At 39.6% G+C, this 494,575-nt stretch overlaps 1 protein-coding gene and 1 long non-coding RNA gene across 8 annotated transcripts; both read left to right on the top strand.

Moving 5' to 3' along the window:
• The first annotated feature begins 20,932 nt into the window (after positions 1-20,932).
• Positions 20,933-419,108, top strand: kdm4c (lysine demethylase 4C). 7 transcript variants are annotated; one of them, XM_062971935.1, is made up of 24 exons: positions 20,946-21,179; positions 42,882-42,934; positions 45,986-46,147; positions 51,084-51,259; positions 55,479-55,593; positions 59,315-59,508; positions 80,890-80,939; positions 95,755-95,858; positions 106,694-106,831; positions 188,094-188,287; positions 195,794-196,032; positions 197,892-198,196; positions 203,297-203,408; positions 218,694-218,875; positions 220,900-221,113; positions 222,215-222,291; positions 257,629-257,684; positions 262,637-262,745; positions 303,479-303,664; positions 304,728-304,898; positions 319,227-319,346; positions 328,545-328,637; positions 414,368-414,446; positions 418,716-419,108. In XM_062971935.1, exons 3-24 carry the CDS (start codon positions 46,004-46,006, stop codon positions 418,847-418,849), a joined length of 3,192 nt encoding a protein of 1,063 aa, XP_062828005.1. In that variant the 5' UTR covers positions 20,946-21,179; positions 42,882-42,934; positions 45,986-46,003; the 3' UTR covers positions 418,850-419,108. The 7 variants fall into 7 exon arrangements, with proteins under 7 accessions (XP_016846536.2, XP_062828009.1, XP_062828005.1 ...); XM_062971934.1 differs by having other exon boundaries at positions 45,983-46,147; XM_062971936.1 differs by having other exon boundaries at positions 20,948-21,179; positions 45,983-46,147; positions 188,094-188,284.
• On the top strand, positions 203,416-214,661 carry LOC134296601 (uncharacterized). Its single transcript, XR_010003396.1, has 2 exons — positions 203,416-209,790; positions 210,078-214,661. It is a non-coding gene; the product is annotated as an uncharacterized LOC134296601 (long non-coding RNA).
• Positions 419,109-494,575: the final 75,467 nt, after the last annotated feature.

The raw sequence follows: 494,575 nt of genomic DNA, 5'->3' as shown, positions 1-494,575 counted from the left end.
GTCTGTAGCTTTAAACAACTCCTCCTCCGTACATGAGGCAGGGCATTGTGGGCAAGCATACATATGCGGAGTTGTTTGTTCAGCTCCACAGTCACACAAGGTGGAGGATTCCTCCAGGTAGTGCCACCTTGCCAAGTTGTCTTTGGATCTGCCCACTCCACTTCTGAGTCTGTTCAGGGACTTCCAAGTTGCCCATTCTTGGTTTGCCCCTGGAGGAAGACCCTCTTGGGGGGCCATCCAGTTAGAATTGCCAGGTTTAGCTGCCCAGTGGGACACCCTTGCTGCTGCTGGAGGAACATCAAGAGGAGTGGTGGTTCTCATGAAGCCCTTCCTTGATTTGAGTCTGGTGGGAGGAGGCTGATAGCCATGCAGTGGGTGGCTTTCACAATGTTCGACCTTCTTTCTCTCACCATTAGCAGCAACTTCCATCATACGTCAGGAGGGGCAATGCCAGCTAACTTGTGGAGTTTATCAACAGGTGTAGGTTTAAGGCATCCTGTGATGATTCTGCATGTTTCATTCAGTGCTATGTCCACCTGCTTTGCATGGGCAGACTTGTGCCAAACAGGACAGGCATACTCTGCAGTTGAGAAAGACAAGGCCAGGGCTGAGGTTCTTATTACTTGTGGGTCTGCTCCCCATGCGCTGCCAGTCAGTTTCCGCAGGATGTTATTGCGTGCAGCTACTTTGTGCTTGGTGTTCATGCAGTGTTTCCTATATGTTAGTGTTCGGTCTAAGGTGACACCAAGGTATTTAGGATGGAAACAGTGTTCGAGCTCTTGGCCTTCCCAAGTAACTTTCAGTTTCCTGTTGGCTTCGCAGTTACGTTGGCTTCGCAGGAAAGCGCACACTTGTGTCTTGGCAGGGTTAGGCTTCAGGTGGTTCTCTTTGTAGTAGCTGGAGAGATCTTTCAAGGCATTGGTGAGTTGCTTTTCAACTGTTTCAAAATCTTTTGCTTGTGTTGTAAGGCCAAGGTCATCAGCATATATAAAGCTCTTTGTGAGTGGTGGTTGTGGCTGATCGTTTGTGAAGATATTAAATAAGGTTGGTGCAAGAACGCTGCCTTGGGGTAAACCATTCTTTTGCCTCCTCCATCTGCTTTTCTGGCCCTGAAACTCCACATAGAAGCTGCGGTTTTCTAAGAGGGTCTGGACAGTTTTTGTAAAGTCAAAGTCCCGAGTGATATGGTAGACTTTATGCAGCATTTTTCTATGTTGCACCGTGTCATAGGCTGCCGTAAGGTCCACAAAGACTGTTCCCGTAATGCAGCCTTTCTCATAGCCTTCCTCGATATGTTCAGTCAGATGAAGAATTTGACCTGTACAGTTTTTCCCTGATCTGAAACCTGCTTGTTGTGCAATAAGCTTGGGTTTGATAACAGGTCCTAGTCGATTTAATAGCATCCTCTCATAGACTTTATATAGCCTACTGTTGGGAATTGTGGGAGTTGAAGTCCTAAACACCTGGAGGGCCGAAATTTGCCCATGCCTGGTGTAGATTCACCATTAACCCCAATGCTTGTCTCGTATCGCCTATATCACCCATCACTCCAGTGTGTTTATTTTCTTCCCTCTGAAACCATATATGTGTCTGTGCCGTTCACTTATGGCAACCCCATTAATTTTAGAGGTTTTTTTAAAACCTCTAGCATTAATGGGTTCACCATAAGTTGAAGAGGTGTTTTTGCCAGTTCCTTCCCCTGAAATCCAGCTTGTGGCACCTGGCATTCTTTGGCAAGATTCCCATCCAAATACTAACCAGTGCTGACCCGGCTTAGATTCCAAGATCAGGCTGGACATGATGTGTTTATGGTATTTAGGCCAAATAAAACTAGGCCTGTTTGCTCTGATATATCATCACTTCTTTTTAAATAGGCAGCTACTGTATTTAAATACAGTGCTACTGTATTTCAAAGAATTGGAAAAAGCCATGGTTGCAATAAGTAATTGCTTATTGTAAATCTTGTCCTTATTCCTTCCTACTGTGAGGGATTAATCCTTCCATATGCCTGTCCTCACCAAGCCGCGTCAGTCAGTCAGGGCGTATCTGTATAATGCTAAGCGCTGCTCCATACGTGCCAGGAAGGCATTCACTTTGGTCTTACAGCAACTGTGCCAAAACCTCCTTTGCTTTGAAATACCATAACCACATCTAATTACAGCAGTGGGGGAAATTAGAAATGTCATAGCATTAGTCCACAGAGAATGTGTGAAACACTAGAGAAATTATACTTCTTTAGGTTTTAAAAATACATTCATTTATCTAAAACATTGGCTGCCCCTTTTAAAACAGAATAAACAAAAATGATTCTATTGTAAATGAGCAGAGAGCATCTTTCCCCTTTTCACAAAAAGACCCTTGACTGAGCTATGGGTCACATCAAAATCTATGAATTTGGTCCAAAAACCTGGCCTAGACTTACAGGTGAAGTCAATTTATACATGAGTGTATACGGTAGCTGTGACTAAGAGGATAGTGAGGTTTTCTTTGGGTTTCTGTGAGTTTTCCGGACTGTATGGCCATGTTCCAGAAGCATTCTCTCCTGATGTTTCACCTGCATCTACGGCAGGCATCCACAGAGGTTGTGAGGCATTGGAAATTAGTCAAGGGGGATTTATATATCTGTAAAAGGTCCAAGGTGGGAGAAAGAACTCTTGTCTGCCTGAGTGTGAATGTTTCAATTGGCCAGCTTGATTAGCATTGAATAGCCTGGCAGCTTCAAGGCCTGGCTGTTTCCTGCCTGGGGAAATCCTTTGTTGGGAGGTGTTAACTAATTGGACTACACAGGGAAGCCATTGAAATCCACAAGCATGTGGACAATTTCAACAAAAACCATGAAAATGAACAAAATCTGGCTACCAGTATTAAAAAACTCTAAAATCAGGACAGTAAATAAAGAACAGCATTCAGAAGACAGGGGAATTCCAGACAAGAAACAATCAGGGCCAGTTAACACCTCCCAACAAAAGATTGCCTCAGGCACGAAGCAGCCATCACTGCTTCTTCTGGTTTCTCCTTGGACAGACTCCGCTTACCTCTCACCACTGACCTCAGAGAAGGGAGTGGTTCCTTTTTCATAATAGTTACGGTGCAGCAATTACATTGACCCATGGATTCGTCAATCCAATTTTTTCAATTGGTTTTTGATTAATGTTTCTAGACTGACACATGCAGAAATAAAATTCATTTTTCAATATATCAATCTAATGACCATACTAGAAACATGAGAGTTGGATGGAATTCTTTTTTTATCCAGATGAATGTTCTGTACCAATTTTTCCCTTTCTGGCAGTTTGGAATCTAATTTTTCATCATCCCTGACCATAGTCATGATAAGAGTTGTATCCCAATATCTGAGAGGCACCATGTTAAGGAAAGCTGCTTTATATCATTTTGTAATGTTCTCAGCACAGATACAGAAATAGTATGTCAAGAGCCAGTACATTAAGCTCCTTTTCTCTCCAATGTACTGTTCTCTTGACCTATAAATAGAAATAATGCTATCTAGAAAATTAAAACAAGCTATTTAATATCCATAGGAACAAGGTATTATAATAGACTGACTTTGAAGAAATCAACTCCGTTTTTTTAGACCTGATATTTTATAAAGTATATATTCAGATTTGTATTCTTATGTAACAGACAAGTTATTACTCAAAATACTGTTTTGTGTGTGTGCGTCTCCAAGCTGTTTCCAAAGTATGCTGACCCTATCACAAGGTTTCTTCGCAAGATCTTGTATAGAAGTGGGTTTGTCTTTTGCCTCCTTCTGAATCTGAGAGGGTGACTTGCTCAAGCCACCCACTGGATTCAATGTCTGAGCAAGGATGAAAAACCCTGGCCTTCAAAATTATAATCCGACACTCAAACCATTACAACACAATGATGCCTCCACTTGAACACAGACATTTTAAAACTGACAAGTCTGGTTTCTTACAAATTGCTCCTTAAATTCCCCAAGGGTGACATCTAACATTGAGACAAAAGACTTCTCACTTTACAAGGTCTCCAATATTATCTTCTTCAATGCATGCATCCCTGACCCTTTGGACTACATAGATGGAAGGAACAGGGAACTGTTCTGGTAGTGGAGGTCTATTTTAATGATAGCTGGATACAATTCAACACTAAACTCAGAGCACTTTTCCTTCTAGGAGGTCAATATGTTATCACCTCTCCTCAGGCTCAAAGTTTTAAAACAGGATTTATATTCTTGTTTTTAGCAGCCTGTTATTATAGTACCAAGGGATAGCAACTGTTGGTAAAGGTAAAGGTAAAGGTTTTCCCTGACATTAAGTCTAGTCACGACTAGTTTCTGCTCATCTCCATTATGAAGCTGAAGAGCCAGCATTGTCCAAAGACACCTCCAAAGTCATGACTGCATGGAGCGCAGTTACCTTTCTGCCAGAGTGGTACGTATTGATCTACTCACATTTGCACGTTTTCAAACTGCTAGGTTGGCAGAAGCTGGGGCTAACAGCGGGAGATTACCCCACTTCCCAGATTCGAACCGCTGACCTTTTGGTCAGCTAGTTCAGCAGCTCAGCGGTTTAATCCGCTGCGCCACCAGGAGCAACTGTTAAAGTCTATTTAAACTGTTAAAGTCTATGCTCAAAGGTATCTATAACACATTGTGAAAGCAACACTTTAAACAGCAAACAAAAGATAGTAGAAGTGAATTGGGGACACTACTTAGCAACAGATGATATGTCCAATATGTTGTCAAAGGCTTTCATGGTCGGAATCACTGGGCTGCTGTGATTTTCTGGACTGTATGGCCATGCTCCAGAAGCATTACGAGCCACAATACAACCTGAAGCCGAAATGAAGAAGGTTCGCCAAAGTTGAAGGAAAATCCGCCAAGGAGTCTTTATTGAGCAATTCAGCTGAAGAGGACTCTAGTAGCGATCATTCGGTCTACTAGGGTACCATACAATCAAAATAAAGCCATACTTATACAAAATTTCAGTCTGACAACCCTTTGAATTTCCCGCCCTGCTTCCCCGCCCATCTGATCGTTGATAGACTAGAAGGTTGAACGAGGCGGGCTTTCGTTTCCCGCCTTGCTCCGTTGGCCCAATAGGAAGCTGCCTTTTGTCTCTACTTGGGCCAATCAGGAAAGAGAAGGCGGGAGTTATCGAAACAATGAGGTGACGGGACAGGAACTAGCGGATTAAGTCCTGCTAGACCGATTTCTAAAGGGTGCTTAATTTATTAATGGCAGCAATCAAGGGTGTCCGGGTTTCTGTCACGTATACAGATTTTAGATATGCTTTGGGGTGTCAGAGATGGAAGCAAAGATGGGTGGTGATGAGCCATATTGACAGGCTCTGCAGGGCGCCTTCCTGAGGTGTCCTGGTTTTTCCTTTGGGTGAGATATGACAATGTTTGCCTTGGGGCGAATCACCTTTAGGTCAGCAAACTCCGAATTCGGCAACTCAAGCCCTATATTGTCCATGCAATTTGAATTTGATTGGATTTAGCGGTGGCAGATTATCCTTTTGTTTTTGGGAAAGGAAGCCTGGGTCATAGGAAATGGGATAAGTTCTGGGGTTCAGGTTGAGTTCAAAATATTTCCTATTTGATTTCATGATTTGACAATTATATGAAATAAAATGAAAAATAAAATAAAGTTGGAATATAAACCATGCTGGGAAAAATACATATTTTCCGGGGATCCCAAAGAGTACAAATACATATAGGCAGATAGATAGATTTCATGGAAATAAGGGAGAATCCATAAAAGTGAGTTACATTGCATAAAGGGGAATCATGAATGATATAAACAATTGAAAATATTTGATAAGAACGAAGTTCATAACATCTGGAGAACCCAGCATGGAAATTCATAAAAGTGGAGTTTTAGCAGCATGATTTTACAATTCATGAAGTTGTTATCTCTTGCCTCAGAGTGCAGGGATAATCCCCAGTAAACTCCAGTAAAAAGTCTCAATCACCTTCTACTATAAATTATGAAATATAGAACATAAAGTCTTGATTTTTGAACTATCTTTTACAAAGTCCTGGGGGGGGGGGGGGTCACCTCGATCACACACGCTTGTGGATTTCAATGGCTTCTCAGTGTAGTCTGACACGGGGATTGTTAGCATGGTCCAGCATTTCTGTGTTCTCAAATAATGTGCTGTGTCCAGGTTGGTTCATCAAGTGCTCTGCTCTGGCTGACTTCTCTGGTTGAGTTAGTCTGCAGTGCCTTTCATGTTCCCTGAGTAGTGTTTGAGCAATGCTGTGTTTGGTGGTCCCTATGTAGACTTGTCCGAAACCATGATAATGAACAAAATTTGGCTACCAGTATAAAAAACCCTCTAAAATCAGGACAGTAAATAAAGAACACTGCTCTGAAAACAGGGGAATTCCAGACATGAATCAATCAGGGCCAGCTAACACCTCCCAACAAAGGATTCCTCCAGGCAGTAAGCAGTCAGACCTTGAAACTGAAAAGCTATACAATGCCTAAAAAGGTGGCCAATTGAAACATTTACACCAGCCTCAAACAATCAAGAGTTCTTTCTCTCACCCTGAACGTTCTACAGACCCCACTTGCTTAGTTTCCAGCATAGCTCACAACCTCTGAGGATGCCTGCCATAGATGCAGGAGAAACGTCAGTAGAAAAGGCTTCTGGAACATGGACCTACAGTCCAGAAAACTCACAGCAACCCAGATGACATGTTTTATACAACATTTATTAGCATGTGGAATGGAAGAACTGTACGACTAGCTTTCTAGAAGGTCTGCCTCATTGATTGATCAGTGTAACAAGAGTACTATTCTGATTTTCTCCACTTCTAAGAGATCTGACAATAGGCATATGAACATGAAAGAGGCAGATCATTGGCCTTACGCGTCTTTGGAGGAAGCTTTGCATACAACTGATGCAAGAATGGGCCAAACCCCATAGTGTAGAACATTTTAGAATCACAATCTTTTCCTTTGTGTTCTTTTTTGAATTTGAAGTTATCTGATTTTCCAGAAATAAGCTTATTTTAAATTGCATAAGACTATGTTAATTAGAATTCCAGTATTTTAATTCTAGATTTGAACAAAGGTCTCTAAGTGCTGCTTAGGTTTTACCCAGCCTGGTATTATTTGTGGTTATTATGAAAGAGAAAACTTTTTTTTTTAAAAGGAAAACTTCAAACCAAGCAAACTAGTTAAGCATTTTTCTGGGCAAAGATGAAGAGTACAAATGAAGTATTTGAAATTTGATTGTGTGGGCAAACAAACATTTCTAATTTATAGTGACACTTTCCAATATCCAGAGACAATAAGAAGGAAACTATATGTTCCATTTGTTGTTTTTTTTTTAAATCAGTGATTAGGCTACAGGGATCAGCACACAATGATGTCATTGTATTGAGTGTAAGCAGCAACAACTAGAGGACACATGGATACAAAGCACAAAAGGCAAGTAGACATCATATGCTTTATGGAGTGTTGTGGCTTGGCCCGACTGGAGTGTTAGCGCTATTTTTATTTCATCCTAAATGGCATCTCCAATTAAGTGCTACTTCCCATTTCAATATAGGAAAGCTAGGACTTCAGAAATTAACAACCTATAGCAGGCATGGGCAAACCTTGGCCATGTCTGCCCTATAGTGTCATTTGCCATGTCTAGTCATACATTGTAGTGAAAACTATCCCCAGGAAGCTTAGTCCTTACCTGCTTACACTGCTGAAATTTTCATGTGGGCAAGGAGATATGACACAGAAATGTACCTGAGAAGTGCAGTTTAAAAAGAGAGAGAAAGATGGAAAGACAGGAAACAGATGACTCAGGAGAGAGGTCGAAATCCATACCTGAAGAGCATAGCTATATGTTTACATGTACAATCATTTGTAGTACTTGTAATTCATCTTTTAGGTCAATGTCAATGACGTTGACATCTCCAGCCCATCCTCTGTTCGGGTATCAGCCAGCATGCCAATACCTGAAACCAAGAAACAGCTTCCTAAGATCTACAGAGATACTCGCAGGAACACCTCAGCAAGCGAGAGTCCAAAAGTGGCAGGCTAAAACCCGGAACCTCAATCCATGGCTGATACCAGACGAGAGACTCCCTCCTGGGCACACAGAAGACTGGGCGACTTGGAAGGTGCTGAACAGACTGTGCTCTAGCACCACGAAATGCAGAGCCAGTCTTAGGAAATGGGGCTATGAAGTGGATTCCACGATATGCAAGTATAGAGAAGAGGAAACCACAGACCACTTACTACAATGCAACCTAAGCCCTGCCACAGGCACAATGAAGGACCTTCTCACAGTGACACCAGAGGCACTCCAAGTGGCCAGCTTCTGGTCAAAGGAAATCTAGTATAATGCCAAGTTTTTAACATTGTGTTTTTAAATATAATAATAATAATAATAATAATAATAATAATAATAATAATAATAATAATAATAATAATAATTTTATTTATTTGACCAGTCATATGACCATTTCAAAATACAGCACAAATAAAAACAAGGCAAAAAGGAGGAGAGGCTGGCAGCTGATCTTCTATTTACAGTCAAAATCTTATTTTCCTGATTCTTCTTTCAGGAAATGTGCTCTTTTCTTGATAGCTTTCAGAATAAAAAGGTTTACTCTGATTATGGTGGATCTTTCTTGTTCTTGCAAGAGGAATGTCAAAAGATCATTTCTGTTGGGAGACCTAAAATTGGATAGTAATGGATGTAAATATTTGTGTCGAAGTTCAGTATATGCTGGACAGTAAAATAAAAAAATGTTCAATATCTTCCACAATTTGTTCTCCCCAAATGCAGAATCTCTCACTTCTTGGGATGTTACAGTAACGGCCAGTTTGCATCATAATACCAAGTTGTTCAAACCTAGCCCTAGTATATATTCTTCTTAAGGGTAACAGAACTGGAGTAGACAGTGTTCTAAATGAATAATCATTTTGTGGGAAGCTAAAAACTTTGTGGCAGAAGACCTACTTATACTTGCTCTTCTCACCCGAAGGGACTCAGGGCGGCTTACAAAACTGGCAGAATTCAATGCCAATACACATCAATACAAAAGAATAAAACATAAGCAATTAAATACAGATTTAAAATAATACAAAATACTTGAGCCAGTCATCCACAAAACATTGTACATAAACCTTAGTCCAGACCAAGTCAAAGTCAATGAAACTTATTCTTTGAATGCTTGCTCGCATAGCCAGGTCTTCACTTTCTTTCTAAAACTCAAAAGGGAGAGCCACTACCTATGATGTTTAGAGCCACTACCTATGATGACTTGTGGAGACGCTGGACTTGATCTTGTTTTTAAATACATTATAACTGTATCCTCAATTCGCTTCTGACACAATAAATAAAATAAAATATTTTAGGTCAGAACCTTTCCAATATAAATTACACATTAATTACCTTCATATATTAATTAGCTCAAATATATGAGGAATATTGCATTTCCAAATAATTTCCTGTATAGTCTACTCTCGATCCATACTGTCCAGGCTGCAATGATCTTCCTTTTACCAATATATTTCTGATCCACTCTATCCACCGAATATATTCACAGTCCCTCCAAATCCTGTCTCTAGTTCTCTAGACAGATGAAACTCTGAAAGTCTGTGGAACAATAACGGAAAGAAATTAGAATATGAAGAGCTCAAATTAGGTCAGGAGTGTTCTGTTGGGGGCTTGTGGCTAAATTGTAACCCCTTCATGGCTGCACTGCCAACATTTGGCAACACCGGAACAGCCAAAAGATAGACAAAAACAAAACAACAAAACAAACAAAAAAGTTTTGAGGCAACAGTGGAAGTCAAATTACAATCCTTGCAGCGTTAAACTGACTGAATTATCTTGGTGAGGTTACATTCAAGCGAGTCTATTTTGCAGGAGATGAAATTATACTGTGAGTTTGACATAAGAAACATAAATATCTTTCACACTAAAAACAATGTGTGTCTGTGTCTATTTATTAATTTTTATGTAAGCACAGGCCTGTAGATCTACTGACATGTATTTAAAGCTTACTGTGTAATATCAAGTTCCAGTGAGACAGTATAACACTGCAACATGGTAATGGACTTACGTCATATAATGAAATCATCTCTGGTTAGTCTAACAGACGTACAAGTTGATAGTGTATTTGCCTTTTCAGGTCCAGAAAAGAAGTGGGAGGTATTGTTTGTCTTTGTACATACAAGTAGGGTTAGAAGTTGGCTTTCTTTATACAAGTATATTACTTTATTGGATTGTACCCTCCATGACCTCAGCTTGCCTGCTTACAGTAACAGGATTTCTGCTTTATTGGTTATTTGTTACAGGTACCTTTGTCATTTACAGTCTCCCAAGAACACACAAAAAGTTAAAACCTATATTGGTGAATACTGCAAAAAGAAAGTTTAAGAAAATTAGGAGTGATAATATTGCCATGGAGGATGCAGTTTTCTAAACTCTCCCCTCTCTCATCATATTTCCACCTGGTGCAAAGGTACACACTGTGGAATGATAAGGGGCTATTATACTCTGTCCTCAGTGTTATCAATGTAAATAGTACTCATCTTTTAATACTAAATATGACTAGGAATATGCATGGCTGGTAAAAAAAAATCAGCCTTTTCAACACCTCCTATCAGTTTTGTTATCTGTACCAGGCGGCTACGCAATAAGCACAAGGACTACTGTTGCCCAACTCTGACTCATTGGGTAATTAAATGCCGCTTCTGGCCAAATTTAATGATTTCCAGCTTTGTGCTAGCAGAAGGCCAGGATATCCCATTTGAAAATGTTCAGAGCGTCAGATAATTTTTTTCCACAGATGTCTGATTGCTGTTAAAAAGTTTTTGATCATGACATGTCGAGAGATTTTAAAAAATCAATTTCAGGGCTCAGTGGGTACTTAGAACATTGAAATGTTATGGAATCCTCTCTAATATGGGAGGCAATGGGATATCTTAATGTCACAACTGCCTAGGTGGTTGGCACAAGAGCAGTCCACTCTACAAAATGTTTTTACAAGCCTTACCGAACAAACAATTAACAAAACAATACAAGGTGAAACATTATAAATGATTCCATTGTTTATGTTCTCATTTCAGTTGTTCACTTTTGCTATCTGTATCTCTAATCTCAAAACTGCCCTTAGCTCTGACTTCATGTGTAAGTCACAAGCTTTATACTTAAGTCCTTTTTAAGAGAGAAGAGATGATAAGTCTTAGCAGGTGCCCTCTAAGTCTGATAGTGTGCGATAGCTTGCTTGAAAAGAGATTTAAGCTTGGATTTCCTACATTCAAAATGGCATCCACTAGTGCACATCAGAGTTTTACTTTTAAAGCTTCAGAGATAAAGAACTGAATCTATGGGGGCATATTTAAGCTGAACGTATCTTTTAGACAGACAGTTGTAAAAAAAAAGGTAAATATTCTTTCCTTTCAAAATACTATAGTCTTTTCTGGAAGTTAAAGTGAAATTTCAATGTGTCCACATCAAGATAAGGTACAACAGTAAAGGAAAGAAAAATATAAATAGCTCCAAAACACAGGTGGGATGAAGGATCTAAAACAATGTTCCCCAACCTTCTTTTGACCAGGGGCTACTTTGACCAGGTACCACTTCAACCATGGACCACTCTCCAAAATTTGTACCAAAAGGGTTACGAATTAGTTTTTGGTTAACTTTAGATTTGGTTTGGTTATCTAGAGTGCTGATTCAGAAAACTGAATTGGATAGACCACATCAGCTCTAGTTTCTGATACAGAACATATTCCATCCAGTAGTGCCATCTGCTTGCCCACAGAAAACCATATTTAACAATCTAGAGCTGATGTAGTCTATTTAATTAAATTTTCTAAATCAGCACCCCAAATAATCCCAAGAACAAGCCTAAAAATGAAGACATCTGCTTCCAGGCCCCATATGAAACGGCTCCGCTCAGGGGGAGGGAGGAAGAGGAGAAGCAGCAGTCAGGAGGCTTGTTGTTGCGCCTTTCATGGGTACTCAGCCTCTCCCTCCTAACATCCCCATTGCCTTGGCAATATAAGAGGTTTTTGTGAGATCAGTCACTCTCATTGTAACAGTGTAGTCGGGTGAGGCCCCAGACCATATTTTAGTTTTTGGGGACCACTGATGGTCCACAGACCACAGGTTGGGAACCACTGATCTAAAAGTACAGTCAAGTGTTTTAAAGGAAATTGTGCTCATATATAAAAAGGAGTAAGTCACGTTGTGATGTGCACTACATGGAACTATTTGGTAGAATGAATTGTGGCCATTGCTTCAACAGTTTGTCAATGTATTTTGCAGCTCCTGGCACCATGGCTGAGAGACCAACCAGACTATGCCTTTTGCAGTCACTTGCTCTGCATGTTCTGCTGTGTAAAAGAGGTACAACTATGACTCAGCAGAAAGAATAAGCATTTGAAGCATGGGCAACAAGCACAAAAGAAGAGGAAACTGCTGAAAAAAGCACTGAAGGGGGTTGAAAGCTGCTAAAAGAGGCACCCAACAGGTTTTGGCTCATCGTGCAAGCTAAGCCAAAAAAAGTTTCTTCCTCCTTGTCAGCACTGAATGGCCAAGAACCTTTGTGGACCAGGCTTTATGCAGGAACAGGAGAATGTATGTTTGTGTGTGTTCATATGCATGTGAATTATTTGTTAACCCCTGTAGTGCTGATACAGTTTTAAGAAAATTATTTATTTATTTATTTAGATTTCTATGCCACCTTTCTCCAGAGTGGATTCAAGCCGGCTCACAACATATTTAAAAATGTACATACAAATATTAACTCTTAATTAAAAGCCATGTGTAATCTTCAATAATGCTTAAAACTGTCCATGGTTTAAACATTAAAGATAAGAGTCAAAAATTCCCATTTTTCATTTAAAAACTGCTTCAAAGACGAAACATCTCCTTTCAATTGCAGTGCCCAGAATTGGACACAATGTGATTCCAGGTGTGGCCTGACCAAAGCACAATAGAAGGGGCAGCATGATTTCTCTGGATCTTGACACCGGACTATTTATGCAGGCCAAAATCCCATGAGCATTTTTTGCTGCCGCATGACATTGTTGGCTCATGTTTAACTTGTTGTCTAGTAAGACTCCAAGATCTTTTTCACACATACTGCCATTGAGCCGGGCATTCCCCATTCTGTATCTTGTTTTGTCTTGCTTTGTTTCCCTATGCCTTCCTCCTCCAGGAATCTTTCTGAAAGGAGCATATCATGTCTAATGTGTTATTGAAGGTTTTCATGGCTGGAATCACTGGGTCACTATGAGTTTTCCAGGCTGTATGGCTATGTTCCAGAAGCATTCTCTCCTGACGTTTCACCCACATCTATGGCAGTCATCCTCACAACCTCTGAGAATTTAAAAAAAAATAATTAAAACAACGCAAACCCGTGTCATTTTAATAAAACCTTAAAGTTTGCCTTCCATGTGTCTCCTTGTCCTGTGACCAACATAAGCACTATATCCCAAAAATAAATAGCACACACTGCAAGGCTTTCTACTACCAAGATGATTTTGCAAGGCAATATTCACATGTACCATTCGATTCAAATGAGAAACAAGTGCTGCCACCTAGTGGGTACTAAAACACACACATTTAGTGAAGTGAAAATATACACAGTGAGTAATCCTGACTAATCCTAAAAGCGGTTCAGTACATTTACAATGAATAAACAGAATTATATCAATTACTTCAAAACTATTTTTCCCTTGAGCAAAGGCATGTCTACTGGACAGTTAAAGAATATATTTTGCAGCACACTATAAAAAAGCAGAGAATGCATGATTATTTCAAGAAAAGTTTATTTGATTAAATAGTTAATGTTTATTTTTCAAATGTTTTATTGCCTTAATAGACTTCTTCAAACTTCAGCATGAATAAAGTCGCAATCTGGGGATCACAACCAGACATTATTTGGATGTTTCACCCCAGCCAGAGGTCCACCTTGCTTGCAACACACACCACAAAAGCAGGCTTGGTATAAACAGTTTATTGGAAAAAGAGTATCAAAGTAAAATAAAGCATAAATGTATAAAAGCAAAAATGAATCATGAGTCCAAAAGCCAGCCCTTTAATCTCTAAACAGTAGGGCTCAAAACATGAACAAGATTCCCAGAGCAAAGTCCAAACATAAGATCCAAAACAAGAACAGAGAGGTCTATTATAATCTGGGGAAGCAGTGAAAACTAGAGGACACTGGAAGCTTCACCAGGAACACGTCAAGAAAGCGGCATTGCTTGATTTGAGAGTCTGTCCCAAACACCTTTTCTATTTACCCATTCTTACAGGACATGAACACATTTCTATGGCCTTGCGCACCCTGTCTTCTAGCCAAAATTCTAAGTGAATGCCTCGGAGGCTGGTTTCTCATAAGCAATCTAGCATTCTGGTCTAATTGCTCTTCCTCATTATCACTAACTAAAAGTGAACCAACTGGCGATTGCTGATTTTCCACATCTCTTTCTGAAAGCCATTAATCTCTCACACTCACTCCTCCATCTAGCATGTCAGGGTCAGGTTGATCTGTAAGCTGAACATCACTCACTCCCTTCTCTGTTATGTCAGCCTGGCTCCCAGCCCGTGGGACGCTCGAAGTCTCATTCTCAGACGGTAAAACCCCAAATCTATCTTCATCATCTGGCTGAGTCACAACGTGGGAATTAATCTGTATCATCAAAGTGTGTGTGGGAAAGAGGGAGAGAGTTGTTAACCTGTAGAAAAAACATTGAGAATCTCATGGGACCAATAATGTTGAAGAAGCCTGGTCAGTGTCACATGCAAACTAAGGGTGTACAGGCAATCCACGAATTACAAATATCTGTCAGGACCCAGGCTGCAGAGCACCAATAACCTTACACAGAGGCCAGAATCTATCTAATATCTTTATTAAAGAAATATATAAAGTCAATAAAAACAAGTGAAGAATATAGTTCAGAAGCAGACCTTTCAGATAAGGTCAAATATAGTCCAGAAATGTATTGTCCAATATAAGATATTAGAGTTCAAAGTTTTAATCCACTTGACCGAAACACACACTTTGCCAAGCAATAGTGTGGGGAAATAACAGAGTCTTTATAGTCCAATGAAGCTTGACAACAAGGCTGGAATTAAACTTGATTCTTGACTTGATCCAAGACTTAAAACGAGGCAAACATGAAGCATGAAACAAAGTCCGTGGCAAAACCGTGAGACAAGGCAAGACTTGAAACTTGATCCGGGAAGCAAGGAACTGGGATTATGAAGTCCACACACGATCTCTCTTCTCAAGCTGATCAATTGACTCCGCAAAGTTTCCCTTGCGACAAACACCTATATTGGGTCTCGTTTTCCCGCCAACAGAACTCTTTCCCTAGAGAACGAGAAGCGAAACCCAATTCTGTCCAGATGCATGACTCCTTAGAATTTCCCAAGGGAAGCAGACCTAATCAGCCATTTGTTTGGCAGCGATTCTCAAGCTTCTGCGATTAGCCTCTCTGACTCCCCTATCTTTGGTATAATTGTCCCTCCGGGAAAACGGGGGGGAGTTCTGCCCAAGGCCTGTTTGGCTGAATTCTTGAGGGCAAACGTCAACATCCTGCAGGTGGAGAGGCTCCGGCTCTGGCTGAACCGGCGAAAATCCCATGTTTTCCTCTTCGTCTGCCACAATAGTACTAGGAACAGGACTACAAGGCCCATGAGTCATCACAATATCCGACTTACAAACAACTCACAGTTAAGAATGAGGGTGAGACAACAGGATGTGAAAAAAATTTACCCCTTGGAAGGGAAATTCATTCTTGAAATTTGCAATGCTGAAAACATATGGAAACTATCTAGGAATTTATTTAATAAAGTTGGCCTTCCATATTTTTAGGTTTGACTTTTGTGGATTTGATTATCAGCAGATCTGATTAAAACGTTCTCTCTAGGAAAGTGATGCTATGGCCAACTTTTGCTAGATGTTGATGCTGCAGGACTTAAGAGATTCCTTGACAGAAACAGAAACACACCTTTAGGAAACTCTGTCCTCTACTGCGATTCTATTATCACCTTCCGGTAGAACTTGACCATAGAATGGCACTGACGACCTATAGATTCCTAGAGTAGTGTTCTTGAATATGCGTCACCCCAGGTCAGGATGAACATCTTCAGAAGGTCAAAGGATATGACCAAATGTTTCTTGGATCAAGAGTAAGGTTTATTTTAGGCCTACAGAAAAAGAAAAAAGGGAAAAAAAGACCACATCCATGTTGGTACTAACCTATCTTGTATAGGAGGGACAAATGGTGTATCTTAGAATAACGTTTTACAGTTCACCTTATCCCTACCAGCTAGCATCATCACCACATGAACCTCCAATGTTGATTGGGAGGGCAGGGCTTTTGCTTAATCACACCATATTCTGTTTTCTAAGCATGGGCATATGTGCACTTCAATCAAAAAGCAGCTATCAATCATGCATTGGCCAATATTTGGGCCATCCAATTATGAAGCAAGGAGAAGGAAGGCAGAAGTCTGAGCATTCCGTGTATAACTCAGCAATTCCTGCACAATGGTGTTTTTAAAAAACAACGAAAGTTTGATGTCTGTCTCACACATAAACAAAAGTTTTTTTATTTGCCATTCTCACTTTTGCAGAGGTCCTGTGCACTTAATTCCAACGAACGTGTAAATACATTTTTTGTAATACACTACACATACAATGGATTCCTCCCTTCTGCTGAAATTTTCAAATCTGTTTTAGAGGAAACAGTTTTACTAGGGTTGGTGTCACCCATTGCGGTGGAGAGATGAAGTCCCCGGGAGCCCTGAGATCTGGGAAATCAGCTTTCCTTGCTACCCTAGGGAGCAAGCCAGTTGCCTGTATCCTTCTTTCCTCCAGACAGGCCCACTATGAATTAGCCAGGTGCCATAAGAGGAGGAGGAAAGGCAAGACCCTTTCCTGGATGGAAGTCCCCTGCCCGTTATTTGGGTCACTGCTTCTTAAAGTGTGGGTCCCGACTCCATAGCTCAAGGTTAGCTCAAGGTTGGGGTCACAAAAACTTTGGCAACAGTAAAAGGTTTCTGAATGCCACTGCTGTTTTATACATTTACATGAATCTGTTGTGCAGTGTTTAAAGTGGACTCCGCAGAAGATACTTCGGCTGTACTTTCTAAAAAGGGAAATCAGCCTGTTTTGCAAGCGCTGGTCTATTATCAGTAAATGTTTAATTTTATACCCATTTTATATATCTTTAAATACCTGGGTCACATAAAAACTACTTAGATGGAAACGAATCATGAGGGGAAAGGTTTAAGAAGCTCGGCATCAGAAGCTTCTGTAGACTAAGGATGTAGAATGAATGCACTTCGACACCACTCTAACAGATATGGCTCACTCCTATGGGATCACGGCAGCTAACATTTGGTGAGGCACCAGCACTCTTTGCCACGGAAAGCTAAAGAGAAGGCTAAAGACCTTGTAAAACCACAACTCCCATGATTAAAATGGCATCAATCTACATTCATTCTATAGTGCAGGTACACCTTAAGTCTATTTATTCAGGAGGTGGATGATATTCCAGCCTAACAGCTATTTTGAAATTCTGCCATCAAAAGCAGAGTCAGTTTCTTTTTTATGTTGCTGAGCTCACAAATAAAATGTAGCATTGAAATAAACCCCAATTACATTATTTCTTAGGAACAATAAAGGAAATAGACCAGGCATGATCAAATATATCTGATACCCAGGATGGCATTACTATTTGGCAGATTAAGGCTGGGTTTCCTTTTCTATTAGCCTGTGAAGCATTTTGGTGAGGCTGCTATTAAGAAAGAACTGAGGAGATGGGCAAAGGGTTTGAACTATTATGAAACAATTAACTATTTTGAGTATTTTCCTAGAACATATTTTTATTAAACACAAACACACACAAACACATTAAAAACAAAATAGATATAAAAGTTAATACTACAAAATAACAAACTAGAAAATGAAAGATAAAAAGGTAAAGTCCAGTCCAGTTGTGTCTGACTCTGGGGGTTGGTGCTCATCTCCATTTCTAAGCCAAAGAGCCAGCGTTGTCTGTAGACATCTCCTAGGTCATGTGGCCTATTGATCTACTCACATTTGCATGTTTTCAAACTGCTAGGTTGGCAGAAAGAAAAATAAAATTAAAATAAAATGACGTCAACAGGGTTTGGCTTTCAATACCTCAGTTGTTTGCCTCCTAAAGTAACTTCCCCTTGTACAAATATACAAGGATGGGTCAAAATGTTTTGCCTCCTGTGTCATAAAAATGTTAGGGTTTATCGTCAGTCAGTTGTTTGGGAACCCACTTAGCACACACTTTGTGATATCCCAAGTCAGCAATGATTCCTCAGGCAGAGCCATATGAGATGTTCAATGCATCAGCAACATTCTGAACTGTAATGCGTCTGTCTCCTTGAATCCATTCATCAGCACGTTCTTGATTTGCATCTGTGACTGATGTTATCGGTCAGCCGCTTCTCGGTTTATCTGCAATTTCCGTTTTTCCATTTTCAAACTTTTTCACCCAACGCCGCACATTGCTGATATCCATTACAGCATCCACATAAACATTCTTCAAGCGATTATGGATTTCCTTAGGTGCACAAGTTTCTTTTGCCAGAAATTCAATTACGACTCTTTCTTTTAGCTTCAGATTCATGGTTCTAATCAGTCAATCCAAAAAAGACTATATCAGTAGAGTAATGTTACCTCTATCATATCATGCATAGATAGTCCAGTAGCTGTGAAAGAAATAAAAGTTAAGAGTGATGGAGGCATTACTTTTTGACCCACCCAGATGTACATAGATGTACACATAAACGTGTATACACATTTTCTTTATTTTGACAAATAACCTACATATGTTATCAAATTTTCCTTATTTCAACAAATAACCCATATACACACACAAACAATGTTATTTGGATAAATAACCTATAAACACATGTATGTTTACATATTTTACTTCTTTTGACATATAAGTTAACTGTCAAAGTAAATAAAGTATGAAACTTTAATGTGTTGTCAAAGGCTTTCATGGCTGCAATCACTGGGTTGCAGCGAGTTTTCTGGGCTGTATGGCCATGTTCCAGAAGCATTATCTCCTGACTTTTTGCCCACATCTATGGCAGGGATCCTCAGAGGTTGTGACGTGTTGGGAACTAGGCAAATGGGGTTTATGTATCTGTAGCTGTAGACCAGCAGCTGGCCACTTGAAGTGCCTCTGGTGTTGCTGTAAAAAAGTCCTCCATAGTGCATGTGGCAGGGCTCAGACTGCATTGTAATAGGTGGTCTGTGGTTTGCTCTTCTCCACACTCGCATGTCATGGGCCCATTTCTTAAGGATGGCTCTGCATCTCGTGGTTCAGCGCCTTCCAAGTCGTCCAGTCTTCTGTGTGCCCAGGGGGGAGTTTGTCATCTGGTCTCAGCCACTGGTTGAGGTTCCTGGTTTTAGCCTGCCACTTTTGGACTCTTGCTTGCTGCGAGTATCTCTGTATATCTTAGAAAGCTATTTCTTGATTTAAGGCGTTGGCGTGCTGGCTTATGGGCTGGATGGACTGGAGATGTCAATGCCTTGGTCCTTTCATTGCTGGCTGCTACTTCCTGGTGGATGTCAGGTGGTACAATGCCAGCTAAACAGTATAATTTCTCCAGTGGTGTGGGGCATAGACATCCTGTGATGATGCGGCATGTCTCATTAAGAGCCATATCCACTGTTTTAACGAGGTAAGAAACCATGAAAATGAACAAAATCTGGCTACTAATATTTTAAAATTCCAAAATCAGGACAATAAATTAAGAACACCACTCAGAATACAGTGTTCCCTCACTACTTTACGGTTCACTTTTCGCAGATTCACTGTTTCGCGGTTTTTAAATAAACTCTAAAAGACTATTATAAATCATAAAAAATACAATTTACAGCCTAAGGAAGGGAGGAAGGAGAAGCCAAAGGGAAAGAAAAGGAGACCAAGCGGCAACGGGAGGAGAAGGAGGCGATTTATCAACACACGATTGGTTGATAAAGACTTAAAATAGTGTATAACTACTAAAATAATGTATAAATATTAAAATAAATATAGTCCCTACTTTGCGAATTTTCACTTATTGCGGGTGGTCCTGGAACCTAACCCCAGTGATAAGTGAGGGAACACAGTACATACAGTGGAATGCCAGACAGAAAACAATCAGGGCCAGCTAACAACTTGTAACAGCTAACACCTCCCAAGGCAGGAAGCAGTCAGGCTTTGAAACTGCAAGGCTATTCAATGCTAATCAAGCTGACCAAATGCAACATTCATAATCGCTTCAGGCAGAACTTTTGTTAATAATTACCATATTATTTCAAAGTCCTGACTTTTGTAGTTATTCTGACTGCAGTCTCTCTCACCTACCTCTCTTAAGAGTTACTACTAGAGGCTCCTGTGTGAACGTCAACTACCTCGCCCAGGAGGAAAAGGAAGGAAAAGCACCAAGTATTTCCTTCCTGGCAGGACACCACTTCCCGCCTCACCACCCACACCGCGCGCCGACTGAGGAGGCGGCGCATGCGCACGACAAACCGCAACGAAGGACAGGACACCTCAATCGCATCCTTTCCTTCCCCACCAAGAAATAAAACTGGCCCTACAGAAACATCCTCTCTTTCTCTCGCTCTCTGTACATTCCGCACTCTTAACTCACTGTGTAACGTCTAACGTGATTGGGCGGAAAATGTAAGGGGCGGATCGGAAGAGGGAAGCGACTCTTTTGATTGGCGCGCGGGACATTCTTTCCCCGCCCCCCCTCACGCTCCAGCCAGGGTCGTTCAGAAACCGCACGCACGTGGAGAACCCGTATGACATCACGGCCGTCGTGACGACAGCACAACTAAACCACGCCCCCTCCTCGTCTCTCTTTTGGTACGTTGTGCAGGGGGCGTGCCTTCTCTTGTCACGTGACCCCCGCCGAAGCTCGGTAAGCGTCACGTGATTTAAAAACAAGAAATCTCTCCTTTTCTCTCCCTTTCTCAGTGGTGGGAGGAGCCAGAAAAGCGTCCCTTGCGAGAGGAAAGCGCGTCGCCTCAGGCTGGCCGCGCATGCGCAGCTGGCCTTAGCTGTCATCCGCGTACGGAACAACAAGTCCTACTTGGTCGGCGAAGGGGACGCGACGGCAGGAGGGCCTTTTAAGCTCCGGCGGCTCCCTCTCGAGGCACAGGCCGGGCAGGTGAGGGCGGAGGAGCGGTGGCGGAAGAAGGGGAGGAGCGGCAGGAGGCTGAGGGGAAAACAGCCTTGGTGAGGCAGGAGTCACAGGTGGGAGGAGACGCTGAGGAGAGGAGGGCGGCCGGTGGCCCTGAAGATGGATGGATGGAGGACAGGAAGGGGAGCGGGGCAGGTGTGGGTATGTGTTTATATCAGGCATGGGCAAACTTGGGCCTTCCAGGTGTTTTGGACTCCAATTTCCACCATTCCTAACCGCCTCAGGCCCTTTCCTTTTCTCTCTCAGTCATAGAATCATAGAATTATAGAGTTGGAAGAGAACCCATGGGCCATCCAGTCCAACCCACTGCCAAGAAGCAGGAAAATCACCCCTGACAGATGGCCATCCGGCTTCTGCTTAAAAACCTCCAAAGAAGGAGCATCCACCACACTCCATGGCAGAGAGTTCCACTGCTGAACAGCTCTCACAGTGAGGAAGTTTTTCCTAATGTTCAGGTGGAATCTTCTTTACTGTAGTTTGAAGCCGCTGTTCTGTATCCTAGTCTCCAGGATGGCAGAAACAAGCCTGTTCCTTCCTCCCTATGACTTCCCCTCACATATTTATACATGGCTATAAATATGTGGCGCAGCGGGTTAAACCGCTGAGCAGCTGAACTTGTTGACTGAAAGGTTGGTGGTTCGAATCCGGTGAACGGTGTGAGTTCCCGCTATTAGCCCCAGCTTCTGCCAACCTAGCAGTTCAAAAACATGCAAATGTGAGTAGATCAAAAGGTACCACTTCTGCGGGAAGGTAAAGGCACTCCGTGTAGTCATGCTGACCACACGACCTAGGAGGTGTCTATGGACAATGTCGGCTCTTTGGCTTAGAAATGGAAATGAGCACCAACCCCCAGAGTCGGACACGACTTGACTTAATGTTAGAGGAAAACCTTTACCTTTTATCATGTCTCCTCCCAGTCTCCTCTTTTGCAAGCTAAACATGCCCAGCTCTTTAAGCCGCTCCTCATAGGGCTTGTTCTCCAGACCCTTGATCATTTTAGTCGTCCTCCTCTGGACACATTCCAGCTTGTCAACATCTCCCTTCAGTTGCAGTGCCCAGAATTGGACACAGTGTGATTCCAGGTTTGGTCTGACCAAGGCAGACAGAATAGAGGGGTAGCATGACTTCCCTGAATCTAGACACTATACTTCTATTTATGCAGGACAAAATCCCATTGGCTTTTTTTTGCTGCAGCATTGCATTGTTGGCTCACGTTTAACTTGCTGTCCATTAGGATTTCAAGATCTTTTTCACACTTAAGCGGATTGGGGTGTCTTTCTGAGCTCTGATGAAAGCGAAGTTTAAAATGTCCTAGTGGAAATACAGTTTGATGGTTTTGTCAGTATGGTGTAATGAGTGGAGAAAGGCCTTTTGACTTGGTAGGAGCAGTAGTCCCCAGGCTACCTGTTTAAGGCTGTCTGTTTAAGAATAGATTGTCAGTCAGTCAGTCAGTCAGTCAGTCGCCTTTATTTCGGTCAAGAAACCTTCAGCTGAAGAAGAATAGATTGTGAGGAAGGAAAGATGGGCAAAAACTGGGGGCCAAACAAAGTGCAAAGAAATATTGTCTTCCTAGCCATTCAGTTGCAGATCTTAAGCTCAGGAGCCCAGCAGGTTTTCAAGCAATCTCAACTCCACTAAAACGTAAAAGAATAACAAGGAAGATGCTTGCCATTATTTGTTTATTTGTTCATGGTAAACTCTAGAGAGTCAGTGGTTCTCTAAAGTGCAGTGGTTTGAGCGTTGGACTATGACTCTGAAGAACAGGTATAGGTTGGCCTTAGGAACACTATAAATCAGAAACAACTTGACAGCATACACCACAACAAAGTAACAATGGCATGATTGTACTGTAACAATGTTTGTTATGGGGGTTATATTAGATTCAAAGCCATTATGCCTGTGCACAGTTAGGCCCAACATCCCTAGACTGAGGCCCCTTCTACACAGCTGAATAAAATCCCACATTTTCTGCTTTGAACTGGAATATATGGCAGTTCAAAGCAGATATTGTGGGATTTTCTGCCTTGATATTTGGGGATATAGGGCTGTGTGGAATGGTACGGTGAGATGAGTTGAATTGAACACAGCTTCACTTGGCCCATTATCCACAAAGCTGGTTAGTGAGAATGCTTTGTTCCATAAGCCAGTTTGTGAGGGCCATAGACTCGTTGAAGCCCAGCTCCACCATGACAACCGCTTTCTTAGGGCTCTTCCATATAACCCAGAATATCTGCTTTGAACTGGGTTATCCGAGTCCACACAGCCATATATTCCAGTTCAAAGAGAAAATGTGGGATTTTATTCAGCTGTGTGGAAGGAACCCAGTGGTTCTCAACCTGTGGGTCCCCAGGTGTTTGGCCCACAACTCCCAGAAAACCCAGCCAGTTTACCAGCTGTTAGGATTTTTGGGAGTTGAACGCCAAAACATCTGGGGACCCACAGGTTGAGAACCACTGCCCTAATTGATCAGAGAGCAACAAAGGGCAGCCTAAATCTGTAAACCTGAAGGACTTGAGGTCCTTTATAACCTCCCCTATTGTTTGTTTGAGAGTCCCTGCTGTCAAAGAGGAGAAATCACTCCAAACTTAGGCCTTTAAGGCATAGCTATTGATTAAGTGTGCACCGCAATGATCTTTCCTGAAGCTTTGTGGTTGTTCTGCACTTTCAAGTTGACTCCAAATTATGGTGACTCTATCATGGGATTTTCTTGGCAATATTTATTCAGAGAAGGTTTATCATAGCCTTCCTCTGAAGCTGAGAAAGTATGAATTACTCATATGTTTTCATGGCTGAGTGGAGATTCAAATTCTAGTCTGCTGGAATCCTGGTTGAACTCTCAAAGCACAACACCACATTGGTTTTTACTTAGCTTTAGTTTCTGGAAGCGTAGCAGTATTCAGTCATGTGGCTTTTAAGATCTGGATGTGAATTTTGTGTTGACATTGCTAGGAGTTTCTTATATTAGACTTGTATGTTTTTGATCTACTTCTCAACAAAATCTGTGGTGTGCAAGTTTGCTGCTTCTTTCCTGGGCACCACAGTTGAAGGGAGATGTTGACAAGCTGGAAAGCGTCCAAAGGAGGACAACTAAAATGATCAAGGGTTTGGAGAACAAACCCTATGAGGAGTAGCTTAAAGAGCTGGGTATGTTTAGCCTGCAGAAGAGAAGGCTGAGAGGAGACATGATAGCCATATACAAATATGTGAGGGAAAGTCATAGGGAGGAGGGAGCAAGCTTGTTTTCTGCTGCCCTGGAGACTAGGATGCAGAACAATGGCTTCAAACTACAGGAAAGGAGATTCCACCTGAACATCAGGAAGAACTTCCTGACTGTGAGGGCTGTTTGGCAGTGGAACTCTCTGCCCCAGACTGTGGTAGAGGCTCCTTCTTTGGAGGCTTTTAAGCAGAGGCTGGATGGCCATCTGTCGGGGGTGCTTTGAATGAGATTTTCCTGCTTCTTGCAGGGGGTTGGACTGGATGGCCTGTGAGGTCTCTTCCAACTCTACAATTCTATGATTCTATGATTCTTGTTGTTTGAACTCATAGTGCACTGAAAGAGCACAGCATTCTTTTCTGTGTAGCAATGCCAAAGACTGATAATTGGTAACAGATTTTTGTAAAATATGTAAATGAAAAGAAATCTTCATCATGCAGACTGTTTCTGGACCTCATTGAGGCCAAGAGCAATTAGAGAGGAAAAAACAAGAGTTCATGACAAGCAACAGTAAGTTTTTTAGAAAGATTGGTCTGCATTTAAGTCTTTCACCAGCCTGTTTAATTGAGAAAATAGTTTATTTCCCTTCCTGTTAAATGCAGCACACGCAATTCGATTTTGAGATCTAGCAAAATATTATAACAACTTTCAAAAAAGTTAAATAAATGAGAAATAGAAGAGTTTGGAAACTGGCTATACATTTCAAAGAATGGCCATTAGCTCTGTGGGATCACAGAGTTGAACATTGACTTTCATTTCAGCAGGGAAGTGATTTGGTATAGATTTTACTCTGAATTTGAAATGAGTCATGGTGCTGGGACATGTTCTAGGGACAGGATTCAGAACCATGGATAGCTCCTTTAAATTTCAGGTTGGCAGATACACTATTCCACTGGCCTGGAAGCTAGCAGCTGGTACTACATCCCAAGGCTCTTCTACTACCTTAACTATTGTGAGGAGATGTGATGATTAGGGAATTGTGATGATTAGGAAAGGAAACGGAAGGGCCTCTGCATGGAGAAGATCGTGAAAAGCTAACGGGATAGCTTTTGGATTTCCAAGAGATGATTAATTGCTGACTTTTTGGATTCTACACATTATTTCCTTATCCCTGCTATAACGTTTGTGTGTTTTTGCAATAAACTGTTTGCCTTTACTCTGGACTCGTGTGATGCTATGGTCATAGGTGGCTTCAGGCATGGAGTGCAACACAGCAGCTAAAAAAGCCAATGGGTTTTGGGTTGCATCAAAAGGAGTATAATGTCTAGATCGAGGGAAGTCATGGTGCCTCTCTATTCTGCTTTGGTTAGACCTCATCTGGAATACTGTGTCCAATTCTAGGCACCACAGTTCAGAAGTGATATTGACAAGCTGTAAGGTGTCCAGAGGAGGGCAAGTAAAACGATCAATGGTCTGGAGACCATGCCCTATAAAGATCGTCTTAAAGAACTGGGGGCTCTTCCACACAGCCCTATATCCCAGAATATCAAGGCAGAAAATCCCACAATATCTGCTTTGAACTGGGTTATCTGAGTCCACACTCAGATAATGTGAGATTTTTGCCTTGATATTCTGGGATATAAGGGCCCTGGGTATGTTTAGTCTGCAGAAGAGAAGACTGAGAGGAGACATAATAGCCATGTATAAATATGTGAAAGGGTGACATAAGGAAGAGGAGCAGGTTTGTTTTCTTCTGCCCTTGAAAGTAGGACTTGGAGCAATGAGTTCAAATTACAGGAAATGAGATTCCACCTGAACATTAGAAAGAATAAACTGTTCAACAGTGGAACTCTCTGCCTCGGAATGTGGTGGAAGCTCTTTCCTTGGAAGCTTTTAAACAGAGGCTGGATGGCCATTTGTCAAGGTTACTTTGATTGTGCTTTTCAAGCATGGCAGAGGGTTGGACTAGATGGCCTCTTCCAACTTTATGATTCTATGATTAAACCTAGAGTTCTTAAACTAGGCATGAGTAGAATCAATGGTTTTAAAGAGGCAGAGGTTCTAAGCTGCTAAATGACTTATAGGTTGATAGAAGATTACTACCGTTCTCAACCAAGTTAAACAAGCAAATGTGTTCTTGAGGTCCCAAATCATGATAGTCACCAGTTTTGAATCTTAAGAAGGAGGTCTTAGTCTTTCCACAAAAAAGAGCAGATTAAAAGGGCTGCTGATCAGAGGTGGGTCCAAGATCATCTTCACGTTAAGAACCTGAGTGGCCAATGAGCACAGAATGTTTTTCATGTAAAATATTTATTTCACTCTTTGTAGTTAGGAAAGGGCCTAAATTCCCTAAGGCACCAGAACCTGTCTGATATTGAAAGCTAAGCAGGCTTTGTCCTGGTTAATACTTGGATAGGAGACTGCCAATGAATATCAGGGGCTGTGGGCTTTTTAAAAAAAAATAATTTTATTAAGTATTTTTGCATACAGTTTTAAAATAGTGGGGTTCAAAAATGGGAGAGGGAGAGGGGCTGTGGGCTTTATGTGAGAAGAAGGAACTGGTGAAACCACCTCTGTATATTCTTTGCCTAAGGAAACTATGAATTTGATGTGGTTGCCATAGGTCAACAGGCAGCTTAAAGACACATGCAAACACGCATACTTAAAATCAGTAAATCTAAAAATAGTTTAAACAGATGAAAATCATACCAAAACATGTAATAGCTTAAAATAGGTTTGAAATGTTGAAAAAAGTTTAAACTTGTGTGCATTCTGGAATAAATTGGTACCAATTGGGCCTCCAAGGGGAGTACATACCACATTGTGCTGCCATCACCAAGAAGATCCACTCTCATTATCTTCCACACCACATTGCTCCTGCTGATGGGACACAGAGAAGCCCATTTTAGCTGACTTTAATCCTTAAGCAAGTATTTACAGGTGTATTAATGAACAGACTTGGGGTTCTGAGTTCTGTTGATGAATCAAGGCCTATTAACCAATATAACAGCAGCAGCTATCATAAGGTGAGCAGATTCTTCAGATGTTGGAATAGAGAAGCAAAATTGTTGCTCCCCTCAACCCAAAATGAGCCAGGCAAAAAAAGTAACAAAAGTAATTCTATTGATCATCAGTCCTATAAATCCTGAATCTTTGGGCTCCCCAGCCCAGACAATGGCATTTAGGAAGTTCCTGAATCATGTTGATGGTTTTTTTTTTTGGTCAGGTGCAATTAGGTAGAGAACTTTACTACCTTCTGAATGTAGCCATTGATGCAAAAAAGGGGGGAGGCGCTTTCTTCTTTTCCTCTTCTTCAAAATATGTTGGGGAGCTCTGGGGCATCCTGGTTAGTAATGACATTCAAATAGTTTGTAATTTCATATATTATATTATAGAATTTTCCATTTGCCTCCAGAAACAAAGTAAGTTCAATTTCTCCACTTGCAAAAAGAAAACTTGCAAAATCCGTAAGGCAGCACCTTCAAATGAAATCTGAACAAATATGTAAGATAATCTTTAAGATCAATTTATCAAGGAAAATTAAAAAGCAGTGGGAGGAAAGAATGAAGAGGAGAAGTTCACACAGCTAAAATGGAACAGAGAAGAAGGTCTAGCCTCAAATAGATTAAACTCTGCTAAGTGTCGTATAGGTTTCAGGTCCAGTTTTTAGTACCATTTAAGAATTGATTCAGAGGGTTTATTATAGTTAGGAGTAGGAATTAACTTCAGGCCATAATATCTAATTTCTCTATTTATAAAAATATGCAACCCAGTAATTAATCAGATTTATGGTATCTCCAAGTCTAGGCAAACACACACATTCCTGGGGTATAAATAAGTTTGAGGCTTTTTAAAAAATAACATTTATTTTAGCATGAGATTTTGTGGATAACAATCTACTTCCTCAGATTCATGAAGTATAATAATCTATGTTATACATAGTGTATATATTTGTGGTTGTGGGATTAGAGTGGTAACATTCAAAAGGGCACTTGGTAGATAACCAACTGACAGTAAGTAAGCCAGGTAATTAATGGAAGCAATGCACAAGTTTTCTAAGCAGGCAAATACACTTGAAATGTTGAGCATTTAATTTCATTTTCAGGAAAGTGCTTTTGTTTTCATGCCAGATGGTGCTGATTCATTTCATAGTTTGTTTTAAAAAATGTCTGTATACAAGACTAATGTGAAAAACAGCCTATTTAGATACATAAGGTGCTAAGAAATTCTTCTCCCATTTCAAACCTTGGGTGGCAGACTGGAATCTGTGAAAGTATCTTGATTCAGCATTTTCCCACTTAAGTCTTTCCTTGACATTTATTTGAGATCAGTGACAAAAAGGTGTTAGGAGACTGAGATGTTCTGGTACTGGTTTTTGTGTTGCCATTTCTAACGTCATAAAGATTGTTCTGTTTGCAGAGGGGCATAACAGACAAAGGAAGGCATGTAGCACATTAAGAAATGAGCAAATGAGCAACCCCTTCATATAGTTGGTAGCGCTATTGTGCCCTCTCATGGTGCTACTTGAGTTGATGGCAGGAATAGAGTTGACATATGAATCTGTCTAGCCCACGTCTTATTATCCACATTATATGGCCTATGAAGTTGTGTAAAGTTGGGGGCTATCTGTAAACAAGCATAGACCTGCTACCCTGAGCCCATGAAATGGAAATATTAGTCTCTAGTGGTTGGATTTCATAGTTTGAGCAGTGTCAGCTAGATGTTTTTTTCACTTAATTGGATTGATACTGCAACTTGAGACATGTCTGCTGTAAATCCACGAGTTGTCTGTCTCTGTCAGAACAGATGTGGATGTGTTGAAGATGCTGACTGTAGTTTTTCTGGTCTGTTCTGGGCAGAAGCTAGAAGCATATAAGGACATGTAATGGTCAGCATATTTTTGATAAGGTTTATATGCCTATTATACAGGTTCTATTTGATGGTAGAACATAAGTTATTTAGTTTTATTGGTATTTGTCAAAATTTCTGCTCATGAATCCACATGATAAACAGGCTATTACTCCAGCTCAGGTAGAGGTAGGTCTTTGGGGAAGGAAATGAAAGTGTTCTAGATTAGCCATGACTATGCTTGTGAAATGGTGGTTCTATTGAAATGCTCAGTAACAATGACACTCACCTGAAGGTTCATCTTATTCTGAAGATTGAATTCATTATGGGTTAGTACAAAGTGATAGATTTTTGTTAGCTGAATAAACTAGATAATATGAGAAATATGTTGATGTAAATTGACTTAGCACTCAGTGTCTAGAAAGGAAGTGGTTTCCCCAGAAATTAGTGCTCCATTAGTAGCTTGAAATATTATTGGCATTTGACTGGCATCCTGCTCTACACTGTGCTGTCATAACAATAGATGGGTAACAGTGGTGGAAGGATGAAAAAGGTCTCAGATGCAATGTCCGTGAAGTAAGCAAATCATGGAGATACTGAGCTGAGTTGATAGTCTTCTCACCACCACTTCATGATTTTAGAAAAAGCACAACCTCTAGATGGCACTTGAGTATCAATGTGGTTAGAAAATAGTTTCCAAATTTCATCATTTTTGCGGGGTGTCTGTTGACAGATTTGTAAGAAATGGTTCTGAAGAATTGTTTCTCAGATTAACCTGTTCATAACCAACTGATTCATGCCCCATCGTCTCCAATTTTCTGTCTACCTGCCTGCCTTTCTTGGATTGTACTCTGTATAGATGAAATTACCATATTATTTACTCAGGTCTAATGCACCATCAAATCTAATGCACACATCAATTTTCAAAACCCCAAAACCAAAAAAAAGGGGAAATGCTGCCAAATGTAATGTGCAGTGCCAAAAAGTGTACTCTTTGTAATTTTGCCAAAAAGGTGCAGATTATAATGCCTGCATACTTAGAATTCTTTCTTTAAAAACAATGATGTTAGAATACCATAGCTTTCAGCAATGGAAAAGAAAACCTTGGGGTGCATTCATATTTCAGAATGAATCCACTTTAACTGCCTGAGCCCAATGCTATGGGATCATGGGGGCTGTAGTTTGGTATCATAGAGGCTGTCAAAGAATTCTGATGCCTCACCAACCTACAGACCCCAGCATTGCATAGCACTGAGGCATTAGATATTGTGTGCCTCAAATAGGAGCTCCAGGTGCTTCTAAAGTTGTTTCCTCTTTTGCTTTGGCTCAGCAATAAACCATATCAAGCAAATCTAATGTGCATCCTAATTTTGGGGAGGTAATTTAGCCAAAAAAAAAAGGTGAACATTAGATTTAAATATAAACAGTAAATGATTGTTTAGATTGTTTTATTGATGAAGATCCTAGATTGGTCACAGCAGTGGAAGCATTATATGTAGAAATTCAAATCTCCATTCTGACTATCAGGAAGGTTTCAGATAGGGTTTTCTTTCTGTAGCACTGAGTAGGGAGTTGCTGTGTGTTAGTGTAATGTCCACTGCCATGCTTTAGAGACTGCTATAGTGCTTGTATCCTGGTGCACAGCTTGGAAGAACTAGCTTGGTGTAGTGGTTTGAATGTTGGACTGTAACGCTGGAGACCAGGGCTCAAATCCCTGTTCACCCATGGAAATCTCTGGATAACCTTAGGCATTCTCCACATCAGTGGAAGGTAAAGGCAAACCCCTTTAGAACAAATCTTGCTTGGAAAGTCCCATGATAGGTTCACGTTCAGGTCACCATAAGTCAGAAATAATTTGAAGGCACCCAACAATCAATATTTGAAGGAGCCATAACTGTTTAGCCGGTCTTTGATTTCTAGCTGGAAAGGAAAAAAGCTCCAAGTCAGTTAGAATTTTATTGGGCATGGATTTGGTAGGTCAGAAAGTTAGATCCCAAGAAAACAGAAAGAGATTAGATAGGATAGATTAGCAATATTGTTGTGTTCTTCTTGTGGACCTTAAGAGAAGCCAAATGCTCAGCATTGATGGCTTTTCTTGTCATGGAGAATTATTGTGCAGTGCACACAGCCTTGTACTGGATTGGTTCAGTATATGTCTACATCTGCTCTGGCAATACCATTGTGGAAACCAATAGTTCTGCCCACAACATCAGAGTTTCTTTACTTCTCATGTAATACTGCCTTCTTTTTCCAGCAAAACTCTTCTGCATTCCAATAGAGCATTTTTTGTACAAACAGGTGAGTAAAAAGCTGAAATAAAAGTGACAATGTGCAAAAACAAGTGTCAGAACACCTCAGTCCTCAAGGATATTCCTATCATCACTCTCAAAGTTACTGTTGCAGAATAAAGAAGTATCAAGAGAAGAATTGAATAAGAGATTGCAGTACTGGGATACATTCACTAATTGTAGTCTATTACCAAATGTTTGAACTGGCAAAACATTTTCTTAGCTTGCTCTATACAGTAGAGTCTCACTTATCCATCACTCGCTTATCCAATGTTCTGGATTATCCAACGCATTTTTGTAGTCGATGTTTTCAATATATCGTGATATTTTGGTGCCAAATTCATACATCCAGTAATTACTATATAACATTACTGCGTGTTGAACTACTTTTTCTGTCAAATTTGTTGTATAACATGATGTTTTGGTGCTGAATTTGTAAAATCATAACCTAATTTGATGTTTAATAGGCTTTTCCTTAATGCCTCCGTATTATCCAACATATTCGCTTATCCAACGTTCTGCCAGCCCGTTTATGTTGGATAAGCGAGACTCTACTGTATTAGTAATAGTTTGGTTTTCATATAAGACTTTCACCATTCTACTCAAAAAAAGGGAATGGTCCTGTTTTAAAGGTACTTGCATTGATCCATGGAAAAGTTGACCCGGATTTTTGGGTCGATCTTTTGACTAAAATTTCTAGACGTATAATTGAGTATATAGGATATGTGTTTCAGTTCAGATAAAGAACTAAAATTTAAAAGACTGATCACAAAGGTGGTGGGTGGAAACACTATGTAAATGATCACCCCTCTTAATAGTTTGCTCTTCTACCTTTAAGAATTGGTCCAGTACAACTTCTGACTGGCTTGGATTGGCCACTCCTTATAATGTGAGGTGCAGCTTAAAAGGTAAATTTAGACAAATGTATGGAGATGGGATATTGATTATGTGCAGGGCAGTAGCTAGAGAAAAAAAACTTCAGGGGGGTGGGGTGGAAACTTTTTTTTAGTGAATCATAAAGAGTAGTCCCATAACACAAAATAATTTAAATAGCATGGTTCATTCTATATTTTTATATAGATTTATATAGATTCAATTTTCTATTTTAGATATGAAGTTTCAAGTCTTAAAATAACTGAAAAAGACTGTTAATTGGTATTTTATAGTTATAAAAGAATACCACAACGTCTGTTGGAAACACCTGAAAACTGTGTCAGTACAATGTGTTGTCAAAGGCTTTCATGGCCAGCATCACTGGATTGCTGTGAGTTTTCTGGCCTGTATGACCATGTTCCAGAAACCTTCTCTCCTGACATTTCGCCCACATCTATGGCAGGCATCCTCAGAGATTGTAAGGTCTGTTGGAAACTAGGCAAGTGAGGTTTATATCTGTGGAATGTCCAGGGTGGGAGAAAGAACTCTTGTCTGTTTGAAGCTAGTGTGAATGTTGCAATGAATCACCTTGATTAGCATTGAATAGCCTTGCAGATTCAAAGCCTGGCTGCTTCCAGCCTGGGGGAATCCTTTGTTGGGAGGTGTTAGCTGGCCCAGAGGTTTCTTGTTTGGAATTCACCTGTTTTCTGAGTGTTGTTCTTGATTTACTCTCCTGATTTTAGAGTTTTTTAAATACTGGTAGCCAAATTTTGTTCATTTTCATGGTTCCCCCTTTCTATTGAAATTGTCCTCATGCTTGTGGATTTCAATGACTTGTTTGTGTAGTCTGACATGGTGGTTTTTAGAGTTGCCTAGCATTTCTGTGTTCTCAAATAATATGCTGTGTCCAGATTAGTTCATCATGTGTTCTGCTATGGCCAACTTCTCTGGTTGAATTAGTCTACAATGCCTTTCATGTTCTTTGATTCGTGTTTGGGCGCTGCCTTCAGTGGTCCCTATGTAGACTTGTCCACATTTGCATGGTATATGGTAGACTCCTGCATAGGTGAGAGGATCCTTCTTGTCCTTTGTAGAACATAGCATTTGTTGGATTTTCTAAGTGGACCTAGTCTGTAGATAGTTTGTAGGTTGTGTTTCTTCATCATCATCCCTATGTGGTCAGTAGTTCCCTTGATGTATGGTAAGAACACTTTTCCTCTGGGTGGATCTTTGCCTTTACTCTCATGGCTTGTTCTTGGTATTGTAGCTCTTCTGATGTCTGTAGTAGAATATCAATTGGCCTGTAGAGTCCAGTTTAGATGGTTCAGTTTCCCCTGGATGAGATGGGGTTCGCAGATTCTTTTTGCACAGTGTACCAGGATGTAGCTTGATTATAGTGTAAATTTTATATATGATTGAAACATGACCTACCTTGCAGGGCTGGTGTGCGAACAGCCATTTTGTGTTTCTTAGAAAGTAGCACGGGGGGGGGGGAAGCTAATTTACATAGGGGCAACCTGATTGGTCATATGTAAATGAGCAGGTGCCAGAATTTGAAAGGGGAGATAGCCAAAAATGGCAGTTGGAAAAAGAACCTGAACATTCTAAAGTCAGTTAGGACAGGGAAAGCTAACTGCTAGGTTATGAAAGTTAGTTGTCAGTGAATATAGGTCAGGGAGTAAGTTAGCAAAAGGTATTTGAAGTAATAGTTAGTATAATAATTTGAAAATAGTTGAGAGTCTGCTCCTGCATAGTAAACAAGTGAATCTTTCTGTGTGTAAAGATTTGTATGAAGGAAAGCTGTAACAAAACAATGTTATTCAACCAGGAAAGCAATATACAAATGTAGCCAACACGCTTTTGTTGCAAGACCTCAATAAATAAACTCAGTTACTGTTTCGTTCTGTATGAAGACTGTTTCTAAAACACTGAATAAGATTTAAAGAGTCCAAGAAGATCCCTGCAATCTTTGATTAGGAATAGGTGTGAGTTCCAGGTTTAAATTGGTGACAGAGGTGGGATATAAAGGAAAAGATCCCCCCCCCCCCGCCCCCGTCTGAAGGAACCTCTGTGAAGAGGGCTTCACACAGGGCTTCTTCTTCTTCTTCTTCTTCTTTTTTTTTAACTTGGGTGATGGTTGCAGTTTTTATGTAGGACAGTTTTTAGGTCCATGTGTGTAGGTTTCCTGTAGACTGTGTGGCCCAATTGTTGATTTGGTTTGCGAATGACTAGAACATTTAGAAATGGCTGTTTTCCATCATTTTCTTTTTCCATGGTGAATTGGATGTTTGGGTGGGTGCTGTTGAGGTGGTCCAGGAACTTATTTAGTTATTCTTTTTCATGGCTCCAAAGGGTGAAGGTGTCATCCACTTATTTGAACCATATAGTGGGCTTTTTTTGTTGCTGTTTCCAGGGCTTGTTTTTCAAATTGTTCCATGTAGAAATTTGCTATGACCAGGCTGAGCGGGCTCCCCGTAGCTATTCCATCTTTCTGTTCATAAAATTTATTGTCCCATTGGAAGTAGCTTGTGGTGAGGCAATGGTGAAACAGGGCTGTAATGTCTTGCCAAATCATATGTGGGAGATCTAGTGGCACTCATGATGGGTCTGTGCGGGGTGGAATCCATATGGATTTTGGGAGTCCATAAAGCCTAGGTGGGAGTGCTTCCGATTTGCACAGTTGTTGGTGTATGTCGAGGTTAATTAAGGAATTTTGGATCAGAGTATTAATTTTCTGGGGAGGTGGTAAATTGCTGATTTGACATTGGCAATAATGTTAGTAGAAAACATCATTGCCATGTTGAATCAGTGATTTACTGCCTCCTCGGGGAAGAAGTGGAGGAAATAAGAGGGGAAACAGTGAGGATCCTGAGAAAGGCAAAACTTCCTCCCAGCAACATAACAAGGAAAGAAAGACAAACCATCGAAGACCTCAACTCAGAACCCAAAAACATCATTCTCCCAGCAGATAAGGGGAATGCCACAGTAATCATGGAAACAGAACAATACAAGGAAAAGATCAGACAGCTCCTGGATCCCACAATATACAAAAAACTAAAACAAAACCCAATCAACAAAATCACCAGAAAAACTAACACACAAGAGCCTTCAAATCCCCCTCATGCCTTAGGCTTTGCCTGCCAGTTATGGGTGGGCCAACTTGGTTGCTTCCACTATATCAGCTATTGCTGTAAGTAATGACAGTGTGAATAAATAGTCAAAATTTGCTTGAGATAATGCTTGCAGTTCTGGAAGGACTCGTTTAATTTTTGCTTCTCATAGACTTATCATGGGGATTTGGTTACCTAGTTAAAATTCATGAGCAAACCAGGTTTTTTAACCTGTAAAATTTGGGGAGGGGTTGAACCCCTAACCCCCCCCCCCCGACTACAGCCCTGGTTATGTGTGACAACAGTTGTGTGTCCCAATTCTCACAAGGACTCAAGGAACCTTGAGGGAATTAGTTAATTTCTTGATTTTCAATTTTTTTTGTCACTGGGGCCATTATAATACAAACCAAACTAATGGTGTTGATCAGGTGATTGGTGGGAATAAAGTTTTCAAGTGTAATTTCTTTATGATTACCAAATCTAGTCCATGGAAGTCTATGTGATTTCTCCCACTCCTGGAATCCTTGCTTATTTGCTCTTTGCAGCTGAAAAAAATCCCATCTTGCTCAGTGAAGAAATGTGGAATTTCTGAAAACTTGACTACAGCTGTCAAGAGTCAGGTGCCAATTTGAGAGCAAAACAGAGTTTATTCAAGAGATAGCCCAAAAAATAGACACAAACACAAAAGATGGCTTTAAACACTTAACTTTCAGTGTTTTAAAGCAGTCTAAACAAAAATATATCAAAAAGTATGCTTTAGCAAACAAACTGGATTATCCAAGTAAATAATCCAGATTAAACAGAAGGTGCTTCAATTCAGCTCTAAACAAACTAAGTTGGCTTGGAAAAGCAGCCAAAACAAAACAAAGACTTGGAAACTCCCAAAAAACTCCCAAGAGTCACAAGCTAGCAGTTTTAACACAAAGCTCTAAACAGAAACCAAAACCAGGCAAAGGGGCTTGTAAACAAACTTGGAGCCGGTGCAAAAGGGAAGGTACCGCTCCAAGCCCTTACTGCGGCAAGCAACAGGCTTTGGGGATTTAAAGGGACAGTGCAAGAAGATGTCGTCAAACCTGTCCAGAGTCGAAATAGCAGGAACAGCAGCAAACCGCTTCGAGAGTGCAAGTAATGCCAGGAGCTCAAGGGACAAAGCGAAGAGATGTCATCAGGTTGATCCAGGGTCAGGACAGGAGACAGCAGCAGGGTCAGGAGGAAAGCCAGAAGTCAAGAGCCGTGGATAGACCAATCAGAGAGCAAAGGCAGAAACAGGGTCGAATTCCAGTCCAAGGTCCAGAGGTTGTAGTCATCAATTCAAGGTCCACGAAATGGCACAAAGAGCCAAAACAACGGAGGCAACAGCAGCTAAAAATAGTAATAACAGTGCAGTCCTGGAAAACCCACACAGTTCCAGCCCTCCGTTGCAGAGCAACCCAGATAAACTTACATCTGAAGCAAAGTCCCAGTCCAGTCTTCTTTAACACGTACAGGAGTCCCAGTGGCGCCCAGCAACACCTTGCCACACACAAAGTGAAGTGACCAAACATTCCCAATTTATCCCAATTCTCCCTGGGTGTCCAAACACCAACACCCAAAGAGCAGGTGTCCCAAATCCTTAATATGAATCAGAACTCCACACAGTTCTGCCTAAACAGCGTGCCTAATTCTTCATCAGAATCCCAATCATCCTGCCGACGCCCAACACCATGCACACCTGAGGATCCATCCACCCTCCTCCAAGCAGACCAAGTGGGATCTGCTTCTGAAGATACCCAAGGTTCAGCAGTATCCATGGGCCCCAATTCCCCAGGCATCTCCGGTGCCCATGCTCAGTCAGTGCCCACTTCCTCAGCCACCACCTGTTACCCAGCATCCATTTCTTCCACAGACTCCCCATCTGAATCTTCCATAGAAGACTCCCCATTGAGGTCCCTAATTTTCTTTCTGTGCAAATCCTCCAACGAGCCCTCCTCGTGAGGGTTTTTCCTTCCTCTCCTGATCCCACCACTATCATCCACAGTCCGCGAAGGCGCAGTCACAACAACAGCTGTGTTCAAATTTACTTGGTTTCAATAAAAGTGTTTCCTGACTCTATTTTAAAATGATGTGTCAAAGAAACTTTAATTTTTAATAATACATGAATGTTTTTTCACCTTTTCATTAAAATTAAAGTTAATTTGCCACATTAAAGAAGAAGTTAAATTGTAAAGTAAGATAAAGAAGTCAAAAAATTAAGTTTTTGGACTTGATTAGTGATTTAGGTCTTACATACACAAATGAGAGCTTGTTTAATTTGTATATTCTTCTGCATTCAGATATATGTCTAGCAGTACATGTAAAAGTGTTGTGTACATGTAGTTTCAGTTCAGTGTGTCATAATAAAGTATATGCAATAATATGAAATCTGGGATTTCATATGAATGCTTTTTATGCTTCTGTGGCCTCAGTCCAACACCTACTTCAGCATAAAACAGCTCCAGGCAGAATAGAATACTGCATATATCAATGACTAGGTGCCATTCTGCAATGCACAGTACATGGTACCCAACTGCAGTGCAGAGTAAAGAATTTACAACTGCAACATTTAATGTATTGTTCACCTTCCAAAAACAAGTCACTGATGAATATGCTGTCAGCACAACTCTGTTTTCTTCAGAATATATCCACTGTGCAATGGTGGCTTTTTAGTTCTGCATGTTTTGTGATTTATGCATTCATTATGGTCTATGTATAGTAAGTAATACTCACATGGCTTTTATTAGAAGAGTAGTTTGTATTCTGGTTGGATTTCTGAAAAGTTTCTCAAGGCCGGTGTTAGCACAGCAGGCTAAATCTCTGTGCTGCAGAAAAATCCTGCCAATCGCAAGGTCAGTAATTCGAAGCCCAGGTTGGGGTGAGCATTCACCATTAGCCCCAGCTCACCTGCCCACCTAGCATGTCGAAAGCAGAAATGCGAGCAGATAAATAGGTACCATTTTTAGTGGGGAGGTAATAAAGATGCCCTTAAGGACATTGATCGGAGGAAAGCTCTTCGGCATGGAAGATGGAGCGACAGCACCTCCTGTGGCCAGAGTTGAGCACAGCTGTATGTGTTTTCTGCAAGCCACTCTGTCCCCTTTGGGGTAAGAAGGGTGGGGTATAAATACTGTAAATAAACAAATAAATAAATAATGACCACCTTCATGCATTGCTAAAAAAGAGAAAAATGGTTCTGCCAAGAAAATATCTATAAATTCTTCACTTGGGTTTTGTGTATATATTTAATAGATACACTTATATGGAGAATTTAGAATAATTATTATAGTTTACATAGAAATATAATATCTCTCTCCATAATGGGGAGAGTGGGAATAGGTGACCTCTCCCCCGGCTGAGTTTGCTATTTAGGTGGCATCTATTGATGACTAGCTTGAAGGCTCCTTCTCTTCCTGCTTATTATTCTGCATTTTTAAAGTTTACTTGGTCTCTAGACAGCTCTCCAAATAGGCAATACTTTGACCATCACAACTTGGCTACCACAAAACATAAGAAAAACTGTTGGTGTAAATAAATACCCTCTGGAACACTAATTGCACTGTATCAAGAACAGAAGTAACTTAGCTCCTAAATTAGCAGAAAATACATGCAACAGAAGAGTGCTTTCTCCATGGAAAATTAAAATGTTAATTGTATTATATGTTCAGGTGGCTGTACAAGTGTTTACAAATCTTTGGAACATATACTGTTATCTCATTTCTTTGTGCTTTGAAGATGACTTTTAAGATATGATACTTCATAGTTGGACAGGTTTCACTTTTGCAAAGGTTTTGTGCTTAGTAAAGATTTTTTTGTGCTCAGTAAAGATGATCCTCTTCATGCTTTTTGTTTAGAAGAAAGTCACAGCTGGCATAATATAATTTGGACACATGAGGTTTGTTTTACTGGCCGAGTCTGGAGGCCTTTTTTTGAGAGAAGAGAGAATAATAAAGTAACATTATATTTTTATTGGCTTGATGAAGACTAGGATTCAAGTAAATACAGTATTTGTCAAAATTGTTTTGCTTTGTAAACCTAGATGATTATTACTGTATTTTTCTAGCCAGGCATTTATTTACATTAGAGTCATATTGTTCACACTTTTATTTTTTTATGATTTTTTCAGATTGTTAACTTTGTTTTAAGCAGCTTAAATTGAGGTATTTTAGTAAGATCGATGGTTTTAGTGGCTCACTGCGTCCTTATGCTAAGAAGAGAAGGAAACACATAGCGCTGGTGAGAGTGCTTTTGCCAGTGACGTGTTTCCCTCCCCAGTTCTCCTCTGAATTGGGAAGGCGGCCTTCTTCAGGCTTAGAGGAGGAGGAGACACTCTGCTGGTGAGCGCTCTCCAGAGAGCGCGTGGTAATGGCATGTCTCTGCCTCGGCCCTCCTCTCAGCCTGGGGACATGGTAGGCCACTGCATCTGCATGCAGAGAAGAGGACCAAGGCAGACAGGGGGAAGAGGGGCAGGCCTGAGATTGCCCATGCCTGGTACAGCTACCCTGTTTCCCCGAAAATAAGACAGGGTCTTATATTAATTTTTGCTCCCAAAGATGCACTAGGTCTTATTTTCAGGGGATGTCTTATTTTTCCACGAAGAAGAGCTCACATTTATTGTTGAACAACAAAATGAACATTTATTATATACTGTAAAGTAGTTGTCATCACAAACCAGCATAACCAGACAAACTATGAATCCTATCAAGAATTTCTTGTTACTACCATTATTTACATGTACAACAATCTATGGTACCTCTTGCAATTTAGGTTTCACAAGGTTTCCACGCTGATTTCTCTCTATTCTAGTTTCAATGTAGTTATGAATGATGAATAATATAATATACTATAATAATAATATGATAATATAATAATAATATAATGATATACAATATATTAATGAGATAATATAATATAGGATATAGTAATAACAGAATATGATAATAATATGGTATTAATAGGATAATATAATAATGGGATATAACAACAGAATAGCATAATAATATAATAATAATAGGATAATATAATAGAATAATAGAATGGAATAGAATGATATAAAATATATTAATAGGATAATATAAAATGGAATATAATAATAATAACAGAATATGCTAATAATAATAAAATAATAATATGATAATATAATAGAATAATAGTATAGAATATAATGATATAAAATATATTAATAGGGTAATATAAAATGGAATTTAATAATAACAGAATAATAATATAATAATATGAAAATATAATAGAATAATAATAGAATAATAATATAATGATATAATAATAATAATAATAGAAAAATATAATGATTTAAAATATATTAATAGGATAATATAATAATGGGATATAATAATAGTAACAGAATATGATGATAATAATATGGTAATAGAATAATAGTATAAAATAATCAGTTTCATGGCATAGGATAGGAATAAGGATGAGAGGAGAATCCCAATGCGTCCTGTACCTTTAAGGAGCGAAGCCTTGGGGAGGAGTGGAAAGCCCTCTTCCTTCCCTCCCACCCTCCCTTGCCCGGGCTCCAGGAGCCAATCAGAAGCCTTGGGGGCGAAGGCAGCATGGCCAGGAGGGAGACGGAAGGAAGGAAGAAACAGCGCAGCAGCAGCCACGGAAGGTTTTTCAAGCCGCGGCTGGGGGACAGGCAAGGCAAGGCCAGCCAGGGAGGGAGGGAGGCACAGAAAACAAGCACTTTCCCTCCCTCCCTCCCTCCCTCCCTCCCTCCGGTGTGTGTATGAGTGCTGCTTCTGCCCTGCAGCCATGCTTCCCAATGGAACTCTGCTGCAGCCTTAGTTGCTAGGTCTTACTTTCAGGGGAGGCCTTATATTTGGCAATCCCCCCAAACCCCTGCTAGGTCTTATTCTTTGGGGAGGTCTTATTTTCGGGGAAACACGGTACTAAAGATTTTTCAAAAAATATATAATCCAAAATCAACTATTTGTTCTCAGAGTCAGGCCTCTAGTGTTCATTTATAGCAACATGTTGCTTCAGTTTGGCACAATTAATCACTCAAGTGTCATGTTATACAACAAATTTGACAGAAAAAGTAGTTCAATGCACAGTAATGCTATGCAGTAATTACTGTATTTACAAATTTAGCACCAAAAAATCACAATGTATTGAAAACATTGACTACATTGACTACTAAAAGGCTGACTGCGTTGGATAATCCAGAACATTGGATAAGCGAACGTTGAATAAGTGAGACTCTACTGTAATATGAAATAATTACTGTGTTATAATAATACAGAACAATATAATCTCTAAAACCAGGACAGTAAATAAAGAGTAACACTCTGAAAGCAGGGAAATTGGGAATTCCAGAAAGGAAACAATCAGGGCCAGCTAATACATCCCAACAAAGGATTCTCCCAGGTAGGAAGCAAACAGGCTTTGAAGCTGCAAGGCCATTAAATGCTAATCAAGGTGGCTAATTGCAGCATTCATACCTGCCACACTGAGACTATTAATTGCTATTCAAATTGGCCAACCAAGGATTCCGCAAGGTAGAAAGCAGCCAGGCTTGCAAGCAGCAAGGCTATTAAGTGCTATACTGTTTTATTATACCACAGTAATTTTATATATTATATTTATAATCTTATATTATTTGCTTTGAACTGGATTATATGAGGCTCCTTCTACACAACTGTATAAAATCCACATTGAACTGGATTATATGGCAGTGTGTATTCAAGATAGTCCAATTCAAAACAGATACTGTGGATTATCTGCCTTGGCATTCTGGTTATATAGCTGTGTGGAAGGGCCTTGAATCTACACTGCCATATAATCCAGTTCAAATCAGATAATCTGTATTTTATAGGCAGTGTGGAAGAGGCCAAAGTAAATCCTCTGCCATTGTTGCTGCTGGGGTTGCTAGGACACGAAGTGAGCGAGGCCTAAAGGGGGTGGGGCCTACCCTTCTGATTGGCAGCTAGGGGGAGAATGGCTCTTCCTCGTCCTCGTCCTCTGTAATTTGGACTTTTTCTAGGTTTTTTTAAATTGAAAGACATAGATAGGATGACTGTGTCTTTTGTAGCCAAATTTGGTGTGATCTGGTTCAGTGCCTTTTTTGTTTACTCTATGGGATAAACACACATTACATTTTTATATATATAGATTGTCTTTTGAACCACATTTTTGCATTCCTCTAATTTTTCTTAACTATTTTCTCTCTCTAAAGTTACATTTTTCATCCTGCTAATATTTGTCTGTTTATTGAGACCTTTTGAAGTAAAATTGTTTCTGTGTAGGTTTAAAGAATTGTACCTTTTAAAATGGTTAAATATGTATTAATATAATAATATAAATGCATTTTTTCTTTCTCTCTCCCTTCTTTCCCCTTCTCCATCCTCTCCTGGTTACATAGGTTGAAAGAAATCTGTTTTTGGGTTGATGTAGAAGACAGATATCAAGACACAGGTAAAAACAGTGCCTTCATTTTCCCTCAATCTTTCCATATTTCACATGCTTACACATGCTTAAGAATGCTAAGCATTTAATCTCCAAACATTAAGTGTATATAGAATAGAACCACCTTTACTGTTTGATAGCTGTGGTCTGCTAAATCTATGCACATAATAAAAGGGAAAATACGTATGTGTATATGTGGCAAAGGTGTCCACTCATACAGCCAGCCTCTGGCCTCCACAAACAGTCTATAGTTCCCAGTGCTGAGGAATCACTAAGTTGCTCGCTCCCAAGACACCGTGTTACAGCGAGCACATCCCAGTGTTCCTTTCTCTCTCCATTTGCATGACCCCACCCACTGCCTCTCCCTTTCCTATGGCACACAGCAAACAGAAGAATTGATCAGCAACTGAACATACTGGAGAGAGAGGTTTGGGGAGAATTCACCATGATGTATAGGAGTTATAGGGACTGGGATGTACAGTGTTCCCTCACAACTTTGTGGTTCGCTTTTCACGGATTCACTGTTTCACGGTTTTTTAATAAACTCTAAAACAGTGGTTCCCAAAAGTATTTGGCCTATCGCCCCCTTTGCAGAAAAAATATTACTCAATGCCCGCTGGAAAGGGGTGTGTGGCTTAGAGGGGTGGGCGTGGTTCCTGTTCAAGAGGGCAGGGCTGAGCCTCTCCCCAGTCCAAGATGCAGGGCTGGGAGGGGGAGGCCAGGACTGGGATGGGTGGAGTTATGAGCTCTGAGACAGGGCTGAGCTTCTATCGCTGTCCTGAGGTGCCTGCCAGGACACAGGGGGCGGGGCTAGAGGAGGGGGTGGGGCTAGAGGTGGGAGCGGGGCCTCTTCCCAAGTGCCTGACAGGGCTGGACCTCTATACCCCGCCCCTGTGTTCTAACAAGCGCCTCAGGGGAGGTATACAGAGGCTCTTGGGAAGAGGCCCTGCCCCTGCCCCAAGCCCTGCCCTTTAGTCCTAAAAGGCCTCTCAGGAGAGGTACAGAGGCTCAGCCTTGTTTCGCTCTCTTTGGAAGAGGCCCCGCCACTGCCCCTAGCCCTGCCCTTTAGTCCTAAAAGGCCTCTCAGGAGAGGTACAGAGGCTCAGCCTTGTCTCGCACTCTTGGAAGGAGGCCCCGCCCCCTTCCCTAGCTCTGCCCTCTGTGTCCCAACAAGCACCTCAGGAGAGGTATAGAATTCTCAGCCTTGTCTCGGGCTCTTGGGAAGAAGCCACGCCCACTCCTCTAGCTCCGCCCCCTTTGTGTCCTAACAGGCGCCTCAGGTGCTCAGCCCTGTCTCTGGCACATGGGAAGAGGCCCTGCCCCTCTGGCCCCGCCCACATCACCGCCCCCCTGGATCGCTCCAGTGCCCACTAGGGGGCGGTAGCGCCCACTTTGGGAATCACTGCTCTAAAAGAATATTGTAAATCATAAAAAAATTCAATTTACAGCCTAAGGAAGAGAGGAAGGAGAAGCCAAAGGGAGAGAAAAGGAGCCCAAGAGGCAACAGGAGGAGAAGGAGGTGATTTATCAACACACGACTGGTTGATAAAGACTTAAAATAGTGTATAGCTACTAAAATAATGTATAAATATTAAAATAAATATAGTGTCCCTACTTCACGGATTTTCACTTATTGCGGGTGGTCTTGGAACGTAATCCCCGCGATAAGTGAGGGAACATTGTATAGTTTCCTTGCCATCTAAGAGCACTCTGAACCCCACCAATGATGGATCTGGAACTCACTTGCCACACAGACTCAACATTGCCAACTTTGCATACTGACAGGATTTGGGAGTGATTGACCTTGAAGTCCAGGAGTTATAGTTCACCTGAATTCAGAGAACATTGAACCCATCTGATGACAGATCTGAACCAAACTTGGCACACAGACCCAACATGGCCAACTGGGAATACTGGTGGACTTGGAAGGGGACTGACCTTTCACTCTGGGAGTTATAAATTCACCTGTATTCCATGAGCCCTCTGAACCCCACCAATGACGGATCTGGACCAAATTTGGCACACAGACCCAACACTGCCAACGTGGGGTGATTATCCTTGGCATCAGAGAGTTATAGTTCACCCATATTCAGAGAACACTGAACTCAGCTAGTGATGGATCTGGGCCAAACCTGGCACACAGACCCTACATGGCCAACTGTGCATACAGGCAGGGTTTGGGGGTGATTGCCCTGGGAATCTGGGAGTTGTAGTTCACTCTTACCAAACTGGACCAAACTAAATATTACCTAACATTCCAAAACAAACAATGCCTTCTTCTAATGACCTGGGCACCGCCGGGTCCCCAAGCTAGTTCTAAATAAAATATTGGTATCTTGCATCTTATTTTATAAAGCATTTGCTGAGCTTATATCAGTAATTATTTATGTTGCATTTACTGTCCCCTTCCCAAATTTATAAGGAACATTAACAATCCTGAAACTCCAATGGAAATATCTTTTTATTTTGATAGAACTTTGAGAATTGATTTTTCAGACTATCATCTACCTTTAACTGTTGATTTAATTGGTTTCAATTTTATGATGATTTAAATGCTTTCTAACTGTTGTAAGCTGCCTTGGTTCCCAAACTGGGAAAAGGTGCGATATAAATGTAATTGTATGAGTTATGCACAAGTATTGTCATTTCACTCATGAGTTGGCCATAAATGTCAGAAATAAATACATATATGTGAGGTTTTATTTGGATAATAAAGATTAAAGTGAATGAATTTTCATCTCTTGTCAGACTTGTTTTCTCATATTAATAGTTCGAAATGCTGGAGTCCAATGCTTAAGACGTAAAGCATGAAAGAAGTGGTGACTTCTGAAAATGTTCATACTTTTTAAGTTGTACCTACATAATTATATACTCTTCAGTTTTGTTTGTCTTTCCTGCAGCCTTGCATTATACACCTGGAATCAATATAAGAGCAAAAAACTATAGACAGAACAAGGTCTTCAGTCAGCATAGACTGCATTGATATAATTTTATAAGCCATTTTAGAGTATTTTTTTGCTGAAACGTAATTGTGATTAATATATATTTGCTCATTAGCAGGTATAACATTGAACAGCCATGGCTGCTCAACCGTCAGAACCTCCACCAAATCCAAGCTGTAAAATTATGACTTTTCAGCCTACAATGGATGAGTTCCGAGAATTTAACAAGTATTTGGCTTATATGGAATCAAAAGGAGCTCATCGTGCCGGATTGGCAAAGGTAATTCTTTGATATGCTATAGGTGATAGAAAATGAGTTTAAATAATATGCTCCTTCTAAAGCCTTCTGTCAATCAAGGCTTTGTTAAGCGCAGATTCACTTATGCACAATGGCTTTTGTTATAATACTGTCTAGTTATTATTTTGAAGACATCTTGTTCATACTTTATGCCAAATTGAACAGTAAAATATAGAAAAATCTGGTGGAACTTTTTTTTTTTTGAAATGTTGGATAACGCTGTATCATGAGGATAAAATTGTCATCCAGATATCACTATTACAACCAACACCTAGAGGTTTTTAAACAGGGACGGGATGGCCATCTGGCCATCTTTGATTCTGTACTACAAATTATGGTGATTAAAAACACTAAAATATCCACATGTGGTGGAACTGTAAGGTAATTAAAAAATATTGGTGGACAATACATAGGGAATGTAAAAAGATTCTTAAAGTGGAATTTGACTGTAAACCAGACTATTATCTATTAGGATTATATAACTTTAAAAAAGATAGTGAAACAAATTTGGAAATTGAAAAAGAAAACAATGAGAAAATATTCACCTACGCCATCACTGCAGCTAGAATAGTACTAGCAAGAAATTGGAAAGGCGGGAAAGAACTCACTAAAGAGATGTGGCTGGAGAAGTTAATGGACATTAAAAATATGGACAGATTGACTTTCTTGACAAAAAAAGCCACTGGAAGACCTATGAGAGAAACGAACTGGTTACCTTTAGATGAATACCTGCAAGAAGAGACAACCCGTTGAAATAATCAAGACTAAGAATGGAAGCTAGAAGATCGGAAGTCTATTCCCCCCCCTTCCCCCCCCTAGGGTTTTCTTTCCCGAAAATTTTACCTCTCCTACCTCCATCAATCCCCTCCCCCTTCCCTCCCCAATCCCCCTCTCTCCCTCACAGTTTTCCCTTAGACTATCTCCTCCAATTGTAACATTGCAAAAACCCAATAAAAATATTTTTTTTAAAAAACACTAAAATATAAGATAAAATACAAAATTATAATTAAAACAACAAAGTAAATCAGTTATTATTATTATTATTATTAGTATTAGTATTTATACTCTGCTTTATCTTTCCCTAAAGAGAGAGAAGAAGTAAACAACATTCAATCACTTATGCATTGCACTTAAAACCTACTTCAACAAATCTATATATATAAAAGGGTAATGAAATTTCGGCCTAGGACAAAACAACAAAACTACACATCCCAGAAACACTAAACTTGGCAGTACAACCCCTCATCCATGTCTCTACGTTCATACAACAAAGTCTCACTTATCCAACATAAACAGGCCGGCCGAACGTTGGATAAGTGAATATGTTGGATAATAAGAAGGGATTCAGGAAAAGCCGATAAAACATCAAATTAGGTAACGATTATACAAATTAAGAACCAAACATCATGTTATACAACAAATTAGACAGAAAAAGTAGTTCCATGCGCAGTAATGCTATGTAGTAATTACTGTATTAACAAATTTACCACCAAAATATCACAATGAATTTAAAACACTGACTACAAAAACATTGACTACTAAAAGGCAGACTGCATTGGATAATCCAGAACATTGGATAAGCGAATGTTGGATAAGAGAGATTCTACTGTAATATGAAATAATTACTATGGTAGAATAATACAGAACAATATAATCTCTAAAACCAGGACAGTAAATAAAGAGCAACACTCTGAAAGCAGGAAAATTGGGAATTCCACAAAGGAAACAATCCTTTGGGAGGCTAACACCTCCCAAGAAAGGATTCTTCCAGAAAGGAAGCTCACAAGGGAGAGAAGCAGTGTGTGTTACCAAAGTCATTATTATTACTATCATTATTATTATTATTATTATTATTATTATTGTGTTGCTGTGAACCATGAAAATGAATACAATCTGGCTCCAAGTATTCAAAAACACTAAAATCAGAATATATAAAAATTACTGTGGTATAATAAAACAGAACAATACAATCTCTAAAATCAGAACACTAAATAAAGAACAACACTCTGAAAACAGGGGAATTCCACACAGGAAACAATGAGGGCCAGCTAACACCTACCAACAAAGTATTACCATCACCAAAGTCTGGCAAATCCTCTGTTTTCTGAGGGCCACAGACACTAGAAGCACATAAAATATCGCAAAGAACGTCACTCTGAAAACAAGGGAATTCCAGACAGGAAACAATCCGGGCCAGCTAACACCTCCCAACAAAAAATTGACTCAGGGAGGAAGCAGCCAGGCTTTAAAGCTGCAAGGCCATTACATGCTAATCATTTTGCCTAATTGCATCATTCATACTTCCCTCCAACAAACAAAACAAAAACCAATCAGAAATATTGTATATTCACAAGCTTTAGGAGATAATATCCCCTAATGGCGCAGCATGTTAAAGCGCTGAGCTGCTGAACTTCTGGACTGAAAGGTTGCAGGTTTGAATTGGGGGAGAGGAGAGAGCCCCCACTGTTAGCCCCAGCTTCTGCCAACCCTAAAGTTCAAAAACATGCAAATGAGAGTAGATGAATAGGTACTGCTCCAGCGGGAAGGTAACGGCGCTCCATGCAGTCATGCCACATGACCTTGGAGGAATCTACAGACAACGCCAGCTCTTCGGCTTAGAAATGGAGACGAGCCCCAACCCCCAGAGTCAGACACGACTGGACTTAATGTCAGGGGAAAACCTTTACCCTTTACCTTAACTACCACCAATTCCTCAATAATTTATTTCCCATACCACCATACTTCACCACAGCAACGCGTGGCCGGGCACAGCTAGTAGCTTTTAAGACAATAACATTTGTGTGTTGTTGAAGGATTTCATGGCCAGAATCACAGGGTTGTTGTTGTGTTCCACAAGTATTCTCTCCTGACATTTTGCCCACATCTATGGCAGGCATCCTCATGAAATATGGAACAATATTTCACATATCTTGTTCATATAGCCAAGATAATGTAAGACTTTGCAGAGCGTAGCCAATGTGTTTTTTAAAAAACTTTGTGAATTGTACTCCATCTTCTGGAAAGCAATTAAATAATGTGATCCTACATAGCAGGGGATTGGACTGTATGGCCTTTATGGTCTTTTCCAACTCTGTGATTCTTCAATAGAAAAGATAGCCTCTTGTATAATTGGTTACATGTGTATCTGCTTTGGTTTTATTTTTTAACTAAATGTCTAAACATTACATTTAGCTTGATGGTTGGATACCTTTGTTGTGTTTGTGGGTGTGTGTATGTGTTGAGTACATAGAGAGATTTAGTGCCTTTGGGATATTGCTTTACACACTGGAGCCTTATGGGTGTTGTATGCACATATTTCCTGACAGGTTGCAGTAACATCTAGCTAATTCAATCTCAGTTAAAGCTAGAGTAACCGCCCAACAGAACTTGTGAAATAAGTTCCCATAGGCCATATTGCTTCATATATGTCACCAAATAACTGTAACCTCTAATTATATAACTTCTCATGGTAGTAGTAAGAAATAGACTACAGAAGCAAGATTGAGTTGGGGCTAGGAAATTGGAGATTTGCAAGCTTCTAGGAGAAGAGTAGGGAAGAAAGAAACAAAGAGACTTTAGGAAGTGGGAAGGAGTGAAAAATGTTGAGTCTGGCTGTTGCAAAACAAAAAGAAAGTGCAGGCTAGTCATCATTTGTGATTGTGGTGGCTAAAGGGAAGGGTGGGGCAGTCATTATGCATGGTCACTCATTCCAGACTAAGCCTTTGTGTGCCTCGCCTAAGTTCCTGTTGTCTTCTATTGAAGCACATATTAATGAAATAAATAGATGAAACTGACTTTTGGCCTATCATGTTCCCTTGGATGAAATTATCAAGACAAAGATGATAATAATAAGAAGGAAGTGGAGGTAGAAGAGGAAAGAGCAGGGGAGGAAAACAAAAGAAGAGGACAGACAATGGAAAATAAAATCTGGTTGTAAGCAGATTTTATAAGGAAAGACCTCTCCTAGGTGACTGCACACCCTTCAAAATAAAATTAAAGATAAATCAATCACACCATCAAAAAGAGGGAAGGAGAGCTTCAGGCTGCTAGTGCCCTGAAAAATAATTCCCTGAAGATGAATTAGAGCTGCCAATATTACCTTCTCCTGGTATCTTGTTGCCTCCCAAAGTAGTATTTAGTTCCTTCTCATGTTTGCATATCTCTTGTGAAAACTTTGTGATCTACCCTATATATATATAAAGTCTAGAAATTTTGGTCAAAAAATCAGCTAAAAAACTGAGTCAACTTATCACTTCAATGCAAGTACTGTATCTTAACTCTAATTAAAAAAGAAACTCTGCCCTTCTTCTGAATGAAATAATGCAAAGGTAGAGCATAGTCCATCCTGGGAGAATCCCCTCTACTCTCTTCGCTGTGGCCTTTTTGAATGTCTGTGCAGGAAAATGGCAGTTGTGGCCAGAGGTGGTCAGCACTCCCCCCCCCCCCACGGAATGACTCTCAGGAAATATAAGGGTCATAACAAAAATCATAAGTTTGGCTCCAAAACCCACCCTCGACTTATACATGAGGGCCACTTTTACATGTGTATATGGTAAGTAATTTAAACTCAGATGATTTTAATCTCCGAGGTGGTTATAGGGGAAGATAATTTCGGGCTGGAACATTAAAGGCTTTATAGGCTAAAGCCAGCACTTTGAATACTCCAATTAAAAATAGTAACACTATCCATAGACACTTCTTCCTCAGAAGGAATACATAAAAGTTGAATTTGCACCCTTTAAAATTATTTAACTTTTCTTTAACTTCAAGCTACACAATTCTTCTCCTGACTAAAATAAAACAATCTGCATGTATCAATTTTCAAATTCTGAAAGTATAATTTTTCATTCCTTCTTTATAGAAATTCTTTATATACATTCTTTTGTTGATCCTTATTTCTCTTTCTCTAAACTTCTAGGTGATTCCTCCTAAAGAATGGAAGCCAAGAAAAAGTTATAATGACATTGATAATCTGATAATTCCGGCTCCAATTCAACAGATGGTCACTGGTCAGTCAGGTCTCTTTACTCAATATAACATTCAGAAAAAGCCAATGACTGTGAAGGAGTTTCGACAACTTGCCAATAGTGACAAGTAGGTAGATTTTGCTATTTTTGCTTATGCTGTCCTTTTTTCATTTATCCCCTAGCTTTCTTTCAGTATTTATTTATTTATATTTATTTTTATCCTGTCATTTTCCCGATATAGGGAATCAAGGTGCACAGGCTCATATAGAGAGGTACTGTCCTTCAATAACCTGGACCCAAGCCATACTGGGCTCTATAGGTTAAAACCAGCTATTTGAATTGTGTCTGGAAATGAGTTGGTAGCCAGAAGAACCGTTGCAACAGGGAAGTTGTGTGCTCCCTATAGTCAGGTCCCATTAATAACCTCGCTGCCGGTCTTTGGACCAACTGTAGTTTCTCAGTACTTTTCAAGGGAAGCCACCGTAGAGTGCATTACAGTAATTCTAATTGTGATGTAATCAAGGTATGTGGAAGGCCGGGCTGTGGCACAGGCTGGAAAGCAAGCCAGCTGCAACAAATCACTCTGACCAAGAGGTCATGAGTTCGAGGCCAGCCCGCGCCTGCGTCTTGTCTCTGTCTCTGTTCTGTGTTATGGCATTGAATGTTTGCCTTTATGTGTGCAATGTGATCTGCCCTGAGTACCCTTTGGGGTGAGAAGGGCGGAATATAAATGCTGTAAATAAATAAATAAATGTACAACTATGGTCAGATCCATTTTCTCCAGGAACAGGCACAGTTGGTGCACTAGCTTTAACCATGAAAAAGCACCCCTGGTCACTTCTAAAACTTGGGCCTGAACCTCCAGGTTCAGGACTAAAAGCTCTCAGAAACTGTGAACCTGCTTTTTCAGGGGGAGTGTTACACAAACACAGTCTGAATCTCTATTTTCAGATTGGTTTTTTGACTGATTAAAAGCACCTCTGTCTTGTCTGGATTAAGCTTCAATTTCTTTGCCCTCATCCAATCTATTACAACTGCTAGGCACCGCATGGGAACAGTTTCCTTGGAATTAGGTGGAAAGGAGTAGTAGAACTGGGTGTCATCGGCTTATTAATGACATCTGATCCCCAAATTTCAAATTACCATTTCCAGCAGTTTCATGTAGATGTTCAATAGCATGGGGGGGGGGGCATGCAGGACTGAACCCTGATTCTGTAGGCCAACGGTCAAGCCATAGCACTGTTTTCTGAGATCATTCTAACAGAAAAGAAATGGAGCAACTGAAGAACAATGCCTTCAGGCCCCATCCCAGAGTGGCAACTGAGAAGGATATAGAACCAGCAGGGACACACTCCCCCTGTCCGGTTCTCTGCCTAGGTCAACCACCAAGGCAATCAAAGCTGTCTGTCCTATAACCAGACTGAAATAGATCTAGATCAGGCCTGCACAACTTGCAGGTGTTTGGGCCTCCAACTCCCAGAAGCCCTAGTCCTAGTTCCAGTACTCAAAAATTCTGGGAGCGGAAGTCCAAAACACCTGGAGAACTGTAAGTTGTGCAGACCTGATCTAGACCATCAGCCTCCACCCTATGAGTTAAGAAACCACCACACCAGTATTGGAGACTAGTCTATAGTTGTTGAGTACATGATAAGTTGTTGAGTCCAGGGAAGGTTCATTTAGAAGAAATCTTACCACAGCCTCCTTGAGGCATATTGGGATTCTGCCTTGAAGCAAAGAGGCAGCAATCACTTCCCTTAACCACTATGCCAGTCCCCCTTTGGCCTATTTAATGAGCCAAGAGGAGCAAGGGTCTAGAACTCAGGTAATGGCTCTCATCTCTCCAAGAATCATGTTTGTACACATTGAAAAGTACCCACAACACTGGACAAGCAGGTACCAAGATTATATCCACTAGAACTGTATTAATTCTGGTGTCTTAGAGCGAATCCAAGCAGCCTTATCTGTAAAATGGTGAACATGTTTTTGCAGCATACTGTTCCATGGATTACCTTTTGTTTTGGGCTAGGTTGAACTAGATCTCCAACCACACAAAACAGCTCTGCTGTTCGGTTCTGTGCCAATGCAATGGCATTATTGCCTTTATTGGAACTCAAGGCAGCTGGTAGCATATTTAAATACAATATAGACCAAAAACTCTGATTCAAAACTTTGATAAAATGATAAATATAACATTCATTTTAAAAGCAATTAAACTGTTTATAAATTTAAAACATTAAACATTACAAAACATTAAAATTAAATAACAATATCATTAAAAGCCAATCCCATTCAATTTCTAAAACATGGTGGCACAAAAACGTCTTTAGATATTTATAGAAGCAAAAACAAAGAGGGCACTTTCCTGGCCTCCCAAGGAAGAGAATTCCAAAGACTGGGAGCAGTCATTGAGAAAGAAACAAGCCTGAGAATGTGGTGAGACAGAAAATAAAAACTCTTCAGAAGTCCTTAACAGCTGTTATGGATTCATAAAGAGAACTATAGTAAATTAAATAGCCTGGACCCAAGCAATAAAAACATTTTTAGATTTTTAAAAAACGAAATACACGTGGCTGCTCTCTTAGACTACAACAACGTCACTTTTTCTTCAGAGTCCTTAAGTTCTATGTCATGGTGCAGTTTGCTTTCTTACTAAAGTATAAAGTAGAGAATATGCAAATTAGAGAGCTTCTTGCCCATCCAAGCATCAGAGCAATGACTGATGAAAAAGAGGTTAAGGTGGTTGTTCTAACCTATACATTCCTCCAATAAAACCGTGTAACACATGGCTACTAAGAGCTAATAAATACATTCCTTAAGTCTTTTGTACTATCATTTATTTCATCATACATATTGCAGATGATTTAAAATTCTAAGCCATCTATCATATCTAGATGTTGTTGAAGGCTTTCATGGCCGGAATCACAGTGTCGTTGTGTGTTTTTCGGGCTGTATGGCCATGTTCTGGAACATTTTATTTATTTATTTACAGTATTTCTATTCTGCCCTTCTCACCCCGAAAGGGACTCAGGGCGGATCACATTACATATATAAGGCAAACATTCAATGCCTTAACATAGAACAGAGACAGAGACAAACGCAGGCTCCGAGCTGGCCTCGAACTCATGACCTCTTGGTCAGAGTGATTTGTTGCAGCTGGCAGCTGTCTGCTCACCAGCCTGCACCACAGCCCGGCCCTAGACATGGCCATAGAGCCCGAAAAACACACAACAACCCTATCATATATAGATACTAGCTTTTCCTGGCCACACGTTGCTGTGGCTTATGGGAATCCTTTGTTGGCCAGATGGAATAGCAGTGAATAGCCTTGCAGTCTCAAAGCCTGGCCGTTTTCTGGAGTAGCTGGAGCTTTTTGTTGTATGAACGTAGAGGCATGGATGAGGGGTTGTGCTGTCAAGTTTGCTGTTTCTGGGATGTGTAGTTTTGTTGTTTTGTCCTAGGTCGAAATTTCATTACTCTTTTATATATATAGATTGTAAAGCTCTTGAATCCAGGATGGTCAAAGGATTGTTTCATAGAATCATAGAATCATAGAATAGTAGAGTTGGAAGAGACCTCATGGGCCATCCAGTCCAACCCCCTGCCAAGAAGCAGGAAATCGCATTCAAAGTACCCCCAAACTTTCCTCCCACACTTCTCTCCTCCTAGACCTTATTTGTTAGAAAGACCTTTCTTCAAGTTTTATCCATAGCTATGATTGGTTAGGATGTGAGAAGGCCTTCTTGGTGCATGTGTCTAAAGTCTGGAATGTCCTGTTCTGTTACTCTCCTGCTACACAACTATTTCATTTCCAGAACAGATTTCTCTTGCTAAGCAGATTGTTTTTATGTAGAAGACCCACATGTTAGAATACAAAAAATGTATTGGTTCGGCATGTTAGCTTGCATCTTATGGGATGTTTTTCCAGAAGTGTATATTAGTTGACATTTATACAAGATACACAAACTGTTTAAATAAATGTGTTAAAGCGCTGAGCTGCTGAACTTGTGGACCAAAAGGTCCCAGGTTCAAATCCCAGGAGCGGAATGAGCGCCCGCTGTTAGCCCCAGCTAACCTAGCAGTTCGAAAACATGCAAATATGAGTAAATCAATAGGTACCGCTCCGGCAGGAAGGTAACGGCGCTCCATGCAGTCATGCTGGCCACATGACCTTGGAGGTGTCTATGGACAACGCCAGCTCTTCGGCTTAGAAATGGAGATGAGCACCAGCCCCCAGAGTCAAACACGACTGACTTAACGTCAGGGGAAACCTTTACCTTTACCTATAATTAATATAGAAATCCTTAACCTTTTGTAATTACTATTACTTTTCCTTTATCACCTTACAGATATTGTACTCCAAGACATTTGGACTATGAAGACCTAGAGCGAAAATACTGGAAGAATTTAACTTTTGTAGCACCAATCTATGGAGCAGATATTAATGGAAGCATATACAATGAAGTATGTGCTATATTTGGATATATTTCTAATTGTCTAATGTTACAACATTTTTCATTTTGAAGAAGAATCCTATTTCCAGTGTTGTCCAGTTTGTTTATTTTTGAGTCCATGTGCATTTTATTTGATGCATTATTATTCGCCCTACCTGTCTGCATTTTTAATACAGGTGTGCTGATAATTTTGAAGGCATTTAAAAAAGAAAACTTGGTTTGGCAACAAATCCAATAATAAAAGTAAGATTAGCAATGGAAAAAGACGTAACGGAGGGAAATGTGAGAAACATATAAAAGCAGAGAGAGAGAGAAAGTGATTCTGTGAATGCAATCTGTGCACCTGTTTAGAAGTATACTAAATTATGTAGCATATTATGCATCCTTTTCTATGTTGTAAAACTGCAACTCCCAACAGCCCTATCCAGCATGGCTAATGGTAAGGAATGCTGGGAGCTGTAGTTCAACAAACCAGACTCCCACACCAGTGTACCTTGCAAAGAAACATAGATGTAAAAATGATAAAATAGTTTTTTTAAGGGAGATAAGCTCAATCCGAATAGAACTGCTTGTACTATTGAATTTTTCTTCAGCCACTAGATGGTACCCTTGCACAAAGATATATTTATGTGCATGTTGTGAGCTATTCGTGAAATATGTTCTAAATTTAGAATCTAGATCTCATATTTATTCACATTAGGGATTTTATGTGTTCAAAAAGGGTAGGGAAAATATGCTCAATCTAGAAATGAGGCTATGGAAGGGGAGAAAGTACATAGCATATTTCCTCATATTCAAGAGATGAAATATTTTTTGCATTAGTGATAGTCAAAGCTGTGTAGACAACCTAATGGAGGCAAAATAGTTTCCACAATATGTAAACAGTAATTATTCTTTTCTAATACAAAATTCCAGCTAAGATATAGGCAGTAATTTAAGTATAATATAATTATGAATAACCTGAATTTGTTGAGTGAACGTGTAAAATCTTCTAGCTGAAGAGCTCTGTGAATGCAGTGCCTACGGTCCAAAGAGCTACTGGGACATAATCAGTGAAATGAGAGATTTTTTTCTTTCAATGGTAGGCTATGGCACCGAATAGAGAGTGTGCTCTCTCTCTCACACAAACACATATGTATGTTTCATTTCCCTTTATTTCAAAAATAATTCTTCATGGATAGCTGATGTTATGGAATCCAATATAGTTCTTTAATTCTATATTCTAACAATTAAATGTACAGTAGAGTCTCACTTATCCAACACTCGCTTATCCAACGCATTTTTGTAGTCAATGTTTTCAATACATTGTGATATTTTGATGCTAAATTCGTAAATACAGTAATTACTACATAGCATTACTGTGTACTGAACTACTTTTTCTGTCAAATTTGTTGTACAACATGATGTTTTGGTGTTTAATTTGTAAAATCATAATCTAATTTGATGTTTAATAGGCTTTTCCTTAATCTCTCCTTATTATCCAACATATTCGTTTATCCAACGTTCTGCTGGCCCGTTTACGTTGGATAAGCGAGACTCTACTGTACTTATAAAAATATGACAAAACTAGTTTGCTGTATCTAACCAAGTGTCCATTTTGCCTGGTACTTCACTTCAAGCATCCATCTTACAAACAAGGACCTAATATATCATCTCTTTAATGAGTTCTGTAAGAGTTGATCTATTCCTTGATTAGAGTGGAGTCACTGTTGAATTGTAGTGAAATCTTTGGAATTAAAATAGTCTCCTCTGGTTTATTTACATGTTTCAAACAGTTTTACCCTAGTCTTTAGCCTAAAAAGTTCCTAGAGTAGTTTATAGAGAATAATTAAAAACAAGTCAATCTCTGTTCATTGTTTTACAGCCTAAGGCCTGAATCCTTTGGTTACTCTTAACTAAATCAATGAATTAATGGAACTTATACAAGGATTGATTTACTGGTGACTGAATTCGCTTATTTTTTTCAACATAACAAAAAGGTATTAGGGATGCAGTGGAAAGAAAATGTAAAGCAAACGTAAGCATCAAATGTTAGAGTTCTTAAAAGGGCTACCTAAGATACAAACAGTACAGGCAGAGAGAAAATGCATTACTCTTCCAGGACATCCAGTGAAATGCCCATTGGTTATGCTGCTATACTGACATGGAAAGATGTTACACAAAGAGGCATCCTAATGTCCCCATGTAGTGTAGTTCAGGGCTTTGTAAACTTTTTTCACTGGCAATCCTTTTCTCCTCAAGAAATGTTTACGTGACCCCAGGTATATAAAATTTTGTATTAAAAATCAACATTAATGACAATAAATCAACATTTGCAAGGCTTGCTAAACAGGCTGATTTTCCTTCTTGTGGAGTACAGCTGAAGCATTTTCTGAAGGGTCCACTGTAAGTACTGCACATTGTTACTAACAGATTCATTTAAATGTGTGGTGTTCAGAAACCAATTTTTATGACCCTAACATTGAGTTAAGGAAACCCCATTTGGGGTCGGAACCCACAGTTTTAGAAGCAGTGATGTAATTGACCCCAATGTGCTAGAACAGCAAGGACATTCTTAGCCATTGATTGAGCACAAGGCTCTGAGGTGCCTTTGAACATGTTCTAGCTGCACTTGATCATCTGGCAAAGAAGGAGCAGCCTTACACTGGGGGCAGAGGTTGTTTCTTCTATACTGGGTGTGAAAGAACAGCGGGGATGCAGCTGGGCAGAGGTGATCAGTACCTAGGAAAATGGAGCCATGCCTGGAAGGACAAAAAGCATACATATATTGGTAAAACTTCAATTCTTTGTTTTACCAGATAATTTTTGTTTACAATAAAAATAGCATTTTATAACTTATTAGCAGTTGTGAAGCAGCAAGTAAAGGTTCAGTAATTTTTAATTTCAGCAGACATATTCCATGTATGATAATATTCTCAGGATGCAAGAATTTCTCCAGGCTTTCTTCTAAACAAATATAATACAATTTTTAATTTAAGTAATCTATTCTTATGTTATAACCGACTACTTACCTATGTTTTATCTGCTGGAGTGGCTGTTCTTTCCATTCTGATTGAATTAAGTATATTTTTCTCAGAGAGAAGCAATGTAAAAACCCCGCATACAAAATTATGCTGTATCTCCCTTTTCCCAAACCCAACTTTTAGTTGTAACAACCTTTCATGGCCATTTAATGACCAATGAAGGGCAGGGGACATCAGAGAAGTTTTCTACTGTGTCCCTATAGCCACGCACAGAACAGCGAATGCTCTGTCAAGACTTCCACAGTGGCCCCAGAAGTCTTGGTATCTGGATATAGTCAGATGTTTCTCTGCTACCTCCTGCTCTCAGCTCTTCATTAAATGTCGGCCAGGGGGGTGGGGGTGGGGTGTTACAGCTAGGAAGTGTTGGTTGATATGCAGGTCAATAGAGAATTCTGATATCCACAATATAACTTTATGGTGTAAGTTGGACGTATTCTGTCATAAATCACTAACAACCAGTAATTTGTTTTGGGAATGATTTTTAAAACCATTATCTGAATACATGTCTTGTCTCCAAGACAGCTGGCCATGCTCAAATAAATGATAATGGAACAATTTAGATGCATACAACTTTTTTTGAATAGGAGGAAAATAAACTGAATTGCTCTTTCATTCAAAAGCTGATGGTACAAATTTGTTTTCATTTGATCAATCATTTATTGATCGTTCATAAAATTGATTGGCTGTGTTTTCACATTTTTCTTTCAGAATGTTAAGGAATGGAATATTGCTCATCTCAATACAATATTGGATATTGTAGAGGAAGACTGTGGAATCTCAATTGAGGGAGTAAACACCCCATATCTGTATTTTGGCATGTGGAAAACAACATTTGCATGGCACACTGAAGATATGGATCTCTACAGTATTAATTATCTTCATTTTGGAGAACCCAAATCCTGGCAAGTTTAAACTCCTTATGAAAATGAATTTTATGAAATTGTTTTTTTTCCCTTTCTGAAATTTAAAGGAGATAAGTAGGTATATGGTTAAACCTTTCACCATATCTGAAGACAGAAAGAATCATATAGAAATGTAAAACAACCATTTCCTAATATTTCTGGAAAGGCATAACATTAATGTTCATATAATCTGTTTAAAGGGAAAAGCTTAGAAGATTAAGTATAATGCTTAATAATGTTCAGATAGCTGTGGTAGAACTCCAGTTCATGCAAAATGACCCCAGTCACAATTCTTGACATCTTGAGGTAGGACTTGGAAAGATCCCTTTTTGAAATCTTGGAGAGACTCTGTTAAGCATTGTAGTACACAATATGGAACTTCTGATTTGGTAAAAAAATTTTTTTTTAGAAAGACTGAAAAAAATAAAATGAAGGGCAGAATAATAAAGGAAAATACGTTTAGTAGGAAAGAGCTTCTAGTAAGTAACCTAAAATGGGTAGATTATTATTGGAGGGGTGTAGCATCCATCTGTTACATAACTTAGGGTTTGAGCTGACATCTCTTGTCTAGAAAAATGCAATTGGAGTTTTGGGCAAGGGGATAGAAAAACAGCTACATCGCCTTTTACCTTTTCTGAGGTTCTCCCTCTCCCCATGAAACCAGGACAATACTATCCAGAGCCAAGAGCAAATGAATTCCATTTTGTGGTTAGGGATGCACAACAATATTTTATTCCCTCTAACACCAAACTTGAGTTATTGAATGTGTATCACCTGGAAGCAAAATGAAACAAAATCCACAAAAATTATACTTAAAATGGATCAACTAAAATGCTACTGGATTCTTCATCAGGCAAAGGATGTTAAAAACATACACAAGAAAGGAAAGAAGATATGATGGTGTTGGAGTCAGATGTTGTCGCTGCTGTAGTTCAGCGTTTTCTTCCTAAAAAAGGGGCATATGGCTAAACTTTAATATCCTTTGTCTCAATCCCCACATGACCAAATAAACGAGTGGCCTTTGCCTGCATTATGATCTCTCCAGACCAAGTGAGCTACAACAGAAGCTACATCTGGAACAAAATGTAGACCTGTAACTTCTGTCATAATTCCCCTCTTTTTCTTTCTCCTGTATGTTTTTTTAACCTCTTTTGCCTGATAAAGAAGCTGGTGGAGCTTCAAAGACTTGCATACTGTGTTTTGTGCTTTTTGGTAGGCCAATAAAGGTATTTATCTTTTCTGTATTTGTATTATTTTGCTCTGTGACCAACACTGCTGGCCCTGAGTATATTTCCAGTTGGAAGTAAAAACAGAGTAATAATTTTTATGTTCTCAGGATATTCTGGACATGCGAATTTGCCAAGAGACTTTTTAAATTTCTCTAGTCACAGCCTAATATGGCCTTGCTTGTGAGGGAGAAGATTTAAAAAATAAAGGTGAATGAATGGCAGGAAAAATAATTAAAAGAATCTTCTTTTTATACATGAATGTCTTAGAAGGATAGAAAGAAAAAACTTCTGTGTGAGCTAAAATCCTCAACAGAGGTGAGGATTATCACTGAATGTTTAGCTGAAGGTATACCTATACATGTATGAAACAAACCTTGAACAGAGGGGATGGGGGTAGAATTATGGTTTGCCAAAGAGGAATATAGGAGACTGCTTTGAAAAAGGCAAGTTGGATTTTGAGAGAACTAAGTATATCAAGGTTTAAATGGCATTGAATGGGCTATGTGACGAGGAGAATGGAGAAATTTATATACAATATTTGGAGAAAGAGGAGAAAATAGAGCAGTTCTTTTATTTAGATAGTTCATTGTGCTTTGTGATAGTTGGTGATTATGAAGGTTATACTGGACACATACTCCTTTGATGCTATTCGGTCTTTGGATGATATAATGAGATAATTACTTCCGATTGTGCTTCAGTATGGTTTTCAGTCCCATCTAGATGGAGCCAGCATAGGCAAAGATAACAAAACTGGCTGGCTAGTCAGTTATTAAGAGATCCTAAAACCTCACATAAATGTTGAATGCAGGAATAAAGTAGAATTTGGAATGGAGAACACTAGAACAAATACTGTTGACCAGTATCAATTTCAAGGCTAATTACTTTTATTTAAATGGGCAAGAAAGCTATTATTTTCTGACAGTAATGATGTACAGCACTCTAGCTTCACATCGTTGGCATAACATATGCCTGGATTTTCATTTTAAATTATATGCATTGCTTTGAAATAATGGATTTTATAAGCTGACGTGTATTGTAATGTCAGTCAGGAAAAACAGTCTTTTCATATAATGCAGCTGGGTATTAGGTGGTTCATATTTAAACAGTACATTTAACAAAGGATGTTAAAATGTGATGAAATAAATATAATTATCAGTATCTTATTAATAAACACATGTTTTGTTATGTTACAGTAAATGACATTAATTTTCAAACATAAAGGACCCTTTTAAGTGTTAAACTGGGAACATGGAGAACAATTTCCCATGGATGCATTTTGTAAACCTACTGTAACATTTATAGGGCACCAGAAATACTCATTCATCTATCTCATCCAACCCTCTGTATATTATTTTCAAGAGCTTGGTGGGCTGCCATGAAGAGGAAGGTTAGGGAAATCCATTGCCTTCAGCCCACTTGCATGAACAGAAATCTGTCCTCAGTGCAGCATTAGGGATCCGATAGCCAGTGGTTTTCCATGAAGAAATTGTGGATTTGCTTGATCTTATTTTTCTTAAATAGTGTCTGTAGAGATATGTTTACATAGTTTAAAATTTTTGTGAAATAGTTATGTAATTTGATTACTTTCTGTTATTTTCTTTGGAATATTAATTTTACAAAAATACTTCATAATACAGGCAGTCCTCGAGTTACAAACACCTCACTTACAAATGACTCATAGTTAAGAACGGGGGTAAGACAACAGGAAGTGAGAGAAATCTAACCCTTGGAAAGGAAATTCACTCCTGGAAGAGTATCATGGGGAAAAGGTGTCTCCATGAAGCTTTCTCAGCAATCCTTGTTTCTACAAGCCAAATGTTTCAAAGTCCAATTATCACAGCAACAAAAAGTGAGATGAAATCTTCTGAACAGGGCAGAGACAGCAACATAAACACCACAGAAGTGTTAAACCTTCCCTATGCGATCCAGAGCTAGACAATATATACTTTTGGCTGGAGTTTTACTTTAAAAATATACCTGTTCCAATTTACAAATTCAACTTAAAAACACACTTTCAGAACCTATCTCGTTCGTAACTTGTTTACAACTGCCAGTACATGGTAGATTTTCTGATATATGGCTTTTTTTTTTTTTTTGCTGATTTACATCCTTGAAGAATTGTAAGATTTATACCACATTACATTAATTATTTTTACAGCTTGTGTATGTTTTTCTCTATTGACCAGAACAATGGGCCACTTACCTGTATATACTCAAGTATAAGCCAACCCAAATATAAGCAAAGGCACCTAATTTTACCACAAAAAACTGAGAAAACATTGACTCCAGTATAAGCCGAGGGTGGTAAATTTCAGAAATAAAAATAGATACCAATAAAATTACATTAATTGAGGCATCAGTAGGTTAAATGTTTTTGAATATTTACATAAAGCTCACATTTAAGATAAGACTGTCCAACTCTGATCAAATCATTATTCTCATCTTCTTCAATGTAAATGTGCTTATGTATCCTTTTAATAATAATAGAGCAAAATAATACATATAATAATAAATGGAGTAAAATAATAAATGCAATAATAATAATAACAAGATCAGAGTGAAATAATAAATGCAATAATAATAATAATAATAATAATAATAATAATAATAATAGAGTAAAATAAATGTAATAGTAGCAACAATAATAGAAATGTGCCATATATTCTCGAGTATAAGCTGACCCAAATATAAGCCAACCAGGACCCTCACCCGAGTATAAGCCGAGGGGGGCTTTTTCAGTCTTAAAAAAGGGGCTGAAAAACTAGGCTTATACTTGAGTATATACAGTACTTGCTAAACTGATTTCTTGACATTTATGAAAATTAAGTAGGGAAGGAAGTCTGAAACAATATCTAAAATAAGGGTGTACACGCAGTCCCTGAGTGACAAACATCTGACTTCCATCTGACTCCTTGGTACAAATGGAGTCTGAAAACAGAAAGTGAGAGGAAATTTACTCCTAAGAAGGGGAATGTACTTCTGAAACACTTATTATGGGAAAAAGGTGTCTCCGTCATCGTCGTCTCACTCGTTCAGTCGTTTTCGACTCTTCGTGACCTCATGGATCAGTCCACACCAGAGCTCCCTGTCAGTGTCTCCACTGAAGCTTTATCACCAATTCTTGTTTTTCATGACAACTCAAAAATTTCAGAATCCAACTGTCACAGAGGGACAGAAAGTGAGGCGAAATCTTCAGAACAGGGACATAAACAGCAAAACAAATGTTACAGGGGTGGATACCCTTCCCTGTGCTATCCAAAGAAAAAAGATAGCTGGAGTTACACTTATAACATGTACCTGTTCCAAGTTTCATACAAATTCAACTTAAGAACAAACCTACAGAAACTGCGGTCTGAATTATTTTTATGGAACTTTAAGAGCCATTGATGTCTCTTCGTAAGATGTCAGAAAGTTATTCTCTTAATATTCCATATTAAAATTGAATCTCATGAAAACAAAAGTGATGGCAAGTGCTGCTTGCATAAAGTAGAGGCAGGCTTCTGGCATGGGAATGAAACCTTTTGAGCTGCCCTCCAGGGCATATCATTCAAGATTTGGAAGAGCAAACCTTTTGTCATTTGACAGCTAGTGTACTCAGGAATTAACTTGTGAAGTTCCACAAAGGTTAATCATTTTGACAGACACAGTTAAGAATTGCAGGAAATGCCAATATTTTCCTTACAAGCAAACAACAGATAATGTAAATAGATATTATATAATTGTTAATTACTATTCAATGGGATTATTGGCTGACCCATATACTTAACAGCTCATCTTTAGTTAGAACACTTTTTATTTGGATAAAGGATGTAGATTTATCTTGCCCTCCTTTTGAATAGGATAATGACATGTAGGTGAAGAAAATTGTCTATTATGACAGACACTTTTTTTTCATGGGGAGGAAGAACCACTGCAATAAATGTGTTGAATTTAGTGTCTGTTTTGATTGTGATTGGGGTTGTATGAGAAAGAAAACTTTCTCCACCATGTATAGCATAAAATGTAGTGTGCTGCTTTATGAGCAAACATCTACTTTGTTTTTAAAGGTCTCAGCTTTAAACATTTTATGTATATGTTAACTTTCTTCCAGTATGAGACCCACGGTGTCTTACAAAAGATTTAAACAAAATAAGCTAAAACTCTAACATATAAAAAAGTAAAAATACAATTAAACAAGTTGTCATATTAGAATGTTACATTTTAAAAAGTGTAATATCATTTAAAACATAACAAAAAAGTCAATAGGTATACTAGTGTTTGTACATCTATTTAAGGTTAATATATGGATTTAAAGCACAACTTTGTGCATGTAAACTGAAAAGTAAATCACATGTTTCCCCTGTTTTCTTACTGTTTTTGTATTCTGACAAAACCGAGTCCCACAACGGCTATCCCGTGACACACACCCACTTCTGATGGCTGCTCATGGGAATCCATCTTGCCAGTGTGCAAAATGCCATGGGATGCCCCAAAGACTGGCCTTACTGGGATAAGATGGGCCCTCACTTCAAGACGCTGTCCCCTGATTTCTTCCGCTCCCCCCCCCTTCCCTTCCACCTGTGGGATAATGTTCTTACTCAGTTTAGTGGAGCTTCTTCTTAGGTAAGTGCCACCTAGTTGTAGATGCATGAGAGTCTGGCATGGATTCTTGCCTTTTTATGTAGTTAAGTAAAGGTAAAGGTTTCCCCTGATGTTAAGTCCAGTCATGTCTGGCTCTGGGGGTTGGTGCTCATCTCTAATTCTAAGCTGAAGAGCTGCCGTTGTCCTTAGACACCTCCAAGGTCATGTGGCCGGCATGACTGCATGGAGCGCCATTATGTAGTTATCCTTTTTTATATTTTGAAAATTATTGGAAGCATAATTCACACTATTTAAAAAAATATATAGGTATCCAGGAAAAGCTAGTTACATGTACACAGATATATATGTATGTCAGGGCTAAAACACACCCAGAGGCTACATGCAATTCAGAGCCACTCCTACTTTAAAAAAATGAAAGTTCTACCACCTCTACATTGTTCTGCTTTAACCATGTTTTTATAAGCTCTTTACAGATGTTCGCATTCTTTTAAAAATACTAATGTATAATAAATTACAAATAATTGCCAACTTATAGAAGACAGAGCACCCCTCCAAAAGCATACCAACATGTTTACACATACAGTGACATGGAAAATTATAAAACTTTACAATAAATGTGGTTAGGAGAGGGCATAGTAATTGCATTAGTATATCATTAAGTTTAAAATGAGAAAACTGGTGAAAAAGAACTTGAAGTGGAGAAAAAAATTGGAGCTACAGTAAAAATAGTGTTCTCTATAATTAAATCCCTATGTACTACAGCTAGAGAAAATGTTTATAAATTTCTTCATAAAAAGTATTCTATTTATCCAAAATTATCCAGAATAACTTATCCACTATCACATAATTCAATTCAGATATGAATTATCTTTGATTTGGTTACTTCCCATTGATTTCATGACCAACTTCAATTAATATTAATAGAAATATCCTAGATGCATTTATTCAACAGGATAATTTTAATACTTAGGAGTTTTGAAAGTACTTCTCTCTCAAGTCAGTATATTTTTTAAAACCCACAGCAAAACCTACTGTTATCATCGTTTTTTCAGTGGGTTTTGCAGACTACTGTCTTATTAATGAACTAAGCCATACTTGTGTAACTGACCATGAGGAAATAAAGTGTATCTCTGAAGTCATCCACTGCAAGCTTTTATCACAGTAAAGTATTCTACTGTGTCAACATTTTTATTGATGTACTTAGCACTCAGCAGGTATTTAACATTTGAAACTAAAAGCAGTTCAAATAATATCAAGAGAAAAAAGACTGACATTTTCACTAGTGATATTTTGGTACTCATTAAACTTTGCCTACACACTGACACTTGTCATCTAGCCTGTCAGTGGCTATAAGTACTGTACTGTTAAATTCTAAGAAAAAGAAAGGTAGCTTAATAATTCAGTGATGCATTTCAAACCCAAGCTGAAATGAGCAACTAGTGAACATTTGTATGCATGAGTGTTTGTGATGAATGATTGGCTATAAAAACATTTTATTTAAAACATTTTCCTTAGGTACTCAAGAAAGTTTCAATTGTTAAAAATAATAAAAATAAGTTAGTGCAACATTAAAACCAAGAACAAGAACAAGGGTTTTTGAAAAGCTAAGTAGGCCCTAACATACGATACAACAACAAACTCAGCCAAGAGTACAAAGTCCAACAAATTCCTCACTTGCCTTGCAGATAATTTTATGGTCCAGAAGGTAGAAGAGGCAACAAGGGGATCAGCAACTCTTGATCTAATCTTAACAAATGTGGAAGACCTGATCAATACAGTTGAAGTGGTTGGATCCTTAGGGGCAAGTGACCATGTGCTCCTGCAGTTTGCAATACAAAGGAATGCTGAAACTAAGACAAGTCAAACACGCATTCTGGACTTTAAGAGAGCTGACTTCCAAAAAATGAAGGAATTACTGAGCGGCATTCCATGGACGCCGATATTAAAAAACAAGGGAGTTAAGGATGGATGGGAGTTTTTCAAAAGTGAAATACTCAAGGCGCAAATGCAAACAGTGCCAACAAAGAAGAAAAATAAGACAAGTGCAAAGAAGCCAGAATGGATGTCCAAAGAACTTCTAACTGAGCTAAAGCTCAAAAGTGACATGCACAAGAAGTGGAAAAGGGGAGAAATCACCAAAGAAGAATTCAAACGTATAGCCAACTCCTGTAGGGAAAAGGTTCGCAAGGCTAAAGCGCAAAATGAGCTCAGGCTTGCCAGGGACATAAAAAACAACAAAAAAGGTTTTTTTGCTTATGTTGGTAGAAAAAGGAAGAAAAAGGAGGCGATAGGGCCACTGCAAGGAGTAGATGGGGTGATGGTGACAGGGGATAGGGAAAAGGCAGAACTGCTTAATGCCTTCTTTGCCTCGGTCTTCTCACAAAAAGAAAGCCATCTTCAACCTCAGCAACATGGAATGGACGAAGGATTGGGGGAAATCCAACCCCAAATAGGGAAACAAGTTGTCCAGGAACACCTGGCCACTCTAAACGAATTCAAGTCCCCAGGGCCAGATCAGCTACATCCAAGAGTATTGAAGGAACTAGCGGAAGTTATTTCAGAACCACTGGCAATCATCTTCGAGAGTTCTTGGAGAACAGGAGAAGTCCCAGCAGATTGGAGGAGGGCGAATGTGGTCCCTATCTTCAAGAAGGGAAAAAAGAACGACCCAAACAATTACCGTCCGGTCAGCCTCACATCAATACCAGGCAAGATTCTGGAAAAGATCATTAAGGAAGTGGTCTGCAAACACTTAGAAACAAATGCGGTCATTGCTAATAGTCAACACGGATTTACCAAAAACAAGTCATGCCAGACTAATCTGATCTCTTTTTTCGATAGAGTTACGAGTTGGGTCGATACAGGGAATGCCGTGGATGTAGCATATCTAGATTTCAGTAAGGCCTTCGACAAAGTCCCCCACGACCTTCTGGCAAACAAACTAGTAAAATGTGGGCTAGACAAAACTACGGTTAGGTGGATCTGTAATTGGCTAAGCGAACGAACCCAAAGGGTGCTCACCAATGCGTCGTCTTCATCATGGAAAGAAGTGACAAGTGGAGTGCCGCAGGGCTCCGTCCTGGGCCCGGTTCTGTTCAACATCTTTATTAACGACTTAGACGAAGGGTTAGAAGGCACGATCATCAAGTTTGCAGATGACACCAAACTCGGAGGGATAGCTAACACTCCAGAAGACAGGAGCAGAATTCAAAACGATCTTGACAGACTAGAGAGATGGGCCGAAACTAACAAAATGAAGTTCAACAGGGACAAATGCAAGATACTTCACTTCGGCAGAAAAAATGGAAATCAAAGATACAGAATGGGGGACGCCTGGCTTGACAGCAGTGTGTGCGAAAAAGATCTTGGAGTCCTCGTGGACAACAAGTTAAACATGAGCCTACAATGTGATGCGGCAGCTAAAAAAGCCAACGGGATTTTGGCCTGCATCAATAGGGGAATAACGTCTAGATCCAGGGAAGTCATGCTCCCCCTCTATTCTGCCTTGGTCAGACCACACCTGGAATACTGTGTCCAGTTTTGGGCACCGCAGATGAAGGGAGATGCTGACAAGCTGGAAAGCGTCCAGAGGAGGGCAACTAAAATGATTAAGGGTCTAGAGAACAAGCCCTATGAGGAGAGGCTTAAAGAGCTGGGCATGTTTAGCCTGCAGAAGAGAAGGCTGAGAGGAGACATGATAGCCATGTACAAATATGTGAGGGAAAGTCATAGGGAGGAGGGAGCAAGCTTATTTTCTGCTGCCCTGCAGACTAGGACACGGAACAATGGCTTCAAACTACAGGAAAGGAGATTCCACCTGAACATCAGGAAGAACTTCCTCACTGTGAGGGCTGTTCGGCAGTGGAACTCTCTCCCCCGGGCCGTGGTGGAGACTCCTTCTTTGGAGGCTTTTAAGCAGAGGCTGGATGGCCATCTGTCGGGGGTGCTTTGAATGCGATTTCCTGCTTCTTAGCGGGGGGTTGGACTAGATGGCCCTTGAGGTCTCTTCCAACTCTACTATTCTATGATTCTATGATTCTATAGGCATTTCCAAGTTTGCCTAGTTCTCTGAAATAGATTATTTCAGTCTGTTCCTTCATTCCATTAATGAGATTCATCCTAGTAGATTTCAGTGATGCATGTTATGACATGTTTGCTGTGTGTGTTAAAAGTTCAATTTCATTTCATCTTGTTATTTCCCATACTCTGTGCATTAGTGTAGAGACATCTAAGATCACAGGCCATTCCCTCTAGCTTCTCCCTTAAGTCCCCCTTCCCACTATTGGGTTCTTATACTATTCACTTATTCACTTAGACTATCCTGCTTTCAAGAATTCTGTTTCCCCTTATCACACCAATAACTCAGTTTAAAGCCCTCCTGATAAGATTTGTGAGATTCTTAGCAAAAAATTATGTCAACTACTGTGAGCAACCCATCACTTGCCAGAAGTACAACTCCATGAAACTGCAGACTATGGTCCAAGAAGCCAAATTATGCCCAGCAGCACCATCTGTGGAATCAGTTCATGTCCGTGATTATTCTTTTCCTTCCTGGGACTTATCCTTCAACTGGAAGGATAAATGAATTGGCAATAGGTGCTTCAGACTCCTACCCAGAGCCTCATAATCCCTTAAGATATCCTGAAGACTATGACTTACAGTGTCATTGGTTCCCCCCGTGGGCCAAGAAGAATAATGAACTTAGTGAAATAGCCAGAATGGTATCTTTGTGTAAAAATAGTTTTTATATTTATTCCATACTTTAATCAGGGATGATCTAATAAAATGGTTATCAAAATTTTTCTCCACTTTTGGTTTTTCGTACCCCATATGAGTATTTTCACATCACTTTTCAAAACCCAAAGATGTGATACATTTAGAGCTAGATCCCAAATCATATCCTAGTGATCTGTTGAAATTTGGTGATTATAATGAAGCAATTAACATATTTTGAAGCCTCTCCTGTTGACATCTGTGGTGCTTGTAAGTGTTTCACTTACTGGATTATACCTATCAAATAATATGTGAATGGTAATATTACATGCCTATTACTACAGAGATTTTACTTTAAAATAATATTTTGGCAACATGTGCTCATATTGTTTGAAAAGGAAGATACTACTAACTTTAGAAAATCTATTTTAACTTATTTACGTTTTAACCAGCTTTGACTGGTATAACTGCTATTCCTTTCCCTTGAAGACTGACCTGCCCATACTCATTCCTGCCTTGGTGCACAAGCTGGTCTACACAGATCCCAGGCCAACTAAGGTTCAAGGGACAGGTGTGTCTTGTTCTGGATAGGGCATTCACTACAATAGGCTTACTGTTCATTGAGGATGGTCAGTAGCTAAGAAAGAACTGCATATAAATGTGTTGTAGTTGCTGGTAATACTGAAAGACTTCAGAGTGAATCACAAATGAGTGATTTGGTGGTGTCGGACATGACGGTTGTCTGAGATCAAAAACTTCACTCAGATTGGCTATTGTGATGACTCATGGGCCATGTAGTCCTGTTCCATGTACTATTGTGGCAGATGAAGAGGAAAACTTGGGTTTCCCACCGTTTCTGCCAGATTTGGAGCCCTTGCACCTGCAAGATGTTTGCCCACAAGAAGTCAGCCAAACAAGCCTTGAGCAGAAATCTCCCCCATTTTCTCGCCGGGATTATTATAATCAAGATAGGGGCGCTCGAGAGGCGACTCGCCGGAGCGCCAGGATAGCTGCCAGACAATTAGCTGATTAAGTCTGTTTCCCTTGGGAAACTTTAAGGAGTCATGCATCTGGACACAGTATAGGTTTCGTTTCTTGTTCCCCAGAGAAAGTGTTCCTTGGCGGGAAAACAAGATCCTATATAGGTGTTTGCCAGCAAAGAAATCCTTGTGGAGTCAATTCGTCGGCTTGAGGAGTGAGATCGTGTGTAGACTTCGTACTCCAGTTCCCAGATCCCGGATCAAGTTTCCAGCCCAGCCTTGTACCATGGACTTCTATGGACTCAGTTTTTGATTCATGTTTGCCTTGTTTCAAGTTTGATCTTGCCAAGTTTCAAGTCTTGCCTTGCCTTGCGTTTTAAACCACGGACCTTGCTTCTCTGATTCAAGCCTTGTTTTCCAGTTTCCTTCGGATTTACCTTAAGCCTCAAAGACTATGGACAGTTCCCCACACTATTGCTTGCCAAATAGTGTGTGTTTCGGTGAAGTGGATTATAACTTTGGACTTTAATATCATATATTGGACATTGTTTTCCTGGACTATATTTGACCTTTCCTGAAAGGTCTACTTCTGAACTATATTCTACACTTGTTTTTATTGACTTTATATATTTCCCTAATAAAGATATTAGATAGATTCTGGTCTCTGCGCATGGTTATTGGTGTTCTGCAGCCTGGGTCCTGACAGCTATGCAGATTTGGGAATAGCACATTCCCACAGTTATAATTCCTGTAGCTGTCTATTTATTGGGATCTCACTTAGTTGGACCAGCTTGTGAATGATCTCTGTCTTGGGAAAGATTCAATCTCATTGTTGCCTTATGAGAACACCCAATTACAGATGAGTTCACTTCTACCTAAGCAGTGTGGTGATCAGCTCTTTCTCTTTAGGGGATTTTTTCTCATGGTCTGATCAGGACCAGAGCTTTATGGTTTTGTACCAACAAAAGTGTTGCTAAAGATTCAGGAGAAGGCCACCTGTAGGATTCTTGTTGCTCTTTGTTGACTATTACAAACATTATTATTATTATGGTAATTATTATTATTTAGATCCCACTTTTTCTGTCTACAAAGCAGCTTACAGTAAATACATGTCAATACTATGTAATATCCAAAAACATACAAACATTAAAATAGAATTAAACATCAATGATATTAATTAAAAATTAACAGTTGAAATCCTTAAAATTGATTAAAAGTGTATTTAAAGCAAAAGCCACAGCACCTCTTGACTTGGTCCTAAAAAACTTCTTTAAAAGCCTGAATGAAAAGGTTTTAGCCTTTCGCTAGAAAAATAGCAGGGAGGGGGCAGGGAGGGGCAACAAACATTGTTCATCATACTTTTTCATCTGTTCCTGGAGGAATGCATTCGGTTACCTCAGATTTTGTTTTGGCAGGTTCAGTCTCATGGCAGGGTGGAACATCCCAACATTGATTGTCTTCAATTTATGGTCTGGAGAATCACAGCATCCTGAATTATTATATCTTCATGATTCTTCTAGCATTTAGAAAACCTTCTATACATTGGTGCTGTGACTATAAACAGTTTCATTTTTCAATACAGTAGAGTCTCACTAATACAAGCCTCGCTTATCCAAGCCTCTGGATTATCCAAGCCATTTTTGTAGTCAATGCTTTCAATATATCATGTTATTTTAGTGCTAAATTCATAAAAACAGTAATTACAACATAACATTACTGCATATTAAACTACTTTTTTCTGTCAAATTTGTTGTATAACATGATGTTTTGGTGCTTAATTTGTAAAATCATAACCTAATTTGATGTTTAATAGGCTTTTCCTTAATTCCTCCTTATTATCCAAGATATTCGCTTATCCAAGCTTCTGCCGGCCGTTTAGCTTGGATAAGTGAGACTCTACTGTACTTCCAAATGATGAAAGGACTTTCAGTTCTACCTCTTAAAGATCTGCCTCTATGTGATGATTAAAAATTTTATCAAAGGCATCTTGCAGCTCTGTCCACTAGTTAAGATAACATTGCTGTCATGTTTCTTCTCTTTGGTTTTTTTTTTTTTGTGGGTAAACAGTTTATTAATGAAACGTTACATAACAAAACAGCAAATTATCGCAAATATAGTCAGATAACAATCATTTTGAAATGTACATGCATATCTACATTAGTCAACCAGCCTGCCAATTCTAACACAGTACATATTATTATCTGTTACTCAAAACATATAGAACTGCTCTTTCCACATGTCATCCACCACTCTCAATCCAGGTTTCTATTCATTTTTATTTTTTTTTTAGAAATTAAATATAAGAGTTTACCCTAATATTCAAACAAAACAAAAAACATACAACGTATTACACACAACAAACCCTGCACGCACCCAAAACCCCTATCCCACAGAAAATAAAACCCCTTCTCCACACCCGTGCACCCTTCACCATGACTTCCAACCCTGAAGCACTATGAAGCCTTTAAGCCAATTTATATATCCTTGTTAATAGTAACCCTAAATTCCTAATGGAACTCCTCTATGTTACTGACTCCTTATTCAGATATGCTATGGCCAGCTTCCATGTTTCTAAAAAGTCCTCATTACTTTTGTTCTTTCTATTGTTGGTAAGTTTGGCCATTAGCATATATTCCCGCATTCTTTCTCTCCAATCCTTTTTAGTTAAACCTTTTTCCCCTTTCCAGTCTTTGGCTATGGTCAATCTTGCTGCCGCAAAGCTATATTGGTATATTTCTTGGTCCTTTTGGTTATTGTTTTCTCTATGTAGACCTAATAGACACAATCCTGGGCTTTTTTTAATCTTATTATGTAGCATTTTATTAGTCTCTTTAATTACCTTGTCCCAAAATGCCTGTATGGTCATACACGTCCACCACATGTGGATGAATGTCCCTTTCTGTTTCCTACACCTCCAGCAAATACCTTGTTGTGATTTATCTATTTTTGCCAATGTTGCTGGGGTGATATAGCATCTATAAAACATTTTATATTGATTCTCCCTAATTGATCCAGATATTGTGAATTTGAATTCTTTGTTCCATAGGTACTCCCAGTTATCCAATTCTATTGGCCTACCTAGGTCCTTGGCCCAGGATATCATTACTGTCTTGACTGTATTATCCTCCATATTATAACTTAATATGTATTTGTATAATCTGGATATTAACCCTTTATTTCCCTTTTCCCATATTCTTTCCAGTTCTGATTTTTTAGTTGCGAAACCAACCCTCATATCTTTTTTATATCTTTCATGCAATTGGTGATATCGAAACCAATCATTAATCTCCAATTCTTCCCGCCCTTTTAATTTCCATTCTTCATTTTCTCTAATAAGGTATTCTTTATATGTTCTTGTTTCTACACTTAAGGCTGGTCTTATAACTGCTTCTAATGGCCTCAACCAAAGGGGTGTTTTCGGTTCCATACCTTTTCTATATTTTTTCCAAATGTCTAATAGTCCCCCTCTAATTATATGTTTATTAAAGTCTTTATTTAATTTGTCTCCATCGTACCATACATATGCATGCCAGCCGAATCTTAATTCATATCCTTCCAAATTTAATAGGGTCTTATTTTCTAATTTTATCCATTCCTTCATCCAGGACAGAGCTGCAGCCTCGTAATAGGTCCTTAGATCGGGTAAGCTTAGCCCCCCTCTTCCTTTATCATCAATTAAATTCCGGTATGCTATCCTCGCTCTTTTTCCAGCCCAAATAAAATCTGTAATCTTTCTTTTCAATTTCTCAAAAAAGTTTATTCCTTTGATAATGGGTATATTTTGAAACAGGAATAGCATTTTGGGGAGTACCATCATCTTTATTACTGCAATTCTGCCCATCCATGTTAGTGGGATTGTTTGCCATCTAGTAAGATCTTTTTTAATGTCTTCCCATACTTTGACGTAATTATCCTGGAATAAATTGATATTTTTGTTTGTGACCCATATACCTAAATATTTTACTTTTGGGATCACCTCGCAGTCTGCTGCGGCCTCCAGTTTCTTACAGCTTTTAGCATCTATATTTTTTACTAAAAACTTAGATTTTTCCTTGTTTATAATAAATCCTGATATGTCACCATGTCTTTGAATAATGTCCAATACTTTTTTAATACTTTGTAGTGGGTTAGTTAGAATACAGACTATATCGTCTGCATAAGCCCTAATTTTTAGTTCTTGGTCACTAATCTTTAAACCCGTAATTTCCTTCTCTTCTCTTATTCTGACATTTAAGATTTCCAGACCCATAATAAATAATAGTGGGGACAGCGGGCAACCTTGTCTGGTCCCTTTTTGTATGTCGATGTAATCTGATAGTTGACCATTGATGTTTAACCTTGCTCTTTGATTAGTGTATATAGCCCCTACTGCCCTTTTGAATTGGTGGCCAACTTCAAATTTTTCTAACACTTTTTCCAAATAATCCCATCTAACATGGTCAAAGGCTTTTTCTGCATCAATAAAGAACAATGCCAAATCTCTATTTGGGTCTTTTTCTGCTACTTCCAGGGTGTTCAATATCAGTCTGATGTTTTGATTTACTTGTCTTCCTGGGAGAAACCCCACCTGGTCTTTATGAATGATCTGTGCTAGAGCTTGCTTAATTCTATTTGCCAATATAGTGGCAAATATTTTGTAATCGCAGTTCAGCAATGATATTGGTCTATAATTTTTAATTAAGTCTAAATCTTTATCCTGTTTAGGGACTAAAACAATTATGGATTCCTTCCAAGATTCTGGAAGTTCCCCCTTTTTCAAGACCACATTCATCACTGACACCAACTGTGGTACTAGCTCTTCCTTAAACGTTTTATAGTATAGGGTCGAAAGTCCATCTGCCCCAGGGGACTTATTTACTTTAGCCATATTTATTGTCCTGATTACTTCCTCTGGTGTAATTTGTTTGTCTAAGTCAGCTTTCATTGCTTCTGAAATTTGTTCTAAGTTTGTCTCCTCCACATACTGGGAGATTGTCTTAATCTCCCCCTGAGTTTTTTTGTATAAGTTGGCATAATATTCTTCGAATAGTTTTTGTATCTGTTGTGAATCGGTGACAGTTTCTCCTTTATTTTTTATCCTCATTATCAATGTTTTTTTCTTTGCATCTTTTATTTGCCAAGCTAATAATTTCCCTGGTTTGTTTGCATTTTCAAAAAAGTTGTATCTATTATACATAACTTTCCTTTCTATTTCACTAGCAATTAGCTGTTCGTATTGTTGGTGCAATTTTTTTAGTTCACCTTGTAGTCTTGTCTTTGTACCTTTTTCTTTTTCTATTTCTAATTCCTTTGTCCTGATTTTTGATAACAACTCCAGTTGGGCCTTATTTTTTCCTTTGTACCAGATTGAGTTTTGTTGTATCAATAACCCTCTAATTACTGCTTTACCAGCGTCCCAGACTATTCCCTCCTTCATTTCTTCTTTAGCATTGTCCTTAAAGTAATTATTAATCCCCATTCTAATTTTTTCCCTATGTGACTTAATTTTCAAAATATAATCATTCATTCTCCAGGCTCTGTTTCTTTTATATCCCACTCTTAATTTCATTAATATCGGATTATGGTCGGCTAATACTCTTGGTAATAATTCAATCTTCTCTGTTTTACCCACTAGTTCCTTAGTGCCAAATATCAGATCAATTCTTGAGGATGTGCCATGTCTATGTGAATAGTATGAATACTCTTTCCTTGTTGGATTGTGGACTCTCCAGATATCATAAAGTTCCCAATACTGAATTTCCCTTAGGAAGGATCCTGGGAGTCGGCCTTCCTTCCTGTCCTTTTTAACTTTACTATCTCTGTCCTCTTTGGGCACCATGACTCCATTAAAATCCCCCATCCATAACATTTCCTTTTCCCCATATTCTGCTAATATACGTGTCAATTTTTTATAGAACAGTTTTTGTTTGTTGTTTGGTGCGTAGACTCCAACTAATAGTACCGGGGCTTTTTGTATATATACTTTAATTATTAATATTCTGCCATCCTCATCACAGAATATTTTCTCTGGTGCCAGATCTTTTTTTATATAAAAGAGTACTCCATTGGTCTTTTTACTGTTACATGCTGTGAATAAATGGCCCAGCCTTTCTCTTTTTAACAGGTGACTATCCTTGTATATCAGATGTGTCTCAACCAAACACACTATGTCTGATTTGATTTTCTGCAAGAAATGAACCACTTTCTTACGTTTATAGCCATTATTCAAACCGTTAATGTTACAAGACATGATTTTTAAATTTTGTACAGACATTTGAATCTACTCAATCCCATCCCCCCACCTATTCCCCATCCCAGTCAGCAAAAGAAACATATTGTATTTCCCAATAATCAGTTCATTACTCTTAATGTCCCTTTATTTGTTAGTCTGTTCCCCCACTTTTTACATCTTCTTCCACTTCTTCAACTTCATCTTCCTCTTCTTTTTCTTCATCTGTCTGGGTGCCCTCCTTCTCATTTTCCTCCTGCTCCTTCTGCTTTCGCTCTTTCCTTTCCTGTGGCACCCCTTTACCCCTTCTGTGCCCCTGGCTCTCATCGCCTGCAAGCTGTTGTTCTCCCCCCGGAAAGTCCTGGGCATATTTCCTTAGGAACTGTTCAACCTTCCCTGCATCTGTAATATAGTGTCTCTTTGACTTATGGTAGAAGGAGACACCCTTTGGGAAGAGCCAACGAAAGGGGGTGCCTTTGTTCTTCAGTTTAACCACCAGTGCATTGAATTCTTTCCTTTTTCTAAGAAGCCTTCCCGGGATCTCCTTCATCATTAATATTTTCTTTCCCTCAATCACAATTGGGGTTTCATATTGTTTTTTCAGCACTATCTCCTTAAATGTTTTGGCAACAAATTGTACTATACAGTCCCTAGGTACTTTTTTTTGTCTTGCGAAGGCTGAGTTGATTCTGAAACAAGACGAAATTGAAGCATGAATAATGTCCAGATCTTGCTCTTTCAGCAGCCCTGCCAACATATTAGCAATGAAAGAGATGAGACTTTCTCTTTCCAGGCCCTCCTTAAGACCTCGTATCCTCAAAGAGCACTCACAGGCTTTCAATTCTTGCATCGCTATGGCATCTAAGACCTGTTCATGGTGGTCTTCATAGGTTTGACTCTGCTCTTCCAGTCTTTCCACTCTTTTTTTAACAGATTTTTGGTCTTTGTCCAGTTTTGCAAGTTTATTGTCCATTTGGTCTTGCCTATTAGCAATTTTTTGTAAGTCCTGCTGCACTGCTCCTATTGCTTGTGTCAGATTTTCAAACATTGATCTAATCTCCAGGAGGGTTTGGTCAGGTGCTGCTGCTGCTGCTGCTGTGGAGACTTGTTTTTTTATTTTTTCAGATGCTGCAGGGACTGTGGCATAAGATGATATCAGGCCTTTCATCCCCGGCCCCGTCACTTTGGGGGAGCGTTTATCCATTTTTTTCCCCACTCCTTTTTGTATCTAGATCTTGACTTTTTTTTTCCTTTTCCTCTCCTTCTCTCTCCTCCTTCTTGCTCAAGGCCGTTCAAGGCCGTTCAGTTCTGTAGACAAAACAACTATTCCGGAGAGTGCTGCTTATAGGAATCTGCCAAGATGGGTGGTGGTGGGGATAGGTATAGTTAAACCTCAAACATAAGAGGAAAACAGTGTCTTTTAATCCAATTATTATTCTTCTGAATCTTAGTTCAATTAAAGTCCTTGCAACTATACATCTTCTGGATTGGAGACATCTGGATCAAGCCTCCTATCAGGCATGGTCAGTAGCATGCATATTCATAGTCTTTTGTTACGACCTGCCTCTTTCAGCACAGTATTACAGTGCAGCTTTTAAACTTTGGAATACAATACTTTTAGGCTCTTGTCTCTCAAGGAGTTAGCTTAGCAAATTATCTTATCTCCAGCAGGAAAAGTCCAAGCTTTTAATTGTCAAAGGAACTTATTTATAGCTTCAGTGCTCAGTGCTAAATCAAATAAACGTAAATCATGTGCTTACTTAAGAGAAGAAGAGTTGGAGCCTTATGCGGAGAGATCGTGGAGACGGGAGGATTTCTCTGTGCCTTCGAGCTTTCCATTCGAGATGCTCTTTGCCGGCAGACACTCTCCTCTCTTTGTCTCGCCCAAAGATGAGGAATTTGAGGGGTGAAGATAACCTTTCCCCTCACCGTCTATCTCCGATGCACGGAGCTGAGGCTCCATGCGGCTTTCTCTCCTCAGCTCCAACCGGAAGTCCCTCTTCTCTTTGGTTTTGTTGTAACCATTGGTGGAACTGTTGGAATTCATGGATTACTTAGAACAGTGTATTCTTGATATCCATGACATTAGCTTGAAGGGCCAATGAATTATCTACCATTTGCCCAGATCAATTTTACTTTGCTTTTACAAGAACAAGGTAGTTTTTAGACTGGATATTTTTCACTACTGAGAGTAGTCTTGGTTTTCCCCTTGAAACAAGACATTATTTTCTGTATATTTTTCCTGAACTTTATAGAAATTGGTCTGTCTTGATGTGCAATGGGCTCAAGCCTTTCACATAAAAAGACAAAATCATTTTGATTATTAACACTATCTTTTTTTCCTGCTATGAGTCTCTGTATCTTCATAGAGACTGGGGAATTAGCAGTATAGACCATCAAGTTAGTCTATTTGTTGGCTAACCAGACAGACCTGACAGCTATCAGATCTTATTCTGCAAGGGCTGTTGCAGTTTCTGCAACATTGTCCAGAGGTGTTTCTGTATGGGACCTCTACTATTTGGGCTCAGGCCTCCATGTTCATATGACATTATCAACTCAATATGAAATACCTTGGGACTACGTCTTTTGATACAAGGTAGCGTTATCCATCTCCGCTTGTTCTACTAACAGCTGGTAAGCTTTCTATTCATTCAGCTTTATGATACCATAGAAATTGTTTGCCTTAACTGTGGTTCTTCAAGCAGTCATCTATGATCTATGATAATTTTTCCCACATCCCTGGACTTTATTAATTTTAAAGCCCTAAACAAGGTATATGTAATTTTTGAAGGCAGCATCCTGTGAACAGCACCTTCTTGTGAAAACAGGAATGAGTTGCCAATTTGTAATAAATTTAAAGCAAATGGGTGTTATGATTCACCATATTTTGGTAATGAATTGCACTTCTTGGAGACCTCTAGAAATACAATTCTCCACTTCTAATACATTTTTCGGTGACAGGCAATGAAACAACATAAATGAAATACTATCTTTGTATTGAAGGGTATATAGCTTAGGGTAAAAGCATGCTTTGTAAGCAAAAGGTTGAAATTGCAGCAATGCCAGGTAAAGCTGGAAAAAATCTTTCCTGATATCTCTAAAAAAACCTGTTGGTCAAGTTGACAAGACTGTACTAGCTGGACCAGTTTTCTAATTTTGTATAAAGCATCTTTATGAATTCCTGAAAGTTTGCACTTCATTTATCTCCTAATTCTTCCATCAATATAGTTTTGATATGGTGGATCAGAAAAAAGGCATGGCCTTTTCAGATATGGTATTGCCATTATTGTAAAAACCTTTTCCCAAAGACAGGTTGCTGGACGCTTTTAAATTTTTGTTTCACCATCTTTCTAAAGTGTTAAATTAGACAACCTTTGGGGGAGGCTTTATTTTTTTATCCATTCCTGTGTTGAGAGACCTTTATTCAACTTTTTGTTTTTAGTGGTTTTAATTTTTTTTGTTTCTAGTTAATTGAGTTTTTTTTGTTTTACTTTTAAAAAGCTTACTGTAAATTCAACTTTACATTTTAATTTGAGAAGCAAAGTAGCATTAAAATCCATTAAAATATTTTGTTTCTCTTATTAGCATCGTATCTGTGAAAATTCCCTTCTTGTATGTTAACAGTAGCCAATAAAAGCGTTTCATATATTTTCTTTTATGTCAATTTCAGGTATGCTATCCCTCCAGAACATGGAAAACGACTTGAGCGACTAGCTCAAGGTAAGGTTGTTTCCACAAAATACTTTCATATATCAAAGATATGCAGTTGAAACATATTTTAGTTTTAGAGATGTTAGTCCACAGTGGAGGCTAGAAATGGAAATGGAGATAGTTTCGGATGATACAAATCAGACACTGTTATTGTTATCATGTCACTGCTACTGTAACTTTAAAGGGCCAGTAAATGGAATAAGTTTTAATTTTTATATTGGAAAGTGCTTATTGCACTTTTAAAGGTTGTTTATTATTTGATGTTATGGCCTATGGCTGGTACAATAAAAAATTCAAGTATTCAAGTATAGTTTTAGTGGTGGGTGGGGAATGTAGAATGTCATATCTAAGCAATATACAGTAGTTATTTTGAAACATTATTGATATCCTTATTTTTGTTATATATCTTCATATTCTACCTAAATAAAGAATTAATAAGGTTAGAAACATGAAAAAGTAGCGGAAAGAGGAAAATGTCATCTTGGTCAAAAGCAAATGCCATGCATGCAGGCTTTGAATTGTACATGGGACCAGTTTATCTCCCCCCCCCCCCCAATCTGCTTCAGAGTGTCTAACCTAAATTCATGAGTACAGCAAGAATCCCTTACTGTTGCTCTCTTCTCATGGAAACTGACAGTTTAAAATACAGCCTAAGCTACACAAGGATGGCGATGCATATTCAGGAATCCTGCAATATATGAGTTTATGTTTGTTAGGAGAGAATTCATGTTTTTAAAAGAAATGCTCTCCCAATTTTAGGTATTCTTTGTTGTGTGGAGTGTCTATATGCAGAGAAGGTACTTTTGTGTTGTGACTGTCACTCCACGGGAAGAGAAAGACAATGGTAGGGGCTAGGGGCTAGCTTTCTTCCTGTGCTTATGCCATTATTTTAAACTTTTTTATTTGAATGGCTTCTCTCAGCCCTGTGGACCAGATATTAAGGAAAAAGTAAGGGAAATGCTATTTTGCCATCCCGGGAGGGAGAAATTGTCAGTTGATAAAGGATAAGAAGAGTGGGGGATCTTAATCATTTCCTTGTCAGACATTTCCTCAGAAACTACCTCCCTTCACTGCTTTTGTTCCCGCCACCTTGATTACCTCGCAAGCATAGATCAATTGTGCTTACGTTTTTATGGTAATTCATAATGAGAAAAAAAATCACAGTTGTGTGCACACATATACATAGGAATGAACTCATTCACACACAGACACCAATCAAATCTGATTCAAAGAGTCATGAGTGGAAAAATGGAAAGGAAAGGAAAAGAATTTGTAAGGTAGAACATAATTTAAATATACGAAAGTTTAGCAAAAAAACATGGCAATGCCTTTACTGTTTGAATCTCATTATTTCAGTCTTGTACTCATAAACAACGAGAATTAAATTGTAAAAACTGTAAAAGTGGACTTGCAGCTCCATTATGAATTTTTGCACTTTTGGTTCAGAGAGCCCATTTTCACATATGTATAGTGAGTGGTTCTCAACCTGTGGGTCCCCAGATGTTTGGGCCTTTAACTCCAAGAAATCCCAACAGTTGGAAAGCTGGGTTGTTGTATGTCTTTCGGGCTGTGTGGCCATGTTCCAGAAGTATTATCTCCTGACGTTTCGCCCACATCTATGACAGGCATCCTCAGAGGTTGTGAGGTATGGATAAACTAAGTAAGGAAAGGAAAGAATATATATCTGTGTATATCTTGATGAACACAGTATATTATTTGAGAACACAGAGAACACACAAAGGATGCCCCCAGGCAAGAGACAAAAACCTTTCCAATGCTAATTAGGGTGATTAACTGAAACATTAATGCTGGCTTCCCAGTGACAAAGGACTCTTGCCACACCCTGGACTCTACGCAGATATATATTCTTTCCTTTCCTTACTTAGTTTATCCATACCTCACAACCTCTGAGGATGCCTGCCATAGATGTGGGCGAAACGTCAGGAGAGAATACTTCTGGAACATGGCCACACAGCCCGAAAGACATACAACAACCCTGTGATCCCGGCCATGAAAGCCTTCAACAACAAGTTGGAAAACTGGCTGAGATTTCTGGGAGTTGTAGGCCAAAACATCTGGGGATCCACAGGTCGAGAACCATTAGTAAAATGGATTCAGCCCCCCTCCCAAATCAGCATACTAAGCCATGTTTAGACATCCTGTAAAATGTATAAATTACATTCAAAACTAAGCACTTGAATTCCTGTGCTCAGTCCCCACCCAAGCCTGTATTATTTTTCCTAGTGTGCTGTAATGATTTGAGTGTTGGACTAGGATTCTGGAAACCAGAGTTTGAATCCCTGATTAAAACCCACTGGGGACCATGAGCAAGTCATACTCTCTCAGTCTCAGAGGAAGACAAAGGTAAAAGCCAACTGAACAGACATTGTGAAGAAAAACCATGCTAGGTTCTCCATAAGTTGGAAACAACTTGAAGCTACACAACAACAAAAGTGTGATTATTAAAACGGAGGAGTAATTCTAGAAATAATAGTATAATCTGTAATACTGATGATCATCTTTAATGAGTGGTTTGTAGCTCTGATTTGGAATATTAGAATCCAAGAGTGGTTATTCACTAAATTTTGGGGTGAGGGTGGAGACAATCTGTTTTATTACTGGGAGAATGTGTATGTAATTTCAATGCTCTAGTCACTGTCCATAAAAATTACAATGGAAAATTTTAAAACAAGCTGTTTTAAAATGATGGAAATGTCACGACAGCCTCACAGCTACAATTTGCATAATCAGCAAAGGTTAATAAACTTGCAGAGTGAATAGATTTCAGGCTTAATTACATATTTATATTAAAAGTGTTGCATAGAGTTGCAGCATCTAAAAAAAGCTGTGAGATGTAGGAAGGCTGGTCCTGCTTACCAGATGCCTCCTGAATTAATTGAATTTTCCTAAATAATTAAAATGCTAAAATAATGCAGTAAATGTGGTGAAGCATTGCAGGTTATCTAGGTCAAGTCAGTACTTGATACATAAAATTAAAAGAAGGCTAGGATTTTTTCCATTATCTTGTCTGCCCATCATAATTATCACATTGCCTTTTATGCATGAATGCTTTCATCTTTGGAATCCATTGAAAACTTGATTGACTATGGCACCTACAAATATTTTATCTGAATGATATTAGACTTGCACCTAATAAAAGCAGCAGTTTGATTTTGCCCTTCAGGTACTTTCTCATTTATGTGATTCTTTCAATTTTATGTAGATACAAATGTAATAAAAATCTCAAGTGAGCTGTTATTGCAGTTTTGAAACTAGTAATGCGCCTTTCTAATATCACTGAATTCTTCGGTAGTGAAATGCTTGGTTGGAAAATATAAAGAAAAATGAAAGTTACAGAAAGAGATTTAGGTGGTCTATTCTGTATTCACTAGGGTAGCTTAAAAACAGACATCTCATTAAGATGTTCAGTTATGTTTGGCAAAGTTGCAATGGAAACAAATTTATTTCACAGGTATTCTGTGAGATTAATGAATAATGGTTGAGAAATCCCACTTCAATTTGTAGATATGTCAGTCTGTTCCATTCAAAGATTATTTTGTTTAAATTAAAATGTGTGTATTTAGTTACCTTTATATTTTAATATTACCTCTGTAGTTGCTATATTTTGGGGTAGAAGATTAAAATACTTATCTCATGAGTATTGTAACTCTGGGTATATAGCTTCTTGAGGAATAAGATGAGTACAAACTGCTGTTTTACACAGATATATACACAGAGCATATAAAATTTACCAAGGTGGCAATCTGATATAGCTTTAAGCCCAATGAAATGAGCAAGTTTAAATCTGCATTAGAATGTGCTTTATGGTTATTTATTACATTTTTTCAACACAGGGTTTTAGTGGAACTTCTGTTTCACTATTATAAAGTGCAGCAATGTATTTGCTTCCTAGCTTCGACTGCCTGCGGAGTGACAGAACAATTTTTCAGTACCTTCAGGCTGTAATCTCCATGCATGGGCCTGTGTGTTCAGTTGCTGCCCATTGCTTCCTGTTATGTGGATTGAAGTTTTCAGACTGTTATAATGGCTCTAGATGTTGAACTGACTCATCCAAGAAATGAAATTTCTTATTGTGCCATCTATTTCTTCTTTAAATCTGTACTGATTTACTCTAAAGAGGCTTTGGTTTGTTCCTACTGCTAATTTATTTCCGTCTCTTTTATTGCCTGTTTTGTAGGGTACGTTTTATATGCTTTAAACGAACCTTTAATAAGGTATATAGCAGAAGGCACTGAGGCTTTATAAATCATGATGGTGATTTTTATTACGATGTAATGATCATACTGGTGGAAATGAAATATATGTTTTGCGGCCTAAGGTTATTTATCTAAATTGTGCACCAACAGTTCCTTCAGAAGTGGGGCAACATAAAACCCTACATTAGAGGAAGCCGTTTTTGGTATTTTAAAGAGCTTCTTTTGATTTTTTATTCAAAACATTAAAGAAGTGTGTGGAAAATCAATTAGCTCTGAATTTTAATAAAATTTGACACACTAATTAGCTCTCATAGGCTCCAGAGGATTTGATTGTTCTTCATTGTTCTTCCATCATTGATGTGGTGACAACTTTTCTGTTATCTCAATTTACAAATTTCTTAGGAATATTCATTGCTGAGGTTGTAGACTCAGTTACAAAGGAGGATTACCCTGTTCTAATATGCTTCAAGAATAGTTCGGTGCTATTCAGATCCTTGCAAATGTAAGAACTTAAAATGTGTACAAATAAAAGGATATTTAGCATTTATGTAGCCACTACACTATTTCACATGCTCGTCTTTTAATAGCAGGAGTGGACTTGTGGCCCTTCTGTTTCTCTTCTTTTTGATTTTGTTTTTTTTCTTTTCTTTTGTTGTTGCTGGGTCCCCTCCCTCCACACACTATTTTTGACAGCATTTGGAATATTCTCGGACAGAAAATTTGACCATGAAAGTTTTCATCTTCTGCCCTAAGAGTGCACTTGGACACAAGAAAATAACCCCCAAATCCCTTTGAGCAAGATCTTAATAGGTTATAAAAACAGGACTTGGGATGATCAAAATCCATATCACTTTCCTGCTTTTCCGCTCAGGATGCAGAAATTAAACTCCTCCTCTCATCAAATTTCAGGATCCTTTAAAAGAAGGTGAAAGTGTTTGCAACAAGATGTTTCCCCGCCTTAGTCTATATGTTCATCTTGCTACTCAATGCATTGCATTCAGCTTTCAACTGTGAGGAGACTCAGGAGGGAGGTGAATATCCATTTCATCTAGCCATTCAGTTGACTACACAGTTATAAGGCTGTGTATTATCCTTAGTCAACATGAATAAGGATAGACATATTGCACATTGTTTGCAAAACATACATTTCCACTTAAACAATGTTGAACAACATGAAAAGAGCACTTCTGTAGAGAACTGGGCTATTAACATCCCACATTTCGTTACATCTCCTTGTTCTTTGCTTTCAAATAGTTGGTGCTCTGAAATGGAGATAATCTTTTCCCTAAACACCTTTAAAACTTGTTAAAGACATTATACTTACGTGGGAGGAAATTGTTTAACATTAAGTCTGAGAACTAGTCTTGCATTTCATTATGTATATAAGTGTGTTTACATAATATATTTACATACTATACATAATATTTTGATGTGTAATAGTTTGTATTGGCTTTGTCACAATGAAGTGAGTGAAGCTGTGGTTTGAATTTGCTAAATGTGGAATACATAAAGTGAGATGATAACCTTTGTATAATGGTCAAATTTGATGAGACATTGAGTCTATAGTTGAATCTCTCATTTTTTAAAGTTAAAATAGACAGTTACGATTATGGGGCGCAATCCAAGTGTTACTCCTTTGTTCTTTTCTGTTTTAAGTTGTCATCACAAATTTCTTTTTGTTCTACAGAGGAAACATCAGGTGTTTTTATTGTATCTTGATTGTTCTCCCTGTGGAGTAAACAGAAACTTTAGAGGAGGTTGATAAGACTGAGAAACAACACCTAGCCGAAGTAACACTCCCCTGATTGGATTTTGCTGTTGGATCCACACTACTGTAACCTACAAACTATAAATATTAGAATAGAATTAAATGCTACCGTTAGTCAAACAATTAAGTTTAAATCTGAATAAAATAAACAAATAAAACACTGTTAAAAACAATTCAAATACCATGCAGAAATATTTTTAATATTATTCCCATCATTCTACCACTGTAGCTTTTTTACTTTCAGAATACAATTAGCCAGGAAACTAGTTGAGATAGTTTTAGATCAATAATCCTTGATATATTATCTAGCTTGGCATTGAAAAATGCAAAATTCTACATTTAGACCACAAAAACCAAATGCTCAGACAGAGGATGGGGAATACATGGCTCAGCAATAAAACATAAGCTTAAAAGCCTCATTCTTTGGAGGGTTTTAAGCAGAGGCTGGATGGCCATCTGTCGGGGGTGCTTTGAATGTCATGTTCCTGCTTCTTGGCAGGGGGTTGGACTGGATGGCCCATGAGGTATCTTCCAACTCTATGATTCTATGATTCTATATGAAAAGCATTATTGTTTCTTATAAACTGAATATGAGTTAGCAGGGTGATGCTACGACAAAGAAAGTGAATGCTATTGTAGCCTGCATTACTAGAAGCATAGTTTCCAAATTGATACTACATTCTGAGCTAGTCAGGTCTCATCCCCTTATTTTAGGGGGGATATAGACCAGTTGAAGCAAGTTCAAAGAAGGGCAACAGATATGATAAGAGATATGGAGAGCAAATCATATGATAAACATTTGAAGAAGGTTGGCATGTTCAGCTTGATGAAGGAAGACTGAGGGGTGATATGATTGCACTCCTTAAATATCTCAAGGGCTCTCATAGAGAGGAGGGTACATGTCTCGTGTCCCATAGAATAAGAACAAACTTACTTATTTAAATTTATAGAAAGGTAGATTTCAGCTGAAAGTTAGAAGGAACAACTTAAGAGCAGTTCAAAAATGGAACTAATTGTTTAGAAAAGTGGTGAGATTTCTTTCTCTGAGTGTTATGAAAAAGAGACTGGGCAGCTTCCTGTTGGGGATGATCTGGCTGGGGATCCTACATAGAGCAGGGGTTGGACATAATAATAATAATAATAATAATAATAATAATAATAATAATAATAATAATAATAATAATAATAAATTTCTGACCTGCACCTCTCTCCCTGAAGGGATCACTCATAGGGCTCCTTCCAACTCTATTCTATGATGTTATGGAATGGGCTTATGTGATAGGCTGACTGCAGAAGCCTTATTCTGGGGTGGGGATAGGAGTGGAGACTGGGCCATGTTATCCCTTGGGCCATTTTATCCCTTTCCTCGTCTGGTTGAACGAGACTGAGGGAGCTAACCTCACCCAGCTTTGTCCACCAGGGTATACCGTGCAGCACCAACCAAGATCTGGAGGGAGGGGAGGAGGGGTTGCAGTGGTCTATAAGGAGTCCATCCCCCTGACCAGGTGCCCCATCCCGCAGTCTACCTTGTTTGAGTGTGCTCATATGAGGGTAGGGGGCCGGGACAGTTTAGGGATTCTGCTAGTGTACCGACCACCCCGCTGCACTACAGTCTCCCTGCCTGAGCTAGCCGGGGTAGTCTCGGGCCTGGCTTTGGAGTCCCAACGGCTCATTGTGCTGGGGGACTTAATAATAATAATAATAATAAAACTTTATTTATATACCGCCCTATCTCCCGGATGGGACTCAGGGCGGTTTCCAATCATAAAAACAACACAAACATTACATAGCAACATAATAACACATTATTAAGCAAAGTAAAATAATACAATTATAGCAATAAATAACACTTACATGACCTGATCAAGGGGACGGGAACCATAAACCCAATATATTAAAATGTATCATTTTAGGCTAGAGAAATCTTGTGCAATATATTTAGGCCCAGAAATCGGCGGTATCGGACTTCAGTGTCCATGCCGAGACCGCTACTTCCAGTCCGCACTTCATGGCCACCATGGCAACCATGGGGCTGTCCCAACTAGTATCTGACCCTACCCACAGACCAGGGCACACATTTGACTTGGTTTTCTGCCAGGGATGGGAGGAAGGTGATGGTGTGGAGGAGCTTACCATTGCTCCGTTTGTGTGATGATTCATGGGCCATGTAGTCCCATTCCTAGTGCTGTTGTGACTGATGAAGAGGAAAACTTGGGTTTTCCACCATTTCAGCCAGAAAAGGATCTATCCCAGCCAGAAATTGAGCCTTTGCACCTGCAGGAGGCTTGTCTTCCAGAAATCTGCCAAACAAGCCCTGAGTCGAGTTCTCCCCCTTTTTCGCGCCGTAATTATTATCTCCAGCAAAAAGGAGTGCAGCAGGCTAATCGCAGGAGCTTGAGAATTGCAGCAAAGCATTCAGATGATTAAGCCTGCTCCATGAGAAATTTTAGGGAGTCATACATCTGGACACAGAGATTGACTTTCGTTTCTGATTCCCCAGAGAAGTGTTCTCTGGTGGGAAAACGAGGTCTATTTAGGTTCCTTGCTCCCGAAGGAATCTTGCGGAGTCAATTCGTCAGCTACCGGAGCAGCGTGTGTGGACAGCTACTCCTGCTCTCAAGCCTTTGTTCCTGTTCCAAGCCTTCGTTCTCAGCCTTGTTTTCTCCCCGGATCTTGCCTTGTTTTCCCGGACCTCGCCAAGTAATTGCCACGGATCTTGTTCTTGCTCCTCGTTTCCTTGTTGCCTTGAATCAAGCTTTGTGTTTCAAGAATCAAGTTATTTCCCAGCCTTGCTCAAGTTCATGGACTAAAGGACCTTGTCATCTCCCCTCACTTGCTTGGCAAGTGAGTGTTTCGGTTATTGGATTACATCTTTGGACGTTAATATTTCATATTGGACATTGCTTCTTTGGACTAATCTTGACCTTTCCTGAAAGGTCTACTTCTGGACTATTTCCTATACTTGTTTTTATTAACTTTATATATTTCCTTAATAAAGATATTAGATAGATTCTGGCCTCTGTGTATGGTTATTGGTGCTCTGCAGCCTGGGTCGTGACAGTTTGTCATGGACCGACCATTACCTGATCAGGTTTAGACTTACTGCGCCCCCCCCAACCTCCGCAGGGTGGAGGACCGATTAAAATGGTCCACCCCAGGAGGCTTATGGATCCGGATAGATTCCTGACGGCTCTTGGGGAGTTTCCTGCCACCTCGGCTGGTGACCCTGTTGATGCTCTGGTTGCCCTCTGAAACAAAGAGGCGGCTAGGGCAATAGACACGATCGCTCCAGAATGTCCCCTCTCGAGTACCCGAGCTAAACCATCTCCTTGGTGGTATCAATACCTTGGTATCAATACCACTTGGGTAGAGGAGCCTCCAGATGGCGTAGTGGACTAAGTGACTTGAAGGTTGGGTTGCTGACCTGAAAGCTGCCAGATTCGAATCCCACCCGGGGAGAGTGCGGATGAGCTCCCTCTATCAACTCCAGCTCCATGCGGGGACATGAGAGAAGCCTCCTACAAGGATGGTAAAACATCAAAAACATCCGGGCGTCCCCTGGGCAACATCCTTGCAGACGGCCAATTCTCTCACTCCAGAAGCGACTCAAGTTTCTCCTGACACGAAAAAAAATCTCCTTGGTTCACTGAGGAGCTGGCAGCGATGAAGCGAAAGAAGAGGGGACTAGAGTGCGTGTGGTGTTCAAAGCCAAACGAACCAAACCGAACATGGCTATGTTCCTATCTTAGGGCATATGGCGTGGCAATAGATGCTGCAAAGAATGTTTTCTTTGCAGCTAATATTGTGTCCGCAAAGAACTGTCTGGCGGAGCTGTTCCGAGTTGTCAGAGGTTTGTTATATCCCGTCCCCCAAGATGGGATCCCTGACAACTCGGCAGCCCGCTGTGAAGCATTTGCTTGGTTCTTTGCGGACGCTTTGATCCGTTCTGGCTTTGACACCGTATTAACGGCAGGTTCTGAGGATGTAGCACAAGCACCTGCTTGCCCTATTTTAATGGATTTGTTTCAATTGGTTCAGCCTGAGGACGTGGACAAGGTGCTTGGAGAGGTGAGGGCTACCACATGCATCCTAGACCCCTGCCCATCCTGGCTGGTGAGAGAAGCCAAAGGGGGATTGGCCGAGTGGGTGAAGGCGGTGGTGAATGCCTCCCTTCGGGAAGGCATAATTCCAGCGAGCCTGAAATTGGCTGTAATCAAACTGCTGTTGAAAGAGCCATCACTGGACCCCACTCAATTGGATAACTATCGGCCTATTTCCAATCTCTCTGCCATTTTTCACCTTACAGTTGGTCTGATATCCTGTCATCATGCAGTAGGCATGGCCTAGAATGAATGCAGTGATACAGTCTATTTTAAAGTCTTTATAGTTCCCCCTTCTTACCACAAAGCTTGAAAAATGAATTAGAGTATAAAGTTATCTGAAATGTAGCTGTATTGTTAGAATCGCAATGTGAAAGACTTATCCCCATAACATTATTTGTATTTCTAGCATAAAAGTTATACATTTATAGAGTGGTTAATGGGCAGTTTTCCCCCTTGGCTCTTGTACATTTTGTGAGTGTGTCCTCAACCCATCATTGTTCATTAGGCCACATCTAATAACGAAGCCAGTTATGCAAAGCTATGTTCTCGTTTTCATGTGCAAAACATTGGCAAGTATAGTATTTCTAAGAAAAAAAATGTAATGGTGTTACAAATGTTATCTGTTTCAAATAGTCACAGAAGATTGGCTTTCAAAGCATCTATCTTTCATTGTGCATTGTGTTTTCCCCTGTGCTGAGATGATAGAGGGCATAATTTTCCAGGGTCATTGTAAATATACATTCTGAACTGATATGCTGGGCTTAATATACTGTGCATTACCTTACTCCAGTGGTTTTCCAATTTAAATTAACTTATGACCAGTCACCACATTTGTTCAGGCCCTGATTACAAATCCATAAAGAAGGAGATTTAAATAGACTCTTCTTTCTTCATTGATTTTAATTTAAAATTTAATTTATTTAATGCAGCCAAAACCTACAGATTTTTAAAAAGTGTGATGTTTTCATTTGATATATGTGGTTAATAGATAGGCTTTCTCCTATTATTGTATTTGAAAATACCAATCTTGATAGTGTCTTCTCTAAAACAAATAGTGCTGACTAGGCAAACAAAGAATGATTTGGCATACTTTTCCTCACTTTTGGTGTATGAATCTTTTACAACTAATGATTTGGTTGTCTAAAGTGCTGGTATGATAAATCCTGCATCCATTTACACATTTAGAATGGTTGTCCCTCAGCTGAAATGACAGTTAGTGGTAGATGATGAGCATAGCATTGCAACTGAATGCCTTGATACAGATATGCCACTCGGTTTATGCTTGGGCCATGTACACTGTAAGTGTCAGGATTGGTGAGCAAGGTCTTTTGGAGCTGTCTTGTCTCATCCCTTAGTTGTCTTCGAGCTCCAAGTTGAGGATTCTGCCTCAGGTATGATGCAGAATCAATGTTGTTTCCAAATCCAATATGGGGAGAGTATCCTGAGAAGAACAACATTCATCACGTGACACTATCCTTGAAGGGAGTCTCTCGTGGTGCAGTGGGTTACACTGCTGAGTTGCTGAACTTTCTGACTGAAAGGTCGGTGGTTTGAATCCGGGGAGCAGGGTAAGCTCCCACTGTTAGCCCCAGCTTCTGCCAACCAAGCAGTTTGAAAACATGCCAGTGTGAGTAGATCTATAGGTACCGCGCTGGCGGGAAGGTAACGGTGCTCTATGCAGTCATGCCGGCCACATGACCTTGGAGGTCATGCTGTTTCTTCGGCTTAGAAATGGAGATGACCACTAACCTCCAGAGTCGGACACGACTAGACTTAATGTCAGGGGAAAACCTTTACCTTTACCATCCTTGAAACTTTTGTTCAGATTCCTTATACAGCATAAAAAATTGGAATCTGTAGCTCTACTACGTCACCAATTGTCTAGACTCCTCAAAAAGCGTCTTTGGAAGCTGCTTTGGAACGCTAGATGATAAGGCTCCTACACATGACCTTGCTGCTTCCATTTTTTTTCCAGCTAGGCTATAGGGCTTGTGCAGTCAGCAAGCTTACCTTGCTATTCAGAGACTTGGTTAAATTATGTAAATGATTGACAAAAATACATGTTTATGCAACATAGAGCTACCACTGAAAATAGCCTTCGCATGTTCTCTCCTATTCCACTGTGGTATCAGTATACATTTCCTTGCATGTTGTTCTCCTGCATCATTGGTGGTTGGGAGAATGGGGCAGGGAAATGCATAAACTGTTGACATCATGACTCTGATTAAATGGTGTAAGTTACTATAGGGAAAAATCCTGACGTGGATTTTGTTTTTATTAGCAAACTCATGTGTCATGGAAAACAGCATTCTAACTGCTAGAATGTTTGTCTGATTGGGTCTTCCAGGGATAAGCCTCTCAATCCAATCTATACCAAGAACTATTTACTGTTATTGACCAGGGGAGGACTTTGGTTCCAGTTGAGTCTAGATAAATTTTCTTTCATAGGCAATCAGTATAGTATTCAGAACCTAAGGTGTTGTTTTTTTGTGAAGCATCTGAGAACACTGAGCCTTAAAATGCAGGATCAATACCACTTCACAAAATCAGGGGTAAGAATGCAAATCACCAGGATCTTTTCTGTAGTCCCTAGAGTTCCCTGTTGAAATGTTGGGAAAATGTGAATTTCCACACCAAGATGCCTGCACAAGCAATGATTTTGCATGAAAACAAAGCTCAGCCTCTACCTACATATTTTTTGTTTGGAAATAGAATAGAATAGCTTTACTGTCATTGTGCTATTGCACAACAAAATTAAATACTTTCCCCAGCACACATCACAAAAGAAACACCCATCTCTCCACACTCCAACCCCCACTGCACAGCTCCCAATGCCACATCAGTGCGAAACCATGGAGTTCAACATAGCCACAGCTCTAGGATAAAAGCCATTTCTCGGTTTTTTTGTCCTGTACAGTCTACCAGATCGCAATAATAATAATAATAATAAAAGAATATTCTGGGTGAGTTGGATCCCCAAGAATGCTCTGGACTTTCTTAAGGCTGTGGGACCTATAAAATAAAGAAAAAGCAATTGTTAAAGTTTTTCTTTTCTTTTTAAAAAACAAATAAACTGTACTTTCAAACCTACTTCTATTTTCCTTTTTGGTTCTGATGACACCCCTAGTGGATTTTAAGGTGTGTAAAAATGTGCCTTTTATCAGAGGCTTCAACGACAGTATGTATAAATGGGGTTTCTTCTTGTTTAACCGCTTTGGCCTTGCTAGCAGATGATTTGTCTCATAGAGAGCAATACTGATCTCCTCCTTGAAATGACCAACTGATGTTCCAGACATAATCCTTTGTGTGTGAAGTATTCCTGATGCTGCATGCATTATAACTCAGCAAGCAAGGTGAACAAAATGTCCTCTTTCTCAGTTAAAGCATTTGTTTTTACCATTATAAGCACATATTAACCATCAAATAGGTAGGGATTTGATATGAGAGATGGTGTAAGAGTTAGGCAACACTCCAGGAATGTGGAGACTTTTAAGGATTCTTTAGATGCAAAATTTCCCCATACCTTTCAGTACTATTTGAGGTTTATTCATGTGTTTCTGGCTTTAAAAATGGTGGTGTTCCCTTTCTATGCTCAAAAGGTGGCATACAATTAGCTCACCTTGATATAGAATCTACTGTATTTACTATTAGAAGAGATGCCAGTAAGTAATTGCATATCTGATATAGTGGTTCCTCTTCAAAGTTCTCTGATTTGAGTTTTGATAGAATGAATGTAAACATTTAAATCTTCAAGAAAAGACATCCAAATTTCATACAGAAACATAAAACCAACAGTGTAATTATTGCACTTAAAATCACCTGGAAAACTTGGTGACGTATCTATTTTGTAGACACTGCTGTTGTTAAATGCACCCAATGAAATACAGTAGAGTTTCACTTATCCAACATAAACGGGCCGGCAGAACGTTGGATAAGCGAATATGTTGGATAATAAGGAGAGATTAAGAAAAAGCCTATTAAACATCAAAATAGGTTATGATTTTACAAATTAAGCACCAAAACATCATGTTATACAACAAATTTGACAGAAAAAGTAGTTCAATACGCAGTAATATTATGTTGTAATTACTGTATTCACAAAATTAGCACCAAAATATCACGAGATATTAAAAACATTGACTACAAAAATGCGTTGGATAATCCAGAATGTTGGATAAGCGAGTGTTGGATAAGTGAGACTCTACTGTATATGCACAATTTTCAAAATATATGTTTAATTTTTTTACTAAATTTATCAGCATAGAACAATGTGGCATGAAACTTTTAAAAGTCTATATGCACCAATTACCGTTGGGTTTTTAATGTATATACATTTATGTTTTGCTTTGCTGTACAAAACTTCTGTTCTGTGTATTTTAATACGTATTTTATAGAAATACATTTTAATACATATCTTTTATAGAAATACATTTTAAGATGTGTATTTGTGGAATTTTTACAACATTTCTGTGTTTTAATTATTCTGTAACCCTCCTCGAGCCACAAGGAAAGGTGGGTAAGAAATAAAATTCTTATTCTTATTCTTATTAATATTAATAATTATGCTACACTTTAAAACCAGAAATTTCATTTTGTCAAGGATTGGACTTAAAATCAAACACCATTTTCATGGTGTATTTGGGCAGCTGGTTTATATCTCTACACTGTGAATATATCAAATAACTAAAACATTCTTGTTATGACTGATACGCTTTTGTTTGTGTTTTTCTTATTAGGATTTTTTCCAAGTAGCAATCAAGGTTGTGATGCTTTTCTACGCCATAAGATGACATTAATTTCTCCCTCAATCTTGAAAAAATATGGAATTCCTTTTGATAAAGTGAGTGATTCATTTAAATTTGGGGTCTTTGTCCAGTATATCAACTTTTTAATAAAAGTATAGTGTATAGATATTGAGGTATTACTTATCTGGAGATAGATTCCAGCTCAGGTGTTGACATTCTGTATTCTGCAAGTTAGGTACTCATTTTAAGGGTGGGGAAGTTCTAGTATATTGATGTGTGTCTTCATTGAATTCTTTAAAAATAGGAGGTAGAAGTGCTAAAAAATAGAGATGACCCCCTGTCAAGCAGTTTAAAATAGGCATGTCTGAAGAGGTCGTATGAAACTTCCTTTTATACAGCTTCTTGAAATTTTAACCCCACAGAAGTCTCCAAACAAATCAAATCTACAGATTAATGTTTATTTAACCATTTAAGAAGAGTCATTCTCATACATGTATATAACATCAATCAGCTTTATAGCTTACTTTTCCTATCAACAACTAAGGGAAGTGACAAACTTGGAGAGACGCAGAAATCGTCGTCATACCCAAGGAGGACCAAGACAGTACAGACGTAAGAAACTATCGCCCCATCTCCCTACTGAATACGGACTATAAAATATTTGCGTGTATATTGGCCAACAGATTCAAAGATTTCCTAAATAATTAGATCAACCCAGAACAAACAGGCTTTTTACCGGGTAGGAAAATGAAAGACAATGTCAGATGCATCTTGGACATAATAGAATTTTATGAATGGAATCATCAAAAAGAACTTGCACTACTTTCTATCGATGCGGAAAAAGCCTTCGATAATCTGAACTGGTCTTTTTTTAAATTATTATTTAAGGAGATAGATATTGGAAACCAATTCTTCAACGCAATTGACACGATTTACGACAAACAAAGAGCCAAGATTATGATTAATGGGCAGTATACGAAAAATATTAAGATTGGAAAAGGAGTGAGACAGGGTTTCCCATTAGCACCCTTGATCTTTATTTTCGCCTTAGAGATTCTACTGAAAAATTTAAAATATGACCGAGGATTGAAGGGCACTAAAATTTCGAAAGACAAATTCAAATACAGGGCATTCGCCGATGACATCATTTGTATTATTGAGGACCCGAGAACACAACTACCCAGATGGATAACTAAAATCGAAGAATATGGAGCAATAGCAGGTTTCCATCTTAATAGAAAGAAGACGAAGATCTTAACCAAAAATATATCCAAACCAAATCAGGAAGTATTGCAAAACATGACAGGAATCTCTACAACAAAAAAAATTAAATATTTAGGAATATGGCTAACAGCTAAGAATGCGCAACTGTTAGAAAACAACTATAAAGTAAAATGGAAGGAAATAAAACAAGATTTACAAAAATGGCAAAATGTAAACATCTCGTTCCTAGGAAGAATCGCAACAATTAAAATGAATATTTTGCCCAAAATGCTCTATTTGTTCCAAAATTTACCCATAATCAGATCGGAGAAAACAATCGCGGAATGGAATAAAGACCTTTCAAAATTCATATGGAAAGGGAAAAAACCTAGGATTAAGTATGTAACACTGACGGAGAAAAAAGAAAGAGGCGGCTTCGGCTTCCCAAACTTAAAACTCTACTTTGAGGCTTGCGCCTTGACGTGGATCAAAGACTGGTGTAATTTAAAGAAAGAAGACATACTAAATTTAGAGAGTTTTGACTTGAGAAGGGGTTGGCATGCGTACATTTGGTACGATAAAAAACGTATAGAAAAGAACTTCGGAAACCATTTTGTTCGATCATCACTGATTAAAGTCTGGAAAAAGTATAAAAAATTTATATACGACAAAACCCCATTATGGATCTCATTGTTAGAAGAAAACAATAGAAAACTACTGGGTTGGTCAGCCTGGCCAACATATAAAGAAATCTTAATTAAGACAAATAATGGATTTCAAATCAGACCCCAAGAAGAAGTAAAAAGGAAATATAGGAATCTATTGTGGCTACAATACGCCCAAATTAAGGAAAAATTTGCGTTAGATAACAAAGTGGGCTTTTGCTCCAATGGAGAATTCTGGGATAAGACACTCCAATCAGACAAGAAAGAAATAACAAAAATCTATAACAAGTTACTAGAATGGACAAATGCTACAGAAGAAGTCAAAAGTTGTATGGTGAAATGGGCCCAAAACATAGGTCGTTCGATAGGTATGACCGAATGGGAAACAGTATGGAGAAAAAAAATGAAATATACGTACGCGTGGGACTTAAAAGAAAATTGGTTAAAATCCTTCCACAGGTGGTATATTACACCTAAAAAGTTGGGAGAAATGTATAAGGGAACCCAAAATACCTGTTGGAAGTGTAAAAATCACATCGGAACGTATTATCATGTATGGTGGACATATAACGAGACAGCTAAATTTTGGAAAATGATACATCTAGAAACTCAGAAAATATTAGGGAAAAAAATTCCGATGAAATCAGAATACTATTTACTAAATTTGACAGACTCAGAAACAAAATTTAATGAAAATGAGGATAAATTATTCACATATATCAATACAGCCGCAAGAATTGTCTACGCAAGACATTGGAAATCGCAAGTAATACCGGGGAAAGAAGAATGGCTCGAAAGAATTGAAGACATCAGAGACATGGATGAATTAACGTTTCTATTAAAGACACATAGAGGACATTTAATCAAAAAAACAGACTGGGAACATTACAAAAAGTATAAGGCTGAACAGGAAGAAACATGTTTTGCCAATATAGTATCAAAAAGGACAAATCAGTTCAACCAGGACTTAAAAACTAATAATTAAATAAATATAAATATGATTAAAATGTACCCCCAGAAGGGAAGAAGGGAAGTACATTATAGGGGGGGGGGGAACAGGCTCCTCGGTTTTGTCTGTTCTTTCGTTTTTTCTTCTTATTTTTTCTTATTTTTCTTTATTCTTGATTGCTTGTCTTTCCCCTTTTTGTTTGTAAGATTTTAAACTGTTCTTGGTTATGTGTTATGAAAACTCAATAAAAACTATAAAAAAAAATTAAAAAGCAAAAAAAAAAAAACAACTAAGGGAAGTGTACAAGGTTATTTTACATGAAGATTGGATGATTAAATGTAATCATCCAAAAGGAGATTTCATAATCCAAGATTTTTAGAGCAAGAACTTTATTTGGTCAATCAAAACATCAATAAATAGTGAGCTTTCCAAAAGTCATTTATTATTGTAAATGCAGGTTTATTGGTTCCCATCTACATTGACGGCCAAACAATAAATCCCATAGAAGTGCGTGTGTGCAAACCCCCCCCCCCTTAAATGTATATCAGTACTCTGTGTCTTGTGTAATCCATACCTCAAACTGGTTCCATTTTCTTCAATACGGCTTTGAAATTGCATTAAATGATCAGTAAAGATGGAGCCTTAATCAGGGTTCCATGAGTTCTTCAAGAAACCATTAAGGGTTCAGGAAATGTTTATAGTTTTTAAAAAATCAGGTATAAATATGATAATTGTATATGTTATATATGGGTTCTTTGAGACCTGATAATTATTGCTCTACAGATGTTCAGTGAAGGAATCAAAAGTGAGGAAGGGGAAATTAGCTGGTGCCAAAGATAAGAATTTTACATTTGGTTAAAGCCTTAAACTGGAAAATGGGAGAAGCAAGCAGAAAAAATGGACTTTGGGTTGCATTTAGGACTGCTGGTATAAAGAAACATACTTCAATTTTTGAAATATACAGTCCCATCTTTTATTTTTGAATTGGTCAATAGTAACTTGTAACGTGCTGTACTAGAAATGGTCATTACTGGATAGCCCTCTTGAAATCAATTACTAACTCTTTTTAATTCAGCATTTGCCCAGGCCTTGGAGAAATCACTGACAGATCATCCTAGGCTTCATTTTTTAGCTCTACAGAAATGGTTTTATTGTGTATATAAGAAATATATCCTTATCCCTCTAACCCTGCACCTGTGAACACAACCCTCATGACCTCCAAAACCCCTCAATGTGGATCACATAACTAACCAGCAACTACCCATATGTCTTCTTTTACTAAATCCCCTTTGTGGCAATCATGAAATCTACCTTTGCCTTCTTTTCCAGATACCTAAGTTCCAGCCTCCATTTGTTTGCAAATTCTTCATTATTTTCTCCTTTGCTACTATGTCAGCTTGGTCATTTGAATGTAATCAAATAATTTATCTCTCTAATCTTTAATAGTTAACTCTTTTTCCCCCTTCCATGTTTTAGCTATTATTAGTCTTGCTGCAACAAAGCAATATCGACAATTTTTTTCATCTCTTGCCCTAATGCACCTTCTAAATAGTTCTAATAAACACATTTCTGGGTTTTTCTTGATCTTTTTGGTAATCATATTGTTTGTTTCTTTCACCACCATTTTCAGAATTCTTGAACGATGATACAGATCCACCATATGTGGAAAAAAGATCATTCCACCTTCTTACACCTCCAGCAAGCCCCTCGTCCTATTTTCTCTAAAAGCACTGACATATCATCCTGGGCTTTATTTTTTAATCTCTACAGAGGTTATTGATCCCCATATTATTTTGTGTTTATGCCATGTTTATGTCTTATGGATCAGTTGGATATGATTCATGCTCTGATTTTCAAGCTGTGTTTTGTCTTCCTTGCTTAAATACATTTTTCACTATGATATCTGGGAATTATTTAGCAAGAAAAACCCCTGAGATCTAGTGAGTGATCTCTTTCTTCTTTGTAATGATATTTTATGGCATGACGTTCTTTTATTCAAATTATATGTACAGCACACCTAGCACACCTTTTCTTCACATTCCTCTGCATATATAAAATGAAACCAAACAATTTAGATTTTTTCAAAGCCAGGTCACAGCAGTATATCTTTTAGTAGTGGAGAAACAGTAAGGCTGTCAAATTGTTTAGGCAAAAAGACTCCTGAGTAATCTTTTAACACTTATTTTTGCAGAAGCTGAATGATATTCAGCATGTAAGCTTTATCATTTTAGTATGACTTTCTTGATTCACTGATTTTAAAGTATTTCTTTCTTGCCCTTCATAGTAGAAGACTAGAGACTCCCCAGTTTCTCATTTAAAAAATTGCAAATAGTTAAATACCGTTTTATGTCACCTTGTGCCACCAGAGAGCAGTCTATACCCAACTGTAATTCTGATTAATAGGCTTCTGTGCGAGTGTGAATAGAGAGAATCGGGCTCTGATCTCTTGTGGCTAGGAGTGATAGAACTGGAAACGTGCTGAACACTGATAAGCCAGCCTCCGCCTACCAGGTGACAGCTGAACTGTCGGATATTGCAGTAGCACACCTGCTAAACTGCCATCAGTAGGGGTGAATGACAAGATAAATTTAGGAATTGTTGGCACAGAAAGTGTTCATACTTATATGCACTCACACCACACACTTAGAAAAACTCCAATCACAATCTCAGCATGCACACCTGTGTGTTGTGCATACTTACGTATTTATGTGCTTGTGTTTAGGCACAGTATGCAATTGCTACCAATTCATCTTGGAACTTTAAGGTAAAATAATGTTAATACAAAATGAATATACTATGACTGTATATAATCCCTGTATATTGTGCTGACTAAATTATGCCAAAAATTCTGAGAGTTATAACATTCTTTTTATCAGATCACACGTAAACCGCTCAAGCCCCCCTACCTGCATAAGAAACTTGCTGACACCTCTTTCTCTAACACCCACCGCATCTCCACTTTCATTCTTTCATATACTAACCTGTTTGCTGGTTGATTGAGAATAGGGTTGACTACCAAGATGGAACAAATTGAAGGCAGCTGTGTTTCAATCTATGCTTCAGATTTAAAGAGATGCTATATCTCAGTGGGAAAACAAAGCAAAAACAGACCTTTGCCTATTGTATTGGAGGATCCATGTCAATAAGTCAATACTGCTGGGCACAAAATAGAGACAGACATATCCAAAATAAAGATTACTGTGTTTTCTTGCTGTTCTTTATTTCCAAACTGTGGACACCAGGGACATGATTGGGGATGGACTTTTTACAATTCCTTCCCCATAGCACTCTCTCTTTTACTGGCCTTGGGGATTTGGTCATGTGGATTACGTGTTTGGGCTAGTGGATTTAAGCAGGTACAGTAGATGTCAGCTAAGTGTAGTTTCTTGTTGCTTGAGTTACTATCAAAAATAGGCCTAATACTATACCCAACACTATAGCATACCATAAACTCTAGATCGACTTGATATGTATTAATCTTGAAATACAGTAAGTAAAAGCAAATAAAGACAACTTAACTTAATGAAAACCGGTTTTACTGTACAGTCATACCTTGACTTCCAGGACCAAGCTCTTAACTCAAAATACTCAAGGCAATTTCCCCATTGAAATGCTATCAATCTGTTCCAGCCCCCACCCTAATTTTTGTTATGTGTTTTTAAATAAGAAAATGTACTTTATAAATAACAAATAATGTATAAATGCACATTGCCATGGAACAATTAAAAAGAAAGATCAACGTTAAAATGGTAGAAGCACAAAGTTGTGGCAAGGAAGCACAAAGCGAAGAGGCAGAAGCATCATTTTCTTCATACTGTACTCATTCCAGCGTCCATCCCTCTCTTGTGCTCTCTCCTCTCTCTTTATGAAGCCAAACATACCAGGAATAAAAGCCACACAAAGGCAACTAACCCAAAGTTCCTCAAAGCGGACAAGAGCAAAGCAGACAGCAGTCTCCCAAAGAGGACAAGAGCGCGAGGCACTGAGGCACAAGGCATGGAAGCTGCTCCCTTGAAGCCATGCACTACTGCTCCCTCTGGTGCTAGCTCTTAACTCACAACACTGCTCTTATAACAAAGCAAAACCAGGGCTGAGCAAGAGTTTTTAATTTAAAATGCTCTTAAGTTGGGACACTCTTAAGTAGAAGTTCCACTGTATTATAAAAACAGCTTTGTGTATACAGTATTATATCTTCAATTGTTTTGCTGGTTGCTTGAGGGTTCTAGCTGCTTGAGTTCCAGTTAATTGAGTCTATTGTACTTCATTTGTAGTCTATTCAACACGTAGTTTGATCTGATTTTCTCTGCTAAAAGTTACGTTGTCGGTGACATTGCAGAGTTTTTGCTTTTTCTAGGCCAAATTCATAGAAGTTGAATAAAATGAAGTTCTGACCTGTTTTAATGTATCTCTTTATATCCACAATTCTTTCCTCCTCTCTTCTGTACTATTTAAAGTAAGTGAAAATAAAAGTTGATGGACCAAGAATGTTTAGTGTAAGGGATGAAGCCACTGGTGACAAATCACGGCCAGAAATTCAAGTTTCAAGCCATGGCATACACTAGTTACCAAGTTTTGTTGTTTTGGAGTGAGGGCCTTCCTTTCCATTTCCAGCCTTACTGTTTAGCAAAAGGAAATGATTAATCTAGTTTCCCTGCTGTCATTTATTCACAGTGAAATTGTGCTTGAAAAAGTAAGACGCACTATACTCTACTTGGAAATTATTTTGTTTCAAGAAGAATGCTGTTAAATGCCTGAACCATATATTTTGTACAATTTCACACCATAACACAGAACACTAGCTGATCCCTCTTAACTAATACACATAGAACTATAACATTAATGTTAAGACCATAATTTATCACTTCATAATAAATCCTCAAAAACACCAGACCCTTATAGGGCTAAATTTATAAAGGTCAAACCTAATCATTTTTTTTCATGTCAGGAGTGACTTGAGAAACTGAAAGTCGCTTCTGGTGTGAGAGAGTTGGCCATCTGCAAGAACGTTGCTCAAGGGGCACCCGGATGTTTTACCATCCTGTGGTAATCATTTATCTAGTACGCTGCCCTGAGTCCCTTCGGGTGAGAAGGGCGGGATAGAAATATTGGAAATAAATAAATAAATAAATTGAGTTTTATTTACATTCCAAAACTGTTCTTAAAAAACACACCAAAATATAAGTGATCATTGCAAAAATGGCAAATGTTTAAATATTTCAGAAAGCATAAATAAAACTTTTTCTGAAATCTGAAATAATGAATTTCAGAGTTAGTAATCATGAAAGATGCACAAAGTGCAGTCTTATTCATTAGAACACAGCCCTATTGTGAGAATCTACCGCTGAATGGAGTTCCGTTTCTGAACAGTGCTCCCAAGCAGATTTCTAGTCCAGATCACAAGTGGTTAGCATGATATTGTTTTATTATTTGGTAAGTACTCAGCCTTAGCACACAGCAAAATAAAACTTGGAAATGTATCTTTTAAAAAGTAGTTTAATAACTAACCCGCAAATGTAATTATTTAACTGCAAATATTACAAAACCATTTTGTGATTGTTACATTGCTACTTTTTGTTTTTGTTTTTAGATTGGCTTTTAAACATCCATCTTAAAAAAATAAGAAAAAAGCTGAAAAGTTGAAATACCCCTCCCAAATGATCCAAAACATTTAAATTCCCCAAGTAATGTTAGCAGTTACTTTTGGAAAATGGCATTTATAACCTTTTGGAAAAACATCTTTTGGAGATTGTAACTTTAGAAAAGCATGACTTTTCAGAGAAGAATAAAAACCCTTTAGAGTAGAATCGTCTCTTGTGGTATACAACCAAATATAATTATTCAAGGCAGTGGTTTCAGTTGTTAGACTGAATAGCCTGTTATCTCTGTTCAGTTAAGAAAACAAAGATTTTGCCAGTGCATAAAAACAGAGTTTTACAAGTGTTTTTCAGTGCCCAATATATATATACTCTCCCATAAAACAACTTGTTTTATATCATGCACTCAATGAGACAAAAATGAAGCAGACTTTGATAAAAAAATAACTTATTTGGTTTACTCACAACCTTCATGTGTTCAGCAAATGAATCTATTGCACTTTATCTATTTAAAATTTGTAACTCATAATGTGCAACTTGCTTATCCGCTATTGCAACCTCATTGTTTTTAATTCGATGTTTTAATACCGCGTTGTGTTTTTTCGGCTGCTGTGTATATATTATTATTGGTTTTTATTATTGTTCTTTGATGTTTCATATTTTATTTTATCATTGCTTTGTATCTGATTTTGCTGTAAGCCGCCCCGAGTCCCCTTCGGGGGAGATGGAGGCGGGATATAAATAAACAACTACTACTTCTTCTTCTTCTTCTTCTTCTTCTTATTATTATTATTATTATTATTATTATTATTATTATTATTATTTTATTATACACATGAAGCACATATCCTGTGCTATCTAGCCAGGATATCTAGAGCAAAACAGCAAGTGTGTGATCTGAAGTGTGAAATAGTCTGTAGTCTGTTAGAGTGATCATGTGATCTGCAGCCCCTTTTATAATTTCTCAGGAACCATTGAGTAATGGAAACTGCATACCAGAACATACAGATGAACAGTAAGCAACAGGATCATAGATAAACATTACTAGAGAAGGCTTGAAGAAGGTTGTCATTTCCAACAGTTACTACTTAAAAAAAACACCAAATGCAATGATTTACAAGTGACATTGTTATTAGTAATGTGCTCTGCATATTCATCACAGGAATAATTGTCATTATGCTTTTTATATGTTAACAATAAGCAAGCAAATTTGTGCGGAAAACCCTGATTATTATCTAAGTTCTGTACAGAGCAAATTCTTTTTAAAAAAAAATTGTTTCTAGTTTTCAAAGAAATACATTAAAAGTGGGAGAACAATTGGATTGGATAGGAAAGTAGGAAACTAAAGACCTAAGAAGGGAGGAGATGGTGTGGGTAAAAGAAGAGAAGGGAGGAGAAAAAAAAAGGGGGGGGGGGAACAAATAATAATAAAAAAATAGTTGACTTCCATCCTTGTCTATGTCATCCTATTTCCCATTGATTGGTTGTTACATTTGTGTACCAGCTTCCCTGTACTCCTGTAATTAGTCTGTTTCTATAGGTGTATTAATGGTCTATATCTATATTATTGTATTTTTCTTTTCTTTTCTAATAAAGTCTAGGAAGGGTTGCCAGTCTGTACTTTTTTTCCCGGTAATCCTTGTTGTTTTGTTATTAGATATGTTAGTCTGTCCATATTCTTTATTTCCATTAATTTTATTAGCTATTGGTCTACGTCCTGTGTTTCCTCTTGTCTCCAATTTCTCGCATAAATGATCCTCACTGCTGTCGTTATATAGTTGAATAAAAGTTCATCATTTTCGTTTAATTTCATTTCCGTTATTCCTAGGAGAATATGCTCTGGTCTTATCTGGCACTTGATGTTTAAGATTTTTTGAATTAATTCGTAGATCTCTTTCCAGAACTTCTTCGCCTTATCACATGTCCACCACATGTGGAAGAAGGATCCTTCTTCTTGCCTACATTTCCAACAGGTGGTTTGCATAGTCCTATTTATATATCCTAATTTCTTTGGGGTTATGTACCACCGGTGGAACATTTTGATCCAATTCTCCTTCAAGTCATATGAGTACATTTGTTTCATTTTCTGTACAGAGCCAATTCTGAGCACGTTGTCGGACTCTTATCCGGTTGTCCCTTTTCCCTTCTTTAAGAATAGTTGCCTTATTTTTGAACATAGGTTTGTTAAAAAGAAACTCTGAGGCTTACATTTTCTGCCACTACTTTCTGCAAGTTCCCATTTGTATCCATTCATTCTCTTATCAGGTAAGTGGGAGAAGAGTTTGCTACAACAGATATTAGTTCTTCAAGGCAGGGGGAAACAGCTGTTTTCTTTCCTGTGAAGTGAGAAGCATTCAGAAAGAAATGTCTAAAAATGATTACAGATCAATGAGATTTTTAGCCTTTTTTGGCCATACTGGAAATCTCAGCACATGGGTGAAAGGGACCATTGTGAAAAAGCATGGATGTGTCATCAGAGGTAAAATGTTGACACTTAATAATGTTGTTTTGGTTTTTAGATCACACAGGAAGCAGGAGAGTTTATGATCACTTTCCCATATGGATACCATGCAGGGTTTAATCATGGTTTCAACTGTGCAGAGTCAACAAATTTCGCAACAATCAGGTGGATTGATTATGGGAAAGTAGCCAAATTGGTGAGTCAAAATACATTTCTTTTTTTAAAAAAAGCTACCAGTTGAAATTTGTTTAAAAAGGAACTTGTGAATTTATATAAGTTTGGAAGACTTTTCAAATAGAAAATTGTTATAATTTTTAACATAATGAGCTACTGTGGACGCAGAGCTTCAAGAACAGTAGACCTTCTCATTGACAGTTCAAACGGTATTGTGTGCTTTGGTATACGAATATTACGGTCCTACACGGGTCTGCATAGGAATGCATTTATTATAGAGTGCTGCAGTTTGTGTCAGAACTTCTCAAAAGTAATGAGATAAAAGATTACTCTGTTTTGTTAATATGAGAATCCTGTTGTCTGCATATAGTTTGCATGGTGCCCTTCACTTGTCAGAAGTTGAATGCTGGGAATATTATACAACAATTAACTAGAGCCATAGTTTTGTATTGAGGAATTAAAATCTATATATAAAAACATTGTGAATTACTTCTGAAATCCTTAATTCATCTGGAATAATGAAGACATGATGAATTGAAACAATATTCTGCAATATTAGGAATATGGTGTTGAGTGCCAGGATAATTGTTACTAATTGGAAACAACAGACCCTTCCATTTATTGAAGAATAGCATGCAATATATGGTTAAAACACCTCTTCAATATACCTGTTATAAAATAATTTGTAAAAGGAGTAAAATAATAATGATCAGGAGGAAGACTGGCTAGATGACTGGGATATATTCCTCACATAACAAGATGTAATATAACCATATGTAGATGTAGTACAGAAGTTGCTTTTTTAATACATTAATAAACATTTTTATTTTGCATGTGTAGTTTTTATTTTTAGTCATTTTTCTTGTATTATTTTATGCTTATGCATATTGATGCCCATTTATTATAAATATTCCTGTTAAATTAAATTTAAAAATAAATCAGGATATTGGTTAAATGCTTTCTAATCTTTATAGTGTCATGGAGTCAACATGTCTGCCAAAAACACACTGTGCAAATTGTAGAGGATTTTGGAAAATGTTTGCAGGTTCAAATCTGTTTCATGCAAGGTGCTGTTGAGGCCTTTGGGGCCTCTCTGTTGTTCTGTATATACTACGGCTTCTTAAATTGTGGGTCCCAACCCCAAATGGGGTCCCTTAGCTCAGTGGTGAGGTCATAAAATTTTTGGCAACAGTAAAAGTATCCGGAATTCCACCCATTTACACAAATCTGTTAGCAATAACATGCAGTGTTTACAATGGACTCTGCAGAAAATGCCTCAACTGTACACAAAAAGGAAAATCAACCTGTTTATCAAGTCTGGCAAATGCTGATTTATTATCAGTAAATGTTTTATTTTGTACTTATTTTATATACCTGGGGTCAAGTAAAAATTCCTTGGATAGAAAGAGGTCACAAGTGGGAAGAGTTTCAGAAGCCCTGGTAGATACTATAGTACTTTTATAAGCTATGTAAATTGGATTAAACTCTCCAGTGATGCACACATACTAAAGCACTCCCAGTGTGCTACAGTGTGAAAGTATATTAATTGTATGGAATCTTTCTTTTTAAGGCTGCTTGTTCAGTATTATTAATCTTGTTAATGAACTAGAGTTCCCCAGAGTGTATTGACATGTTGAGGTAAATGTGACTTTTACTATTAACTTACTTGCCTATGCATCACAAATCAATTTCTGTTTTTGAGCTTTATTTTTCTTAAACTGAAACCAATAAACAGAGAGATCACATTTTAAGATTCTGAAGAAAGGCAGATGGAACATTTCCTCAGACTTCTGTGGGTTTTATTATTTACCTAATGGTGCTGATATTCATCTTAGTTGGCTCGAGATGCGTCTTTCTGTGGGCAACATGATTGGCGATTGTACTTGAGTACGTTTTGTTAATGTTAATAAAACAGATGATCCAGTGGCAATTATTTTCTATGTGTTTTGCTAGGGCCTTCTTTAATTTGTGCTGAGCCTGCAATATTAGTGCTGAACTAGGAGGTATATGCAGACATTAGAACTGCTGAATATAAATGTTTACATACTGATCATTTCCCTCTGTTCTTAGAAAATAAACTTTTCTCAAAAGCGATTCTGTTAAAAACATTTTAATTTCATCATGTCCTTGGGTATTTCTCGGTAGCCAAGGTTTTTCTGTTGCATAGCTAGGAAAATAGAGATTCTGTGTGATTTGATTCATGACCTGCTCAGGACTTTCAACTGTCATTTATTTGCTTGATGCATGTCAGTAACCAGTTTTTAGTAGCAGCCATTCTGAATTTTTAAGGACTGGAATACCAGCAAAGTTGGCTCCAACTACTGAATTATTTCCACATAAACTGGGAGCTGAAAATGAGTTCTTCTCTCCAAGAGTAGTTTCAGTTGAATTCTTTATTTGGGTACTGTTCACCTCAAAGAAATGCCATCCGGGGGGCGGGGGGCGGGGCGGGAGGGCCATTGTTCTCCCTTTATCAATATAATCAAGAATATCTAATATGGGTATATTAATAAAGAACTATATGAGATATTCTAGTGGTTCTTCACCTATCTTTAACCTGAGACCCCCTTTTCAATATCTTTTTGTGGCTGTGGATCCCTAATAATATAAAGTTATATAAAGTGAATTCAAAGCACTCCCGACAGATGGCCATTAAACAGAGGCTGGATGGCCGTCTGTCGGGGGTGCTTTGAATGCGATTTCCTGCTTCTTGGCAGGGGGTTGGACTGGATGGCCCATGAGGTCTCTTCCAACTCTACTATTTTATGATTCTATGATTCTATATATTAAATTGCTAATAATACTTTCAGGGTGTTTTACATACATATAAAAAGGCAAAAATTCAATACCATAATGTAAAATCACACAACATCAGAAATTCAAAATGGACAGTAATAAACTAATTACCAGAAAAGAATTAAGGTTAAAGTCATACAAAATACAGCTACTTAAATAAAACATAAAAGTATTTTAAAAGTAGTATTTAAAATTACTACTTATTAATTTTATAAAATTAACTATATTATACTATTAAGGTATCGAAGAACATTTTTAAACAAAAGAATTATATACTATATTATGCTATACTATAACAAGCTATTTCTATATGGGACAAATTATACATGTGCTATAAATAGCTACACTGTAATACTTTGTAAATTAGCATATAATTTATCAAACTTATATTCAGTGTTTTGTATCCAGTTGATGTAACTCTTCCTTAAGGAAATGATTACCAAGCATTCGAGGTCAGTGTGCACAAACTATGTCTCACATATTAAAGAATTCAGCCTTGTGTGTCCTAACAAATGTGAAGTTGTATGGTCAGGTTGAAGTTTACTTGACAGTAAATGATACAACAAATCCTTCAGAGCTGAATCCAGAAGTGCCTCCAAACTGTGAATCTGTGTTTTCAAGGGGAGTGTGACCCCATCTGACAGAGGATGAATCCCTTTTCCCATGTCTATCTTTTGACTGACCAGGAGCACTTTTGTCTTGTCTGGATTAAACGTCAGTTTGTTTGCCCTCATTCAGTGCATCACAGCTGCTGAAGCCTGTAGCCAGGATTTTGATTCGGGGGGGGGGGGGGGGGGGGGCTGAGTCTGAGTGAGAGAGGATCTACCCTAGAAAACCTTTTGTGTAATTATCCCAATACCCCCATGCATATGGGATATATTGAGCATGGTGATCAGATCATGATATGAATAAACATAACAGTTTAAATAATACCAGTAAGGCCTTCTCGCAGACCTTTCCCAGTGGTTTCATATAGATATCAATTAGCATGGAGGACAGGTCTGAACCCTTAGGGATTCCACAGGTGAATGGTCTGTAGAGTCCCTTTTCTAGAGCAGATCAAGACCTCTAGAGTTTTAGTTAAATTCTTAAAAAGAAGGAATAAAGAGTTGTTTTTGTATGCCACCTTACATTCACCATGGTGCAGAAATGATAATTGTGTGATCCTGTGATATACGAAGAGCATATCTGTTTATTCCAGGTCCAAACATGCATACTCTGTACTTGTAACTACTGATGGACTCCTGATTGACAGCCTAATGCATATATTTCATTAGCAAAGCAGAACAATTATCTAGGCTATCCTGCAAAAGAGCAAATAAGCAGATTTGTTGAAAGAGCGTGATCATGAAATTGCAGGGAAGTATGATAAACCCACTCCTGTGATTGCAAAGGCTTAGAAGACATGGATATGCACATAGCTTTTCCATCTGTACACTGATAAGCACATTGTGGTGTGCATGCTGAGGACATGCTAGGAGGGAGAGGAAGAAATATGCTGATTTCTGCCTATTCAGAGATGGATTGTGTCCCTTGCACATTTGTAGTGTTCAAGGCACTTCACATATATTATTTAGAGACAGCTTTCACAAATAGGCAGCACTAGAAATTTACATTTGAAAGCCGTTATATCAAGCCACATGCAACAATCAATGAAGAAACACTTTAAAATCTATACTGTTTCCTAGCCTTGTCAGAATTTTTTAAAAACTGTGACACTCACATATTTATGGCAAATATTGTTAGGACAGCGTAAAGGAGAAAGCAATTCTCATCGGCTCTTTTTACCATGAAGTTACTAAAATGTACAATTAAAAAAGACATATCTGTTACAGCACATGGGTTCCTCTGCAATTTTAGAATCATAGAATCAAAGTTGGAAGAGACCACATGGGCCATCTAGTCCAACCTCTTTCCATGCAGGAAAAGCACAATCAAAGCACCCCTGACAGATGGCCATTCAACCTCTGTTTAAAAGCCTCCAAGGAAGGAGTTTCCACCACACTCTGAGGCAAAGAGTTCCACTGTTGAACAGTTCTGAAGGTCAGGAAGTTTTTCCTAATGTTCATGTGGAATCTCCTTTCCTGTGATTTGAACCCATTGATCTGAGTCCTTGTCTCCAGAGCAGCAGAAAATCAGCTTGCTCCCTCTTCTTTGTGACAGATATTTAAATGTGGCGATCACGTCTCCTCTCAACCTTCTCTTCTGAAGGCTAAACATCCCCAGCTGTTACAGCCGCTCCTCATAGGACATGGTCTCCAGACCTTTGATCATTTTAGTTGTCCTCCTCTGGACATATTCCAGCTTGTCAATATCCCTCTTCAATTGTGGTGCCCATCTTGTCATATGTAAAGGAACCAGAAGTCACTTGCTATAAGTAAAAATGTAATCTTCTACCTTTTAGAAAATTAGCTAATAATGATTTTAATGGAACTTTGTACACTGTGACGTTCTGTAGCTTATATGCTTATATGCTTTCTGCCAACGGAACCAGAGGGAAACAATTTCTCCTCTCATAAAACTTCCACAAAATGTATGCTGGGAGTTGGATATCTCCTGGAACAGATCTTGATGGAGACAGAGAAAGGAAACAGGGTCTGTGGCAGAAGAAAGGAAGGGAAAATCCTAGCGCATGAACTGATGACTGCTCACACATTGTTGGATTTGGCTCAGTGTTTATGTGTCCCAAAATAAAATGTATTTCTGTAAACCATTTGTTGCTGTAAAAGCTGCATCTTCAGTGTTGGCTTTTGCCACTAACACTGTTTCTTGTGTACCAGCATTTCAGATATATTCATTTCAGATACTCAAGTATAAACCATAGTATTACAAATACCATAAATATCCATCTCTTCTTCGATAACACAAGTTAGATGTGGCTGTCCTCGAGACAACGATATTCTTTTTGAAAGTCAAATAAATCAGCATAGTAAATAATTTTTCTTCCCTTTAGAGATAGTGCAAGGTGCTTGAGGCTGCAACAGTACAAACACAAAATATCTTCACAAATGTCTCCAAACAGTCAAGCTGAAAATCTAAGCCAAAGTTTCATTTAACAGCCTGTCAGTTTTTTGATGTGAAGCTAATGAATGCAGTGGCAAACAAATCCATCAAACCTAACATCAAAACAACTGCACTTCATCCCACCAAAGGGGAAAAATGAAATACAACCTGCAGGCCAGCATTTTGATCTAACCTACCCACACAACAAAGGTCTCTTAACAGCTAGTGCAGCAGAATATGCATGAGTAATTACGGACTTAAATCTTAGGAAAGGAGCTAATAATTTGGAGCTTCTACAGCTTTAGAAGAAAAGATTGCCAAATATCTTCCTTTAGGTGCTAGTTAAGCAGGAGATCATCATAAGAGAAAGGGCATGGAAATCTTTCAAGGTGTTCTCAAAAGGCACTATGTTCTTCAGTGGTGTTCTCTACCTTCCCCATTGAGATATGTTAAAATAAACAAAAAGCCAGGCTGTGAAATGCTTCAAATTTGTAAAGAACTAGAAAATGAGAATGTAATCATGCACATGCTTATTTGTATTTTTGGCCCAGTACAAGTGCTAGGCTTGGAGCACAGATAAACTGAACTTTTGTGCTAAAAATCTCAATCTCTCTCTCTCTCTCTCTCTCTCTCTCTCTCTCTCTCTCTCTCTCTCTCTCTCTCTCTCACACACACACACACACACACACACACACACACAGGTTTAAAAATGGAGATGGATGTGACATGTGTAATTCCTTTCTCTTCATTCTACTAAAGGAGAATCATTCACCATTTATGTCCTTGCCCAACCAACAAATATCATGGTCAAGGGTGCTGAGGCTCATGGCTTTGCTTAAGCATCAAGACCTTAGAACATCCGCTACAAAACAACAGTATGCTGATTATCTATAAGCTACTAAGTTGTGATGTGACAAGTATTGCTCTGTGATGTTTGGAGTATTAGCTCATATAAGGTGGCTTCAGGTATAGCAAGCCTATTACCATACTACTCTCTGAAAATCTATTTCACTGCAGATAGATTTCAAGAGCATTAGATATGCATGGGAAGGAATTTCATTCACATAGTTTTGCTTTACGCTACAGCAGTTTCCATAATCTATGTCATAGGGTAGCAAAGGGCAGCTTGTCGGCCTAATCTCGCTCCCTGCACATCCTTTTTGCAGTGCCCACAGACCCCACCTTTCCATGTCCCTTCCCCTTACTGTTGGAGGCCTTCCAGGAGTGGCAGGTTTGCATTGGGGTCGTAGCCCCTCCAAGACTACATTACCTAAATCAAAATTAGATACGCTCATCTAGTCATTCCTAGTTTCTAGGGTCCTAGGATGTGTGCATGCCTTTTTGTTTGTTTCAGTTTTGGCTATTACCAGACTTGGAGAGGGTAAATACAATATGGTCCTTAAGTCTTCCAGGATTGCCCACTCAAGTCTGAATGTATTGTTTATCTGTCACACAATTGAATTTGGGAAGTGTAGAAGTAATTTCAGAGATTTTTTTTACCATTTGCCTGATGCAACCTTTTAAAAAAGTTCAGACATAGCACCACCCAGTAACATACACCCCATAGATTGCATACAACACTGTGTTGGTGAAAAATTGATGGTATGATAAGATTATCTCCCTCTCTACTCCATAATCCCACACATCTACACCACTTGAAAGGCAGTTATAAAAGGTTTCTTTGCTCTCTAAAATAGATATTTTGGAGCAGGGGACTAAATCCTCCAGAGAGCCAACATGGTGCAGTGTGAGTGTTAGACTATGACTGGCGACCATGATTTGAATCTCTCAGCCATGGAAACCTATGAAAGTGTCTCAGCCTCTGAGGAAGGCAAACTATCCCCTCTGAACAAATATTGCCAAGAAAACCTTGTGGTTGATTCCCCTTTAGATTCCAAAAGTTGTGAAGGCACACAATAGCAAAGTTAGGTTTTTAGCAGTTAATAATGAATAATGAATTTTGAAAAAAACTTCAGAACAGAATTTCAAACTGGAACAAATGGTGACCTGGGGTGCTGGTGAAATCCTTTATGGATACTAGGTAGAGTAGAGAAAACAGGAACTTAAGGATACAGCATAAAAAGTGAAGTGGAAAGTGTCTTCTCTGTTAAGAATTAGACCTGGTTTGTGTCTCAAGTGCAGCTAGTTGGACTAGAAGGCCTTTGTGGTCTCTCTTAACTCTCTGATTCTACATATTATTCTTGTGCAGAATACTAACAGTATACTCTGATCTTTAGACTTTGAGGTGTTTTCTATTTCTGCCACCAGATCTACTTCATTAGTGCCTTAGAAACGTTTTTCAGATACTATTGTTTAGTTTTAATTCAGCCGATATCAATCACTGTGCAGAATTTCATTTCTTTCAAACTCATAGTTTATAAGATTGTTTTTGAATGTTGTGTTTGACTCTGAATTCTAATCCTATGTAGCACATGTATATTTGTAAGTATGATGATTGTGGTAGTCCAATTTAATACCATGTTTTCTCAAACATTTTATACTGTACTGGCATAAAGAAAAGTTTAAATTCTATTCCCTCAAGACAAAATTATTTATCTCTAGTGGAATTTTCATAGTGACAATCCATCCTGCAGGATCTTATTTGTCACTTACCACAAGAGACTTCACTCATCTGTTTAATGAAAATTAAACACCATGCATGATCGTAATATTCATTATGAGTGGGACTGCTCAGGCAGGACGGAAACAGGCAACTGAAGGCTGTTGAGTATTTCACCAACAATAACTTTGCATAAATGTGCTCCTAGTGATAAGAATATTTTGAAAGCAGGTCAGATTTCTTAATGTTTTTGTCTGTATTTTAAATTAAGTGTGATGTGGCAAATGGGATATAACATTAGTATAATGTAGAATGAAAGTTTGCTCCCTGTGTTGTGTATTGTGTGTGTCTGTGAAGTTAGAGCTACAAATCATTGTTCAAAGAAAGAGCAGTTATATATACAGTCGAGTCTCACTTATCCAACATAAACGGGCCGGCAGAACGTTGGATAAGCGAAAATGTTGGATAATAAGGAGAGATTAAGGAAAAGCCTATTAAACATCAAATTACAGAATTTGCTGTCATTATGTAAATAAAAGTGATTTGGTCATGTTCACATTACTCTCCTGGAGGGTAGCATTTTCCTATTCCTCTTTGGGGCCTATGGAACTGCAAGCCGTCAGATATGGAGAGATGTGGTATAATAAAGCAGCATTAACTTAGTCCCACCCATGGGAGAGGAAAAAAAGCAACAAATAAGAAATGAATAAATAATAATAATAATAATAATAATAATAATAATAATATACACCTCCCTTGCCTAATTTCCAATAGACCTCACAACCTCTGAGGATGCCTGCCATAGATGTGGGTGAAACATCAGGAGAGAATGCTTTTGGAACATGGCCAGACAGCCTGGAAAACTCACAGCAACCCAGATCTCTTCTCTTCCTGTTTGTAGCTAAGTGGTCTGATTGGATGTCCGAGCATTTAGCTGACATCCTTTCATCCCCCACGCCACCAGAAAGCCAAGTCTTCCCTCGCAGCAAGGCTTTGGAAAAGCCTGTCGCGAGGAAGAGCTGCTTCTTGCTATGGCAATGCGGGCTTCCAAGGAAAAGGAGACCCTTCCCCTTCCCCCTCCACTTTGGCCCCGGAGGAGAGCAGGAGACTCCGAACTGGGGCGCTTTCTGGGGGATTCAAGCCTCACTCACTGTCAAGCGCCAAAAAAGCAGTAGCAGAAACAACCATGCTCCCTCCGCCACTCTGTTTCCCCCTCTCAGACCCAGCGTCCTCATTCCACGTGATACATTTTCAGCCCGATTGCTATTGTGAATCGCCTGCAGGGAGGGAAAGCAGGCAGATTTTGGGTAAGCCAGTGGCTGCTCAACAAAAGCAAAGCACTGAGTGGAAGGAGGTGGGAGGAGGAGGAGAAGGAGAGGAGAGGAGGCAGGAGGTGAAAGGACTGGCGCGGGGAGAGGCCCACTGTGCGTTGCAGCCTAGAGAAAGGCAGCAATAGCTTTGGATCCGGGAGGCAGACTGCCTCGGATAATACGGATGGTTGGATAAGCGGAGGTCGGATAAGCGGGACTCTATTGTACCACATATAGTCTTATAAAACAATATATAAAGGAAGAAATAGTAATGGTGTACCTACATGTGAAACTTCTGTCAAAAGAGCTTAAAATTGTGAGTGTTTTTTTAATGGTGCTAACAGCAGAATAGACAGATGGATTCCTTAACATATTTCCCCTGATCCCTCACATTCATTCAACTCTTAATGCCAACAGAAAGGGAGGCAGTAGTAAGTTTTTAAAACAAGAACTAAGCCAGTACACTATATTCAGCAATTTCTTTTATCCAGATTGCTGAATGGAAGAAATCTAAATGGTTGTTTCTTATCTCTGTCAATATATCCCATAATAGTTGGATTTTTGCAAAGAAACATACAGTACTATAACCATATGTTTCAGCAAGCAGCCAAGTCTGCACAATTCTCAAATGGAGGCTTTCAGTGCTTAGGCTCTTATATATGATATTTTGAGACTATAGCTCAAGTATGATTACTATTTCTCAATCTTGTCTTATTTAAAAAGAAAAACGGCATATTTTCATATTTTTGTGGCTTTAGTCTTTTTATTCTTTTGGTAGTCATACGGAAAATTCTTATAGTTAGGTAGTCATACTGAAATTGCAAAACACACATACACTATTTTTCTGGCTTGCTAACCTGTTCAGGAACCATTACCAGTTCCCTGTGAGAAAAACAAAAAGGGCTGTACAGATTCCAGAATATAGTTTGGTAACCTTCTGTCTAATTTTGTTTTTATTGTTAAGCAAGAAATATGTTGCAGAAATATAAGCACTGATAATCTTTTTAAAGGATCCATGTGATAATGACAGCTGCTTTTTGGTTCAGTTTGCTGTTTTAGTTAATTTCCAAGCAGGAAAAAATGTCTGAGTCTGGAGATTGGCTGGATGTTTATATTTTGCAACTCTTTTCTTGGAATCTAGAATGAGAAGCTGATTCTTAGAATAAGGAATGTATGTGATTTAAAAAGACAGTGCTACCAATTTCTGCTATACTTAGATACTTCACATTCAGTGGAAGAGCAGTGAAATATTGAACTTCCTCCATCAATTATCTTTTATATATTGATTTTAGCTGTTATAAAAATAGTATTTCAACTTAAATTGTGCTTGGTCTGCATGGAATCTTACTTGTATTGAATTTCTTAGTGCTGCAGACTTTACTTTCATGATTATGAATAGAAGGAACATTGCAAATAAATCCATTCATCTAGTAAAGTTTTGTAATTGATCACATGTAGTTTTCCATGTTGCCTGACCTGATAGGAGCTTGTGATTTAGAATAAAGCTAATTGAAAGGAGAAAATTGTACCAAGCATGCTTAAGCAGATCTTTATATCACCGTCATAGATTGAGGGTATCATACTTATTTATGTATGTACTTATTCATTCATTCATTTGTGGGATTCAGGCAATGTACAACCTTTTAAAAACATTATACAACCAAAAACCTAATGATACAAAAGTTAACATACAATAAAAACGAGTTAAAACAGTTTTAAAAACACATTTAAATTACAATGCCCTCCTTAAAAGCTCTAATGTATTAAAAATTAAATGTCTTCTTTGATAAAGGTATTTTCCTGCCAGGAAGGGAGTTCCATAGCTTGGGAGCACCACCAAAAGGCTCTCTTCTATGACTTCACCTTCTGTGCCTGTGATGGTGGTAGAACTGAGAGAAAGTACTTTCTCACAGACTCATATCACAGAGATACCACTTGGCTGTATTTCATGGGAGGAGACCCTTAGAAGCAATTGTGTCCATTACCCTGGCCATTTCCCTGCAGAGGCACTGAGACACTCCCTGAGAGCCAGCAGAAATCCATCTGGATCTATAACCTTCCTGCGACATATCATTAATAGGCTCTAGGCCTGCAGAGATTCAACCCAAGTGAATCTTAACTCCACCAGATATATGTAACTTTGAAACTATCAAAAATTCATCAATACTCAAATTGTCATTTGAACCCACTCTGTCTCACTATTGGGGTTATATATAGATGATTGTTTTATGGATTACATCACACTTCTCATATTGATTGTCATAACTTTGGGCAGATAAGACATAGAGGCTGGATTTAGTTTGGGAGGAGATGTGACTTGTGTGATTGGGAAAGCATACAGTGACTGAGTGGATCCTTGCACCTCTCATTCCAGCATTATTCAGCAAATAGTTTGAGTGAATGTGTTTCCATTGGCCAGCAAGTGAGTTGACCGAAGAATAGGTTGCCATTAGCTGGCAGCCAAATTGACTGTTGCCTGAATCCGGATCCAACCTGTGAGCCAATGCTGTTCAGTTGTAACCAAGAAAGTTGTGTTATTTTCCAGTTTGATTAGATGCGTTCGCTGCTAATTCTTGCCAAACATTAAGCCCCACGCTTGCTGCTGGGTCTGCAAATATAAAAACAGATAAATAGATAGGATGTCTACCTTTGTTACCTTGTTATTTATGAAACATAGTTAACACAATCAGAAATCTTTTGTCAAAAAAATCTGCATATCATAAGCTTTCCTGAAGAGCAAAAGCAAGATAGACTTCACTTGAAAAGTGTATATCAATAAATATAGAAAGTCAAGGTTGCTAAATCTTGGGGGATTAAATTAGAGCTCTCCTGCATATTATTTAGCATTCTTTGATCAATACTGAAAATCATTAGTATGTTAGATTTAAGCCTCATTTTCAAAGTACTCACATGCATTACTTTGTCCAGTATGAACGATGAGTTCTCAGTGACTTCCCAGTTTTGGCCAACCTTGGCAAAATGTTGCACGATGAAAGCTCATTTTTAAAAGCTAAACAATGGGCCCAGAGCAGCACCAATAATGAATTTTTTAAAGTTGAAAGCTGTGGTACTGCTCAGTAATTGCTTTGAATAAGATGGGTCTCGGTAATGGAGTAGGAGTACAATTTTGCATTCATGTAAAATATGATCGAGATAAAACTAGATGTTTACCACAGATATTTTGCAATTGGATTTTCTGTACAGAGCAGAATTGATATTCTTTGATACTCAGACAGTATCACTAAGATTCATTAAGAGTAATATAAAATTATACTTCTCTCTGTATTTCTCTGGAAATCATTATATATTAAGTCCACTAGAATTCAAAGAAATAAAGGTAATGAGATCTCTTTAAATAAATCTTGGCATATTTTAAAATGGAATTCATATTGTTTATCCTGTTATGAAGGTATTGGCTTTTTATTTTTAATTAGCATCTGATCATATTGTTTTACCTTTCAGATTTATTTCAAAAATGCAGGCACCAAAATCACATTATTTAAATATGTTATTACATATTAAAGCAAAGAAAAACCACTGACTTGCTTTTGGGAAGGAAATAAGATGAAAGTGATACAGTAAAATTCTGTGAAAAGCTTAATATAATCCTTGTCTTAGTAATGGACACAGATACCAAAGATGCAAAGGTTAACACCTACAGTGTTGTATTTATTTACACTGTTTGTATACCACTTTATACCCAAAATGGTTCTTCAAAGTTCTTCACAGTAATAAAACATAATTTATAGGCAAATGATGTTGTCCCCACAATATCAGATATGGAAATACAAGTTACTTTCAATAGTGTCAAGCAGCAATTGCATTGTAGTAGCTACTCTGTGTGCCCACTTCACTGGATTATGAAACATCCACAAGTACAATCCTGAAAACTGGCTGGTCATGCCCCAGATTTCAGAGCTACTGCTTCAGTATGGGCAGATCCACGCTGACAACTCATATAGTTTTGATAGTTGTTTGTTCTGAGTCAAGTAATTGATTTTGAGTGCAAGAATTGAATAGTACTCACTGCACATTTTCATAAGAGTCCAGTTCTAGGTGATTTCTTTATTTTGGCAGTTTAGCTTAGAGTCAGACCATGATTTTGCTGCTATTACCAAATAATTAGGAGTAAAACATATTTGGTATTGACTGTATACCACCTAGAGATGTGCCCTGTAGCTACTGTATGAGCTTAATAATTAAGAACACTTAAAGCAAAGCCTGAGGTGATCATCTCAAGAAAGGTTTATAGGATGGGTATTCATTATTGGGGAGGGTCAAAACAAGTGCTTTGGTTTCTGCCTATAAATTTATTTCAAATGTTATAGCACCAGGAAGATGTGGAGTATCTCAGTTGACATCCTGATCACCATATTCTGAATTAACTTGAACTTTCCAAATGCTCTCCAAAGGCAGTCCGTTGTCGTTGTTTATTTGTTCAGTTGCTTTCAACTCTTCGTGACCCCATGGACCAGCCCACACCAGAGCTCCCTGTTGGCCGTCGCCACCTCCAGCTCATTTAAGTTCAAGCCAGTCACTTCAAGGATACCATCCATCCATCTTGCCCTTGGTTGGCCCCTCTTCCCTTTTCCTTCAATTTTCCCCTGGATGGTTATCTTCCCCAAACTTTCCTGTCTTCTAATTATGTGGTCAAAGGACTTCATTTTTGCTTCTAATATCCTTCCCTCCAGTGAGCAGTCAGGCATTATTTCCTTGAGTATGGACTGGTTGGATATTCTTGCGGTCCATGGAACTCTCAAAATTTTCCTCGAACACCACAGTTCAAAAGGCAGTCCAGTGTATAATATATTGAACCAATCTATCCTAAACATTACAAAAGCACTGTCTACATGCATAAGAAACATTTTGAAAAGCAAACACAATTGATGTGCTCTCTAATATTGTTAAACAGTATTCTATGTGACTAAAGGATTAATAAACAGGGATAAAAAAACACATGTTCCATACTTTCCAGAACAGGCTAATCCCTACCTCGGTTGTCACCTAACTACCTATAGACAGAATAATATTACTTTATTATTATCATCCCACTCGCCTCCCCCCCCCCCCCCAGGATTGAGATCCAAAGCAGCTCTAGAATGTATGAATGTGCTATATTTAGTTTGCAAACGATTAACAAGGGATAGAGAAGTTACTTAAAGAAGTTACATAATATCTAATCATGGAAACTCTAAAACTAAATCAACTCATAATGGTAGTAAAAGTCAAATATATGCAGTTAGAAATTTTCTAATAACCTTATCCTGATTTTCAAAACCATATTTAAATATATTGCAGACTTCTTAGTAATTTTGGTATTTTATTCTTCCATACATTTTGAAAATGATAATTTGAAGGGATGCTAAAACTGAGTACTTCAGTTTTCCTCTAGTCCGTTGGCTAAATGAACAATAAAACAGATGTGTTTCAGTGTTTTAGTATTCTCATACTACAGAAGCTGTAATTAGATGCCAAGGCAAGTGAGACTTCATCACACATAACCTTGCTGGTTTAAAAACTATGCAATACTTTAAAATGGTTAAGTTCTGTGTGCAAAGAGTACTTTGTGTGATGTTGGGGACTGTTCAATGTTGAGCAAAAGGTGAACATACACATTTTGGTTGTGCCAACTAATTGGGTTTCTCTGCCCTGGATTCTTTTAATTAGTAATTTAGCTTGTGAATTCTCTATTCAAGAGGGGGAAAAATCAATGAGAAACCAAGTATGAGAAATACCTTCCATCTAGCAGGATTCAGAAAAATCCATCAGGATTAACTAAACAAATATGCTGATACAACTATTCCATCTTAAACTCAACTGGTAGCAAAGCAGCTACTGATATACCTTGATGGCTACGATACAGAATTTTGATTCTAAGCTATTCCTATCACATGTCTTGAAAATGACTGTACCATAGAATCATAGAATATAAGAATCTTAGAGTTGGAAAGGACAAAGGGCAGTCTTGTCCAACCCTTTGCCATACAGGAATTCACAACTAAAGCACTCCTTCAGGATCTCCATCCAACTCCCGTTTAAAGATTTCCAAACAATGAGGAGTCCACCAACCCCTGAGGCCATTTATTCCACTGTCAAACAGCTCTTACAGTTCATGATAACTTCCTCCAAATTTCATGACGACGGCGAACAGCATTTGGGACGCTATGGAGCAAAAGTGTCATGAGGAAGACGAGTTCTAGATTCATTATCTGGAAACTGATCACCAGCAAGGAGAAGGCCCAGTGGATCCCAATAACTTGATACTTTCTGAACCAGGGTTTCTAGAAGCACTTAATTTCTTGGTTTACCTGTTGGTCTGCAGTGTTTTACGGATTCACACTTGGAAAATTACACATGTATTTAGAAGTAATAGCTATTCAAGTTTCACCCTCCTCTTAGGATCAGAAAATTTTGTTTAACAAAATCATGTTTTGTTGCAGAACTCACATTTTGCAACATTGCAGGCTAAAGTACCTACTATGTTCTATTTTATACACATATAAAATCAGATAAGAGCTACAACAAAAATTGTCCCCCAGATTTATTGTATTTTGCCATTGGGGTTTATTTTTGTCTCACACAAAGTAATGCATTTGGACAAAAATGGCTCATGGTGTTTTGTGATTGATATGATACAGAAAAGCGGGGCTGAATTTTCAAATCAGAAACAACACTTCTGTCTGTTCAAGGGTGGTAGTCGAGTACACATGCACATGATCCTGGATGACTAAATAGAAATATTGGTGCTGTGAGATGGAAGGATCCAGTGCAGAAGTATACAGTTCACTGCAGCCGGAGACATCATTTGAAAAAAAAAAACCCATTCAAGGCCAAAGGAGGACATAAACAAAGGGACTCTGAGTTGTCTCTCACATAAATAATTGTTAACCACATAATTTTTGAAACATATAGGCATCCACTTAACCAGAATTATGGAAGCCTATCAAAGTGTGGAAACCACTTTACATCACTAAACTGCGGCATTTGTCGCTGTACTCCCTGCAATGGCATATTATGGGTAAGATGAAAGTCTGGAGAAGTGTTGCATCCAAGGATGCTATCACTTCATATCAACAAAGAGTCTAAAGAGATTTGGGTCATTTACAGAATCCTTTGAGGTTTAGCAATAAAAAAGTAAGAATGATGCACAGAGCTGCTGAAAAACTGCCTTCCTGGATATATGATCTGTGTTCCAGACATATGAACCATATGGTGTGAAAACCAAATAAGCCATAAATCGCTACCACCACCACCACTATGTCTGCAGTATTGCCACGGATTAAAAAACAATGCAGACAGGGCATCATGTGTGTGAAGTTTGCTTATTAGGATTGCTGTGACATGCTCTGCATATCTGCAGAGCATCTATTTCTTTTGGAGTATTTAATCTACAGCAAAAGTCCAGCACACTTGGGCTATGGAAATATTAATTAATGTAGACAAGAATTGCAGTAACCTTTGACAAGGAAAACTGTTGCATTGCATGGGATATTATCTTAGTAATCAATTCATCTGGTCTTCATTTTCTTAGTAGTTTTGGCATGGGCCTGAAGTTTTGATAGTGGTTTGTGTGTCACCATATGAACTAGCCCAGTGTCCAAATTACCCAGCAAATATTGACTGTATTAGTAGGGAAAAAACAAATTATAACAGGTACTTGAAAGTCAAAAGTAGGAGTGCTATAATATCATAGGACATCAAACCTGTGTTTGCAGTGTGATTTTCCCATTTGAACAGAACTATTTACAGAGATATCATGTTTTGCAGTGCAGTCCTATATATATATATATATATATATATATATATATATATACTCAAAAGTAAATTTGACTATATTCAGAGAGACTTTGCTCCTGCTAAGCTTCATACATATTTTCAGATAAACTAATGAATGTGATGAAAATGACTACAAAATGTTGGACAGCACTGACACTAAACAATACAAATTCCATTTTAAACTATTTGCCAAGCAGTGTTTGCCTATTTTGATCAGATGTTCTGTAATAGAATAATATGTGAGGACAGCATCGAAGTGAGCCAGATTACAAATATTGGATGTGATTTATTCATAGGACTTAGTACAATGAACACAACATAATCACTGGACTTATTTATTATGGTATTGGCATCAGTGTCATGAGAGTACTGCTGAATCAGACTTAGCCCTATTTAGTTCAGCATCTTGTTTTCCATGGTCCCCAATCTGTTGGCTATCAGGAACCCATAAGTGAGAGAAAGCACAATGCCCACCCACCTTCATTTTGCTTTCCTCCAGCAGCTGGTATTCTGTGCCATGGGGCCAGTGTGGTTTTATTTATATGATTTTGTGCCATAATTAAAAAAAATTCTGCTTCTTCATAGTTTGGAGTTATCTTATGTGCACCAAATGGTAACAATGCCACTGAAATCCATTTCAATTCTAGATTACACCACATATAAAGTGTGAGAAAGTCAAAAGTGGTGAATACTTCTGCAAGACACTATAATCCTACATTAGGTAAAAGGTAAAGATTTCCCCTGACGTTAAGTCCAGTTATGTCTGACTCTGGGGGTTGGTGCTAGTCTCCATTTCTAAGCCGAAGAGCAGGCATGACTGCATGGAGCGCCGTTACCTTCCCGCCGGAGTGGTACCTATTGATCTACTCATATTGGCATGTTTTCAAACTGCTAGGTTGGCAGGAGTTGGAGCTAACAGCGGCAGCTCACGCTGCTCCCGGGGTTTGAACCTGGGACCTTTCCGTCTCCAGCTCAGTGCTTTAATGCATTTCACCACGGGGCCTCCTATCCTACTTTACAATAGTGGATAAAATGTTGGCATTCTTGTTTCTTAGTGTTCAACCACCATCATAACAATGAGAGCAAATAGGTAGCGACATAAAAGGCAATGAATTGTGCAAAGAATTTTGGAACAGGTTGTTGAAATATTAGCAAGACCAAAGCATTTGATTCGGCACTCGCACAATGGCAGAATTGAGGTTTCTACAACTAGAAAAAAACTTACTTCAGTTGGGCAGGTTTTGCGGCTCAATGGGCCTCTAGCCAACCCAAAGTGCTTTTACACATCTAATGGGTATTTGCAGATTCCCAATTACTATTACACAGCCCAACAAAAAAGTTCTTGTTTTTATGGTTTTAGACCTGTTTCTGGGGTTATTTAGGGCACTTATTCAGAAAATCACATTGGGTAGACTGCATCAGCTCTAGTTTCTTAGCTATGGTTATCATAGTTTTCTATGGGCTAGCAGATGGCAAATGATAGATGCCAGATGTTCTATATATCAAAAACTAGAGTTGTTAGGGGAAATTAGCAGGTCAGATATACCCAGAAATAGGGCTAACCTTTGAGGCACCAAAATGTGTGTTGGCCAAAATGTGTGTTTTATTTAAATTCTTTAACCAAAATGGTCACTATTTCTTTTCTTGTGTGTCTGTATGTGTTCTCTTTTTAATTGCAGTCTATTACTTGGCTACAATTAAAAATAAATTTTTGAGATGGGGATGTGTGAGAGATTCCAACTACAAGAAGACCTCCATTGAGGCAGTCAGTAGCTTCCAAATCAATCGTATACTGACACGGAATCCGAGGTTCTGCACTCTAGCCACAAAAATGTCTACATCTTTGAAGTATGGTGAAAATTTAGAGCAGATTCCCTACAACACTGACATGGAAGCTGCTAGCCATCCCTGACAGAAAGCTGGAACTGGTGGCTGAGAAAAACAGAAACTGGGCTGTGAGGCCGTGACAATGCTTCAAATAGGCTAGAGAGTCTAGTAATAAAAGCTTTCAGGAGGGCCTTTGTCAAAGGAGAGCTTCAAAAAGTATTCCTTGGAACAGAATAACTCAAAGCCAGAGGCAACTGGAATTAATGGTAATAGAAGAAAACTGTTAGGGAACATCTGTTCCTGATTTTAAATGATTACCTGGCAGAACATTATAAAAAATCTTTTCTGAGGGAAAAGCTATCAAAAGCCTTTTAGCTGGGGAAAACTTTCTTAACTATTAAAGTGGTGACCAAGGGTGCATCTACACTGTAGAATTAATTCAGTTTAACTTCACTATAACTCTCATGACTCCATGCTATGGAATCCTGAGATTTGTAGTTTGATGAGGCACCAGCACTCTTCGGCAGAAAAGGCTAGAGAGTTCAACTCTCATAATTACATAGCATTGAGCCATGGCCCTTAAAATGATGTCGAACTGTATTACTGGTAATTCTGCAATGTAGATGCTCCCCTAGATTATTTAATGTCAACATATTTGAGCAATCTGACCACATGACTTGGAAAATGACATTTTCACCTTATGGTAATCAATTACTCAACAAACATTTTAGTTTTTGTTAATTTTTTCTAGCAGTGGAGTCCAGGGTATTTAGTTCATAGATTACAGTGGAGATATTGTGGTGGCAGTTTTTCAAGGTTTAATGTGCTATCAAGTTGACCTTGATGTATGACCACCCTATGAAGATGACCTGTGAGTAATTTGACCAGCCAGCTCAAGTATGGGAAACCATGACCATGAATTTCTTTATTGAGTCAGCTAGCCGGTTCTCTAAGTTAAGACTTTTCACGGGCTCTGTCCCTCATCAAAACAAATGCTTCCCTTCAAAGTATAGTGTGTTGATGAACCCATTTTCAAAGTAATATATTACAGTTGTATAAATAATTAGAAATGATTTAATGAGTTATCAAGTTTTACTAACCATTTTGAGCCAGAAACAAATAAAAAATTCTGCAAATGGAGAATATCTCATTAGGTCTTATGTCCCAGGGTCACCACTTTGCAAGTGACTGAGGTTGGGGTTGTTTGTGCTCTGGGAGAGGCATCTGGCATAAATAATTTGGGACTCTATGTCCTTCCCTTTCAAGTGATAAGAGTTTCATTCATGGGCGGCTTGTGGTTGCAGCGATACAGCAATTTCAAATCAGTTCCACCTTTTTTTAAACACCCTATATCTTGCCTTATATTGTGGGAAAGGTAGGACATAAATTAAACACTAGGATTCACTTGTCACACAAAATTGTGAGCCATGGAACTATTTAAGAGAAAGGTTTATGAGACTTACTTAAAGGTAGAAGTCACAACAGAACAATTTGGATGTACTGTGCAATTAAATAAGCATGGAGAATTTCTAAAAATGATTATGATTGAGATATTAAAGTGTTCTGCAATGAGAAAGGTTGTGTAGCAAATAGAATGTTCTCCTGACTTGTCATTTTCCCCTAAGTCTACAAGTTAAATCATTTGATATTTCCTTCTTCTCAGTAACACTAGCAGCAGACATCGGGTAACACTAGCAGAAAAATGTAGCTTTAAATGAAAGATTCCTGCTGTAATAGCTCAATACTTCTTTGTTGTTTGAAAAAAGCTTCTATGGGGAAATTATATTTTGGTTTAAAATTAAGTTTGATCTGTATATTTTCTAACATTGCACGTTGCCTCTTTTTAAATTTGTTGTGTAGTGCTGTGTAGTATGGTGTTGTATTGTATTGTATGATAACCCCTTCTAAAACACAAGTGACATTTCCTATCTGTTAAAATTGCATTAGAGCAGCAGATATTTGAATGTTCTTATAATGGCATATTCTAATGGAAGTATTCAAAACAAGTCTATTAGTATCTGTTCTATTTCCATACTCAATTTTACACATTCATCAGCAGAGGGCAATATAACTTCATCCATTTGTAGGCAATGACTTAATTTGTTTTTTTGTTTTTTTACTATTGGACACAACTTTAAGCTATAGGGGTATTGTGTAAAAATAAGCACAGCGTATTGTGTACAAACTGAGGATGAAAAGGCAGTAAGCATTCAGGTGAATATAATTACTGCTTCTTAATAGCACAGTGAAAGTTTATGAAGTAGTTCTTTTTGGAAGACGAGTTTTACATCGAGTGAGAAACTGGTGACTAGTCCAAATTTTATTGTTATAAAGAAGTTTTTCACAGTTTATTTTTGCCTGAAGTACTAGTTAAAGCAAACTCCAGCATGTATTCCACATTATTGGCTTATAGTTGTTCAGAATTGTCACTTTCCTTAGGGCATGTGCTGTAATGGTTTTCCGGCACAATAGTATTTGGATTTTATATCATTCTTTGTAATTTATTAAGGGTCACAACTGTGTATCCTTCTTTAGACTGAGTTGGGTGACTAGCATTCCATAAAAATAACTGACATTTCAGTAGAAAGGATGCATGGAGTACAGTTTAGAAAATAGTTCAGTGCATTGATCTTTTACTGCCAATTTAGAGGTAAGGTAGATTTGAGGATGATCCATATTTATGTTGATTTGCTTACCGCCTGCCATGTATAGTTGGATTTCAGTGTGTTATACAGATGAAATCAATTCAAAACAGGGAGAGAAATTTAAATTACAGTAGAAAAAAAGAATAGGAAAAGGTTAATTTTAGGAAATAAAAACTGATGGGTCATTTCCAATGATTTGACGACTAGTACCCAGTCTTCTGAGTTCCCGGTGGCGCAGCGTGTTAAACCACTGAGCTGTTGAATTTCCTGACTGAAAGGTCAGCGGTTTGAATCTGGGGAGTGGGGGGAGCCCCCGCTGTTATCCCCAACTTCTGCCAACCTAGCAGTTCAAAAACATGCAAATGTGAGTAGATCAATAGGTACAGCTCCGGTGGAAAGGTAATGGCACTCCATGCAGTCATGCTGGCCACATGACCTTGGAGGCATCTACGGACAACATGGCTTTTTGGAAATAGAGATGAGCACCAACCCCCAGAGTTGGACACGGGAAAACCTTTACCTTACCCATTCGTCTGCTCAACTTTTGTTGATGTTAAATGTAATTTACTCATTTTTTCATTTCTTCATGTTTTGGAGCATTTTTGTGTTAGGATGGGAGATCTTCTTGTATAGGTTTTGCAGTTGTAGTAGTTTTACAAGTTTGCAATAGTTTAACACATTTGTAGTTTTTATTAAGTGGGCCATTTTAAACTCCAGGGCATTTAGAAGATGTTCAGGTGCATATCCTTACTTAGTATGACACTGCTGCTTACCTAGTGAACATCATGTGGGACTAGTCAAGAAAGTAGAAGCTTTACTAGTGAGATAGGAGAGAGTGGAGGGGAAAAGGAAGGAGTAGTGTCAGTTAAGGTGGCTGGTTAGGATGGACAGGGAGGAGTCATGAGAGATTTGGGGGGAAAACAGGATCTGCAGCATTAATTCTACTGAAATACATAGCCTGGGGCTGTTCTAAAGATATATTAACTCTCCACATTAGCTGGGATTAGGGGCACAGGATCCATGTGAAAGTTAAAAACTGCAAATAAAGGAATTGCTATGTTTTACCTGGGGGGACATTTGTCTAGGATTTTGTAGGTCTTCCAGCATAAATTTAAGGTCAACTTCCAGTGGCAGCTGACCATGGAACCACAGTGGAGAGAGATTCTTAGAGAGTTGCTCTTTCTTGAAATCTCTACATCTTCTAACATGCCTGGGGGAAGCTGACCACAGAATCACACTGGAACCTAGAGATTTCTAGAGAGAACCGTTTAAATCAAACCTGTGAATAATCAAATTCCCCCCCCCCCCCCAAAATAAAAATAAATAAAAACTACAAATGTGGAGGGACAACTGTAGCAGTTCGGTATTCTTGTTTCATTTATTTGTTGCTTTGCTTTAAAATGTAGTGGTGTGATTTGGCTTTTACTATATTCTCACCTTCAGTGTCATAAAGGGAAGGACTCGGTACGCTCATCCCGTGTATAATAGGAAGGAACTAATAAATGGAACATTACTTAGCATATGAAATTGGAATCAGCATACTCTGTACATCTGCTTTACATCAGACATAGGTCTAATGTGTGCAGTTTCCATTTCCAAATGCTGGGGAAATCTCTACCTCCTATGTTTCTTCCAACCATTTTACTGTCAAAAAGAGATGTTCTAGTGCAGGGGTCCTCAAACTTTTTAAACAGAGCGCCAGTTCACAGTCCTTCAAACTGTTGGGGGACAGTGGACTATAGTTTGAAAAAAAAAATGGACAAATTCCTATGCACACTCCACATATTTGTAGTAAAAAGAAATATATGAAAGAAGGTTTAGGTAAAGGTAAAGGTTTCCCCCTGACATTAAGTCTAGTTGTGTCCGACTCTGGGGGTTGGGGCTCATCTCCATTTCTAAGCCGAAGAGCTGGCGTTGTCCATAGACGCCTCCAAGGTCATTTGGCTGGCATGACTGCATGGAGCGCCGTTACCTTCCCGTCGGAGCGGTACCTATTGATCTATTCTCACATTTATATGCTTTTGAACTGCTAGGTTGGCAGAAACTGGGGCTAACAGCGGGAGCTCACCCCACTCCCCGGATTCGAACTGCCGACATTTCAGTCAACAAGTCTAGCAGCTCAGCAGTTTAACCAGCTTTGTCGGCGGGCGGGGGGGGGGGAGCTATATGAAAGAACAATACAATATTTAAAATGAAGAATAATTTTAACAAACATGAAGAATATTTCAATGGGAAATGTGGGCCTGGTTTTGACTGATGAGATAATCAGGTTAATTAGGATTGTTGTTGTTTGTGTGCTTTCAAGTTGTTTCAGACTTACAGCAGCCCTAAGTATGATGTTTAGGGTGGGGGCCAGGTAAATGACCTTGGAGGGCCACATCTGGCCTGCAGGTCTTAGTTTGGAAACCCCTGTTCTAGTGTATTTGAAGTTCCTTATAAGGGGAAGAAAGACAGATAGAAATTCAGCAGACACGTGTTTATTCTGTCTGTATTTTAACACCAGGGCATCTGAAATGGAAGTGGCAGATGTGGCTTCATTTTTTAACTATGGTCTACAGTGGTGCTTTCTAGATTATGGACTATGTTTGGAAAGTGGTAGGATAGTTTATAAGATAGACCATTTAATTCGTGCAACGCGGAGTCAGTATCAGCATACAATTGAATTAGTCATCCCCACAGTCTGCTGCCTACTACCATTTGAGGGCTGGTGGGATTCTTCCATTTTCAGGCTTCTCACGATGCCCTGAGGCTAGAAAATTTGAAGAACTCAGGCTTGAGAAGTGACCAGTGATGATTCAGTTGCTTATATTTCATGCTGTTATAAATAATTCATTAACATTCACTACTTTCAACACGTTTTCCTCTCCTGTAAGCCTCTTTATATTTTTGAAAGAGAGATTTGTATCTCCTTCACATGGTGGTTACATTCCAGGGTCACTGTATACTAGCTAAATTAAGCTGAAAGTATTATAGACTCTTATGTGGCATTTCTTCCCCAAATTGTACATGCTTTGTATTAATGAAAAGAAGATGCAAGAATCTGATTGAGGATTGGCATGGAGGAACAGCGGAAGTGATTAATGTTTTTCTTTCTGACCATTTCCCATTCAGAGTCTGATCCACACTCCTCTTTGCATGGTTCATGGTAGCAGTTGACAAAAATTGAGTACTGTGTTTTCTTTTTCTCTTCCACTCTGGATGGATTTTGAGCGGAAAGACAGGAAGAGTAGAATAGAAAAGAATGTGCCAAATGGATGACAGTGCAGTCATGAAATGGAACTGCCACAGTGATGAATTCATATGATAACCCTCAAGAAGATCAGGACTAAAGAGGACTATTGTTTACTTCTTCATGGATGGAGAAGGGGAGACTTTTTCCTAAGCAGGATTTTTTTTTCTGTTTCCATCCTTCTGTCATGTGGTAATACTCATAGTTCTTGTACATATGCATATAGACATTCTTTGAGCAATTGATTATTTTAAAGGATTTTCAAGAAAGATAACAGATATAGTCTTCAGTTCTTTGGATACATTGGGAATCACAGGCTCAAACTGTGTGCTCTGACATTCAGTCTCAGTATTCTTTACCCTGTACACTACCAAAGATGCTGGTGAGAGATTTGGAATTGTTGGAATGGCAAATCAGGACTTGCTGGCAGGTTACAGGCCAGCATCCTCTTTCATTTTAGGAATCTGGAGAATCAAACTATCATTTTGAAACACCCAGCTGCAGGCCCGTAGCCAGGATTTTGATTCGGGGGGTGCTGGGATTTTGCTTCCGGGGGGGGGGGGGATCTACCCTAGCAAACCCCCATGCATACCCCCATGCATATGGGATATATTGAGCATGGTGATCAGATCATGATATGAATAAACATAACAGTTTAAATAATAAATGTAAGGCCTTCTCGTGGACCACTCTGAGAATTTTGGGGGGCTGAAGCCCCCCCCTAACCCCCCCCCCCCGCCCAGCCGCTTTGAGTTTCCCCTGGGAGATATAAATCAGGGTATAAAATAAATAAATATATCTCCAAGGTTGGCTGTATGCCTTTATTCTGGGCAACACATCTGTAATAGAGACCTGAAAGAAAAGAATTCTTCTTGCACTTTGGGATTGTTTCTCTCCTTTACTTCCTTTCCTAGTATTGTTTTTAATTTTGGATCTCTTTCTAGAGAGATAAAGTAGGATGATGATGGTGATGATGATGATGATACCATCTTTCTCTGCTCTGCTCTAACTTGCAGAGAGGAAAAGTAGTTTACTATATTGTACAAGCTTGATTTCCACAAATTTTTGTGGTCATTTATAATTAAAATTGATTGGTGGGGAGGAAAGTTGTTTTTAGTGTGCAGAAAAAATTGCAAATGGCTTCTTTCTCTTCATTGTGTTCATCCTACGTTTTGACTGCTTATTTCCTCAGTCTGCTGCTTTGAAACCATTTTCATTTGGTCATCATGTTCCCAATCATGTTGTTCCTACTCAGTGGAAATAGCATAATTTGATGTAAAATTGCCATTCAGGCCTCTTCTACACTGCCACATAAAATCTAGATTATCTGCTTTGCAATGTATTATATGGCAGTGTAGACTCATAATGCAGTTCAAAGCAGATAATGTGGATTATCTGCTTTGATAATTTGGATTATATGGCAGTGTAGAAGGGGCCTTGGATAATCAGATATGTCTAAGAGATAAGCTTTTTTGTGTCTGTGCCTTTAAGTCACTTGTTGACTTATAGTGACCCCATGAATCTCATAGGGTTTTCTTAGGTAAGGAATATTTAGGCCCCATCTACATTGCCATATAAAATCCAGATTATCTGCTTTGCACTGGATTATATGGCAGTGTAGACTCATATAATCCAGTTCAAAGCAGATTGTCTGATTTAATAATGTGGATTATATGGCAGTATAGAAGGGGTCTCAGATGTGATTGTGCTGGTTCCTTCTGAAATACAGCCTACAGCATCTGCTATTAATTGGCAATCCCTCATCCAACTGTTAAACTTTGCTGACCCTTCTTAGCTTCCAATATCAGGCAGATTCTGATGACTTTCGATAATTAAGCATTCAACGACAAGCATAAAATTGTTTTGAATGAATTACTAACTTGCTTAGGATCTTGGCATGTGCTGTGGGACAACAGAGTTTTTATTTGGTAAATGGCAGATTCACCTATTAATTGTCTGCCTTATTTCTTATTTTTGCATTGAATTTCCTTCCATGAGAGAGAGAGAGAGAGAGAGAGAGAGAGAGAGAGAGAGAGTGTCCCGATTAATGGACTTTGTGTAGGGATTTTATTTGGGTGATCAGTAATTGTCTCTCATGGAAAGGAGACAAGAAATCATTGTATGAGAGACATGTTGATGGATCTTATAGTTTGCTTTTTTTTTTTTTTGCTGAAGACAAGATAGGAAGCCCCTTTTAACTTTCTTTTTCTCTATTTTTATTTATCTCCCTTCTAGCAATTTCTCTGCTCTTTCCCCTTTCCTTTTTGTCTTATGTACTGTTGTCGTTTTATATTATACTAGCTTGGGGACCCAGCGGTGCCCGGGTTATTAGTAGAGGGCATTGAGTTGTTTTGGATATTATGAATGGGCCCATTGCTGCAGATATGTGGCCAATGGGGTTTGCAGTGGGAGGCAATTTGGATGAAGGTAGTGTAAATCCCATAATCCTTGGTTCATCCTCCCCCAAACTGCTGCAGGGTGTAAAGTGTCATTTGGGATATGTGTGCCAAGTTTGGTTCAATTCTGTCATTTGTGGCAGGTGCAGTGGTCTCAGGAAGTGAGTGAAGGTACTGTAAATCGTATCATCCATGGTCCGGTGTCCCTTAAATTGCAGCAGGAGATAAAGTGGGTGATGAGGGTTATGTGTGCCAAGTTTGGTCTTGATCAGTCATTGGAGTGGGTTGCAGTGTTCTGAGGAAGTATGTGAAGGTACTGTAAATCCCATCTTCCCTAGTTCGTTGTTCCCTCACACTGCAGGAGGATGTAAAGTGGGCTAGATTGGATGAAGGAACTGCAAATCCCATCATCCTTGGTCCATCCCTCCACAAACCGCACCAAGATGTAAAGTGGGTCACATCGCACCCGTGTTTCATGTTTGGTATAGTTTCATCATTCATGCGTGTCACAGTGGTCTGTGGAAGGTGAATTGAGTGAAGGTATTGCAAATCCCATCATCCTTGGTCCAGTGTTTGACAAACTGCACCAGGACGTGAAGTGGGCCACATTGCACCTGTGTGTCATGTTTGGTACAGTTTCGTCATTCATTGGTATCACAGTGGTCTGTGGGAGGTGAATCAGGTGAAAGTAGTGCAAATCCCATAATCCTTTGTCCATCCTCTACCAAAATGCTGCAGCGGGTAAAGTATATTATTTGGGATATGTGTGCCAAGTTTGATTCAGTTCTGTAATTCGTGGCAATTGCAGTGGTCTGAAGAAGTGAGTGAAGGTACTGTAAGTTCCATCATTCTTGGTCTGTCCTCCCCCAAACTGCCGCAAGACGTAAAGGGGTCATGGGAGTTCTGCCTGCCAAGTTTTGTCCAGTTACGTCACTGGTGGGCATCGCAGTGGTATGTGGAAGGGAAAGCAATTGAAAGTACTGCATATCCCATCATCCGTGGCCCATCATCCCAAAAATGGCACCAGGACATAAAATGGGTCATAGGGATTATGTGTGCCAAGTTTGGGCCAGGTCCATCATTCCTGGCGGTCACAGTTGTCTGTGAAAGTGGGAGCCAATCAGAACGCTGCCACATACTCCGCTGCATACAAACATTCACTTTTATTATATACTAGCTTGGGGACCCGGCGGTGCCCGGGTTATTTGAGAACTGAATTGTTTGCCTTTGTTCCAAGTTTAGTCTCGATCCAGTGTCAGTTGGCTTTAGTTGGTACGGGTGAACTACAACTCCCATATGCAAGTCCATGGTCGATCCCCCTCCAAACAGCTTCAGGATGTAAAGCAGGTCATGGGGACTCGATGTGTCAAGTTTGGTCTTGATCAGACATTGGTGAGGGTCGCAGTGGTCTGGGGAAGTGAGTGAAGGTACTGTCAATCCCATCATCCATGGTCTGTTGCTCCCTCAAATGATAGGAGGATGTAAAGTGGGCCACATTGCACCTATATGTCAAGTTTGGTACAGTTTCATCATTCATGGGCATCACAGTGGTCTGTGGGAGTTGAATTGGATGAAGGTACTGGAAATCCCATCATCCTTGGTGCATTCTCCTGCAAACCACACCAGGACATAAATTGTGTGACATTGCACCTGTTGCCAAGTAAGGTACAGTTTCGTCTTTCATGGGTATCACAGTGGTCCGTGGGAGGTGAATCGGATAAGGGTACTGCAAATCCCATCATCCAAGGTCCATCCTGCACCAAACCAGATCAGGACGTAAAGGGGGCCACATTGCACCTTTGTATCAAGTTTGGTACAGTTTTGTCATTCATGGGAATCACAGTGGCCTGTGGGAGATGAATTGGATGAAGGTACTGCAAATCCCATCGTCCTTGGTCCATCCTCCCCCAAACTGCTGCAACATATAAAGTGTGTCATTTGGGATATATATACCAGATTTGGTTCAGTTCTGTCATATGTAGCAGTTGCTGTGGTCTCAAGAAGCGAGTGAAGGTACTGCATGTCCCATCTGTGTGCCAAGTTTGGTCCAGTTCCGTCACTGGTGGGCATCGCAGTGGTCTGTGGGAATTGTAGCGATTGAAAGTACTACATATCCCATCACCCATGGTCCATCATCCTGCAAACGGCACCAGGACATAAAGCGCATCATGGGGTAGGCTCTCTGGAATTGTGGGAGTTGGAGTCCAAAACACCTGGAGGGCCCAAGTTGGCTTCCATACAATCCTAGAGTTAGAAGGGGTGCCCATCTAGTTGAACCTCCTTCTGCCATAGAGGAAGACACCATCCAAGCCCTCCCGACAGATGGCCATCCAGTCACAAATACGATTGGGAGATAGATAGAGTCCTAGATTTGAAAGGGGTCTCTGAAGGTCATCCAGTCCAGCCCCATCTGCCATTCAAGCCCTCCCGACAGAAGGTCATTCCAACCATACATACCATTGAGACATTTATTTATTTATGTATTTATTTAATTCTGATTTTTCTCCCCCGCCTTTCTGCAATGGACCCAAAGTGGCTTGCAAGGTCATTAAGCCACGTGCTAACATCCACCATATAAATAAAACATAAAAGTAATGTCAAGCAATAGTAGTATAAATAAGACATAGCAGGGTTCAGTGGGGGCAGGTGAACTACAACTCCCATATGCAAGTCCATCATCCATGGTCCATCCCACTCCAAACAGGGCCCGGATGTATAGTAGGCCACGGGGACTGTATGTGTCAAGCCTGTTAGAGTGAGTAGGCCAAAGCCTGCTCTGTGGTAGTTTTTTGCCTCAGTAAAAACTGGGGGGGGGGGGGGGGGGGGGGGGGGAGTAAACGATCCTTAAAAGGAAAGAATAAAAAGATAGTCATTATTTTCTCTTTAGTCTGCTGTGAATAGTATTTACGTACTGCTGCCTTACCTTGTTGAAAGAGAGTGCTGTATCCAAAAGACACAGGCAAAAGCTGCTCTGTTTGGAACCATGTGGAACAGGGAAGATGGCTGCCTCTTTTGCAGCCTAGCACAATGGAGCCAGGCTGCAAGGCCTGAAACGTGTTAGCAAAATGATCAAAGGAGGCTTGGATTGGGGCTTTGGGGGCTAGAAGTGTTCATAAGCATATCGTTAAAAAGATAATAACAATGTTCTCTGCTGCCTTTTGAGGAAAGTTGAAAGCTGAGGCAAGATGGCGTCCTCCTTTTCGGCCTAGCAGCGAGGGGCCAGCCTGGAAGGCCTTAAACATGTCAGCAGAGGGGCCAAAGGGGGCCATCCGTTGTCAGTGGGTTCATGGGGTTATGTGTGTCAAGTTTGGTCCAGGTCCGGCCTTTCTGGTGGTGGCAGTGGTGTTTTGGATTACCAAAGTGTAGGCCGAGGCTGTTAACTGTCCCAAAGCTAGCATCGTTCTGAGGAGAGAAGTAGGCCGAACGAAGCCAGTTGGTAGTAGTTTTTCCCTCAGCGATCCCAGTGGCCTGTGAAAGTGGCGGCCAATCAGAGCTGGCCCATATTCCGGCCGGCCAATTAGAAAGCTGATCCATATTCTGCCAGGCCAATCAAAACGCGAGCACATATTCCGCCAGGCCAATCAAAACGCTGATACATACTCCGATACAAACATTCACTTTTATTATATATATAGATATAGATAATATAGATATTTTGAAATCTTAAATAAAATTGAGAAAAAAGAAAAAGGAAAGGACTAAATTGCTCATGCATTTTAAATTCTCTTTAGTTCAGAAGAATGCTACATTTGGAGGGGGAGTACAAGCCATAGACTTCAATTGAACCAACTAGTTATTTAAAAGTTGCTTTGCAATATTTTAATTGGAAGGCTTTCATTGGGCTTGTAGTTTGAAAGTTTGTTTGTTCTGTTGTAACTGCCGGGTTTCAGTGAAAGAAAAGAAAGATATATTTTCACTTATTTTGCCTTTCAGATTTGTGGGGGAAAGATTTTCACTTATTTTCACTTATTTTGCCTTTCAGATTTGTGGGGGAAAGATTTGCCTTACCTACTGTTCTTACCTACAGTATTCAAGTTTAGGCCAAATTATACATTTCACAAAGGGCTTGTTCAATCTCTTCAGAGTGAAAACTGATTGAATTGGCTTTTATCCAGGGATTATACCAAATCATGGTTGGCAATGAATTCTTAACATCTGTGTTTATTTGAAAATCTAATATTCACATTCAGGTCCTATTCCTAGCTTACCATGTTCACTTTATCCCATGCTCAGAACAAAGCCAATAAAGTGAGTTTAAATATTTCAGTATTTACATTTCTTCATTCATTTCCTGCAAATTGTTAAATGTCGGTTTTGTTCCCAGCAAGTTCTTGAGTCTTTTTTGAAAATAGCTTTTCTTTCTTGCTTCATTTAATTCGTAAAACATCTTGTGCAAGACATTCTGATTTAGCAAATCATGTTCAAGTTATAGTAACTGTTTTAACCTAGTTGCAAACATTAGCGATTGATCTGTCCCAGTTGTACATAAAATAGAATTTGAGATATAGTTTAAAACATTGCTTCTTAAACTGGGAGCCTCGGTCCCAAATGGGGTCCCTTTAGTTCAGTGTTGGGGTCCTGAAAAATTTGACAACATTAAAAGACTTCTGAACATCAACTAGTGGCTGTTTTAGATATTTGCATGAATCTGTTTTACAATGTTTACAGTGGACTCTGCAGAAGATGCTTTACCCATACTTCATAATACAGGAAAATCAGCTTTTAAGCAAGCCTTGTAAAAGCTGATTTGTTATCAAGACATGTTTTATGTTTATACTTATTTTATATACCTATAAACCTGGGGCCACGTAAAAATATCGCAGGTCAAAAGGTGTCAGAAGTGGAAAAGTTTAAGAAGTCCTGGTTTAAACGACCAAAGGAATGTAAACCTGAGTATAGAAATTTCTGGCCATCTGCCTCTTACGTCACACACCAAATGTATCATTTTCAGGCATGTTTAGAGCAGTCTTGAGGAACTTTTCACTCATGAGGTTTCTTCATCAAGCCCATCAGGTTCTTCCATAGGCCTTGGCCACAGTCCACAGTCAACAAAATCTCTAATCAGCAGCCAATCAATGTCTCTAATCAGCAGCCGATCAATGATAAGAGCTTTATCTAGTTGAACATTGAGAGATGAAGGTGCAATCTCTTCAAATGTAGCTAATCTGTACAGATAACATGAGGTAGCAAGAGCAGGAATGATTTGTGTGGATTGAGTGTATGTACATGTATGTGTTTCAATGTGTATATCAATGGTGTGAGAAAAGGAAGGGATGCCACATACACTGGCTATGCCTACTGCTGACATGTAGCCATTGAGAATTTTCTGGGTCACAGGCTCTTGCACCACTTCTCTCTCTCTCTCTCTCTCTCTCTCTCTCCCTCCCCCCCCCCCCCCTATAAATTAAGACAAGTGTGTGGTGTAAGAAGATTAAGAGTACAAGTCAATGAATGCTTTTGCACACAGTAGGCATTACTTCTGAGTTCAGGAATGTATTTATAAGTAATCCTCAATTCACTTGTTAAATTAGCAGCATTCCTTGTAATCTCTACTTTTTTAGGTATGGTAATTCCTTACTGTATTTCCTCAGCATGTAGTAGCTTTCTTTTTTGTTATTTTTTATACATTTAAAGGGGCATTTTTGTCTGATTGTAATACTGTCTTACAAATGAAAAGTGCTGAACCTATTCTCTTCTTCTCTAGCTGAATAGATTTTCAGATAATATTCAGGCCCTGATATGTCACAATGCTAAGGGTCAAAATAAACATTAATGGGAGGGCACATTCTCTGGAATTAATGTATTTTCACTTCAGCAACAGAAATTATGTGCTTCAGGAATTGCGAAATCAGCCTTTGTTTACCAACCAATGACTAGTTATAAAATACAGTAAATGCAAAATGCATGGATGTGAGAAAGAATGTATTATGATAAACAGATGTCTTTCACAACTTTAATGACTTTAACCTCTTCTGAACACATCTAATTATATTGCCTATTTTGATCCACAGCAAGAGACACAAAACAGATTATAAAATAGAATGTAAACCATAAATATAGGGAAATAAATGACACATCATATTTTTGCTCTAACAAAGAGTCAGTATCTATGTCAAGTCAACCCTTCATTTGAGGAATTGTTCTTGTATGCAACTGAGTACTGGATTTGAGATGGTCTGAAAATTAAATAAAATGGGAAAAGTATAGTTTAATTTTGATATACAAGAAAGGTAACTTTTCTTCTTCTTTCTCTTAACTTGATGTAGCATAATCCCCATGGGCATATTATCTTATAGCTCAGTATAAAATGGGTCAGAATATGTATATTCCAGGACAAATATTTTTTTAAAATAATAACAACAATAATTTTTATTTCTTATCCTTACCTTTCTTCAAGGTCAGCTACAGCATAGTTTAAATACATATATAAACATAAGACTATTAAAAGACAGTAATAAGATTCAAACACATTAAACCCATTCCTACCAGTAAAATGCCATTAAAGATTCCTAGTTTTATGGGTAACTGACAGAATAGATTGGTCTTTATAATTATCTTTTAAACTCTGACAGCTGATTTATCTGTCAAATATCTTTTGACGGGTCATTTCAGTTTTAGGGCAACCACTGAAAAATTCCTCCGAGTGACGGTTGTCAGTCGAGTTCCAACTGGTTGAACTAAGCCTTCCACAGAGAACCTGAGTGTTTGGGGAGGTTTGTACAGGAGGTAACCTGAACTGAAATCATGTAGGGCTTTAAAGGTCCAGCCAACACTTTGTCTGGAAATTAATTGGCAACCATTGGATTTTACTATAGGCGTTATATGCTCACGCTTAGATTTACCCATAACCAATCCCCCTGCCATATTTTGTACTAATTTGAATATCTGAACTTGGTAGCATTGCAGAAATCCAACCTTGAGGTTACCAGTGTATGCACCATCTTTTGGTCTTCAAATTCTAGGGAGGGATGCAACTTGCCTATCACTCAAAACTGATAAGTACTTCTGATCATCACAGCTAGTTGGGATAACATTTGCAGAGATTTATTTAGGAGCACTCAAGCTGTAAGTATTTCAGGGGGAGTGTATTTCCATCCAGAACTGGCTGACACACATCCAACCCCAGGTTAGGAACCTTTATAGTGGCTCTGTCTTGTCCGAATTCAGTTTCAATTTGTTTTTCTTCATCCAACCTATTAACAATGTTTAAAAAGTATTAGAAAGCTTCATCCACCTTGTATAGTCAAAATAAGCTAGACACACAAAGATAATTCCTCTGAAACTGCTAGAAATAGTCCCTCCTACTTTTGCAGGTGAATTCTGAGGGGAAAAAAGAAATAGGATTTTGAGTACAGCCTTACTGAGGGATTTAATGTTGGTTTCTAAAGGAAAAATAAAAAAGCAAAGACATCTAGATCAAAATAATCTAGAACCATGACCAAATAGTGGATTACTTCTTCTTTACTGGTTTATATTTAATACAAAATCTTAAAGCACACAGTATGTATTTAAATGTGTTGTTGAAGGCTCACAATGCATTTTTAAAAAGGAAACTTAGGTGAAGATGACAGCTAAACAGCTGAATGCAGAAATGGCATTGAGGAATAGTTATGCTTTCCTTTCTGAATACATTTCCATAACAACATTGCACTACATTCAATAGCACTAGAGGATTATAGTGCACTTCTTTCATCTCCATCTTTCCAGAACCTGACGAATAAGGTTATAGCAACATTGTGCTGCTCTGCAAGGCTGATATGACCCATGTCCAGTCAGTCACAGTACAATTGGATGGGTTTTATTTACATTAATAGAGAATTGGTTTAAAGAAAACGTTTTAAGAACTCACACTTATTCCTGTACTGTAAGGAATAAGTGATTTATCCTTTACATCATAGATAAAGTGTGAGTTCTCTAAACAAGTCTTCTTACCAGATTTCAGTGTGCAACTATACTTCTGAGTGCTTGCACAGCAAGTACAGAAAGATGTCTGGACCTATAGAGTCATTTTCTCTCTCTGCCATGAATTTCCTTTACTAGGTAAAAGGTAAAGGTTTTCCCCTAACATTAAGTCCAGTCGTGTCCGACTCTAAGGGTTGGTGCTCATCTCCATTTCTAAGTCAAAAAGCTGGCGTTATCCATAGACAACTCCAAGGTCATGTGGCCAACATGACTGCATGGAGCGCCGTTACATTCCTGCCGCAGCGGTACTTATTCATGTACTCACATTTGCATGTTTTCAAACTGTTAGATTGGCAGAAGCTGGGGCTAACAGCAGATGCTCACTCCGCTCACCAGATTCAAACCTGCAACCTTTTAGTCTGCAAGTTAAGCAGCTCAGCGCTTTAACACATTGCATCGCCAGGGGCTCCTTCCTTTACTACATCACATAAAAAAAGATGACAGGTAGCATGATAATAAATGTTATCCAGAATTGGTTTATGATTCATGTAATAATAGTTAAAGATTTTATTAAAACTTTCTACCTCATGAAGATGTCAATATTCAATATAGTATTTCAAACTAAAGTTTATATAGAAGTGATAAGAATAAGTTGCACCACTGTGCCGTCCGCCGGACAATAAAAAACTATAAAACTGAAACGTGCTGTCCTTTATCCGGGCGAACTGCAAATCCCTATAAGCTGTCCTATAGATATTGAACGACTGAGTCTGGATAACTTCAAAAAAGGATGTTTATTCATACAAGGTTGTAAACCTGGCACAGATCTTAAAGTTGCAGAAAATGAAACAAATTTCTATAGGTTTTAGGTACAGAATTATCCCTGGTTCCAGAAAGCAAAGGTGATTATAAAACCACTATACCCTAATCACGCTGCCTATATTAGAAGGAGAAACTCTTTCCTTCCCTATCTTTACAGCAAAGATTAGTTCTAGAAGCGACAGAATAACCCTGCTCCTCTAACTAGATTTCCTATTCCAGATCAATATAATTCAATACTTATCTAATTTGGATAGGCTTAGATTGGCCTGGTTTTGAGGATGATTTGTCCCAGTTAGCCTTGCACAGCTCCAGCACGTTGGAAGACTATAGCCAGAATGAAGCTCCAAAATGGAGACTAGACCCTGGTAAAAAGGGCGGTCCTAAGATGTTGCATTCTTTGACCAATCACTGCAAAGAAAACTGCAGCCAGCTCTTGCAGATTCCAAGCCACTTTTCCTAGGCTTTTGCAGCCAGAGGCTCAAACAAAATGTAAAGGAGGGAAAACAAACAAACGACCAATAGGTAAGGCAAACCATTGTCCTGGGGGACGGAACACTCCCCGCTAAATTCCCAGGATGTGGGAATTTACCAATCAAAAACATACAAACACCTTTGTATACACAACAATACAAACACTAGAACTTTAAACATCTCCAATAAGCAACACGAGGTCACTAATTGGTCTGTCCAAAATGGACACTTTGCCTCTGTTGCAAGTCTTTAATTGAACTTTCCTGACCTTACCGTCCGGGCAAGGAAAGGTCTTTAATACAATGCCCATGGGCCATGCATGGCGGGGCAAGTCTTTGTCCTTTAACAACACAACGTTGTTAACCTCAATGTTGTCCTGTGGGCTTTGCCAGATTCTTCTAGCTTGAAGCTGGCTTAAGTACTCAGCTTTCCACCTTTTCCAAAAGTGGTTGGCCAAGGACTGCACCTGTTTCCACAGGGCACGGTGAGTTCCGTCCGGAACTGGCAACATGATGTCCTTCCATCCTGGCACCTTTTGTGTCAAAATAAGTGCAGGAGTCAGTGGTTGTAAGTTCTCAGGGTCACTGGTAAGGGGAACCAGCGGCCGGTTGTTGATAATTGCGGTAACTTCCGCCATAAGTGTCACCAAAACATCATGCGTCAATGACCTATGACTCAAAAGCATGGCATTAAGGATTTTGCGACTAATACCAATCATCCTCTCCCAAACACCACCCATGTGGGAGGCGTGAGGAACATTGAAAGTCCACATAATTTGTTCAGTATTCGTAAAGTTCTGAACCTTTGGGTCTCTCCCAAACCTAGACACACAATTGAGTTCTTTGGTCGCACCTACAAAATTGGTGCCACAGTCCGACCGAATTGACTTAATTGGCCCTCTGAGGGCTATGAACCTTTTTAATGCGTTTAAAAATGATGAAGTGTCCATCCCTTCTATGACTTCTATATGGACAGCTCGTATTACTAAACAAGTAAACAAAACTGCCCACCTCTTGTTATTTACAACACCACCCCTGGTTTTCCTAGTGACAACCTCCCAAGGACCAAACACATCGATTCCCACATGGGAAAAGGGTGGGTCTGTCAAAGTCCTATCCTGAGGTAGTTCTGCCATCAACTGACTTTGACAGTTTCGCCTAAGGCGCCTGCATTTAACACATTTGAAAATACAACTGTTGACCAACCTTTTGGCATTAACTACCCACAGACCTTCATTTCTAAGGGCTGCCTCAGTTAGAGTTCTACCCTGATGATGGATCCTTTCATGGTGATGCCGAACGAGCAGCAATGCAGTGTGACTATTAGGGGGTATGATGATGGGGTTTTTTATGCACGCCTTGAGTTTAGCTTTGGCTAACCTTCCTCCAACTCTCAAAATACCCTCCTTGTCTAGAAATGGGTTTAACTCATTTAGAAGACTTTGATTAGGGATGTTGAGCCCTTGCTCTAGCCTAGCTATTTCCTGCTTGAAAGCAGATCTCTGTACTGACTTGAATATGACGCTCTTAGCCTTTATCATATCCTGGACCTGTAAAGGCTCACTATCTTTGCAAGCTAAACGATGTATAAGCCTAGCAACTGCTCTAAGAAGACTGTGCCACTCCGAAAAACATTCAAAACGGTGTGGTTCCAGGCAAGATCTTTGGCCCATCTTGATTTCTGTGGTTGATTTGCAGGCTTTCACCTCTGCACTTCGTGAGACTTGAGCATTCATAATGTCCGAAAACCTTTGCTCATCTTTCGAGAGCGCTGTGGCTTCGTCTCTCTCAGAGACTTTGAAAATGGAGGAATACTCTGGAGTTATTGCTTGGCAGTAGACTGAGATGTGACTTAGGCAACTGCGCACAAGTGTAGGACGTCCACCTTTAAGCACCTGTGCTTGATTGGAGTCCAACGACGATGGTGGGTGCATCTTGTTTATGCACACTGGGCCTGTAACTGTCCAGCCTACTGGTAGCAGCTGAGCAATGGGCGCCCCTGGAGGTCCCTTAACTTGGTCGTTCACATAGAACAAGTTCGGACAGTCCGCACCAAGCAGAAGGGCAATGTCCACATCTGGACGGAAAGCAGGTATGGCATTCTTTAATCGTCGCAAATGTGGATGAGCCTCCACAACTTCCCTAGTTACAATTTGTTTTTTGTTCCGAGGGATGGAGGAACACTCAATCAGGTCTGGCAACTTGAACTGCCTCTTCTGGTCGCAAGAGGAAACAACAAAGCCAGATGCTATGCGACCCTGCAACTTCTTTTTTCCTGCACACGTAGTCATAGTGTAGTCAACCATCTTGGTTTTAAGGTCAAACATGCGGAAGAACTCTGGAGTAGCCAGGGAGGCGTCGCTCTGTGAATCCAGGGCCACATAGAGTCTCTTTCTAAGCCAAGGGCTCTTGGCTGGATATACATCCGCTAGGCAGATAGGATGACAAACTCTGTACTGGTGCGAGTCAGAACACAGCTCTGTACAGGCGACTGCTGAAACCTCCACCTGCATCTCTGGTACGACTGGCTTGTCGGTGTCTTCGACTGCTGACTTTTCTTTTGGTGAAACGTTCCCTTTGGGGTGGGAGATGACACTGGAGTTGTGCATTGCGGTGCAATGCTTGAGGCTGTTGCATTTCTCACACTTGACGTTTTCTTTGCAGTTGGACGCAAAGTGTGGAGTTGCTCCACAGCATCTAAAGCAGATTCCCTGCTTTTGAACTAGCTGTTGCCTTTCTTTGTATGACTTTCTACTAAACTCCCTGCAGTTGGCCAAGCTGTGAGGCTTTTGGTGGATAGGGCAAAGCAACTCTTTTACCTCCGACCTGGGTTCATCAGTCTTGTGTTGAGTTTCGACTGCCTTTACGCTGACAGGTCTATTGGCCTCTCTAGGTGGTTTCTTGTCCACTTCAGGCGCCTTCCCTGTATGGATCCCTTGATATAAGGTGGGCAGGCCCGTCTGTGGATCATTCCTTTCCCTGGCCGCTCTGGTGATGAACTGGACCAGATGGGAAAACGGTGGGTACGCCTGAGAATGGGCCTCCTTGTAGTTAAAAACCTGTTTCCCCCAGTCTTCCTGCAGGGCAAAGGGAAGTTTGTCCAGAATCTGCCGCTGGGACAGATGCTGATCGAGGCACTGCAGTCCAGGCAACTCTGGATTCTCCTTGGCCGACTCTAACTCTGCAAGAAGATCACTGAGGTCCCACAAGAGCTTGCAGTCCTTGAGCTTTAAGGTTGGGAACCTTTGCAGCTTGTCCATTAGAGATGCTTCAATCTCCGTGCTAGCTCCATACCGCTGATGTAATCTGTCCCAGGCCTTTTCCAAGGCTTTGTCGGGATCAGCTACATGGGCTGAATATATTCTCTTAACTTGAGAAGATGATGCTGGACCCAACCAGGCGCCTAGCAGGGTCAGCTCTTCTTCAGGCAACAACTTTAAGTCTCTAATTGCCCTCTTGAAGGTAACCTTCCAGAGAAGGAACTCTTCAGGCTTGTCTGAAAACTTTTCGACTCCCTTGTCCTTGAGGTCTCTTTTGGGACTTCTAAGGATCGAGACGAGTTGGGATTCTGGTGTTGACAGTGTCTTATGTGGCGTTGGCTGCTGCAGGGAGAAATCCCGTGCTCCTGGTGTCGACCTTTGACCCTTTGGAGGGAAGGCATCGTCTGTAGACGGACAGATGGTTCCTTTTGGACTTGCTTGTAGGGCCCAATTGGTGATAGGCTTTGATGGTTTGGCTGACTGCTCGGGAATCTTAGTAGGAGGCACAGGCAAACTGAGCAAAGAGGAGCTCCCCGCTATGACGCTTTGAACTTCCGGCAGCCCGAAGGCAACTTTAGGGCCCTGTTCTGACCGAAGAGAGAAGTCTTCATGTTCCTCGTCAGAAAGCTGGCTGTTTAAACTATTAAGGTGCACAAGCACCTTGGAGGAAGGGTCCTGCATTGGCAACTGACTTACATTTTCTTCTGTGAGTTGCCCACTTAGGACCTTGGCCAAAGTCTCAGCTTTTACCTTTTTGGCAGTAGCATCCATCCTTATTCTAAGCATTTCTATTTCACATTGCCTTTGGGCCTGTTCTATTTGGAGTCGCTGTTCCTCCTCTTTAAGGTGGAAAGTGTGGTCAGCTGCTTTTGCATCAGCTTCCGCCTCCGCAACCTTGCTCTGTAGCTCCAGACGTGCAGCCTCCTTAATGTGCAAGGCAGCTAGGGAAGAGATGGCACTCCCAGCAGCAGAAGAATTGCTAGAGTGGCTGTGTTTAGACGATGCACGCTCCCTTAGTTTAGATACCTGGCTAGACCGGTTGGACTTAAGACTAAGTGCCACAGCAGGTGATTTTAAAAGATTGGTCTCATGGCTGCATAAGGAAGCTAGGATTGCCCTCACCCTATTTTCTTTCTCATTAGTGTCAGCTAAAACACTCACTATTTCTAACTCTGAATCCTTGGCGTTAATGCGCTCGAGGACCTGGACTATCTTAGACACTAAACCCCTCCAAAGACCGAAGGTCTCTTCGAGGTCTGTCTGTAATATGGATGGCACCCTTGTAATACCCAAGCTCTCAATTCTGTCCATTAATGTTACAATTCGCTCCCATGCCGAACCTAACCTCACATGGAGGAGCTCCTTTTCATCTATTAGATGGGCTAGCATCTTGGCTGAAGGGTGCTTTATCCTTTGGGGCCTTTCATTCCTACTTTCAGCCTCAGAAGGAGGTATACCATCTGCATCATCTTGAAATTGCATAGACATTATGTATTCTTAATAGCAAGTAAATTTACAACAAAGGCAAATGCAATATACCTGCAAGTAAATTTACAATAAAAGCAAATTCAATATATAATACAATTCACAGCACTTAACCATAGCAATATATATCACTAAGTAACTATACTTTACAAAGATTGTGACCTTTGGCGCCAAACTTTGGTAGGCAAGCTGCAAAATGCCAACTGACAGCAACTTGCCACTTGATACCTCCCTTGCCCGAGTGACGTAAACTGCCAAAATGGCGACTTCGCCAAATTTTCAAGCACCTTGTGCTCTGCGGCTCGAGGCCTGCCGCCGAAGGAGCACCGAGGCTGGCTTTGGAAAGGAGGAGAGAAGAGACGCCTCCTCCCCGCTGTGAAGGGAGGTCACCACCGCAGGTCAATGAGGCAGGTCACCACCGCAGGACGATGAGGCAGGTCACCACCGCAGGACGATGAGGCAGGTCACCACCGCAGGACGATGAGGCAGGTCACCACCGCAGGACGATGAGGCAGGTCACCACCGCAGGACAATGAGGCAGGTCACCACCGCCAGGCGACAGTCCCGGCCGAGCGCTTCTGGACTCACCACCTCCGTGTAAGCCCAGGACCTACTGCTGGAGCTCCGCGGCTCGATGCCTGCCACCGAAGGAGCTCGGGGTAGATTGCTGGGTTTTGCACAGCCGTGCAATTGCAGAAACAGCCGCAGGGCTACGCGCACACACACAAGCTGAAGAGCAGGATACTGCAGAGGCTGAAGAAATGGAGCCCCACTCTCTCACTTGCCTTTCGGCCTGGCAGCAAGCTTTCACTGCAACAGACCACAAAATCAAAGTCTCTATGGCCGTGCAAGCTAGCTGAAGCGGAAAAACCGCTGATCGTCCTCAAAACTGTGCCGTCCGCCGGACAATAAAAAACTATAAAACTGAAATGTGCTGTCCTTTATCCGGGCGAACTGCAAATCCCTATAAGCTGTCCTATAGATATTGAACGACTGAGTCTGGATAACTTCAAAAAAGGATGTTTATTCATACAAGGTTGTAAACCTGGCACAGATCTTAAAGTTGCAGAAAATGAAACAAATTTCTATAGGTTTTAGGTACAGAATTATCCCTGGTTCCAGAAAGCAAAGGTGATTATAAAACCACTATACCCTAATCACGCTGCCTATATTAGAAGGAGAAACTCTTTCCTTCCCTATCTTTACAGCAAAGATTAGTTCTAGAAGCGACAGAATAACCCTGCTCCTCTAACTAGATTTCCTATTCCAGATCAATATAATTCAATACTTATCTAATTTGGATAGGCTTAGATTGGCCTGGTTTTGAGGATGATTTGTCCCAGTTAGCCTTGCACAGCTCCAGCACGTTGGAAGACTATAGCCAGAATGAAGCTCCAAAATGGAGACTAGACCCTGGTAAAAAGGGCGGTCCTAAGATGTTGCATTCTTTGACCAATCACTGCAAAGAAAACTGCAGCCAGCTCTTGCAGATTCCAAGCCACTTTTCCTAGGCTTTTGCAGCCAGAGGCTCAAACAAAATGTAAAGGAGGGAAAACAAACAAACGACCAATAGGTAAGGCAAACCATCGTCCTGGGGGACGGAACAACCACATACATCAGAGATCTTAGTTATAATAATGGTGAGGAATTTGTGACAACTGATAAAGAATCAATTTTCAATTCAAATTCTCTTCTTTGCCTGAATGTATTAGAGCATGTTAAGGAAATATTATTTGATATGTGTTCTCTAAGGCTATAGTCAGATATCATCCATTTCCCCCTTCTTTTCCTGTTTTAATGGATGTAATCTCAACTCTGCTGGGTTCCTTGACATATTTGAATCAAATCATTGCCCTCACTGAGGTAGCAAATAGTTGGAAGAAAATGGGCTGTCTTTTACACTATTATGATAATGTATAGAGACAGAAGTGAGAACTCCATCTTGCAAATTTTAGAGTTGTTATAGAAATAAAAATGTGAAGAAACCTTGTTGCACCTAAGGTCAGTTTGCTCTGGGGTAGTTTCCTATACAATATTTTTTAAAAAGAAAAGGCAATGAAAAGATAAACAGCTTCAGTTATCGCAGGTGAAAAGTGATGGCAGAATGAATATACACTGCAAAGTAAGTGTTAGTACTGAAAGGTATTTAAAGGGCAAACAAAATAAGTAGTCTTTCTGTTCTGACTTTGCCTGTATGTTCCTTCTATTCACTGGTTGATTTATGGTGACCCCATGAATTTCATAGACTTTTCTTAGACAGGGAGTATGCAGAGGTAGTTTTGCCTGGCATTTGTTCATGGTTTTCTGTTCAATATTAACCAGGGCTCATCTGGTTAGCTTTCAAGATCAGACAGGAACTGATGACAGTCTTTCAGATACTGGGCTTCATGCCCTTTAGGTCTGTGACAAGATGATCTCCTTGAATTGAGCTTAGAATTGAAATGGAAACCAATGTAATTGACACAGAACCAATAATATGTGATTTCTAAAATTGCTTCTGCATACTTCTCACATAGACTCATTTTTGAATCTGTTAAAGCAGTCTGATCCTGTAGTAATTTGGACATGAACCACTGAAGCCAGATCTGATCCTTCAGGCTGACATCTTCTATTTGGAACAGGTGGTAATCCTAAACCTCCTTACTGACTTACAAATCTTATGTTTCTCTGGATTAAGTCTCTACTTACCAACTTTTGGAAAACAGCGAATAAACTCCACAGCTTCCTTAACATTTATAGCAAAATAGCAATAGAGCTAGCAACAGAGCTAACAAGGAGATCCAGTCCCCAATCTATAATTGACTTCCTTTACCAATTTCACATAGATGTTAGAATGATAGAGGTGATATCATGACTTGCGAAGTCCCACAGACAAATGACCAGAAGCTTGAATAGGTGTTTCTCGCACCATTCTTCTGCAATTATTCACCCAAACTCTACCAGAACTGCCACAAAATGGTGCCTGCAAGTTCAAAACCTGTACAACACTTCAAAGAACATCACTGAGTCTAGCACAACCAACAGAAATACACTTGCTAGAATTAGTTGTTTCTGTCTCAAACTCATGCCTGACGCCAGACTAGACTAGATAGGAATTCAGTTTGATGCAAACAAGACTTGAGTTGTTTTGTTGACAGCATTCTCTTTAACAAATTACTTAGAAAATGAGAAATAAAAATAGACCCATCATATCTAGGGTGATGGATCCAGCAAATGCTGTTTGAACAGAAATAATCTAATTAGATTTGGAACACATTCAGAATATCCACCAATCGGCCAAACTTTCTCTGGTAGCTATCAACCAGGAGGAACATGGACCTAACAAACATGTGGTTGGCATCACTTCTCAACCATCATCAGGTTGAAACATTGTCCATCCAATTGAACAACCACATATTTCAATTATTTCAGCCCCACAAAAATCTATTTCTCATTAAAAACACCCATAGATTTGTATTATTGGGGATCTCATTGATCATTAAGCTATTTAATGATTTAGGTGAAGATATTAGGCATTAGGAATTGTGCGAGAGAGATCCAGTCCCTATCAAAAACATTTTTACTTGTATGCGGAGTAAGGGATGGGGGCATCTTTTTAGCAGTTCTCCATTTAGTGCATGGGCTCTCATTCTGCAGAGTTTCCTGGAGAGTGTTTTGATTCAGGATGCATAGGAAGCTGCTAAAGGGACCCTGAACACTTCAGTTGGCTGGAGAAGCACCCATGCATGCTGGTTTTGCTACAACTTCATAAGCAATTTACTTAATTTTTAGAAGACAGATTGGTGCTGCAGTTTTATGTAGATTCTATTTAATAGTTCTTTCTAGCATTGACACATTTTTATGTAATATTTTAAACTCATGGCCTTCCTAAAGATGTTATCTTTTGATGAAGTAAAACCATATCTTAAATAACCCATATGAAATTATTAATGCACAAACATATACAGTAGGAATGCACATTCATAAAGCAGACCTCCTATTACCTTTATAAAAGAGTAAATAATGGAAACAGTGCTTGAGGGTATGTCATACGGGAGAAATCATAATTTCTGTAGTATATATCATTCTAACAGTTGTAAGTATTCCTCCCTTAGGTAGCTTTATGACTCACAAACAGTTGGTTATTCTTTTTTACACCTTGGTATTTTTTTGAGGCAAAGGTTGCATCAGTAGTTATCATTATTATGGGAACGTTGCTAATTTAACTGTAATAACTGTGCACAGTTAAAAGTGAAAAATAGTTTATGTGTGAATGTGTATTCACATGCATAGGTGAAGAAATCAAAGTATTTCAGATATGTTTGTTTTGGAATCTGGAAGGATAAAGTTAACCAGGTGTTAGTGAACGTTCTGTGTAACAATGCTACAATTTTTCAAATCTATGCATAAACTAATGAGCACTGTGCTGAAGCTACCAGTCACTAATCCTAGATTACATTCTTATGCAGCCAAACATTATATCACTTGTGTTTATATCACATCTTATTGATGTCACAGAGCAGCAGCAGCAACTGCTGCTTTTCCTCCTTCTCCTTTTTGTTGTCATCATCATTCTCCTGTTTCAAGACCCATGGAGGGAATTTAAGTGGGGAAATGGATGGGGGAATATTTAAGTCTGTTGAATTCTTAATGTGATGGTTCTGATCTGGATCAGGGCCACAAACATGTTTATTTTAGAGTAAAAAGGACTCAGTTTTGTACTGTGCATTTAAGTTAGGATGTAGCTTGACCCTTTGGAAAACTGCTGTCTCAAATAGTTCCACAAAAAACAAACAAACTGCAGTGCTCACACAATGTATATAGTGGCCAGCAATATTTTGTGTATACAAAACAACAAGTAACCTGTTACCACTTTGGTTCAGATAATCACAATATCTTGCTTTGTTAGTTATTGCAATGGAGCTACCATCTGATTCAAGAATACTGCTAACAAGAGAGAATTCGGAGGATTACAGCCTACATTACCCAGCTATAGTGCATGCCACATTTTTATCTCTGCTCTGTAACAGCCATTCTGGCTACTGTACTGTTTGATGCATATAAGAGTAGTGGAACCAAAATCTTCACCTTTCAAATGTTAATATTTCTGTTCATGTCACTCATTGTGACATTTCCATTTCTTTCTTTGTATTTATAAACATCTATACATACTTGCTTTAGAGGAGAACTTGAAAATGTGCAGTGAACCTGATGGGGTTACATAGAACCATAAAAATAGTTTCATTTTATTCCAGCACTGTCTAGTGTGTCATCAAAAATGTGACCCCTCATCTATATATATAAAATGATAAAGTTGTTTGCGCAGTGACTATAACAACAAAACTAAACATCCCAGAAATACGAAACTTGGCAACACAATACAAAAGGCTTGCCTCCAGGTTACAACAACACAACCACACCACAAAACCACAATCCAGACCCACAAAACTCACAACAACGCATCATGCGATAACAACACAACTAAACGCCCCAGAAATACAAAACTTGGCAACACAATGCAAAAGCCTTGCCTCCCAGTTGTAACAACACAACCACACCACAAAACCACAATCTGGACCCACAAAACTCACAACAATGCATTGTGACTATAACAACACAACTAAACGCCCCAGAAATACGAAACTTGGCACACAACTAAACACCCCAGAAATACAAAACTTGACAACACAACACAAAAGCCTTTTCTCCCGGTTGTAACAACACAACTACACCACAAAACTCACAACAATGCATTGTGACTATAACACAACAAAACACCCCAGAAATACAAAATTTGACAACACAACGCAAAAGCCTTGCCTCCCAGTTGTAAGAACACAACCACAACACAAAACCACAATCCGGACCCACAAAACTCACAACAACGCATCATGACTATAACAACACAACTAAACGCCCCAGAAATACGAAACTTGGCAACACAACACAAAAGCATTCCCTCCTGATTGTAACAACACAACCACACCACAAAACCACAATCCGGACCCACAAAACTCACAACAATGCATCGTGACTATAACAACACAACTAAACGCCCCAGAAATACAAAACTTGGCACACAACTAAACGACCCAGAAATACAAAACTTCGCAACACAACACAAAAGCCTTGCCTCTCAGTTGTAACAACACAACCACACCACAAAACCACAATCCAGACCCACAAAACTCACAACAACGCATTGTGACTATAACAAATACAACATTTGACAACACAACTCATCCACCTCCCCAATCCCTACATTCACACTTGGCCTCCAAAAAAACAATTACAATAATAACAACGACAACAACAACAACAATAAGAATCAACACCATCACAGGCAAGAAAGAGCCAGGCACTGAGGCTGAGAGGCCAGTCAGTGCTACACTGGGCCTCCAAAAAACAATACAGTAGCATCTAACTTATCCAACCTTCATAATCACTACAACAACAATAATAATAAACACCTACACAGGCAAAACAAAAAAAGGACTATTGTACCACAATAAAAATATAAACCGCACTCAGCAGAATCAGACATTACAATTAACAACAAACCAAAAACAACAGGGATCTCAAGCAATTATCAATCAACACAAAAATTGAAGAAGGTAACAGACTTCAAATACTACTACTAATGTGAGTATAAAGAAGGGTGGAGGTCACAGCATCAATACAACCTAATGTAGACTGACCAACACCACCAGACTAAGCCACAGCAACGCGTGGCCGGGCACAGCTAGTATATATATAATGGTGTTGACTTCACCAATACCTGTTACAAATTTTGTCTGGTGGAACATGCAAGTGTACCTCCTGGATTTGCTTATGAGTTTGGCAGAGAGATGAGTTTTTCTGCCCATTTCTTCTGGTGCTTGAGATATTGTGCAGGATTTGTTTTCAAGGGAAACAGGGTTGAATAACTTTTTCCTAATGGAGGTGGTGGTGGTCCTACAAGGAATCATATATAGGTAAGTGACCAACACATGGCAAGAACTGTTAGTCTCTAACTCAGTGCTGAGTGTGCCCATGTGACTAATGCATGCATTGGTAGGTCTAGTGAGTCTAATAGAGATTATAGTATTTCTATAGGCCATGAGTTGGTAGGTGGGGGATGACTGACCGGTAGGAAGGTTGATGGTGGATGCTTGTCCTGTGCCATAACAAATCATGTGAGCTGGGGCCAAGGAAAGATGTGGCTTGATTAATCCATAATTGGACTATGGCATGTTATTTTACCTTTTCCCCTCTCCTCCTTTGGGCACTATGTGTGAGTCTTACTTGGTGGTCATAAACCAGAAAAGTGTAATTTGTTAACAGGTAGCAGAGTGAGATTTTCTCTCATTCTGCTTCTAACATTCCATTAACCATCTTTCAGAAACAATTTCCAGTGCAATTTAAGGGACCTGTTGTTAGGATGTTAAAAATACTGCTACACGCATGCACCTTGCAACAGACATTTCTCCATAACAAAGAATTCTGCCTCCCAGTGTTTTCATATGGACAAATTGTTTTGTTCTTTTTCTTTTCCCGCAAGAGTGGAAATGTAGGTCAGATTCAACAGGTTATGTTGTATTTTCTTTGATTCCAAGGCAGATGATTCAATGTGTCTGCAGCATTTTGTTTATTGAGATGAAGAGATGACCTTCAGCTACTTTGTATTTCTTTCTAATGCTGCCTTTTCCTGTTATATTTTATAATTAAATGTAACTTTGAAAATAGAGGGGACAAAATTCTGTCAATTTAATATATTTTCTTAAATTAACTGTTACCATTTTGTAAAAGTAGAGAAATTATATATGAATATTTTTAACAGCTTCAATATAGTACTTGGAATTCTACTATTGTATCAAAATTAATATTATGACTACAGTAAGTTAAGCGAAAGGTTTGTAAAACAGCATGAGAATAAACATCTCTATGGCCATAAAGCCCGAAAAACTCACAGCAACCCAAACATCTATATATTGATCAAAGCTTCTAAATATGGGAAAGTCTAATATAAATATATATTTACTTGCTACATAAATTGGGGGAAGCTTCCTTGTGGACTTTTGTATGGAAATGCTGCATAATTGTATGGCCATGAGAAATATGGGAAGACTTCGTATTCCAAACATGACCTGGAGCAAATCACCTGCAGATCATGAAACCCGAGGGTTTTCACATGGGAAGATTGTTTAGAATGTATTGATAATTACCAGCACCTTCTTTTGCAAGCTAAGTAGAATGTAAATATGAGTTTACATAATGTTTCTTGTGTTTAGTTTTAGTCAAAAGATGGAGAATTCTGTGGTAGCTGAAGCTTTCGATTTCCCCCCAGAATAGTCTCACATAGACAACACTGAAGTGTAATCTTGACAAGACGTAGTCAGAGCAACGATGTTAGCAAGGGATATAAATCCTAGCTCGTTTCATTTATAGCTTTTGACAGGAAAAAAGTGTTCTTTCTGCTGGATGCAATTACAAATATTTTTATGCCTTTTTGTCATTTTAAGATTAAGAGACTGTTGTCCAGGAGTGTTGCCATTATTAACCAAGAATTTTGAAATTACGTATTACAAGAACTTCATATTGCTTTTTCTTAATGGTAGTAATGAGAATGTAACAATGCTAGTTTTTAAAAGAATGCAACCATTGGGAACTTTATTACTTTTGTTACAGTAATGGGTAATGTTCTTAGTTCTTAAATGTTGGTAATGCGAGTCATCTCAGTGTCTTTTGGGAAATTTCGGTATATTTTTATAGAAATATTTGGTACTTCTTATCAATGAAATTGTAGTAGAGCTAGTGCAGTATGAGCTTATGGTAGCAGTGAAAAGAATATTCAGATAAGTGAGGAAAGAAAGGAGCTTTACAACTGTCTAGAAGCCTATACAAGAAAGCCCCTTTCAAGTCTTCCAGTCTTTGAGTAATCTCCTAGTGTCGCATGGTAATCGGGCTCAGAAAAAAGTGGAAAATATCAATACATTCCACAGTATCCTGATCCTTGACTGCTGTCTACCTCACTGTCAGAACCCTTCAACTCAAATACAGTAGAGTCTCACTTATCCAACATAAACGGGCCAGCAAAACGTTGGATAAGCGAATATGTTGGATAATGAGAGATTAAGGAGAAGCCTATTAAACATCAAATTAGGTTATGATTTTACAAATTAAGCACCCAAACATCATGTTATACAACAAATTTGACAGAAAAAGTAGTTCAATACCCAGATATATTATGTTGTAATTACTGTATTTACGAATTTAGCACCAAAATATCACAATGTATTGAAAACATTGACTACAAAATGTGTTGGATAATCCAGAATGTTGGATAAGTGAGTGTTGGATAAGTGAGAATCTACTGTACTAACAGAGCATTAATCCACATTCTTAGGTCAAGTCGATAGTTCAACAAAGGTGCAAACATTAGAAGGATAACACAAATAGAGAAGCCAAATGTCCATTCCAGGATTGTAAGCCAATTACTAGAGTGTCCAGTTTACAAGGTTGAATCAGAATCCATAAGCCAAGGTTCATTGGTCAGTTCAGAATTCAGGAATACAAGATAGCAGGAGTCCGAGGTCATAGCTTCTAGAACGGACATTGCAGGCAGTAACAAGGTGCCACCCCTGAGCATCTTCAATCCTAAAGGAAGCCAACATATACTTGAAAGAGCCCCTAAAGGCTCACTCTTGTGTTGTGCATGTAGTGGTGGGTTAGTAACCATTACTGGAGTTGGAGCCCCTACTTGCACTCTTTCAGATAATAGGAACAGCGAGCCTAACATATTTCAAAAGAAGGATATGACCTCAGCAGATAAGCAGGAAGCAAAAAAGAGCTGAGTAAAAGAAGATAAAGATAACTGCTGTTATTACCTGGCTCCCATCTCCCAAAAATTATTTTATATAAGCATTAGATATCTTTCCGTCTCAAACACATTTAATGAAAACATAAATAGTTATTAACATTAGCATTAATAAATTACTAAACAAAATAATGTTTTTTTTTGACAAAAGATGCCTAACTATATATTACTTTATAAAGCTTCACTGCGGCCTATTAAAAACAGCTGTTTTAAAACCTGACTGTATTTTAGAATATTTTTGCTGGAACAAATTCCTCCAGTTCAGGAATGGCTGCAATTCCCATTTGTCCTAACCATTATATTCAGTGGCAAGGAATGATGGGAGGTGCCCACTTCTGTTTGGCAAAATTATATTATTATGGAAATGAAAGAAAGCAAGGCATTCCTCTAGTGTCTGTGAACTGTACTTTTAAAGACTGATCATCTATCTTTTTTCACCAGTCCCTTAACAGCATAAGAGAATTATAATGTGAAGTCAATACAATGTCTTACTGCTTCATGAACTTCATTTGAGAGCTATACACTTTTGGGGCTCTAGTTTTCTTCTAGCATTGACAAACTCATTATACTGGTAGATGGTAATGATAGCACAACACAAATAATAGGAAGCTTTCTGTAAAAGCCAGTGTTTGTACTTCACTTCATCACAGATGTCTGTAGCATATGCATTTAGAAATTAATTTTCCTATACATGTATAATTCTTTGTGTGTTCTTTTCCTGTCCTTTAGTCTGATTATTTACATTGATTATTTACATTAGATCTGATTATTTACATTGTCTGCAATTTTGAATGAGAAACAAATAATGTGCATAGAGTGCCACAATATTTCTCATAGGTGGGTATTTGATAAAGGGGGCTCCCCTCCCCTTTCCAAAGCTCCTGATGTGTCGTTCTGACGCTTCAGAGCTTTCTCCACGAGATCTGAAGATGTAGCCAGTCTCTTGTTTTTAATACTGTATCCTGCTTGTTGATTTTAATGATTGTTTTTTATTGATGTTGATGTTTTTTACTGGGATAATTGTTTTATTGCTTTGTTACTGTTATTTGTTTGTTTTATCAGGCCAGGCCCCATGTAAGCTGCCCCGAGTCCCTTCGGGGAGATGAGGCGGGGTATAAAAATAAAGTTATTATTATTATTATTATTATTATTATTATTATTATTATTATTTTATTGTATGACACAGCAAACAAGATAGCTATGCTGGATTTCGTATCACAAAATCACAAGTCGAACACTTCCCAAGTGTCTAGGACTGTGTGATGTATTTTCGGATGATGCGTGCAGATCCCAGTAGGGTGGCCTTTTGCAGTTGGCAGATCGTAATTTTGTCAATGTCTATTGTTTCCAAATGCCGGCTGAGATCTTTTGGCACGGCACCCAGTGTGCCAATCACCACCGGGACCACCTGCACTGGTTTCTGCCAGAGTCTTTGAAGTTCAATCTTGAGGTCCTGATAGCGGCTGAGTTATTATTATTATTATTATTATTATTATTATTAGCCAGGCCCCCTCTGGTAAGTTTTGGGGGGAAAACAGGGGGATGGGGACTGGCTAGATGCCCTCCCGGGTCAACCTCTGGTGTACGACGGGCAAATCAGCCCATCCGATGAAGTCGTAAGAGAATACTCTAGATAGGAATATTACTGGGTGAGAGAAGCAGTGTGTTGAAATTATGATTTTGTAAATGAATTTCTTTAAATACTTTTTGTTTTTAAGAAGTAGTAGAAAAAAGTATAAAGCATGTTGCTGTTAAAACAAAATATTGGACAAAACATACATAAAACAGATCTTTGGATTTTTAAAAAATCTTTTGTGTTTGTTTCTTCTTTTGGTTTATGCACAATATGAAACCATAATTTGCAAACATGGAATACATTGGCTTGAAATAGCTATTTAGCGGTGGAGTGCTTGAGTTTTGTTGAATAAAATACTAAATTTTAATTCATTTATATATTAATATACATTATCTTAAATGAATACATATGGTCCTATCAATTTCATTTGTTTTGTTTTATTGTACAATTACAGATTTTTTAACCTATCCAATATGTTTACCACTTCTAAGATCCACTTATGTCTGTGGAAAAATTCAACGTATGCTTAAATATCGTATTAAATCAATGCAATTTAGTAATGCTTAACTTTGGCAGAATTGTACATATTATGAAGTGCAATGCACATATAAGACATAATCATACAGTACATTCAAATTCAGTGCATCTGCTTCAAAAACTAACAAAAGCTAACACTGATATTTTAATCTGGAAAAGAAACAAACATTCTGAACCAAAGATTGCTGTAAACAGCCAGCAGCTGGTCATATCAACCTGAATCCAATTGCTAGTCCCAGCTAAAATAAACTCTTTGAATCAGCAGCTGAATAGTATGTCGACACTGATACAAATTCCATTGATTTAATAGGCTTACCTTAGTTGAGATGACAAATTTGCTTCTGGACGATATCTGATACAGGTGCAAATCATTTAGTCAACCTTCACTTAAAAAAAGGTTCATGTTCATCAATAAATTAATATTTTACATGTGAGATTCTAGACAAGTCTTATGCTGAGTTTGAAAAAAGTTTTTGTTTAATAAGTATCCATCCATTTTTCTTACCATTTGAAAATTTAAGAAACAAACAATTGATGGGTACTCATCGTGACTTTGTGTCTCCATACCATTTTATGCGCCTACTAGACATGACATAATAGTCCCACCAATCCTAGAAAATAAAATAATTCTGTGCCTCCAGTACAGTGGAAAAAAGCCCCTAGAACTATCATTGAATAGTTATTAGCGTTAATTTACATGGAGATTGGATGGACTACAGCTAGATCTCTACCAAGACATATGTTTTATGGTTATTCTTTGAAAATCAGACCATTGCAATTGCAATTGGTCATCTGAAAAATACTGGAGAAAATCGTTTGTAGGTCAGATTTTTAGCTTGAACGGTTTTTCATGTCTTTTATTAAGAAAAAGAGCTTTTAAACCTTATAATATGTATCCATGGTTAAGCAGAACAGTAGCTTGTACAAGCACTTTTAGCACTTTTTTTTGCTAAAAGATGTGTTTTTAAAATAAAGAATAGTTGATGTAATTGTCTTCCTGATTTTAGATATAGATTTCCTATCACCACTTATTTTTTGTGAATTATTCAAATGGTTATATAACACATTGAGCATCCTTTATCTGAAATCCTTGGGACTAAAACTATTTTGGATCTTGGAACACTTGTGTTCACATATACCGTGTTTCCCCGAAAATAAGACCTCCCCAAAGAATAAGACCTAGCAGGGTTTTGGGGGGATTGCCAAATATAAGGCCTCCCCTGAAAGTAAGACCTAGCAACTAAGGCTGCAGAGTTCCATTGGGAAGCATGGCTGCAGGGCAGAAGCAGCACTCATACATACACCGGAGGGAGGGAGGGAAAGTGCTTGCTTTCTGTGCCTCCCTCCCTCCCTGCCTTGCCTTGCCTGTCCCCCAGCCGAGGCTTGAAGAACCTTCCGTGGCTGCTGCCGTTTCTTCCTTCCTTCCGTCTCCCTCCTGGCCATGCTGCCTTGCTTCCCAGAGGCTTCTGATTGGCTCCTGGAGCCCGGGCAAGGGAGGGTGGGAGGGAAGGAAGGAAGAGGGCTTTCCACTCCTCCCCAAGGCTTCGCTCCTTAAAGGTACAGGACGCATTGGGATTCTCCTCTCATCTTCCTATCCTATGCCATGAAACTGATTATTTTATACTATTATTCTATTACCATATTATTATCATCATATTCTGTTACTATTATTATATCCCATTATTATATTATCCTATTAATATATTTTAAATCATTATATTATATTTTTCTATTATTATTATTATATCATTATATTATTATTCTATTATTATTCTATTATATTTTCATATTATTATATTATTATTCTGTTATTATTAAATTCCATTTTATATTACCCTATTAATATATTTTATATCATTATATTCTATACTATTATACTATTATATTATCATATTATTATTTTATTATTATTAGCATATTCTGTTATTATTATTATATTCCATTTTATATTATCCTATTAATATATTTTATATCATTCTATTCCATTCTATTATTCTATTATATTATCCTATTATTATTATATTATTATGCTATTCTATTATTATATCCCATTATTATATTATCCTATTAATACCATATTATTATCATTTTCTGTTATTATTATATCCTATATTATATTATCTCATTAATATATTGTATATCATTATATTATTATTATATTATCATATTATTATTATAGTATATTATATTATTCATCATTCATGACTACATTGAAACTAGAATAGAGAGAAATCAGCGTGGAAACCTTGTGAAACCTAAATTGCAAGAGGTACCATAGATTGTTGCACATGTAAATAATGGTAGTAACAAGAAATTCTTGATAGGATTCATAGTTTGTCTGTTATGCTGGTTTGTGATGACAACTACTTTACAGTATATAATAAATGTTCATTTTGTTGTTCAACAATAAATGTGAGCTCTTCTTCATGGAAAAATAAGACATCCCCTGAAAATAAGACCTAGTGCATCTTTGGGAGCAAAAATTAATATAAGACCCTGTCTTATTTTCGGGGAAACAGGGTATGTACATGAGATATTTTGGAGATGGAATCCAAGTCTAAACATGACATTTATGTTTCATATGCATCTTATGTACATAGCTGGAAGATAAGTTTATACAATATATTTAATAATTTTCTGCATGAAACAGAGTTTGTGTACAGATAATAAAGGTGCTACTATCGTAGGGCTCACCTACACTAACCATGTAATACAGCTCCAAGCCAACTTGAAACTATGGCAGCCACAAAATGTGCGCCACAACTTTGCACTGCAGCATGGATTAAAGCAGCACATTAAAGTCTGAATTAAGCCCTTTAATGTGCTGCTGCAGCAGATCCCAATATATCCCAGATCCCAGGGGAAAATTTACTCCACAGGATTCAGAGAGCATTGTAGGGACCCACCCTTGCTGAAGTGCTTTGTAGGATTTGGACGGGGACTGCTGAAAAAGGGTCCAAGAGCACGGCTGGCTAGGAGGGAGCGAATTGACCTCCTGGGCCAAGTAATTGATTGCCTCGGCTTCTGACTGTCAACTTTCTTTTTTAAAAAAAACTTCCTGTGCCTCTGGAGTCCTGATGCACAGCTCTTTGAAAATGGAAACAAACAAAGAAAAAAATCACAGAGCAATTTGAATCTGGTACCATGCTTAATGTAACCACAAAACAGTCCCAGACTTGTCAATTGAATCATCCATAAAGTGAAAGCTGTTGCTCACAAACTGCTTCCAAGCTGCATTATAGTGTAGTATAGAATAGTTGAAAGAGACCACATGGGCCATCTAGTCCAACTTCCTGCCATACAGGAAAATCACAATCAAATACCTCTGACAGATGGCCATCCAGCCTCTGTTTAAAAGCTTTCAAGGAAAGCGCTTCCACCACCCTCCAAGGCAGAGAGTTCCACTGTTAAACAACAGCTCTTACAGTCAGAAAGTTCTTCCCAATTTTAGTTGGAATCTCCTTTCCTGTAATTTAAAACCATTGCTCCAAGGCTTAGTTTCCAGGGCAGCAGAAAACAAACCTGTCCCCTCCTCTTTAAGACATCCTTTCACATATTTTTACATGGCTGTCATGTCTCCTTTCAACCCTCTCTTCTGCAGGTTAAACATATCCAGCTCTTTAAGATGCTCCTCATAAGGCATGGTCTCCAGACCTTTGATCATTTTAGTCTCCCTCCTCTGGACATTTTCCAGCTTGTCAATATCTCTTTTAAACTGTGGTTCCCAGAATTGAACACAGTATTTTCTTGTGCAGGTCTCCTTTAATTCTTATCTCAATTAATTCTTTCCCACCCTCAGCATGAGGGCGAAGAAGCGCTTTGCTCCCATCCAGTAAAGGGAGAGGCAAGAAAATAGTCCCAGCCGGGACTTGTTGTGAGCGGGGCCAGCCAGATGTAAACTCTCCGCCCAGGTCATAAGCAGAGGCTAAATTTTCCACCTGTTTATCTGATGGGTCCCCTTGTAAGCAACATGTGGGTTGCAGTTGGAGACTGTGGTGTTTCACCATTGTTTGAAGATGACGTGGTCTTGAAGGGCCACTGCCTTGTTTTTGTTGCATAACAAATTCAAGTGTAAGTTCAAATTCAAGTTCAAGGTCATGTACAAGTTCAAGTTTATGTTGAAGCCCTGAAATTTGGTTAGCAGATCACACAGAGATTGATTGGTAACATATAATAAAAGTTTCCCATAGTTAATCCACAATGCTGTGTTGTCTTTTAATTTCACTGGTGGGAGAGCAAAAGTTCTTTAGATATCCATTCTGGTTGTTTTACACTACTATTTTTTCTCCTTGCTTGCACTGTTTGCTTGCACTTTTAAGAAACTCCCATCCATCACTAACTCTCTTCTCTATTAGTATACTTGTCCATGGAATCATGCTCAGTATTTCCTTAATTTTCCTGGTTAGCTCTCTTAAAGTCTAGAATGAATATTTGACTTCTCTTCGTTTCACCCTTCCTTTGTATCACAAACTCCAGGAGCACATGGTCATGCCCACCTATGGTTCCCACTAATTCTACTCCATTGACCAGATCCTCACTGTTGGTTAGGATCTGTGATGTCTCATGGGTCATGTAGTCCCCTTCCAAGTACTATTGTGGCAGACGAAGAGGAAAACTTTGGTTCCCCACCGTTTCAGCCAGAATTGGAGCCCTTGCACCTGCAGGATGTTTGCCCTCCAGAAGTCAGCCAAACAAGCCTTGGGCAGAATTCTCCCCCGTTCTCTCGTAAGGATAATTATAATCGAGATATAGAGGCGCTAGGGAGGCGAAGCGCCGAAGCGCCAGAATCGCTGCCAGACAATTAGCTGATTAAGCCTGTTTCCCTTGGGAAATCTTAAGGAGTCATGCATCTGGACACTGTATGGGTTTCACTTCTTGTTCCCCAGGGAAAGTGTTCCTTGGCGGGAAAACAAGATCCTATATAGGTGTTTACCCGCAAGGAAATCCTTGCGGAGTCAATTCGTCAGCTTCGGGAGTGAGATCGTGTGTGGACTACGCTACTCCTGTTCCTTGTTTCCAGGACCTTGTTCTTGTTCCAACCCTGCCTTGTTCCCCGGACCTTGCCACGGACTTCGCCACGGACCCTGTTCTTGTTTCTTGCTTCTTGTTGCCTCGAATCAAGCCTTGTTTGCCAAGAATCTAGTTTGCTCTCCAGCCTTGTTGTCAAGCTCCATTGGACTAAAGGACCCTGTCATTCACCACACTTTGCTCGGCAAAGTGTGTGTTTCGGTTATTGGATTACAACTTTGGACTCTAATATCTCATATTGGACATTGATTTCCTGGACTATATTTGACCTTTCCTGAAAGGTCTACTTCTGAACTATATTCTTCACTTGTTTTTATTGACTTTATATATTCCTTTAATAAAGATATTAGATAGATTCTGGTCTCTGTGCATGGTTATTGGTGCTCTGCAGCCTGGGTCCTGACAGGATCAGATCCAGAATAGCTGATCCCCTTGTTGCCTCTTCTACCTTGTGGACAATAAAATTGTCTGCAAGGTGAGTGAGGAATTTGCTGGACTTTGTATTCTTGGCAAAGTTTATTTTCCATCAAATATCAGAGTAGTTGAAATCCCCCATTACTACTATATTTCTTCTTTCTGCATGTTTGGTCATCTGATCAAGGAAGGCTTCATCCAGTTTTTCAGTCTGACTTGGAGGCCTGTATTAGACTCCCATAACTACATCTTTCCCCCTTAATTCTTAGCCAGATGCTCTAAACGTGGTTTCCAGGATCGAAGTCTTGCATTTCTTCACAGGTGTAAATATTTTTGACATATAATGCTACTCCAGCCCCTCTCCTGTTTGTTCTATTTCTCTGAAATAGGTTATACCCTTCAATTGCTACATTCCAATTATACGACTGGTCAGTTATGCCTATTATATTGTAACTGTTTTGTGAGGCTGAGAGTTCTAGCTCATCTTGTTTATTTCCCATGCTCTGGACATTCGTATAAAGACATCTAAGGCCAAGGGACATTCCCTTTAGCTGTTTATTTAAGATTATTGTCCTCTCGCTGTTTGGTAGTGTTGTGTTTGTCCAAACCTCTCTAGCAGGCATGTAGCTGGGGGGGGGGGAGGTTGAGGGGCTTCAGCCCCCCCCCCCCCAAATTCTCAGAGTGGTCCGTGGCCTTACATTTATTATTTAAACTGTTAAGTTTATTCATATCATGATCACTATGCTCAATATATCCCATATGCATGGGGGTATTGCGATAATTATCCGAAAGGTTTGCTAGGGTAGACCCTCTCCTGGTCAGACTCAGCCCCCCTCCCCCAAACCAAAATCCCAGCCCCTCCAGAAACAAAATCCTGGCTATGGGTCTGCTCTCTAGCCTTTTGTCTGTTCACTCCGGGCTTTGTTAAACTACTGTTCCCAAGGATAATATCATCCTCCTCCACACAACCTAGTTTAAAGTCTGCCTGATCAGGATTGCCAGTCTGAGCAAAAACATTCCTTCTTACTTCTGTGAAGTGCAACCCATCCCGTACCATTAGGCCATCAGACACACATGGACAATTTTGCATTTTGGAATATTTCAGATTTAAAAGTCCAGATAAGGGATGCTCAATTTGTACTATATCTTATCGTTCTGCTTTGTACTTGCTAGGACAAAAGACAAGAGATTTTCCCATAAGCCTTTACATATGGGTTTATTAAGAATGTTGTTTGACCACAGAATATGATAGCAGGATTCTACAGGGATGAACAATTCTTCATTTCTCCAGTTCACAAGGTGCAAGTGAATTCAAAGTAGTAGCGCTAACTTATGGTGTTCATTTAGAACTTTGAAGGGATCTGACATAACAACATGTATTGTATTATTCAGTCTTTCCTATTGGATCCAAGAAATAGTAATAATCATAGGTGTGAAGATTAAGGCTTGTCATTTTGTATTTCACAAGAATAATCTGTTAATATTATTGCACAGACAGATTGCTATTCCCTTTTTGTCTTCATTCTAAGCACTAACCAATCCTGACTAGGCTTAGCTTCCAAGAGAAGAAGGCATCTGGTGCCTTCAGGGTATTTAGGCATCCTCAGCAAAGAGAAACATGTAAATAATTTTTGAAAGCCAACACATTCCCTGCTTCATTGTAAGCTCCCTAAAATATTCTTGCAATGAAGCAAATGTCTGGGGTAAAACGTAAAAGTCAGATTTTATTACCACTCTACCATTGCTGAATTTTAGGACGATGTATGTTTATTTGAGTTTAATTGACTTATGCCGTAATTACAAACATAATTCCTGTACAAGGTAAAGCACTGGTGCTTATATTTTGTTCTTCTCAGAAGAGTACCGTGATTGCTTAGTTCTGTTAAAATGCAATATTGTTTTATATGGGTAGGAGATTTTAAATGTTTTTCATAAGAGACTACAAAGGCAGCATGATCCTGAGAGCATTATTATTTAACGTGGAAATGAATATGTTCCTTAACATGTTGGGGAGAAACATTGATGGCCTGCTACCCATTTTAGGGAAGCTATGATTTTTGTCCCCCTACAATGAACCTAGAAGGACATTTCATCATGAATAACATCTTTTTACCCAGGAATTGATGGATGAAATCATGTTTAACATTCCTTGGAGGGTCACCAGTGTTTCCTTGAAATGACAAGAAATGTTTAAAAGGACAGAGGGACAAGAGATGTTTCTGCTGCTCTGTTACAAATGTTAAGACTCCTACCTCTGGAATTTCTGATCTTTTTTCTCATCCCATTCCTTGAAATGATAGAGAAGGCATCTCTACCTTTTTAGAAAAACAATGGGTGCAAAGGTGAGGAGGCACCTTTGGAATGGCCCTAATTACAATGTATACTATATAAAACTGCCTTTTAAAACTATAGTTAGTGCAAAAACAGTTATACTGTTCTTTTGGACAAATCTTTAGTTTTTCTAGTGGCCGCGAGATAGCATTAAAAAAACCCCCAAACTTTAACATTGTGGCCTATGCTGAAAATAATTCTATTGAAGACGGAGATGCAGGAACCCCTTTCCTAATAAGGTTTAACAATATCTATACCATGTTTTAATGAATAGTTCATTCAATCTGTATTGCTTTCTGGAAATTAAACATAATCCTTTTAAATATATTTCATGGAAAAGAACAGTATTTTTTATCTATAATTTTTTTTTGTTAAGGATAGTTGTTGAATTGTCTACATTTAGAGAGAACCCTGCAATAATAATACGGTGGTGTAGCATCTGCACAATAAAATAACATGCTGATTACATTGGAAAAGTGAGTGTTAAAGTTTTATTCCTACTGTTTTGACATACTAAAAACTCTTATAATTCCTTTGTGGAATGTTAAAATTTAATAATCTAATTTAGTCATGTCATGTGTGTTGCATAAATTAAAACACATCTCTATTATCTATTCAAAGCACAAACTTCTAAGTACTGTATTTTAAAGTATCTGAGCACTAATGCACTGACATAAGAAGTAAAGTAACATTTACACATTCTTCAGATTTCTACTACAAAAGGAATACTATGTTTAGTTGATTGTGCATCATGCTTTTAGATTGATTTGGCACCAACAGCTTTTGTTGTTATCTTCTTAACAACGAGAGGTCTTATCACAAATAATTGATGAGAAGTGAGGAATAAAAATGGAGTTCAAAAGAATGCTCCCAGACTAAGAATGGACTTCAGAAGGATTATCCAATTCCTCTGTTATGAAATTCTCAATTTGGAGGGTCATCCCCTACGAAGCATTGCTTGCTATATTTTAAATTTCTTTCATGCTCACTATTCTTCTGTAAGTAAATTAGTATTCCTCCCTTTTGGCATATTGATAGCAAATGCATCAATGAAATAAATACCTTATTTTGTTTTAAAACAACAGAATGTCTTCAAACCAACATGTTCTGAATACATATTCAGCTACAAGCCATTTTTTATTTTTGTTGCAGGGTAGCATGCTGCCAGACCTTTAGTAGCAGTAAGTCTAAGATTCTGCAGGTTTCACACCACCCTTTTCTGATAAAATAGACCCTGTACAAGAATAAGCAGATTAGGGAAAAGATTGACACAGTTACTTAAATTAATTACCTTAATTCCTGTATCTTTATGCCTGCAAGCAGAAAGCACTATTCCCTTAACATTAGGTATACAGCAGGGCTACCAGTTTAGATAAGGCAGACTACTGTTCTGTCCAATATTTTACTGTATATTCTAGCAATCTAGCTGGTTGCAAATCTGGTTTTAGAAATAACCATTTTCTGTCCCTAATCTGATGCTAGCATTGGCCCTTAGATATTTCACCACTGATCTTTGGCCTTTCACCTTGACACAATACTCAGAGCATGTCCCCCTCCAGATAGTTATAATAATACTAATAATAACAATAACAACAATAATTTATATATTGGGTTATATGAGGTTTTCTGGCTGTATGGCCATGTTCTAGTAGCATTCCCTCTTCTGTGCGCAAAGCACTATTAAAATATATATAACAAATACAAGTTAAGTGCATCTTAAAATTTACAAATAAAATAAGGTTAAAATTCACAATTTAAAATTGACTGGCTTATTTGAATGTGTGACCAACCATACACAAACATTGATCAGGGCTTACCCCCATTAATACAGAGCTTTGTGGAAATAGTTAACTGGAGTTTTAAAAAATTCAACTTCTTGCACATTAGTTGGCTTCTTTGATTCAGGCATACACGCCTCTCTGAAGTTCCTCTTAGTAATCTGGTTTGTCAGTCCAAATGATTAAAACTGAAATATTTAGACATTCTAAAATCTCTTAATTTCTAAGCTTTCACTCACTACAATTTCATATTTATTATGTTTATTTATCTCTAGTTAAATTCGTTCAGCCTTGTAGTCACTGTGCAGGTGGTATTACTAACCATCATCATTAAAATTAAAGAAATATACAGTAGAGTCTCACTTATCCAACATAAACGGGCCGGCAGAATGTTGGATAAGCGAATATGTTGGATAATAAGGAAGCATTAAGGAAAAGCCTATTAAACGTCAAATTAGGTTATGATTTTACAAATTAAGCACCATAACATCATGTTATACAACAAATTTGACAGAAAAAGTAGTTCAATACGCAGTAATGCTATGTAGTAATTACTGTATTTATGGATTTAGCACCAAAATTTCACGATGTATTGAAAACATTGACTACAAAATGCATTGGATAATCCAGAACGTTGGATAAGCGAGTGTTGGATAAGTGAGACTCTACTGTACTAAAGGTAGTCTGGGAATGAATTTTCAAGAGAGTTCCCTCCCCAATCTGTTGTTACTTACTATACTGAGTCTCTCATAGCTAGAAGAGAATAGGAATCTTTGCTCTAAGAAGTGTGACATCGGCCTTTTGCCTCAACGTTATGGTCTTTTAGTGGCCTGGGTGGAAGAGATAGTGGTGAAATGGTGAGCCAATTTGGAGGAAGGAGACCCTTGTTGCTTCATTGCTATATTGTCCAGACTACTGAGGATTTTTTTGCTGTCTTTCTGACCCTATGGCACAGAGTACACATATTTTGGTCCTTCCATAGTGGTCAATGTACTTGGTGTGTGGAGGAGCGCACATTGTACCAACATGTCTTTGCTCACCATGTTCTACAAGCTACAGATGTTGCTCCTGACTAGCTTCTTCATTTCCTGGAAAAACAGAAGTGGGGTGGGAGTGGGATGGGGAAAGACTCCATGCTATCTTTCATCCCATCTGATTTTGGAAACTAAGCAGGGTCATCCCTGGTTAGTACTTGCATGGGAGACCACCAACAAACACTACGCGTGTAGCCTATATTTCAGAAGAAAGGATTGGCAAAACCACCTCTAAGTATTCCTTGTGTAAAACAACCTTTTAATTCCTGGGGTCATTGTGAAGTGATAAATAACTTGGAGGCACACACACACACATATACACAGGTAGTATTTGTATATATACACAGGTTGTGTTTCCGGAAGTATAATGGTTGTAGAACAGAAACTGTCTTCTACCGCAATGTTAAAAGAAACACAATTTCCCCTGATAAATATAGATTTTGTATAAGAGAAAGACTGACAAACACAGGTATGCTTGTTAAAAGTGTGAGAATAGGTCTAAGGGAGCCAATTCTTAAGGGAACCAATCTCTGTGTGTATATATTTGCCTTCAGGTTGCCAGGTGTCTTATGGTGAACCCATGAATTTCATAGGGCTTTCTTAGACAATGAATACTCAGAGGTAGTTTTGCCAGTTCCTTTCTCTGAAATATACCCTATAGTACCTGGTATTTGTTGGTGGTCTGCAATCAAAGTATAAACTAGGGCTGATCCTGCTTCGTTTCCAAGATCAAATAGGATCCTAAACCTTTAAATTATTTAGGCCTAATCTCATAGAACTTTACAGCATGGAAAAATCTGGGGAAAAGTGATAGAATTATGTTAGTATCCAGAAATATTAATGATTAAATTTCTGCCACTGCTGTCATAGCTATGGTAACACATTGGGGGAAATTGGGATTGGTGTATATGGTAAGAAGGGAGGGATACAGTATTACTTTTCAAGGAAAAGGCTATTTTAAAAATTTGAAACCAGAAATTGAGAACCAAGGCTGAGGAGTGGGTAAAGCTTCCATTTTAACATGCTTAGTCTATGTCAAATCTATTTCATGCAGAATTACAGCAGATAATTCTGTTTCATATTGAATTTTGCTCTGTACTTCCAAACTAACTTTCCCACTCTAATCTAATCTGTCAAATGGCCCAGACTAGGGCTTGTGGTGTTTTAATGGATGCTTACCGACATTTCTTATTCTGAAGCTGGAATATATTTAAGCATTTTCCCCTCTTGACACTGAATAGATCACAATAGGCAACCACTTTCCAAGACATACATAAAATGGCTGTCAAATCATGATTTGCTTTTTACACATTTATATTAATAGCCATTCTTTCTTTCATTCTTTTTACAGTATAGTGTGTACAGATGTCTATTCTGGCATCAGAAATCCAATTGGACAGAGGGAGATAGAATTGTCTTAGAATGGTCTTTACTGCCTGCCAAAGTACTGAACTGTTATCAGCTGTTTTATTTATGGTTGATTTCCGGATAGCTGCAAATAAATTTTAAAATACTTCCTTAGAAATATCTGAGCATGAGAGATGAATGCATTGTTGAAATGGTATATATTTTAGGATTGGATTTTTAAAAAGAAATTCTTTTGACATTATGTGTGATTATTGGATATTTAAAGACTAAGAACAGTACACAATATTTTGTTCAATCTTATCAGTTATCTTTTCCTTAGATATAAGTCAATCTGAAAGCCAACACTGTGATGGAGAGATAATTTTATGGTTAACATTGAAATTTGCTTATTATCCTGAATTCAGTGTAACCAGAAATTGATGCCATTTCTTCAACTGTCTGTGATAGAAGGATAAAGTATGTGATATTATATAGATTTTTTTTTGCCCCAAATAAGGAAGTAGTAAAAACTCTTTATTTGTAAATGTCCAAGTCTTTGAGGCAAGTAAAATGATGTAGTATTTCTCACGTTAGAAAAATATTTTAGAAACCAAGGAAGAAAATGCCTGGTTTTCTCATTTTTATATATTGTATGGTACAGTGCTGGATATCATGTTAAAATAGTGTTGCATAGTTAAAAATATAAGTATTTGTAAGGATAAATAAATGAATATAAAATAAAATAAATACAAAGGACATACCAGTTGTTTTTAATTACAGATTTGTCAAATAGTTTTATACCACTCAATCAGGGATAACTAGCCTTCAATACCAAGAAAATAGGAAGTGTCCAATTTAGGGGTGATAGTCCCCCCCCCCCTTAACAGGCCTGTTAAACTTTTCCAGTACAAAAAATGTATTGGTAAATAGTACCTGGTATCCTTTACAGCTTTGGGGGCACACTGTGGCATTTCGGTATTATTCTCTCTTCCCTTGCTAGTTCTAAGCTAGAACAAAGCTTATTTTAGAAATAGTATGTGACAGTCATTTCTCATTTGTTAAAAACAAAAGACTGTTGCCAAATTGTATTCATCTATGCTTCTTGGAGTGCTGTTCACTAATTTTGTCTAGCGATTGGAGTGGAGGAATCTGTGGGCGCTGACCCACAGACTCCCACCACTTTAACCTGTTGGCACCCTAACAAATTTTTTTACAACCCATGACACACACACACACACACATAACCACAAATGTATGTACAGTTTTGAATAAGTTCTAAAGAAAGCCCATTTTTGCAACACACAGCCTGGTGATCAATGCAAATTAAAAGGATTAAGGAAGAAAAGCAAGAAATAAAGGAGGAATAATATTTCTCTAATATTAGAGAAATGCTCATAAGCTAAGGCTAGGCAGTTCTGCTTAAGACTTTACTGAATAGTTAATCATAGAATCATAGAATCATAGAGTTAGAAGAGACCTCATGGGCCATCCAGTCCAACCCCCTGCCAAGAAGCAGAAAATTGCATTCAAAGCACCCCCAACAGATGGCCATCCAGCCTCTGTTTAAAAGCCTCCAAAGAAGGAGCCTCCACCACACTCTGGGGGAGAGAGTTCTGCTGCCGAACAGCTCTCACAGTCAGGAAGTTCTTCCTGATGTTCAGGTGAAATCTCCTTTCCTGTAGGTTGAAGCCATTGTTCTGCGTCCTAGTCTGCAGGGCAGCAGAAACAAGCTTGCTCACTCCTCCCTATGACTTCCCCTCACATATTTATACATGGCTATCATGTCTCCTTTCAGCCTTCTCTTCTGCAGGCTAAACATGCCCAGCTCTTTAAGCTGCTCCTCATAGGGCTTGTTTTCCTCTGGACGCTTTCCAGCTTGTCAACATCTCCCTTTAACTGAGGTGCCTAGAATTGGACACAGTATTCCAGGTGTGGTCTGACCAAGGCAGAATAGAGGGGTAGCATGGCTTCCCTGGATCTAGACACTATACTCCACTATACGCCAATATCCCGTTGGCTTTTTTAGCCGCCGCATCACATTCTTGGCTGATGTTTAACTTGTCCACGAGGACTCCAAGGTCTTTTTCACACCTACTGCTGTCGAGCCAGGCATCCCCCATTCTGTATCTTTGCATTCCATTTTTTCTGTCAAAGTGAAGTATTTTGCACTTGTCCCTGTTGAACTTCAATTTGTTAGTTTCGGCCCATCTCTCTAGTCCATTAAGATCGTTTTGAATTCTGCTCCTGTCTTCTGGAGTAATGGCTATCCCTCCCTATTTGGTGTCCTCTGCAAACTTGATGATCGTGCCTTCTAACCCTTCGTTTAAGTCGTTAATAAAGATGTTGAACAGAACCAGGCCCAGGACGGAACCCTGCGGCACTCCATTTGTCACTTCTTTCCAAGATGAAGACGGCGCATTGATGAGCATCCTTTGGGTTCGTTCGCTTAGCCAATTACAGATCCACCTAACTGTAGTTTTGTCTAGCCCACATTTTACTAGTTTATTTGCCAGAAGGTCATGGGGGACTTTGTCAAAGGCCTTACTGAAATCTAGGAACGCTACATGCACGGCGTTCCCTGTATCAACCCAGCTTGTAACTCTATCGAAAAAAGAGATCAGATTAGTCTGGCATGGCTTGTTTTGGTAAATCTGTGTTGACTATTAGCGATGACTGCATTTGTTTCTAAGTGTTCGCAGACCGCTTCCTTAATGATCTTTTCTAGAATCTTGCCTGGTATCGATGTGAGGCTGACTGGACAGTAATTGCTTCTTGAAGATAGGGACCACATTCGCCCTCCCCCAAGTTTGGGGATGAGCTTTTTTTGCCTGTTCTATGACATGTCAAAGGGTATTTTATTAATGAAGTTACAAAATTACAAATGAGGTTTTGTTTCCAAGAAATGGTCCAATGTTGGATCATGTTAGAAGGATCATGTTGGTTCTCGCAGAAGCAGAGGCAGCAGGAGGACATTTTTGCTCCCTGGCTTCAGGTAGGATTTGGCTAAGATTTGGCTAAGATTTTAAACTGAGTGTGGGCTTGGCTCCTGTGGTCAAAGTCTAACTGTTGTGTGACTGTTGTGTTGAAAGAGAGCCAGGTACTTAAGTTGATTGACAGCAGGCATTGTCCCCTGTTAATTGAGTTTCTGGGAAAGCTTTATTTGCCAGTGTGAGTTTCTGCCAGAGCCTGATCCCAGAAGGGCAGTTGGTTCTCGCAGAAGCAGAGGCACCTTTACTAACTATCCTTTGCAGTACATACAGGAAACAAAGCAACATAAACAAATACACAAAGAGGTGGTTTGTTGCAGTTTGCACATAAAGTGCGTGCATATTACTTAACTGTACAAAGATCCCACTTGGCCACCACGCTCACCAAGAGATGCAACAAAAGCAAAACATTCCCATCACATGCACCAGCTGTGGCATGTTCCGCTTTTTCACACAAAAACTAGACAACTACATCTGCTCCAAATGCAAACAGATGACTCTGATGGAGCAGAGGATCCAACAGCTCGAGCACCGTATTAAGACCCTTAAGGACATTCAGGCACTCGAGCTCTTCTTGGACACTGCACAACACGCTGCTGTAGATCAGCAGCCTGCATCACACCAACACCACCAAGACCATGATCAGGAACCTTATGGGGAGATCAACTCAAAGGTAGACAACCCTCAGGCTTGGAAGGAGGTCACCCATAGAAGGAGACGCAGGACCAGGCAGCCTCCGCAGAACTCCTCTGCTCAGCTGCATTTACACAACAGATTTGAAATTCTTACATCATTAACATACAATCAGGAAACACATCTTGTGGAGGAGCACAGTTTCTTAGATACCACTCAGTGGACCACCCTGGATCAATGCGCAGGGGATAGCCCTGACGGGGACAGTGCATCACCACAGTCACACTTATGTAATCATGCAAATGCTCCATCCCCAATCATAGACCAGGAGCAACAGGAACATCCTTGGGAGAGTAATGGGCTCTCGGAGGTATCTCAATGGATTGTCATTGATGAATGCACTGGGGATGTTGAGGAGGAGGACAACACTTTACACCTACATGATTCACTTCAACAGGAACACTCTTCAGGGGACATACACACTGACTTGCACAAAAGGGACCCTGTCAATCCTCAAAGGAAACAGGTCTTGGTAGTAGGTGACTCCCTCCTTAGAGGAACGGAAGCCACCATTTCCAGACCGGATGGGATGGCTCGAGAAACATGCTGCCTCCCGGGGGCAAAAATACACCATATCACTCAGAGGCTCAGCAGGCTCCTAAAGCCCCATCACCCTCCCCACCTTATGTTGATTCATGTAGGTACCAATGACACCGCTAGGCATACTTTTCAAAAGATCACAAATGATTTTCGAGCTCTGGGAACAAAGCTAAAACTGTATAATGTACATGTGATCTTTTCATCCCTCCTCCCTGTTGTAGGACACGGCTCTACAAGGGCCGGAAAAATAGTACAGGTCAATAACTGGCTCAGAAAATGGTGTCAAGAGGAGCATTTTGGCTTCCTTGACCATGGTCTACTCTTCCAAGAGAATGGACTACTGGCAAGCGATGGGGTGCATCTCACACAAGTAGGAAAACATCTTTTTGCACACAGACTCACAAACCTCATCAGGCGCACTTTAAACTAGATCCACTGGGGGAGGGGAACAACAGCCTGGCGAACACTATATTACCCACGACCACAGGGAACCGCCGAAAGGCTAAACGGAGGGCTGCACAAACACAGCAAGGACCAAGTACAGAGAGCACAATAATCCCAAATAAACAGTTCGAGGGGAGGTCACAGGGGCTTACATGTCTTTACACTAATGCTCAGAGCATGGGAAATAAGCAAGACGAACTCCAACTCCTAGCACAGCACCACACATACGATGTCATAGGCATCTCTGAAACCTGGTGGGATGACTCCCATCACTGGAATTTAACCATTGAGGGCTATAACCTCTTTCACAGAAATAGAACAAAGGGGAGAGGAGGGGGAGTAGCTTTATATGTCAAAAACAGTTACGTTGCAGAAGAAATGCAAGACTGTAATCCGGGAAACCAGCTTGAAAGCATCTGGATAAGAATCAAGGGAACCGGGACTCAAAAAGATCTTGTCGTGGGTGTCTACTACAGACCTCCGAGTCAGGATGAAGGACTTGATGAAGCCTTCTGTCAACAGCTGACCAAACAGGCACAAAGAAGAGATATAGTAGTCATGGGCGATTTCAATTACCCCGATATCTGCTGGAAAACAAACTCAGCCAAGAGTACAAAGTCCAACAAATTCCTCACTTGCCTTGCAGATAATTTTATGGTCCAGAAGGTAGAAGAGGCAACAAGGGGATCAGCAACTCTTGATCTAATCTTAACAAATGTGGAAGACCTGATCAATACAGTTGAAGTGGTTGGATCCTTAGGGGCAAGTGACCATGTGCTCCTGCAGTTTGCAATACAAAGGAATGCTGAAACTAAGACAAGTCAAACACGCATTCTGGACTTTAAGAGAGCTGACTTCCAAAAAATGAAGGAATTACTGAGCGGCATTCCATGGACGCCGATATTAAAAAACAAGGGAGTTAAGGATGGATGGGAGTTTTTCAAAAGTGAAATACTCAAGGCGCAAATGCAAACAGTGCCAACAAAGAAGAAAAATAAGACAAGTGCAAAGAAGCCAGAATGGATGTCCAAAGAACTTCTAACTGAGCTAAAGCTCAAAAGTGACATGCACAAGAAGTGGAAAAGGGGAGAAATCACCAAAGAAGAATTCAAACGTATAGCCAACACCTGTAGGGAAAAGGTTCGCAAGGCTAAAGCGCAAAATGAGCTCAGGCTTGCCAGGGACATAAAAAACAACAAAAAAGGCTTTTTTGCTTACGTTGGTAGAAAAAGGAAGAAAAAGGAGGCGATAGGGCCATTGCAAGGAGAAGATGGGGTGATGGCGACAGGGGACAGGGAAAAGGCAGAACTACTTAATGCCTTCTTTGCCTCGGTCTTCTCAGAAAAAGAAAGCCATCTTCAACCTCAGCAACACGGAATGGACGAAGGATTGGGGGAAATCCAACCCCAAATAGGGAAACAAGTTGTCCAGGAACACTTGGCCTCTCTAAACGAATTCAAGTCCCCAGGGCCAGATCAGCTACACCCAAGAGTACTGAAGGAACTAGCGGAAGTTATTTCAGAACCACTGGCAATTATCTTCGAGAGTTCTTGGAGAACGGGAGAAGTCCCAGCAGATTGGAGGAGGGCGAATGTGGTCCCTATCTTCAAGAAGGGAAAAAAGAACGACCCAAACAATTACCGTCCGGTCAGCCTCACATTAATACCAGGCAAAATTCTGGAAAAGATCATTAAGGAAGTGGTCTGCGAACACTTAGAAACAAATGCGGTCATTGCTAATAGTCAACACGGATTTACCAAAAACAAGTCATGCCAGACTAATCTGATCTCTTTTTTCGATAGAGTTACGAGTTGGGTCGATACAGGGAATGCTGTGGATGTAGCCTACCTGGATTTCAGTAAGGCCTTCGACAAAGTCCCCCACGACCTTCTGGCAAACAAACTAGTAAAATGTGGGCTAGACAAAACTACGGTTAGGTGGATCTGTAATTGGCTAAGCGAACGAACCCAAAGGGTGCTCACCAATGCGTCGTCTTCATCATGGAAAGAAGTGACAAGTGGAGTGCCGCAGGGCTCCGTCCTGGGCCCGGTTCTGTTCAACATCTTTATTAACGACTTAGACGAAGGGTTAGAAGGCACGATCATCAAGTTTGCAGACGACACAAAACTGGGAGGGATAGCTAACACTCCAGAAGACAGGAGCAGAATTCAAAACGATCTTGACAGACTAGAGAGATGGGCCAAAACTAACAAAATGAAGTTCAACAGGGACAAATGCAAGATACTTCACTTCGGCAGAAAAAATGGAAATCAAAGATACAGAATGGGGGACGCCTGGCTTGACAGCAGTGTGTGCGAAAAAGACCTTGGAGTCCTCGTGGACAACAAGTTAAACATGAGCCAACAATGTGATGCGGCTGCTAAAAAAGCCAATGGGATTCTGGCCTGCATCAATAGGGGAATAGCGTCTAGATCCAGGGAAGTTATGCTCCCCCTCTATTCTGCCTTGGTCAGACCACACCTGGAATACTGCGTCCAATTTTGGGCACCACAGTTGAAGGGAGATGTTGACAAGCTGGAAAGCGTCCAGAGGAGGGCGACTAAAATGATTAAGAGTCTGGAGCGGCTTAAAGAGCTGGGCATGTTTAGCCTGCAGAAGAGAAGGCTGAGAGGAGACATGATAGCCATGTACAAATATGTGAAGGGAAGTCATAGGGAAGAGGGAGCAAGCTTGTTTTCTGCTGCCCTGCAGACTAGGACACGGAACAATGGCTTCAAACTACAGGAAAGGAGATTCCACCTGAACATCAGGAAGAACTTCCTCACTGTGAGAGCTGTTCGACAGTGGAACTCTCTCCCCGGGGCTGTGGTGGAGGCTCCTTCCTTGGAGGCTTTTAAGCAGAGGCTGGATGGCCATCTGTCGGGGGTGCTTTGAATGCGATTTCCTGCTTCTTAGCAGGGGGTTGGACTAGATGGCCCATGTGGTCTCTTCCAACTCTACTATTCTATGATTCTATGATTCTATGAGTTTGTTGTTGTAGAGAGGATTGTTTGTGATAGGCATTTGATTTTGTGAATGTTCTTTTTTATTATGTGACTTTTGCATTCAGGACTCTATATTCCAAACAACAGAAAGCCTTGCAGTAAATGATGCCTTTTTACCTAAAGGTATTTGTGTCTAGTTAATTTTAATGAAGTCTGTAGCTTGTTTTGTGTTTGAGTAACATTGCTCATGGAATTTCAAGTGGCAAAGGTTTGAACTAATAAGATTGCATCCATCAGGCAATAGTTATGATGCAAGACTTTTTAAAAATGTTGAGGCTTGTTTGCTGAAAATATAATTAATAAGGAAAATTCTGAAATAATGGTAGTTATATCCCTCTGATTGGAGAGTGGAAGCAATTCTCCATAGCAAAACAGAATTATATTTCATGTTTGATAAAGATATACTATCTTCCTTTTAAACTGGTGCACAGGTGTGCCTTCCAGACATTTCCAACCTATGGTGAAAACACAGTTTTCTTGGCAATATTTTTTCGGGGTGCAGTTGCTTTTGCTTTCCTCTGAGGCTGAGAGACTGTGATTTGCCCTAGGACACCCAGTCGGTTTCCATGGCCAAGTAGGTATTCAAAACTTGGTTTCCATGGCTGAGCAAATATTCAAATATTGGTGTAGTCTAATGAGCAAAGCACTAAACTAGGATGAGTATATTTTAAGTTACTTTCAATTTACAAAGAGTCTCTCTTATTACCTAGCATCACTTACTTGCCCTAAAATATCATCATCAACAAAGGGATTCTGTTGAATGTTTACAGTAGTAATAGTAGCAGATATGATGGCATATGCTACAAGCTCTTAATATCCTATAGATGTTGGCAATATGGAAGAATTTTCATAAAGTGGTGTTAGAAATATATTGTTGATCTATATAGGCAGTCCCCAAGTTACAAACATCCAACTTACAAATGACTCATAGTTAAGAATGGGGGTGAGACAACAGGAGGTGAGAGTAACCTACTCCTAGGAAGAGAAATTCACTTCTGAAAGAGTCATCATGGGGAAAAGGTAACTCCACTGAAGCTTTGTCACCAATCCTTGTTTCCACAACAAGTCAAATTTTTCAAAATCCAATTATCACAGGGACAGAAAGTGAGGTGAAATGGATACAAGAGTAATCCATAATGCAATGTTTCGTTGCAGGTCTGATGTTCTCTGCATATGCGGGTATGTGTCTGTCAGCCTGTGTGTTATATTCTTTGAATGTAAATTTTTATGTAGATAAAATGGTGCCACCTAAAGGAGTGCAGATGACTTATCTTGTATCTGTTATCTCTTCCTCCATTCTTGTCTCCTTCATTTTCTTCTTCTAAATTGGGCGGGAAAGGTGTGTCTCTCCAGATATTTTTGGACTGCATCTCCTGTCAGTCTCAGCCAATTTAGACAACACTGAATGATGAGCTATCTGAATTGATCAAAGTTTGGAGGACCACACATTTTCCATCTCTGCTGTAAGAATGGGGAACAAAGGGAATGGAGAAGACATGTTGATAGAAAACAGATAAGGGCAGTCACCAAATTGTAGAATTACTGCATTTTCTGATTCACCTTGAGAAAACCTTTAAATATTCAATGGTAGGAGAATGGAATGGAATATCCTGAAAGAAGGAACTGCCAATTTGAATAGGAACACTCTATACTACAGCATTTTATTGCAGGTCTGATGTGTGTTGTGCATGTCTACATGTGTCTGTCACCCTGTGTATTATATCCTTTGTGTCTAGATGACATACTGATAAGGATCTGTACATTCAGTGCTCTGATTTTCTTCTGTGTTATTCATAGAAATAGCCAGCAGGATAAGTTATTTCCATTCTTAGACATCAGCAGCTCTGGACTGAGGTTGGAATGGGAAAGAGCAGAGAAAACAAGGGAAACAATACTGCTGTTATGGGTATGTGAAACTTTCTTCACATGCCAGAGGGAAAATAATGTGTTCTTAACTTCACTCTATAGTGCCATATATTTCTTCTATAGAATTTTATTGTTGCTGCTCTCTCCCTAGCACTTAGAAAGATCACAGTCTGTTAATCATTTTAATCTTTGTAATGAATATCCCCATCAGAACTTTTAAAAATGGTACTGATCAGTTTTCGTTGTTAGCAGAGGAAGAATGGTCAGCTGATCAGGACTATATGTGTGTGTGTGTGTGTGTGTGTGTGTGTGTGTGTGTTTATGGCCTTAGCTTTCAGTCCACATGATTGGTTTTACAGGGAGCTTTCCTCACTGGAGGAACGAATAGAGAATGGGATCCATAAGTGTCATTCTGCTGACAGAACTGCACCTGTCAGTATAACTAAAGAACAATTTACATTTACATTCTGCAATGTCTTCTGCCTCTGCACTTTCTGACAACCAGATCTGGAATGCTGTGAAAAGTAGAGTAGTTTTCAAGCAGTACAAATGGCTGTGGATGAAAAGAGAAAAACATATTCTAGTGGGTGTATTCTAATATACTCTTGGATTAAGGTCAGTGCTAACAGTAAAACATCACTCTAATAGTGAACTGAGTTGCATTTGTTTTTCTTAATTCATTTGACCAGAGCTTTCCAAAAGGTGGGTTGTGACACTTTTGTGTATTGACTGTAGTGTGTAGGTGTGTTGTGCAAATGTAACGAGAAACCTCTTAGTCTATGTGAAATAAGCAATACATACATTTTAGAAACATATAAATGAAAGGTTTTTATTTGATGTGTTGTATCCCCATACATTTTATTATTATGTATGTGCCTGTATCTCTTATAAGAGTTGGTTTAACTTCCAATTTGTGAGTAAAACTGAATTACTGAGTTATAAAATGATGCATATCTAAAAAGTGTGTCACCAACAAGTGTGTCACCAATGTTTGGAAAGCTCTGCCTTAGACCATGCCCTCTACCTGCCCCAATTTGGCATGGATAAACCTGATTAATTCTCAGTCATCCCACTTTTCAGCTGTTTTTAAAACATCCCAGCTTCTCTCTCCTCTATCTACTTTCTCCCTCTGTCTTAAGCTTATTTCAGTTATTTTCAACTGAGTGCAAAGTGCGAAAGTACAGTATATTCTCAAGTATATGTCAATCTCATATATTAGGTGAGGGAATGTTTGCAGTCCAAAACTTTGTATTTTGATGTATATGAGTATGTATAGTAGTTTGTACTCAGTTAATTCAGTAGGAAGAGAGAACTGTAGGCAGAGTCTTATCCTTTTCAGTAGGCTCATGCAAAAACAAACTGCTGTAATGTTATATTATTCCTTCCCCCCCACACATTCAGATGTTGCTTGGCCACACATTTCCCAATGTTCATATGTGTAATGTGAAGCCAATAGGAGGTCTCAGGACCCACTACAATTTCTAAACCATGAATGAAATGAAATTAACTTTTTCTGATGGCTCTAGATAACTAATTTATCAGTTGTGTAACATTGTTTACACACTAATGGTGTGTAACAGGAACACCTAGAATGATATGTAAATATGCTAACAGCTACAATTTTTCTTATTATTATAAATTTATCAATATTTCATTATATGATAAATTATTTCTTTTATAGACCCGAAGTTTAAAATTGTGTGAGGGGGGATGTAGTGTCAGTTGAACATTATGTATCCCTTTTTTATTGTGACTTTGAACAGAGTGTTCCTTTCTGGGCTTTTTACCAAAGGAACACTTGTTTTATTGAAGCTTGTACAAATGGATAACTGATATCAAAGGTTTCAGCAGTATTGCCTATGACTTGCTAGAAGGTCAGTGTAAAAATATATCATTCTCTGATTCTGCCAGGGAAGAATGACTATTGTTGCAGCATGCTCTAAATCCTTTTCACATTTGAGCAGCACCCGCCAAACATTCATTCCGTAGGTAATATGGAAACTGTAACCCTGCCATCACAGCTCCTGTAACAAAGTTTATGGGGATATATCTTCTTTACTTGCTTGATTCTTGAGGAAAATGTGTGGCTATAGATGAAGGAATCTTTAACAGGCTGGGCTCTGAGGCTTTAGCAATAATTTAATTCATAGTATGCTGTGCAATTGAATATCTGGATTTTGATACCCCAAAACTATTTTAGTACCATATTTTGGTTCATACTTAGATGAATCACAAACAGAATTCCACAGATCTGTTTCTTTTAAAAATATTAAAATCTAACATATGTGGTACAGTCTGTTTGTTTTTTACTTCTCCAGAGGGAGAAGAAAACCAATATGCAGAATTAACTTCATTGGCATTATTGCACATTGATTGTCATGGCATCGTGCAATACATGTTTTTATATACTGTATTTCGTTAAGAAAGCTGAAAGAGAATTGTAATTGAAAACATGAATTTGAGACTTAGTGAGTCGCCTAAATTAAAAAAAAAAGGTTTTGGATTAGGATAATTGATGTTAATATGTAATAGTATTTCCCTCACAACACACCGCCAATACATGTTGCAAATCTTATCATGCTACAGCTGCCCAAATTTTAATACTATATGGTTCTACTCATTGAATAAAGCATAAATGAGATCTGTGTCAATGTCAGGAATGAGCAACTGCACAGGGGTATTGAGGCTATTTTTCTTTGCAGTGCCTATCTGGTTTGCCACACCAATGATTTTCAGCGTGTACAAACTGAAGTGATGTCACTTCTGGACACCATTTTGGCCAATTTGGGGGCAATTTTCTTTTCCTTTTGGTTGTGTTGTATAGATGTATGTGAATGAGAGGTTGCATTGCCAGGACAAAATAAATGCTGTGTTTATGGCAGTTTGGGCCCATTTGGAACAAAGTGCCCTCAAATTAACCCTCTTTTCCACTGATCAGTGTAGTGAAAAGAGATGGAATATGTTTTCTTCAGTGATCCTAGCAATTCTGTTTGACATCATGGCCAACATCGCTGCCTCTGGTGATGTCAGGTGTCTACACACCACCAAGAAGGAGGGGAGATTGATCTCCTCCTCCTTGCTAGTCATTTGGAAGCCCCATTTTGACATCAGCAGAGGTGATCATGACAGCCAGGCACTTGGGTGGTGATCCATTGCTGGCTATTAGTGGTGACAACATGGAGGTGGTGATAGCCTTGCGGGGTCAGTCCAAACCACCTAAACTGGGCTCTACAGGCCAATGGATACTCCATCACAGACATCAGAAGAGCTGCAAGACCAAGAACAAGCCACGAGAGTAAAGACAAAGATCCACCCAGAGAAAAAGTGTTCTTACCATACATCAAGGGAACCACTGACTGCATAGGAAAGCTAATGAAGAAACACAACCTATAACTACAGACCCACTAAGAAAATCCAACAAATGCTGTATTCAGCAAAAGACAGGAGGGATCCTCTCACCTCTGCAGGATTCTACCATATACCATGCAGCTGTGGTCAAGTCTACATAAGGACCACCAAACGCAGCACCCAAACCCAATCAAAGAATATGAAAGGCACTGCAGACTAACTCAACCAGAGAAGTCAGCCTTAGCCAGAACACTTGATGAGCCATGAAAATGAACAAAATCTGGCCACCAGAATTTTAAAAATCCTCTAAAATCAGAACAGTAAATAAAGAACAACACTCTGAAAACAGAGGAATTGGAGACATGAATCAATCAGGGGCAGCTAACACCTCAGAACAAAGGATTCCCCCAAGCAGAAATGAAGCTTGCAAGGCCATTAATGCTAATCAAGGTGATTAATTATGACATTCGCACTGGCCTCCGACAGACAAGAGTTCTTTCTTCCACCCTGGACCTTCCACTGATACATAAACCTCCTTTGCCTAGTTTCCAATATACCTCACAACCTCTGAGGATGCCTGCCATAGATGTGGGCGAAACGTCAGGAGAGAATGCTTGTGGAACATGGCCATACAGCCAGGAAAATGCACAACAACCCACTGTTTTTAAAATGGGATTTTCTTATCATCTGAGAAATAATACGTATTTGAAATGATTCTCAACTTCTGGCTCTGCATTTTAAACTATGACCTTTCTTTGTCCTCTGCATTGCTTCACAGCAGGAAAACAGTAAAAGGGAATTCTTTGTAGATGTAATTTTATTTGGCAAGTTTCTTAACTTTTAAAGAATCATTTCACCTCTGAATATCATTTCACAAGGGATGTAGTTCATCAATAAATTAGCAGTGGCTTAGATATTAATCCTTTCTCAAACTGCAGGATGATTTTCAGTCTCATAGCAAACACTGTAATCTCTTAAGATATCTCTTAAGCAGTTGTTTTTCATGCCTGCCTATCAATATATCTTCGATGTACAGAGATTTTGATCGGAAAAAGGAGGGAATTCTGGGTACTTATTAATTTGGGAAGTCTTTTAACCATGTGTTCCACTTTCTGTTTTTACTAATAGCATATCCTCCAACTGTCCTGACTTGGTAGAGATGATCTCAATTAATCCTCTATGTTGCCACTTTTTCAGATGTTACTAAAAATTTCCAGTTTCTTTTTCCTCCTCCCACTTTCTCTCTAACAGAAAAATTAGCATATGATTATAGTAGCAGGATATGTGAAAATTTCCATGTGAATGAAGATATAGTTCATACAAAATTTTTGATTTTTACCCCTTCGGCCGCCATTTCTCGTTCTAATCTAGTTTGTACTGGTTTCATAATGTACATGTGTCTTATGTCTGAAAGTACTTTTCTTCTCTTCGCTTCTTTGTTTTTAAATGGTAGAATGCCAAGGCCCCCTAGTTAGACTTTGGCTTGGTTTGAAGATATAAATGTATCTGTGTGTGTTGGCAGTGTTTTGGTGGCATCAATAATAATAGTAACAACAACAACAACAACAACAGCCTTGATGTGTGGGTAGGTGACTATTAGCAGCCAATTGTTTGGGTTCAGGCCTCCTTTTTATTGATGTTTGTGATCGGCTATTCTGCTGTACCCGTGAAGAATTGTATACTTTTTGACTGCCATAACCCACAGATGTTGGGCTTAGATTACTTTTTTAATGGGTCATCTTGGCTGGGCTGATGGGAGTTATAATGCAAAACATCTAAAGGCTGGGGAAGAAATGTTATCACTTTAAAGCCCTGAATTTTTTTAGGTGTATACAGCTGGTTTTCTCTGAATACTTTTTTTCTTTTTCTGTATGGACATTCATAAATTACTCTCATTTGAACTGTGCTCCTTGTCTATGAAAGTTTCTAATTTGTCCAAGGATTTAGCTGTGATACTAATGTCCAGATTAAATAAATGACCTGTTATTTCTAACTCGAGAATTTCATAATATATTTTAAATTTTAAATGTTTAATATTTAATGTTTAATATTTTTAAATGTTTTTAATATTTTAAATGTTTGTTACTATTCTTTTGTGTCAGTGCTGTCACAAAAAATATTTGAGGTAATTAAAAGTGTGCAGACAAACATTTTTTGAGGGGAGTAAAATACACATTTTTCAGTGGAAACAGCTTTGAAGGAACTGAAATACCCATCATGGATTAACTACCACCAATCTTTTTATCACATAACTTTTACACTGCAGAATTAATGAAACTTGAAACCACTTTAACTGCCATGACTCAGTGCTATGGAAGCATGGGAGTTGTAGTTTTACTAGATCATTCACCTTCTCTACCAAAGAATGCTGGTTCTTCATCAAACCATACAACTTTCATAATTCCATAGCATTGAGCCATGGTTGTTAAAGTGGTGTCAAACTGCATTAATTCTACAGTGTAGATGCACACACACTGATTCAGCAGTAAAGTACAAAATAGTGTGTGAGGAATATATTAACCTAAGATGACAGTTTTACAGTATAGCAGACAAATAATAATAATAAAGGAGCCAGGGCTACTTACAGCAAGTAACAGTTAAAACAATACAAAAAATAGTACATAGGTCACATTAACATAACTTAGAATTGAACCATTGCAATTACTGAAAACATAGAACATAACATAACATCAACATCAAAAATAGCTGCTCTTGCTGGAATAAAAGCATTAAAAAGGTTAAAACCATTGGTCTTACTAAAATACAAGCAATATTGATTTTAATTACAATGAGTATATACTAGATTTCTCGATTTTGTTTTGCTTCTATTATGAATTGATCAACACCATATTTTCATACAAATATATTAGTAACACAATATTTTCATTCGTTAAGCCATGCACTGGAACTTTTCTATACACATAGAACCACACGACGTGATGTTTCGGTCATTATTCCGTGGATTGCTTTTGTGGTTTTGTTTGAATTTCTGCTTTATCTGTGAGCTTGTTTTAATAGAACCATCCAATTTCTTCCCCAGTGTACCTGCAGGAAAGACATGGTAACTATATCAATGGATATCTTTGTAAGAAAATTTCAGCCAGACAGATACCAGCTGTGGAAACAAGGGAAGGATTTATATACTATTGATCATACAAAACCTACTCCTGAAACAACACCTGAGGTAAAGGCCTGGTTGCAGAGGAGAAGAAAAACAAAGAGATCATCCAGGTGGTATGAATGTTTTGCATTCCATGTAGCTAAAGTTAAAATATTCTGTAATTTCTATTATTTCCAGTTGCTCTCATCCTGTCATACCCATCCCTCTGACATTTCATTTCAGCTGTTTCATTTATTTTAGTCACAGTTAATTTGTGTCTTCTAAAAATCTAGCAATAAGCTTGAGGGCAAAAGAGTCATATTTCATAGTGATAATACTCATTGAAGAAGCATCCATTAAAAAAAAATTAATGAGAATACGTTACTAAAAGTTACATACATGGAGCTCTGAGCATTGAGTATTCGGTGTTTTGTCTTTATAAAGATAAGCATTTCTTGCTGAATCCCAGTGTAGTTTTGTACTAAGAAAAGCAACACCAGGGAGAGCTCAGTGAAATGCTAGCTTCTAGATATTAGAAGGAAGTTTCTAAATACTACAAAATCTTCACGTATTTATTTCTGACAGTTCTGTAGCCTCTGGCCACAATGCTGTACACAGACAGGTTCTAGTTGCAGAAGGTTCAAAAGCCAGACCAATACCTAGTTTATGTTCTTGTTCAACAGCAGATTTGAATTTACAACATTGAAACTCTTTTCTTAGGTAGTAGTTCCAAGTAGTACCCTGATCTTTGTCCAAGTTTGACCATTTTCTCCAACTATGTCCTGAGGAAGTACCTTCTGCAAGATAAGAGAATCACATCACTTCTTACCATGCTAATTTGATCCATGGATTTTAAACTCAGAGAGTACAACAGATATATTCTGAGTGTCTTGTTCAGTTATTTCTGGATCAAGCCGAGAGATCTCTTCAACATCTCTTCTGATGTTAAAATGTAGTGTGGTGGCCCTGGCACTTATCTTGACAGTTTCTTTCAAGGCAAAAATTGCAGTGCTTTTCTTTGCCCCTTTTACATTACAGCCTTTTAATGTGTTCTTATGTTCAATCACAGCTTTCTCTTTTTGATATAAAAATGTTTCTTAAAACACACTGCACATGGATGGAACTAGATATATGATGGCTTTTGGAAACCTTTTTCCATGCACTATGAACTAGTCAGCACTGCAACATTTCCTCCAGCAAAGGCAAATAAAGCAAATGTCTTGAGCTGCTGCTTTTATACGTCCTTTTCTCCCTGAGCAGCATTTGGGTACTAAAACAACACAGTGGCCTTGTTGGTACAATTTAGTATTTGAAGAACAAGCTTCAGCAAGCTTTGGGCTCACACACTCACTCTCCATCTCTAGCAGGTGGGAAGAGCAGTATGAAAATTTTGTTTTACATTAATTGCAGTGTAACACATCTGATCCCTAAACTGTAGTTAATTATGGTTTGTTGAAACAGATTGGCTTTTTGAACTATGTTTCAGATGAAGTGGCAAACTAAAACAGAACAGTTAATCTAAAACAGAACGAAAGCTTCTCTCACTTCATAGCCATGTGCAAGGATGGCTGTTGCTACAATTTCTTCTCCTAATCATAATATTATTTCTTACATACCTACCTACTTCTCCCCATGGATTGAGGTGGGGCACAATGACATAATACATAATAGAATACAATATATATACAGTCAGTTAAAACACATAACCCAGCTAAACATCAGTTCAAAAGAACCACTCTCCCATTGACAAGGATTCTGGATCTGTGTCATATAAGTGAGGCTGGATCTACACTGCCCTATATCCCAGGATCTGGTCCTTGATTATCTGCTTTGAACTGGATTATATGAATCTAAACTACCAGATTATCTGGGATAATTCGTCGTCGTCTCACTCGTTCAGTCGTTTTCGACTCTTCGTGACCTCATGGACTAGTCCACGCCATAGCTCCCTGTCGGCCGTCACTGTCCCCAGTTCCTTCAAGGTCGAGCCAGTTACTTCAAGGATATCGTCCATCCATCTCGCCCTTGGTCGGCCTCTCTTCCTTTTTCCTTCCATTTTCCCCAGCATTGTGATCTTCTCCAAGCTTTCCTGTCTTCTCATGATGTGGCCAAAATACTTCAACTTTGCCTCTAATATCCTTCCCTCCAGTGAAGGGAATTATATCCTGGAGGATGGACTGGTTGGATCTTCTTGCGGTCCAATGCACTCTCAGGATTTTCCTCCAGCACCAGAGTTCAAACGTGTCTATCTTCCTTCGCTCAGCCTTCCTTATGGTCCAGCTCTCGCAGCCATAGGTTACTATGGGCAATACCATTTCTTTCACTATGCGGGCCTTCGTTGCCAGTGTGATGTCTCTGCTTTTCAGTATTTTATCAATGTTGGCCATTGCTCTCCTCCCAAGAAGTAGATGTCTTCTGATTTCCTGGCTGTAGTCTGCATCTGCAGTGATCTTTCCACCTAGAAATATAAAGTCTGTCACTACCTCCACGTTTTCTCCCTCTATTTGCCAGTTGTCAATCGGTCTGGTTGCCATGATCTTGGTTTCCTTGATGTTTAACTGCAGCCCGGCTTTTGCACTTTCTTCTTTCACCTTGGTGATAAGGCTCCTCAGCTCTTCCTCACTTTCAGCCATCAGAGTGGTATCATCTGCATACCTAAGATTGTTAATGTTTCTTCCAGAAATTTTAACTCCAGCCTTGGATTCATCAAGCCCCGCACGTCGCATGATGTGTTCTGCGTACAAGTTGAATAGGTAGGGTGATAGTCTACAGCCCTGCCGTACTCCTTTCCCAGTCTTGAACCAGTCTGTTGTTCTGTGGTCTGTTTTTACTGTGGCTACTTGGTCTTTATACAGATTTCTCAGGAGACAGGCAAGGTGACTTGGTATCCCCATACCACCAAGAACATGCCAATGTTTATTATGATCCACACAGTCAAAGGCTTTAGAATAGTCAATAAAGCAGAAGTAGATGTTTTTCTGAAACTCCTTGGCTTCCTCCATTATCCAGCGGATATTGGCAATTTGGTCTCTCGTTTCTCTGCCTTTTCTGAACCCAGCTTGGACATCTGGCAACTCTCGCTCCATGTTTTGCTGGAGTCTGCCTTGCAGGATCTTGAGCATTACCTTACTGGCATGGGAAATAAGTGCCACTGTACGGAAGTTTGAACATTCTTTAGCATTTCCCTTTTTTGGTATGGGGATGTAAATTGATTTTTTTCAATCTGATGGCCATTCTTGTGTTTTCCATATTTGCTGGCATATGGCATGCATCACCTTGACAGCATCATCTTTCAAGATTTTAAACAGTTCAGCTGGGATCCTGTTGTCTCCTGCTGCCTTGTTGTTAGCAGTGCTTCTTAAGGCCCATTCAACCTCACTCCTCAGGATGTCTGGTTCTAATTCACTCACCACACCGTCAAAGCTATCTTCTATATTTTTATCCCTCCTATACAGATCTTCTGTATATTCCCGCCACCTTTTCTTGATTTCTTCTGTTAGGTCCTTGCCATCTTTGTTTTTGATCATGCCCATTTTTGCCTGAAATTTGCCTCCAATGTTTCTGATTTTCTGGAAGAGGTCTCGTCCTTCCTATTCTATTGTCTTCTTCCACTTCCATGCATTGCTTGTTTAAAAATAGTTCCTTGTCTCTCATGGCTAATCTCTGGAATCTGGGATAATTAGATAGACTCATATACTCCAGTTCAAAGCAGATAATCTGGGGCCAGATTCTGGGATATAGGGTAGTGTAGATCAAGCCTCTGTGATTGCTTCAGTTCAAATCTGATTTCATCTCCAGAAGCTCTTCTGAAGCAGGGCTTCCTAAACTGTGGGTTCCAACCTCAAGTGGGGTCTCTTTAGCTCAATGTTGGGGTCCTGAAAAATTTGACAATAGTAGAAGTTTTCTGAACATCACCTAATAGCTGTTTTAGACATTTATATGAATCTGTTGTGCAATATTTACAGTGGACTCTGCAGAAGATGCTTTATCTGTACTTCATAATACAGGAAAATCAACCTGTTTTGCAAGTCTTGCAAATGCCGATTTGTTATCATTATAAAAATCAATTGCTTACTGATACTAATTCAGCACTCATCTACTTTGGCATCAAAGAGCACTTCTTCACATTTATCAAAACTTCCCATCCTCTTGTTCCTCTTCCTGATGCAAGTACCATAAATGGCAGAGTATGTGTCATATGTAAACAACCACATTTTAGTGTCCAGCACATGTTAAAGCTTGACTATACATAACTGTAAGTCCTCTAGTTCATGTACCACAGCACATATAAATATGATAAAATAGATATAGATCTATATATCCAAAGAAAATAGGGATGGAAAAATAATCAAAAATAGATTATTCTACACAAAATTCACATGTGATTGTTTTGTGCCAGAAGCAGTGTGGGTAAATAATATTTCAATGCAGAAATATTAATTTGTATGCTGAAAAATCTCTGTGCAGTAAAAAGACATAATTAAATATTTGTTTAGTGTAAAATCCACACATGATTGATTTGTATATAAAAAAGCATCTTTTGTGCAGAGAGTAGCAATTTCAAGGCAGGAATTAACATTTCTGCATTTAAATATTATTTTGTATGCAGAAAATACTTTCATGTACAGAAAATGCTGGGTTTTTTTTTTTGCCCAGCTTTATAATACGAGGTTGAAACAGGTCACCTTGTGTTCATTTTTTACTGTATTTGTCTGTGGATTTGCAATTTTCACTGAGAATTGCTCTAACCCCCCCCTTCTCATTTTCCCATAATTTCTTCTAGAGTGTATATATAGTGTATATATTGACTAAGGCAATTGACAAAGCAGGAAAGAGAACAGGACTGATGATTACCCTCTGTGGGTGTTCTCACAGCCCATAGGCACATAGTACAAGTCTACAGAATCTACAAAGCAAATGATGGTACATTAACTTTCTTGGTGCAGATTTTCATGAACATTTTATGTTACACTCCCTGACCTATGAATCATAACCCATCCAGCCACAGCCACAGCCACTATACATGTGCATATATATGCTTGCATTTACAACTTGAGGAACTTTGAGTTTTAATATGTATGCTGCATAATTGTGTGATGATGCTCCTGTATTGCTATAGAGCTTGGCATCTTTATTATACAGCTGCCATTTGCACTTGGCAGAGAAATTATTTCCTTGTCAGTACAAGCCTTATTTATCTGGATAACCAATTTAAAAGTTAAAATTAAAAATGGAGACATTATAGTAATTATGTTGAAAGTTTTATCAGATGAGTGCATGCACAGAATTTATTCGCTAAGCTAAACCAGTAGATGCATTTCTGAGCTATTTAATTAGTAGACTTGGCACAAGCGCAAACACAGCAGGAGATGCAAGTCCCTCAAATGAAGATAAAGTGTTTGTTCAGTTTCACCTCTGCTGTTATATGTCAAGAAAAAAAAATGATAACATTGATTTTGGAAATGACATTCTTATAAGTGCAGAAATACCAGTTCAAGGAAAATACACAGGTGATAACAACAGTATTCTAGGTGACAAGCTATGGCTAACAGTACTATGGAAAGATGCTATTGTGGAGAATTTCAACACTTGTGTCATAGTGCAGTTTACGAGTACATCTACACCACTTTAACTGCCATGACTCAATGCCATGGAACCCTAGGATTTTTGCTTGGTGAGGCACCACTGTCTTTGCCAGTGAAGGCTAGATTTTATAAAATTACAACTCCCCATGATTCCATAGCATTGAGCTATGGCTCAGTGTAGACACACCCTATATGGACTAGACTGATATCAGCTTTGATATTACTTTAACCTAGGTAAGAGCAAAACCCAAAAGAGACCCATACATAGAAACATGTTTATTTCTGTTTATTGCACTCATTGCATTAGAAGGGATAGTCATCTACTTTTTTATTTAAAAAATGAGAAGTTTCATGATCTTTTATCTTCCAGGTTGTCTTTATTACTCTGGCATGTTCTTAAGATTAAAGGCATTAATTTACTATTTAAAGAAATCCCACATGGAATCCTTGTGTTACATTGCTTCTTAAAATGGCTTCTTAGAAGCAGATGAAAAGTTGCCATTCCATTTCTATTTCCATGTCTTAGACTCCAGTTCCAAAATAGACACCTTCCTTGTGGTCAGTAATTGACAGACCTGTGTTCAGCTGAATACTCCAAAAACTAGCAATTCTTCTTGAAGAGAAGCAACAACATATCATATTATTAAAATAGTTGTAACCCAGTTTTGTACTGGTTTAATATTTGATCGCATAGCATACCAACTCGGGTTGGTAATCTTGTTGCCAGCAACACAATTCAGTGTTGCTCAGAATATTGTTACCTTTTCTGCTTCTTTTCATTGTGTTTCGTCTTCATAGCTAAATATTGCTAACGTTATTATCTACAATTGTTTTAGCTTCTTATACATGTATAGAACTTCCAACCAGAAATAAAGAGTGAAGATGCAAATGATGGATTAAACTAGGACAATCCTTTAATCCTAAATACAGAATTTAACTGAGGCAAGATATCATTTATTCCTCAATTCTCCTCTTCAATTATCAAAGACAAACAGCCCAGGCCCAGCTGCCACCCTATATGCTTATATGAGGGAGTTGATTATTCATTCCCTCCCCAGACAAATCTCTGAAACTATGCTGGGAGCCCATTTTGGGCCAGTCCCCAAAATTAATCCTCTTCCAACTCCAAGGTTCAAAGAGCCCTGGGTTCAAATCAAGGTACCCCCTTTCACCCAAAAATGCTCTATAGGTGCCATTGATCACTTATTCTTTTTCTGCTTTTGACACTAATCGCTAAGTGACCAAACCCAGATTTAAGACTAAATTTTTAACCAGTTTTTTCAATGGCAAATAATTCCCATCTGATCTGAAAGAGAACCAGTGTGGCCTGCATTGAAATTTAGGGCAGGGGTGTGAATGGATGAAGAAGCTGGCACTGAGGGGAAGTGGGTTTTTAAGCCCACCGTGCTCATCCACCTGGTGCCAACTGTGCAGCAATGTAAATTGTTGCCACATGTCTCATCTCCTTTCTTTCCAGGGGAGAGTTCAACTCCACCCCACCCTATCTCTGGAATCTCAAAATTTGACATCAATTTAAAAGTGGCAATTCAGTTCAGAATTATGGTCACTACCTCTAAAGTTGTATTTGCAATCTGTTGAAACATGTTCATTTGTTTGTTTATTTATTTATTTGGTAAATGAGATTACAGTAAAGTAATTAATCAGAATGTCTAAACACTTTGGTATTTTAGCATCATTGTCATAGTTTAATGCGACTGAGAAATTGTTAGAGGGAATCCCAAAACCAGTTACTTGGTGAATCATTCTTCAGGATGTGGGAAAGACTAACAAGTGCATTACAGCTGAGTTACTTGAGGTCATTTTAATTTAATAACTAAGCTTTTAAGAGTTGTTATAACAGAGTAGTAGAAGGTTAAATCCAATCAATTCTTAATCTGTTGCTTAATAAATTGTAAACACCATCTCCACACAAAAAGATGAAAAATTGACACTTTTTTATTCCTTTAAGCAGGTGAAAGGGACATTTATATTGGTAGATATTTTATCTTACCCCAGCCAGACGGTCTGTTCTGACAGCAGTATCTCTTATAACAGCTTCCAGCATACCCGATCACGATCAAAAAAGCTTAAAACTCCAGAGGACAAGAAGGTATCAACTATAGTAGTTGGTACAGAAATCACAGCCACTGAAGCAACTACAGATAGCTTCAAGGTCAAAGAAAAGCCATCAGAAAAAGTAAAGCCAGTAAACACAGGAATGCCTTCTGGGGAAGAACAAGACGCAAGCAGGATGCAGATAGATCAGAATTTATTGGATAACAAAGAGGTCTCAGGTGAGATGCATGATATTTATTTCCCGAAGTATTTGTAGGCAGTTGATACTGTGATCCTATAAATCTGCAAGTGAGAAGCTACACCTTGTGTTCTCCTTCAGTTCCTTGGAGACGGTTACCAGGTTGTTATACAGCCACAGGCATTGTCAGCACTATAAAATATAATGTGAATTTGGGTAAGATCAGTTGTCTATTAATATTTGTCAATACTAAAAGGAAGCAGTGTTTTACATTGTGACTAAGGGTTTCCTTTGACGGGCTAACAGTTTCAGCAAGGCACCATTTTTTAACCTGACCTAGAGATCTTTGGTATTACCTGGCAGTCTTCCATTCATGTGCTATCCAGGACTGACTCTCCTTCCAAAATCAGATCAGTGTATGATAACACTGGAATATTGTTTTAATACAAATGTAATGATAAAGCAGACGTGGGCAAACTTCGGCCCTCCAGGGGTTTTGGACTTCAGCTCCCATAATTCCTAACAGCTGGTAGATTGTTAGGAACTGTGATAGTTGAAGTCCAAAACCCCTGGAGGGCTGAAGTTTGCCCATGACACAACTGTTGGCAAGCCCTCTCTGGAGCACTTACCTATTTACTTTGGGATGTACGTATTATCACATGTTTTCCTAGACGCTCAGGTTGGTAATCTTGTTGCCAGCAAACACCAATATATTTCTGTGAAAAATATTTGAAATCTTCTAAATAAATGGACCCAAATCTATTCTTGTACTAACCGAAATTTTCCTATTCTCCTATCACACTGTTACATTCAAAATCTTGTCTGGAACATTTCCTAGCCCCTTTTAGGGAAAAAGAAAGCAGAGTTTTGCAAATGGCAATGGTCTGTCAGTGAAACCGCATTAATAAATAATTTTGTTAAATCATAATTAAGATTTACCATTCTGTAACATTTTAAAGGGAAAAAATATTTGTAAAAATTATCTAAAGATGTGTTCAAAGATTTTGTCTATAGCAGGAGGTTAGTTTTGTTTGTGGTATCCAACAAGAACGACCTCAGACATATGACTTCCAAGTGCAGTTCTGTATAAGTTGACATTATGGTATGGTAAATAAACATACCTTTTTTGTGGGTGCTTCCCTGGAATCTAATTAACAAGAAAGAGAGAAGTTGAAAAATGTTAACAATAGTCCTATTGTTGGTCCTACAAGAGTAGATGTATGGAATCACCTTTGGTTGATTGACAATTCAGTAATTGATTCAGTAGGTCTACTTTAAGTTGGGACTAGTTATTGTGTTTCAGACCAAAGCCCTAAAACAAACAATACCATGGTAGATGCCTTCTAGCATGACAAGACACTCTTGTCTTTCCTCTTTCAGTCCTCTGTATCACCTACAATATCTGCTCCTGAGGGATGAACATTTCCTTGGGCAGATTTTAAGGGAGCTGGGAAGACCTACAAAGCAGAGGAGCAACCCACTGTTTTCTCAGTGGAATGGGTGCTGAATCTTGCCAAAAAGTTTGCCCCATAAATGCACAACTTCAACATGACATATCCATGTGAGATTGCTTGCATAATTGCTTCTGTTTTTCACCCATGAGTTTCAAACAGTTTTCTGGAATAGCAAAATATGAGAAAAATTACAGAATGTTGTCAATTGATTATGGTTGCTTTCATGATTATTGGATGTCTTTTTGAAATGGATTGAAAGTGGGATTGATTCCATATTACAACATATTTTTGAAAGGTTTAATGTATTTTGGTCATCATTTTGTATTTTTTCTTGGATGTATCTCTGAAAGCTGGAACTGTTATCTAAAATATCCTTTTTATTCCATGATCAGAATGTTTCTTACAAATACTGCTTAACCTTCATGTTGGAATTTTCTCCTTTTAGGTCATAACTCTTCAAGTTCAGCTCATCATTCTGTAACTGAAAAAGTACCAATTGAAAATGCAGAGAAAGGAAGCTCTGGCTTTGTGCACTTTTGTTCTCAGGAATCTGCCCTGGCTTTGCTTTCATCTGCTAGTTGTAATCAGGAAAATGTAAGAACTTCAACTACTTCAAGACAGAGTCTGGAGTATGCTTCTTCAGAAGCTGAAAGTATAGAGAAAGAAGAAACTAGCAGTGTCTCTACAGAAGATGGTACCAGTGATGCTGAAAGCAATGAAAATGGCCTGGAACCTGGCGAAGTGTCACTAGTAAGAAATGGAAAATTAAAATAAGTCGAGCATATGATAAATTCACTGTTTTATCTGAGAATTTCATGAAATGGCCTTAGATTTGTAGGTATTGATTCAGAAAACAGATATTGTTATTATTATCCACAGATTTTTTTATCCTGCTTAATGGTTAAATGTGAAATGTGCTTTGCTGTTCTATGAATGAAGTTATTTGACTTTGGATAGGTCAGAAGGAAAGACTTTGTATTCATCAAGGAAATACAGGGAGAAAACTACTATGATTATTTAATTTTATATATTTAATATAATCTTCCTATTTGTATAGGTAAAATATCATTTCATACAATGACGAGATGGTTGGAATCTCACACTGTGGCCAGTCATAGGGGTGAAGTTAGTTCATAATAAATATACTTAGCATTTTTGTGCTTTACAGTATTTGTCACAATTTATTACGGTATAAGAGATGCCAGTGACATTTACAGCTGTTCTGCAAAACAGAGCAGCATTATAACCCTATTTTTGTATCTAAGGCAAAGAAAATAGTGAGCACATGCTTCAAGTGTGATTTTGAATTGGAGATTTTTTGTAGTTCATCCTCTTAGAAATTACAGCAAACAATGCTGTTATTATTATTATCACCTTCTATAAAGCATTCATTTTTGAGATGTTGATTTTAAATGTTCACTTCACTGAGATTCCAAGATATAATAGCATAGCTGCATTCACAAACGTGGAGGCTGGTTCTGCTTTTGGCAGAGCCCATTTTGGATTGCCAGATGTTCCTAAGAGAGTGGGAAATGCACTTTAGAGCTAAGAATAAAAGCAGCACTTGCCCTTTTACTGACATAAATAGCAAACTCATCATTGTTTTACAGAGAGATGAGATTTAACAGTCCCAAAGCCAGTCCTTCTGTTTTCATATAAAGTGCTAATAAACATCTTCTCAGTGGTGAGATTCTGTATTACAGTTTATGTTTAATTCATTTGCTTGGGTACTTTTTAGCTATTCCTAAGTGGGTTTCCAAATATTTTCCAATATGTTTGCCTGCTGTGACTGTCTTGTAGTTGCATAGAAGCATTTTATAGAGATGCTGCTGAAAAACCTCGGCCTCTTTGACTTTCTGCACAGCTACCTTGCTTTGTTTAATGAAACCACTGTACTCTTTAATCATAAGAGCAGCTGTACTGCATTAGGCTAATGATCCTTCCAAGTCAGTGTCCTGCTTCCTTGAGTGGCCAGAGCTGCCAGCCTCAGGAACTGTATGACAGCTGCAGGGTACTAATGGAGTATTCCATTCTGCATCAGGCACTGTCAGTGTCATGAATTCCAAGCTTTATGAGTATTCTTGCAATTGAAATAAAATATTTAAATGGCTACCTAATGTTGATGAATATTTAGCCATTCTCTGTGGTGAACACAGTTTGTACAGATTTTCAAAATCCCAGGAACTAGAATTCTGATTAGGACATTTTTCTACTACTGTGAAAATCTCAGCATTTACTTAAAGACATATTTAGATTTGATCCCCATGATTGAGGAAATCAATTTAAAATATACTGAAAAAATGTTTCGACCAAGATTTATTCTATTTATATCAAGCCTTTATCCCAGAATGGGATTCCGTGATTAAAATTAGAGAGTTTAAGTTTGTAATATGCTTTAAAAAAAAATCAACAACTGGAATTTCATTTTCTCTACTCCTTCGTTATGAAAGGGCAGTGGAAGTGTCTCACATCTACGCATAAGTCTGCAGCATCTCTAGGTTTAGGAGCCATTGTCTTAAATAATGTTTCTCAAATTAACTTCTACACATAGCCAGAGATATAGCAAAAACAAAGGTTTCATATGATTTTAAAATATCTCATTTTCTATCTTTTTTTGGGGGGGGGGGAGGCATACCATGCAGGGAATAGGCTATGAACCCATTCCCAAGGTTTTGAAGACTTACCAAGGACTATCAAAGAATTCCTATTTTACTACTTTCATCTCCACTCCTTTTAGGATGAAAAAAATGTCATTTAGCTGTTCACCACTTGGTTCCATATCAAATTCTAAATGAAATTTTAAATTGTGTTCTTTACTTCAATTGACAAAACAATGCTGAGAACTGGACATGGTATTTTAGTCCGGTGGGTCTTTTTTTTTTATGGAATGCTATTGATGGTTCAACCTTTTTCTCTTAAGAATTGGATTACACAAAAGCACCAGGATTCCTTACTTTTAAGAATATTTACAGTCCTTCTTCATGGTCTCTGTGACTCATACAAATGGGTTATGCTATTGATGGTTCAACCTTTTTCTCTTAAGGATTGGATTACACAAAAGCACCAGCATTCCTTACTTTTAAGAATATTTACAGTCCTTCTTCATGGTCTCAGTGACTCATACAAATGGGTTATCTGCACCAGTGTAGTACGTTGTTTGGAAAATTTCAGAAGGTTACATAAGCTTTTTGGTGATGTCCTCACTCACCTTTCGTACCACTATATATCACCCTTCCCACCTAAATCCCCGATTCCTTTTTTTCCTCCACTTCAACAGCATTGCTAGGAATGATTTAGATTGACTCTTATAGTTTGACTTGGTTTGTTTTTAGATTGTCTTCTCTTCTACTCCATTTTTGACTTGTATTTCTCAGTCTGACTTGATCCCTTCTAACTATGGATTAATTCTGACTACAGCTTTGTTTAATGGCTTTTGGGTTCGGCCTATTCTGGGATGTTACTTTCTTGAGAAATTCTTGGGTGGCCTCCTCAGTATCATTTTAAAATATAGTAACTGCAGGAAGGGGAATGCTTGAAGAGGATGGATAATCTAAGTGTCTCCTGTTCAGGTGAAGGTCACAAAGTTGGTTTGTGTAATTTCTGTAAAGGCTTCATACCTTAGGCCATGTGAAATTAGGACTTGCACTTCAAGGCACTACTTTATGAACATGCCTTGTTCGTGGCCAAAACTGCAAGCTGAGAAGAATATGCCTTTTATCCAGTCTCCTTTATTGTGACTCTCCTTTACAGTGGTTTCTGCCTCTACAGCCCCTGGCTTTTTGGGCTGCTCTTAAAAGGTCTCTCTGGTAGATGTCTTCCTGGTAGAAGTTTCAGAATTGAAGGCTTCGGCTCAAGGGCCTTCTATATCAGTCCACTTTTTTGATCTTACAACTTCATCTTCTTGGCCTTATTCTCCCAAGATGAAATTGATCAGATTCACATTGATTGTGTGAAGATCTTCCACATTCTTTGGAAATGACTTCCATGCCTCCTTCTGGATGTACTTAATCACCATCTCAACTGGAAAAAAGTCAATTTCCACCCTTGTAGATTTGCTGCACATATTCTTTAGCCAGGAGGAGTGGAGATACGGTGGCTACAAGCAAGGGTGTATCCCCTTTGATTTAGGTGGCTACGGTGTCTCATGTGGAAATCCTAGAGTCTTCACCTAAAGAACATGATCTAGACCATTAAATATACAGGTTGATAGGCTCAGTGTGTTCAATCCATTCCTGTAGAGCCTCAGCACACTTACATCAACCATACATCCTTGCCACTGAGTCTGCCACCTAGGAAACAGTCTTTTTTGCCACCATCATTATGTTTCAGTTCTGCTGATTTAGAAGAATACCTTCTTGGTGGCAATTGCAACTTTCAGGCAGGCAGGGGAGTGTAAGCAGTTCAGAGTAGTCCAGCCATAACTGTGATTTCAACAGGATAAGATAATTTTTAGGCCAGACATCTCCTCCCTCTCTCTCAGATGATATTCAAGTTCACTTTATTACGGTCAGTGACCAGTTCTAGAGAAGAGGGACATAGTCTCATACAAGCATATCAGAGTTAAGGGTTAAGAGATTTAAAACTTTAAAATAAATGTATCATTGTTTAATGTTGACATTAAAATAATTAACTTAAGAATCTAAGCTAAAAACCACATACAGGATTATATTAAAACCCAACACAATTTATGGAATTAAAGGGAAGGGAATCTGAAGGGAGGAAATAGGGGTGCTCTCGTGGCACGCGGAAAGGAAGTCCAGTCAATAGAGGAGGGAGCAACATCCAAACTATAATTAAAAGTCTGTAATCCCAATTTTCTGTTAGTATGAAGGCCTGGTTTGTACTAGCTTGTGCTCCAGATGATATTGATGTTTCACATCACTCAGGACACTGTTTTACCTGTGTTAATGCTCAAAGACTTTTTATCTGTTATTCTGTGAAGAGGAAAGTACTGTTTATATCTAAGTTTCCCTAAGTGGGTGGTTTCCATCATACATCTTGCTTATGAAGTTGCAAAGAAAGAACCACCACTTGTTGTGCATAGCTATTCCATAAGTCATGGTGATAGTGTCAGCCTTCCTAAAGGGAATTCCTTTGGAATATGTGTGTAGAGCAACTACACACTCTTGATCTTTATCACCCATTACAATTGGACACATTATCTAGGGAGGATGCTGCTTTGTATTTGTGTTTGCCTTGATACCCCTTCTTCTTGATCAATCACAGATATTATAAAGAAGAAGGACAGGTTGCATATCTGTAACTGTTGTTCTTTATGTGATCATCTGTGAACTCACACAACCATATCCATTCTCCTTTAATTGTATCTTGCCTTTGGCTCACTCTTGGGGTGTCCATGTAGCGTAGGATATATGTAAGAAGGTCATATAGTTGCTCTGAGGTTGGCCAGGACTACTACTAAAATCTTATGTAAGACTCTGGAGTGATTCACTGTGCAAGTGCAGATACCCCATCTGTATGAGTTCACAGCTGATCACTTAAAGAACTACAGTTACAGTTATGCATTATCCTTTGCTACTCATTTTAGTACTATCATCCTATCTGCTGTATTTCAACTGTCATCTAAATCTAACCAAAAAAGTTTAAATAGCAATGATCAGCTGTCATCTTCTCTAGTGTAGGAGTTGTAGCATAACATAATTCTTTGAAAGAAAAAGCCAGCTTCATAATGCAATGCATTCTTTCTCTTTTCCATCTTGTGTTATATAAAGCAGTAATGAGTCTTGTGACTTTCACTATCCCTCTGGAAAATGTTACAATAAAAGCCAGACTTCTAGGGCATGTTTGGTATATCTTGAATTAAACTAAATGTATGTTGTCTCTTTTTAGGTGACAGAAGGTGAAAGAACAAAAACATCAAAAAGCTGGCGTCATCCGTTAAGTAAACCTCCTGCCAGGTCTCCTATGACACTAGTTAAACAGCAGGCAATAAGTGATGAAGGTGAGCATCTTTTTAAAAATCTCCTCAAATAATACATCTTTCAGTCAGCACAGTTACATCTGCATATACTTTAACTGTTCCACAGTGTTGAAAACGCACGGATATTTGACTGGGTGCCAAAACTTCAACTGCTGCAGAATGAGCTGCATTAAAAGCTTTTAGCGTGTTTCCTGAATACGCGATGTGTTTTTTTGGGTACTTTCCCACCCCTCTTTTCTCTTAAATCCTACTAAACGCATTAGAAGGGACTTGTAAGAAGTTCAGAACAGTATGAAGTCACTTAAATACTACAGGGAGGATGAAAGCTCATTTGGCAAGCAGATAGTCTTTGTTGGATTTCTCAGCAATTAGCTTTGGCACAGAACATTACACTTTATTGTATGAAGGCAAGTAGAGCTAAACAGGGCACCCCTAGGTCTTCAGAACAAACAGAGGACCAATTTGCCATTTTGTTCCTCTGTATATATCCAAGAGGATCTTTGCTTGATCCAAGGAAAGAGAAGCAGAAGGAAAATAACTGCGAACACCTGCACAAGAGCTTATGCAAGAGTTTGCACAGTGTTGACAACAAGTAGAGCCTCTCACTGTTCTCATGATTCTGTCTCTGGAAATGGTAAAACATGTTTGGGTGTTGGACATCTTTTCCAAATGTAGTAAATGCCTTTTGTGCATAGAATCACACCTTTGGATTTTGGGCATTGTTGTGAGCAGTGGCAGTAAGGTTATGAGCATGCTTGCTGTCATCTTCGAATGTTATGTGCAAGTTGAGTAATGAACATGAAAGAAAATAGATGCATTGTTTTTCCTGCCCAGCTTGGCTCTGAAAAGCATCCCCATTGTGTGCATTAAAAATGTAGGCAGGTATGTTTTCACATGGGAATACAGTGGGCAGGTAGAACAATCTGAGAATTATATGAAAAAGTATGCAAAAAGAAACACACTGTTTTTATACTGTCAAATTCATAATTTTGAATTAGTGTTTCCAAATCTTGCTTTTTCATTATATAACCTAATAGTATGATTAGTATCAATTGGAAACATTATTACAGCTTTTCAGTACTTTCACTGTACTTATAAGTTATGTGTAATTACATTTTTGAATAAGAGGGCAGAACAAATTTACATTGATATTAATAATGATTTTACAAATACAGCATTTTGCCATTTACTTTTTTGCAGCTTTCCTCCTTTTACTTGCTTTCCTTCTGCTTGTGTTGAATATAATTTCTATACTGAATTAAATTTCTTTAAAAACAGCAAAACACTGATTTTTAAAGTAATTATATTTAGCATAGAAATATATTTGAAAATAGAGCAGCTTAGAGTATTTAAACAAAAAACATGTATACGTTTTCTTCTTTTCTTTTCAACCTCTCTCATGCAGTAGGATAAATCATTAAAAACTTGCATTGTGTGAGGTGTGGGCTCATTCTGACTCAATGAAAACTTCAGTGTATTCTGAATTAGCTCGGTTTAGAGTTATGGTAAGGATATAATGTAGACTTTTTGTATTTCCAAATCTGCATAGGGATTGTACTATTCTTCCATGAAGGAGAACAGTGCTTTCCCATGCAAAAAGCACATTATTGAAAATGAGAGCCATCATTTATATTGTTTCATCTTGGCATTGTATTATGGGTCATTAAAAACAACAAAATTATATTAACTGGGACAAAAACATATGTCTGTTGCAGAAAGCAGTACATTTGTTGGGACCTTCTTTTCTTTGCCATTTTAAAAAATGTATATGCTGATTAGATGACATTTAGGGAAATTATACAGCCATATAATGTATACCTTATAGTTGTAGTTCAGTGTGGGTTTTGCAAAGAAAGAAGTTAGGAATTCAATTCTAAAGAAAGGTGGTAGTAATTACTCATTTGAATACAGTAGAGTCTCACTTATCCAACACTCGCTTATCCAACGTTCTGGATTATCCAACACATTTTTGTAGTCAATGTTTTCAATACATCGTGATATTTTGGTGCTAAATTCGTAAATACAGTAATTACTACATAGCATTACTGCATATTGAACTACCTTTTCTGTCAAATTTGTTGTATAACATGATGTTTTGATGTTTGATTTGTAAAATCATAACCTAATTTGATGTTTAATAGGCTTTTCCTTAAACCCTCCTTATTATCCAACATATTCACTTATCCAACGTTCTGCCGGCCCGTTTATGTTGGATAAGTGAGACTCTACTGTACGTATCCTACCTAAGTTCATGCATGATTTATGCATGGTTTATGGCTGTGGACATGCACAACTGTAAGAGAAATAGAAAATTTGCCGGTATTTACCTCCTGGTGGAAAGGAAGCAGAGAGGAGGCCAGCCAGACCTTCTGTGTAAAGGGGGTTCCACAGTCTGGGTGCAGCTATGTACCTTTGGAGGTGATAGGACCGAGGTTAAATCCACCTGATCATAAAGGTTCTCTGCATGGTGTACAGAACATTACAAATATAAAATAGAAATAGATAGACTGGACATGGCTCAGAATAAAAGCAAATAGAATCAGCAGCAAAAAAATAAAACATGACAGCCTGTAAAACCAAATTAATACTAGCAGTAAAATAGACTAGTAGTATGATATAAGGGCAATAAAACAGTTCTTAAAATGCATTTGGAAGTTGAAAAGTTTTTCTTTCTGTGCAAAAAAGGCTGTAATGTTGGTGCCAGGCAAGCGTCCATTCTACAGGAAAGGTGCCAGGAGTGAAAGGCATTTTCTTGTAGCTTCTGGCCCCATTTCAGTTGATGGAAGTACTGCAGATGGAGACTATGGGGAATAAGATACCTCAGTAAGGGAGAAGATGTTTCTTTAGATAAAATGTCTTCAGGTTATTCGGGGTTTTAAAGCCTGAAATAGGCACTTTTAATTGGGTCCAAAAATGGACTGGCAGCCCATATAAATGGCGAAATAATTTCATAGTGTGATCATATCATCTTATACCAATGAGTAGTGATTGAATTTTCCAGACCATTGCAGTTATTCAAAGAATAATCTCTTACTAACAGGGAATTTAGATTGATATCTGTCAAAGTTTGGAGAATGTGAGAACATAACAGACATTTCTAAAATGATGCGTGTTATAGGGGAAGTGGCTAGAGATAATTTTCCCTCCATCTTGGTTCTAGAACCTGGAGTCATCCCGTGAAGCTTTTCCGTCATATTCATGATTGAAAAAGGGAATTTTTTCACATAGTGTATATAGTTAATTTTAGAATTTGCTACAAAGATGTAAGGATGTCACTAGTTTAAAGCCTTGAAAGAGATAATTACAAATTCACAGAGTCAAATCCTATTGCTAGTCCGAACTAGAGTTGGTCTTTTGATTTATTGCTAAATCAGAATGTATGCAAAACCATTTGATTCAGGGAATCTGATCTAGCCAGGACTAACAATTGGGTTTAGCTCATAAAAGATAAGGACACAATGGCTATATACTGACCATATGCAATCTCCAAGTTCAGAGACAATATACCTCTGAAATCCAGTTACTAGGGAAAAACAGAGGGAGGACTACTTTTCTCATGTCTTGCCTTTAATTTTGTTACACATATCTTGTGAATCAACCTTCAAGGTGAAATTGTTTCTGCGGTATTTGCCGTCTATTTTCATTATTCTGCTTTCTTTCACTAGGATCTACTGGTATATTTGTATATAAATGAAATATTACAACTCTCTGCTTGTCTTATATTAAATACAAATATAAGCTCTGTACACTTGATCCTGTAATCTTTTGTGTGGAAGTATGATCCAAGTAACAATAAGACTGGGACATGTGATCTTTTTGGCCTTGTTATTCTATATTCATAGTGTTCTCTTAGCTGTTCACAAGATCGCTGAACACTGGGACACCTGCTGTGTCAAATTGTCCTGATCAAGAAAGTTCCTTCATTATTTTTCCTCTTCAGTTTTGTGAATAATTGAATAGATCTATATTGTTATGGGTTTTGAAGGGGGAGCCTGGCCTACAAATTCACTAACTACAGTACTTCAATTAGCTGTTAAGAATCTCTCTTCAAATTAGACACAGCTTAGAGCCATGATTTATATCTATGTAATATTTGCATGTCTTGAGGGTACAAGATTGAGTGGGTTTCAGAATGTTCCAGTAATTTACACAAAAAGGCTATATTAACATTAGAATCCATCTGGTAAAGTAATTAAAAGATTTAAATATGGGAGGGATACGTGAAATTGCTGCATTTTTAATTAGAGATTATACAGTTTTGTGACTAGGGATGGCTATTAACCTTGGTTACAGCTAAATAAAAAAGTCTGAAAATTATTATTACCAAGCTCATTTTGAGTTGTCCTTGTCAGAATATTGCCAGGTGCGAAGTACTGAAATAGGAAGTATTTTTGCAATGCATTCCCTCATGGTCATATAACTATTTCCAGCATATTAAATACTACACTACTATACTAGATATATTTGTCTTCTCATAGTCAGATTTGTTGTACTTGTCCATGGATACCTAATTGATTATGTTTAGCTGTCGAAGGGATAATTAACTGCAAATCAGATTATAAAGTTTTTGCCAATAGAAGCCATGGTTATTTCAAAGGCATAAAAGGACCATTCTGTGAAAATAGTGATAAGTTATTATTTCTTGCTAAAGTCTGAATAACATTGCCATCCGCCTTATCTAAGGAGTGTGTTCGTGTTTAGTTGTCCTTCCCAAAGTTTTGTATACTTTCTAGGGGTTATCAAGAAGAATTCCATTAAACTTGAAATGTTTACCTTGACAATTTTCCCCTGTGTCTTGATGAATGAAGCATTTCGTATGTGTAGCATTTTGTAAATGTATGATGCAGGCTTTAAAAATATGTATACGTGTATCTTTCTTTACATCTGACTTTTCACATGATGCTTGTAGTAATGAGAGTTCTTTAGCTCAAAGTAAAAAAAAGAAAACAAAAAAATATTGTGTACCTTTCAAATTGAAAAAAAAAATGACAACATACACTAATGGTACTCAGTGGTGCCCCTTGTATATGGCCCACAACATTTGTAACCTGCAAAACAAATTTACTAACTTACTGGCATCTGCTAGAAAGACATGGAGCTCTGTTCTTGCAACAGCCCCATTGCATATTTATGTTGCACATGGAGGAGAGGGCTCACTTAGATTCTGGCCATAGAAAAAGGTCAAAGCAATCTATTTCTTCTTTGATATTTTGCTCACCCACCATGGTTGCCATGACAATATTTTTGGCTTATTGCTATCAGACTTGGGGCTAAATACAAGGCAGAAATTATATAGTCAGGTATGTTGATATAAATATTATAATTAAATAAACAAATCAGAAATATTTAGTAATTTGATTTGTGGTGATGCCTGCTCGTTGCTTGAAGAAATTGATCTACAACATCTACAATATTCTAAATTGGGTTTGTTTGTGTTCTAATGCAGCAGATTTAAAACCCCTTTACTGAAATTCCATCCTCATGTATCTCCATAGAACATATTTTTGTGCCGAGTATTTTGGCTTAAAATGTAGAGCAGTGGCTGATGAAGACAATTGACACAGAGGTTCTTTTGTTTTGTTTTTTAAGAAAGGAGATAATATTTTATGAGACTTAAGGAAGCAATTAAAATGTGTTACAATTAATAATAACTTTAAAACATTTTTGAAAGTGTTATTCATTTAATTTCAGTCAATTATGGCAAAGTGTAAAATGTGCCAGTTATTTTTTTCAAAAGGACACTGCACAATATTGAAATTTTAGCAGAGACTGTATCCAAGAATATCTTCACCCAGCTAAAGGAAGTTCTTCAATTGGAAGGATTTTTTTGAGCCACTGGCTCCATACTGGCCCCAGAGCAACCATGATGACAGCCAGATACAATTGGCTGCAGAAATTTCATTGGCATCTTGACCAGTTGTTCTCAACCTGTGGGTCCCCAGGTGTTTTGGCTTACAACTCCCATAAATCCCAGCCAGTTTACTAGCTGTTAGGATTTCTGGGAGTTGAAGGCCAAAACATCTGGGGACCTACAGGTTGAGAACCACTGATCTAGACAGTCTAGCAGGACCGAGACCATAACAGACCTGTTGGTCCATCGCCTCATCCTCTGTGTCACTGCTAGTCATGGAGCTCCATGTAACAGCCTGTGGGCTCATGTTCTGTCTGTGATGTCATACAGGGTGTCTGCACGACCAGCAAAGAAGATGTAGATCAACCCCCTTTTCTTGCAGGTTGCGCAGCATCCCATTTTGACATTGGCAGATGCAACCATGACAGTCAGGCATTTGGACCGAGATAAACCATTCCACTGAGATAAATTTTGTTGATGCCACGGGGAATGCCTTGCAACAGCAGCTTCCCATTGAGACAGCTATTCTCTGTGCTCACTTTCCATGTCACAGTAAGTGGAGGCCAAGCAAAGCTGACAGGACTGTTTCCTCAAAACACCAGGAGTGCTTTGATAGAATATCTCTTCAAACTCAGGCAGTAATAGGTCCAAATGGGTAGTTTATCTTGCCTTTCTCCTAAAAGTAGGGCTTTAGTGAGGGAATGGCCAAGCAAATTTGGTTTACAAGCTACAAGGATGTAGCCACACAGTGTTATTTAAAATAATTAATAACTGTCTTTGGGGATGTTTGCTGATCTCCTACAAAATTAACCTGGCAATATTTTGTCATTTATTACTAGGATCCTAGAGTCTATGCTATACTGTGTGCTTTAAAGCAGAAAGGAAGACACACCTGAAAGCTGGCTATTTTAAACATGCTGAAATACAAGAAAAGCTTGAGAGATACACAGGCAAGCAAGCAGCATAAGTCAGGCAATTGTCTATGCTATGATTGATTAAAAATCATTAAAAGAATGTGGTTGTAATGTTTAGTTAATTAATTGGTTAATTTAATTAGTTAAAACATTTTGATTGACTAAAATTGTGATTGGTAAAAGCTGTTTTAATGGAACCGTTCCTTCCTGCATGACTTGGGTGGGGAGAGCCTTTCCTTTGAGGAGGATGCCTGATGTGATATACAGTCCCACTTCCATCCAAAGATTCTGTATCCATGGATTCAATCATTCATACCTTGAAAATAAATTACAAAAAAACATTGATTTAACTATTCACATATATAAAAGTCAAAGTATGTATGTATATATATTTGTTAGTACTATAAAGGCTGCTACATGTAGCATGGCTTGATGGATCTGGACCAAACTTTGCACACATATCCTCCATTACCCAACTTAAAATAATGGAGGGGCTTCAAGGAAAAAAAACACCCTTTGGGGCAATGGTCCGCAAAAGTTAAAAAAAACCACGACAGTATATACTGTATTTCATTGATTCTAAGACAAAAATAAGATCAGCAGCTAAAGTTGAGAGCAAGAGGAAAGCCAGCTGTCTTGGCCAACCCCTGGAAAGCATTCCCAACCCACACCCGATGCTGTCTCTTCCTCCTCCCAAACCCTGCACCTTCCTTTTGTGTTGCTGCTGCCATCTTCCGCTGCTGATCTGGGACTGCTACCTTTGCCCTGGTTTGTTTTGAAAGGAGAGGATTGTAAGGCAGTTGCGGCTAAGAGAGTGCAGGAGGCACATGGTCCCTCTTCCTCTCCCACCCTGTCCTGCATGCTGCCATCAGGAGTGGAGACCAGCATTTAAGAATTTATTTAAAATGGAATTGTTTTCACCTTTCTCTGAGGCCGAGAGTGCGTCTCAAGGTTGGGAGAATGTGACTCAGTGAAGAAAATGATTTCTAATAACTAGCTTACGTACCTGGCATTGCCAAAATATGCATTTTGTAATGGCATTCATTAGAAATATTCAAGTGTTAGTTTTACACTTTTAAGGTTTGTTCCATTACAAAATATATACCTGGGCAACACTAGGTACTTAAGCTAGTATTATATAAGCAACATAATTTAACTATGGCATTGCATTTAATGGAACTTGAGCATCCTTAAGTTTTGCATGGAACAAAACCCAAGTAGATGTGTATTTAATTTATTTTTTTAATTTAGCACTGTTTTTTTCTTTTATGCAAATTTTTGTAGATTTAATAATGAACCAAATGAATTCACTAAAACCTCATGTAATTCATCAAATAAATTATATTTTAATTATGTGATAACCCTTCTAAATACTGTGATGTAGGGGTATTGGCTGCATGCTGCATGACATCACATTTGCTAGATGGAAACTCTTACAGTGGCAGTTTCCAGATTGGCACTCCCTAGCCACAGAACAGTGGGTCCTCGCCATAATTCAGCACAATTCCAAGATAGAATATGATTATCTACCCCCAGAAAGAATGTACCACATCATTTCTCTCTTTGCATTAGAAGATTGAAAGAAACTGTACAATTTCACCTGCCATTGGAGTAAGGAACCTGGATTTCAGTAAGGCCTTCGACAAAGTCCCCCACGACCTTCTGGCAAACAAACTAGTAAAATGTGGGCTAGACAAAACTACGGTTAGGTGGATCTGTAATTGGCTAAGCGAACGAACCCAAAGGGTGCTCACCAATGCGTCGTCTTCATCATGGAAAGAAGTGACAAGTGGAGTGCCGCAGGGCTCCGTCCTGGGCCCGGTTCTGTTCAACATCTTTATTAACGACTTAGATGAAGGGTTAGAAGGCACGATCATCAAGTTTGCAGACGACACAAAACTGGGAGGGATAGCTAACACTCCAGAAGACAGGAGCAGAATTCAAAACGATCTTGACAGACTAGAGAGATGGGCCAAAACTAACAAAATGAAGTTCAACAGGGACAAATGCAAGATACTTCACTTCGGCAGAAAAAATGGAAATCAAAGATACAGAATGGGGGACGCCTGGCTTGACAGCAGTGTGTGCGAAAAAGACCTTGGAGTCCTCGTGGACAACAAGTTAAACATGAGCCAACAATGTGATGCGGCTGCTAAAAAAGCCAATGGGATTCTGGCCTGCATCAATAGGGGAATAGCGTCTAGATCCAGGGAAGTTATGCTCCCCCTCTATTCTGCCTTGGTCAGACCACACCTGGAATACTGTGTCCAATTTTGGGCACCACAGTTGAAGGGAGATGTTGACAAGCTGGAAAGCGTCCAGAGGAGGGCGACTAAAATGATTAAGGGTCTGGAGAACAAGCCCTATGAGGAGCGGCTTAAAGAGCTGGGCATGTTTAGCCTGCAGAAGAGAAGGCTGAGAGGAGACATGATAGCCATGTACAAATATGTGAAGGGAAGTCATAGGGAAGAGGGAGCAAGCTTGTTTTCTGCTGCCCTGCAGACTATGACACAGAACAATGGCTTCAAACTACAGGAAAGGAGATTCCACCTGAACATCAGGAAGAACTTCCTCACTGTGAGAGCTGTTCGACAGTGGAACTCTCTCCCCGGGGCTGTGGTGGAGGCTCCTTCCTTGGAGGCTTTTAAGCAGAGGCTGGATGGCCATCTGTCGGGGGTGCTTTGAATGCGATTTCCTGCTTCTTAGCAGGGGGTTGGACTAGATGGCCCATGTGGTCTCTTCCAACTCTACTATTCTATGATTCTATGATTCTATGATAGGAGGAAGTTTTTATTTCCAGCATTCCATTGTTCTCAAACAAGAATATGATCTTCAAATGGTCTTGCATTTGAAAGATATCAGCAGTTTCATCACCATGATAGTTTTATCACACTAATCTTAACCAACACCCTTCTATTATAGTGGAGGCTACTGCATATAAGCATATAATCATAAAATCATAGAATCACAGAGTTGGAAGAGACCACATGGACCATCCAGTTCAATCAAAGAACACAGCGTGGACAGAAATTGTAGTAAAAAAACCAACCCAAAAATCTGGGTAAACTTATCCACAGGTCAATATGAGTACTGTGCCTTAATACTTATCAAGAAAAAAACCACCCCCTTCTCTTAGTAGAGTGGCAAAAGGCAAGATCTTAGTCCATCCCAGGAGAATCTAAAAGAAGTACCAACTCTCTGTGCTCTCTCCTCCATGGGACCGCTTCTGGCCTGTCTGAAAGGAAATGCCAGTGATGGGCAGGGGCATCTGGTTTCCCTGAGATGGCATTAGTGCTTTCCCTCTCTGAGGAATGACCTCGACTTATCCACAGGAATATCAAAATCCATTTTTTGGCTCCAAAACCTGCCCTTCAACTTATACATGAAGTTGACTTATATATGAGTATATATGGTAGTTTGCCATGGTAGATTTTAAAATGTCTATTTTCATGTGACCATCTATCCCTGACATAGAAAAATTCTCCTTTTCACATAGAGGAAAAACTTGTTCCAATTCTAAGTGCCGCCCTTTGGACTTCTGACAGCCACTTGAACGTTTTGAGTTGTAATTACGATTGTGGCGGCAGCACTTCAACAACAAAAGATTGTCATGGGCCACTTAGTGACCTGCTTCAGCCTCATATGTTCTGAAAGCTTCCTGTTTCCCATAGATTCTGTATCAGCCCAAACAAATTGTACCTCATTTCTCCTCAAGGTTCTATTTATAGAGGCTTGCCTATTTTCCTTCTAGCTATGGCAGTTTTCCCAGCAGACAAGGCTTTACGGATCCCCCTCTCACCGGTGAGGTAAACATTGTAATACTGTATAAACCCAAACATTTCTACATCTTCTGAGCTTGGTTGCAGAGGGATAGGAGTTTTATATCTCACTCTATATTGTGTGTTTGCATTGATGGTTTCTTCACTAATATTGACCAGGGGTGCTGATTTTCTTGTCCTGAACAGAAAAGTGTGGGAAAATGATATACTGTCACAATTTTATTTTACATTTTGTGTTTTCCCCCTAATTCATTTCCATAAAAATGGGGGTTTTTATATAAAGAAAACATTGTATTTTAAACAAAAGAACTGTTTCCTGTGCAAAAACTCTGGGTGTTGTACAGTTTTTTTTTTACAAATATTCTGAATATTTGAAAAAATATTACAAAGGCACAAAAACCTTGGTAATTTTGTCTAGTGCAAAGAAAAGATTTGAACTTGGAATAAGAATGCATTGAGCAAAATGAGTGTCCATGCTACTGATTCAACAAAGGTTGCTTGAATTTTTGTTTGACTCTGTCAGAGTGAGTTTGGTTGATGAGCACTTCTAGTTTTATAGAAAACACATCTTGCATACGTGTGTGACTAATTGTTTTATTACAGAGGTTTGCCAGATGGGTGGTGAAAAATATCTGCTTGGCTAAATTGTCCTTATCTGAGCAAACTCATATTTGTTCCTCTATTACCTTCTAAAAGGTCTCAATTCTCATTTGGCCCTATTGTATGGACATACCAGAGCAAATTTTTTGCATGTGACTTCCTGCCTGTGTTTTGTGGTCAGCATGCTAGCTAGGTGAGGAACTGTGGTGACATTGAAGAATAGCTTGCTTACTTATAACTTCTTTGAGTAGTTCATTCTCAACCTGCCCTACACATTGGTGGGTTCCGTTTTCCAATGGCTCATCTAATTAAGGAAAGAAATGGAAACATATTCAAAGGTAGTTAGGTTGGCCATGCTGCAAAACAAAATCCAACATACACAAAGGAGTGATGCCTTTACTGGACAACAAAAAGGCGCAAAATACATTATGCATGCTTTTCAAGTTCCACTGGCTTCGTTGGGCAGAAAACATTAAAAATCATATGGGAGAAGAAAAGTGTCAATGGTAGAATGACAGACCTACTTTTTGAGTGATATGTTGCTTTTATTGTAGTTCATTTTGTTTAGAGGCATCCCAATGTAGGCCTGTTGGTCATGTAGGAACTGAGCCTTTGTTACCTTTCTTCTCCCAATGAAGAAGTCAATGGAGCTTTGAACACTTGCATGATGTATTAAGGAAAGATCTCTGCAAGTATGCATATAAAGAGGATGGGTTACTTCCATAAATCTCTAAATTCTAAAACATCCAAAGTTGTGGTCTCAGCAGGAGCATACCCACATGTATGAATACACAGATGGCCATTTATTTGAATAACTACAACTGCAGATAATCTGTTGTGTTGTTGAGGGGTATCATGGCCAGAATCACAGGGTTGTTGTGTGTTTTCTGGGCTTTATAGCCATGTTCCAGAAGTATTCTCTCCTGACGTTTTGCCCACATTTATGGTAGACATCCTCAGAGGATGCCTGTCATAGATGTCAGCGAAACATCAGGAGAGAATACTTCTGGAACATGGTCATACAGCCCAGAAAACACACAACAACCCAATCTATCTGTTCTTTCTCCAGCTTCTACCCCTTGCTCAATATATTGTTTATACTACATTTCATAGTGGTAAGAAATTACTTTTGATTGTTTAAAGAGGCCAATTGTTATTTCAATAGCTTTTTTAAAATGTAATAACTCTGTATATCCATGGCTGTGTCCTGTTATGTAATTTTTGGTCAACTGAACCGGAAGCACATTAGCTGCCATTATTATGATAACCCTTGTTGTTGTTGCTGCTGCTGCTGCTGCTGCTGCTGCTGCTGTTGCTATTATAATTATATTTATCTCTGGCCTTTCTCTGAAATTTTAATGGCAGATTATTATTTGAAGAACAATACATTAAAAAGTGGGCACTGAAGTTGCACATATTATCTTCTTTAGAGATGTAGTATTGTAAGTAATCTTGTTCATGTTAGGTTTCTGTTTTAACCCATCACTATGTTAGTCAAATGTTTTATGTTTTATGAAAGTGATTGCTTTTTCACATTTTTTTTTTAAAAAACACCTAATGAAGGTGTGTTTGGCACAGAATGAACACTTCGGCCATATTTCTCCTTCACCATTTAGGCCCTATTATGATTTAACTTTCCTTTGTGGCTAAATTCTCCAGCAATTTTAGGTTTGTTCTGCTTTGCATGCCAATTGCCTAATCAATATATCCTGTTTGAGTTTTGATCACCACCAGCAAATAATCTTTTTCTATCATCCTCTTCTGCCTTTGTAGCTGATGCATAAACATACATTATGATTATATTGATAGGTTTTCCATGAAGTCTTGCCTATGTTATTCAGTCTGACTTTATACAAGCCTTGCTACTTTTGTTATGTCTCAGTTCACACTTAATGTTACCCAGCTTCTTTTAAAATTAGCATTTTCAAACACTATGCAATTATCTTATTAAATATATCCTTTTCCTGTCATATAACTTGTTCATCCTAAGTATTGCAATGTTTATATGCTCAATTTTGTCTTTCACCATTCCTAATTTCCTCTCATTCATGCTTCTTACACTCCATATTTCTGTTAGCTATGTAGTGCTTCTTCAGAATTTCCTTTCAATCTGTGTATATCAGCAGCTGAATATCCTTCTGGCTTTAGTCCAATGGTATCATTAGATATCCCATTATTCATACTTGTCTTTTGCTGTTTTCCAGTAGCTGGATGAGTACCTTCGAAGTGGGGGTTGGGGGTTGGGAGGCTTATATTTCAACACTGTCGCTTCCTTCATTTTGGATTTCTTCATCCTAGGCTTTTTGAGATAGCAAATACTCAGAAGTGGTTTGCCAGTTGCCTCCTTCAGTGCAGCACTTACAAGAGCTAGCTAAAGTGGCTCTGCTGTTGCTTGTGAGGTCTTTTACCCGTGTCACCTCTCCATGACTGCTGCAGCCCACTAGCTTCCTCACCATGTGAAGCAGTATGGCTCCTGATCTAAAGCATGGCAGAACTACCAGTAGAAATGCTGTCAGCATTATCAACCTCATGTCTCCCAGCAGGAAGTAATCCCTCTGCCATGGAAGGGTGGTGGCATGCTGGGAGAAGGGCAAAATAATCTTTCATTAAATTGTAGTCATCATGCAGTGCAATTATAAATTAAAGTCTTAATTACAAATACATCTTTCTATGAAGCTGGATACTTCCAAGCTCTGAAGATGGAGAAGGCAGTCATCTCTCATGTGACAAATGAGAGGTTGTTTAAACATACAGTGACTTGGCTTACATAGAAATTTAGCATTAACACGACACATTAATTGGGTATAACAGTGTGTCAGTACTTCCCTGCTGGAACCTTTTGTTTTGTATTTTTATCCTTTTCCTTCAATTTATATTTTAAATAAATGTTCTTATTCAATGCCTTTAAAATCAGGGCTAAAATTGAGTATAAATATAAAATAATTTGAATTAGAAGGGGAAGATTAATAATATAAGAGCTCAAAGATAAAGCTAGGATGTTGTCTTAGGTAAGGAGTCAAACTGAGTTAATGTACAACTCCAAATGCTTCCATGGATATTTGGAGGGGCCTGTGTGTTATTTTGGAAATACTATTGAATGATTCAGCACATCTGGGAACAGTTTCACAGTATTAAACAGTATTTGTATCTTTCAGGTTATTTACGTAAGTCACTTTGCAGAACAGTTGCACGTTACTTAAAAAGTATCTCATCTCCTTGCATATTTGGCAGTTTCTTCTTTTCTATATTAAAATGTAGAGATGAAGATAGTCCCCGAGTCCCTTCGGGGAGACAGGACGGTCTAGAAATAAATAAATAAATAAATAAATAAATAATAATAATAATAATAATAATCATAACAAGATGAGTCCACAGCAGATGCTCTGCTGGCTGTTGTATTGGATCACTCGTCCGACACTTCCCAAGTGTCTAGGACTGTGTGATGTATCGGCGAATAATGCGTGCAGATCCCAGTAAGGTGGCTTTCTGCAGCTGGCAGGTGGTAATTTTGTCAGTGCCGAATGTGTTTAAGTGCATGCCAAGGTCTTTAGGCATTGCACCCAGTGTGCTGATTATTATTATTTTAGGTCACTGTGGAGAAACTTCAATAAGTAACCAAGAGAGAAATCCTGCTGAAAACTATTTCATGCAACTTTTTCCTATTCTACCAGCAAAAGAAATTTTGCCATTTATAAGTGCCATGCTGTTCTCTAGAAATCAAGGGCAATTCATCATTAAAGATCTATAAATACTTTTTGTCAACTAGATCTATGTTGTCATGCTCTACTGAAGTCTGTTGTTTCAGCATTTTAGCAAACTTAAATTCGTCTGTACAGCAGAAAGAGAATCTGATTCAGTTTGAGATGCATTTATGTAAAAAAGGTATTGCTTAGGAATTACTTCTCATGAGACTTATTATTCCCAAATGATATGCTGTTTTCTGTAGCCATGATTAATGTTTTAGAAGAATTGAGCGCCTTTGGGTTGCAGTAGGAAGGATATTCCTTTCTGCTTTCATGGTGCAACCCACCTCTTTGAGTCAATGCATGTGTTTTCACATGCATTGACTGCTTTATATAGAATTGTCTCTTATTTGCCTTTATATCTGCTCAAATAGTCGCTTGTCTCAAAAAACAGCCTTTTCAAATGTCATTTTTTAAAGAATTGCCAGAGACTCTCTTAATCGAAGAGGAAGTGCAAGAAACAGAATCCTGGGCCAAGCCTCTTGTCTACCTTTGGCAGAACAGAGCACCACATTTTACTGCTGAAAAGGAATACAATGCAGCTGTTGCAAAGTTGGAACCCTATTGTGCCATCTGCACACTCCTCAAACCTTACTATAAGGTAGGGAATATTCTTCATCTAATTTGAGAGGTATTCACATATCTCATCTGTAAAGTAAATTATTTAAAAATCAAAGCCATTACCAATGCTTGTAGAAGGCTTGTGTTTGATTTTGTTCTAAGCCAGTGAGAATGGATATTTCTTCCAGCATGTTAAACAGATTTTGTGATTCTGTGCAAACAATTGCATTTTTGGTTACCAACAGTGAAAAACAACTGAGAATAGAGCGAATTCCTGATTTTGGTGTGGAAAAAGGAGTATAGAAGAAATAGATATTTTTGTAAATTGAGATATATGAACTACTAGCAAATATTCTCAGTGTTGTCCAGGTTAGGGATTTTGTAATGCTATTTTTTTTTAGAAACACTCATTGTTTGCTTTTCAATTTTTATTAATGGTCCCATTAGAAAATGCAAATGAGACTTTTCATAAAATTGTACAACTGATGAGCTGTAAGTCCCATCAGTCCAAGACCTGGTCAAACTGCAGCTCCTATCCGTCCCAGATTTGGGTGTCTGCAGTTCCCATTAGCCTTGATCTTGCCAGGCTTCAACTCTCATTGGCCCCAGATCTACCGTGTTTCCCCGAAAATAAGACAGTATCTTACATTATTTTTTGCTCCCAAAGATATGCTAGGTCTTATTTTCAGGGGATGTCTTATTTTTCCATGAAGAAGAATTCACATTTATTGTTGAACAAAAAATGAACATTTATTATATACTGTACAATAGTTGTCATCACAAACCAGCATAACCAGACAAACTGTGAATCCTATCAAGAATTTCTTCTTACTACCATTATTTCCATGTACAACACTCTATGGTATGTACATGTACCAATCCTGCATGCTCTAGTGTTCTGTTTGACAGACGCTTGGCCTGCTTCCATACAAAAACTTTGCTAGGTCTTACTTTCAGGGGAGGTTAGCAATTCAGCAATTCAGCAAAACTTCTACTAGGTCTTATTTTTCGGGGATGCCTTATTTTCGGGGAAATAGGGTAGCTAGGCTGCAGCTTGTAGCTCTTCTCATCACCAGTCAGACAACTCAGACTTCTTGTCCAGCTGCAGCTCCCATCAATACGTTAAAGCAATGTACATATACATATTAATACAGATATAAAACAACAAATAATAATTCTGTATAAAACAAGTCAAAATCAGCATGACAGGGTATTGGCAAGATGGTCCTTGTGGTCTCTTTAATTCTATGATCCTAAGCTGCATGGATGCTGAAGTTCCCCAGCAATACGCTACAGTCTTGAGTCAAAGCTGATAGCACTATTTCGCTACTCCCCTCGACCCATTACTATTGGAATGGCTGTTCCTTGTCCCATGCTCTCCAAGTCAAATTTTTAAATTTCTTTTATTGGCAGGGCAGATTGTTTTTTAAAAATACCTTTCTAGTGTAAATAAAAAGCCATGATCTCCTGCAATCTCAAACATGGAAACTGGCACCCCCTCACTTTTTTCTTCAGTGGAGTGACCATGTTTGGCATCACCACACCCCATAGACCAGTGCTTCTCAACCTGTGGGTCCCCAGGTGTTTTGACATACAACTCCCAGTAATCCCAGCCAGTTTAGCAGCTGTTAGGATTTCTGGGAGTTGAAGGCCAAAACATCTGGGGACCCACAGGTTGAGAACCACTGCTATAGACAGTTTATATCACCTTACAAGAAAACAGCTGTTAATTTGGCTAGTTAGCCAGTAGCTGACTCAGCAACTGAAACTTGATCCAGTAGACGATGGAGGACTGACAGATAGGCAGCAAACTCTGAGAGAGCGAAGCAGCCAGTGGCAGCAGCAAATAGATAGCTAGTAGGAACATCTGACAGACCTTTTTCTTTTATCTGAGGTGGTGATTATGATTTTTTTTCTTTCCATGTGTGCTCCACTATGAATGCTGCAAAGCAGCTTAAAATTGCTAGTAAGCAATGAGAAATGGATTTATTATAATTTTAAAACAAGTAAGGTAACCTATCCAACAAAAGAACAAATGAGTTTCTATTCAAATTCTATTTTCAGCCTGACAGACCTAATGAAGACATCTATGCATCCTCAGAAATAAGAGAAGGAGACATATTTGTGGCCAGGGGAAAGACAAAACCACTGATTCCAGAGATATGTTTTATATACAGCGAGGATAACACAGAAAACTATCCATCCAATGGCTTTATTGAAGAAGATGGAACAAGTGTGCTGATAGCCTGTACAAAGTGTTGTGTACAGGTCCATGCAAGTAAATATCATAGTTGTTCAGCTTGAAATATTGTATTTGCACTTAGGTTACTATAGTCTATGAAAAATTACAATATAGATAATACATCAAGTTATTCTGAAGACACAGAGAAGAACCATAAACCCAATTCCTATTTTCGAATGTGTGAAATTATATAATTTTTGTCTGCCATAAAATTGATAGTGCGAGATTGATCAATAGTGACAATATAACCAGAAAGTACCTTAAACCTTCTGATCCCTTTAGATGAAAGTATGCAATGTGTATATTTAAAGGAAATTGCAAAGGATATTGCAGGAAAACAAACAGAGCTTTTTCTGTAAGCAAATAGACCTGCTTGATTTCTGTGTGTGAAATTGGGATGAGTCACCCGCTCACTTTGACTGACCATGAGGGGCCAGGGCTATTCTGCTAACATAGTAATCCATCCTCTTCTCCATCCTTCAGTGAGAAGCATCTGTAAACTGTGAATAAGGATACAAAAGGGCTAGGTCCTATCGTTTGAAAACAGCTTTTCCCTGGTTGAGAGGAAGTCTTGCATGGGACTGTCTTGCAGCCAAGAGGCATTCAGGTTGTTTGTGCAAGAAGATTGGGATGGATATCCGTGCAATATAGATTTTCTAACTTGCTCAATTTCTGCTCCTAGAAATCAATCAGGGATGTTACCTTATGTGAGTACTGCTCAATTTCAAGCAGCATCCTAGTTTTTAATAAAGGATCCATACATTTTCCTTAACAGTCAGAAGCCTTAATTCACTAAATATGTCCAGAATTTCAGCATTACTCACAATGCTATAATTTTTTTTACTATGGAACATTACTACATGATGATAGTTATAGCAGTTGGGTTTACTAGTTTACTGGCTATTTGAAAGATTGTTGTGGATATCATGACAGGTTTAAGGATGAGAATTATTGCTTCCAGAGATAGTAGATTAGTTGTCAGTATGAGTATGAAACATATTATTGGGGAAGTATTCATTGCTTTTTTAATGGTATGGTATGCATATCCAGTGTCTTTCTTTAATAGCTTAGTTGCCTGTTTAGCTATAAAGGCAATAGGTACAGAATATGTTTATCATTTCAACTTTCTTATTATAGGTTGCTATGGTGTTCCTTCTCATGAAATCCATGATGGGTGGCTGTGTGCACGATGCAAAAGAGGAGCCTGGACAGCTGTAAGTTGTACATTTGGTTTAGCTTTTTTTCACAATGCATCCTAAATCTAATTGTGTGTGAAAGCAAAAGACATGGAAGTTCATTCTTCTGATCTTTCCATTCATAGCTAACACAGAATCATTATGGTTCAAATAGAATTTTTGATTATGCTGAGTAAGATGTGTAATATGCCAGTTAAAAAGCTACCAAAAATTACAATCTGGTATTTTGTGGGTTGTTTTGAGATGTCATTTGTGGTATTGGTAGATTGTGTTTTGTTTCTGTCCCCACCCCCCTTAAAAGAAAATTACAACACCAACATGTCCACTATGGAAATGTAAAATTCGACTAAATGTTTTTTGTGGCTACTTTCCATTTCTTTGTTATTTTGCTGACCAGATTTTGCTCAGTAGCTCCATAAACAGCCTGTTTTAATTGCTACAGTGTTAATTTATTTTCCTGTTGGGAGAGGAGAAGGCTTCAATAATTACTGATTTCCTCTCATTTTTATTTCCATTTTAATGAGAAATAGAAATCTTACTAAATTTAAAAAATGCAACAAACCAGTAATTAAATCTTATAGGGTAATTTAGGTTGCATTCATAAAGAAAGAATAAGTTGCATGGACTTGGGGGACTTAACACTTCAGAGGTAATATGCTTTGCATTGTAAAAGAGGATTTCAAGGAGCTCTTAAAAGGCTCCCTCTATCCCCTCTATTCCCTCTATCTGTGGGAAGCAATAAACAGGTAATATCTGTAGTCTATAAAGTTCTAATTAATATTGTAAAAGAACGTTGATAAAATGGATTTGAAAAAAAATCTAAGAGCATATATCATTTTAAGCCATTTTCTAATAAAACTGTTGCATCTTTATTGTTGTTTATACTGAGATCCCTCACTTTGGCACTGTCTTTTTGCGGTGGTGAGATTGTGTGAGAGAAGAAGTTATGCTGACAATATCAGTGCTCGTGGTAGGGTTTCACATGTCATACAGGTTATTTCTGTGGTGGCAGACTAAACAGGAATGCAACTGTTCAGCAACTTCAGAGCAGAGCCAGAGGGAACTATTATAGCAGTCAGTGGAAAGAAATAAAGGATTGCAACAAAAAAAGGAAAAACAAAAGACATATTCCACAAGATCTGAAAAATCAAAAGGAAATTTAAACCAAGAGTGGAGATGCTATACAACCAGCAGGGAAACACATTACATGGCCAATTACAAATAAAAATATGGTTGAAACAATGCACAGAAGAGGTATACAAAAGAGATGAGGGGATGGCAGATTTGATCAAGGGAGATTTATTTGAAGGTGAAGTTAGAATTTTCAAAAATAAAATGGAAACTGTACTCAAGGCATTTCATTTTTTTTTTGGTTGAACAAAAAAAAGAACATTTATTATATACAATAGTTGTCATCACAAACCAGCATAACCAGACAAACTGTGAATCCTATCAATAATTTCTTGTTACTACCACTATTTGCATGTACAACAATATATGGTACGTACATTTACCAATCCTGCATGCTCTGATGTTTTCTTTGGCGGGCATGCTTCCAAACAAAAACTTTGCTATTTATTTATTTATTTACAGTATTTATATTCCGCCCTTCTCACCCCGAAGGGGACTCAGGGCGGATTACAATGAACACATATATGGCAAACATTCAATGCCAACAGACAAACAACATTCAGTTTTAGACAGACACAGAGGCATTTTAACATCTTTCCAGCTTCACGATTCCGACCACAGGGGGAGCTGTTGCTTCACCGTCCATTGGTGGCTGTTCTTCCTCATTCTTTTCCTCGTGAGCAGTTTTATGGTGTTGTAGATTAGCCTCCCACATAAAGCGTACCTAAATTTTCCCTACTTGACAGATGCAACTGTCTTTTTTTTTTTAAAAAAATATTTTTTATTGTTATTATTGAGAAAAAGTTACAATTATATAAACATATTCTATACATTTCCCCCTCTTTTATTTACATTCACTCCTGTGCTCCCCTTCCCCAGAGCCATCTCTTCTTCTGTAGTCCCACCAAAAGTTCAATTCTTCATTTGGAGGTAAATTCCCATCTTCTTTTTCCAATAATTTTTCTAGAAATTTTCTCCAAATACTTTCAAAATCATTTTTTTCCATAATCCCTTCTTTACTTTTAAATTTGATGTTAGCTTGTCATTCAGTGCCATTCGCCAAACTTCTTTATACCATTCATTAATTTGTATTTTCATTTCTCCTTTCCAATATTTTGCAATTAATAATCTAGCTGCTGTTAATAGCATGTCTATTAAATTTTTTTCCTTCTTATCTTTCTCATCCTCTTTTTTAATTAAAAGTAATATTTCAACTGGATTCCTTCTAATTTTTATATTTATAATATTTTCTATTTCCCTTATGACCAATTCCCAAAAACCTTTTACATGTTTACAATCCCACCACATATGCATGTAGGTTCCAATTTCCTGGCACCCTCGCCAGCATTTTTCATTATTATTCTTATTCATAATATTTAACCTTCTTGGTGTTAAATACCACTTCCAAATTAGTTTGTAATAATTTTCTTTTATTCTAATTGACATGTTTTTTAATTGTCTTGTTTTCCATATCTCCTCCCATTCTTTTTCCGTTATCTTTGTTCCTAATTCCTCCTCCCATGATTCTCTTAATGTTAGTCTTTTCTTTTTTTCTATGTCTTTAATTAGTATTTTATATATTTTACTTGTTGTTCTTTTTAATGGCTCACTATTTCCTCTTTTTAATGCTTTTATTATTAATTCCTCAAATTGCGTTATTTGTTTTCCAGTTTTATTTCGGGCCCACCAGTTTTCATTCCATTTTTCTAATTGAATCCAGTGAATCCAAGAAATATTTATTCCTCTCAATTCTTCTCTCATTTTTACCTTTTCCATTTTTTGTTCTATCCAATTTCCTACCCTTTTTAGTTCCCTTTTTTCTAATTCTTTATCTAGCGTTCCTTTTAGTTCCTTTGGGAAACCTTTTTCCATTATTATTGGCGTTAAAACTGAATTCTTATTAATTAATTGTCCTTTATATTTATTCCATATTTCCATTATATTTCTTAATGATATATTTCCAATTTGTTTTATCTCTTTCTTTGAGATTTCCTTAAAGAATATGTTATCCTTCCTCCACTCAATTGCCTTATTCCCTGATTCCATCCATTCCAAACCTTCTCCATCCATCATCTTCTCTACTACATATCTTAATTGGTTTGCCTCATAATATTTTTTTATATTCGGAAGGCCCAATCTGCCTTCTTTTTGGGGCTTGTACCAAATTTGTTTGTTTAATCTGTTCTTTTTACCATTATTGCAATATTTGTTTATCATTTGTTGCCAGTTATTTATTTCCTTTTCTGAAATCATTAATGGTATCATTCTGAACAAGAAATTTATTTTGGGTAAGACTTTCATTTTTACTAGGGCTATTCTGCCGAACCATGATAATCGCAGATTATTATAATCCTTTAACTTTACCTCCATGTGTTTTCTTAATTCTTCTAGATTTTTCCTTTCTATGGATTTTAGATCTTTGGTTATGATTATTCCAAGGTATTTTATATTTTCTTTTACGCTTATTCTCATGTCTTTTATATCCATCTGCTTTTTAAACTCCTCTTCCTCCTGCTTGGTATAATTAAATAACATTGCTTCTGATTTATTCCAATTTATCTTCAATCCAGTTGCCCATTCAAATTCTGTTAAATGTTTCTTAATTATTTCCATTTTCTTCATTATCTCCTTAATTGTTATCAATGTGTCATCCGCAAATAAGCTAATTTTTCCTAACTTTGTTCCTATGCCTTCTAATTCCTTGTCTTTTCTTATTACATTAGCTAGTAATTCCATTACCATTGCAAATAGTATAGGCGACATAGGACATCCTTGCCTTGTACCTCGTGTTACTTTTATCTCTCCTGTGATTCCATCATTTAATATTATCTTTGTATAATTATCTGAATACAATTGGCTCATTATATTTTTGAACCTTTTTCCTAATCCAAATTTGTTCATTATTGTTTGAATAGTTGGCCATTCCACACTATCAAAGGCTTTAAATATATCCAGTGCTAGAATCCCCGCTTTGTTTTTTCCCCCTTCTATTGTTTGTATTTTATTTATTACTCTTCCTATCAGGTTGGACATTTGTCTCCCTTTAACAAACCCACATTGATCTTGTTTTATATATTTATACATAAAGTTGCTCATTCTGTTGGTAATAATCGCTGTTAAAATTTTTGCATCTTGATTAATTAATGATATTGGTCTGTAAGAACCAGGGTCTGTCAAGTCTTTTTTGGTTTGGGTAATAGTATTATTAATGATTGTTTCCATGATCCTGGTATTCGTTCTCCATCCATTATTGCATTGAATAATTCTAATAATTTTGGAGTTATCATTGCCTCAAATGTTTTATAATATTCTGGGCCCAGCCCATCAGGTCCAGGCGCTTTCCCAATTTTTAATTTCCTAATTACTTGTTCTATTTCTTCTTTCTTAATGGGTGCTTCTAATAACTCTCTATCTGTTTCTTCTATTTTTACTGTCCAATTTGTTTCCACATATTTGTGAATTTTATCCTTTGAGCATTTCCCAGCCTGATAGAGTTCTTTATAAAATTCTTCAAATATCTTTAATTTGTCTTTCATTAACCTACAAATGTTTCCAGATTTATCTCTCACTGTGTTTATCTCATTTTTCATTTTTTTTTCTTTTGTGCGGCTCTGGCTAACATTTTTGAGTTTTTATTGCTATATTCGAAGAATTCCCTTTTCAAATATATCAAGTTCTTTTGAACCTCATCTATTTCTATCTTATCTAGTTCTTTCTTTGCTCTCAATTCGTTATATATTTGTGTTGTTCTTTTTATTATATATTGTTTTTCCAATTTTTCTATGTCTTTTTCCAATCTGTTTTTCCTTTCTTCTTGTCTCTTTTTGAGATTATAGGTTTCTTTTATGCATAATCCTCTTGCCACTGCCTTCATAGTGTCCCATAATATATTTCTTGATACATTATTGTCATTTATATCCCATATTTCTTGCCAATTTGCTCCTATTCTTCTAATAATTTCCTCATAATTTAATATATTGGAATTTAATCTCCATCTTCTTGTTTGTTCATAATCTTGTTTATTTATAATTTCTAAATTTACTATTGCATGGTCTGATATTCTTATTATTCCTATCTCAGAACTGAATAATTTATCTACCATATTTTTCGAGATAAAAAGGTAATCTATTCTAGTATATGTTTTATGTACTGCTGAATAGTATGTATATTTTCTTTCATCTCCCTTTAATAGTCTCCATGAATCCTTTAGTCCCCATTTATTCATAATTCTATTTACTTCAGTTATATTGTTATTTTTATCCTTTACTGTTGGGTTTGACTTATCCTTCATCCTATCCATAGGCATATTAAAGTCCCCTCCCACAATCACAAAATGTTGCTGCCAATTCTTTATTTCTCCTAATATTTTTTCATAAAATTCTCCTTGATTTTCATTTGGGACATACACATTGACCAATACATACTTATCTCCCCCAATTTCCCCTTCTATAATAATATATCTCCCCTCATCATCCTTTTTTACACTCTTAATTTCAAAATTACATTTGTTTGTTATAATTACTGCTACCCCCCTTGACTTGGAACTCCCATATGCTTTTTCATAATCTTTAATCCAATTTGCCTTTATTTCATTCAAACCCCCCCTTTTCTGGTGAGTTTCTTGTAAATAAATAATATGTGCTTGTTCCTTTTTCAATAAATTTCCAATTCTTTTAGTTTTACATATTGTTCCCAGACCTCTAACATTCAGTGTCACTATTTTCAGTTTACTAGACATTATATTCAATATTAATTTCTGTTATTGGCTCTCTTATGTGCATTCTACCCCCAAAGTCCCCATCCCATTTCCCCCCTTGTCCCCTTACCCTCCCCCTTTCTTCTTTCTTCCTCTCCACTTCTGAGACACTACGTCCCAGCCCTGGCCCCATAGGCCAACTTGTGGAGAGCGGTGGAGTGGTAATCCCAGGCCCGCTGTTCTCCCTCCCCCCGAGTGCTCATATAACAAAATGTCAAATTCTTCTTTAACTTGATCTATGGATTCTTCTATCTGTCTTCTACTTTACTTCTTCTTTCCCATCCTTTGCCTTATCCTCTTCAAATAGTTCTTTCTTTTACTTTCCCTGTACCACCTCCAATATTTCTTTTCCTCCTTAAGATGTTTCATTGTTCAGTCCGGTCCCTTCTTCTCTATCCTCATGGATCCCTAGTTCCCTTAGTAGTTGAAGGCCTTGTTCAACCGAGTTGATCTTGTATCTTCTTCCAGCCCACTGAAATCTCAGGCAGACTGGGTATCCCCAGGAATACCTAATTCCTTTCTTCAGAAGAAGAATAGTGCATACTTTCATTGTTTGTCTCCATACCTTTGTTTGTGTGCATAAGTCATTAAATACTTGCAGTTTGACGCCTCTATATTCCAATTTGTTTGGATTTTTCCTCAATAAGTACATCAGTTGCTCTTTCTTGTCATATTGTGTTATCTTTATTATTGTATCCCTGGGTATGATTTTCCCTCCTCCATCTGCTAATCTGTGAACTCTTTCTAGGTCTTCTTTTATCCATTGTTGTGCTGGAGCAATGTCCTGTAGCCATTTCAGTATTTCTTCCTTTAAATTAACTCTTTGTTCTTTTCTTTCTTTCTCTGGAAAATACTTCACTACTATATTATTGCGTCTTTGTGAGTCCTCTAAATATATCATTTTTTTTCAATCTCTGTAAATTTAGCTTTTTGATTTTTCTGTTTTTCTTCCTGTTCCTCTTTATAAGTCCCATGTTCTAGATGTATAGCTTGCACCTCCTTCTGTATTTCCAAGATCTTCCCATTCACCTCCTCAATTTTTTCGCTATTGGCTTTATATTTTGCCTCTATCTTCTCTTCCATCTTCTCAGTGATTTTTTTGAATTTTTCCTTCCATTTTCTGAATTGCCTCCTCCAATTTATCTTCCATAACCTTATTAAGACTTTGGGAATGTTTTCCCAATTCGTCCCTCATTATTTGTGTCCATCTCGTCAGCATTTCTTCCATATCTAGATGTGTTGCCTTTCCCTCCCCCACAGGAGGCTTTACATGGCCACTCGATTCTGCTTCTATTGAAGCTGCTTTGTCCTCCATGTTTTTCCCTCCTTTCTTTGGTGGGGTGAGGGGTTCTTTATACTGTACAGAGAGGGCTTTCTTGGAGGGACTTCTCATCATTTTTATCTCCTCCTCCTCTTCTTCTTCTATTTGTTTAGAAAATCTTTGAAGCCGGTATGTTTTATCTGAAGGTTTTTCTTTCCTCCTCACCCAAACCTTTTCATTCATTTAACCAGGGAGCTCAACTTGGAGGCTTGTTTTAAGGATCTCAATAGCTCTCTCCCAGCTCTCCGTCCCTTCAGTTTCAAATCAAAATCAAAACAAGTATTCACTTATAATCCGGCTCCAATTTTTTTTTCTCTTCTCTATCCTAGTCCCGCTCCAACTTACTTGATTCATTAGCCGGTGAGAGTTGTCTCACTGATATGTACAGCGTTTAATGGCTGCCTCTTCTCCTTCTCCAGAAGCATTCACGCTGACTTAGCTTGCGGTTTGTGGCTTTACTGGAGCTTTAAATCCTTCACATCTCCGGGAGGAATTTTCCTTATCTTTTCTTGGATTGATTGATATTCTTTAGGGGGAGTGCATGGACCTCCAAACTCATTATTTATCCATAAATCTTGCTAAATGCACTCGGCGGGTCGGAATTGCAGCTTACCCGGCCATGGTAGACCACGCCCCTTACTCAAGGCATTTCAAAAAAATAAATGACAAGGAACAGATGACACACCTATAGAACTGCTTCAGGCTACCAAGACAGTATTTATTCTAGTTTGAACTTAAACAGTGGTCCACATCCTGCAAACACTCAATAAATATTCCAGCCCCCCCCCCCCAAAAAGGGGACACCATGAATTACAGTAATCACAGGATCATTGCATTAATCTCTTAAGTAAGCAAACAAATACTCAAAACTTAATGACAAAGACTTTTACCATATAGAGAGTAAGACAGGCCAGTCACCTAAGCTAAGTCAGGAAAGGAATTGTAACCAGGAATCATCTTGCAAACACAGTTGTGACTCACTAAAAATGCAATAATACTTGCTAAGGTAGAAAGTAGTAAGAAAAGAGGAAGATAGCATTCTAGATGGACATACTCAGGGACTGGCCCCAAACCCCATACTTAATGTGAGTAGACCACTGGCAGTCTTCACGATGTACAACAGTTTTCAGTGAATACTCTTGGTTTTTTCCACTCTAAATCAACATTGGTCTGCTTTTGGCAGACTCAGGGGATTTTCCAGAATTTGCTTGAAACTGAAATATCCTGGAGTCAGATTCAACCCAATCCACTGTCTAATGGATGCAATGACTATTTCCTTTTCCAGTGCTGTAATAGATCCTGCCCATGCCACTGCAGCTGGCCGTAACGCTGTCCAAACAATGGTCCTGGACCAAATTTACACTTGCTAACCTGTCCGATATAGATGAGCCCCACAGTCAAGGAAGCCCCAAGTCTGCAAGAGCTGAGTAGGGTTGTTGATAGAGTGACTTTGGGGACTCTCATTCATAGGGTCACCAGAAGTCGAAGTCATCTTGACAACAGTTAACAATAATGCTAGAGATCCAGCATGGTGGAAAGGTTTGTGTGCTGGTCTATGGTTTGGCAGGCCAGGGTTCAAATCCTTACTCAGCCATTGTCACGACCCAGGCTGCAGAGCACCAATAACCATACACAGAGGCCAGAATCTATCTAATATCTTTATTAAGGAAATATATAAAGTTAATAAAAACAAGTATAGGAAATTAGTCCAGAAGTAGACCTTTCAGGAAAGGTCAAAATTAGTCCAAAGAAGCAATGTCCAATATGAAATATTAAGGTCCAAAGTTGTAATCCAATAACCGAAACACTCACTTGCCAAGCAAGTGAGGGGAGATGACAAGGTCCTTTAGTCCATGAACTTGAGCAAGGCTGGGAAATAACTTGATTCTTGGAACACAAAGCTTGATTCAAGGCAACAAGGAAACGAGGAGCAAGAACAAGATCCGTGGCAATTACTTGGCGAGGTCCGGGAAACAAGGCAAGATCCGGGGAGAAAACAAGGCTCAGAACGAAGGCTTGGAACAGGAACAAAGGCTTGAGAGCAGGAGTAGCTGTCCACACACGCTGCTCCGGTAGCTGACGAATTGACTCCGCAAGATTCCTTCGGGAGCAAGGAACCTAAATAGGCCTCGTTTTCCCACCAGAGAACACTTCTCTGGGGAATCAGAAACGAAAGTCAATCTCTGTGTCCAGATGTATGACTCCCTAAAATTTCTCATGGGAGCAGGCTTAATCATCTGAATGCTTTGCTGCAATTCTCAAACTCCTGCGATTAGCCTGCTGCACTCCTTTTTGCTGGAGATAATAATTACGGCGCGAAAAAGGGGGAGAACTCGACTCAGGGCTTGTTTGGCAGATTTCTGGAAGACAAGCCTCCTGCAGGTGCAAAGGCTCAATTTCTGGCTGAAATGGTTCCTTTTCTGGCTGAAATGGTGGAAAACCCAAGTTTTCCTCTTCATCAGTCACAACAGCACTAGGAATGGGACTACATGGCCCATGAATCATCACACTATCCCCCTCCTCAAGCCCCCTCTCAAACTGGGACTCTCTCCCCGAGGCGCGAGGCCGCGGCTTGGCGGGATAGGTCTGATGGAAGCGGCGGGTTAAATCGGGGGCATGGACTGTGGAAGCGTCTTCCCAAGAACGTTCCTCGGGGCCAAAACCCACCCAGTCAATGAGATATTGTAGGCGGCGGCGGTGAAAGCGAGAATCCAAAATGTCCTGAACCTCGAACTCCTCCTCTCCGTCCACCAAAACAGGAGGGGGGGCCGGCCGGTCTGCATCAGGGCGCACACCATCCGCCGGAAGGAGCAGGGAGCGATGGAACACTGGATGAATGCGCATAGAGCGCGGAAGTTGGAGTTTGAAAGTCACGGGGTTGAGTTGCGCCACCACTGGATAGGGACCAATGAAACGGGCATCTAGCTTCCGGCAGGGACGGTGGGAGGGCAAAAAGCAAGTGGACAGAAGAACCCGGTCTCCTACCTTGATTTCGGGGCCCGGCTGGCGATGCTTGTCAGCGTGGCGTTTATAGTCCTCCTTGGCTTGGTCCAGTTGCTGGAGCAAAAGTTGTTGCACCGCTGTGAGTTCCTGCAGCCAGTCCTCTGCTGCGGGAACTTCTGAGGTTTCAATGACAGAAGGAAAGAAACGTGGATGGAAGCCGTAGTTTGCAAAGAACGGGGTTTCTTTAGTTGAAGCCTGGACCCCATTGTTGTAGGCAAACTCCGACAGCGGTAACAGGGAAGCCCAATTGTCCTGTTGGTAGTTCACATAACAGCGAAGGTATTGTTCCAAAGTGGCATTGGTGCGCTCAGTTTGCCCATCCGTTTGGGGATGGTGAGCCGAAGATAAACGAGAGTCTATGCCCAATAGTTTTTGTAGTGCTTTCCAGAAACGAGAGGTGAATTGGGACCCACGGTCTGTGACCAAACTCTTGGGCAATCCATGCAATCTGAAAACATGTTGAAGGAATAGATCTGCAGTCTCTTTGGCCGTGGGAAGGCCATCACAGGGAATGAAATGGGCTAACTTGGTAAAAAGGTCCACCACCACTAGGATCGTGGTGAATCCACAGGAAGGTGGTAGATCAGTGATAAAATCCGCAGAGATTATTTCCCATGGGTGGGATGGGGTAGGGAGGGGATGCAGAAGCCCTGAGGGTCTTTCCCTTCTTGTCTTGGAGCGCTGGCATACTGGGCAGGTGTTGACATATTTTTCCACATCCTTGCGGATCTTGGGCCACCAGAAGTCTCTTAGGATCAAATGCATGGTTTTGAATAGTCCGAAATGCCCTGCTGGCTTGCAGTCATGACACAGACGAAGTGCTTTTTCCCTGCCCGGTCCTGGGGGGATGTAAACATGATTTCTATAGCAAAGTAGCCCATCCTTGAGCGAAAAGGGAAAACGTAGTCCTTGGCGAAGTTGGTCCTGTGCCCAAGCATCTGCTTGCTGACTAGCCCTGATTTCGTGAGCACAAAGGGGCCCTGGAGTAGAGGGAGTTGATTCAATGGGAGTGGATTTGGTGTTTCCCACTGTGAGCGTGGCGAAGTTCTCGGGTTGTAACAGCTGGGACTCAAAGGTCTCCTTGCGCCCTGCAGCGTATTCCGGTTTCCGTGACAGAGCATCTGCTTGCTTGGTCTGGGCTGGGGTTACATAATGAATTTGGAAGTTAAAACGTTCAAAGAATAAAGCCCAGCGTTGTTGCCTCTGATTTAGCTTGCGGGCAGTTCTTAGATGCTCTAGATTCCGATGATCAGTATGGACTTCAATGGGAAATTTGGCCCCTTCTAACCAGTGTCTCCAAGTTTCAAAGGCTGCCTTTATGGCCAAAAGTTCCTTTTCCCAAATAGTGTAATTTCTCTCTGGCGCGGTCAATTGACGGGAATAAAAGGCACAAGGATGGAGATGATCTCCCACTGGTTGTAGGAGTACAGCCCCAATCGCCACATCGGAGGCGTCCGCCTGCACGACAAAAGGGGTTTCAGGATCTGGGTGCTGAAGGATTGGCTGGGACGTGAATAATTTCTTTAGTTGCTAGAACCCTTTCTCTGCTTGCTCTGTCCAGCGGAAAGGCTGTTTCCCACGGATGCAGCTGGTGATTGGGTCAGACCAGCGGGCAAAGTCTGGAATGAACTTGCGGTAGTAGTTCGCGAACCCCAAGAATCGTTGCACCTCTTTCTTGTTGGTTGGCGCCCGCCATTCCAATACTGCTGCAACCTTTGCCGGGTCCATGGTGAGCCCTAGTGGCGAGACACGATATCCCAGGAAATATACCTCTTGTAGATCAAAAGCGCATTTTTCCAACTTGGCATAAAGTCCGTGGTCCCGCAATCGTTGTAACACCATTCTGACGTGATTCTCATGTTCTGATTGTGATCTAGAAAACACCAAAAAATCGTCCAGGTAGATAATCAGGAACCGATCTAGATAATCCTGAAAGATATCGTTGACAAAATGCTGGAACGTTGCGGGAGCTCCACATAAACCGAAATTCATAACCAGGGTTTCGAATAAACCGAATTTTGTCTGGAAGGCAGTCTTCCACTCGTCCCCTTCCCTAATGCGAACTAGATTATAAGCTCCTCGAAGATCCAGTTTGGTATAAACTTTAGCCCCTCGAAGCCGGTCTAAGAGGTCTGAGATCAAAGGCAGGGGATACCGGTTTCGTTTAGTGATATTGTTCAATGCTCTATAGTCCACCACCAAGCGTAGGTCCCCTGACTTCTTTTTCACAAACATCACTGGGGAAGCGGCTGGGGATTGAGAGGGTCTAATAAACCCCTTGCGGAGGTTTGTCTCTAAGAACTCCCTGAGAGCTTCTTGCTCTGGTTCAGTCAGGGAGTAGAGGTGTCCTCGCGGAATCGGGGCCCCCTCCACCAAGTCAATGGCACAGTCATAAGGTCTATGTGGGGGTAGTCTCTCGGCTTCTTTTTCATTGAATACATCCCAATATTCTGAGTACTTCTTGGGCAAGGTGATGATGGGTTCAGCGTCTGTGGCATGGCAGACCTTGGCTACAAGGCAATGGTTTTGGCAATATTTTGAAGCAAACTGAGGTTCTCTGTTGGACCAGGAGATGCTTGGGTCGTGGAGTGTCAGCCATGGAATTCCCAAAATCACAGGGAAGTGGGGAACCTCGGTAACAAAGAAGGAAATCTCTTCCATGTGTTCCCTTATCCACATTCTGGTGGGTTCCGACCACTGGCTTACTGGACCTGTCTTGAGGGGGCGGCCATCGATGGCTTGCACCACACGGGCGTTCTTGAAGTCGTGATATTGTAATCCCAGAGAGTCAGCATACTCTCTATCAATGAAGTTGTTTGTGGCTCCTGAGTCTATCATGGCATGGACCATGACGGGTCCTTTTTTTGCTGACCACAAGGTGACCACTAGAAGAAATAGGACCCCGGTTGGCGGCTCTTGAGTGGGTTTTTTGACCGGGTTGGCGAGCCTCTCTACGCCCGGTCGCTGGCTTCCCCCGCCGGCTGTGCGCCAGCCGCCTCAGACGTCTTCGTCTCCGTGGAGGACGCCGCCGCCAGACGAGCGGCGGGCTTCCCTTTGGCTGGACACTCTCTGGCAAAGTGGCCCCCGTTTCCGCAGTACCAACAGAGATTTAGGCGTTGGCGGCGGGCCTTCTCGGCGGCATCTAATCTGGGACGCACATTGCCCAACTGCATCGGCACCTCCTCGCTTCCTCTGGGGTATGGGGCTGGTGGCGGGGGTCTCCACACTGGACGCGGCTGGACGCCGGTGGGAGCGGGAGGTCTTGCTCCGTGTGATGACCCATGGGCCTTGTAGTCCTGCTCAGGACATGGTAATTCCTGATGAAGATGAAAACTTGGGGTTTTTACCTTCCCAGTCTGAACTGGATTCCTCTCAGCCAGATCTTTCCCAGGCAGATCTGGGAACCTTGCACCTGCAAGAAAGTTGTCTCCCAGAAGTATGTCAAACAAGCCCAGAGCCTACTTCTCCCGTGTTCTTGCGCCGGGAGTTTTGTAAACAACAGAGAGGTTTGGAAGCTGCTTCGCGCAGGAGTGCGAGGATAGCAGCCAAGAATTCTGCCAATTAAGTCTCCTTTTTCGTGAGAATCCTTAAGGAGTCAAACATCTGGTCTCAAAGATTAGCTTTCGTTTCTGGTTCCCAGAGAACTGCTTCGGCGGGAAAAGTTAGACTCTATATAGGTGATTTACCCGCGAAGTAACTTCGCGGAGTCAATTCGTCAGCCTACGGAGCGAGTTGTGTCTGGACAGCGCGCTCCGGTTCAAGCCTCGCTCCTGCTCAAGCCTTGCCTTGCTATCCAGCCTTCGCCTTGCTTCCCAGCCTTGTTTATCTACGGACTTTGCCTAGTTTCCCAGGATCAATCCTTGCCTTGTTCCACGGATTTATCAAGTTATTCCACGGACCTTGTTCTTGTTCTTAGTTACCTTTGTTCCACGTTCAAGCCTTGTTCCAAGTATCAAGTTATTTTCTAGACTCGCTCAAGTTTCATGGACTAAAGGACCTTGTCATCTCCCCTCACTTTGCTTGTCAAAGTGAGTGTTTCGGTTATTGGATTACAACTTTGGACCTTAATATTTCATACTGGACATTATTTCTTTGGACTAATTTTGACCTTTCCTGAAAGGTCTGCTTCTGGACTATCTTTTACATTTGCTTTTACTAACTTTATATATTTCCTTAATAAAGATATTAGATAGAATCTGGCCTCTGCGTATGGTTATTGGTGCTCTGTAGCCTGGGTCGTGACAGTTTGACTCCGCCACCCTAAGCACCAATTAACCTCGGCCAGAATGTCTACCGGAACCGTGCCCGGTGGGCAGCCACTGAGCTACACCATCAGCAAGGACGAAGTGGATCGCATCCGCGACAGACTCAACGCCCAGGATGGAGAAATAAAGGGCTTGCGGGAGCGCGGAATCCGCCTCCCGGCCATGGCGTTGCCTACCAAGTTTACTGGAGAAGCTTCTAAGGTTCATGTTTTCCGTCGCCAATGTCAAGCATATCTAGAGGCCCGTGATGCCGAGTTTCCCCAAGAAGACATCAAAGTGGCGTGGGTTTACAGTCTTCTAGACGGGCCAGCGGCCAATTGGGCGACGGCACTGTTCGACCAAGCCTCTCCACACCTAAGATCAGCGCAACACTTCTTGGACCACCTCAAGGAGACTTGGGGAATCGAGGACAATTTGGAGGCAGCCGGTCACAAACTCCGTCGCCTTTTCCAAGGAGACAGACCTATGTCTCAGTATATAGCCGAGTTCCGAGTGCTGGCCCACAACACCGGCTGGAACGATGTAGCCCTCAGAGGACAATTCCGGGAGGGTCTCAACATTGAAATGCTGGAAGAAATCTCCAAGGTGGATCCTCCCCAGACCCTCGAGGCACTCATTGATCAATGTTTACGGGCTGAAGTCATGATTGCCAACAGGAAACAGTGGGTTCGAGGCCAGGGCAGTAGAGCCGGGGCAAAACCCCCCGCTCCCGCCAGCGTTCAGCCACGTCCAGTGTGGAGACCCCCACCGCCAACCCCATACCCCAGAGGAGGCGAGGAAGTGCCGATGCAGTTGGGCAATGTGCGTCCCAGACTAGATGCCGCCGAGAAGGCCCGTCGTCAACGCTTAAACCTCTGTTGGTACTGCGGGAACGGGGGCCACTTCGCCAGAGAGTGCCCAGCCAAAGGGAAGCCTGCCGCCCGTCTTGCGGCGGCGTCCTCCACGGAGACGAAGGCGTCTGAGCCGACTGGCACACAGCCGGCGGGGGAAGCCAACGACCGGGTGTAGAGAGGCTCGCCAACCCGGTCAAAAAATCCATTCAAGAGCCGCCAACCGGGGTCCTGTTCCTTCTCGTGGTCACATTATGGTCAGCAAAAAGGGGACCCGTCATGATCCACGCCATGATAGACTCTGGAGCTACCAACAATTTCATTGATGGAGAGTATGCCGACTCTCTGGGATTACAATATCATGATTTCAAGAATGCCCGTGTGGTGCAAGCCATAGACGGCCGCCCCCTCAAGACGGGCCCCGTAAGTCAGTGGTCGGAACCCACCAGGATGTGGATAAGGGAACATATGGAAGAGATTTCCTTCTTTGTTACCGAGGTTCCCCATTTCCCTGTGATTTTGGGAATCCCATGGCTGACTCTCCACGACCCTAACATCTCCTGGTCCAACAGAGAACTGCAGTTTGCTTCACCGTACTGCCAAAACCATTGCCTCGTAGCCAAGGTCTGCCATGCCACGGACACCGAGCCCATCATCACCTTGCCAAAGAAGTACTCCGAGTATTGGGATGTATTCAATGAGAAAGAAGCCGAAAAATTACCCCCACATAGACCTTATGACTGTGCCATTGACTTGGTGGAGGGGGCCCAGATCCCGCGAGGGCATCTCTACTCCCTGACTGAACCAGAGCAAGAAGCTCTCAGGGAATTCATAGAGACAAACCTTCGCAAGGGATTCATCAGACCCTCTCAATCCCCAGCCGCCTCCCCAGTGATGTTTGTGAAGAAGAAGTCAGGAGAACTACGCTTGGTGGTGGACTACAGAGCATTGAACAATATCACCAAGCGGAACAGCTATCCCCTGCCCTTAATCTCGGATCTACTGGATCGGCTTCGAGGAGCCAAGGTTTACACCAAGCTGGACCTTCGGGGGGCTTACAACTTAGTTCGCATCAGGGAAGGGGACGAGTGGAAGACCGCCTTCCAGACCAAATTCGGATTATTCGAGTCCCGAGTTATGAATTTCGGTTTATGCGGAGCTCCCGCAACGTTCCAGCATTTTGTCAATGACATTTTTCAGGACTATCTAGACAGGTTCTTGATAATCTACCTGGACGATTTTTTGGTGTTTTCTAGATCACAATCAGAACATGAGAACCACGTCAAAATGGTGTTACAACGATTGCGGGACCATGGACTTTATGCCAAGCTGGAAAAATGCGCCTTTGATCTACAAGAGGTAGATTTCCTTGGTTACCGCATCTCGCCTCTAGGGCTTTCCATGGATCCAGCCAAGGTTTCAGCAGTATTGGAATGGCAGGCGCCAACTAACAAGAAAGAGGTGCAGCGGTTCTTGGGGTTCGCGAACTATTACCGCAAATTCATTCCAGATTTTGCCCGCTGGTCCGACCCCATCACTAGCTGCATCCGTGGAAGGCAGCCTTTCCGCTGGACTGATCAAGCAGAGAAAGGGTTCCAGCAACTAAAGAAACTATTCACCTCCCAGCCAATTCTACAGCACCCAAATCCTGGAACCCCTTTTGTTGTGCAAGCGGACGCCTCAGATGTGGCAATTGGGGCTGTACTCTTACAACCGGTGGGAGATCACCTCCATCCCTGTGCCTTTTACTCTCGTCAACTAACCACACCAGAAAGGAATTACACCATTTGGGAAAAAGAACTACTGGCCATAAAGGCAGCCTTTGAAACTTGGAGACATTGGCTAGAAGGGGCCAAATTTCCCATTGAAGTCCACACTGATCATCGTAATCTAGAGCATCTAAGAACTGCCCGCAAACTAAATCAGAGGCAGCAACGTTGGGCTTTATTCTTCGAACGTTTTGACTTCCAGATTCATTATGTGACCCCAGCCCAGACCAAGCAAGCAGACGCCCTGTCACGTAAACCAGAATACGCTGCAGGACGCAAGGAGACCTTTGAATCCCAACTACTACAACCCGAGAACTTTGCCACGCTCACAGTGGGGAACACCAAATCCATTCCCATTGGTTCTACTTCCCCTACTCCAGGACCCCTCTGTGCTCAAGAAATCAGGGCTAGTCAGCAAGCAGATGCCTGGGCGCAGGACCAACTTCGCCAAGGTCTGCATTTTCCCTTTTCGCTTAAGGATGGGCTGCTTTGCTATAGAAATCATGTTTATATCCCACCCGGACCGGGCAGGGAAAAAGCGCTTCGTCTGTGTCATGATTGCAAACCAGCAGGACACTTCGGACTATTTAAAACCATGCATCTGATCCTAAGGGATTTTTGGTGGCCCAAGATCCGCAAGGATGTGGAAAAATATGTCAACACCTGCCCAGTATGCCAGCGCTCCAAGATACGAAGGGAGAAGCCCTCAGGGCTTTTACACCCCCTTCCTACCCCATCTCGCCCATGGGAAATAATTTCTGCGGATTTCATCACTGACCTACCACCTTCCTGTGGATTCACCACGATCTTAGTGGTGGTGGACCTTTTCACCAAGTTAGCCCATTTCATTCCCTGCGAAGGCCTCCCCACGGCCAAAGAGACTGCGGATCTATTCCTTCAACATGTTTTCAGACTACATGGATTGCCCAAGAGTTTAGTCACAGACCGTGGATCTCAATTCACCTCTCGTTTTTGGAAGGCGCTACAAAAACTATTGGGCATAGACTCTCGCTTGTCTTCAGCTCATCATCCCCAAACAGATGGGCAAACGGAGCGCACCAATGCCACTTTGGAGCAGTATCTTCGCTGTTATGTAAACTACCAACAGGACAATTGGGCTTCTCTGTTATCACTGTCTGAGTTTGCCTACAACAATGGAGTTCAAGCTTCTACTAAAGAAACGCCGTTCTTTGCAAACTACGGCTTCCATCCACGTTTCTTTCCCCCTGTCATTGAAACTTCAGAAGTTCCCGCAGCAGAGGATTGGCTGCAGGAACTCACAGCGGTACAACAACTTTTGCTCCAGCAACTGGACCAAGCCAAGGAGGACTATAAACGCCACGCTGACAAACATCGCCAGCCGGGCCCCGAAATCAAGGTAGGAGATCGGGTTTTTCTGTCCACTCGCTTTCTGCCCTCCCACCGCCCTTGCCGGAAGTTAGATGCCCGTTTCATTGGCCCCTATCCAGTGGTGGCGCAATTAAACCCTGTGACTTTCAAACTCCAACTTCCGCGTTCAATGCGCATTCACCCAGTGTTTCACCGTTCCCTGCTCCTTCCGGCGGATGGTGTGCGTCCTGATACAGACCAACCGGCCCCCCCTCCTGTTTTGATGAATGGGGAGGAGGAGTTCGAGGTTGAGGACATTTTGGATTCTCGCTTTCACCGCCGCCGCCTACAATATCTCATTGACTGGGTGGGTTTTGGCCCTGAGGAACGCTCTTGGGAAGACGCCTCCACAGTCCATGCTCCTGAGCTAACCCGTCGCTTTCATCAGACCTATCCCACCAAACCGCGACCTCGCGCCTCGGGGAGAGGGCCCCAGTTTGGGAGGGGCCTTGAGGAGGGGGATAGTGTGATGACCCATGGGCCTTGTAGTCCTGCTCAGGACATGGTAATTCCTGATGAAGATGAAAACTTGGGGTTTTTACCTTCCCAGTCTGAACTGGATTCCTCTCAGCCAGATCTTTCCCAGGCAGATCTGGGAACCTTGCACCTGCAAGAAAGTTGTCTCCCAGAAGTATGTCAAACAAGCCCAGAGCCTACTTCTCCCGTGTTCTTGCGCCGGGAGTTTTGTAAACAACAGAGAGGTTTGGAAGCTGCTTCGCGCAGGAGTGCGAGGATAGCAGCCAAGAATTCTGCCAATTAAGTCTCCTTTTTCGTGAGAATCCTTAAGGAGTCAAACATCTGGTCTCAAAGATTAGCTTTCGTTTCTGGTTCCCAGAGAACTGCTTCGGCGGGAAAAGTTAGACTCTATATAGGTGATTTACCCGCGAAGTAACTTCGCGGAGTCAATTCGTCAGCCTACGGAGCGAGTTGTGTCTGGACAGCGCGCTCCGGTTCAAGCCTCGCTCCTGCTCAAGCCTTGCCTTGCTATCCAGCCTTCGCCTTGCTTCCCAGCCTTGTTTATCTACGGACTTTGCCTAGTTTCCCAGGATCAATCCTTGCCTTGTTCCACGGATTTATCAAGTTATTCCACGGACCTTGTTCTTGTTCTTAGTTACCTTTGTTCCACGTTCAAGCCTTGTTCCAAGTATCAAGTTATTTTCTAGACTCGCTCAAGTTTCATGGACTAAAGGACCTTGTCATCTCCCCTCACTTTGCTTGTCAAAGTGAGTGTTTCGGTTATTGGATTACAACTTTGGACCTTAATATTTCATACTGGACATTATTTCTTTGGACTAATTTTGACCTTTCCTGAAAGGTCTGCTTCTGGACTATCTTTTACATTTGCTTTTACTAACTTTATATATTTCCTTAATAAAGATATTAGATAGAATCTGGCCTCTGCGTATGGTTATTGGTGCTCTGTAGCCTGGGTCGTGACACTCCGGTCCTACCGCTCTGGCCTCGGATCCATTGTCTTCTGTTGGCAATCATGACTTCAGCTCGTAAACATTGATCAATGAGTGCTTCAAGAGAGTGTGGAGGATCCACCTTGGAGATTTCCTCCAGCATCTCGATGTTGAGACCCTCCCGAAATTGTCCTCTGAGGGCTATATCGTTCCATCCGGTGTTATGGGCCAGCACTCGGAACTCGGCTATGTACTGGGACATGGGTCTGTCCCCTTGGGAGAGGCGCCGGAGTTTGTGGCCGGCTGCCTCCAAATTGTCCTCAATCCCCCAAGTCGCCTTAATGTGATCCAAGAATTGTTGCGCTGATCTTAGATGTGGGGAGTCTTGGTCGAACAGTGCCGTCGCCCAGTTGGCCGCTGGCCCGTCCAGGAGACTGTAGATCCACGCCACCTTGATGTCTTCTTGGGGAAACTCGGCATTACGGGCCTCTAGATAAGCCTGGCATTGGCGACGGAAAACATGAACCTTAGAAGCTTCTCCAGTAAACTTGGTTGGCAGCGCCAGGGCCGGGAGACGGATTCCGCGTTCCTTCAATCCCCTTATTTCTCCCTCCTGCGCATTGAGCTTATCACGGATGCGGTCCACTTCATCCTTGTCGATGGTGTAACTGAGTGGTTGGGCCCCCGGTCCGGCTCCGGTAGACATTCTGGCCTAGGTTAATTGGTGCTTAGGGTGGCGGAGTCAAACTGTCACGACCCAGGCTGCAGAGCACCAATAACCATACACAGAGGCCAGAATCTATCTAATATCTTTATTAAGGAAATATATAAAGTTAATAAAAACAAGTATAGGAAATTAGTCCAGAAGTAGACCTTTCAGGAAAGGTCAAAATTAGTCCAAAGAAGCAATGTCCAATATGAAATATTAAGGTCCAAAGTTGTAATCCAATAACCGAAACACTCACTTGCCAAGCAAGTGAGGGGAGATGACAAGGTCCTTTAGTCCATGAACTTGAGCAAGGCTGGGAAATAACTTGATTCTTGGAACACAAAGCTTGATTCAAGGCAACAAGGAAACGAGGAGCAAGAACAAGATCCGTGGCAATTACTTGGCGAGGTCCGGGAAACAAGGCAAGATCCGGGGAGAAAACAAGGCTGAGAACGAAGGCTTGGAACAGGAACAAAGGCTTGAGAGCAGGAGTAGCTGTCCACACACGCTGCTCCGGTAGCTGACGAATTGACTCCGCAAGATTCCTTCGGGAGCAAGGAACCTAAATAGGCCTCGTTTTCCCACCAGAGAACACTTCTCTGGGGAATCAGAAACGAAAGTCAATCTCTGTGTCCAGATGTATGACTCCCTAAAATTTCTCATGGGAGCAGGCTTAATCATCTGAATGCTTTGCTGCAATTCTCAAACTCCTGCGATTAGCCTGCTGCACTCCTTTTTGCTGGAGATAATAATTACGGCGCGAAAAAGGGGGAGAACTCGACTCAGGGCTTGTTTGGCAGATTTCTGGAAGACAAGCCTCCTGCAGGTGCAAAGGCTCAATTTCTGGCTGAAATGGTTCCTTTTCTGGCTGAAATGGTGGAAAACCCAAGTTTTCCTCTTCATCAGTCACAACAGCACTAGGAATGGGACTACATGGCCCATGAATCATCACAGCCATAGAAACCCACTTGCCATGGGCAGGTTATACTTTCTCTCAGCTTCAGATTAAGGCAAAAGCAAACTCTTTCTGTACAAATCCTGCCAAGACGACTTTGTGATAGGTTCACCTTAGTGTTGCCATATATCCAAAATGCCTTCAACTCTATGACTATATAACAACAACAAAACTGCAGTCCAAACTACACATGATGCTAAATATGCAATGCACATTGTGTGCATGTATGAAAATTTAAGTAGAAATCAAGCTTCAATATCATCTTCAGCCTTCTCGGTGGGGGGCGGTGGCGGTGGCGGTGGGTATAATATAATAATCATAATTGAGGCAGTATAATGATAATTGAGGCAGTTTCTGATTCTCAGAGACAGAGAAAGGGAAAAATTACGTGTGTGTGTTTTGAGTGAAGGAACCCATTTCTGAGATATCAAAATAAAGAAACATGCAGTAATATATATACACTATGATAAAGCTGTTAACTTCTGGGATTGTGACAGTATTTTTGAAACTCGTGAAAGTTTTTGCTAAAGTCTCAAAAGCTAGAGAGTATTCTGTGTTTTTTTCTCATTCCACCTCTGTCTAGCCTTTAAGAATTTATTTGTGCACCCACAATTGTCTTTAATGTATTTCCCTAAAATTTGCAGCTCCCCCTTATATGTTTTGCAAGTTATCCTATCTTCTACATGAGCTGGGAATATAGGATATAGCCCAACATCCGCAGGAAACACCACACAAACTTTTCAGGATACATAAAAACACCTGCTTCATTCTAAATGTAGTAGAATATATTGGCATTTTTCACACCAATAAAATTTCTTACTATTTATGAAAAATAAGAGAGAGAGGCAAAGTGAACAGTTTGGAGGGACAGGTAATGTAAACTTTTTAAAAAATAGATTCCTTGTAGCTGTTGGTAAAGAACAAAACAGGAGGCTGCAGATGTGGTGTGCATATTAACCAAGGTAGGGAAATAAAAAGGCAAATACCAATTTAGAACAGATTATTACAAAAATAGTGATTCACATACACAGGTAGTTCAATGTTTGCTTGGTGAATTGCTATTAAAATGTGCCCAGAGTCAATTTCTGTATCTGTAATATGTTTTCATTTTAGCAGGGTAGGCATTCTTTCCAGGCAAAATTGAATTTTTCCTCTCTTGCTAGCCACCAGAGAAAATTGTGAAAGGTTCCTTATCAGACAATCAGAAGTTTCAGGACTTATGAAACTGCTTTTGTTACAGCTCCTGCAGAGTTGTGGGTGGGTGTAAAGGGGAGGGGGAATGGCAAAAGTCAATCCTGGCAGCTGACAGGGTGTCTTTTAAGTCAGAATGTAATTATCAGCTCAGTTCACTGAACAGAGTTAGACAGCACTGCTGCTCTAAAAACAAGTTTGTCAGTTTTCTTTCAGCCAAGGGACAGGTGTGGCAGCACTAAGCTTTAGTAAGGGAGAATTTCCATGGGTTTCCTCATGTGGAGAACCTGATTTGCTCAAAATGATGAATTCTGTCAACAATCTTAGATCTTTTTCATCTAACAGGGTCTCTGCCTTTTCTAACTAGGGTTTAGTCCTAAACTGATATTACATACTTAATATGGACTATAGTTCCTGCATATCATCTTAGCCCATTTTATCCAAGAACAATCCTTTCAACTAGCTTCTTAAAATAGCAAAGCTGGAGTGTATCTGCACTGTGGAATTAAAGCTGTTTGACACGATTTAAAATGACATGGCTCAGTGCTATGGAATCACGGGAGTTGTAGTTTTACAAGATATTTTGCCTTTTACCAGAGTGTTGGTGCCTCACCAAACTAGAAACTCCCAAGATTCCATAGCATTGAGCCATTGCAGTTAAAGGATGTCATCACAATGATGATGTCCCCCGTGCCAATGTGCCAGCCTCTGTGATGAATTGGCAGGCCAGTGGGGCAATTCCAGGGCCCCGTTGCCCTGCCTGGCTGGCAGCGATGCTGCCTCGGGTTCTATCACTCAACTGGGGCATCAGCATCCTAGGACGTTAAAAATACGATGTCTGATAAGGTTGAAAGTGGTGTCAAACTGCATTCATTCTACAATGAACTACTCCCAGAAACATAACTTCAGGGAGAAGGGAAGATATGTTTGTATGTATTTTTTATGCATGGTTCTTTATCCTCTCAAATGCAGTGTGCAAACATGCCCATAATATGGCAAGTTATTTGAAAATATTTACCAGAGTTTGACTTCTATTTAGGAAGGAGATTACTGGACACATTGTAGCACTTAGTAAACTTTTGTTTTCTTTCCAGCATGGATGGAGGCAACTATCATGACATTCTATTAGAAAGCAGCACTCACCTCAATTTCCAAAAGTGACATCTTGTTCTAGTCTTCAGCTGACTTTCTGACTTTCTGTCTCCTTTTGTTATTGTTTGAAAACAGTTTCTCTTGTGGGCTGGATCAGTACTATCTTCTCAAAACTCCGTTAGCTAACTCTAACTATCCATCAGAGACATTCAGTTTAACAAAACATGAGATATCTTTGGCTTGATATCACAGTAGTAATAAAAAATTAAGGATGATGATCTGCTCCCTGTCCTAGAAGCAAAGAATCCTTGTTTAGCCACTATTAACCACAGAACATATAAATTAGCGTTTATTACCAGATTTGTTCATTAAGCTAAAACAAAGACATTTTCTGGTCATCTTAGTGATATATTATAGATTAGAAATGGAAGCTAGGAGCCTTGCAAAACATTTATTTATTTCTCTCCCAGACACTCTTGGACAATTTCACCACCCTCCACTCCCAAGCTATTTTAGGCTCACTTTAGTAATTTTTTAAAAAGAAAACTAGCTCTGTAATCTGATTTGACAATACTCTCCATTTTAAAAATGACAGCTCCCTCCAGAATTGCAGTAAGAGGACTGATAACTCAGGATTTCCCTGGTTTCAAAATATTTTTTATTAATTTGGTCACTTAGAATCATAGAGTTGGAAAAGACCACATGGGCCACCTTGACCAACCCCCTGCCATGCAGGAAAAGCACAATCAAAGCACCCTTGACAGATGCCCATCCAGTCTCTATTTAAAAACCTCCAAATAAAGAGCTTCCACCACACTCCGAGGGAGAGAGTTCCACTGTTGAACAACTTTTATGGTCAGGTTGATAGAGGTTGATAGCCAGTGGTTTGATTTAGCATTTTAATGTGATAATGCACAATATTTATCTTCTGGAACCAAATGTGAATTCAGATGCAGCTTGCAGTCAGAAAACCATACATTTCCAAATTTATAATATGTTCTGTGTACACAGAGACCTTTTTTTTCTTCTTCATAGTTTCAGTGACTCATGTAAATGGGACAATCTGTCCCTGTGCAACTTCATCCTGGGAGATTATGTAAAGCAAAGCTTTTTTCGGGCGGGGCTGGGGACCCATCTGTGGGGGGCTCACAGAAAGTGTGGGAGATTTTGTTGTTGTTCACCCTTGACCAGAACGTAGAAAAAATATTTTTTTTCTAGCACAACTCCCCAAATTGCCCAGCTATCACGAGTATTTCCATGCTCTGACTCTGCTCTAAAGAAATAGAAATACTGTTATGCACACCACTGTTTGCTTTCATGCCACCAAAGCTATACTGTGCCATATTTTTGATTTTCCACTGAATGTAGTCAGAGCAGCATGAGTATGCTTTAGGACTTCTGGGGGAAAACAATTGTAGTCAACCAGTATTTTTTTAAAAACTCTTTTGCTTTGCACAATTGTTTTCCAAATTGCTGAGATATTTTTCTCTAGGCCATCAGTTAGAAAGTATTTCTCTGGCTATCTGGTAGGAAGGGAAATCTTAAGAGAACACAGTAACAAGATTAAAAAGGATAGACTAGTAAGAAAAATTAACCATGTCATTTTTTAACCTTCCTATTCTTTCATAAATGAATGAAGATGTAATATGGGCAAATTTGTTATTGAAGTGGAATCTGAAGCAAAGACACTTGATCCAGCATTCAAGTCAAGCTCAGAAGCATACTCTTCCTCCCCTTTGTATATACTCACTTATAAGTCTACTTCATGTATAAGTAAAGGGCAGGTTTTGGTGCCAAAATTATGAATTTTTATATGACTTATGGGTAAGCATTCCACAGAGAGGGGAAAGTGCCAGCTTTGCCTCGGATCAGTTGCCCCTGACTGCCACAGCTTTTTTCCCACACAGGTATCTTAAAAGGCCAGAATCGGTACCATGCCAGATAGGATAGGGGGTCAGTTCTTCTTCTAGGTCCTTCTGGGATGGACCAAGTTCTTACATTTTGGCTCTTTATTCAGAGAATGGGGTCGTTCATTTTTTTCAATTAGAGTAAGGTATACTAGTTACATTGAAACATGGATAAAGTTTTTCCAGGTTTTATCTTTTAGCTAAAATATTTTCATAGCACAGCAAATTAATAGTGAGGGGAAGATTTTCTGATTTACTCTTTGCTCAGCACTCAAATGGCCTTGTACTGTGGAATGGTGCATGTATGTATATGTCTGGAAATAAAGGAAGGATGAAAGGAAGGGAGGGAGGAAGGGGAAGGGTAAACTTCACCTATAAATCTGTCACGGGTGGCTATGCCTAGACATGTAGATGTTATTGCATTTGAAAAATAGGATGATCTGACTAGGGCCAACACATATTCAGGAACATGGAGAAATTGCTTGATCAAAGGATACAATTAGTACAGTGAGTGCTAAATAGATTTCTGTTTTCATCACGTAGATTCAGAATGGAAAGCCAGAGGGAAAATCTGAGGTGGCTGTATGACTTCAAATGTATGCTGTATAATGTGCTGTAAAGAGGCATATGTATAGCAACATTTGTGAAAATATGATGAAATACAGTTATAGAACTGTTGGTTTTTAAGCCATTCCTTCCCCACAGCCCACTCACATTAATTTTAGAAATGACGGTTGTGGAGAAACAATACCGCAGGTGTATATGACTGACCGCTCTTCCTGCAGCCATCACCCCAGGCGTTCCCTTTAGCAAAACTCGCAACACCTCATCTCAGCTCCTGCATCATTCAGGAGGTGTCACACCCACTCATAAGATTATGCACATTTTTATTTCACTCTGCGGTATTTACTGTGCAACAGATAATAATTGTTGAGACAGAAAAAGAGTGACATTGAATCCATCTTTGTTATGGTGCTGCTTTTAAAAAAGAAGAGGGGCTGCCATGCATCATCCCCAGAAATAAAAAGGTCAAAGAAGGTTTAGTAATTCATCTGTCTTGCTCCTGAAAGGGAAGCTATATTCACATGCAGCTTCTTGATTGAGAACAAATGCCTCATTAATCTTAAACATTTCGAGCAGAAATAGCTAGTAAAGTCAGAAAGAATAATGACCGACATTTGAAGGAAGAAAGTATACTGCAAAACAGTGTTCTTCAAGCTAGTGCCTTCTATATTTTGGGGCATTCCACCAGACCCAGGTGGCACTGTCATTGGTGAGGCTGAGGAAGGCTGCTGTTCAACTTATAGGGCTAAATATATCCTTCTGGCTCTTGGTCGAATCAAGTGCCTTAGTTTTATTACACAAACCTAGAAAGGTTATAGGAGACTTATGAATAGATATCATTATTGCTAAAAGTTGAATATCTGTTCAGTAAGTAAAGAATAACTACTTTTAATATTAGCTTAGAACGACAGTTCCTTTACTTTCTTCAAAATTTTGAAAAGTGAATATAAAATGGAAATCAGAAATTAAAAATCTTTAGTACATTTCCTATCACGATATGAAAAAGGGAATAATTTTGAACTGCTCACTGAATAAATTTTAGAAACTGTTCTTGACTGACATTTTAAGGCAGCAGGATGTTGACTTGCCACAAATTGTGTAACGTATACCTCTCAAATACTCTGTCCAGTTCAGAGCTGCAGTATTTTGTATTTTTATGCTATTGTTTTACCACCATAGAGTGTTAAGAAGACATAGTGGTGGATAAGTGTTTGAGATCTACAGATGTGACTCGATTAGTGCCTGTGTGCTGTGAATTATTTTAATTATTCTATCTTTAGTGGTAATACAAGGTAATCATTAGTGTCTTTATACAAAACAAAAGCTTGTGTTCTCATTTCCTCCCCCTAGAAATCAATGTATCTTGGGCTTATATTATTAAATGCCAGTTTCTGTGTTGCTTGCAAGCATCTCATTTACTTAGAGATGTATTTAAGTGGTGTGTTTCTGGGGGAGGAGGAAAATTAGAAATGCATAACATTAAAAAATATCTTAGAGTATAAGCAACACATTTCAACATTCCAGGCCACTTTTGTATGATCACAACCATTTTATGCTCCCTTGAGTGCTCCATTTGGATGGATTGGCACACATTTCCATGTTTCAGATTTGTCCTAATAATCACAAATAATACCAAATTTCAGCACGATACCCAGACAGTTGCACCAATGTTACATGTCTGTCAGAGAGATACAGGTGTCTTTAGAGATATATAGATGATGGTGAGTTTTATCTAGTTGAACGAGGTTTATGCGCTTGGTTCTTGCCGATGAATGTGTCTACCTGTATCTGTGTATTGAGGGCAATTGGCAATAACTCATGATAGACTTGGTCTGGTTCACAATATACTTTTGAAATAAATGTGTCACTGAGTCTACCCATTATGGTATGTAGCTGTTCAAGTGTTACAACATTTTCAGGAAACAGTAGAGCTTCAAGAGGCTTCCATGGCATGATTAGGATCTTGATATATAATGCAGGAGTTGTTCAATAAAAACAATTGGCTGTCTGGGCAGTTCTGCACTTTTGTTGTTTGCATTCTTCAGTGCAATTTTTCACAGGTCAAGTATTTGGGTAAATGGTTTTCATGATTGGGGGGTATTAGTTTATTTATTCTCCTGCTAAAAGCAGGCTTTGAAACATCCCCATCAAAGAAACCCCAATCTATATATATAAAAGAGTAATGAAATTTTGGCCCAGGACAAAACAACAAAACTACACATCCCAGAAACACTAAACTTGGCAGCACAACCCCTCATCCATGCCTCTATGTTCGTACAATAAACAGCTCCAGCTACTCCAGAAAACGGCCAGGCTTTGAGACTGCAAGGCTATTCACTGCCATTCCACCTGGCCAACAAAGGATTCCCATAAGCCACAGCAACGCGTGGCCGGGCAAAGCTAGTGCATCATAAAACTCTGGAAGAATCTTAGATCATAATAAGTGTTGAAAATAAAATTTCAAAACTTCTCAGTATATAATGGTAATAGCAGCTGATATACTGTCTTTGTCCAGTGCTTGCATATTTATTGGCATTTATTTTAATTGAAAAGCTTAAACTGTACATATTTTTTAGATTATTGGTTTTCTTTTTTTCCTCTTCTGAGTATAGTTTTGTATTTCATTGCAGCAGTGTCCTATTAAAGGGCCCAGTCTGCATAAGAAAGAACAAGCATTTTGGAACTAAGTAGTTTCCTTGTGAGGCTGCTGAACACAAGACTGGCTTATGGCCTATATAGCAGGTTGTCTAAAACCAGAACTCTGTACATTTTAAACTAACAAGACAGTTTTATATAGTTACCGTCCTTTGGAAGTGCCAGTGGAACATCATTATTTTTAGCAGAATGAAATCAATGGGGACAACCTTATGATGCTGCTGTTCCGTCTGCTATTCTTAAGGTTATATTGACTCTTCTTCAGCACGCTTGTTTTTCAGCAAGCGATAACAGAGCATAAGTTTTCTGTTGTCTAGTCACATATAACATAACCCTTAATCCATAGGGCACCACGTCTTTCTTTGCTTGAAAAACATTGGTGTGTGTGCGTGCGTGTGCGTGTGTGTGCATATATCCGCACTTCTATTGTACACTTCTGTGTACCTACAGAGAAAGTTTCAACTTTTCATCTTCATGATGATTTCTACTATCTCTTGTTTTTCATTATTTCTCTGCAAGGAAAATACTTGACTAAAAAAATCAATTTAGCGTGAGAGTCATGCTTTCTTATTTTGTTGGGGGAGGGGTGTGCTCATTTTAATAGACCCTTTCCACATTTACACTCCATAAACTTCATAGTTTTTAATGAGGATATTTAAATTGAAGATTATGTTCAGATATAATCACTATGGCATGTTCTTGATGAGGAAATAACCTTCTGACCTGATTTGACAAGAGATGCTTGTAGAGAAAATGGTGTCGGTTCTGTAGCACTTGGCTGTGGCACACCTTTTTAAAGTACTTATCTGACAGTTGTAGCGATTACTAAGGTCACAATTCTTTATCGGAGTGACGGGTAGGTTACTATATACACAATTAACTGGATATGTTATCTGCCACTTCTGGTCTTGCATGCATACTAAATAAAATTATAGTATATATTCTATTGAACTTGTACTCGCTGTAAGATTTTTTCTTCTTCACTGGCTGCAAGTGCCCACTGTTTCTATTTTCTTGAGAACATTTTCTTACCTGCAAAGGAAATAGGGATTATTACTGGTACAATTTAAGTGTCAAACCAGTGCATCTTTGCTTAATAGCTTTGTTGCCACCAATTTGAATAATACTGATAAAATGTTCCTTTTGCTTACATTTTGAACTTTAAAAGGTTATGTATCATAAGCTTTACAGTATATTTTTCACTGTAACTGTTATGCCATCTCTTGTCATGTCACTGTTAGTTTGGAAGTATTACATGATTGTTTTTTAGTCCTAATTTAAAATCTCATTCTAAGAATATATGTAATTACATATCCTAGAACAGGCTTGTCCATCCTGTGGCCCACAGGCCGCATGAGGCCCAGGATGTTTATGACTACATCCCAATACAAAAGTGAAAACTTGTTTAAAACATTATGAGATTTTTGGTGATTTTTTTTGTAACTTGATATAAGAGCAACATTTTGAGTTAAGAGCTAGCATCAGAGGGAGTGCTAGCGCAAGAATACAGGGCTTCAGGGCTTCAAGGGAACAGCCTCTGCGTCTCATTCTCTTCCACTTTGCTCTTGTCTGCTTTGAGGAACTTTGGATTAGTTGATTTTGTGTGGTTTTTATTCCTGGTTTTTGGCTTCATGAAGAGAGGGAGGGAGAGAGAGCAAGAGAGGGAGGAAGGCTGGAATGAGTACAGTACGAAGAAAATGATGCTTCCTTGCCACAACTTTGTGCTTCTACCATTGTGTCACAACTTTGTGTTTCTACCATTTTAAAGTTGATCTTTCCTTTTTTATTATTGTTCCATATGAATGTGCAGACTTTGCCTTGCTGTTACACTGGCCAGTACTCATTTTGTTGCCTCATATGTACTTCCCTGCCACAAGTTGTGCTTCTGCCATCGTTCTTTTTTATTGTTCCATGTGAATGTGCATGTATACATTATTTGTTATTTATAAAGTACATTTTCTTATTTAAAAACACGTAACAAAAAGAGGGTTTTTTTTGGGGTTCCAGAACAGGCTAGTAGCATTTCAATGGGAAAATTCACTTTGAGATAAAAGGGTTTTGAATTAAAAGCTCAGTCACGGAATGAATTACACTCTTAAGTCAAAGTATCACTGTATGTTACATCTACAAATATAGGAGTATTATGTATAATTCACATTATAATTGCAAACAGTTTGGCTAGAAGATCTACTCGATGATTTCAAAAGACCCCCTCTGAACTGAGTGGCACATAATTAGCATTATTATGCTTATCTGTGGTGGTGGATATCACAAAAATTATGCCCTGATCCTTTTTCTTTCTCATTGGCTATCATTAGTTTAATTTATGTGTCCCAAGATAATTCTTCTTCTTACAGTGTGACTCACAGAAGCCAAATGGTTGGACACCCCATCCTAGAAGAAATTGTAGCCCATTGAATCAGTTGTTGAAAGTTGAGTCAATACTGAACCATTAATTTAGTGGTCCTAGTTTCAATTGGGAGTAACAAGATGTTTCAGGTCATAGAAAGAACATATCATTAGTTGTATAAGACATTTACAATTTTTCTTTGGCATTAACAAATCAAGATTTATTTAACAGTGTAGTGATGGGGGCTCTCTTTTTTTAGAGATGAAGTTCATACTTAAATCCCCATACTTGTCACATCAGTAACATAACACTTGTTTGGCTCCCTTGGTCTCATAGTAAGGGAGCAAAGTTAAGGAGTAGTAAAATGTGTGACCCAGTTATCAAAGTAGTATTCAGTCAGATCTTGTTTTGTTTTGGTTGTCTGCCTGTCAGCTGTGACACTATGAATGAAGCTAGGTAGCTTGATTGTCACTAGCAAAGGGATACGAAAGGCACTCAAGCACAAATGAGCGGCATTAATTTTTAAACATCCATGCATTCACAGGTCATGTTATGTCTCAAATGATTTGTATTTGGTTATTTATTTAGATTAAAAAATAGATGTGGTTGCTAGATTAGTACCCATCCCAAATTTCAAAGTCACAGTACTGTAACAGAATATGTAGACAGTATTCAAAGTTTCATTTTTTTTCCTTTTTAAAAAGCATCCATGGCAGCCCCAAACCTTAGAATAATCTCAGAAAGAAGAAATCATGCATAACTTCAGCTAATAAATAATATCATAATTCTATCGAGGCTGATATTGTTAAGTTATATCCCATGATTTTCCAAATGTTTCAAAATTAAACATTATGCTTTCATAAATTGACTTTATTCTACAAAGAAATAATGTTTATCCCAAATGAATGGTTATTAATACAGTAATATCTATTATGTTAAGAATAAATTAAGCCTTTCATGTAGGATCTAATGGATCCTAGTGAGTCTGGAGGAATTTTACTTCTAAATAATATTTTAATGTTAATAAAATAATTATTTTATATTTAAATATATCATTATAAGATGTTACATTTTTTACTTGATTTATATTTATTTTTGTGACAAGCTGTCCATTAAAAATCTACTAAGATCATCAATTTCTCCTTTAACCTTGACATCTTTGGGTATGCATCCTTCAAGTAGCTAGCCAACTAGGAAAATGTTCCCCAGCTCCTTCAAATTGCCAACCCCTGTTATATATGGAAAGTTTTGATAAGAGCAGATTTTTTCTTAAAAAACTAAAGAGGTTGTATTGACTCTTTTACAGCATGCTTGGGTGGTTCAGGATAACATAGTTGGAGGGGGGAAAATTTAACTGGACGGTGGCACAGGAGCTTGTTGGGTTTTTTTTTTTTTTACTGTCAGGTATTCTGGAGTCTGCCACTCTTCTCAAATTTCCTTATCTCTCCTGTGTTTACTGCAATACTATCAGTATTCCCTTCAGTCTCTCAATATTTTCCTAGCAACAATATTTTGTTGTAGAGTAAATCACCCCCAAACTGATTTGGAGATGATTTCCTCTTTAACAGAGAAGCTTTATTCTGGTGAAAATGGAAACTGCTAGAACCAATTTGTTGATACAGATGGCCTTAAATGCCTGAATTTCTGTACCCTTGTTCGGGCTGTCGCTGTGGGCATCACCTGCAACTTCAAAACGTATTATTGCTCCAGTGCAGGCAGGGAAATGCAAACTTTCGTGATAACAGAATTGTAAGGGAGCAAGGCTATAGAGAGCATTAAAGGAAGAAGAGTTCATGTTGGATGCAGATGGAAAGTCACAGTAAGGGAGCGAAGGAAATGGAAGAAATAAAGCTGAACAGAATGGGTTATCTGAGACACTGAATGGGGAAAGTTGTTGAGAATAGGAAGTCATTGTAGGAAACTTGAACAGCTAAGATATTTTCACTCTGATGAGGCAGTTAATGATATAGAACTGAATAGGAATGAGAAAGGACAGGAAGAGACTAGTGTGGGTTGCATCCAGCAGTGCACCCCCAAGAGTGTAGCATCCCTTAATGGGAATGGAGTCACCCAGTACACCCTGCATAATCTTCTGTGTACTAGATGAAGGAGAATACATAAGTTATCATATTTTGTGGCTCAAGTATAAGTTTTCTCCCTTAGTATTTGATGACTCTCTTGGGGGTATAAATTACAAACTCTCACACACACATTCTTGATTATAAAGGAGACCTCAACATATTGTGATAAACCATGAAAACAATGACATTCTTCATGATTTGGTACTTTGTGAACATTTCATTTTTACAAAACAATCTTTTGTGCAGAATATAGTGCATTTACAGAAAACATACTTTTCTGCCCATTTTTTTCAAACTACCAAAATGTGTAAAAAAATTAAAATTGTTTCATCATAAAATGTGCAAGAACTCTGATCATCTCACCCAGTGGGGATAAAATTTTCGAAACTGCTAATTCTTGCATGCAATAAAAGTAATTGAAGATTCACATTTATTTTTAATATAACACGTGCCTTTGTATTTTAAGTGCATAAGTGTAATGAAAATCAAGGAATTCTGTGGAAGGCAAATAATAGGAGACCAATGACATGACCTTGAAGAATGAAAGGAGTAGTTGGAGAGTAGAGGAGGATATGCCCCCAGTGGGAATTTTAAGGAAGGGAATTGACAATCACAAAGATAGCTTGTTGCAAGTTAAAAATCTAAAACATGGGTGCAGCACATAAGAAGGATTAGTATAATTTATCAAATGAAGCAGTTTGCTATTGAGGAATGGTCGATAAATTATAGTGAGGGCAGTTTCATGAAGTAGTGGGCAGAAAGAAAATGGGTATATCTTGCCCCAGGGAATTGCCATATTTTATGACACATGGCCTACATTGCCACAGGAAAGTAAATAATGATTCTTCCTTTTTTTAATTATTTTTATGGGTGAGTTTTCCAGTATCTAAAACAACCCTGAGAGCATGTCTTTAATGTTGTATTCAACAAAGGGCTAGTTAAAAAACAGCCAGCTAACCTTACTGCTTCCTTGCTCAGTAGCTTCTCCTCTTGTGTGTGGATCATAATGCTGATGGTGCAGTGATAAAGAATAATGCTTCTCAGCAAGTTTCAGAAAGCTACACTAGAGCATACACCTGTATGTGGATTACAGCACCTCATTACGATAACAACATAGATAGAAGAGAGAGAACACATAGAAGAGCAACAAATATTAAGGAAGGATTAAAACTGACTATGTGTTCATGGATAGCTACTGGAGCTTAACATATATAGCTTAGAGTAAAGGAGATAACATGGGGAGTAGGTGATAAGAACCTGCAAATATTTGAGAGGCATTAATATAGAGAAAAAAGGAAAATTTATAGTGAAACAACACTGTTTTAAAAAGCAAACGAGCTTTAAAAGTTGGAAATTTAGAGCACAGTCCTCTGCATGTTTATTTGTATAGTACTATGGAACAGTGATATCAGCTTGTCATGAAATACTAATTTTGATAGATTCTATTTCATTTTATTTTTTAAACTCAGGGGTTTATATACATAGTTTTTCCTTGCTTCCTGTTTTATCCATAGATAACCCACTGAAAGAGGTTAAGAATGAGACAGGCCTGTACCATCTAATGATTCATGACTTTGAGGATCTGAACCTGCCTCTTAATGGTTCAGGATGGATGAAGCATTAAGGGAATTTCTGAGTTACAAACGGCTGTAGCCAACATGTCTTTCAGAGATTGTATCTCTCAACTATCACTATAATTGTGATAGGGCTTAAGTTTATACTACATGGATTTTGCCCTTAGTCAATCATAACGTAAATGCTATAAATCAGAATTCCTGCTGGTTTATACAAATCTAAAAGAGTGCTATGAGCTTTTTAGAGGGGCATGTTTAAAAATATTTGAATACCTCAATAAGAAGAGTGCCTCAAGATTATCTCACCTTCCACATGCTGCATATTACTGATTTATAATTTACAATCAAGTATATAGTAGTAGCCCTTTGTCAATTAAGATTAATTCTTTTTTTCCATTTCTTCACAGGAATGTTCTCTCTGTAATTTGAGAGGTGGAGCACTCAAGCAAACTACTGATAAAAAGTAAGCAACTGATCCAGTAATATCATGCACATTCTCCTTCAACATTGTTATTTTATTGACATCAAATTGTTTTCAATGGGATGTTAGCGGTGGTTCATCCCATCTATCATGTTGTCTGTGGGCTCGTCCTGTTTTCTAGACATTCTAAAGGAAGATTATGAGATATGGATAATTATGGGGTATTTTTTCACTACTTACCCTGTTTCCCCTAAAATAAGACATCCCCAGAAAATAAGACCTAGTAGAGGTTTTGCTGAATTGCTAAATATAAGGCCTCCCCCGAAAGTAAGACCTAGCAAAGTTTTTGTTTCAAAGCATGCCCAACGAACAGAACACCAGAGCATGAAGGATCAGTAAACGTACCTACCATAGAGTGTTGTACATGGAAATAATGGTAGTAACAAGAAATTCTTGATAGGATTCACAGTTTGTCTGGTTATGCTGGTTTGTGATGACAACTACTGTACAGCATATAATAAATGTTCTTTTTTTGTTCTATAATAAATGTAAATTCTTCTTCATGGAAGAATAAGACATCCCCTGAAAATAAGACCTAGACCAACTTTGGGAGCAAAAATTAATATAAGACACTGTCTTATTTTCGGGGAAACACAGTAGCAGTATGAAATATGTGTCAACATAATAACAAAGGAATGCTTCCAGCTTATCTTATGTAACATACATTATTTCATAAGAGTTTATAAGTAACTAGAACTATTGTTAAACCACTTATCAAAGGCTGGAGTTTGAAGGAGAGTGGGCGAAAAACGCATTTTTGAATTGGAGCATGGTTATAGCTTTTATTGGTAACTGATGGTTAGAACCTTGGGACATTATAGGGCACAAATCCTGGCAGCAGGTGACCTGCTTATCACCGAATGTCTCCTGGCTGATGGAAAGTAAGGAGATGGAGATCCACATGGGTGTAAGCCTCTCTGTGTTTCTTTTCTACTACGTTGGAGTGAATCAGATTTGACATCTGTCACTCCCAAGTTTCCTTAAAGGTATCCCACAAATGAAGAGTTCAGCATGCACCCACACGAATCTGGCTTAATGTCAAAACTGTTACAAGAGGTGGGCGGAGTAATCACGTTATTGCTGCCAAAGCTCCTATAGCTGAGACCATTGCTAACAGTTTGTGGCATATAGGATGGAGTCAAGTGAACTTTTCCCACTGTGAGATATGTTCTCCAGAAATCAGTACACTAACAGAATTCCCAGCCTAAACCATACCTTCATGACTGGGACAAACATTGGCATTTTTAAAGGAAAGCTGAAATGAGTTTGTTGGAAGTGCTCTTAAATACTCTCTCTCTAAATATATGTGGTTGCAAAAATGAGTAAGAAGTACAGCACTTAGATTAAAGCTTTCATATACTTTCCACATGTTAACTTTGTATTTTGACATTCCTTTGCCTGTTACATTTTTGTTCTTCACTATGTGTCATAAAGTTGTGTCTCTGTCAGTATTTTTTTACTGCTTCACTTTTTTCAGACAGTGAAGCAGTTTTTAAGGAGGTTGATAGATAATTGGAAACCTCTTTAGGATGCAAATTTATCCTGAACCTTTCCTAATCTTTTATTTATTTATTTTATGCCTGGTTTGTGAAAAAAAAACCCCACAGTACTTATTCAAGCCTTATATTTTCTGGCAATGGATTTATAGGAGACAAGGCTGATGCTCTAGGAAACCTCAATGTGCAACAATTTCATTTAAAAATATGTTTCAATGTCTTCCTGTCCTGTTTAACATAGAAAATACACATTTTTAAGAATGAGAAGTGTACTTCCAGCCACTTCGCTTCTTTTGTTTATTTTTCAGTAGTGCATGTCACTCCCAGAGGGTCCCAAAGTTGCCCACCCTTGATAGAGAGTTGCTATAATAGTTGTCATGGACAAAACCAGTTCAAGTTGAACAATTCTGTAAAACTTCATTGTATATTTACTACTTTTCACATTTTTTAACAAAAAGCTGTTGATGCTGTGTTTTTAGAAGAGCCTTTTTACCTGATTCATCTGTGATCCTTTGAGTTCATTTTGTATAATTGTAATTAGTTTGGAGAAGTAGTCAAAGAAATAATTAGTCACAATGGAGAACTGGACTTTAGTGGGTTTGGAAATGCCTGGGGAAATTTCAATAAAATCAGTGTTGCATTACTACTTTCTCATGCAGACATCATGTTTAGTGCTGGGTTTCAAATCACAGCTAAGGCTTACACAAAGACAGCTCCAAAATGTAATTTATTTTACACTGCTACTTTATCTCTATGAAAATGAACTAACATATGAGCTTCTCTTCTTCAACTGAAAGGCACAGGTAGTTTCCAATTAAGTTGCTAAGTTAGGTTTCTGCTGCTTTGTGAATTTATTCTAAAAGCTAATGTGAAAGTATTGTTTTATCATCCTCTCATTGTTAAATATTCCATACTGAGTTTTTGCTGATGACAGTATATAAAAAAGCAAACGAAAGCTCATTTGTCATTGTTTTCATGGGCAAGTTTTACACTGTTATCTCATGTTCAAGTTCTTTTATTTAGCTCGGGAATTGTATGATTATGACTCTTAATATGGTATCTCCAAAGTTTTCTAAGAAATAAGTATATTATTAACAAAATAATCAGTCTGAGTTAATGGTAAAATGTACCTGAATCTGGTCAGTTTTATTACTTGACCTTTTGGAACAGATTCCAAAAATAATTCCTCACTTGACACCATACTATTTAATGATATTAGTATTCTGCTTATGATTGCAAAGTCAAATCTTGGAGGTTTTGAAAGGATAAAATGGAAGTAGTTCTGTGTTTGTTGAGTAGAATAAAACTTCATTCTTCTACACCAATTCAGTGCTGGTGTTTTTGTAGGCAGTCTTTCTATTAGTCATTAATCTCAAGAAAACTGTGTATTGTCATTAAGATTTTAATTAACTGGAAATGATACACATTGTATCTCAACATGGAGATTCTACTTGGAGTAGAGTAGCAGTTTTTAACATGTGGTCTGTGGCCCCCCCCCCCGGGGGCGGGGGGGAAGCACAATGTCCCTAACAGGAGATCTGTGAAGCTTGAAGAAACATAATAAGCTAAAATAAAATGAATAAATGAAAGAAGACAGATGGACAGAAGGTCATACTGTGATCTGAAAAGCAGGAGTCCTTTGCCATTGATAGTCTTGATGATCACGTTTTAGTACGTTTGCCATGCACTTTAGGGTTTCAATTATTAGTTAAGCCTTGATAGTCCATGGCACCAAAATACAGGGTGTTTCAAATTGATGAAGTATATTTCCCAATGGCAACATGTTGCAATTACACAAAAAGTTACAAATGATTTCATGGGTTATCAGAGATGTAGCGATTTGAAATTGGGTCTATCTTTTTGAAACATTGTATATTTAAAGGTGCAAAGAAAAGGTTAAGAATTGCAGCAGTGGTGTGGGTCCCACCAGGTGAAGTGCCTTTAAAGATCGGAATTGGTTGGCTTATGGCAACCTTTCATGTGGCCCCCAAGTTCCCCTATTGCACTTTTTTTTAAAAAAACAGACATTTGCATCTCAGGAGTTTCCAGCAAGCACTACTCTATGTACAAAAAGCCTCCCCCAGAATGTTTTTTAAATCCCTACAACCAATTTTTATGGGGGGCCAAAAGAGCAACCCACAGCTGTCTGGCAGTAGGTGGGAATGTAACGGATGCAGATTGTGTATGATATGCAGCTATGTACTCTTGCTACTCCTTTGAAGAAATACGTTCTTACTGGTATACTCCATCTACTGTTATGAAAAGTGTTGGAAAAATTGCTTAACTAGGTTCCATTATAAGTGTAGAAGCTTTCTACATATGGTGGGAGGGAACGCTAGCCTGTTTGGTGTTCCAATTTGTTTTACAGCACAAACAAGAAGAATTACAATGTTCTATAGGACTTTATCTAACCAACCTCAGTGGAGCAGTTTTCTATACCTGTGTTTATGTATTCAACCCAGTTGCTATGATCTGATTATTTATTCTGCATTTTAAGATTGGTTGTAATTCTTCTGTGCAGAATTTCACTCTGAAAAACAGGGTACAGATAGTTATCAGGTTACAAACAAGATAGGTTATGTAAGTTTGTTCTTAAGTTGAATTTGTAGGTAAGTTGGAACAGGTACATTTTTTCAGTGTCACTCCAGCCACACACACACAAAGCAAAGGAAAGGGTTAACACTCCTGTGGTGGTTATTTTGCTGTTTGTGTCCCTGTTCAAGATATTTACCTCAATTTCTGTCTCTGTGATAATTGGATTTTGAAAAAAATGGCTTGTCGTGGAAACAAGGATTGCTGCTAAAGCTTCAGTGGAGACGTCTTTTCCCCATGATAATTCTTTCAAGAGTGAATTTCCCTTCCTAGATGTGGCTTTATATCACTTCCTGTTGTCTCACCTCCACTCTTAACTATGAGTCATTTGTAAGTTGGATGTTTGTTACTCAGGGATTGCCTGTATTTATTAAATAACTGTATGTGTGAAAAGATTAATTGAATGAGGCTGCTGCCATCATTTTTCTGGCCATTCTTTGAATTTTTAGCTTTAATTTTTTTAACAGATAAATCTATAATTTATTTGCTAAGTATTTTGAATTTGTTACAAATAGTTATTATACTCTCTCTGCAGGCAACTTTTTAGCTAAATGTTAATTAAGCATCAAGTATCTCTTAATGGAGTGCTGACGGAAGTAAACAAATTTCAAAATATAGATCAAGAAAATGTCAGCTAAATGGAATGCAACACTTTGATATCTCTGACTGTGAGACTACAAAGGGCAGATCTAAAATGCATTTTAAACTTTTACAGATATAAAAATGAGTTGATGAGTTATTTATACTCACTGTAAAGTTTGGAAAATGCAGTGGGAAAAAAATAACCACATAAACATTATAGCTTTTTATTTGTTAATGCTTGCATTTTTCTCCTTTTATTGACAGGTGGGCTCATGTCATGTGTGCAATTGCTATTCCTGAAGTCAGATTTGGTAATGTTACAGAAAGGACACCAATAGACACCAGCAGGATACCTTTGCAGAGGTTAAAACTGGTGAGCAGTTATGGTCCAAAATATAATATATTGTTATGTGATTTAGAAACATATAGCAAACATTATAGATTATGATTGTTTTTTAGAATTACTCCTATTTAAAAATGTCAGCTAACTCCTAACTCGGGAATTTTAATACATATTTAACAGAAGAATAAGAATTGATGTAATTTATAATTTTCAAGACATTTTGCTTTGAGAAGGGGAGAAACTGAAAAAGTATTGGCACACAGAATCATAGAGTTGGAAGAGACCTCATGGGCCATCCAGTCCAACCCCCTGCCAAGAAGCAAGAAAATATAGCTCTCAAAGCATCCCTGACAGATGGCATCCAGCCTCTATTTAAAAGCCTCCAAAGAAGGAGCCTCCACCACTACAGAATGATGGTGTAGTTTTTACAGCTATTGCTGTTTTCAGCTATCATCCCTCCATATTTGTGATTTGATTTTTGTGGAATTAATTATTCATGTATTTGATTTAAAATGTTTTCTCCAGGAATGTCTAGGTCCTCGAGTGTGACTCAGTGGTCAACTTCCTCTGGTCATGCTGGAGAACCTACACATTTATAGAGAGACCTCTATAGGAATATCTAGATCCACCAGTATGATTCTGTGGTGAGCATCCAGCAAAAGTTGACCATAGAGTCATGGTGGGACACCTAAAAATTTCTATACAGGCAGTCCCCAAGTTACAAACAAGCTAGATTCTATAGATTTGTTCTTAAGTTGAATTTGTTGGAACAGGTACATTTATATGTGTAACTCTAGCTAAATCTAACTATCTACCTGTCTATCTGTGGATAGTATAAGGAAGGGTTAACACCCCTGTGATGTTTGTTTTGCTGTCTGTGTTCAGAAGATTCTGCCTTACTTTCTGTCCCTGTGATAATTGGATTTTGAAAAAAATGGTTTGTTGTGGAAACAAGGATTCGTGATAAAGCTTCAGTGGAGATACCTTTTCCTTCCAAGAGTGAATTTCCCTTTCTAGGGGTGGATTTCTCTCACTTTCTGTTGTCTCACCCTTGTTCTTAACTATGAGTGATTTGTAAGTTGGATGTTTGCAAACACCTGTATAGATGTTTTCTCTGGTAAATAATTGCAATTTCTTTATTTAATTTTTCCCCACTTTCATGGGGGTCTTCTTCCCCTAACCCCAGCAAAAGTGTAAGGCTGACTATGTTCCTCCGGCAATTTGTCATTTTGCAAGAACTAAGGTGATCATGGTATACCTCTCATGATTGTAGTAGCCCCGTTGTTTTCTCATATCATTTCCTCCCAAAGCCTTTTGATGTTCTCGCCCTCTAAATCTTGACTTAAAGAATATATTTTCTGCTCACCCTGTCTTCAATGAAAATTCTCTAACATGTACTGTGAACAGGCTTCAGGTGGACTCGTTCTATGTATCACCATGTTTGAAGTATTCCAGGAGAGTTAGGGAGACAGACAAGGGTTAGGGTAGATATCAGATTTCTGTTCCAGATGGATAATGCATATCCAGTGCCATGTTTTCACTTGCTAACTTAGTGATATAATAGCAAAAAAGTAGATGTTCTTTTAGGGTACCTCAGTTGGAATGCAAAAGAGGTGCCAGGCAGACTTGGGCGGGATCTTGTATTTAAACTGTGATCCCAGCTGTGAAAAACCTCTTGTTGAGCACTTACTTCAAAAACCTATCAGAGCTTAGTCTGCTGTCCATTATTTCCTCTTTTGCTTACAAAGCATAAGCCTCCACATTTGTGTGATAGTAATAAATTTCTATCTCATGAAAACATATCATTATGTGCCTGAATATTATCAAGTGGAACAATAATGCAAATGAATATTGTGCCGTCGCGCCTAGGGCTATAACTCTTAGCAACAGAGGCATGGACGTGACATCTTTCCCCAGGGGATTGCTTCTTGCCCTCCTTTAGGGGGGAAACTGGAACTCCCAAAGACCAAAACACTGTAGATAACTCAAAAACTGGGTTTATTGTTCACAAAGGGGTAAAAGAAAATATACATTACAGTCTTTGATTGTTTTAAGTCCGTGGAGCTTTTCCAGTTCCCTCTTTCTCTGGCTGTGAATGCCGGAGCAAACTCAGTCTCAGTCCAATGACCTATGTGTGAAGACACAGTCTTCCTCTGTTGCCAAAGGACTTATATGAAGGCGCTTGAGACTCCTCAACATCGTTCAGGTTGGCCCTGAACATGAAGCGTAGGTCTCAAGGGTAAGAACCTCAGAATTGGTGCTGAGAGGTAACTTTACCAAGGGCTTTTAGAGCCAAGTCTCTCTTCATGTCCATCTGGTAGAGAGCTTGCTGGTGGAATGAAAGGAGGAAACACTGTCCTACTCCAGGAAGAGGTGGAGCCAAAAATTGAGCTGAGTGAGCAATATAACAGGTGCAAATAACATTGATTGACAGATATAAATAAGCAATCAGTCCAACTACATTTACAGGGTAAAAGGCAACTTACAGTTCGACATATAGATGGCGCCACTCGCGCCGTCACAAATATGGCTAAATAATGTTAAATGTGTGTGTGTGTGTGTGCAAGCACCCTTAAGTCGTCTGTCAATTTATTGTGACCCCATGAATTTCATATGGTTTTCTTAGACAAGGAATACTGAGAGTTGGTTTTGCTGGTTCCTTCCTCTGAAATCCAGTCTTTGGCACCTGGTATTTATTGCTGGACTTTCATTTAGCTAAGGTTGACCATGCTTATGTTCCAAGATCAGACAGGATCTGGTGGATTTAGGCTTTTAAGACCAAAATAATTAATATAATACTTAGTTACTTAGATACAGAGGTTCATCTCTTTGACACTGATACATTTTAATTCCTCTTGTCTTTCTGTAGAGTAAATGGCACAAAACATATATATTTGTCTGTTACTTGACCGACAGTCCATTTGTTTTTCTCGCTCTTTATATAATTTCCTATTATTTTTACATTTTAGATCTGTTTCTCCAGAAGTAGAATATGAGTTTTGGAGAGAAAGTTGCCTTTGGGTTTTTGATTATCACAAATTTATATTTGAGAAGTGAATCCAATATAATCATGAGCATAGTGAGAAATTTTATGTCAGAAATAGAATTTCACAGCAAGGATGACTGATGTATAAACCTTTCAGTGTAAAGCTAAGGCATAAGTAATGCCTTTGGAAACCTATGTTTGAGAATTTGCACCTAAAGGCAAATAATGGCAGGTATGAAAACTAAAGATTATAATGCTCATCCTTGAGAAGGGGAAAAAGAAGGCAAATCTTCCCACCAAAAACCCTCCTGCTGTGATTGACTGGCCTCTCAGGTGACCTCTCAGCCAAGGGGAGAGGCAGTGTGGTGCGCATGTGCGGATGAGGAATAGCGCACAAGGCTGGAGGGAGGCTCACGCCAGTTAGTCCCTTCAAGGCAGGAGGGGGAAGCACCTGCATAACATGGGACTAAGAGTGGCCCATAAGCATCAGGAGGAGGAGGAGGAGGAGCAGAAGCAGCTTAGGTAATTTGTAACACTATTTATTAGAAAAAAAGTCAGCCTTTCCTTTTGTTTATTATTAATGCTCCCATTAGAAAATGCGTACCAATGTGGGTGAAAGACAACTCCCAAAATTGTGAGTTAATCCTCCCCAAATCCCACCAGTATTCACAGTTGGTCATATTGGATCTGTGTGCCAAGTTTGGTCCAGATCCGTCATCAGCTGGGTTCAGTGCTCTTTGAATGCGGGTGAATTACAACTCCCATATGACAAGGTAACTCATCCCCAAACCCCACCTGTATTCACAGATACCCACGTTGGGTCTGTGTGCCCAGTTTGATTCAGATCCATCATCAGTGGGAACCACAAGGTTCTCTGTACGCAGGGAGAACTACAACTACCATCATGTTGGACCTTTTAATGCCTTGGATGATTGTTTAATATTTTAATATTTTAATTATGTCTATTTTAAACTATGACTTGTTTAATTTGTTTTTAAATGCGTTGTTTGATATCTTAACTGTTGATTTTATGATATTATATGACTGTATTGAGCTTGCCCCCATGTTTGCCGCTCCGACTCCCTGCTGGGGAGATGGAGGCGGCATACAAAAATAAAGATTATTATTATTATTATTACAGTAGAGTCTCACTTATTCAACATAAACGGGCCGGCAGAATGTTGAATAAGCGAATATGTTGGATAATAAGGAGGCATTAAGGAAAAGCCTATTAAACATCAAATTAGGTTATGATTTTACAAATGAAGCACCAAAACATCATGTTAGACAACAAATTTGGCAGAAAAGTAGTTCAATATGCAGTAATGCTATGTAGTAATTACTGTATTTATGAATTTAGCACCAAAATATCACGATATATTGAAAACATTGACTACAAAAATGAGTTGGATAATCCAGAACATTGGATAAGCGAGTGTTGGATAAGTGAGACTCTACTGTATTATTATTATTATTATTATTATTATTATTATTATTATTACGATGTTGGGTAAGCCCCCCCCCCCCCCCAAATCCCACCAGTATTTAAAGTTGGTCATATTGGGTATTTGTGCCAAGTTTGGTCCAGATCCATCAGTTGGGTGCACATTGCTCTGTTGATGTGGGTGAACTATAACTTGCAATCTCTGAGGTTGGTTCCCTCGAAACCCCACTGGTATTCAAAGTTTGGCATGTTGGGCATGTGTGGCAAGTTTATTAGTTCCATCACCAGTTTGCTCTCTGGATGTGGGTGAATTACAACTCCCAGAATGGAATGGCCCCCCAACCCCACCAGTATTGGCCATGTAGGTAGTGTGCCAAGTTTGGTGTGGATCCATTGTGGGTTGGGTTCAGAGTGCTCTTTGATTGTAGGTTAACTATAAATCCCAGAAACTACTACTTCCAAATGAAAAATAAACCCCCCAACCCCACTAGTACGCAAATTCGGTGTATCAGGTATTTGTGCCAAATTTGGTGCTCTCTGGTTGTAGGTAAACTAAAACTCCAAAACTCAAGGTCAATGCCCACTAAACCCTTTCCAGTATTTTCTGTTGGTCATAAGAGTTCTGTGTGCCAAATTTGGTTCAATTCCATCATTGGTGGAGTTCACAATATTATTTGATTGTAGGTTAACTATACAACTCCAACTCCCAAATGACAAAATCTACCCCACCCCCCCAACCCTACCAGTATTCCAATTTGGGCGTATTGGGTATTTGTGCCAAATTTGGTCCAGTGAATGAAAATACATCCTTCATATCAGATATTTACATTACAATTCATAACAGTAGCAAAATTACAGTTATGAAATAGCAATGAAAATAATTTTATGGCTGGGGATCACCACAACATGAGGAACTGTATTAAGGGGTTGAGAACCACTGGCTTAAAGCTTCTTGCAGTGATTCATTTTACTGTTGTCATGCATTTTTCAAATATAAGCAAGTATTGATGAACTTTCAGCATTTCCCACTATTAGTACTGAAAGTGGTAAAATCAAGGAAATTCATTATACTGAACATTAATTTACGTCTTAACTAGCTGACTTCCATACATTTTCTGTCTGTCAGGAGAACAGTGAATCATTTTCTCTTACATACTCATATTAAAATGATATAGGGCAGCAGCAGAGGTGGTGTAAAATATGCTGTGTTAAGTGTGGTTTGTGTGGTGCAGATATATTAGTGTTTTTCCCCCATTCAGAAAGGTCTTGCATCCTGCACTCCTACAATTGTGGAGGGCAGACTGTAGTTATCTCCTCCCCCCAGGCTGTCTTTTAAGCCATTTTGTTCCTGTCAGAGGAATTTCTGAGGCATCATAGAGTGGGGTAATGAGCAGTGATGCTTCCAGTCCTCTCTGAGTAATGTTACATCTGCCTATCATTGTCCATCCTGTTATTGGGATAGTTCTGGGTGCATCACTGCTCAATGTTCTGTGGCCAGTGCTTCAGAAATTCCAGTGTTGAGGGCCTGCATGGCTAAAAGGGTCAGCTCAGAGGGCTCATTTGGTTGCTCTGATAGTGCAACAACTATAAAACTGAATTAATGTAATCACAATTCTATCAGACACTTACAACATTATAATTATGGAACAGAATGCCAGTCATTGGTTTTTTAGATATTGCCAGCAGAATAGCCAACATATTTCTCTCCCTTTGCAATATCATTAATGTGCTCTTATTTTGCATGATGATCATATTTCCCTTGGTGTTAATGTCTAGTTTTTTTAAAAGTAATGCTTTCTGGATTAGATATGGAAACCTTAACTGCTGTTAACACAATTGAGAATATGTCATTTGTAAAAATCAGTATACATATCAGACCAAGATGTGTTGTTAATCAATGTGGATCATGTATTCTTTCTATTGATGAACAATTTAAGAAAGAAGCAGCATCCAATTTATTATCAAAATGGGTGCAATTGTATGTGTACTTTCTTGGGTGTAAATCCACTCAATATTGTAGAACTTGTTTCTAAGAAAACATTTATTTAGAGACTAACAACTTTTATTTTAACAATACATACATACATACATGTACTACACTAGTGACTAACCACAATTTCATGACTAAGAGTTTATCAGCTGTATCTGTGGATTCCATCATACTTCCTTAGATGCAATTTATAAAGTAGGCTGAGTCTAGGAAAACCAATGCTATTAAAAACCTAGTCCTTAAGGTGGACTCTGGCCCCAACTACATTGATCATTTAATGCAGTTCAAACCTGATTTCGAGCTGTGGCAGCAAGACAATAAACACCGACGAAAGCACATAAAAGAAAGCCCTTAATGAGCTATGTGGTTTGTATAATCACCATCTGGCGCTCAAACTTGTTTCAGGATTTTCTTTGTAAATTATCAAGTAAAACCACTTGAAACTGATTTGAGTGGTAAATGTAAATATGCCCTCAGTTGAATTTGCTGCAATGGATTTCCATTGATTTTGATTATAGATGATCTGCTACAGTTTCTTCTTTATATATACAGTAGAATCTCACTCATCCAAGCCTCACTTATCCAAGTTTCTGGATTATCCAAGCCATTTTTGTAGTCAATGTTTTCAATATATCGTGATATTTTGGTGCTAAATTCATAAATACAGTAATTACAACATAACATTACTGTGTATTGAACTGCTTTTTCTGTCAAATTTGTTGCAAAACATGATGTTTTGGTGCTTAATTTGTAAAATCATAACCTAATTTGATGTTTAATAGGTTTTTCCTTAATCCCTCCTTATTATCCAAGATATTCGCTTATCCAAGCTTCTGCCGGCCCGTTTAGCTTGGATAAGTGAGACTCTACCATATATTCAAATAGCAAATAAGTAATATGTATTCCTCTCTTAGTTATCTGTGAACTTGTAGTCATTGAAGTAATATGCATGTATCTTTGTATATTGTTGATTTATATTTAAGGTTGTTTCTGCTTTGTTATATGTATTAGATCTTATATGTAGTTTTAGAATATTAATTATATTGTAATAGAGATACCTGAATAAGGGAAAGATTAAAGTGAAGTGACAACAACAGCAACAACAACAATAATTTAGTTGCATGATTTACTTAGCAAATTCATCCAATAATAGAGTACTATTTTAGTTTTTTTAATGCAGAAAGCATAGCCTAAAATCTTAAATTCTGTCTCAGTTCAGCTGAACCAGATGAGCCCATAGCACATCTCATTACAGGCTTACCTATACTGCTCCCACTTGCTACAGATATGGATGATGTTGCTGAGTGATATCCAAAATGAATTAGTTTGCTAACAGAGTGATTCCACAGCTTTATTGCTGCAAAACTGTGACTAACATATTATTGATAGCAAAGGAAACTCTTGCTGACTGTACATTTTTACAAATACACTATTATGCTATTTTGAAGTGCCTTTCTAACATAAAGCTGTATTAAATAAATATCAGAACCAGTTACACCTGCATAATAATTATATTGAAAACACAAAATTAGTTAGAAATGTAACATTCATTCTAACCAAATACAGGCACATTTCAGGGGTTACGAACAAGATAGGTTCCATAGATTTGTTTTAAAGCTGAATTTGTATGAAAAATGAAACAGATACATTTTTTACTTCAGCCATTTTCAAAAAGTTTTGGATAGCATAGGGAAGGGTTAACACCTCTCTAACGTCTGTTTGCTGTCAGTGCCCCTGTTCAGAAGATTTCACCTCATTTTCTTAGTGAGAATTGGATTTGAAAATTTGGATTTGTCTTGGAAACAAGAATTGGTGATAAAGCTTCACCTTTTCTTCATGAAAACTCTTAAAGGAGTGAATTTCCTTTCTTAGGGGTAGATTTCCTATTACATCCTGTTGTCTCAGGGATAAGAAGTGAAATTACATCTTTATAACTAGGATAAAATATCCAGCAGTAAAATATCACAGTGGCTCTAACCCTACACAATACTAACCAAAACTAGAAAACATTTTTTTGCAAGGAGTTCTACTTAAATGAAACTTGGACAGATATTTGTCTTAACATGTTACACTGGCCAACACATGTTTTGGGGCCTCAAAGGTTAGCCCTGTTTCTGGTTGTATTTGACCCCCCCCTCCAGTTTTTGAGGTACAAATGCCATTTACCAGTCACCATCTTCTCACCCATAGAAAATCATGATAATCATGTCTAAGAAACTAGAGCTGGTGTGATCCAGCCAATGCAATTTTTTTGAATCAGTGCCCCAAATAACCCCAGAACAGGCCTAAAAACCAAAACACCTATCATTTTTGGTGAGCTTTGTTATATATTTTAACCATGTTTGTAAATGCTTAAAGATTCTCAAATTCTGCAAAAGGCCCGGCAATACTTCTAGTTGGTACACCTGCTCCTCGGACCACGTAATGCCACCATCCCCCTCCCACATTTGTAACTAGGAGTCATATGTTCATTACTCAGGGACTGCCTATGATGCATTTTACTAAAACAAAAGACAACCTAGGGATTTTTAAAAACAGAAGTTAGAAGCATGAAGGCAAATGAGAATTAGTCATGCAGACAGTCAGCTTCTGTTCTGCAAAATCTCACAAGGAACTTCTTGTTCTACCGGTATTTATTTATTTATTTCATTTATATGCCACCTTCCTTCTAGAGCGGGACCTAAGATGGGTCCCAAAGATCATCAATTTAAAAACCCTTCACAATAAAATTTTAAAACAATTAAAATCATCACATCAAACAATATGAAATCCTTTTGAAAACATATACAGTAGAGTCTCGCTTATCCAACGTAAACGGGCCGGCAGAATATTGGATAAGCAAATATACTGGATAATAAGGAGAGATTAAGGAAAAGCCTATTAAACATCAAATTAGGTTATGATTTTACAAATTAAGCACCAAAACATTATGTTATACAACAAATTTGATAGAAAAAGTAATTCAATACACAGTAATGCTATGTAGTAATTTCTGTATTTACCAATTTAGCACCAAAATATCACGATATATTGAAAACATTGACTACAAAAATGCGTTGGATAATCCAGAACGTTGGATAAGAGAGTGTTGGATAAGTGATAACTGTAAACGTTTAAGTGGATAAATAAAATATCCCAATAAGAAACCCTCCTGCTTATACATTAAAAAGCCTGCCTGCAAAAGGAAAGAAGGGAGTGGGCAGCCTTGCCTCCCCTGGAAGGATATTCGTAAGAATGGAACTGCTTCAGGATCACTCCAAGAAATGCTTTTGCAAACATCCACATCAGTACATTTCCTCAATGATGAAGCCAGCAACACCTTCCATGGCTCCACTATACTTTGACTACCCTTGTATCAACTATAAACCTATTCCTTCCCTTCAACTCAACTATAAAGGCAAGTTGAAATGGCAACTGAGAAACCAAACTGCTTATGTTATTCCTGCTTTAATTATATAGCCAAATAAAAAAGTGGATCTCCACATCTATTATGATTTTAATGAGGTAATGAGGCTCCTGCCTACAGCAGGCAATGAGTTGTCTGACTTCTACAATGATGAATTGAGTTTGTCAAGCTATGCCACAGACTGCAGGGAAATATTTTTCCTGTGAAAGTTTCTCATTCTTTATTTATAGGAGCCATGGCTGTGTCATACTTTGTAATACAAGTGTCATTTTGTGTGATTTATTTTAGTGAATGTCAGTTCTTGACACGTGTAGAGATTCTTGACCCATATTTAATGCTCAAAAGTCTAAGTGTTCTGAAATGTAATAAATCAGTCCCTAATATCTTTATAAAATCAACAAACCATATATCTTTATAAGTTCTCCTCCTCCTTACAAAATACACATATCAATTTTCCTTTAGGTAGACACTGTGTCAGTTGATTTTAGGTATTTCTCAAACACCATCCATTTCTTTATATATTAATTAATTAAGTAATTTTTATTTACCTTATTTCAACCCCGCCTTTCTCGACCCCGAAGGGGACTCAAGGCAACTTACATATGGCAACCATTAGATGCCTTAAAATACATATAAACAGAGACTTAAAATCAATTAAATTTAAAATTAATACACATTAAAATGTAACAAATGAACACATAACCTTATAGAGACACTTGGACTCCAGTTCTATGCACACAGCTTGAGGTTATAGTTGAACCTTCCGGGAATAAAACCTATTGAGCAAAGTGGAAATGATGCCTGTGTAGACATTCACAGGACTGCACTGTCCATTTCAGTTCATTTTGTGTATTTTCCAGAGAGTCCCCATGTATTTCTTCAAAAATATGTGATTAAATTATAAGGGCATGCAATCATCCCACTGAACTCAAAGGATTATGCTTTGGAGTGAACACTACTACTAGTAAAATGATGTACTATTTAGAAAAGACACATGGAATGGTGCCTAATATAGATACCCAAGATCAATATAATTATAGAAAGGATGGCATCTTCCACCTTAATCTTAAATCTAAACATCTATGTGTACTTGAAAACTATGATAGAGGAGTGGGAGAGCTAAGTTATGGGACATCAAATCCTGTCCATATTACAGAATTATAAATAGTAAAATGGCAGCTATGTAGATCCATTCTTGTGATTATATATTTGAGAGGAAACTTCTCTTTTTATGGAAGAGTTTTCTGAATCTTGTATTAGATATGTGATACTTAAAGGTCACCAGGTATTATTCTGTCATTTTAGAAATTAAAACTTCTCCCATCCTATACAGACTGCCACATGTCCTGCAAATCTGGTCTGGAAGATTAGAAGATCCTTTGAAACAACATGGTACATGCTATAGCAGGCTTCATATTGCTGAAAAATGTCTCTCTCCTGCTGGTTAAATCCTCTGCTGAAACAAAGAATATCCTATCAGCAGAATGAAAACAACTGATACTACCCCATTCATTCTATTAAGACAGCGCACTCAGATAAATGATTCGAAAATTGAAAGCAGGATATATTTATCTAAATATAATGGAGAATTGGGCCAAGTTTGTTGTAGGATTTCTCACTTGACTGTCTTGTAAGACACTGGCTTTCTGGTCGAATTCCATTGCATTCACCTAATCCCCAATAAAGAATATTCAGAATGCATGGATTGATAGATTAGTTTCCTAATGGCACAATCAAAGAGTTCTCTGAGAATTCATGATTATCTAGTACAATATTCTGACAGGTAGTTATAGTAATAATGAGTAGAATGTTGTTGTGGTTTTTAAACCAGTGTCCATTGCAATTGAAACAGTATAAAGCAGTATTGTCTTGTTTCCTCCCGCAAATGTAATTTCACTAAGCCTTGTGCTATAAATGTATGAGCAATTTGCCGCCTTTATTGCCATTCTGATAAGAAAAATGGAATAAATGGATGAGTCAAGAATTCAAACAGTCTGTGTCCCCTTAGTTTTCCAGGTCAAAGAACCATCCATTTTTCCCACGTAGAAAGGCAATGTTTCCACTTTAATGGGAGCTCTTCTGTCACTGACTGCTGTTCAGTGAAACGTTTATCTTCTACTTCAGATATTTTCAGCAAAGTGATTAATTAAGTAGAAATTGAAATCCTTCACTCACAGTGTCCCTCACACCTTCAGTGAGGTGTGTATTGATGCACTTCCCTTATTCCTAAAATAAAGATAATATTTAGTTCACATGGGTTCTGTTGGATTTAGTGAAGAATAGTAATATAGTTCAAGATGATGTGGGTGATGCATTATCATTCTTAACAATATCAGTTTATTCTACTCCTTTTCCTCTATGGTCTGTTGTTTTTAATCTTATCCAAATAACATTAAATTGCCCCTTTTCATCCATCAATTTTCATATCTGCTTTTCCTATTCATACCTGTCCACTCTATGCTTTTGTGTTGATGCGACTACAGCACTTAACAGAAATATGCAAGAGTGACTTTTGAAACACTTATGCATTATTTGGAGCCCTGTAATCCCCATTTTAAGAGCTATCACTGAATTTTCTTTAAAATAGTTGGTGTTGAGAGTTCTAATTTATTATGACTCTCCCAGTCTCTTTGTAGGATAACATGAAGATATAGGGAAAAAATAAATGGATGCTAAAGTTTCAGGCCATGGAAAATTGCAATCTTTAAAAAGAATTATAGATAAAGAATGCAGTTTGCTCTTCTTTTATTGGGGAGGGATACTCTTATTTTCACTGTTAAATTTTAAGAGTACTATAAAATGAATAAAAGCACTATTCTTGTTGTGACTGCGCATTCGGGGATTATGGTTGATGGTGATGGAATTCGAAGAGGAAGAAAAAACCCTCGTGATGAGGGTTCACTGGAGGAGTTGCGCAGGAAGCGACTTAGAGAGCTATATGGGGGATCTTCTGAGGAAGATTCAGATGTGGAGATGGATGCTGAGGAACAGGTGGTGGCTGGGGAAGCAGGCACTGAATGGGCACAGCCACCGGAGGTGTCTGGGGATTTGGGGCTTATGGATACTTCTGAACCTGGGGTTTCTGCAGGAGCTGATCCCAATTGGGATGCTTGGAGAAGGGAGGATGGTTCTTTAAGTGTTCACGGGGCTAAGTGTGGGCAGGATGATTGGGACTCCGACGAATTGCTAGGTACTCCAGATCCACGAGCTCTAGCTGTGTGGAGTTCAGACTCTGAGTAGATTTGGGACACCTGGTGTTTGGGTGTGAGTGTTTGGTCACCCAGGAGGAAGGGGAATAAAATGGGAATGTTTGGCCACTGCACTTTGCGTGTGGCAAGGTGTTGCTGAGGCGCCATTGGGATCTCTGTGTTTCCATGAAGACTGAACTTGGACTATGATTTGAATCTGCTGATATCATCTAGCTTGGCTCTCGCTGTGTCTTATTGTGGACCTGTTTTGGATGACTGCACCCTCTTCGGACTTTGGATTGAATTTGACCTGGCTTCTGTCTACACCCTCTGACTGACGGCTACTCCCGGCTTCTGACTATTGATTTGTCTTTCGGTATTTCTGCTGCCTCCCGACCTGACCTTGGATTCTTCTGACGACGGCTATTCATCATCCCTTTGAGGCTCTCGGCTTATCTGCACTGTGGAAGCAGCTTTACTGCTTTTCTAGTTTGTTTATTTTCCAGCAATTAACTCTATTTGTTTCCCAAAGCTGAATTGAAGCGTTATTTAGTTTTTTATTGAATGCCAGCATGGGAAATTAGCGTGGCTCGTTTTTTGAGTTATTATTGTTCAATCTACTCTCGAAACACTGAAAAGTGAAGTGTTTCAAGGATATTTCCTGTGTTTATGTTATTTTTTGGCTTATCTTCGGAATAAACTTTCTGCCTAATTTACAGGATGTGGACGGGGTGTTATCACGTAATGGGCAGATTTTCGTGCTGCCTGGTAAACTACGCTTGGAAATCATACAAGCATATCATGATGAGCCAACTGCGGGACATTTTGGCAGGTTTAAGACTGTGCAAACCATTACTCGTCATTATTGGTGGCCCAAGATGAGGCAGGATATTTTAAAATACTGTGATAGCTGTGCTATTTGTCTACAGTGTAAACATCCAGTAGGTAGGCCCTGTGGTCTATTATCGCCTCTGCCAGTCCCTGAAAAGCCCTGGCAGATTATTTCCATGGACTTCATTACTGATTTGCCTAGGGTGGGTGGCTACACTTGTATTTGGGTGGTGGTTGATTTGTTTTCCAAGATGGCTCATTTTATCCCATGCTCTAAAGTACCGGCGGCTACAACGTTGGCCAAATTATTTGTGCGCCATATTTTCCGTCTGCACGGGGCTCCAGAGGTTATTGTTTCGGACAGAGCGCCGCAGTTTGTTTCACAATTTTGGAAACAGTTCCATGCGCAGCTTGGAACTAAACTGAACGTCTCTACTGCATTCCATCCGCAGACTGATGGGCTGTCTGAACGGGTGAACGGTCTGTTAGAACAGTATCTGCGCTGTTTTTGTTTGCAGCAAGCTGGGGATTGGGTTCAATGGGTACCGGTGGCAGAGTTTGCGTATGACGCGGTGACACATAGCGCTAGCCAATGCTCGCCTTTTGAAATCATGTATGGTTGCCATCCACGTGGAGTAGTAGCGCCTGCGCATAATACTGTGTCGCCGGATCCAGTGTATCGTTCCAGTGAACTCAAGGCCTTGCAAGACGTTGCGAGGAAGCTTCTGGTGGAAGCTAAAGCAACGCAAAAGTCACAAGCTGACAAACATCATCAGTCTGGAGTGGAATTGAAAGAAGGGGACATGGTGTGGTTGTCTGCTAAGCATATCAGGACGCATGCGGGGAAATTTGGGGCTCGGTACTTAGGTCCTTTCCTCATTGTTACTAAGGTCTCTCCTGTGGCGTTTCGATTGCGATTGCCTTCCACGCTCAAGGTTCATCCGGTGTTTCACCGGTCTTTACTGAAATTGGACACATCATGTAACAGGCCCTCAGTAATTACAGAGGTCTCGGATCCCACATTAATTCCAGTGGGTGGGGCCTTTGCGGGGAGGGATAGTGTTGTGACTGCACCTTATCGTGGGCCTGTTTTGGATGACTGCACCCTCTTCGGACTTTGCATTGAATTTGACCTGGCTTCTGCCTTCGCCCTGTGATTGATGACTACTATCGGTTTTTGACTCCTGGCTTGCTCTTTGGACACCGCTGTTATCTCCTGACCTGACCTTGGAATCCCGGACGACGTCTTTTCACCATCCTTTTGGAGCCCTCGGCTTTATCCACATTGTGGAAGCAGTCTACTGCATTCTTTGTTTGTTTGTTTGTTTCCTGACCAATTTGGTGTTTTCTTTTGGGAACTGTTCCTTTGAAAACTACAGAGCCAGCTGGCAGGGCTTGGACTCAGAAAGTGCAGTTTGCACTAAGTTTGTTTAGCTTTGTTTTTACCTGCTTGTGTTGCTGAATTATATTTTTGTTTGAACTGCTCTTGAAGCACTGATAGTGAAGTGTTTCAAGGTTTTTTCTGTGTTAACATTACTTTTTGGCTTATCTGCTGAATAAACTCTATTTTTGTTCGCTAATTGGCGTCTGACTCTTGACATATAGTCATTTAATATGCATTTAATAGGAACACTCACAAATGGCCTGTAATTGACTGAATGTGCATTCAACAGATCTGGGCAGACTAATCCACAGAAAAGAAAGCTAAAATCTACTTTCTGTTCTGTTAGAAAACAACATGTAAAATTTCATGTGAATGTTCAGCAACTCTGTTGTCCTACATAGTTTGTGACTCTTAAGTAGTAAATGCATGTAAGTATCAGCAAATTGCATTTTTTGTACTCCAAATGCACAAGTGTTAGTATGCATTAGTATGTATTCCATAGGGAAAAACTGTTCATCACAATAGGAATCATTGCACAAAATACCCTGTGTTTTATGGGAAATTAGAGCCATTAAGGCAGCCATGGCAGTCTCTTCTAACTTTTTGAAATGCATGGTATACTACAGAGTATTTATAGTGTTTAATTATTAGACTTGCATGCTATCATGATGGGATGAACTTCTCTTTGGAATGGAAACAGTGAGGCTAGAAGAGAACAGCCAGGCCTTCTAATTGGTTCCAGGTGGCTGCTGATAAACTAGGCCTGAAGCATAAGATGCTGTGAGTGGGCTTGAGATGTATGAAAAGAGGAACAATACTTCCTTTGGGAAGATGCTTAAATAAAATTGCATTTCTAGCTATACAGATGAGCAAAGGTCAAATAAACAGTATTAGCGAAAGCAGATGTGCCATATCTACTCTTCCTGAAAGGTGTTTGTGTGTGTGTGTGTGTGTGTGGGGGGGCACCCATTATTGAGGCTACCTAATATGTTGTTTGCCTGAAAAGCGAATGCAGAGTACATTTGGAAAACTTTATGAACTCATTTTTGAAGCCCGACCTGAATGAATGCAATCCATAAAAGTCTATTAAATAGAAATCAAGGCATACTAGGACTGCCTAATCAATGGCTATTTTCTTTCATTGATAGAAAGGCATTCCCATAAAGAGGTAATGAAGGCCCAAGATGCAAAAGTATTTCTGGGCAAATATAAATCAGGTTTTAGACAGTCAATTTATTTTAGATTTATTTATTTATTTACTTTAGGAAAGTCATGGTGTTGCCGAAATTGTCAAAACATTGGTGATACTCATCTTTTTCATTGTACAGATTTATAGTAGAGATGTCTGGGCAATTATGATTGTTATGATATTCAGAGCTCAAGGCAAATCTTGACTTGGAGTTGTCAGCAGTTTTTAAAATTCTTCATTTGCTGGGAAATTTGGTTGACAGAAGATCAAGGACTAAATTAATGTTACAGAAAAGAGAGGCTTAAATTGAAATAACAATTAAGTCTTGATGTTGAAGCCAGTGTTTTCCAAGATTTGATTGCTGTCTATGTACTTGACCCTTGTCTTTGCAGATAGGACATTTTAGTGCCCCAGGCTATGTTTTTTTTTTACATATAACCTCATCATACAGGGTAAACTTTGGCGGGAATGCTGGTTCCTCTTTAGTTTTGCAATAGAGCCCACCAACTCCCATCCCATGATACACAGCTATTTCTGGTGGGGCTCTGTTGCAAAATTAAAGAGGAATTGGCATATGCCACTGCAGCAGCAGTGGGACCTATGGGAGGAAGCAGGATGGTGAAAGCTTCCCCCGATGGAATGAAGTAGGGGGAAAGCCGGGCGATGAAGGGCATGGCGACAGGTTCCCCATGCAGGGCACTGCTACCGTGTTTCCCCAAAAATAAGACAGTGACTTATATTAATTTTTGCTCCCAAAGATGCTCTAGGTCTTATTTTCAGGGGATGTCTTATTCTTCCATGAAGAAGAATTCACATTTATTGTTGAACAAAATGACAAACTGAATCCTATCAAGAATTTCTTGTTACTACCAATATTTCCATGTACAACACTTTATGCTACGTATATTTACCGATCCTGCATGCTCTGGTGTTCTGTTCGTCGGGCATGCTTCCAAACAAAAACTTTGCTAGGTCTTACTTTCAGGGGAGGCCTTATATTTAGCAATTCAGCAAAACCTCTACTAGGTCTTATTTTCTGGGGATGTCTTATTTTAGGGGAAACAGGGTAGGTTCACAACTATGCATGGCGATTCCAGCGGGACATATGATGAAGTCCATAGAACTAGAACTACATAATAGGTGCTGTAGGATATTGTCACCTCTAAAGTTTAAACAGTGTCTCTGAGTGTCAGTCATCTGTTATGTATAATTTTCTTTCTAATTGGACAAAAATTGCTCCAACAAAACTATTGCACTTTGTTACTGGGATGCCTTTTTTGTCCCACAAAAAGTGAAAAATTGAAATAATTTCTGTATGTTTAATAATTGGGTAGAATAAGGAATTTAAGTATATGCTTCCTTTTACCTGTGTGATAAATAGCACATGCTAAATGTTTTACTACATGCTAATATTTTAGGAGTCTTCACTCTTTTCTTTTTATGCAGCTGCAATAAAGATATATATTGCAGGGGTGAATCTAACCCAGCAGTTCTCAAACTGTATTCTTCAGAACTCTAGAGTTCTGCAAAAGCATCATAGGGATTCTGTAAAAAAATCTTTAAAATCTTAATTTTTAAAGCCTGTTCCAGAGTATGAAGATCTTATTAAAATTCAATGTACCTCTGCTTTAAAAATGAAGCTTAAATGTCTTTATTTCCAAATCTACTGCGTTAAACAGACAACCAGACAATAGGAGTAAATAAAACTTTGCGGCTTTACAATGCTTAAGGACATAGGTTTCCATGGGGGGAAAAGTCTTCTGAAGGGTTCCATGGTGGAAAACATTTGGGAACTGCTGATCTAACTATTGATTTATACAGAGACTGCTTTGCTTCAAAGGAGTCCTTTGGGTGCATCTACACCATGAAAGTAATGCAATTTGATCCCATTTTAGCTATTATGGCTTAAATCAATGGAATCCTAGGATTTTTAGTTTGGTGAGGCACCAACACTCATTGACAGCGATGCCTAAAGACCATGCAAAACTACAGCTCCCATGATTACATAGAATTGTGACCTGGCAGTTAATTCTCCAGTGTAGGTGCATTCTTTATAAGATTTGGGTGCTGTGTTTTTTTTTAAAGTTTATTGTTATATTTTTGAACGATTTCACATTTTTAATCACCTAATGGTATTTTAATGTGATAACTTGCTCCATTATGTTTTCACTTTTTAGTATTCAGTATTATTTTATTTTGCTTTTTCTTGTTTTTACAATATTTTCAAGTTGCCTTCAGTCACATTCAAGGATATAAAATTAATTAATTAATTAATTAAAGCTTTATTATTGAATAGAAAATTACCTCACAGCACAATAAATGTTAGGTGTTTTTGAAAACAGTAGTAATATTTTTGGACACCAAAATTACCTTGGTTACATTTTTTTAAAGATAAAAGGTGGGTTTTGGCTACTTATAAGAAATGTTCTGCCCTGTATGTTTTCTGTGTTTGGGTATTGTGAAATATTCTTAATTCTACACTACAAACACTTGTGTTGACATAGCACATTTTTAATCCCTGGAAAAACATTGAAATTCCCATAGGGCCATTAAAAATGTAGCCCGAGATCAGCATTAAAGAGGAAATAGTTTTTTGTGTTAAAAAGGAGAGAAAGAGGAAGAGGGAGAATTGCAATCTTCAAACTACTCTGCATTTGGTTTCTCAGTACTGATACTATTAGCAATTCTGAGATTTAGCTTCAGAAATTGATTGCAGGCTTCTTTAATAGGAAGTTGGAAGATCAAAGACAGACTACTTAAAGATCTGTCATCACTGCCTTGGGACAATATTTCCCTTGCGAGTAGTTGTACATATTATAATAGCCTAAATGACTGTATGTGATTGTGAAATACTAATATGCTTCCCTTCACAATAGACTACACATTTAAATTATAAGGAAAATATATTTGAAACAAATTTGTAAACCAGGTACTGATTACAGTTTTGTAGCTACAAAATATGGATCACTATATAGAGGAGCCTTATAGCTCTGCCAGTTTGCTAGGAAATGTATAAAGTAGTAACCCAACTTTCCTATCTTAAGAGGAGATGCTACTTGCTGGCATGTTAGCACACATGTTTAGTTAGCAAGTTATCATTGCTGACACTACAATGCCAGCATGAACACTATGCAGAACCTTACACTGGGGGAAGATGGGGTATCAACACAGAAGCTTCAGGATTTGGGCTGTAGAGACACAATCTATATATATATATATAAATGTAATGTTCGTTTTACTATGGAGTAAACAACAAAACCACTGAACCTAATCACACCAAATTTGGCCACAAAAGACATAGTCATCCAAAATATGTCTTTCAATAAAAAAAACTTAGAAAAATAGTCCAAATTACAGAGGATGTGGAAGAGCCTTTCTCCCCCTAACTGCCAGTTAGAAAGGTAGGCTCTACTGCCTTTAGTACCTCCCCCCCTGCCTTTAGGTCCCGCCCCTTCATATCCTAGCAACTCCCTCAGCCAAAATGGCACCCAGGGCAGGGGCAGAGTGCACTTAGGCCTCATCCACACTGCCTATAAAATATAGATTATCTTATTTGAACTGGATTATATGGCAGTGTAGACTGCTCTCTTCCACACAGCTCTCTTACCCATTTATAATCTTATATTATCTGCTTTGAACTGGATTATCTTGAGTCCACACTGCCATATAATCCACTTCAGTGTGGATTTTATACAGCTGTGTAGACGGGGGCTCATATAATCCAGTTCTAAGCAGATAATATAAGATTATAAATATAATATGAAATAATTACTGTGGTATAATAAAACAGAACAATATAATCTCTAAAACCAGGACAGTAAATAAAGGGCAACACTCTGAAAACAGGGAAATTGGGAATTTCAGAAAGGAAACAATCAGGGCCAGCTAACACTTCCCAACAAAGGATTCCCCCAAGCAGGAAGCAGCCAGGCTTTGAAGCTACAAGGCCATTAAATACTAATCAAGGTGCCTAATTGCAGCATTCATACCTGCCACACCGAGACTATTAATTGCTATTCAAACTGGCCAACCAAGGATTCCGCAAGGTAGAAAGTGGCCAGGTTTACAAGCAGCAAGGCTATTCAGTGCTATTCAACCTGGCCAACCAAGATTTCCCCTAGGTGAAAAATCCCCAGGCTTTGAAGCCACGAGGCTACTTTGTCCCATTCAACCTGGCCTAGCAAGGATGCCCTATGTAGAAAGCGGCCAGGCTTTTAAGCTGCAAAACTATTCAGTGCAATTCAAGCTGGCCAAACAATGATTCCCCTACAAAGGAAGTAGCCAGGCTTCACAGCGACTCTTTGATTGAGGATGCTATTCCAGCTACTCCAGAAAATGGCCAGGCTTTGAGGCTGCAAGGCTATTCACTACTATTCCAACTGGCCAACAAATGATTCCCATAAGCCACAGCAATGCGTGGCAGGGCAAAGCTAGTATATTTAAAAGTCTGATATGGTACAATAGCAAATAGAAAAAAAACCAGATTGCTTGAAGCAACCAAGTTTGTCTTAGGAGTTAAGACGTTATGGTTTCCTCCCTTTTAAACACCAAGCCAAAAGTATAATTTATAACCATTGTTGTATGCTTAATCTCTGTCTCAGGTATCTGTACCATAGCACAAAATGAATAGGAAGTAAAATGTGATACTAGTCATAATCCAAAATAATGATTATATTATACAAATAAACAAACAATCATTCCCTTTTCAGTGCAGCCTGGATATATCAGAGGTTGTAGCCTGCATGGCCATTCCTGGCATTGACAATTTGCAGGAGTGCATATTTATTCTGTCCATCATGGGAAGAAGTACACATAGCTAATCAATTTGACACAGTCCTGAAATATCTCTTGGAGCAGTCCAGTCAATCACTATTTTTGGCAGTAAAAATGGCACTGACAGAAGCAATGGTAGAGAGAGTGGAATACACTTCAAGTTTAAAAGTGGTTTTTCTACAACCTGCTTTTTATCTCATTGTTCATTACAGTGATTCTGGGGTCCCTGAAAGATTTGTAAGTAACATTTTTTCCCAATACAAACATTTGCCTGCTTACTTACATCTCAGCTCATTATTCAGTTGTCATTCCCCACTCCAGATTACTCAGAGCTTGAGTTCCAAATATCTCCAAGGCAGGAGAACCTGTAGGGAAATAGTCTTAAAGATGACAACACTGTCAAACATTTGCAGCTGACTATCCAGCCAACAAAGCTGAAACCACTGGTGCTGCTTGAAAGAATGAGGACTCAGAACTATGCTTAATAAAAATATTAAAATTCCGTGACTCTGTGTTTGTCCAACTATCCTTCACCATCCTCTAATTGCTGATAATACCTTATGAAAAAATCCAATAGACATAAGTTGAAGAATAAAGTGATTGAACTTCATTATCAAAGGCTTTTAAAATTGAAGAATGCTTCTATAATACTTCATTTTGAGTGCCTTCAAGACATTTCCTACTTATGGTCATCCAAAGAAAAACTTACTATTTGTTCAGAAAGGGGTTTGCCATTGCCTTTATCTAAAGCAGGGGTGTCAACCTCATTTTCACTAAGAGCCACATCAAAGGGCCTTCAAAGGCCAGTTGTAATTGTAAGACTATATAAATGTATATGTTGCTATGGTATTGAAAGCCTTGCAGGCCTTGTATTTGACACATGTGCTCTAAAGCTTGGGCTTCTGTGGCTGAGTAAGGATTCAACCTTTGGTTTCCCAGTGTCTATGTTCAATACACAAACCACTACATCACACTGGCATTTTGATTTTTCCTTAGCATTTAACGCTTTTAAGTGCTTGAGTTATATGAAAAGAGGAAGTTCACATGCATTCCAAATGTTAAATATTTTTCTGCCCAAAATAGAAAAGCAAGTGACATTCCCCTTACCTCCCTAAGTCAAACCACATAATAGTCATGATTTATCATATTAGATGCTCATGTACTTGCAGTCATGAGGAAGGTGCATAGTTCTCTCCTTCATTTGCTCTCCTGGAAGGAAGGGCAATGGAAATGCTTGGCTTCCACTTGCAACCTTTCTGTATTACAGGTTGAATGTCCCTTATTCAAAATACTTTGGACCAGAAGTGTTCCATATTTTGGATTTTTGGGGATTTTGTAATATACATAATTAGGTATCATAGAGATGGGACCCACACCTGAAAATAAAATTCATTCATGTTGTGTATACACCTTACACAGTCTGAAGGATAATTTTAATTTGTTTATGAAACAAAGTCTTATACATCGAGCCATAAGAAAGCAAAGGTGTCATATTTCACTCATCCATGTGGACAATTTTGGATTTTGGAATTCTGGATACAGAATGCTCAATCTGTATTTACAAAGCTTGTTATTCCTATCTATGGCCGGTGTCACACTAAGGACCTTGTCAGACATGATTTAGAAAATTTAGAATATTGCCGCATCTCAGATGCAGGGGGCGTGGGGACCTGTTGCCCCATGCCCCATTCTGTTGCGCCTTGACCCTTGCCTCATCACATGGGGTAGCCTTTTTTTGGCAGGTCGGCCCATCTTTATGGAAAGACGGGGAGCCTGCCGTTGTCCAACACTGCCATTTTTCGGTGGTGTCAGCACTTCAGCCACAGAGCCACCCTGGAAGTAGTTATCCGGGGTGTGATGGGAGCCATTGGGCTCTGTGGCTGAAGTCCAAAAATACCGTCAAGTTGCTGAAAATAAGGTACGTGTGAAGAGCCTAGTGCTGAAAAAGTAGGCAAAGAGTATGAATCCCACTTGAAATCCAATGGCTGCCTCCTGCGGAATTCTGGGATTTGTAGTTTAGGGGAGGGGTCTTTAAAGTGCTCAGCCAGAGAGGTTCTGGGTCTCACTAAACTACAAGTCCCAGAATTCTGTAGAAGGCAGCCACAGGATTTCAGATGGGATGCATTCTCCTTGCCTACCCTTTCAGTTCTAGTGTGATACCAACCATAACACCAGCTTTACCAGCTTTCATATTTATATGTTGTATGTCATTGGATACTGGATTAATATGGTCCAAAGGTCAAGCAGCTCCACAGTTTACATTAAGGCACTTAATAATATAATAAAACTTTATTTATATTCTGCCCTATCTCCCTGAGTGGATTTAAGAATGTGATGAAATATCCAAATAATTTATCTATTTTATCTATCTATTCCTCCATTATTTCCTAAAGTTCTCAATGTAGCAAGTTTCTCCTTGAAAGAGCCAACATTGTCCCCATATAAGTGTATACAGAATTGCAGTTTTCATTATTTTCAATTGAGTTTATTGCCAGATGTATAGAAGTGAAGGTATAGAATTCACAGGTACAGAAAATTTAGCATCAATATATGTGTAAATACCCATATATTCTTGAACATATCATCCAACACAAACACTCCAGAAGCGACTCAAGTTGCTCCTGAAATGAAAAGAAATAAATACAAAAATTACTTCTAATAACATTTCCATTGTTTGATTTTACAATAGATCTCACTCAGTGAGGTTTTGTCCAGTCTCTCGTCTCCTGGTTGCAGTGTATGCTCAAATTGTAAGATGACATGGTTTTTTAAATGTGGAATTTCCATCCTTCTTCAAATCATATATTTGCTTCTTGCCATAGTACAGAGGAAATCAAGGGGAAGTAAAGGAACTGATCATTGAAGCAAGTTCTACAGCTATGTCATTGGTTCTGCAATATGCACCAATCATAGCGATACATAATAAGCTAAGTGCATTCATAACTTCTTCCAGTATCTTGGGAAATGTGGTGATATTGCCTGGTGGCACCAAAACGTCCTAAGCCACATTGTCCAAAGGACATTTTCAATATTTACACATGCCGTTGCTCTACTTTAGCTGATAGGACTAATAGCCATGTCTCCTGTCATTACCCATATGCTTCAAAAGTGCAACATGTTCCCACCCAGAGGCGGAGAGCATTGTGCCGTCCGCCAGACAATAAAAAAAAACTATAAAGCTGAAACGTGCCGTCCTTTATCCGGGCGAACTGCAAATCCCTATAAGCTGTCCTAAAATATTGAACGACTGAGTCTGGAGAACTTCAAAAAAGGATGTTTATTCATACAAGGTTGTAAACCTGGCACAGATCTTAAAGTTGCAGAAAATGAAACAAATTTCCATAGGTTTTAGTTGCAGAATTATCCCTGGTTCCAGAAGGCAAAGGTGATTATAAAACCACTATACCCTAATCACGCTGTCTATATTAGAAGGAGAAACTCTTTCCTTCCCTATCTTTACAGCAAAGATTAGTTCTAGAAGCGATGGAATAACCCTGCTCCTCTAACTAGATTTCCTATTCCAGATCAGTATAATTCAATACTTATCTAATTTGGATAGGCTTAGATTGGCCTGGTTTTGAGGATGATTTGTCCCAGTTAGCCTTGCACAGCTCCAGCACGTTGGAAGACTATAGCCAGAATGAAACTCTAAAATGGAGACTAGACCCTGGTAAAAAGGGCGGTCCTAAGATGTTGTACTCTTTGACCAATCATTGCAAAGAAAACTGCAGCCAGCTCTTGCAGACTTCAAGCCACCTTTCCTGGGCTTTTGCAGCCAGAGGCTGAAACAAAATGCAAAGGAGGGAAAACAAACAAACGACCAATAAGTAAGGCAAACCATCGTCCTGGGGGACGGAACACTCCCCGCTTAAATTCCCAGGATGTGGGAATTTACCACTCAAAAACATACAAACACCTTTGCACATATGACAATACAAACACTAGAACTTTAAACATCTCCAATAAGCAACACGAGGTCACTAATTGGTCTGTCCAAAATGGACACTTTGTCTCTGTTGCAAGTCTTTAATTGAACTTTCCTGACCTTACCATCCGGGCAAGGAAAGGTCTTTAATACAATGCCCATGGGCCATTCATGGCGGGGCAAGTCTTTGTCCTTTAACAACACAACGTTGTTAACCTCAATGTTGTCCTGTGGGCTTTGCCAGATTCTTCTAGCTTGAAGCTGGCTTAAGTACTCAGCTTTCCACCTTTTCCAAAAGTGGTTGGCCAAGGACTGCACCTGTTTCCACAGGGCACGGTGAGTTCCGTCCGGAACTGGCAACATGATGTCCTTCCATCCTGGCACCTTTTGTGTCAAAATAAGTGCAGGAGTCAGTGGTTGTAAGTTCTCAGGGTCACTGGTAAGGGGAACCAGCGGCCGGTTGTTGATAATTGCGGTAACTTCCGCCATAAGTGTCACCAAAACATCATGCGTCAATGACCTATGACTCAAAAGCATGGCATTAAGGATTTTGCGACTAATACCAATCATCCTCTCCCAAACACCACCCATGTGGGAGGCGTGAGGAACATTGAAAGTCCACATAATTTGTTCAGTATTCGTAAAGTTCTGAACCTTTGGGTCTCTCCCAAACCTAGACACACAATTGAGTTCTTTGGTCGCACCTACAAAATTGGTGCCACAGTCCGACCGAATTGACTTAATTGGCCCTCTGAGGGCTATGAACCTTTTTAATGCGTTTAAAAATGATGAAGTGTCCATCCCTTCTATGACTTCTATATGGACAGCTCGTATTACTAAACAAGTAAACAAAACTGCCCACCTCTTGTTATTTACAACACCACCCCTGGTTTTCCTAGTGACAACCTCCCAAGGACCAAACACATCGATTCCCACTTGGGAAAAGGGTGGGTCTGTCAAAGTCCTATCCTGAGGTAGTTCTGCCATCAACTGACTTTGACAGTTTCGCCTAAGGCGCCTGCATTTAACACATTTGAAAATACAACTGTTGACCAACCTTTTGGCATTAACTACCCACAGACCTTCATTTCTAAGGGCTGCCTCAGTTAGAGTTCTACCCTGATGATGGATCCTTTCATGGTGATGCCGAACGAGCAGCAATGCAGTGTGACTATTAGGGGGTATGATGATGGGGTTTTTTATGCACGCCTTGAGTTTAGCTTTGGCTAACCTGCCTCCAACTCTCAAAATACCCTCCTTGTCTAGAAATGGGTTTAACTCATTTAGAAGACTTTGATTAGGGATGTTGAGCCCTTGCTCTAGCCTAGCTATTTCCTGCTTGAAAGCAGATCTCTGTACTGACTTGAATATGACGCTCTTAGCCTTTATCATATCCTGGACCTGTAAAGGCTCACTATCTTTGCAAGCTAAACGATGTATAAGCCTAGCAACTGCTCTAAGAAGACTGTGCCACTCCGAAAAACATTCAAAACGGTGTGGTTCCAGGCAAGATCTTTGGCCCATCTTGATTTCTGTGGTCATCTTGCAAACTTTCACCTCTGGAACGGACTCGGGCAATTCCGTATTATCGGTGGGAGAAAAGGCTGATGGAAAATTGACTTCGGTCAAGCATCTGGGGCCTGTCAGCCAACTTGAACTTAACACTCGTTGAGTTGAAGCTCCTCTGGAAGCGATGTCAGCTGGGTTGTTGCTGGTGGCGACGTGGTGCCACTGGCTAGGCGTAGAACTGGATAGAATGTTGTTGATTCTATTAGCCACATACACCTTGAATCTTTTGGTTGTGTTGTTGATGTAACCAAGCACAACTGTACTGTCCGTGTGGAAATGGACATCTTGAAACAAGTCTCCTATCTCTTGCTGGATGATGCGCCAGAGCTGGACAGCAAGAACTGCTGCACACAATTCCAGCCGGGGTATTGAAGTTCCCATAGGAGCTATTTTAGCCTTTGCCATGATGAATCCTGCGTGACAAAAATCTCTGTCCTTTTGTCGCATGTATGCCACAGCTGCTATAGCTCGCTCAGATGCGTCACAGAAGATGTGAAGTTCTGTGGTGGGTTCTATCATTACCTTACTTTGATCAGAGACCTCGGCGTAGTTACTTTGGAACATGTCTTCCATAAAGCCAACGATTTGCTCCTTTACCTTGGGGTCTTTCTGCATCTTCTTCTTCAGTGACCAGAGTCTATTTTCTGCCACATGCCTGTTGTTTGGCAAAGTGGGTTTTTCTGCTTTAAAAGGCAGAGGGGCTATCCAATTTCCCTCGGGACTCCGGGAAACTTGAGAGTTCATGATCTCTAAAAACCTCTGTTCATCTTTGGAAAGCGCTGTAGTTTCATCCCTTTCGGAGACTTCAAAGATGGAAGAATACTCTGGTGTTATCCCCTGACAATAGACCGAGATATGACTCAAACAGCTATGCATTAGTGTGGGGCGACTGCCTTGAAGCACGTGCGCTTGACGAGTGCCCACCGACGATGGAGGGTGCATCCTATTTATGCACACTGGGCCTGTAACTGTCCAGCCTAGTGGTAGCAGCTGAGCAATGGGCGCCCCTGGAGGTCCCTTAACTTGGTCGTTCACATAGAACAAGTTCGGACAGTCCGCACCAAGCAGAAGGGCAATGTCCACATCTGGACGGAAAGCAGGTAAGGCGTTCTTCAGCTTTCGCAAGTGAGGATGGGCTTCCACGACTTCTCTGGTGACAATCTGCCTTTTGTTCCGGGGAATAGAGGAACACTCAATGAGGTCTGGTAACTCGAACAGTCTCTTCTGGTCACAAGAGGAGACAACAAAGCCGGATGCTATGCGACCCTGCAACTTCTTCTTCCCTACACAGGTGGACATGGTGTAGTCGACCGTCTGGGTTTTTATGTCAAACAGTTGGAAAAACTCTGGAGTCGCCAGGGAGGCGTCGCTTTGTGAATCCAAAGCCACGTAAAGTCTCTTTTTAAGCCAAGGTCTTCTGGCTGGATATACATCTGCTAGGCAGATGGGATGGCAGACTCTGAACTGGTGCACGTCAGAGCATAGTTCAGTACAGGCGACCGATGGAGCATCCTCCTGCATCCGTGACACGGTCTGCATGTTGGTGGCTTCAGTAGATGACCCTTCTTTGGAAGACGTGTCCCCTTTGGCGCGGGAGACAGCGTCAGAGTTGTGCATCGCGGTGCAATGCTTAAGGCTGTTACACCTTGCGCATTTGACGTCCTCTTTGCAGTTGGATGCAAAGTGAGGAGTTGCTCCACAGCACCTAAAACATATGCCCAGCTTCTGTACAATCTGTTGTCTTTCTTTATAAGGCTTCTTGCCAAATTCCCGGCAGTTGGCCAAACTGTGAGGCTTTTGGTGAATGGGGCAGAGCACCTCCTTCACCTCTGACTTGGATTCGTTGGCCCTGTGCTGAGTTTCAACAGCCTTAACACTAACCGGTCTTTTGGCCTCTCTGGATGGTTTTTTCTCCACTTTAGGTGCCTTCTCTGGCTGGGTCCCTTGGTATAAGGTGGGGAGGCCCGTCTGCGGATCATTCCTTTCTCTGGCCGCCCTGGTGATGAACTGGACCAAATGAGAAAATGGAGGGTATGCCTGGGAGTGGGCCTCCTTGTAGTTGAAGACCTCCTGTCCCCAGCGTTCTTGCAAAGTGAAGGGCAGCTTGGTCAAGATCTGCCTCTGGGACAGGTGCTGATCGAGGCACTTCAAACCGGGCAGTTCTGGATTCTCCTTGGCCGACTCTAATTCCGTAAGGAGATCGCTGAGGTCCCACAAGAGTTTGAAGTCTTTGAGTTTCAAAGCTGGGAACCTTTGGAGCTTGTCCATAAGAGATGCTTCAATCTCTGTGCTGGCCCCATACCTCTGCTGCAACCTGGCCCAGGCCTTTTCCAGGGCTTTGTCGGGATCGGCTACGTGGGCTGCGTAGATCTTCTTAACTTGTGAGGATGAGGCTGGGCCCAACCATGCAGCCAGAAGAGTCAGTTCTTCCTCAGGCAATAACTTTAAGTCTCTGATTGCTCTCTGGAAGGTGGCCTTCCAGAGAAGAAATTCCTCAGGCTTGTCCGAAAACTTTTCGACACCCTTGTCCTTAAGATCTCTTCTGGGGCTTCTGATGATGGAGACAAGCTGGGACTCTGGCGTCGAAGGGAACAATTGAGGAGTTTGCTGTTGTGGAGTGGACTCCCACCGTGCACCTTGCGTCAACCTTTGGCCTCTTGGAGGGATGACATCGACCACTGACGAATCGGTGGCTCCCTGTGCAGCTGTCTGTAAGGGCCAACTAGCACTTGGCCTTGAGGCCCTGATTGACTGACCTAGGGATTTAGCAGGAGGCACAGGTAGCTCGGGCAAGGGTGAGCTCCCCGCTATGACGCTCTGCTCTGCAGGAAACTCAAAAGTGACTTTGGGGCCCTGCTCTGGGTAAGGAGAGAAGTCTTCCTGTTCCTCATCCGAAAACTGGCTGTTTAAGCTATTAAGATGCACAAGCACCTTGGAAGAAGGGTCCTGCTTCGGCAACTGACTTACATTTTCTTCTGTGAGTGGCTCAATTAGGGCCTTGGCCAAAGTCTCAGCCCTTACCTTTTTGGCAGTAGCATCCATCCTTATTCTAAGCATTTCTATTTCACCTTGCCTTTGGGCCTGTTCCATTTGCATTTCACTTTGTCTACGGGCCTGTTCTATTTGCATTTCGCTTTGTCTACGGGCCTGTTCTATTTGCATTTCGCTTTGTCTACGGGCCTGTTCTATTTGCAGTCGTTGCTCTTCTTCTTTAAAGGGAAGGGTGAGATCAGCTGCCTTAGCATCAGCCTCCGCCCCCGCTACCTTGCTCTTTAGCTCTAGACGTGCAGCCTCCTTAATGTGCAAGGCAGCTAGGGAAGAGATGGCACTCCCAGCAGCAGAAGACTTGCTAGAGTGGCTATGTTTAGATGATGCACACTCCCTTAGCTTAGATACCTGGCTAGAGCGGTTGGACTTAAGACTAAGTGCCACAGCAGGTGATTTTAAAAGATTGGTCTCATGGCTGCATAAGGAAGACTGATTTCCTTTTGGCTCAGACCTTAGATTAACAGATGGAGAACTAAATTCCAAGGCATCTAGAATTGCCCTCACCTTATTTTCTTTCTCATTAGTGTCAGCTAAGACACTCACTATTTCTAACTCTGAATCCTTGGCGTTAATGCGCTCGAGGACCTGGACTATCTTAGACACCAAACCCCTCCAAATACCGAAGGTCTCTTCAAGGTCTGTCTGTAATATGGATGGCACCCTTGTAATACCCAAGCTCTCAATTCTGTCCATTAATGTTACAATTCGCTCCCATGCCGAACCTAACCTCACATGGAGGAGCTCCTTTTCATCTATTAGATGGGCTAGCATCTTGGCTGAAGGGTGCTTTATCCTTTGGGGCCTTTCATTCCTACTTTCAGCCTCAGAAGGAGGTATACCATCTGCATCATCTTGAAATTGCATAGACATTATGTATTCTTAATAGCAAGTAAATTTACAACAAAGGCAAATGCAATATACCTGCAAGTAAATTTACAATAAAAGCAAATTCAATATATAATACAATTCACAGCACTTAACCATAGCAATATATATCACTAAGTAACTATACTTTACAAAGATTGTGACCTTTGGCGCCAAACTTTGGTAGGCAAGCTGCAAAATGCCAACTGACAGCAACTTGCCACTTGATACCTCCCTTGCCCGAGTGACGTAAACTGCCAAAATGGCGACTTCGCCAAATTTTCAAGCACCTTGTGCTCCGCGGCTCGAGGCCTGCCGCCGAAGGAGCACCGAGGCTGGCTTTGGAAAGGAGGAGAGAAGAGACGCCTCCTCCCCGCTGTGAAGGGAGGTCACCACCGCAGGACGATGAGACAGGTCACCACCGCAGGTCAATGAGGCAGGTCACCACCGCAGGATGATGAGACAGGTCACCGCCGCAGGTCAATGAGGCAGGTCACCACCGCAGGATGATGAGGCAGGTCACCACCGCCGGACCATGAGGCAGGTCACCACCGCCGGGCGACTGTCCCGGCCGAGATCCTAGCCACTGTGAAGACTCAGCCAGAACTTTCTTTTGGAGTTGCCAGGCTTATCTGGGTCCCGGCCTGGTGCTTCTGGACTCACCACCTCTGTGTGAGCCCAAAGACTGCTGCTGGAGCTCCGCGGCTCGATACCTGCCACCGAAGGAGCTCGGGGTAGATTGCTGGGTTTTGCACAGCCGTGCAATTGCAGAAACAGCCGCAGCTGAAGAGCAGGATACTGCAGAGGCTGAAGGAATGGCAGCAAGCTTCACTGCAACAGACCAACAAAATCAAAGTCTCTATGGCCGTGCAGGCTAGCTCAAGCGGAAAACCACTGATCGTCCTCAAAACTGTGCCGTCCGCCAGACAATAAAAAAAAACTATAAAGCTGAAACGTGCCGTCCTTTATCCGGGCGAACTGCAAATCCCTATAAGCTGTCCTAAAATATTGAACGACTGAGTCTGGAGAACTTCAAAAAAGGATGTTTATTCATACAAGGTTGTAAACCTGGCACAGATCTTAAAGTTGCAGAAAATGAAACAAATTTCCATAGGTTTTAGTTGCAGAATTATCCCTGGTTCCAGAAGGCAAAGGTGATTATAAAACCACTATACCCTAATCACGCTGTCTATATTAGAAGGAGAAACTCTTTCCTTCCCTATCTTTACAGCAAAGATTAGTTCTAGAAGCGATGGAATAACCCTGCTCCTCTAACTAGATTTCCTATTCCAGATCAGTATAATTCAATACTTATCTAATTTGGATAGGCTTAGATTGGCCTGGTTTTGAGGATGATTTGTCCCAGTTAGCCTTGCACAGCTCCAGCACGTTGGAAGACTATAGCCAGAATGAAACTCTAAAATGGAGACTAGACCCTGGTAAAAAGGGCGGTCCTAAGATGTTGTACTCTTTGACCAATCATTGCAAAGAAAACTGCAGCCAGCTCTTGCAGACTTCAAGCCACCTTTCCTGGGCTTTTGCAGCCAGAGGCTGAAACAAAATGCAAAGGAGGGAAAACAAACAAACGACCAATAAGTAAGGCAAACCATCGTCCTGGGGGACGGAACAAGCATTCACCTACATAATTAACCATAGCCTCTTCTTGCTCAGAGCATAGGGATTCTGGTTTGCTCCTGTCTTAAACCTTGAAGACATGCTGCAACACATTGTTGAAATGCCAGTAGGCCAGCCTCAAGGAAGATGAAATTTTGATATGAGTATTTGTATCATCCTTGGAATTCTCCGCTGTAGCTTGACAAGATTCCTGTTTCTAAATATTTGAACATTCGAGCCTTAAATGTGACTGACTGTCTCAAGACTGTTTCCATCTCTGGTGCTGAGGAGGGATGTGTGTGTTTTTAATTTAAATTATCTCTTTTGAGGTTTGTGGGAGAAAAGAAAATATTTATCTTTTAGCTTATTGATATCAGCAGGCAGGCTAGCTAGTCTCAGAAGGCTGGAAGGTTTATTGGTTAAGACGCAGGCACCCAGTTTCTGATAAAGAATTCTTTGCATTTTTCTTCAGCAAAGTAAACTGCTTGTAGGATATTGCTCAGAACTTAATCCTTTCAGAGCTGCATCTCAGTCAATCAATTTTAAACTGCTGTCTACTATTAAATAGTTAAGTCTTTTTCTTGCTGTACATATTTTAGCTTCTATATACACTACACATGCATACTTTTTATAGTAAATGTAGAAATGAAACTAAACTATAAAAACGTTTGGGGGAATAATTCAAATAGTCAAGGCTGATGACAGATTCATCTGCCTTCTCCATTAGATTCACTTGTACACATGACTGTCTCCTTCATTGTATATGCCTGAAGGGGGAATACTATAAGGTGAGCAGATAGGGAGGGAATGTATTGTCTTGCTGGGTTTTTAGGATGTTTTCCCATATATATTAATATAATTGGGCTGCCTGATAAAAGTTCAAGCATGCTATAGCACAGGGAAACTCATGCTTTATGTGATGTCTCCTGAGATTAGATTGTTGCACAGTTACTTGCTGATCGTTCACAATCAAAGATCCAAGTGATAGAACTGCAATGAACAACATTATGATGCATGGCATTTCAAGTTATTAATTGGGGAATTCAGATGTGAAAGATGAGAGCACACTTCCACCTTTAATAGTGTCTGCTTAATTGTTTAGACATGTTGGGGGTCTGACCAATTGCTCCCTGTGGTAGGCATCTGGAGAGAAATTATGTGTGTTTGGATTATACTATTACATTGAGATAATCCTTCTTAAAATTCTATGCAATATAGAAGACACTGCATGCCTTCCGTCTCTGCACAGATAAAAACCAGGAATATGTATGGATAGGCAACATTAGAGTGTGGTCAGGATGGCAAAAGTCATTAATGAGGAAGAAAATAACTACTTTCTACTTTGAAATCAGTTCGCGGCAATTCAGCAGAAGATAAAGGGGGAAAGTGGGAGTAGAAGATAGAAACTGGGATATTTTTAAAGTGGCTGAACAAGTGGGATGCCAGAGGATTAATTGGGAGCACTTCTCTGAATTGGAACATTTGGAGTGAATGAAACTCGTGTGGTTTCATAGGTGCATTTGCATCACTGATGGCTTAGAGCTACTCTGAAAGTGAGAACAGGAGGTACATGGAGAGGAAAGTGCTCCCCATTTCAAAACTCTTTTCCTTACTTGAGAAGGGACATTTGTAGATTATCATCGGGATCAGTCAGGAATGGGCAAAGTGCAACCAATGGACTACATGCTACTCCTAAGCTGCTTTTTGCAATCCCATCTCAGATTGTTCTTTTTAATACCGACATTACAATTTTCTGCCAACATGGGATATAGCCCGATCTCTTGGGAATATATACAAGTCCTTCTATCTTTCCCCATCTCATTTTTTTCTGGTGTAGACACTGCAAGAGACTTTGAAGAAAGTGTAATATTCCTAGAATTTTAAAAATACATCGTCTAGGGGACGCATACATTTTTTCAGTTATTTATAGGTGGTCAACATGACATTTTAAGAATTTTTTCTAGTCAATTCTCTGCCTTTAAAAATAGCAATGTACTTACATAAAATTGCACAACAGCTCTGATGCAAATCAGCTATATTGCTTTGGTTTGTGCATTTCTCAAAAGAATAAAAAGATGGCTATTTTTTATATTCTGTTTTATAATATTGTAAAATATTTTGAAATATTTTTGAAAGACAAATGTTTAGAGGTATAAAGAGGCTGTTCATGCAAACTTTCTGCTGTGTTTAATGGGACTGTATTGGGAATAGTTTGTTGTAGGAAATGGAACATCTGGGAAACCTAACATTAATTCTTGTATTTTGTGATGACCCATGGGCCTTGTAGTCCTGCTCATGACATTGTGATGCCTGATGAAGAAGAAAACTTGGGTTTTTTACCTTCCCAGTCAGAACTGGATTCTTCCCAGACAGATTCTTCCCAGCCAGATCTGGGAACCTTGCACCTGCAAGAGGGTTATGTTCCAGAAGTATGTCAAACAAACACTGAGGCTACATCTCCTGTGTTTTCTCGCCATGAGTTTTGTAAACAACAGAGAGGTTTGGAAGCGGCCTCGCGCAGGAGTGCTAGAATAATTGCTAAGAATTTAGCCAATTAAGCCTGCTTTCCATGAGAATCTTTAAGGAGTCAAACATCTGGTCTCAGAGATTAGCTTTCGTTTCTGGTTCCCAGAGAACTGCTCTCGGCGGGAAAGTTAGACTCTATATAGGTGTTTTACCCGCGGAGTAACTTTGCGGAGTCAATTCGTCAGCCTCCGGAGCGAGTTGTGTCTGGACAGCGCGCTCCGATCCAAGCCTCGTTCCTGTTCAAGCCTTGTTCTTGTTTTCAAGCCTTCGCTCCTGTTTCCCAGCCTTGTTTACCTACGGACCTTGCCTCGCCTTTCAGGACTAAACCTTGCCTTGTTTCACGGATTTTACCAAGTAATTCCACGGATCTTGTTCTTGTTCCTTGTTACCTTGTGCCACGATTCAAGCCTTGTTTTCAAGTATCAAGTTAATTCCTAGCCTTGCTCAAGTTCATGGACTAAAGGACCTTGTCATCTCCCCTCACTTTGCCTGGCAAAGTGAGTGTTTCGGTTATTGGATTACAACTTTGGACCTTAATATTTCATATTGGACATTGTTTCTTTGGACTAATTTTGACCTTTCCTGAAAGGTCTGCTTCTGGACTAACTTTTACATTTGCTTTTATTAACTTTATATATTTCCTTAATAAAGATATTAGATAGAATCTGGCCTCTGCGTATGGTTATTGGTGCTCTGTAGCCTGGGTCGTGACAGTTTGACTCCGCCACCCTAAGCACCAATTAACCTCGGCCAGAATGTCTACCGGAGCCGGACCTGGACCGGGCGGCCAGCCGATTACCTACACCATCGACAAGGATGAGGTGGACCGAATCCGTGATAAGCTCAATGCACAGGATGGGGAAATAAAGGGTTTGAAGGAACGCGGAATCCGTCTTCCGGCCATGGCGTTGCCAACCAAGTTTACTGGAGAAGCTTCTAAGGTTCATGTTTTCCGTCGCCAATGCCAAGCTTATCTAGAGGCCCGTGCTGCCGAGTTTCCCCAAGAAGACATCAAGGTGGCGTGGGTTTACAGTCTTCTAGACGGGCCAGCGGCCAACTGGGCGACGGCACTGTTCGACCAAGCCTCTCCACACCTAAGATCAGCGCAACGCTTCTTGGACCACCTTAAGGAGACTTGGGGAATCGAGGACAATTTGGAGGCAGCCGGTCACAAACTCCGCCGCCTCTTCCAAGGAGACAGACCCATGTCTCAGTACATAGCCGAGTTCCGAGTGCTGGCCCACAACACCGGCTGGAACGATGTTGCCCTCAGAGGACAATTTCGGGAGGGTCTCAACATTGAAATGCTGGAGGAAATCTCCAAGGTGGATCCTCCCCAAACGCTTGAAGCACTCATCGATCAATGTTTACGGGCTGAAGTCATGATTGCCAACAGGAAACAGTGGGTACGAGGCCAGAGCGGTAGAGCTGGGGCAAAACCCCCCGCTCCCGCCAGCGTTCAGCCGCGTCCAGTGTGGAGACCCCCACCACCATCCCCATACCCCAGAGGGAGCGAGGAGGTGCCGATGCAGTTGGGCAATGTGCGTCCCAGATTAGATGCCGCCGAGAAGGCCCGCCGCCAACGCCTAAATCTCTGTTGGTATTGCGGAAATGGGGGCCACTTCGCCAGAGAGTGCCCAGCCAAAGGGAAGCCCGCCGCCCGTCTTGCAGCGGCGTCCTCCACGGAGACGAAGGCGTCTGAGGCGGCTGGCACACAGCCGGCGGGGGAAGCCAACGACCGGGCGTAGAGAGGCTCGCCAACCCGGTCAAGAAACCCATTCAAGAGCCGCCAACCGGGGTCCTGTTCCTTCTAGTGGTCACCTTATGGTCAGCAAAAAAGGGACCCGTCATGATCCACGCCATGATAGACTCAGGAGCTACCAACAATTTCATTGATAGAGAGTATGCCGACTCTCTGGGATTACAATATCATGACTTCAAGAATGCCCGTGTGGTGCAAGCCATCGATGGCCGCCCTCTCAAGACGGGCCCCGTAAGCCAGTGGTCGGAACCCACCAGGATGTGGATAAGGGAACATATGGAAGAGATTTCCTTCTTTGTTACTGAGGTTCCCCATTTCCCTGTGATTTTGGGGATTCCATGGCTGACACTTCACGACCCAAGCATCTCCTGGTCCAACAGAGAACTGCAGTTTGCTTCAAAGAACTGCCAAAACCATTGCCTCGTAGCCAAGGTCTGACATGCCACAGACACCGAGCCCATTATCACCTTGCCAAAGAAGTACTCCGAGTATTGGGATGTATTCAATGAAAAAGAAGCCGAAAAATTACCCCCACATAGACCTTATGACTGTGCCTATTATTCTCGTCAACTAACCGCACCAGAGAGGAACTATACCATTTGGGAAAAAGAACTATTAGCCATAAAGGCAGCTTTTGAAACTTGGAGACATTGGCTAGAAGGGGCCAAATTTCCCATTGAAGTCCACACTGATCATCGGAATCTAGAACATCTAAGAACTGCCCGCAAGCTAAATCAGAGGCAGCAACGTTGGGCTTTATTCTTTGAACGTTTCAACTTCCAGATTCATTATGTGACCCCAGCCCAAACCAAGCAAGCAGACGCCCTGTCACGTAAACCGGAATACGCTGCAGGACGCAAGGAGACCTTTGAATCCCAACTACTACAACCCGAGAACTTTGCCACGCTCACAGTGGGGAACACCAAATCCACTCCCATTGATTCAACTCCCTCTACTCCAGGACCCATCTGTGCTCAAGAAATCAGGGCTAGTCAGCAAGCAGATGCCTGGACGCAGGACCAACTTCGTCAAGGTCTGCATTTTCCCTTTTCGCTTAAAGATGGACTGCTTTGCTATAGAAATCATGTTTATATCCCACCCGGACCGGGCAGGGAAAAAGCACTTCGTCTGTGTCATGACTGCAAACCAGCAGGGCATTTCGGACTATTTAAAACCATGCATCTGATCCTAAGAGATTTCTGGTGGCCCAAGATCCGCAAAGATGTGGAAAAATACGTCAACACCTGCCCAGTATGCCAGCGCTCCAAGATAAGAAGGGAGAAGCCCTCAGGGCTTCTACATCCCCTTCCTACCCCATCTCGCCCATGGGAAATAATTTCTGCGGATTTTATCACTGACTTACCACCTTCCTGTGGATTCACCACGATCCTAGTGGTGGTGGACCTTTTCACCAAGTTAGCCCATTTCATTCCCTGTGAAGGCCTTCCCACGGCCCAAGAGACTGCAGATTTATTCCTCCAACATGTTTTCAGACTACATGGATTGCCCAAGAGTTTGGTCACAGACCGTGGATCCCAATTCACCTCTCGTTTCTGGAAGGCACTACAAAAACTATTGGGCATAGACTCTCGTTTATCTTCAGCTCATCATCCCCAAACGGATGGGCAAACGGAGCGCACCAATGCCACTTTGGAACAGTACCTTCGCTGTTATGTAAACTACCAACAGGACAATTGGGCTTCTCTGTTACCACTGTCGGAGTTTGCCTACAACAATGGAGTCCAGGCTTCTACAAAAGAAACGCCGTTCTTTGCAAACTACGGCTTTCATCCACGTTTCTTTCCCCCTGTCATTGAAACTTCAGAAGTTCCCGCAGCAGAAGATTGGCTGCAGGAACTCACAGCGGTGCAACAACTTTTGCTCCAGCAACTGGAACAAGCCAAGGAGGACTATAAACGTCACGCGGACAAACATCGCCAGCCGGGCCCCGAAATCAAGGTAGGAGATCGGGTTTTTCTGTCCACTCGCTTTTTGCCCTCCCATCGCCCTTGCCGGAAGTTAGATGCCCGTTTCATTGGCCCCTATCCAGTGGTGGCGCAATTAAACCCCGTGACTTTCAAACTCCAACTTCCGCGTTCAATGCGCATTCACCCAGTGTTTCACCGCTCCCTGCTCCTTCCGGCGGATGGTGTGCGGCCAGATGTAGACCGGCCGGCCCCCGTCCCTATTTTGGTGGATGGGGAGGACGAATTCGAGGTTCAGGACATTTTGGATTCTCGCTTTCACCGCCGCCGCCTGCAATATCTCATTGACTGGGTGGGTTTTGGCCCTGAGGAACGCTCTTGGGAAGACGCCTCCACAGTCCATGCTCCTGATCTAACCCGTCGCTTTCATCAGACCTATCCCGCCAAGCCACGACCTCGCGCCTCGGGGAGAGAGTCCCAGTTTGGGAGGGGGCTTGAGGAGGGGGATAGTGTGATGACCCATGGGCCTTGTAGTCCTGCTCATGACATTGTGATGCCTGATGAAGAAGAAAACTTGGGTTTTTTACCTTCCCAGTCAGAACTGGATTCTTCCCAGACAGATTCTTCCCAGCCAGATCTGGGAACCTTGCACCTGCAAGAGGGTTATGTTCCAGAAGTATGTCAAACAAACACTGAGGCTACATCTCCTGTGTTTTCTCGCCATGAGTTTTGTAAACAACAGAGAGGTTTGGAAGCGGCCTCGCGCAGGAGTGCTAGAATAATTGCTAAGAATTTAGCCAATTAAGCCTGCTTTCCATGAGAATCTTTAAGGAGTCAAACATCTGGTCTCAGAGATTAGCTTTCGTTTCTGGTTCCCAGAGAACTGCTCTCGGCGGGAAAGTTAGACTCTATATAGGTGTTTTACCCGCGGAGTAACTTTGCGGAGTCAATTCGTCAGCCTCCGGAGCGAGTTGTGTCTGGACAGCGCGCTCCGATCCAAGCCTCGTTCCTGTTCAAGCCTTGTTCTTGTTTTCAAGCCTTCGCTCCTGTTTCCCAGCCTTGTTTACCTACGGACCTTGCCTCGCCTTTCAGGACTAAACCTTGCCTTGTTTCACGGATTTTACCAAGTAATTCCACGGATCTTGTTCTTGTTCCTTGTTACCTTGTGCCACGATTCAAGCCTTGTTTTCAAGTATCAAGTTAATTCCTAGCCTTGCTCAAGTTCATGGACTAAAGGACCTTGTCATCTCCCCTCACTTTGCCTGGCAAAGTGAGTGTTTCGGTTATTGGATTACAACTTTGGACCTTAATATTTCATATTGGACATTGTTTCTTTGGACTAATTTTGACCTTTCCTGAAAGGTCTGCTTCTGGACTAACTTTTACATTTGCTTTTATTAACTTTATATATTTCCTTAATAAAGATATTAGATAGAATCTGGCCTCTGCGTATGGTTATTGGTGCTCTGTAGCCTGGGTCGTGACATATTTTCAGGAGTTCTAGCTATTGATCGTTTAGCACATTTTTGTGATAAATAAATTAGAAAACATTAAATCATATCACATATTAAATATTGTATCTTACTTCTCTGATCATGAAGAAATTAACTCATCTTTTAAAGTCACAGCACGCAACATCGGGTCTCTTCCAACTCTATGATTCTATGATTCTAACAGAGCTATTCATGCGTTCCAAGATACATTAGGTTTGCAGTAATGCATAAGAATTTGTTTTTGCTTTTGCTTTTGTTGCTAGTGTTACCAAACAGAAAATGGAAAAATATAATGTCTTTTGATACGTCATTTTGAAGCACTAACTGCATTTTCTTTTTAATTTTTACAAAACATGTTTTAAAATTGTTCACTGCTTTTAAACTGTTTTAAATTAGTGATGTTTTTAATAGGAAAACTTAATTGTCTTTGAAATCTTCAATTGCTGTTTTGTGTTGGGAGAAAAGTGGGATATTAAATAAATACATTTAATTTACTGTATACTTATAAAATGCTATATGGCTTAAAATGATCTTGATAGGCCCAAGCATTGAACTGTGCATTGATTTATACAGCTTTCAAAAATATTCTTGATATTGTTCATCAAGTTTAATTTTCTCTGGGATACATACTCTATATTAGTGAGATATATGAATAGTCAAACCAGATATGTATTCAAATGCATAGTTATGTTAGCCTGTGTCAGCATACAAAGTAATCATCTAGCACCTTTGAACTTGAAGAAAGACGTTTGTACACTTCAAACATGTTTGTTATAGAATTATGATATTTACTGAGTAGAGATATTCAAAATCAAATTAATTGGGAAAATTGTTTTATGCTTATAGAAATGTATCTTTTGTCGACAAAGAATCAAGAAAGTATCTGGTGCCTGTATCCAGTGTTCCTACGGACGTTGTCCAGCATCTTTCCATGTTACATGTGCCCATGCTGCAGGAGTACTGATGGAACCAGATGATTGGCCATATGTTGTATACATCACATGTTTCAGGCACAAGATCAGTCAAATTGTGGTAAGAATTTACCCTAATTTTTATGTTAATATCATTTCATTTTGAATGTTTAAAAGAATAAATAACACCTGACTGTCATTGCTAGACTGAAGCCAACCAATTCATACTTGCTGACCATATATACTGCGGTCTGCATCCAATTCCTACAATGTAGAAAAACTACATAGACTGAATTGAAAAATAGTAAATAATCAACCCATGTAAACCATGCATCTGTGTTCGTTTCTTAAAAATACTGATTTTGTCCGCTCCCTGCTCCAGATATTTGGGAACTATTTAGTGCTAAGGAAGTTAGACTGTGGTGCTTAAGCAACCAAGAAGAAACATGTCTGTTACAACCCTTTCCTTATTGAAGAAAGCTTCAGAAGGAGATTCAGGAGGAGAGCTGGGGAGGAGGAGGTGCTCTTGACCAGAGTGCTCTGCACCAGAGGCCAATGATTCTGGTATCCCATTCCTGTTGTAAAGATACTCTCCCCACCCCCATATTCACCAAATTGATAGTCCTGTTATTAGCTTTCATTAAATGCCTAAAGTTATATACATAACATTATATCAATTTTAGTTAACCTTTAACCTCCATAGGTCTTGCCTTGAAAAACTATTACCTAATTTTTAATGTTATTAGTGCACAAGGGCTTTTTGTGAGTTCTATTTAAATTAATGTATCTTATACAAAATAGTCTAAGTTCAGCAGTTTGTTGATACTCTACACTGGTATAACTATGCCAGCATAAGAAGGGCAGTAGAAAGGGGAAAAGATATGGATTCATCAGCCATGAAAGAAGTAAATCATTGGAGAAATAGCCAGCAGACCTGTCAATCACCCAAGTATTGAAAATAGTACAGCTGTTAGTGTCATGCATCAGTAAGATTCTGGCCAAAGCAAGATTTACACTGTGAAATTAATCATGTGCGGGAGAAAGGCGGGATAATAAATCAGGAAATAAATAAGCAAATGATCACATGTGTAGAGGTGTGCCTTGGGTGTGCAGGACCCAACAGGATAGGATAGAACGACAAACATGATATTTGAAGTAACATTTGTTTAATGTTTGTTTTTAAGAAATCAAAAGTCTTAGAAAAAGCTGTCTCAGTTGGGCAAACTGTGATAGCAAAACATAGGAATACACGATACTACAGCTGTCGAGTAAGAGAAGTCACATCACAAGTTTTCTATGAAGTCATGTTTGATGATGGGTCCTTCAGCCGAGATACCTTCCCTGAAGACATTGTGGTAAATATTTATTTTAACAAACTGATTATTAATTTTTCTTTAAAAGTTAAATAAGTAAAATTGAACTATCTCATCTGACCTTTCAGCAGGGATAATTAACTCAATATTCTGTTCATGTTTGTTATTTCTTTCTACAGAGAATTATTACTTTCTCGGGGGCTTCCCAACCTCGTTTGTTCTAATTAGTATCCACCATTTCACCAAATGAGTCAAAACCAATCTTACAAAGCCTTTTAATTAAATAAGAAATATGTTTTTAATAAAAGATATTAGAGTGGGAATTCTACATATTGTAATCTGTCTCTGAGAGGTAATATAACAAAATTCCTTGATGCATTAAAAAAAACCCTGTGTTCAAATGTGAAAGAAAAATAATGGTTTGCATGAAGGTAGTATGATTTTTAGTTTGTTTACATTTCTGATTATGTGTCTTCTGATTCTAAGCCAGAAGGGAAAACAGCATTATTTGTAGCAATTCACAACACACACTTGATTCCACTGGTCTCTTGAAGTAATATTTTATTAAGGAAGTTAATAAGCAGTTCCTATGCTTATCCAGAACATTATATAAATTTATTCTGAAATTCTGGGCATGCGTGTTATGAAACTTGTATGCATTCTGATTTTGTGGCTAGTCCCTTTGCACTTTTCTACTCCTGAGAGTGTACAATTCTGGGTTGATATTGGACTACCTGCCAAAGTTCTTCAGGCTTCATTACATCAGTCAAACATTATCAAAGTATGGCAGCAATACATTATTCTTCAGACTTCCTCCTTCTCTGTTCCTCACAACCAGAAAATGGAAAAAAAGTTTCAGAGTAATATTCAGATAATAGATTTTGAACCACTATACATCAGTCTGAAAGCCTACTACAGTGGCCCTTTGGTTTGGTTCGACTCCTCCCCCCCCCCTTTGTGGTTACCGAAATCCCATTATATACAATGGCATAGTAAAATGGCATCCCTTATATAAAATTGTGAGCAACTCAAATAGGTACTAGAAAGATCCTGAGGATCTGTGAAATAGTAGTACACCACAGCTAGGTATTCATAGACATCAAGGTAGCGTTCGGCGTACGGCAAAATCAAGGTTTGCTTTTTTATTTTTTCCCCTGAGCACTTTCAAGCCATGATTGGTTGAATCTGTAAATGCAAACCTGTTGATATGGAGGCTTGATTGTATTAACTACAGGGGTCAGGATATACGGTAGTTGCTACAAAAGATATAGCCAGAGGCGGTCCAACAATGAGGCGAATTAGGCGGTCGCCTGTGACGCAGACCATGCGGGGGCACTGTCGAGGCAGCGGCAGAAGACCCAGCCACTCGTCCATGTGGCCGCCCTCCTGCTCTCCCTCGCTGTCCGAGGACTCCTCACCTGCCCGTTGATGGGCCTGTGCTTGTGGATAGTCCTTCCAATCGACTGCGCCAAGTCCTCAGACAGCGAAGGAGAGCAGGAGGGCAGCCGCGTGGATGGGTGGCTGGGTCTTCTGCCACCGCTGCCGCTGGTATTTATCAGCAATTTGTTGGGGGGGGGCGCCAAAAGTCATTAGGGGCGCCAAAATTCAGGTCGCCTACTCCCGAAAATTACCTCGGGACGGCTCTGGATATAGTACAGTTTATTCAATCTGGGAAATATTCTCCCTGTTGATTGCTGAATTGTTATATTACTATAATTTATGTACTTTATGATATATTTTACATAATTGTACAGGTTTTTTTTACACCATCTCACAGTTTATAAATTCTGGTCACAGTATGCACTACATTTTTACATGTATTTTCTAAGTTGTTTTCCCACTTGGCCATAAGGTTTTCACCAATTGTTAGGAAGCATTGCCAACAAGGATTGGGTTGTTGTATGTTTTCCGGGCTGTATGGCCATGTTCTAGAAGTATTCTCTCTTGACGTTTCGCTGACATCTATTGCAGGCACCCTCAGAGGTTGTGAGGTACTTCACAACCTCTGAGGATGCCTGCCATAGATGTGGACGAAACGCCAGGAGAGAATACTTCTAGAACATGGCCATACAGTCCGGAAAACATACAACAACCCTGTGATTCCGGCCTTGAAAGCCTTTGACAGCACATCCAACAAGGATTGTCTCCTCGCCTATAAATTAACTGCTGTCTCCTCCCCCTACCCACTTTTTCTGCTAATTTTTATATGTTATATTTTATGGGATCACTTCTTTTTCATTTTGAATAAGTATCTAAGATAAGAAACCTATTTAGTGGTAAATGTGGTGGCCATACAGCAAAATAAAATCCTAAATCCACCAAATACCTTTAGCAGCCAGCAAGAATGCTTTTGTGTTTGTGTGTTTTTGGCTGGCCAATAAAGGTATATCTCTTTTGTGAACTTTGCATTTCATTTAATCTTAGATAAGTATCTCAGATAGCCAATTTGAAATTTTTGATGAAAGATTAACTTCTTTTGTATAAGATGCTCCAGGAGCTACCATTCAAAGGAAGAGAAAAGTTACTAGCATAGGTTTTGAAACAGCCAGGTCAGTATTTTAAAGTTTTCATTCTTGCGACAAATAGGTAGTCTTTTGTTTACTAGTTAGGATTAGCATCAAAAATATTTGGCCATTGAAGGATAAGAGTGCAATTGGCTGACGTTATGAGTTTCAAGCGGGACAGTATGCTGAATGCCTGAAGTAGCAACCAATGACTTATGACGAGAGCAGTACACACTATGACATGTGCAATCACAAATGAACACCTTCTCTGTCCCATATTAAGAAAGAGTAATTAGGATTGCCAAATTTTAAAAACAGTGATAAGGGACGGACATTATTCATAATGTACAACTTTAGAAAGTGGCTATTAAGAAAGTTGAGTTAAAGTATATTCCATTATTTCCCCCCTCCTTATCGAACCTTGTGTGTACCGCCAACCCTATGTAAATATAAATCTAGCTAAATATCAGTTTGCCTTATGAAATTGATACACCTTTAAGGTGCATGGCAGCAAAACAGTTGTTCCCTGAGAGGTGCTCTTTAGAATGAAGTCAACTGCATTTTTCAAGTCATAACCCTTTTGCCACTTTTCCAGCCTGTGCAAGACTGACTGGTTAGACATCATGCAGGGGACATGTGTAGTATATCTAATCTTGTGAGAATCCCCATATCTTTGTGATGGCAGACCAGCAGTCCACAAGATAAGAAAGAGTAAATGAGGAGGAAGAGTGGGTGCCAGGTATGCTCACATAGATGGAGTCCCTAAGATTGATATGTCTTGTGAGGCCATTGCTATATATCAGATGCTGGGGAATCTTGTCTGTAGAGTGCATCTGGTTTTCCAGAGCATATTTCAGTTACAGGATTTTGGGAATCCATAGCTACAATATAGGACAGCTTTTTGGCCCCTAAATATAGGATTTCCCATATAAATCAGGATGCCTAGCAACTCTAATAGATATGCATGTTAATCTCTGTTCTTGTTTTACATTTTTTCAGGAAGCAGAGTTGCCCTTCAAATGTTATTAGTGGAGATTATCCTGTTTCCTCTGCTAAGTCCTTACTTATAAAAGGTCTAATGCCTTTTTGGAAATGTAACACTCAAGAGTGGGGCATTTTCAAAGCCGTAAGCGAGAGATTTAGCTGTTCACCTCCCACTGGTGATAAATAAAGGCATGCAGCTAAATTCTTGCTATGACCCTTTGAAAAGCTACCCCTTTGGTTTAGGATATTATAAAACACATCATTAATGATTGAGGATGCCTTGTTTCAGGAATTTTGATATTAGACATGTGGGAATGTATTCCTTACTAGAAGAAACTGCTAATTTGTTTGCCCCTGCATCAGTGCTTGAGCTGTGGGAGAGAGGAGAAACTGCTTACCACCCAAGTTGCAGGGTGTGTGTGTGTGTGTGTGAGAGAGAGAGATTTGGAGCTAAGAAGAAATGTAATCAGGCCTGGATATGCCTCAGTGCTTCTCAGATAGTAGAGAAACAACATATAATTGTTTGAAGGAAACACCAAAGAACTTTCAGGTTCCTTAGAGAAATCTTTGTGTGTTTTCATTAGATAATATACCTGTAGCATCAGTAACTGGAGGAAATTTTTTTTCAACTGCCTTCTTAATCCGTGCAATGTGCATATCAGGTGTTAGTGCCACTGGGAAGACTTATTCTTCATGGTTTTTTTTTTTTTTTTTTTGCAAAAGCAATGTTGCTGCCTATTGAAGAAGCTATTCCTCTAATCTGTTTCCCCTGTTCGGTTAGCTCAAAAAGATAGCAAAAGCTTTATGTGTTCATGCCACTGCACAATTTCAGCTCGGTTTGCAATTGCATTGATGCAAGCAAACCACCATTTCATGTTAGTACATATTTGGTTGATTGCAATGGTTCATGGAAAGCAGCCTTTCATCCAAACTTTGTTTCTTCAATGTAAGCACACAATCCTTGACTTTGTTCTCAGTATGTATCTTAATGATTCTGTTACTGTTTGCTAAGTTTAATTTGATTAAGTAAACTGTTAAGTCAATAGAACTAATTTGTAAATGCTTCCTTTTAGGAATCTGGTTAGTATTCCATGCCAACTATCTCTAGATACAATGAAATACTGTCCATTGTTTTTTGTTAATATTCTTAAATTCTTTCAACATGAGTAATCCATAAGAAAGGTACATTTCTAAAATCTGGATACAGCATTTATGTGAATCTGGCTTTAAAGAAAGATTGGTACTTCAGCAGTTGCTGTTGCTGGATGAAGTCTGAGTCCTGTTGTAGTCTAGGCAATCGGTTCATTGCCTCATTTGCCTTAATTGTAATTTGTGTTTCCAAGACCAATTTAAAGTGTTGGGTGGGAGAAACATGGTCTGCAGGCTAGGTGCAACACCCTAATACTACTTTTGTGACCTTCATGCCTGCCCCCAGACCTGTTGAGGCCTTCTAAAAAATTGGCAAAAACGTTTGATTTCTGCTCTTAGGTAAAAATGACAGTTTTACCTTAGAGCAATGCATATGTTGATACCCAGTGCTATTACGCTTTCCCAGCTAATTCCAAGGATGCTGTTCCTGTGCTAAACTGGTGCTTACAGCTGTAGTATACTGGATGAGGGCAAACAAATTGAAGCTTAATCCAGATAAGACAGAGCTTCTCCTGATCAGTCGAAAGGCAGCTCTGGTAATAGGGATTCAGCCTGTGTTAGGTGAGGTTCCATTCCCCCTAAAAGTGCATCTTTGGGGATACTCCTGAATTCAACTCTGACCCTGGAGGTCCAGATTTCAGCACTGACTAGGACTGCTTTTACATAGTTAAATTCCACCTGTTCTTGGAGAAGTTAGATTTGAGCATGATGATACATGTCCTGGTTTTATCCTTTCGGATTACTGTAATGTGCTCTATGTGGGACTGCCTTGAAACTTCAGTTGGCTCAAGAGCTGCAGCCAAGTAGTTAACTGGGGCTAGCACATGTCTTCTTTGTTACAACTGTTGTTTTGGCTGCGTATCCATTTCCATGCTCAATTTAAAATTAAAGATTGACCTATAAAGCTCTATATGGCTTGTGTCCAGCTTATGCCATGAGCCGAGTAAAACCCCAAGATCATCTGGGAACCTCATTAATGTGTCCTACCATCTCTCCAGGCTTGGTTGGTACAAGGGAGAAGACCTTCTCAGAAGCTGCTTCCAAACTTTGGAACTTTCTTCCCAGACAGGCCGAGATAATCTCATATTTGCTCTCCTTCCAGTAGCAGATTACAACATTTTTGTGCTGTTACTGACAAAGTTTGTACTTTTGAAGCTATGTGGTGCTGTTATTAAATAAATTTGGTTTGAAGGGAGGTAAAGTTAATGCTTTTTAATATATTTAATGTTTACTGTTTTAACTTTAAAAGTGTTGAATTGGCTTTTCAAACTTATACTTACAGTTTTATTGACTTTGGTGTCTAACTTGTATTGTTTAAATACAGGGTGTTTTTTTTAAAAAGAACTCCCTATTCACCATTTAATTTAAATGGTGAATAGGGAGTTCTTTTCCAAACACCCTGTATATTGTTGGTTGCCTTGATTCCCAGTATCTGGGAGAAAGGTGGGATATAAATGAACATAGCAACAGCAACTACAGTATTCTGTTTTCAGAATTCCAACATGATTTATTCCAAATGTCCTTGTAGTCAGCACATGTTCATGTTCTGTGTGATTTCTGAAATATTCACCATATTTGTATGCATTCCTATTGTTCTGTAGAAAGTATCACTCCTCAATTAAAAACCTATAAGCTGCAGATATCATAAGCAATTATTTAAAATTGCTATATGAGCCATTCTATCAAATCTAATAAATTTTGACACGGCTACTGATTCTTTCTTTCCATCCTTCCCTCCATCCATCCATCCATCCATATATCCATCCTAAAGTGGATGCTTCCTTATAAAAGAACCACAAACATGAATAGAAATATAATGCACCCCCCCCCCTTTGATACAGAAAGCCCAAACACAGAATTATGCTGACACTAATGTAACTACATCCTTTTAGTAGAGGACCTGAGAGAGCCTTCAGTAAAATGAGAATAGTGTCGATTAAACCCTATCATTCAGTGCTTTAAATTCATCACCAGCCATGAAAAAGGAAGTGGGCCATTTAGAAATGTGACAGCAAAAATACATCACACAGAAGTTTTTCTAAAGACTACTTTTGCTTTTACAAATGCACCTATATTTCACAAAATATCAAAATTACCATCTTTGGCTTTCTTTGTAATGGGGTTGGGTATATTTTGTGACTGTGCATTTGAACAAAAAGATGTCAATATAATAACATGACTACTTGCGATGCTATTTAAAAATAAAAGTTCCCCCACCCCTATATACGCCTTTCTTGTAGATTACAGAATAGAACATGTGTATCCTATGACTGTCCTATATAAAATGTTTGTGAATATAAGCTTTACAGCAGTAATTCAACATTATGACAGGGCTAATTTGATATTTTATGAGAGAATTACATGAATTAAACAAAGACTTCTCTGAGCCGAGCCACTCATAGAAGAAGCTACCAATCGAATATCAGAATGAGTTACTCTGCTTTTGTCTTTCAAGAAAAGAAAATGTTGTTAGAGTGTGAAATGTGTCCCAGTGTTTTACGCAGGAAGAAAGGATGTGTCAACAAGCAGAAGACTGGAATTAAAATGTTATAAACACATTGTAAGGAATGCATTAAATAACTTTGATTCTGAAAGTATTTAATTTATTATTTCTTAACATTTGCCTACCAAAACTATTTTGTATCTTCTGTTTTGAAATTATAAGGAAACATGAAAGGAAATTTTCATTTACTTCTATTCCTATCTTGCAAGTGTTGTATTTTTGTAATACAAATGATTGATGTGATACCAACAGAAACATGGCAGCAATTGTTACAAGAGGTTAATTCAATCCTCTGATTACACTATGTTGGGTATGATTCCTATGCGGGGAGGAAATATGAAAAAAAGGGTGTGGGGGAGAGAGAAACTTGGATCCCCCGTGTCTTATTTTTTAAAGAAAATATGCTTTTCCATTATTTTATTTCAAGGTGGTCTTATCTTTAACCCACATGCACCAGATCTAACATCAAATAAGGACTAAAAAGCCAATAATAAGATTGTTACCCGGGAATGGTGGGAGTCCAGAATATCTGGGAACTATCAGCTTGGAATGATGTCCTCAAGCCCGATATCTCATCTTACATTCAGTTCTGTTTATCACTCATTTGGTTGTCTCAGTGTTCTATCCTCAGCAACACATACATTTCACTCAGCCTTTAATGCCTTGCTTGTTAAAGTTTAATAAAGAGTGGCTTATTTTAGTTAAAATACTAGAAGCAATAGGTGGGTTTTTCTAACAATATGAAGGGAGCAGTTACCATTTCCTGCTCACTTCCTGATTTTTAATAAGGTCTCTTTAAGATTTAAAATGACACAAGAAAACCAAAATATTGGTGAAAGTCTCCCAATACCTGTTAGAAGGCACATGGAGCCAAAAAAAGAAAAGAATTTGCTAGTTTTGGGTAGGTAAAAGGTAAAGGTTTTCCCCTGACGTTAAGTCCAGTCGTGAATGACTCGGGGTTGGTGCTCATCTCCATTTCTAAGCCGAAGAGCCGGCGTTGTCCATAGACACCTCCAAGGTCATGTGGCCAGCATGACTGCATGGAGCGCCGTTACCTTCCCGACAGAGTAGTACCTATTGATCTACTCACATTTGCATGTTTTCGAACTGCTAGGTTGGCAGAAGCTGGGGCTAACAGCGGGCGCTCATTCCGCTCCCGGGATTTGAACCTGGGACCTTTCGATCTGCAAGTTCAGCAGCTCAGCGCTTTAACACACTGCGCCACCACCAGGGGCCCAGTTTTGAGTAGTGGGTGTCATAAAAACTGCTCTGGAGGTCACATGTGGGCAATGGCCCCACTTTGTACACCCCTGTTCTAGAGTATAATGCTATGCGAATAATGCACTAAAGAATTGCAAAGAGGATCACTGCAGCACATCCCATGAAATAAAATATATTTTACAGTAATGTAAATCAGAAATTAGCCCAGAATGTAATCACTAGAAAGGAGAAGTTGTAGATGAAAATACACTTCCATGTACCCCAAGAAAGACTTCAGACTCTTTTTATACAGGCTCATGGGGGGAGCTGCCCTTTGACTCAAAATCCTCCCTGAAAGGGCCACAAAATATTATATAATTGTTGTATTTTAATGTATACATAATATACACTAGAAACCAGTCCAGAATATAAGTTAAGTAGTACAGTAGCAGAAGTTACAGAACAGTCACAATGCATGTCTACTCGCTAGAAAGAGTCAAGAACACTTTCCATCCATACTGACCAAGGAGGGAGGGGGTTTTCTGAAAGGGTCTTGATTACTTGAGGACTAAGGTCCAAATTACTCTGTTTCACCCACATTTCCTTCTTTGCTAAATGTGCTTGCGCTGCACAAGTGCAACTGTCTGACCTGGACTACAAGCACTCTCCTCTCTCCGTATTGACTTCTCAAAGAAATTACACAAATTAGTCTGTGTAACAACAGAGACATTTCTGCCATTGTATTTACTCTCTTGAACCAGCATGCCTTCCCATTTTGCTGAATGTAAGAGAGGGAGAGGCAACCACCCTAATGAGTTCTGACAACCTAATTCAGTAAAGTATATTTTAACATTAGTGTCAATTGGAGAGTCTCAATAGTTAGGTGATGTTACTATCAAATTTCTCAACAAACAAATTCCAGATTGTAGTTCTGCAAGTAGATTAGAGAATGAAACTCCTGTTTAATTCCTTGAAGGACCCCAAAATATATAATATACAGTATTTCAGAAAGGCCTTTCGACCAATAAACAGCATGCCCACCCACCCTTATTGTCCTACAGGCAGCAGTCCTGCCAATCTGCTATTGAACTAGGTGTTTCAAAAATCAGCCATTTGAGCAATTTGAATCATAGTTATATTTGTTCAGTTCTCTCAAGCTACATGTCGTCTTTTCTTACGAGATGAGTAGATAAATTACATTTGTAACTTCCATGCTTATATGTTTCTAGGATAATCTTGTCAATTACAGAGTTATTAATACTGATTACAGTAGTCATATTCCATATGAAAACCAGAACTTTGTAAGCATAACTGTGAAAGCTTAATCACTCACACCCAAATTCCAAGCTAATGCACAGTAAACTAACTTAAGCTGAATGGACAGCTTGCATTTAGTGCATTAAATGTATGGACTTGTTGACATTTCAGTACAATCCTGAGGGATCCTGTTCCTACCTGAAGGAGCTCCAGTTCAGTCACCTTTACAGCTTTGCTACAGGAGCCCTTCTTTCCCCTTAGATTTTAAATTGCATGAGCTGAATATTTGTGACAGTTCCCTCCTTCTCTTTATCTTTTACTTAATAATGAACTCTTGACAAAACTATCATTAGACAATTTATGTTACTTGTCTGAGATGCCCATTGTAGAGAAAAGTTTCATGCAATCACATTTTTGTATAAAAATATAGGGAAAGTATTATTTCTTAGAATTATTCAAATAGGGACAAGTGAGGAACCATGTGTGCAATAAGCTTTACGTACTGGTATAGTAACTTCCATATTTTGATTTTTAACAGCTTATTTGGATTTGTTTTCTTTGTGACAAAAATTTTCTGTTAGAAAACTGTGAAAATATATCAGATAACAATTCTACTCTTCAGATATCTGTAGCCATGTTTGGGGGGGGGGGGGGGAATGCTGTCCAGAATTAAAATACAGCATGCTTTATAAGTGTTGCTTAGGATATGAAAGGGTGTTTTTGTTTGTTTTGTTTTGGTCAAGAATGCCTTCAGCAGCACTGGAAATGAGAAGGGGAAACCAAGGTTATTGTTAAAAAGAAATGTTAATTTATTCCAAGCCTGGTGCATGTTGAAACACCCTATAGCAACATTCAAAACTAAATAGCTCTGTTACATGTAATTTTCCCTGTGTACCAATGTCTTTTGGATGCAAGAACAGAGAAGGAGACTTCTGCTAGTGATACCATCACCAGACCACGTGAATGGGAACGAGGAGAAAGAAAGGAAATCTTTTCAAAAGTCAGCCAGATGATCACATTGACCTCAATCCCAAGACCTCAACATTCACAGTCTAAACTAGGAGTTTAATGGACTTTACTGTGCTATTCATTTCCCATTTAATTGCCTGTTCATCCGTTTGTGGGAATCCTTTAGGATATTTTAAATATACCATTCTTAATAATGTGATGTTTGCAAATTTGACTTCTTCATTGTTTACTCAAGACCCAAGTCATGAATAACTAAAGACTTCACTTGACCTTAATCTGAAGATACAAATATGGAGGTTTAACAGCACTGGCTAAAAACAAATTGATTATGAAAACACCCCTGCTTATTTTCTTCCATTGTAAAACTTGGTGAGCGTGGGAAAATTAGAAATCATTCTTTTCTGACTAAAGTGAACGTGTTTCAGAGAGACCGCCAATTGTGCAACTATACTATGCCGAATGGCTGAATTTATTGGATTTAGGCACAGGTTTCAATGATTTTGAGATTATTTTCATCCCCTCCCAATCTGGGAATTTCAGGGTCCTAACATAATACAAAGACCTATTGTTCCGTAGGTCTTACTTTCTCCACTCCTGCTTTAACTGAACAGTGTGATGCAAATAAATAATTGACATTCTCAAGCAATTTTGTAAATGCTGTAGTAGCGGACAACAGGAAGCAGTGCAGCAATCTGTAGGATCAAAGTAAGATTGGCATAGAGGATGAAGTAGGAGAGACTCATAGATGACTACCAATGTTTCATAGTGTTATTTCTGTGCCCAGTAAGGTAAGAAAACAGGGAGTGGACATAATTTGAGAGCAACTGACAAAGTAGAGAGAAGAGATGCTAAGGAGCAGTTCTACCCTCTGAACCAAAGAGAGAATGAAGGATATGTGGAGAGCAAAGAGTGCTTGATGATTTTCTTTCCTCCATCTCAGGCCATAGGAAACCATAGGTATCTGGAATCAAAACTGGGTAGGAAATGAAAATGGAAAAAGAGAAAATTCTACATAGCAATGTCATGAGAGATCACTTGAAATCCTACTGCATAAATGAGGGATATTAGAAATGGTTCATCATGCAATATCAAATTAGGTACTGAGCCTGCAGTCCATTCCTCATTTATAGAAAGTTATTCTGCTGGAGCCAAAATACTACCCTGGAGGAACAGGATTACGAACTCAATGATTATACACATTTTCCAGGATTTTTCTCCTGAGGGAATATCACAGTACTAGTTTTTAAATGCAGTATTTTATCATATAACCCAGGGTGGAAACCAAACCTCCCTCCCTCCCCCAAGTGTCTATCCTCCTCTCTAATTGCTAGTGCAAAAGAAACCCTGTTCTCTTTCCAGCCAAAACTGTATGGATACAAAACAATTCTGGTTCAGTTCTACCAGAATAGCAGACTCTGGGTAGCTCTCTTCCAAACTATCATATCAACCTTCCCATCTAGTTTAGTGCCCCAATGCGCGGAGCAGCTTGTAAAAATGAGTTTAGCAATCATCTGCAAAAAAAGATTTCTAATCTTATCAAGATGAGAATTGATTTTTTTGTCATCTTGATATAAGAAGCCTCACCACATGCACATACAATAGTGACAGTGGGATTGAAGGTACAGCTGTTTGGGCAAGATTGTTACTTCTAGGAAACCTGTGGCTGCATCCATATACACAGCATTACTATTACGAGCATCTAGGGATCTTTTCAAGGCATACACATACTTTAGGCTTGCTTGCATGTCCCACTAGAGGGAGCTAGGTTTTAATATATGCACAGAATTTGGGCAGGATTATAAAAGCTTCAAGAACGATTAACAAATGCTGTTTCTATGAAAGCTGTTTTCCAGCAGTCTGAACAAAGTGACATTTCCCCACTGAGATTGATGTCATTTTATGGCAATACTTGTATATCATCCTGCAGCACTTAAATGTAAATATTTCATTCCTGTGTTTCATTGCCCTGTTGTGCATGTATGTCTTCTCTCTGCATTACAAGAATACAGGGTTGTTAGTGAAAGCAGTGGGTTAGTGACTATGGTCTTCCTTTGTTTTAACTGGGAAAAACATTCCTATTTTTCACCAACTGCCAAAAACGGAAGCATGGACACATCTGTGCTATTATTTCCTTCTAACATGCACTGATATTTTTGTGTTCTTTTTATTGCCATTTTGAAATTCTGCTAATAGCACTCTGGTGCATTAATTTAAGTATGGGTGTGCTATATTAAGATGTTATGTTGTGAATTCGGCCATATATAATATATAATGGCCGAATTCACTACCAGACTAAATTAAAAGTGGGTTAATGTATACCTCTGTGTAATAGACACTAGAAAATACTACCTGCCACCATATCTTTGTTTAGTTTTTTGCTTATGAACCACTCAATTCCTCTGTTTTTCTGCTTAGCTGTTTATATTCTGCCATTTGTTCAAAGATGGGAGGGGCAATCTATTGCTGGTGAATATGCAGCTCCATTATCTATATTGAAATAATGTTGCCATAACGTATATTGAGAAGGCTTATGGTAAAATCTTCCCATGTTGAGTATCACTACTCATAATCAACTACACACTTAATGTTTAGGTACCACAGTAGGTTTGTGTCCTGACCTCAATCCCATCACCAATCATGTTCCTATTACTCAAAGTCTGGGCATCACTCCATATATATCATAACTCTATAGTCTACAGAAATGAACTATAGAGTTATGATATATTGAATGTATCACTCTTTAAGTACTCTTTGTTGTTTTATAGTAGTATGTGCATATTTAGTAAATGTCTATTATTTACTTATTCTTTTCTTAATTTACTGTTCTACAAATATTATATTTGCAAATATTGTATTTATTATTGCCTTTCATCCCAATTTTCTAACTATTCCAGGATAAAGCTTTAACCATTGAAAATATTTCATCAGCTATGGAAAAATCTGGTCTGAAGACCACAGAACAATATTTTATTTCAATCCAAGTCTACAGCAGATGTTGCAAGACAAGGCATCAATAGCTAACCCATATTACTTTGGGACCCAAAAGAGTTTTAATGGGATTTGTTATGACTCTCATTCCTGAAATAATTATACACTTTTAAAAAAATGTACTACAGAGAGAGATTAATAATTTGTTCAATCATAGAATAAAATATTACTCCTTGCATATATCTCTCTATCCGAAGAATCATCATTATCTACATGGCACCAGGGAGCCAAGTTTCCCATACTACTTATGAAGAAGCTGAAATAGTTTTATTGTGTTGAAGTTTCACTCCACAGGGTAGTAGTTCAAAATATATTTCAATAAATTATCTTTTTTTAAAAGATATAAGGATAGAAAACACAAATATTTAATTAAAATCAAATGTATGTGAGTGTTCACTTGTGAGAAAACAAGTGTTCTTTACAATCATGTGACATGCATTGATAAATTCTATTATTGAGGTACTTATAGGAATCTGATCTTACCCATTTTCTGAGGGATCATTTAGCACCTTTGAGCCCGAGAGAAAGAAATTGGTACTATACGTTTTCATAGATGTAGGTCTGCTTCTGCAGAAATGTATGCTATCAACTTCTTTCTCCCAGTGTACAAGATCTCTTTGCATAATGATCTGGACTAACACAGTTATGTCTTTGAATTTTACCCATGTTCTGTTAGGAATGGGGTTTTTTTTTTAGGGGCAGGGAGTGGGAATGTCTTTTCATGATCAACATGTACAGCAGAACTATTTCTTGGTAGTTTCAGATGTTATTCCTCTATTGACTAAGATATTTCCATTTGTTTTTGTTTTTAAATAGAGCAGAGATTGCCTGAAGCTTGGCCCACCTGCAGAGGGAGAGGTTGTTCAAGTGAAATGGCCGGATGGAAAACTTTATGGTGCAAAATATCTTGGAACCAACATAGCTTACATGTATTGTGTAAGTTTAATTTAGAAACATTTATTCTCTCTTCTATGTTCATTATATGCCAAGGATAATATGTGCTAATTGCAAAAATCTTTACCAAGAATATTTGGCTAAATTCTATGCCAGGAGCAGTTGAACCAACTTTTTCTGTCTTCCAGAAGATGGACCGAAAAGTAGTTGAACAGACTGCCTTTAGAGGTGATGGCATCATTCTTGCTAAATTTAATTAAGCCGAGGCTGCACAATAACTTCCTAGATGTTATCTGTATCTAACCTTGCAGATCCTGCAAGACTAGATACAGAGGGATTGAGCTAGATACAATGCTGGAATTTTTAAAACTAGCATTGTATGTTGTTCAAAACTATTTCATTAACTACATGTAATTCTAGATGTTTGTATGTGGTAGACAGTATTTCCCAACTTCACCTCTGCCTTGGACAACAGACGTCTATGCTTCATCAGTCAGGAGGGAAATTATTTGGCCATGCAGATAATATCTAAGCCGTAAGCCTGATTTACTTAATGTGAACTCAGGTCTGTATTTGGGTTACAGTTCTGAACCAATGTTGTATCCACACTGAATGTACCAAATCCTATGGTTTCAGACTTTATAGCCTAATGGTATCTGAATATATTCAAAATCAGGCAATTTTTTTTTCTGTAGGCCTTCTCCATTATAAGGTTTGTACATCTTTTCTGATATTTATCTTCTGAACTTTTTCCTGTCTTAGCATATTTTACATTCTGAACAGTGGCTGGTTTTTCTGGAAGGAAAACCAGAATATTCAGACACCAGACTAGACTGATCACAGCTTAGACACAAACTATGTGATAAGTACAAATCTGTAAAGGTAACCCATAATTGCTTTAGAACTAAAAAAAATTGCTCCTGAAGGGGGGAATCAAAAATTAAAAAGTAGCAGTAGAACATTCATTCATGTTTCTACTGTTTTTCTGCTCCATCCTTCTGCTAGCTTACCTCACTTTGTAGGGGCCCAAATCCATGATCTTCATTTATGTATGTTTAAAGCCATGTGTGTGTTTTTATTTTTAAGTTGCCTGTCAATTTGTAGCAATCTGTTAATTCCAGGGGGTTTTCTTAGGCAAGGAATACTCAGAGGCGATTTTTTTTTATTTCCCATTAGTGTGGCGACATCTAGGACTAGGTTTCGTTCCCCCTTGCTGCTTCTTTAAGGCTTTCTTTCTTCTTACTTTTGGGTTTTTGTACTACTTACCTAGTTCTGTCTATAATATTTGGGCCATTATTTCCAGCTTGTGATGAACTCCTGCCTCCAAAGATACTGTCTGCATCCCCCATATGACAGTCTTTAAGCAGTCTTGGTCAAGTTTGTGAGACTACTAGCAAAAACGGTTCTCGTAATTGCTATAAGTTCAACTCATCCCTTGCCAGACATCCATATTCATGATACCACACACCATGTGCTTAGTGAAAACCTTGGACTATATACAGTAGAACAACAGAGCACTAATGAGCACACAAGCACACTTCCACTTTGCTCATACAAATCACCATCCTTAACCCAATAGACACATCTGAGTAGTTTAGGTAAATTTATAAAGCAGCATAGAATATAGTTACCACATATATTTGTATATAAGCCCACCTCATGAAAAAGCTCATCAAAACATTATTAAACATATATTCAGTACATAAGCTAGTGAGTTTCTTTCCAGCTCACATGAAAAACAGCCGTAACCCAATAGAGTTTCCATATAGGCTCCCCAGGGCTGGAAATGTTTAACCCAACCAAGACATAAGTTCCCCTTATGCTGTCTCTTCCACACACCCATGTAAAACATCTCTATTGGCCTTCTTTGTAGCTGAGCGCCTGTTTGCCAAGCTCCAGGAACTAAGGCTGCAGTGCCACTTACTTCACTTAGTGTTCCATTATCCGGGTGGAGGCCACAAGGGGGCACTAGACAGAGAAGGATAGGCCATTTGGAACGGTCTCCATGATCTGCTAGGGAGGGTGATCAGTAAGCGACTTACCTCTCCCTTTTGCAAAATCTCTGGTGATGTAGCCTGTAGGTCAGTGGTTCTCAACCTGAGGTCCCCAGGTGTTTTTGGCCTTCAACTCCCAGAAATCCTAACAGCTGGTAAACTGGCTGGGATTTCTGGGAGTTGTAGGCCAAAAACATCTGGGAACCCCAGGTTGAGAACCACTGCTGTAGGTGGACAATGTTTATGATAGAGAACTCATCTCAGCTGAGCCAAGTATTGCACTACAAAGGAACGTAGCTGAGTGACTGCTCAGTATTCAGTATCAAGGAATGAAAAATCAAGGGTTTTTCATTCCTTGTAGAGGCCTGGTTAACCACATGAAAGCACTAGGACCCTTAGCCATTGTGTCCCAATAGCACTACATGTCTGCCTGAAGCAACAAGAAAAGTCGAAGCAGGGAAGATAAAATTATACAATTCTTATTATTTTTGTTGATTATATACTCTAGGGAGCAGGGAGTAAACCTTGTTAGTATCAGCATTTAACTATATTTCATGGTGTTAATACTTCATTAGAAAAATGTATGTATACTTTTAGGACAGTGAATCTATTGGAAAACATATTTCCTCTTGCTGCCATGTTCTTAAGTTGCCCTTGAACAAATGTGAATTAATGAAGACCTGGTCCTTTTCTCTTAAACATGATCCTCCCTAGTTATAAAATTACAGTTGGTGGAGTAAATACCTCACAATGGTATTTCTAATCTTGTGTTATATAGGGGTAAATATTCCTGAATTGTCTAGTGCAGCTGCTGTGTGTTTCACGCAAGGAGTCTAACATATTCATTTTGTAAAGGACAACACAGAAGCCCGAGTATACATCAGCAGATGGCAAATGAAATGTTGGTGCAAGGTCATTCCGGGAGATAATAAGATGAGATTGTGTAATGTTAACCATTGTTCTTGACAACAGTCTGCATTAAAGGCAGTTTTCCACATTAAGCATGCCTTTTATATCAGGAATAAACTTACTTTCTATTTGTAAGAGCAACAGTCAACCAAAAGAGATTAAGTACCCTTTCTAAGGTTACTTGAAAGATACAGTTATATGTTTCCTGTTATTGTAGATCCCGTCTTATAATTATAATCAAATCATACAAAAATTTCTAAAAGCAGTGGGAAGATAGGATACGTAAACCACAAAATGCCTGTATAATATAAATACTGTAAATAAATAAATAAATAAATATTCCATTTCTATGTAGAAGAAGACAAGAGATCCCTAAATAGAAGAAATCGTTTATGTAACTTATGGTGCCTTATGGTACCTTCACATGACTGGAACATACCTGCAGTTCAACTGCTAATAAGCCCCTATAGCCCTTTCTCCCTTGGCAGGGCCTGAGTTGCACTGGAGGAAGACAGGATGGAAAAGAGTGTTTAATTGTTGATGTGCCAATTGTGTGAAACATCTCTTTGACTGTTTTTAACAAGCTTAGTATTTCTGGGATGCACAGGAAAAGCAGTGGGGAGACGTTTCATAGTAAAGATAATTGTCAGGAATAGGTTTACACCCAGTCTTCTTGATGCAGCTATCCTCACTCAGAGATCTCTCAAAAATCCTTCCCGGGGAAAGGAAGTTGTGGCATTGTTGTACATACCTGCTGTTTAACATACCATTTGTTCCTCATAATCGTCTGCCTATTGCCTATTGCTAACTAGCTAAGATCTTTGCAGCAAGTCTAGTTATGTGTATTCAGTTCTTTGAGTCTATTTTTAGTTGCTGGAGTAGTACTAAGATGGGAAATCTTAATGTGATATTCTAGCATTGTGGGCCCTAAGATACAAGCATCTTTGCAGCAACTCTAGTTATGTGTATTCAGTTCTTCTTTGAGTCTATTTTTAGTTGCTGGAGTAGTACTAAGATGGGAAATCTTAATGTGATATTCTAGCATTGTGGGCCAAAGGATATTTTTGGTTCTTTATGTGAACAAAAAAAAATGGTTTACACATTTGGGTAAATTCATAAAGCAGCATGGAATATAGTTACTATATTTATACTTGTATATAAGTCCACCTCAACTTGTCAAGGACAAGTTTTGGAGCCTTAATTATGGATTTTGATATGATCTGTGAATAAGTCAGGGGTTATTCTATAGAGAAGGGAAAACACCAATTCCACCTTGGGGCTAGCTGTACCTGGCTGCCACCTCCATTTTTCTCACCTAGGCATTCAAAAAGACCATAAGTGGTGCCATATTGGAGAGGGTAAAGGGATCAGTGCATCTTTTAGGTTCTCCGGGGATGGACTACGGTTTCATTATTACCATTCTACTCAGAGAAGAGGATTGTTCTCTTTTGGTAAACATTAAGGTACAGTACTTATAGTGGCCCAACCCATATTTTTTGGGTAATTTTTTTGACTCAAATGTCTAAGTTTATACATCAGAATATAATATATTTCATGATATGAAATAAGGATCTGCTTCTGCTGATATTGTATAATAATAATAATAATAATAATAATAATAATAATAATAATAATAATAATAATGGAAACAATAGACATTGACAAAATTACGATCTGCCAACTGCAAAAGGCCACCCTACTGGGATCTACGCGCATCATCAAAAAATACATCACACAGTCCTAGACACTTGGGAAGTGTTCGACTTGTGATTTTGTGATACGAAATCCAGCATATCTATCTTGTTTGCTGTGTCATACAATATAATAAAAATTCTATTTGTTACCTGCCCCTCCTCTTGGCTCGCGGCGGGTACAACATGATCTAAACAAACAGATAAAATATAATAACATTATATATAGGTTCACTTTAATCATTTTCGGATGTAGTGGTAAATATGTGCAAAATTAGAAATATATTTCCAAGGGAAAAATATGGGGCTTAAACCTTCAGTGTCTTACAGTGTTGGTTTTGTGTTCCTTTTTAATATGCATGTGTGCGCTTACGAAGATGACTAAATTACCCGTGTACCTAATCAAATGCTTTCCAGCAATTCCAATTAAACTACTAATTTATGATGTCCTAATGCAAGAAAATCACATGGAGAGAACTAAATAGCAAATGTTTCTGACATAATATTGCAGTAGTGTTTTTTGTTATTATGTGTGCAGATCTCTTGGGGCTGATATAAATTAATATGGACAGTTATTGACAGACATACTTGTCTACAGTTTGCCAACTGAAGCCTGGTTCAGATTTTGACTCATTAGAGGTAATCTACTGATACTAAGCATGATAACCCCCTATTGAATACTTTGAAGGAACCATTCCTTGTTATTAGATCGCAACAATTTGGAATAGTTTCCAGCCCAAAATAAAATTTGATTTTCAGTTAACAGGGATGGCAAAAGCATCACTGGATGCTTAGTGGAACAGCTGAAATGCATAACCTGGACTGTTTTTGGCTAATTAGGGTTTTTAAAGTAAAGATTTCACTAACTTTTAAAAGAGAAGTTTATCTTCCACATTAAGAAAGCTAGGAAATGTAACAGTGCTAAAGAAGGAAAGAATTAAAAGTTTTTAATGTCAGGAGTGCCTTGAGAAACTGCAAGTCACTTCTGGTGTGAGAGAATTGGCCGTCTGCAAGGTCGTTGCCCAGGGAATGCCTGGATGTTTTGATGTTTTTACCATCCTTGTGGGAGGCTTCTCTCATGTCCCCGCATGGAGCTGGAGCTAATAGAGGGAGCTCATCTGCGCTCTCCCCGGGTTGGATTCGAACCTGGCAGCCTTTAGGTCAGCAACCCAACCTTCAAGTCACAAGGCTTTAACTCACTGCGCCATCGGGGGTTCCTTTTTATATAATGAGGTTCTGGGTTTTATTATTTTATTCACTATTTTACTATCAACTCAAGATCCTTGTGGGATCTTAAAGACTTAACATAATTTATGGCATACTTTTTTGGTCTTCAAGAGCTTTTACCTTCATAAATGTGTATAAAGCAGCATAAACTTTTCTGTTTGACTGCACCAGATTAAAACATCTTGCTGATCTGTAAACGTTTCCTATTTGTTTTATTTTATTCACATTCCACCTTAAGTCCCCAGGGGGAGAAAGGTGGGGTAGAAATAGTTAATATACTATAAATAATAATAATATAAATAATAAGTAAATAATGTTTCTCCCTATATGGAACCTAAAGCAGCATACATTATTACTTAAAACAAAATTCATTTAAATTCCTTTATACACTGTGTTCATGCCAAATAAAGATGTATGACATGGTATGTAAGTGGTTGTGGCTTTAATAGTGTAAGCATGATAGGGAATTACAAGCTAAGTAAGCTGGATCTCTTCACATGGGGCTAAAATTGGCAGCATGCACCAGCTCTGCCCTCCTTCATCCATGGAGCAGGCTGGATCCCATCAGATGATGCCAGCACAGCTCTGTGGGCAAAGGAGGGCCGAGCCTGTGCCTGCTGCCACCAGGGCAACATGGGAAGGCTCCCGTGTTGCTATAAAATCAGTGGGGGAAATGTGTTGTCGAAGGCCTTCATGGCTGGAATCACTGGGTTATTGTGAGTCTTCCGGGCTGTATGGCCATGTTCTAGAAGCATTATCTCCTGACGTTTCGCCCACATCTATGGCAGGCATCCTTAGAGGTTAAGAGGTTTGGAGAGAATGCTTCTAGAGCGCCATACAGCCTGGAAGACTCACAACAACCCAGTGGGGGGAAACTGTGCACTCCACGTGTGCTCTATGATTCCCCATGCCCCCTGACAAAGTGGAGTGACACAGGTGACTGTGTGGCAGAGATGTACGTACACCAAATGTTGCACACAGATACAGGCATAATATACCCAGACCCAGGTAGCTGATACCTCCCAGAACTTGGCAATTCTAAAGACGATAGTATGACTTGCATGCATAGATCCCTAAAGTTGTTGACCAAGTCAAGGTAGAGGAAACAGCATCGTCCCAATCTTCCTTCACACATAGCCTCTAGATGGTTGGGTTCATGTTTATTCATATACTCATATATAATTTGTTCATGGTTTTAAATGAATTATACATGTCATGGATATATTGGGAGCTTTGACTATTGTTAATGAATTTGATCAGAAACACAGAATATGTATATATTAACAGGTATCTGGCAGTTGAAAGGCAGTGTCAAAAAGTAATTTACAACTTCTGGAAGCCACATCCAGCACAGCAGCAGCAGAGTAATTTAGCATTCCCCACACCTAGCTGCATTCTCTTTCTCATTTTCTGCTAAAGGGGTTCATACTGGATTAGATCTAAACCTAAGCATGATAAAGCTTTTCATCTTCTGAACAGACTATTTTAAAGAAGTTCCATCAGATTCAATATAATTCTGTTAACTGGCATTTCCTTTAGTATCAGTCATAGCTTCTTCCTTTTGGCATAAGTCTTGCACAACCTTGAAAACAGAAAGATTAGTTCATATCACTTTGAAAATTAGAGGAAAATATATCAGGCCACTCCGACATGTGGCATAATGATTTGTGTACATTGGCATTTTTAATAAAATCTGTCCACCTGTCCTGCAAGGTGAAGCAAGTTCAGATATGTTTCCTTGCCCAGGGAACTGAGGCCACCACTCAAAATAATATTAAATGGCATTTCTATACAATCAGAGAGAAGCTGTATGTTTGGAGGGAGATACTGTCTGTTTTAGGAAAGAGATCCTAGACTAGAGGATCTTGGGCCACATGGAGGGTTTTATATGGGGAAGAAGCTGAGGTTTGGTATTTTGATAGCTTGTTTAACATACCTAATTTGATGGGGGAGTATAGATGCTCTTCTTAAAGTTTGGAGCTTAATAATAATAATAAGACTTTACTTGTATTCTGCCCTATCTTACCTAGGGGAGTCAGGGTGGATTCCAACAAACTAAGAAACAGGGAAGCAAACATTTAATGCCTCAAGACAAGCAGAAATATGAATACATTAACCACCTACCCAGTCCCAAAACATCATATATATTTCTTCCTTTGTTGCATTTATGCTTTCAAAACTATATCATCTTTCCATGGGTTCAAGCAGGTTGTCTCAAGGTATCAAAAGTTTCCAATTTTCTTTATTGTGTTTGTCCCGACATATTCATGGGTTTGTATCTAGGCCTCTCTTGAAACATGCTGGGTTTTCCTTCCTCCTTTGTATTCTTCCCCTCTGATTTTATGTCACAGTCAGTCTAATGCTACATTTCAAAAATTGTTTTTCACCAATTTCCAGTAACATTTCAGAAGTTATTTCAGAAGTTATTGTCAAAATGCCAAAGGAAATTCATAATATTACACCATCAAAGCATCAAAATCATTTTTTTCACTAACAACCATCTTTTCTTTGCTTGGTCTTTATTCAATTTGTGTTGTGGAAACAATAACTTTAAAAGTAGACTTTTCCTCATTCAAAATTCTTGGGACGAGAAGTACTTTGGATTTTGGATTTTTCTAAAAAGAAAATTCATTTATGCTTCATTTATATCTTATGTACATTGCCTGAAGGTGATTTTATGTATAATATTTTTCATAATTTCATGCACGAAACAAAGTTTACATTGAACCATCAGGAAAAATGCTATCCCTATGTCATCCTCCCATGTGAACAATTTTGGATTTTGGAGTATTTCAGATTTTGTAATTCTATGTAAGGGATACTCAACCTATTTACTTAGTGGCCATCTTTATGAAGATGGTAAAAACACCAAAGCCAGCTAACTAATACATTTGATTTTGGACAGTATTGGGTTAAACTGTTTAGGAGAGTGGGAATGAAAGTTTTGGATGATGCTGGGAGCTATCAGGAAATACTTTGAGATTTAGAAAGCATCATATGGATCAGCAAAATAAAATTGGTTTGTACAGGAATAAAACTTGGCATTTCTTGAGAAGTTTCCCAGCTGGAAGTAATTTATAAAAATTGTAACCCTCTGCCCCCCTCCCACTTTTCCAATAACGCAAAATACTGTTATGTACAGATAGATTACTTATATATTGAAGTTAACATTGTAGATGAAAACTACAAAATCACTTGTTTGGGACACAATTTAGAAAAAATGAATGTGTTTAACTTCTTTAAAGATATATATATATTGCAGATTTTAAAAAACAAATAATTTAAATCTTCTATTATGGTGTTTACTTGAATTATTTTGCATTCCTTGGACACCAAAGTATTTGGCTACCTGTGCAGACACCAACATATCAATTTATTCAGATAAGGATTATATTTTGATGTTTTTATTTGTTTTACAGGTAGAGTTTGAAGATGGCTCTCAGATAGCAACAAAAAGGGAAGAAATCTACACCCTGGAGGAAGAACTCCCCAAAAGAGTGAGAGCTCGATTTGTAAGTATATCCAAAGAAGGATGGTCACAGGTGAAATTTAGATAAATTATCATCCTGCCAACTTTTGACATCCTTTAGAACTTTTGCTGATTTTGCATAACTACAGTGCTTATATGACTTTTTCACAGCCTATGCCATTGTATAAGGTTGGAAACTGAAAAACAAGCCTTATACATCCTGCATACACTTTCCCTCTGCATTTTCTTATACTACCACACAGAAAACTTGTTCATCAGCCAATAATTCTTGGGGAAAGTAGGAATCCAGCCCCATCCTAACCCAGAAAAAGAGCACTATTTATGTTATAATTATGTGATCACCCATCTTGACAAATTCCAGGGACATCTCTTCAGGGATTAGTTTTCCTTCATTATGAGAGCATGAAAGACTTACAGTATATTTTGTCATATTTTCAGTGTGTTTAACTTATATTAGATTTCTAAGAAGTAGCCATGTTCAGTCTCTTCCAGCATAAAAAGGCGGGCGACTTTAGGTGGGTGAGGAATATAATGGTACCTTTAAGCCCAACTGTTTTTTATTTTAGCATGAGCTTTCATAGATATAAACCCACTTCGGATGCAGTACACAGTGTAGACATTTTGTCTGCTTGTCCAATGTCCAGTGCGTTGCTGTCATAGGATTTCATATACAACATTGGAAGAAGAGCAAGTAAATTGATCTCTGATGTTTTACATGATGTCATTAGGCCCTGTAATATTGCTCCCATAGTAGATATAGAGATAGAGCTGACATCTCTTTTTTCCATGTTATATGGACTACAAGACATTGAGAATACCACCCTAAATGAGGCTTCTCTTCCACTTGTAGAGAAGGATCAGTAAGTTGGATTTTCTGATAGACCAAAAAGGTTTAATGCTATATCTGTAGTACAGTTTTCAGACATTTACAAGTTTAAAAATCAAGCAGAGGTGGAATGAGTATATTTACAATACCGGATAACTAAGAACACAACATAAATTAGCCCAGTTGCTGAGAACAGTGTTGCTTTTTAACCAACTGTATTCAGGGAAGGGGCCCATCACCACTAATTGTTTTATAGAGTATTTATAATGGTGCTTATAATTAGCTAAACATACTGTAAATCTGATTTACTGTTTCATTCAGCTATTAATACTGTTGCAGATATGGTAGCTTTCCACTATTCATCTGAAATTATGACAGTTTTATAGATCATTTTTACTTTTGCTTGTGATCGGCTTCAATTTTAGGGAAGTTAATCATATTTTTATACTGTTCCTTGAAATCTGGGAATTTCCCACTAGCTAGACACCTCTCCTGGCATCTGTTCATGGTGCTGTTCTATTTGTCACCCAATATTATGACAGTAAGCCAATATCTCTTCCAGTGCAGACTAGCAAAACAGACTGTTACAGAGATCTGTTGCCTGGCTTTGCTTGGCTGAGAAACTAGAGATATGTATGCATGTCAGTTTGCTGTTCATGCGGCCCTTTTCTGCTTCACTTCTATACAAAACTTATGGGACCCCAAAGAATCATACACACCTCTTTGTCACCCCAAGTAGCCCATAGCATCTTCATGTCTCAAAGGAGGCTATTGGCTATTGTGCCACTGTTTTCATCTAGTGGTCTTTTTTAAAGTCAGAAAACTGTTACCTTTTCTGCTCCAGCCACTTCTGGAGAAAAAAAAAGGAATAGCACAAAAATGAAGGTCTCTATTGGCATGAAAAGGACATGTTAAGGACCGATAGCATAGAATTATAGAGTGCAATTGGACAATTAGGAGCAATTAAAATCAACCCCATCCTCCTCCAAAATTAGGGTAGGGGGTGATGGCCTTAACTGTAAAATGTGGCAACTTTTGGCCCATCCTAAGATACGGTGGATATAATCTGATGTATTCGTTGGATTAATGTGAAATTGAATACAGACTGGCTCTGACTTTTGGCCCAATGCTACTGGCCCTGTTGTAATGGTCACACAGTGTTTTACTGTTTTAAATGGGGTATGATATTGGTTTTTAAGTGTGTTTTTACGATCGTTTGTTTTACTATATTTTGTATTATATGTGGCATTAATCTTGCCATTATGTAAGACCCTCTGGGTCCCCCTAGGGGAGAAGAGCGGTATATAAATTAATTAAATAAATAAATAATAAATAAATACATATACACACACCCTGAGTGGTGAAGTAGATTTGTATCATGGCACATGACATTAGATTTTTACATGCAGTTACTAAATCTATTTTGAAGTTCAGCTATGGAAACAACTGCTCTCTTAACTGTAGCACTATTACCCAAAAAATCAATATAAAGAGGATCTCAGAAAGGCCATGAAAGCCTTCGACAACACATCTCAGAAACTGTCTAAATATCAGTCTACAGGTAGAGATTTGCATGTTTTGATGTTCTCCCACAAACAAATACAAAATCCCCATGCATATCAGACTGGTGGCCTGGCTAAAAATACATAGCTGCTGAGCTTGATGGTGGTGGCGGCAGTGGTGGTGGCAGTGGTGATGATGATGATGATGATGATGATGATGATGATGATGATGATGATAATTGCATATCTCTAAGACTGTGGCTGCTGAAAAAAGTAATGGTGGTGGTGGGGCTTGTAGGAATTTTGAGATGTATGCTGATTTGAAGCTGTTATTGAAATTTATGATTATTTATGCTGATATAAAGCCAATAGAAGAAAACTTGGGTTTTTGTGATTTTTTTAGATATTGTCTATAGGTAAAATAAACTCTATACTGAATGTCTGTTTCAGTCTACAGCTTCTGATATGAGATTTGAAGATACATTTTATGGAGCTGATATTATCCAGGGAGAAAAGAAGAGGCAGAGGGTGTTGAGCTCCAGATTTAAGAATGAATATGTGGACGACGCTGGCTACCGCAGTTTCCTAAAAGCTTCATTCCAAAAGAAGTGTCAGAAAGGACTATAAAGGAAAGAAGGAACTCATGCTCGTTTGTTCTTTTTCTCCTTATGTGTGGAGGGAATGAAATATATTCAATGCGGTACAGACAAAAACAGGCAGAAGATATTATTTTGATGATCTGCCTATATCAAATCAGGCATCTAGCTTGTGGTTAAAATATTTTCTGAGGTTGCCAAGAATTCTACCAAAAATATTCTAGGTTTTGTAGAGGTTTCTTAACTTTGAGGCACAATTCAGAGTTAATGTGTTAAAACTAAAGTTGGATATCTGATTTCCATTAAGGCTTGATCAATATCATGTTGGGAATAGACGGCCTTATCAAATAACATAAGAACTACATTACCACACATCAGTAACTGCTTATTTTTATCTCCCACTGATAGTTACAAGAAAAGCTATATTTAGACAGAGATCTTTGTTCAGCCCCAAAAGGCTATGAATTACAATTGTTTGTATATGTTCCACAATCCTACATTTTTTGCTATAAAGTACAAGTATAAAAGACACAGAGATCTCCAGATGCCATTGTAACTTTTCAGGGCTTTCCACATAGATTATGTCTTCACTGCTTTCAATATTCTCTGGGGTTTGGGGTGTGCATGTTAATGAGTAATGAGCATAAGTTTCTAAAGAAGGACATCCTGAAGAATGGAAAGGGTGTGTGTATTTAAAGAGGGAAATTTTTGGCATCTATTTTTTAAAAAAAATTCATTAAACTCTTGCGGGAAACAGCAATTTGTACAAAAATTGTCTCATTGTGTTTGTAAAATTAGAGTTTACATATCTTTGCTTGGCAGGCTAGTTTTCAACTAATGTAATATAGTAATATAATTTGGTTTTCCCTTTATAAATAACAGTCTGCAAATGTAATTGTGTTTGAAATAAAATGATGTCCATTTGCTTACTAATGTTGAGTGTGACAATCTAACTTTATAGAAATGCAACACACATACCTCGCCAATCTAGTGAGTTTAGGCTGAGTTTAAACATGTCAAGTGTGTGTGTGTTTGTGTGAAAAACATTCTACCTTTGCAGGGTTCAGAGTGCTAGTATGTTTTACAATAGGATTGTCAATCAGGAAGCCAGAGAAATCCAACCCAAACCTGAATAGAAACAGATCTTTTCCAGTTTGACTCAGCAATATCCATGCACAACCAGGTCTATGGGCATATATTTTTCATTATATGGAGAAAATTATGTAAGTGCACTTTCACATTCACTGTTGGTGTATTCTTATTTTGGTTCCATATCTTGGTGCAGAGAAGTGGCAATTCATTATATTACTTCTTAAATTTTTTAGCATTATCCATCACCACAAGTGCTGGTTTTTCATCCATTCTCCCCCCTCTCAAAAGAAACAAACGAGCCTGGTGATGTCTGGGTTTTTAAGGGGCGTGTGTGAAAAAATGGCACTTCCATCACATGAGATCTAGAAATGAGATATTGCTCTTCAGAACCTACTGTCTGATTTCAGAAAAATATCTGAATAAGCCTGTTTCAAGAAGTAGGAAAAGACAGGGTCCTTTGGCACCTTTAAGACTAACCAATTTATTTTGGCATAGGTTTCTGTAAATCACTATCCACTTATTTGTTCCAATAAGTGCTTTTATAGTAACAACAACAACAACAACAACAACAACATTATTATGGTTCGAGGGGGAGTACAACTTGTTTAAAACAGACAAATTCAACATTAAATGTATATAACAAAATACACACAAGAAAGACTGACACCAATACCAATTAAATGCAGGGTAAAATTCACAGTGTAAAAATTGACTGGGTAGGTCTGCCAGAAGAGAGAGGTCTTCAGTTGTGTCTTGAATTCTGAATTTTTTTTATGGATAACAATTCAATGATGAGAGTACAATTCTGAAGCTTCAGAAGACATTTTCTTTTCTCTCTCCTCTCTCTACCTTTTGTCCTGAAACAGAATATTTCTCTGAAAACTGCTAAAAATGAACATGCCTATGCAACTTTAACTGACCAACTTAACCATGTCTGTTTTTTACCCTGGGAGGTGGAGGGAAATGAGGGAAGAGGAGGAAAGAATAAGTGTACATAAATAGGAAACAGAATTTGGTGTACGCAAGTGTGTAGAAAAGCTGTTGTAGAAGGCATGCCTTCCATTTTTATACATTCAAGGTTATTTAACAGTTTATATTCAACTGTATGAACAAGATTTTAAAATACAGAGAAGCTGTGAGATGGACAACAGTGTCTATCTGCTAGAACACATGTCAGACAGATTGTGTTTGTTTCATTTGTAATACCTTGTCAGTGCCTTTATGTCTACAATTAGCACACTAACACACATTTTGTGGGTTGTAGGCTAATGCTGCACATTTTGGCAGCAGTAACCAGTTTAAACATGATATGAGTCTGAAAGAGCACATGAGTTTTTAATGCACCTGACATGATACTTAAGGTCTTGTTGGGTACAAACTTGCCTCAGTCATTTAATTTTATTGGGATTTCTGATACTGTTGTCCTCCATCCGCAGCTCTCTGTTGCTTTTTCTTTCTATCCCTTCCATTTTGTTTCCTACTGTAGACAATCTATTAATGAGAAAAAGACCATGTACTTGCCTGCTGCCTTCTGATTTCTGGTGTGAAGACGCTTCTTTCTCGCAATGCTTATAATTTCCAGCCTTCTCATTTTCTTTTGTAGGTTTATGATAAATATTTGCAAATGTTCTCAGTCTCAACTTGAAGGGGTATCTTGACATATTGAGACAACCCCGCAGGGGGAAACGTTTACAGTTATTTTTCCCATTATTTGTTTTCAAACAATTTTGTGGGAGAAAACTGCAGTTTGTTTTGGCAAATGTCTTAAAACATGAAAATACATAAAATGGCCTGTCACTTGGGGTGGGGGTGGGGACTTAGAATTCATTTTGTTTTTTGTTAATATGTGCAAGATCTGAATAAGCAAATATATACATCCTTAGCTTTTTGGTTTTACACTTTTCAGTCAATATAAAAGACTGTAGACCAGAGGTTTACAAATTGAGTCATGACACTTTAGTGCAGGGGTCCCCAAACTAAGGCCTGTAGGCCGGATGTCATATAGCTGGCCCCACCCTCAGTTTTAGACTTAAGTAAAGGTAATGGTTTCCCCTGACGTTAAGTCCAGTCGTGTCCGACTCTGGGAGTTGGTGCTCATCTCCATTTCTAAGCCGAAGAGCCAGCGTTGTCCGTAGACACCTCCAAGGTCATGTGCTGGCATGACTGCATGTAATGCCGTTACCTTCCTGCCAGAGCGGTACCTATTGATCTACTCACATTTGCATGTTTTCGAACTGCTAGGTTGGCAGAAGCTGGAGCTAACAGCGGGCACTCACCCCACTCTCCAGATTTGAACCTGGGACCTTTTGGTCTGCAAGTTCAGCAGCTCAGCGCTTTAACACACTGAGCCACCTGAGGCTCCAGTTTTAGACTTAGGTTCGCCCAAAGTCTGAAATGACTTGAAGGCACACAGCAATTGTAATTAACTTGGCCATCTTATTGGTCTGAAGCACTTCCCATTGAAATCCTGATAGGTTTATGTTGGTAAAAATTGTTTTTATTTTTAAATATTGTATTGTTCTTTCATTGTTGTTGTTGGGTTTTTTTTGCACTACAAATAAAACATGTGCAGTGTGCATAGGAATTTGTTCGGTTTTTTTTTTCAAATGATAATTTGGCCCTTCAATAGTCTGAAGGATTGTGGACCAGCCGTCTGCTTAAAACCTTTGAGGACCCCTGCTTTAGTGTTGGCTGAGATGTATAGTTGTATCGCGCACAGTAAAGAGAAATGACATAAATCTTAGAAATGTATATTATCTTACAAATCATGTATTTTTAAATGCAAATGAAAGGTTTTCATTAAATATGCTGTGTCCCCATACATTTCGTTATTACAATATGTTTATGTGTCTGTATCTCTTGCAAGAGGTTGATTTAACCTCTGATTTGCTTTTAAAAAAACTGGATTACTGTTTCGTGAAAGCCTAAAATGTGTGTCCCCAATTAGACATGTTTGGAAAGCTCTGCAGTAGACTATCCTTATGAGTTCACTCTATTTTTAAGTGCTGTTTTAGGATTGTGACAATCCTAAAGGAGGCTCATGATACACATTATTAGTCCCATGGACAGACTAACATCAGATTCTAATGAAAGACAACAGGGATGACATTTTCTGAAAATATGTTTTGTTTGGTACGCACATTCCAGAATAGGGGACAGGGATCTTGAGTCCCTCAAAATGACCTGGCAGAATTGAACCACCAAGACTGTTCTGTCACGCGCTGGGCCTGTGACTGACTGTCTATTATATAGGACGTACGCTTTACGCCCAGCGGGAAGCCAGGGTGCCTAAAGAAGGGTCGTTGAGGAATTTTCCTGAAAAGATGGCCTTGAAGTCTTTACAGAAATAACAAAGTCTTTATTGACGAACAAATAATAAATTTTCAAGGAGTCTTGTCCCCATAGGACAGGCGATAGGCTTTGAATAACTGTGAAAACCCTCTTATAACCCCTCCCAGGCTATCTGTTATCTGGGCCTAGCTAGTCTGGGACCCACTGCCAACTCCAAGTGCGTCTGGCTGTTGAATGGACCTACCAGCCAATGGCTTGCAGATGTTTCTGCGCTGTTGTTCTGTATCCCCGGACGGTCTTTATCCCTGGTGTTCTTTAACCCTGGTGTTCTGTATCCCCGGTGGTCAATATCCCTGGTATTCTTTAACCTTGGTGCTTTTTATCCCCGGTGGTCTTGAAATATGAAGCTTTTTACGGGACGAGCTGGTCTACGTCCTATAGCTGAGCTTCATAAGTGAGACTAACTTAAAAATGGCTCCTTCCCTCCCAGAGCCCTGAACAAGGGGCGGAACCAAACTTAACGGTGATTGACAGGTGGCCTGTCCTATGAATGCAAACATTTGCAGCAATAAAGTAAAGTAGAAGGTTCTGGTACAGCTGTACCAGCACAAAGACTCCTTGTAGTTAACCTCCACAGACATGTACTAAGCAATCAAGCACTAAGAACTATTAAGGCTGATTAAGCTCTCCCATGAATCATAAAGGCTACCAGCAATCTAACCTGTACATATGTCGTTCGGAGTACTGATAGCTTTTACCTTTCATTTCTTTCAGACCCTGCAAAATAATCTCTTGTAGAGGCTCTGCAGTGTTGTATGTTAGCATGTTGCACATGTTTACATTTCATCTCCTGCCCTTCCTGTTACATGTTTGTCTTTTTTATAACTGATCTTTGATCATAAGAGAATTGATTGACTACTTGAGAGTAGGCTACACTAAACATATAGAAGGAATTTCCAAAGAGATATTTCCCCATAAGGATCTTAATATTTTGGGATTTTTCAATGTTAATGAATGGAGAAAAGCAAAGCGCTCTCTCCCACAACCCTGCAAGTAAGCAGGATTAATGGCAACCTGCTCACCAGAGTTGAGGAGTGCACTCTGCTCTGCCTTAAAAACAATTGCTATATTCCTGGTTCTGGATATAAATCATATTTTATAGTAATTTAATATAAAAGAAATTGTATAGGCAGCCATGCTAGGCTGCTTTAGCAAAAATAAGAGAATCTTCTAAGCAGTGTAAATATGTCCTTCTGCAACAAAGTTCCACTTCTACTGATTTTGAATATCCTGTTTTATTTTAGGATGGCAACCCATCCCACAGAAAATTAATGCCATCAAGTCTGTTTTACTGCTGACACACACATATTTAAATTTCACTATTTCTCCTACAAGGTTGTGTGGCTCCTCTCTTATTGGTTGTGCTGACTAGGGCTGATAAAAAGTGCAGTTCAACCTCAGGGGAGCCCCATGTTCCACACTCCAGTGTTTGCAAAAGGTATGGTGTTGTGCTACAATTCATAGCATTCTCTAGCAAGTATAGCCATTAGTGTGCCTTTTGAAGAATATAATGAATACTATGTGCTGGGTAGTTTGAATGTTTGTGTGCAGCAGGTAATCCCTGGCTAACTATACCATCTAGTTGTCCAAGATATGTAATCTTGGTGCATATAATCTTCCTTAAGCAGACAAACCTGATGAGGTTTCTATGAAGTCAAGACCATATTTGTCTTCCTGTTGACTTCACTATATGTGTCCAAATCCACTAAAGGCAACAGAGCCTGTCTGATCTTGGAAGCTTAGTAGAATCAGCCCTGGTTAACACTTGGATTGGAGATTGCTGTAGGCTGTGTCAGAAGAAGAAACTGGCAAAATCATCTCAGAATATTCCTTGCCAGAAGGTGCATCTACACTGCAGAATTAATGTAACTTGACACCACTTTAACTAACATGGCTCAGTGCTATGGAATCGTGGCAGTTATAGTTCTACAAGATCTTCAGCCTTCTCTGCTGAACAGTTGTCACCAAACTACAGTTTTCACAATTCCATGATTGCACCAAGGCAGTGAAATGGCTGTTAAACTGAATTATTTCTGCATTATAGATGCACCCTAAGAAAACCCTGTGGAATCCATAAGATCGCCATATGTCAACAGGTGATGTGAAGTCATATATATACATTAGCTCCACTGAACATTTTCTGGAACTTAGCCACCCTAGTTTTTGTTCTCCACATAGGTGTTTTATTTTGAAATAGTGAAAGGAATGGGCCATCTCCTGTAGAGAGGAATTAATGGCTATTATTAAAGTTTTTTTAAAAAAAATCCAGAAACCAATTGAGAGGAACCACAGAAGGGTAATTATTAGTTAAAGGAGCTATTAATTTCTTCATGAATGTTAAGAGTATGGGCATAGTAGCCACTCAAAAAGCCCTCAGGAGAAGAAGATTAGAAATCTGCAAGTTCCACAGCCTTCCTCAGTGATTGATCACATGTCATCCACATAGACATCTGTATTTATTTTATTTTGTTTGGGGGAAGGAGTTGGTCTGATTTCAAAACTGAGGTTTTGTTACGATCCGATGAGGGGGAAGTGGGTGTGGAATGAAAATACTGATTTCCATATACTGATTGTTCATAAGTTAGGAGCCATATCAAAATACTTTAAAAGTAACAATATCTAGTGTTTCCAACTGATTGAAACTTCATGTTTGATTAGTCATGTGCTTTTCCCCCCTTAATTTTATGAAATTAAGCTGTGTGATGCAAAACAACAGCAACCTTTAATTTTGATGTCTTTCCTGAGATCTTCCCAAGCAATTTAATGAACAGGCGTTTTACCTGTTAGAAAAGCAGCTGTACTATTTCCTTCTTATTCCGTTTTGCAATCAACTGAATTTCAGGTAAACAAAGGCTACAAGGTTGGATTCAGTGAGTGCTCAGACAAGAAATAAATTGAGGCTGAGGTATTTTGCCTTGGTTGTGCCCTGCTTTTGTCAGAGCATGTAATCCATTCTCCCCAGTGAATTTGGCTGGAGTTGGTACAGTCGAAACATCATTTGCCACTTTGCAACGTTTCTTTTTATCAGGATTTCATGCTTACTTCACCTTTCAAATGGCTCTGTTCACTCACATAATTTCTCTCCTCCTCTATCTCATGAGCTTTCTCCCAACCCACTTCAAATTTGACCTTATCCAGCAACTATTTAAATATTCTAGGCATCTTATGCATCTTGCAGAATATGCCAAAGAGGGGTATGCTCAGATTCAGATTTATTACAAAATTCAGTGTATTTTAGATTTCCTTGAAATCCAAACACAATGATTTCATACTAGGAATTCAGATGAGATGGAAGTGTGCATGTATTTGACACCCCATAGAAGTGGTGAGGTACAAATGATAATATAGTACGCACATTTTCACTGTGATAAAAAAGGTAAATACAGCTAGGGGTGTATGAAGAATGAGTGTGGGATGTTGGGTGCAGAATAAATCTTCATATGGATTGTGACTGGGGAGTGAGAGAGAACAGGCGGTTGGCATTATATGGTGAGACTAGGGATGACCGTTTTAGGTAGGGACCACTGAGAGGACAGAGAGAAAGTGATACAACCCTCTTCAGCTGTTCACTTGAAAATTTGCAATGATACAACTGGAGCCAGGTATAACTATGGGAGATGGGATGGGATAGGATGCAATGAGGGTATCTTCCCAAATAAGAAGTTTGACCTATATGAAATTTTCCTTCATTCCCTACATTTCTAGCATCACAGAGAATGAGACACTGAAAATTATTCATACCTAGACTAGTTATTTGTATTCCTTTGGCTGCCTCCCCCTTTTTGGATGCCTAAAACTATATTTCTAAACGCTCAACTGTAGGGTTTGAAGGTAGACAGAATTTTTATTGGGGGGGAATGCCTTAATTTTGCTCTTCCAATAGCTACATGCCTGGTTTGAATGAGAATGGAAATATACACATACGTTTTACTTCCCATCATTGAACCACGGTGGTGCAATGGCTTGTGCTGGCTAAACTGATGATCTGAAAGTCGACAGTTTGAATCCGAGAGACAGGGTGAGCTCCCGTCTGTCAACCCCAGCTTCCATGTGGGGACATGAGATAAACCTCTCACAGAATTGTAATACATCTGGGCATCCCCTGGGCAACATCTCTGTAGATGGCCGATTCTCTCACACCAGAAGCAACTTGCAGGATATTCTCAATTTGCTTCTGACAAGATAAAAAAAAATTCTCCATTAACATCTAGATCCAAGTTAAACTTCCATGTGTTGAGCTTCAAGGTTTGAAGAACACTTAGGGAATTGCATTTACTAAGCAGCCATGTGTGGGAACCGTAATAAAATCAGCTTTCTGTTCATGGAAGGTTTGTGACCACATTCAGCCCAACACGGTAACAGTTATCTTCAGACCTTCACCTTTAATGTGCTGTTCATACTGACTGACATTTTGATGTTCATGAAAAGGTGATGGTGATGATGATGATATTCCACCCACTTTTAGCCTTATGCACTTATCAGGGGTAATTTACATTGTTAATAACGTATTAAGGGTAAAGGAGAACTACAGCTATAAATCTTAAGATGCTAGAGAATGGCAAGGAGTAGATCATATACATAAGACCTCTCAAGTTTTATCTCTCTCTCTCTCTCTCTCTCTCTCTCTCTCTCTCTCTCTATATATATATATATATATATATATATATATATATATAATCATTCATTTTATCCTCAGCCATTTCTATTTTGTTGCTGTGTGCCTTCAAGTTGTTTGCAATTTATTGCAACTCTAAGGTGAACCTATTATGGGAATTTCTAGGCAGGATTTTTCAGAGGGGCTTACCTTCCTCTGAGGCTGGAAAGTGTGACATGCCCAAGGTCTCCCAGTGGGTTTCCATGACTGAGCAGGGATTCAAAACCTGGTCTTCAGAGTTGTATTCCAACACTAAAACACTATACAATGGTTTCCCTTTACATACCTTCTAACTTTTCACAAATGAAAATCCAGATGTGTGTGGCCAAGTACAGTTAGAATGTGGTGAGGATGGTTAAAGCTATTAATGAGGAAGAAGACACAAGCCAGGAGAAGCTGTGGCAGTTTGCTGTTGTCTGAGCCTACTGGGGATGGCAAGATTCTTCTGCTCCTCCCTTCTCCCACTTCTGAATAAATGAAGTGCTAACTATTTTTATATTTCAAACTGAATTTGAAGCTATTGAAGTAAGACAAAGACAAAGAAGGAAGTGGAAGAAGGCAGGATATTTTCAAAGGACAACAAAGAATGAATCAGGAGTGTTCCTGTCAAATTGAGATGGTGAGTATGCATAGAGTTATATGTGTGTCGACTCTCTTCAGTAATCCAGGTGGACATGTCAAGGATTCAAACCCTGGTCTCCAGAGCTGTAGTCCAACACCCAAAGCATTACTGGCTCTCGCTCAGACTTGCAGTGAAGTAGCATCTGAAAACTTTGAAGAATAACCATAGACAGAGATACGGGCATGGAACAGTGATAGGTGACCAAGCAACGTTCCCAGCACAGCAGTATCTTAGGTAAAATGGAAGTGTTTGTGTTTGCCATTGTGCGGAACAAGGATGCCAAAGATGAGAATTAAGATGGGATTCAACAACTTCCCCTAATGTATGTGTTTTTTCTTATCCTTAACCATCGATCATGACTTGGATGCATAATTGAAATTCTTTTGTGGGCTTTTATAGACAATTCTGTTATGCAGGAGCAGCTGGTAATTTTTGTTAAGGTCATGACTAAATGGTTGGGACCAAAATGAAGTGGGGGAGTTCACAAATCTACCTAGTGCGTCTTCATATAGCATATATGCTTATAACAACCCCATGAATTTCATAGAGATTTCTTACGCAAGAAATACTCAGAGGTGGTTTTGCCAGTTCCCTCTGAAATGTAGCCAACACCACATGGTATTCATTGGTGATTTCCCATCCAAGTGTTAACCAGGACTGACCATTCTTAGCTTTTAAGATCAGGCAGGATCTGGTATTTCTAGGGTATTTACACTAGAAAGTTTTCAGTTCTCATCGTGGAGAAGTATGTCCTGTTGACATTCAACAAATACATATTGTACAATATATCAGGGATAGGCGGAGTGCAGGCTGCCAAGGATGTCTTTGTGGCTCTCAACATTTCCCGAATCCTCAGGGAAACCTTTTGTCACTTTCTGGCAAAAAAGAAGAAAGCATTGCTCCTAGAAGACATGGCTCCAAATGGTGAAGTTGTCATCCACATATCTTAACCATATAGTAGGGTTTTTTGGTGCTGTTTCTAGGGCTTGTTTTTTCAAAGTGCTCCATGTAGAAATTTGCTATGGCCAGGCTAAGAGGGCTCCCCGTGGCTACTCCATCTTTCTGTTTATAGAATGCATTGTCCCACTGAAAGTAGCTTGTGGTGAGGCAATGGTGAAACAGGGCTGTGATGTCTTCTAGGAAATTCTGGTTGATAAGTGTGAAGGTGTCTGCTACCGGGACCTTGGTAAATAGAGACACCACATCGAAGCTGATCAGTATGTCCTTGGTGCTGAGCTTGAGGTTGCTGAGCTTGAGGTTGCTTTTTTCTATGAAGTGGGTTCTTGTAGTGCGTGGTAAGCCCAATATGGGTTTGCACCGCTACAAACCCATATTGGGCTCACCACGCACTACATCAAGATGAAGGCTTTTCTGCACTGTACTGTAAACACATTGTTGCTCACCAATTTACTGTTGCCAAATTTTCCATGATTCCCATTTGGAGTTGGGACTCTCAGTTGAAGAAGTAGTGCTCTAAGCTGCTGGAAGATCCCTTTGCATACTGATATTCCAAACTAACCTGGCTATCTATGTATTTTAATTCAAACAGGTATGACACTGAAGTTATACAAAATAGAACATTGCATTTAAAAATATTTTAAATGAACTGTAGCTTTTAAAAAATATTGTATTAATTCCACATTCTTCTTATAGTGGCCAGAAAACAATCCTTCTTGTGATTGATAAGAATTTAGTTCAAGGGTTGTTACTTGCAGAGGTAAGCAACAAGATATAGGTTTGGACTTATGTCAAGGTGGAACAATAGCTGTTTGTGCTGTGTCTGTAGGAAGTCCCAGATACAATCCTTGTTTTGTTGATTGGAGATACTCTGCCCCCAGGATTTTCTATCTCAAGCAGAATACTAACTAGATAACCTACTAGCTGCCCTCCAATGCTATAGCATCATTCCTTTTATTAGTATGAGCTTCCTGGCAAAATATTTGTTGACTGGGAGCTTAGATACTAGTCTGAGTTTCCTGTAGCAAATTCTTCTTCACTTCTTACTATTACTGTTTGGGACTCCTGAACTCCCCTTTCCGTTTTCTGAAGGACAACCAAAGTATCCCCTTTGCAAGACTTTTTAAAGTCAGCAGTTTCCTTCAAGGTAATGAGATTCATTTAGTCTAAAACACTCTTCTTGAAAAATATGGGCAGTAATTCTGCTCTAATTTCCAATTTTCTGCATTTTTATATATTTTCAGGAATGAAATATGGCAAATTACCTTGAAAGGTTTGATCTGTGATTCTGAAGTCACATTTTACAACAATTAATTTTCTGTAACATCGCCCACCTTTTGTCTAGCCACTTCCCATGCTTAGGTTTAAAGTTGAGGAGAGGTCTTTTTAAAAAAAGGCCATATGCTTAAAAGTCTAGCTCAGCTATCCTGCATGCAAGAGTCTTAATATAATAAGACACTGACTGCTGTGGAAACGATGGAATATAATAGGAAATGCAGAACACACAATGTATTTTAGTTAATGGGACATTTCCTAGAGGCGGCTGCTCTAGAGAGTGCTAATGGCAGCAGAAATGGAGCGGCAGGAGGGGGATCGGGGAGGAAGGGGAGAAGAAGACCACAAATGGGCTGCGCAACTGCCTGGCTGGATAGATGCCTCCCAGTTAAGTGAGCCAACATAGGAAAAGGCCAAGTATTGAAAATGTAGGCTTGTGAGCAATTGCTCTTGTTCTGATGAGATTTTATAACACTTGCCATTTACACAGCATGAATGTGGATCCTCCGGAGCTAAATATAAATGAAGAAATTAGTGGCCTTTCTCCTCTCCTCTTCGGTTAATGCTGACACTGAAACCATTTTGGTGCTTTTATGCTGAGAGTGCTTCCCTGTATGAATGAGGCACAGACAGAGGTTGCTCAATGGGCATTTTTACTGCAACATTGGTATCTCTGTGTATCTTTGATGCCTCTCTTCTGCTTTTAATTCCACACTAAGCAGAGAAAAGGGGGAAGCTGAATGGATTGATGGCAATTTAAACCCATGTCTGACACTGTTCCTAACATTTTGGACTGCTGAGCCAGTCTCTGCTTTTCTGCAAAGATGCTGTTTTGTCTAGAGTCCTCTGCCCAGTTCTTGCCTTGCCTCTGATTTTGCTGCTTTCTCGGATGGTTTCTTTGCAGTACAGTTATTTTTTTTCATATTCTCTTTTACTTTAGTAACAATTTAAACTAAACATGGGTTATATTACAGAAAACTGATGGGATTAATAAAAGGCGTTGATTCCCTTGATCCCACTATTGTCACTTCCCACCATTATCACTAGTAAACATATTTTGTAGGGATTTAAAACTTCATTAACCAGTTGTGGCACTGACACTAAAATATGTATGTGTGTACACAGGTGTGTGAATATGCATTCTTCTATCATGCTGCCTTCATCTCTTGACAAGAATAGTTTCTTCCACCATGGGATCTTTTCACATGTTAAAGGTGTCCATTATTCACATCATCTCTCCCCGCCACACACACACCTCTCTCTCTCTCTCTCTCTCTCTCTCTCTCTCACACACACACACACACACACACACACACAGATTTTCTTGTCTGGCTTTGAATTTTACATTGAATTGTATACAATGTTTGCACTGTTAGTATCCAAAATGAGAATTCTTGGACATAAGCCCTCCTGATTTTAATAAGAATTGTTTATAGTAGTTAACAAAGTAAAGAACAGTGCCATTAGGTTTTTTTTACTAGCAGCTTCTGTCCCATTCTTGTATGTTTGCAGATTGCCTGTATGCTTATAAACTGATCATTTTTAATAGCTGCCACACACCCATACATGTTGTGGGAAGTGTTCTTCAGTGGTGCCATCATTTGTAACACATTCGGGCAAAATGTTCTTTACCAGTGGTTCTCAACCTGTGGGTCCCCAGGTGTTTTAGCCTACAATTCCCAGAAATCCCAGCCAGTTTACCAGCTGTTAGGATTTCTGAGAGTTGAAGGACCCACAGGTTGAGAACCACTGTTCCTCACAGTAAAAAGCTTAGAATGTTCCCATGTGCATCTCCCTTAAGTTCTGCTTGGCTTGCAAACAAATATGATCAGGATTTCTTTAAAATCATAGTATATTGTTTATTTATTTATTTTCATGGTGACCGAGAAGTTCCCATTCCATATTATTCCTATGACAAAAATATGAGCAATTTAGACCAGGAGGATTGCTGGGTCCAAATTTACCCAATGAGCTTTATTGCTTAGGGTCCTTTCAGACCTGGGTCTTCCTAGTCCTTTTAGGCTAGATCTATACTGCCCTATATCCCAGGATCTGATCCCAGATTATCTGCTTTGTACTGGATTTTTTTTTCATGTCAGGAGCGTCTTGAGAAACTGCAAGTCGGTTCTGGTGTGAGAGAATTGGCCGTCTGCAAGGACGTTGCCCAGGGGATGCCCAGTTGTTTTGATGTTTTTACCATCCTTGTGGGAGGCTTCTCTCATGTCCCCGCATGGAGCTGGAGCTGACAGAGGGAGCTCATCTGCGCTCTCCCCAGGTTGGTTTTGAACCTGGTAGCCTTCAGGTCAGCAACCCAACCTTCAAGTCACAAGGCTTTAACTCACTGCACCATCGGGGTCTCCATTGTACTGGATTATATGAGTTGACACTACCAGATAATCTGGGATAAGCAGAAAATCTGGGATATAGGGTAGTGTAGACCTAGCCTTACATTCAGGGAGTTCTAAGCCAATAGACAACCTTTTTCCTCCTGCTGTGGAAATCAAAAGCTCACTGAAGCAAGGAGATGACAGACCATAGTATCGTCATGTTGTCAAAGGCTTTCATGGCCGGGATCACAGGGTTGCTGTAGGTTTTCCGGGCTGTATGGCCATGTTCTAGAAGTATTCTCTCTTGACGTTTCGCCCACATCTATGGCAGGCATCCTCAGAGGTTGTGAGGTTGAGAGAATACTTCTAGAACATGGCCATACAGCCCGGAAAACATACAACAACCCATAGTATCATCTTCAACCAGTTTATTTCGGCTGAAGGTGACAGCCCAGCTACACTGGAAAAGGAAACACCCTGCCTTTCCCGCCCTAGTCGGCAAATAAGTTCGCATTTTACAGTGCATGCGTGAACAAGAGTTTTTACTAAGTTTCTGTTTCTCCAAAATCACCTGATTTACAAGAAATCACAAAATTATACAAGTCTAGTAAGTTTCTATTCTATGCGCATGTGGCCTCTAGAAATCAACTTTAGGCACGTACACCACTGAAAGTTGCAATTTTTTTTGTTTTCCTCTTACTACTACAGTAGAGTCTCACTTATCCAACATAAACGGGCCGGCAGAACGTTGGATAAGCGAATATGTTGGATAATAAGGAGGCATTAAGGAAAAGCCTATTAAACATCAAATTAGGTTATGATTTTACAAATTAAGCACCCAAACATCATGTTATACAACAAATTTGACAGAAAAAGTAGTCCAGTACACAGTAATGTTATGTAGTAATTACTGTATTTACGAATTTAGCACCAAAATATCACGATGTATTGAAAACATTGACTACAAAAATGCATTGGGTAATCCAGAATGTTGGATAAGCGAGTGCTGGATAAGTGAGACTCTACTGTACTTGTAAAAAGCACTCTCTGGAGGGAAAGATGTATGAACTTCCCCAAATGCAGACAGGGAGTTGTTCCTCAACAAACAGAGCTAACTAGAAGTTATGTGCAACCTGCTGTGTGCAAACTACCTTCTCTTTCTCTCTATATGTGTATTTTGCTTCTGGTACCTTTTAAGTGAATGGACAGATGGAGTATCACTATTAGAAATATTGGTGAAGTTATGAAGCTGGTTTGGAATTAATTCTAGAGAGGACCTGAAATTATTAATTACAGAATGACCATTCATAACATTGCAGAGATTTTAGATTAATTTAGCCACTCCTGGCATGCCTTTGTCAGGTTTACCTGCTTCCCGCAAACACAGAGCTCAGCATGACTTAAGAAATGGGCAGCATCAAAAGGCAGGTGGCCCTTTCTGGCTCTTGAAAGCAGCTCTGCGGGAGCACTTTCTGGCAAAAGTGATGTCTGAAGCAGTGAAAACTGGGCTAAGTCTTCTCCCCTCCTCCTGTTATCCATCAGGGAAAGATGTCACTGAGATATGAGTAGGAAGCTATTTTCTATGATTCTATGATTCTATGATTCTGTAATGCAGAGGATTCATTGAAAAGCTCTTTTCTTTGACCAACAAAGAAAACATGTATTTATAAATACTGTGTAACAGCAACTACCTCAGTCCTCCTTTTCCTAGTGATAAATCTGCAGGCTTTGATGGCCTGTTCTAAAAGCTGCTTTGCATCTAGACCAGTTAGGGAGAAAATATTCTTTATGCAGAAGGTAGGAGGGCTGGTGGGAGAATTAAAGAATCCAGGGAGACTACAGGATGTTGCATTTATATTGCAACACTATTATTCCAGTTTCCTGAGGCATATGATTGAGCTCTCTAGAAAAAAAATTCTGTATTCTGCAATTAGAGTCTAAGTATGTTTAGAAAAGGTGGGCAGTTGACTTGATTTACCCAAATCTCCATCACAAAGTGCTGGACATAAAATCAGAAGATATAATTTTAGTTAAGTGCTGTGGAGAAGTTTAACATATTTTAACTACCTTGTCATTGGTTTAGAGCAACGATTCCCAAACTCCTGTCTTCCAGATGTTTTGGGCTTCAGCTACCAAAATCTCTGACGAATGGTCAGAGTGGCAGAGGATGATGGGAATTGAAGTCCAAAACAACTGGAGGATAGAATTTTGGAAATTACTGATTTGGAGGGCAGGAAGTCCATTTTTAATGTATTTTATGTGGGGGATTGGGTAGTGGGTAGACGAGGCTAGTTATTTGTAGTACAGTAGAGTCTCACTTATCCAAGCTAAACGGGCCAGCAGAAGCTTGGATAAGCGAATATCTTGGATAATAAGGATTGATTAAGGAAAACCCTATTAAACATCAAATTACGCTATGATTTTACAAATTAATCACCAAAACTTCATGTTATACAACAAATTTGACAGAAAAAGTAGTTCATGCTATGTTGTAATTACTGTATTTACGAATTTAGCACCAAAATATCACGATATATTGAAAACATTGACTACAAAAATGGCTTGGATTATCCAGAGACTTGGATAAGCGAGGCTTGGATAAGTGAGACTCTACTGTATTTAGTTTAGTATATTTTAGTGTACCATAGTGTATATAGTGTAGTGTATTATTGTATATTGTAATGTTGTTTATGTACCAGTACATATGACACAGACACACACATTTTGTGGCCTAGAAAGCTCTTCCTACTATGTGATGCTCAGGGTACTAGGAAACTAAAAATCAGTACATCTAAAGAGATGCCACTTATTTTCTCCACTTCCCCAATTTTTGTGCTTCTTTTAATCCACTTCAGGGCTCATTCATATGTTATTTGCAACTGCACAGCTACACCTAGTTTGTGCTCCTCCCAGGAAAATCTGCAATCCGTATATTTTGGATGATTACATATCCTGTTATCAACACCCTCCCGGTCTTTCAGTGGTGTGGTCAGAAGCTATGGATATGACCGAAAGCACCATAGCACTTCAGGAGTAACATACAAATAGGGCCATAAGCAGAGGCAATGACTTATACATACTGTAACTGTTTGACTATATTGCATTTAGATTGTGTTTTTGATAGAGTATTTGCTGGAAGCCAGAAGGTTTATGAGAAGTTCCCCTCAGTGGTTCAACAGATGATGAGCACACATCATTAGCTTTCTCTGCTGATGCTTTGGAAGAAGATACAAGAGGCCAGAGGCTGTCTGTTCCCAGCCAGAAAGTTTTCATTCCTCAATTTATTTTTTCTTCAAAAAGTCAAGTTGGTTATTGGTATACTAAAAATTACATTGTTTGCTTTGCTGCCTCATTGCAATGTCATTAGAGGCCCTGAGGGCCATGAACAAAGGACAGGCATTAATTAATTAACAGCAATATCTTCTATTCTCTAGTAAACACACCGAATGGAACATTACCTAGGAAAGATCTGGGCCTCCAGAGGGAAATGGCAATGCCATTTCTGTGGGGAGGTTTGCGTCGCTGTGATCTAAATTGTGTGTCCTACACATCTGGGTTTTCTTTTTCAGATGTCTAATTTTCCTCATGGCAGTGGGAGAGCGTGCTGTGCAGGGCTTGTAGCATAGGTAATTTATTTTGTTTCTTCAAGATGTGTATTTTTTTTCAGTAGCCTGGCCAAAAGCTGAGCAAAAAGAGCAAACATGGGAATTAAGTCATAAAGTTCTAGCACAGTTGGCTTTCCATATCCACGGATGCTGCATTCTTGGACTGAACCATCCACTGCTTCAAAATATTCAAACATTACAAAATGCATACGTTGATTTGGTCATTGTATATAATAGATACTGTTTCACCATACCATTATTTATAGTAGGATCTGAGCATTCACAGATTTTGGTATCCACATGAGACCAGAGACTAAGCATGCAGAGCTGCCTGCAGCTTTTTCTCCCACTAGGCAATGGGATAACAGGAAATATCTCCACATATGAGATTGCCAGATTGGATCCTGAATAGGGCCCTTTTATCTGTGATCCTTAACAGGTCTTAGAATAGGACTGTATCCACATCTTCCGCCACCTTCCAAATCCTAGCTTTCAGGGCTAGACTACAGTGGTTCTCAACCCGGGGTCCCCAGATGTTTTTGGCCTTCAGCTCCCAGAAATCCTAACAGCCGGTTGGGATTTCTTAGAGTTGTAGGCCAAAACATCTGGGGATCCCAGGTTGAGAACCACTGGGCTAGAGGGAACATTTCAATCAAGTCAATCAAATCCATAAAAGCCAAACCTGCAAAATTAGAGAGCTGATTATACATTTAAAAGATTACTTAAAATTGGGATTGGGTAGAGAAAACATTTTTTAAAAATTTTAAAAAAAAACTTTTGCAATAATAAGATGAAATAATATTGGCTCACTTCTCTTTTAATCCATTCTATAGTAGACACACAATTAGTTGTTGAATAATAAGTCAACACATAGGTAGATCCAATTGATTCAGTGTGCCTGTGTTGTGACATACAATAGGATTCAGGCCATATTCTGCTATTGATAAATGACAATATAACAAACCCATCTTTAAGCATCACAACTGAGTAACTGTGACATATAGAGAGGTATGACAACCATCAACTAGTTCGTGTGGAGATCACTGTTACATATTTGGCTAAATCATGTTCTCTATGACATGCCCACATCTTTTCTTATCATTCTACATTCCATGTTCTTTTAGGAGATATCCAAAGCCAGAGTTGGCCTTATTGTTAGGTAGAGCAAAGCAGCCTCCTTGGGTAGCAGCTGTTAGTAAGAGGCACCAGAGTAGCAGAAACCTGTTGAAGAACTAGTGCTGTTTTGTATCCAAATACAGCTTTGTATCTAAAAGTGTGATGAGGGATGTTTTCAGGTCACCTGTGCTGAAGTAAGATGGGACCCCATTTGATCCATGGAATGAGGATTCCTTAGCTTAGATGGAGAGAGGTCTTGGATCAGTACTAAATGGGCCAGGAAATGGCAAGTAACATTCCTCAAGTCTCAGGAAGGTCTTTTCACTATATGTGGCAAGGAGCCAGTAATCTGTGTTCTCCTTAATCCTACCATTGGATGTTTGGCCTGCAGACCAAAGGAATCAGAAGTCCTGAAATCACACATTAAGACTTCTGAGAGCTGATGCACAAAGCTATGCATATTTTTGTTTCTTATTCACTCAGCACTCAACACATGATTATTTGCTTAGAATCATAGAGTTGGAAGAGACCACAAGGTCCATTCAGTACAACCCCTTGTCATGCAGGGAGACATAATCAAAGCACTCCTCACATTTGGCAATTTCTCTTGAATTTTGGGCTGTACATTGCAGCAAGCATGATCTAGATTTTTTAGCCATAATGAATCACAGTTCTTACTTGTTTGAGGCAATAATTTTTCTCTTTCTTTCTCCCTCTGTGTATAATGTCTGTGCTGTTTGAGATTTGACACATGGGAAGTAATAACGACAGGCAGTCATCCAATGGGAAACAGACATGTATGAACCTATGTATCCTAAAGGCAGAAACTACAGTGCCCAACATTCTCTAGTCAGTGTGACTATTGAGAAATGTAACAGAACTAAATTATCTTTACTAATTTTGATTACTCTTGGATTGCAAATCCAATTGCTAAATTCACCTAGAATAAACCCATTGACTTTTCAACTCATCATAAAGGCCAGGCAAAGTGATCTGCTTTACCTGCCTTCTGGCAAGGAAAGAACAGCAAATCTGTTGCCCCGTGAACAGCTCCTTCTCATGACGCTTTTCCCATTACACGGGGAAAATGTCACTCTTGCACGGAGGACCTGTGCTGGCTGTATTGGAGCCAGCACAACATGTGAAGCCTCCTGTATTGCCAGGGAAAGCATCTGGAAATGCATAATAATAATAATAATAATAATAATAATAATAATAATAATAATAACAACAACAACAACAACAACAACAACAACAACAACTTTATTTATACCCCACCACCATCTCCCCGTGGGGACTCGGGGAGGCTCACAATGTTACAAAAGTAACAGCGCAAATACATTAACAATATACACAGTTTAAAACACAAGAAGATGATAAAACAGAAGTTAAAACAAAGGTTTATACAACAGTAATAATATCAAACAACCACCAATGCAATTCAGTCAACTTCAAAGGTGGGGGGGGGACTATAGAAGTAATATAAGATAAAATCATTAGATTAAAATACCCCGATGAAAGGAACCTAATAACATTCAGAATAGAATTATAATGAGGCTGGAACCACAGGTAACATTATCCAATGGATACCGAAGCTGGCTCTAAGCATCCTAGGATGTTTTTTTTTAAGCTATGTGATGGGGTCATCTGTCATTGAATGGTGAACTGCTTATTTCATAAATCCCATTGAGTCAGTGGACCAGTTTATCAAGTGAGTTCAGTCCATAGTGTAAAATGCTGTCATCCACTGCCTATGGTGGTAAAAGATTTCTGGAAGCTGCAGCACAACTAATAACTTTCTGGCCCTGTCTAAGAGCCATGTAGACATGTCCATAATAAAAATAAAAATAATGTAATATAGGAGAGCCAAGTGTTAATGAACTCATATTTACTCAATAATAATGCACTATCAAATATAATACACACCTAAATTTTGGCAATTTAATTTAGCCAAAAAGGTAAGCATTAGACTCAAGTAAAAATGGCAACGCCTTCAGCCAACCTTCCCAAATTGCTGCTTATCAGATGAGTTGTACTAAAAAAAAGCACATCATCCTTTAGTACTTACCTTGTTGACTGGGGCTAAAGGAAGTTGTGATTTGAAACATGAAGGAAATTGGGCAAGGATACTTCAGCTGAACCAACATTGTATGCACTCGATCTACCTCTCTTTCAAAGTCCCACTTCTACATATCTACAAAGCAGATGAAACCAGAGCCAAGAATTTACATTTGGATCATTGCTTGTTCTGGATGCTGTATGTTTTTCAGGCTACAGGTGAAGCCCACTTTTGATAGGAGTTGCACTCCTATGGCTTATTTCTGGCTAAGGAGAGTTTTGTAAAGGTCTCCGAAACTTGAGGTTTGATTAACTAAGTTTATTTATCCAGGCTTACATAATGATTTTCATTTTTTTTCATCTAGCCTTCCAGGATTCCTCCTTCCTTTTGTACAAAACTATTTTATGTCACCAGAAGGGGGAGAGTGAATGGCTGTGATGAATTACTCCACTTAAGAAATAAAATGAAAAGCTTTTGAGTGAATCTTTCAATTAAATTCACGAGGTGTGTAAGAGCAGGGAAAGGGTGGCCTCCACCCCATCTTTTCTAATTAAACATCATAATGTGAACTCTTCTAGGCAGGCATGGGGAGAAGTTTGCCCCCTGAAACACCCTACTCGCAATTACAATGTGTGTACACACAATCATGGAGCTGGGCAGGGGACAGTGAGTGATACTCAGAAAAGGGATCAGGACCTAAAATTTGATCTTTGCCTGATATGTAGTAGATTGAATACTGATGTTTTAGTGTTGAACAATAGCATGAATTTAAAAAAATGAAAAAGCTTGTGTGTGTGTGTGTGTGTGTGTGTGAAAAGATTTGTGACAAAATATTCTGGTCCTCAAACGTCTTCATTTCGGTCCTGTTCATAATTTTATTGAGCAGTGAATATACTCTGGCACACAGCTCCTTCTTGCGACACTTTCCCCATCACAGGGGGAAAGTGTCACTCTTGTGCGGAAGCCCGTGCTGGCTCCATAGCTGCTTTGAGTCTCCCACGGGGTGAGAAAGGCAGGGTATAAATGACGTAAATAAATTAATAATAATACTCAGCACCTACAGTGCATTGTGAAAGTTCATGGTTCTCAACTCTGCTTACCTCTAAACTAGGGCAAATTTGTCAGCCCACTCTACAATTTAATTTGCATAGACTTGTATCTAACAATAGAGCCATTTTATAATACTGTATAGGTTTGGGCTGCAAGTCCAGTACTACCCAACCAAACATGCTGGCTGAAGGATTCTGTGAGTTATAAAACCACATTTGAGTTACCAAATTTAGTCATTTATTTCTTCTTTCTTCGCTGACACATTTTTTCCAGATGTTGAAGGGAGTTCACTTACATGGTCATCCTCCTTATATTCTACATTTTTACATTACATTTACAGTGAAGTCAATCAGTCTCAGAAGAAACCTATCCTCCACCATCAAACTCTGGAAAATTATCTGATTTTTGTATACTTTCCATGAATGTGATAAGTGTCGCCAATGAGATGACTATGGGCACTTCAGACCTCTTTATAATTGTGTTCAAGGGCAAGTTCATTTTAAAGTCATAGTTGTGTGTCCAAATGGATACCCATTGAAGACAAATGTACACCTACAACTTAAGTAGTGAATAAAGAATACAACTTCAGACTAGAATCTACTGAAACAATGACCACAAGACTGAGATTTCCAAGAAATTTGATATCAACTATAAAACCTTCTGTAACATAAAATTTTCTGCCAGTTACTTTGAACAATTTTTTTAAAAAATCATATATGTATATGTGTGTGGAGCCCCAGTGGCGGAGTGTGTAAAAGCACTGAGCTGGAGACCGAAAGGTCCCAGGTTCAAACCCCGTGAGCGGCGTGAGCGGCCACTGTTAGCTCCAGCTTCTGCCAACCTAGCAGTTCGAAAACATGCCAATGTGAGTAGATCAATAGGTACCGCTCTGGCAGGAAGGTAATGGCGCTCCATGCAGTCATGCCGGCCACATGACCTTGGAGGTATCTACGGACAACGCCGGCTCTTCAGCTTAGAAATGGAGATGAGCACCAACCCCCAGAGTCAGACATGACTGGACTTAACGTCAGGGGAAAACCTTTACCTTTACCTATATGTATATGTGTGTGTGTGTGTGTGTGTGTGTGTGTGTATGTGTATATATATATATATATATCTCAGATGAGTGTTTTTGTTAAACTTCCACACAAATTTTAGGAATTGTTCTTAATACTTTCCTAATCTTTAATGATTTATATCCAACATTTTATAGTTGAAAACTGGGAAATGTGTGTCCAAGCAATATTGATGGGCAGTCAAGATGGCAAACGTTATTAATACCAACGAACACACAAAGCAAGGAGGATGCCACACTTTCCTTTTGTTTCTGAGACTTCTGCAAAGGGCAACATTCCTGCCTGCTCCTCTCACTTCCTCCTGCTGAGATAATTGAATGCCAACCACTTTTGCATTTTGAACTCAGTTTGCCCCTATTGAAGTAAATGGAAGATGAAGGGGGAAATGGGAGGGAAACATTTTAGTAAAGATGGACAAAGATTTGAGTAAAGGAGCACTTTTTTGGATTTAGGGGAGGTCAAGAAGTAACTGAAGAAAGGCTCATAGAAATTTTACTGAAGTCTCTGAGAACACTGTTAACATTCAAGGTTGCCATGACCAAGGTTGGGATAATGGTGGCTACATAAAGGGATAAAAAAACCAAACAGATCTGAACTGGAAAGCTTTGTTCACACCCAATAGTTGTCTTTCTTTCAGTCTTGTTCAGCAAAGGAATCTATTCCACTTTTTTGCATGCATCTTTTTAATATTGTCTGTCTCTGCTCAAAGGTGACAAATATAAAAAGACAACGTATCTTTAGCCATGCCAGCTGAGGGATTCAAAACATTTTCCTTGTTCTTCCCATTTGAAAAATAGCTTGTTAATAATATCATAGAGGAGAGGCTGTGAAAGCATCGTGTAGCTTGCTTAACAACAAACCTGCAGTATAGAAGAATTGCTATTTCTTTTCTCCAATTCAGCCAAACAAGGAGATACCCAGACCTTACAGAGGGACATTGGTAAGAAGGGGATATCTTGCTACCAAATGTTTCCAAATGTCCTAGGAAAAAGCAAAAAATAAAATACAGTTAACAGTAACCAAATTGCTAGATTTAGAATTGTGGTTCTTCCTAAGAATGCACACTTACAGACCAATTATAATGTGTAGATGTATTCTTAGAGCCAATGTGCTGTAGTAATTTGGGTGTTGGATTTATGACCTTATCACAAAGGCAAGGTAGGGGGTCCCATTTCGTCACCCTGTGTGCAGCTCCCTCTTGATGACACATTTCCAATCACATGTGGGAAGTGTTGCTCTTCTGGGAAGGATCTGTGCTGGCTCCATTGGAAGCCTCCCATGTTGTGAGGGAAGCATCCAAGGATGCTTCCACCCTGGTTGGGGGTGGGGCATCCTCTGACAGTAACATGACATTGTGTGATGGACAGCATGTGATGGACAGCATGGAGCTCCATCCCCAAAACAGGCTTGAAGCAATCTAGAATGCTGAATTTTAGGAGTGTGATGAGGTCACAAGACTGTAGAGTTTATGCAGTTACACATCACTTTAACTGCCATGGCTCAATGTTATGGAATAATGGGAATTGTAGTTTAGTGCTGCTGCTTCACCAAACTAGAAATCTAAGGTAATCCACTCTGGAACTATCCTGTTGAAGCTGGAAGAATCCCCGGAGCCCTTTGGCTATCCATATGGCCGGCTGGGTGCATTGGAGGTGGCACTACAATGTTGTCAGCAACAAGCAGCTCCTTGCCAGAGGCTTCCCAGGTGGTGGCACATTTCCTGGTCACATGGCTGGGCATCCCTGTGTGACCTCTGCAGAAACAATGTCGCTAGTGGGCCTCTGGCAGGGAGATCCTTGTGGCCAATGAGGCAGCAGTGGGTCAGTTGGAAATAAGCCGCATTAATGGCTGAATTCAGTGGTTGCGCTGTGAATGCAGGCCTGCTTCATCTGGGCTCCCTACAGCAGCTGAGAAGCAAGTCCACTTTATTTTGGCCATTTAGACATGACTTGAGTTGTAGTAAGCCACATTTGTCAATGATGTACTCACATGATACAAGTCACTCTTTCACTTACACAAAAAGTGAAAGAGCACGTTTCAGCAAATTAAATACAGCATATTTAATCTCTTAGTGAAATCACAAATCATGCTGATTTGCAAAGATGCAAGCTTCCTGTCTGATTGCAAATATGTGTGCTTACATTTCCTCTTCCCTAAACTACTGTCTTCCTGGGGAGGAAGAGACGCTGCCATGCTGTCACTGCTATGCTCCAGTGTGCAACATACCATATACTCATATATAAGTCTAAAAATCAAAAATCAGCCCCAGAAAACTGAGTTGGCTAATCCACAGGTCAAGTGCTAAGCTTTAATCCTTATCAGAACAAGTCATCCTCTTCTCTGAGTAGAGGGGGGAAAGGCAAGAGCTTAATCTGCCCTGGGAGAACCTAAAAGGAGCCCTCACCCCATCTATTCTCTCTGCCATGGCACTGCTTCTGGATGTTTTTGGTGGGAAAATGGTGATGGCTGGGGGTGATGAGGCCCCCTTGAGTCAGTACTGGCACGTTTTTATCCACAAAATGTCTCTCAACTTACCCAAAAATCATATTAAAATCCATAATTTTGCATCCCAAACCTGCCCTCAATTTAAAATACAGCACTTTCCCCCCATTCTCTTTTGCCTTTGTTTCCTTTCTGTTGGAATACATTAAAAACCCATCTCCTACAACTTAAAGTGTACAGCTTTCTGGCTTGCTTGAATGACAGAGAATATTGGTAGCTTAGCACATTCCCTGACATATTACTCTATTTTAATTCTTTTTGCATGTGCCTACTCAACCTCTCAATCATCCATCTCATGAAACCAATAATCACAGTCAGTATTCTGAAGACAGATTATGGATAGAGGCGGAACTTTCATCTTGTGCTTCCAACTGTGGGGAAGCTGTGGCAAAATGTTTATGAGATGAAATCTGTTGATGAAATCAGTGAATAAACAAAGCCAGGCAGGTACGAATGAGGCAAGTATTATATTTCTCTGATATCTTACACATTAACTAGTCTAATGCAGCATTATCTTTTGCCAGGCAACAATCTTGTTGATTAGATAATTAATGAGGTGTGGGTGGAAAGGTGTGGGATAGTATTATTTTAGCATGATTTCATGGTGTGCACAGTTACAAATATAATAATTCACTATTCCTAACTCAGGTACACTGAAGCCCATGAATCATTTGCAGCACATTGGCTGCAAATGATTGCAGGACACCCATGCCCATGTTTTAATTGGACCATAGACAAGATGCTTGTCTGCTGAGACACTGGAAGTAGCCCAAGAAAGAAGGAAGGTGAAAGGAAACAGTGATAGGGGGAGATATGCACAATTCCAGAGGTTAGCCAGAAGAGACAAGGAATTATCTTTAAACAAGCAACGCATGGAAGTGGAAGAAGACAACAGAATAGAAAGGACAAGAAACCTCTTCCAGAAAATCAGAAACCAGAGGTAAATTTCAGGCAAAAATGGGTATGATCAAAAACAAAGATGGCAGGGACCTAACAGAAGCTGAAGAGATCAAGAAAAGGTGACAAGAATATACAGAAGATCTGTATAGGAAGGATAATATTATAGAGGATACCTTTGACAGTGTAGTGAGTGAATTAGAACCAGACATCCTGAGGAGTGAGGTTGAATGGGCCTTAAGAAGCATTGCTAATAACAAGGCAGCAGGAGAGGATGGGATCCCAGCTGAGTTGTTTAAAATCTTGGAAGATGATGCTGTCAAGGTGATGCATGCCATTTACCAGCAAATATGGAAAACACAAGAATGGCCATCAGATTGGAAAAAATCAATTTATATCCCCATACACAAAAAGGGAAACGCTAAAGAATGCTCAAACTTCCCATGCCAGTAAGGTAATGCTCAAGATCCTGCAAGGCAGACTCCAGCAATACATGGAGCGAAAGTTGCCAGATGTCCAAGCTGGGTTTAGAAAAGGCAGAGGAACGAGAGACCAAATTGCCAATATCCACTGGATAATGGAGGAAGCCAGGGAGTTTCAGAAAAACATCTATTTCTGCTTTATTGACTATTCTAAAGCCTTCGACTGCGTGGATCATAATAAACTGTGGCATGTACTTGGTGGTTTTTTTTTTTCCGTGTCAGGAGCAACCGGAGTTGCTTCTGGAGTGAGAAAATTGGCTGTCTGCAAGGACGTTGCCCCGGGAACACCCGGATGTTTTTGATGTTTTTACCATCCTTGTGGGAGGCTTCTCTCATGTCCCCGCATGGAGCTGGAGCTGATAGAGGGAGCTCATCCACACTCTCCCCAGGTGGGATTCGAACCTGGCAGGTTTCAGGTCAGCAACCCAACCTTCAAGTCACTTAGACTTCTTGGTGGTATGGGGATACCAAGTCACCTTGTCTGTCTCCTGAGAAATCTGTATAAAGACCAAGTAGCCACAGTAAGAACAGACCACGAAACAACAGAATGGTTCAAGATGGGAAAGGAGTATGGCAGGGCTGCATACTTTCACCCTACCTACTCAACTTGTATGTAGAACACATCATGCGATGTGCAGGGCTTGACGAATCCAAGGCTGGCGTTAAAATTTCTGGAAGAAACATTAACAACCTTAGGTATGCAGATGATACCACTCTGATGGCTGAAAGTAAGGAGGAACTGAGGAGTCTTATCACCAAGGTGAAAGAAGAAAGCGCAAAAGCCGGGCTGCAGTTAAACATCAAGAAAACCAAGATTATGGCAACCAGACCGATTGATAACTGGCAAACGCGGAGGCAGTGACAGACTTTATATTTCTAGGCGCGAAGATCACTGCAGATGCAGACTGCAGCCAGGAAATCAGAAGATGTCTACCTTTTGGGAGGAGAGCAATGGCCAATCTTGATAAAATAGTGAAAAGCAGAGACATCACACTGGCAACAAAGGTCCGCATAGTGAAAGCAATGGTATTCCCCATAGTAACCTATGGCTGCGAGAGCTGGACCATAAGGAAGGCTGAGCGAAGGAAGATAGATGCTTTTGAACTTTGGTGCTGGAGGAAAATCCTGAGAGTGCCTTGGACTGCAAGATGATCCAACCAGTCCATCCTCCAGGAAATACCGTATATACTCGAGTATAAGCCAACCCAAATATAAGCCCAGACACCTAATTTTACCCTAAAAAACTGGTAAACCTATTGACCCGAGTATAAGCTGAGGGTGGGAAATGCAGCATCTACTGGTAAATTTCAAAATAAAAATAGATACCAATAAAATTACATTAATTGAGGCACCAGCAAGTTAAATATTTTTGAATATTTACCATATTTCAAAGAAAAACAGTAAACTAGCTATGTAAGTGGAAAAGTAGAGTCAACAAAAACAATATGGAATTAACAATAACTTAACAACAACAACAATAATACTTCATTTGTACCCTGCCCTATCTCCCCATGGAGACTCAGGCCGGCTTCCAACATAGTAACAGGCAACATTCAATGCCTATATAAACAGTGCAGAGCTAGATATAGATCTATAATTATATATACTAATTTCATATATGCATTTCCTCCAAATTGTTTGCAAATTCTCTTTATATATATGTGCATTTCCCTCCTGCATCTATCTAGAAATCTATGTGTGTGTGTGTGTGCATTTCCCCTGTAGTATTTCCAAGCCCTATACATCTATATTCATATATATCTAGCTAGACATCTCTCTATATATAGATAATTATATCTGCATAGGATTTGCAAAGACTTGCAAACATGTGAGGCAAAAATTTATATATAAAAATATATATAAATTATAAGCCAGGGGAGGCTTTTTCAGCTTATAAAAAGGGCTGAAAAACTTGGCTTATATTTGAGTATATACGGTAATTCCCGGCTGCTCACTGGAGGGAAGGATATTAGAGGCAAAGATGAAGTATTTTGGCCACATCATGAGAAGACAGGAAAGTCTGGAAAAGATCACGATCCTGGAGAAAATGGAAGGAAAAAGGAAGAGAGGCTGACCAAGGGCGAGATGGATGGATGGTATCCTTGAAGTAACTGGCTTGACCTTGAGGGAACTGGGGTCGGCGACGGCCGACAGGGAGCTCTGGCGTGGACTGGTCCATGAGGTCACAAAGAGTTGGAAATGACTGCGTGACTGAAGAAGAAGAACATCAACAAAATGTTACAGAGCCCTACTTTCAGTGATTTTTTAAAAAATGCAAAGCTCTTTCAAAGCAGCTTATGTGAAATGAGTAAAATAACATGCCTTCATTACAAAGCACAAAATCTAGGAATAAACCCAATTAATCAATGGGATATACAGAAGGGTTGACTTACTAGTCAACAACTGATGCAGTAGTTCTGAGCTAATTGAGATTAACAAATGGATTCAGATCTTGTTGCTGCATTAAGTAGGAAAGACGACTAAAACCAAATTAGTAGCATAAGCTAGTTAACAGATGCTCTCAGACCCACAAAACATCCTCCTCTGGTACTTCAGTTATCCTATTTATTAACTTAATCTGCAAAGAGGAGCTCCCAGTGGTGCAATAGGTTAAATCCTTGTGCTGGAAGACTGCTGACCAATAGGACAGCAGTTCAAATTCGGGGAGAGTGGGTGAGCTCCCTCTGTCAGCTCCAGCTCCCCATGTGGGGACATGAAAGAAGCCTCCCACAAAGATGGTAAAACATCAAACAAGTTTCTCCTGACACGAAAATCTGCAAAGAGATTATCAGTCATTTGAAACTTGTTTGCTTCTGAGCTATACAGGGAGAAGGAATGCTTCCTTGTTGACTACATGCCATACAGTTGCCAAAATTGTTTAACTTGTCTGAATGACTAATAGTGATGAGCACTTTTGGCTGCTAATAGCATATATGACTTTTGTGACTGTGAATACTAATACTAATATTAATACTATTACTACTACTACTACTACTACTACTAAACAATTCTATTTATATCCTGCTTTTTACCCAAGGCTGGGACTCGAGGCAGCTGGGACTCAATGAAGTTGACCAAGCATGGCGTGAATGAGAGAGAATGTGACAAGTGGGTTATTGTTTTTCTTATATCCAGACAGAATTGGTAAAGAGATAGAGGAGGGGTTTGTTTGCAAAGTTTGCTTCCCTGGAGTGAACTATCCTGGCAGAATAGTAATTCTAGTGAGCGTTTTGTTTTCTACCCTGGCTGAGAGATTTTGCACTCTGTTGGAGCTTTAAGTATTCCAAATGGGACATTTCCACTCCCGCACTCACATTTGTCTCAGAGGGAGAGACGCTTATAAGCACTTGCCCTCAATTTGGTTTTTATCATCCTCACGCTGTCATCTTTGTACTATCAATAATTGATCTTACAGTATCAGATCATTTAGTGATTGCATTTTAACTCAGATTGCTAATCCAAAATACCTCCAAGCATTTAATTAAATTTTTTCCCTTTTAAAGCAGTTGCTACATGGTGAGTTTTAATGATAGGTTCTTGCTCCTGATGAATACATATTACTCTGGTTAGTGTTAATGAGGATTGCTTGTACAGAACAAGAAAGAGCTATTCCCGTTGGATGTTGCATTTAAATAAAGAATAATGGGGATAGCTCAACACCACTGTGCCATATATCTAGTCTTTGGATTTGTTGTTGAGGCATTCTCAGAATAGGGTTAAGTGCCACAGGAGTGGATGGAATACAATTATTATGACCTTTCTCTACGCATCTTGTTGGCAAACCTCTTCACCTAGGGTGGGAAAAGTGTGGTTCACAGCCTGTTTATTGCCTTTGGGACCCCTATGTGCAATTTCTGACCCCCATCTCCATTTTTGGGAGGGGGTTGGTTTTTGAGTAATCTTTACTCAAATATTGGTACAAAACCTCTCAAACTAACCTTAAATGCAGTGGCTTGCTTTCACCAAGACAATAGAACTCACTACCCCCCCACCCAAAGAAAACAAAAAAATAATGGAAAATTGGCCAAAACGGTGGTTAGAAGTTACATAATTCTGGTGCACTGAAACATGCTGGTTTGGTCCACTGAATGGATGCAGATTTGCAAAAGATCCTTATTTCTTGTGCTCAAGCAATTGCTAGGTAAATATACAACTGTTTGTTCATTAAAGCAAGGAGGGTACCCAGCTGGTAATGTAATGTACTTAAACAGAAGGCTTAGTTGTTGTTGTTTTTTTTATAAAAAATTGTTTCCTTTATTTCATAGCTTAGCCTATTTTGTATCGGAATTAATCGCTTTCTGGTAATGTACCTACAGAGGCAGCATCTTGTAGTGGTTTGAGCATTGGGCTATGACTATGGAGACCAGGGTTTGATTCTATGGAAACCTACTGGATGGCCTTGGGTGAGTCACATACTTTCAGCCCAAGAATCCCATGATTGGTTTACATTAGGGAGGGTCAACATAAGTCATAAATAAAGCTAAAGCTAAAAAAACCAACGGGATTTTGGCCTGCATAAATAGGGGTATAGCATCTAGATCCAGGGAAGTCATGCTCCCCCTCTATTCTGCCTTGGTCAGATCACACCTGGAATACTGTGTCCAATTCTGGGCACCGCAATTGAAGGGTGATGTTGACAAGCTGGAAGGTGTCCAGAGGAGGGCGACTAAAATGATTAAGGGTCTGGAGAACAAGCCCTATGAGGAGCGGCTTAAAGAGCTGGGAATGTTTAGGCTGCAAAAGAGAAGGCTGAGAGGAGACATGATAGCCATGTACAAATATGTGAGGGGAAGTCATAGGGAGGAGGGAGCAAGCTTATTTTCTGCTGCCCTGCAGACTAGGACACGGAACAATGGCTTCAAACTACAGGAAAGGAGATTCCACCTGAACATCAGGAAGAACTTCCTCACAGTGAGGGCTGTTCGGCAGTGGAACTCTCTCCCCGGACTGTGGTGGAGGCTCTTTCTTTGGAGGCTTTTAAGCAGAGGCTGGATGGCCATCTGTCGGGGATGCTTTGAATGCGATTTCCTGCTTCTTAGCGGGGGGTTGGACTGGATGGCCCATGAGGTCTCTTCCAACTCTACTATTCTATGATTATGATTCTATGAAATGACTTGAAGGCACACAACAACAACAAAGCTGTAGAGACATGGGGAGATATATGCCCATGTATTTGTTGGCTACTGTCTTTGAAACAGTACAGTGATGATTCTAAGAAAGAGTTAAAGTATTGCAGAGACTCTGGGTAAAGATTAAGAGAAATGAAAGGGAAAATAAAAGAACACTTAGCTGAAGGTCTCCAGTGAAGACCCTGTGGTTCCCCAACATCATATGAGCCAGAGCCTTGAGTCTCATTCTAAAATTTCCCTGTAAGCATGAATCTACTCACACTTGATGTATCTCATCCTCATCAGCCTTCACTACCATCAGCAAGTTATTACAGCCACTCTCAAGAATATAGCTTTCAAGAAGAAGAAAGTAGTTTTGCACCCCAATCTAGGTCCAGTTGCATGGAACAACAAATATGCATCTAATGTTGTCAATGTTTCAACAAGAAACAGAGGGAATTTTTGATGCCCTGACTTGAAATGCTTTCCAAGGCTGTTGTCAAATCCTTCTGCTGAGCATATGGTGCTCCTTATGTATACAGCCTTCCCTGGCTCTTCAATCACTACACTACTATCCAACATTTGCAATAGGAAATCCCATAACAACTCACCAGGCTGACTTCTCCATACCCAATCCAAGTGGTTGCATTTAATTTTTATTCCAAGTTACACTGAGACTTTGCAGGAAGTTGCTCTGGGAGTCTCGGTCATATAAATTGCATTCTGGCTTTTAAAGTACCATTGATTCACCATTACTCCAAGTTATATTGCTTTCAGATGTTCCCGCATCTAAGATACCACTTCAATCTGCACAACAAATATTCATTGTCAGGCTGCACTAAAGGCAGCAGGCGTGATCACCCAGGAAACAAGAATATGATCAGAATTGTTAGTGTTATATTTCGGCGCTAGTTTATACAAAGAGGAAAGGTGGCAATTTTCACTGTGTGTATCTGTGCAGTGGTGAATTGTGTAATTGCAAATGGGTTTAAAATACAAGGATAATGAGGGAACTTGACTCCCTGAAGGCTAATACAAATGTAGCCCAAAGCAGTGGTTTATGTCATCTAGGAAGTAGTAGAGTTGGAGTGTTGTGTGGCTTTCAGGCTGTAAGACTGTGTTCTAGCAGCATTTTCTCCTGATGTTTCAACTGCATCTGTGGCTGGTATCTTCAGAGGATCTAAAAGCATATAATTGTTTTAGCCATAGCAATGAAAATTATTTCCATCAATACTGCAATATATGTATGCTTAACAGTATCATAATTTCCCACTACTAATGAAATTATTCTTCCTTTGTTTCTGTTTATTCCAACCAACCCTATTGCTGTTTTATAACCTTAAAATAGACAATAAAATAATTGCAAACAGATAAATGTCTTTCTGTTTGAATCAAAGGCTGAAGTTAAAATTGCTGGAAGAAACAATAACAACCTTAGATACGCAGATGATACCACTTTGAAGGTTGAAAGCGAGGAGGAGCTGAGGAGCCTTATCACCAAGGTGAAAGACTAAAGTGAAAAAGCTGGGTTGCAGTTACAATATTGTGGCAACCAGACTGATTGATAGCTGGCAAATAGAAGGAGAAAATGTGTAGGCAATGACAAACTTTATATTTCTAGGTGCAAAGTTTACTGCAAACACGGACTTCAGCTAGGAAATAGAAGACATTTACTTCTTGGGAGGAGAGCAATGATCAATCTCGATAAAATAGTGAAGAGTAGAGACATCACACTGACAACGAAGATCCTCATGGTTAAAGCAATTGTATTTTCTGTAGTAACCTATGGATCTGAGAGCTTGACCATAAGGAAGGTTGAGTGAAGGAAGATAGACACTCTTGAACTGTGGTGGTGGAGGAAAATTCCACAAGAAGATCCAACCAGTCTATCCTCCAGGAAATAATGCCCGACTACTCATTGAAGGGAAGGTATTAGAGGCAAAGATGAAGTACTTTGGCCACATAATGAGAAGACAGAAAAGCTTGGCGAAAACAATAATGCTGGGGGAAAAGGAAGGAAAAAGGAAGAGGGGCCGTCCAAGGGCAAGGTGGATGGATGGTATCCTTAAAATGACTGGCTTGACCCTGAAGGAGCTGGGGGGTGGCCATGGCCGACAGGGAGCTCTGGTGTGGGCTCATCCGTGAGGTCATGAAGAGTCAGAAGTGACTAAACGAATAAACAACAACAAATGTATTTCATGGAAAAATATGATCTCGGGGCCTTAGATCTTCAATAGGCTGATGGGTGACTTGAAAACAATAACCCTAATGTGTCATCTCAGTTTTCTTAATGTGGCTTGACCATATGGAATTATTAGACTTCATAGTCTAATATTATATTGGCAAAAATAATGGGGATGTCTAGTCCTGATTTTCTGTTAAACTTTCTCATGATAACATTGGGACATTTGGAAGATACGGGATTGAGCCATGAATTTGGGCTGATTTATCCTCAATTAAGGGCTGACAAGATTTTCATGTAGTTTGGGCAGTGGGAGATGAGATATTTACAATGTTGTTCAAAACTTACATGTTTTCTGTGATACAGAGAAGGTCAAAATGATATTTGTTGGAAAAATTGTGGTGCCCAATGTTTCTCAGTTCTGGGAAAGAAATAATTTCACTTGGTAAAGGCAAAAGCTTATTAAGATGTGTTGTTTTAGATAACAGTTAGACCAGGGAGCTAGTGAATATATGTGATTGATGTTTTGAAGTTTCCACAACCTTATTCCTTTTGTATTTACAAGATTAATAATTTATAGCCAAGATGTTGTACAATATAGAATAATTTTGCTAAAATGTTTTTAAAGGCTTGTAGCCAAATACTTGGTTTAGAATATGCATGTACCAAAGCATCAAATTTCTTTGTTTCAGAGCTTATTCATATTCTTCTATTTCTTTATAACTGTACAAAATGGAAAGGAATGGAAATTCAGACAGTTAGCACAAACACAACTGTGCAATTTCATCTCTCCCACCTTCCCATTTACTATTTGTGTTCTTTCTGAAAGAGAGGGCAAAGGGAAAGGCAGTGACAGAAATGAAAGCAGACATAGCTGGAAGATACCATTAGTATGTGTAATTACTATAGTTATAAAGAGGATTTGCAAATGTTCTTGGTCTTGAAAAGAAATGGTGAAAAATAGGGAGGGGTGGGAAATCCCCAGTCTTTGAGATATTTCTTTAATCCCTGCGCAAAAAGAACAGAGCGTTTTGTTCATATAATTATTGTTATACTAAACTATTTTATTTTGCAGAAAAACAAATTTGGACAAAACAAAATTGTAAAATTTTCACCAAAACTACCAACATATGCAAAATTAGGAAACTCCTTGTATTTGTGCCTTGTGGTTAGGGAAGAATGAAGGAACAAAGATGTATGTTCCTGGTCATAACATGCAACATTATATTCAGGGGATGTGGCATGAATCCCTACTTACCAGGTTGGTTTAATTATAAGACAGTGATGGGCAGCTAGGCACCAAATATTGGGTAGTGGCAGCAAGATATGGCATGACACACAACATATTCTATGTACAGAACTTGCTGGTTTAGTGTTTTTGAGCATTGTACTACAAAACTCTGCCTGTGTACCCTTTGACTAACTTGCCCGTGTACTTTTAAACTAGGCTTAGTTATTGTAGAGGATAAATCCTTACTATAAGCACTGAATAAAGTTTTGATTGCAGTTCTGTAGACTCTGGAGCATGGGACAGTTGACCATCATCTTGGTCTGTCTTGGGCCAATTCTGTGACTTGCCTACTTTGTGCCAAATGACCTTCCTCTGCATTAATATAATATTTCATATATCCATCTTATTTCATCTAAATTGTTTCACCAGGAGTAGACATTTCTTTCTCTCTAGACATGTTTCTCCTTTCCTTTACAAGAAGTCTGCTTCTCATGTAAAACCACAACATTCTCAGTCAATTGCATCCTCTGGTTTGCACATTATATTCTCAGCCTTCTTCATGATTTGTAAGTCTGCACCTTCAATACAGAATTATATATTTCAGTACATGCTTAATTTTTTTTTTAAATAAAAAGATGTATATACACACTTTGGGAGAATTCAGAGCATCTCATAACTTTGATGAATGTGGTTCAAGGCCATGTTAAAGTGGCCTTGGCTCATGTTAAGCCAGATCAGCATTGTGTGTTGTTTAACTGCCACAGAGCTGATTCATCTGTCCTTTGGGATAAGTGGCTGGTGCAGATGTGCCCTTAGAACAGGCATGGGCAAACTTTTTTTGGACTTCAACTTCCACAATTCCTACCAGCCTACCAGCTGTTGAAGTCCAAAATATCTGGAGGGCCAAAGTTTGTCTATGCCTGCCTAAGAAGATATGACAAGAACTAAATGGCTTCCTTTCTTATACATTTATGTGTCCATTACTTAGTTTTATCTAGGCATATAAACTTCTTTGTAGTGAGATGTATACACTGGTCCAATATTTCACCTGTTGGTGTGGATGGATCAGAGTTTACGAGTTTCTTTTCAGAATTCAGAAGCAATTAATCTCATTATTTATTGCAGTATTTTAAAAGTCACCAGTTCCTATTATTCATCATGAAAACAGGAAAAGCTAATATCTTGTATTACTTGTTGCATGACTTCTTACTCTTTTAATATTTTTGGTTACTTTACTGAGGATAGATAAGAGAGTGCCATAAAACTTCTTGAAATAACTTGAAACTTTAAGATTACTTCAAGAAAATAATTTCCCTTCTACATTGTTTTTCAAATGTGACATGGTTGTTCTTTGCTACACAGACAAAAAAATCACTGGCAAAAACTCCACTTACTTGTTAATTCCATGTTCTGCAAATGGAGGGAATACAAGGAACAATCCACAATGGGGAAATTGTGCTTACACTTGAGGGCATATCTACACTGCCTGAAACCCCAAATCAGATCAGAAGTCACCCACACAATGTCCAAGGATGTCTGCACCATAAAGGTAAAGGTTTCCCCTGATGTTAAGTCCAGTCATGTCTGACTCTGGGAGTTGGTGCTCATCTCCATTTCTAAGTCGAAGAGCCGGCGTTGTCCGTAGTCACCTCCAAGGTCATGTGGCCGGTATGACTGCATGGAGCGCCGTTACCTTCCCGCTGGAGCGGTACCTATTGATCTACTCACATTTGCATGTTTTCGAACTGCTAGGTTGGCAGGAGTTGGAGCTAAGAGTGGGCGCTCAAGCCGCTCCCGGAATTTGAACCTGGGACCTTTCGGTCTGCAAGTTCAGCAGCTCAGCGCTTTAACGCACTTCGCCACCGGGGTAAAACTGATCACTGTGGAGTAAAACTGGTAAACTCCCTTTTACCTGGCATTAGCAGAAGTTGGGGAAAATCCTTCACTTTGGGGTTGATGTGGACATCAGGATGCTTTCAAGTGCCACCATCTCCTTTCCTCTGTGCTTCATGGTTCAAGAAAAAGAGGATGGATCTTACGGAGAGCTCATGATCATCACCAGGAGTAAAACTGGTAAACTCCCTTTTACCTGGCATTAGCAGAAGTTGGGGAAAATCCTTCACTTTGGGGTTGATGTGGACATCAGGATGCTTTCAAGTGCCACCATCTCCTTTCCTCTGTGCTTCATGGTTCAAGAAAAAGAGGATGGATCTTACGGAGAGCTCATGATCATCACCAGGAGTAAAACTGGTAAACTCCCTTTTACCTGGCATTAGCAGAAGTTGGGGAAAATCCTTCACTTTGGGGTTGATGTGGACATCTGGATGCTTTCAAGTGCCACCATCTCCTTTCCTCTGTGCTTCATGGTTCAAGAAAAAGAGGATGGATCTTACGGAGAGCTCATGATCATCACCAGGCGTCTTTTCTGGCATCAGCAGAAGCACCCAGCAATGGCTTTGAGCTAGCACAGCAACAAAAGGACAACAGAGATAAGGATGGCTGTCCAGCAGAGCTGAACCCTGTTTAGCCAGACTGGATGATCTGGACTCTGCCCACACCTCTGCTGTATTTTCGGAGCACGGTATTCAAACAGCTCTGCCAAATCTGGTGCTGGTCCAAAGCAGCAATGTTCCAGCCCACCTCCACATTTAGGTGACCAGATAGTTGTGTGAGAGAGAAAATGGGAGAGAGAAATTTTTAAAGTGTTTATGTGTGTGTAAGAGAAAGAATAGGGTTTAGGGAAAGTATAGTTAAGCTGAAGGTATTTCTACCTGGATTGCAAATGTTATGATTGAGCCTCGTGGCTCTGTTTCTGACAGGCGTGGGCGTAAGACTCCTCGAGAGTCGGATACTCTCGAGGAGCGAGAGAGAAAAAGACTGCGAGACATATTTGCAGCACCCTCTGACGAAGAGTCTTTCGAAGGGTTCACGGAGAGAATGGAGGAAGGGCTGGTTAGCTCAGAGGAGGATGAGATGGATTGGACTCGGGTAAGGGAGGAATTGGGGGCCACTGGCCATGATGGGACAGAAGATGAATGGGGACCTTCAGGATTAGACCCATGGCTTAGCTGGAGGGATGGGACGGGATCCACAGCTGGAGATGCTGTTGGGCGTAGTCAGAGGTGTTCCAGCTCTGACGAGGAAAGTGATGAGGAAACGCCCGGGTTAAGGAGGACAGCTGACAGTGATGAAGATTTGTAACTGGCATAAAATGGGGCTTGGGAGCAATTGCAAATTGCGTCGGGCAAGGTAATCTGGGCAAACGCTTGGGATCCGTGTGTGTGTGGGACGCTTCCCTGAAGACTTGTGTGCTTTCCTGTGCTGTGACGTAAGTTGATTGAAATCCAGGGTCAGACGGCGGGAGGGATTGTGTGGGCATTTGTTTGTGCAAACCTGTGCTTACTCTTATTAGCTTGACCTTCCGTCGTCTTTCTGACGGACGCCATCTCCTGCTTTGAGAATCCGGACTGAACTGACCACGGCTTGTCTTCCCCCTCTTCTTGGACTTGGAAAAACTACAAACGTCTGCTTCTGGCTTTGATTTACGGAACGGAACTGGTCTACTCTACTTCTACAATCCTTGGCTGAATTGCTCGTGTTGGAGATCCTGTCTACTGTGTGTGTGTGGGAGCGACGCAAGTTACTCTAAGCACAGTGCTGGCAGCAGAGAGGAATCTGCTGCCAATTAGTTGCATTCTTTGTATCTTTTGTTCCTTGGCTTTCGTTCTGTTAATACCTAGGCTGAAGCAAGCAGTTTGTTTTTACCCGGATTAAACTCCGGTTTAATCCGGTTTATCTTTTGAACATTTACTTTTGTCCCTTTTTGCTCCTAAAGGCAAAAACTGCCTGGCCCTTGTGTTTTTACGGGCATTTTTGAGTTCTGTAATCTAATAAACTCTGTTACTTTGAATCTTGTGGCGTTCTGTCCTTGACAGATTGCCCGACGCCCATAAAAAGTTTATTGCAGCAATAAACCCGTCAGGAAGACGATGGATGAGTTAAGAGCCAAAGTAGACCAATTGCAAACGGCCTTAAGCCAAACAGCTTTTGCTGTGAAAGGACATGTTTTGACTCCTGAACGCTTTGACGGAACCAGGTGCAAGTTGCCAACCTTTTTGGCACAAGTGGAGCTTTATTTTTCTCAGCTCAGTGCTCATGCTTTTCCTACTGACACTAGCAAGGTGGCTTTTATTTTGAGTTTGTTGACCGGTCCCGCAGGACAATGGGCCACTAATTTAATTTTGGGAAATGACCCAGTCAAGGACAATTTGAATAATTTCAAAAGGTTGTTAACTGATACTTTTGGGGATCCTCTCCGCACGGAGAACGCTGGGTGGGCTCTGTATCGGTTGAAACAGGGAAAGGGGACTGTTTTGGATTACTTAAATAAGTTTAACCTGTATCGCCACCAGCTGGATTGGGGGGAAAATGCATTCATGCTTTTATTTACTGCCGGGTTAAGTGATATGCTCCAGGATGAATTAGCACGCTTGGAGCCGGCTGAAAGCTGGGACGCCTTAGTAGCTAAGGTGTTGCGTTTAGACGCAAGGTTCGAGGCTTGTAAACACTCAAAAGCAATGTGTGCGCCACCTATGCATGTAACCAGGGCACCTGTGGTGATGGGGGAAGAGCCCATGGAGCTTGGGGTCTTTAAAAAACTGTCTACAGAGGAAAAGAGCCGTAGGAGGCAGCTGGGCTTGTGTTTGTACTGTGGGAATGCTGGGCATTTTGCCAAAAATTGTAATGTGAAACCTTCCCAGCTTTCGGGAAAAGGCCAGCCCTAGTGCGACGTGAGTCCAACGCACTAGGGCTCCTCAAGCAGTCAACTGAGGGGAGGAAGCATGTTTTCGTACCCATTACATTATCTGTTGGGGGAAGGGAACTTGTTTCTACTCTGGCACTGCTGGACTCAGGAGCTACGGTCTCCTATGTAGATATTGAGTTTGCTAAGAAGCATGGCATTCCTAGAGTGCGCAAGGCATGCGACGTGTGGGTGGAGGGAGCAGATGGGAGACTGCTGGAGACTGGGGTGGTTAACCAGGAAACCTCAGCAGTAACGTGGGAGGTGCAGGGAGTAACGGGAACGTTTGTGTGGGATATTACGAGCTTGCCTAGATATGATGTGATCCTGGGGATGGATTGGCTAGCTGTAGTAAACCCACAAGTGGATTGGGCAACACGTAAAGTGATCTTAAAGAGGCAGGATTGTTGCACTCTAAACGTTACTCATGCTGATATGGAGGGAGTGCCTGCTGAGTATGGGGAGTTCTCTGATGTATTTTGTAAAAGAGAAGCGGACAAATTACCACCGCACAGGCCATATGATTGCGCCATCAAGTTGGCAGAAGGTGCGAAACTGCCAGCAGGGAGGCTGTATGCCTTGACTGTACCGGAAAGGCAAGCTTTGCGGGAGTTTTTAGATGACAATTTAGCCAAGGGGTTTATTCGCCCATCTAGTTCTCCAACTGCGGCACCAGTATTCTTTGTAGCCAAAAAGACTGGGGAACTTAGGCTGGTCTGCGACTATCGGATCCTAAACAAATACACCATTCGGGATAGGTACCCGCTCCCTTTAATCTCGGAACTGTTATCAAGGGTGCAAGGGGCTAAGGTCTTTACCAAGCTTGACCTGCGGGGGGCCTATAACTTAATCCGTATACGGGAAGGGGATGAATGGAAGACGGCATTTAACACGTGTTTCGGATGCCACGAGTTCCGAGTCATGCCTTTTGGGCTTTGTAATGCTCCTGCGGTCTTCCAGAGGTTCATGAACGATGTGTTCAGGGACCTAATTGACCAATTTTTAGTGATTTATTTGGATGATATCTTGATTTTTTCTAAGGACGAGAAAGAACATCGTCAACATGTCAAGCAGGTTCTGCACCGACTGCGGGCTAATGGGCTTTTCGCCAAGGCTTCCAAGTGCGTCTTTCATGTGCCTGAAGTGGAGTTCCTAGGTCATGTAGTGTCAGGTAGGGAACTTAAAATGGACCCACATAAGGTTGACGCCGTCAACTCATGGCAGGAGCTGAAGACTAAGAAGGATGTACAAAGGTTCTTAGGTTTTGCTAATTACTACCGGGAGTTTATTCCGAATTTTGCAAAGCTCACGGTACCTTTGACGCAGCTTCTGCGCAAGAAACAGCCATTTGTGTGGGGGCGGGAAGCTCACGAGGCGTTTCTACAACTTAAGTCTAGTTTTCAATCGGACAACATACTAACCCATCCTGATGTTGACAAACCGTTCGTGGTAGAAGCGGACGCTTCTAGCTACGCGTTGGGGGCTGTATTGTCTCAGAAGGATTCCTCAGGGACCTTGCGTCCCTGTGGATTTTACTCGCGGCAACTAACACCCTTCGAGCAGAACTATACCATATGGGAGAAGGAGTTGTTGGCGATTAAGGTGGCGTTTGAGGTGTGGCGGCACTGGCTTGAAGGGGCACGGCACCAGATCGTGGTCAGATCTGATCACAAGAACTTAGAGCACTTGCAAACAGCAAAGAAGTTAAACCAGCGTCAAATCCGATGGGCTTTGTTTTTCTCCAGGTTTAACTTCAAGGTGCAGTTCGTAGAGGGGAAGGCAAACTTGCGGGCCGATGCTTTATCCCGCAAGCCGGAGTTTAAGACCAATGAGCAGGTTGTATGTCAGACCATCTTGCCTACTGCCTCTCTGTGTGTTGTAGATAATGAGCTCGGGTTACATGACCAGATCCTTGAGGCTCAGAGGGATGATGTGTGGACACAGGAGCAACTGATGCTGCTCTCAGCAGGTAACCGTACCATACTGCCGCATCTACAAGATCAAGACGGAGTATTGGTACGCAGGGGGCAGGTCTACGTACCAGTGGGGGCCCTCAGGTTGGAGGTGATTAGAGCCCACCATGACGAACCCATGGCTGGGCACTTTGGCAGATTCAAGACCGTGCAGCTCATTACCAGGAGCTATTGGTGGCCAAAGATGCGGCAAGACATTCTGCGCTTTTGTGACAGCTGCGCCGTTTGCCAGCAGAGTAAGACGCCTGTTGGGCGCCCTAGAGGGTTGTTGTCGTCTTTACCTGTTCCGGACAGGCCATGGCAAATCATTTCCATGGATTTCATTTCAGATTTGCCTAAGTCTGGGGGTTATACTTGTATTTGGGTGGTGGTGGATTTATTTAGTAAACTGGCTCATTTTATTCCTTGTTCAACCATTCCGGCGGCCCCTACGTTGGCCTTACTATTTACTAAGCACATCTATCGTTTGCACGGAGCACCCGAGGTGATTATTTCAGATAGGGCTCCGCAATTTGTGTCACGCTTTTGGAAACATTTCCATGAGTGTTTGGGGACTAAGTTAAACGTGTCTTCAGCTTTCCATCCGCAAACGGATGGACAGTCGGAACGGGTTAATGGGCTCTTAGAGCAATATCTGCGTTGTTTTTGTTTAGATCAACCCACGGCTTGGGTGAAGTGGCTACCGGTGGCGGAATTTGCTTACAACAATGCGGTGCACACATCTAGTCAGCATACGCCGTTTGAGCTAACTTATGGTTTTCACCCACGGGGAGGTGTGGCGCCGTCGACCAATGTGGTCTCTTCGGACCCTGTGTACCGCTCTACGGAAATGGCTGCATTGCATGATGTTGCCCGTCGCTTACTGTTGGAAGCTAAGGCAACGCAGAAGACTCAGGCTGACCGCCACAGGCAGGCAGGGGAGGAGTTGGAAGAAGGGGATTTGGTGTGGTTATCTTCCAAACATATTAAACAGGCTGGGGGAAAGTTTGCGCCTCGGTATTTGGGTCCCTTTCCTATCGTTAAAAAGATTTCTTCTGTTGCGTTTCGTTTGCGTTTACCGTCTAGTTTAAAGGTCCATCCAGTCTTTCATCGTTCGCTGTTGAAACTTGATACCTCTAGTCGTCGTGGTGCTATAGCGGAGGGTATCACTGCCACTTCTCCGCCATCGGGGGAGGAGGCCTTTGTGAGAGGGGATAGTGTTATGATTGAGCCTCGTGGCTCTGTTTCTGACAGGCGTGGGCGTAAGACTCCTCGAGAGTCGGATACTCTCGAGGAGCGAGAGAGAAAAAGACTGCGAGACATATTTGCAGCACCCTCTGACGAAGAGTCTTTCGAAGGGTTCACGGAGAGAATGGAGGAAGGGCTGGTTAGCTCAGAGGAGGATGAGATGGATTGGACTCGGGTAAGGGAGGAATTGGGGGCCACTGGCCATGATGGGACAGAAGATGAATGGGGACCTTCAGGATTAGACCCATGGCTTAGCTGGAGGGATGGGACGGGATCCACAGCTGGAGATGCTGTTGGGCGTAGTCAGAGGTGTTCCAGCTCTGACGAGGAAAGTGATGAGGAAACGCCCGGGTTAAGGAGGACAGCTGACAGTGATGAAGATTTGTAACTGGCATAAAATGGGGCTTGGGAGCAATTGCAAATTGCGTCGGGCAAGGTAATCTGGGCAAACGCTTGGGATCCGTGTGTGTGTGGGACGCTTCCCTGAAGACTTGTGTGCTTTCCTGTGCTGTGACGTAAGTTGATTGAAATCCAGGGTCAGACGGCGGGAGGGATTGTGTGGGCATTTGTTTGTGCAAACCTGTGCTTACTCTTATTAGCTTGACCTTCCGTCGTCTTTCTGACGGACGCCATCTCCTGCTTTGAGAATCCGGACTGAACTGACCACGGCTTGTCTTCCCCCTCTTCTTGGACTTGGAAAAACTACAAACGTCTGCTTCTGGCTTTGATTTACGGAACGGAACTGGTCTACTCTACTTCTACAATCCTTGGCTGAATTGCTCGTGTTGGAGATCCTGTCTACTGTGTGTGTGTGGGAGCGACGCAAGTTACTCTAAGCACAGTGCTGGCAGCAGAGAGGAATCTGCTGCCAATTAGTTGCATTCTTTGTATCTTTTGTTCCTTGGCTTTCGTTCTGTTAATACCTAGGCTGAAGCAAGCAGTTTGTTTTTACCCGGATTAAACTCCGGTTTAATCCGGTTTATCTTTTGAACATTTACTTTTGTCCCTTTTTGCTCCTAAAGGCAAAAACTGCCTGGCCCTTGTGTTTTTACGGGCATTTTTGAGTTCTGTAATCTAATAAACTCTGTTACTTTGAATCTTGTGGCGTTCTGTCCTTGACAGCAAATGTATCAGTTCTATGGTAAAGAGTTCAACTTTTATTATGGAATTTTTTAAAAAGTCTGACAAAGAATAATAGGCTGTTTATTTGGAAATTATAAGCTTGCTGAATAGGACTAGGAGTAGCAGGAGTGAAACTGGTATTGCACAGGAACAGACAGAAGGAAATGTAATAGAACGAAGCTTGTAAAATGCAGACCCATGTACTTCTGGGGGTGGGGAGAGGAGAGAAGAGTGCCAAGGTTGCAATTTGCATCCTTCTCATGTACTGTTTGCATTATATTTACTTATTTATTTATTTTAAGAGGAGAGTGCTTTGCAGAACTGGAATCCATTACCAGAATGAATGGATTCAATATCTGTGCAATGATGTGTTAAAAATGAAAGAAACATCATTAAATGTCAGAGATGTTATTAACACATTTTACTTCTTTACCCGAATGAAACAGGCATTATCTCCCCAGGTAGCACACAACCCACTTGCCATTTGCTAGCTTGACTTGGTGGTTGGGCTGCCCCCAGGAGGCAGCAGACAATGCCTATAATAGTAATGTTTGCATGGATCTCCAGGCTCCAGCTTTCCTGTGTGCACTCATACATGCTCAACCAGAGATACAGAAAAATGGCAAAAAAAATACTTGTTATTCAGAGAACCTGCTGGTTGTCTATTTAAACTGGCATTAGGAAATCATGCTTTTGTGCAAATGCAGGCCATAAATTTCCTCGTATTTCCCCCCTACCCTTCTGCCAGTGAATAATGGAGTGAATCCGAAGCTCAGTTACTGGAAAAACAGCCTTTGTTGAGTACCACAACACACATGCAAAAACACAGAAATGTGTATATTTGCTACTTTCTAGGATGAGTCATACTTGGGCAACAACTTGTATCTGAGGTTAAAGAAAGTAGTCTTCTTTCTCTGGCAAAGAAACAAAAGGATCAAGCCTGAACAAACACCATTGCACTTCCTTAATTTCCCAATGAGATCAACAACGCTCAACTATTTTTTCATGGCCAAAGATTTTTCTAGGGGCTAAAGTTATTGCTAGGCTCCCTAATTGTTTTGGCCCAGCTTGTCACCAGGCTGCAGTTGCCCTTTTCTCTATCCTTTTTCATTCTGTTCTCACAACTACATAACTATCCCTTTATTCTGGAGGCTTGAATATTGTACACCATTGGGAAGTGAACTGTAATTCACAAAGGCTCATGTTAAAATAAATCAGTCTTAACAGTATTATGGCATCCCTTTCCCCTCTTCCTTACATGCTACACTGAAACAGCACAACAATTTGGAAATTGGCTATCTCTGGAAATTAGTACTTGGTTTGGTATAATTCAATACTTGTCTCTCATAATGACAAGTAGAAAGCAGGCATCAACCATGGTTGGCACAACACTCCCTGCCCCCAATGCTGCTCTTTGGCTTCCTAGAGAATAATGAATTGGATCCACGGAGTCGCAGCAAAATAAGTCACACAAGTAGTGAAGCATATGCCTTTTCTACAGCTAGAATCTCTAGCAGTTCTATTTAAAAAGATAATACCATTCATGATGGGAAAGATGACAGAGTAGGCAATAATGGACAAGATGGACAGTCTATCCTGATGTACCACAGCTCCCTATATTCTTCAAGTCTGTCTCAGAATAATCTTATCTTATATTCAATGGTACTCAGTTCCATAAAAGCATAGATAGCATCACAGGGTGAATGTGGTTGTAAAACCCTTTCCAGAGTTGTGTTTGAACCCTTCATGACAAAACTGCAAATCCAGCCTAAAGGATGGTTTTTTTCTTTCTGGTTCATCTATGGTCACAATTCAAACTACTGGTTATTATAAAGCCATATATAGCTTTGGTCCAGACTATCTGCAAGATCATATCTCCTTATATGAACCTTCCAGAGTCTTGAGATCCATAAGGAAGGTTTTCTCTTGGTCCCACCACCATCACAGGTTGACTTACTGAGGACTCAAGAGACAGTTCTCAACAGATGCCCTCACCGTCTGGAATTCCCTTCCATGGCTTCCTCCCTGCTTACCTTTTGTTAACTGGCTTGTGGAATTTAGGAGCTGTACTCCAAAACTAATTTCCCTAAGCTTTAGGAAACTATGGCTTCCCCAAGAACTTATTTCAGCTTATAGCTGAAGATCAACACATATAATCAGACATACATTCAAATGTTTTGCTTACAGGATCTAAAAAAGTCCAGTACCTCCAATTTAGACATTTTAGGCAAACACTTCCATGGATATCCTGGCACATACTCCAGAAGGAAATGCTACTGCCTTCATTTTCTTAAGATTCCATAGGTATTTGACATAGAGGAATACTGTTCCTGCTGAGAGGTCTCTACAACATGGGCTATTTTACTGGAAAGAAACAATTTTGAGTGAAATGTCATAAATCCATTTATTACAGCTGGGATATCTTTCCTCTTCTGGCAGGGAAAATAAATTGCTACTAAAGTGATACAAGATTGGTTTGATTATTTCATTGGAGGAAATATATCATGCTGTTGCAAAATCTCTCCACTTTCAAGTTGAAATTAAATAATTGTAACTGTGACCACAAGACATTATCGTTTGCATATATTTCATCTCCAAGGAGACGTTTGATGTTATGTAATGCTGAAGTATTTAATTGTTCTTCAGACCACTCAAATATCAAATTATATCCAAAATGAAGGGAATTCTCCAGTAATATTGCAATGATTGACTCATTTATCTGATAAGGGCAGAAATGAATAAATGGGGAAACATGTAGAAGACTAGACTCTGACTAAAAAGGCTGTGACCTCCAATATGTAGTCAGGTTATTTTAATGCATTTGGCTGGTCAAAGAAATAGCCTGTGTGTGCATGTGTCAGAGCAGACTTAAAGACTTGATTTAGTCCAGTTATTTAATAGATAGATACAATATGATATTATCCAGTAGTTCAATGGACTTATAGAACAATCCACAGACAGGTTCACATGTTTACATACTAATGTAATATATTAAGGTATTTATATGTTTTTACTCAACAACTAACATTTGCAATGGCTCTGTAAGATAGGCAGTACAATCCCATTGTTAGATTCTACACTGCCTGAATCTCCTCATTTGGCAATCCATTGTTAGAATTTTCACTTCTCTGGTTTTTTCACTGGAGGTCTCCAATCCAGCATGCAAACAAAAATGTTTTTACTATGACACATGGATATAAAATATAGTAATGAAAATAACAGTGGAAATGATTGGAAAGATTGCTTACAGACTACAATATTAGGCAAAACTGCACTCAAAAATGCATGCGTTTGAAAAATGTGTTCGAGAAAGTTTACATTTCTTTTCTTTTCTTTTGGAATTACGTTTAAGGCATGAGAGAAGCTGAATTTAAGGTGGCCAAAATATGAATTTTGTCAAAACTAGTGGTCAGGAGAATATATATATATATATATATATATATATATATATATATATATTCCACATAGTGTATAATGTCCTTAGATGGGCAACAGCCAAATGCAGGGAGACATTTGAGCCACTTATGGGATGGTGGAGGGTTGCACTTCCCTCCTGTGTCCTCACTTTAAAAACTTTATTTTTGTATTTTAAAAAGGTCCTTAGAGGCTTTGAGGAGCAATTTTGATATATTTTATGGTATCCCTGTGATCTTTCAGAATTTGCTTTCTGGTAGAAAAGGGGACTCTCTGTTATGCCTTATTCTAACATATACTCTGTTGGGGATTCCCTTTGCCACCATGTCTCGATAAATGCATTGTGGAGAAAACTCACTTTAGGGTAGCTCAAAAGAAGCCCAGACCACACCTGACAGAGCAGCAGGCCAGGTTTGTTTTTCTGAACATTGTGAAGGGCTTTGGCAAAAAGAATCATGTTATTAAGTTGGATCATCTTTAGGAAACAATGTTATATATTTTGTGATGAAGTACTTAATCATGGACTCATAAACTATGTGTGGGCTTTCTTGGGGACAGATATCTGAGATCAGTCAACAGCTGAGAGCTGAACTGCGTGTGACATCCTCCCAACATTTTATGATGAAAACTGAGATACTTGTGGCCAAGCAATACCAGAGTGTGATTAAGACAGCTACTAATATTAATGAGGATTAATATGCAAGCTATGAGAGGCTACAGCACTTTGCTTTTGCCTGAGCCTACTGCGAAGGGCAAGATTAGCATTAAGCAGAAAGTCTTCTGCTATCAAAACTCTCTTCTGCTTGCTGATATGATGGATTTTCCAAATGAGCTATTTTCTGGCAGAACCGCTTTGCTGGCTAAGATCTGCTGACAGAAGATCAAAAGCAGAGTGAGGTGGAGGATGGCGGATATTAAATCAGATCAAATCGCAATGCCACCACAAAAGTAGGTTAAAGCCAGGGTAGTTTTATGTAATCTTCGATACCTTTTGGCTGAGAAGACTGGATTCAGTACAATTTCAACTGGTCTAGTATTGAACCAGTTGGGCTTTGACCCTCTTGCTCAGTTAGGAGTATGCTATAACAGTTACAATCTGAATTGTGTGAGCCATTGATCTGTGGTACAAAATCTATGCTTCTCCTACTCAGCTTATCTCTGGGTCAACATCCCACAACAAAATGCTAGACAGCAACATGAGGCACTTATAATGATAAAATAAACACCTCCAGTTACAGTAACACCAGGTGGAATGAATTATGCATATAATTATAATATAATTATGATATAAGCACTAGCAAAGCTGGAAGTTAGGACAAACAAACAACCCTTGTGGACCCAACAGACCGCAATGCAAGGTCCAGCTCCAAAAGGAAGGCCTTCTAGTGTCTTCTGCTCAGCAGCATTCAGTAACTAGTTCTTTAGAAGATGTAGCTTGGGAGCTGAGAGAGCTTAGCTATCCAAAGTGGTAGAGTTCACATTTCCTTTATTTTTACTTTTTCCATAACATAATAAGTCATAATGACTTACCTGGTTGGGTTAAATCACCCACCTTTCCGTCTTTCTCTGCAGCTTCATGAAAATAAAACTATTCTCAGTGCTAGCCTGTTGGTAGAATTGTACTCTGTTTTCAATGTGCTTTTCAATTAAAATATTTCAAAATTCAAGGAGTTTTTCTTTGTAGTTCTCTACCTATCCAACAGGGAAAAGCAATAATTGAAATCGAGATTTTGAAGAATTCAGTTACATTTCCTAACCGTGAGACTATTATAGTCTCCTTCTTTTTCTGAGTCACCAGACGGTAAAAGTGAAGTTCTTCTCTTTCTCCTTTTGTTTCTTCTTCTTACTACTATTACTACTACTACCACTGACTTATAATCAATGATGTTATCTCTTCCATTTTGTTTTGTTCCCTCTCAGTGCCTTTGATTTGTCAATCTGTAAACCAAAGTCCATTCCTTCTCAGTTAGTTCATTCCTTTCTGGCCATTTCCCATTGATTCTGTTGCCTAAATTATTTGTGGTGGAGGTATAAGTCAAATAACAGTATATGATGTGCAAACTCCAAAGAACTATTATCTGATGCTTCTGTGTTGGGAAGAGTTAAATCTTTTTTGACAATTCAATAGTTCCCTTTGGGTCTTCACAAATGGCACCTGTTGTTGAAGTCAATAGAGCTTACAATTTAATTTCATCTGCCTGCAAACAATCTCTCTCATTAGGGGGTGAAATGATGATAGAATTCACTGAGCCATGCAGTTTCACTTTCTACAGGGCGCTACGTAAGTACAGTCATCATTTTCAACAAAGGGAGGCACAATTATCCTGGAAACCGATTGTAAGGAAGACAAAATCTGTAGGAAAGAGAGAGAGAGAGAGAGAGAGCACTATGGAAAGTCGGCCTCTGCAATTTCTGTACATTTGTTGTTCAGTGCCAATTGCTGTCTAATTATTGTGTATAACAGGATCTGGAAATATAGCAGTCCAAATGATAGGTTAATGGCTTTTTTCTCTCTTCCTCCTTTCCCCTTTTGACTTACATTAGTGACAAACTTGCCAGTTCCGGCTATATACAGCCATGTGCCGTTTTGTCACGATGAAGTGTGTCTGTTCTTTTGACTCCTGCTTTCACATACCGCATTATACTTGGTGTTTTAAAAGCTAGGAAGAAAACATTAGAAAAGAACATTGATTGTGCAAGGTATTTGATTCAAGAATGCTTTGATCAAAAGTCAGTGCTTGATATATATAATTCAGGTTAGCTTTCTGGGCCAGCTTTCAAGAAAGGGAGCAAGATTTGGGGCTTTAATGCACTGGTGGCAAGAGGGCCCAATGCCAGTAGGACAGAACATTTGTTCTGAATGTTAGCCCAAAATTTAAAAGAGCCATTCAAGGTGCTGAACCTTGTTCCCAAAAGAATCTCAGTACCTTGGACAGCTCCTTTACATTTATACTACAGTGGAGTTTCGCTTATCCAACCTTCACTTGTCCAACGTTTTATATTATCCAACACAGTTTGCCTCCTGCCCCAATCCACAGCTGTTTCTCTAAGCAGCAATGTGCAATGGGCCAACTCACCCAACAACAAAGCAAGTGCAGCCACGCTCCCAAACAAGTGGCAGACTTGTTGTACAATATGATGCTTTGGTGCTTAATTTGTAAAATCATAATGTAATTTGACGTTTAGTAGGGTTTTCCTTAATTCCGCCTTATTATCCAATATTTTCACTTATCCAATGTTCTGCTGGCCCGTTTATGTTGGATAAGCAAGACTCTACTGTAAAACCTTGTGTGGGCACACCATCCCATTGGCATGGGAGTTCCAATGGACTTGATCAATTTCTACACCCATTTCCACTGTGTTCGATAAAGGTGTCACATAAACCACAGCAGTCAGAGAATTAATTCCCCACAATAACATCTACTTAAGGCAGGCATGGGCAAATTTCAGCCCTCCAGGTGTTTTGGACTTCAACTTCAATTGTGGGAGCTGAAGGCCAAAACACCTGGAGGGCTGAATTTGCCCATGCCTGACTTAGGGTCATAGCTAATTGGCCATTGGAGGCCATCTAAATTCCATCAGGCAGCATTGTGCTCCTGTAAGATGCCCCACATAAGTAAAGCCACTTACTTTAAAAAAGGTCACACCTGCAGTATTTTATACATCTATGTGTATTCAGAAGTATGTACTACTGTTATAGAAATATGTACCAATGGATCTAGAACAGATTCCTGGAAAACTATCAATTTGAAAAGAGGAATTTATCTCAGTCTCATAGTCCCTTATTCACTCAAAAACATATGTGTATGCACACACACATGCACGTGTAGACCTTAATTTTCCCTTGTTCACTCCCAACACGGGCATAATCACAGTGATTTTGTGGAGTGGGAGTGATGAAGGTGATGAAATCCATCTGCCTCCCTCCAGAGTTACAGCTGGAGTCAGTACTTGAATCATGAAATATTTCTCCTCCATCATTTTGTGGTGCCAACTTCCAATGATAAAAAAATAATGGGAAGAATTACTGTTAAGCCACAGAAGGAATTGCGCATTGAGTTACAGTTCTAATGCAATGTAGTTACACATAACATGATGCAGAATGGCTACATTCACTTCATCTCTGAGTTGATACAGAAATTTTAAAGCATTTTGCTGGAATCCAATAAGAATATTGCGTATTATGTAGTACCTTGATGACATTCAATGTAATTAATTCTGGCATTTGCCCTCCCTCCAATTCCGCTTGTGGCAACCACTGGGATGCACAGGGGTCCATTCCCTATCAATGAAGAAACAACTATCTGACATTCCCACTCTCTCCTATGAATCATCTCTCATGCGATTGGTAGAAAGGGGATCCCTTATGATGTAGATTGCTTGCATGAGGGATGGGTTGTTATATCATAGGAATGGACTTCTATCAAATGCAGCAGCTGTGGGATTTAAGGGATTTTCATTGTCCCTATCTAACCCCTAAACTAGAAGCTGCATAAGGATTATGAATATGCAGGAGTTGTTAAGGTGTAACTGTAGGTTACATATTACCAACTGCCAAACTAAATTCTGGATATTTTTCTTTATTCTTTAGTAGCTCAAACAACTAAAGGAAGTCACCCAATAGATTTTAAATCAGATCTCTTGGCCAGAGCTTGGAAAGTAATTTTGTTAAATAAAAGTGTATCCACGTCAATTTAGTCACAATGGGCCAACACTACCCTGAATGGTTATTGATCCTGTATAAGATTTTAGAAGGAGTGCATCATAAGTTTCTTAACTGGAGGAAAAAAAGGGACACATTGATCAGAGAGGGTACATATCATAGAAGAGTAAATCTGCCTGTTGAATGGCATAAAAACAGAATATTGATATCTACTTTTCAGTAAACCCATTCTTCTGTGAGATGGCTTGGATGCCCGAGCAATCACTGGGATCAGAATAGGAATGGGAGAGAAATTCCTCTGATTCACATTTTAGTGAATTTAGTGAACCAAATTAATAAAAGAAATCTGAATAAATTAATTTATACCTCTGGAAGAAATATGTCAAGATCAGAGAACCTGAAGGCCTCCAGATTGTTTAATTATAATCCATTTAAGCATTGACTTTTTTGTATGGACTGATGCTCAATAGCATCTGATGGCTCATAAGTTTTTGATATGCAATACATGATATGAAATACACATTACTTGTTTTGATATTTGCTATTTTCCCCAATTATGAATTGTAGTTTTCCAGCCAAAACTGTGTATAAAATGTGAATATTACAAAACCACATTATATGAAGGAAAGTGGCTTGCAAAAATGATCATATAGTGCATACGGAAATTAGAATGATAGGAGAGATGTGCAAAGATGTATATGATTTTATGGGTATACTTTGGGGGGAGGGGGTATTCCACATTTAAATATGGAAACAGGATGAAACAAAAGTGTGGCTGGAAAAATGAAAGCAAAATTGTCAGATATGTCAATTCCCTGAAAATATTACATGCATTTTTAAAACGTGCACAAAATGCTCTAGTTAGCCAGGACATCAAACATTTGTGGACATCTGCAGAGGATGCAGCTGAGCTGCCACTCAATTATATTATTTATTTCTTTTACTGCCACCAATTAATAATTATGTACTTTTGCTGTCATCATTTAGAACATATATGTGCCACCGCTCACCACAGTCAGCACACAGAGAGAGACCCAAAAATGGAGAGAAACTCTGTCTCATAAAACGATGGTGAAATAAGCAGTCAGGCCACCTCTTTATTATGATTAACAGGAAAACACATGAACACTTGAGGTGAAGTAAAACAGAAAATATGATGTTTATTTGTATTTGAACAGAAATGTTGCGTATTGGTTTCAATACAATACACAATAACAGGCTTTGATTTAACAGAGAGTGGTACTTTAACTTGAGTTCCTTAGAAAAATGTATTCCCCCACAAGGAGTAAAAACAGGCTTTTAAAAACCTTTGATTCCTCTCTCCCAGAGGCTCTAAACACAAGACCTCTAAAACCTTAGAGGCTCACTACAATTCTTAGCACTTCTCCCTCTCTTGTTAATTAAACTTTCCCCTCAAAGAGGTTTCTTATTAACAGTTCCCAAACTCTTCCTTCCTCCTCTAAATCCCACTCCCTAACTCTATAAACACCCTATCTGACTAACTTTCTTGCTGAATACCTTTTACTGTCTCTCTGGCTCCACCCACCTCCTGTTGCTAAGCAACTCCCTCCAATTTTATCAACCAATCAGACTGCACTTCCACACATGAAGCTGCCTGATGACTCCTCCCCCTTGCCTTGCTTTGCCTGACTTTGCTTTTCCAAGCCAGAACATGAATTGCCTTTACACACCAACCCTGCAAGGTAGGCTAATCTATCACAACATCCGTTTTAGGAAGATGCAGTAAAATCTGTACAGATCCTCCCTAAACCCATGAAATTGAACTCACGAGGAACTAGCATAGAACAAATTTTGGAGGTGGAAAAGAAAGGTTTCTACAGATTTGTCCATCCTTAACGTAGTGTAAGTGGGCACAGGGTTGATACATTTTCTGAATCCCTTTGCTTGCAATACAAGGACACAAATATGGGAGTTTTTGAAGGTCTCACACATCTTACTGCTGGAATAGCTGTGTCACTGGTGGCACTAAAGATTTCTGTGCATTAAATGTGAAGATCTTAACAAAGGCTTGTAAGTATGTTCGCCTGAATACACTTACAAGGCTTCCTGGCCTGGAAATCCTGATGGAGAGTCCCAGTTGCCAGGACTTTGCACCTCGGTTCACCTGGATGCACTTTCAAGTCACGTTTCAGCAATTTGTGCTGTATGTGTAAAGATCTATATTAAAACCAGGAGTATGGGGAAATATGACAGTTGCATGTGCATGCTTTCTCATCCACATTTTAACCCTATCCACATTGCAAATGAGTGCTTGCTACTATCAAAGCAGTGCAGGCCATGTGCCAACTTAATTTTTAAAATTCAAATCAGAGTCTCATGGTAGATCCATATCTACCAGCATTATCCTTTCCATAACTGGTAGAACTGGATTATGAGAATGGCCCTAAATACTCTGTCAAGAATATTAGTTGTTGTAGTTTCTATTGCTTTCCCCTTAGAATCCCAGTGTATTCTGTGTTAAAAGATGGGAGAAATTTCAGATTTTGTGGGTGCAATGGAATGGCAGACAAATCAAATTATACAAAAAAGCTTGGACCTACTGTTTCTATATTTTAGAGTTGATGCATAATTTCCAGTGCTGATCACAGCTGCCTGCATTGCAAAATTGTCCTAGCAAGGTTGTTCAGCTATATTTATAAAGTACAGTCAGAATGAAGCCACTTAGCTGTATGAGCTGCAATGTACCTCCAGGTACGAAAAGTTGGACAGTGGCAGAGGCCAGAGATTGTATATTGAGCTTTCTGTCTTAATAAGCAACCAAAGCAGCTGGAAGAAGCTCCTGGCTAATCCACCAGGAACACATGTTGTGTTTGTGGAACTTAAAATTTCGAAGGAACGAAGGGAAGTTGGGTTGTTTGCCTGCTTCTTTTTAGAGACTCTGTTTCAATCGATGTCTTTGAGGGGCTGCAATTGTCAGAGGGCAAAGGTGCCATAAATTCGACCAATTAGGCAGAATCAAAGCTGTTCTCTGGTGGGCTGTGTGATCAGGCAGGTGAAAGCACCATGGTGCCACCAGATGGGGAAAGAACCTGAGTCCTCCTGCGAAGGCTCACTTGGGAACTTAGCACAGTCCAATTGCCTAAAAAAGAGCTCAATTATCAATAATCCAATATTTGTCAAGGGAAGAGAAAATCCCTACTGGGGATAGAAAGAACAGCTGCACTTCTGAGTAAGTAAAGTTAGGTTTAGAAAACTCAAGTGGTTGAATTTCCCAACCCAGCCCACTAATAATGCTAAGTTGAAGTGAGCCCCCTTGAAATGTTCAGAAGTATCCTCGTTTACAGTCACTTAATAGATTATATATTTCCACTTCCTTTGATTAATTAATTTTATGCTTTAAACAGTTTTATAACATGTTATTTATAATTTTATCATTGCCTTCACGATAGTCACCTTGTTAACTGATTTGGTTGGTATTATTATAATTATTCACTATGTTCTGTGTTTAAATTTTTTGTGCAAAGATATATGGAAGCGCACAAAATTCATACTGAATTTGCCAATGTGCAAAGTTCTGGTGGTGCTCCTAATTATATGTATTAGCGACATTAATGTGGACTTTCAGCAGTCAGCCTCTTTCCAATTATCACCCATTTCACACTTTATTGTACTTCCCTGCGATCTCTACAATGCACTCATGTTGTGACCATGTGAGGCATTTTTACCTATTCAATTGCATTTCTACAGTGTTTTTCAAAACACCCTCTTAGAACTTATTAAGTACATTCATTATTCCATGCCAAGAATTTGCAATGCACCTTGTGTGCAATTATTGAAAAAGAATATTTGTTAGTAGCAGAATTTGGTCTATTGCTCTCAGAATCGCCAAGAAAGCATGGCCATGAGCTTGCTGGATGGAAGACCTTTTTTTGGGGGGTTTTTAAATGATAAGCCTAGGAAGATTAGAAGAACATATTTTTTAACATTTTTATTTTTGTCTAATAATTTGCATTCCTTTAATGAGATAGCAAAGAACTTTAAGAGCTATGAATGAAGTAGGGAATGCTGCATGAAACCTACCAGGAAAAGATTGATCGATTGTATTTATACCCTGCCCTTCTGCCAAAAAGGCTCCCAGAGTGGCTTTCAGTTAATTTGACAGTTCCTTGCCCTTGTGACACCCAAGGAAATTAAATGTGAAACCGGGGTGGCAGTGAGGGAGAGGGCTAAGTCCAGCAGATGCCAGATACTGCCTTCTCCTATCTGTCTTAAAGGCTACAGCAGTGGCATTTGGAACATGAAGGAGGCGGTCTGTCTGTCATCAGCCCATGATGTCAAGGCGTGATGGAGATGAGTCTGCCTATTCTCTCCTGCAGAAGCCACAGCAATGGCTGTTGCATCATGGAGAAGGATCTCTCACTAGCCACTGGACCAAGGCATAATAATGGCTGTTGTAACATGGACGAAAGGCCTTTTGTTAGCTGTTGGGGCCAACTATTTCCTATTTGAGGTTGCAGGTACCACACTTCTCAGGTATAATCTACATGTTTGACAATTCATGTATGGAACAAATATCCCATTGTTACCAGAGCCCTTTGTTGCTGCCTATAGTGGTATTACTTTATTTCTATTGTACCCTGATTGGGTTATCCATTTGCCAACACAACAAATGTGGGGAAAGCATTAGGAAGAATAAAATAAAAGACTGATGAGATGAGATATCATTGATTCATCTGTAGAGGAAAGGGTATTTGAGCCATATATGTGAAAACATGGGGCACTACAGGGTTTGTGGTGGTTCTCTTGAGGAATGTTTTCTTTCTCTGTCTCTATTATGAAAGTTTTTACAGGTGCTCCAAAAGCAACATATAATCAACTAAAAATCCAGGAAACAACCAGCACCACAGAGACTTCCATACCTCACAACCTCTGAGGATGCCTGCCATGGATGTGGACGAAACATCAGGAGAGAATACTTCTGGAACATGGCCACACAGCCCGAAAGACATACAACAACCCTGTGATCCCAGCCATTAAAGCCTTCGACAACACCACAGAGACTAATGAATAAATACACAATAGCATTAGAGCCAGCACTAAAATTCCAGCAAGGGCTGACAAAATGATAGCATCTTCAGGCACCACCTCAAAGAGGACCTAATGGATTTCATGTGAAACAAATTCTAAGTAAGTGGGACCATGACGGAAAATCCCACCAGTTGTTAATTAGCAGACAGCCTAAAAGCTCAGGCTTGATTGTCATGATGTAGATTGTGGGCCCTTCCACATAAGCAAAATATGGCGCTGAAACTGGCATAAAATGCTGGTTCCAAACCACATGGAGGCCACAACAGCCTGCCCTAAGCCACAGCCTCAGCGGGAGACTGGCCCGATAACTCAGCCCTGACAGTCTGCACTGCCGAAACACTGGGAAAGGTCCGGATCTTCCTGGATGATTCAGACCTGTGCTGTGTATTTTTTAAACCCAGGGTCAAGCTGCATTAATTGTTTTACCCTGGGTTAAATCTCAGTCTGTGTATGTCATGTGGGCACACCAAGCTAATGCATTTCCAACACTTCATTAAATGGCAGAGTAGATGCACCCTGTGTGGGATGGTAATCTCTACAAATATCCATTAAGTTTGGGATTAGACAAGGCCTCCATTAAGGACAGTTTCTGACATCTCCCATCAGGCAAAAAAACTTTGTTCTGGGCTGTAGAAAATTATATATGCATTCTCTGACAGAGAGTGCTTTCCCTCCCAAGATTAAAATCAGGGAGTACTGCAGTGGATGGCTACCCCAGTTGATAGTCTATCTCCTCAAACAGGCCCATGCCTTTAGCATTGCTTCATTATGTTATTAGAAAGTGAGAATAAGTAGAAATAAATATGTGGATGTCTTAAAAAGGAGGACAAGCCATTCATAGATTCCTCCAGGCTCTCAACGGGACAGATTGCTTTGCAGCATACATATGGAAGATGAATCAAGAAGATGACTTAGGGCTCTAAGAGACACATGTCAAGGAAGTCTTGTCCTTCAGAGATCTCCTTGCATGAAACTCTCTAATGAAGCATGGTATTGAAACAATTGAAAGGAAAGGAAAGGAAGGGAAATGAAGGCAAGGCGCCAAGAATTTAGCAGAACTTAAAGAGATGAATTAATGTTAGTATGAGCTTTTATGGATTTCAGTCTACTTCTTCAGATGCATTGATGTCACTGGTTTTTAAGAGCAAGTACATAGTCATGGGGGGGGGGGGGGGCGGCTATGAGATATAGAAAAATGCAGACTGTGGCCCTGGGAGTACACCGTTGAAGAGTTGTGTGTGATTATACAGTTCTATCAAGCAGCTTGACAATGTAAGAGCCTTGTGCATAATCAATAATTTATGCTTACCTGACAGTCAGTTCTTTTGTGGTGGAGAAATTTTCTGAGAAATCTATTGTGTTATCTGTCACCTGTGATGAAAACGCATAATAATATATGTAATGTGTCAAGAAACTATTGCTTCTGTTCCTACCTCTGCTAAAGGAAAGGAATTTGGGACCATATCTCAGTTCAGCCCTTTCTCTTTCCAATTATCCTTTGATTTGTTTTCCCTTGTGAATTCAGTCCTAACTATTAGTAGAAGTGTTGGTATGTGGTGGTGGTGGAATTAAGGCATAACCCCTCAAATAAGAATTCTGACCCCAAATGAAAATTCCCTTCAGCTCCTAACTTTCTAGCATTGAGGAGAGTGAAAATGATCACATGTAAACTCTTATACTTGCTGTGTTTGCATTCATTCTTTTTCTGCACCTTTTCTGTGTTAGCTACTTAGGGTGCAATGCTATGGAATCATGAGACCTGTAGTTTGACAAGTTCTTTACTTTCTCTTTCAAGGAGTGCTGGTGCTTCACCAAACTACAAATCCCAGGATTCCATAGCAGTGAGCCATTGCAGTTGTGCCACTTCTACAGTGTAGCAGTATAGTTAAATGACTAGTAGAGGTTGTGTATATGTACCACTTACCTTATATACTTGAGTATAAGCTGATTTTTTTCAGCCCTAAAAAAGCCTGAAAATGCCCCTCCTTGTCTTAAACTCGACTGAGGGTCTTGGCTGGTTTATATTCAAGTATATATTAAAGTATATAGGTAATCAGAGTCGGACAGTTTTATCTTATTAAAGTCTTATTACTATCTTAAATTACAGTTTTGTGTAAATATTCAAAAACATTTAACCCACTGAAGCCTCAATTAATGTAATTTTATTGGTATCCATTTTTATTTTTGAAATTTACCAGTAGCTGCTACATTTCTCATCCTTGTCTTATACTCTAGTCATAAATATTCCCAGTTTTTTTTGTAGTAAAATTAGGTGCCTCTGCTTACATTCGGGTTGGCTTATACTTGAGTATATACGGTATCTAGATTTACTCATTTGTAACTATTCCATGTTCATGATTGCTGCCAGAAGATTTACTCATTTGTAACTATTCCATGTTCATGATTGCTGCTACCTAATTAAGGAACTTCTTAACTAAGTAGCTGATATGGAATACTTGCCTCTGTTTCTAAATGTTCAACTAATCTGTAGCAGTAATGCCAGAAATTTGGGGACTGAAGAAAATTTTCATCTGAAAGGAAGTAATTCTTATTCAGAGGTGACAATGCCTTCTGTATCTCCATCCCTGATAAGCATAGAATAACTTTTCATATTCTTTATTATTTATTGTTTATCCAACACATCTATAAAGACACTATAAAGATTGTTCGATTGTGGTGGAGGCTCCTTCTTTGGAGGCTTTTAAGCAGAGGTTGGATGGCCATCTGTCGGGGTGCTTTGAATGCGATTTCCTGCTTCTTGGCAGGGGGTTGGACTGGATGGCCCATGAGGTCTCTTCCAACTCTACTATTCTATGATTCTATGATTTTGTTTCCTTTCCTCACAAGATTGCAATTTTTTTGTTGGTGTTTTGTCTATACTCTTTTTGTACTTTCTCAGACGTACATAATATAGACTGTTTTCCCCAAAGCTCATATTATGAAATTGTCAGACTGACCCTTTCCTCCAATGAGCTCAAGTTAATTTTGGTGGTCTCCTAAATTTCTGCTTCATTCTCACACAAACCCTATAAAAAGTAGATTGGGCACCAAGAGACAGACTGAGCCAAGGCCAAACGGTGAATTCATAATTCAATACTCTAACCGTTAACAGCTTCTATCTTCTTGACAATTCTGTGAAACTGTGTGATCTAGCATCTGACCAAAATTACTCAGTAACCTTTACTTGGAGTCCCTTTGTCTGAATCCAATAATTTCTTGGACTAATCAACTCTGACTTTCTACTGTGCTGTAGTGGCTTGGACATTGGACTATGACTCTGGAAACAGAGTTCGATTCTCCACTTACCACCTCATCACACAGGGGTTTTTCCCCCCCTTACCACACTGGGGTTCCTCTTCAGCCACAGATCCAGACACACCCCATCAGATGACCCAGACTGGGGTCTTGCTCCATCAGTGGGTGAAGTGGCAGGGAAGTATTTCAAGAAGCTTCTTCACTACCATGGAGAATAATTCATCTTTTGGGTAGCTCCAACTGAGCTACCCATGATTGTTATGCTTTATCCCATCTGATAGGGGAAACAGCAACACACCAACACACCTCGCCACACTTTCTTCTGTCTGCTGATGGAAGTGACAAGGTGACAACATGCCACCCTCCACCCATGTGATAGGGGAAGGAGAGAGGGCGCATGGCTTACCTCAAGGTGCCATGCATGCCTTCTGTTTCATCTGTGATTGCCAACGAAACGGATGGACGGACAGATTCATGAGTGTGATGAGATCCCTAGTCATGGAAACACACTAGGGCTCCATCTACACTGCCATATAATCCAGTTTTAAAATCCAAATTATCTGCTTTGAACTGGATTATATGGCAGTGTAGACTCATATAATCTAGTTCAAAGCAGATAATATGGATTCAGAAACTGGATTATATCACAGTGTACATGGGGCCTAGGTGACCTTGGGTGGGTCACACTTTTTCCACCCCATAAAACCCATGGTAAGTTTGCCTCAGGGCCACATGTCAGAAATGACTTGAAGGCACACAACAACAAATATAGGTTATCGGGAATAAAGCCCCATCAACTCTTGGTTATATATAAAATCATGGGTCAGAGGGGTTGATCGTGGTTTGGGGTAATAACATATAAACATATCAGTCATGTATATAGTCTTTGTGAACGCATGCCAGCTGTTTTGAATACTTCAATGAAGATATATTGTCAATTTGTGGCCTGTCTTACTGTACCCCTCACTTATGCTGAAAGAAAAGAGAATTTTTATTAAAATTCAACATTTCCGATTTGTAATTATCCTCTTGAAGTCCCCTTTGCAATTATTCTTTTTAAAAAATGATCTCTTGCATTAGTTGACACTCTAAACTGTTTAATTAGGTGATAATTTATTCAAATCACAGACAAATACGTTTTTATTATAATACTAAAATCTTTCCAGAAACACAGATCTTTTGAGCTGTGGTACATTAAGAAAAGGATTTGAGAAAGAAAATCTGTTGGCCTATCATTACCAATAATGAGGCATCTTTATGACTTTCCTGTCTCTATTCTTTTAACACAGTATGCAAAAATGCCACTCTTTATAGAACAATCTATTTTGGTGCCCCCGCAGGGCTCAATCTTCCAACAGCTGCAGAACCTTGAAGATATATTGTGCCTATTTCTGTGACACCCAAAACCAGAGTTTTTTGTGAGATTGGGATGATACCACAGTTCAAAGCTTATCATAGTACATTAAAGTGAGGCCAGAGGTCAGAAAACATTGTTTGCTATAATTTCCAGGATTTGTCACCAGATTTGTTCAATAAATCTCCCTGAATCCCCCAACCAACATAGCCACTGGTCAGACTACTAAGGAATTCTGGAAGTTGTATTCTGAAAGGGTAGCTTTTCAAAGTGAGGCAATAGGGTGGTATGACTGGCAAAATGACAAAAGAAGGCTTTAGTAACAATATAAAATAATATAACAAACTATAGGCATTTGCAGAAGCAAAGCTTCTAAATGACATTGTGGATAAATCTACATTATGCAATTAATGCAGTTTGGCACTACTTTATCTGCTATGGCTCTATCAGGGATGTAGCCGGTGTGTGTGTGTGTGTGTGTAGAGGTTCACCCCCCCCCCCCCCCCCCGAAAATCTTCAGGTTTTTTTAAAAACCTGGTTTACTCATGAATTTTAATTGATTAACCAAATACCCATAAGTGTCCACTAAAGTTGATCTGTCTTGAGTTTCCACTGAAGTTTATCGATGGAGCCCGATTTCTGAAATTTTTTTTGCATTATGGAACTACTCTTCATGATTCACTAAAAAAAAGTTTCACCTCCCCCCCCCCCCCAATTTTTTTTTCTAGCTATGGCCCTAGGCTTGATGCAATGGAATTATAGCGTTTGTAGTTTTGCAAGGTATTCAGTTTTCTCTGCTAGTAGCTTGATGAGTGCTAGTGCTTCGTCAAAACTACAAATCACACTGCATTAATTCTAGTATAGATGTACTTCTTGTTAGGTTCTTTTTTTAACTAATGGAAGAGGCCAAAAATATTCAACTATGGAACTTTATCAAGGGAAAATGGAATATCAGCTGTTGTCTTACAGAATGATCTCTGTGCTCCTTTGCCTATAACAGCTCTCCTGTTTCGGGATCTAAGCCAATTCCATCAACTACACCAGAGGTAGGCAGAATGTGGTCTGCAGGCTGAATATGGCTCTTGGGACCCTAAGTATGGCCACTGTAGCCCCCAAGAAGCCTGCAAAACCCTAGATCCCCATTTCTTTTTCTAAAGACTTTTTTTTTACTTCGAAACCAATGTACTTAAATCAAAACAGTTTGCTTTTGTTAACCCTCCAAAGCTTCCCCAAATCTCTCCAAAACACTGACAAAAAGAAAAAGATCAGCCGGACATGATGTATTACTTTAGATGCACCAAAACATGCTAGTGCCAGGCAGGTGTAGGGTGGAAGAATGGCACCCCTCCACACTTGTCCCAACCTGGATCTACCCATAGCCTCAAACAGTAGGTTTGGTAGGTTAGACCTTTCATGTCATGCTTTGAATTGTACTGGTCGGTCTCTCTCTCTTTTCTCACCTCCAGTGTTTCATCAGACAAGGAGGAAGGGGAGAAGGCGACAGAGGGGAGAGGAGGGGAAGGGGGAAAGGAAAGAAGCAGCAGCCAAGCCACCGAGGGAGGCAGCCAGCCAGCTCTGTTTCCTGGCCCAGCGGTGGCTTCTCGTATGGGCCAGCAGTGTTTGCCCCCTCTAGAGGGCGCCCTCGCATGCATGCCCCTCATGGGGGAGAGCGCGTGAGGGCTAACGGGCTGTGGCCTTGGTGGCGGGTCTGGAGGTGCTGGGCTTTCTGTTGCTGTGGGAACGGGGCCCTCCCAACTCGGAGCCAGGCCCAGGCGGAGGCACGGTGGGCAAACACTGAAGTGAAGGGGCCAGAGGAGGAGGAGAGGAGAGGGGGAGGAAGGAGGTGGGCTTGCGCACATATGTGGGAGAACCTCAATTGCGCCCCATTGAGGATGGTGCCTTCGGCAACTGCCTAATTTGCCTCGCGGTTGAACCGCCCCTGATCCAGGGTTATTGTCACAATACTCTTTTTGTCTGTAAAGCAGAAATTGGACATCTGTATTACTTTCGGAACACCTTTCTTTAAAAAGTCACTGGTGACTATGGATTTAGTGTGTGTGTGTGTGTGTATATATATATATATATATATATATATATATATATATATATATACATTTGCAATTTGAGAATAAGAATGTTTTAGATTTTGTAAAGTTCTTTGAGAACCATGACTGGGAGAGCACTCAGTGAAAAAGTTATTATTTAGTATTCTTAAAATCACTAGCTACTTTAGATAATCTTGGCCAACAGCACATGTTAGTATTTGAGGGGAATCAGCTTTCATTGCATGTCATGAATACCAAAAGGCACAGATTACAATAGGCTTAAAGTAGATAGATCAAAGCCACAAAATCACTTTTCAGATTTCATGCATTCCTGGGTTTGGGGGCATTTGCAGAGATGCCCCAAACACAGTGAATATTCATGTAGCTTAACTAGTGCCTCTAATCTGAGGGACTGGACAGACTGAGGTAGAAGGATTTCCTGGACAACTTTCCTAAAACCTTTGTTCTGCTTTCCCCAGATTATATGGCAGTGGAGACTCATATAATCCAGTTCAAAACAGATAATCTGGGATCTCATCCTGAGATATAGGGCAGTGTAGAAGGGGGTCTAAGAGATTTTCATTAGTTTGAGAACAATGTTGCAATATGGTATAAACCACAGAGCTCTAGGACTAATATCCATGGTTTCATTTATCTATGTCCAAGAAAATATGTATACTGTAGGCATTTTCCTAGGCCCTCCAGCATGGCATTTTGAGAGCAGAAGTCCTTCATTTCAATAGTGTTCACTATTATGCTGAGTTCTGAGTATCCACACTAAGTCTGGGAATATATTTTCCATGGGTTCTGAGAGTTGTATTATATCAAGTCCCCTTGTCTTTAATTTTAAAAATAGATAACACTTTTTGATAGTTTATAGAAATATACAATAGAGTCTTGCTTATCTAACATAAACGGGCTGACAGATGTTGGATAAGTGAAAATGTTGGATAATAAGGAGTGATTAAGGAAAAGCCTATTAAACTTCAAATTATGATTTTACAAATTAAGCATTAAAACATCATGTTTCACAACAAGTCTGTCACTTGTTTGGGAGTGGCTGCACTTGTGTTGTTGGGAGTGTTGGCCTGCTACATGTTGCTGCCTAGAGAAACAGCTGTGGATCCGAGCGGGAGGCAGACTGTGTTGGATAACACAGAATGTTGGATGAGCGAAGGTTGGATAAGCGAGAGTCTACTGTATATTCGTTCACATTTACCATTTACTACTGAGCATCAGCTAGTGTTTCTCTAATTCTCAAACTGTCAGGGAGATGACCCTATGCTTTCCATGCTACTTCTTTAAGTGAGTATAGTTAGTGAATACTCATTAAAACTGTGTGCCTTCCAGTTGTTTCTAATTTATGGTGACCGTAATTTATGGTAATACCTATTAGAGTATTTTCTTGGCAAGGATTGTTCATAACGGGATTGCCTTTACCTCCCTATTAGATTGAGAGAGTGTGACTTATCCAGTGGGTTTTCATCACCAAGCAGAGATTTGAATTTTGGTCCTCAGTCTGACCACCTCATCACAAAGGGGGTAAATTGGCCCCTTACTCCTCTTTGACCACAGATCATGCCAAGTGCCATCACATGATGCAGTCTACTGCCCTGTCCCATTGATGGCTGAAGTGGTGAGGAAGCATCACAAGATGCTTCCTTGCCAACCACAAAAGGTAAATGAGGTTTTGGGTAGCTCCAACTGAGCTACCCATGGTTTTGGGCCTTAACACCCATCTGATGGAGGAAACAGCAACGTGGCAATGTGTGTTGCCACCCAGTTGAATATGAAACTACCTAAATAGCCTCCCTGCCTCCCTTTTACAGAAGTTGGGGCTGAGTCTGTGACAGGGCTTGGCAGCTACATTGCCATGACAAGCTTGTCCTCCAAGCAGGCAGGACCCTGCTTGGGAAAAGTTTGGGTTTACGTCATCATATTGAGGATGGGTAAGAACAAAACAGTGGGTTCAATATGATGAGCTCCCTAGGCTGGATCTACATTGCCAAATAATCAAGTAACTGATCCCAGATTATCTGCTTTGAATTGAATTATATTAGTCTCCACTGCCATATAATCCAGTTCAAAGCAGATAATCTGGGATCAGAAACTGGATTATATGGCAGTGTAGAAGGGCCTTTAGTCTAACATTCCAACCACTACACCTCACTGGCTCTCAGTCAGCAAATGCTACCACTTTTTAAAATTTGTGGACCATGTATTTGAGCATCTCCCATAGTTTTTGCCATACAACCCACTTATTGTGGAAATGGACTGACCCCACCTCCTCCTCCATTTTGCCTATTCCCCAGTGCTGTGAATGTAGCACCATTCAAAATCATCACAATTGGGGAAATTCTGCAGAATGGACTTTTTTTCTAGATGGGGGAAAAAGAAAGAGCAAAAACTCTCAAAAAGTTTGAAAAAATTCTAATTAAACTCTATACAACCAGAGTGGTTGGTGAGCAGGACAAAAGAAAAACTGGCCTTTGTGTAATAAGGTAAAAGGGTAAAGGTTTTCTCCTGATATCAAGTCCAGTTGTGTCTGATTCTGGGGTGTGATGCTCATCTCCATTTCTAAGCAGAAGAGACAGTGTTGTATATAGACGCTTCCAAGGTCATGTGGCCGGGATGACTGCATGGAGTGCCATTACCTTCCTGCCAAGGTGGTACCTATTGATCTACTCACACTTGCATGTTTTTGAACTGCTAGGTTGGCAGAAGCTGGGACTAACAGCAGGAGCTCACCCTGCTCCCCAGAATGCTCACATGAGGGGGTGAGACGATTAGTCATTACTTCCTAATTGATGGAAACAGACCTCTGTTGATCCCATCATCTGCCAACTGGAATTGGGAAGAGTTGGGCTGAGTTTCACTATGCAGTTACATAGTAATGTAATGCATAGAGCAGTGGTTCTCAACCTGTGGGTCCCCAGGTGTTTTGGCCTACAACTCCCAGAAATCCCAGCTAGTTTACCAGTTTTTAGGATTTCTGGAAGTTGAAGGCCAAAAACATCTCAACCTGGGGACCCCAGGTTGAGAACCGCTGGCATAGAGGATCTGGGCCAATTTAATTTCTTGTCTCTGCCCCCTCCCCCTCTTTCTCATCTGGTTTCTGGGGTATTTCTATGATGATATAATTAGTGATGAGATATATAATGTACATCAATATTTCAGCCTTATTTGTCTGTTTTTAGTCGACCCTTATGCAGAAGATGAAGCTGCAATCCTCATCTCACATTAAGGCCATATAATGAGTATTAATTTATTGCTATCCATAAAGCTGTCTGAAACAAACAAAACCAGAAGAGAGCCTTTGTTGTATTTTTCTCATCTTATTTGCTCTTTCTTACTAGGGATTCTCAGAGAGTGAAAAAACCCAACAAATTTGATTAGAAACAGGCATCTGCCTGGAGCCGTTATTTTCGTGAAGCATGAATTTGGCATAGAAGTGCCCTTTGCTTTGTATCTTGATTATGCAAGGTAAACATCCCCAGATACTAAATATGCAAATAATTCAGAATTAATTTTCTGTTCAGGTAGTGGAAGAAGTTAAAATTTATGCTAGTAAAAAAGGAATTTATTTTCCCTAAAACTATTTCTCCCCCACTCACTCTTTTTCTTTCTTTTTCTCTCTTTTTCTCTCTTTCTTTCTCTCCTTTCTTTCACAAGCTGATCATCTACAACAAATTTTCCAGATAGTGTCCTTTTAACAAACATCTATCCACAGTTCATTCTTAACTGCAGGGAATCCCTAACAGAACCAGTAAATAAGTAACTCAAGAATTAAATTAGCTCACAGCTATCTTAAGCAAATAACCTACAAGGGAAATTGTGTTATCTAACTGGCCAGTTGATGCTTGGTTTTCTCCAGCTTGAAAAAAGAAATTAAATGGGAAGGCAGTGTATTACTCTCATTTCAAATCCTCTGGAGCAGATAAACATTATCATGAAACTGGCCAAGGATGAAATTTAAATAAGTAGTGATTGGGAAGGATGACAGCAAGAGTTCCCGACCCACAAAAACAGACAAATTAGTTTAATTAACTGCGAATTTTGGAGTACAAAGATATGGGGGAGTTATTTAGTTTGTGTAATGCATTCCCAATATTTTTGTAAACAGATTAGGCAAAGAAACGCTGCCATATAATTATCCATTTTTCAAAGGGGAAGAAGGAGAAAATAAGCTGGAGCAACTACACATTTTTTCTCATTTTCAGTCACTGTCACTTTATAATTCCAATGTGGATTACAGATTTATTCAATTTCAGCTGTGTTCTCCGGCTAACGAGACTTCGTTCTCCACTGAACTTCACAGCAAATTTCTGCTTGTGGCATAATGGCCATATGTGGCAGTCATGTATACAGGATTATGAATCCTCATATAAACTTGCATTGTGTACAGTTCAGTCCTTGAAGACTCCTGCATTGTGCAAACATAATCCTGTCTGTCTGCAAATACGGTAGCATGAAGATTAAACACACACGTGTTTAAAAAGCAGCACAAGCAGATGGGTTTTTTTTCCTAGTGCTGTTTCCGGTGCTTTACCTGTTAGTCTTACGTTTTATCATACTGACAGCTAATGTACTGGCTAATGGCCACATTTTGTTACCTTACGCCAGCTTGAAGGATACTTAAAGGACTTCTAAATTAAAAACGACGTCCTTTCTCCTGTTCTGCAATACTGTGCTGTAATGAAAAGAATGTCATGATACAAAAAGCAAGAATGAATTCCTATTTGGCAGATTGCATTTATTGTCATCCCCATCATCATCATCATCATCATCATCATCATCATCATCATCAACAACATTTCTACCCTGCCTTTTCCCCCATGGGTACTCAAGGTTGCTTACAATAATACAACCCAACCCAATAAATTTTAAAACATGGCAAATAAAATTAAAAACAATTAAATATTTGTTTCATGGATACAAGTTAAAATATAGTTAAGATAAAATTTAAAAACTCATACAATTAAAATTACATTTAAAATGAAATATGGTCCCCAACTCTTTTGCTGGGCAACCCACAATTGCCCAGCAGTGTGCTCCTCATCGTCCCCCAAATGCCTGATGGCAAAGGTATGTTTTCATCTGCCGATGAAAGGCAAGGAGGGATGGGACCATCCTGGTCTCTCTTGGGAGGGAGTTCCATGGTCTGGGAGCAACCCCTGAAAAGCCCTTCTCCAGTGGTCCCACCAAATACTCTTGAGCAGGTGGTGGGAAAGAGAGAAGTCTCTCCCTAGAGGATCGTAGATATCTGACAGGTTCATACAGAGAGATATAGTCATTCAAATAACCTGGAAACAAGCTGTAATTATGTTGAGACTCAACTAGTTGAATAATCTCTTAGTTATTCATTTCAGGAGGAGGAGGAGAAGGAGGAGGAGGAGGAGGAGGAGGAGGAAGAGGAGGAAGACGAGGAAGAGGAGGAGGAGGAGGAGGAAAGGATCCAACTTGATCTCTCCAAAAGGAGACATCTCGCTCTGATATTCCTCCTACCCCGATATATACATCTCAAATTCCAGGTTTCATAGTTCCTCTCCTTTAATCTGGGAAGCTATCTTTGACCAATTTATGGCTTAATCTTGTGTCTAAAAAGAACACTGTCTGTGCAGCCAGATGGAAATCTACTCCAGAAGCAATCCTTCAGAGCAGGGCAAATCCTTTGAGCCATAAGCCATTAGGCGATGCATATTGTTTCTTCCCCCAGAGTATGCCAAGGTGTCATTAAAAATAATATTGTCAATTTGCAGAAGGCAATTGAAATCTACTCTGGGTAAAGTGTGTTGAAGGTGTTAGCGATGTTAATGCATTGTATGTGGCAAACATAAAGCCCGAGTAATGCTGTGGCTGCTGTGGAAAATGTTTTTGTCTAATGAAAGGTCACCACTATGATTTGACTACAGTATATTTGTCAATAAGTTTCCTTTTTTAATATAAAAAAACCAATTTGTGGCATAAAGCCCCTTATATGGATTTCAGTCCAATAGAGACCACAACAATACTAGTGAACCAATTCATTTAAACGCCCCATTGAGCTCATACAATCCTCCCCTGTTGACCCCTGTCCTAGCCTTCCTGTTTCGTTCAAGACTTGCATGAAAGAATGTAGAAAGAAAACTAGAGAGCTTAGTACCTCATAAAAGCATAATAACTAGTTTCAGAGTTGGACCTGCTGTTGAATATTAGACATAGTAAATCCTGAGCCTCAACATTGACAAGCTGTGATGCTCAAGACTAAATTAAACAATATATTGCCATGAAAGGATGTGACTTGCAACATCATCATCATTTAAAAAAAATTAACTAGAACTTTTTCTCTTCTTCAGTTCTCTCTTCTGCTTGTTGTCACACTGTGAAACAAGGCAATGAATGTAAAGAAACTGGCCTTGTGGCTGATACTGCCTTTTCTGTTAGTGTTGATGGGATTCCTTCAAGCTCATCGATGATGCGGCATTCCCCAGTGCCCCAAACTCAGCTCGCACAAAGTGCACCAGCTGTCTTTCCAACTGGCGATCAAGGGTCTCCTGGATAAAGGCAATTGGATGCAAATCTGCCGTGAAAATGAAACCCTGCCATGTGCAGTCATGTTTTTCCAATTACCATGTCTACCATTGTGTGGAGGAAGTTTCCAGCAGTGACCATGAAAATGTACTCCGAAGGCTTCTTCCAGAACAAGAGCTCCTCCTGGGCTGTGTGCAGCAGGTTCCTTCTCCATGCTGCTTTTAAGTGCTAAGCAAGCAATACTTGCACAACCGAGAAAATGTCCACACCCTATTAACAAAAGAAGCACATGCAGGGAGTGGAGTATTTTAATCCAAAGATAAAACTGATGGGCAGTCACTGCTTAGAAGAAAACAAGGCATTGTTGCCTATTTTGCATCTCAACCCTACCAGGGCTTGAAAAGTTCATTTCATGGGTCAGAATCCTGTTGGAGATTTATGAATGTGTAACCTGGGGTTATGCATTCATAACAATGTGATCTTCACAATTCTTACAAAGCCTCTAGTTTAGGGGACACTACAGAGATCTCGAAAGTCCTCCAATTACCATTTAGACGGAAGCAACTGCTGTGATTGAGAATGGTGCATTTCCCTTTTGCTTAGGAAGCAGCTGACTGATGTCCCTTTCACTTCCTATGTGAATTGTCATGGATTGCAAAGGCACTGTGCTGTGTGTGTTAACTGGAAAATAAAGTGCATGAAGCCAATTGGCTGAGCCTGCAAAGACCTGGGGATTGATTTGATACTGTTTCTGTTCTGCTGCTGCAAAACCAGTTTGGACAAATTTTTCAGCGCTGACTGAGTACTGCTGGTAAAGAGAGCAGTGTACTCAGAGAGGCCTTGCTATTTTGAGGCCTGTTTGCTGCTGAGAAAAGAGGGTGAAGAATCAGGACTGTATTCTTCTCTGAAGCAGATTTGTGGACTGAGGAAATACTGTTTATGACTGTGGACTTCATAAAGCAATCAGAGGGACCATTGTAAATACTACTGTTCTTGATCTCTTGGAATTAGTAAAGTTCCTGTATTTTGTTCTGCAAACCTGAGTGGCATGTTATTGTTCTGAGGGTGACTCTGGATTGCGGGCACACGTAAGAGCTTCCATTTATCATCATCAATCCATAATATGAATGACCACCAGTATGAAGGGGAATTGTGACAAGGATTCCACCTCTACTGTTTCAATGGAGAATTCCCAAGAGGAGGTGGAAACATCACTCAGTTGCTTCCTGAGTGACAGGGGGACAGATTCCAAATTCCATCAGTTACAATACACCCTTGGTATCTGATGGAATTTGGTTACAGGACTCCCATGGATAACAAATTCTGTTGATGTTTAAGTCTCATTTAATACAAGGGTGTAATAAGATAGTGTCACTTACAGAAAATGGGAAAATCAAGAGTTGGTTTTTTCATTTTTTTCTAAAACAATTTTTAAGTCACAGATGGTTTAATCTCTGAATAGAAGGCTGAATGCAACAGCATCCTGGTAAGTGGGGATTGGGTGAGGAATTTAGGCTGGAATTCACTGTGTAGCTCTGTAACAATGGTAGTTATGTATTTGTAACTGTTTAATAGGATTCTGGCCATAGACTATAGTTCTGAAAATTGTACAGATAGCATGGTCACTGGGGGATTACAATAATTATAGTCTGAAAGGATGCATTTCTGTGTTCTGATAAAGTACTTCATCATGCAACTATTTCCAGTGCACCCTTCATATTTAAATGCAGTCACCTAGTTGAAAACTGAAATGGTAAAATAGTAACCCCATTCAAAATTGGTTATGTGTTATGAAAGAGATGTGGCCCATGATTTGTGGGCCGTCTCTCCAAGAATCTCCCAGATAATATAGCAAGTGGCCATGCTGGGTGAAGCATTCTGAAGACTGTAAACCCCCCAAAATGATCTTTCAAGCTCCGCTTTTTATGTTTGTCTGAAAGCAGTGTTTAGGACTGCTTGTAGAATTGTTTTACAGTCTCAACATGTAGCTAGAATTTGCAGTGCCATCTAAATTTCAAGTCTTCAGCTGAATTTCTCTTTGCATTCCCAAAGGTTTTTTTATAAAACCTAGCAGCTGTCAAGGAGAGATCTATTATCCATATTTACTTGAGTCTAATGTGCACACCTCAATTTTCAAAACCCTTAAACCCAAAAAAGTATTTACCATATTACGTGAATCTAATGCACACCCTGATTTTGGGAAGGTAATTTAGTCAAAAAAGGTAAGCATTAGAACCAAGTAAAGATGGTAGTTTATCCAAAACTATGTGCTTCTGAGTTTTGTGGTTCTTGTTGTTTTTGGTACAACTGTGCTGCCATTCTTCCTTTGGGCATTGCTACATCAAGGAAACTACTGCATTGTAAATATTCAAAACATATTAATGTGACACAGCCAAAAATTGTTTCCAAAATAGTCTTTTAAGTTCAACTGAGATGTATACTTAATTTCCCCCATCTTTCTTCAGTAGGGCTTCCTCCAGGTAAATGTGTATATGACCCAGGGCAGCTGGGTTTTAAAGAAACTATCCGAGGTGCTGACCCTATTTTTAGGATACAGTTCAATAACTTGCATAGCTCCTTTACAATTTAGCTCAGTGGTTCTCAACATGTGGGTCCCCAGGTGTTTTGGCTTACAACTCCCAGAAATCCCAGCCAGATTGTTAGGATTTCTGGGAGTTGAAGGCCAAAAACATCTGGGGACTCACAGGTTGAGAACCACTGGTTTAGCTTCTGGTGCATATTCCCTGTCCCATTCATATGGGAGCCAACGATATCTGATCTTCAAAGCCTTTAGAGGAATTAGAAATGATTGCATCTGTGCTTTGCTTTATATAGCAAATACATGATGGCACTGCTAGTGATAGCCTAAGTTGTGTTATAGATGTGGAAAGATTGTTTTGGACAATGTTGTCTAAAAATACTGCTGTGAAAAAAAATCCCATAATATGGCTGAAAGTTACATCATGTTCAGTACCACCAAGAGTATGTCTGAACTCTGTTTTACTTCTATTGAAGTTCCTTACTGCCAATTAAAATGCAAGGGATGTATTGCAATTATGTTAATGTATTGTAATTATTGATTGCATTAATTATGTTAATTTACTGTAGGCTTGTACAGTCTTAAGTTATATAATTGTTCTCCAGATTTATCAAGAAAAATCAATTGGAGCTTTCTCTCAGTCCTCTGTTGCAGACCTTATGCCATTTTCTTCTTTCATCAGTAGCTTTAGAAAGCTCAAGTAAGAGCTGTTCATCTTTAATAGTAAATAGCAAGTATATTCTCTGATGTCTAGTGGAGAGCTGATTAAAAAATCTTTCCTTTTTTAATTAGTTGCATGACTGCATTTCAGTATTTACTGTAATTGTATTAGCGGTGTCAGGCTGTTGTCCTTTCAAGAAAGATCAAGTTTGAGAAATAATAGTTTTTAAAATTAATATCAAATTATGAAGTTGCTTCACTTCCTTTTTTATCTGTTAATATTTTGGCACATATATGTTGTCTGAAAGCACAACATACTTCAGTTTTCAAGTTTGTAGAAGAAATCTCTCTTAAGGCCAAGTTCATTTCCATTTCCAGAATTCTTTACCAATTCAAAAAAATATCAAAGTATAATCCCAAACACCTCCAACTTTCCAGTAGTGCAATTCAGATGTCACAACTGCTGGATGAACCTATCACAACATTGTGGACAAGGTGTGTCAAATGTTATTATTACAGTAAAAGAAATTAAGGCTGCCATCCTGTTCAGCAAATGAAACTATGAACTTTATGGAGTCACCATAAGCCAACAAGCAACTTGAAGACACACACACATTTTTAACTTGGGCTATTGCAATTTGGGGTTATGGTTCTTGGGCTATCCCAATGACTAAATGCCCCCCCCCCTCATATGAAGCCCTCCTATATGCCCCTTACGGAATTGCTGAAGTTCAAAAAGTGAATAATGATACATCTAGCACTCTTCCTGAAGTGAGCATTCTGCGACATGGAGTTGCAGGGACCCTGAAGGATAATTTTGGATGTATTGGGACTGGATGGCTTAAAATGATGGGTTTTGGGGTAGCATCAGGCTCCATAGCTTTAAGATGTGGCTACACCTCCAAAGCTACATCATCAGATGCAGAATCTTGACCTAAATGAATGTCTTCACATCTTTATAGAAAGAGTACAAAGAGTACACTTGCCTTTAAATGAATCAAAATTCTGTAATTCCAGGATGCGAATCATGTGCACTTCTAGCAGATATTGTTGGATAATGTCCAAATGTTGCCATAGCCCTGAGGTGCCAAATTCATTTTCATTGAGGACCACATCAGCTTTATGGTTGCCTTCAAAGGACAGCTGAACCTATGGATGGAGATTCAGTGGGCCAAATACACAGACACACAGACACACAGACACATAGTGGTTGCAGCTATTTAGCTTAGACATTATTGAATGACAACTACCGCCATTTTTTATTATCGGTCATGTGGACAGAGGATAATGGGAATCGCAACCCAATAGCACTTGTGGCTCTGAGATTGGAGAAAGGTTAAGGAACATTTTAAAGTCAGACATTATATCCATACATCTTGTATCTGAATTCAAACTCCACTATCTTGATTAAGCAGTACAAACTTCAGCCTTTACTGTTACTGTATCACAACTTCCATCAGTCCTAGTAAGGATGTCTAAGGATGAAAAATACAAGGGTTGTGGTCCAGCGTCTGGAGGGCCACATGCAATGACATGGAAAGCTGGATTCAGCCCTCAGGCCATGAGTTTGACACATGTGCTACAATTAGAAGTAATGTTGGGAGATGCATTCTAATAGTGTCTGGAAGGCTTCATGATTCCCAGCTTGGCATTAAAGAATTTTTATTGTTTCATCATTGACTCCACTGAGTTCCGAACTAGCATACTTATTTTGGAAATGATTATGAAAAACAAAGCTGAAAACTTGTTATCATTGTTTGCCCACTGTCTTAATTATATCAGCTCACAATGAATTGTAGTGGGAATAAATGACACCAACTAGACTCTTGAGGATTCTTAAGTAGAGGTTCCACTGTACTTGTATTTGCATACACATAATGAGATATTTTGGAGATGGGGCAAAAGTCTAAACACAAAATTTACTTATGTTTCATATATATGTTATATGTTTTAAAATATTTTATCCAATATGTTAATAGTTTTGCACATGAGACCAAGTTTGTGTACACTGAACCATCAGAAAGCATGTGTCATGATCTCAGCCACCCAAGTCAACAATTTTGGATTGTGGATTATTTTGGATTTCCTGATATGGGAAACTCAACCTGTATTTTAAATATTTGAATATGTTGCCGGCATGTTTTCATGATGGTAGTGGCTTTTAATGTCGTTGGCTGAGATCCTATATTTCCTTTCAGTCAACTACATTTTGAGCATTTAACTAAGTAGCAAAGGCACCAAGAAAAATGGTTACTAGATTGTAAATATGTATAACAAGTATGCATTGAGAGTGCCGCCTAATGCAGATCCTGCCAGTGTCCCCTTGTATATGTCGCTATTTCTGCTTTGCTACGTAATAATAAATAATAATAACTTTATTCTAATATCACACCCCATCTCCCCGAAGGGACTCGGGGTGGCTTACATGGGGACCAAGCCCAGTAATGCAACAATAAAATACAACATAAGATACATTCAATTGCAATGAAATAATACATTAAAACATATAAAATAATAAAAGCATAAACTCAACAACAACCAATAAGCAATAACCAATAGCCAGGCACAATGGGCATGTTCAAAAATTGGAGAGAGGCAATTAATTATCTGGTCTGGAGAACAAGCCCTATGAGGAGCGGCTTAAAGAGCTGAGATATTTAGCTTGCAGAAGAGAAGGCTGAGAGGAGACATGATAGTCATGTATAAATATGTGAGGGGAAGTCATAGGGAGGACTTGTTTTCTGCTGCCTTAGAGATTAGGACGTGGAACAATGGCTTCAAACTACAGTAAAGGAGATTCCACCAGAACATTAGGAAGAACTTCCTCACTGTGAGAGCTGTTCAGCAGTGGAACTCTCTGCCCTGGAGTGTGGTGGAGGCTCCTTCTTTGGAGGCTTTTAAGCAGAGGTTGGATGGCCATCTGTCAGAGGTACTTTAAATGCAATTTTCCTGCTTCTTGGCAGTGGGTTGGACTGGATGGCTCATGTGGTCTCTTCTAACTCTAGGATTCTATGACATGTGCAATATATTGCAAGTTCACTAATAAGATGGGCCAGTAATAAATTGCAGTGTCTGGGTATAGGTGGAGGTTAAAGGACTCCGTCAAATTGTGCCAAATTAGTCAAAAACACAATATGAAATAGTTATGAAGCAGTTGTGAAGCTCATTGGTAGATTTGGGCCAGTTGCACCAATGCTGGCAAATCTACCTTTTTGGAAAGATAAAAAGGTTTGGCCAGAGGTTGACTATAGGTTCATGCTGGGAGATCTAGAGATTCCTAGAAAGAATATATTAATCAAATCCTCTGATAATCCAATCCACAAATGTAAACATGGTGGAAGGATTGCAATTACAGCTGATATTCTAGGTCTGGAGGAATTTGTTCACAGAGTCATGCTGAAGAACTTGGAGATTCCTGGAAAGATGTCCTCTCAAGTAAAAAAAACAACAACACTGGATTTTTTGTGTTGGATTGGATTTTTAAATTTGTGTTTTTTCCCCTATTTTCAAGGGGTCCTCTCCCCTTAACCCTAACAAATGTGGAGGGCCAACTGTAATTGAAAACCTTTGTCTGCATGAAAGCCCTAGCATACAGGATTTTGTTATGACTTTGTCTATAACTTTGTTGTTGGAGAGATGCAAGACTACAACATTTAATATGCAGCTCACATCCTTTGTGGATGGCCTACATGTATTTAAATTGTTCAGGCTTTTTTGTTTCTTTAAAGGGCTTGACATTAGCTAAACACAAATGTGTAAAGATGGTTGCCCTTTTAAAGTGGGCTTTGCTTTTCAAGGCCATCCACACTGCAAAGCCCTTCTTGATTTAAAACCATAAGAGAAAGCAATTAGAATTTGGAGCTCCTAATTATGTTCTAATTAGAAAGTTTAATAGAAGTATCTAAATGAAGATATATGGTGCCTTTTAAATAGAAGCACTGAAGACGGAGTAGCCTAGCATGAAAGAAACCAAGTCTTTATATGCTGTTCAGTCAACATGAGTCTTTAAAGAGGAGAGAACTCAAAAAGAGACTCAGAATGCCTAAGAGTTAATTTCTCCCAAAATAAGAATGATCAGGGAATGCTCTTCAAACACAGGTGATATATGCATTTCTAAAGTACTGAATGCTGTGCCAATGACTGTTCTAGACAGTAGCACTTCCAAAAGCAAAGAAACCCAAGTGCGATTTTAATAAAATGACGCTTATTATCTACATGATGAAAGTTTGTCAGACAGAAAGACTTGCTTGAGGCAGAATATCATTTTTGACACATCAGCCGTATAATCCGGCCTAAGTCATATTTCTATAACAGCTTTTCATATCCCATTTTGGATGTGAAATCCTTCTTCGTTAGTTGAACTGCACAGCAATTTAGCTCTCACTGTTGCGCAGTGGTCATTCCTGGTGTGCAATTATTATTGGAGTCAATTAGCGATGAATCTCTGGCTGCCGTTTACTGGCACTGGAGTGAAGCAGTCAATCAGCCATTTCTGGGAATTTGTCTGAGATCCATAAGGCTGATTTACACGCCAGATGTTCTTCTGCTGGGGGCTTCTCCTGATTATGTGAAAAGGGTATGCATGAATTAGGAATAACCGGAATTTGTGGACTGCCAGGTTCTTGTGTCTGGTTCCCAAAAAAAGGATTTCTAAAATAATATCAGAGAAATAGAGTTATTGTCTCACATGAGTCCCCTTTCAGCATGTTAAAAGTGTATCTACAAAGGAGTGGAGCTCACCAGCCCCAGCAACATAGTTGGAGCTGTGGATCTGTTCCTGCACTAAATAACTGTGTATGATGAGGGTGAGGCAGTGAGAGATTTGGGGTATCATTGATCAGGGGATTATTGTGTGAGGAAGATGCAAATAGTTATGCTTACATGGGTATCTAACTCACTATTCAGATCACTGTTTTAATTTAAATTATTTGGGTTGGCTTGGAACTCTTTAACACTATCCAGTTATATCACTATCGTTCCATTTTACTTACTGTGGCAACATTCTGTAGAATCCTGGGATTTATGGTTTAAGGTAGGTAAAGGTTTCCCCTTGACATTAAGTCTAGTTGTGTCCGACTGGGCGTTGGTGCTCATTCCCATTTCTAAGCCAAAGAGCTGGCATTGTCCAAAGACACCTCCAAGGTCACGTGGCCGGCATGATTGCATGGAATGCTGTTACCTTCCCGCCAAAGCGGTGACTACTGATTTACTCACATGTACATGTTTTTGAACTGCTAGGTTGGCAGAAGCTGGGGCTAACAGTGGGAGCTCACCCTGCTCCCTGGATTTGAACCTTTGGTTGGCACATTCATTGTCTCAGTGGTTTAACCTGTTGTGCCACCGGGAGCTCCATTTGTCATTTAGGGAGGGGCATTTAGGATTCTCTGCCAGAGAGCTCCAGTACCTCACTAAATTCAATGGCTATAATTTCAGTGTGAAGAGGGACCTATTGTTTAATGGGCTAATAAACCTGTTCCTAGTAGAGATGAAAACTACTATAATTGGTTTGCTGTTATGAATCTGCACAACAGCCTGCGTTTTGGGATTCTGTTTGGGGCACAACTCTGGGGAATCTCATGATGAATACCTACTGCATTTACCACTATACATTTAATTCATAGATTGGTTTCCCATATAGCAGAATATGTCTTTTCAGGATTAGTAGTTGGAAGAGTTGAATATGTTTAGCCTGACAAAGTGAAGATTAAGCAGGAATATATTTGCAAATATAAGAAGAGCTGTCATAAAGAAAGGACAGCAAGGTTTTTATTGCTCCACATATCAAGACTAGACCAATGGCTAGAAATTGTAAATTGCCAGATTATGGTGAAACATTATGCTGTTTGTACATGCTATTTGTGACAGAGTAGGCATCTGGCACTAGTAGTCAGACCTTTAGTTTCAGCTACATTAATATTTCACAAACCTTCACACCATGCCATACAGAGGAGTGGAGACTCCAACTCCCATCAGCACCAGGTACTTTGCCTGTGGTTGAGTTGAAGACAGTTGCAATTCAACAGCAACTGGAAGGCCACAGTTTCCTCATACCTTATTTGAACTTGAGAAAAGTACTGTATGAACTATATCTTACCGACTCCTCCATCCACCATTGTCAGTTGGAGACCTTAGGAGCCACAGTTCAAAATAGTAATGTTTCCAAGCTCTGTTCAGACCAGAAAATACCACAAAACCCGCGGTCTACCTGAAGTCAACTGGAATGTTTATTATAGATTTTATTATACGTCAGTTACTGATCTCCACAAATTCAGTTGTTTGCATGGAGAGATTCAACATGGCATTACAACAATTCCCACCACAGTAAAGCAAACCACGGAAAGAGTGATGTTGCATTGACGTCAAAGAAGTCATCAAACCATTTCACACTGGATTTCTTCCTATGTGGACCTCCCTCTGTGCAGCGGGTAGTGATGATTCATGTGGGCATCCACATATCTTCTTGCTTCTATGTACCAAACAGTAATCAGAGGAGAAAGCTTGGATTAGATTCTTGGAACACATTGGCCACAGATTATAAAGGACTTCCTCAATGTCTTTGAATGTTCAATTTCCCTGTTTTGTAAGTGGAAAACTTTGGGGTGAAACAAAACTATTCTCTGAAAGAAGGCAGTGCAGGCACCGCTTCAGATTCTCTTTAGTACTTCAAATTGCTTAATTTGTTCTGCTTTGATTGGCCACTAAATAAATCGAGACAGGCCCCATCAATACAGGACAAGAATAGTTTATATCATCAATTAAGTGTAGCTTTTGTGTGTTTCCATTTTATGGTATCCCCCTCTACTTGTCACCTCTAAGTTGCCTCCTCCTTCTGCCTCCATGGCCACACAAGTCTTATTGGTGGATTAAACTAGTTAGCAGACTAGATAGATTATATGCATTAACGGCAGTATTTTTCTCAAGCACTGAGCAAAACCAAAGACATTAATTATACAAAACAATTAAGCATCAGGACTTTGTTGGGCTTCAGGATGAATGGTGGGAATGCAATCATTTTTGAACTGAAGCATAGCCATCTTTTCTTGAGAGATTTTTGTTGACATTGCACAACATCATACTGAATTTTCTTCACACACCAATAGCAAAAGCACTATTTTAGATAAATAGTCAAGAAATTCCTCCAGAAAATATATTTGATTCTTTATTGAAAATTGATAAAATACTCACCAGCCAGATTCCATAATATAAATCACAACACATGCACTCAGAATTACTATGCAAATAAAGAGTTGAGTGCATTTCAATCTGAGTCTGACTTAAGGCAATCCTATCATAGTGCCTTCTCTGCAAATTTCATTCCGAGGAAGTTAGGCTGAGAGTGTGCAACTGGCTCAAGGTTATTCAGAGAGTTTCCAGGCTGAATATGGATTCAAATCCTGTTCATCTAGAGCAAGCATGGGCAAACTTTGGCCCTCCAGGTGTTTTTGACTTCAACTCCCAGAAACTTCAGTCAGCTTACTGGCTGTTAGGAATTGTGGGATTTGAAGTCCAAAAACCTGAAGGGCCTAAGTTTGCCCATGCCTGATCTAGAGTCCTTTCACAAACATATTTCACCTACGCACATCCAAACAATGTACAAGCAGCATGAAAATTACAATGAAATAACAAAGCAATACTAATATATAGTATTCGCAACACCAGGCTAAGCATGATGGGTAGAATCCTATATGGTCTGTAGTTATGTGTAAGTAACATAGTTAGGATGCTATGTACTGAATCCTGGTATGACCAATGGCCTTATTTCTTTTTGAAATTCAATGAACTGAGTTATATGGTACCGTTTCATACTGTTATCACCTTATGTATGAAATGTATGTGATCTTCTACTGAATTTACTACAGCCCAACCTATTAAAAACTAAAAACAAACAAACTTGTGAAGACTTCCCAATAAAAATATTTCATCTTTACAGGATCACAGATACCTTTCCCTTCATTCCTGTTTTCTGCTGCACAAAATTCAGAAATAAATGTACACGACAGTCTCAAATCAGGATGATGTGTTGTCCTAGAGTCTGTGCTGAAGTTTTGGACCAGAAATAGACAAGTCTCCTTGTCTAGTTCTGGCACTATAATCATGCCACTCTTGTATTTTGGTGTTATGGTATTTGGGAATTAAAAAGGAAGTAATTAATCTGTTTTAAATGACCAAAAGATGTTTTGAATTGTATGTTGTTGTTGACTGGAGTTTGGAAATGTTAATGTGGGCACTTTTTGTTCCAGAATGCCTCTGTTACCAACACCAATGTTTATGTTGCCTGAAAGTTTCTGGGACTTATAGTCCAAAATGTCATTGATCTAAGCATTGTTGCAAACTCTTTTTCACATTTCCTGAAGGAATTGAATGCTGAGGTTTGGAAAACCTGCACATTTATAGGAATATATTTGATTATATCCTCTGCTGTCCGCTTTGGCTGTTTTTATTCAATCAGCCCATTTTGGTTGGGATTAAATGTATGGCTTTTAGGCTATTTATTATACTTATATTTTATTGTACTTGTATTTTAACTGTACTGTTTCATTGTACTTATATTTTAACTATTTAAATTTATATGTTCTATATATTGTTGCATATTCATATTTATTCATATTTATTGTTGCATATTGTTGCAGGTTCAAACCCTGGGAGCAGTGGGAGTGGCCACTGTTAGCTCCAGCTCCTGCCAACTTAGCAGTTCGAAAACATGCAAATGTGAGTAGATCAATAGGCACCGCTCCGGCGGGAAGGTAACGGCGCTCCATGCAGTCATGCCAGCCACATGACCTTGGAGGTGTCTACGGACAACACTGGCTCTTCGGCTTAGAAATGGAGATGAGCACCAACCCCCAGAGTCAGACATGACTGGATTTAATGTCAGGGGAAACCTTTACCTTTATGTAATGTGACTTTGAATTTGCCATAGTCTGTAAGCCACTCTGACTCCCCCTTGGGGTATGAAGGGCGGGGTATAAATTATTACAACAATTCTTTATTGATTAGTCACTTTTGACCATATCAAAACATGTAAAACATACAATACGTACACACTTACGCATACATACAATAAATTATTATTATTATTATTATTATTATTATTATTATTATTATTGGTGAATATTATTATTTAATACATTATAATTCCAATTTATAACCCATTGTATTCATCTGCCTTAAATCCTTGACTATTTCATCTCCTGTCTGTTGCTGTCTCTTTAAAACAGATGCCAACAGATGTTTGCAGAGCCCAATGGGGCAAAGCTACTGATGCTGTCTCTCTTACGCTAAGACGCAGCTGTCAAATTCACCTAACAGAGCTGATGCTCACATAGTCTTAATTGATCCACAAGGCTCAAGTGACAAAAAAATCCCAATATCTTTGGCTCTGACTTCTACCTTTCTTGAAAATCCCCAAGGAAAGTTAATACTTAGTCTTCCCATTACTGTCCACTGTAATCTTGTCATCGCGGATGTTTCAAATAAAGCTCAGACTTCTACTCCCTTCCTATAAGCAGACTTCTTTCCTTTCCTGGATCTCTTGATCTCCATTGAAATTATTTCTTACTCTTATATATATTCATTTCAAATGTTTGTCAGATCCTAATTCTTATCTAACTGTCCTCTTAACACCCACCCACTCCACTCCACTTTTGCAAGACTCTCGTGTCTCTTTATTTATTAGCTCATTTACATCAGCTGTATGGCTGTTCTTTGCACTTCTTATTAACACAGACTTTTTTGGGGGTGGTGGTGGTATAATGAGACATGCCTTCAGCTAATATTGGTTCTTTTCAGCTTCCAATGTGTGTCTTGCCGATGCATTCCTGTTCTCCCCCCTGCGTTTCAAAATAATTTGCTTTGAATGCTGAAATGGAGGTTAGATTCAGTCACCAAGGAAAGCATGCCATGGCAGATAATTTGTTGCTTGCTTTGCCTTTGGACAAACTCCTTGCCGGTTTTGTATACATACACCAAATAGCAGCTCTGTGTTTGCTTGACAATTTACCTGGAAAAGATACCAAACAAAGACTGTGCTCATTACAGATTGGACTTTTGTGATGTTGGAGAATGACCACTAGAGGCTAGTGTTCGGGCCCTGCCTATCTCCGTGATCACATCTCCCCCTACGAACCGGTGCGGGCCTTAAGATCTGCCGAGGAGGCCCTTCTCTCGCTCCCACCACTGTCCCAAGTGCCACTGGTAGGGATGAGAGAAGTGCCCCCCTGGCTCTGGAACACCCTCCCCAAAGAGATCAGGAAAGCCCCTACATTGCCCTCTTTTCACAAGAAACTGAAAACCTGGTGGTTCCGGGAGGTCTTTGAGCAAGATTAGTTGGCTGTTCAACATGTTGACCTTGGTCTGCACACTGTCCACTCCCGGGTCCTATGATACACTGAAGTACAAGTCTTTACCTATCTTTGAATTACTTATGTCTACCTCGCAGCCCTGAATACTGCATTGGACTCCTTCATGTTGCTTGGTTCTGTAACTGTGTTCATTTCAGATTGAACTGTTTTTACTGCTGTTTTATGATATTGTTTTTATTATGTTTGTTCGTTCATGCCATTGTATGTTGTTTTGACAACTGACTGTTTTATACATGCTGGAAACTGCCCTGAGTACTCTTGAGGGGATGGAGCAGTATATAAATAAAGGATTATTATTATTATTATTATTATTATTATTATTATTATTATTATTATTATTATTATTATTTTATTATGTCACAGCAAACAAGATAGATATGCTGGATTTCATATCACAAAATCACAAGTCGAACACTTCCCAAGTGTCTAGGACTGTGTGATGTCTTTTCAGATGATGTGTGCAGATCCCAGCAGGGTGGCCTTTTGCAGTTGGCAGATCGTAATTTTGTCAATGTCTATTGTTTCCGATTGCCGATTGAAATCTTTTGGCACGGCACCCAATGTGCCGATCACCACCGGGACCACCTGTACTGGTTTCTGCCAGTCTTTGAAGTTCAGTCTTGAGGTCCTGATAGCGGCTGAGTTTTTCCTGTTGTTTTTCGTCAATGCGACTGTCACCTGGGATGGCAACATCAATGATCCAAACGTTTTTCTTCTCCACAAAGTTGTGTTCCAGTCAGTCTGGATTCAGAAGTCCCACAGTATCTTTGCGTGCTCATTCTCCAATACTTTTGCAGGTTTGTGATCCCACCAGTTCTTTACTGCTGGGAGGTGGTACTTGAGGCATAAGTTCCAATGAATCATTTGGGCCACATAGTTGTGCCTCTGTTTGCAGTCCGTCTGTGCAATTTTCTTACAGTAGCTGAGGATATGATCAATGGTTTCATCAGTTTCCTTGCACAGTCTGCATTTTGGGTCATCAGCTGATTTTTCAATCTTGGCCTTAATTGCGTTTGTTCTGATGGCTTGCTCCTGGGCTGCAAGGATCAGGCCTTCTGTCTCCTTCTTCAGGGTCCCATTTGTGAGCCATAGCCAGGTCTTCTCCTTATCAGCTTTTCCTTCAGTTTTGTCAAGGAACTTTCCATGCAATGTTTTGTTGTGCCAGCTGTGAGCTCTAGTTTGTAGGTTTTCTTATACTGATTCTTTGTCTGCTGTGCTTTGAGGAGTTTCTGATTTTTTACTTCAATCAAAGCAGGTTCTTCACTTTGCTTTACATATTCTGCGAGGACATGTTCTTCTTCTTTGACTTGTTGTTGTTGTTGTTGTTGTTGTTGTTGTTATTATTATTATTATTATTATTATTATTATTATTATTATTATTATTATTATTATTATTAGAGTTGGACTGCAGGACTTTCCAGAGGCTGGGACTTCTTTCCATTTGTTCCTTAAACCAGCGCTTTTACCTTTTGTCTTCCAACAATGTAAGGTTTGGGTCTCCTTGGAATTCATCAATCTGTCAACAGTATCTCAGGGCTGGTATAACTTCGTCTGCTTCAGCCTGCCTCATTGATTAGCAATCCTTTTAAATGCCAAATGTTTAGGAAGGAAAAGTAACCAGTATAAACAAAATGAAAGGGCATAAAAAAGAAATTAGTGAACAATCCCCTACTCAACTCCCTCTTCACTATTCTAGCAAGTAGAATGGGATAAAGCACTGCCCATCCAAGAGTATAAGCCCACTGCATTGCTTTCTCTACTATATAAATCGTTTGATTTGGGAGCCTCACTTTGATGGCAATTGTTTGTAAATAGGCTCCTGATAAAGACATGCTTTCGTGGGGAGGAGGGGGAAAACTGCAGTGGTGCTTGAATGTGATCCCGCTAATGCTTTTCCGTTGCTTCTTTGGATGCCTCAGCAGAGCCAGTCACTTTCATCACGGGAAATAACGAGCAGAGCCATGCATGCAGTTATTTTACACTGACAAAACATCAAGAAAATGAAAACAAATGTTTTGAACAGTCCTTGGGGGAAAGAAAGAGTTCAGTTATTTACGCTCTCCCTCCACACACCCTGAAACCTGAAACAGGGAGCTTTCTTCTTTCAGGATGATCTCATTTCATTTTTTATTATTGGCTGCACTGCAAAGATCTGTGTTTCCTTTCTGAAGACAAGATGGTGGAGAATCTTCTGATGCTGTTAGGCAGAAATGTCCCTTCGTATGCCATTATGTACTAAATATATATTTAGAAATAATGGTATGAATTCTCTTTCCTTCCTCCTGCTATCAACTAGGACGGCAAACGTCAAAGTACAATGGAGTCTATTAAAATTTACTTGTTTCTCAGTAAATGTGGTCTGCCAGTAAAAGGCATGTTTTGCATTCATTTGCATAGCTCTCAAAAGAGTTGAGCCTTGAGAGACAATGGAGGAGACAATGAAATTTCACTGCAGAAGGTGGAAGGGCTGGTGGGGAAGAACCCTTCGTACCTTCCGAGAGAAATTAGACTGGCCCCCACCCTGACCACATTCCGTAAACATCTGAAAACCTGGCTATTTAAATGTGTGTTTGATTAAACTGGCATAAATTGATGACTGTCCTTTATCTCCACCTAGACTCAGTTACTGCACTACTTCTGGTCCATTCAGTAGAGGCTTATAAGATATTGTACACAGACAACATTTGCCTTGCCCCAGTGGAATATATTCACCTCACAACCACTGAGGATGCTTGCCATAGATGTGGGTGAAACATCATGAGAGAATGCTTCTGGAACATGGCCATACAACTGGAAAACACAATAACCCTATGTTCACTAGTAGCTATTGGTTTTGAGTATGTTTTAATGTATTATATGTTTTGTGATTTTATGTTCATATGTTTTAAATGTATTTATGTGATTATATTTTATTGTGTATTGCTGGGCTTGGTCTCCATGTGAGCCGCCCCGAGTCCCTTCGGAGAGATGGGGTGGGATATAAGAATAAAATTATTACTGTTGGCTCATGTTCGACTTGTTGTCCTTGTAGTATCTTACACTTGTACTTGTTGAAATTCATGTTGTTATTTTTGGCCCAGCTCTCTAATTTGTTAAGGTCATTTTGAATTCTGAACCTGTCCTCTGGATTATTAGCTATCCCTCCTAATTTGGTGCCATCTGCAAACTTGATAAGCACACCATCTAAATCTTCAAATAAGTCATTAATAAAGATGTTGAACAGTACTGGGCCCAGGACCGAACACTGCAACACTCTGCTAGTCACTTCTTTCTAGGATGAAGAGGAAGCATTAGTGAGCACCCTTTGGGTTCGGTTGCTTAACCAATTAATTGCAGGTGGGTAAGATATATTTCTGAGCGCCGTTATCTTCTCTACTCACATTTGCATGTTTTCGAACGGCTAGGTTGGCTGAAGCTGGGGCTAACAGTGGGAGTTTACCCTGTCCTGCGGATTCGAACTGCTGACCTTCTGGTCAGCAAGTCCTGCAGGTTAGCAGTTCAACCTGCAGCGCCACCACAGCTCCATATGTCTCCTGTATAGAAGAACATTAACAATGGTGAGCTCTCATGGGCAGTTTGAAGTGGGAAGGTACAGTCTTAACAGGGGTTCATCGCCTTGAAAAGAATCAGGATATTGTATATTAGAGGAGGCATGATTCTTTACAGCAGATGTCAATCCTGAGAAGCCCAATACCTCATCAGACTTGGATTTTTCATTAAGGTCCAATCTGATGAGGTATTTTATTAATGTGGAGTAAACTGCAAACCCCCAGTTTACTCCACATTCATCAATTTATACCAGAGGCATAATTTGGACGTCTCTGGTAAAACTGAGACAGGTTGAATTAAACGCCTGTCTGGAAGAGTCCTAAATATAGTTAGAGCATCCCTTTATGCCCATTTGGAAAATGTTGCTGAAGGCAGAGAAAGACACCATGGCCAAAAGGTGTATTGTATGAACCATGAGAGGATTTCCTACATGGATCTTCATGATAGAAAAACATATTGCACAATCACAGCTTGGAAAATTTGCTTTTCAAGAGTACAATTCATAGAAACTTCCAGTCCCCCCCCCCTCCCGATGCCCTATGGTCATGTTGGCTTGGAGATTCTAGGAGCTGTAGTTCAAAAAAAACAAAACCCCAGTATGTCCAAGCTCTGGTCATAACAGTGCATCTGACTGTATCATTATGCGAGGAAGTCAGCTGAAAGTGGTTGACCTAGCATCTGAACCACATCCTTTTTCTTTGGCATGCTTTGAAGTATGCCATCATTTCTGCATGTTAAACCCAAAATGGTTTTCCTTCTGAAGCCAAAGGGAGAAAAAAATGCAACTGAATATATGTTTTGTGAGCTGGCTCATGTAGACATTTTTACCTCAAAATGATAACCTCCCCCCTCCCCAGGAAATAATGAGCACCTGAAAAGTGGTGCATAGAATGGAAGTGCTATTCCTTGTCCTTCTGTGCAGTATCTCACATGGCACTATAATAATATTATAGATTTTTATGATGCAATTTATTTCTAAAACTTATTTCCCTCTACCTACTTCTGAGTTTGACTGTAGAAACTAAAGTGCCGGTTGAAGAAATCTCCATTCTGGACACGATGTTCTCCCTTCTTTCCCTTGACCCATTCCTAGTTCAAAGAGAAGTTAGCACAGCATGTGCTATCAATAATGTATTTATTTACATCATTTATATACCGCCTTCCTCCCCTAGGGGACCCAAAGCGTTTTACAGCATACTTATGCAACAATGAACATAGTGTTAAAATTGTCAAACCCATAGAATTTAAAACATTCCAAGTAAAAACAGATTAAAACATCGCAAGGAAAACAGTTAAAATTACACATTCCGAAAGCGGTGATCCAACGCCAGAGCAATATCAATTCTTCATTGCACATATGGTTCAATGTCTCTTATTGCTGTTGAGTAAAGGCTTGGTCCCACAACCAGGTTTTTAATTTCTTCCTAAAGACCATGAGGGAGGGCGCAGATCTGATGTCACTGGGGAGGGAGTTCCACAGCCTGTCTCTCGTCCCTGCCAATCACGTCTGTGAAAGAGGCGGGATTGAGAGCAGGGCCTCCCCAGATGATCTTAGATTCCAGACAGGCTCATAGGGGGATATACGTTTGGATAGATAAGATGGGCCCAAACTGGTGAACCCTTGGCCCTCCAGATGATTTAGACTTCAACTCCTAAAAGTGTCAGCCAACATTGTCCATATAATACAGGATTATGGAAACTTTAGGCTAAAGGATGTAGAGAGCCAGAAATTTCCCACCACAATACAGTTGGCCCTCTGTGACAATGAAATCTGTATCCACCAATTCAACCATCCACAGCTTGAAATTATTCCTCCTACTAGAAACGAACCAACCAACCAGCCAACAAACCAACCAACCAATCAAAAAGCAAACCCTGATTTTGCCATTCTGTATAAGAAATGTCATTTTATTATGCCATGTCATATAATGGGACTTGAACATCTATGTATTTATAGAGCAGAAAGAATGGCGATGTTTGTTTTTGCCGAATCATCATTTCCTGAAGTGAGTCCTAGATGTTGGAAGGCATTGAAAATGACCAAATAAATACCAAAACTATATAGCTGAGCTACAAATTTTACTTACTTACTTAGGTGATGCCTCATTGTCCAAGTATGATGACCTTCCAAGTGTAGTGTCTTGGCGGTAGATACGTAGGTGACTGTAGAGCCCTATTCTTGACCTGAATGTTCTTCCACAGTGAGGATATCTAATACAGTGTCCAAATAATCTTGAACAGTTGACTGACCTGGACATGTGAGACAGGGCTGCACAAAACCAGGGGCCTGCAAGACCTCAAAGCTCATAGGAACCCACATAGGAATCATTGTAAAACCTGTGATGGCACACTAGCAACCATCACCATAGTGACAATGGGAGCGAATGGGATTTTACTCCTGCAAGGCTGAGAATACCGTTTAGTTTGATATGGAAAGAGACAATTTCAAAACTGCAAAAACACTTGCAACCCACTCCCAATATTCGATCCTCCATCCCCAATATTCAATACATGGTAATACGAAGGCAGTATATTTCATATATAAAAATATAAGATTTTGTATGTGCCACGTTTAATGCTCAAACTTATGTTTGTCCCTTACAATGATGTGTAACCACAACAGACATCCTCTATGATACGGGACATCCAAAAATCTATGTGGCTTGCATGTTCAAAGTACTCAATGAAACCCAAATCAATTATTTTGGGCTGCCCTGCTGCTAAAACCAGCGCTTCCATGTCCTTGGGAAATAGCTCTTCAGAACATCAGCATTCCACAGATGGAAACTGGGGCAAACAACATCAGATAGAGTATGACGAAGATAGTTAAGGGTTTTAATGAGCTAGGAGATGCTGCAGCCATTTTCTCACAATACCCCAAAGTTATGCTATACTAGGAAATGTAGAGGGATCAGATCCAGACATTTGATGCTCGGTATTGGGTTTAACAAAGATGCTGAGGCCCTGATAACTGTCCATGGGTGCCATTTCTTGGGCACTAGAGACAGGAAGTTGGGAAGAGCTGCTTGCTTCTGATAGATCTTACCCATGGTTCCCTCTGTTACTGGTCTTAGCTATCAGGCAGCAGCTTTGATAAATCTGAAAGAAAGAGAAGGAGGCATTGGAGCAGCTTGGGGTTGGAGGATGAGATTGTCACAACCAGCCCTAAAATGTTATCCTTGTACAACTGAGTAGTTCATTGGTCTAAAGTGTTTCTTGCTATCTTTTATCATCTTTGCAGGAGTTGAGGTAAGGAAACCACCCTTTCCTGGAAACAGGTAATTTCCAAAGCAGATCAAGCCTAAGGCATGGTGTGGACATCCAAAGAACAGTAGGAATCGCTTTGAAGTTTTAAAACAGTTAAAAGCTTTGGGGAAGAGGGTTGTGGAACTAACTCATCCCCTGCTTAATTGCTTTTCCTGGCCGATCAATAAGGGTTGTCTGATCCACGATGAAAAGCCTCCATGGGCTTTGGGTAAAGTCCAGGTATATCGACGAAAGGACTAAAGGGCTGGATTAGAAACATTGCTTATCAAACTACAATATCGCTTTCTTTTACTTAGTGTACATTCAGACAGCTTGATTTCAAGGAGCCCTGGTAGTAAATGCAAAGCTTACTTTGGCTGTCTGTAACCTTCAAATGCTTGACAAACCTCACTTTCCTGAATATCCAGTCCCTGGATCAGCTACTAAGGAGAGGACATATTAAAAAACTAGATCATGGATCTCCAGTATATAGATCAGGCATGGGCAAACTTAATCTCTCCTGTGTTTTGGACATCAACTCCTACAATTCCTAATAGCTGGTAATTGGCTTAAAAGTATTTTAGAAAGCTAGCATCGCTTGAGCATTAGACCAGGACTCTGAGAGATCAGGGTTTGCTTCTCCATTTAGCCAAGGAAACCAAATGAGTGACTTTGGGAAAGAAACATTTTGAGCTATTGTAATGTAGAGTATCATATTTCATCACATAATAGTCACCATTGCATAATAGCCACACCCCATGTTCAGGGTGGCAAAATTAGAATTTTAAAAATTTCCCTCATAATAGTCACTCTTAGTTTACTCACCCAAGTGAATGAATGAAGGGTGTGGCTGCTGTTTTGGCGCTATGAGGCTTGACTCGGCGATCAGCCATACTTGCTCCCTCTCTTTGGTGCTATGGGGCTTGACTCAGCTGGCAGATGAGTCAAGCTCTGTAGTGCCAAAAGGGCAGGAATGTGAGAGAGTGAAGTTTCACTCCCCACACACTCGCCTCCTTTCCATCTATGGGGTCTCATTCAGCTGCCGGGTGAGTGAAGTTCCGCATAATTTTTTCACTGCATAATAGTCGCACCCCCTTTGTTCTTTAAAGACAGGGAGGAAGTGCAAGAATTATGTGATGAAATACAGCTAGTCTGAGTATTGGACAAAGACCTTGGGAGAACAGGATTTGAATCCTCACTCAGTAATAGAAACTCAAAGGTGACCTTGGACAAATCCCACTCTTTCAGTCTTAGAGAAAGGCAACGGCACACCTCCTTTGAATAAATCATGCCAAGAATACCATTGCTGAAGTCAACCTGAAGGCATGTAAAGGAACAAAAGTGTTTAACTGGACATGCACCCCTTGTATCTGTGTGATGTTCTTGTCTGACACACAAGGATGTCCACATTCAGAAAGAGCTTGAAAACCTGGCTCTTTACTCAGGCCTTTAGTTAAAGATTGCTCATCCCCATAGCAATCTGTATCTGTGACCATTCCTGTACCGGTTTGCACTTTTTACCTATGTCAGCTTGATAAAGACACAGGGATAAAGATGGATAAATCCCATCCCAATTTGCACTTCCAAGAATTTGCAGCACTTTATCAGTCACCTCTTGTTTACAATATTTATATGGTGCACCTTACCCAGTCTACTTTTACAACCTCTCCGTTTTAATCCATGTTTTTATTAGTTCTTGTCATTTGTTTTTAATGGCTAATGTTTAAATTTTTATAATTGTGCATGTCTTTTGTCTATTGTTGTGTTTTATATTGCTATTGTTTTTATTCAGGCTTGGACCCATGTAAGCCGCCCTGAGTCCCCTTTGGGGAGATAGAGGCGGGGTATAAAAATAAAGTTATTATTATATTATTATTATATATTGGCTTTGCATTTAGTGGTTTGAAGGATCTCTGAAACAAATAGTAGTAAATATAAAGAGCTAATAATGGGAATAATATAAGCAAAATGATAATGAAAGAAAACCAAGTAAATACAATAAGGCCCTCAGGGAACTATAGTGAACTATTGCTAGCAATTTGAGATGTGACTAACAAATCTTCAGAACAACCCAAACAGAGTAATAATGTTGTTATCTGAAATTCCAAATTAAAAAGGCAAAGACCCCCAAAATGAGGCTTGAATTGATAATTTCCTAGTACTCCTTCCTGAGATCAGAAGCAGGAACTCCTGCTTGTAAACCTCACTTGGTTCTTCTGCTTTTCACAAAATACCTCAGTTGGCACAAGTCACCAGTAAGACACAGAAATCTCTTTATCAGCCGGGGCTGAGCACAATGGATTGGAATGTCAGTCGGCAACTGAATATTCAAGGACATAATAAATCTAATCTAAGAGGGGGGTGGGGGGGGAAGGACAGGGTTTTTTTCCAAAGTCATTTTTTCTGGAAAAATTGGAAAAAATGTGTAGAAACAACAAGTCTCAGAAATCTTTCACCAAGGTCTTCATGTTATATAGTTTGAATATCATGTCATAGATATCATTGGAAAAGAACATATTTTACACACTTTTCCATTTTTCTGGAAAAATGGCTTTGGGGGAAAAAATGAGGAAAAACAGTTTTCTCCCCAATTTTCCCTTTTCCCCCCCAGGCCTTCCCATCTCTATACAGAAGTAATTGGAAAGAGGCAGCAACACCAGATTAAAATATCAATATTCAAAGGGGCCTTGTAGCACCTTAGAAACTAAAAGAGCGTGTTGATTGTATAATGTTTTATAGACTGAGTCTGCAACTGAGGAAATGGACTCAGTCTGCAAAGGCTTATGCTGTGAACCTCATTCTCTCAGTATGCATCCCTTTACATACTGATGAAAGGACCGTGAGGGTGGAAAGAGAGGACTTTATGATTATTGAAAGAGGTTGTCAGTACACTCATGAAGACTGAAAATATTTGAATTTAATCAGTTTAGTCTTGGGCAGGATGAATAAAACTTTGTGTCCTCTTTCTAGAGTTTTGTAATCCAAGATATGATTTCTTTTAGTCTACGCAAGCACACTGTAATATGTTCTGACTACACACATTCACCGGGCCTTTAAAGTAATTGTCTTGTTATGTCGTTTTTGTTTGTTGTTGGAATGTTTTAAATTGCTGTTAAATTTCATACATGTACTGCTATGTTATGTTGTTGTTCGGGCTTGTCCCTGTGTAAGCCGCCCCGAGTCCCTTTGGGGAGATGGGGTGGGGTATAAGAATAAAGATGATGATGATGATCTAAAAGTTCATCACCACAGCCCAGCTCCTCATTGTCCTATTTAGGGAGAGCAGGAAAGCTAAGGGACAGTCCACCCAGATAACCCATCAGTAAGCATTGTCACCATTGTTATAAACCAGGGCCGTAGCCAGAAAAAAAATTCGGGAGGGGTTTTGAAATTTTTTTGGGGGGGGGGTTAACCCCTAGCACACACCCCTCCCCGCTACAAACCTGTCAATATCTGCTTGAGATAGTGCCAGGAGGGACTCTTAATGTTTTGTGTCTCATAGACTTAGCATGGGGATTTGGTTAACCAGTTAAAATTCATGAGTAAACCAGGTTTTTTTTATAACCTGAAAAATTTCGGGGGGGGGGGTTGAACCCCTAAAAAACCCCCCTCGCTACAGGCCTGTTATAAACCAACACCCATTTCCTCACCCAGAAAGCTGCCTGCCAGCAGAAGGGGGGGGGGGCAAACACTAGCAAAGCACAAATTCAGGTTTTCTCCAATAAAGCTGTATTAAAGTTCCCGCCATAAACAACCCACCAATCACAGCTGTTAAACATGACAATAATGAATGTACATCAAACCAATGAGAAAATGGATTGTAACTTTGAGCCAACCAGACCAAAGATCATTATTCTTGAAGACCATAAAATACTGGTGGCCTGGCCACAGATGGAAAGGCAAGTCAGATTTGGGATTATTTTTCTCCCCTGACAACCTTCCTTGATCAATGAAGCAATAAAATTCACCTCTCATTCTGCCCTTATCTCTGCGTGTCTTTATTGGGAAACTTGGAGCTGGCTTGCCAGAAGCAGACCCGTCTTTGGGACAACAATATTACAATGAATTGCTTCTGGTCATACAACACGCTGTATTGCAATGAATGCTGCTGGTGTATGTGTGCACTCAAATGTATTGCCACCTCATCTTCTGCTGAGGCAGTAAAACATCCTGGCCTTTTTCTGCTATAGACCACAATCCAGCCTGCCCAGTATTGGCTTTTGGTGATCTTCCAGGAGTATTGTTCTTGGTAAAGGTTCTCCAGTCACACAGATTCCTGTGGTGACTTTTTCAAACAGACAAGCTGGCTGGCTCATTTCTAAGAGCGGTTTCTTTCTGTTTCTTGATATGCATTTTGTGGGAAATGTGTATGTGTGTGTATAAACAACCTTTATGCCAGTTATAAACTGTGTTTAGAAAAACACTGTCCCTCACTTTGTATTATTTGAGTGATGTTAAATTGGCAGTGTGGTTGCCCAGACATTTGTGATGATTGGTTGAGAGGCAACATGTTGCTTAATGCCCTACACATGTGTTTTATTTGGGGTTTTGGCCTCCTTTTCAACTTTACCTCTGGGTGTTTATGTAGGATCAATGTAATGTATACGATGCTTAGAGCTGTCTCTAATATTATTAGCCCCAGATGGATTTTGGGGCTCAGCAGCTACGGATCTTATTCCTTGAGTAAATGGTGGATTTAAAGTTAGAAATCATACACTCTGTGAATGTACCATGGTCTACAGACAATATGCCATATTTTTTTTTTTAAAAAAAACCAGAGTATAGTATTTTAAAAAATTAACAAAACGTAGATTTTATGAATGTACACTATCTATATATATAAAAGAGTGATGGCATCAGGGCAGTGGACAAAACAACAAAACTACAGGCCCCGCAACCTCGAAATTTGACAACACAACCCATCATCCATGCCTCCAGGTTGATACAACAAAAAGAAAAGAAAAATAAAGTCCTAAATAGAGGGAGAGCAATAATTGTTTTTATCCAATTGCTGCCAGTTTAGAGGGCTAATCTCTGCCCACTTGGTTGCCTAGCAACCAGCCAAGGGACAGCCAGGCTTCAGTTAGGGGACAGGCAGATTTAGGCCTCACTTAGGCTTCTTCCACAAATTATCTGATTTTAACTGGATTATATGGCAGTGTAGACTCAAGGCCCTTCTACACAGCTCTATAACCCATTTATAATCTTACATTATCTGCTTTGCACTGGATTATCTTGACTCCACACTGCCATATAATCCACTTCAGTGTGCATTTTATACAGCTGTGAAGAAGGGGCCTCATATAATCCAGTTCTGAGCAGATAATTTAAGATTATCAATATACAGTAGAGTCTCACTTATCCAACATAAACAGGCCGGCAGGATAAGTGAATATGTTGGATAATAAGAAGGGATTCAGGAAAAGCCAATTAAACATCAAATTAGGTAATCGTTATACAAATTAAGCACCAAAACATCATGTTATACAACAAATTTGACAGAAAAAGTAGTTCCATGCGCAGTAATGCTATGTAGTAATTACAGTAGAGTCTCACTTATCCAACACTCACTTATCCAATGTTCTGGATTATCCAATGCATTTTTGTAGTCAATGTTTTCAATATATTGTGATATTTTGGTGCTAAATTCATAAATACAGTAATTACTACATAGCATTACTGTGTATTGAACTACTTTTTCTGCCAAATTTGTTGTCTAAGATGATATTTTGGTGCTTCATTTGTAAAATCATAACCTAATTTGATGTTTAATAGGCTTATCCTTAATGCCTCCTTATTATCCAACATATTCGCTTATCCAATATTCTGCCAGCCTGTTTATGTTGGATAAGTGAGACTCTACTGTACTGTATTTACAAATTTACCACTAAAATATCACAATGAATTTAAAACACTGACTACAAAAACATTGATTATGAAAAGGCAGGCTGCGTTGGATAATCCAGAACATTATATACGTGAATTTTGGATAAGTGAGATTCTACTTTAATATGAAATAATTACTGGGATAGAATAATGCAGAACAATATAATCTCTAAAACCAGGACAGTAAATAAACAGGGGAAATCCACACAGGAAACAATCAGGGCCAGCTAACACCTCCCAACAAAGTATTCCCATCCTCAAAGTCTGGCAAATCCTCTGTTTTCTCAGGGCCACAGACAGTAGAAGCACATAAAATATCGCAAACAACACCACTCTGAAAACAAGGGAATTCCAGACAGGAAAGAATCAGGGCCAGCTAACACCTCCCAACAAAAAATTCACTCAGGGAGGAAGCAGCCAGGCTTTAAAGCTGCAAGGCCATTACATCCTAATCATTTTTCCTAATTGCAGCATTCATACTTGCCTCCAACAGACAAAAAAACCAATCAGAAATATTGTATATTCACAACCTTTAGGAAATAATATCCCCTGATGGCGCAGCGTATTAAAGCGCTGATCTGCTGAACTTCTGGACCGAAAGGCCGCAGGTTTGAATTGGGGGAGCGGAGAGAGCCCCCACTGTTAGCCCCAGCTTCTGCCAACCCAGAAGTTCAAAAACATGCAAATGTGAGTGCATCAATAGGTACTGCTCTGGCGGGAAGGTAACGCCACTCTATGCAGTCATCCCACATGACCTTGGAGGAGTCTATGGACAACGCTGGCTCTTCAGCTTAGAAATGGAGATGAGCACCAACACTCTGAGTCAGACATGACTGGACTTAATTTCAGGGGAAAACGTTTACCCTTGACCTTAACTACCACCAATTCCTCAATACTTTATTTCCCATACCACCATATTTTGCCACAGCAACGCGTGGCCGGGCACAGCTAGTGTTAAGTAAAATTGTTCGTTCTTCTTTTTCATAATCATATTCATTTGTTCTCTTTAGAAAAGTTTTAAAAGTTGTATTCTCTGAAATCACAGAGGGACAGCATATAGGACTTTTGCAGTGACTAGAATAACAAAATTGGTTTGTACACTCTCAAGAATGTTTGTGTTGTCAGAAATCAACTAGAATTAATATCCTGTTTCCCCCAAAATAAGACATACCCATAAAATTAGCCGTAGCAGGATTTCTAAACATTTGCGCAATATAAGCCATACCCTGAAAATAAGACACAATGATAGACGTGGCTATGCAGTGTACAAGGTTGGCTCCCCTGTCAGGTCCTGGATATTATGTGCATGCTGCAAGCCTAGGCATAGAGGGAGACATACAAAGTGAAAGTAAAAGTCTCCTCAAGGTAGTGAGGAGCAGGATGCTCTGCTTTAGGTATTGTGTGTCCTCAGGAGAAAGAAGTAAAGCTGTGACTGCCATTTTACTCAGCACTGTGGGTCTCTCTTCCCCAGCACTGACCAGCAACAGTCTGTGGGTCTCTCTCACCTCACACAAACACCAGGGGATAGGGGAAAAGTTTCAGCAAGCAGTCTGCTACTGAGCCCAGAGAGATCATCCCATAAATGCAGATTGTTGTGCCATACTTAATAAAAATAAGACATCCTTTGAAAATAAGTCATAGTGTGTCTTCTTGAGGAAAAATAAATATAAGACAGTGTCTTATTTTCGGGGAAACACAGTAGTTAGCCATGAGATTTGAAAGAAAATATGTGCAGTAATGTCTGATTTAGGTGTCTCCTGATTTGAAGATCAACAAAGCTTGGAAAAATCATAATAATCTTGACTACACCTCTTCGAATCTCTCTGCCAGTATGGGCAGTTATAGCCCCTCGGAAAAGGAACTTTTTCAAGCTCTGGTTAATATACTTATGTTGTTGTTATGTATCAATTATTTGTGATACCTCTAAAACCACATGCACTTCTGCCTTCTGCGTGGACAAGTATCAGTTGAGGAAATGATTAGAGGAAAGTTGGTAGCAGATTCCTTCCCCCACCCTCCATGGGACAGCAGATAAGTTGGATGGGTGAGTTGTCCCAGTCACAGCAACTGCTCATTCCAGGTTCCCTTTAGCTCTGTGATAATGGGTTAAGTTTATGTAGTCAACTGCAGTCTGAATACATAGGGTTTGGTACTATTCAAAGTTTTAGACATCCATAGCAGGAGGAGAGGTCTTGGAAAGTATCTCCCATGAATAAGAGGGTCTTACTCTATCTTTTTCTTCCCAAAACATTTCTGGGAGCCCACATGTGATCCAAGGGTTGCATTTGCCAAACCCTGGCTTAGATACATTAGGGAAAGGTTTGGGTATATATTTTCAGGTGCCTTTTCTGAAGTAGTGCAATTTGATAGATGAGTGTAATGCTATAATCTAATGGAGCCCTGGTAAGTACAAAAGGCCTACTGCATGATAAAAACATTTTCATGAAAGAACCAGCAGTCTGTCTAGCAAGTTGGTTGGAAGGGAATATTAAGTCTTGCAGAAAGTATGGCTTTTCTGCCTTTTGTGTCCATGTGAATGAGGGACAGAGAGAGAATTATAAGCTCTCCTATGCAAACTTGATATACCTCTCTCTCTATCTGTCAAAATACTTCCTGGAAATGCTTTAAACTCTCATGTCCATTTTATGAGATTGTTTTATTTGATAGTGAATCAGTCTTGCTGCTCTTTTGACAGAAGGTTCAAGGGTCAGTCCAATACCGATTATAGAAATTGAGACACCTTCCTTCTAAAGATGTCAAAGTATTTCATTCCATTATCTCATAAGAGGCATTTAACAGCTGGTACAATCAGAAAACATTAACCCATAGTAATGAAGTAGTCTATGAAAAATACAATTTGACCTGGTCAAAATTGCAACAGAAGTGTTTAAGAGTGTTTTCCACTTGGAAATGATAGCTGATTAGAGCATAGAAATTCAGGGAGAAAAATCTGAAGTACAGGAACACCCTCGAATGGAGAAGGGCTGGAAGCAAAGTGCAAGTGATGGAAAGTTCATAACAAACAGGCTTAAGAGGAAGTGAAATTTTATGTTATTGGGCCTACTCTGGTGATGATGTCGGTGATAACATTCTATTCTGCACAGATTCCACACAATACAGACCTGTGGAGCTGTTCTGAGTGATGAAGAGCCTACTTACAATTGATCATAAGGTCCATAATATCAGCATATGTCATGTGATCTCCCAATTATCAAGTGCGTCCCAAGGCAGGCCACACTGTGATTAAAATAGTTAGAGGTGGCTTTGTAAGTTCCTTCCTCTGAAATATGGCACATCATATTCATTGGTGGTCTCCCACCCAAGTATTAAACAGGGTTTTATTTTTCAGAATCAGGTGAAAGCTTGTGCTTTTCAGGATTGGGGCCACTACAACTAAAACATAGTAAGTTATAACATTGAAATGCTTGGGGGGGGGGACACACCACCCCCTGTCTTAAAAATTATTTTGTTAGTGGCTAGTCAATGGCCAGAAGATTACATCAGCAGAAGGGTCTTTGCTTATTGGCATTTCTCATATCCTCATTGGTCTGAGCTCTCTCATACCCTGATGGAAAGAGGAGAACTGGTGTTACCTCATCAGGACCATCACCCCCTAACAAGTCTTAGGAAAGGTAATTGTTGTTAATGGCTAGACATAGGTTGCTATGCCATCCCTTCACATTTTCAGTTTTAACTTTAGTGAATTTGATTTCTCATGGGTTTGATTCAAAATATTCTCCCTAGCAATCTCTAGGTCCTCCAGTGATTTTTTGTGGTGAACTTCCTCTAGTCATGCTACAGAACTGAAAGATTTTTAGAGAGAGCACCTCTGTAGGAATCTCTAGTTTGTCCCGTGTAATTCTATGGTCAGTTCTAGTAGATATTGATCATGCAGTCATACTGGAAGACCTAGGCCCCTTCTCTACTGCCATATAAAATCCAAATTATCTGATTTGAACTGGATTATATGGCAGTATAAGGTAAAGGTTTCCCCTGACGTTAAGTCCAGTCATGTCTGACTCTGGGGGTTGGTGCTCATCTCCATTTCTAAGCCGAAGAGCCGGAGTTGTCCGTAGACACCTCCAAGGTCATGTGGCCGGCATGACTGCATGGAGCGCCGTTACCTTCCCGTCGGAGCGGTACCTATTGATCTACTCACATTGGCATATTTTTGAACTGCTAGGTTGGCAGAAGCTGGAGCTAACAGCGGCTGCTCATGCCACTTCCGGGGTTTGAACCTGGGACCTTTCGGTCTGGAAGTTCAGCAGCTCAGTGCTTTAACACATTTCGCTACAGAGGCTCCAGTTCAAAGCAAATAATGTAGATTATCTACTTTGATAATCTGGATTATATGGTAGTGTAGAAGGGACCTAAGAAATTCCTAGAAAGATATTTTCCCCCTAGCCCCAGTGAACGTGGAGGGCTGGCTGTATTTGAGCATTTGCCACTTCTCCATTCTGAAGCCATTGTGCTGTATTAACTGGTTACTTGTGCTATTAGTCTCTTGTTCACCATTTAAGAAACTATACCATTAATAATTAATTAATAGAACCATTGTCATTCTAAGATGTCCTAGTGAGAAGGCCAAAGGCATCTCTCACAGAGTTCATACATATGTTTTAAAAGCATACCTGATAACACTATCCCGACATATACTGTTGCCCCATTTGTGGTGGTTTTTAAGGGCCCATCCAGACAGGTCTTTAAAAACAAGACCTGTTTCAGTTTTACTAGAAGCGTCCAAGTGATGCCTTCGGTAAGACTGAATTAATTTGGAACAAAGCAGTGTTTCCCTGCTTTCTTCCGAATTAATGAAGATCCGGATCTTAGGTCTTACCAGATGTGGGCCCAGTGTGGATTGGACCTGGGGACCACGCCACGCAATCCCTGGGCCCAATCCACATAGCCACCTAGGTTTTTCGGGCTCCAGGAGAGGGCACCCACCCTTCTGCCCAAACCCACAAAAGAACTGCTGCATTTTAAAAAAGATTTACCCAATTATCATTATAGTCCTCCTCATACCCACCTTGTGAAAGGAAATTATGCATTAGAAGACAGAGGAGTAGTCTCTCTCTCTCTCCCCCCCCCCCCCCCCGGTCTCCTGGTGCATCATTTCCTCATGAAGAGGACCATAATGGTGGCTGGATAAGTTTTAAAACCTTTAGGGGTTATTTTGGGGGGCTTTGGGGTGGCTGCATGCCATCCCGATAGTAATCAGGATGGCATGTAGACACCCCGACCTGGAGAAAGCCTGGGGTTTTTGGGGTGTGCGGGGACTAAAACCCATGCCGAAATGGGTTTTTTAAACCCACTTTGGCACATGTTTAAGTCATGTCTGGAAACATCCTAATATAGTTTTGAAAATATAGCTCTTCATGGCTCTTTATGGAAAATAACTTATTAATCACTGCTAATTCAGAATGATGAACATTTTAAAATGGTATTTTAAGGTAACTGATAAATAGCATAGCCCTAGCTTCACAATAATTTCTCCAAATACAAGAACCAATAAAGTATATTTCTTGAATTAGGGTATGTAATCATATATATAGGCAAATGTTAAAATGTGCAATTTTCTGGTTACAATATAAATACTGTCACCACATGCAATAGATAGCATCAACAACTAAACACTGCCAAATCTGTTTCAAGGAAAAGCTCTTTTCAAGCTGCTTTAAAAATAGCTTCTTAGAAAAATATCCTTTTTATCACTTCCCAGGTTGAGTTGTTATTGGGCAGGAGTTCTCCCACAATAGTTTTGTGATAAACAGGTTGGCACAATTCCATCTTTGTTTAGGATCCACCATTCTGTGAAATACTTCCAAACTTGACTGCTTTCATGTAACAAACATGAAAGACTCAAAGTCAATATTTATTTCTACTCTGGGTTCATCCATACTGTAGAATTAATTCAGTTTGATACCACTTTAACAGCCATGGCTCAATGCTATCAAATCTTGGGATTAGTAATTTTGGTGAGACACCAGCATTTTTTTGGCAAGGATGGCTAAAAACCTTGTGAAACTACAATCCCTGTGATTCCATAGCATTAATTCTAGTGTCACCAATTTAGAATATAAGATAACTATCTTAAACAAGTTGTTCAGAAATGCCCCCTCCCTCACAATGTTACAAGCCCAAGGAGAAAATAGATATATATATAAATGTTCTGTTGATTTATATCAGTTGTAAGATCCAATTCCTTAAGAAGCAGATGGCATTTTTTAAAGAAACATGAATAATCCCCATATTGCCGTTGCTCCAAATGGAAACAGACCTTTACCTTACTATTTTCATTATGAATATGTTGATAGATCAGATTTATTGTTCAAACCACAAGGGTATATTCATATCAGGGATGTAAATCTTCAACTGTTTTGTCCTTGCATGGAAAGATGAATATTTATAGTAGTTTTTTTCCTGCTATAGGAGAAAACAACTATTCCTCTGCAGTGTTTCCCATGTAGCTGGACAACCAAAAGTGCTAAAAAATATTTTGCAGAGGAAAAGAGGGTGTGTGGATTGCAAAAAATATTTACCTGGCAGGGGAGACACCATGATCATGAGGGTAAAAAAAATGTACTTTTGTGTGCAGAATTATTTATTGACATCACTTTGAGATATTTGACTATGGGAGAAAAATACAACAAAATCACAAGCAGTGATACTTTAATTGCATCAACTCCAAAGCAAGATCTCAAAGCTTCACCAGCTTCTTCATCAGGCAAAGATGTTAAAAATCATGTAGGAAGAAAATGGTGATGATGTCAGAGCCACGGACATGCCTTCTGTCTGAGATGTTGTCAGCCGGGCTGTGGCGCAGGCTGGTGAGCAGCCTGCTGCAATAAATCACTCTGACCATGAGGTCATGAGTTCGAGGCCAGCCCGTGGCGAGGTGAGCACATGTCAATTAAAAAATAAAAAATAGCCCCTGCTTGTTGCTGACCTAGCAACCTGAAAGATAGTTGTTTCTATCAAGTAGGAAATAAGGTACCACTTATAAAGTGGGGAGTCAAATTTAACTAATTTACGACATTGGAATAAGGAAGTGCCGTCATAGTGGATGATGAAGCAGCTGCTCCCCCCTGTGGCCAGAATCGAGCATCCCCTCAGGAGAAGGTTAAATTGCCTCTGCGTCTGTCTCTGTCTCTGTTCTATGTGTATATGGGCATTGAATGTTTGCCCTATATGTATATAATGTGATCTGCCTTGAGTCCCCTTCGGGGTGAGAAGGGCGGAATATAAATACTGTAAATAAATAAATAAATAAATAAATAAATAACATGGTTTTGTAGGATTTCAGGGCAAGCAGAAGCAATGCTATTTTTTGGGCTTGTGTGGGGAAATGTTTAACTAAATTCTTGGTGGTCTATTATTTTTCTCCATGGACTCCCAGCTGCTGGGAAACCTGGGGATTTTTGACCTGGGAAAAATATAATTATAAAACTTATTTTCATCCCTAACCCACACAAAATATCCATATCTATTGGATATCATTTGAACCACCATGCTACGCCATGCAGAATACTGCATTTATAGTTTGTTGAAGGACTCTAGTGGTGCAGTAGTTTAAGGGAATGGAATAGAGCTGATGATTCTAAGTTCCTCACCAGACTACAAATTCCCAATTTCAGTGCCAGAGTTCAATTGAATGAAGTTTTTGTAGTTATAGTGGTTTCAAATTGCTGCAAAGTAGGATAATGGTCCATATCTCAAAGACTTGTTATTGGAAAATAAAATGTAGGCATCTTATAATATAGAAGCTTTATGTTGCTGGCAGTGTCATGAAGAATTCAGAAATTCTTCAGGATTGGCAATTGCTATCAAGATTTCTCCTTGCATCTTGCTGTAGTCCTGGTGCCACAAGGAGATTTGACTGAGAAAAGTTTGACAATCCGCTACTGTGAGATATAACTGAGAAAATTTTGCCAATCACAATCTAGTGTCAAAGTGTCAAGATCAAAATTGTAGGCCTTCAAAAGCTGCCAGATCTGAACTGTGGTTCTGTGAGTCCCATTGATCTTTTATGTTGTCTCCAATACTTGGTTAGGGACTGTGCTTTCCATCACTGTGGGAGGTGGCAGGACATGCCATTTTCCAGGTTAGCATTAACATGGCTAGTCCACTAGCCTTATGCTTTCCATATGTGGTATTCCTGGTAGCTCTGTAGCTGAGACCATGCTGCCATTGACTTTTTCACTCACTATGGGGGTAATCCATTATTCAAAAGCTATTGATGTTGCTGTATTGTCTTCCTGAACATATGATGGCCAGGAACGACTGGTTGCCAGTGACTTTCTAACAGCCCAATAAGAGCTGTAGTGTAACCATTAGGTGTGAAGAAGTATAAGGTTATGTAAAAGACCCCAGAAGGAGAGTGAGGATGGCTGGAGAAAAGAAAAAGAAAATTAAGGGAGGCTGAGGAGGCCATAATACAAAGAACGGATAATTGGTGAGAAAGAGGGCTATGGCACTGAATCTGAGGTGAAGAAAATACAGTGGGACAAGGACAAGAGCAGCAGAACAGAAGGGCATTTTGCTCATGGGAAACAGAAATGGAGGCTGGACAGAGGAGGAACTGGAAAAGTCCCCAGGACACCAACTACCAGGGGAGGATCAGATGTATGAAAAAGATCCAAAATGAAATAAAGGAAAAGAGTTCCATAGGGTGACTAGAGAAGAGTCTTGGGATCAGAAAAATGAGAAATGGTTTGAGGGAGACCAGCAAGGTACAGAAGGATGTAAACAAGATAAAAATAGAAGTAGAAAGAAGCAGGAACCAAGATTTGAATGTATGGTATATTTTTTCCCCTCTAAGACTATCTTGCAAAAAGGCTAACACATCTCACCTCTGATGTCTTGCAGAGATAAGAATACAAGATGGTCCATTGGGCAACTCTGATATGTATTAGACTACTCTATATGTATAGCAGAGAACAGATATTCTTTCTCTTTCGCATCCAGTGCGACAAATTGGTTAAAGCTCTGACCTTGGACTAGCCTGACCTTGGATCTATGAAGAGTATTGCAGATACAGAGATCTTTAGTATAACAAGGTTTCTTATAAAGCATCTGTTAAAAGCTCCCTAGAGTTTAAATATCATTGGTGATGCAGGATATATTTTATATATACCTTTGTCATGGGTGGGTGACTAATTCTAATTTCTTAACTGTAGCTTGAATGGTCACAGTGAGTCCCTACTCAGGCGACACACAGTGGTGTTTCGCCATTGATTTAGTCTCCTGTTCTTTCACTAGAATTGGCAGGGGTTAAATCTGGGGTCTTAAATGTATTAATCATCTCCTCTGGCTCCATAAAATGTACCTTTGTTTGAGGAATGCTACTCACTATCCTCTATTTCTTTATATATTCAATAAACCCTTGAAGTGAATAAACTCTATAGTACTGCCAGGTTCAATGGAATTATTTCCTATTCCAGAAAGTTAAGCTGTAAAATGCACAGCACATCAATAAAGTCTCCAAACTTCTTCCATTTTTCAATCATGTACGCATCTTTTGATAACATTCTCTCCCCCCTCCTCCTGAGAGGAAAAAGTAGTTAGTGTATGTAATGCTCCGGTTACATTTATTTAGGATTAGAATGAAATAGTTTTCAGTTTGTGGTGCTGGCAAGTACCTTTGGTTCTCAAGCCTGACAGTGTCAGACATGAGTCAATTTGAGGATGATGGAGGATTAGAGGTAGTTTCTGCCACTCCAGCCTAAGAAAAGAACTGAGCTCTCCCCACTCTGTATTCCAAAACAGTTTGACTTTACTGCAGAAGCTGGATCAAATAGGGAAGGCAAGAAAGCAAGCTATTAGTAAGTGTCAGATGAAGTTACTGAAGCATTTTTATAGCAAGCTATTTCTATGGTTTGGGTGGTCTTTTAACTTCCAAAAAAAAAATCCAGTAAGTTTTTAAGGAAATCAGAATGAGACCCTTGCATGAAAGAAACAGCTGAGGAATTAAATCTAAAGCGTAAAACGTTGAGTTCTTGATTTATATATTAACTTTGCAATACTTGAAAAAGCTGCATGATGGAAAGGCACTTTCTGAGAATATCAGGTGATCTAACTGCAAGTCAGGCAGTTCAAGCTGCATGCATTTTTAAAAGCAAGTGAATTAGATTTGAGGAATGGGAGGAAGGTGCAGCTTGGCAGCCATCCTCAGATCACTTTCAAGAAAACATCTGAGCATGTAGGGTGGGAGGGAAAGAAGAGCTCACTGATTTCATCTCAGGGAGATGCTGAATCTGACTTCAAACCAGATTTTAAATCTGACCCTATTTTGAGGAAAGGATTCTGTATAAGGGGTAGCTCATTTAAAGTTTGAACTAAAATCCAGAGTGGTTTCAAAACTCTATTGACATGGATTGCACTGGAGAATGTGATGTGGTGGATGCAACCAAGGTAGAAGATTAGGGAGCTATCAAGTGAAGCTGGTGGTCAAGGTAAGGAAATAACAGGTTTAGATTCTGCACCAGAAACTTAATATATCAGGAAGAGAAACTGCAGATGAGAGAAAAAAAGAGTGAAGGCTACCAAGAGGGAAGGATAGAGCAATGCAGAGGATCGGTGAAGGTGTTTGTAGAAGCTCCCATTCAAGAGATTCACATTCCCCATTCTCCAACCATGGAGAAAACAATGCATTGTTGTTACTTTGTTCTTTCAGATCATTTACAAATTACGGAGACCCTAAGGTGAATTTGACATGGGGTTTTCTGAGGCTAGGAGTGTGTGACTTGCCCCATGTCACCTAGCGAGTTTGTTTGGTCATGGTTCTCCAAAGTCATCCTTCTGACCTTAAACTTCTAACTGGTTCAGATGGGGGAAAGGTTTGAAAAATGTGGTAGCTCCATTGGAGCTACCCAAAACTTGGTTTACTCTCCTTTGTTGGCAAGGAAGCATCTTGCGGCACTTCCTCACCTCTTTGGTCATCAACAGGACAGGGCCTTGGCCTGTGTCATGTGATGGTGTTTGGCAGGCCCTGTCCCAAAGAGGAGCGAGGGAGCAATTTACCTTTGTGACATGAGGTAGTAGGAGGGTGACCTGTCCAAGCTCACCCAGTGGGTTTCCATGGCCAAGCACAGAGTCTAAACCTGGTTTTCTAGAATTCTAGCCCAACATGCTAGTCCTTGTACTACATATTCATGCAATCAAAAATTAATCCTAATAATTACTCACTTTGGCATACATCCTATTGTTTGTCCCAAATAACATAGATTTATTGAATCAATTGGGCTTGCACATCTTGATTTAACATCCACCAATTGATTCAATGAGCCTATTCTCATTGGGGGCAGCAATTGGATTTTGGCTATAGAAATCAAATTTTGATTCCAAAAATCTGCTTGCAGCTAAAATACAAAAGTGTGTGTACGTGTGTGTGTGTGTGTATGTGTCTTCTTATGGTGACCCCCAAAATTTTACTGGGTTACCTCAGGCAAAGAATACTCAGGTGCTTTTGCTCCTCCCTCTGAAATGAAGCCTACAGTGTCTAGTATTATTATATGCTGTATTACTATTAGGTACTAACTAAGAGCTGACTCTGGTTGCCTTCTGAGATTGAATGCCTTTAGGGTATTTACAGCCTAAAATGACAAATTACTAAATGATAAAAGCATGGTAGATTTAATGGCATTTCAAAAGTTAATAGAATTTTTAGTTTTGTGTCTCTAAATCTTACTTTCAAAAGAAATTTGGACCGGCTTTTATGCATATGCCATTAAGTGAAATAGAAACTTTTTGAAAGACCACATACAATGGGAAACAGCATGGTATCACATTAAGCAGCATGCTTAGGTAGCTTTATACAGTATTTAACATGTGGCATGATTTACATGAGAAGCAGCAGAAAACAACAATTTAATGAAATTAGAAATTAGGTTGAAATCGGAAATGTTGCAGACTTCAATGAGAACTCAGGGAGATGACTGGGGTGGCTGATTGATGGAAACAAACCAAGCCTGCTGGGACTTTTTCTTTCAAGCCATTGATGCCAAGGAAGGGAGAGAAAAAAATGATCCCTCCCCACTTCAAATGACTTCTCCCCTCCCCATTGATTTCTTGTTTTAAGTGTGTGTATTTTTGGTCAGTTCTTCTTACGCTTGCTGAAGTTGCCGGAGAAGTTGACTTCATATGAGTTATAGGTTATAGTAAAGGATGCATGGCATTATTTTATACTGAATTAGATCATTGGACCATTTAGCACATTTCCATCTACCTAATGGGAAGCTATTGTCAACTGCATTTACAGTCTTGTATCTTCTGGGAATTCATATTTATAGTTGTTAGTGACTGAACCTGAAACTTAAATCCTGAGAAATAATGTGCCTTTCCAATCATGAGGAAACTTGAGATGAGCAGTCATGTTAGGACCCCTTTCCTTGTGCTTATCAGTGTGAGCTCTTGGCATTCTTGGGTGCCCTATGCTGACATCAACTAAGAAGAAGGAAGGGAGAGGACACCCCCACTTTCATCTTGATCACATGGGTCAGTACAAGGTGGCTAAGAGCTCACACAGATAAGTGCAAGGAAAAGAGGATGGCCATGGTGACAGTGGACTGGTTCAGATTGGACCCAGTCCTGCTATCCTCTCTGCCCTGAAGCCACAGTGTTGTCCTGACATTTCAAGCAAACTTCAGAGCATTCCCTGATTTTTCTTAATGAAAGATTAAACATTAATAGATGGAAATAGCGGGAGAAAACATGTAGGCAGTGACAGACTTCATATTTCTAAGAGCGAAGATCACTGCAGATGCAGACTGCAGCCAGGAAATCAGAAGATGTCTACTTCTTGGGAGGAAAGCAATGGCCAATCTTGATAAAATAGTGAAGAGCAGAGACATCACACTGGCAACGAAGGTCCGCATAGTGAAAGCAATGGTATTCCCCATAGTAACCTATGGTTGCGAGAACTGGACCATAAGGAAGGCTGAACGAAGGAAGATAGATGCTTTTGAACTTTGGTGCTGGAGGAAAATCCTGAGAGTGCCTTGGACCGCAAGAAGATCCAACCAGTCCATCCTCCAGGAAATAATGCCCGGCTGCTCAATGGAGGGAAGGATACTAGAGGCAAAGATGAAGTATTTTGGCCACATCATGAGAAGACAGGAAAGCTTGGAAAAGGTCATGATGCTGGGGAAAATGAAAGGAAAAAGGAAGAGAAGCTGACCAAGAGCGAGATGGATGGATGGATGGTATCCTTGAAGTGACTGGCTTGACCTTGAAGGAACTGGGGGCGGTGATGGCCTACAGGGAGCTCTGGTGTGGACTGGTCCATGAGGTCACAAAGAGTCGGAAACGACTGTATAATTGAAGAAGAAGAAGAAGGATTAAACATTAACCAGGTTTATCCTGCAATACCTACCAGAAGTGCAGGAACGTTGTGGAGATATCCAGGATTGAACTCACAGTGAGTATGGATTATATTGCCCATGTAGATGAGCTCTTAAAGAATGTATATCTTGAAGGGTATCTGATTCTAGTATATTGATTTTTGAAAAAAAGCAGGACTCAAATAAGCATAGTATAAGATTTATCAACTAGTATAGTTTACGATTTCTCAGTTATTCCCACCACAAGCAGGAGGAAATCAGGAAAGATGGAGGAATGTGTGTGTGCCACTTCCAGGTATTTTTTTCTTAATTGGAGAAAATTAATTTAGACTAGCTTTGTCTATGTGTGGGTTCCTAACTGTTCTACCTAGTAGTGTTCATGGTCAAGTGATGGAAGAGATTTGGATCATACAGACACAGAGCCTCTCTCACTCTCTCTGCACCATGTTCGCTTGCTATATTTTCCAACCAGAGAGGTCAGAGATGTGGATCCTTCTATAGGAGCTTTGGGTTAGCAGGGCCCCCAAGATCAGACATCTATTCAGAGACTGGGCTTCTCTCTCTGCCCTGAGAGGAGATTTTCTAATCTGTTTGATGGATCATCATTGGACACTTTCACAGGGACTGCAGGATTGCACTGGTAAATATTTCAATTCGATGCTAAATATATGTTTTCCATGGCGACATCTCAGACGCAGGTTTGTCACTTTTCTTCCTCTTGGAAATGTGATTCATAAATTGCAAAGTTGCTGAGTGTGACTCTAAGACCACTTCTCAGTGAACTCAGTGGATGAATGCAGGGTAGCTTTTCAAGTGTCTTTAAATAACTGGTTTTTATTCAGCAGAACTAGAAAGTGCTGGCTTGTGTCAGATTGATGAATTATGTAAAAGCTAATTTCCTCGTGTATTATTAATCACCCCCAACAAATGAAGGCATTCTAATTAATTTGTGACTGTTTTCCAAACTAAAACAGAAATAAGTTCTCCAATGCCCAAATAAAAGGAGTTTTAAAGTGATTACCAATAAAATGGAAGAATCTGCAATATTAGCCTATTTCACTAGACAAATTTAAATCTTCCATTCCAAATACTATAAATGAGGCAGTGTACATTGGGCTAGACAATAAATACAAAGTTCTTTAAAATGAGGAAAATCTAACTCTGATACAAGCAACTTAAATATCTGAATTAACATTATTTTTAAAATATATCAAATGTTAGAAATATTTGCCAGGGATTACTGTCCTAATGAGTGTATTCATTCTTTTGAAGGAATATTCGGAATACACACATAGGGCACAATTTTGCCCCTGCTTTTTAAAGGCTCTTTCTTTACTTTGACAGTAATGGCCATATCAGTTATCATGGAAAATGGAATTTCAACTCAGAGCAATACTTTTGTCTTGGGAACAGTTCTGGGATTCTGTCTCTGCAGAATCCCCAAGTGTCACAATAAGACCTAGAGAAAGTCTTGTCCTGAATGCTTGGGAGTAGCCAAATACAAAAGACAGGTTGACGTTTCCTTTTTGCCAGAGGCACAGAACTCATGCCTGAGGCTGTTTTAATGTTGTGATAAAGCTTTTCCCTATCCTTCCCCTTGAACAAAAACCTGACTGTATCTCGAAAGTGCATAGTTTGCTCTAGGCATAAGTTCACTGTCCTATTTTCTATTTTTATTTACATGCTAAAACTAGACATACTAGGAGGAAATTTGCCAGCTACTCAGTGGTCAGTTTATTATAGTTTCATACTGGCTTTAGCTTCTGAATGCCCTTTAATTTATAGTTTCCTGCTCATATGGATTTATCCACCATGTCCCAGAAACAAACTGTATGCATAACAGACTGTATAGACTCCCCAAGGTAGATGTCAGCCAGAAACAATGAACTTTCCAATTCAAGTCTTTGATTTTGGGGATCTGTCTCTATTCTATTCCTACATTATTTTCTTGGCATCCATATGTGTGTGTGTGTGTTTGTGTACTTCTTCCTTCTTAACTGAATGACTGTGGAAATGAATGATACCAACATCTAGCAACAAGGAATCCTAATAATGAATCTGTCAATTTTGGCTGGTGGCCAGCACTTTCCTTTCACTTGTGGCTACATGGAGAAAAATGGGAAGGAGAGGAAGGAGAAGGTGGACCACACTACTGTTTCCTGCTAATGGAGGTGGACTGAAGATAGCAGGATGGGAACAAGGCTGGGAGACACAACAGAAGAAGAGGAGAAAGACTGGGTAGGTGTTAAAGATGAATCAACATGAGATAGGATGAGATGGAGAGATTGACTCAGACTGGAAGGGTTACAGCAGGAGTGGGAATTGTACACATCCTTATAATTTTGTTGGACTGAAATTCCCAGTATTATTTTATTTTATTTTATTTACAGTATTTATATTCCGCCCTTCTCACCCCGAAGGGAACTCAGGGCGGATCACAATGCAAATATACATGGCAAACATTCAATGCCATTAGACATATGACATGTATAGATAGACACATATAGACAGACACAGAGGCAATTTAACATTCCAGCTTCTGGCTTTATGAGGGTATGCTCGATTCTTTCGGCTGTATAGGTTAACAGCAAGCTAGACTATTAAATGGTCCGGAGTTTAGTCTGACCTGGGCTGGCTCAAACTCATGACCTCTTGGTCAGTAGTGGTTTATTGCAGCTGGTTACTAACCAGCTGTGCCACAGCCCGGTCCAGAACACCAAACCTAATGGAAAGGAAGGCAATTCAACACCATCTGAAGGTTATGTGATGTCCATCCTTCCAGTGAATATAATTTCTGCCTAACCTAATTTTTTTAAGCCATTTTCTTAATATACTGTGTCTTGAAACTACTATTTTTCATACCAGATATGCATATTTGCATGCATTTCCTCCAAATATTTTTTTTAAAACTCAGTTACAAAACTCAAACAAGTGTGAGTTTCGCAGGATAACAGATCTATTGCGAGTATATTGTTGTAGATTCAAGTTTGTATATCCAATTCAAAAGAACAAATTTGGATATGTTCACATTCAAATGAGAGCCAAATGCAGTTCACGCAGTGTATCGCTTCAAAAGAACACAGAATGCACAGTGAACGGGAAAGCCCTCTTCTCACAAATAGCATCATCTTCTTTTTACTAACAATTCTTGGTTAAAGGGGAAGGTCTCTGACTTTTCCAAATGTGGAACATCTTTATCCCTCTCAAGCAAGTGTTCCTAACTGGCTGTGATGAGTCCAGAGGGGAATATCATTATTGCACTTTATTTCCACCTTTGCCCAAATGAGTCAGAACAGGATTTATAAATACTTAACCCTCCATCTTAAAAAATCTGAAGGTTCCACTAGAATAGCAGAGACAACCAGCTTTCTAGATTTCAGATCTCTTATTCCAGTCCCAAATGCCCCCTCTTCCCCCTCCCTCCTCCCACCGGATGCCCATTTGCAATCTGCTCTCTATCACAAGCCCCAATAAAAGCAATATAGACCATGCTAATTATTTTAATTGAGGAAGATCTTTTATAGCTCATTTGGTGATAAAAGTTTGCTATGCATAGAAAGCATACTTTTGATCTATCTTCAGACACAGTTGTCTGTCAAGATAATTAAAATGAAAAGCAGTGATATTTAGACAGCTCCTAGTGTCTCAAAATAAAGCAGGTCACACTAGTGCCTTCAGCAAGAGAACACCTGGCTTGGGCATTCATCAAATTGCTCCTTGAAATTCAACATGACCTCTCGAACCTGTCAGTTTAGGTAGTCTCTAAACTAGCTTCACTGTGCCCCTAGAAGTGATTCATCATCTTCTAGAATAGTTTTATGGGTTATACAATCTGTTTAAATGGCAATTTTCACTAAACGTCTTGACATGTTTAGGCAGTTTAAGCAAAATATTAAGTGGCAGTTTCTGCTCAATGCTTTTCCCATCTGCATTTTGCCTCATATAATTGTATTTATTTACCAATATTTATGAGCCGATTAAATTATTTCCTGTACACAAATAATACAGAACATTTTATCAAATGTAAAAGTGTCAATAGTGGTGAAACAAGGTCCCCCTCGATGGATTGTCACCTTGCCGTGGTGAGGGGGCTTGCGTGTTCCGATGAACCTGTGGGCACAACCACTGGAGTGATGCGCTCCCAGGAGTGGCCGCAGGGGAGGTTCCAGACCAAGCACAATCCGAAGACCCAAAGACCTCAACGGCGGAGCAGGCGGAGGATAACATGGCACATGTTACAACGGCTGTGAAGGTGGAAGAAGGCTGCAACAGACTGAGAAGCCACTGTCGTTGTGTTAACCACACCACTGCTGGAACCTCACTCTGTGAAGACTGTGTGTTGACCGGCCGTGCACCGACCTCCACACATTAAAAAAAATCACGCACAGGCGTCTTCCAACAAAAATAAAAACAAACCTACAAAAGTCCCATGGCGATCAGCGAGTGGCGACGGGGGCAGGACTGTGAATTCTGGAAGCCCCTAGTCACAGACTGGCACATGGGCGGTGGATATGGACTCAGTCGTTCTACCTCAAGGACCGAGGCAGTTGAGTAGTCCGGCAGCTGTATCCATGACTGAGCAGCCCTTTTTAGGATCCGCTCTGCTCACCCCACACGGGGAAGGGGCTAGAAAAGGTGCCCTAAACATAGTCTGCCTCTCCTACCCTGACTGGACTGCTGCGTCCAGAGGGGTCACCACTCTGCCACCAAAAAAGAAAAATGAACTTTGGAACATGGAACGTACGGACATTGTTAGATAACACTGACAGCGAACGCCCCGAACGCAGGACAGCTCTCATTGCAAGGGAGCTGGGACGCTTTAAGATCGACATAGCAGCCCTTCAGGAGACCCGGAGAGCAGGAGAGGGACAGCTGAAGGAAGAAAAGGGAGGCTACACCTTCTTCTGGAAGGGACTGCCTGAAGAAGAGCGAAGAATACACGGAGTTGGCTTTGCGATCAGAAACGACCTGGTGAAGCACCTGACTGAAGCACCCACTGGCATCAACGAACGACTTTCAACCCTCCGAATTAACCTTGCCAAAAACCAACAGGCAACCATCATATGCGCCTATGCACCAACTCTAGATGCTGACGAAGACATCAAGGAAAATTTTTACTGTCAGCTGGATACCATCCTATCGGAGATACCTAAGGAGGACAAAATCATCCTCCTGGGGGACTTTAATGCAAGAGTCGGAAGGGACTCTGACCTGTGGCCAGGGATCATAGGAAAAGACGGGGTCGGAAACAGCAACTCGAATGGCATCTTGCTTCTCACCAAATGCGGAGAGCACAACCTTGTCATCACCAATACGCTCTTCCGCCAGAAAAACAAGCTCAAGACATCATGGAAGCACCCTCGGTCAAAGCATTGGCACCTCCTAGACGATGTTATCACACGTGCCAGAGACCGCCGCGATGTGCTTCTCACAAGAGCCATGACAGGTACTGATGACTGCTGGACAGACCACAGGCTAATCCGATCCACGATGGCTATCAAGATCGTCCCCAAACGCAGACTCCAAGGAAGAAAAACAAGGCACAAAATGAACACCCAAGCCCTTCAGGAGCCCTCCAAACGAGCCCTTCTCCAAACAACACTCAAAGATCATCTACCCACAGAACACCCCGAAAATGTTGAGGAACATTGGAACAAACTGAAGACCTCCATCATCACAGCCTGCGAAGAAAGCATTGGATACCTAACTAAGAAACATCAAGACTGGTTTGATGATAACGACAAAGAGATCCAACAGCTGATTGATAACAAAAGGAAAGCCTTCCAAACATGGCAGAGAGACACCAACTGTGCTGCCAAGAAAAAGATCTATGCCAATGCAAAAGCTGAGGTCCAAAGAAGGACCAGAGAACTCAAGAACATCTGGTGGACAAAGAAGGCTGAAGAAATCCAACACCTTGCAGATACCCTTGCTCAGGGATTTTTCAAAGCCACAAAGATCATTTACGGACCAAGAAACCATGGCATACAGCCCCTACACTCATCAGATGGAACCAAAATTCTGAAGGACAAAACATCAATTGCACTACGTTGGAAAGAGCACTACCAGAACCTGCTGAATCGCAGCTCCAATGTGGCCGAAGAGACCCTCTCACAAATCCCGCAACAACAAACCAGGGATGAGCTTGCAGCACTGCCTAGTTTGGAAGAAGTCAGCAATGCCATCAGCCAACAAAAAAACAACAAAGCCAGCGGTCCTGATGGGATTCCTGCTGAAATCTTCAAAGAGGGTGGACCTGAGCTGATACAACAACTCCACCAGCTCATTAAAAAGGTGTGGATGACCGAGAAAATCCCAGCTGACTTCAAGGATGCCACCATCATCACCCTTTTCAAGAAAGGGGACAGAACAGACTGCGGGAACTGTGGTATCTCCCTTCTAACCTCGGCCGGGAAAATCCTTGCAAGAATCCTTGCAAACCGCCTTCTCCCTGTCTCAGAAGACACCCTCCCAGAATCCCAGAATGGCTTCCGTCCCTCCAGAGGAACAGTGGACATGATCTTCACTGCTCGACAGCTCCAAGAAAAATGCAGGGAACAAAACCAACCTCTGTACATGGCATTCATTGACCTTGCAAAGGCATTCGACACAGTGAATCGCAGCGCTCTCTGGACCATCCTCCAAAAAATCGGGTGCCCTGACAAATTTGTGAACATCCTGCGGCTCCTCCATGATGACATGATGGCAACAGTCTTGGACAGCAACGGCTTCCAAAGTGACCCATTTAAGGTGGAATCAGGCGTCAAGCAGGGATGTGTTATTGCCCCCACCTTATTTTCCATCTTCATCGCTATGATACTTCACCTTGTTGATGGGAAGCTTCCCACCGGAGTGGAAATCATCTATCGGACAGATGGCAAGCTATTTAACTTCAGCAGACTGAGAGCCAAAACCAAGGTCACCACAAAATCTGTTATAGAACTCCAAGATGCTGATGACAACGTAATCTGTGTGCATTCAGAAGAAGACCTACAAGCCACTCTAAACACCTTCGCAGAAGCATACGAGAAGCTCGGCCTCTCACTGAACATCGAGAAAACCAAAGTGCTCTTCCAACAGGCACCAGCTAATCCCTCTGCAAAGCCAGGAATACAGCTTAACGGTGTAACATTAGAAAACGTTGACCATTTCCGCTACCTTGGCAGCCACCTCTCCACAAAAGTCAACATCGACACTGAAATACAACACCGCCTGAGCTCTGCGAGTGCAGCATTTTTCCGTATGAAGCAGAGAGTGTTTGATGACCGGGACATCCGTAGAGAGACCAAGGTGCTTGTTTATAAAGCCATTGTCCTCCCAACCCTGCTCTACGCCTGCGAAACGTGGACTGTGTACAGACGTCACACCAAACTCCTGGAGCGTTTCCATCAGCGTTGCCTCAGGAAAATCCTGCAAATCTCTTGGGAAGACAGGCGGACAAATGTCAGCGTGCTTGAGGAAGCAAAGACCACCAGCATTGAAGCGATGCTCCCACGCCATCAACTCCGCTGGACTGGCCACGTTGTCCGAATGCCTGATCACCGTCTCCCAAAGCAGCTCCTCTACTCCGAACTCAAGAATGGGAAACGGAATGTTGGTGGGCAGGAAAAGAGATTTAAAGATGGGCTCAAATCCAACATTAAAAACTGTGGCATAGACACTGAGAACTGGGAAGCCCTGGCCCTTGAGCGCTCTGATTGGAGGTCAGCTGTGACCAGCAGTGCTGCGGAGTTCGAAGAGGCACGAACGGAGGGCTTAAGGGAGAAACGTGCCAAGAGGAAGGAGCGTCAAGCTAACCCCGACAGGGACCGCCTTCCACCTGGAAACCGATGTCCTCACTGCGGGAGAATATGCGGGTCAAGAATTGGTCTCTTCAGTCACCTAAGAACACACGCCCAAGATACCAAGGTTGGAAGACTATCGTCCTCGAACGTCGAGGGATCGCCTAAGTAAGTAAGAAACAAGGTGATTCTGAGAGAGTTTAGTTGGGAGAATTTCATTTGCAAAAGCAATCTGTGAAGGTTTGGCACCAGTCAAATTTGGACTGGTAGGGCGCGGTGCTCTGATACTAAAAGTTTTGTCCTCAGTCATTATTGACCACACTCCTAGTAGTTTAGGTACTACCAGGCCTTGTTGCTCTACACACAATTATAGTTCTATGATTTCACTTTAACTGCCATGGCTATATTTTATGGAATCCTAGTTTGTAGTCAGGTTGCCTATGACATATTGAAGGAATTATGTTGAGGGGCTGGGCCAATAAACAGGAAGTACAGAATTTTGGAAAGGATTAAGGGAGCACCTATAAGGACCTTTGGGTGAAAGGCTGGTGGTTAGACCGGTGTCTAAGTGTCATAGCTTGCCCTCTGGAGTTAATAAAGTCAGATGAACAGGATGAGGTAGATTGCCAGGAACCCACAGCTCTTATTAGTAGTGGTGTATCTGAGTCTGAGGAAGCAAAGATTGAGGTAGAGGGGGATCCAACAATCCAGCAGGAGCTGCAACCCACTGAAGATCCATCAATCATCATGTGATGAAAAGATAAACGAGATATTGCATTATTAAGTAGGAGATACTGACCTAATTAGGCACCTGGGGTCTGGAAATAGTCTGCTATATTACCCTATATATCATCTAGGAGGCTTTGTTGTTTTCAGCCTTCCTGTTTGACAGCTAGCAGTACTTTTCAGTGTCTTTCTGATCTTGGACTGGCTACTATTTAGAATTCTGTTGCATTTCTTACTGGCTTAATTTTTCTAGACTACTGACTAATGATCTCATCAGACGGGGGAGTTTAACATTCTAGGATGCTTCCACCCTGGCTTGGAGATGGAGCCCATGCAATGTCATGTGACTACCGGTGGAGGCCCCACCCCCAACCAGTAATGGAAGTTTGTTGTGCTGGCTCTAATGGAGGGGAATACTTTCCCCATGTAATGGGGAAAGCATCACTGAGAGGGAACTATACGTGGGGGCATCCTGCTTCACCTGGCCTTTCTGAAGACGCCCTTGCTGAATGACCTATATACTGGCTAATGACTACTTTATTGTATTTATCATCATCTTGGTGGATAACCGTAACTAACTTCAATTGAATTCACACCTTGACAGCTTTTATGACCCAACTACCTCATTCCTGGATCACTTGCTGACTGGAATATAGAACAAAATGGATTACATGGGTCGTAACAGCTGAGAAGGGGATGGCCCTTGGTTTTGGCTTTTCATATCTCACCTTTTAAAGTGTAGTTTTGAGGGAGGTAGTAAGCAAAGTAGAAGCCTCATTTGAATGCGCTGCTGCTGACATGCTGCAACGAATAAGGCATGGATATGGGCCTTAAGCGGTTTGCCACTTTACGGGAAGGGGGAGATTTAGAAGACCCCTGGCATTGACCATTTCTTCCTCATTAAAGAAGCCACTCTGCAGGTTATGGATTTTGTAAAACATTACTAATGTGTGGCCCAGGTTTTCCCCACCACTTGTGTTTGTCCCATTATTTCTGAATGAGTGTATAAAGACATTAATATATTGCATTGAAGTCCATGTTTGTCGTGGTTTATATGCACCTTTTTTTCAAAAGCATGTGCTGAAGTATTGGTGGTGTTTGAGTATATCAATGGAAAGTATAAACAACTGCTTGCTTCATTATAAACAATTTGCTGCAAAATATTTTGAGCTACTTTACAAGCTAAGTGGAAAGAGATTGGAACCTGACATTTGGCACAGGAACAGTTCTCATCATCTAAGTGATTTTGGTGACATTTAGCTTTGACTTCACCATGCTATGCACCTTTGGAAATTTAATTTTACATGTTGTGTTGAAAAGGTTTAATGCCTCTCATGGCCAAAAATAGATAGCTGCTATATGTTATATATAATTGATCTTAACAACCCCACCAATACTTTTTTAAAGGAAGCAGAGATAGTTGGTCATAAAGGAAAAAAGTGAACCTATTATCATGTTGCAGACTTTTGATATCAACAACAGTGGTATGGAGAAAAGGAGTAAAACCACACAAATACTAACTGATTTTAATTCACTGCTTCAAACCCTTGTAAGCAAATGCATAATAATGATGAATGAATGAAACTGAACTGTGCGTGAGATCTTAAGCTAGAAAGAAAGATGTTAAAAATCCCTGAGGGTTAATTTACTCTGAAGTTCTCTTTTTTCCAGAGGCCCATATTTCTGCAGAACATCCATCTGGATTATTGAAGTCCATCTGGTCTTGTTTGCAGTGCCATATTTTCTATATTTAATAGTGCCCAGGCCTTAGATGTTTTTGCACATGAAAATGTCATTCAGTTTGCATTCCATTCTGTCTCCAACTGCTGAATAAAAATCTTAGTAATCCTCATGTATACATTAAAATAAATAAGAACAAGTACTATACAACTGACTGAGAGTATATCTCACCATGCATAGTATAGAAGAGGCATGGGCAAACTTTTTAACTTGGAGGCCGCATGGCAGGCCGGAGCAGGGTGGTCGGGCCAAGAGGGAAGGTTCTCCCCAAGTTCCCTCCCTGCCCTTTTCTCCCCTTCCTCTTTTCCTTTGGTGGCAGGGTTGGCTTTGGTCAGGATGAGATGGTGGATGGGAGAGGAAAAGTGTATCCATTAGATCCCATATTACCCAGTCCTGATAGAATCCTAGAATCCTAGAGCTGAAAGAAACCCCCAAGGGCCATCCAGTCCACCCCCCTTCCATGCAAGAAGGCACAATCAAAACACTTCTGATAGACTGCCTCTGCGGAAAAGCCTCCAGAGAAGGACACTTCACCACACTCCCAGGCAGTCTACGCCACTCTCCAGCAGCTCTTATTCACAGGAAGTTATTCCTAATCCTTTCAGTTGAATCTCTTTCCCTGCCATTTAAAAACATTACTCCCTCTTGTCCTGGTCTCTAGAGCAGCAGAAAGTCAGTTCCCCACCCCCTCCTCCTCAATGGGACACCCTTTTAAATCTTGAAACATGGTTCTCATGTTCCCTCTCTACTGTCTCTTCTCCCAGCTAAACATCCCCCAGGAGAAAAGAAGGGATGAAAAAGAGAAGGAAGGGAGGGAGGGAGAGAGGGAGGGAGGAAAGACAAAAGGGAAGGAAGGAAGGAAGGAAGGAAGGAAGGAAGGAAGGAAGGAAGGAAGGAAGGAAGGAAGGAAGGGGAGAGAGAAAGAGGGGGAAGGCGGGAGGGAAGAGGGAAGGAAGGAAGAACAAAAGGGTGAAAGGGAAGGAATGAGGGAGGGAGGGAGGGAGGGAGGGAGGGAGGGAGAAAGAGGGAGGAAGGGAGGGAGGGAAGTAGGAAGGATAGGATGGTGAGAGAGAGGAGGGCCTGAGAAAAGAGCCCAAGGGGCTGCATCTGGCCCCTGGGCCTGGGTTTTCCCATACCTGGTATAAAAGTTCTTTAAGAGGAACTACATGATGGCTTTTGTCTGATCATTCAACCTTTTGCTGTGATAGTCCCTTCTTTCTCCATGGTCATTGAGTGGCTTGGGAAGGGTGGAGGAGAGTTGGAAAAGCATTTATGGTATATATGTTCCTGTAGCCAAATGCAGACGGATACCATCATCTGAGAAGTTCCATTAGGCTCCACTGGGATCTTCCAGAGATTTCAGCTTATTATGACTTTGTTTTGCATCTAGTTATGGACACATTGTCTGATGCTATTCTGCTTCTGGCCTCATTATTTAACAACCACTTAATGGCCATGGAGGGAGAGGTCTATCATGGTGAAATGCTGAGGGCAAAAGAAAATATTAAACTTTGCAACAACAATGGCACACATAGGTGTAAATGAATATGTACAGTTGCATACATCATTAACAGGATGCCAACTATCAACTATTACGCATCAGCCATAGCATCTATGAGGTAATGTGATTGTGAACAAAAAGTGCATGCATAAAATACCTAAAGCTTGTGTCCAGGGAAACATAAATAGAAGCTCTAAGGGGTCATACAGATTTTGATGGGAGTAGGGTGAATCCCAATCTGCCTCCTAGTTTTGGGGAAGAGCTCTGCATAGTAAAACATAATTTTCTATTGCACCAAAAGGAATTTCATTAAGTTCATTAATCTTGTTGTGCATCAGTGTCTCATCTATAAAATTTGATTATGTTATACAATTGGTCCTTTATTAAAAGTAGGATGCTCGGTTTCTCTAATCTCCAGATTTCTATGGAGTATCTTGGGGCCTGATCCATACACCAGCTAAATAAGCATTCACCAGAGAACGACATAAACTGCTGCTTTCGTACTCATCAGTATTTCAGGATGAATATTTTTAGCTCCACGGTTTAAGAGCATCTCAGACTGCTTAAATTGTATCTGACATGCACAATATATTGTATGTTGTGTGATAAATAATTGAACAAGGAAAGGGGGAAAATAATAAATTGGGGTATAAAATAAGATACTTATGGGCAATGTCAATTACCAGGTACAGATATGCACACAACAATATCAATTTCCTAAGTATGGGAATGTAGCTATTAGCTGGCCATCGATTCAGCACCGTAATTTATTTTCTTTGTTAAAATTTCAGAATGCTAAATATATTAGATAAAAACCAAGGGGTGGATCAATATGCAGAAGTCAAGAGGATGATCACATAGTGGTATTTGCTTTAAAATGATGCAGCATGATACTTATAGGGACTTTGAAGAAGAAGAAGAAGAAAGTTTGGCTCTAGTAGATAGATAGATAGATAGATAGATAGATAGATAGATAGATAGATAGATAGATATCTGACCCCCTTTATTATAAAGTGTTATCTAGTGAATCTAGAATTGTAGATTCTACAAGAATAGAAGGAGTATATAGTCTGTGACATTCATTTATTCATTGTATTAATGAGTTGCTTCCCACTATGGAAGAGTCTTTGAGTGACTCAAAAAAGAAAACATACAAAAATCCAGGCAACATATTGTTGTGTTGTTGTGTGCTTTCAAGTTGTTTCTGATGTATAGTATTCCTAAGGGTGTTTTCTGAGACTGACAATGTTTGATTACCTCACAGTCCTCAAATTAACTTCCATGGCTGATTGGGGAATTGAACACTGGTCTCCAGAGGTAGTACAATGCTCAAAAACATTATATCGCACTGGCTCTTATCAAGGTAAACTATAACCAATAATGGAGGATAAGGATTATGATGTTCACCACCTACCTCCATTATCTATGTTATCCACAATCAATATTGCAAGGTGATACAATTACAAATAAAAAATTAATACTTTGACTGGCTTACTCTTCAGTATTTTGTCATCATAAACTGACTTATGATCATGTAAAGGTGAATTGCAATGCTGTGTAATGCTTGTAGGCTCAAGAAGGGAGCAGAGGTTAGCTACATGTCCAGGACATTGCACAAGTGGTGCCTGTAACGTGACTGCTGCGCCTTGGGTCTCATTTCCCAATGGTCAAAAAAACACAATGGACTCTATAAATTGCTCCCTAAATGTTTTGAACTGGCCATTGATTACCTGTGACTGTATCAACCTCTGAAATATCTATTAGAATGAAGTCATGGTATTTAATGCCAATTATCCGATTAGTTGCAGAACATTTACAAGGCACAACTCCACAAATTTCCCAGCATTATTCTACATTGTGTATTTCAAGATGACTTGCCATAGGTAATGTACAATAAGAAACTGCTTCTTACATGCCTGCATCCCAAACTGGAAAGGAGCCAAATCCCATTTCCTCCTTTTTTCCAATTTAACTCTCACCTGTGGTTTCCTCCAAAGACCCATAACCACAGACCTGAGATATCTTTGAAGGGTCTACACAGAATCTAAAAGGAAAACATCTTTCCATACAATATATTCCTGTTCATTTTACTCTTTACATCTTCACTTCTCCAGGACTAGAAACAAACAAACAAACAAACAAACAAACAAGTAAATAAAAATAAAAAGTCCAGTTGTGGGCCATCTAGTCCAAACATATAGACAGAGGGGACAGAAAAATGACTGTAGATTAGAGTGATCAAGGAGGAAAGTAGGTATGATAAAATTAAACAATTAAGAAGTCTGCAAACATGCTAAGTAGCAATTAGAAAGTATAAGCATGCAAAGGTTGCCAGCGCTAACACAGTGGGAAATTCTGGGAGTTGCAGGCAAAAAACTTTCCTAAACTCTAATAAGCTAGTATTTGACCATCTCTCTCCATCAGAAAACGTTGCTCAGTAGAGTGTCCCAGTTTTCCTATATTCTCCTTCATTGCAGTTTCCTCCTCCACCCCCCTGTTTTCAGTACTTTATTATAGTTTCTCTGCTCAGCTCTTATCAGTACTTCTTCAGATCCTCTTTGTTCCTATCTTTGCCTCCAGCATTGATTTCATGGCTATGCTATGCCATGTTTTCTGCTTCTTGTGCTCATTCACCTTCACTCCTCCCTCTTTTCCACTGCTACAGTAAAATGCTCTTTCTTTTCAAAAATGTGCTAAAATTTAATTTCCTCTTTAACCAAAGTTGCCTTTTGTTTAACAGGGCAGACATAGCTTCTGTTTTCTGTGGGCATCTTACGAGAGATCAATCTTTTTCTTTGCCTCCCTGAACATGGGAATGGAGCAAGAACGTATTCCAGCAGTGGTGTTCTGTTGTGCTGAGTGAACAGATGATGCCCTGAAGGCTTTTCATGTAATAGCTAAAAATGCTTACTTACTGGGTCAGTTGGTGTTCCTAGAATCTGTAGTGAAGGACACTCTCCTCGCAAAGCCAAGGCAAAGATCAGTATGGCAAAAAGACTTGAAAGAAGCTATTTCTGGAGTTGGAATGGGAACAGCAAAAAATGAGTCTGAAACCTACCATGAAGCGGTTGTCCAGAGATTTTCAGATGCGAGAAGCAGATTGTTGTGATTTTACCACCATCAACTGGTGCTTTGTGACTAGTACCTAAGTAGATAAGTACTTTCCTCCACCTGCTCATCCTGTATATTTGCAAATGATAAATCCAATGCAAAATGCACCATTGGTCTTCATGGCTCTCATTTCACAAGGCAAAATGAACCTGCAATTGGCTATACTGGAACTGCCTAATGCTGAGGGAAGTGAGGATTGAGGGGTGGGGAGCAATTTTATTCTATCAAAATCTCATTGGAAGGATTTGGTTAAGATTCAGGAGATACCTATCTCGTGTTTTACATCTCACAGTTTAGGTAAAGGTAAAAGTTTCCCCTGACATTAAGTCTAATCATGTCCGACTCTGGGGGTTAGTGCTCATCTCCATTTCTAAACCAAAGAGCCGGCATTGTCCAAAGACACCTCCAAGGTCATGTGGTTGGCATGACTGCATGGAGTGCCATTACCTTCCCGCCAGAGCGGTACCTATTGATCTACTCACATTTGCATGTTTTCGAACTGTTAGGTTGGCAGAAGCTGGGCCTAACAGCAGGAGCTCACCCCGCTCTCCAGATTCGAACAGCCAACCTTTCATTCAGCATGTTCAGCAGCTCAGGAGTTTAACCCGCTGCATCACCAGGGGGCTCACACAGTTTATTCACTCTAATAAAGTGATACCTTAACATCATCAGGCATTCTGGAAGGATACTAGTTTGAAATCCTTGCATAGTTTAAGATTATCTTTTCCTGTGAAATGTTGTTTTAAGGGATCTTTCCAAATTTCTCCCTAAATATAGATTTCTAAATTACATCCAGATACCTGGCCTTGTGTAATTGAAGTGAATTATGGCAGCCATACTCTATATGCTTGCTGAGAAAATAGCACAATTGCAGTGCTATAAGTTTGGATTCTAACCCATTATTCAAAGATGGAATAAATTTCCATTCATCCAAGGACAGTTATTCTCATGACTGAATTTCTTCTACTCCCCCAAATGTCTCATTCTGTAAGTACAATTAATGACTTTATCACATGACGGAGGCAAACTGGTATTGAAGCAGAACTGTCACGTTTGGTGACGGCCCCTATTGCACAATGTTATGAGCATCTCATTGCTGGTTTGCTTCCTCTCTGTAATTAACTCTTCTCCTGCTATGGATGGGGAAAAAAATCTCTGAACAGCTGCCAGTTGTGCCATATTCCCACTATCTACATGATGCAATGGGGCTGTTTTGGCTCTGTGCTGATATGGTGGCACTAAAATGATACCAGGGAGCAGGATTCTCCTTCTCACCTACAGTTTCTCCCTCACCAGTCACGAGGCAATATTTTTTAGTAACATTTTCTTTCTTTATTATTTAGCCATACCTGCAACTGCAAAATTGCTTTAAAATTATTTTAACACTATGAAGCAGGAAAATGTGAGAGAGTGAGGTTATGAGATTACTTAAAAATAAGGTGTGGGGCCAGAGATTGATGAATTAGCACAACTATGTGAATGGAGAGATGTATGATAGGGAAGATGATTATGTGGGTACCACTATTGGTGATCAAACAGCTGTCATGGAATATCATCATCATGAGATAAAACTCCTCACTTTCAGTGAACTGTATTTTCTTTAATTCAAGTATCAAAAAAATTAGGATTCAAAACATGATGTGCAGAACTGCTCTGATTAGATCACATCTAAGTTCAAGACAAAATTTGTAGCAGAAACATCTGTACTTCTGTGCCAGCAATAGTGATATGCTTTCCTTGTGGGTTGGTCCTAGGGATCGATCAATCTGTCTGTTTTGCTTTCTATACTGCTCGTGTTTTTTCATCAACCCTGCCTCCGCATCAATTTGAAAATAGGTGTTTAATAGTGGTACATCAAAAAGTTCACACAGCTTCAAAAAGGACCCAGTAGATGCCTTTCCCCAAGTGCTCTCACACAACATGGTCCATTTTTAAAACTATATGCATTTTGTATGCAATTGCTTCGAACAATAGTCTTCAGATCATCAGCTACCTTGGTGCGATGGGTCCCTTCCACTTCTGTGCCAGCAGGTGATTAAATGACATCAGGGGGTGGGATTCTCCTTTTCTCTTTTTCTCCTCCTCTCCCCCTTACTATTCCTAAGCTGTGTGTTTACTGTTTATTTTATATATTACAGTTATAATTGCCTTTTGTTTTCAAAAGATGAAATTTCAAAATTGCTTTAAAATTAAAATTAAAGAAATACGGAACAGCAGAACTCCAGGAAGAAGAGTTTACTACATGGGACCACAAACTGATGAATCAGCACAATTGCATGAATTAAGAGAGATGAGATATTGAAAGTGCTCAACCTGGTATGCATCTACTTTCAATGATGATGGTCAGCGGGGATGATGGGTAGCAGAGTGAAATCCAAAAATTCACCATCCCGGTTCATCTCCTTCTCTCCAGACTGTTTCCCCGTGTGGAAAACAGCACTGGACAAACTCACTCCAGCAGACGAAGTCCAACTGTTGATTAAACTTTATTTACATGAACTATTTACAAATAGAGCAAATCAGTCCTTTCCTCCATGAGTGCTTGCCGAAAGCACCCATGCACACACACAGCACATTGCTCATCACTGTTCTCCGTTCGACACAGGAAAAACTCCTCTGCATTCCACAGGAACCAAGATAGTAAGTCTCGGTCAAAACACACTTGACCCCATTGGTCCTGTGATACATCAATCATAGCAGACTCTCATTAACTCCATAATTGCTGAATCCAGATTGATTTTAACATTTCACAATACACAATACCCTGACAGATGATGTTGTTTATACTCCACTTTTTCTCTCCCCAAGGGAGACTCAAAGCAGCTGATAGCATGACTATAGTGGAATAGAGGGTTTGCGTAATAAAGTCCTACAGTGGTGAAATGCAAGGGTGCACAATAATTCAGCACCAGATTTACAATCTACATGTGATATGGATTCTACACATATGTTTTACTCATGCAGTGTATTCAACCCCCCCAATATTTTTGAGTAGAGGGAAGATGAGAAGAGGCGGGGGGAGAAGAAGAAAAAAGGGAGGAGGAAGAGGAAGAGGAGGAGAAATATAAATAATATTTGCAGATTTTCTTATCCCTGACAAAAACGGATATCTCAAGCTTTGATACTGTACAAGAACTTTTATTGCATACTGGGAGTCTATTTGCACTATGTATGGAAAATATAATGTAATACACAAATATAAAACACATTCTAGTTGCACAAAACAGAGTAATTTTACATACAATATTGGATTTTGCACAACATACATTTTTAGGGGGGGGGGAAAGTCCTAAATAAGAAATATAATTTAAAAATATATCCCATATTACTGTACTTTTTCTTAGGAAAAATAAACAAATTCCCAGAGAGGAACTGAATACATTGTTGATACTGGCATATAACTGTATGTAATGTTACAGCATGTGAGAAATTGGGAGTGTATGCCCAGGTCTGATGCTCTGCTTTGTGTACAGTTATCCTGGATCACTGATTATGTGAGCTGATCCTATATGACAGAAGAAAATAGAACAGAATCAGGATCCCATGAGTATCATGAGGGAAAGGGACCGCATAGAAAAAATTCATAACACTCAGAGGAAATGTGTGTTCTATAGAGAACAATGGTCAGGTTTTGGAATTAATAATCAAATACGAAATTGTCAAGAGAGAGATGGCATGGCCCAATATTGAGTAGTGGTCGGGTTCCCATTTAGAAGCTAAATGAACAAATAAGACAAATAATAATTTTAACATCTACTCTGAAATTGATTGAAGTAAAAGTAAAGGTTTTGCCCTGACATAAGGCAAAGTTGTGTCCAACTTTGGGGGTTGGTGCTCATCTCCATTTCAAGGCTAAGGAGCCGGCATTGTCTGTAGACACCTCCAAGGTCATGAGGCTGGCATGACTGCATGGAGTGCCGTTACCTTCCCGCTGGAACGGTACCTAATAGAGACATATCCTAATATCTTCTTGGATAATTTGCTAACACCCTACAAAAGCTTCAAAATCTGGAGGACTGGATTGATTCTGTAAGAAGATAGCTCCAGGAAGAGTATGGTCCCATCTGGGTAAAGTGGAAACAATTCAATTCAGTCTGTCCTCTGGTTTTTGACATCAAAATTCAGGTCCGTCTGATAAATGAGTAATATCTGAAATAGGATGTAGAGTTATGACTCTAACAATATCATGATTTTAATGTGTCTGCCTGCTGAAAAAAATAGTAGTAGTAATAATAATAATAATAATAATAATAATAATAATAATAATAATAATAACTTTATTTATAACCTGCCCCCTCTCTCTGGAGGGACTCAGGGCAGTTTACAAAAATAACAAAATTGGCAAACATTCAGTGGCCAACTAATAACAACAATCACACCAAAACAAAAAATAAAATTACAATATAACTTATAAACAACCAAAACCAAGGATTAAACTAAATAAACATAATAAATACAAGGAGTCAGTTGTTGAAAGCCTTTAAGATGCATTTTCTTAATTTTGATTGGTGAATGAAGCATCTCTTTTTTTGTGATTTTTAAATTTTATTTGCTGTATGGTCAACATGGCTACTCTTGAATATTTTCCAACTCTGGAAATGTTTTGCTACCCAAGCGAGAAGATAGAATGGTATCTTTCTAGGCATGAGTCTGCTACATGATACAGAAAATCTCCCGTACATCTCTTCTTGCCTATTAATATGAATCACCAGCAAATTAAAGAACCAAACATTTGCCATTATTTTATGATATAAAAATCAGATAGATGCATACACTTAATGTTCGGCTAGGCATTAAACGACAAGTTGCCTTTAAAAAGTGTTGAAGTCACAGTCCCCTCCCCCTGAAAAATGAAATGCAGCAATAACATTAAATGAACTGCACAGGACACCCTTGAGATGTGATTTTCACAAGAATATGGAACAGAGGAAATGGCTAATCTCTTCTCACACCCATTACCATGATGGCTAGGTGGTTCTCACAAATGCTATTGCTATTTGATAACCATCCATAGAATGAGACTGAACACAAACATTTGGTTTAAACCTTTTTTTGACCTAACCAATTAAAGATGGGTTGGCCTGGAAATGAAGCAAGAGCAATCTGATGTGAGCCCACCTGAGTCTAATTGTCACCCACATGGCAACCTCTTCAGCAAAGAACGTCAGTCCCAAGACCAGTCCAAATATTGGGGTTGCTCCCCAGTTAGTCACAACTGGAGCATAATCCAAGGGACTTACACCTAAGACACAGAACTCTGCAAGCGAGAGACAGGATCTGAGATTAACTTCAAAGGTAGCCTCTTTCCTCAACTTCCAGGTCTCAAACCTCTACAAGAGGGGGTTTCAGAGTCATATCCTATGCCAAAAGGGTGCTAAAGGCCTATTTAATGACAACACTCAAAGCCAATTATACAAGTCCTGTGGACACTCTATGGGGCAAACAATGGTATTGACAAGTAAATAACAAATATCTTAAGGGTTTCTTTTTGCAGATATTGTTCACACTTTCAAGCTTCTTTATAGTAATATGGAAACAAAATATACAGAAACGAAGGCCTGAGTACTAAATAATTTGAGTACTCATTAAGGAAACACTTCTAAAGCAAGGGAAATATGACTCTGTATGTTTTGATGCTGCGTTTTTGTTAAGAAGGTGACAATAAAAACTCCTCTATGTCGCTCACTAAGCAAGTTAATTGTTCTTTTTTCTCAAATGTGTTTTGATTCACACTGTAATGCCCTCAAGGTGAGCATTTCTTTTTATTACAGAATTTCCACCCCTTCCACAAGTACAATGGGCATCAATTTCAAAAGAATCTCAACTACCTAATTCATCTAGCCGTATTAAAACTGTGAAAGGTATCTTTTTATGGCATTTGAATTTTCATTTTAAATAACCCTTTCCAAAGTCATTCTATTAAATTCATTAAAAGGACTCCACTAGATTTTTGAACTCTCACATAGAGATTAGAAAGGATGAAACAGAACTGTTAGTGGCCAGTATCTAGATGGAAATCAGTCACTCTTTATGTACAGAGTAAAACTTGACACATAGTTTAAAATGCTTTGTAGTTAACTGCCATTAACTTATGGTGACTCTATGAATGAGATGCCTCCAAGTCCCACTACAATCAACAGCCCAGCCCAGCTCTTGCAGACTTAGGACCATGGCTTTTTTGATTCAGTCTGGAATGTGGTCTAGCTCTTCTCCTACTTTTCTAGTGACTCATTTCTTCTCACAATGTTGTCAAAGTAAGACAGTCTCCATTTAGTTATCTTGGTTCCTAGAAAGAATCCAATCTAGTGCCCATTTATTTGTCTTTTTAGCAATCCAAAGTCCATTTAGCAATCCATAGAACCACATTACAAATGAATGGATATTTGCCTATCAGCTTTCTTCAGTCTCCAACTTTTCCAAACATACATAGAAATGGGAAATAAGATAGGATAGAATATTCTCACTTTAGTATTCAGAAATACATCTTCTCATGCCAGTATTTTGTCTAGATATGGAAAAAGTGGGGTCATGTGTGCCCTTAGGGCTATTTTTGTAAATTCTCCCCAAGTTTATCCCCCCCAATGACATAAAGGGCAGTTTAGCTACCATTGAATCTTTGTATTTGGCATCTTCATATTCAACCATCTACATATGTGAAACCATTAAAAATCAATTCTAAAAAGGAAACCTTGATTTTGCCATTTTATAAAAGAGACACCATTTTACTATGCTATGGTATATCATGGAACTTGACCATCCATAGATTTTAGTATCTGTAGTGGTGGTGGGGTTCCTGGAAAAAACCAAGGACTATTGTATATTTGGAGGTTCTGTGCAACATTTTTTTAAAAAGGGTTTTGCCCCAAATGCCCTACTTCGTAGTTCAGCATGCCTGAAAGGTAACAGGGTTGTGTACAGTGCTGTCCTACACTGTTTCAATTGTGGAAAAAGCAGTGCTTTTTATAATAATTGTTTGTGTGTTATAGCTGTGCATTTGGTAAAAGAAGCATGACTGTTAATGTTTTCAGTCGGTGCTTTCTCTTGCCCAAATACTACCAGATTCTTTTCTCAGTCATTTCCCACGCATTTTCTGTTGACACAAAACACATGTCAATGAAAAGGAGAATGCCTCCCATGTAACTGTGAATGTTCCAAATAGCACAGTATAACCAGCAGCCTTTGGATATTTTTGGACTACTGGTCCTTTCCATGTCCAGAGATCATAGGAGTTACAGTCTAATAATATCTGGGAGGCTGCAGCTATCTCTAATCCCTGTTGTAGATACTTGGGGATGTATTTATCTGAGGATACAAGATATATTGTGGACTTTCTTTTACAGTGTTCTTTGTTATCTCACAATTATAAGTTGGTTCCAAAACAGACTTTTTCACAACACCATCTTTTGCCAGACAGCCTTCAATAGTCACATTAACCTGAGTCAGCTAGAAGAGAGCAAAAGAGCTTTCTCTTCTGAAAAGGAACAAGTTAAAAAGCATGCTGTCAGAGCTGAAAGATACCTGGTATTGGCGTCAGTGAAAACTCTGCCTGACTTCGGAGATTGAACTGCTGCTTTCAGCTGACAGGGTTCAGAAGATTAAGGACTCGCTCTGAGATTACTCCGTCATATCAAAACTATTAAAGCATCACTTCTTCCATCTCCTACTTTGGATTTGGGCTAGCTGAGAAGATGAAGATGCACACTATCTCCTCACTGTATTTCTTGAACATTTTTCTCATGAACTTAGCCTATGAAATGAGTATCCAACACCCCTGTACTGATCTTGGGCTGTGTGTCGGAGTGGCAAGATGAATGGAATTTGAGAAGTAACCTGTGTGAACACAAAATCCAGTCCATGGGACAAAGCACAAAGGGCCGACAAGGATTTAAAAATATAGCTGCAGTTATAACAATCTCTCTCTATGCAGGAAATATAAGAATGACTATTGAGTACTCCAGCCAGAGAAAGCAGAGGTCAAATTAACCAGCCTGGCCAAGAAGGGTGACAACTGGTCTATAACATATCCCGAAAAGAGACTGGTAACAGTGTTCTGCTTTCCCAAAGCAGAACGATGCACTATCCATTTCTTTACAAGCTCGACATTTTAGCTGCCAGATTTGTCTTGCTTCTCTTCGAGAGATGGAAATTAATAAGATACTTCTTTCCTAATTGCACAATCAAAATAAATTATGGCCCCAAATTGGAAGGCGTGGAAAATCGTATGTGCATTTTGGGTGCTGAGATAATGTCCAAGGGTAAATTGTTTTCGTATAAATTGCATACTTAATTAATTGCTTTTAAAATGCCCGTGTATTTCTTTGTGCAAATACATTTATGCTGGTAGTCTATCTTTTTTTTTAAAGGATCAGCAAATTAAATTGCCCAACCACGTATTAAAATATTGCCCTAGGTGTATTCTGACTGTGCTCAGTCATCAGCTCTTTACCCAGATACAACAATAAATCTGGATGAGATCCTTCTATTCTGAAATTGCTACTGAGTATCCAGTTGAATAGATTTAATTTTTCTCAAATTACTGGCATGCTAAACCCTGTTGTCTGGATAATTTGAACATAATACAATATGTCTCCAGTAGAAATATTTTTCCTCCAAAGAAAATAAACACCTTCACTTCTTCAAAGAAATAGTTCCCCAGACAGAAACCAAACTCCTGCTGGGATTTTGCATTTCATGTTTGAGCAATTTGAATACGGGATGGATATAGCTAATCTGAACTACAAATGTCCATAACAAAATGAGCCAATATAATTTGTCTTGGCAAGTATGCCAGGCAGTTTAGGCTGGGACAGAGGAATGGATGCCCTTCCAGATGTTGTTGGACTGCAATGGCCATCCACCCTACCCAACCATACCAATGATGAGGGACAATGAACCATGCTGTTTGATGACATATGGAAGACTAGATGTTTCTCAACCGTGGCTGAGGCCACCACAGTTGGTTGCAGTAATGTCTACTAGAATGTTTTCTGCATCTACAAGCAGCTATAACCAAGATTTAGGAGAAATAGCAGAAATAGGCATCAAAGCTTCTTATTTCAAGTATTTCAACCAGTATAATTATTCTGGTGAAAGTAGACTCTGCGGATGTGGGTCTGGCTAGGGCTACTGGTAATTTTGGTTTTATAGGAAAGGGATGGGAAATGAGAGAGAAGCATCCAGGCTCTTCTATATTCTTCTGCTAGGTGAGCATATGTGAAACAGTTAGTGAAATAAATACAGGATATAACATTAAAATGCTGGCAAACTTAATCTTCAGAGTGGCTGTCCCAATAGATAAATGTTTAGGTATGGCCTCCTGCCTGATGCTTTAGTGCAACATCTGTAAACATTACATTATGTTGCCGTTCCAGACAGATCTGGCAGCGTACATATTTAAGCCGAGAGTGCCAGTCATTCTTCCGAGCCTGTCAGTTGCTACTATCGCCTTTCTCAGTCCCTTGATTTATTTTTTAAAATTCAGTTTAAAGGAAATGCCTTCAGGTACTCTTGTTTTCCCAGAATCTCAATTGTCTTGTAGGCCTTTGTAACAATGTCTGTATAGAAAGAGAAAGCACAGTACATGCTGTAATATATTTCTGGAAAAAAACCCTAAGCTCACTGATTTATTTATAAATGAAATTTGGAAGATATCTTTTTTCTTCCCTGCACTTTTCATTCTCTGTCATATTTCTTTTCCTTCTGCTCATCACTCTCTGTGTGTGCATTTGTGCTATATATACACGGATGCAGGGCAGCATCCATTTTCTGCTAAAAAGCAGCCGTGGCATTGGAAGCCCGATGTGCTCCTTGTCAACATCTAAGGGTTTTGCAGCTGCCGCTCTGCAAACAGCTGCTATCCTCGCACGCTGCACGGCTGTATTTGCACTTCCAGCGTAGCTAATGGCTCAGGTGGCAGAGATGCTCTTTAATATCCCAGAAAGCAAGCTCATGCCTTTAGAGTCTTTAGTATAAACTCAGAATGTTATTATCAGTAATATATCAGGGCATCCAAGGGCATGGGATCCAGGAATGTGGCTTATGCCAATAGATCAGTAAGTCTACACATGAGGGGCAAGTGGTACAGGGAGCTTGCTGGGTCAGATATCTCAGATATATATGTTCCAATGCCTGTATACAAAGAAGAAAGGTAATTTGGACAGGAAGTTAATGAATTACAGACAGTGACAGCTGATGTCTGCTGGGACTGGGAAAGGCAGAGATTGGGGTCATTAGAAGCAAACCCATCTTTTGAATTTCCACAAGGCTATGCCACAGAAAGAAAAAAAACTGAGGGTCGTGGACTTAAAGACTATGCATATGAAGAAAAAGAGAAGGAAATCCACATGGCCACATTAAAAATACTCAGGGCCAAAAGAGCAGGGCTGTGAATACACTATGAACCCACTTTCTCATATCCCAGCAAAAACTCTTATTGGGTAAAGCATCAACTGACATTAAAAATATAAAGGTAAAATAATAGCGATGCATTCACAACCATGCAGAATCTCTTTCTTATTCTTCTACTCTTCTTTCTCCTCCTTTTCTTCTTCCACCTCTTCCAGCAGCAATTGGAACAGGGAGCAGGGAGAGAAAACATGCCTGCAAAGCTGAGTGGAGTATTTGTAACAATAATCAAAATATTCAGACAGCTCTCTTAACATGACATGCCTCCCTGTGCTTTTGAGATGTAATGCTGAGAAATAGAATAGTAGACAAACCAAACCAATCCAGTCTACTCTAAAGAAAGGATGGCATTAATCAGTGGATAAGCTTGAGTAGAAAATTCTGAAAGCCAAATTCAATACCTACTTTTAAATTTTTTATTCCTAGTTTGCTGATACTTCACTCAGTAAGTATGCAGTAGCAGTGGCAGCATCAGATCCAGTATTCCCTCTTCCAGTATTCCCACTTCAATTAGAAAGAAACTCTCAGCTTCTATCGATCGTTTTTCCAGCTGCCAATATGTTCTTCTGATATTCCAGCATTAAGATGCAGTCAAGCTAATCAGCTCCAAGCTTCCTAGGATGCTGAAAAAAGAACATGAGAGGTTTCCTGTGTTGTCATAGAAAATAATAGGGCTAGCTCAGGGGGAAACCGGGCAGCAGTGCTTCCCCTGTGGAATGTGCAAGTGGACGATGTGGGTGATGTGGGGTGCAGGGCGACAGGTTCCCCTGCTGCCTGCCGGATTCACCAAGATGCATGACAAATCTCCCTCTGACTATCACCTGTAAATTGGACCTCAATGAGTTGAGGTCCCTGGACTTGCAGCAAGTTAAACACTTTTCTTTTGGGGGGGGGGGAGACTAAGGAGAGGGGACAATGGGAGGGAATTGCTTCTTCCAGTTCCAGGAGTAAGGTAACGTGATTCTCTCTTTCATTCATTCATTTATTTATATCCCTACTTTTCCCCAATGTGAGATCCAAGATGGCTTACAACATAGGTTTAAACAAAGCAGAAGAATGTAAAATACAAAAGTTGCAAGTGTACTTGAATATGCAAACAAATTAAAAACATTGGCCAAACATTCCTGGTATGCAGCTATGATATGTCTCCCAAGGAAACCCACATTATCTTTGTTATATTCCTCCCCCAAGATAGCCAGTTATTGACTAAAAGTGAGGGGAACAGTAGAAATATTGCCAATTATATTCCTTTATCTGGGAACCCTGTGATAGCCATCCTCCGGGACCCCTTGGGTTTCACTGAGGCCAGCTCAAACTGTTGAGCAGCAAGGTATATACTATAAAAAGGTGAAAGGGGGGATAAAAAAGAAACTGTCAAGACTAACTGGTTTTTACTTTTGTATTAATTTTTGTATGCCTCCTCACAATTCTATAACATACTTCCCCCAGAAGTTGTGTAAGAGGACCTAGTGATTCCTAGAGTGCCTGGCGGACCTGCAAATTCATAGGGAAAACTTTCTTCCTCTGGATACAGATATGTGAAACCATCAATGTGGAGTTACAGGCCTCTTAATGTCCAAGCGAGATGACATACCTATTTAGGAACAGGTCCTGGATGACTGCTGATTTTCTATTACTGACATGGAATTGAGCAACAACAGTTTTAGCTCAGGGGGCTCATAGCCAAGACTGTCTATATGTTTTATAATGGTGGAAGGTTTGGGAGTATTCAGCACTCTGGCTTTTTCTGACCTAATGGTGATACAATGGTCTCTGTATTCCACATCTCCTTCTGTCCACTCCTTTACCAATGACCATTCTTTGGCTTATTTACTCTCCTCTGCTTTCTATATAGCACATCACTTATGATGGCAGGCAGTGCTAGTTGTTGAAAGATCAAAAGCTAATACAAAAGGGGCCCTTCTCTTCCCTGTGATCAAGGAGATTTGCCCTCCTTTCACCACTGCCAAAGAGGCTTCCCCAAGGGTCAGCTCCTTTCATGTCACTCTCTTTGGTGTTGCTCCTTCTGGCAGTGACCTGGTCTCCCCAGGCAGACAGCATATATTCCCTTTCAAATTAGGACAGATGGTGCTCTGCACAATTTGTCAACAGCTGGCTCCGTACCTGAAGGGCACAGTCCTGGGAGATTGGAAGAGTAATAGTCAAGATTCCCCTGACAGATAGGCAGGAAGATTGACCAAGAGGCAACAAGCAGTAGGTATCAGATTTTTTCTCTTCCCCGTATTGCCTCTCTTTCCTCTTCCCCAATGTGCTGAGTGTTAGCTGAAAACAAACTTGGATGATACATTGTTTGCTTATTTTATAAGTATCAAGTGTTTTTCTTTGAAGCTTGTGAGGCTTCAGTTATAGAAAGGAGTTTCTTTTTACTCATTATGCTGGAGAGCACATTCATCTCAAGCTTTATATTAGGGTTCCTCAAAAAGTTTCTGCACTTTTAAAAACTCTTTTTATTAAGCATTTCAAAAACAACTCACAACATAGGAGTTATATCTTTGTAGTCATCTTCCTTTGCAATGCATTTCCCCAGCATGATACCAAATTATTAATGTTATCAGCAAAAAAATGTTTTTGGGTGAGTGCATAGCCTCTGATGCAAATCATTTCTAGGGTTCTTTCCTCGTGGTCATGGCTGTTGCTGGACATCTGGAGTGCTCCGCATCCAATTACATTAGTAGGGCCACTTTTGAACATGTCAATCCACTCATAGATGACTCCAAGAGAGAGAACTTTATCCTCATACTGAGTGCACATGTGGAAATGAATGTGTGCTCCTGGCGTACTTTCTGCCTAAAAATATATATGACAGAATGCTGTTCCTCTTTTGTGTAATTTATAAATTTCTCAGCCATCTCCATCACAGTGTGACAACTGTTATACTAAACTGCGAGGTCAGCTGGCTTGGCAGACAGATTAATCACATGACACTCTCAAGACACAACCAATTGCTACTCTTTCCACCTTCTCAATTTCATATATATATATATATATATATATATATATATATATATATATGGAAGAACCCTTGTATGTGTCAGCTTCTAAATAAGATTGTAAAAAGTACCTGGGGATCAAACTACAAGTAATATTAAAGTTGGGAAATGTAGTTCTGTTGGTTTCTTTTTAAAATTTGCCCATCTATAATTGTGCAGAGGAGAACATATGGATCAGGACCACAACATGTGAAGAGGGGAAGTGTAATTTCCCTCCCTGCCACTAACTTCCTGAAATTTCTTCAACGCAGTAGTTTAAGCAAACAACAAAGCCCTATGTTTGTGAAACTAGGCTATAATGTGTTGTGTGCTTAACTGTTATCTGCTTCATGCTCAATGACACTGGTGTAACCAACAAACAGGTACAATTGAATGCCAGTTAGCAACTACCAGGTCAGGATGAACTTCCAACGATTGCCAGCTTCAAGCAGAACAACAGGCTGGATGTGTGATGTCTCATGGGCCATGTAGTCCTGTTCCTAGTATTATTGTGACAGATGAAGAGGAAAACTTGGATTTCCCACCGTTTCAGCCAGAATTGGAGCCCTTGCACCTGCAGGATATTTGCCCTCCAGAAGTCAGCCAAACAAGCCTTGAGCAGAAATCTCCCCCATTTTCTCGCCGAGATTATTATAATCAACAAAGAGGCGCTCGCGAGGCGACTCGCCGGAGCGCCAGGATAGCTGCCAGACAATTAGCTGATTAAGTCTGTTTCCCTTGGGAAACTTTAAGGAGTCAAACATCTGGACACAGAATGGCTTTCGTTTCTTGTTCCCCAGAGAAAGTGCTCTTTGGCGGGAAAACAAGATCCTATTTAGGTGTTTGCTCTCGGAGGAAACCTTGCGGAGTCAATTCGTCAGTTCGTGGAGTGAGATCGTGTGTAGACTTCGTACTCCAGTTCCCAGCTCCTGAATCAAGTTCCCAGCCCTGCCTTGTTCCACGGATTTCTATGGACTCAGTTCTTGTTCCACGATTGCCTTGTTTCAAGTTGGACCTTGTCAAGTCTCAAGTCTTGCCTTGCTTTGCGTTTTAAACCACAGACCCTGTTTCTCGGATTCCAGCCTTGTTTTCCTTTCCTTCGGATTTACCTTAAGCCTCAAAGACTATGGACAGTTCCCCACACTATTGCTTGCCAAATAGTGTGTGTTTCGGTGAAGTGGATTATAACTTTGGACTTTAATATCATATATTGGACATTGTTTTCTTGGACTATATTTGACCTTTCCTGATAGGTCTACTTCTGAACTATATTCTACACTTGTTTTTATTGACTTTATAAATTTCCTTAATAAAGATATTAGATAGATTCTGGCCTCTGCGTATGGTTATTGGTGCTCTGCAGCCTGGGTCCTGACAGGATGGCACATCTGAAAGCAAAAGGCCAGGTTAAATTGACATGTACCTATTATAGTAAAATACGACACTGTGGCCAAATTCTGCTCTTGGTTGCAACTGCCAAAATGACGTCCGTGGATTCTGCCAGCTGGACAAAATGCCGACTGTGCCTTTAAAACAGATGATTTAAAAAGGAATTGGACAAACGAAATTGGTCTGTGTGGAGGTTTGCTGCAGGACCAGTTTTATGATGTGTAAAATCACGGAGCGCGAACAGTGGCTGTGCAGGTTGCTTGCTCCAAAAATATCCAGCTTGACTTCGGCCAACGACCTGCCATCTTGTTGAGTACTTGATTGAACATGCTCCAGGGGTTACTACTCAGCTACCATCTGAGTTGTGGGAATGTTTTGCTGAAACTCAATACAGGTAGCAAGATGCAGCCTGGATTATATTTTTAGGACACAAACCTTTTTATTGCTTCATTTCTGCAATGGCACATTTTTGTAAGAATCCTAGACACACTTAGTTTAACTATTTGTTTAATGTGCATCTTTGGAGTACTAAGCCAGAGCCCATTTAGCATTACAGTGGAGTCTCACTTATCCAACCTTCGCTCATCCAAAGCTCTGTATTATCCAACGCAGTCTGCCTCCTGCCCTGATCCTGTTTATCTAGGCAGACAAAAAATCTTCACAGGACTGAACTTTTTAACGGATTTAGCTTCCGACAATGTTGTTACTGTAAGTTCATTGTATGCAATTCTATCTTTATTTGTAGTCAATTTTTAGTAGTCAATGTTTTTGTAGTCATTGTTTTCAATACATTGCAATCTTTTGATGCTAAATTCGTAAATACAGTAATTACTACATAACATTAGCATGTATTGAACTGCTTTTTCTGTCGATTGGTTGTAAAAATGATGTTTAGGTGCATAATTTGTAAAATCACAACGTAATTTAACGTTTAATAGGCTTTTCCTTAATTCCTCCTTATTAGCCAACATTTTCATTTATCCAACGTTCTGCTGGCCTGTTTATGTTGGATAAGCAAGACTCTACTGTATGTTGTTAAACTGTGTTCAATTTACCAGTAGACTCCATTCTTGAACCTTGACAGGTTTTTTTTTTTTTTTTTTACAAAATCCCTTATGATTCCATGGACAAAATAATTAGGTAGGATTTTGTTACAAATAGGAATGGGATACTTGATAATGGAAAAAAGAGAGCTCAGAGTTTGAATGAGTTACCTTTTGGCTTATAACTGCTGGAATCATCCAGATATAATATAGGTACTGGCCATGTTAGTGGAGGGATCTTGAGAAATGTACAGAAATAATTTCCCAAGCTTTGTGAGAAATGAAAGTGACATAATGATTTCTAGTGCTCAGACACTGGCCGGGTAAATTAGGAAGCAATCAGTGTTCTGTTTTATAACATCCACAATAGCTTTTAAAGCAATTAGTTGCTAGTAGAGCAATATTTCTTCAAATATGTCTGTGCCTTTGTTGCAGGAATGCTCTCCTGTGCACTAATGTGTCTATAAACCACAACCAAAATGGTTTATATGTGGCATATGGAGGTGAAAATATACCAAAGAAATATGTTGTGTGCGGTTTTTTCAAAATTACTCTTTGATTAATGGACTTTTAGGATTATTTGTTACTTTAACACTACTGACTAGACCTAAGTTGCTTGATAAAATTATAGTCATCCCTCCACATTTGTAGTTTTTATTTTTTTGAAGATTTGATTATTCACAGATCTGATTTAAAACGTTCTCTCCAGGAATATCCAGTATCACTCTATGGTCATTTTCTTCCAGTAAAGCTGGAGGCGCTAGAGTTTTCGAAAGAGAACACTTCTAGGACTTTTTAGGTCCTCCATTGTGATTCTATGGCCAGCTTCCAGTGGGCAATGACCAAAGGGAAGTGGTTCTCAACCTGTGGGTCCCCAGATGTTTTGGCCTTCAACTCCCAGAAATCCTAGCAGCTGGTAAACTGGCTGGAAATTTCTGGGAGTTGTAGGCCAAAACACCTAGAAATTCCTGGAGAGGTATTATCCCAGATAAAAATATAGCCATATATTTATTCTTTTTTTAAAAAACTTTCACAGGGTTCCTAAGCCCAGCAAATGTGTAAGGTTGACTGTATATACAGGTGTTTAAATGTTCATAAACACATACAGCAGCCGCTAACAGCATTTCCTGCTCAAGAAAGTAAAGTTTAATTTACCAATGGCATCAGATGGAGCCAAAACCAGTGTGATGGTGGTGAATTTGACCATGGTTCTAGACTGAATTTTAAAGGAGCTGCGGAATGCACAAGATATTTTGAGAATCAGGTATACATTATAATCTGGCATAGACATATATCCACAGTGACATGATAGCTATCACAAAGAACTTAACAATAATATTTGCCATACCACGCCACATAATAAGAGCCATTCCCTGTTTGTTTGCACCAAGAAGCCAGCATTCTTATACATTTTGCATCTTTAAAAAATAGTCTCATCAATATGTGACTCATAGCTGGTGATATTGTTTTTTTTTGGGGGGGGGGGGGTAGCAGAATACTAAATATAAATGCTTAGTAATATATTGGCCATCTACACATCAATAAACCTTTAAAAGTTCTGCAGTTCCTGATCAGCTACTTGCTTACTGTGGTGTTCTTGGGGCACTAACTGCTATATAAAAGTGACATATAAACTAACTTAAAATAACAAGAAATGCTGGTGTTGCTGCTTTGGACATAAACCAACCAGAACACATATGACTGTGGTTTCTTTTTCTTGCATAGCAGAGTGTTAGAGGGCTTACTCCACTGTTAGATGCCACACCTTTCTGAACCAATGTTGTAAAGTGCATTTTTTCAAATAGAATGGATGTGTATTGAAGAAATGAATGCTAAGCATGTTATATCTAAGTTATAAACCAAAATGCTACTTGTGCGGCATGCAGTCATGAATATTGTATCACATTAGCCCCAAAGTGTTTTGCTTTTCTGTTTCCACAATGCTGCTACAGATAGCGCACAATAGAAACTCGTAACTGATGATGGATGACTGGCATGCAACCAGCCACTATAGAAAGAGGTTACTGTGTTTTCTGAATAGTCTCATTAAGAAATAGCAGTGTATCCCTTCCATTGAACAGGAACAATAGCAAGTATGAAATGAGGTTGGTTTTTGTAAGGAAAAGAATTGTTTAGGGAAATAATTTGTTGTTTGGCCACCAAGTTGTAGAATTAGTTACAAAGATTGTTCAAGGAGTAGTTGGAGAGACATAAAAACACACTGAGAGGCTTGTCCACAATGTGTGTGTCTCTGCCCATAAAAGTATCAGCAAAGATCAACATAGTCAGGAGGATTTAATAGCTCCAATCATAAATATATCCATTTCCACATTCTTCTCGCCAAAATGCTCCCTGTCATTCAATCTCTTATAAAACCTGAGATGGATGGTGTTGGCAATCTAGCAGTGTTGGCTAAGATGAAGATATGAATCCATCATAAACACAACACAATGTTACAGTGATCCCAGGGATTGCTAGTTGTGTGATTTTGTAAGGACAGGTCAAAAGTGCAAGGACAAGTTGGGATCCCATATTCAACACAGGTCTTTAGTTGCAAATAGATTTAAGTAGATCAGTGACCAGTAATTAGCTATACAGTTTGAATATCCCTTATCCAGAATGTTTGATACTAGAAGTATTTTGGTTTTCAGACTGTATTTGGATATAATGAGATGTCTTAGAGATAGAATCTAAGTAAACACAAAATTCATAGCCACCCTGATTTCCCTTGGGGAGATAGGGCGGGCTACAAATAAAGTAGTATCATTATTATTATACCTTGTGCACAATAACCCAAAGATAAAGTTTATACAATATTTTAATAATTTTGTGTTGGAAACAAAGTCTGCGTATTTTGAACCACCAGATGTCAGTATCTCAGACACCCAAGAGATTTTGGAATTCCAGATAAGAACTGTTCAACCTGTAGAATAATTTTATACAGTATAGGTTGAATAGGTTGCTTGTGAAGATGGGAGGAAAAAATGCTAATTTGCACCATTCAAAATGTAGTTGCATTTAGATATTAGCACTTTTTCAAATTTTGCAACCAGGTTGTAAAAACTGCACACAGTGAAACATGCATTAGTGGGAAGTAGATACAAAAATAAGCATGTTGGTGACAATAACATGCAAGAACATGTTATATTTGGAGAAACCGCTGGCAGCAAAAAAACCCCATAAAGATGGAGCTAACCTGGCCTTCCTTGGCAAGGTGTTGCACATACTGGCAGTAACAACCAAGATGACTATCTTACTCAATTCCTTCCATTGTGCTTCTGATATTGGTGGAGCACAGAGAAGGGAAACTGTCATCTCTCAAGACTAGTTCTGGAGATGGGAGCTTCGTACAATGGAATATGTTTTAAACAGCTGTTTGTGCCTCCTTTCTCACCCTATTTCATAATACAGTAGAGTCCCGCTAATCCGAATTCTGCTAATCCGACACTCCGTATTATCCGAGGCAAAGGAGTGAGTGAGCAAGTGAAGGAGAGCAGCAAAGGCCCTTCTGCGATCGCCTGCTTGCTCACTCCTTTGCCAGGCTGGACCCCGGTGCTGCCGGGACCCGGCTGGGCCCCGGTGCTGCCGGGGCCCAGCGTGGCGAAGGAACTGAGGGATGGAGGGCGGGTGAGTGAAGGAGGGCAGCAAAGGCCCTCGCTCACTCGCTGGCTCACTCCTTCTCCAGGCTGGGCCCTGGCAACACCAGAGCCCGGTCTGGTGAAGGAGCCGAGGGATGGTGGGCGGGCGAGAGAAAGAGGGCGGCAAAGGCCCTCCCTCACTCACTCACTCACTTGCTCACTCCTTCGCCACACCAGGCTCCGGTGCTGCGGGGACCCGGCATAGTGAAGGAGCGAGCTAGCTAGTGAGCGAGGACGGAGGGAGGGCGAGTGAAGGAGGGCGGCAAAGGCCCTCCCTCACTTGCTCACTCGCTCCGTCGCCAGGCAGGGCCCTTCTGCTGGGACCTGGCGTGGCAAAGGAGCTGAGGGATGGAGGTCACCCACAAAGGAGGATGGCAAAGGCCCTCTCTCCCTCTCTCTCTCACTTACTCACCCCACTAGGACCTGGTGCTGCCGTCGCCGCTGCTGGGACCCGGCCTGGTGAAGGAGGGAGGGAGGGTGGGTGGGTGAACGAGGACCCACCCTGTTATCCGTCAGTTTCATTTATCCATCATTCTGCCTGCCAGTTTATGACAGATAAGCAAGACTCTACTGTACTTATATAATTAGTTGAGAGCTAGTGGTCTAAGTATTGGACTGGGACTCTGGAAGATCAGGGTTCAAATCCCTGCTAGGCTCTGGAAATCCCCTGGGTGACCTTTGGCAAGACCCACTTGATCAGCCCATGAGATGGGGTCAGGGTAGGAGTGCCATACTTTGGAAATGACTTGAATGTTCACGCCAACAATATCAACAACGACAACAAATATAATGACTCACATCAACATTTTGCAATGTTAATTAGTAGGAATATTGCTGTCATTTAAAGTCATCAGAGTCCAGAAAACAGACTGGAAGAGATTGATCACTCATGAAACTACCATGAAAGTAATTGGATCTCCTTTAATATAATTACTGAAATTTCACTGCTTGCCAATTTCTCCTTGAACAGCATTTAACACAGATAATGAGAGGTAGACAAATATTTTTTGACAGAAACTCCTGAATTCTTAGAAGGCTTCAACACGGCACTAGAGCTAGGTAGGGCACATACTCTACTGACCAGACTTACCTATTATTTTCCTATTACAAAGTACACTGCAGCTTGTATTGTAGAACAAGCACCAAATGTAATTGAATTCCTGGCCTTTCTTTTTTCTCTCTCTCTCTCTTCCTCAACCCACCTCTCCCCCTCCCTATGACAAAAGTGTAGATTCCTTTCTGGCCCTATTTGCACAGACTTGATTATTGTGCAGCAGTTCATGTGCATTGGATTTAAACCTAAATGTGTTGAAGTTGTAAAAGTAACAATCATATAAATTATTCAAGCAGTCCCTTGATTCAACTTGAGTTTTGCTGGCGGTCGGCTTATAGAGCTCAGTTGTCAAGGCAAGTGAGCAATCGAAGGCAGTCGTTTACTGAGCATCAGGGATACTGCAGTGGCTGAAAGAAGAGCTAACAAGGTTGGGCAGATATTTAGAGCACTGAATCAGTGGCTGGAAATGCTCCAGTGTGCGTGTGCAGCAGCAAATGTCACTGAACTCATTCAAATGTGTGCTTTCTCTTTCTTTCCTGCCTCTCTCCTGTATTCTTGCTCTCCTAGTAAAAAGAATTTGAGCATCACACAATAGAAGACTCTTTTGCTTAAAGGGTAGTGCTTCTGGATTTGCTACAGAAATCCGCAAATTTCCGATGTCTAGAGCTTTGGAGATACAAAGATGGTTGTTGGGGTTTTGTTTCTTTTAAAACCACATCATGGCTTTCTTTCATTTTATTTATTCACAGTGTTTATATTCTACCATTCAGTTCAGAAAGAAAGATGACCTTTCAGGGCGACGCTGTTGTTGTGTGCCACCAAGTCATTTTGGGCATGTCAATTCTAAGGCAAAGCTACCACATGTCTTTCTAGGGATGACAGTGTGTGATTTACCCAAGGTCACTCCATGGGTTTCTACAGTAAAGTGGGGAATCAAATCCTGCTTTCCAGAGTTGTAGTCCAACACTCACATGACTGCACCATGCTGGTTGTCATAATGAATAAAGCACAATCAACGCAGTTTGCAGCAAAAGACAATAGTGCCAAAAATAATAATTGCAAATGTCCTCTCTTTTTTGGCAGAAGAAAAACCATAATAACCAGTTGTTAAATTTCCTAACATTTATCCATTTAAACAGAAGTAAAAGAGAATGAATTCAATGGGAATAAATGTGTAAGATTCCCTGTAGGGGTCTTGGCTTGATTTTTACAGGATATTGGTATAGATTCCAGATGGGTCTATTGGGGATAGGCACAGTACACAAACTCAGTTCTTATTACCTTATCACACTCTTGTGCAAGGGTGGTAATTGTGGCACACAATTTCTTTCCCCTGGCACACCCCACCATAAAAAGTTTGACCCTAAAGATAGAGGATTGTATCACTAGAGGATGCTAGGATGCAGGATTCTCTATTAAATTATTGCCTGGCCCACATCTCAAAAAAGTTTGAAGCAGCATGAGAAAAGGAATTGATCAAAATAGTACTACAGTTTGGGAAGAATGGCCTCCCATAGCAGTAGCAACCTTGGCATGCCTGTATTGTAGCTATTTTGCATCTATTTCTAGATTGATTTCATTTACTGTTTTCTGTCTTAGGACTTATCATACAAGGCAGGAAAACCGTCATTGCGGCTTTGTGCATCCTGATCCTATGTACATCCCTTTCATGATTATCCTATGCCTGACTATGAATGGGTAAAACCCAGCAATTGCTCACAATACTTTGATGTTCCTGTCACCTACTTTGGTGGTGGGTACCTTCTGCTGATATGCCAGCAGTAACATGATGTTAGAGGGCAGGATTCTCCTTCTCTATCCACCTCTCCCCTTCCCTTTACTATGCCCAATCTTGCTGTTTTCTTTTTAAATATATTTTATAGTTATATTTGATTCTTTTTTTTTGGGGGGGGGAGGGTTCTAAATGCAAAAATTTTGCAGTTGTGCTAGAAAAAACAAAATTCACAGGAAGGTGGAATTATAATGAAACATGTTCACAAGACCACAAAATGGCAAATTGGTGCAGTTTTGCTAATGAAGAGAAATGCAACATCAAAGGTACCCAACATAGCATGCATCCACTGTCTATGCTGATATGACTGTATTGGAATAGCGGGTTGGTGTGATAAGGTCCTTAACTACATCCCTTCTCTTCCTCCATCGATTATCATGAAGTTAAGTTTCAGTTTGTTCCAATTTTGTAATCTGCAATTCTCTTTCCTCCATGTCGAAGACAATATGTTACTGAATCTCTTACTAGGAAATGTTTTGAAACTTTTAGTAGAAAACTTATGTCTCAAATACACACTAGAGAAAACAAAGCCTGTTTTATTTTTTCTCTTCTAGACCCTGTGTATGTGTGGGAATGACTGTTGCTAATCTTCTGCTTGTAAACAGAATTACTCTGCTCTTGAGATATACTGATGCCTCTTTTGTTCCTCAACAGAGAGGTGCAGCAATAGAGGGGATTCAGCTCTCAGATGTTCTGTGCCTTGTCATTTTTGCTTTTGTGTGACCAAGCAATTGAACCTGTGATGAACTTAGGCAAAGGAAGATACAGCAGATGGATCATCATGGAGAGGGATCCCACCCCTACATTGTGTTATTTTTCTATGTTGGAAAAAGGTATGTGCATCTCATCATAGAGCTTATTCAAATGCACAAACTAGCTAAGATGGGAAGTTAATTAATCACCTTGGAAAGACCATTTAATCTTCAAATTCAACCTGGAGGGGTTTCATTGCTCTGTAAAAGCCACCAGCTGCCATATGATGGAGCAGAGAGATAGGTCGTTTCGTGAAAACTAATGGTGCCCTCTGATACTCAATAATGGGCACATCTAGAAAGTTTTTCTTCCTTTCACATTTGAAATTTGGGCACATTCTGAAAAAAATGAAAATGAATTTTTCATCCATTGCTAAAGATGGTTCAATCTGTCAGTTTCACATTCACTCATGCTCACATTTTGTGAATTCTGGTAACTTTTGAGAGAGAAAAACACATACTAGACAAAACTCTTCCCCTGTGAGGTACTAGGATCTTTTCAAATGGGGCAAAAATGCCTCACTTTGGTGCCTTCATGTGTGGCTTTGATGCAGCCTGCCATGCACCATCACATGATGCACGGCAGGCTCCTCCCCACTTTCCTCCCAAAGTGGAGACAAATCACCTTCCACTATGGGGAGGAAAGCGTTGTGCGAGTAGCTCTGATGGAGCTACCCACACTTTTGGCCCCAAAAGCCTGTGTGATGGCAGAAAGGGTGGTAGGACAACATGTGTTGCTGTGTGTTGCCACTCTTTCTGCTATGTGTGATGAGGGGAGGAGGGAGGGTGCATGAGGCACCTTGAGTCACCCTGTGCGCCTTCCCTTTCGGTGGCAAAAGCCGGTGAGGCAGAACAGGCCAGTTGAGCCTGTGTCAAGGTTCCTAATGTGAATTTAAAACAAATTATATTTTCCTACAGCATTAATCCAAAAAGAAAAAAATCCCAACCCCCAAATGTGGGTCCCCCTGCTAATCCTTTATTTATCTGACAGTCATTTCGTTCTGGTTAATCAAATTATTTGCACGTAAAAATACACAGAAGTGTTGTTATTCCATGTGTAAGCTGCAGAGCTCTCTCAAATTGGAAGAATGAGGCCTTGAATTAGACCATTAGAAGAGAGAAGTGTTTGTCTAATGGTGAACCAAATTCTGCTCAATGACTGCTTTACTGTCATTCAATATCCCTTGTGTCTCTGCCAAGGGCTTGAAAATGTAAGATGAAATGGGTAGGGATCCATGGTGAGAGTGAAGGAAGGTCTGTTGGCTTTCCGTAATAAAACAAGGAATTCCTCCAGCTACATCTAGCATTGTTACGTTGGGGTTGCTTAATTTGAAGCAGCCTGAGGTTTCTTTGAACATATGCTCCAGATTTGGGAACATTTGCTTATTTATTGGAATAGGGCTCTATGTGGAAGCCAGATGCTCAGCTGTAGGGGACATTTTGAAGAGCATCTGCCGATATTCAATCACCTCCAGCAAGGCCAAGACCCTCCCCCTGCATTCATCTTCTTAACTCAGCCTCCTATTTCACAATGAGTTATTATCCACACATGGAACTATACTATCCTCTCTTTGGAGAACTAAAGTAATCACTATGCTAAACATGGTGTAGAACAGGGGATTGGGATTTATAGGTATCTAAATCTAGAGAATCAAGAAAATGTTTGAGAGGAAACAAGGAGTAGGTTTTGAAGGACTTGTGAATTAGATTGTGAAATTTGTTGCAAGTTCTTGAGCTGAGCTTGTGCCTAATGGCATCCAGTTACTTCATTTTTAACATAAGGCCCACTTTAGCCACTGATTTGTACACAACTTCAATTAGTGGATCTCCATATGTGGGGGACAGGGTCCCTGGAGACAAGGGATAAGAAATTAATCAATAGGTTCTGCTGTATTAATCAAGAATAGCCGATAAAGACTGCTTTCCTTTTCCATTTTAATTAATGTAAATTTCTGTTTCTCTGAATATGAACAATGGAGGAAATGTGAGATACAGACTGGATCTATACTTCTCCATATCCCAGGATCTGATCCCAAATTATCTGCTTATCCCAGATTATCTGGCACTGTAGACTCATATAATCCAGTTCAAAGCAGATAATCTGTGATTGGATTCTAGGATACAGGGTAATGTAGATCCAGCCATAGGATAGCTAGGTGAGTTCAGTTGCAAACATGTCTTGTACTATTTCCACAAACGATTGATACTGTGGTTATTTATTTTAATGATGACTTCTGGTAGTCGGCGTTATGCCAAAGAGAGGATTAAACATCCCCATGCCTAAAAGCCTTGCAATTTACATTAATGAGCCAGGGAGGGAGTAGATATTATGAGGTGGTAAATTTGGAGTCTGGTAGGAATACAGAGCGTGAGTGCTGCCTCTGCTAGACTTTCTCCTGTTGTGATTTATTTCCCAGAATTTCTTTCAGGAAAATGTTAGGTCTTGCCTTGGGATGGAGACACTTGTTGGGGGATACTTCAATTAAAGAGAATGTTTCACGAACACCTGTAGGTGACGCAGGTAAAATATACTTATTTTATTTTGTAAAGGAGAAACAATGAATGACCTATAAAAGTAGGTTTCTCTAAGAAACTTGGAGAATCAGTTTCATCTCTAAATGGAACTAATAATATGGATGCTGTGCCCATTTCCCTACATCTCTAATAGGACAATTAATGATTGTGGAAATTGATACTGACAGAGAGGGTCAAAATCAGAACTTGTAACATCACAAGACTGGCATTTTCTGTAAAGATTCAGCTAGCTAGCAGTAGCAAAATCCATTCTGGATTAAATCAAATCAGCATTTAAAGTTATTTATTTCTACTGCTTATTTATTTTGCATTTTTCTTCTGCCTTGTAATCCCACTTGGGAATAGGGTGGCTATTCATCCTACTTTTATCTTTTTTCTTTTATTATTTTTCTTACTTTCTTTCTTATTTATTTATGATTAAAATTTGACAATCAACTAGAAGTACTTTCTGCCCCTGACAAAAAAACCCAAATGTAAACTCTAAAACAAACCCCCATAATCTCTCACCCCATAATTACCCTCATCCCTAGCCAACAGAACAAAAATACAAAAACAACATTAATAACACCACTGACTTTCCACTCCACAAGCAAAGACAACTATCAAATTATTACATATACCTTTAGTTCTCCTTAATTGCATTTCAGCTTCTGCTAAATATAAACGACCACATTTAAACTTAACACATAACCACAAGTAATAATCATATCAACAATTTATCCATTTTGATTAGGCTTCCCCAAATTTATGCACTTTTAATTAAAATTAATCACATCTAATATTATTCCCATTTTTCTTTTTAATCTAACTTTATTCCAACATTTTTTCCAATATAATATTTTTACCAATGCATCACATTTCCTTTCACCTGTCCTGAATCTCACACTGTCGACCTTTCCAGCTCTTTTTCCAGCTCTATAATATCCTTTTTCAGAAAGTCCTATCAAAATTTCTTGGTGCACCACAGCTCACGGCCAGGTGAAGGTTGGATGCTTCATCCTTCAGCAACCTGCTCACCAATTCCACCCGTCTCTTGGTATGTCTAATTTTGATTTTAAGGTGGGTTTAGGGGACATTTCTGATCACAGAATGATACTACGATCATTAATGTGAATAGGAAACAGTTACAAGGCCATACATCTAACTGAAGACATTGTAACTAACAGGATTCTTGCTGAAGTTTCTAATTATGCCAAACATTTCTTTTTCTTTTTCTACAGCAACCACAACATTTTCATTGGCACCACAACCCAAACATCTCTGTTTGGGTAATTGGCATGACTCCTGCATTCACTCAAGAATCTTTGGTAATGGATTTTTTCAAGAGCCTTTTGGGAGATTAAATAAACAATGTCTACTGGATTGCTCATTTCCAGATGTTTACTGACACTCTCAAAGAAGTCAAAAAGGTTAGAGAAATAGAACTTAGTTTTGCAAAACATCTACTGACTTTTTTTTTTTGCTACAAAGCATCGATTTCTGTATGGTCAACAACTGTTTTCACTCTTTTACTCATAACATAACAGTTTACCGATCTGTAATTTTTTTCTTTTGGGGGATTTTCTTCTTTTGATGTCAGATTTGACTATGTTGGAGTTCCTTGGCACTTTTTCACTTAGATGGAAATTAAATATTAAAGGAATATGGTCACTGTTTCCAATTGTTTCAGCAAAGCACATATTTGAAACTTGACCATAGGTTGTATTACTTAAAGCTACATTCAGTGTCATTTAATGGTGTGTGCCAAGTGCATTACCATCACTTTGTTCATTTTGGCCACTAGGGAGACTTTCCAGTGGATTGCTCTGGTCCCATATATTAGCAACTCGGACCGTCCCCTCCTCCAGCAAGACATTTCAGATGAGCAAATTCTCATCCTGTCAGCTCCTCCATTGCTCAGCTTTCACAACCACACATAGAAATTAGAAATACTTTTACATGGATGGCCCTTCTTACTTCCATATTCCTTGGTATATCTTTACACTTGAAGATCATATCTAGTTCATAGCTGTCCACACAACTCCTAATCTTCTGATTTCTTGACTATAGTCTCTCTTTTTCATTTGTGGCTGAGCCAAATATAAAATGTTTTGGACTGTGTGAATATTTTCATCATCAAATTTAAATGATGCCACCTTGAATCCCCTCAAGGTAGAGAAAGGCAGGGTAATAAAAAATAATAAAATTATGCAAGCCATCAGTGGCCATTGTTTTAGTTTTCTTAATTTATCCTCGTATAGCATACTCTGAATTTATGGATAAATTAGCAGAGAAATAAGAAAACATACCACAGATATATATTAACCTCTTTGCTTAGTTTTCTCCATACCTCACAACCTCTGAGGATGCCTGCCATAGATGTGGGCGAAACGTCAGGAGAGAATGCTTCTGGAACATGGCCACACAGCCCGAAAGACATACAACAACCCTGTGATCCCGGCCATGAAAGCCTTCGACAACACATACCTGGAAAGATTGCTACCTTTTCCCCTTATAAAAACAATCAGTGTTCAGTCTCTGGTTTGCTGTTAACAGTGTGTGCAGATTGGGAGGAATGTATGTATTCTGATATTCTGACTGCTAGTATACACCACAGTAGCAACTGTTTTCCAGCCTCACTGTCTGAGAATCCTTATAAAAACCCTAAGTATATTAATAGCCATGTGAGAATCCTTACAACAGCACACAGCCATCCCCTCTCTTTCACTCAGCTGACAACCCCTGGTATTATTTTGAGTTCTACATTTCTCTGCCTCATTTCCTTGCACCTCTCAGTGCCCAATGCATTCTTGCTCTAAGAGAATGCTATTAGGGAGAGTTTATTTCTGTCTTTTTGTTTTGTTTTGTTTTGTTTTAAAATATTCTGGGCCATGATTTCAATTGCCACAACACTTAAGCAGTTTTAAGGCACTTTGGGGGACAATGAGAGGCTAACTTGAAAAACAAAGAAGCACCCCTCTCTTCTAGATCCAAGAAGGTCAAGAGGGTGTTTCTCAATGTCCTGAGATTTCAAGCACAGAATTGCATGACAGCCATTATATTTTACTTGCTTACTGCAGAGCAATCAAATCAGCGCTGCAGTCATTTGGGTGCAGTAATTAGATGTACAAGTATCCTGAGCCTTTCCTCCTCCCTTGAAAGCTTTTCTCTTCAATATATGTTTATTACGTAATTAGCACTGCGCTAGCTGGATTTTGTGTTTATTCCTCAGCCACAAAGACTATTAAGCACCCATTCACACAAACAGGGAGAGGGGAAGATGCAGAAACTGTGTTTGGAGAGGAGAGGGAGACAGAGAGAGGGGGGGGGCATCCAGAGAACAGAATTTCAGAATGTGTTGATGCAGAGATATGTGGCTGATTCTAAATTGACTTTCATGTTGCTGCACACCCTTTCTCCTGATCGGAGAAGCCCCTGGGGCATGCCTGCATCCCTGGTTCATCTGGACATCTGCCACCACCAGATAGGGGTGACTTTTTAAAAAATGGCACTGTAATTGAAATAAAAAAAAGGGGGGGGGGGAAAAAGCATAAGCAGAGAGTGATATAAAAAGGAATATTCACTCACTCAGTCCCTGGCTTGAGGAGATCAGTTATTTGCCCCGGGATGGAATTTTGGCTCCTCTCCTTGTCCAATTATTTTTTCCACACACTTGAGGGAAAAGACTGTTTGTCTAGCAAATGCATGTTGTCAAACTGCAATTCATGGGCAGGACTTCAGATTCTTAAACGATCTATGTTCCAGGTCAACAACCATGCCACTCTTATAAAAACATATTCTGGTTTCAAATGGGTTTTTTTGTTGCTTTGGATGAGAGGAAAAATGTACTTCTTACCAGGTGTAATAAAATGGTGGGAAAGCATCATTATCTTTTATAAGCACTCTCTTGTTTTGTTTTGTTTTGTTTTGCCCCCCCCCCCCAATCCTTTTCAAGAGAGTCCAGGCTTTCATTTCAAAAACGCACTGTCTTGGCAATTTCCCTGCCAAAAAACAAAAGTGAAAAGCAAGTTCACTCTGTAATGTGACCCCATAATATGTCTGCCTTATATTTTGCTTTCATATTCTTCCAAAACCATCTGACGGGAGTCCAAGGTGACATCCAAGGCACCCTGGCACAGCAAGCACTTCAATTAGTCTAAGGGCTAGCCAAGATGAGGAGGGGTGGGAAGGAGAGAAATGCCCACATGTCTTTTATGGGTCAAGTCGGGAGAGAAAGCATACCCTGAACTCCAAATGAACCTATTTCTCTCTCTCTCTGCCTCTCTTTCTTCCCTCTCCCAAGCAACCAAGGCTGTTTGAACAGCAGCAGTGCCTCCTCATGGGAGCCTAACCTTTTAAGAAAGCAAATTGTTCACTGCCAAACCAGAACATTTGGGTCTGCTCTTTAACTCTCCTCGCTTAGCCATTTTAGGTTTTTAAGCAATGCTGCTGACTGTGGTACCTCCCACAATGTACAGCAACTTCCCTGTGTCTGTAGTTTTACTACAGAACCATTCATAGTGCAAGGGACACGGTAGGGGGCACTCTTACCTCTAAGCAGAGCTTGGAGTGACAAGAAACTCCTAGCAGGCATAGCTCAGCCAGCCAGCCAGCGAGCACAATACTTTCCATTATGATAAAACAAGAGGGATTGTTGCAGAACAATCCAGATCAGATCCTTGAATTAGCTGCCGTTATCTTCCTTTCTTCCAAACGTCGTTTTATTTCATTGCTTTGCAACCAGTTCTGAAGGGACAGGCAGACATAAAGCTATCTATGTGTGCTTCTGTGCTCGAAAGTAACGGATAAAATGTCCTTTCTGAAGTGGATATACTAATGTGCATATCTGTCACTCTGTATACAAAATATTGTATGGCATTCAAAGTCACCAATTTTGGGGCATATAACCTATATATATATATATATATATATATATATATATATATATATATATATATATATTGTGTTTATGTAATTTCTGCACTTCTCTGATACACAAAGGACAGAAAATTCTTAGCACAGATTTAGTGAAGATGATGTTGGTACGAGCAAAGCCTTGATAAGATAAATATAAAAGTCACATTCATGAATCTCATCACTTTATGACTACAGATTAAGAATCCCTTACCTGGAATTCTGAAATACTTTAACATCCAAATTGTCCAGACCGGTGGCTGAGAGAGTGACACCTTTGCTTTCTATTAATTCAATATACATAAACTTTGTTTCATCTACAAAACCATTTACAATGTGTATAAAATGACTGTCAGGCTATGTTTATGAGGTTATATAAAACATAAATGGATTTCACATTTAGACTGACATCTGTTCTCCAAGATTTATCACTATGTATATATCTGGAAATGCAGGTATTCCAAAATCTGGGAAAAAATCCAAAATCTGAAGTACTTCTAGTCCCAACCATTTCAGATGAGGGATGCTCAAACCATGTAGCTTTAGATGAATACTTGCCTTTCTGAACAGCCCTTTACAAATATAAAATCACATAAATCAGACTTCCATTTCTGTTAACCTTATCTAAAATACAGTTGTCAATTAACTGACAAAAGTCAATCACAAGCCATCAAGCAAAGAAGGGTTTTAAAAGTGATACTGCATAGGTTCAATTATACTATATTTTACAGTAAATTGTTACTATTTAACAGTAATAATTGTTTTAATATATTAAAATTGTTTTTGTTATATTGTACTCATTTTAATTTGCAGGATATTAATAAAACAAGGTATAAAATATTATGACGCTAATGAAGATTGATGTGTATTAATACAGCACCATCAAGTGTAATAGGTAAACCAGGACCAACAAATGGTAAGAAATTGTGGAAAAGTAAGCAAGACACATGCTATAGGGGCAAGTGAGAATTTCTTTTTGGTAAGAATTATTCAGGAGCCCCCAGTGGCGCAGCGGATTAAACCACTGAGCTGCTGAACCTAGTGACGGAAAGGTCGGTGGTTTGAATCTGGGAGCAGGGTGAGCTCCCACTGTTAGCCCCAACTTTTGCCAATCTAGCAGTTCGAAAACATGCAAATGTGAGTAGGAAGGTAATGGCGCTCTATGCAGACATGCCGGCCACATGATCTTTGAGGTGTCTATGGACCACGCTGGCTCTTCGGCTTAGAAATGGAGATGAGCATCAACACCTAGAGTCAGACATAACTAGACTTAACTTTTACCTTTTAAGAATTATTCAAGAATATTCCTCTTCAGGATAGAAAGAATCTTGAAACAAAAAAATGATGTGGTTTGAACTGGAATGGATAGATTAATCAATTCAGAATTTTGAGTGATTAGCTATTCCAAGTCTGGGCTTGAATCCCTGCATGTATCCAACTTTTCAGTCTGTAATTGTAATACCCATCTTATTGTGGTAAAGAATAACAACTAGGCTTTCTCCATGCTGGCAACTTATTTACCCATTAATTTGGCCAGTGCAATGAGTGAGATTGCTTAAGTTCAGTTTGAATGAGAATTTACTAAAATCTGGAAATGTCTACATTTCAGATGCAACAAATTTTGGATTAAATAAAATCTAATGTGAGAGAAAGTGAAAGTGGCAGATTTTTTTTACCAGTTATTTTAAATCTAGGGAAAAAACCCTGCATATAAAGGAATTGGTCCTGAATGTATATAAAAATAAATTGATCTGAGCGGAGTCGAGAGCAAGCTATGAAGACTGGACTAAAATATCCCAACAAGTAGAAGCAATGTCGGGGGTGGATGCATCTACACTGTAGAATTAATGCAGTTTTGCAGCACTAACTACCATGGCTCTATGCCAGTGGTTCTCAACCTGTGGTTCCCCAGATGTTTAAAGTGTCAAACTGCATCAATTCTTTTATGTAGATGCACTCAGAGAAGATCTTCACATCAAAATAATATTACAGTGTGGCTTCTAGTATGCTTAACAGTGAACATGTTAACCATGTCTTTTTCTTTGAATCTTCTGTTTGACCAATAGGATTTTTGAAAGTCAATACAGAATTGTATAACTAGTAACAACACTGAGAAACACAACAATAATAATAGTAGCAAAGCTGTTAGAGGTATTCAGGGCATTCATGCCAAAGAACAGTACAGAACAAAAAACTGAAGCAATAATTGACTACCCTGTTCTCAGCTGATTCTTCATTCCTTATGAAGAACCGCTAGGGTAATGGGATAGTGCAAAAAATGATGCATTTGGTCAAACTGCCATGAGGTTTTGTCCAGGACAGGATGGTCCCTGGTGACTTTCCCTTCCATATTCCAGCATACTGTTGCTAACTTCTTGACTGTATGAATAAAAACACATGCCACTTGTATTGGCTGGATTGTGGAGATCTTTTCATGCTTATGTATGTCCCATCGCTGGCACAGTCTTTGGTAAGAGACCTCAGATTCAAGATACCAATTCATCATGAAAAGGGTCTTGGTTGTGACCTCTTTCAAAAATACCTAGGTAAAGGTAAAGGTAAAGGTAAAGGTAAAGGTTTTCCCCTGACACTAAGTCTAGTTGTGTCCGACTCTGGGGGTTGGTGCTCCTCTCCATTTCTAAGCCAATGAGCAGCTGTTGTCTGTAGACGCCTTCAAGGTCATGTGACCGGCATGACTGCATGGAGTGCTGTTACCTTCCCACCAGAATGGTACCCATTGATCTACTCACATTTGCATATTTTCAAACTGCTAGGTTGGCAGAAGCTGGGGCAAAAAATGGGAACTCTCTCAGTTCCTCGCATTTGAACTGCTGACCTTTTGGTCAGCAAGTTCAGTAGCTCAGCAGTTTAACCCTCCACAACACTGGAGGCTCCTCAAAAGTACATAATAGGAGACAATCACCTTGGACATAATTCCCAAGTCAGGAGATATTCTGATCACTAGTCTCGCCAAAGTACACAGAAACAATTTTAGTTTAACCTACAGGAGTAAGCTTTCTTTCAGACACACAAAAGGGAAGCAGAATTTACTATCTTCTCTTTAGGGAAGGAAAGAGAGAAGGAACCTGGCTGCAGAATTGTTTTTGCAACTGAATGCTATGGCTAGTGCATGTTCTCCATCTGTTATTCTACAGACACTTAACTATTTTTGTTGATGATGCCAAGAACAAACAACAAATTGGAAGGGCTAGTCCATAAACATGCAAAATATAAAGACATCTGTTTCTCAGGATGGGAATGGTAAAGCCGCCTCTTGAGTATTCCTTGCCTAAGAAAATCCTATGAAATTCATGGGGTCACCATAAGTTGACAGGCAATGAGGGGATGCATACACACACACCTAGTCAAGATTAGATTCACAATGAACAATGAGTTGGATTTCTTTCCATGACATCTTAAAAAAAACAAAACATCTTAAGGCCCAAAGCTAAAGGAGCCTGAGGCAACAGCAAGACCAGCAAGAAAATGTGGGGAGGGGGAATATGCAAATTTCTCCCCCAATAAGAAATTTTCCCCCAATACCCAAATTTCTAGCTTTGCACCAACTCAAAACTGCAGTTGAGCATTTAGATATCGAGTTTAGGCATCCAGAGAAAAGGGGCAGGCAAGGCTATCCTACCACTTCATCACATGTATTAAATTCCACTGACTGCTACACTTAAAATCTAGGAAGCCACTGCTCCCGCTACATTCGTTTGGCTTCAAGTGTAGAAGGGAGCATTCCTTGTGTATTTTTAAGTGTGGTGGCCAGCAGTCTTTTTCAACATTTCAGAAGGTGGTGGGGAACTGGATTTTTTGAAATCATCTGGAAGTGTGGCCTTTTCTGTAATGTAGTGGCCTTCGTTGAAAATGTGGCAGGGGAAGTTGTGGCGGCAAATGCTTGCCTAAGTTCTGGCAAAGTAACCTTTCACTTACATAGTCCTTACACACAGGGATCATGAGTTAAACGTTTTTTGTGTGTGTCAGGAGCAACTCGAGAAACTGCAAGTTGCTTCTGGTGTAAGAGAATTGGCCATCTGTAAGGACGTTGCCCAGGGGACGCCCTGATGTTTTGATGTTTTTTACCATCCTTGTGGGAGGCTTCTCTCATGACCCCACATGGAGCTAGAGCTGATAGAGGGAGCTCATCCGTGCTCTCCCCAGGTTGGATTCGAACCAGCAACCAGGTCAGCAACACAGCCTTCAAGTCAGCAGTCCTGCCGGCACAAGGGTTTAACCCACTGCGCCACCGGAGGCATCTAATACAACAGTGACAAGTGCATAATTTTACATTATTCATTTATAATTGTTCAACAGGATCCCAACTAATAATTTGTTCTTCCTTTACAGATGCAGTCTCTTTCAGGCTGCATTAGATTAAAAAGCAAACATTGTGAAAAGAATCCCAAAAGAATCACTCCTTATGTAGTTCTAACCCAAACCCAATTGCAACTAATGAGCAAATCATGACTGGGGACTCAAGCCCTATTTCATTCAATTTGATTTAGCCTCAACTCACCAGCAGGATCAGAGCCAGACAATTTTTTTGTTAGGAAGCCCTGCGGGGATGACTTAATTTAAAATCTTCCTGAAAGCCAGTCTTGGGCCTGCTTTTGCTGCATCAATCCAAAAACAAGAGCAATCATAGTTAAGGTGGAGGGGCTCCGTGTGCCAAGTTGAGATTTTACACAGAAAAAAAAAGCCTGAGATAGCACAGATTCATGACTCAACATTAGGTACTGGATATCTAATCTCTTTCTACAAATTGGTTTTAGTTCTGCCTTTTGCAATGTGCACAGAGGTAAATGTGGAAGAAATTATATTTTACTATTTTCAATACCAATGCCATTTCATCATTGGAGTGAAGGGATTCATTTTGATTTGAATGGGAGACAGTTTAACGGTCACTCTTCAGTTCCTGCTATAAAACGGGACTGTAGCTCATCTCATCTGAGCTTTCCTTTCATGGCTCTAGGCCTGTTTTCCATCAATCATGTAACAAGGTTGAAATATGTATCAGTTGGAGAAGCATAATGTTTCCAAAATTCTCCTTCAGATCTCTCCCTGGATTTTGAGGTTCTGAATTAACTGATCTTGCTTCGGAGGTAGAACCAATTCATTCCTAGCAATTTCCCGCAGTGGGAGCCATGTTTATTCTCCTTCGGGGGAAAAAGAACAGTGATACAGAGTCTTGTAGCACCATAAAGATCTGTTATGCTCCATGTTGATGAGGCTGTGCACACATTTGGAAAGCAGGGCTGCAGATCTGGCAAACCCTTTTCAAGCTGAGGGCCAAATTGAAAATGATCCTGGCAAGCATACCATGGGCCATATGCCAGTAGTGAGCAAGAATACTCTAGTGCTAGTCTACATCCCATAACATGATTTCTCAGCTGTCATATACACAAACATTGTCTCATATGTACACAAACACAGCCTCGTTGTAGTATAAGAGGGGTGTTTTTCTTCTCTTTTACTTTCGATCTTTCTCTGTGGCTATGTGTAATGATACAGTGGAAATACCTGTGAGAGGAAAAGTATCTTCAGAGCATCATGAAGAGATACATAATGAGACAAAGTGAGCATCTATACAGTGGAATTAATGCAGTTTGACACTACTTTAACTGTCAAGGCTCCATGCTTTGGAATTGTGGGAGCTGTAGCTTTACAGGGTCTTTAGACTTCTCTTCTTCCACAGAGGGCCGGTGCCTCACCAAACAGCAACTCACATGAATTGTAATTCTTCAGGGTAGATGCACCCATAGTCCTCTGCAGAATGGAAATGGAATGAAGAGAACAGAAAACCTAAAGTGAATCTGCACTGTAGAATGAATGCAGTTTAACTGCCATGACTCAGTTCTATGGAATCTGGCATGTGTAGTTTGGTATCTAGAAATGTGAATTAAAAATCCAACCCACAAAACTGGGGTCAACTTATTTACAAGTCTACATGAGTACTGTACCTTAATTCTTATGGGAAAGGAACCATCCACTTCTCTAAGTGGAGTAGTGAAAGGCAAGTGCTTAGTCCATCCCAGGAGAAACTAAAAGAAACACTGACCCTTTCTATTCTCTCTTCCAGTCTTTTTGAATGCAAGAGTGGAGAAATGGTGGTGGCAGCCAGGGGTGGGTGGCCCCCTGAGGCGGCATTGGTCTGCAGAATGATCTTTGACTTATTCGACGAATCTTACCAAAATCCATACATTTTGGCCCCAGAGCCTCCACTGTACTGAAACGTAAGGTTGACTTATCTATGAGTATCTCAATTCAGCTCGGTTTGCCCTCAGTTCAATAGCAAAGAGAGAAGAAGAAGGGACAGAATCTTGCTCTTCCTAGTACACTCAGGCAAAAACTATTTTGCACCCTCTTAGCTTCTATGTTCTCTCCCATTTTGATCAGATTTTCATGTTGCTTGACCAGTTTTCATTCATGAAATGTTGAGGTATATGGGTGTGAAGCAATGGTCTCTGAGAGACTTCTAGTCTGAAATTGGGACCAAAGATTTCTTAATTGCCCCATACCTGAATGTGTATAAGGTCAATTCCACATCTTTTGTTGTGATATTCATGTGTCTCTACTCTGAAATCCATTGTACAAGACTGCAGTGTAACTTCTATGTCTTTCTGCAGCGAGACTTCTAGATGAACTGTTAAGTATGCAGTCAAGGAGCAGAGCTTGTGGTGGGACAGCTTCCTGGGAACTGGAGCATTTTGCGATTAGCTTGGTATTCTAAGAATAACACATTCATATTTTCAGTACGTGGTGAGATCCTTTATTTGGACTGTGCAGCTGGCAGTATTATTTTAGCACACAGCACAATCTCAATTGCTCTCCAGGTTTTTGGGATGAAAGCTGTCATTTAAAAATGTACAGGAAACCTTTATATAAAGTATTCACAATTCATCTTTTACTTCTAGCAAAAAGAACTTTCAACTTTTTATGTGTCCAAATGCAAAAACAAACACAAGACTTCTTTTAAAAAAGAGGTCAATTTGTATGTACAGTAGAGTCTTGATTATCCAACATAAACTGGCAGAATGTTGGATAATCAAAACTGTTGGATAATAGGGAGGGTGGCAGAAGAAGGAGTGTCTTCTCCTGTTGCTGGGG

Source organism: Anolis carolinensis, chromosome 2, assembly GCF_035594765.1.
Source record: "Anolis carolinensis isolate JA03-04 chromosome 2, rAnoCar3.1.pri, whole genome shotgun sequence".
Classification (NCBI taxonomy): Eukaryota; Metazoa; Chordata; class Lepidosauria; order Squamata; family Dactyloidae; genus Anolis; species Anolis carolinensis.
Note: the sequence above shows the minus strand (reverse complement) of the source record. Positions and strands in the feature narration are given on the sequence as shown.

What these genes read in the sequence shown, in the direction of transcription:
- kdm4c (XM_062971935.1), top strand. Translation starts at nt 46,004, where the DNA reads ATGGCTGCTCAACCGTCAGAACCTCCACCAAATCCAAGCTGTAAAATT. An exon ending in ACTTGAGCGACTAGCTCAAG is followed by an intron (nt 80,940 to 95,754) that starts GTAAGGTTGTTT and finishes TTTTCTTATTAG; the next exon opens with GATTTTTTCCAAGTAGCAAT. An exon ending in AAAGAGTGAGAGCTCGATTT is followed by an intron (nt 328,638 to 414,367) that starts GTAAGTATATCC and finishes ATATTGTTGCAG; the next exon opens with GTTCAAACCCTGGGAGCAGT.